At 39.8% G+C, this 547601-nt stretch overlaps 4 protein-coding genes and 1 pseudogene across 21 annotated transcripts in view; 2 read left to right on the plus strand and 3 right to left on the minus strand.

Annotated features, from left to right (window-relative positions):
* LOC136857783 (E3 ubiquitin-protein ligase RNF19B) overlaps positions 1-155446 on the minus strand; it is a 649393-nt gene extending 493947 nt beyond the window's left edge. For 2 of the 6 annotated variants that reach the window (XM_067136692.2, XM_067136693.2), the window contains exons 1-2: positions 155380-155446; positions 113016-113068 (exon numbers count right to left, since the gene is read on the minus strand). The gene's annotated coding sequence lies outside the window, so the exon portion shown is untranslated. Of the gene's footprint in view, positions 1-23700; positions 23839-113015; positions 113069-120258; positions 120331-155260 lie in introns of those variants that run through there. The other 4 variants (XM_067136690.2, XM_067136691.2, XM_068225306.1 and 1 more) reach the window with 3 other exon arrangements.
* Positions 155447-155715: 269 nt separating this feature from the next.
* On the plus strand, positions 155716-168004 carry LOC136857784 (uncharacterized). Its single transcript, XM_067136697.2, has 3 exons — positions 155716-156371; positions 164070-164162; positions 167294-168004. The coding sequence occupies exons 1-3, from the start codon at positions 155918-155920 to the stop codon at positions 167359-167361; spliced, it is 615 nt and encodes a 204-aa protein (XP_066992798.2). The 5' UTR covers positions 155716-155917; the 3' UTR covers positions 167362-168004.
* Positions 168005-217268: 49264 nt separating this feature from the next.
* Positions 217269-473458, minus strand: LOC136857785 (mitochondrial protein C2orf69 homolog). 13 transcript variants are annotated; one of them, XM_067136701.2, is made up of 10 exons: positions 473156-473303; positions 438980-439124; positions 429240-429353; positions 349280-349419; positions 339457-339609; positions 309168-309295; positions 286556-286618; positions 267743-267920; positions 253913-254198; positions 217269-218218 (listed from the first exon to the last, which is right to left on the minus strand). In XM_067136701.2, the coding sequence occupies exons 4-10, from the start codon at positions 349364-349366 to the stop codon at positions 218016-218018; spliced, it is 1098 nt and encodes a 365-aa protein (XP_066992802.1). In that variant the 5' UTR covers positions 349367-349419; positions 429240-429353; positions 438980-439124; positions 473156-473303; the 3' UTR covers positions 217269-218015. The 13 variants fall into 13 exon arrangements, with proteins under 13 accessions (XP_066992802.1, XP_066992801.1, XP_066992806.1 ...); XM_067136700.2 differs by having other exon boundaries at positions 438955-439124; XM_067136705.2 differs by lacking the exons at positions 438980-439124; positions 473156-473303 and adding an exon at positions 473356-473375.
* Positions 371036-372116, minus strand: LOC136857787 (two pore potassium channel protein sup-9). Its single transcript, XM_067136711.2, has one exon. The coding sequence runs from the start codon at positions 372107-372109 to the stop codon at positions 371051-371053; it is 1059 nt and encodes a 352-aa protein (XP_066992812.2). The 5' UTR covers positions 372110-372116; the 3' UTR covers positions 371036-371050.
* A 26750-nt stretch (positions 473459-500208) lies between the features above and the next one.
* Positions 500209-506153, plus strand: LOC137496945 (piggyBac transposable element-derived protein 3-like; annotated as a pseudogene).
* Positions 506154-547601: the final 41448 nt, after the last annotated feature.

Genomic DNA, 547601 nt, shown 5'->3' on the forward strand with positions numbered 1-547601 from the left:
TCTCCGTTAGGTCTACTTCTTTTCGAAGCATGGCGTTTTTCCTATTCATATTCTGGTCATTCGTTCATTGAACATTTTATCTTTGTGCATGGGTATCCGCAATTGGTTGTCAAGCCCACTGTTTACAAGAAAAGATGATGTTTCACTCAAATGATTTAACAATATGCAGAAATAGAGGGAATATGACTCGTTTTCGAGTATAATAATGAGCTACCTACTACATCGGGTCTTCGGAAGAATTCTAGAAACACTGCTACTATTAATGCATTTTTGTTGATCTTTTTAAGGACCAAAACAATCTACATACAGGGCGAAACACCTAAAATATTACAACCCAAATATTCCTGAAATGGAAGGTGCTACTGATGTGCTACTTTCAATGAAGGCCTCAAGATCATAAGCAAGCAAGAGCTATCGTAGTTTGAAAATTGTAAATACCGGTACACAGTGGCTCGGATTCGGAAAAGACCAGACAACATCAATTTTGGAACTTCAGAATCATCAAAAAAACTTCCCACGTGAAACTTGTGCAAGCTTTAGAAATAAGTCGGGAGAAATTTAAAGATAGCATTGTCAGAACACGTCAGATGCGTGACTGAGAAGGAAGACAACATTATTTTATCTGTGCGCTCAGAGGATAAACACTCGCGCTAGATAAGGACCTGTTAAGAGATTTGTTTATGCTACGCAAAAATCATCTCGAGGCCAGGAAACCAAAACAATCTTCAGTCGTGAGAAGTAGTTGATTATAGTGGTAGTTATGTGTGTTTTGAAGAGTTAAAAATGAATACCACTCTTTGTCGCAGTGAACTTTAGATTCGAAAGAATAAAAATCAGTCCTGCGCGCGTCAGGAAAAGTTTGTTGTAATATATCTCCGTTCACCAGTGAGGGACGTTGGTATAAGGGTTCGCACTGCATCCTACGTGTGCTGTTCCCATAAGAGGATACCACCATCACCAGCCTGAATTGTACCCTGCTGGCAAGAGGAATCAATTGACGCATGTGTTTGGCGACGCACTCGTACCCTACCATCGGCGTATACCAACTGGTATCTGAACTCATCTCCCCAAGCAACCTTTTCCCGGAGTCCAGTGGCAGTGTTCTTTTAGCCATGTTCACCTTGTGACGTACAGTGAGCGGAGGTAGCCAAGTGGATACTCCACTGCGAGGAGTTGGTTTTTGATGGTATGGCTGCTTATACCGCGTTGCTATCCAGCACTGAATTCACGTCCGGCTCCATGGCTAAATGGTTAGCGTGCTGGTCACAGGGGTCCCGGGTTCGATTCCCGACAGGGTCGAGAATTTTAACCATCACTGGTGAATTTCGCTGACACGGGGTCTGGGTGTATGTGTCGTCTTCAACATCATTTCATCCTCATCACGACGCGCATGTCGCCTACGGGAGTCAAATCAAAAGACCTGCACCTGGCGAGCCGAACATGTCCTCGGACACTCCCGGCACTAAAAGCCATACGCCATTTCATGTCATTGAATTCACAACCGATCTGCTGCACAGTAAACTGCCTATCCGTTCTTACCTCTCAGCCAGCCGACGACGATCCCTGTCATCAACACATTGCACACAACGGAAGTTGATCCTGGTGGCGGTGATTTTGCTTGAATCCAGGTACTCATTGCACATTCTTGAACAATGATCAGTACTAGGTCTAACGACAATATAGTCACAAGCCATGCTGGTATTGTTACATCTGCTGCGCCGAGCACAGAGTCATTTCTCTGCTCATCAGTGTCTAACTGTAACACGACGCAATAAATGGTGCAGATCATCAGTCTGCTACGAATAAGAGAACAAGTTACCATATTTCATGCTTTTCACTACAGACTGAATGTAAGAAACCTCTACTACCAACATTACCACCATCAGAAACATCACCTCATTAAAGTAATCCAACATGTGATCAATAATATGGTTAAACGTACGAGAGGTCCGAGAGCCCTAACTTCGCCACTTAAAATAAAGGGCGTTATGGGGTTCAAATACTTGGTACGAACATCCAGTGTTATCAATTCTACACTGAGCACATTTGTAGCAGCAGAAGCGACTTTTAATCACTTTCACATCCCTTGGACAAGACACACTTTCAGAGCTGAAAAATGAATGTTTTTGCCCTACCTAACGTCCAGGATTCATTAGAAGGTGTATGTGTTGCATTATCTTGTTCTGTGATAACACATCTCACGAATTCTTGACCGGCCTCTCATGAAGCTTTCAAGTGCTTAACCTTCCTGTTTCTTCAATCACCGCTAAGTAAAATGTTTGGTTGTAATAAATGCCGCAATCAGAGCGATTGTCCGATTGCATAATACACTTAGCAGCTTGTGGGTGTATGTTTAGGGGAAAAAAAGAGGGAAGAATTGCAGTTCTTATTAGGGCGTGAAGATGCGATTTCCGGAATTCACTTTACGTCTCTTGTAGTCACTCAAAACGCAAAAGTCTAAAATAATTGAAAAATTAAACTGGTGTACAAACAACGCGTTATGTTTGAATTCATGTGCGCAGCAAGTTAACAGGTGAGTAAATGAGGCAGGGAAGACGCAACATACTAGAGAATTTCTTCCATCTACTTACTTCCATCTATGGAGCAATTATGAAACCTATTCACTCTCATACAGTGTGATTCAGCCGCCCCTTCCAATGTAATTTTATGCAAACCACAATATTCATTCCGTCCAAAAAAAAAAAAAAAAAAAAAAAAAACTGCCCTGCCGGTATGCTCAGACAACACAACCGAATATCTTGGTATTTACCGCCTCACCATGATAGGACGCCGTAATGTTATACTCGTATTAAACACTGAAAGATATGCGTATGCCTTCTAGATCATATGAACCTGACACGCCGACGAAACATTAAATTGATATTGTGACTGCTGTAAACTTAATACTTGCTATAAGCTGCCCAGTGTCCCGTACGGAACCGTAGTGTAGTTGGTCGCGGAGCGGGCTTGCATGTCAGGTGGGAGGTTCGAGTCTAAGGTTACAAATTTTTGAAATATCAGTTTAATACGTACCGCACGCAATGTAAGTTAAATACCCACTTTCATGCAAATTGTGTGTGAATGAATGTGTGTGTGGCCCTAAGAAGGGCCGATTAGTTAGCAGGCCGGACACATACAGACTGGAAATAATAGGAACACAACTGCCCTGACAATGTTTTATCGCAGCAAATGCTCGAAGTGATGACCGTTTTGGTTTATTCACATTCGGGCCTTGCGTGCAGAAGCATTCCAGGTGTACGGCAGGCGTCCGTAATGAGTTGCCGGAGCTGGTCGGGCTTTTCCGGCGCTTGAATGTAAACGACGTTCTTCAAATGTTCCCACAAGAAGAAGTCTAACGGCGTTAAATCCGGTGATCCGGCGGGCCAAAGAACAGGGCCTCTTCGTCCTATCCATTTCCGTGGCAGTTCCACGTTCAGATGGTTACGAACGGGCAAAGTCGAATGTGGTGGAGCTCCATCCTGTTGCAACCATATCGTCAAACGATCGTGCAAGGGCACATCCTCCAGCAGCAGTGGGAGTTCCTGACGCAGAAAGTGCAGGTAGCGTGGGCCAGTCCAATCGCCCTCAAAGAAATAAGGTCCAATCAGGAGATCCCCAAAGATTCCACACCGAACATTCACTCTCCATCGTACTTGTCGCACCCAGTGAGGATTGTCCGGACTCCAATGGTGAATGTTGTGGCGATTGACGTTCTCATTATTGTGGAAGCGCAATTCGTCCGAGAACAAGATATGCGACACGAATGCTGCATTATTGTCCAGCCTGCCTAATAGCAACCGACAGAACTCCATTCGAGTTTCGAAATCCCGTCCATGGAGCTCTTGGTGTAGCCCGAGATGGTATGGGTGAAATTTATGTTCATGCAGTATTCGCTAGACGGACTGCGGCTGGTGTTCACCTGTCGAGCAAACGGCCTTGTAATGATGTGTGAATTATTACGAGCTGCCTCCAGAACGGCCTCTTCTGTTTCACCCGACGTAACGGGCCTATTGCGGACTGGTGGCTGGTTGGAAATCACGCTTTTTGTCCTTACGCGTCTTTCAACATAGCGGAATGCCGTAGATCCGGGTGTCGCCTGTCGGGATACCGTTCCTGGTACAGACGTTGTGCCTCACATTCGTTTTGTCTTGCTTTCCCATAAATGAGGAGCATGTCAACGTATTCCTCTGTGGAAAACATACCTAATGACAGCGGAGATTACAGTACATTCAGGCCCTAACCAGCGGAGTATGCGCAGGGTTCCAAGATGAATAACAGCGTCATGCTACTGTTTGAACGTATAAACGTGGGCCTGTGTTTACGTATTCAACCATAATGCAAAAATATTTGAACGATGCAGTATTCGAACCGCCGCGCGCCGTTGGCACATTCTGTCGATTGCCAGGCGAACGCGTAACCACATCCGCTACGCTACACTGCTGGATGGATGCTGGTAGTACGATGAGAACAGAGTACATACACCATCGGATCCGGTGTTTCAAGACAATTACTGCACTGTTACCTAGTTTTATGCATTGATTCTCCTCTTCGTTACACCCTGTCACGAGGCACGACACATTAACTACAGTTACATGGTAAAAGGACGTTGCTACATGATTTCAAGGCGTCATGTTTTGCGAACGGATGATGTAACATTTCGCAAGGGCTCAGAATCGTGTGCAAAATGAGCCATACAGTACGCCTGCAGAGGAACAACACCCCTATAACCATGTGCACGTTAGTTGGGCTGCAGCAAACGATATTGGAAGGGACTGCTGCATCACACTGTATACCAAATTCGGTACTGCCATTTGTAGAGCAAATACTGTTTAAGACCATGAAACGTGTAAGTCGTATATTACTCTCCAAGATATTCTTATGATTTTAACTGTATTTTTTCCCTTTCTTAGTTACTCTTCACATCATATAAATCGCGCAGATCCGGGGAAAAAGGCATCGGGGTCCGGATCCGACCAGGAGTTCACCATATGAAGATCTCTGATATAGAGGATGCAAAACATTCCCAAGGTTCTACGGTACCAATGAGAAAAGGACAATAAATATATGTCATCTTACCTCAGTCACAGCCCAGGAAAGGTTTGTTACGTACAAGGTACGATACTTCATGGAGTGTCAGATTTACGTTAATTTGATCTGTTTTGTTTAAAATCAATACGTGTGAGAATAATTTTCCTTCTTTCTTTTCTGGCCTTTTCTCTGCACTAATGTGGTCCGAGCCCAGTTTTACGTTTGAATGTCCTTCCTGAGGCTGAACCTACGTGGAGGGATATATTCACTACTGCGTGCTTCTGTGGTGGAAGGTATGTGATGTGTTGCATGCGGATGAAGATGTGTTTTAAGGCGAACACAAACGCCCGGCCCTCGATGTACAGGAAATAGCCAAACGCGGTTAAATCTCCGCGGCCGGGAATCGAACCAGTGGCCCTACGCTGATTATTCAGCTAAGGAGCCGAACATAATAATAATAATAATAATAATAATAATAATAATAATAATAGGAGCAGAAAATCACAGCATGTAAACAGACACACAATTCTTATATGTCTAAATACTATATGCATTAAGTAGAATTATTGAACATTGTATTTATATAATAATAATAATAATAATAAAAATAATAATAATAATAATCATATGAAGAACAAGAATTTTGATGTCCGTTCTAATCGCTAGCAGACGCCGCGCTGTCGGAGTTTTGTTCTGCAGAACTTCTTAAACGTACCGCAAGTCAACGATATAGAACCGTCGCACTGAAAGAACTTTAAATGCCACCTACCTCACCCGGGGATACAACTCACTATCTTGGACAAGAGGCCTATGAATAATATATGAATGTCCAAGTTTTGTCCCGTTTCTCTGCGGGTTTGGGTATGAAGCGAGATTAATCTTAAATAATGTTTACGATCGGATATCCTTCCTGAAGTCAACCTCATCAGAGGTGTTAATGAGATAAACGAACGACGCGGTATACTGCAGGAAGAGAAAGGGTGAAACCCGGTGCCGGCACATAGCTTACTCCTGTCGAATAGCACCAAGGGGTCTGATCAATGCTTCCCGACCCCATAATAATCCTATTAGTAATGTTACAAATAAAACATACTTTTATCGATCTCATTAACTTCAAAATGGCCCAATGAGTACATAAATACACACACACAATTACATTCAACCCTGAATGACTACACTCCACTAATTGCTGTCTATTTACTAAGTCTCTGTCCTCCTCACAGCAAACAGTCCACCACGTTGGTATCACTTGGACGACGATGATCCCGACTGACATCTCACCATTCACTTCGCTTTGCATGTTCAACCACGCAGAGAGGCTAGAACAATTTGTTAATAATCACGAAGCACGACGACTGTTACTTGGTTCGACTCAAGGTGAGTCGGGTAACTCACAGTCAATTCACTTGGTCACCCCGCAGAATGAACAAATCTATACTTACACAACAGCTCAACTGCGGTAACCAGCACTACAATACTCCTCACAACAACGACAGTTAACACTACTCCAACTATACCTATACCAATTGTTCCACTCACTGACTTCACGTCGGTACACACAGAGTATTCCAACAACACTCCAATACGACAATACTTTGACGGCAACTCCGGTGAGAGACACCGGCCAGCACACCAAAAACTGACGACAGCCAGCAACTACTGCACTATTCGCGGCTAGCTTCCCTGTTCTACCCTGGTGACGGAGTACTACAATCTTCGGGGCGCGACCAAAATGAGAACATTCTCGTGTCATGTTTCAGCAGAAGCGCGGGCAAACCAGACGAAAAGAACGTTTAGACGCGAGAGGCTGGCCTTGTCAATGGGCCGGTTGGTAGGTTACCCCCCTGACTTACCCATCCCTTCCAAGAAATACCGCAGTGGGCTACGAAAGGGCTGGCACGTAACATTGCCCCCTTCGAGAGTGGATTGTCCCGATCAGTCATCATTTCAGCCGTTCTTCGGTATGGCGCCAATCGGTCCAGATGTACCACCTTCATCTTGCACCTTGGCTCCTGTTCTATCCGATAGATGACGACATTTGTTGCTCTCAGAACGCGGTAAGGGCCTTTCAACGCTTTCTGAAGCTTAAGAGACAAGCCTTTCTTCCTTACAGGGTGATACAGACACCCTACATGTTGTTCTCAAGATCTCCGGTAGTACTCATTGGTTGTATGGTGCCTTCAATCGGTCGCTCTCTATTATCGAACTCTTCCGTACAGCGGCGCGTATATCCTCCAATCTCCTTGTTATAGCCAAGCAGTACCGGTCGGTCGAGGCAGGGTGGTCCTCAGAACGGTCGAACGCCTAATCCAGCGGGAGGGGCAGCTCTCTTCCAAACGACGTCCTTGCTGGTGCAGATCTCGTGGCCTCGAGTACTGAAGACCAGTAAGCCAGAGGGAACCGGACAATATGACGATCTCAGTCCCTCTGTGCTTCCATCCAGACGTCACGGCTCCAGTTACCCTCGAGCTCCATGTCGCGACATGTCGGTCTTTCGGCAGCGAACTTCCATGTTCGCCCTCCCTCGTAGAACAGAACTTGCAGTCTTCTGGACAAGGTCTTCGGGACAGAGCGTTGAACTGCAGAACATGCTTTATCTCGTGGAGATCCTACTCGATCTTTTTATGTCAGTCTTCTACCTTCTTCTAGGCTTCCATTTTCATCTCTGTCTACTTCTGACCATCTCCTATCATCTGGTCGCCTTCCGTTTTCTTCTGGCCGTCCTCCGTCTTCTCGGATCTTCCATCTTCTTCTGACTTTCTTCCTCTTCTGGCTTTCTTCCATCTTCTTACCGCCTTCTTCCATTTTCCTTTATCATCTTTATCTTTCTTCCATCTTCTTCTGCATAATTTGCTGTCTTCTTTCACCTTCTATCTTCTCCCGCATTTTCCTTTAACCTTCTTTCATCTCCTTCTGGCCTTCTTCCATGTTCTCTTCCATCTTTATCACCGTAAAGAGCGTCCATTTTCGTGTAGCTTCTGGGCTGCTTTGGCCCCTGCTCAGTAAAAAAAATCCTCTTCCAGGATTTTATCTCCGAAGGACGCGTTGTCCACTCTAAATAGGATCCGCTCAAATGCCAGAATCTGTGCAGAGTCCTTGCTCAGATGGGGCAAAGTTCCTCCCCCCTCCGCCTCCCATGTTACTGTGGTGCTCTTTCCCAGTCTATACACGAAGCGCAGATCGCTTACGGGTGTCAAATCAAAAGACCTGCATTTGACGAGCTCAACATGTCCTCGGACACTCCCGGCACTAAAAGACATAGGCCTACGCCATTTCATTTCATTTCCGAGTCTATACAACACATCACATTCGAGTGCAGTCTGCGGGCCTACGGGTGATCCAACGGACATTGTTCAGGCCACACCTCCTGTGATACAATGGTTGGATAATTTGGACTTAAGAATATAGACATGTTGTCGTTCTTGTCATATGCATTTATGTTCAGGTAGGGAGGGGCAAATACGAGACAGACTTATTATGAGCACCATTTACTAGGAGAAAAAATGCATTTGATTCACTGCACTCTTTAATAAGTATAGAAGCATATCTTACAGTGAAATAATATAAAATAGATTTAATAAAGGTGCACCAAATTAATTTTGAATGAATGAAAATTTTGTCAGGAAAACTTTCAAATGTGCTTGCCAAACTTCTCTTGTTATTTTGTATTTGCATGGTTGGCTGCTCTGTTTTTATGCTGAAAGGCATCTATATTGGTTTATCTTTGGAATGCTACCGAGTAATGGTGAAAAGTGCTATTTCCAGATTTCCCATTCACTTTGAAAAGTAAATAACCAAGACGGTAAAAGAGACAGTTCAGGTAAGAGTCCGCGCAGATATTCAGAATTAGCCTAGGCCTATATTGGTAAAATAATATTTGCAGGTTATCTCCAATGTTTGTTTTCAATATTTTCTTCAACTGTTAATTGTCATAAATTAGTGCCTAAAACACATCAGCCAATTATTTACTTCTTGTAAACATTTTCTTTTATTGGAGAAAATTAGCCTATAATTTATTCAGCACATTATAGTAAAAGAAAGAGACTGAGTCTCATTTTTGCACTCCTATTGCTTTAGCTCTTTTTTTTTTTTGTATGGAGATATAAAGCCATCTTTTATTGGCCCCACAGTCTTCTTTTTAACCCAATTGTCCGGTAAAAAAGCAGTGCTATTTTCTTTAACAAAGAAGTATACACTGGAGCAAAATTGCTTTTAAAATTGAATTCAGCATGCCATTTAACATCATTTTAATCACTTACAATAATTTAAATATTTTTGTATTCCAAAAAAATGAACATTTTGTCTCATTTACCCCTCCCTCCTATATAGTACTTTTGTCATTTTTCAGTCAATACTGTACTTTTGCATGTAAAAGTCAAACTATAAAACAGGAGACAAGCAAGTGATGAGACTCCCCATTACCGCCTCTACCTCAACACACTCCATTTTCCCAGTCATTCTCCCCCCTGCACTTTCATAGTTTTCAATGTTTACATTGAATATCCCAGAAAACTACTGTACTTACTTCTGACAGCGCCTTACTGTGAACCGATCCACACCGCGTTATGTGTTGTGCACTCGTTTGAAAAGGCCGATGTCCGTGTGGTCCTACAGTAACGTTCAATTATTATAAATTATAACAGACGCTGAGCGTCGGCCTCTCACCGCTGGATACCGTGGCTCAAATCCCGGTCACTCCATGTGAGATTTGTGCTGGACAAAGCGGAGGCGAGACAGGTTTTTTTCTCCGGATACTCCGGTTTTCCCAGTCATCTTTCATTCCAGCAACACTCTCAATTATCATTTCATAGCATCACTCATTAATAAATCACCTTGGGAGTGGCAACCCCATTGTAATAACAGCATATATAGGTTTCATTCATCACATCCCTGACCCGGTCAATGACTGGCAAACAGGTTGTAGGTTTTCATTTTCATAACAGACGCTGAGGTGGAGTTTTTCACTGAAAAGAATTTAATGTATGTATGCATGTATTTATTCATTATGTATTCCTATATAGTCTATTTCCTGATACAGGATCGGGGATGAGGTGAGATAAAACAATATGGCTTTTTTCACGGCCGGAGGCCCTTCCTGACGATTCCATCCCGCGACTATAAACACAGAAGGTGAGTGCTTAACAAATTTCACCACCTTGCCGGCCGATATGCAACAATATCCAACAATTGATCAACACTGCTGTATGTCCATCCGGTACGAGAAACTTGACACTTCATGAGTTTCTGCGATATAGAACTGTTCGGATGACGTTCAGTAGTACAACAAACGTAATGAGATGATTTTCCAACAATTATGTAACTAATTTTCATTTCGAAATAACTACCCAGGAAGAGAAATTCCGAAGGATGAAGCAGGTGATAATAAATTAGACACAGAGCCGTTCCGGCAGAGAAGTCGCGTACAGTTCTCCAGGAAACTGATTACATTCCGTGACGTTGCAGTGACGCACAGCAGCAATAGCGTGACAAGTCTGTAGTCACCACTATGAGATAACAAGAACAGGTCACGAAACAAAAGACTCTTATCACGTATTATTACACTAGTACCTTAGGAAAAATCTTGCATCAGCACGTTCCATTACGAAGAGATACATACATTACAAACATACATACATATATACTCCTTGGCTGAATAGTGAGCGTAGTGCTCTTCAGTTCTGAGGACCCAGGGTCCGATTCCCGGCCGGGTCGGAGATTTTAACCTTAAATGGTTAATTCCGCTGGCTCGGAAACTGGGTGTTGGAATCGCACATCACACAGAGCACTATACCCCATCAAAATAACATGCAGTTTCCTATACACGGCAAATACAGAGTAATATTTTAAAATGCTTCTCCCTGTGGGCGGGGGCGGTATAATACATTCACAGTATCCCCTGGATGTCGTAAGAGGAATCTAAAAGAAGGATTCCAGGTGCTCTCAACTCGGGAACGCGGGTTGGCGACCATCGGGCCCCTAACTGACACGAGCATTGCTTTCACATGTGACAGACTCCTCACTTTCATCTTTCCTATTTGACCATATTTGCTCAACTCCGTTCTCTTCTTTATCCGGTCGTATTAGGTTTACGAGGCCAGGGGAGTCTTCCACTTTACATGCCCTTTCTTTTGCCGATACCTTCATTCTTCGAAAGGTCCGACCCTTTCCATTTTCCTCTGATTAGTGTTAAGAGAGGATAGGTTGTCCAACTGTACTTACTCTTAAAACAACAATCACACCACGTAAAAATGCTTGATTACAGGTTCTCGACAGAACAAGGCCCCTGGTCAAAATTAAAGTACACATCCTCACAGCATCAAATAAACGAAATTTAAAAAAACACCTGTCAGAAAAAGGCTATACTCGAAAACCGTACCGAATAAAGCCTGACGAGGTAATTGGTGCTTGTTAGCTGCACGTGCACTTGTAAAAGATTCCACTACATATCAGTGCCAGGGTCACCTAAATTACACAAGCCTTTTCGAAGAGAAATATCGGTAAAACTCCCGCAAGCGGGCCGGGCATGGCGCGCCTCGCACTCCGCTCGCTCTACGCACGGAGGCTTGGCGGCGGGTAGTGCTGTTACCAACTGTTGAGGAAAAGTGACGGTTGGTTACAACCACTAAATTAACTTTTTTCTTGCCGTGCGGGCAGTATGCGCCGCGGCGATAGTTAAGAGCCTCTCGAAGGGAGTGTGGCCCCCGAAGGGGGCCACTGTTCTCATGACAGAGCTTGGCTTGGATTTAAAAAGAGTTGACAAAATGTGACGATAGGTTACAACCACTAACTTAACTTTTTTCTTGCCGTGCGGGCAGTATGCGCCGCGGCGATAGTTAAGAGCCTCTCGAAGGGAGTGTGGCCCCCGAAGGGGGCCACTGTTCTCATGACAGAGCTTGGCCTGGATTTAAAAAGATAGGTTACAGCTACTAAATTACATTTTTTTTCTTGACGATCGAGTGTTTTTATTTTGCGCGGGTTGGTGTGCCGCGCCTCAGCTGATGCAAGAGAAGTTACACGAACAACATGGCGCGGGTCGCACAAGGCTGCCAATCTACGAATATCTTTTAGAAACCGGCAAATTCAGTTTAAAGACCAAGACCATACGTCTGGATTGCAAATTCAATTTAAAGACCATTCGGCTGGATTTGTTAGGTTAGGGTAGGGTAATGACAAAACACAGCATGATCCCTGGACCAATAAATAGATTACTTGTTTGTTGAAAGGACCAATAACCCTAGTTTCGTCTATTGGTCTGGACTGGTTCAAATATATCATTTAATGAATGAGTTAGGGCATAAAATGAATGAGCAACATGAAGAAAACGAACAAAATTTAAATTTATGTACATGTACACACACACTTTTCGTGAGAAGAATGGAATGATAAAAACTTACGTTTATTACGGCGGGGGATACAACGTGCTCGCCGCGAGAAGAAAGTGATGGACACGTTCTTCGCGGGGGTGGCAGTATTTGAACAAATGTTCTGCCAAGTACCCTATGAAATGGTCCTTTCTGCGCCCTGATGTAGGTAGGGATTCACGAACAGTCCTCCACTTTCTCTCAATATTGTTCGTGTGAACGGCGAGATCTTCTCCAGCGAGGCGTTCTTGGTTCACTTCGTGGACGAGTCCGCTCCTATCTGTGTCCAGATATTGGATGGAATGATTGACCTTCAGGTGGAGAAAACCCTCTTCCTGAAGGCAGTCATAAGCCCGCCAACAGTCTGATACAATCGTCGTCCCGGGTAATATATGCTCCCTTATGACTTGTAATAAGGTTGCACTGCTGCGAGATTCCACGGGCACGAGAAAGAATTTCCTGTTGTTTTCCCTCTCAACACCACCGAACACCGACTGGCCCTCCACTCTACGACCACGGTTATGCTTCCTTTTCCCGAATTTCGCCTCGTCAATCTCAACCACAATGCCTATACCTCCAATTCTTGTCGAATTACGTGTGGCCCAATCTTCACATACTTCTCGGCAATAACTTGACCAGTCACACACTGTCTCCGAACTGCATTCGAGCTCGTGCTCAATGTATGGGTAATGTGGCCTGTTTGTTAATAGCCAGTACCCAACGAATCGTACGATTTTTACGTGCGAAAGGCGAGCCTCCAAAAATGTACCTGTTTTAGCAGATAACTTAAACGAGCACTCGCTTTTCCTGCACCTAAACAACAACTTTGTTTTATAACCTTTGACGTTCAATGTCTTCGCGCAAACGCCACAAGGAACGGAACCTTTGATTAGCCCGTGGCTGATTAGAAGGTCGTTCAGTTTAACTTCGTCAACACTCAAAAGACTAATTTTATGATTAGTTAAATTGCATCCACCACAAGCCATTGCTACATTAAAAATGCGCGCGTTTCTTATTTTCACCGAATGTGGTAACCCTGTGGCGACTTATCATGCGACCTCTAGCGGGGAAAAAGTTACATAGGCTTCTTCACAGCTGATCGGAGCTGGCCAATGGGAGTAAAGATAATGGTGGCAATTTCTTCTTTCATGCTGTCTTGCTTTCAATTTTCCTATAAAATAAAGAATACTTTTTGGGGCGGGATGGTGGGATTATAGCAACCGTAGAGGAAGGATCTCTCCTCTCTGGTACTCCAGGTATTGTAAAACGTTCCTATTCAATCTTTAATAATGATTACCAATGCCGGCCCGCTTGCGGAAGCGCCACCGAAATATCAATAGAGGCGTCATCCAGAATGTAAGCGTGGCGGTGGAAGGGCCCTGAGAGTGGAAAAATGACGGACTTCTAGGTTTTGCGAATCTCAAAGAAGGAAAACGGGAAACCTGTTCTCGGACGACCGAAAATAAACATTTTAACGAACACTATATTCGTCTCGATCGCATTTTCTTACCTCAGTGTTCTGGCCGTCACGACGGAAAGCTGCTAAGCAAAGCGCTTACAGCGGTAATACTCATATTACTGGTACTTTACGAAGACATTTTCCTATCTAATCCCTGTCTAAATTGCAGGAATTCGTATACGTCCTGAGAATATTTTTCAGACTGATTACGAACACTAAGCGTTCAGGGTTTAAGAGCATTATGTCCCTAATCCTTACTTGAAACAATAACGATAAACTTTAACCGATGCATAATCTTGGTAATCGAAGTTAGTAAACAAATGAAGGTGTTGATTGACCAACGAGCAGGCAGCTGTTCCTTCTTATAGGCCTAAGCAGCGAAATCATTCAATAAGGGCGGCACTTCTCCAAGGACATGTGCCCTTTCATAAACGACTTCCAAACCACACACAAATCAGCCTTGAATATAAGCATGTTACTGGTTCGATAAATGTCTTTCCTTTTGTGGAAAGGTGCATCAGAATGAGAAGAATGCTAATCCGCAATTTAAAAAATTCGACAATTTGTACATGTGCCCTTTCTTAAATGACTGATCCAATTATAGTTTGCTCCTCGTACTATTTTCTCACCACCTAATGTAAATTCGAATAGGCCTAATTGGTTTGAATAGAGCAAAGGAATAAATGGTCGTAAAAAGGGCTCTGTATCCAACCACTCTGGACGTGACGACATTCGCTGAAATTCGAGCTTCAGTATGACTGAAGATAATCGCACGCTCCAGGGTACACAATCAAACTGAAATCTCTGTTTTGTTACAATTTGTTTTACGTCGCACGACACAGATAGGTCTTATGGCGACGATAGGATGGGAAAGGCCTAGGAGTTGGTAGGAAGCGGCCGTGGCCTTAATTAAGGTACAGCCCCAGCATTTGCCTGGTGTGAAAATGGGAAACCACGGAAAACCATCTTCAGGACTGCCGATAATGGGATTCGAACCTACTATCTCCCGGATGCAAGCTCACAGCCGCGCGCCTCTACGCGCACGGCCAACTCGCCCGGTAAACTGAAATCTCTAGAACAGGCAAGGCTATAGAAGACTATAACCCGATTACATATCCATCTGCTTTTCAGCGAGTTGATTACAGACCCCTTTACGATACATTCGAAGTATATATCACGATAAAAACACATTTGTTGTACAGTCGCTCAAACAAGGACGAGAGTATGGTATTATGAAAGTTCTTTGCAGGTCCACATTTTTAAAAACAACTGAACCTATAGATATTTGCTGTGGGTATCTACATGGTTTGTATCTGAATTGGAGGTGAACGACATTTTGATAATTAAAATTAAGTCAAAACATGAAATGCGAGGAACATACAAGCGACTGTATAACGTGACTATAGAGCGGCGACTGATAATTTACAAAGAAAAAAGAAAAAACACACACAGATCAAAGTAATTCAGATCCTCGACAACTATCGAAGGCATCCAAAATTATTAAAATCACTCGGTAGAACAATTATCTTCCAAAATTCATTTAAAATGTACATGTTTCCCCTGTTAAGGCTACTTCGGGAGACAGCTGCGTTCGAATCACCTGTCTGTCATCTTCAATGGTTTTTCGTGGTTTCCCATTTTCATCTCCAGACAAATGCCGGGATGGTACCTTTTTCATGGCCATGAGCACTTCCTTCTAATTCCTAGCCCGTACAATTACACATTCACCCACAGACAACACCCTCATACAACAGTATATATATATTCACTACCGTGGGGTGTACCGGAAAAAGCAGCTACAGATCTGGCGAGCCGAACATGTCCTCGGACACTCCCGGCTCTAAAAGTCATGCGCTAAAAATATTTTAAAAATAAATTGAAAACGTCCAAGGTAATCATAAGAACTGGTAGCACTTATTCAGATAGTCTGAAGTTTTTGTGTGATCATGTTACATAATCAAAGCACATTCCAGTATAGGCTATACAGGATAGGTAACTGATGTACCACATTAACACAGTAGATCTCGGAGAGGGGATCATAATGCCGTAATTTTCAGGTCTGTAGCTTGCACCGTTATGCTAAGACTTGGGAGAAAGGAAACGAACTGCTCGACTAAGCGGTATGTTCCGAGCTGTCAGTGAGAGATGGCGTGGAATGACATTAGTAGACGAGTAACTTTGAGTGGTGCTTTAAAAAGTAGGAAAGATCACAATATGAAGTTGGAATTCAAGAGGATAAATTGAGGCATATATTCGTTTGGGAAGAGGAGTTAGGGATAGGAATAATTTAATACCAAGGGAAATGTTCCATCAATTCCCAAATTCTTTGAAATTATTACCGAAGTTGTCAAACATCAGTGACTTTTCACTTTGCTGCGGTGAAGTGCATAATACTCTGGTCACTTGCTCCGATAGTTGTAAGGAAAATCGTCAAGACAATATTTCCCACAGACACTTCCTTTGACGATATGTGAACATTTTCATTATGATAGTACCACTGTCGCCTGCTGTTGTCGTGGGGAGACTCTAGGAGCTTATGAAACTTACTGCATTCCCTCTAGCAGGCTCAATTAAGCAGGTACAATTAAGATACGGCCACCTGCATTGTAAATAAAGAAATTAGCCCAGGATTTCTTTAGACCAGCATGGGAAAATCCGGGCAAGACACTGACGAGCATCTAGAGAGTTCGTTAAGTTGGAACGGCGAACGTATCTCCAGGCGGCAGCTTCTGATTCCAAAACGTGGCTCACCCCAGTGATAATGAGGGTTGCCAGTCTGCTTTTTCCTCTGGATACAAGGAATGCGTGTCGTTTAAAAGGCAAGGGAACACTGTCAAGAGCATGGTTGTCATATTTTGCGGCCTCCATATTGCTGCATGAAGCTAAGTGAAAAGCAATTTACTACATAAATAGACTTTCAAACAGCGAACAAGGCATGTGCGAATTATCTGAGCTGAAAGATTAGGTAAACAGCCGAAAGGCCACTTCGGCCTATTTTCTAACTTTTTTGGTTCTGATTTAACTTACCTGATCTTGGGTGATGACATAGCTTATTAAAATGAAAATTGGGTTGTCAACACGGTTACAGAGTATGCGGTCGCTAGTGGCACCGGTCGCATCTGGCACGAGACTGTTGTATCTACGTTTGGCAGCAAATGTCAGATTTTTAATGCAGAATTTTCCGGAAACAACTCATCCATCATTCACTACCTGGCTGCGAACAGTGGCGCGCACTGCTCGCTGGCTTTGCTCGCCACTACGTTTTCAGCCTAGCACCATTGCCTACGTTATTTATTATATAAGGCCAGGAAATACAAGCAGTTCTGCGCTAAAATGATGCTCCATGAAGTTCCGCCAGTCACCGTTAGGATCGCACCTGTGACATTAGTTCAATAATTGCAAAGTGTGGTTATCTTAATGAGTATTTTCGTTTGGTTTACTGCTGTGTTCTGTCTTGTATATCTCGTGGGGGTAAGTATAAATCAATTTAGTTTCATACATTTCTTGTTAATCCAGAATCGATAATGTGACAAATCGGTACTGTGTGGACTAATAGATTGCAAGTGTGCCTAAATGGTTACAAGATACCTTCTAAAAATATAGCTGCATTTTAGGAGATAGACTGCAACTGCATGTACCGCGTGTTCAGCATTTGAGTACGTACTAAGCCATCTCAATGCTTTCAGTACATCTTCTACATCACTAGTACAGTTAGTAAGTTAAATAGTATGTGCTAAACCCTAGACGACTGCATTAATGAATTAGTAAACCTAGAGTGTGATGACTGATGACATATTGCCACACTTTAAAAAACTCAAGTTTTTAAAACAACAAATTGTGTTTAATGTGTGTAAAAGAAGGAAAGAAAGAAAGAAAGGAAGAAAGAAAGTAGTATACATCAGAGATATTTCTGTGGGCACCGACAATATTTCTTTTATCTCCAGGCGCAAACATCCTATTGAGAAAGTCGAGTGTTTTGACATTACCTTAACCTTCTTACACTGGAAGATTAGGTGCTGATATGAAGAGTGAAGTAGGTTTGAAGGACTGGCAATTTATGTGACAAGTGTGTGTGTGTGTGTGTGTGTGTGTGTGTGTGTGTGTGTGTGTGTGTGTGTAATAAAATATCGTTTAAGCTGTATACTTTGATCACGCTCACAGGGCCGTTATCCGCTGTAGCTCAAGGTCTATATCCGTTTTTCATTTACCTGTTACCCACGGCGATATTAAAGGTGTGAAATCATACATTTCACCATAGTGTATTTATGACCACAGTAGAAAGAATACTTGTCTAGCATACGTAGCGCGAATCAAACAGATTAGTCCTCAGCTGACAAATGAGGCATATTTGAATACATTTTTTTTTCAGAAGTACTTGTCCGATTTCCAAAATAATCGCGGTGCTGAATTTGTAATGTTTGTAAAGATGGTTCATGGTGTGGGTTACTGTAGTCACATCCTAGTTCGTGAACCATGGGCAACGGCTTAGTGGCCTAGTAAGTGGATCTGAGAGTCGGGATACCAGTTGCTATGGAATGGGAGTGGGCATCTCGGACATATTCTGAGTCATGGCCCTCCTTGTACTCAGGCGGCTAGGACTATACAATCCACCGGTGGTCCATAACCCGTTAGAGGAGAGATCCTCACTTGGACTATGTGTAAGTAGGGTAGCATCCTGCTTCATGAATTTACCGAGCTCAGAACATTTTAAGCAAGCCTCGGACCTATGGAAGTAACGGAGTCCCACTCCCATTTGAAAGGCGAGGGACTCCTTGGAAACAACTTGGCGAACGAAATGGAAATCGATGGGGAGCTATCAATATTAACGGGGCTTATGGAAGAAAGAAAGAAAGAAAGAAAGAAAGAAAGAACTGGCTGAGTCAGCTAAGAGGATGCATATGGACGTGCTAATAGTAAGTGATATTCGGGTAAGGGGAGATAACGAGGAAGAGATAGGAGATTATAAGGTGTACTTGACGGGTGTTAGAAAGGGAAGGGCAGGGTCTGGGGTAGGGCTGTTTATCAGGAATACCATTGCTCGCAACATAGTTTCTGTTAGGCACGTAAATGAGCGAATGATGTGGGTAGATTTGCCAGTTGGAGGAATTAGGACGAGATTTGTCTCAGTGTATTCACCATGTGAGGGTGCAGATGAGGATGAAGTTGACAAGTTTTATGAAGCATTGAGTGACATTGTGGTTAGGATCAATAGCAAGGATAAAATGGTGCTAATGGGCTATTTCAATGCGAGGGTTGCGAATAGAAGTGAAGGATACGAAAGGGTGATTGGTAAATGTGGGGAAGATATAGAAGCTAATAGAAATGGGAAGCGTTTGCTGGACTTCTGTGCTAGTATGGGTTTAGATGTTACGAATACATTTTTCAAGCATAAGGCTATTCACCGCTATACATAAGAGGCAAGGGGTACCAGATCCATAATAGACTATATCTTTACCGACTTCGAATTCAGGAAATCTGTTAGGAATGTACGAGTTTTCCGGGGATTTTTCGATGAAACAGACCACTATCTGATCTGTAGTGAATTAAGTATCTGTAGGCCTAGGGTAGAGAAAGTGAAATCTGTCTGCAAACGAATAAGAGTAGAAAATTTCCAGGACGAGGAAATTAGAAGTACATGGATATGATTAGTGAGAAGTTTCGAACAGTAGACTGTAAGAAGGTTCAGGATATAGAAAGAGAATGGGTGGCATACAGGGTTGTTGTAATAGAAACAGCAAGGGAATGCCTAGGAACTACTGTGTGTAAAGATGGGAAAAAGAGAACATCTTGGTGGAATGATGAAGGGAGAGGAGCTTGTAAACGTAAAAAAGAGGCTTATCGGAAATGAGACCAAACAAGGGCCGAGCCAGACAGGGTTTTGTACGTAGATTAAACAGAGCGAAACAAATAGTTATTGAATCCAAAAATAAGTCGTGGGAAGATTTTGGTAATAACCTGGAAAGGCTACGTCAAGCAGCAGGGAAACCTTTCTGGGCAGTAATAAAGAAATAAAGAATCTTAGAAAGGGAGGGAAGAAGGAAATGAACAGTGTTTTGAGTAATTCAGGTAAACTCATAATAGATCCCAGGGATTCAATGGAGAGGTGGAGGGAATATTTTGAACATCATCTCAACGCAAAAGGTGTTGCGAACAGTCAAGCTCATGAGGAGGAGGAAAATGATGTTGGTGAAATTACGCTTGAGGAAGTGGAAAGGATGATAAATAAACCCCATTGTCATAAAGCAGCGGGAATAGATGAAATTAGATCTGAAATGGTGAAGTATAGTGGGAAGGCAGGGATGAAATGGCTTCACAGAGTAGTAAGATTAGCATGGAGTGTTGGTAAGGTACCTTCAGATTGGTCAAAGTCAGTAATTGCACCTACCTATAAACAAGGCTACAGGAAGAATAGCAACAACTATCGAGGTATCTCACTGATTAGTATACCAGGCAAAGTATTCACTGGCATCTTGGAAGGGAGGGTGCGATCAGTCTGGAGAGGAAGTTGGATGAAAAGCAGTGTGGTTTCAGACCACAGAGAGGCTGTCAGGATCAGATTTTCAATATGCGCCAGGTAACTGAAAAATGCTACGAGAGGAATAGGCAGTTGTGTTTATGTTTCGTAGATCTAGAGAAAGCATATGACAGGGTACCAAGGGAAAAGATGTTCGCCATACTGGGGGACTATGGAATTAAGGGTAGATTAAAATCAATCAAAGGCATTTATGTTGACAATTGGGCTTCAGTGAGAATTGATGGTATAATGAGTTCTTGGTTCAGGTTACTTACAGGGGTTAGACAAGGTTGTAATCTTTCACCTTTCCTGTTTGTAGTTTACATGGATCATCTGCTGAATGGTATAAAATGGCAGGGAGGGATTCATTTAGGTGGAAATGTAGAAAACAGTCTGGCCTATGCTGACGACTTGGGTCATAATGGCAGATTGTGCCACAAGCCTGCATTCTAATATCTTGGAACTTGAAAATAGGTGCAATGAGTATGGTATGAAAATTAGCCTCTCGAAGACTAAATTGATGTCAGTATATAAGACATTCAACAGAACAGGTCGATAATTTCAAGTATTTAGATTGTGTGTTATCCCAGGATGGTAATATAGTAAGTGAGATTGAATCAAGGTGTAGCAAAGCTAATGCAGTGAGCTCGCAGTTGCGATCAGCAGTATTCTGTAAGAATGACTCAGCTCCGAGACGAAACTATCTTTACGTCGGTCTGTTTTCAGACCAACTTATTCATAAGTTAGGAGTAACAGACATGAAAGTAGCGAGAATTATTGCTGGTACAAACAGGTGGGAACAATGGCAGGAAGGTACTCGGAATGAGGCGATAAAGGCTAATTTAGGAATGAACTCGACTGATGAAGCTGTACGTATAAACCGGCTTCGGTGGTGGGGTCATGTGAGGCGAATGGAGGAAGATATGTTACTTAGGAGAATAATGGAAGTAGGAGACAAAAACGACTATGGTTATACTCAGTTTCTAACGATTTAAAGATAAGAGGTATATAACTAAATGAGGCCACAGCACTAGTTGCAAATAGAGGATGTGGTGACGTTTAGTAAATTCACAGAGGCTTGCAGACTGAACACTGAAAGGCATAACAGTCTATAATGATTGTTTGCATGTAGATTTAAGGCTAGGTGTACAAAATATTGTGATACCGTTTTAAAAATCGAAGTTCGTACCATGATCCCAGAAAATATTAACGTCATGACACAGTACTTTAAGTCCGATTATTAGCCGTTTGGTACCCTTACTGAAAGTGAAAACAAAATATCAATATCTTTAACCGTTCACGAGTTATTTGAGGTGAACAACTTTGCTGAATAGTCCTGTATATGGGAGGAATCTTTGTATTTAGTTCATAAATTTATTATTTTTAGTTATTTTATTTTTAAACCTACATTAAGTAGCCTACTGTAAATAATTGGTATCCCGGAGACACGACACGGGTAATCACATTCCGCTTGTTCATTTATTGCGCATCATCCCTATGCACTATTAAAACTTCAAATTATAAATGTGAACATTGTTTTTCCCACTTCTAATGATCCGAATCCTCCGAAAAATACTACCCGACTGTCATCATATCAACTAGAAGAATTTCCGCCCGCGACCAAAGAGTGACCGTGACGATAATCGTATGTTCGTGCTTGCTGTGACTGAATCACAGATAGAAGTTGGATATTTTTCTATCACAAATACGTCAGTCACAGATATCCTGAAATAATTTAAGCTCATTTCTAACCGTACCCCGTGACGATAATCATATGCTCGTGCTTCCTGTGACTGTTACATATATTTTTGTATCACAGATAAGCCGGTCACAGGTATTCTGAAATATCATTTAATCTCACATCTACCCATTCTAGCTCCGAAAGTGATACTTAGGTATTGCGCCATCAGCACGTGGGCTTACTTACTCGCAAGAACCCTGACTCATGTACAAAGTATTTCCCTGTAATGATGTTAGACACCACTGAGAACAGAGCGGACGAATACTGTCGCGTTACCATGTGTTACGCTACGTTCGTACATTCATGGATTATTAACAGAAACACAGGTACAAATAGTATATTACAATATTCCGCCTCAATGTTACTTTGTTAGATTCTATCTTCGAGGTTTTGTGAAGGCATTTGGATGCCCTTTCACCAAAGTGTTTATCACACCAGTTTGGAGACGGATACTTTTGCGACTATATGTATCTTCCAACTGCCTCTTATGACAAGGTCAAGATAACTCACAACGGATAAACCTCATACAAAACAGTTTCTAGATGAAACATTCTGTGATGCTAACATACATGCATTATATTAAGAAACTTAGTGCAATTTGCCTATGACGTAGGCTGAAGAAATCAATTGTTGTCTGCAGCTATCTTAATAAGGAACAAGCAATCATAACTACTGTATTACATGAACAGCTCTCACTTAGTGAAGTAACCGTCCCCACCTTCCCCATTCACCATTTTTAAACACAGCTCCACTCTTTCTCCGCCATATATAGTAGTCTTGACGTACTCTTTGACTTCTACGTCAACTATTACTGCTTGTAGCCCAAAACGGTTCTTTGAAAACGGAAATTCTAAATCATTCTACGAGAAACGAAACTGAAGAGAAAAAAAATATTCGTGAGACAACTACGCCATGATCCTTATAAATTAAAGAGAAAAACAAAAATGGAATCGCAAACAAAACTGTTATTACAAGCACTCAGTGCGAGTTAAATCTCGTTCCAAAATACGTTCCCGGCAGGGTCGAGAATTTTAAAAGTGTATACAGAAACACAAATATCACTTAGGAAAGCAGAAAAGAGAGACAATCCGAAAGGATAATCTGATCGCCTCGGTCTATATTGTTGCAATACGATAACAATAATCATAAAATTAAAGTAACAGATAAATGGTGATTCTGATAGCGAAAAGTACATGCATGGAAGCACAATTAGAATCTATTACAAGAAAATGGACGAAATTTTATTCCGACAACAACATAAAGTCAAAGAATCATGCGACAGTGGAAACATAAAAAATGACACGCCTGTCATCAATTACAATTACGAAATAATTCACCACTACAAAAATTACCGAAGAAAGAAGTAAAGATTCTTATTAAGAAATCGTAAATAAACATGTGCGCGTTTGACAACGAACGTCTCCCACAAACAATATCTACAAGATTGGTCTATTACATCTCAACTCTTACTTCTGGGCAGTTATTTACCATGTCACCACACCAATTTACCGAGATTTTTTTCAGTAAAGTTAGCGCCTGAATTCAAAAGAAAAGACGAACTTGGAAAATAACAGCAGGATGTCATTGCGATACTTACAACTTCAGAAAGATGTCAAGATAATCCGTGATGTTAGCACTGAGCACTACATATGTATACACACGACCATCACTACCAAACACACATTCACGTGGCTACCACTTGACTCGCACAGCACAGACCCTCCGCACACGAACACTCTCGACTGCTTACTGGACTAGCACACACTCTCAACACACACACAATTTCTGAGCGAACTAGCGAGAGAGGGGGAACACTGTTAGCGGTACATCCCACGCCGTTACCCAGTAGCAAGAGCAATCGTATTTACCCGTACCTAGAGTATCAACAAACAGTGGGTATCTTTCCTGCATCATAATGCAAATCCCGCAAATAAAAGAGGCTGGAAAATCAATCTCAGTTGACTACAGGCAGGGAACGAGGGAAAAAATTAGCAAAATAAAGGACATCATACCCCCGCTTCAATGTCGAAGACGTGCGATTTGTTCGTTAAGAGCCGCCATTAAAACAAACCACTAGGTGTCAGAAGACACCAAATATGCACTTACGTCCGTCTAGCAATACTAATATTGCACTGTAAAACGTCGAACGACCCTTGCGAGTTACCATGTCAAAATGTTCAAATGCAGAACATTCTTTCAGAGAATGTCGGAATTTTAATCAGAAAAAGAAGGAAACATTATATAGGTTCATTTAATACAGCTTACGAATGAAATCTTGGATTAACCTACGCTAGACAGCCACAAATAGCAGATGAATTTTATGACTGGACACCTTAACAGTAAAGTCGAACGTAGAGGAGACAGTGAGGAAATATATGGGGAAACTGATACAGACTGACGGATGATCAAGGAGACAAGATTTCTCCAGCGTGCTTTAGGACAAAGACTGAAGAATGTCTATTACTATTTTAGAAAAAAGACAAAACAAAAAATGGGCATTGGTATCTCCAGGAGGACAAACTTAAAATGAAATAGAATATATATTAACTGATAACATTTTAGTGTTGCTCAGTTCATTTAAATTTGACAGTGATCACAGAATGGTAAGAGCAACAGTCCAAACATTACGAAACAAAGACAGTTAAAACTGGTTCAAACCTGAGAAGTCTCCCAAACTTAATACTCTGGACAAGCAAAAGTTCCCAGTAGGAATTCAGGACAGATTTTCTGTGTCAGACTAGGAATATACAGATTCCTTGGAACATTATAAAACTCTTGTGAACCAAGTCAAAGAGGCTGGAAAATCCTCTCAGCTGACCAGCAGCAAAGACAGGCAAAACAAGGAGGAAAATTAGCACAAAAAAAAAAAAAAACACCTTAAGACATGATAAATGAGAGAGAACGAAATGGTCGTGGTCAATTTTCACTAGGATGCTGGATGCTGCCATCGTAAATACGTAGCAAAATCTCCAAGCAAAACAGCTTGAATTTAGGCGGGAAATTGCAAAAAACCAACTTACCATGTTCGGCATAGCAGCAGAGAGCACAAGAGGACCGTCAACATCAAGGTCAAGCATCACAGAAAACAAGAGTGTCCGATAACTTACGCTATGACAGGCTAAATCATCTCTGGGTTCCAATCTAATGGAGAGAGATGATGCTCCTGCTGCTGATGATGATGTTTGTTGTTTAACGGGGCCTAAGTCCGACTCGTTGGCTGAAGGGTCAGCGTACTGGCCTTCGGTTCAGAGTGTCCCGGGATCGATTCACGGCCGGGTGGGGGATTTTACCTTAATTGGTTAATTCCAATGGCACGGGGGCTGGGTGTATGTGTTGTCTTCATTTCATCCTCATCACGACGCGCAGGTCGCCTACGGGAGTCAAATAGACCTGCACCTGGCAAGCCGAACCCTCCTGGGATATCCCGGCACCAAAAGCCATACGATATTTCAACGGGGCCTAACATCTAGGTTATCGGCCCCTAATGGTACGAGATGGAATTAAATGTAATGACAATTAAAATTCACCCACTGACCAGAATTCAAAAAATAACGATGAAGAATGTAACTGAATTTAAAATAATCAGCGGATCCAACTCACAATATTCAAAATTTAAATAATTCCAAAATCCATCCACTGACTAGAATTCAAAACGACGACGATGAACAGTGATAATGAATTTAATCAGTTGTTCCGACACGCAATGGCCCCCACTTTCCCAAAACGTAACTTAAAAACGATGGTATGAACTGAACAAGGGACCGCTTCCAAAACAAAATCCTAAATCGATGATGCTTGTTGTCTAAAGGCGCCCAAAATCCAGGTCACCGGCCCCACACAATGGTATTAATCGCTGATAAAATAGAACCATGGTGTTCCTCATGTAGCGGTACTAATCACAAGTAACGTAGACTCACGATGTTCCACGCATAGTGGTAATAATAACAGGTAATGTACTAATCACAGGTAACGTAGACCCATGGTGTTCCTCACATAGTGATAGTAATCACAGGTAACGTAAACCCATGGTGCTCCACATATACTGGTAATGACGGGTACTATACAGCCATAGTGATCCACCCCCGGTGATACTAATCACAAATCCATGGTAAATGAAATGAAATGGTGTATGGCTCTTAGTGCCGGGAGTGTCCGAGGGCATGTTCGGCTCGCCAGGTGTAGGTCTTCTGATTTGACTCCCGCAGGCGACCTACGCGTCGTGATGAGGATGAAATGATGAAGACGACACATACACCCAGCCCCTGTGCCACCGAAATTAACCAATGACGGTTAAAATTCTCTAACCTGCCGGGAATCGAACCCGGAACCCATGTGATCAAAGGCCAGCACGCTAACCGTTTAGCCATGGAACCGGACACGAACCCAGGGTGTTCCTCACATAGTGGTACTATTCTCCGGACTACCTTCTCAACAGACTAAAGCGGAAGTAACGTCACTGTCTCGTTGTTGCCAAATGAACCGACGAACGATTCAAAGTTGTAATCCAGCACTATAATACAACACAGCTCACGGATTGTATCTCAAGTGCATTTAAAATAATTAACACATTAACGTATGCCTGTTACAATCCCATACATTCTTTTAACGGCTTACATCTTTAAAAAAAAAATTATTGAATTAAATGCACTAACTACAATTTCATGCTTAAAGCATTGCAAACGAATTATTTTGGCATACACAGTAAGTATTATATTCATTAAATTATTATTATTAATATTATTGTTATTATTATTATCAATATATACTGTATTATAACCTTTCAATGGTCTCGAGGTCAAGAGCGAAGGAGCCATTGAAAGTTATAAGTAAATAGATCAACAGAAGCGGTGCATAAGTACACAACCAGCCGGAATACGTCCAACTAACACGTACGTAAACCGAGACAACTCGCTCATTAAAAGGAAATCTAATGGAAGGAAATCAGGAAATTCACAAGCTCAGAACCCCGTGGTATTCGGATGATTGAATTAAGAACATGAGTTGGGATACAAAGGGAGACCAGCAGATGAAAGATCTCATATCAACAGCTGTGAAAGTGAAATATCATATGTAACATTCAGGTCCAGAAACGTCACGCGGCGGAGGCCATGGAACAGTTTGGAGCAGTGCAAGTTCAACCATCAAGAAGGCGTATGCGGAGTGACGGATCGTGTGCATTTGAGAAAATAAATGAATAGCAGAATGTGTTCCTTTGTGCAGTTCCGTGAATGAAGAGTGACTGTATTAAGCAAAGTTCCTCAAATGTCAAAAACATATGTAACGGAGATTATGACATAGTAATTTTAGTGTGAATCATAAAATGCGAACCAAAGTATTATTGTGATGTTATTAAAATGGGATTTTGTTTTATGACAACGTATGAAGGAAAAACAGCGTAGAAGGTTGATTTGAGAATAGCTCTGATACATATTGAAAGGAATTGAGGAGATTATAAGAGTTTTTAAGATATCGCAAGGTTTAAAAGAGCTCAATAACCAATTATATAACGTAAATATACGAGGGCGAGTTTAGTAAACGGAATTGAGAATTTTAAAACTCTGTTTAGCACTATTATAATCTGGTCTCTACAAGTTTCAGGGTGGAAGAACAACGAAACTGGTTATTACTATGATGAAGGATCCAACTAAGACGGAGATGTGTGCCTAAGTCGAGACTGGGATCCTGATGGGACCGAGTTCTGCTGGAGTGGCCACAATAACACGAAAACAGATGTCCGTAGCTACCACAACCTAAAGGATGGGATGAACAACAGAGTCTTCGGATGCTAAGTACCCAAGCATTGTCTTCCCTTATTCTATTTGTGGAAGCTTATAGTAGTGTTAGATTTGTCATCATAATGCGGGTGACTTTTTAAGAATACGGCTTGAGTAACCTAACGTGTCTGTCATTATGTATCTGTGTGAAGTGTTGATCTAATCATTGGTAAGAGTGAAATTCCGTCTATCGTCAGTGTCAAGTAGTAAAGGTATACAGGCGCGATATTTCATCTAATGTTCTGATACTGTCTGAATAATCGTGAGAATCTATTTGCGATGAGATAATATCGAGTGCTGTGTAGGTAATTTCAGTGAGTGATTGTACGTAATTTATGTCAATGTCGAGATCCTCTTAGAATAACTTGTGCCGCAGAATAATTTAATGAAGTGCGTATATGCTGTAAATGATATGATGATTTTATATGCGTATAGTTGAGGCTCTTCGATACCTACGCTTGTATATTTGAATAATGATGTAGACATGGTGCACATTTTGATGAGATATGGTAAATATTAGGGTCGTCGAATATGTTATGATAAGATGGTGTGATTATTATAAGAATGTGGTTTGTTAAGATTGACACTACGGTAACGTGGTAAATCTTCAAGAATGTCAATGAACCTAGGGTAGTAATCTTAAGTGAGATGTCCATCATGTGATTTTAAAGATTTTGAATAGGCAAGCGGAATAATGTGATGCTAGTATTTTCAAAGGTCTCCCGGAGAGATTAAGGGCTGCCTGGCCGAGGCGGTAAAGGCGTGCTCGGTTCGCCCGGAAGGACGTGTGTTCGAATCCCCGTCAGGAAGTCGTAAAATTTAAGAAACGAGATTTCCACTTCCGGAAGTGCATATGGCCCTGAGGTTCACTCAGCCTACACCAAAAATGAGTACCGGGTTAATTCCTGGGGCCAAAGGCGGCCGGGCGTAGACCTAACCACTCTACCCCATCACGTGCCGCGGTTAACAATGGTGGAAGCCTTTACCTTCCACTCTCCAAGGGCCTTCATGGCCTGTACGGAGGTGACTTATTCTTTGTCTTTTATCCCGGAGAGATTAAATGTTATGTGTGTAGAAATCATCAAAATACGAATTTACGTTACAGCATAGAGGTAAAACGGATATATTAGCGGATGAATTGTTAGGATCTTCGGTAAATGACATATCTAAACAATAAAGTAAGTTGTGTTAGGAGGTTAATGTTACCTGATGAAGTGCGTTGGCATTCAAGGTAATTGCTTGCTGTAGTTATTGGGCAGTAGAGTTATTTTCAGGAAGCACTGGAGGAGAGCAGATGCAGTACAGACCTTCCGATATTATCGTTCCATTGAACATGCCAGTAGTTAGATGTTGATTTTCAGGTACGGCGAAGTTGAATGTTCCCGATGAGTGTGACAGCACCATGATCGTTCATTTATTGAATTTATTTCGGTCCTTTTGGATGATTGACAGATGATTATATTTTCTCTTGCAACGTTAGGGAGACTAACCGTCAGGATATTCAAGTTGTATATTAGATAGCTAGACAGTTAAATGATCAAACAGATAGAACTGGGGAAGGCAGACTATGGGCAAATATTGACTCAGATAAATGAACAAAGTGAATGACTTCATAATTGGCAGATTTCCGGAACTATTAATAATTTCATTATTTGTGGAAAATGTTTTAGATATTGTGATGAATTATTTAAGAGTTTAAAAGTTATCGTCAGATAATGTTTTTTAATGTGTTTGCGGAACCAACAAAGATTGATAAGATGTGTTACTTGTAATTCTCCGTCAGGTTGTCTAGTCAGATGATTATTGTTATTATTATATTTTTCTTCATGATTATTTAATGGCATATCCTTCCAAAACTTCATTGCGATCTTTCATTCTTAATTTACAATTTAAGAGCCTTTACATAGTTAGGTAGGACGTGGAAATTACTCTGAGCTGATGTTGGACGAGATTTGACCGGTACTCGCCGAATGACCATACCCGTGAGTGGAGTTTCTTGCGAACCGTCGATACTAGCCGAGGTTTAATTGAAGAAATCATATCATTTCGAACAACCCACATCCACGAACGATCAAAGAGTATAACATTACATATCATTTATCATTCAGTATTATTGCCTAAATAAATGGCCTAATTCCATTCGAAGTAATCCATTCCAAGTATTTGAAATGAGCCTGCAATTAAAGTCAACCCATGGAGCTCCTCGCATGATGGTACTAATCACGGGTAATGACATGGTTCAAAATCCATCATCCCTTGGTTGCTCCTTCTAGTCGACTGTATGACAGGCAGGGGATACCATAGGTGTATTCTTCGTCTGCTTCTCCTACCCACAGGATGTACTGAAGAAAGATATGCCAATGTGCTGGAGAAGAGTGTTCATCGAGCATCCGTATGATGTGCATTAAGTGTGATGTTGGAATGTTCCATACAAAATAGGAAATACTTTGGAAGAGTTTTGTACTACACAAACCGCTAGCGTCACAAAACGGCAATGATGTTTATTTCAGTTTTTATGTAACTTTTGGTAAAATTTCCAAAATAAAGAAATTTAGCCGTTCTTGGATTAATTGAAGTAATGTAAGTGGTGGTGATTATTGTTTTAAGATTAAGTACACCTACGCACCCATTCACTATAAACACTAATCAGAAAGAAAAAAGGAAGAGGTCAGACACTTCGAAGAATGAAAGTATCAGCAGAAGAAAAGGAAGGGCGACGAAAGGTTTGAAAATAGACCGTCTAGGCAAGGCCGCACTAGATAGACAGGCCACAAGGCTCGGACCGTGACGTCACGCCAGTGGCTGGCGTTCAGCATGGCAGTGTAGGGCCCGCTCTCACTTTCACCATGATATTGTTCATGTATTCAACCTTAATGATAAAATTGAACATTCCTTCAATTGTGGCTTTACTTAGGCTTGTATACTACACGAGTTTTATGCGGGGAGAAAACTGGCAGGGCAGTATATGTACATTTCTTTGCGTAAAATTATGCTGACATCTGTCACTTGTAACTCAACACGGTATCTTGTAAAAGATCTGAACGCGTAATACGTATACAAAAAGTTTTAATCTTACTAGGAGAATGCATGATGGCAATTCACAACAATAGTCTGAAACCTTTCTTAGAAATTAAGCTGCAATTTAAAACTTACCTAACAATTCCTAAGGTTTCAGTTTATACATTTTTATTTTCCTGAGGATTTCTTCTTCTCAGCCATGAGTTTGTCTACGGTAACTTTTCTATTATTATTCAATAATATATTACAAAAGATTTATATACATTTGTCAACGAAATGTTTAAAACTATTTATTTAATCACTGCATGTTTAAACATGTTTTCGTTTTCCAGAACATTGTTGACAAGCGAAATCAGAATTTTTCTCTGAGAATCCTCATGTAAAAACATTAGTGTACAGGTTTACATTTTGTAGCTCTAAAAGTCACAGTCTAATATACACAGTCGCGAAGCTCCTTAGTGATGAAATAGCATCCTTTTGACAGGCGGAACGACACCAGCGATCGTAGCGGCCAGCAAGCTCTAACTGTCCGGAACAATTCTCTACCCAACAGCTGATTGCACTTTCCCACGTAAATTATAAACTGTAACCACCTCGACAACTATATTAATCGTACATTTTAATAAAATACGTTGATACACCAGACTACTTATTGTTACAGCATGGTAATAATACCAAAGGAAAATAACAATAGTTTATTTTCGAAGGAAAAACTGATCATACCACTGTAGTTAAGGTCTTAGCCAATTTCAAAGTCCTATTATTGAACAGAATTTGATACTTTCACATAAATCATAAAAACAGAAATGAACTACAAAACAATTCAAATAATATTCAAAGATCTCAGGAACTTAAATGGCTGAATTTTGAGCTTTTTTGTTTTATGACACTGAAAACTTTCATTGCAAAATATCATAATGTAATCTAATCTTAGTTTCACAAATCATTTCCACACTAATGACTTAGTACCTTCAGAGCATTAATGTGGAAAATCAGGTATTTACATTAGGGAATTAATAGTATAGCACATCCAAGTTAATGAGCATACAGGAAATTCCTGAAAACAGCCCATGTTCTCTCGGCTCCTCCGAGCAAGTGGCCGCGCGGTTTAGGTCGCGTAGCTATCAGCTTACATTTCATAGTGGGTTCGAACTCCACTGTCGCCAGGCTAGAAGATGGTTTTTCGTGGTTTCCCATTGTCAAAACAGCCTGTACCATAATTAAGGCCATGGTCCCTTCCTTCTCGCTCCAAGCCCTTTCCTGTCCCCCCGTTGCCAAAAGACCTATCTACGTCAGTGCAACGTATGACTGTGTGATGTGCTCCTTTGAAACGAGCTAATCATCTCTTATCAATAACTTTCTGTTCGAAGAAATCTGCGGAGATTCCATACAATTTCTTCTTCTCTGCTGACATGAACTGGCTGTCTCCAAAATGATTCGAACATAACGTTATCTTATTGTACAAATAGTTCACATGTTTCTCCAATAAATCAGCCCTCCAACTATTTACAAGCAATTTTCTTGCCTTTCTTAATCCGTTTACCCTTCAGGGTTGGTTTTTCCTTCGGACTGAGTGAGGGATCCCACCTCTACCGCCTCAAGGGCAGTGCTCTGGAGCGTGAGACTTTGGGTTGGGGATACAACTGGGGAGGAGGGCCAGTAGATCGCCCAGGCGGCCTCACCTGCTATGCTGAAGAGGGGCCTTGTGGGGAATGGAAAGATCGGAAGGGATAGACAAGGGAGAGGGAAGGAAGCGACGGTGGCTTTAAGTTAGGTACCATCCCGGCATTTGCCTGGAGAAGAGAGAAACCACGGAAAACGACTTCGAAGACGACTGAGGTGGGAATCGAACTCCCTTCTACTCAGTTAACCTCCCGAGGCTGAGTGGACCCGGTTCCAGCCCTCGTACCACTTTTTTCAAATTTCGTGGTAGAGCTGGGAATCAAACCCGGGCCTCCGGGGGGGGGGGGCAGTTAATCATACTAACCACTACACAGAGGCGACAAGCAATTTTATACACATTGAAAATTACAACACCGCTACGTGTTAGAGGTTACGGTTGCGTTAAAACGTTATTTAAGTTCATATAATTATAATTGGATGGATTTCATTATGAGTTACATTCCTGAATCATTGATGAACGAAATGCCTACTTATCTGAAGTTAAATTTATGAATCTTCACAATATTGTTCTATTATCCGAAAATGTAAACAGTAATTCAGGCTTTACTGTAGAGGATCTTTAGAAAACCTAAAGAATGATAGCTCTGGTGTCTTTTTGTAATTGAGCAATTTATTGCGCCACACACACATCTTTTCGTAAATACCATGTCAATTTAATAGAAAACCGACCATCTATAATGTAATTACCTCACGCTTACCTCACAAAACGTATACAACTTACACATCCCAGAAGACCGGTGGCTTGCTGGCCGCGTGGAGCGCTGCAGTCGCATGGATGAAAAAAATGTGCCGAGCTTCGCGACTGTGTATATTAGGCTGTGCTAAAAGTGTCTGGTACAACACCTTTTGGTCCAGGGCAGGAGCAAGCCAAGGCCGCACTAGATAGACTCAGATAGACATTTTTTTGTCTGACTCAGAGTTGTCAAAGTCAGGATAAGTTGTCGGCTTGATTAAGCCAGTTATTTATTAAGATTTTAAATAAATGACCAGTATCAAACAACTTTTTGTGTGTGTGTTTCGTCAAATGGATTTTGAAAAGTGGTTTGTAAATTGCTTTTGCGCAGCTTTTCAAACATTTTTCTACTAACACTGTTATTATTAGAAATTATGCATGCTACCTTATAAGCTATAGGCCTATCTGTTAATACTTTAAAGACTTACAAAGTTAGTTCTTCTAAGAAATGTCACGTTAGGTTCTTACATGGAAACAAATCAACAACGTCTTTACTTTTTTTAAACTGGATGACAACATAAAAGTTTGTGCAGTTGTAGCTAATGTAGTGTTATTTTCTCTGCTTTTACTACTAAAAGCAACTACCTATACCTTTCCTCCTAGCGGGCGATCTGGCCGTGCGGTTAGGGGCGTGCGGCTGTGAACGTGCATCGAGAGATAGTGGGTTCGAATCCCACTGTCGGCAGCCCTGAAAATGGTTTTCCGTAGTTTCCCATTTTCACACCAGGCAAATGCTGAGGCTGTACCTTAATTAAGGCCACGGCCGCTTCCTTCCAGCTGTTAGGCCTCTTCTATCCCATCGTCGCCATAAGACATCTGTGTCGGTGCGACGTAAAGCCACTAGCAAAAACAAAAATAAAACCTTTCGTCCTTTATAGTTCAGCTCACGTTTTATGTAGACTCCATCCAACAAGTTACAAAATATGTCATGCTCCTTTAACAATTTTAGTTTCTTTTTCAAGTAATTCCAATGTGAATCATCAATACCCGAATTTCCCGTGCCTAGTTTTGCAGTAAAAGACTGTGAATAATCGGGTGAGGCATTGTAAGAAACGTTGACTGTCTTATCTTCTTTTACGCCCCAGGAAATGCGAAAAATATTGAAGTGAACCATGTTATTAGAATACAGGAGTAAAATACTTTCCTTGCAAAGGCTATATTTAACTGTTCCTTACAAAATTATAATTTATCAGTAATGATACACTCATCAACTTCACTTTCAATTTCATCGATTATTTTGTGTACAGATTCTACTTTGTCGTGGACAGTAACTTTTGAGTTACAAGCAGGTCTAAACAGGAAGTCACAAATATTTTTCTAATTTGACCATTTTAATATCTTGCTCCCGTCACCTAATGCACGTATATCAGGGTTATCACTCATGAAAATATCATGTTTAATGGATTTAAAATCAAGAGCCTCGTTTAATGTTAAGGAAGTGCCAATTTTCGGAATATTTTCCTCAGTCATATACATTTTGAAAATACAGACTTCGGCTGTTAAAGTTGACGGAGGGGCCGATGACCTTCGATGTTAGGCCCCTTAAAACAACAAGCATCATTATCGTCAAAGTTGACGGAAACTTTGTCCAAATCTAATTTGCGTTTAATACTGAAATTACCCTGAACGTCATCGAAGTCCTTGATCCTGTCATATTTTTCCTCAGCTTTCTTTCTTTCCTTCCTCTTCCCGTTTTTCAATTTCTTCTTGTCTTTGAACAGGATTTTTGCTCGGTGTTGGAAGATTTTTAGACAGATAGGCAGGCACATTTTCAAACTTGGGAATATAGCATCGTTTGAGAGTTTTAAATGGTTAGGTTTTACAGTTAAAAGAGACTCATCAGATCTTTTAACAGAATCGTCCCTAATTACGAAACTTCGTCGAAGTGTTTTATGCACACAACTGAGCTTGCTGAAGGGATGAATTCTGTTCGATGGATGGCTATGATCCACTTTTGTTTCCGAAACAAGCCAGTAGGAAATTTAAACACTGAAATATTAGGCTGTTTTGAACTGTAGTTGATTCTACAACCATGTGTACAATACGACGTGGCCTTAATTCATAATGTTCACACGCGTTTAAATCATTCAACACCATCGAGGCAGCGAGGAGACCTGAGAAAGGACGATGTTCGGACCGCGCTGACTAGATACGGACATACAGTCGTGCGGCCGACGGCTTTTGTGGGTTTGTTGATATCATATTGATAGTGCTGTTTTGCCATAACAAATATACCCCATATATAAATCGAAAGGAACTCCGATGTATGGTATATGCAGGAAACGAAATCAAGTATTAAGTAAAGAATAATGTGATTTATTTAAAACTGAAATTTTAACATATCTGAGAGGAAAATTCAACAAAATTTTACCAAAATGAACAGATAATACAGACCTTAAGTGACTTTTGCTCAGTCGTTTTTACGAGCTTTTAGTTTTGGAGCAAACAATCTTCTCCAAATTGGGTACAATATTTCTGGACACAGCTATTCTTAAACAATTGCGCAAGTTTCTATCGCTCATCGTGGCACGATGTTTACTTTTGGTAAGCTTAAGGACCGAAAAGAAACGCTCACAAATGTACGTTGAGCCGAATATTGACAGAACTTTACATGCATGTTTATACAAAAGGGGGTATTCTTCTTCTTGCGGAAAGCCGCTGTAAAATTCTTCTAAACTTCGTGACGTGAGAAAGCGGTCTTTAAGACGAACATTGCACTGCAGTTCAATCAACTCTAATTGAAATAGCTGTGGAGCACTGTCTGCACTAAGAGAAAATGGTCGAACAAATACATCTAACACGGTTTGCAGTTCTGATAATTCTGAAAATCTTTTGTCAAACTCTTCTTGTAATTGGTGAATTACCTGCAAATACTCATCAAAGTTGACACCTTCTTTCACTGTTGCAAGCAATGGAAGATGTCCTGTGTTCCTTGCACGCAACTGGTTTTCCCACAAAATCAATTTTCTTTTGAATGCTTGAATTTTTTCCACCATATCGCAGATATTGTGCTTTTCACCTTGAAGCGAATTGTTCAAAGTATTCAGATGGGCAGTAACGTCGCTTAAAAATGCCAAGTCCGCCACCCACTTAGGATCACGCAAAAGAATTTCGGGCCGCCCTTTCATGTCACAAAAGGTATCTATTTCGTTCCGCAAGCAAAAAATACGATGAAGCACCTTCGCCTTGCTCAGCCATCTTACTTCTGCGTGGTACGGGATATCCGGATACTCCGCTTCGATGTCATCCAAGAACTCTTTGAATTGACGGTGTGTGAGTCCATGGGAGCGAAGAAAATTTACCAGTCGCACAACTGTTCCCATTACGTCTTTAAGCTTGGCGACTTTTGCACAGATTGCCTCCTGGTGTATCAAGCAATGAACCGCCGCCATTAGGGTACTACCGCTCTCAGCCATTTTTAATTTTACATAGCTGAGGAACCCTGTGCGTAGACCACGTAAAGCAGGAGCTCCATCCGTCGTTACACTCGTCAACCGCTCCCATTTTAATCCCATTGACTCAAAAACACCCTCCACTGCTTGGAAAATATCGAAACCGGTAGTTGTGTCTTTGAGGGCTACCAAGTCTAGGAAATCCTCGGTGACCCGTAGATCGTGATCCACCCCTCGAATGAAAATAACGAGCTGAGCTGTGTCCGCAATGTCGGTTGATTCGTCGAGGGCGATGGAAAAGGATACAAACTTTGCTGCCTTCTCCATTAATTGCTGTTCCATATCAACGGCCATGTCGTCTATTCTGCGAGCCACAGTTTGACGAGAAAGAGAGATTTTGTCAAATTTCTCAACTAGCTCCATAGGACGCCACCGCGTCCATTAGGCACTCCTTGATTAAATTCCCTTCCGTGAAGGGTTTCTCAGCCTTGGCAATTCGCAGCGAACATTTGTAGCTTGCTCGTAAAATGGGTCCACCAACCTCACTCTCCTCAATCTCCTGTCAGACAGAAATACAGCAAGTCACAATTTTAGTGTTCTTCAGATAATTCAATCATTTCTTCATTCCCGTTTGTAAACAAGCATTTTGAAATTAAAACAATAATACTTACAGAATAGTGCTGCTTGAAATTTTCTTTCAATTTTTCCAACTTCGATTGGCGACTGGCGCCTGTCAAATCACCGTAATCATCCCTGTGGTTGGCACTGTAGTGCCGTTCCAAATTGTGTTTCTTTAAACACATTAAATTTCGATGGCACACTAAACATTTGGCATGCCCTTTGTAAGCTGTACAGAAAAATGAAATTTCCCATTCTTCTTTAAAGGCTGCTGCTTCACCACTCTTTTTTTTTTTTTTTTTTTTTTTTATGATGTTCAGTCATGACAACTGTGAAACATTTATTATACTCTGTCAACAAAGCGCATTGGACTAGACTAGCGACTGAAGGATCGGCTGCTCGCTCAGCCAGCCAAGCTCCTCCCACCACTACCGCAACTACTGTACCTTCCCCAAAGCGCTCGGAGCACTGGCTGAGAGCGCGGCCAGAGCGCTAGCGCTCGGGGAGCACTGTTTGGATGGCCCTGGTCTAGGCAAACCTTATAGGCCCTACTATCGAGGTCCGAAAAGAACAAGAGTTAACCAAGAGGGGACGGATATGAAAGATGAAAGTGAGGAGACAGACACAAATTTAGCCGTTCATGGGTTAATTGAATTCACTGAAGTGGTGGTGATTATTGTTTTATCAGGAAGTACACATAGGCAACCATCCTTTATTAAAACTGAACAGGAAAGAAAAAGGAAGACGTCTGACTTTTCGAAGAATGAAGGTATCGGCGGAAAAAATAATGATGACGCTTGTTGTTCAAAGGGGCCTAACAACTAGGTCATCGGCACCTAATGGTACGAAATGAGATGAAATGTAATGACAATTTAAAAGTCCAAAATCCTCCACTGACCAGATTTCAAAACATGATGATGAAGAATGAATGGATGGATATGACTATAAAAAAATCAGTGGATCCGACCCATAATGCCTCACATTCCCAGAAACTAGCGTTAAACAATAGTATTACTGAACAAGGGACTGCTTTCAGAGCACAATCCTGTATCGATGATGCTTGTAGTCTAAAGAGGTCCAAAATCCAGGTCGTCGGTCCTCATAATAGTACTTATCGCTAGGAAAGTAGAACCATGGTAATTGCCATGTTGCGGTACTAATCAAAAGTATTGGCCGGCCGCAAAATGAGACGCAGGTCCATGAGGAGACGTAGGGTGACTCACGTCGAATTCTTCACGGCAGAGTGAGTCACGGCGACAATCGTCGCAAGTTGGATCGCAGTTTCAGCACGCAGTTTACCACGGAACTTCAGCTCTGGCTCACTAAACTCACTTTTTGTGTATGGAAATAAGTTGTTTTCAATTTGTATACCTCAGTTTAGCCATTAAAAATAATTTGTATTTGTCACATGAGTTTATTGTTTAAATTTCTCATTTCAAAACAATTACTTTTGCATTCATCAATAGATAACACATTTAACTGCAATAAATTGGTATTTTGTTGCTTTATATTGTACATTATTTCTTCCTCAGAACACAATATATAGTTTATGGTGGTTTAGACAAAAATACATTTATTTAATATGATTTTTCAAATAGAATTCCTGAGTCAATAAAATGGTTTAGCAACGGGAGTTTTAATAACAAAAAAGGTTAGCAAAGAGTCGCCATGTGGGTGGGGGTGGTAGAATAACACCCACGGTATCCCCCGCCTGTCGTAAGAGGTGACGAAAGGGGGCACCAGGGGCTCTTAACTTGGGAGTGTGGGTTGGCGATCATGGGGCCCTTAGCTGAGTCCTGGCATTGCTTCCACTTACTTGTGTCAGGCTCCTCACTTTTATCTATTCTATCTGACCTCCCTTGGTCAACTCTTGTTCTTTTCCCCGACGGTATTATAGCACTCAAAGCCTAGGGAGTCTCATTTTCACGTTCTTCGTGGCTTGTATCATACAGAACTTCGTGAACACGCACGGCTTCAATGAGTTTTTCTTCCATTTCGAACTACAAAACACAATATGAGCAACCAAAATCACCGTGAGTCTTGCAGGAAACTGCGGTCCGCAGGGTCACCACGGGCAGCAACTGCGTCATGTCACCCTACGCCGTAACAAGTGCGGGCCCAGTCGGTTCTGTGGTTCGCAGAAACTCACCGTGAGTCACCCTGCATCACCTCACGGACCTGCGTCTCATTTTGCGGCCGGCCACAGGCAACGCAAACCTACGGCGTTCCTCATATAGGTGTAATAATCACAAGGACTCGGACTATCCCGTGGTGTTCTTCACATAGTGGGTAGTAATCATAGGCAAGACAGGCCCATGATGTCGCTCATATAGTGGTACTAATCACAGGTACTGTAAAACCCGCTCTGATTCACACACTCGCTACTAATCACAAACCTATTGTGTACCTAACATAGTGATACTCCGCGCAAGTAAAAGCGACCCATGGTGTTCCCTGCGTGATGGTACTAATTACAAGTAGTCTCATGGTTCTAATTTGATCGCCCCTTTTAGTCGCATCTTACGGCAGGCAGGGGATACCGTGGGTGTATTCTTCGCCTGCATCCTCCACCCACAGGGGATCGTCAACCCATACTTCCAAGGTGAAAGCCCCTGGGCCCCCTTTTAGTCGCCTTTTACGACAGGTAGAGGATACTGTGGATGTATTCTACCACCCCCATCTACAGGGGCATTTAATTCATTTAAAAAGCTGGTGACTGTGGAGTAATATCTTTAAAACTACCATTCAAAATCTCCAAAAATGAGCTGAAGTGCACTACGTCTTTCTTTCCATTAAATAACATCTTGGAGCAATATGGTATTAAAAATAGAATACGAGAAGAGTTTAGTACATGCATGGCCAAACCCCAAACCACTTGAAACAATCGCTAAAGTCAGCAAACAGCGCGCAATTCGGAACGAACCGATAGATGGAGGCACACACGGACAATGATGCAGTTGCTGTATTAGCCAGCCGCACAAAGAACATTGATCACACTCTCCAAATGGAGCAAAAAGCATCAAAACTACTTTTTACAAAAAAACTACTACTCCCAACTCCGACAGTTTCCATCAGTTAATGAACAGGCTGAGGATATTTGTGTGTGTGTGTGTTTTTAAATTTTTACCACACTGCAATGTACCAAGACCTTTGGGGCCTAAAAGGAAGCAAAAACACAAAGTGTATATTTTTGTCAAGTCATTATGCTGTCGCCGGAAATACCGTAAACCATGCAGTACAAATCGTTGCTTGAAAGGTTCAAGCTGGTGCCTAAAGTTGCGGGATCGAAACCTGGCGCAGGTGATTAACATTTACGAGTACCCCAATGCAAAACACCCATATTTGTAGAGGTACTGGCACGTTAAGGAATACTCATTAAGAGCAAAATTCCGGTGCTTTTACGTTTCAAACCTGACTGAATAGGCGTTAAATCACACATTATTATTATTATTATTATTATTATTATTATTATTATTATTATTATTATTATTATTATTTTAACAGTCACTTCCTTTGGTCAACAATCTTATGACTTCAACACTATACTATGAAACTATTATTATTATATACTGTTGCCAAAAATCCCTCAAATCTTCTGACTATTATTGTATGTACTTCGTGATATGCATTGTCTATTTCTGGCACAAAGTTAGGGCTCTAAGACTGCGAAGAAAGTAACCTTGGCCAAACCTTGAGGAGTTGAAATGGGGGAAATCACTGAAAGTTAACCTGCAGTGGGATTCTAAATAATATAGCCTCCGGACGTGATTAACTCTCAGCTGCTGAGGTGAGAACTCAATAACGTTGTTACTGACGTTGGGTCTGAAAGATTCCATGAAATAAATTTCAAATTATGGGCTGACAGTATAAATTTTCATGAGAAAAGTATTATCAATGAGTTCATCGTGCACTGTAGGAAACAGTTTGCTGTAAGTTTTGACACGGCGTGTTTTCTGACTTGTATTAAACATGACATACTTTTTATGACCGAAAAATTTCACATTTTACATTTCTTTCCATCAAATAAAAACAAAAGCGTACATAAATGAATAAATGCCAGACTACTACACCATATAGTATGATAAATAAAAAATTACAGGATAAATTTATTTTATGATACCTGATTAAAAAACAGACACGTACTTCATCGTACCGTACTGACGTGGAATCTGTGAGACTTCAGACATTATTATTTTGGTTCCACATTATTGCTCAATAATGCTGCATGATCGCTTAAGACAATGACAAAGAAAGGTACCAGGAAGAACAAGAATGTAAAGTGAAAGGTTTGAACGGAAGCGAATGAACTATCATCTACAGGAGTCTATGAGACTCCACGTCAGTAGCTGACGTGCCTTTCCGACCTGACGACCGAAGTTCCAATCCTGATTAGTACGAGGGTACAATTTTCACCTGGAAAACTGTGAGTCATCAGGAAAGTCGTCCTACCTTACATCCGCGGCCAAAACCCAAAGTGAGCCAGAGTGGCTTCATCAGCCCCAGAAATAGATGGGATGAGCTGAAGATCCGTTTGCGTCCGTTGAACATCATCTCTTAACTAGCGAGGACCAATGCATGTGGGAATCCAGGTAAATGTGAGGTGTCATGGAAATGGCTATGATACCAAGTCACGTAAAACTTCAAGCCCCTATCTCTTAATTTACTCACAGACTCACTCGATTTTACAATGCTTTATGTTTGCAGCAATCCGAATCGTGCGTACTTACCGATCGCCATGTGCAGAACCTAACGTAACGTTGGATACATATGCAGCTCAAACTGAGTATAGCGTAGAATATAATATTCTTTTTTTGTTAGTTGCTTTACGTCGCACCGACACAGATAGGTCTTACGGCGACGATGGGACAGGGCAGGGCTAGGAGTGGGAAGGAAGCGGCCGTGGCCTTAATTAGGGTAGGATTTGCCTGGTGTGAAAATGGGAAACCAGGAAAACCATCTTCAGAGCTGCCGACAGTGGGGTTCGAACCCACTATTCTCCGAGTGCAAGCTCACAGCTGCGCGACACTAACCGCACATTCAACTCGCCCGGTACATACACAAAGACACAACTGAACCAAAAACCTTCTCTGAAGTAGTGTGGTAAAAAAATAAATCTAGTAGTATCCTCCAGAAGGACCTCAACAATATCGAACAAACATCAGTCAAACGCAACAACAAAATACCGTACTTGTATATAATACCCAAAACATGATCTAGCTCACTTAATGACTACTCGCCTAAATGTCATTGGAAAGACAAAGTATGAACTATTCGACACACAAATTCATCAGACATGACACGTCATGAAGCAAATTAGTCTAATGTAGAAGGCGAGTCAGAAATATGGCTACACATTTGATCGCATTGTATGACGAAAGTATTATTATTGCGCGAAATGAGATATTACCGTTAGTACTGTCATAAAGGCAATTCTAGAAAATAAAGAAAAATACACAACGCCACCGATCAGTCATTTTATTGCCTGAAACTCTCCCCGTTCAAATCCAAGCCTAATCGTTATCCAGCAAGCAAGCAAGGTGCTGGTGAGTTTTGTTTAAAGAGGAAGTGCATCTACGTAACCATTCTCACCGAACACATTAGGTGGAAACAAAAAAGAAAATAAAATAATGTATTTAAACGAGGGAATTTGAAAATGAACAGAAACTTTATTTTATGAAGTCGAAATGTCCATAAATACATTAAAAGGGAACATAAGCGCTAAGTAATAGAACACTTGAAATGTATATGCGCTGAATGATCCACTCTCTCAATCAGCAGTCTTCTCGTCATCGGCTAGTATGAGTTCGAGTGTTTCCTACAGATCGATGTTCCGTCTTAGGCCAAAGAGATCGGCGCATTCTATGAGGTTGTGGACCATGATGAATTCGGCACCACAAGAATACACGCCTTCACTCTTTAGGAGTAAGAGTGCGTAGATCTCCCATGAATTATCCTCAGCTTACACAAAACTACGGCCTCTAACCGTGAAGGCCAATAACAGAACCGCCACATGACCACTGTCTTCAATACAGAGAATTTATGAAATCGCTACACATGAGGAAGTGGACTCGTTCGTGCCTCAGCGTAAACTGCAAAGCTTCTAAAGATGGTGAAGAGTCCTGCAGTACGCTACAGTTACAAGGAAGCGAGACGCTGGTGCTGACATAATCGGAAACGAACGAGCATCCAACAGTCTCCTCCATATTACAACAGTCCGTGAAAAGTCGCGCATCCGGTTATTGGTGAACGAAGTCATGGAAATATCTCCGATGAACAAAGGCATCCATGTTCACCTTAAGTCCATGGAGTACATCTATAACAGACGTACCATTCAGTCGCGGAACTAGCCACGGAGGTACCTCGCTAAGGGTACGTTCAAAACAACAACCGATAGCCACAACCAACTCACGAGACAAGCTATCAAAGCGAATCCAAACCGGTCGTGTGGCATTCGTCCGGTTTTCGTACCTCTAAAGCCGCGTATACAATTGAGCATTCGCCCCGAATGAGCCTGCGTTTGCCCAGTTTTGCTCAGATGAGTACAGGGCGAACCGAATGGATCCGCATGCCTCAACCCGATCCGAATGTAGTCGGTACCTCAAAGTGAGCACGTGCTCTGTCCGTGCTCAGTGTGGACGGTTGATGACGAGTGTGGTAGCCCGAACAGTATGAGCCGACTGCTTCCGCCTATGCATATGCAATCTCGCTCGTGCAAGTGAAGTGAAAGAAGAGTGTGAAAGTAATTTCAAGTTGAAATGGAATTGTCCCAGGATAATTCTCTTATCCTCCTGGGGTACTACCACAAGTATCCCGTTCTGTGGAACCCCAAGGACGAGTTCTATTACAATACCTTAAAATCATCTCTCTTCATAGTTTTCTTTGCCACCACCGCTTCCTCCTTTTTGTTTTCAAGGAATGCAATAAATACATATAACAATAACTGGCGACGATCAATTTTCGATTCACTATTGTATCCTTAGGTCAGGCAAAACACTATACTACACCTAAACACAGACGGTATTCTCGGTCCGCACGACGTCCGAACACAGTGGAAACTTGCTCAACAGATTAGCATGCGAGTCGTGCTTGTGCGTTCCCGCATCGGCAACGCATGCTCATACGGGGCGAATGCTCAAGTGTATACGCGGCTTAATGGTACTGGGTATTCAAGAGGCATTGATAACTTGAATGTTGCAACATTTCACGAATTTCGACAATGTACGTGAGGAGTAAAGGGTGAACTCCCGATTCAGCGTGCACAGAAAGCACCGGTTGCCAGCCTAAGTCCACTACGATGTATAGTATTATCTTAAGGGTTCAGCCAAATACAGTAGAGACAATACGCGACACTTCCGGATTTAGCCTTGTTAAAATGGGAGACAAGTGGCAAGTGGCGCTCCTAGTGGCTTGACCTAAAAATTCGCGCTAAATTCAAATATCAATGGAAATGGATAAATAAATTACGTCTAGAAAGAAAGTATTACTAAGATATTAACTTCAAAGTTGCTAAAGCAATTCTGGATAAATGAATGAAGAATTATTGAACAGGTTATTATTTAAAGACTGAAATTAGACATATAATCAAGATGTGAAATGGACTGCTGTGAAATGGCTTGATCTTTCATTTATGCATTACTTTTTTAGCTTTAGAATTCCTGCCTGAACGTTCACGGCTAGATTTTTCTTTTTTCTCATTTAAAAGCATTGTATCATCATATTAAAACACTTGTCAACAAAAATATCGGCACATTCCTTACACACATGATTCAATAAATTTACATTTAAGAGCTGGACAATTTTCCTTTTAACTTGAAGCCTACTAACAGAAAGAAAATCTATAAATTTAGCCTCAAAAACATTCAAATTTTTCCTATAAGCAATACTTGCCATAATGCCATTATGGTACATTAGGGTAAAGCAAATTTGCATCATCATATTGTTTCAACAAAACATGTACATTTCTTAAATCACCCATATTTTCTTCAGTGCTTGACAACGCATTATGGCATTCCAAATGGGGTTACTTGGAACACAACCAGCCACACTCATATGCATATGTATTTTCATGAATTAAATCAAACCCACACATCACACCTACAGCAACACATCAGTATTGAAGGTTAACTGCTGCACTACACAATAAAATATGCGTATTATATTTTAAGCCAGTTAAAATATGGGTCGAGCAGGACAGAAGATTATGAAGTACTATAAAAATATCTTTGTAACTGGAAGAACACAATATTACTTACATTTTCTTGTCACGAGGGACACTGAAGAAAGACCGTGCATTCTTCTGTACTTCATAGTTACATACCTTTCCCCTCATGTTGAGAGGAGATATCAAGGAATGACACACGCTACTATTTAATTATGTCAACTCACTTGAAAACGCATAAATAACACCACAAACTTCACACACAAATACACGTGCTCTTATGACAGAATCAATAGTTCTCAGGTCAATCCGCTAGAGAGAGCTCTAATAGCTGTCCCTCGATATCTCGCTGATTGTCGCGTATTCTCTCTATTGTATTTGGTTCAGCACAGTTCTTGATCCTGAACCATATCTTCGCACTACCCTAGTCGACACAGAATAGAACCACAGCCGTGTAAGAATTTAGCAGCCAGCACGATCACCCCCTTCCCCCCGCACGAAGTGCCGCTGAGAAACATAAGCATGTTTAAGTCTCTTCATACAGGGAACCTTCAACATACAGATGTGAGGCTGCAACGTAAGTCCCATCAAAACGGAGACCCAAAGGCCTGCAGGTGTACACTGTTTCGCAAGCGGAGGTTTGGTTCAAGATGTACAAGCTGATGTCAACAGAGGTTTTTGCTGCTGAAAACCGAAAAACGTATCGCAGGACCCAACTCTCGACTCGGTTAATAACTAGCTGTAGCTATAGTACAAGTTACTGAGGTACTCCACATTCTCGATCTTAATTCTGAGAATATGAATTCCCTACCTGAACTCCAAACAGCCCGAGGGACGTGAAATTCTAATAAACATCGGCAAATTTGGCCAGAATCCCAATTCTGTAGGGTGGAAAGAAGGAAAGGAAAGGAAAGGAAAGGAAAGGAAAGGAAAGGAAAGGAAAGGAAAGGAAAGGAAAGGAAAGGAAAGGAAAGGAAAGGAAAATGAACGACGACCTCCAGGAACAAAAATCAACTTTAAGAAAAGTAAAGTCTCGACCCACTATGTACTGTACCCGCATTTTGGCCAAATAACTCTACCTTGCCTCTACCAGAGAAAGTTTGACAAATGCTCATCTACATCAATGTTGATCTATTGTTTCTGGATGTTTTCCAACTCCATCGATTGTACGCGATATGTAACTACCACGGGATCCTTTCATAAACTTAGGTATAAGATCAAAAACCATACATGAAGCATCTATTGACTTTACTAGAATGTTCCTGAAGGAAAGAACCAATATTCCTGACACCTATTCCTCTTCTTTTAGAAGCCAGGAGGGGAAGTGGCTCATGGTTGCTGCTCTCACGACGCTTTTCTACATACAGACGTTGGTAAACAAAAGTATTGCTGAACTTCATAAGCATAACCATGTCACTGGCAGAAACAGGACTAGACTCCAGAATCGTATTATCCCAGTTACTACCGGAGTAAGGCTAGAGACTGGTTGTGCATGGATCAGCTATTTTATTGTCTGGAGTAAGACTGACTCCAGCCTTCCAGGTCTTATTTATAACACAGCAGATACCTTCTTTTGAATACATTAAACACTAAAACTGTAAAACATACATTTAGCTATGGAAATGGCTGTAATATACCTTCTCTAAAACAGTTCGATAGCCTGTGGGTTCTTCCTGTAGAGGAAGTCGGCGGAATAGACGATGCGGTATTGAGACATGCAATAAAATCTATATATATATAAAATAACATGCCCTGACTGACTGACTGACTGACTGACTGACTGATTCATCATCGCCGAGCCAAAACTACTGGACATAAAGAAATGAAATTTTTGGGACACATTTATATTAGGGTGTAGGTGCTCACTAAGGGAGGATTTTTGGATATTCCGTCGCTAAGGGGGTGAAAAGGGGGTGAATTTTTAAAATGAGGATATCTATGTCTTAAAAAGTTAAAGTTTACAGAGGTGAAAAATGGTCGAAACCGACTTTCAACCTATTAGGTCGTGTTGCATTTTCGATTAGAATGCGGTCGTGAAAATTCAATATTAATCAAACATTGGTATTTGTAATCTCCTTTAAAAAATAAAGAAACACATAATTTTTGTTTTCGGAAAATCCCATTAACCTGGATCCGCCCAAGATTTTATTTTTTGAGAATCATATTGCAACTTTTAGCGCTGGATAATGTGCATATGAATATCCCGTTTGTTACTCCTGTTCACCCCCTATACATCACAAACGGCTTTATGTCTTACGTAATTTCCAGCTAACGTGCAATTTAATGTGTTTAATTTGATCACTCCCTTCACTCCCTTCAAGCAATTTAAAATTTAATCACATGTTGAGGACTGAAAAGACCAGTCATTATTTCAACTCTAGCAAGGCACACCACTGGAAAAAAATGGCTTCTAAACATACCCCTGTTTCTCCTCTTAACGCTTTGTGTGTTTGATTGACTGGTGATTAAGTCTGGTACGGCATTACCATAGTGATGATCAAACTACCGTCAGAATCACAAAACAGCACGAGTTAACCAAGGGATGTTCGGTAGGAAGGATTAAAGAGTGGACCGTGATACAGGTACAGTAATTAAGAATATCAGGTTCGGGTGAGGGCGCTTACACATGTCTCAAGAAATGTGCCTCTGAAGATAGAAACGTTCTGGTCCTCCGCTGGAGTACCGTAAGTGAATGCAACTAAGGGAAATAAACCTTTATTACATGATTGTTTTTTTTTTTAATTTTTTTTATATACATTTTTCGAAGATCTAAATGGTCAAGGAAGGAATGTACACCCCTTGGGCACGGCAGTGTTCCTGTATAGAGATCATGTAGTTCATTTATGAATTACATAAAATAAAATTCGAATCCAGCCCGTACAGCTAGGCATATTGAAAAACGTCAAAGCAACGCCTAAGCATATTTATTCTCGGTCGACGGCAACTCCAGCAACAAAGCAATAAATAAAACGACCTTACATGTCATCTGTTTGGAATAATACTGTGATGGGTGTTTCACGCTACAACCGTGCGTGTATGAAATACTACATAAACAACCTTGCAAGAGGTGCCTACAAGGCTGCAGGATTTGTTCATTTACCAGGCGAAGGCGTGGCAAGCTCCACCTTACGGGAAGGAATTAGTGTATTGTTTATTTAATTACTGCTGAAATGCTAAAAGGTAACTCAGCTTACTTCTTATATTTCTGAACTGATGTATTTGATGTATTAAATGTTGAACTATTAGGACTTAAAACATCGTTTACCGAGCTCGATAGCTGCAGTCGCTTAAGTGCGGCCAGTATCCAGTATTCGGGAGATAGTAGGTTCGAACCCCACTGTCGGCATCCCTGAAAATGGTTTTCCGTGGTTTCCCCATTTTCACACCAGGCAAATGCTGGGGCTGTACCTTAATTAAGGCCACGGCCGCTTCCTTCCCACTCCTAGCCCTTTCCTGTCCCATAGTCGCCGTAAGACCTATCTGTGTCGGTGCGACGTAAAACAACTAGCAAAAAAAAAAAACGTTGCTATCAGTCTCCAAGTCCGACTTGTTAGCTGAATGGTCAGCATACTGGCCTTCGGTTCAGAGGGCCCCGGGTTCGATTCCCGGCCAGGTCGGGGATTTTAACCTTCATTGGTTAATTCCAGTGGCCTGGGGGCTAGGTGTTTGTGCTGTCCCCAACATACCTGCAACACACACACCACACATAACACTATCCTCCACCACAATAACACGCAGTTACGTACACATGGCAGATGCTGCCCACCCTCATCGGAGGGTCTGCCTTACAAGGGCTGCACTCGGCTAGTAATAGCCACACGAAATTATTATTATTATCAGTCTCCAAATCTAATATTATTTATATTTAGACATACACACAGATGGCTACAAAAATAGAATGATGACTGATAACCCCTACGTTTTTTGTTGTCGCTCTACGGAGTGCTTATCGAGTTCACAAACTACTCACCGCTAGATAGCAGTTACCTGACATGTTACTGAGTAAATTTCTCATTAGTGAGAGTACCGGGCGAGTTTTTTAAAAAATATGATATTGGCGTTAGGCCTCGGAAGACCATGCGACCAGCATTTACAGAGTGAGCATACATTTATGGTACCTACATATATTTCGTGGTTGAAAAGAAAAAGTCACATCTTATAAATTTATATTACAGCCTGATAAATATTGGCAAAGTACAGCGCATAATTGTGGAGTAAAGTTTGATAACAGGATGGCAACTGAAGTTGGCAGTGGGGTATTTAACTTCACCAAAGAAGAGTACAGATGGTTCTGTTGTTGGGCGTACTTCTTACAGGTCAGTAGGGTGGTTCAAGTCGGCTATTTCTCCAGGGTCTTCTGGGCAGTGAGGATTGTCGAAGACCTTGATCCTGTGAAGATGACTTGGATAGCAGTCATGCCCCAGATACATTCTACGTAATTAAAGATGAAAGGTGTCTGCGAGTTAGTTTCAATTTCTTGAACCATATTTGCATTGGTATGGTGGGCTGAATTTAAGCATAGTGCTTTCCTCTTGTAAGTTGTGACATTTTCCAGTACTCAGACCATTCCCTGTACACCTGTTATTTAATTATGGGCAGAAAATCAGAATATGGTAACTGTTTGTAAAGGCGGAGTTCACAAGTTGTGGCTTCTTTCGCTAGCTGGTCTACTATCTCGTTCATCATTATACTAGCGTGGTCTTTAATCCACACGACATGCATTTCCTGAGCTGCTTTCTGTGCGGTATAGATAAAGTTCAAAATGTCTAATATATACTGATGTGTAGACAGATCCCAACGAGAATTTTGTAGCTTTTGAAGGGCACATTGTAAGTCGGAAAGTATTAGAATTGTGCGGAAGTGACGAATTCCATAGCTAATGGCTGAGAGGATAGCTAAAATTTCTGCAGTAACAATAGACGTCTCTTGAGGTAAGGAGTACTTCTTTGACATCTGAGATGCAACACAGAAGAATGCATAACCCACGCCTGTTTACCGGGCGAGTTGGCCGTACGGTTAGGGGCGCGCAGCTGCGAGCGAGCTTGCATCCAGGAGATAGTGGGTTCGAGCCCCACTGTCCTAGGCCTTTCCTATCCCATTGTATCGGCGTAACGTAAAACAAATTGTAAATACAAAAAATATTACTGAGATAGAAAGTGGAAACCCAATATGGAAAGAGAGACTTTCAAAACATTCACCAAAGAAGATTCGATGGTGAAGCTCCCGGAGGTTCCAGTTCTGATACTTTTCCACGGAAATGTTGAATTTCCTTGATGAACCTCTTGAAAGGTACAGTAAATTATATAATTATGTTTTTAGTATTAAAATCAACCTACGAATTAGCCATTTGTTTAAATATAATTAATAATAATGTTATTAGTGTTACATCCCACTAGCTACTTTTACTATTTTTGGAGACGTTGGGTTGCAAGAATTTTGTTCTGCACAAGTTCATTTACGTTTTCGTTTCAATCTCAATTTGAACCTTAAATTTTTCATACTGACCCACGGAAAACAAATGCCGCCACTATTGAAATGTAAATAAGTTTTTAATTTCATTAGGGGTTTGCAAATGATTATCATAAATTATGCCCGCTACTGACCAGAAAAGAAAAAGAAGCCTAATGTGACTTTCCAAGAGAAGGAATTGTTATTGAATTTGGTGGCAGCAAGCATTATCATAGACAATAAGAAAAAATATAGCCTATACGTTGTATATTTCACTCAAAAAATACGGCAGAATTCCTTAGTTCTTCATTAAAATCGTCCAGTCGTGTACTGTACAAGATATAAACTAGGATCGAGAATTCATCTTAGGCCTACCTATGCGTTGGGAATTCCAGGTTATGTTCGATCATGGATAACACTGACATTATCGAAGCTTTAGATAACCTGAAACGAGTTACAAAATCGGTGTCATCGTAGTCCTCAAAGTATGTAGCGCGTTCTTTTTATCCACCTAGGACGTTTGATTGCATAATCCTGGTCATATTCCTCGTCGCTGCGAGTTTCTCTTTCAGTTAAATTTGTCGGGCATCTACGAGCTGTCATCTTGAAAGGCTAGTATCTTAGATTCCCTGTTTTACCGGCCAACCTGTCTCCAGTACAATTTTAAACCGAGATAATACCCGTTATCCGAGATAATGTTGTTGGTGAATACAGATATAACTGTTATCTCGGTTTTCTCAGCATTAAACCAAGATAAAAAGCTTTTACTCGCGTTGGCGAATACGGCCCTTAGAGAAAAACTTCCCTAAATTAATCTGTTCTCTATTTAAGTACGGGGGAATGCCAGCTGCCAGCATCGGGATTCTGTTTCGCAAACTTGGGTAAAGAAGGAGAGAGCCAAACAACTACGTTCCCAGGCGGTATTCAATAAATGCCAACTTCAAAAATACTGTCGAACGTTTTTTAATGTTCAAACGAAGTTTGTTTTATTAGAAATGAAATAAGCTAGCTTCCTCCTTTTCTTATTTATGATGAATAACATAAAATTAAAGGGAAATCTCTCATTTCCAGTTTAGGTTTAAAGATGATACTATTAGCCAAGATGAATACACTGATGAACCAGCAAGTGTAATGTTTTGCCATATCAGAAATCGGAAATAGGCACCATGGGGTGCCTCCTGATATCCCGTACTTGAATGGGAAGCTCTAGAACCTGCAACATTGAGCTATAATACCGGAGTCAAACCACGAGACTGGAACCCACAAGACTGTTTATCGATTAACCTTCGAACAATGAACTGAGAGCGACAATTAACACGGAACTTGACAGCATTCCGAGCGGCTGGAAACGCCCGCAAGTGAGTCACAGATGGTGAAATCATTACTGTCGAGAGCCGAAAAGTTTATATTTCTGCCAGTATTTCTTTTTTTCAGTTACATCTATTTTGAATACCGCGACTTAATAATGCCATTGGTGACAGTACAGCAAGTGACAAAATACAAGTATTTAGGAACAAATGTGAATCACAATATTGACTGTACTGAGGAAATAAAGTCCGGGTTCGATCAAGCCAGAAATGCATTCAATAAAATGAGGAGTGTGCTCTGTAACAAAGACCTTAGTTTACATCTAAAAGTTAGACTTCCGAGATGTTCTTCTCCACCTTGTTCTCTGAAGTTGCGACCCGGACTACAAAGAAAAGAGAAATAGACAAATTAGGTGCATTTGAGTTATGGATGTACAGAAGGATATTGCGGTTGAGTAGGACAGATAACGTCACAAACGATGAGGTAATGAGGAAGAACAAGGAAGTATTACATACTGTCAAAGTCAGAAGGCTCCAATATCTCGGCCATGTGATGCGAAGAGAGAAATATCACCTCCTGCAACTGATCATTCAAGGGAAGATAAAGGCAAAAGCAGACCAGGGAGAAGACGCATTTCTTGGATTGATAATCTGAAAACTTGGTTCAACTGCTCCACTATTGAGATGTTTCGTGCTGCATCGTCTAAAGCAAGAATATCTATGATGGAAGCCGATCTTCTAAGAGGAGATGGCATTTTAAGAGAAGAAGAAGAAAATAATTGACCGATATCACTGAATCATAACTATACATTTTCCAGGTCAGACAGTACCGGTTTGCGAAATTAAACGAAATATAACCGAGCTGCAGTCCTCTGTAATCGGTTATGCATGGACATAACATCCCATCTCTTAACGATTTCCTTGCAAAACAAATATTATTGTCCGTCTTTCTGTTCTACGAAGGCTTACTACCGGCATAGCTAGGGAAACGTCCAGCGTAGACAGCAAAAGCCACACTAATTCCAGCCAGAATAATTTTCTAGTGAATTACTGCCCTCTGAAGAGAGGACTTTCATTTTCAGGAAGGTCGGTTCTGTAGGATAAATAAATATCACAAAAAGCTCAATATTTTAATACATTATATATAACAGAAGTAAGAAAATAAAACAAAATCATTTAAATAAAAAATGCCATATCGGACCAACAATGGTAAAAATTCAATGTCCCAACCAATAGATATTCGTAACCTTCATCGGTCATAAAGCAAGTACATACTAAATCAGGTACAAGCACCACTAGAAGGAAGACATTATTAATCAAAATCTTAGCCCTAATCATTACATAGAGAGATTACCTCATATTTAAAATTAAATACCGGGTGGTTCACCAGTCCCTTATTTTTCGAAGATAGGCAATCCAAACAACGTGTATTACCTAAAGATCCTTATAATTTAGTTTTACGAACACCAAACAACTCGAAATTTCTCCTTATGGTCGAAAAGGCTCTTCACTACCTGTGTGTCATCACTGTAAATTGATCCATGGACCTAGCAAAGGGAAAACTACTATGCATAATTCCGCGGCAAATGCCAAGGACCATTCTGCAAACATGTAATGAAATGCACAGGTACCCGTAATACGATCGAATTAATAGATTATGCCACGTGCTCTGTAATGTAAAGAAGTTAAATGAACACTGTAAACAATCATTGAAGACTTTGACACGGATATTAACTTTCGAGGTAGAACGGCCATACTTAAGTACAGGGTCTTTTCTTTAGCATGCTCGGCAGCACCACTCAGAGCACGGCACGGCTGGCGCAATAACACTCGGTCGCTAGCCGGTATAATGCGCGCTTTTCCTCCCCACCACTCAAGGAAATTCACACTTATAGAAATCAATTTCTAGTGAAACTATCAGTCTAAAACCTACCTGGCATTACATTTGATGTTCAAAATGTTGTCCCTCAGCTGTCAAACACGTTTGACACCTCGTAAATAGGTTTGCAGATACTCGACGAATCTCAGCTCGTGTGATGTTCGAAATAACTTGTGTAATGTTCTCTTGTAGTTCTTCCCTTGTGTGAGGATTGTTCACATACACTTTTCCCTTCAGCATCCCCCACAGGTAATAATCACAGGGATTTAAATCAGGAGATCTAGGGGGATAATTAACCACACGATCTTCGAAAACTTCCCGTATTGCCTCCATAGACCGATTAGCAGTGTGTGCCGTCGCATTATCTTGCATAAAGTAACCATTACTCCTTTCTTCTTCCGTCAGCTCTTGAAAGAATGGTCTGAGAATGAGGTCTATATATCAATCAGCATTTATTGTTTCACGGAAAAATATAGGCCCTATAATTCTGCGAGCACTTATTGCGCACCAAACTCCTTTTTTTTTTACATCATGAAGTGGACGGACATGCAGCTGGTGGGGATTTTCTGCACACCAGTAGCGATTGTTTTGACTGTTTACATAGCCACTTAAGTGTAGCCATGCTTCATCACGATAAAATAAGAGTTCTGGGTCAACATATCCATCGTGAACTGACTGAAGCAACCAGTTACAATACCGAACCCTAGCGAAACTGTCAAGTCCTCTTAAATATTGGGTAGGGGTGGTTTTGTACGGTTTTGCTTTTAACAGTTTTGTTGCTTTGTGGGCAGAAGATAATGACACATTAGCTTGTACGGCGAGACGCGACAGGGATTTTGTTGGAGTTCTTTCCAAGAGAGCTATTTCGTCAAGCTTTTCCTCTGTTAAAACGGTTCGTCTCCTGCGCGATTTCTTGTTAAGAATGGACCCGGTGGTGCGGAACTTCTTTACTAATCTACGTACCGTACTCCTATGGGGAGGGAGGATTCCAGGAAATAGCGAATGAATCGAAAGCGGTATTCTGTATAAGAAGAATGCTTCGCATAGCACAACACAATGAATACTCGCTGTTCTACTCGCTAAACACACGATTAGTATTCCTACAGAAACTACGCTATTTTAAAGCGAACACATTGAACACGCTACAGACCTATCTGTGTCGGTGCGACGTAAAGCCTGTAGCAAAAAAAAAAAAAAAAAAAAAAAAAAAAAAAAACACGCTACCAATGCCGCAGATGAACTGAACTATTGCTGTGTGTGTGAAGCAATAGTTATCACTACCGTACTGCATCAGATCATCTTAGTCGGTCATGAAGCAATATATCTCTCGGCAAATGAGTCACCCGGCCGCGCTATCGCCTTCCGTGCGTGTTCTCCTAACACACGGAGCAGGCCATAAAAAAGACCCTGTACTAAACCTCTAGTAAACATCATGTATGTTAACTTCGTAGCTGAATCGGTTAAGGGCTATTATTTTGCTATTGGTTTTAAGGGGTGCGCTCTTATTTGGCGTCTTTCCACTAAGAATGGGCGAGGGAAGGATTGTGAAGGAAATTGGCCTTGGTCTTTTATTAACGTACCGTCCCGACATTTGACTGCTGGTGAAAATGGGAAAAAGAGGAAAACAATTTTCAAGACGGCCAGCATGAAATTCGAATCCACAACCTCCCGAGTTCAACGCACACAAATAATAATCCACACCTACCAGGTCACATCACATATTCATTTCCTCACGATGTATTCCTATGAATATGTTGAGTTGTTGCTCTTTTATGGAGAAAGCATGGTCGAATTAATATGTATGCTACGTGCCCCGTAATGGTAAAAAGTAATACTATAAAGCATTATTGAATACTTCGACACGGTTATTAACTTTCGATGTGGAACGGCCATACATAAGTAGTAATACTTTAGCGAGCGTCTTGTATGTTGTTTTGCTGAGTCGGTTAAGGGCCGGTGATACAAGGTGTTTGAACACCGGCAATGTAGTGGTTCGATTCCAATCTTATGCATATTTGTTTTCATTTTTGACTGACAGATCGTGCCCTATTTTAACGGACACACAATGAGTAGTATAATGGGAGAGTTCGGCGGCCTCCTCCTCCGCCCGCGGCGCGGGAAATTTGAATACTGGCGGGAAATTTGAATTTTTGGCGGGAGATTTGAATTTTGGCGCGAGATTTGAATTTGTAAACAAAGCCACGTGCTTTTTGACAGCTGTCATCGACAACAACGCATCGCTAACCTCACTGCTGCCATCTTGACGGGCCTAAACCTCACTAGTACCAACTTAACCTAACTAGCATGAGGTAAACAAAGCCACGTGTTTTTTGACAGCCACGTGCTTTTTGACAGACAACAACGCATCGCTAACCTCAGTACTGCCATCTTGACGGGCCTAAACCTCAGTAGTGCCAACTTAACCTAACTAGCGCGAGGTAAACAAAGCCACGTGCTTTTTGACAGCCACGTGCTTTTTGACAGATTTGTAAACAAAGCCACGTGCTTTTTGACAGACAACAACGCATCGCTAACCTCAGTACTGCCATCCTGACGGGCCTAAACCTCAGTAGTGCCAACTTAACCTAACTAGTGCGAGGTAAACAAAGCCACGTGTTTTTTTGACAGCTGTCATCCGCCATCTTTAAACACTGTGCTGCCCTCTTTAGATGCAAAATTCGTCACCTGTCATCCGCAGTGCTGCCATCTTGACGGGTCTAAACCTTAGTGCTACCAACTTAACCTAACTAGCGCGAGGTAAACAAAGCCACGTGTTTTTTGACAGCTGTCATCCGCCATCTTTAATCTATAGAGCACAGTGTTGCCCTCTTTAGCTACTTACCTTTGAAATGTGGTGGCGGATAATTTGAAAAATGCTTTTTGACAGCAGCCATCTTTGTGCACCATGCTGCCCTCTTTAGCTAGATACCTGTGGTGGCAGGCAATTCCACATGACAGCAGCCATCTTTAATCAAGAGAGCACTGTGCTGCCATCTTTAGCTAGATACCTTTGAAATGTTGTGGCGGCAAATTGAAAAATTTCACGTGCTCTTGTTTGGAAACAAACTCACGTGCTTTTTTGACAGCTACCATCCGCCATCTTTAATCAACAGAGCATAGTGCTGCCCTCTTTAGTTTGAAATGTGGTGGCGGCAAATTCCAAGTGCTCTTGTTTGGAAACAAAGCCATGTGCTTTTTTGACAGCTGTCATCCGCCATCTTTAATCAACAGAGCACTGTGCTGCTATCATGCGGGCAATTTCGTCAGCTGTCATCCGCCATCTTTAATCCACAGAACACCGAGCTGCCCTCTTTATGACATGTAGTAGCGGGCAATTTGAAAAGTTCTGTTAGCTATCATCCGCCATCTTTAATCAAGAGAGCACCGTGCTGCCATCTTTAGCTAGATACCTTTGAAATGTGGTGGCGGCAAATTGAAAAATTTCACGTGCTCTTGTTTGGAAACAAACTCACGTGCTTTTTTGACAAGCACCATCCGCCATCTTTAATCAACAGAGCATAGTGCTGCCCTCTTTAGTTTGAAATGTGGTGGCGGCAAATTCCACGTGCTCTTGTTTGGAAACAAAGCCATGTGCTTTTTTGACAGCTGTCATCCGCCATCTTTAATCCAGAGAGCACCGTGCTGCCCTCTTTATCGTAGTAGATGTAAATTCGTCACCTGTCATCCGCAGTGCTGCCATCTTTAGCTAGATACCTTTGAAATGTGGTGGTGGATAATTTAAACAGAGAAATTCTACAGCAGCCCTCTCTCGACGCTAATTGCATAAGATGGCGGCTATACATGACTCCTTAAGGGTGCTTACGCAAGATGGCTGCTATACATAGACGCCCTTGGGATGCTTGCGCAAGATGGCAGTTATACATGGCTCCTTATGAGATGCCCTAGGGATGCTTGCTCAAGATAGCGACTGCTCTTATGGGACGGCTTAAGTGTCCTTGCACAAGATGGCTTGAGACGCCCTAAGGATGCTTGCGCAAGATGGCGGACGCAAGATGGCGGCTATACACAACTCCTTATGAGACGCTTTAAGGGTGCTTGCGCAAGATGGTTGCTACTCTTATGAAGAAAGCTAGCTTAGAGGCTAACGTGTCGTACTAGTTCGATTCATTAACTTTAGGGCTTAAATGCAAAATGTTAAATATATCGAAAACGGTGCACCGTAGAGCAAAACGGACAAAATTTTTCTGCCTAATAAATAGGTTCGCAGTATGAGGAACAAGAAAACCATAGTCTAATGATGGGATCAACGGTTCGGTTCCTACTTAGGTCCTTTGACATTTGCTCTGTTTTAGCTTGTATTGAAGCGAGTCTTCGTAACATGATCAGGTCTAACTATGGTAGAGAGTATAACGTACCGTGCTGGTTCGATTCATTAAATTTGGAGGCTTAAATGCAAAATGTTAAATATCTCGAAAACGGTGCATCGTAGAGCAAAACGGACAAAATTTTTCCGCCAAATACGTAGGTTCGTAGTATCAGGAACAAGAAAAAACATAGTCTAATGATGAGATCAACGGTTCGATTCTTACTTAAGCCCTTTGGCATTGGCAGCTATCTATTTCCACAAGATGGTGGCTGCTCTTATGAGACACAAGATGGCTTGAGACGTCCTAGGGATGCTTACGCAAGATGGCGGACACAAAATGGTGACTATACATAGCTCCTTATGAGACAGCCTAGGGGTGCTCGCACAAGATGGCAGCTACTCTTATGAAGAAAGCTAGCTTAGAGGCTACTGCGCAAGATAACAGCTGCTGTTATGCATGTGGTGGAGGGCAATTTGAAATTCTATGTGCTTAATCAACAGAGCACCCTGCTACCCTCTTTAGCTGAAATGTGGTGGTGGATAATTTGAAAAATTATTTTGACAGCTATCATCTTTAAACAATGGCGACTATACATAGGCTGTTAAGGCCTTATCATTCTCCTCCTCCTCCTCCTCCTTCTCTACCTCCTCCTCCGCCTCTTATGTCAAGGCATAGCTTTATATCGAACAAGTTTAAACCTGCATCGCGAAGGCAAGCGTGTGCAGCGATAACATTATTATGCATGTTTAGACTTTCGAAACATAAGAAGAGTAGAATCAAACGCTGTACTCGATACGACATGTGATCAGAACATTGATTGATGCGTTCAGAAAACAAAATAAGTGATCAAGACTAGAATCGAACACTGTACTCAATACATCATGTGTTTAGAATATGTCAGTGGATACCCTTGTTCTAAGAAGATAAGATTGAAACATAACAAGACTAGAATAGAACACTGTAATCGATGTTGCTAACTTCAACATTTGATCAGAACATTGACTGATGTGTTCAGAACACAAAATAAGTGATCATAACTAGAATCGAACACTGTACTCGATACAACATGTGATCAGAACATTGATCGATGTGTTCAGAACACAAAATAAGTGATCAAGACTAGAATCGAACACTGTACTCAATACAACATGTGTTTAGAACATGTTAGGGGGTACCCTTGTTCTAAGAAGATCAGAATGAAACATAACAAGACTAGAATCGAATACTGTAATCGATGTTGTTAACCTCAACATATGATCAGAACATTGTTTGATGTGTTCAGAGCAAAAGTACAATTTTGATGATTTGCTTAGTGTAAAATCAAAAACTATGGAAACACACTGTGCACATATCGCATAGCTAACTCGCTCAGTAAGCAATATTGCAAAACTACAACTTCAATGATTTACCTAGTGTAAAAATAAAAAACCACACTGTACCCATACTGCGCAGCTAACTCGCTCGGTAAACGATATAGCCAAAGTATAACTTCAAATTATTTACCTTCCATCATTCGTCTTGTGTGAAAATCAGTCGAACAAGTTATCGCATAAACATGTAACATGAAATATCAGTCAATCTGTTGGCATGGGTTACAAGCATGTAGCTTATGCGGGAAGTAAAATTAAACAGAACGCTAGTGCTATAAGAAATACTCTGCTTACATTTAAGTCCCTAGCTGTTGAACAAGTTATTACATAAATATGTAACATGAAATATCGGTTCGGAAACATATTGTTTCAAGGATGAAAGGACTCTTCCTCCTCCTTACCGCACATTCCTTGTAGGGCTAAGGGGCTAATGGGCTAAAGGGCTAATGGGCAAAAGGGCTAAAGGGCTAATGGGCTAATGGGCTAAAGGGCTAAAGGGCTGAAGGAGCAACAACTTCATCGATCGCTATCAGCAAGAACGCTTGTACTTTGTTAAGTGTAGAAAATTAATCTTTATTTGTAAATGGTTTCATGTTCAGAACAAGGAATGGAACCTAGGGGTTACGTCTTACCTAATAAAATCCCCGAGGTGCGATGAGTTACGTTTTTCGAACTAGTGTTTGGAACACTGAACTTTTCAGGATGATAGCAGAGAGTTTAGCAATGTTCTGTTGTTGGATTATAAATTCCGCGCTACAACATGCATAAGGTGGCAGCCTTGAGGTTTACTGCCGTAAAGATGACAAGAGTGAGGTTAACAATGTTCCGTTGTTGGATTTTAAATTCCGCGCTATAACATGCATAAGGTGGCAGCCTTGAGGTTTACTGCCGTAAAGATGGCAGCAGTGAGGTTAGCGACGCTCTATTGTCCTTCAAAGTGAGGTTAGGGTTCGTATACATATATAAAAGATAAATTAACAAAAATATTACACATTTATTCAAACCTAAGAAAATTTAGGCACCCCACTTAATGACAATCGAAAAACAAAAGATCTTAGATACAACTTCCTTAACATGTCAAGTCTCACACATCCAGCCTCTCAAATTAAAAAACTCCAAGAACCGCAATTTGAAAATTCCACAATTCACTAGGCGCACGTCAAATCAGTTAAAACTTACGAAAAATCCAAACATACAACTCTTCAAATTCCAAACATTGCTCATGCTCTGCACATTCCACACGCTCATTTACCTCCGTCCTTTTCATACTATTCAGGATACATAATTACTGTACCATTTCATTGCCCGATTTGCATCATGATCGGGAGTTGCATCCCTAATACTTGCCATGCATCGCGATAAAATGACGGAGGTTACATAATGAAAGAGAAAATGCAGATATAACCAATCAAGTAGGCCATGAGTTGATATTGCGACGATCGGACCTTAGCAATCCAAATGGCCGTGGTAAAAGAATCAGATTGTTGTCCCGAGTAAAAAAAAGACGACACTTTTTTAAAAAAATCGTATTGATCATCGGAACGAGATTGTGAGCAAGAATTGATATTCAAGAAAAGAAGAGGTTGAATTCACAGAAGAAATCTGCTAATAGTATAATTACGGCGGTATATAAACCATAAAGTACGAAGTAAAAGCATCGGGCGTGAAGGTAGTGAATCGCCCATAAGATTTGCCAACACGAACTCATGGCCGAAATCTTAAAGAAGATTTAGAGATCGGCAGCTTATTCTTTAAGCTAGCGACAAACAAGAAATACCTAAAGTATTGGGCTAAATATTGCATCTTCACGAATAACTTACTAGATAGCTAAAATATATATTCAAAATTATTTATTCCCTAATGCTATCCTTCATTATGTTTTTACCGCACGTAATCGACGGAGATACGATGGCTGACTAAACCAGAAGAATCGGATCACAATCCGGTGGGAGCCCTTGCCAGCCGTCATCACCCACACCCGAGGCCAGTCACCAGTAACCAACGATGACGTGAACCGCAACTCGAGTCGGGAGCCAAGGGAGATCCAGAATGAAGATCATCCCAGTCGAATAACGAAAGCAAGATAATTCAAGTTCCTTATATTTAAATTTTCGTAGTTAAAATTACGTATATTTGGATGAACGATAGTAAATATTTAATTTAATATATGATTGCAATATGGTTAATGTTTAATTCTTCAAGATAAAATTCTATGAGTAGGGTCATTAAAAAGGAATCCTTATAGCTTATTTAAGATATGGAGTTAGGTAGTCTTTGACGTTTCAAATCTATAATCAACGAGTAGGAGTGCTTCTTTATTTTATGTGAAGCTTTGAAAACCGACGTTATCGATGTAATTCTGAAGATTTATGCCTTTCATTGGGTAATTCAACTCCAGTGCAATGCAGAATGGTATTAGACCGTCTTCTAGATTAATAGAATTTAATTTGACGATAACTTGACACCAAAAGTAGGTAAGTAGAACCTGAAATATTAACACTCGCATTGTTTTGCTGAGAATATGTGATTGCTTGTGTTACGGAATACCGTAAAACCATGATAGGTGATGAGATTATGTGAATGGATTATACGTATACTGCACTACAGTTAAAGCAACGAATGATTTCGTTAGGTGGAATCGTTGTTATGATCGATAATCTTAAGAGATTATAGGCTTATATAATGGAGATAATGGGAAGTGTATATGTAATGAGGAAATGTTATTGACAAAATGCGTATTCGGTGAAATACGACTAGATTTGAGCAGTTGGTAATATTTAAGCAACATAATGCTAATGTTACGTTATAGTTGATGTTATCGTCATGTGAATTACGTAGCAGTATACGAAGTCGGGTTATGTGGCACATGCATACGATTGTAAGAGGTTAATGAACTTACAGGCTACTTATGGTATACGGTCATCAAAAATTATATCCTAAAACAAGGCATTCGCCATTGAAAGTCAACATATATATATATATATTTTTTTTTTTTTTTCGGTTGAATCTCACATAATAAGCTAAGCCTAAGTTGAAGTTCTGTCAAACGCATGTTTGGAGGGAAGAAACGTCTTCATGACTAAAATGACTACTGCTTGTGGACAGGTAAATTTCCGATACCATTTTCTGTTTTAATTTCGCAGAAAGATGTTTATTTACGAATGGAAGTATTGCATTCCTAGATGTTTGATTAGCTTGTTTGCACATGTATGTTATGATAGGCTACTCCTATTTATTTTTTTCAGATGGTTTTATGACCAAATTAGTTTACCTAGTATAAAGAATATTTTATTTTCGGTTTTATTTGAGTCGATATATAGCTGTATGGTAATTTTTGAACCATATTTATGGAACTTACTTATGTTGTTTTCGTTATTACACAATGAAGACTTGAGAAAACAAAGAAAGCAAAGATCATACATATGAATTTTGAAGGGATATTCAATGAAATTCAAATGATATTTTAATGATGTCTAGTTGATATTTGAGTGGTACTTAGTTAATATTCTTGATATTTCGACATTATGTCACCAATATTTCAAGGTGCTTCAGTCACGTCAGTGACTTTTCAATAATTTTTAAGCAATATTTAAACATTATTTCGCCGATATTTCATGGTGCTTCAGTCACTTCAGTGACTTTTCAATAATTTTTAAGCAATATTTAAACATTATTTCGCCGATATTTCATGGTGCTTCAGTCACTTCAGTGACTTTTCAATAATTTTTAAGCAATATTTAGACATTATTTCGCCGATATTTCATGGTGCTTCAGTCACTTCAGTGACTTTTCAATAATTGTTAAGCAATATTTAAACATTATTTCGCCGATATTTCATGGTGCTTCAGTCACTTCAGTGACTTTTCAATAATTTTTAAGCAATATTTAAACATTATTTCGCCGATATTTCATGGTGCTTCAGTCACTTCAGTGACTTTTCAATAATTTTTAAGCAATATTTAAACATTATTTCGCCGATATTTCAAGGTGCTTCAGTCACTTCAGTGACTTTTCAATAATTTTTAAGCAATATTTAAACATTATTTCGCCGATATTTCATGGTGCTTCAGTCACTTCAGTGACTTTTCAATAATTTTTAAGCAATATTTAAACATTATTTCGCCGATATTTCATGGTGCTTCAGTCACTTCAGTGACTTTTCAATAATTTTTAAGCAATATGTTAATGTCAACGATTTCTTTTAATATGATAAGAAAATATTGAATTGTATTTCAATTTGGAATTGGAATTCCTAAGAATGTAACAGAATATGTAATTGTAATTATACTTCACTCCAAGTACAACGAATTTTCAATAAAATAGAAGATAAGGATTTCAACTGGAATTCTTGTTATTTATTCAATTCAACATTGGAAGAGATATTAGATGGAGTACTTATAAATAATCAATAGATAAAGTCAAAGATCTATTTCATTCTTGGCTACAATTAATTGGAATTGGTTTTGCGGACGGATTTGGGGAAAAGGCTGTGCATTTCTCAGTTGAGTCCACGATATAAAAAAAAAGGTTAATTGAAATGAGTATCCCTGAAAGGTATTGTGCAGCGAACGAATATATGATTTGATAAAAAATATGGTTCTCATGTGTTATTCACCGAGATAAGCCAATATCGGTGTAAATAAATGAATGCACATGTTGGATGGGATGGAATATACAAGTGATTTTTTTTTTTTGCAGATACAGATGATGGTAATATGATTTGGTCGCAGACCTAAGCTGATGTAATTATTTTATTCTTACCTGCGTGTCGTCCTGAATTTTTAGGAGATGATTATATTTATTTGTCCATCCAACATTTTATATTAGATTATTAGCCGGAGTATTTGAGGCAGTGAGGGAAAAGGCACAATACGAATAATGTACCCCGTACGGTGCATTACCAAGCAAGTGCTTGTGCGGTTTGGTCACGTAGCTATCAGCTTGCATTCGGGAGGTAGTGGGTTCGAACCCCACTGTCGGCAACCCTGAAGATGGTTTTCTGTGGTCATTTATTTCACACCAGGTATCTTAATTAACGGCACAGTTACTTCCTTCCCCTCGTAGCCCTTTCCAAATACCATCGTCGCCATGAAAATCTGTGTCGGTGGGACATAAAAGCAGATTGTAGAAAATAGAGATGTACGTATTTCACCCCTTTATATTATCAGACAAGAACGAACGTCTCTTTCCAACTTTTGATCCGTCCGAAAAATGATTAACACGACTCTGGAAATGCCTCTGAAAAATAGAGGCACCAGTGTTCATCTTTGGTACAAGGTGCAGATTTGTTCAGACTATCAGACATGCAAAAGCCCTCATCCATGAAATAAACAAAATCTGTCCCTCGATCGGACACACACACACACACACACACACACACACACACACACACACACACATATATATATATATATATATATTCGACAATGGAATCCGCAGTAACAAAGATAGGCTACTTAAAACTGATGGATACGATGCCTCAAATTCTTATGCATGACATGCAGTAACAAGGAACCTACTTTTTCTTTTAACGTACATAACGAGTTAGCTAATGCCCCACGTAACATGTTATTACATTTCTAAACAGTGATCACGTTTATGAAGCTGAACGTCTGGTGACGAAACTAACTACCGTTTCGGCACACACCACTATCAGAGCACAAAAAAGCTCGCATCTCTACATTCCGGTTACTCACGGTCACTGTCCCAAATTATTTCGTCTTAGCAATTAATATATAATTAGTTACGACACGAACTATATGCCAGTTAACCTAACATACTTTCCAATCCAATACTCTCCTACCTGAATTCAACTTTGTGTTGTCATTCAAGGTGCTTGAGACGCAGTGAGTAATTTCGAGGCCTAAATCTGTTTAACAACGTGATTTACTATGAAATCTGCTCCAAGTATATTTGAAATTAATTCACGTCAGTACTGACCAGAAAGTGGCTGTGAGCCCTGATGTCAACAGTACAAAAAATTTCCTACAGTTGAATTAAAAGTAACCGTGAAGTTTTTGTTTAGGATCATAAGCTGGAGGACCTACAGTTCTACACGGAATATGAACCGCACGGAAGTAACTGTTCATTTCAAACATTTCACATGCATTGACCAACATTCAAAACGCGACTAACTACCCTTGTTAAGACGCTAGATGCCCAAACAGGATTCTGAAACCAGAGAAAAACACTCAATGATCGACGGGGGGATTCTGACCGACTTACGCTGACTGACAGAGCAAATGCAACACCAAGAAGGAGTGGTTCGAAAGGGATGAAAGTTGGGGAAAAAACAGGGACGGCACGGACGAATAATTGATGTTTATTTCAAACCGATATGCAGGTTACACAATGCGCACGGCATCGACTCAGTAGGATGTAGGACCACCGCGAGCGGCGATGCACGCAGAAACACATCGAGGTACAGAGTCAATAAGAGTGCGGATGGTGTCCTGAGGGATGGTTCTCCATTCTCTGTCAACCATTCACCACAGTTGGTCGTCCGTACGAGGCTGGGGCAGAGTTTGCAAACGGCGTCCAATGAGATCCCACACGTGTTCGATTGGTGAGAGATCCGGAGAGTACGCTGACCACGGAAGCATCTGTACACCTCGTAGAGCCTGTTGGGAGATGCGAGCAGTGTGTGGGCGGGCATTATCCTGCTGAAACAGAGCATTGGGCAGCCCCTGAAGGTACGGGAGTGCCACCGGCCGCAGCACATGCTGCACGTAGCGGTGGGCATTTAACGTGCCTTGAATACGCACTAGAGGTGACGTGGAATCATACGCAATAGCGCCCCAAACCATGATGCCGCGTTGTCTAGCGGTAGGGCGCTCCACAGTTACTGCCGGATTTGACCTTTCTCCACGCCGACGCCACACTCGTCTGCGGTGACTATCACTGACAGAACAGAAGCGTGACTCATCGGAGAACACGACGTTCCGCCATTCCCTCATCCAAGTCGCTCTAGCCCGGCACCATGCCAGGCGTGCACGTCTATGCTGTGGAGTCAATGGTAGTCTTCTGAGCGGACGCCGGGAGTGCAGGCCTCCTTCAACCAATCGACGGGAAATTGTTCTGGTCGATATTGGAACAGCCAGGGTGTCTTGCACATGCTGAAGAATGGCGGTTGACGTGGCGTGCGGGGCTGCCGATCCTCGCGTGCTGACGTCACTCGGGCTGCGCCTGGACCCCTCGCACGTGCCACATGTCCCTGCGCCAACCATCTTCGCCACAGGCGCTGCACCGTGGACACATCCCTATGGGTATCGGCTGCGATTTGACGAAGCGACCAACCTGCCCTTCTCAGCCCGATCACCATACCCCTCGTAAAGTCGTCTGTCTGCTGGAAATGCCTCCGTTGACGGCGGCCTGGCATTCTTAGCTATACACGTGCCCTGTGGCACACGACAACACGTTCTACAATGACTGTCGGCTGAGAAATCACGGTACGAAGTGGGCCATTCGCCAACGCCATGTCCCATTTATCGTTCGCTACGTGCGCAGCACAGCGGCGCATTTCACATCATGAGCATACCTCAGTGACGTCAGTCTACCCTGCAATTGGCATAAAGTTCTGACCACTCCTTCTTGGTGTTGCATTTGCTCTGTCAGTCAGTGTATATCCAATGACCAATCGACAGCGCGACAGCGGATAGAACCTTAAAGCTTAGAACTAGTAGAATGGATTCCACTATAAACATTGTATGTGCAGCAACGTTTTTGTCTACACTTCCATCATATTTCCTTATGAAGATTAAACTTATCTGAGTAGGTGGTGGTGGTGGTGGTGGTGGTGGTTTTAAGAGGAAGTACAACTAGGTAATCTAATCATCCTCTCTGAACTAAGTAAGTGGAAACAAAAATAGAAATAAATTCAAAACTACTTATTAAATGGAGGAATTTGATATTTTAAAAAATAAAATATTTTATTAAGCCGGAAAGGACACTGAAACCTTGAAATGTAGAATCCCTTGCTTAATCCACTCTCACACACAAAGCGGATGATGAGATCAGCAGTATTCTCGTCATAGGCTAGTTATGAGTTCGAGTGTTTCCTGCCGAGCGAAGTTCCGTCTTAGACCAGAGAGATCGATGCACTCTGTGAGGATGTGCGGCCACGGTAAATTCTGCACCACAAGAGCACCTCTTCAGGAGGTAACAGTGCGTAGATCTTCCATGACCTGTCCTCAGCCCTCATAGAACTACGGACTCTCTCCGTGAAAGCTGGAGAGAGGACCGCCACACGACAGTTGTCTTCTTAATTGCTCTCATTTTGTTGTGAGTTCGGATAGCTAGCCACTCCGTTTCAGGACGCTACGATGGTTCGGCGTAGCTGAGAACAAATATCCCTAGCAGGTAGGCCTACGTCCATCGTCCATAACTGAGGTGGTAAAAGTGCCGCTTCTTTTGAAACTTGATCCGCAAGTTCATTTCCCGCAATCCCAACATGGCTAGCGAGCCACGCGAAAAGTGATTCTGGTGCCAGAAACATGTCGACAGACTTTTTTTTTTTTTTTTTTTTTTTGCAAGTTGCTTTACGTCGCACCGACACAGATAGGTCTTACTGCGACGATGGTACAGGAAAGGGCTAGGAGTGAGAAGGAAGCGGCCGTGGCCTTAAGGTTCAGCCCCAGCATTTGCCTGGTGTGAAAATGGGAAACCACCGAAAACCATCTTCAGGGCTGCCGAAAGTGGGGTTCAAACCCACTATCTCCCGAATACTGGATACTGGCCGCACTTAAACGACTGCAGCTATCGAGCACGGAGTCGACAGACTGCAGAGAACTCAACGAGTCGGTGCATATGAGAAAGTGGTCTCTTTCGTCACCCAGTGCAAACTGCAGAGCTTCTAAGATGGCGAGGAGCTCTGCATTATACAATCACATTCAGAAGCGAGATCTTCGTGCTGGTATCACAGGAGACGAAAAAGCATCCTGCATTTCCCCCGATCTTAGAACCATCCGTAAAGACATGTTGCGCGGCCGGATACTAGTGAACGAAGTTCTGGAAATACCTCCAACGAACAGAGGCGTCCGTGTCCACCTTGGGTCCACGGAGTAGATCTAGCCGTAAATCTGGCCGCGGAACTAACCACGGAGGTACTTCGCTATGAATCCGCTGAAGACAACCGCCGACAGCCACATCTAACTCACACTACCAATTCGAAGCCCAACCGGACGTGTGGCATTCGGTCGGTGGTATTGGGTACTAAAGATGCACTGATAGCCCGGATGTTGCGGCATTTCACGAATTTTTGGCAGCGTACGTGAGGAGTACCTGCTGCCGTCTTATTTTCAAAGGTGGACCTTCCGATTCGGCGAGTAGGCTTAGGAATGGGGCTAGTACGGAAAGCTCCGGTAGCCAGCCTAACTCCACTAGGGTGAATAATATATAAACGTTTCAGGCCGGACGAGTTGGCCGTGCGGTTAGAGGCGCGCAGCTGTGAGCTTGCATCCGGGAGAAAGTGGGTTCGAACCCCACTGTCAACAGCCCTGAAGATGGTTTTCCATTTTAACACCAGGAACCACCTTTTTTCACTGTACCTTAATTAAGGCCACGGCCGCTTCCTTCACACTCCTAGGCCTTTCCCATCCCATTGTCACCATAAGACCTATCTGTGTCGGTATGACGTAAAACAAATTGTAAAAAAAGTTTCAGCGGAGATCTTGATGCTGAATCATAAGGCGCACTACCATAGTCCATGGGATATAATTGTGGCCGTGTAAAAACGTAATAGTACCGCACGGTCAGACCCCCACGAGGTGCGGTTGAGAAACTTAAGCATATCAAGCCTCTTCATGCAGGCTACCTTCAACTGAGGAATGTAAGGCTGCCACGTTAGTCGCTTATCAAAATGGAAACCCAGGAACCGGCAGGTGTCTACCACTGGTAAGACACTGTTTCGTAAGCGGAGCTCTGGTTCAGGACGTACAAGTCGATATTGACAGAAGTGTACACCTGAGATTTTCGCCGCTGAGAATCGAAAACCATGTTGTAGGGCCCATCTGTCGACTAATAATAATGTTATTTGTTTTACGTCCCACTAACTACTTTTTAAGGTCTTCGGAGACGCCGAGGTGCCGGAATTTGGTCCCGCAGGAGTTCTTTTACGTGCCAGTAAATCTACTGACACGGGGCTGTCGTATTTGAGCACCTTCAAATACCACCGGACTGAGCCAGGATCGAACCTGCCAAGTTGGGGTTAGAAGGCCAGCGCCTTAACCGTCTGAGCCACTCAGCCCGGCATATCTGTCGACTAGGTTAATAGTTTGCTGTACCTGTCTCTCTGCATATGCCACCCTTTTGGAGCTGTAATGTAGACCTAAATAGTCTACGTACAGCGATGGTATGACTGTGGGCCCAGCAGCGGCAACTATGCCGTTGATGGAAATTGCGAACAGCGTGACACTCAGTACAGACCCCTGTGGTACTCCATTTTCTTGAACGTAGTATTGAGAAGAAACATCCCCTGCTTGGACCCGAAAGAGCCGCAGAAACATGAAGTTATCAATAAACGTAGGTAAATTATCTCAAAATCCCCACTGGTGAAGTGCAGAGATTATCCCATACCGTCAGGTAGAGTCGTAAGCTTTATTCCAGGTCAAAAAACACGGCGACTAGGTGTTCCTTCCGGAGCAAGGTGTCCTGAATGGCGCTCTCCAGTCTAATCAGATGATCGGTGGCAGACCTACGAGGGCGAAAACCACACTGGTAGCTGTAGTCAGGTGACTCCTCTCCTCCAAAGCCCAGACAAGTTGTCAGTTCACCACCCTTTCAACTAGCTTACAGGGGCCATTTTTAAGGCATACTGGCCTATAACTATCCAGAAGCTTTGGACCTTTACCTGGTTTGGGAATTGGTATTACAATTCACTCACGCCACTGAGATGGAAACTCACGCTCACTCCTCATTCTGTTGAGCAGTGTGAGGATATCTCTCAGACCGGCCAATCAAATGTTTAAGCATATGATTGTGTATTTTGTCCGGTCCAGGAGCCATGTCCCTGTACAGCGCGAGTGCACTTGCAATCCCATTCCGTAAAAGGTACGTTATAGGAATGCGAAGCAACGGAGGCAAATGACAGGTGATGAGCCTCTGCCTCGCGCTTGACAGGGAGAAATGCAGGGTCGTATCTCCCATAGGTGGACGTATCGGTGAAATGGTACGCGATGTGATCTGCAATGACGGAAGGAGTCGTAACAATATCTTCATTAATGGAGATTCCGGGGACTAAGGGAGTGCTCTGGACTCCGACAATACGATGGAGTTTGGTCTACACTTGTGACGATGGAGTATGCGCCGTTATGGACGACATATACTCTTCCCAAGTAGCTTTCTTATTCTCTCGAATTAAGCAACGGGCTTTAGCGCGGAGGCGCTTGAATGCAATTTCATCCTTCCACTGCGGGACTTGGAAGAAACGTGGTCGTCAACAGATCCCAGCATTTCTTCGGCCATCACTGCGCGTTTTGTAAACAGTGGCCTATTTGCCCGTCGAAGTAGGCATCGCTTTGGTACTTCACACTGTCTTTGATTCCCCTAAGTGGGCTAAATTCTCGAGACAATATCTTCAGACTAATCAACCTACTTTTCGAAATCATCAACATCAGGCGAAGTAGAAATTACAAGACATTTTAATATCCCATACGCAGACTATTTCAGACAACTACACACTATTAATTTCTTGGACAGAGTAGTGCAAAATTCACTTAATATATTTGTCCAGCTCCTTCTGTGGATGCCAAGATCGTGGAGTCAAACCCGGCGCAGTAGCCGGATTTTTGAAGGGCGGAAAGAAAAATTCCATTCTGCACACCATGTCGTACGATGTCGACATGTAAACAATCTCTAGTGACACATTTTGTGTTTACCCTGACAAAATTAAAACTCACAGTCAGCACTACCTTGCCCAATGCAGTTTCATTTCCCCTCTCAGCTGGTAGAGTAATATATAACGTCAACATTGACAAGCAGGCGGCCTAAATGGCATCCAATGAGACGACAACCGTGGTCACACGATTATTATTATCATCATCATCATCATCATCATCATCATCATTAAAAGGTGGGAAATATACGCCTACAATCACAAGGAAGGTGTGGACCCATAGCTGGACGAAATTAAAGAAAGAAGGAAGCTTCAATTGCTGTGACTATAATAACAGCATGTAGAGTTATTCTCTTTCAAATATTGTATGAATACTAAAAATCAGAATGGGTACATGTGACAAAAGTAAAGATCCGAGAAAGGTCGATAAATATGTTTTATTTCAATACAAGGTTATTAGTAAGAACATAAAATACATTTTGTGACAGACTTCATATGAACGTGTTACGTAAGAAAATATACAAGAAAATTCACTGTCCCAATAAAAAAAAACCTATCTGAAAACTGATATTTGAAAGAGGGTCTGTGTACCATTTTGACTAGCACATACAAAGGTCTATGTTCAAACATGTATTACTGTCTCTCTGTGTAGAGTATGTCGCACAGCTTAATTTAACACACAAAGTACTGGAGTCTACTGTGTTATACTGTAATTAAATTGCTTGTAGTCATTTGATAAGTAAGGAATCATCTTCTTCAAAACATTTTTCTTTTCAATTGTGAGGCGATTTTTGCACTCCAGTGGTTTTAGTTCCATAGTAAATAGGTTTTCCGGTCTCCTTCCCTTCTTTATAATGTTGCATGTTGTCCAGTGGGCAATGTCAGAGCAAGATGTTTTCACTTCTACAAGGGCAGGATTCTTCTTTGTGACTTCAAGCCAAGAAATCTGGGATATATTCAATTTTGCTGTGTTCACATGGCGATCTGCAGATTTGTGTAAACTCCCGAAATAATTCTCCTCCATATTTACAACAATATAGGGATGTTTTGGACTACTAGATGTTATTAATGTTTCTAAACCATGTGACACATCTCACTGGCACGTTTCCTCTTCTCAATGATAGCAAAGTCACGGTCGCAAGGAACAAATGAATGACCACTAACAAGAAACCTGGTGACTGATTTCATCAAAGCGACCTTTTGCAATGAGATGCAGAGGAGCAACAACCATCAGCTTATTTTTGTTTTGTCCGATGCAATTATCAGTGCAAATTACCAGCTTTCTCTTATTAGAGGAAGAACAGAAATAACGTTTAGCATTGAGGAAACAATTCCCTTGCCACCACGCTCACTAACACTAATTCCAAAGACACGTGTATGCATCTTCAGTGTCACAAACATGGACACACAGATTGAAACATGGCAGTTGGCGGGAGTATAACATCTCACAATGTGTCAATGAAGGGGTATCCACTACCTTCTGTAAATAGACTGTATTCACACATGTATCACTACTAGGCGTCTGTTACAAAATTATATCTTCATGTAAAGCAGACACTGCCTTCTCTGCTTTTCTCTAGTGAAACTCAAGGGCTGCTTTGTGTTGGGTAATGCTTGAGTCACACTTAATTTTGGCATGCAGTAAGTCACAAGTCTGCCTGCTGTCATTTCTTGAAGGATACAGTACTTTTGCATCCATCTCTTGGCACAGGCCTGAGTAAAGTGTAGCTTCCACCGAAGTCCCAGTCAACACCCATGGCTGTGACAATATGGAAGCTGCTGGGGTATGGGTAGTGCCGAGTACTGACATTCAGAGCATGACGAGTGCATCTGAGTGTTATGAAAGGTGTTGCGCATAGGATCAGTCGTGCTGCAATAGTACTTTCTGACGCAGTGGGGAAAGCAATGGCAAACTACCTCACTCCTCATCTTGCCCAGGTATGCCTCATTTTGGTGCTACCATTGGTTTTTGGGGTTTCCTTATAACCGCGTAACCCTTGACGGTGCTATTTGAGGATCCAACCAGCCTCTGGGCTGATGACCTAACAGACAGACAAGTCACAAGTAATACAAGTGTCCGATCTGGGCCATCCAAATCTCAAATTAGGAAAATTCTTCTTGAATGTATCAGCTTCGTAATTGCATGTCACTTACTTACGGTACCTGGTTATTTAACAGTAAAAGATTTAAATAGCCCTGACATATTCAAATTTGGGCTTAATGACTGTTTGTTACATCTCTCTCTATTATAATGATTTAATGTGTTTACATATTTGCTTTCTTCTGAATACTTTCTTCGTGCACCATGTTTTCTCCTATTATCAGCATAAACGCATTATCCTTTCTTCCTGTTTATCTTGCAAAACTTGAACATGTGTGAGACAGTGCAAATATATCCGAAAATATTTTACGACAGACTTGTACATGACTACTTCTACCATCTGGAACAATGTAGTAGACTGTAGTTTGTCGACGGCATTCTGCAGGATCGTCATATTTCCCATGTCGTCTCCTCTTTACAACACCTAGCTGCATAAGACCAAGAAGAAATGTTCCCTGTTGTTCCAACATGCATTTGTAGGAATCCAAAAACAGCCACTGTTTACGTTAAGCTAGTAAAGTAAACTCGTGTCCTCATCCCGAGGTAGTGCAGCTCTTTTCAGGCACACCCCCAATGGAGGTGAACTGCATGTACCATTTCAACCAAATACCAGCCCTCGTGCCAGTTTTTACATTTCTGGCAGTACCGGGAATCGAATCCGGGACCCCGAGGACGGCAGGTAATAACACCAACCGTTACGCATTATTATTAGTATTATTACTACTAGCAGTACTAGTACTAACTGTTGTTGTGTTATTATCTAACTGCAAGATTTGAGAATAGGGATGTAGGTTATGTAGGAAGTAACCTATATGCCTTTCACTTACATGAGCTTTCGAAGGCTGTTTTGCTCGCACGTCTTTCTGTCTGTAGTTTTTGTAGGATTGTCCACTGTTTCTTAGTCGCTTCCTTTCCCTGGAAACACTTTCAGAGCTCTTCTTTCTCCTTTCTTTGGAATGTTAACATCACTACTGGAAGACATTTTGTGCTACACGCGGTAAACATGCTATCGGCTGGTGAGAACAAGCGGCACTCGGACCTTTATTAACTAAACGTACCTGCCATCTTTCGAGGACATCAAAAACTACAAGAAAAACGTTGAAGCTATAAACTCTTTATAAGAGTATTCCGAACGACACTTAGACCCCCATCTAACTCGCATTTGCTTACTTTGGCACTTAGACCCTTTCTAATTTATAGTATTCAAATATGGGAAGGATATATTCACTTCAGAAATGCAATTAATTGCCGTGGTTCTTTATCAATCGACACACTTTGTGCATGTTTCCGAAAGAAGTGTGGACTTCGAACTGTTATTTCACATTAATTGTAGTGTTTTATTAACGCGCCTTCTTTCTATGTGTCGGGTATGTCAATTCTTTTTTTACATTGTTAAAATAGCCCTCTCTGTGGATCAGTGGTACAGTGACGGGCTCCGGATTACAAGATCGCAAGTTCAAACCTGGCAGAGGTAGTCGGATTTTTGAAGGGCGGAAAAAATCCCTGGCGTCAAATTAGAATGCCTGTGTACGGTAGATGAGGCAACAGATTATTACTATAATATTATTGTATTGACAATAATGTTCCGAATATTTCTGAAGAATGTGAATGAAGTGTTACAGTTTTGTTCTTTACATCGTTAATTATCTTCGAAGGGTCTATATCTATTCAGGATCTAGCATTAGCCAGAATCACACAATAAGTTAAGACTACGAATCTGAAGTAATGGAAGTGTTAAAATAAAAGAGTAAATAAACGGATTTCAAATGTTTTTAAAGAGATATTTTTGACATTTAAAATCAGAGATTTTATGTACACCTCCAGAAGCTGTATAGATAACAGAACGTACAACTATTGTGATATACAGAGTGTATACAGGGCATAATTTCAGGCATGTTTTCCCCATATGTAGACAATAAAAGAAGTTAATTACAACAAGTGCCCGAAAATGCTTGGTTTCCGAGTTATGGCCTTCAAAACAATGATGTTCACAGGAATGTTTTGCTTCCCGCAGGTAGTTGCCGTGACAGAAGATATTAACATGACACTCTGATAGTTAATTCCAAGGCGAAGGGTACAATGATTGTTGTGTTTGGCGTTCGACAGCGACATATACTCATATCAGGAGCTGGCAGAAATGCACTCATGTACGGTAAAAACGGTAAGGCGGACGGCAATGCTGCGCTGGCTCGTCGTTGGTGCTAGGAGACGTATCCACAGCGACGGCGTCCAGATCGGACGTTACTTGAACGTCTCCATCACCGTCTGTGCGCTCATGGAAAGTGTACGTCTCCCGGTTTGGACAAGGGACGACCAAGATCTACAACTCCAGATGTAGAGGAGGAGATTCTGGATTGTGTGCAAACTACTCCGTTTATCTGCATACGAAGGTTAGCATTGCAAGTGAATGTTCCTCAGACGACAGTCCAGAGATTGTTTCGAGAGCAACAGTGTTGTATCCTTACATTTGCAAGGTGTACAGGCCCTGCCATCAGCAGATTACAATGCACGAGTTATGTTCTGCCAGTGGTTCTTCCAGCAGTGTGCTACAAATCCGATGGCATTACAAACTTCCACCATCAGCACGTATGGACAAATGAACATCGACATGCAATTGTTATATCTCATCACCAAGTGCGGTTCTCCCTCAACATGTGGGCCGATATCATTGGCGATGGTGATGTACTTGTAAACAGACTTACGGGGCAGGCACGGTCACAATTCCTGGAAACCTTATTTCTATAAAGACACTCCACTGATCATTCGTCAACAAGCTCACTTTTTACATGATGATGTTCCTGCACAACTTCAATCGTGCAACTCTCCGGTACTTGGATCGAACGTTTCCTGACCGATGGATAGGTGGAGGTGGCCCAATTGCTTGGCCTCCACAATTTGAACCCTCTCGATTTCTATTTGTAGGGCCATTCAAAATCACTGGTGTACAGTATTCGTCTCCGGTGCCTGACATCGAATCCCTTGGGAATCGAATAGTGGCAGGTTGTGAGTTAATACGCAATGCTCCTGGAAACTGGAATCGTGTTCGCAGGGTTATGTAACATCGATGTGAAGCCTGTATCAAAGCAGGAGGTGGACATTTTGAACATCATCTCAAAAGTCAAATATATGTGGGAAGACAAACGTTCCGGGGCATGAACTCACTCTTTTGAAGTCCATAACTCGGACACCAAGCATTTCTGGACACTTATTGTAAAGCACATTTTTACTGTCTACATATGGGGAATACATACCTGAAATTATGCCCCCTATTTTTGAAACACCCTGTATTACGACTTGTTACAACTGTATTAGTTCATTAAGATAACGGAAGATGAAACAGCGATGATATAAAACCTTTTCATCCAGGAAAAAGACATCTAAGTTCCGTATTAGACGAATTGATGCTGTGTCACCGAGCGAACTGGCCGGGCGGTCAGAGTCGCATAGCTGTGAAATTGCATGCGGGAGATAGTGGGTTCAAATCCCATCGTGGCAGCTCTGAAGATGGTTTTCCATGTTCACATCAGGCAAATACTGGGGGCTGTATCTTAATTAAGGACACGGCCGAAATCTTCCCAATCCTAGCCCGTTCACATATTTGCATCGCCGCAAACATCCAATTTGTCAGCGCGACGTTAAATCACTAGAAAAAAACTGTGTCTGTGGATTATCATTTATTTCATTTAGGTGCAAATGACAACGTAATTGATTAAATATAATAACGACGTGTGGCCACAGGACAGGCCTGGTGCAGGTCTTTCGAGTTTACGCCACATAGGCTACCTACGCGTCAGTGAGAATGGGGCCCTACCTACAACGAGTTCAAATGCTGAAGACCCCCCCCACACACACAGAGAGAGAGAGAGAGAGAGAGAGAGAGAGATAGAGAGAGAGAGAGAAAGAAAGAGAGAGAGACCCCGAACCATCTTAATTAACCAATGAAGATTAAAATTTTCGAACTGGCCGGAAACCGAACCCAGAACCATTTGGATCAAAGGCCAGCACACTAACCATTTAGCCATGGTTAAATAAGGAGATATAACAGCAGCAGCTGAAGAAGAAGAAGAAGACAGAGACGGAAAAGTCTCCCCGTCTTAGGGTCTACGTTAATTTCATGTAAATCGGCGTATTTATATTAATATTAGTGCACATTCCCCACGAAATCAAGCATATGGCATATTGCTGTGTAGCTCCAATCTTATATACATACCGGGCGAGTTGGCCGTGCGGTTAGGGGCGCGCAGCTGCGAGCTTGTATCCGAGAGATAGTGGGTTCGAACCTCACTGTCGGTAGCCCTGAAGATGGTTTTCCGTGATTTCCCATTTTCACACCAGGCAAATGCTGAGGCTGTACCTTAATTAAGGCCACGGCTGATTCCTTCCCGCTCATGGCCCTTTCCTATCCTATCGTCGCCAAAAGACCTATCTGTGTCGGCGCGACGTAAAACAAATGCTAAAAACATACCATAAGAGAAAAAAAAATACATAACCGATTAGCAGCAGTAGCGTAGCCAGCATCGACCGATGGGAGGTTGAACAAGAACAATATGATTAAGTTCAACAGTTTTACAGCGAATGGTATGTTCAGATTACAATCTAAAATTCTACTTTCGAGGCTTCTTAGAAAATAGATATCTGTTGGTTTGTCAATTATATCCCTGTGAATGTTCAAAAAAACCCAATCCATTGAGTCGACTTTCACTTGTTTATTGTCAGTTTCTGTTTATTTTCTCTTTGTAAAACCTTGGCCACGCCCCTGATTGGCAGCTGTGTTAAAAATATATTTGCAGTTCTCAGCTTTCTTTTCTCTAGTCAATGAACCAAGTAGAGGTCGGTACATCGTAACCCACGCACAAAAGTCGAGTTCAGTGGTTTCCAGGGTATACCGTATGTACTGGACGCACTCCAAGCTGTGCCTGTCGCTCGCGTATACAACCTTGGTTGGTACACCCGAGACAAAACGCCTCTCTTCCTGTTTGCTCTGCCATCTCTCACATGTGCTACGGCGGGCGCCGAGTTTATTTCTGATCTTCCTATTCGCCTCAGGCAAAGACGGAACTCATACGAAAAAACACAAACAAAACGGATTTACAAGAAACACTTATACATTCGCAATATTTTAGTTACTACAAAGAGATCGTTTGGTAACATTAAGAAAAGAACGATAACATCCCAGCGGATAAGTCCTTACAGAGCTTTGTTTCATGTCCATTAATACAGTGCACAAACTTAAAACAACGTGACATATGAGAATAGTAAAGATAAACAGAAATAATTTGTATGATGCTGTAGTCACAAGTTCCAGGAGTCCAATAATTGCCCCATTCATTAGCGTTACGTTCTTCCTTCATTCGAAAATGAAAAGACACAAATACTTCTTACTAAAAGTTCGAAGTTTGTAATTCCAACCAACTATATTCAGCGATGGTACCGTTCCGTAAACAGCGATACAGAAGAGTGCACTGAAGTGAAGATAATCTTGAAGAGGCCGCCAATAATCTCTCTTGTAGTAAAACGCAAGCGATTTGGATGACTGATCCGAAACAAACTACATAAAAAACACTGCTCAAGCAGTATTCAGGAGCAAGAAGCCAGTGCAACACGCAGGTCTCAGATATAACAAGCCTTCCTCGAAATTTTCCATTTAGGGTCTGTACTACGATAGCCAGATAAAAGTGCGGTTTAAATTTCTGTGGCAGTTTGCCGCACTTATCTGGGACTTTGCTCCTATCCAGGACGCTACATAGACGGCTACATAGAGTTATAGTAAATAATACACTAGAGGTAACACTGTCGCAGCAGTCGCGTGGGAAGTTGAGCGAGAGCGTTGTTTGGCAAAAGCTGGATCGATCGATCGATCGATCAATCAATCAATCAATCAATCAATCAATCAATCAATCAATCAATCAATCAATCAATCAATCAATCAATCAATCAATCACTACTGATCTGCATTTACGGCAGTCGCCCAGGTGGCAGATTCCCTATCTGTTGTTTTCCTAGCCTTTTCTTAAGTGATTGCAAAGAAATCGGAAATTTATTGAACATCTCCCTTGGTAAGTTATTCCAATCCCTAACTCCCCTCCCTATAAACGAATATTTGTCCCAATTTGTCCTCTTGAATTCCAACTTTATCTTCATATTGTGATCTTTCCTACTTTTAAATACACCACTCAAACTTATTCGTCTACTGATGTCCTCCCACGCCATCTCTCCACTGATAGCTCGGAACATACCACTTAGTCGAGCAGCTCGTCTCCTTTCACCCAAGTCTTCCCAGCCCAAACTTTGCAACATTTTTGTAACGCTACTCTTTTGTCGGAAATCGTCCAGAACAAATCGAGCTGCTTTTTGAATTTTTTCCAGTCCTTGAATCAAGTAATCTTGGGGAGGGTCCCATACACTGGAAGCATACTCTATTAATAGTTGGGGTTTCACCAGAGACAAATATGCTCTCTCCTTTACATCCTTACTACAACCCCTGAATCCCCTCATAACATGTGCAGAGATCTGTACCCTTTATTTACAACCCCATTTATGTGATTACCCCAACGAACGTCTTTCCTTATATTAATACCTAGGTACTTACAATGATCCTCAAAGGGAACTTTCACCCCATCAACGCAGTAATTAAAACTGAGAGGACTTTTCCTATTTGTGAAACTCAACCTGACTTTTATCCCCGTTTATCATCATACAATTGCCTACTGTCCATCTCACAACATTATTGAGGTCACGTTGCAGTTGCTCACAATCTCGTAACATTAATTACTCTGTACAGAATAACATCATCTGCGAAAAGCCTTATCTCTGATTCGACTTCTTTACACATATCATTGATATATATAAGAAAACATAAAGGTCCAATAATACTGCCTTGAGGAATTCCCCTCTTAATTATTATAGGGACAGATAAAGCTTCACTAACTCTAATTCTCTGAGTTCTATTTTCTAGAAACAGAGCCACCCATTCAGTCACTCTTTTGTCAGGTCCAATTGCACTCATTTTTGCCAGTAGTCACCCATGATCTACCCTATCAAATGCCTTAGACAGGTCAATCGCGATACAGTCCAATTGACCTCCTGAATCCAGGATATCTGCTATATCTTGCTGGAATCCTACAAGTTGGGCTTCAGTGGAATAACCTTTCCTAAACCTAAACTGCCTTCTATCCAACCAGTTATTAATTTCTCAAACATGCCTTATATAATCAGAAAGAATGCTTTCCCAAAACTTACATACAATGCATGTCAAACTGACTGGCCTGTAATTTTCAGCTTTATGTCTATCACCCTTTCCTTTATATAGAGGGGCTACTGGTAAAGTTCCTTCATGCAAACAATAATCAAACGAGTACTTCAGATATTGGATTGTTTGCCATTTACTACTGGAGCTTCCCAATAAACTAAAGTATATACAGTACTTATCTTAAGGGAAATGCCTGTCTCCTGTGCAGCTTACGGCTGCACAGAGAGGTTCATGAAGGGCATTGGCGTATCATTTCACAGATATGTCTCCTTCAACATTTCCGTGCGTATAAAATAATATTTTGCGTGACACTTATTGCCATGTGAAGGCCTACTTGGGCTGACTTCGCGACTGATTCCTCTGTCGGTGTGAATGAGATTCTTTGGATCTTACCTTGAAGGCTGAAATTAATGTTCTAGGAAATATAAGCGATAACATTTTCCTTTCACTGAATGGCCACGCCTTTGAAAGCGAATATCCAGAAAAAAAAAAACACGTGCATGAAACCAAGCGAGTGGCTGCATGCTTTAGGTCACGTAGCTGTCAGCTTGCATTCAGGAGATGGTGGGTGTTAACCCCACTGACGGCAGCTCTGAAGATAGTTTTGAAATTTTTACACCTCGCAAATGCTGGGACTGTACCTTAATTAAGACCACAGTCATTTCCTTCCCACTCCTAGCCCTTTCCTGTCCCATAGTTGCCATAAGACCTATCTGTGTCGATGCGACGTAAAGCAAATTGGTACCAAAAAAAAAAAAAAAAAAAATACGTGCAATGATAGCCTGGAATTGTGCTCGGTTTTTCACTTTTTGTGTGTATTTATAGTATTAAAAGCTAATGAATATATTTTCTGTATATTTATGTTACTTTCCATTCGTACAACACGTGTAGCAATCCCCTTTCATACCTTACCAGATGTTACAATTTAGGGACGAGATGTGCAACACCGTGTGAACATCTAAGTCCTTTACTTTCGTCAATATTATTATTCCTTTAAATGTCATATAGGACTATATTCAAGCATAATAAATTACTGACCGAGCGAGTTGGCCGTGCGGTTAGGGCCGCGCAGCTGTAAGCTTGCTTTCGGGAAATAGTGCGTTCAAACCCCACAGTCGGCAGCCCCGAAGATGGTTTTCCGTGGTTTCCCCATTTTCACACCATGCAAATGCTGGGGCTGTACCTTTATTAAGCCCACGGGCGCTGCCTTCCCACTGATAGCCTTTTCCTATCCCATCATCGCCATAAAGCCTATCTGTGTCGGTGCGATGTAAAGCAAATTGTACAAAATATTATTCAGTTCTCTTCATTCTCTTCACTCTCCCTTTTCATTAACGAAAATCATTTCACAAGTTAAATTCTTAAAGCAAACCATACATTTCAGGAAAAGCTAAATAAAAACTCCATAATAGGCTGGAACCATAACCGCGTGTCATATTTCCACTTGTAATCACGTTTAGAAAACATCGACAATAATAATTATTATTCATTCCATTCCTGACCCGGTCGAATGACTGGAAAGAGGCTGTGGATGTACAATAATAATGCTGATGATATAACACTAGCCATTCAACATCGGGACCTCAGCAAAACAGAGAAAATACCACAGAGACCTGGTTTCGCTAGAAACTTACTTCAGGAAATGGAGGCCGAATCCTAAATTCACCAAAACAGAGTGTGTCTTGCTTCCATCCGAACAACCATGCAGCTTACACTAAACTTGACATTAATATTTACATCGAGATCTGCCACATAACTGGTATCCAAAATATTTAGGCAATACTATCGCACACTTCTTTTAAGCATCATCTTCTGAACCTGTCTAAAAAGCTTAAGACACGCAACAACACTTCAGAAATTATGTGGCTCAAGTTGGGGAACATCTGCAATCACTTTACGATCTGTCCGACTCCATGGCTAAGTGGTTAGTGTGTTGGCCTATAGTCACAGGGGTCCCGGGTTCGATTCCCGGCAGGGTCGGAAATTTTAACCATAACTGTTTAATTCCCATGGCACGGGGACTGGGTGTATGTGCCGTCATCATAATTTCATCCTCATCAAGACGCGCAGGTCGTCTACGGGTGTCAAATCAAGAGACCTGCAACCAGGCCTATCCGGAGGCCACACGCCATTACTTTACGATGTTCTTCTTTGGGACTGGTTTTCTCTTGTGCTGCATACTCTGCACCAGTGTAGTTGAATAGTGCTTACACACGACTCATCGACGCTCAACTAAATGCTAGTATGCGTTTAATATCTGGTACCATCTAATCCACTCACTTGTATTGCTCCCAGTTCTGTCAGGTATAATGCCACGTGATATAAGAAGAACAGATGCTCTAATTTGAGAGTACAAGAAAATCTACACGAACTTTCAACTACCAGTTTTAGACCTTCCCGCAATCGAATCGGAGAAGCTCAAGTCACGTCACCCACCCTTACGTGATGGTGCTATGGAAAGGGTTGCCACCAACTTCCGACTCTTTGGAAGAGTGGAGAGATCGCTAGACAGCCACCACAGACGTTTCTCTGCATAGCATATTTTCTAGTGAGTACCTTCCCAGCGGATATCATCTACCGCGTAAGATGTGGACCACACTGAATTGAGAGAGGACAAAACATGGAAGATGCAAGGACTCCCTTTAGTGGAATTAAACTTCAACGCAAGAATGTAATTGTGGCACCCCACGGCAAACAGTTCTCCATATTATGAGTGAGTGCAAGTTGCGATGCTATCCAGGTAGTTAGAGTGGCTTTCTGGAACAAACTCCTTAAGTTCAACAATGGATCAAGGAACTGGACATTCAAATTTGATGCAATGCCCTAAGATTCATGTTTCTTTTTTATTTACATATGTATATAATTTTTGATATATGTGTACCTTATCACCACACGCTAAAAAAAACAGTATTCTATAATATTAAAATACATAAACAACGTTTAAATAACTCTGAACTTTCTCATATTTGTAACCAGAGTACCTCCAGTTCTCAGCGCCATATTAGGATACTGACCGAACTCGGAACTCTGTTTCTTTTATAGAGATTTACGACTGTGTCAACGCTCCACGAGATACGCCCGCTGAAATAACAAATGTTCTAAAAGGGTGAAACTAGAGAACACTACTCTGACGTCAATCCATCTCTCGGATTAGAAGACGCCGATGTCAATCGCCGCTTTTGTGTTAGCAGAATGGACTGTCTCTGATATCTACTTACAGTCGACTAGCTAGCTAGGAATAACGCAACTAAAGCAGTGTGTATAAAAATGCACCACATAAATAACATCGTTATAACTATGACCATGAACAAATGATGCTATTACTGTCTACAATAACAGCTAGCTTACTACCGCTCTCTTTTATGACAATAATAACAACGAAGGTATGAAAGTGTTTCATGAATGACGAAGTTCTAACTTCTTTGATCGCTATTTACAAGGACGCCATTCTCGAAAATAATCAATATCATTCACTTATAATAATCAAGTACAGTGAGATGGCTTGATTCACTGCCAAGTTTCGACATTCAAGAATGTTGGGTAGTCCATCTCTGTAATTAAGCACATACGCCTGAGTTCAGAGAACATAGACATAGGCACTATGTAATTCTGTAAAAGAGAAACCCTCTCTTATCACAGTTTCTGTTGCACGTTCCAAGTGACAAGCAAATACCGTAGAAAGACACCCAGAGAGTCAGCCGTACGGTTATGGTCGCGTAGCTGTGAGCTTGCATTCGGGAGATGGTGAGTTCGAATCCCACCGTCGGCAGCCCCGAAGATTATCTTCCGCGGTTTCCCAATTTCACAACAGGCAAATGCTGGGCTTGTATTTTAATTACGACCACGGCCGGTCCCTTCGCAATCCCTGTCCTTTCTCAGTTTTGCGTCGCCGAAAACCTTCGATGTGTTGGGGCGACGTTAAAACACCAGTCAAATAGCAACATGAAACCTACATGTAAAAACAGCAATGGGTAACGAATTTATAATCAGACGTTAAACTGTACACCTAAAAGTGTAATACACGCTATATTCCTAACAATATGCGTAAGACACTTATCGAAGCTCTACTATTTCCAATCAACGACTATGGGCCAGCCGTGTGCAATGATTCATCTGATAAATTGAATATAACATTGCAGAGAGTTCGAAACGTCTGTGTTCGTTATATTTTGGATGTTAGAAGTGATGAACACATTACACCTTATTACGTACAACTTCAGTACTTAAAACTTCGAGAACGTAAGCAGCTCTCCATTGCGGTACTTACGCACAAGACATTGTATACTAAGATCCCATGGTATCTCCATAATCTATCCCGATTGATGAACATTATCCATAACAGAAAAGACCGATACACAAAATTTACACTTCAGATTCCCATACATCATATCGTTCCTTACGGGGTTCACTGTAAGTACCCAGGTGTTAATGAAAGGAAAGATCTTCATAAATGGGACTGTAAATGAAGGGTACAGATCTCTGAACATGGTTATGAGGGTGTTGACGGGTTGTAGTAGGGATGTAAAAGGGAGGGCATACAAGTCTCTAGTAAGACTCTTATGGTTCCAGTGTATGGGACCCTCACCAGGATTACTTGATTCAATAACTGGAAAAATTCCAAAGTAAAACAGCTCGATTTGTTCTGGGTGATTTCCGACAAAAGAGTAGCGTTACAAAAATGTTGCCAAGTTTGGGCTGGGAAGACTTGGGAGAAAGAAGACGAGCTGTTCGAGTAAGTGGTATGTTCCGAGCTGTCAGTGGAGAGATGGCGTGGAATGACATTAGAAGATGAATAAGTTTGAGTGGTGTCTTTAAAAGTACGAAAGATTATAAAATGAAGATAAAGTTGGAATTCAAGAGGACAAATTGGGGCAAATATTCGTTTATAGGAAGGGAAGTTATGGATTGTAATAACTTACCAGGGGAGATGTTCAATAAATTTCCAATTTCTTTGAAATCATTCAAGGAAAGGCCAGAAAAACAACAGATAGGGAATCTGCCACCTGGGCGACTGCCATAAATCAGTAGCGGTTGATTGATTGACTGATTGATTGTAAAATACAATAGATCATTCCTCCGCACAGCATTACGGCTTTCACCTATTTATAAATTCTGTCACCATCACATCTCTCAAAACATACTTAGCGAACTGCTTCCTGGAGGAATACAACAAAAGGCATTAATTAATGCAGACCACCTGAATAGTAGGTTTGCTAAATCACCTCATTTTCTTGTTTTGGGGATATTAGTTCCGCCCAAAACAACAATATTATGTCATTTAGTGTCCGTGAAAGACTACGTTTTAAGATTACACCTCATTTTCCATAAGCCAGTGTTATTATTTTACGTTGTTTTAATCCTTTTAATCCTACTGTCAGCAATTCAGATAATAATTACAATGACTCCTTGTTTATCATCAGCATAGCTCTTTATTGCAACCAAGTTTACTCATGTAATTGTGTGACAGTTAAAGTAACCACTGTATATTACGATTTTAAAAAATGTAGTTTACGATTATAATGTTAAAGTGTATGCTATTTAGTTTTCAAACTTCAGATCTTAGTTTCATTTTCTCTTTGTTTCTGTAATAATTGTTCTGTGTATTGTTTTCAATGTGCATGGCTACATAAAGGGGCTTAGTGGCATATTATAACGAATAAAATTGAATTCAACTTAGTAATAAAAGGGAAAAGCTGTGCTAACAACAATATCGTCAATTGGATTTTGCCAATGTTCTTTCTGGCCTTCTTCTCAATTTCTTTGGGTCGGCACGTGAGTTTGGATTTAGCCTAGTCTTACATCTGGATGCATTTTTTTATTTATTTTTTACAATTCGTTTTACGTCGCACCGACACAGATAGGTCCTATGACGACGATGGAATAGGAAAGGTTTAGGAATGGGAAGGAAGCTGCCGTGGCCTTAATTAAGGTACAGCCCCAGCATTTGCCTGGTGTGAAGACGGGAAATTACGGAAAACCATCCTCAGGGCTGCCGATAGTGGGGTTCGAACCCACTATCTCCCGGATGCAAGCTCACCGCTGCGCGCCCCTAACCGCACGGCCAACTCGCCCGATCTTTGTTCTTACTGATGCTAAACCTATGTGGAGGGATGTAATCACTATCGCGTGCCCCTGTAGTTTTCCCAAGCCAGGGGAATTAACCGCACGCAGTTAAAATCCCCAGCTTCGCCGAGAATCGAAACAGGGGTCTCTGAACCGAAGGCCAGATCGCTGATCATTCAGCCGAGGAGCCGGACTAATATTTTATATATCCAAACATCACACAGAACATGAGGGTAGATAGCATTCCGATTTCAAGTGCATTAATGAAAATTAGTTCCAATGATCAAAACGTCGGTAAAATACACCAAATTATTTTATTTTGGCCAGAAACGTTTAACAATCAATCAATCAATCAATCAATCAATCAATCAATCAATCAATCAATCAATCAATCAATCAATCAAATCAGAATTTAGTAGTAAATTTATGAAGATTGTTGCCGTCAGAAGTTTTCGGTCATTACTGCAGTGAATTAACTACTGACTTTCCATTCAGATGATCGAGATTCGATTTCCCATATTCGGGGTTGATATTTAAATCTGAAAAATCACACGGCGTCAGAAATCGCATCAGGTCTTAAATCCCCGGTCAACATGAGCTAAGACGGCTACAATGACTCTAAAAATACGCGGGATAAGCTGAAAGAAAGGACTTTCTTTCGTTGTCGGAAGAGTAATTACACAAGCAATTCATATATTCATTGTTATCAATATTTACACGCAAAAAACAATATTACTTTCGATGAATCGTGCAACTAAATATCAAAGTAAGAAGATTTTTTTTTTTTTTTTTTTTTTTTTTTGCTAGGGGCTTTACGTCGCACCGACACAGATAGGTCTTATGGCGACGATGGGATAGGAAAGGCTTAGGAGTTGGAAGGAAGCGGCCGTGGCCTTAATTAAGGTACAGCCCCAGCATTTGCCTGGTGTGAAAATGGGAAACCATGGGAAACCATTTTCAGGGCTGCCGATAGTGGGATTCGAAAAGTAAGAAGAGTACTGACAAGTAGATGCACTGATTTACCTTGCTATAAATATTTTGTCTACTTCTGCCTTAAATTATACTTAATCCTAATAGTGCTTATTGCCTCTTCTAAAATGTATTCCTATTTTCCTTTTTGTCCCAGATGTTATTCAATGTTAATACATACTCTAGAACAAGCAGGTATCCTACCTTTCGTTGGTTAAGTTAGTGCTTGCTTTGTTTTCCCTCTTTCTTCTTTTCGTTTTGGCCATCAAAGGATCACGTTAATTCTTCTCAGCTTCGTTTCCTCCCGTCTTTCTTCTTTCCCGATATTCTTTCTTTTTTTGCTAGTTGTTTTACGTCGTACCGACACAGATAGGTCTTATGGCGACGATGGGACAGGAAAGGGCTAGGAGTGGGAAGGAAGTGGCCTGGTGTGAAAATAGGGAAACCACGGAAAACCATTTTCAGGGCTGCCGACAGTGGGGTTCGAACCTACTATCTCCCGAATACTGGATACTGGCCGCACTTAAGCGACTGCAGCTATCGAGCTCGGTCGATATTCTTTCATTCTCATACTTTGCAACCTTCTACGCTCTTCTGTGCATGACGATTTTGTTCTGGGTCTAGTTCTGTCCTGAAAACCTGTGCAAACCTGCATTTATTTAAAAATCATTCTATTGTATATCTCTGGTTCCTGCAGTCCCATTTCTTCTAGATCCTTTTGTACCTTTTGGATCCAGCGTACTTTGGTTCTCTTCTTCTCAAGAAACTGTATTATTTGCAGTGGTAACCTCCCCTTGTCCATTCTCAGGATGTGTCCCAAGAGCACGCTCCTTCTTTTCCGTACGATGTCCGAGATTTTCTCTATCTTGGTATATAGTTATTGGTTCGCTCGTCTTGTAAATTGACCGCCCACTGTTCTTCGAGGTCCCAATAGCCTATCTTTCAGAGAATCTGTCGTTCCACCATTTCTAATCTCTTAAGTACTCCCGTTCTTACTAGGTTAAGAGTTTCTGCTGCGCATAAGGCTTCAGGGCGGATTACTGTATGGTAATGTCTTAATGATGCATATTCTTATTGTAAACGTTCATAGTTTGTATGCTAAATTGATTTTGTTTATTCGAGATCCCATTGCTTCTTTTTGTGTCAGCCCAGTATCTTATACATTCCCCTAGGTATTTAAATATTTCCACCTTCTGAATTTTCCCTTATATTGTCATCCATCTAGGAGCTGTCTTGATTGACATATACTGTGTCTATTCGCTAGAGATCTGTTGTAAGCCTGCTTTAGCCGCTTGTCTCGATAGTTGCGTGGTTTGGTTAACCGCCTCTTCTAATGATTCCGACAATATCACAATATCGTCTGCGAATGTAAGACAATTAACCCGTTTTTTTCTTGCGCCCCAGTCGTATTCCACCCACTTATTTCATTTCTCATCGCCATTCGCTGATCACCTCATCAAGTACAAGAGCAAAGGGGAGAGTCCATCTCCCTGTCTGACTCCGGTTCTAAACTTGAAGGCCACTGAAAGCTTCCCTCTGAACTTGACCTTGGATGTTGTGTTGCTTAAGGTCTGTTAATCAGTTCACTGGATTTTCTATCCAAACTCATCTCCTCTAAAATTTGGTAGTGTTCGTCTATACAGTGTGAACAAAAAATGCCGCACGTGGAGGTCGGCATGCAGTTCCTCGTCGGAAATCACGACAGAAGTTTATCTTGCAAAACCTAGTCCCACCAACAGGTTTAATAGAAATGCGAGTTAAGAAACGACGCTCAGGCAACGCTGTAACGGCGTGCAGCGTGGCCAAGCACAGGTCGCATGAGCTCCGCGCTCTGCCGGAGCCGTCTCATTACCTCAGTGAGACGAGGCAATGCCATAAATGCCGGTTGTGCGGCCGAGCCGCTGTTCGAGTCACGTTCGCGCCAATTTTTTTTTTCAGTTAATGTATCAAATTGTATCCAATGTACACCTCCACTATGCAATACACTATGTTCTGTCTTAGCGTTACAGTTTCCTTTATTTAAACATTCAAACAGAACATGAACTTCTTACAGACGTTTTTTTTGTTTCTTTTTTGTTTTGTTTTTTTTGCTATTTGCTTTACGTCGCACCGACACAGATAGATCTTATGGCGACGATGGGGCAGGAAAGGCTTAGGAATGGGAAGGAAGCATTCGTGGCCTTAATTAAAGTACAGCCCCAGCTTTGCCTGGTGTGATAATGGGAAACCACGGAAAACCATCTTCAGGGCTGCCGACAGTGGGGTTCGAACCTCTTACAGACGTAAACGACCACTTTGTTTCGTTCATGGCACAAATTAAGCCAATACGTAGAAATCAATAGTGGATACAGTAACATCGTCTCTATCCAATGCGGTACAAGGAAGCACAATACAGTACAGTAGGTAGGCTACACTGGATTGCCCATTATGCTACGCACAATAATTCCATAGTGTACGTGTGACGTCCAGTCTTATCTTCACAGAGCCGGTAAGTACACTTACGAGCAACGTTCACTTCACAATAGATATTCAAAATGACAACCTTGCAATTGCAAACACTTCGCAACTCGCTGGAGCATACTTTGCCGGACTGTACGTAACACACCTGCATCCACCATTGCCGATGCTGCACGCACGCGAGCTATTAGGTCTTGTACATCCATGGGTGAAGTACTATAAATATATTCCTTTAAGTGTCCCCACAAATAGAAATCTAGTGGATTAAGGTCCGGGGAACGTGGAGGCCAGAATACTGGACCTCCACGACCAATCAATTTCCCTGAAAAAGCTTCATTTAACCAGTTTTACGCACAGTCATTCCAAAGTGTTGCGATGCACCATCATGCTGAAAACCATAGCTGTCGCCGAACACCAAGTGGAACGTTTTCTCAAGCGTCAGACAAAGTATTGCCCAGAAACGTACGATAGCCGGGAGCATTCAACTTATCCGGCAACAGGTAAGGGCCTAAAAGCACTCCTCCCACCATTCCAGCCCACAGGTTTATGCCAAAGCGTGCCTGAAAGCCACGTTCACGGGTGACATGTGGGTTGTGGTCGGACCCATAATGGCTGTTGTGATGGTTGAAAATACCTTCCCCAGTGAAGCTACATTCGTCACTCCATATCATATTCTTTATAAAATATTCGTTATCTTCAACTTGTTGCAAAAGCCATTCACAGAACTATACTCGTTGAATGTAGTCTTCTGGCCGCTGGTTTTGAGTTACCATGTAATGATACTGATGCAGTTTTTCGTCGTCCAAAACATCAACAACCCGTGTTTGAGATACCTGGGAATGCCTTGCAATATCGCGGGAACTTCGCCGACGTGATTGGTGAACGGCTTCAAGAATGTCGTCCTCTGTTTGTGGGGTATGTCTAGTCCTTGGACGACCTCTCTCCACTACTTGTGGACGAAGATTTCCGGTTTCCCGCAGGCGTTGCTCAAGGCGACGAAAAACATTCTTGTCGGGATGGCGCCTTTGAGGGTACCGTGCTGCATACTCACGAGCAGCAGCAGAAGCTTGGTTATCAGATGCACCCATCACTAAACGCATATCGACGTATTCGCCGTTTGTGTACTCAATCAGGAAGTTGACCTACATGCACTTGATAGGCCCAGTTATGGTTGCGCACTGCGTGGTTTGTCGACTCATGCATTCAGCTGAATGGATCACACTATCATGTGTTCGGACTATTGTCATGTGACAACAGGATGTCATGCTTACAAACGAAGTTACACGACGGGACCTGACGTCACACATACAAAAGAAAAAAAAACCTGACGTAGATTCGAGCAGTAGCTCCATGGTGCATGTGAGTTTGATAACCCAGCAGTCTACTCAGACAGCTGGGGCGGCAGGTACGGTAGAGCGGGGGTGATGCACGTTTCTCTATTACATTCCGATGAGCTGCAGGATGTGACAGTGTTGCCAGCTTCTCGTTTTCGACTTGTTTTCCAACAGCACCAGATCCGATCTGGCTACAGAAACTTTTGTCTTGCAATAGGATGAGGAATTGCAAGCTGACCTCCAAGTGCGGCATTTTTTGTTCACCCTGTATAGTTACATCCTCCCGAAGGTATCACCACCTTGACGAAGCCAAAATGAAGGCAAAATATATTTTTCCGGGTGTTTATTGGAGGCTTGCGTGGTCAAATGATCCTTAGAGCTATGCCGGCGGGAGCATCTGCTCCTGGTAGGGCCACCCAAGCCGGACAGGTCTAAGGTGATGATCCAAACTAAGAGTGATACCCTGGTCTTCCAGGTTGGGGGTTGAGCGTAGGGTTAACTCTCCTACCACGTAAAAAAACTGTTACGAATACCTTAAGAATGAATAAAGCAGGACTGGAAAACTTGGTAACGAACAGGCGAGAAAAACGGCTAAAGAGAAGGAAAAATGATATTAGCACCGTGGAATGTTAAGACATTGAAGAGACCTGGCAAGTTGAAAGAATTAAGAAATGAAATGGATAAGTGTGGAGTGAAAATAGCAGCTCTACAGGAACGAAGGTGGAAAGGGCAAGGGATGATGATGTCTGGGCAACATATCTTGATGTACAGTGGAGAAGAAGCGGGCACTAATTGCAGAGGATTCCTTATACATAAGTCGGTAAAACAAAGCGTGATCAACTTTACTCCAATCAATGATAGGATGTGCTCTGTGGGAATTAGGGCAAAATTCTTCAACGTACCTGTGTTTTGTGTGTACGCCCCTCCTGAGGAGGCAGAAGATGAGAAGAAAGATGCATTTTATACTAAATTGGAGGAAGAAATTAATAAAGTTCAAAGACACGATGTGAACATTATCATTAGAGATTTAAATGCAAAAATTGGAAGAGAAGAGGTGTACAAACACTTAGTAGGGAAAGAAAGCCTGCACGAAGTAAGTAATGATAACGGATTGAGATTGATTGACTTTGTGAGTGGAAAGCAGATGATAATTAAAAGTACTTGGCATCCTAGGAAGAACATTCGCGAGGAGACCTGGATTTCACCAGATGGTGTGACAAGAAATCAAATAGACCATGTTATCATAGACAGGCGACATGCATCAGATATTATGGATATTAGAAGCTGCAAAGGTGGTGATGCAGATACAGACCACTATCTTGTTAGAGTCAAGTACAGACAAAAAATAGATTTAACAAGAACGGATAAAGTAAGAAGGCAAAGTACAATATTGAAGGTCTAAAAAATGAGGAATTGCAAGAAAAATACATAAAGAAAATGGCTGAATCTTTGGAAATAAAAAGGGAATTATGGGAGAAAGGAGAAGTGGAAGATAAATGGGAGATACTGAAAACAACTATCAGTGAAGTTGCAGATAGTACCCTGGGAAAGAAGAATTTGGTAAAGAGAGCAGAATGGTTTGATGAGGAATGTTCAACATTAATCCAAGAGAGGAATGATGCTAGGAACAGAATGCTTCAAAGGAGAACAAGACAAACAGTAGAAGAGTATAGAGAGAAACGAAGAACTGGATGAAATGAAGGATAGAAACGAGGTACGAAAGTTCTATGAAATAACAAAAGACCTTAAGAGAGGATTTCAACCAAGAGCTATTTTCTTCAAGGATAAAGATGGAAATCTTCTGGGTGATAAAAGCAAAGTACTTGGAAGATGGCAGGAGTATTTTTACGAGTTACTTGATGGGAATAATGAAGATGATAAAGAGGAGGAAAATATAAAAAGTTGATGGGGAAGAAAGAGAATTGGAAGAGGAATCAGTAAAATAGCCGGACTTAGAAGAAGTCAAAGCTGCAATGAATGCATTAAAGAATACTAGAGCCCCAGGTGAAGATGGAATGAGTCAGAACTGTTGAGATATGGGAGAAAGGGAATAGAAAAGGCTGTTTATGAATTAAGGAGGTTTGGACAAAGGAGAAAATACCTAAGGATTGGACATTGGGTATAATTTACCCAATACATACAAAGGGAGATAAGGCAATATGTGGAATTATCGAGGGATCACCTTGCTGGATGGAACGTACAAGGTTTTTGGTAAGGTACTACCGTTAAGATTGGAATTATGGATGCAAAGAATATTAGGGGATTACCAAGCAGGCTTTAGAAAACATCGCTCTACTCTGGATCAGATATTTATATTACGACAAGTACTAGAGAAGTTTTATGAATATGACAAACAGCTACATCAGCTGTATGTTGATTTTAAACAGGCATATGACAGTCTAGATAGGGGTAAAATTTACAAGATTATGAAAGAATTTGGAATTCCGGGGAAATTGATTAGATTAAAATGACCTTGAAAACAACAGTATGCAAGGTGAGAGTTGAGCAAGATCTGTCAGAGGAGTTTTTAGTGGAGAGAGGACTAAGACAGGGAGATGTACTTTCCACACTGCTTTTTAACTTAGTATTGGAAAAAGTAATCCGTCAATTGCCCATCAACCCAGGGGGAACCATTCTTAACAGACTGGTACAAGTGATAGCATATGCTGATGATGTAGCAATAATTACAAGAAATGAAAGAGCTCTTGAAGAGAGCTACTCAGTATTAAAAGAGAAAGCACGGGACCTAGGACTAGAAGTGAATATAAACAAAACAAAATATATGAAGATGGGAGATACAGAGGGAGTAAGAGGAAGGACCACAGTAAGATTAAATGGGAAGGAATATCAAAGTGTCACATCTTTCAAATATCTAGGCTCTATAATAACAGAGGACAATACAAGCTCCGTGGAAATATAGGAGAGCATAACAAGTGAAAACCGATGCTTTTACGCCTTGCAAAATATGTTTAAATCCAGGAATGTCAGCAGGAATACAAAAATTAAAATATACACAACAGTACTAAGACCAATAGTTATGTATGGATCAGAATGCTTGGTGATGACCTCCAGAGAAGAACAGTGGCTGTTACGGTGGGAAAGTAAGATATTGAGAAAGATGTTCGGTGCGGTAAGAGATCAGGATGGGTGGAGAATGAGGACAAATGTAGAGCTGCAAGGACTGTTTGGCCAGCCAGATATTGTTACTAAAATTAAGCAGGGAAGAATTACATGGGCTAGTCATGTTCAGAGAATGGCAGAAATCTGCACCGTTAAAAAGGTGTTATAGGAAAACTTGATGGAAGGAGGAGGAGAGGAAGACCCAGGAAAAGATGGATTGATGATGAGGATGACCTTAGAAAGTTAGGAGTTGAACGCTGGAGAAGAAAAGTTGAGGACCGAGATGAATGGAAGCAGGTGATAAAGGAGGCCAAGGACCTACAAGGAATGTAGCGCCGACCAGTAAGTGTATAGTTACATGGTAAAAGGTAAATCTAACCTATGGTAAAAGGACGTTTCAAGGCGTCATGTTTTGCGAACGGGTTCACAGAATCGTGTGCAAAATGCGCTCACTGAACATAAGTACCATACAGTACGCCTGCAGGGGAATGCCACCCGTACAACCATGTGCAGGTTAGTTGGGCTGCAGCAAACGATAGTAGAAGGGGCTGCTGAATCACACTGTATGTAAAATAAGAGTTTTGTCTGTACATTGCTCAGAATTTAAAAAGAATTGTATTTCTGTATCGGACATGTCCACAGTAATAAGGCAATGCACCTTTTACTTTTCCATAATTTCTGTCTGTATATAAGTACGCGCATCATGAGAAAACGGCTGAAGAGAATTTAATGAAAATCGGTATGTTAAGTCGGGGAATGAGCCACTACAATCTAAGCTATGAATTATTTTATTCACACTGAGTGAAATGGTAGTTTAGGAAAGACCTGAAATTTCATTCTCAAATATTTATGTTATTAGTGGTCCTATCGATAAATATTACACAACTAACGTTATATAGAATTAAATTTCCGATCATTTATGTTTTATTCAGATTTACCGTACCGACCGACTATGATAAGAGTGGTATCTAAGAGTCGGAAAAAAACTAAATGTGAAGGCCTACAATATCGAAATATAAAATTGATCTAGGTACAACAACATTACATTGACCAGTGTTGATGATGATGATGATGATGATGATGCTTGTTGTTTAAAGGGGCCTAACATCAAAGGTCATCGCCCCTTGACCAATGTTTGTTGTGATATTATTTGTCTCTTATACTGCCACTTATCTTCGATAGATGGGATTACTGCTGCGTACCGAGTATAACAGCCTGCCTGAATATTGGCGGGAAATAGCTGGGGAGTTAGATAACTTTCTTCCTTAGCATGCCATTCCTCTGGTTCATACATTTTCTGATACTGCTGCTACGAAACACACTGGTTCATCATAGTATTCCAACTATTCCATCACTACAGTTACGCGCTGATTGGAATGATCAGTGTGCACACTTAACGGAATAATGGCGGAGACGGTTGCAGAGTAGACTTCGGCTGCTCCGACGGCTCTGCAATCCGACCGACCAACCGAGCAGAGGAGGGGCGCTACGGCTCTGCCGTGGCTCTACGCCTCTTCATTCGAGAGACGAGAGGGGCTGGTACCCACCGCTGGCTGTCCTGAGAGTGGTTTTCTTTTGTTTTCCATTCTCCTGCACTAAGGCGAATGCCGGGACAGTTCCTAGTATAGGCCACGGCCGACGACCCTCTCACCTTCTTCGCATATCACCGTAACAAATCTCCTCGCCTGACAGACAGCATCACCGTCTAGGAGGCCCGCCTCTCCCTTGTAGTAGTAGTAGTAGTAGTAGTAGTAGTAGTAGTAGTAGTAGTAGTAGTAGTAGTAGTAGTAGTAGTAGTAGTAGTAGTAGTAGTAGTAGTAGTAGTAGTAGTAGTAGTAGTAGTAGTAGTAGTAGTAGTAGTAGTAGTAGTAGTAGTAGTAGTAGTAGTAGTAGTAGTAGTAGTAGTAGTAGTAGTAGTAGTAGTAGTAGTAGTAGTAGTAGTAGTAGTAGTAGTAGTAGTAGTAGTAGTAGTAGTAGTAGTAGTAGTAGTAGTAGTAGTAGTAGTAGTAGTAGTAGTAGTAGTAGTAGTAGTAGTAGTAGTAGTAGTAGTAGTAGTAGTAGTAGTAGTAGTAGTAGTAGTAGTAGTAGTAGTAGTAGTAGTAGTAGTAGTAGTAGTAGTAGTAGTAGTAGTAGTAGTAGTAGTAGTAGTAGTAGTAGTAGTAGTAGTAGTAGTAGTAGTAGTAGTAGTAGTAGTAGTAGTAGTAGTAGTAGTAGTAGTAGTAGTAGTAGTAGTAGTAGTAGTAGTAGTAGTAGTAGTAGTAGTAGTCTGCAATTACAATTTCGGCCCATTCCAAGTAATAGCACCACAATTCACTAAATAACTTAAAATTCAACCCTGAAAAGCCGTTTCTTAGGAAAAGCTTCTTCCTCTTCACTTTTATTAAATTCTACATTCATTTTATTCCAAATCAGCAGCGAAGAGGGTGTTTCTCCTCTGACTTGATTGATTATTCACCTTACAGGTTTGAGTTTGAGGCTGATGATGCCCTTAATATGGGCGAAACATGCCCCTTGTAACTTTTTATGATAAGATTTAATTAATTTACTAGATCTCTTAGTATTGAATAGGTGGATATTAAAATAACACTTGTAACATACTTTGTATTTACGTACATTTCAATACGGACCCAACATGAGAATTATGACGTGTAATGATTCTGTGGTGTCTGTACTGAAATGTGCATTCGTATTCTTACTGTATGTATGCATTTCATAACCGCTGATAACTGTGGAGGAGCAGACTAGCCGAAGCGGTAAAGTCGTGCCCGGAAGGACGGGGATTCGATTCCGTCAGGATATCCAAACATTCAAAAAACAGATAACAATGCTGGAGATATTCATGGCCTTGAGGTACACTAAACTTACGTTCTACACCAGAAATGATCAGAAGGGACAAAAACGGCCGGACATACGGTTAATCACTTTACCTCACTCAGTGTCGAGGTTACGGACAGCGGAAACCGTTACCATCAACTTCTCCAAGGGCCTTTATGACCTGTACGGAGAAGGTTTTGGTTGATTCTGTGGTGTCTGTACTGAAGTGTGCATTTGTAATTTACTGGAAATAGGACTGAGAGTATCGTCTCAATATGTGAGTGGTCTCATGAAAAGAGACCTTAAGGGAATATATTGTTTTCCCTACTCAAATAAAAGGCAGGAATGAAATTTCAGAAATTGCAAACGACCTATTCGAAGGACGATCGACAAGGAGATTCAAACATAGACTATCAGTCCCCAGAGAAGATCTGTTCTTTAGAAAGTGGTTAACCGGGCGAGTTGGCCGTGCGGTTAGGGGCAAGCGGCTGTGAGCTTGCATCCGGGAGATAGTAGGTTCGAATCCCACTGTCGGCAGCCCTGAAGATGGTTTTCCGTGGTTTTCCATCTTCACACCAGGCAAATGCTGGGACTGTACCTTAATTAAGGCCACGGCCGCTTCCTTCCAACTCCTAGGCCTTTCCTATCCCGTCGTCGCCATAAGACCTATCTGTGTCGGTGCGACGAAAGCCACCAGCAAAAAAAAAAAAAAGTGGCTAGCACTGTAATGCACTGAGTTGCCCTTATCGGTCTCTGAAAAACGTTTTCTTGAACTTATTTGAAGTAGTGAAATAATTTCGAATTGTATAGTCTAGGTAGTAAACAAAAAAAAGCCACGAACCTACAACGCTGGCATAGCAGGGTGAGAGGTGATACTTGCACGTGGCGTGTTCCAGGTGACGGATAGGGGGGTCCTAACCGGATTGATACGGACTTAAGCGAAATAAAATAGATCTCGCGGACCAATCACACATCCCCATGTGGGTGGGGGACGCAGGCGAAGAATACACCTACGGTATCCCTGCCTGTCGTAAGAGGCGACTAAAAGGGGCAACAATGGGATGATCGAATTAGAATCATGAAACTACTTGTAATTAGTACCACCACGCAGAGAACACTATTGGTCGCTTTTACTTGCGCGTAGCACCACTATCTTAGGTACACAATAGGATTGTGATTAGTAGCGACAGTGTGTGAATCAGGGTGGGTTTTACAGTACCTGTGATTAGTACCACTATATGAGGGACACTATGGATGAGGGACACCATGGGTCTGCATTGCCTAAGATTAGTACTCACTACGCGAGGAACACCACGGGATAGTACGAATCCCTGTGATACGTACACCTATGTCAGGAACACAATAGGTTTGCGTTCCATGTTAATGGCGCCGCAATGTAAGAAACGCCATAGGTGTGTGTTACATGTGCATATTACCTTACCTGTGAGTAGTACCATACAGTGTGGAATATCGCGAGTCGACGCTACTTTTGATTAATACCGCAACATGACAAATGCCATGGTTCTACTTTCCTAGCGATAAGTACCATTATGAGGGGCCGATGACCTGGATTTTGAACCCCTTTAGACTACAAGCATCATTGATTCAGGATTGTGCTTTAGAAGCAGTCCCTTGGTCAGTACTACATTGTTTTACGCCAGCTTCTATGCATGTGAGGCACTGTGGGTCGGTTCCACTGATCGTTTTAAAATTCATATCCATCCTTTCATTCTTCGTCATCACGTTTTGAATTCTAGTCAGTGGACGATTTTGGACTTTTAAATTGTCATTACTGTTCGTCTCATTTCACACCATTAAGGGCCGATGACCTAGATGTTAGGCCCCTTTAAACAACAATCATCATCATCATTAAGAAACAAAGAAATGAAAAAATTCTGACGATATGAACTGAAAATGCTATGCTATTCTGTTGATTAGCTATTTAAACCGAATCCCTTCAGCGTTCATAATACGTTCTGAATCTTTCCTCCTTCTTATCCAGGACTTTAAACGAAGCAAATCACTGTTATTACTCGGCCGTCATCCTAGTTAACGAGCGGTACACAAAGCGATCTCGGTCCCGTCACCTACCGAGTTCCGAAGAATGCTTTACTGCTACTTTTCTTTATACGCCCGTGTGATCAAGGACTGCTAACCCGAAATATAAATGGATGGGATGGACTACAAGCAGCGGTTTTTGCGAACACCGCTATAAACTCTTCAATGATCGGAAGTACTGCAACTCTCACTTCACGTAGAATTATCATGCAAACGTCAGTATGCTAATGTATCACTACTATTGGGGAATGAGCCAAATGAACGCAATGAATGGTAAGGAGAAACAGGTTCCGCTTCTCGGCTAATACGTGCAGTTACTTGCTGTTATCAAACACCTGCGGGTGCTTAATGATGATAGTGTGCCATAATAACAGCAGAAGGAAGATATTACGTAAGGAGAAAAAGTGCCCGATATTAGACGTCCATTTTCGACTTTTGTTTTAAGATCACGAAAAACCGATTGAAAATTTCTCGTGCGATGAAATTGTGTGATAAGTTCGGCTAACTCCCTTTTCAAGAAATGGCGTTTGTTTACGAGTTCTGACAGTGCATTTGGTACACATGTGCCACCTGTATACCTTGTTGAGGGAATCGCGTGCAGGGTACAGTTCCAAACAACAGAACGCAACAGTTGCAGCGGGAACATTCCCAGCAGCTGTGTAGGAAAAATGAGTACCTCCTTATGCAAACCATTCATTATGTTGACTGAGAAAACATGCCTGGAAATGCACCATGACTCAGAAGTGCTACGTGATAAAATTGGCTATAATGTATACAAAGCATTAATGCATTTTTGTAGGTAGTAGCGTTTTCATTCAAGAATTTGGGAAATCGTGGTCATTAGCCTCGTGCATTTAGTGTGTGCGAAGTCTGTCCACTAACCAGCGCGATCTGTGGTGTCCGTACTGACTGCCTTTAATGTCAGATGCTCGTGAATAGGAACAACATTTCGATTTAATTTTGAAAAGCGCGTCTCCCTAAACAGGCACATTTATTTATATGGATTCAGAAAAAAAGAAAGAAAGAAAGAAAGTACGAAAATTTTTGAAGCCTATTCTGAGACAGAGGTGAGTGTAACACAGAGCTATGAAATTTAGCACACTCATTTAAGACCACACAATGACACCAAAACATAACATTTTTTAACGTGATCTCTCAATTGTGTTACTGCTAAAACATCATAAGCTGTTGAAAATATATATTTTGGTGATTAGTAATGCATTTATAATTAATCCGTAAAGTACCCTATGCGGCAACACAAACGACACTGACATTCTATTTAATTGCGTTAGTACAGTATGTGTTCAAAATAAGTACCATCAAGTGCCACATATGGTTCATAACGTTTCTGAAGGTCATTGGAAAGGTTAGTGGGCGAAGGTCATAAAAATGACGTTATCTTCTCGCCTAATTCGGGAATATTCTGTAGGTAGGTCATCTATCTTGAAAACGAATTCTTTAAACATGTAGGCATTTGGTGCCATGCGATCCCGGGAGCAGGAAGAATACGGGAATGGAGTTCCACGAGAAATTAGGTGACCTGAAAAGTTTCGCTGCAGAAGGGTGGAGGACTAGCTAGCAGCTGTTGGAGTTGCCCATGATTTTCGTTTGTGGTGACGATACATGGGACGCCCTGTTGTCACCTTACGCTGACGTAAGACAGATCCCGTATGACGGAAATTTTCAACGACAGCTAACATTGTTCTGTTATTCAGTGCCCCCATACTAAATCGCTGCTCGAATTGTTCTTTACCGTGTAGCAAGCTCGGCCCATTATGACTCCACACTCTGTATGACCAGAAATCATGGAGCAAACTCGGCCCATTATGACTCCACACTTTGTATGACCATAAATTATGTTCCACGATAAACACCTTCTCCTTTGTAGTGAGAACTATAAAATTGCAGAAATCAATACAACACTGAATTCACAATGTGCCTAACTATTGTGTATAACCTATTTCCCGTTTATTTACAGGGTCAGATATGAAGCGAGATGAGACACGTAGCGAGTTTTTACGATCGGATGCCCTTCCTGTCGACAACCTCATCAAAGGAGTTAATAAGCTCAACGGACAAAAAATTAGTTACCCTAGTGGGCGTCCGGCTCCATGGCTGAATGGTTAGCGTGCTGGCCTTTGGTCACAGTGGTCTCGGCAGGGTCTGGAATTTTTACCATAATTGGTTAATTCCCCTGGCACGGGGACTGTGTGTGCCGTCTTCATTATCATTTCATCCTCATCACGACGCGCAGGTCGCATACGGGCGTCAAGTCAAAAGACCTCTCCGGAGGCCAAACGGCATTTCATTACATTACCCTAGTGGGCATGCACAGATGGCTCGTCAAGCCTGTACAGATGGCGCAGCGTACGAGTCCCCCGTGCTCAACCGCACGTGCACTGCCTCTACGTGAGCATAAGGCAGTAGCGATCACTGAGGCATTGATGTTTCAAGTGGACAGTGTACGTCAACATGGAAAGATACAAGGATGTGACATAGTGGCAAAAATGGACAATTGTGTTTGGCCGTGCCCATGGCCATACGGTGCGTGAAGTTACTGGAATTGTTGGTAGTTCGCAGCGGACTGTCCAACGTGTCTACAAGCACCGGTGTACTACACGGGGCCACGACACGCGACGTTAGAATTGTGGTCGGAAAAAAGATCCTCACTGAGAGGGACCAGAGACGCGCTTCACGGCTTGTGAATCAAAATCGCTTCCAAATCCGACAGGAATTGCTGCAGTAAGTGAATGAAGGTCCATCCCAACCTGTTAGCGAGAGAACATTGCGACGGGAACTGCATGCATGAACATTTGGAGTCGGCCACCTCGCAAGAGACCATTGCACACAGAGTCACATAACGCTGAGCGTCTCCAATGGACTAGAAATCATCGAACATGGACTGTAGCTGACTGGCGGAACGTAATGTGGTCTAACGAATAACGTTTTTGCATGTACTGTAATGACGCACGTCGTCGAGTGCACCGAAGGCCAAATGAAGCATTTCATCCTGGATGCGTGCAAGGTCAGGTTCAAGCCGGAGGTGGGTCTGTGATGTTTTGGAAGTGTTTTTCGTATCATGGATTAAGCTCCCTCACTTTGAAGACCACTAACATGAACCAGCATGTTTATTTAAACATTCTGGATGATCAGGTATTGCCTTTTAGTCAACATCCGCATGATGACTATGCTATTGATACGCCGATTTGTCAAGATGACAACAACACAGTTCATCGGGCTGGACGCATATGCGACTGGTTTTATGAACATTCCCCCCACCTTATTACATCTCGAGTGGCCTGCAAAATCACCTGACTTGAACCCCATTGAAAATCGGTGGGACAAGTTGGAACAGCAGGTAAAACGCAGACATCAGCATCCCCACAATTTGGTGGAATTGCGCTATCAAACCCTCAGCGAGTGGCTTAACCGGGATACGACGTACCTGCAGAACCTTGTGGACTCGCTTCCTAACCGAATCCAGGCGGTTATCAAGTCCAGATGTGGAGTTACACGATATTAAATGATGTTTGTAATGATTTCTGAAGGAGTACCTACTTTTATTTTTCCGATGAGTTTAAGATGAAATGAATGTCGTGGTATATGATAGTAGAAACGGAGAGGGTGAAACCCGGTGCCGCCACATAGCCTACTCCTGTCGAATAGCACCAAGGGGTCTGCTCAATTTTTAATGCCCTCATCCGACGGACGAATCATACTCAATAGTGGCATATGTCCTTACTCCATATGAACACTGCGGAGAGGTTTGGGAATTTAATCCAACTTTTTGGCACGCAATCTAGTACTGCCAGAAATTTACGAATGGTATGTGGTTGGAATGGTACATGCAGCTCACCTCCATTGGGAATATGCCTGAAGAGAGCTGCCCCACCTCGGGATGAAGATACGAATTTACATTTACTATAGGCAGCCGTATGTGGTGGAGGACAGTGGGAACGGAACGTTCGGGGAGGCTACTGCGAGGCAAGACAGCAGCCGGCTGTGAGCGCTAAAGTGTACCGGACTGCTAAAATCTAAACTGATGTTTTTGCGATCAGTCGTAGCGGTGCCCTCTGACGTCACACGATTCCACAGTTGCTGTGGCGCATCTCTATCATATGTTTTCTTTTTCAGGTACCGGTAGTTTATAAATGTATTTATTCAAAATTAGTTTCGGCATACTGAAGAACGATTATAAATTAACGAAGTCGAAACTGAAAAGAAATGGCTTCAGATAGAGGTCGAAGAGATAGAGAATGAGATTTTCAAATAATTCTAATCATACGTTTACTGTGAAAAATGAACGCTTTTGTTTAATCAAGAATTTACAATAATATTTGCCGTACTTCAAACGACAGTAAACCACAAGAGTTTCTTAGAAGTTTTCGGTTGTGAAGGTTCGCCGTTGTTCAGTTATTATTAGTCTGAATGCTGAAAACGAACGTTTAACATCACAGGTTGTAATTGAGGCAAACTCATAAAGAGGAACTATTGAAAGTTTCCCACGAATCCAGAGCCTCTCGGCCCCTTGAGTCCAGATGCCACTTTCTGTATATACATCAAAACTGAATTTTTCACGCTCATCATTCTGAACTTTTAACTTCTTTTAGTGAGGGCTGTGTGTAGCTTAGCTTCCACATTGGTCACTACTGCTATGAAATCCACAAGAGGCAAACCCCTCTTATCTAGTCCAATGCTTTTCAAAATGGGTACCGTGGCACCCATGGGTGTTAATCCTGAAATGAACGAAGTGGTTGGTGACCCCTTAGCTAGCTGTCTGCTAGTTGCGTGTACTTGTTCGATGTGTACATAACGTGCGAATCGACTCACCTCCATTCTTGCAACAATGTTGCTCAGTATTGTGCTATTGAATGTGTTCGCGCGCAGTGTAACTACGGTTCACGTTTGATATTAATATATTTAATTATATTTTATTACTGCAGAATAATCCTGCATTTACAGGACTTTAAAGTGAATATCTGTAGAAGTTTTATATTGTAGGACGTGATACTTTCTTTCGTATTACTACAGTATCTCCTGCCTGTTGTATCTAAGATAATGCTGGTTTTATGTTACATATGTCGTATTCCATCTTTTACCCAGTTCCAATTATGAGCATTCTAACTAGTATGTAATAGCTTTTTGGACCTAAGTTTATGGCACCGTTCCCGAATGGGAATGTTGTTCCTTCAAATGTATGCCGTGAATTGGTTGTCACGACTAACAAGCAACAATCTACTCCGGGTTCCTCTAAGCCAGGCACATCAAAAAGATCAAACGGGACATCAAGTAAGCAGCTAGAACATCCTTCACAGAAGAAGGTTGCGGATATATAAAGTGTTGCTATAGCTTCCGCTTCAAGATAACTGTCGTGTTTAACCTCTGACATGTCAAATTATCTTACAATTTAAAAACGATGGTGTTTCCTATACGTTTTGACTCTTAGGTAAACATTTAAGAGAATTAAGTTTGAAGTCTTGAATTCTCTCCCTACGTAAACTGAATCCCTTAACCATGTTTTCATAAACTTCTTTCTCACTTCAAGAAATTTGCTAAACCGTAAATTTGTATGAAAATGACAAAATAGACAATTACATGTTAAATAAAATTAATATATGCATTTTACCCAAAAATCGCAACTGAGTAATTTCATTCGAAACTCAAAGGTATACAGAGTGTTAGGGGTATACTGCAGATATTTCTTCTAGCAATAGAGAACGATGTGACGAACCACTATATATCAAACTTTTATTAATCGTCGGAAGCTATTTTCGAGAGCAAAGAGATACGATGTTTTTTAGAATAGGTAGTATGCCTTGTTCTTTCGAATGAATAGCTTCCCTTTGTTAACAGACAAGTCACGCGGCATCCGTGCCAAACTGGTTTCTGTTTATCTTTACGAGCAAATGTACTGCTGTAACAGCTGAACGCTACCTATGCAATGCACGAGATGTTACGTAACATAATTGTCAAACTGGTTTTATGTTTAAGAACAACTGAACAACGATAACAGCTGAAGGCGGCTACTACAGTAGTGTATTACGTTACATTCTCGCCAGACTGGTTTTGTTGTTGATAGTATTTAGTTTCCGTCTCAGGGACTTCAAACAACACCGGTCATCGGTTTCGGACCCTGGAGATGTATGGAATTCTTAGCGTTAATACTGGTTCATTTGCTGTTACGTCCTTTAGGGGATGGGGATATCTGTGGTCATGAGCCCCGTGTTCTAGTGAGTATGGAAATGACCTGAAAACCTGTGTCGGTGCGGGACATGTACGAGCGTGTGATATAATTATTGGTTGGGATAGGCGCGCCGGGACGTGAAATACGGGACGATCGCCATTGTGCATCGGAACTGAATTATCGAAACACATCGGACGTTTAGCTTCAAAGGAATAATGCGCATGTTATACAACTAAATAAACCGAGCTCGATAGCTGCAGTAGCTTAAGTGCGCCAGTATCCAGTAATCGGGATATAGTGGGTTCGAGCCGCACTGTTGGCAGCCCTGAAGATAGTTTTCCGTGGTTTCCCATTTTCACACCAGGCAAATACCGGGGCTGTACCTTAATTAAGGCCACGGCCACTTCCTTCCACTTCCTAGATATTTCCTATCCCATCGTCACCATGACATATCTGTGTCAGTGCAACGTTAAACAAAATAGCAAAAACACAAGTAAATAAATTAAAAGTACCTACATTTCGTGCCTTCTTCTGGGCTGAGTGGCTCAGACGGTTGAGGTGCCGGCCTTTTGATTCCAACTTCGCAGGTTCGAACCTGGCCCAGTCCGGTGGTATTTGAAGATGCTCAAATACTGTACGTCAGCCTCATGTCGGTAGATTTACCGGTACATAAAAAGAACTAAATTCGGGCACCTCAGCGTCTCAGACAACCGTAGAAGTTGTTAGAGGGACGTAAAGCACTTAACATTATTGTTGTTATTATCAGGTCATTAAAAGCTGAAATACGTTGCAGAAAATAGTAAAATATGCGTGGTTTAAGAGGAAACAAGATGAAATATACGTCACGTGAGGAATCATCGGTCGCAGTAGTTAACTACACATTACTATGCGTAAGACGAGAAGCAGGTCAAGTTCGTGGGGATGAGTCAGCTGTTATCTCGTATTGTGTATAAACATCAAACATACACATCAACAAATCTGAGAAACATAAACAAGGTTACACGTTAGAGACATGTAGCTATTAACCAGAACGCCCGGCCGACGGGCGCTTTCATGAGAACAACATGAAGTATCAAATTATACACAATTCACAGATGTCGAACGTATCTAAGAATATTCCTTTACAACTACATCCTACATTTTACTATGATAGTGCTAATAACAAATCGCAGCAGATTACGCTACTGCGTGTTAAGATGATGTCGGTAGAATACTGTATACCTGTTAAGGCTGCAGTAGGAGTAGAGGAAGAAGAAGGTAACGAGAGCCACGTAGTCAAGCAGGACAGAGCCGAACAAGGCGCACATTAGTGACACAGACATAAGAGTGGAGTGGTCGTAGGAACTACAGTCGCAATAGTAACACTCTGATGTAGAAAAGAATGAACTAAAATACAGTAGGGGCTCAGTAATTCCAGGTGGACGGTAACACGACTATCTCGAAAGAAAAGCACGGATTTACGAACGAACACGAAAACGCCTGTGTACAAAAAATGTACCTATGTTAAACATTACAGTACAACAGTTTCGAAAACAAAAACGTGCAGATTGCCTTACACTAAAAGAAACTTTAAACCTTCTTTTGTAAATTAACAAAACACTCTAGGCAACCGTCTTAAGTTAAATGTTTACTTATAGTTCCTATTCCAGTAGTGATGAATATAAAACAAGCATTTTATTGAATTTGTATACGTGATAATGATGATGATTGCTGTTTTAAGGTCATCGGCACTTAAATACGCAAAGTGTCTTGTTTTAATTCGTAGTGAGTAAGAAACAAAATATAAATAGCTCGAACACACGTAATAAACCAAAACCACGTGCAGGGTAGGATTTAGGTACAGCCGAACTGCGTTAAAGGTCAATGTCTAGTGTTTTGACAAGCAGGTCTTCCGTGTGTTGTGTTCATCTTTCGCCACGTACAAGGCACTCGCGCACTGAAACTCTCGATTTATAATTTTTGTTGCCGGTACATCAATTTCTCTGCTCGGATTTACGAGAACATCGAACTATCGAGACTCAAAATACTATATCGATTCTGTACTGTACTCCCAATCCATTACGTTGCAGAAATGGCGTAACATCTGACATACCGAAGTAAAAACTTGTAGCAATTGTTCAAAGTGATCACCCTGGGCTTCTCTGCAGGCTTCACTTCTCCGAATCCAGTTGCGACGCAGGGTTGTTCAGAATATCCTCTGCTCCTTAAAGAATACGTTCACGAAAGTCATCCGAAGTGGTTACTTCAGTTCGATATACTTTGTGTTTCATGTCCCCTCGGACATAAAAATCCACTGGAATAAGGTCTGGAGATCTGGCTGGCCAACTGATAGTTCCACATCGTCCTGTCCACCATTGAAGAAATGTCTGCACCATCGTGTAAAATCCACGTGGTTCTGCGTAGTCGAAGCGACACGTCCTCTGAAAGCCCAAAAACGTACTGTATCCACAGGAGCAAGATAACAATAATAAAAAGATGATTAGTCCACGTAACCAACCTCCTACTACACTCATCCAGGTATTAATTCAGAACCGGTGCTGGAAATTGCCTTCTCCTACTGAATGGGGATGTTCCACAGCCCATGCGTGGGATATAGTGGCTTCGAGCCTTCTGTCGACAGCCCTAGACGGTTTTCCGTGGTTTGCCATGTTCACACCAGGCAAATGCTGGTGCTGTTCCTTAATTAAGGTCACGGTTGCTTCTTCACGATCCTAACCCTTTCCTGTCACGTCGTCGCCGTCAGATCTATCTGTGTCGTGGCGACGTACATCAACTCGTAAAAAATGGTAATCGGCTGTGATAGACACTCCACCCGTTGAATGTGGTCAGGATGCACTCGCACTCCAAGCTGGTACACCAATGGCACGTGTTATACTACGCGTACGGCGCCCGGTATCATCGTTTTCTATTGTTAGGATGCCCGACTCCATGGCAAAACGGTTAGCGTGCTGGCCTTTGGTTACAGGGTCCCGGGTTCGATTCCTGGCAGGGTCGGTAATTTTGACCATCATGGTTAATTTCCCTGGCACGGGGGCTGGGTGTATGTGTTGTCTTCATCCTCATTTCATTCTCAACACGACGCGCAGGTCGCCTACGGGAGTCTAATCAAAAGACCTGCACCTGGCGAACCGAACCCGTCCTGGGAACTCCCGGCACTAAAAGCCATACGCCATTCCATTTCATTGTCAGGATGTCTTCTCCCGCGTCTAGGATTACACGTGGCCGTTCAGCCATCGTTTTTCAAAGTGTGATGTAACAGCCTGTATCGCGAATACGCTGCAGTACAGCAAGTATCGTTGCTGGATTCGGCACTCGTCTGTTGGGAAGCCTTTCTCGATAGATTCATGGAGGGCGACCCGTATTCTGTTCTGCCACACGATACACTAGCAGCATATCATGGTATGCGTGGTATTCATACACTGGCATTATTCAACTACTACTACGTAACTCGCGTACTAGTACAGACGATAATTCGCCTCTCTGGCAGCTGTTAATCGGGGCAAGGTCAGACAGACAGCTAGTCCGGTTTCATGTAGGGGCGGGAACCCGTCCTACCACATCCCCGTCGCTAGGAACAGCAGACAACCGAACCGGCAAGTGACAGATCTAGTGTTTTTGTCGAAATGCTTACGTGGAATATTCTCCCACAGTGTGATCTCAATACCATGGATTTTTGGGAGACCAACTCGCCGTATGCAGAAACACCCCGTGTTGACGTATACGTAAATAAAGTTTCTTACGTCAACGAAAGAATGCATGGGATAGGATTTCCAAGTGAGTAGTATCAGAATTGAATTGTCAAAGCACGTCGAACGTTTTGCTTCATACCAATAAGGGACGTGTTATAAAAATAAATTAATTAAACGTACCTTCCTTTCGTGCTTCCGAACGAAATAACATGTTTAATGGTAAATTAAAGCATTCTGCTTTTGCAGTGTCTATTAAACGAATCAAAATACACGTTGCCAGACTGAGTGGCTCAGACGGTTCAAGCACTGGTTTCATGAACTTAGCAGGCTCGATCCTGGCTCAATCCGCTGGTATTTGAAGGTGCTCAAATACGTCCGCTTCTGATCGGTAGAATTACAGACACGTTAAAGAATACTTGTAGGCAAAATTCCGAAACCGCGCGTCTCCATTGGCACGTAAATATTTATTATTATTATTATTATTATTATTATTACTACTACTGGGCGAGTTCGCCGTGTGAATAGGAGCGCGCGGCTGTCAGCTTGCATTCGTCGCAAAGCCACTACCAATATTATAATAATAACTGTGTTAGTCTATTATTACTCACTATTTTGAAAATAAATGTTAAACGCCCCACTCAAACTTCGTAGCTCGTAACCTGTATGAAAACACTAAAGAAAATAGTGAACTTTTAACAAGTGCGAATTATTATTAATCTTATAATTGCAGACATGTCCCCGAAATTACCGAAACATGTACTTACAAATTGCTTTACGTCGCACCGACACAAGTAGGTCTTACGGCGACGATGGGAGAGAAAAGGGATACAAGTGGGAAGGAAGCGTTCGAGGCCTTAATAAAGGTCCAGTCCCAGTATTTCCCTGTTGTGAAAATGGGAAACTACGGAAAACCATCTTCCCGGCTGCCGACAGTGGAGTTCGAACCCACTATCACCAAAATGCAAGCTCAAAGCTGGGCGCCCCTAACCGCACGACCAACTTACTCTAAGCTCTAATGCCAGTCTGAGTAGCTCGGACGATAGAGCCCCGGTCTTCTGATCCCACCTTGGCAGGTTCGATGGCGACTCAGTTCGATGGTATTTGAAGGTGTTGAAATACGCCGGTCTCGTGTCTATAGATTTACTTGCATTAAAAAAATACTGCGGTAAAAATTCTGGCACTTCAGCGTCTCCCAAAACAGTGAAAATTAGTTAGTGGAACGTAAAGATATTATTATTAGTAGCAGTAGTAGTAGTATTATTATTACGGAAGTTCTAATTAAACGGGTCCATTACAGTCATCATTTTACCTATCGGCACTTAATGTCCAGTAATAAGCTTTCTGTCCGCCTCTGTGGTGTAGTGGATAGTGTAATTAGCTGAAACCCCCGGAGGCCCGGGTTCGATTTCCAGCTCTGACACAAAATTTGAAAAGTGGTACGAGGGCTGGAACGGGATCCACTAAGCCTCGGGAGGTCAAATGAGTAGAGGTGGTTCGATTCCCAACTCAGCCATCCTGAAAGTGGTTTCCCGTAGTTTTCCACTTCTCCAGGAAAATGCCGGGATGGTACATAACATAAGGCTACGGCGGCTACCTTCCCTCTTCCTTGTCTATCCCTTCCAATCTTCCCATCCCACCGCAAGGCCACTGTTCAGCATAACCGTTGAGACCGCCTGGGCGAGGTACTGGTTATTCTCCTCAGTTTCATCCCCAGACCCAATGTCTCACGCTCCTGGGCACTGCCCTTGAGGCGGTAGAGGTGGGATCCCTTGCTGAGTCCCAGCGAAAACCAACCCTGGAGTGTAAACAGATTAGGAAAAGGAAGAATAAGCCTTCTATTATAAATGCCCGGCGCCAATTCCACAGTAGCTCTTTTTTCTTCGAGCAATGTTCACGATGGATGCAACTACGGTTTTTGAAATTTGTGTCATTAATAGCAATTTCACTGAATACTTATAGACTTTTCTTTCAGTGTCCACCGTCCTTTCATTGACCTGAAAAGTTTATGAATAAGGATAGACAATTCGCATTGTCTATTGTCAGAAATTCATCGTAGAATGTCGCAACAGCACAGAAATGTTGCGCCCATTTTTCATTACTTATTAACTATTTGCTTTCATTTTTTTTTGCTAGGGGCTTTACGTCGCACCGACACAGATAGGTCTTATGGCGACGATGGGATAGGAAAGGCCTAGGAGTTGGAAGGAAGCGGCCGTGGCCTTAATTAAGGTACAGCCCCAGCATTTGCCTGGTGTGAAAATGGGAAACCACGGAAAACCATCTTCAGGGCTGCCGATAGCGGGATTCGAACCTACTATCTCCCGGATGCAAGCTCACAGCCGCGCGCCTCTACGCGCACGGCCAACTCGCCCGGTTGCTTTCATTTTGTTGGCTTGGATCACTGAGTAATGCCAATGACGTCTTATAAATCACACACAACTACACAGCACTTGATTCGCATGCATGTGGTGGTGCGGACCTTCGACGTCACTGTAAGGATTCTGTGTACCTTTCACACAGATTACCCTAGACAGGTTTTCGAGTACAGCAAGTGGCCTGGCACGTGAGTCAACCTCTCCTACTTGCCAAGCCTTTTATTGGAAGTGCACAACAACATGTATTGGCCTGCGATAAGAAACAAGCTCAACAAGCCCTATACTCTGCTACTGTACTTCCACTACGCGTGGAGAGAATGAAGTAACTGGCGTATCCTGCTACGGCCGTTCAAAACACATTAGGTCCTGAAATATTTGGCTCAGTTATGGGAAAACTAATTGGATAAGGTAAAAAATACATAGTATATATTGTGAGATGTATTTTTCTTTGCGGACTAGGTTAATATCTGTACGTATACCCCTAACACCCTGTATAGACACTTCTTAATATGGCGCTTCAATAAAAACATGATTTATACGCAAATTCTCGGTGCAAAGATAACATATTCTGAATAAGTTGTTCTTTGAATTTTCGCCTTCAAAGGCAGGTTTTTACACAATACACAATATTCATACGATTTAAATTAATGGAATAAGGATGTAAAATGGATGTATGGGGTTTTGGCCGCCCCGTATTGATAGGTTCAAAACATGACACGCTCTTCTGGCTTCAAATACGGGACACTTGGCAATTCTACATGCAGCAGACACTTGCTTTAACATTACCATTAAACTGAATGCCTATGAAGAACGATTAAAAGCGTAGTTTACAAAAATCCACAGGATACATAAATTTCCCTCAAGACTGAAACAAAGAATTTTCGGAATTTGCTCACAATGAAACAGTGCACTCGGATACTTAAGACTCTTAAACAACTGTATTCTATGCGCAGCTACTTACCAAGGTGGTCATGGTTAGTTCTGCAGGTGGAGCACTCCCTCCTCGCATTACACCTGAAAATATAAAAGAAGTTAACAATTAAAACTAAATTCCGAAATTCCATAAATCAGCATTAAAACTCACAATAAATTTGCGGCATTCGTCATCGATACATAATTCTGCGCTTGGCTGTCGCGGAGAATTACCAGCTGGACATGATTGAGTACTGGACGATTTGAAGATCTCTAAATAGGCTGCGCTCGGGTGTTACCAGGTGCAATATCAATCTGCACAAGTGGGGATATTCGGTAAATTCTGTTGTGTGTGCCTGCGGTGAAGTGCAGACTACAGACCATCTGCTTTGTCCTACCACATGTACTGAGAAAGAGCTGCTTGGGACTACAAGGAACGCACTCGACGTTGCTAATTTCTGGTGCACCACAATAAGAACCTTTCGAGCACAGTTTATTTTTATTTCTTTTCATCTTTTCAATAGACATTTTTTGTACATCTTTTGGTATGTGTAGGTAACTCCGCTTCTGACACGATATACATATAAATAAACTAGCTGATGTACCCGTGCTTCGCTACGGGATTCTCAGAAAGACTGACTTTGTGGTTTTCCTAACTGAATTTAACATAGGTCATTACAAAAACGTCAGTAGGAATGTAGCGATTGAAAGCAATGTTATCATATAAAATACTCGATCAAATGAAAAGCTGCACACTTTCTCACTTTCAACGAACAGTACTACGGTGCCGATCTAAGAGTCCAAAGTTCCAGAGCTGGAATAACCAGGTCGCAGACTGCCGTGAACACTCCTCTGTCATTATTCCGTTAAATATGCACACTACTCATTCCAATCAGTGCCTCAGAGTAGGGACTGAATAGCTCGAATACTATGATGAACCAGTGTATTACGTACCAGATATATCAGAAAATGTATGAACCAGAGGAATGGCATGCTAAAGAAGAAAGTTATCTTACTCCCCAGCTACTTCCCTCCATTATACAGGCAGGCTGTTACAGTCGGTACGACCAGGCGAGTTGCCCGTGTGGTTAGGGGCCCGCAGCTGTGAGCTTGCATCCGGAAGATAGTGGATTCGAACCCCACTGCCGGCAACCCTGAAGATGGTATTCCGTGGTTTCCCATTTTTACACCAGTCACACCAGGCTGTACCTTCAAGCCAAGGCCGCTTCCTTCACACCACTATTCATTTCCTATCCCATCGTGCCATAAGACCTACCTGTGTCGGTGCGACGTCAAACAAATTAAAAGAACCTCGGTACGCTGCAGTAATCCTATCTATCGGGGATGAGAGGAAACAGAAGACAAAAAGCACATCACAACAAACAATGGTCAATGTAACGTTATTGTTGATAAAGTTTATGAGCTTTCTGTATTGCAGGCCTTCACATTACTTTTCTTTCGACTCTGTGATATTAGGGTGTCTTACAAAATTATTGATATCACAGACCAGGGCCTCTCAAACGCACAAAATCTCACGCGTGCAGAGCGAGGCGCAAGAGCTGTGTATGGCTCGGATCAACGCTTCGTCTCTGGGCTACTCGGCTATGCTCGGCTCAACTCAGCCCGGATTTGGAGCGCTACGGCGCAAGTGGGGGAGAGGGAGACAGGCGGAGCGAGCGAGACAGGCGTGAGGAAAGAGAGAGTTAGCGCTATTGCTCCAAATCGAGGAGTGGGGGGTCTGCACTCTGGTCAACCAAGCCAAGTCGTCTTTTGCACCGTGCACAGTGCATGCACCACGCGCATGCACCCTGAGAGGCCCTGTCATAGACTGTAGTTCCTTATTCTCAGACTTTACATACCGATTTTCACTAAATTCTGTTTACCCATTTTCTCGTGACTCTGCGCTGATATGGACCTAGTAACAAAAATCCAAATTCATAAATATCTCTCATTATATGAGGTATGCTAACAATGTATAAGACAATAAGTGATCGGAAATTTAATAACTTCTTACATAACTACTACTAACTTACGACATAACTAAAGTTATGTTAGTTATGTAGTATTTATCGATACGACCACTAATAACATAGGTAGGTAAGGGTTATTCTGCCCGAAGGCAGGTCCGAACCTCCGCAGAGGTGTTCCTGAGCCGGAGTTTACGTGCGGTAGGGTGGCCAGTTTCTTTCCGCTCCTCCATTCCCCTACCCCCCACCAACAGCGCGTGGCAACCCATCCAACTCCTGACGACGCCCAATGCTGCTTAAATTCGGAGATCTCACGGGATCCGGTGTTTCAACACGGCTACGACCGTTGGCACTAATAACATACATAACTTATTTATTGAGAATTACATTACAGGCCTTCCCCTAAACTACCATTTCACTCAACGTGAATAAAATAATTTGTAGCCCAGATTGCAGTGGTTCATCACCCGACATTACATACCGATTTTCATTAAATTCTCTTCAGCCCTTTCCTATTGATGCGTGTACAGACAGACAGACAGACAGACAGACAGACAGACAGACAGACAGACAGACAGACAGACAGACAGACAGACAGACAGACAGACGGACAGACAGACAGACAGACAGACAGACAGACAGACAGAAATTACGGAAAAGTAAAAATTGCATTTCCTTGTTACTGTGGACATGACAGATACAGAAATATCATTCATTTCAAATTCTGAGCAATGCACAGGCAAGACACTTATTTTATATAGGTATATAGATATAGATTACATTTCAGGCCTTCCCATAAACTACCATTTCACTCAGTGCGAATAACATTATTGATATCCTAGATTATAGCGACCTATTCCCCGACTTTGCATACCAATTTTCGTGAAGACACGACCACTAATAAAATAAATATTTGACCATTAAATTTTAGGCCTTCCCCTAAACTACCATTTTTCTCAGCGTGTATAGCTTATATTGTAGCGACTTATTTCCCATCTTTGTCTAGCGATTTTCATTAAGACACGACCACTAATAACATAAATATTTGAGAATTAAATTTCAGGCCTTCCCCTAAACTACCATTTCACTCGGCGTGATTAAAATAATTTATAGCCTAGATTGTAGCGGTTCATCACCCGACTTTACATTCCGATTTTCATTAAATTCTCTCGAGCCGTTTTCTCGTGATGCGTATACATATATACATACATACATACATACATACATACATACATACATACACAGATACATACATACATACAGACAGACAGACAGACAGACAGACAGACAGACAGACAGACAGACAGACAGAAATTATGGAAAAGTAAAAAATGCATTTTCTTGTTACTGTGGACATGACCGATACAGAAATACCATTCTTTTCAAATTCTGAGCAATGTACAGACAAAACTCTTATTATATATATATATAGATGTATAATCTGTTTAACGAAAGTAGAGGGTCTCTGTAAAACAGTTACACAAAATGAAACTTGAATTGGAAAAAAAGTATAAACTGGATTGAACTCTAGTATTGGAACCGATACAAAATATACATCTTTTAAGCTCCCATGCCAAAGAAAAATAAACATGAAAACAATTCCTAAAACAAAAACTCGTTCCTGTTTCCAAGTCGATAAAGGAGAGGGGGCGTCAAAGGTAAGCGATAATGTCTATAATGATTTCTACAAGTCTCAAATATTCTGGATGGGGAATAGTAATAATAATACTCACATGTCATAAAATATTTCCAGATCTTCCCGTTATTTGCGGCTTTCTTCATCGATACATTATTCTGTGTCTGGTTGTCATTTAGAATTTGAGGAAAGTACAATATCTGCCTAAATTAGTCATACCGAGCTCGATAGCTGTAGTCGCTTAAGTGCGGCCAGTATCCAGTATTCGGGAGATAGTGGGTTCGAACCCCATAAGACCTATCTGTGTCAGTGCGACGTAAAGCCAACTGTAAAACAATCCAAAAAAAAGCAGTCATACAAAATGGAACTTGAATTGTGAGGAAAGTATATATTGGATTTAATTAAATAATGCAGCAAAACATTCAGTATAACTTCAAGTTTCGTGTACGACTATTAAACATGTTCAATATGGCTTCCTTTTGTAACAAAAAATATATCTACGGTATTCTGCGATTTCGTCCCAAACTCTATGAATCATATCATATCCGATTGTTCATCAGGAAGACTCCTCCAATAAGGAAGGTTTGAATATAAGAATGTGTTTCCGTTGGTCTGTAGTAAGGGGTACTATAATTCGTCACCAGATGGCTCACTGTAAGTTCCACCCTCTCCCAACCTCATCATCATCCCACATCCACACGCGCAGGTAGCTTATGGGTGCACCAGGCGAGCCAAACACGTCCCGGACACTCCCGGCACCAAAAGCCATACGATAAATAAAATAAAAAGTATCATATCATACCATATCAGGTCAGTGGTTGCTACTGATTCTCTTATTCGAACTCGCGGTTCATTTTAGACTTGCGTGAAGAGGTGGAAGAAACACTTTGACTTTAACTTAGCTCCACACACAGAAATCCAAGGGCGTCAGAGCGGGTAATCTTGGCGGCCCAGCTAACGAACAAGAACGAGACTCGCCCAAGTTAAGTGTATTTTTTACACCACGCTCTACCAAAGTGTATGGTCCATTCCTTTTTATCTTGAGTTCTGTAACTGGAAATAATTTTATCTTGATATGTTGCAAAACTAACTAATGCCACAGTTGCAAGAAGACATGAACAAAGACTTTATTTTTCAACTGATGGTGTACCTCCACATTTCCATCATGACGTTACATCTTACCTCAATTGAACCATGACGTGGACTGGACGTAGTGGAACGATAGGTTGGCCGCCACGATCACCCGATCTGACACCCTTGGATTTCTGTGTGTGGGGTATGTTAAAAACAAAGTGTTTCTTTCACCTCTTCCTGAAAGTGTAAATGAGCTGCGAGCTCGGATAAGAGAAGCAATAGCAAACCAATGACCCTGATATATGACCCGTAGACTTGGGGACGAAATCACATACAGATTAGATATATGTCGTGTTACAAAAGGAACCCATATTGAAAATGTCTAATACTTGTACACGAAACTTGAACTTTTACTGAAATTGCTGCATTATTCAATTAGATCCGATTTATGCTATATTCACATATCAGGTTTCTTTTTGTATAACTAATTTAGGGAGACCCTATATTCCTAGGTTCTCAACGTAGATGTATACGTCATACTTTATCATGCTCCTACCAGAAAATTGGAAACAAATACATATATATTTCACAATTCAAGCTATACTCACAAAGCTATTACTCACTGTATATACTTCAATATTTTTCACTCATTAATCTAACTTCTTCCTCGTCCTTCCCGTCTTTATAGACGTCGGTCTTCATCAGAAGTAGAAACTCTGCTCCTAGTTTCAAATCCTTAATCTTCGAGAACCCTTTTAGAATGACATGTCAGATCTTGTATAACTGATATCTTAGCGCAGGCAGTTGGCATTTAAGACTGTCTAAATGCGAGATACTCGTACCACACCGGCTTGTTTTCAAAGTAATTACGTGCATCCCAACTACCCTTAAAACCAAGAGCAGCTGAAGGAAAATGAAAAACATAATTGCACAGAGATAAGCACAATGGATGGCATTTCCACCTAGTTACGTTTATCTATGGAATGAGGACGGAGGATAATTCGGACGATTTCCACCTAATACTGTATTTTCTGGAATCTTTTTTAATACCGGAAGATGTTCCGAAATTTCGAAGGACTCGTGGAGAACCCACTCAGACTTCCGCTGAGTTCTGACAGTAAGGCTCCCCTCTTCAATCTTGCCCTCCCAATGTGGCATCCTTAGGTCGTCTTTTCCTCTTATTACCCCACCCCCTGGCTGGGTTGAGTAGCTCTGATGGTAGAACGTTAGCCTTCTGAGCCCCAGTCCGGTGTATTTGAAGTTACCGAATCGCAATCTCGGGAAGAGAAAGTCAGAGACTAACCAACTGCGCCACCTAGGCCAGCGTTAAAGGTTGCCTTCTAGGTATATGTCCTTCCGAATTAGCCGTTCAGCGTTTGTAACATACATTAAAAACATTCGAATTTACTTCATGCAAGCAAAGCTTCCTCTGTGGATCAGTGGTTAAGTGCCGGCCTCCGCAACCCAAACTCGCTGCTTCACATCTAGCAGAGGTAATAGAAATTTTGAAGGGCGGAAAAAAGTACCTTCGGCACTTCAGGTCATACGATGTCAGCATGTAACAGAGCTCTGGCGACACATTTGATGTTTGAAAATGAAAACCTACAACCTGTTTTCCAGTCATTGACCGGGTCAGGGATGGAATGAATGAAGCAGATATAGGCTAGTAGTACGATGGGGTCGCCACTCCCAAAGTGATTTATTAATGACTGATAGATGCTATGAAATGAGAATCGAGAGTGTTGCTGGAATGAAAGATGACAGGGAAAACCGGAGTACCCGGAGAAAAACCTGTCCCGCCTCCGCTTTGTCCAGCACAAATCTCACATGGAGTGACCGGGATTTGAACCACGGTATCCAGCGGTGAGAGGCCGACGCGCTGCCGTCGGAGCCACGGAGGCCCATTTGGTGTTTATCCAACAAAATTAAGGCAGGCACACACACACAGGTCACCCAATAGGGTTCTTCTTTGCCATACTGTAAAGTCAAATGGAACGTAAATTGACACGCAAGCAACCTAAAAGGCGTAAATCAAAATGCTTGCACACGGTAGCTGAAGCCATACGATTATTATTCTATTCGGCCGGGCTGAGTGGCTCAGACGGTTGAGACGCTGGCCTTCTGACCCCAACTCGGCAGGTTCGATCCTGGCTCACTCCGGTGGTATTTGAAGGTGCACAAATATGTCAGCCTCGTGTCGGTAGATTTACTGGCACGTAAAAGAACTCCTGCGGGACTAAATTCCGGCACCTCGGCGTCTCCGAAAACCGTAAATGTAGTTAGTGGGATGTAAAGCAAATAACATTATTATTATTATTATTATTATTATTATTATTATTATTATTATTATTATTATTTTATCCATGCAAGCATAAGGCATGAAATGTGTGGGCAAATAGTTAGCTATAATAATAATAATAATAATAATAATAATAATAATAATAATAATAATAATAATAATAATACATTCAAAGTACTTTAAAACTGAAATCCAATGACAAGGAGGAGGATTTACTGAGGTAATCCTCCCAAATACTATACGGAAGAAAAGCGTAACTCCTTGGCGACATAACGCTCATGGAATGGTGTCGAACGTCTTTGCAAATGAAGGTTACCTGTAAGGGTAACATCACGCGTCTGGGTGCTAAGAACTGGTAGAAAACAGCCTGCTGATCATCACTCAGACGCACGAATGCAACAAGCGCCCGTGTAAACGGATACTGCCACGTGTTACTTGCTGTCATTGATCGCCCAGCAGGTTATTTTGCCAAGTAAACAGTACGAAGAGACGCGGTGGAACGGACCTGAAGTGCTGAATGCGCGAGCCAGGCAGCGCACATGCCACGTGACAATCCCGAATTATGCACACGTAGCACCAACTTCGCGACAGTGGGAAAGCCTTGCTGAATTCTTAAATTTGATTCATACGACTGAACTCCGTCGCTATCACCTGAGATTCATCAAACAACAAAATCAAGTCTGTTCAACCCGTTACTTGCCAGCACCATGGTGCTCCTGTCATGCGAGTAAAGAAATGCTCGCGAGCACAAACGTTCCTGAGGTCTTTGTTTTTTCCATTCAAACTTTGTTGCATAAACCGGAATAATAGTGCCGCTATCTATCCATTACAATATTATAGCATTTTGCGACTTCAAAACAGTAGGAGTAGTTTAATTTTATCTATCGCTGAATGTTTTAAAACATTTCAGGTTATTCCATTGAAGCTCAACTTGAAGGATTCCAGCAAGATATAGCAGATATTTTGGATTCAGGAGGTCAAATGGACTGTATCGCGATTGACCTATTTAAGGCATTCGATAGGGTAGATCATGGGAGACTACTGGCAAAAATGAGCGCAACTGGACTAGACAAAAGAGTGACTGAATGGGTGGCTATATTTCTATAAAAATAGATCTCAGGGAATTAGAGTAGGCGAAGCTTTATCTGACCCTGTAATAATTAAGAGGGGAATTCCTCAAGACAGTATTATTGGACCCTTATGTTTTCTTATATATACATATATAAGATACTAGCTGTTACCCACGGCTTCGCTGGCACGGATTTCGTAATTTGATAAATATTACTTGTTCCTCGGTACTGCACTAATCATTATCTGTAAATCCCTAAAGTAAAAAAAAAAAAAAAAAACTCACCGAAAAATTGCATTTCATTTACCCCAGAATCTCTTTGTAAACCACGTTTGTGGCATTGCCTTTTGGAGCTAAGATGACCAGACTACTGGCAGACCTAAATCTGGAACACGGGACATAGAACTCTATGTGTGAGAAACAGTCCTCTTTTATGAGAAAAAAAAAAAAAACCGCTTTCTTTATATCTAAAGGAGATTCCAAATACCAAATTTCACGTCTGTTACATCTTAGTGTTTGAGATATAAGTATCCTTATAAACAGAATTCAACTCCTTCTTCACTCATTTTCGATCTCCAGCTTAAGTTGATTTTTTGAAAACAAAAAGTACGTGTTTATTTTAAAGGGGACTACAAATACCAATTTTCACGTCTGTAACATGTTAAGTTTATGAGATATAATCATTATAAAAACTGACCCACTCCTTGGCTGAGTGGTTAGCGTTGAGGTCTTCGGTTCACAGGGTTCCGGCTTCAATTCCGGGCTAGGTCGGAGTTTTTAATCGCATGTGATTATTTCTCCTGACTCGGGGACAGGTTGTTTGCGTTTGTCCCAACATTTTCCTCTTCATATTCACTCAACACACCACATTACCAACCACAACAGGAACACGCAATAGTAATTACATCCCTACACATACGGTTGCCGTCAGGAAGGGCATCCAGCCGTAAAACAGGGTCAAATCCACATATGCGCCACAGTTCGCACCCGCAACCCACCAGATGTGGGTAAAGCGGTAGAAGAAGATACTCATTTTAAAAATTCACCCGCTTGTTTATTCTTTTCACTCCCTTAAGTGGATTTTCCAAAAAAAAAGTGTTCATTTTTAAAGGAGATTCCCAGTACCAATTTTAACGCCTGTAACATCTTCATTTCCTGAGATATATGTATCCTCATATAAATAATTCAACTCATTCCTCACTTCTTTTCACTTCCCCCGCCCCCCGCCCCATTAAGTGGATTTTGTGAAAACGAACATTATTGTGTTCTTTTATTTTTAAAGGGGATTCCAAATACCAATTTTCATGCCTGTAACATGTTAGGTTTTTGTGATATAATGTAGATAATTTCGCTGCTGTAGAATCCTGGAGCTGACGTTGCCATGGGTACGGCAGTTCATGACTTTATCCGATTCCTAGAGCAGGGGTAGTGTAGTGCCAATATCTCCGTAACGCTTGGTTTTAGGGCCTTAAAACATCGTTCGACAAATTCGATATTTTGCCTATATTAGGCTATTATTTTTATATCTGCCCCCCCCCCCCACCTCGAATTGTTTTGAAAATAAAATACAGCCCATGTTGTTCACTGGCAATGTAGCTTTCTATAGGTGAAGTAATTTTTAAAATAGGTTCAGTAGTTTTTGAGGCTACCCGTTACAAACAAATATGCAAAATTTTCCTCTTTATAATATTAGTATAGACTAGCAAATGTACCCGTGCTTCGCTACGATATTCTACATGTTATACGGATATCGAAGTAAATACTGTACGTGCAGTAAATAAGATTGTTTTAAAATTGCATGACTCTTAGCGTTATCCGAAAAATACCATGGGGAGGTCCCCATACGTTGTTTCCAGTGTAAAGTGTGGGTTGCGGAGTTGTAATGATAACGGCAGGCTCACTTGCTTACTGCCATTCACAATCGAGTTGGGAAGTTTACATCATAATTGCAGGCCCCATTGCCTACTGCGCGGTCACAATCGATTTGGGGAGTTTTCTTTATAATGGCAGGTCCCCTTTCCTACTTCCAGACAGATAACAGCTGAGAAGTTTTTATTATAACGGCGGGAAACTTCCATACTACCAGTCAAAATTGAGTCGTGCAGTTACCATTATAATGACAGGCCCTTTTTCCTTCTGCCAGACAGCTTACTGCTATTCACACAGAGTTGGTGAGTTTCCAATAATAGCAGGCCACTATGCCTAATGCTAGTCACATTTTTGATGGGTACATTTGTTTATAATGGCGGGACTCCTGGCCTACAGCCAAACACAATCGGGTAGGGGAGTTTTGAACAAAACTGCATGCTCCCTTGCTTTCTGCAAATCAAATCGAGAAGTGAATTATTCATTACAATGGTAGGCCCTCCTTACTAATGTCAGTTACACAGGAGTTGCAGAAGGACCCAATTCCTACTGCCAGTCAAATTCGATGTGGGGAGTACTGATTACAATAGCCGACACACCCTTTCTCGATCGCTACAAATCGACATCAATGAATGTATATATAGATCGACATACGAAAGTATATGCATGTTTACAATATTGCCTTCATTTACAGATTAACTGCTGCTAAACGGTATGTCATATCGACAACGGATTGTATCATAAGACGCAGTATTTAACGGCCTAAATGGTTGGTTCTATGATATTTTCTCGCACCTCGTCTATTCATGGGTCAGACTGAGTTAGAAACGTTGAATACGGTGAAATTTGTGTAAGATTATCTTACATTGCATTACTTTTCGGATAATTATGTGACATAGCATTTCGCTCACATATGGGTACTGGGTGGGCCAATGTTCGTGTAGAGTTGATTCTAACTTTTCTGTAAGTGATTGAAAGTATGAATTATGCACGTAAAAAGTCCAAATTTACTTAAAATCGAGAAATAGGGACGAATCTAACGTATAAGGGATACAGATACGATAAAAAGTCATAAGAACAAGGTTGAAGATCACTCCAAATTGAACGGAGATGTGCCATCCGATATGTGATATAACTTCCCGTTTATTCCACGAAATACCTAAACGAAGGCCTGCACCATCATTAAAATTGCCTCCATATTTCGATATTCTTCGGGGATAAAGAGTGAAAAATTTAAAGATCTTGGAATTTTTCCGTCCGCTACAGGCTAAAACGTATAATTTTGCCAAATTTCAATGTTCTTGCTTGCCTGGCAGATTATGCCGCAATATGGATTTTGGGTGAGGGGGGTTAAAAATCAGGACTTTCAGTAAACTACTCCAAAAATATGCAAATGGTCATTATTACCTCTCAAACGGGTAGCTGTACGAAAATTTCACCAAAATAGTCAATGTACAGGCACACACAGTCGTTACGATTTTATTTATATACAGTAGACAGATAAGGAATCTGCTCCACGTACAACACTTTTTGGGCTATGTCCGCTGGAGTTAACCTGCAAGACCGACCGACCGTTCATGATGTCCATTAAGGATTGTAGATTTCCATTAATTTCGAATGTGCATATTTTGAGGGAGTGCGAAGTTATGGTTTCGGTTTCGAATAAACCCCCAGAAAATTTAGGTTTTCAGAAATAATACTGGCCCCAAAACCTACTGAAGGACAGGTGGATTGTAAATATCAAGTTTGGTAGAAATATATTCAGTAGTTTTCAAGTTATAAGAACTCAATCAAATAGACACCAAAACTAAGAAATATGCAGATGGTCATTAGTACAATTAAACGGATAACTGTATGGAAATTCCGCCAAAATAGTCAATGTAAAGACACATGGTCGTTACGATTATATTTAGATGACAGATAAACATGGACACGTTTGTAAGTGCAAACCTTCATTTCGAGATTTACTGCTCCTAAACGGTAGGTCATACCAACAAACGATTTGCACCCTCAGACGTCCTTTTTAACGCTCTTCGTGTTTGGTCTTAAAATATTTTGTAGTATTTCCCATAATTATGGGTTCGATTGAGTTACGATATTTGAATGGGGTGAAATTTGGTTACATTTTTAACATTCTACATTATGTTTCAAATACTTATGTGGAAGCTAGAATCATGAAATTTGGTTCGCATATAGCCACTGGTCGTGTCAATGTGCGTGCCAAATTACATGACTCTATTTTTCCTATAAGTGGGTCAAACTACGTAGCATACGTGTAAAAAGCACAAAATTTTAGGAACAATCGAAATATGCAGCTAATCTACCCTATAAGGGAGAGAGAGAGCCGACAAAATGTCACAGGACCAAAGTTGTAGATCACTCCAAATTGAACGGAAATTGTGCCATTCGTTTTGTGACAGGACTTACAGTTTAGCCGCGAAATACCTTGAAACGAAGGTCTGCACTGTCATTAAATTGCTTCTATATTTCAATATTCGTCGGGATAAAAAGTAAAAAAATTTAAAGATCTCTGAAGTTGCTAAAACGTATAATTTTGCTTAATTTCAATTTTGCAGCTCGTATGGCAGATTGTGAGGCAATCTTGATTTTGGGCGAGGGGGGTAAATTTTAGGACTTTCAGGAAACTATAGCTAAAAAAATGTGCAGATGGTCATTATTACCCTTTAAACGGAAAGCTGTACGAAAATTTCGCCAAAATAGTCGATGCACAGACACACGGTCGTTACGATTTGATTTATATAGATAGATCAGGAATCTGCTCCACGTATAACACCTTTTGGGCTATGTCCGTTGGACTTATCCTGAGAAACCGACCTTTCATGATGTCTGTCTCTTAGGTCATCAGCCGAGAGGCTGGTTGGATCCTCAAATAGCACCACCAAAGGCTATGCAGTTATAGGAGAAACCACAAAAACCAATGGCAGTACCTAAATGAGGCGTACTAGGCAAGACGAGGAGTGAGGTGATTTGCCATTGCTTTCCTCACTGGTCCAGGCAGTGCTATTGTAGCACGACTGACCCTACGAGCAACACCTTTCAAAACACTCAGACGCACTGGTTCTGCTCTGAATGCCATTACTCAACACGACCCACACCCCAGCATCTTACATATTGTCACAGCCATGGATAGACTGGGACTTCATTGGAAGCTACACTTTGCTCTGGCCTGTGCCAAGAGATGGATGCAAAAGTACTGCATCCATCAAGAAATGACAGCAGGCCAACCTTTCATGATATCTCCCTTATTAATCCTCCTGTTGAAACAATGTACATGAGAAAATATTTAGAATTGGATTTCCCTCAAGTTTGGTCGATTTCTAGTCAGGTTGGACTTGTACTTTATATACAGTATTGTGGGAGAGTAAATTCACCATTTCGTTTCCCTATAAAACCCCACTCCATTCCGAAAATTTAAAATGGTATTGACCTTAAAACCTACCCTTGGACAGGTAGATGCTAAATATAAAGTTTGGTTCAAATACCTTCAGTAGTTTTCAAGTTGTAAGAAATACGCTTTGCACGCACCCGCTCTTGCGTTAAGTCAGGTGGGACATGTACCGAAAAACGGCCATTAATGATATCTCCCTTATTAATCTTGGTATACAAATGATGCACATGAGAAAAACGGTTTAGAAATTAATTCTCATTAAGGAAGATAGATTTCCATTAAGTTTGGGTGTGCATATTTTGAGGGAGTGTAAAATCATGGTTTCGGTTTCGTATAAACCCCCAGTAAGTTCAGGGATTTAGAAACAATATTTGCCCTAAAACCTACCCAAGGACAGGTGGATTCTAAATATGAAATTTGGTGGAAATATATACAGTAGTTTTCAAGTTATAGAAGGACAGACAGACACCAAAGCTAGAACTTATGCATATATATGGTCATTATTACACCTGAAACGGACAACTGTACGGAAATTCACCAAAGTAGTCAATGTACAGACACACGGTAGTTACGATTTTACTTATAGAGATGAAATGAGTAAAGAAGTAGAATCAAAGATAAGGCTTTTTGTGCATGATGTACAATGTTTGAGATTGACAGTAGGCCATGGTATGATGATAAACGGGGTTAAAAGTCAGGCTGTGAGTTTCACAAATAGGAAAAGTCCTCTCAGTTTTAATTACTGCGTTGATGGGGTGAAAGTTCCTTTAGGGGATCATTGTAAGTATCTAAGTGTTAATATAAGGACAGATCCTCAATGGGGTAATCACATAAATGTATAATGGATGCAGAAATATTCTCATAGGACTGGAATGTGTATCGTGGAGATAGGATAGGAATGATAGGAGGGGGAGTATTCATTCTGGTGAAAGAAGAATTTGTACGCTACGAAAAAGTTAAAGATGACAAACATGAAATTCTAGGTGTAAGGCTCATCTCTAAAGATAATAGGCAACTTGATGTCTTTGGAGTGTACAGACCAGGGAAAGGGTAGCGCTGACGCTAATTCAGAATTATTTGATAAGATAATCAACCTTCATGAATACAGAAAGATACACGACTGATGTGAGAAATTGCATGCAAAAGCATATCTGTACCACAAAGAGAAATAAACATAGCCATCAACGTAGCAATTAAAATATTAGATATAAAAATTCCACTAAGCAACTGTATTGCACAACTCAATACTTGCAATTAAAAACAGTTGAACAAAATAAACACAAATAAAGGGAACACTACAGTAATAAAGGAAGAAAGATGAGTACAGAGGGAAAAAAAATAAATCAGCAACAATAGATTTCAAGAGTTACAATGCGACCCAACAAATATTACAGTGAGAAACGAGAGATCAAGAAAACAGACCTTAATCTCACAAAACAAGGAAAAGAAAGTTTCACCATCCAAAAAAATACCAAACTTCCCCACACTAAGACCCCTGTCCAAAGTATACAAAAACTCATGTCCTATCAGACCAATAGCGAATTTCAAAGATGTGTCTAGTTATAATGTAGCCCAATCAAACTACTCACCCAAAAGAAAACCAATCCCACTCAAATAAGGCATATATAAAAAAATCCCCCACCCCCATCTACTCTTCGTGATGCGTATTTCGTTTTCGGGACAACATTTCACACTATCTGCATTAGCACTTACAGAATCCTAGAGGAGGTTACTTTGACACTAAAAGTCTGGAATGTGGGTTAGGATATTCCGGTCTGTAGTAAATTCTCTGGATTTAGGCAGTGCTTTCATCAACTGAGATGTTTTAGTAGATTATTATTATTTAACACTAAAATAATATCTTACAAGTTACAAAATTTATTTTTACACTTATTTCATCTCATAATTAGCATGCTTTTACTCCTAACACACAAAACCAAACCCCATGGCGCAACATTCCCGAAGGACCATGGCCTACCAAGCAACCACTGTTCAGCCCGAACGCCCGCAGATTACAAGGTGCCATGTGGTCAGCACAACAAATCGTCTTGGCCGTTATTTCTGGCTCTCTAGACCTGGGCCGCCATCTCACTGACAGATAGCCACTCAATTGTAATCATGTAGACTTAGTGGACTTCAAACCAGCCCTCAGATACAGGTAAAAATCTCTGACCTCGTCAGGAATCGAACCTGGGATCTGCGGGTAAGAGGCAGGTACGCTACCCCTACACCATGGGGCCGGTCTAATATAAAAAAGACAGCCAGAAAGTCAAACTAATTTCTGTGACAAAAATATAGTATTTCCCTGACAAAAATTTGCCATTTGCACAATTTTTAACAGCCTCCTCCACCCTAATTAGCTGTCCAACACACACCTGCACATAATATTTATTACTCAAATAGGAAATACAACACTTTGAACGGTAAAGTACATACAATTTAATAATGATCTGCGAGATAATAATAAATGTTAATACATTTCATTTATACATGAATAATGAAAATGTTACTATTAAAATTACTAATGAACACACAATGTTGGTAATAACATTTTCTTAAAATGCAGCACAACAAAATTACATACAATTTTTTCTGGTTTCAAGCAGGCTTATTTTATCTTCAATTCCAGTTCATAATCTTGTGATTGCATTCTTTTAACTTTTTTTATCTTCCACCTTTCTGATGTCATCACTTATTCTTTGTTTCTCGGTTTTTTCTGTCCTCTTCTTTGACCTTCAGGCATGTCTTTTCCAAGTAATCATGGTATTTCTTATGAGCAAATCTCACCGATAACATTCTATGACTAATTGGTACGAATTTGACACCTCCATAGCACAAAATGGAATCAAAGGGCCTACACTTGTCTTTGTGCAATAATTGACTCCTCATGCATGTTTTCTACCAACACTGATTCATTTATACAAAAGCCACTCTCCACTGCAGCATTTCCATGAGACAGTATAAGACAAAGCTTTATTACTTGACAAAGCTCACTATACTGTTTTTTTCCCTGCTAAAATGTCAGCAAAGAAAATGTCTAAAACCATACTATCATCAGATATTGAGATATATTCTTTGAATTTAGTTTCTAAAGCTTCCTTTGATTCACAACGCAGACAAATGTATTATGCTTTAGCCCTATCAGCCACATCAGTTATTCTGTTAGCTTCATGCGACACTTCCAAGACATATTCCATTCGGGTCTGACCAAGACTTGGTTGCTGATATATTATATGTGGGTTCAAACTTGTAAGACTTTTCACTAATCTATACTTTAAAGGATTCTTATCCAACAGTTTTGTCACAACAGCCACTAATATTTTCTGACCTTCATGTTCATGTTTAAAATCAAGAATTTCTCTCTCTGACAATTTTAGTTCTTTATGTACCTTTTTCGTACTAAATTCAACATCAACTTTACCTACCTCAATTAAGTTTGTTGGGTCCTGTAGCCTAGATAAAGCAAAATCACACTCCTAAAATCAATGGCATTTGCCATGCTTGACAAAGCGATTCATCAAACTTCTTAATAATTCATTCAGATGGGAGTGTAAAAATGGAGCAAGCGGTCTGTTACTTTGAAATTGCCCAAGAAAAGGCTCACAATCCAAAGAAATGGCTTTGAAAAATACTAGTTTCCATTTTATTAAAGGGTCTTGGATTTGTTCTTTAATATTTTTACAGGACTTACTTTCTGGCAAGTTAGCATTTGCAACATATGCCTTGATATGGTGAAATACTTCCAAGGTTTGTTCCAGACAACAAACACCAAGCCATCGTAGTGTACAATACTTCAGTGGGAACTCAGTACTACCACTCACTGCAGTGAATTGGGCCCGGCAAGTGGGTGAGTCTTTGAATAAATAATACATGTAACGCAGGAATGAGTTAAGCTCCCAATTTACAGTCATTAAACCTGTTTTAACAGCTCCATTGATGACATTCAAGGTTATGAATTTCATTATTGGTTCTGTATTGAATTAAGATTACATATAATTTACAAAGTTTATTCCACCTACTCAATATTGTACAATAATAGCAATGTCTATAAATACATTACAATATGTTATCAAGGGACTAGTTTCGACCCTATGTGGGTCATCATCAGCCTAACTAAGATACACTTATGGATTTGCCGATGTCCTAAAACAAAATTACATTGTGGAAATAAAAGTTAAAAGAGTGAACTGTGTATGTGATGTGATAATGTACATATAAAATGGTGGAGTGATGAAATGTTGATAGATAAAATAATGTTGTACTGATCAATGACAAATAAAATTTTCAGGTTTTACATCAATTACACTTCGACTGTAAGAATAGTATCACATGATTTTTTTACAATGATGACTAAAATATGCCCCTGTGTAGTGAATACTCTAAAACTGCATATTAAAAGTATAAAATGCCAGTTGAATGGAAAGTCCAGATACTTCTATTGAGATCTATATTTCAAGTGCATCTTCAGGTAGAGAATTAAATGTTGAACATTGGCGCGGAGGGTGTCTGTCTTGCTTAAGGTCCAATATACCTGATACAGAAATTAAATGTAGATAAAACCATATGACATTTTTATATTCTAATTAATTCTTGCTGTGGTATGAGGAAAATTCCCAATCCAAGTTGGAACCAATAGAACCTGATGATGAAAAAGAATTAACGCGAGATATTTTAAAGGAAGAGAATGGCGAAAAACAGAGAAAGAAAACATGAGCACTCACCTTGCGCGCAATGTGAACGACCTGACTGGTAGAGTGCTACTAGAGTAATGAGAATGCCATGGAATAGGAGGGGAAGAAAGTTAGTGAAGGGAGGAGCAACCCACTGGAGCGGGTGGCGTGCAAAGGGAGGGGCAAGGAAATGGGAAGTGGCGTAAGGGGGGGCCGACGGGTGGGGGAATGAAGGTGATTGTACCGACAGAGGATCTTTAATTAACTTAAAGAAAGATTTTTGATCTGCTAAATTGTTTTTTCTGAAATAGGTAATGAATAAATCAAATAAAATATTGGACTTTTCCGTTATTTCGTTAAGGTTATAGTTAGCATTAAAGTATCCGTCCAGATGTATATAAAAAAAATTCTCAATTATATTAAGCAGAGGGCCCTTATTAGCTGTTTCAAGAATGTCCATGTCTAGTTCAATATTCGTGAATTTATGATTGTAATCGACCATATGTTGGCCGGTAGCCGAAAATTTATTATATTTGACTGTGTTGATGTGATCCAAATATCTTATAATAAAATTTCTTCCAGTTTGCCCTACATAAGAAATATTAGTGCAGGAGTTACATTTGAGCCTGTAAACACCTGATTTTGTGTACCTGTTGACCTTGTTGATGTGTGACGTGTTATGTAGAATGTGTGTACTGTTATTATTGGTTTTGAATGCTATTTTTACACCTTTTCTCTTGAAAACATTAGTGATCTTATGAATGTCGTTATTAAAAGTTAAAGTGGAAAAGGATTCGTATTTAGGTAGTCCTTTCTTAAGTGTTGTTTTGGGACGAAATTCATGTTTATTGATAATACTTTCTATAAAGTGGCTACCGAAGACGTTGAATTTTGCTATAACGAATAGTATTCAATTCAATGGAAAGATCTTTCTTGGCCATGGGTACGTTGCTCTTTTATGAGGTTCGGGGTGAGTTGAATCTTGATGAAGAGTAACTGCGGATTGGGTAGATTTTCTATAAATTTTATAAGTTAAAGAATCTGGATGTCTTATGATGGTTAGATCTAGAAAGTTGATCTTTTGATCTGTTTCTGACTCCAGAGTGAGTTTGATATGGGAGTCGATGCTATTTAGCCCTTGAAGGGTGGTGGGAATGTCTGTTGATTTTTAATTTATAATTGTTAGAACATCATCAACATACCTGGCCCAGAAGAGAATATTATCGAATTTGTTGTTAATTTTAGTGTGCTCAAGGAAATCAAGGTAAATTTCCGCAAGAATACCTGAGGCCGGTGAACCCATTGCCAGACCGTTCTGTTGGTAGATGATACCATTGAACGTGAAAAAGTTGTTGTTTACAACCAATTTAAGTAACGTAATAAAGTCTTGAATCTCTAATTTACTCAAATGACCAATTTTGTTCAGGTTATTTTCAATGATGGGAATTAACTTGGAAATTTGGATGCTGGGGTACATGTTTATAATATCAAAGGAGTGGAGAGAATAATCGGGTTGCATGCTGAACTTATTTAGTTTATCTATTAATTAATTCATATGTGTTTTTAATGGACTTCTTAGATAAGAATTGATAGTTATTCCTTTAAGAACCTTTGGATAAATTGGAATGTTTTGTGCAATGGACTCGGTCTATAATTAATGATTGGTCGAATGGGAACACCGGCCTTGTGTATCTCTGGGGGAGCTCTGGCAGTAGGAAGACCCGGGTTCATACTTACAAGTTGACTTTTCTCTTGTTCGGTAAGCAGAAAGGAGGTGTTCTTTAAGGTTTATTTGAGGAGCCTTTGAACTTTCTGCATAGGATCTTTTTTAATTATGGAAAAAGAACTATCTGTGAAGAAATCAGATGTTTTACTGATGTATTCATTTTTAGGCATAGATATCAAGGATAATTTAATAAAAAACCACCTATTCAATACTTTCCACGTTTAATGTGGTTATTATCTACATGATTTTATGTAGACTTATTTGGTCAGGTACATGTTTCACCCATTATTTTGGGCATCTTCAGCCTGTAAACAACCTTTAGGTCAAGGTTTGGGACCTTTTTAACCGATATAAACATACCAATGTATACACTATATACAACATATACATTATATACAATATATACAAACATAAGTCAATACAGTAAAGTTCTTTGGTCCTAATCTATCTAATATGGAAAATGTCCAAAAACTAAAATGGATCTTCTTTTCGGTGAAGAGGATTGCATATCGGGGTTTATGTGACCCCTATATCATATTAAGTTCTTGACGTATCGTGTCTGGTGACAGGATGTGTCGTCAACAATAAGTGGAGATTTGAACTGATTGTAGGTTGGTCAAGATTGAAAATATAAATTTAAATTAATTGTGTTTTAACTTGGCAGTTCTATTCTGGTTAACTTAAAATGTTCAAAACTAAAAATAAAATGAAACGGATCTTCTTTTTTCTTGAGAAGGGGTGATATTAAAACTGGAGCTTGTTTGACCCACGATTTTTATTTTCATGTTCTTGACGTAACTAATATTTAAATGTGTTGTCGTGCACAAGTGGAGATTCAAAAGCCAATTGTTGTAGGTAGACTGGTCAAAAACGTTGTGAATGAGACTGTTAGCGTAACGTCAAGGAATTGACAAGAGTATAATATTTAGCTGTTTCATAGTTTTAGGCTGCTGCTTAATTGGGAAGAAACATCCTAGACACTTGATACAGTCTTGTGTGAAAATTGTTCCCGTTGATGTGTTGCTTGGTCTTTGGGAGGGATCTTAAGAATATTTGTTCAGTTAATACTAGATGGATCTGTCTGTTCCGGCAGCGCCTGTCTTGTCACCATTTCTACTCCTGGTGTTCATTTTTATCGATACTTTCTGTTGTGTTGCCTTTGTCGGCTTTGGTCACAATTAGATCGTTCTTTTATTTTATTTTTTAGGGCATGTATGGGTGGGGGAATACAATTATTTCAGCTATTACAATGATTACTGAATCAGAGCTAGCTATCTCAAAAATGCCATTAGATACACAAGATGAATTAAGAATTGAGGTAAAAAAGAAGCTCAACAACATCCTTTTCATAATAACTCACCCATCTTTTCTGACAACATTAGTAACAAGAAAATAATAGCCGAGCAAAAACTTCTACATGCCGGTTTTTTTTGGTAAAGAAAACACGTCATTTTCAAGGGAAATTAATTTTTTCTGTTTATTCAAAATATTGGCCATTAGCTTCTACAGCAATTCGCCCATCATTCAAGTAAGTTATGAATACCATGCCACAAAAATTGCTAGTCTTTTGCGGCAAACCATTCGTTGAGCCATTTTCCAACTTCCTCGAAGAAACTGCTGAAGTGCTGGCCTACGGTGGGTGCAGAAGGATGTCCCATCCAGGTGATTTCAAGGCGTCTTTCACTGGTTTTGCTGTGTGAGATGGAACATTGCCGTGTAACAAAATAATTTTCCCATGTCTTCTTTCGATCAATGCATGATTTAAATTAATAATTTGTTGTTGGCGATAACACTGTGTGTTAATAGTTTTGCCGGACCCAAGAGTTCATAATACACAATACCGCTCAGGTCCCAGCAGACACAAAGCATGGTCTTCTTGCTGTTTAAATTGTTAAAACCATGTCTCACAAGTTCTAATCGATGGAGCGTGTTCACCGTATGTTTCTACCAGCAAACGATGACTTTCCACATCCTTTTTCTTTTGATTAAATAAGAAAAACAATGCGTGTCGCAAATGTTCTTCTTCAGGCATAAACGTCGACATGATCACGGAACGATACAACACAGACGCTAGTGTGTTTGGCGGACTCAACTTGTGTGTGTCAAATTCATACGCTGTGTACTGTTCGTTGGCGCCATCTCTTAGTGAAATCGGAAAAAGACTTATGCATACACCTGGTAAAATTAGCCCATCTTGTCACGACCGCATGTCGCGACGTACCCATTTCATGTCTCAGTGCTGAGCGAACGGATTCGAGCGAGTCTCATATCCTCGACCCCCGACACCAAGGATAATGAGTACTGATCTAGTTAAAAAAAAAAAAAAAAAATTAATGATCATGTAACAGTGGCAAGAAGTCATAGTGGTTCAAATGTTGAGTGATAATTTTATTAAGTGGGAGAGAATCTGTCTGACTACCATGATAGCAACATGTGTGTGTGTGGCTGAGTGCTACAGGGAGAATCTGTCTAACTACCGTGAAAGCAACATGTGTGTGTGGCTGAGCGCCACAGAGGGAGAATCTGTCCGACTACCATGCGAACAACATGTGTGTGGCTGTACGCCACCGAGGGAGAGAAACTGTTCAGCTTCAGTGTAAGTAATGTGTGTGTGTGGCTGTGAGCCAGAGTAGTAAAGAATTTGTAGATTATGTACGTCGCAGTGAGCTGCAGAATCAGTTAAATGCCAGCTAGGCAAAACGGTCTAGAAATCGTAAAGAGTTACGCGAGGCAGAGAAGGAATAGCTGTGAACAGCATAGTTAGCAGGTTGCTAGCTGCAACGACACGAACATCGAACTGCTTGTCTGGAAGGCCGAGTGTGAAATCGAGTCTGTCTTATCACTAAACATAACCTAGTGGTCAGAACTGTTTGGGAGATAGACCATTCTGTTCGACGACAGAGTTTAAGGGTGTTGTGTTCGAATCCTGAAGTTACACATCCACTTGAACTAAACATCGTATCACTCAACGCGACAACGGTATCGTGGGCGCGGAGAAGAAATCAAGAGAGAAGACAATGCAGATGATTCAAGAAATCTTCAATCAAAAGCTAAATAACTACCAAGTTTGTACGGTACAATCTTATTATATTATAGAGTGCAATTGAACTGGATAGTCAAGGAGTTTGAGAGAGACTATCTGACCAAGAGCTATAAGTGTATCTGTACAAAGATTTTCCGGTTTCTCAATTGTACAATTTGTAAATGTATAGAGTGTGCTTATCTAATCAAGAGAGAGAGAGAGAGAGAGAGAGAGAGAGAGAGAGAGAGAGAGAGAGAGAGCGAGAGAGAGAGAGAGTGTGAGTGTGTGTGTGTGTGTGTGTGTGTGTGTGTGTGTGTGTGTGTGTGTGTGTGTGTGTGTAAAGGTGATCTTGTTATTTCTAAGATTAAGCTCCCGAAAAATCTGAACCCAAGTCCCCAGCCTGCCGTATCCTTAGGGTCACGACAATCTTCACACTACTTAATAAAAGTTTTACAACACTGCACACTTTTTTATATTAGTGCTTAATGAATCCCATATGCTAAATATCTGGGTTAGGATATTCTTATCTGTACTAACTTCTCTGGATTTAGATAGCGCTCTTGTCACTCAAAATGTTTTTAATAGGTTTTTTATCACTAAAATAATGTCTTACAGGATACTGCTTAATTCAATTCCACATTTTTATTTCATCAAAATCATTACCTTGCCTTTATTCCTTTGGATAAAAAAATATATTATAAGATGATGAAGCAGCACTTCTCCTCCCCTCTTCATCAACAGAATTACCGTCCACAGCATTCTCCCTCTCTGCTGAAGAGAGTTATTGCCTGCAGAATTTTCCCCACACCCCTACATAGCAAAGATGACTGGAGCATCTAAACACAGTCACCACAGAGGTAATGGACGATTAACAGCTTAGAATAGTACAAAAAAAAAAAAAAAACCCAACCTTTCTCAATGTTACTAAGGTAACAGTGGAAGACCACTACAATCATAATTTGTCTCACTTTTTCATAACATCAATTCACAATCACTGACAAGTTTATGCAACATAATTAATATTGTACATATATGTGCATGATTTGAAGTGATTTGATGGAATCTGAGGGTGTTCTTGTAGAATGAACTGTCATTCTTTGTTTAATAGTGTGTATATTTTATTTGACACGTATGTTATAGGTGTTATATTAATGTTTTTGATAGGCTGGAAAGCTTAAGTTACAATACTCGTTTATACAAATGGTGATGTCATTGATCCATCTAACTAGAGACCTTTTTGTATCTGCTCTATTCTTAAAAGGATTACCGAAAAGATCCTTTATAAACGGCTTTGTCAGCATATTAACTTATATGAAGTTCAAAGAGGTTTCACAAACGCATCTGGAATATGTGAACATTTCACTGTTGAATTCAATCCTTTCCATTTCCGAAGTCCTTAAAAATTTTGCAACCCTTATTTTCTTGGATATGCCGAAGGCAAAGGCCACAACTACCTGCAAAAAAACATATGACCATGAAGTGGACAGCTTGCAAAACCTCATGGAGTCATGAATATAAGCCAACATTTCACTGCTGAATTCTACCCTTTCCTTTCCGAAAAATGTAAGAGTAGTTAGTGGGACGTATAAAACAATAACTTCTTTTCCTACACTTTCCACTTCCAAATTCCTTAAAAATTCTGCAACCCTTATTTAATTGATACAATTACTGATTCTTGGTTTTGCAGACGACACATTAATAGTTGGAAAAGACTACCAATCAACAGCAGCACTTACCACATTAGCAATAAATAGATTTCATACAATTGGACTGGAAACGAACCTTGGCAAATCAAAATACATACATAATTGCATTAGGGAAAACTGATTTACAAGTCAGTGAAGCTAAGTACCAGGGAAGAAATACCCAGCACTGAACAATCATTGAAGGTGCAATGAAGGAAAGTGACATCGCCGAAGTCCAGGCTGTTCTGAAGGAGATGAAACCAGGGAAGGCCACCGGTCCCGATGATTTTCTGGCAGAGTTTTTGGGTGATCTCAATGGAGGGATGCAGCAGCATGGCTAACACATCTTTTCAACCAGATCATCAAATAAGATCAAATACCAACAGACTGGTGAAGGAGCATCACAATACCAATCTTTAAGAAGGGAACTCCTGCCAATTGTTCTAATTACCGTCTGATCAGTCTTCTGAAGGTCTTTGAACACATATTCTCAACAAAAAGATTCATGAGATAGCCAAACTTACAAAGAACCAAGCTGGATTTGTGAAAAATTGTGGCACAACAGATGCAATCCACGATGCTCGGCTGCTAGTTGAGAAACACCGTGAAAAGAAGCCACTTCATCTCACTTTTTTGGACCCTGAGATGGCCTTCGATCGGGTATCACATGACCTAATCTGGTTAGCGCTACAAGAACATGGCATTCCAGAGCACCTTATTAAGCAGGTACAGTTGCACTAGATAGAATCAAGGAGAGTTAGGTTCAAGCAGCCACAGGAGCGTCCAATGACTTCTACATCCCAGCACAAGTCCACCAAGGTTCTGCCTTATCACGACTGCTGTTCATTCTTGTGATGGACACTTCTCTATATTGATGATGTTATGTTGGCTGCGGAGAACAAGCTTCATCTCCAACACCAAACAGAAGAGTGGAACTAGGACAATACGACCTGCACCTCAAAAAAAGAAGACAGAATACATGACATTAGATCCTCGAGAATTTGGAACCATCCACGCTGACAGTGATGATGATCTACTATAAGTAGAGAAATTTAAGTATCTTGGCTCCACAATCTTTGACGATGGCCGACTTACTGACGAAGCCAACATAAGGATACAAGCAGCCAGAATGAAGTGGCAAATGACAACAAGCATCACCTGCGACCGTCGGATGAAGGACCATACGAAATCTAAGATCTACTGGACTGTTATCTATTTTGCCACTCTTTACAGCACCGAGTGTTGGGGTGCCACAAAGGAGGTAGAACACCAACTAAGCGTCATGGAGACAAAGATGCTTAGGTGGACAGTTGGCATCACTAGACTGCATCACATTTCAAACAATGTTATTAAGGAATGTTTTGGCATTGCAGTGATCCAGAAGAAAATGCAGAAAAGCCATCTACGCTGGTTTGGGCATGTGTTGAGTGCAGCGGAGAATAAATTGGCAAAATGAGTATATACACTGGAAGTCAATGGAAAGAGGCCCAAGGGATGACCAAGACAGCTTGATGGACCGAAACTGTGCACAACGACCTGAAGGCTGTAAATCTCCACCAGACATGGCCCAACACCAAACTAAATGGAGACAGCAAATCTACACTGTGGTCCAAACCATCAGACAGGACAAACAATAAAGGAGAAAAAGAAACTTAGATCTCCTCTTCTACAACCATACCGAATATTTAATGTGATATCTTCCTTCGTTTGTTTGACTTTAATATACTGTGCCGTTTCCAGAACACACCAATAAATTACATCCACACTCATTTTCTAAATTATGCTGATATTCTCATTAAGAATGCCATTGAGGAGGTTTTAGAGCTGCCAACTGACACACCATACAGTATGATATATTCAGAAAGAAAGTACAGAGGTCTTGGACTGTTGAAAACAAAATGGAGAGCCTTTCTTCAGAAAATCAGAAGTTAAAGAATGTTAGCAATGCAAGGAATTATCACCACAAGATACAAGAATGTCAGCAGAAGCTCAACATTCATAGGATCAGGGACAAAGGCACAGAAAATGGTGATATCAGTGTCCATAAAGTCAAAATATGAGTTTGAGAACTGGTGTTCATTGCCTAAAAAGGGCAAAATATATATATAAAATAAGAGTTTTGTCCGTACATTGTTCAGAATTTACAAATAACGGTATTTCTGTATCGGTCATGTCCACGGTAACAAGGAAATGTGCTTTTTACTTTTCCGTAATTTCTGTCTGTGTGTTTCTATGTATGTACACGCATCACGGGAAAACGGCTGAAGAGAATTTAATGAAAATTGGTATGTAAAGTTGGGGAACGAGCCACTACAAGCTAGGATATAAATAATTTTATTCACGCAGACTGAAATAGTAGTTTACGGGAACGCCTAAAATTTAGTTAAATATATATGTTATTAGCGGTCCTATCGATACATACTATACATAAATAAAGTTATGAAAATGAAAACCCACAGCCTGTTTCCAGTCATTCGACCGAGTCAGGAATGGAATGAATGAAGCCCCTTCTAGCGGCGAGTATAGGAACCGTGCCGGCTGCCGAAGCCTATCGCACTCTTCTGGGGCAATGATTAATGGATGACAGGTGAAATGAAATGATAATGGAGAGTGTTGCTGGAATGAAATATGATACGGAAAACCGGATACCCGGAGAGAAACCTGTCCTGCCTCCGCTTTGTCCAGCACAAATCTCACATGGAGTGACCGGGATTTGAACCACGGAACCCATCGGTGAGAGGCCGGCGCACTGCCACCTGAGCCACGGAGGCTACATAACTAAAGTTATATAGAATTAAATTTTCAATCATTTATATCTTATACATTTTTACCATACCGGCTATGATAACAGAGATATTCATGAATTTGTATTTTTGTTGCCAAGTCCACACCAACGCAGAGCCACAAGAAAATGGGTAAACAGTATTTAATGAAAATCGGTATATAAAGTTGGGGAATAAGAAACTACAGTTTAAGATATATGATAGTTTAGGGGAAGACACCTAAAATTTAATTTCTAAATACCTATGTTATGGTCCTATTGAAAAGTAGTATATAACAAAATTTATAGAGAATACAATTTCCAATCATTTATGTTATATTCAGTTGTACCGTACTGACTATGATAATAGTGGTATTTCAGAATCGGAAGAAAACTAAATGTGAAGGCTTACAATATCGAAATCTCATAAAATAGATCAACAGTAACATTACATTGACCATTGTTTGTTGTATCTCCTATGCTGCCACTCATCTCCAATAGATGGGATTACTACTGCGTACAAGTATAGCAACCTGCCTGAATACTGGCGGGAAACAGCTGGGGAGTCAGATAATAATAATACTAATAATAATAATGTTATCTGATTTACGACCCACTAACTACTTTTACGGTCTTCGGAGACGCCGAGGTGTCAGAATTCAGTCCCGCAGGAGTTCATTAACGTGCCTTTAAATTTACCGACACGAGGCTGTCATATTTGAGCACCTTTAAATACCACCGGACTGAGCCAGGATCAAACCTGCCAAGTTGGGGTTATAAGGCCAACGCCTTAACCGTCTGAGCCACTCAGCCCGGCAGGGGGAGTCAGATAACTTTCTTCTTTACCATGCCATTCCTCTGGTTTATATATTTTCTGATACTGCTGGTACGTAACACACTGCTTCATCATAGTATTCCAGGTATTCGATCCCTACCCTGACACGCTGATTAGAATGATCAGTGTGCACACTTAACGAAATAATGGCAGAGGCTCATTTATGACCTGGTCTAGAATTACAATTTTGGCTTATTCCTAATTATAGCACCACTGTTCACTAAATAACTCAAAATTCAACCCTGAAAGGAGGCTTTTTTAAGAAAAGCTTCTTTCTCTTCACTTTTATTAAATTCTACATTAATTTTATTCCAACTTAGCAGCGAAGGAAAAATTTGCCTCCAAGTCAGATAGTTTTCTTTCCCCCTCGCCATGTAGTGAATTGAGATTTTCTGACTCATTGGGTACTCCTATTAAACAGACGAGTAAAAGGGTATAGATTTTGCCCTGGGACTCTACACCTTCCACCCTCCACTTCCCCCCCGAAATTCAAGAGTGTTCAGGGCTCACGGCTGTCTGCGGCCTGGTCATTCCAGCTCTGGAACTTTGGACTGTTTGATCGGCAACGTAGTACTGTTCGTTAAAAGTGAGAAAACGTGTGGTTTTTCATTTGATCAAGTATTTCATATGATAGCATTGCTTTTCATCGCGACATTCCTACTGGCGTCATTGTAATGACCTATGTCGATTTCAGTTGGGAAAACCACTAAGACAGTCTTTCTGAGGATGTAAAAAGGCAGGTGGAGAGTGTGTGTCTGCCACTATAATGAAAACTCCCCCAACTTGATTGTGAATGAGGGTAGGCAAGAGAGCCTACCATTACAATGAAAATCCCTTAACCCAAGTCTTCACATAATAAAAGATGTTTGGCGACTTCCCTGTCGTGTTTCTAGGGTAACGTTAAGAGCTATGCAATTTAACCCTCCGTTAAATGCGCTCTCTGTTGTAACACCACTACACGCGTGCGGACTGACATTCCGCAATTGTTTGTAAGCTCCCTTTCCTTTCATTTCAATTCTTTTTCCAAGAATTCCTTTTTTCTGCCTTTTGTCAATCTATCTTACATCGTAATTACTGAATTTTGATTTTATTTATATTAATAAATGTATACATGATCTACATTCACAAGAACATTTCAATCCTTTAGGATAAATTCAAAAAGATATCAACTGCAAATCACAGACTTAGCAAAACCAATTGTAAATTAGCAATCATTAATCTAAACTATAAACAAGGCATTTCTATATTAAGGTAAAACTGTAATATGCCCTAACAGTGATAATAGTAAAAAAAAAAATTGTGTAAAACACTTGAAGCGAACATGCTCTAACGGAATGTGAAGAAAGGTAAACAGGTAAACATCAGCTCAGTCTCGTCAGCTATTGGCTGTCTTGTTTTGACTGTAAACACCAAAATACATAAAACTTTTTTTAAAATGCTATTTGTTCGGGGCGTCAACCCATGTGGATCTTTTAAACCTACTGGCACCATATTGTATGAACCTGCGTGTAGTTGGAATGGCGGTAGTGTGGAATGTTGTGTGTGAGGAAAGGAAGATTAAGGAGGTCACAAACACCCAGTCCCAGGCCAGGGATATTAATCATTACAATAAAAAAACCTGAAGCCGGGGCCGCCGGGCGACAGGCGGCGCCAGACTACATACCACTTACACAGTTGAAAAGGCAAGGATATTTACACAGACAAGTTCAAATCCTTTTATAAACACTTCAGTCTTGCACATCATAAACAGAAAATTGAAGCCATCTTCTAACGGATTCCACTACCGGATATTGTACAAGTCAATACAACTGATTTGGAGTTTATTCGTCACTGTCTGACTCCATGTTGATTATAATGTGTGCTCTGTTGCAGCAGTCACTGCACAAGTGTGTGGAAGCATGTTCTAGGCAGATGTATTTTTCACAACCTTTGCACTGGAACCTTGTTGGTCTGTTTTTCCTTCGACCGCAGAAATTGCACCGCCCTCGGGTCGATTCTACTTCAGGCCTCGTTGGAGGTTTTACATGAGAAAGTTCCAAAATTTCCTGAAAATGAAGCTTGATTGTAGTTGGGATGTGCTCAAGTTGAACCTTATTTAAAGTAGTCAGTGAGGAGCTGCTTGGCTAAGATCTTTAAAAAAATCTTTCTTTGCGATTGTGCTGTTGGTTGTCTTTAAAAATTATATAGGCATTTATACCAGCAATATTTAGGAAAGAGAAGCACACAACCAAAGTCCAACATCGTGATGATCTTGCCAAGGAGTAAGTGCATTTCATTTCATCCACCTGATCAATGCCCAACTTCGTGTCATTATACAAGGCGATCATTTAGGGTTTTGATCCATCTGAATCATCACCATGGAAAGTAGATAGAACCAATACAACTTTGTCTTTTCTTGACTTGCATGACACAAGGGTTAGGTTTTACCTGAAAGCAAGTGTGCTCAATTCCACTGACCGGTTGCTAGCAGTTGTCATGAAAGGGGGAATTTCACGCTTATTCTTGCAAATCATTCCAACAAGCGTCAGTTTATCATTTTCAAGCAAATCTTGAGCGTGAAGAACAGACACAAACCAGTTGTCACAAGTAACGTTTCTACTAATTTTTGATATGGGCTTAACCAATCATTTTACGATTTGAAGAGGCATGTTTTCACACTGGTACGGGCCTTTAGGCTGTCTTCCACAATATATCTCCATATTACGTGTATAATACATCTTGGCATCAGCAAGTGCAAAAATCTTTATCTCGTACTTAGCCGGCTTAGACAGAATGTATTGACGAAAGCCGCATCTACCTCTAAATGCATCTAGCATTTCATCAATGGTCACTAGTTCCGACAAACTGTAGTGCTTCCTACAGTTAACAATGAACGTTTCTGCTAAGTATCGCACCACTGCGAGTTTGTCTGTCAGTTTACGCTGGTTTCAGGAGATGATGATGTCAAATTTCAAACATTTCAACAAGAAACTATTTATGCCCACTGTAAGCCTTAAATACTCTATTCCTGTACCATCAATTTGCCAGAGATCTTGCAAATTCGTGTAGGATACTTTTAGTGCCCCACCAAGGAAAAAAAGACTATTACTAAAATGTTTTCATTCCTCCCCAGATGGTGGAGGCGGACCTCTTAGATGGTGACGCCGTCTCTCAGGCCGGGAGATTTTTTTAAGCGAAGGAGATGCTCGGAGAAGGTGAGGGGGTTGGCGGCCGTGGCCTATACTAGGAACTGTCCTGGCATTCGCCTTAGTGTAGCAGAATGGAAAACCATTCTCAGGACAGCCGGCGGTTGGGGCCAGCCGTGAGGTCCAGCCCTGTCCCGTCTTCCAAATGCAGAGACGTAGAGCCACGGTAGAGCATGGCCACCGCTCCTCTGCTCAGTTGGCCAGTCAGAGTGCAGAGCTATTGGACCACGGACCAGAGAATTTTGAACAAATGATCGATGTGTAACGATTTGTGCACGTTACGATTTCTTGTAGCATTTCGTCGGTAAACAACAATTGCAGTGCTTCAACTGGCGTCTTAGTATTCTTGGCAACTCCTACTACTCCAGGCAAGAGTTTTATAATATTATGTTCAGGTTGCCTGACCCTTCTATTACGCTTCATTATAAGTCAATTATTCCACTGGGTCCCGTCCTTTCCACAATACATTTCATGCTGCTCACATTCAGTCATGTCCTCTCCACACGTGGACTGTTCGCTCTCAGAATCATGATCACTATCATTTACGACGCCCCTATCATTGTCATCACTTGCACCAACTTCATCGTCATCCAACCACTGCTTGATTTGATGCATAACTCTCGAAATAAATTGCAATAACTCCCTGGAAAGAGGACGCAAAACCATTAATCATAGCTCATTTTGTAATATCGTGTTTATCCCACTGTAAATAATCACAAGTAGAAAATATGTCAAAATGCACCCACTACTACACTTGTAGTTAATAAAAGTATATAATTTTATAATAAATAATAACGAAAGAATGAATTACTTACCAAAAGAGTGAGTAAGATTAACTAGTCACTAATACACGCCTGCGGACTGAGACTCCGCAAGTCTGCAGTTGACAATATAAACTTCTCTAATGAACAGCTCGGCGATTATTGAGACATTCTTACACCATCACGGCCTTTGTATTGTTGCAGAAGCCCGTTCTGCCTTGCTTTGTTGGCCTGTGATACCAAAAATTATTAAAGTGCGGACTCTCACTCCGCGGCACGTGTAACAATCTTACTCACAACATGTCAATATTGAATTGCGGACTCTCACTCCACGGCGCGTGTAACAATCTTACTCATAACATGTACACTACCGAACCTAGAATTCTGTATACGATGTATAATTCCATAGCGAAGCACGGGTACATCAGCTAGTTATCCTATAAAAGAAATGCCCTGCAACCAATTCTTGGATAAATAAACCTGAAGCCCTAACAAGCAGTGAGTGGTAAGAAGCAATCAAGATGTCAGGGATTGTAAGCGCCATAAGAACTGTTCCGAGCAGATCTCAAGATGGTACCCACTGCAGACAGTCTCAGTGAGAAAGAAATCCCTGAGTCAAGTCTTGGGAGCTTGTTCACACAGCAAACTTGTGCAACACCAGATATCATTAAGTGTGATTCTAAATGCAAAAGCCCTGTGGAAGAAGAACTGCTCTGTGTATGAAGAGGTCCATGGTATCTCCAAATATGGCAGCACTAGGAGAAAAGATATGATAGCCTTCCAAGACAAATGCATGGGATGGGATGGATAATCAAAACTACAGAAAGAATCAAGACCCAAGCAAAACAACCAGCTGAAGTCCAAAATAATAAGAGCAGCATCTACAACACTACAATTCCCTACTACAAAGAAAAGTACCAGCTAGTGAGATATCTCAGTAACTGGCCTTATGGTAGGGTGTAGAGGAACTATAACTCATAATTTCATCCAGGTCTGCCAACAGTTTGGCTTAGGTAAGAGTTCAGAACGTTGCAACCAGCACCCTGAACGCTTCCATAACCATCCTCCGGAACCACATGTACAGATCGGAACAAGTGTTCATGAATAATTCAGTTATCACGAAACAATTCTGATATATATTTTTACATACATTTTCACAACAGACTGTTATGCCTTTCAGCATTCAGTCTGCAACCCTCTGTGAATTTACCTAACAATTCCCAAATCCTCCATTTGTAACTAGCTCTGAGGCCTCATTTAGTTCCTCAACTCTTATCTTTAAATCATTAGAAACTTGGTTTAACCATCATCGTCTTTATCTTGCTCCACTTCTCTCACCCTCCATGACCGAGATCGTTACTCTTAACTTACCTTATATCTCCTCATACCTAATACCCTTTTGCCATTCATCCCATCTCTTTGTACCAACAATCATTCTTACTACTAACATGTCTGTTCCTTCCAACTTATGAATAGGACATCCTAGTCCAACCAGCTTTCACTCCTGTACAGAAAAGCTGGTCTGGAAACAGACTGGTGTAAAGATAGATTTTTATCTGGAGCAGACTTCTTTCTCACAGAATATTGTTGATCAAAACTGCATTGGCCTTGCTGCACCTTGATTCAATCTCACCAACTATACTACCATGCTGGGAGAATACATATCATAAATACTTGAAATGATCTAGCTGCTCTAGTTTTGTAGTATTCCCAACCTGACATTCAATTCTGTTTGATTTCTTCCCTACTAACATTACTTTAGTCTTGGAAATCTGCACCTATTTTCAAGTTCCAAGATATTAGATTGCAGGCTATCAGCACAGTCTGCTATCAAGACCATATCGTTGGCAATGGCCAAACTGCTTACTAAATTTCCACCTAGATTTTTTTTTGCTAGGGGCTTTACGTCACACCGACACAGATAGGTCTTATGGTGACGATGGGATAGGAAAGGCCTAGGAGTTGGAAGGAAGCGGCCGTGGCCTTAATTAAGGTACAGCCCCAGCACTTGCCTGGTGTGAAAATGGGAAACCACGGAAAACCATTTTCAGGGCTGCCGATGGTGGGATTCGAACCTACTATCATCCACCTAGATTAATCTGTCTCTGCCACTTTATACCTTTCAGTAAGTAATCCATGTAAACTATGAATAACAAAGATGAAAGATTACAATCTTGTCTAACCCCTGTAAGTACGGTACCATAAACCACAAACTCATTCTTCCATCAACTCTTATAGTAACCCAATTCTCAACATAAATGACTCATTGCTTTTAATAATCTACTCTGAATCCAATAATCCCCTAGTACAGCGAATATCTTTTCTCTTGGTATTCCGTTACATGACTTCTCTATATGTATGAAACATAACGGTTTATTCCTCTCATAGCATTTTTCAATTACCTGGGGCATACTAAGAATCTGATCCTGAGAGCCCCTCTTAGTCTGAAACCACACTGATTTTCCTGTCTTGCAGTTGGCTATACTACCAATATAAATTGTCCGTTATTGGACATTATAAATTTTCCACGTAACTCATTCCTGGTTGCCAGCATTTCGCCCCAGTGTGCTAAGTTGGACTCATCAGTTGGTAAATAGCACCCACCAAGACGCATGGCTAGTGCATACCGTGGAGGCCACTGCGTAGGCTAGCTGACGCCACCGGCAGTGCCATTGCACTATGAGAGACTTTGTCTCATTACAAAAAATTGATGCTTGCCTGGCCATCAGCATCACATAGCGACAAGAACAGTGTTTAGCGACAAGAAAAATGCTTGTGTATAAAAGGGCCTAACATCTAGGTCTTCGGCACTACAATAAAAAGAACAATATGTTAACATTATAGCCACCTGCACCTTGACTCGCTAATAAAAATACAGCTATTTTATCAAATTAATTGTAATACAAGTATTTATTTCATTTTTGGATTTTGAAATAGGCCTACTGTATAAACTTTATCCACACGTCACCTCATAATCTGCAGGCTTTCCGGCTGCGCAGCAGTCGCTTGGTAGGCGAAGGCCCTTCAGGGGCTGTTCTCCCTTCGGTTTGGTTTGGTTTTGGTATAAACTTTATGACATCTATTCAATGATAGCATGTGTAGAGGATGTTTCTCATTACAGGCAGAAAAATATTTAGGTTGCCCAGCCTTAACATAGACCCAAGCGCTAAGTATCTGAATTTTGTATTTTGATGTTTTGTATGCATGGGTTTGTGAATAATGGTGGTCAGGATTGTCAATTTTTGTAGTATTCTTGGATTATAGGTGAAGCTATCATAAGTTCTGTGGCATTCTTCATGAATATAACAGTGTTTGAGGAATACTTTCACAACATCTGTCACTGTACCTACATTCAGAAAGGGTGTGAAACCGTAAAACTTTGTCTATGGTAAAATACCTGTTAACTTTTGCTCTATCAGTTTAGGTTAGAATTTTCAGTAAAAAAACAAAAGTAAGTCCTAGTGTATTTCAGTAAAAACATGACTGTATGATTACGGAGCATCACTGGGTGAATCTGTAAATATGTTCCTTAATATCTGATGTAGCTTCTGTTACGAGGTGCCGTGAATACAAGTTAGAAAAAGATAATGTGGTGGGGATGAAATTACTTAAGTCAGTTATGATTTTTGGTCATGCTGGCCCGGAAGGGCATATACAGCAAGTATGTCGGCACTGCATTGTGTTTTACCACATATAGCTTTGGTGTGCTGTCGCTACTGGTGTGCTAGCTAGTCAGTGTCTTGGGAAGACACAGTATCCAACTCATAAACCCATACTGTACTGGGGAAAAAGACTGGTAGCTAATCTTGAGTTTCCTGAATTTTATTTAGTTACCTCAATCAGAACCCATAATTTTGGTCATGCTAGCCCGGAAGGGCATATAGGCTATAGCAAGTGGAGGTATATTTCTCTCCTAATATAGTGGCAATGCATTGTGCTTATCGCATGATAGCCTGCAGTGGTTTCGCTAATGGCGTGCTAGTCAACCAGTGTCTTGGAAAGGTGCAATATCCAAGTAACGAGTCCATGCCACACTGGGGAGAAACATTGGTAATCTTACAATTGAATTTCCTGAATTTTATTTGGTTAAGAAATAGGCTATTATGGATCTGGTGCCCCTACCCTCACATGTGTAGCAGTGAATATCTTTATACTTGAAGACTGAATTTGCAACTGCTAATTCCATTCTAGCTCAGAAGTAAATATTCTCCAATACCTATTCACTTCCAAATCTTCCCCAAATTTACCCATCATCTTTTCATATCCTTCAGTTTTATTTCCAATTCCTGCATTGAAATCACCCGTCAATACTACCCTATCTTTGCTGCTAATCCTATCATGTCACACAGTGTTTCATAAAACTTGTCAACCTCATCCCCATCTCCACCTTTCACAAGGTGAATACGCTGAGACCATTCTTGTCCTAATTTCTGCAGCTGCTAAATCTATCCACATCACTGCTCATTTATGTGCCTAACAGAAACTATGTTGTGTAGGCCTACAACAGTATTTCTGATGAACAGCCCTACGCCACACTTCTTATTTTAATAATAATAATAAGAAGGTGCGCTCAGTTGAGCATCTTAGCCCTTAATGCAGTCTGTGATCGACTTCGTTCTTTTCGTGCACTGTAGTATGTGGTATGTGTCACAATTTTTGCTGCACAGCACACACGCGCAATCTACATCTGGTTTGTGAAATCGCTTGTTAATACACAGCTTGTAGTGAAAGCCGTGTACTGAAAGTCTGGCTATCACATGTCTCTGCTTCTGGTTTTCTCTGGTCCAGGACTTCTCCACCATAGCAGGCGAGCTGTTGAATTCCAGCTGTATTTCTTCTCTCTTCTTATTTCGGTTCCTTAGTAGGTCTTGATATGGTCCTGTTGATGGTAGGTGGTGTTGGATCCTGATGTCCTCTATGAAGTAGGTTTCTCCCATCATCTTGTATAGAAGTCGTGAGGGGGCTGTCTTCCCCACTCCCATTGCTCTTTTCATGTACATTGCCTTCACCTTTTAAATTTTGGTTAATTCACCTATTATTAACTTTTCCCAGATGATCTGTATGCCGTAGGTGATGATTGGGGCTATTGCACTTCTAAATAGTGCCATCGCCGTGCTGATAGACAGGTTCCTGATATTCTTTATGTAGTATATTGCCCTGATTGCTGCCGCTGTCCTTTCTTCTATGTGAAGACTGTATGATGATGGTGTTGTTTGCAGTGTAACCCCTAGGTATTTGATTTTGTTAACCCTCTCTAGTGGATTGCCTGAAAACACAATTTTGTCAGTCGCTGCTGCTTTTCCACCCTTCCTAAACGTCAACTGTACAGTTTTCTCTTGGTTTATATTGACATTGTTTTCCCTGGCCCAATTCTCCAGCTTGTTAATTGCTTCTTGTACTTCTGTCCTTATAGGAGACCCAATCACCATGTCATCTGCATATAGAATTATAGTTATATTCGAGTTCTCCTTAATTAATTTCATTATGTCTGCTGTATAGATGTTAAATAGTGTAGGACTGATAGGGTCCCCCTGTAATGCTCCATTTGTTTGAATAATCCGTTTCGATGTTTCCACGTTGTTATTTATACATATGTACTGTACGCGCACTTTTTAGTGATAGATTTTTGTACTGGGTTGAGGAGTAAGGAGGGAGCACTGCCGGTTCCGGTAATACTGCCAACTGAATTGAATCGATAATATGATTGATAGATATGAATTTTCTAAACTTTTATTATCTTACGCCAACAACTGTGTCACACACACAATATATAATACTATATAACATTTCTCGATGCGAAACGTGTTCCTAGCATGAATTCTATAGTTTGGCTTTGCTGTGTAAACAACAACAGTACGAGTACGTAAAGTGTACGCCAGATGTCGCACAGCGATCATAAGCGTTTCTTAGTTTGTGTTTCAAAGGTTGTCAATATGAATCTCGAAGATAACTGAAGTTGACTGATTCAGCACTAGGGTGTAAATCTATCGCTGAAAAGTGCGCAGATAGTAGTTATACTTTAAAGAGATCTTCTGTTATCTTTGCAATTGGGTGGTCCTTTCCAGTCATTCCTTTAAGTTTCTCGATAAGCTTCTTCCTGTTTACCAGGTTGAACGCTTTCCTGTAGTCTAAAAATACAGCATAATATTTCCCCCCAGGGTGTCTAAGGGAGTCTTCTATTTGCTCCAATAGGTAAGAAATTGCTTGTAATGTACTCCTGCCTTTCCTGAATCCAAATTGACATTCAGGTATTTGATTGTCGATAATGTCCAGTAGTCTTTCATTTAGAACTTTTGTGAACATCTTGAACGTAGCACTTTCCAATACCACTCCCCTGTATAAGTCCATGCTTGTAGTACTTCCTTTCCCTTTATAGAGAATCTTCATTGTTGCTGTTCTCCAGCTTTCGGGTATCTGTCCTAATTCCAAGCATTTGTTCATTAGATCTACCCAGAGATCTTGCATAATATCCACAGATTCCTTCAGGTGCTCGATGTAGATATTGTCTGGTCCGGCTGCTTTATTTTTTATTTTTCCCCTCCTTTACTGCCTGCCTTACTTCATCCTTCGTTATTGGATCATATGTGTGAACCTGTTGTATTATTGGATCATATGCCTGACCTTTCTGTTGCTGGTTTAGAATTTTGCTGAAGTGGTTTTCCCATGCCTCTATTGGTACTTCTCCTGTAGTGCGTGGGCTTCTCTTCCTTAGAGCTATGAAAGGGTCAGCCCTCGCGTCCTCTGCCTGTTTCCTTGCTTCTCTCTCCATGTGGTCAGCTCTTTTCTGTTTTAGTAGACGTTTGTATTCTCTTCTTCTCTCAGCGTAGAATGTTAGGTCCACTTGCTGTTTAGATGTTTTGGCTCTGAATAGTGCTCTTAACGTTTCCTTTCTCTTTCTGTAGCACTCCTGGTCGAACCATCTTTGTGCTCGCCTTGTCCTCCTTTCCATGGTGGCTGTTTGCATTGTTTTTGTGGATATTTCTAAAGCATCGTCTAATTTTCCGTTTATGATAAGGTCCCTTGCCTTCTCTATTTCTCCCGTACTATTCTTCAGGATTTCGAGATCAAGTTTCCTTGAGTATTTGATTCCCTCCAACACACTTGTCTTTGTTTAGTTTCCATTTGAAACAGCGTTATAATTGGGATATGCTTCCTTATGGGTACTTCTGAGGAGGTCCACAGTCCTTCCTGCTTCTTTAATTGTAGCCTGTTCCCTCTGTAGAAGACAAGGTCGACTGTGCTAGTTCCATTTGGGGCTATGTATGTAGGTACATGTTTGTTGTTTGCCATTTTAAAACCTTGCTCTTCTAAATCCTCCATAAGCAAGTCTGCCTTAGTGCAGGGTTTATCAGTTCTGCAGTTGAAATCCCCAGCGATAATTACATTTTCCTCGTTTCTTGTTTGTTCTGTTACCTTGGATACTGTTTCTATGATGTTTTCCGTTAGTTCGCCCAGTGGGATGTATATTTCTATGAAAGTGACCATTGTAGGCCTAATTATTACCATATTCTCTTCTTTAGAAGTACCCTTGAGATTTCCCAAATTGCCTTTATAGTAGCATGCGACTCCTCCAGCTGGCCTCCCAGATGTCGGTGTTGCCAATGCGTGCACTGCGTAGAATGACTGCAGATCCAGTGGTTCTGTAAGAAATGTCTCGGTAAGTATCGCTCCGTCAATGTCCTTTAATGTACACTGACTGACAGAGCAAATGCAACACCAAGAAGGAGTGGTCAGAACTTTATGCCAATTGCAGGGTAGACTGACGTCACTGAGGTATGCTCATGATGTGAAATGCGCCGCTGTGCTGCGCACGTAGCGAACGATAAATGGGACATGGCGTTGGCGAATGGCCCACTTCGTACCGTGATTTCTCAGCCGACAGTCATTGTAGAACGTGTTGTCGTGTGCCACAGGACACGTGTATAGCTAAGAATGCCAGGCCGCCGTCAACGGAGGCATTTCCAGCAGACAGACGACTTTACGAGGGCTATGGTGATCGGGCTGAGAAGGGCAGGTTGGTCGCTTCGTCAAATCGCAGCCGATACCCATAGGGATGTGTCCACGGTGCAGCGCCTGTGGCGAAGATGGTTGGCGCAGGGACATGTGGCACGTGCGAGGGGTCCAGGCGCAGCCCGAGTGACGTCAGCACGCGAGGATCGGCGCATCCGCCACCAAGCGGTGGCAGCCCCGCACGCCACGTCAACCGCCATTCTTCAGCATGTGCAAGACACCCTGGCTGTTCCAATATCGACCAGAACAATTTCCCGTCGATTGGTTGAAGGAGGCCTGCGCTCCCGGCGTCCACTCAGAAGACTACCATTGACTCCACAGCATAGACATGCACGCCCACGCCTGGCATGGTGCCGGGCTAGAGCGACTTGGATGAGGGAATGGCGGAACGTCGTGTTCTCCGATGAGTCACGCTTCTGTTCTGTCAGTGATAGTCACCGCAGACGAGTGTGGCGTCGGCGTGGAGAAAGGTCAAATCCGGCAGTAACTGTGGAGCGCCCTACCGCTAGACAACGCGGCATCATGGTTTGGGGCGCTATTGCGTATGATTCCACGTCACCTCTAGTGCGTATTCAAGGCACGTTAAATGCCCACCGCTACGTGCAGCATGTGCTGCGGCTGGTGGCACTCCCGTACCTTCAGGGGCTGCCCAATGCTCTGTTTCAGCAGGATAATGCCCGCCCACACACTGCTCGCAACTCCCAACAGGCTCTACGAGGTGTACAGATGCTTCCGTGGCCAGCGTACTCTCCGGATCTCTCACCAATCGAACACGTGTGGGATCTCATTGGACGCCGTTTGCAAACTCTGCCCCAGCCTCGTACGGACGACCAACTGTGGCAAATGGTTGACAGAGAATGGAGAACCATCCCTCAGGACACCATCCGCACTCTTATTGACTCTGTACCTCGACGTGTTTCTGCGTGCATCGCCGCTCGCGGTGGTCCTACATCCTACTGAGTCGATGCCGTGCGCATTGTGTAACCTGCATATCGGTTTGAAATAAACATCAATTATTCGTCCGTGCCGTCTCTGTTTTTACCCCAACTTTCATCCCTTTCGAACCACTCCTTCTTGGTGTTGCATTTGCTCTGTCAGTCAGTGTACTTTCCTGTATGTATGGCAATGCAATCCTTAATCCTTCAATGTTCCATAGAAGTATTTTTATGGGTTTATTCAAGTGATCCTCCCTCTTCCTCATCTCTTCGTGGGTGTCCCCTCCAAAACCGAAATCTCCTCACAAATAGTCCCTTAGGCCAGAAACCCAGATTCTCCACGTCAGCATGATTCTTGAATGGTATTCCCACCTTAAACGCTTTGTAGTTCCCCTTGGTATTGAGATCCTCACACGATATACCCTCTGTGATTGCATTTTTATTAAGGAAGCGCATTAGAGTTTCACTGGTGGTGCTCTTCTTCAGTCGTCCCACATATAACCAAGCAGTCCTTTCTCCTGCTTGTAGGTCTTCGCCCTCTTTCGTCCCTATTATTGCTGGTCGCGGCAAGATCTGATCTTTTCCCTTCCTTTTCACCATTTGCGTCAATTGGCTGGTATTTTCTTCTCCCTTTGCAGCTTCTGCCTGCATCCATGTCTGCTACTCGTTCTTCTGTGCTGTTCTCGTATGCATTCGGTTTGGTCATCCTATTACTCTGTTCCTACTCTGTTGTTATCCTTTGTTTCTACTGGTTTAGCTTTTGGGATTCCTTGCGTTACTTGTGATCTCTTATTCTTTTAACATCTATTAAAAACACTTTATAATATCCTATATCTTCCGCGTTAGGCCTATCTCAATTATTAACTCCTATCACGTCCACACACATCCTCTTTGCTCACTAAGCCAGGTCTACTTTTTTCCTTCCATAAGCCGCCTTGGTAAGTTATTTATAGATAATTTAATAAGATTTAATTTGATTTAATATATAGGCTACTGTAATAAAACTGTAGATATAATTATTTTTTAAAAACGGTATTCTATTTTATGTACCACGGTTCTTGGTATACTCTGTCCATCAAGGCAGCCTCAGTACTTGGGAGAATCTTATAGGCCTAAATAATGAACACCAGAAACTAATGTAGGGCCTGCTTTTAGAGACTTTTTAGGATCATGTAAAACATTTAGAGCAAAAGTAAACTGATATAAATGCAGCTTAAAAATGACTGATCTCCCATGCTGAGAAAGATAACAACATTTAACAAGGATACTGTAATCGAATTCAATGGCTTATAACAGAATAATATAAATAAATAAGCAGGGTCAACTGCTACTGCAACAGATCAGGAAAAAAGGAATAGAAGTAATGGATGAAAATAATACTTACGCAGCCACAAATTTTTGCAAGACTTCTTAAATGCATAGCTAAAAAACCATATTATGGCACTTAACATCACATATATTCACACGAAAACAAACTTCACAGCTAAAAAAAAAAATACTCACGAAAAATATCAGCCTGAACGAATACACCCCCAAGCTTTGACACTGTCTGCTTAGTACCACTTCGTCGCACTTCACTGTTATATGTTAGCGCAGGTCTACCAACAACGAAATTGTTGTACGATATGGGTAATATTAATTTAGTTAAACTTACTTCTAATTTTTGAAGAAATCAGAACATTCATTATTTTGAAACAATTTAGGAGAGGTAATAAATGCCCTATTTTCGGCAATAAACTATAATAATCTCGACGCATGAAATGCCTGTATATTGGCTAACTTGGATAAATATTATAAATTCCAACATGGAAGTGTAAACATGTGCGTAGAGATAAAATGTAATGCGTGTGCACTTTGACATGTGGGGCGCTTGTACCTCGTCCTCAGAATTATTTTGGTTCTGACAAAGTAGTTCTTCGTTGTCAGGTCTTCATTTCAGTGCAGCCTTATAATTTGATAGACAAGTATTTTAGAACGAGTAATCATAGTTTAGAAATATAACATTTAATGCTAGATAAATGGGACGTAAGCCCTTCGGATAATGAAGAAGAATGTTTCTGGGTATTGGCAGAAGTTGTTCTCCAGAAAGAAGTTTAAATTAGCAATATTTAGCGTTATTTTTGTTGGTATATTCTTCATTTGCTATCAGATACTATTTGTAAAACTACTGTCAGATGCAGTTATGTATGAGTTCGTTAAAAATGGGCGAAGTAATACCAATAAAACTTCTTTCAAAAGGGAAGGACTATCAAAGGCTGAAGGGAAGAACGAAGATATCTTTGTAAATATAAGAGGTATAAAACTTAGTGATGGTTACAAGTACAAACCAAATTTCAGAGGTAAATTTGTTTGTTTTGATACAAAAGAAGAGATTGATTATGATCGTATTAACGATGATTACTGTGACTGCATTTCTGATGGAAGTGATGAACCTGGAACAAATGCATGTCATAATGGAAAATTCCATTGTGAAACACAACAATCTCGGATAACAGGTGAGTGCATTGTTCCTGTGAAGAGGATATTACTTTTATTATTGCCTTCTTTACATTGTTAATGACCTTAAACATAGGCCTATTATGTTAATTGAACATATTGTACTGGAAAAGAGACTTTCAGCAATAAAAATTGGTTATTGGCGATTGGATAGGGTTAGAAATACAAACATCAGGAACAACCTTCATTGATATTATTGATATAAAGAGGTTGAGGTATTTACTAGATTGACTTCCTTTTGCAACGAGGTGCAGAAATAGGCAAGAGTGAGTTAACAATGCCAATCCACAAAGAAACCTAAGCAATAGTGACTGAAGAGCTAGGCAACAGTGAAAACTAAGACACAGTAAATCATAAACACCATCATGATCATTTTCCAACTCCCAGTTTCTTGGGTAAGGTGTACAAGCACTCACCATCTCTTCCTGTTTGCATAAGTTTTCTGTTCCAGGACATTTTCACGTTTGAGACCTCTCTTCTCCAAATCTGATTTCACTGTGTGTATCCAGCATTTCCTTGGCCTTCCCCTCAGTCTTTTTACCTTGGACAGTAAGTTCAGAGTATTTTCTGACAGATCTCTCTCTCTCTTCATTCTCACAATGTGCCCATACCATTGAAGTCTGCGCTTTTTTAGTGACCTCAGTGTCAACTACCTTCCTGTTTACTTCATTCCTTATTTTATCCTTACCGAGCTCGATAGCTGCAGTCGCTTAAGTGCGGCCAGTATTCGGCAGATAGTAGGTTCGAACCCCACTGTCGGCAGCCCTGAAAATGGTTTTCCGTGGTTTCCCATTTTCACACCAGGCAAATGCTGGGGCTGTACCTTAATTAAGGCCACGGCCGCTTCCTTCCCACTCCTAGCCCTTCCCTGTCCCATCGTCGCCATAAGACCTATCTGTGTCGGTGCGACGTAAAGGAACTAGCAAAAAAAAAATATGTTATCCTTTCGAGTAGTTTGATTCATAGTTGTAATGAATCTCATTTCTGTTGCCTGATTTCTGCTGTAGTCATTGTTTTGTAGAAAGATGGTGAGAGGAGATCAATTTGGCTAAATTTGACAAGAAGAGGTAGAATGATGGGACACATCTTTAGACACTCAGGACTTCTTCAGTTGGTTTTTGAGGGAAGTGCAGTAGGTAAGAATGGTAAGGGTAGACCAAGGTATGATTATACAAGCCGATTAGAGCAGATGTAGTAGTTACATAGAAATGAAGAGGTTAGTACAGGATAGGGTGGCATGGAAAGCTGCATCAAAGCAGTGTAAGGACTTATGCCTGAAACAACAACAAGAGAGGATGGTTACCGGGCAAGGATATTGATATGTGTTTACTCAATTACAAATATACCAGTACATCATGCAAAAGGAAATTATTCTTGTCATCTACCACTGATCTGCATTTCAGGCTGCCGCCCAGGTGGCAGATTCTTATCAGTTGTTTACATAGTATTTTCTTAAATTACTTCAAAAAAGTCGGGAATTTATCAAATATCTCCCTTGGTAAATTATTGAAAATCCAGTCTGTTTGATCCAGTCATTCAACCAGGTCAGGGATGAAATGAATGAACCCCCATCTACTGTTGTCATCTGACGAGAAGTCGCGCGCATGCGGGGTAATGGCTGCGGAGGGTAAGCGTAGCTGCTGTGCATGCGCCAGTCTCAAAGTCTTACAATGAACATTGGTTATGTCAGCGGTGATTCTTGTGAACTAAGGTGCTGCTGTGAAGTTTCAAATTGGTAGTGCAATTGCGCTTTAATTACACATTTATTTTAAGTCCTGCATAATGAACAGCTTAATAATGAACGCGCATCTCTTTCAGAGAGCACGCACTGTTTATCAGAACTAATATTTGTAGCTTAGTGTAGTAAAATATCTGTTACTTGTGCCATACCTGCAAGCTACTGCGACTTCTCTTGAGTAGCGGTGAGGATAGGAATTGTGCCAGCTGCCGAAGCTTGTCGCACTCTTCTGTTTGTCCTACCCTTGTCCTGTTTCTCTACGGGTATGAGGTTAGATGTATCTGTCGTGGTGGGATTTTATGACTGGATGCCCTTCCTGACCTCAACCTCATCATACGAGTTAATGAGATGAAATGAATGAGGTGGTATATGAGAGTAGGAGGGAGAGGGTGAAACCTAGCACCGGCACACAGCCTACCCCTTCATAATAATTCAGTAAGAGAAATATAACCCTCAACCCTGTTAAAAGTTATTATAATGGCACTGGTTGTGGCATCATACATAACCATTAACCCAGCGCAAGGGAGATAGGGTCATCTTCCCTATCCTTCACTTGAGTAATTCTTGTCTGGCGCATCCACGTTGTAGGGGTGGGTATCCTCCACATCAGTAGGCCGGTGTGAAGGAGAGCTAAGTTCAGGCAGGGACCCAGTCTCGCGGGGTATAACATGGAACCCATGCCCAGGGTTACAGGTGAAGACCTTAACAGCATCTTAGACAGAGAAGGAGACCTTCGGAATGGCGAAGATGGTGGATGAGCCAACCCATCCTCTCTGGGAAAAATTAGAAGAGGAAACCACTGCCTTGTGGAGAAGAGGGATCTTCAAAGGCTAAGGGAGTAAACCCCGAAAGAAAATCCTCAGATGTGTTAGGCTTAGCAGGTCAGCAGATGAGTAAATTTTTACTTGCTTTCAACTATAATACAAGCCTCGGATGGAAGTTTAAAAATGGAAATGGAATTGACAATTCTCTGCCTACAGTTGCACAGTATGATGGTAATCCTGATGTTCGTGAAAGTGTTAGGTCAGAGAACAAAACCCGATTTGAAACAATAAATATTTTAACAATGAATGGGAAGGAAAATGAATTGATTGACCTAATGGAGAGACGAAAACTCGACATCCTGGGATTAAGTGAAGTGAAAGGGAAAGGAATGAAGAAACTAAGAAAGGGGTACACCTCGTACTGGATGGGTAACAGTAAAGAGAAAAGAAATGGAGTGGGATTTGTAGTGAATCAGGATGTTGAACCAATAGCTGAAGTTGAGTATGTAAATGAAAGAATTATAATAATGCACATACATGTTAACATGGAACTACTGAAGATAGTACAGGTGTATGCTTCACAGACAGGATGTAGCATGGAAGAAAAACGAAGAGTTCCTCAATGAACTGGAAACTCATATTGTTGGAGATGGGATCATGATAATGGGAGATCTGAATGCTCATGTGGGAACTGATAGAATGGGATAGAGAGTGTTTTGGGCCCACATGGGTATGGCGATAGAAATGAAGATGGAGAGAAACTGTTGGACTTTTGTATCAGAAATAACCTGACAGTAAAGAGGAATAGCCAAAAGATCAGCCGATACAGTTGGGTCTTCAGAAGGTGATGGCAAAGTATTTTGAGAAACTTTATAATGAGGATGACTGCTTGGAGGAAGAAGGAGATAAGAAAATGGAAATAATAGATGGAGAAAAAGAAGAGATCCTGATAACATGGTAGGAACTTGAAAGCAATGACCAAAGGTAAAGCAAGTGGAAAAGACAAATTCAATGCTGATATGATTAAGGTAGCAGGAAGCATTGGACTACAGTGGCTATACCAAGCCCTCAATGCCATATGGAAGGATGAAAGGATACTTGAAGATTGGCAACAAGGAAGCATTGTACCATTGAGCAAAAAAGGAAATAGGAAGAAATGTGAAAATTAAAGAGGTATAACCCTATTATCACATGGGCTAAAAATAATGGAGAAAGTCATAGACAAAAGACTGAGGGATGTAATAGAAACACAGTTAGAGGAAGAACAATATGGCTTTAGACCGAATAGATCAACAATATACTTGATATTTACAGTGTAAACGATAATGGAAAAACATCTGGAAAGGAACAAGAAAATCATTTTTGGATTTGGAAAAAGCTTATGATACAGTTAAGAGAAAACATGACTGAATGTGAATGCCTACTGAAAAGGAATGTACCAAAATCATTAACATTTAAAATGTTTTATTATGAGAGTTAAAGCAGTGTACAAGTGGGGAGTGCTGAGACTGAAACATTTTATACAAAAAAAGGTCTCAAGCAAGGAAGTCCACTGTCACTATTATTGTTTATTATATTGATGGATGAAATCATAAAACGTGTAAAACAGAGTATCAGTAGTGATGAAGTGAATGCTTTGGTATTTGCAGATGCTGTGGTGATTTGGGGAACGGAAGAAAAGGAAGTACAAAGGAGACTGGACGTTTGGAATGAAAATATGAAGGAGTTTGGAATGGTAGTTGGTAAAAAGAAAACTGTAGGCATGCACTGTGGAAAAGAGAAAAGGAGAATCCAAGTGAACATAGACGGAGAATGGTTAGAGAATGTAGAACAGTTTACATATCTGGGTAGCATTATTAATGGAAGTAATGAAATTAACCCTGAAATTAATTACAGACTAAGTAAAGGTACATGCTATCAAGTCAGAGAGCTTTTAAGGGATGACAAAGTACCCAAGAGAACAAAATTAACATTACGAGGGTTGGAACTTACATAGTGGCAACACTGCTGTGGAGACACTATGGAACGGAATCTAATATTGTCGCTGATAGCACACGTTGGTTACATACTTACCTTACCTCAGTGCAAATGGACTCGTCTTTCCCACATCACCTGCGTGCGCACAAGCGAGAGAAACACAGTCACTTGTGAGTTAGCGGTCTAACGTAACGTTGTCACTATGTTTTCCAAACTGGAACAACGGAGTTGGATCAAGATTGAATGTGCCAGAGGTTGTACAGCACGACAGTGTCATCAAGTTCTTCAAAAGGCTTGCGGGGAATCTGCATTGCCTTACAGAACAGTGGCACGTTGGTTAAAAGCCTTCAACGATGGTCAGCAAACTGTGGCGGACATTTATCGGGCAGTTCGTCCTACGAGTGTCAGTGAAGAAGAAGTTGCCACGTTACTGGACAGTGATCAAAACCAGACGATTCGTGAGCTCGCCCAAGAAACGGGGGTAGCGCGTACGACTGTGCTTCACATCCTGAAGGAACGCCTGAGCATGCGAAAAATTGCATCACGATGGGTTCCGCATGATTTGACGAAAATGCACAAACGGTTGCGTTATGACGCTGCTAGGACGCACTTGGAGCGCTATGGACGTGAAGGAGAGACTTTCTTACGCCATATCATAACACTGGATGAGACATGGGCCAAATTGTAGAGCAAAACCTGAAACGAATGGAGTCATTATGGTCACCACAAAAGTCGAAAGTTCGTCAGAGCCCCAGTACGGTGAAAGTTATGGTGATCCTCGTGTACGACTGTGATGGTATTATACTAATGCATTACATTCCTCCACGGCAGACCGTCAATGCACAGTATTACTGTTTGTTTTTGAAGCACCACTTGCGACCAGCTTTGAAAAAGAAGCGGCAACACTTTCTGCAGAATCCATCCATCATTTTGCACGGCAATGCTCGGGCGCATACAGCGCAAACTGTGGCTGATTTGTTTGGTCAATGGGACTGGGAAGTACTGTACCATCCACCATACTCCCGGAACTTAAGTCCTTGTGACTTCAATTTGATTCCGAAGATGAAGGAACCACTTCGTGGCATCATTATTTATAAGTGGCATTCGCTTCAGAACTGTTGCAGAGATTCGACAGGCAGTAGACTGCTCCATTTGCACCATCAACAGAACAGGCTTTGCTAAAGGTATACTACGACTTCCACATCACTGGTGACTACATTGGAGGACAGTAAAGGTGTCTAACATGTAACTCTTTTGTATCTGTTGTAAATAAATAGTTGCCACTATTTAAGTTCCAACCTTCATATATAAACAGTATTTCATACCAATTGTAACATATGGGCTAGAAACATTGGTAACTAATAAGAGACAAGATAGTAAGATCCAAGCAGTAGAAATAAAATTTTTGAGAACATTGGTTAAAAAAGACAAGAAGTGATAGAATTCAAAATATTAAAATCAGAAAAGAGCTAAATATAGAACCGTTAGTACAGAACATACAGAAAACAAGACTGAGATGGTTCGGACATGTAAAAATTGGAAAGAGAAGTTAAGGGAAAGAGACCGGTTGAAAGTCCGAGAAGAAGGTGGATGGATCAGATTTGGAAGAACATTAGAGAAGCTGGATTGGATGTGGCAGAAGTAATGGAGCAGGAAAAGTGGAAGGACAGAAAGGAGTGGAGGAGGCTTGTTAACCATATCCGGGTGAATGGAGTGGGACATTGATGATGATGATGATGATGATGATGACAATTGCACTTCATTGCTGGAATGTTTCACTCAATCTGGCTACTTGTGTAGTGTACCAGCCGACTATGAAGCTGCGGTGTACTTATCAGGTTCAGAGTTACAGAAAGGGTATGGTGATCCTCGTGTACGACTGTGATGGTATTATCCTAATGCATTACATTCCTCCACGGCAGACCGTCAATGCAACTTTCTTGATATGCTGTTATTTCTAATTGTGCTGGACTGGACATCTAATTCAGGTTTCCAGTACCATAGTTAGAATTGGCTTTCCAAGAGGCTTCATATTTTCAGTGGCTGTGAGAAGCTGTAAAATACTGCACTGCAGTCATGTATCATGTGTCTTTCTTGAACTTCATTAGCATTATTCAGAAATGAGAATTTAAGGCATCGTCATGAGTACAAATGTTCATCAGTTCTGATTGTTCTGGTTTATAATGGCCAGGCTGAGTGGTTGTGGCACTGGCCTTCTGACCCTAATTTGGCAGGTTCGATTCTGGCTCAGTCCGGTAGTATTTGAAGGTGCTCAAATACGTCGGCCACATGTCGGTAGATTTACTGGCGCATGAAAGAATTCCTGCGGGACTATATTTCAGCACCTCGGCATTTCCGAAAACCGTAAAAGTAGTTAGTGGGATGTAAAGCACATAACATTATTATTATTGGTTTATAATATTATAAATACGGTATATATATTTATATAAAATAATTATTGCCAATTGTGTTGAAAAGTATTTTGAGTTTTTAAATTTGAATACCGTATCTTTCTTGGGTTTGTCAAGTGTTACAGATTTTTCAAAAGCTGTCTAGTTTAATTTGTGTTAATTTAGTAAATGGCAGAACAGAGTAGTAGTCTCTGTATTCTAACACTTCTGAGTGTTTTGAAATATATAGTTGTTTGGTTAAAATACTTAGGAATAGGGCCAATCTGTATTAAACTGAAAGATCTTTCAGTAGGCCACTTGATTCTTTCCTGAAATGCGTGTTGTATATTTAAATAGGTGGTGGTTGGTTTTTTTTCCTTATCTTTTTCTTCAGTTTCCCAACACCTAGGAATTCTTGATTTTAAACCTTTTACTTGAAACGACCATACGAGACAACGGATAGGAGTTGCAACAGTTTTGGACAAGATGCAAGAAGTTTGCCTCAGACGGTCTGGTGATTTCATGAGAAGAGATGATTGATTAATTACTGAGACAGCTGTCCGGTACAACCAAGGAGGAAATTAATCACTCGACCGTCCCAAGAAACGTTGGCTTGATTGTCTGAAGGAAGGCGTACAGGTCGCGGATGCCAGACCTGATGATGCCCTTAATGGGACCAAATGGATAATGGCATGCAAACTAGCAGACCCTGCACTGTCACAGGAAAAATGCTAGGAAGATGACTTGAATCTAATTTTGTACTTTAATACTTTTGTAGTAATTGTCAGATTTGATCAACATAAATGATAGCTTTGTGTTCTGTTTCAGTTCTCCCATCAAATCGAGTTAATGATGGCATCTGTGACTGTTGTGATGGGTCTGATGAGTGGGCTCAGATATTCCCTGTCCACCGATTAGATGGTAACTAGCATACATTTTAGGATAATGAATATGAAAGATTAGGAAAATATATTCACCGCAAAAAAGTGCAAAATACTGCGTATTTCAGACAAAATTTAATGTTAGTCCATTTGAAATCTTGTCTAAATTAGATGGTATGACATTGTGGCTATGTATCACACATTAACCTGCGGTTACTCTCATGGTGAGCGCGGAAAATTATAACACCTCTACTTTTGAAACTCCATATACCTTTCAAACAGATTGTTAGGAAGGTGAGGTTAAAATAAATAATAAATAAAGAGGTTCAGCCTATTCAATAGGTTGAATATTATATTATATTATTATATTATTTCAATTTTAACTGTGATACTCTTCAATACGGAACAATTAAATTTTTATCTTTAAAGTGATTTCTATTATCTTTGAAAACGGAGACCCTTAATACATTATTAGGCACAACGGTACATGTTTGTGAGTATTGCGCTCAGTAGCGAGTAACAGTGTTACTCAATTTGGTGCTTTGTAATAAGTCAGGGTTTGTCTTATGCTTAATGTGAAATTTTTATATTTTGACTGTTGTTGGTGAATTTACACAAGTTTCATGGTTGGATGAAACGATGGAGGGAGTGTACTTGAACACTGAAAGTGATGGTAATGAAACAGATAAGGTTTACAAAAGTGTTTTAGGAAAGGATGGAATTGCCAAGTGGAGCCTCGAGGCTTCCGCTATGAATGTTCGAACCCGAAAGCAGTGTTCCAGGAAAGATGTTGAAAGGAACAGAAGTGATGACTGAATGTGTATAATGTTTGTTTCCTGTTATGCTGGACTATATGTGAGCATTATTTAGCTCATACTGAGCATACTCCTCCTATCTCAAATGTGTTTAAATTTAAGTATTGGTGTTCCTAACTATTTGTTTTAATTTAAGCATTGGTCATGCGGTTAGGGGCGCGCAGCTGTGAGCTTGCATCCGGGAGATAGTGGGTTCGAGCCCAACTGTCGGCAGCCCTGAAGATGGTTTTCCGTGGTTTCCCATTAAGGCTGTACCTTAATTAAGGCCACGGCCGCTTCCTTCCCACTCCTAGGCCTTTCCTACCCCATCGTCACCATAAGACCTATCTGTGATAGCGCGACGTAAAGCCAATAACAAAAATAAATTTTTAAAAAAATTTATGCATTAGTGTTCCTAAATAGTTTGTCTACCCCTTAGTCCCGTTTCTTGATATGGGGTCGGGGATGATGTGAGATGAAATTATTTTGCATGTTTTAAGGCCGGATGCCCTTCCTCTTGCCAACCTCAGTTGAGGAGTTAATGAAGATGAAATGAATGACAGTGAATGAAATTGGGTAAGAAGGTGGAAGGAATCAGCTGTGGCATATGAATAGGAACTGATCCAGCTTTTGCCTGGAAGTGTAAACGGGAAACCATAGAAAACCATCCTCAGGACAGCTGACAGTGGGGTTCGAACCCACGTGTCTCCTGAGTGCAGAACTGGACTCCATTGCCGTAACGCGTTCATGCGCATCCACTCTACTCACTCATGTTTGTAAATAACTCTCAGTTTGACGTATTAAAAATACCTCCATCTTTATATGGGCATATTATGGCTTGTAAACATAAAGGGCAGAACTGCGCTCACTAGCGAGTAATGGCTCATGTAAAGACCTAGCGAGTAATGCCGGGTTAATTAGCCTACTTCAGAAGATTCAACATAATAACTGGGAAACATTATTGATCATGACAATCACAACAACATTATGGCAGTTTCCCCAGGCAAGAATAACCACAAACAGCTGTTTATTGCTGTGAATTCTCATGCCACATATTTTTGTGGACATTATGGCTTGTCTAAATGGTTAGTCTCGCTTCTAAGTCAGGTCATAATGGCTCTTTCACCTGAAAACGCAGCAAGGGTGGAGGATGGGCACAGTATACTCTACGTAACAGATGTTATAGGTACGTCTTGTTCCAACTTGTACAGAAATTTTAAAAGGTATAGAGAGGACAATATCTACACCAGGAGACCTAGTTCTGGTTGTAGGAGAAACACTACTGAGTGTGATGATCACTTTCTTTTGATGCAGTTCTTTGTGATAGATACACAACAGCTGTGAAGGCCAGAAATCGTTTGCAGCAAGTATGGGGTACGAACATCAGCGAACGGAAAGTAAGAAGGAGGTTGTATGAAGCGGCCTGCCACAGGACCTCTGCTTATATGTGTGCACCGTGCCTCTTGGATGCAATTTGCCAGCGTCCATCGAAACTGGACTGTGGAGCAGTGGAGTTCAGTGCTGTTCACGGATGAATCTTCTATTTGAGGGCACCGAATGGAAGAGAGTGAGTATGGAGAAGGTCTGGGGAATGTTATTCACTCTGTACTTTCTCTGCAAGGACACCGTTCAATGGAGACTCTGTGATGGTCTGAGCTGGGAGTGCCACTGATGCCTGCCTGGAGTTTGTGTTCGTTGAGAATGAAAGTCTGGCAGCCCACCGATTCATCGAGGAGATTTTAGTGGATCACATGGTGCCTTTTGCATCTGTCATCAGCAGGAACTTTGTCCTGATGCATGACAAAATTGAGTGCATGGTGTGACCTGCGCATAGTCCCATCCTAAACCCGTTAGAGCATGTCTGGGATATGCTTGGGAGATGTGCTAGGCGTTGTTCCCCTGACACACTGGTTCAACTTCGGGCTGCGCTTCAGGCAGAATGGCAGCTCATACCACAAGAGAACATTCGAGATTGCATCCTGAGTGTGCCTGATCGAATCACAGCTGTAATTGTGGCTAGAAGTGGTCATACGTGAGGCAATGGAAATGTGTTGAATACGTGGACAAATGGACTGCATATGAAACGGTGCAGAGCTCCAGGTTTCTACGTTTCCAAATTCGAGTTGGTGGACTGTTGTGTTTGGCATGATCAATAATGTTTCTGAATTATTGAGCTGAAACTTTTCAAATGGGCTGTTTAATTTAAAATACATTGCCATATTATAATGTCATAATATTTTATTTTTACCAGGTTTCAAATGGATTAATATTTTGTCTGAATTACATAGTTTTTTTTTTTTTTTTTTTTTTTTTTGTGAGTGTATTCTTAAATAGATAATATTAAGATACATTACTTAGGTGTTATTTTCTGTTTCAGAAATTTGGCAGAAGAAACTTGGAAGATATCAGTCACCTTGTCCTAATCTATGCCCAGCAAATGTGTAAGAAGTTGGGGACCATTGTTAGCTTTAAGTTTAGAAATGTTTTATTTCACTACTGTGGAGTACATTTTGGTTTTGTTTGTACATTTCCATTAGTCGACTATATTTTATACACCTTTTATATTTTGGAGGTTTTTTTTTTAATTTTTTGTCTGGGAGATTTATTGTGTTTGTACTCTTATTGAAAGAAAAATGAATTGTGTTGAAGACAGTACTCTGAAAATGATACAAGAGATAGGAACAACATTGATATTATATCCATAGAGAACTGAGCTTCAGTCTGTCAGGAGTAACTGTTAATAGTATCAAATAATTTGAATGAAATATCTAGCCATATTGATGTAGTTTTTGCCTTGAAACAAAAGAGCAAAAACAAAGAGAGAGAGAGAGAGAGAGAGACTTACATACTGCATGGATTTTTAAGTCAAGTGACAGTCAGTAGCTTTGTTTTGCAGCAGTTGTGGAACATGATAATGAATGATTCTGTTGGCAGTGGTTGGATGTTTTCAGGTTTATATGAGGGAATAAAGTAGGTCATATGTTGCTTTTACTATTTTAAAGCTATCTGTGTGGGGATATATTTTCACAATTATTATAAACCTGCTATTGTAATTTTTGTTTATGTGCATGTGCACACAAATATATATATATATTGACGAGCAGACAGCCAGATGGCGTCAAATCGAAATGTCTGCACACGGTAGCTGAGGCCATACGATTATTATTATTATTATTATTATTATTATTATTATTATTATTATTATTATTATTATTATTATTATTATTATTATTATTATTATTATTATTATTATTATTATTATTCTCATGTCGGAAACATCTAGAATATACAGTTAAAATTACACTGAGTAACATTACACATATTTAGACCAAAACTTGGCTACATCAACTGCATTCATTGTGTCTTCTGTACAGGAGGATAGGCACAGCAGACATTGAAGCGTGTGCTTTAGAGTATGGTCTTCCCCACATTGATACTTGTCAGCATCAGTGTAACCCCATCTCGCTAAGATCTCTTTGGATATGCCCACACTTGATCTCAACCTACTCAAGAATTTCCACTCTACCCTTTCTGTTTGTAGCCAGATGATAAGCATTCAGCTACTGCCATCTGTCCAGGGATGCTGGGAGACATAGTTTTCCATAGTTGTAATCTTACCTTTTCAGCTAATCTGATTAGTTCCCAAGATGTTTGTAAAAAAGCTGATCCTGGACTTCAGTCTCTGAGCTGGGAGTACATGGCCATTTTGTGGATAAGCACATTTTTGTTGAACTCTTGTCCTTTCCTTGTTCGCAGCCACCTCTCTCCAAACATGTGGTGGTACAATCCCAGTAAGCTGATAGAGCTTGTCGACTGAAGTAGACTTTAAACAGTCTGTCATCAACCGACAGGTCTTATTAAGAGCCACGTCCACCTGTTTGGCATAAGGTGATAAGTACCAAACCAGGGACGATTGTGTGAGGCGCCGTGTTCTGCAGGCAGCGCCCTCTCTATCTGTTTGTTTGCTTAAAGAGTGGCAGTCAGTCCCAAGGAATACTAAAATATTTCCAGTGTAGCCACCTATGAAATCTGTGCAAAGAGTATTTATACAACCAGTTGCTGTCAGTCTCAAGGAATAGTAAAATATTTCAAGCTCCATCATCTCTCTTCGTGTCACCAGTCTGTATTCTTGGAGCTCAGCGACTATTAACCCCATCTAACAATGGCTATGTGCATTATCTATCAAAATAAAACATCTAGTAGGTCAGACAAAACTAACAGGATTACGTATGGTTTATGTGATAAAGCATTTCATACAAAGTGTCTAAATGTATAAAAAAGAGAGGACATTGACAGTTTAGGAAAGTACAGCTGCTTGTTGGATATGTGACAGTTGCACTGACAAAAGTAAGTCTCCCAACAATCGGGCATGAGGGGAATACTGCTGGCATTGTGGACAGTAACCAGTCTTCAAGAGAGAGTTTTAGTAATAGAACTCTTTATTCAATAAAATTGATAATTAGTAAACTGTGATACAGGCAAATATCATAACCATGCAGAAGACCTGGAAATCTTTACAAACATCTCTTGGAGAAATGAAATATGAACTTGTGGAAACGAAGCAGGGAATTGGATTGGTCAAGAATTCTCAGAAAGAACTTGAGCTTGATCTAGGTAAATCCATAGAAGTGTGCCGTGAAAAGTTGGACCACAGTATCACAGAATAGGAATATAATGAGGTTACAAGAGGCCCTGGGGATGATCGAGAGTTAGAAGGATAAGAACATAAAACTCAAGAAAGAATATCTTGAGCTAAAACAGCACATTGAAGACTGTGAACAGTACTCGAGGGTAAATACAATAGAGATTCAAGGCATTTCAACACAAGCTAATGAAAATACAGTGCATTAGTGAAGCTGTGGGAAGATCTCTGGGCATAAATATTAATGAAGAGGACAGCGATGCATGGCATAGGCCCTCAGTCGTCTAATACTATCATCGTCAAATTCTGTCGGAGAGTACATAAAGATGAACTGCTGCGGAAACGCCGTGTGAAGAGGAATCTGTCAACTTTGGACCTGGGATTCGTCTATAACAATCCAATTTATATCAGTGAAAGCCTTTGCCCTGCCAGGAAGCGGCTTCTGGCTCAATCAGATCAAAAATTAGATGTTTGGCTTTTCAGGCGTTTGCTCTATTAACCAGCGTTTCGTCTTAGGTCTGACACTAGACGAAACGCTGGTTAATAGAGCAAACGCCTGAAAAGCCATACATCTAATTTTTTATCTGATTTTTTTATGTGCTCTATTGGTGGAAAAATATCTAATTCCCTCCATGGGAACTTAGAATTTCCATTCTGGCTCAGTGTCGTCAACTTCGTAAGTCGTCTAATGTGAAGCATCTTTGGACAAGGAATGAGACAAAGTGATAATTCACCAGTTGTCAATATTACCTGTGAAGAAGACATCAGCAAATTCAAGAACACCCTTAATATTGTGTAATGTGTTTGTTAGATAATGAATTTATAATTTATTAGCAAAACGTATGTGGATTAAGATCTGAAACACATACTTTATATACAAGTATATTATCTAATAATTTTGATATAATATGTCTGACTGAGACTTGGCTTAATGATGCTTCACATGATTCTTAACTATTTGATAATAGGTATACTATATTTCGTAAGGACAAAAATGTCCTAACTAGCTGTAATAATAAGACACTTGATCTTGTGTTAACAAATTTATTAGGCATACATATTGTTGATAAAGTTGGAATTCAAGAGGACAAATTGGGGCAAATATTTGTTTATAGGAAGGGGAGTTGGGGATTGGAATAACTTACCAAGGGAGATGTTCAATTGATTTCCAATGTCTTTGCAATCATTTAAGAAAAGGCTAGGAAAACAACAGATAGGGAATCTGCCACTTGGGCCACTCACAGGTAAAATACGATTTAGAATAATTCTTTTGACTAATTTGTTGACGTGATAAAGAAGGGCTCTGGGTATGAAATTCTTCCTTGCCAGGTTTCAGTAGTGCAATTACTCTGCTTTTTCTCTATATCTTTAGTATATGACTTCCGCGTGTAAAGTTGTTGAAGAGCAGCAGAACCCATTCGTTTTGGTCCAGAATGCTTAACCTGCTCTGATTGAATGTCATCCAGCTCTACTGACTCGGTGTTTTTATATTGTTTAACCCTCTCAGGACCAAGTCAGAATCCATAACACCATGGACTGGGAGGGGAAATCAAAAATGTCCACTACACATACATGTGTGTGTATGTGTGTGTGGGGGGGGGTCAAATTTCCATTACACATAAACATAAGGGAAGGAATTATTTTACATTTAAATTTGTTATTTTGCTATACGATGTATTCTGAAGTACATAAACGATGAGAGTTAATGTACTTACCATTGAATGTCTTCCGTATATAACAATTTGCCCAGGGGAAACATGTCACTCATTTGGTATGGAAAATTATATACAGACACAAGATTTGCAAGCGAACTGACTCCACTGTTGATAAACTAACCATTCTCACATTTGACAACTTTGTGACAAATAATACTCGATTTTGTAGGGACTATTTTATGTTCATTACATTCCTGAGAGGAACATTTGTTTTTCCATGGCACATCAGGGCATGTTTGTAACTGAATAACAAAATACACTGATTTAAACACACAAAACAGAGATTGCAGATCTCTAAATATAAATCATAAAAATACCAAAGAATATTAGGAAAAGGTGGTCTTTTTAACCCCTCTTGATCAATCCAGGAGGAGAATCCATAACACCATGGACTGCGGGGGGGAATCAAAAATGTCCACTACACATACCTGTGTGTATGTGGGCGGGGGGGAAAAATTTCCAGGAATCATTTTACATTTAAATTTGTTATTTTGCTATATGATGTATTCTGAAGTACATAAACGATGAGAATTAATATTGCACTGAGAGAGGATATAAAATTAATTGAGCAGCTAAGTCCGAGGTGAGATCTGGGATGTACAAAGTCCAACCACCACGAGGTATGGATGTTCTGGAGTACTGTATTTCTTCACAGCTACAGCATATGCATGGAAAATTACAAAAAGATGCAGAAAAGTCAACTTGTTTGTTCCTTCATTAGGAAGGATAAAGCAAGATAGTTTCTTCCTTGTATTCTGCTTGTAATTTGGGTGTTCTGACTTTATGGGTTCCCTTCCCATTCAGGAGGAAATGATGTACAATCTGGTTTGTGTTGATGTTAGTGTGTCCAGTGTTCTTCGTAGGATCATTGTTAAGGCATTTCAGTAGTCTCCATGATTTGTGACTGTCTCTTGTCCAGGTCTGCTTCTACTGTCCTGATCCACAGATCTCTTTTTGCTGCACTGAGAAGTGCTGGTGGTGGTGGTGATTATTGTTTTAAGGGGAAGTACAACTAGGCGATAATCGTCACTGCACTGAGAGAGGATATAAGATTAATTGAGCAACTCAGTCCGAGGTGAGATCTGGGATGTACAAAGTCCAACCACCATGAGGTATGGATGTTCTGGAGTACTGTATTTCTTCACAGCTACACCATATGCATGGAAAATTACAAAAAGATGCAGAAAAGTCAACTTGTTTGTTTTTTGAATCTCTGCTTGTAATTTGGGTGTTCTGACTCTATGGGTTCCCTGTTCAGTAAAATGTTCTTCTAAATCATCATTTACATCTTCTGCCAATCAGGAAAGCATCTCTCAAATGACATACAAAGTAAAATTATTATTGATTTTTTTTTTTTTTTTTTTTTTTTTTTTTTTTTTTTTTTTTTTTTGCTAGGGGCTTTACGTCGCACCGACACAGATAGGTCTTATGGCGACGATGGGATGGGAAAGGCCTAGGAGTTGGAAGGAAGCGGCCGTGGCCTTAATTAAGATACAGCCCCAGCATTTGCCTGGTGTGAAAATGGGAGACCACGGAAAGCCATCTTCAGGGCTGCCGATAGTGGGATTCGAACCTACTATCTCCCGGATGCAAGCTCACAGCTATTATTATTGATCTAAGGTAGTCAAGTGTTTCTCTGCTTTGTTAGGTTTATTTTTCTTTTGGGTATATCATAAGGCATAAATTCTAGGTATGGTATTAAAATCATAAGACTATGATATGTAGGTAGATAAGGGGAATCTGGCTTCAGTCACCACCACAAGAGTTCAGTTATGAAGTTGCCATTTTCCCCTTGTGGTGATGTTATCATCATTATGATTATTGTTGGGAATATGATTAATTATTTATATTTGTGAAAGTTGATTCATTCCACTGTAGTTCCTATTTAATCATGAGATACTCTGTATGACATATCAGTTGTATTTCATAGGGTTGCCATAAAGACTGTGTAAATTATCTTGTACAGCCTTTTAGTAAAGTAGCCTGTAGACATTGGTTTAAGTTTTAGCTTCACTTTCAAAATGTACTATGCACCATACTAAATAATGGAATCTGGTTTAAAAAGAAAGGAAAAATAAACCCTGAAATTTCAATTAATTTTGTAATTAATAAGTTCAGTTAAATTTATCTTGTATCAAGCTACGATATCTTCTTTGTTATAATTATTTGTTAAAATGTTCTATGTGTTACTTTCACTCCTATTGAAATACAGTAGTTATGTAACAAACTGTTATAAAATTAATGTAATGCAAGATGGATATATAATAATATTTATTCCAAAGTTCCTGTAAAATAAAGGTTTAAAAAATTTTGGAACATGTTTTGTGACCCATTTAGATTTGTGTAGACAATGAATTCATTGGTTAACATTTGGCTTCATCTTTATCTCTGGTTAAATTAAGTTCTTGGGAGTAGAATTAGGAAATTTTACCATATTGTCTGAATTTGTAATTTTTATTATAGGTAATAAAACAATCACATTTTTATACATGTATCTTTGTAGTAAAATTAGAACCTGTAACCTTACCTTTTTTATTCAGACTTATGGAAAATGTTAAAAGAACACCATGAAGCCTTGCTCCAGGACATGGGAATTGTATTCACACTCGTGGTGTACCACACTTACACAAGCAGAGGTGCCAACCATTATGGATTGTCCATAATGATTACGGATTTCACTTCGCGATTACGACATTACGGTCGAAGGAGGAATTATTACGGAAAAGCAACATTGTCACCATAGAAATGAATTTCTACAAAAAGAAGGAAAGAAGTAAAAAATGTTCAATTACATAGATATACGCTGCTCTCTTAGCTAGAATGACGCATCAAGTCGGCTGTGAAGTAGGCTCTACTCCTTGCTCTGCTGTTCTCCATTGCACGCATTTGGCTCTCTTTCTGTTGTGTGTGTAGAACGAGTGGTGTATTTAGGGCGTTTCAATTCTAATTATCCTAGTTGTTGATTCGAAAAGAAGCGATTGGTTTTGTAAAATGAAGCAGAGCAATTGTCAAATTGTATCTTCTTCTAAGAAGACAGCAATGTTACAAAAATATTGAGACGGTTACACAAAGGAATGGCCATGCCTACTTGCTTCACGTGTTAGTGAAAACCACGTGTTCTGCAGTATGTGTTTGTGTGATTTCTCTGTGGCTCACGGTGGACGAGATGATTGCAGAAGACATACAGAATCAAAGAAACATTACACATACGGTGAATCAAAATTACGAAACCAGTCTGTTTCATAGTTCTTTGTAAAAAGTAATGAAACTGGGGTGACAAGTGCTGAATTGCTGTTCGCATAATTTATTTTGGAGCATAATATTCCGTTATCAGTTTCAGACCATGCCGGAAATTTATTTAGATCAATGTTCCCCGATTCAAAAATATATCACAAATATGGTTGTGCAAGAACTAAAACCTCTGCTTTAGTTCAATACATGGCATCTGAGGCAAAAAAGGAAATAAGTGAACGTTTGCAAAAAAAATTTTTTTTTTGACTACTGATGGTAGTTTGGATTCAAATGCAGTTAAACTTTATCCTATAGTTGTCTCTTTCTTTAATGCTCAGAGAGGCCAAATATCAACTCTTCTATTGCCATTGTTAGAGAGTACTGACAATAATGTAAGGGAATTTTCTTATTAATAGTGAATTGTCTTCTTTAGCCATTCCATGGGAAAATTGCATTTCTTTTCCATCTGACAATGCATAGGCCCTACACAATGATAGGGGCAAATAAGGGTGTTACCAAATTTGTGGAGGACAGGCATTCTTCTGTTTATGTCCCAGGTTGTTCATGTCATCTCGTACACATCTGTGCACAAAAGCAGCAGCCCAATTACCAGTCAATGTAGAGAACTTTTTGGTTGAGTTATTACTATCTTGATAAGAGTTCTAAAAGGCAAAACACACTGAAAGTATATCAGGCTGTTTGTGGCACAGAGGGTCACAAAATTTTGAAATATGTCGGTATCCATTAGCTCTCGCTTCTTCAGTCTATTAATAGATTTCTTGAGCAGTGGGAAGCTTTGACACTCATGTTTTGTAGTGAGACCCACCATAAAAATGAGAGCATCAAGCAGTTTGAAACTGTAAAATCTTTCATACAAGACCCACACAAAAAAAAGTTTTGCTACTTTCTTCAGAGTACACTTCCTGTTTTTAACTCAGTGAATATATTTCTGCAACAAGATGCTCCAGCCATACATCTTCTTTGGAAGAAACTTACTGGTCTTTTAACTAACATATTGATCAGATTTGTTCAGCCATGTTCTGTTCAGTCTGAATCTACCTCCCTTTTCAATGTTGAATTCAAGAGGAGGAAATACCAGAAAGCCAATGAGGACTTGGTAATTGGAGCAAAAGCTAGAGCATACTTGAAAGATAATGACTGCGATGAAGAGATGTTTTATAATTCTGTAAGAGTGTTTTATATGGCAGCTTGTAGTTACATTATCAGGAAGTTTCCCCTTGATGATGAATTTCATCATGCCGAAGTTGTAGACATCTCTCTCAGAATGGTGGTTTCCTATTCATCTCTTGAATATTTTGTTCAAAGATACCCAACTTTGGTCAAGGAAAGTGAACATGACAAACTTGAAGAGGAATTTGCAGTTTACCAGTGTGATACTTTGCCTGAATATATTGTACATGGACCTAACATTGATGTGAATTGGGGCAACATTGCAGAGCTTAAAAATAAAGGTGGACAAATTAAGTATAAAACCTTAATTAATATTGTATTTGCAGTACTAAGTGTACCTCACAGTAACTCTCCCACAGAAAGAGTTTTCAGTGTTGTTAGGTAAAATCAGACAGAATTCAGGCCTCCATTAAGTACATCTACACTGGAATTGCTTATGGTTGTGAAGACGAAAATGTCATCTCAGGGGGAAGTATGTTTAAAGAAAACCTACACTGAAAAGCAGCTGCTGGGTGCGAAAGAAGCGTTTTGAGAGTGGCAGCACGCGAGTTAAAAATGAGATTACCGATAACACACTTCAAATCTTGGCACCTCTGCACAAGACCATATTCATGTGAAAAACCAGTCCAACACATGCTTAATGGAGGACAAGTCTAGCGATTGTGTTGGCAAGGGGATCAAACACTTTGGAGAGTGTGATGAGTTGCATTCGCAGCATATGAGAGAACATTATCCTGTTTGAATAGTTTATCTCTGGTAGCAAAATGGGCTGGACATTGTGATGTGCGTTGTTCAATATTCCTTGTGCAAACACTGGAGGTGAAAATAATATCATGGGCTATGGTTCTTCATGCCTTGATCTGGCATGTTGTTGCTGTTTACACTGTGGAAGGTGTTGCTCACCTGATCTGTGGTATAGTATATGCAAATGACCATCATTAGCTTGTCAGAATTAGGTCATTTGTCCCTCTGAACATTTCTTTGCAATTGTAACCCAACTGTGCCAATATCTATGCAGTGCTGACTGACATTTACTGTTCACTGTGTTTTGCAATTCTTTGGTATGAGCATCCAGCATCACTGACAAGTAAACCTTCTCTCCTTTGATACCAATTTGCTGAAACCCATGTATTTCCTAAAAGCTTATGTCACAAGTAGATAAACTGTGAAATCTTAGGGGCAGAGGGACAAGCGTTTATGAGCTATAGGACCAACAGAGTATCAGTAAAGTGTTGGTTTCATGACACCAAAAGTTGCTAAAATGTTCGCTTCACGTATTTATATGAACTAATAATATGGTAAGAAGGTGGAGATCTATATAAAGGAAGAAACAACTTGTTGAAAAGAAACAATATATGTAGAATGTTGAAAATGTGACTTTTTATTGACTTCAAACGAAATTTATTACACGAGACAATGAATGTGCAATTCATCAAATAAACAGTGAGACGGGCAGAAAGACAGTTCATAATGGGCACATTTTACAAAAGTGTCCGACTCCATGGCTAAATGATTAGCGTGCTGGCCTTTGGTCACAGGGGTCCCGGGTTCGATTCCTGGCAGGGTCGGGAATTTTAACCATCATTGGTTAATTTCCCTGACACGGGGGCTGGGTGTATGTGTTGTCTTCATCATCATTTCATCCTCATCACAACACGCAGGTGGGCCGATGACCTTCGATGTTAGGCCCCTTTAAACAACAAGCATCAGCACAACACGCAGGTCGCCTAAGGGAGTCGACTCAAAAGACCTGCACCTGGCGAGCCGAACCCGTCCTGGGATCTCCCGGCACTAAAAGCCATACGCCATTTCATTTCATTTACAAAAGTGATAGTATCACATTTTGCACACACATCATTTGTCAGTGAATTGAAGCAGTAATCCATTGGCGCAATCCACATTCCAGGTTTGTCGTCCAAGTATCCACTCTTATAAAAAACATACTTAATCAAGTTCTTGAAATGAAGAGTGCTGAACTGATGTAGAGAAAAGGACTGCTGAGCCAGAAGACTATTGCAATGCCAAATGTGCTCCTGTGTCTTGATAATGATTGTGTCCATTATGTAACGAACAAAAGATTTGTATTCTCTAAAAAAATGAATATCCAGAGGCTGGATCTTCCCCGTACATCCTTCAGGTACCAGTTATTTTTGTAGGAGTTTACCATCAAATACTTTGGAAGCAGTCAGTGATCTTTGTTAAAACACCATGAATCCACTAAAAGCAGAATTTTCTTCCAGTTATCAGGTATACTTGGCCAAAATACATCACGATAAAACCATTTAAGGTCTGCTTTCAACATGTTTCCAACATACGATCTTACATTCAGAGGATCTGCCGGCTTTGACTGCGGGAATTTTCCAGGTGGCTCGGAGACAAGCACATACGTTGGCCGCAGTATTTCACCTCCCATTGAAATCACAGGCATAATCATTAAACTGTGCTGTGTTGCACAGACTGATCCTACAACAGTGCAAACAACTGTTATTCCTCTGGTTCGCAAGGTTCAGTGGCCATGTAACTCTCTGTCAAATCTGTTCTGGTCAGCATTGAAGACCTGTGTAGGTGGAAAATTTTCTGTAACAATGAGGTTGCGAATCTTCGCAACAAAATTATCGTTCGCCTGTGACAAGTTTGTCTCCTTATCCTGCCAATTCCTGCCAACTTTGTGGGTTATTGCTCTGTCAACAATGTTACTCTGCTTCTTGAAGCAATTTACCCAGGAAGAAGCTTTAAAATCAATTGTATTTTGCGGATCCATCGGTGTCTTAAGTTGCATGCCCCACAGTCGCAACGTCCAGTTGTGAATAATTGCTCCTTCTTTTTCCTTTTCTTTGAATTTCAGCAGGGCAGCCTGACTGATTTTTTGGATCGATGGAGTATTCATATTTTTTCTCCAAATTGTACAGAATGTTCATGTTCTTAATTTTTTTGAACTGGTTCATTACTGACGCATGCGACAGACGTTTCATCTGAGGTTCGCCTGTCATAGGAACTGTGGTCCAGTACACTAAAGCGCGCTGCTTGTAAGCACTCCAGTCCCCTTCTGTCATATTTGCTGGACCATCATGCTTTCACCTTTTGGGCAAAGGCACATACTCGAATGCCGATGAACTTGAAGTATAGGGAAGCGACTGCTGGGACGAGCATTGCTGTTACATATAAATGCCATCATCTCTGAAGTATACTTCCTTATCCCATTCTTCTCCATCACCTCCAGCAAATCCTAATGTCCAGATCTCTTCCACAATTTCCATATCATTTTCCAGGAGAGTAGTTATGTGTTTTATCATCTTTGATTCCTGGATGTTTGGAGACCTGATTCCTTGTTCCGACTCGGGAGACTAAGACATCCACAGCGACTTTTTTTTTTTTTTTTTGCTATGGGCTTTACGTCGCACCGACACAGATAGGTCTTATGGCGACGATGGGATAGGAAAGGCCTAGGAGTTGGAAGGAAGCAGCCGTGGCCTTAATTAAGGTACAGCCCCAGCATTTGCCTGGTGTGAAAATGGGAAACCACGGAAAACCATTTTCAGGGCTGCCGACAGTGGGATTCGAACCTACTATCTCCCGGATGCAAGCTCACAGCCGCACAGCGACTTTAGGATCCATCTGCACTGTAAGAAGAAGACATACATTAGTACCTGACAGCGACATTACATCACCCACAACGTATCATTAAAGAGTGTATAGATAATGGCCGTAGTAACAGCATATTAGCTGAAAATGGGAAACTGTTGTCTGAGAGCAAAGAAGTGGGAGAAAGATGGAAGCGATACATAGAAACATTATATGAAGATCCTACTGACATAAATGAACTTGAAAATGAAGACAACATAACAAGTGACCAAATGGGACCCTCTTTAACAAAAGCAGAATACCTCAAGGCTGTGAAAGAACTGAAACCTAATAAAGCGCCAGGATGCGATGAAATAACTGGAGAAATGATACAGAGACTAGATGATGAAACACACGGCTATATTTTTAAACTGATCACGGAAATATATGAAACCGGAGAAATTCCAGAAGATTTTAAAAAGTCTCTCATTATCCCTATACCAAAGAAACCTGGAACTCTAAAATGTGAAGAACATCGCACCTTGAGTCTGTTGTCGCACATGTCAAAAATATTGACAAGAATAATATATAACCGAATAAGCAATAAAATTGAACCACACTTGGCTGAAGATCAGTTTGGATTTAGGCGGAATAGAGGCACACGAGAAGCTATTCTAACACTACGACAGGTTATAGACAAAATGCTAGACGTAAGGAAACCTTTGTTTATTGCATTCGTGGATTTAGAAAAAGCTTTTGATAATGTGAACTGGAATATGTTAATGAAGATTATGACTAGTGTTGGTTTAGATTTTAGAGATAGACGAATAGTATACGAACTCTATAACAACCAAAGAGGCATCATAAACATAAATGGTGAAGTACGGGAAGCTTATATAAAGAAGGAGTACGACAGGGATGTAATTTGTCACCAGTGCTGTTCAACCTGTATATTGAGAAAGGAATTGAAGAATGCAAAGAGGAAATGGAAGGGATAAAGATAAATGGAGTAGAAATCAAAATGATACGATTTGCTGATGACATAGCTGTCATAGAGGAGAACGAAGAGAAACTACAAAGTGCATTAATAAGAATGAATACGATATTGAGAGATAAGTATAACATGAAAATTAATACAAAAAAGACCGAAATTATGGTATGCAACCGCCAGCATATTGCAGTCGACATCAGAATTAGTGATATACCACTAAGGCAAGTAAATGCTTTTACCTACTTAGGAAGTAAAATCACTCCAGATGGAAAAAGTTCAGTTGACATAAAGAGCAGAATTTCCCAAGCAAAAATTGCTTTTTACAAGAAAAGGATACTACTTACATCAAGGAATTTAAATGTGGAGACCAAGAAGAGCTTTATTAAGTGCTATGTCTGGAGTGTGGCCTTGTATGGTTCAGAAACGTGGACTATTAGTGCACGTGATAAGAAACGTTTGGAAGCATTTGAGATGTGGTGCTGGAGGAGGATGGAAAAGATCTCATGGACAGAAAAACTCACCAATGAAGAAGTTCTTCGACGAATAAGTGAAAAAAGAACCTTTTTAGCAACAATAAGAAAAAGAAGAGACCAGTTAATTGGCCATCTCTATAGGCACAATGGATTTATAGTTAATGTCATAGAAGGAAAGATTCAAGGTAAAAGAGGAAGAGGAAGACCCAGACTGCAATATGCAAGACAGATCAGAGATGACGTAGGAACAGGCTCATATGTGGAAATGAAGAGATTAGCGGATTACAGAGAAGAGTGGAGAAGACGAATTGCTGCCAACCAATCTTAGGATTGAGAATTAAGAAGAAGAAGATGGACATATTCCCGTAATGATTAATTGACAAATGATGGGTGTGCAAAGTGCATGGGTGTGCTTTTAAAAGTCACATTTTTAACATCCCAACGTATATTGTTTCTTTTCAATGAGTTTTTCTTCCTTTATATTGAGATCTCCACCTTCTTACCATATTATTAGTTCATATAAATACATGAAACGAGCATTTTTTTGGAACGTTTGGTGTTATGTTTCCAACACTTTCCTGATACTTTGTGAGTCCTATAGCTCTTAAACGCTTGTCCCTCTGCCCCTAAGATTTCATAGTTTCTCATCTTGTGACATAAGCTTTCAGAAAATATATGGGTTTCCAGCAAATCTGTATCAAAGGAGAGAAAGTTTACTTGTGAGACTCAGTACAAGGTCTTGCACAGTCTTGTGTTAATTACTCAAGTGGTGCGCCCTATGCCATCACAGTATGCAGAGAACATTAAGTACCATTTTGAAACATAGTGTGGTTTCGGAAACTACAAGCTACTTCCTCTACAGTTGTATAAAATTGATTTTCCTCAGATATTCAACGGACATTACTAGATTCTTCCACAGATCTTGCTCATCTCATGTTGCCATCTAGGAGTGCAAATAGGTCTTTTTCATCCACTTCCATCAAAGTGTTCTTTTTGCATTAACCATTAATGTATTTTCATTTGTAATGTTCTATTACAATTCAACATTTTTTCATGGGTTCATATTGACATCTGAGTGAGATATTTGTTTTTATCCCGACTTCAGCATGTCCCATGCATGAAATAAAATAGTTAATTTTTTTCCTCAAATTATGATGTTGCATTATTCTCATTCTCAGATTTTCCTTTAAGCAAATGGTATAAGTGAGAGAAATCCATCAAATTCACAAGATTCAGCTGTATCATACTAAGTAAATGATTTACTTGGTGCTCAGGTAAGATACATTTGGCATCGGCTAAAGACAGTCCTCAGCACAGCAGCTAAATATGTAAGAAATGGAACATTTCAGATATTGAACATGCTAGATTAGGACAAGCAAGCCTGTGTCTGCTGGTGCAAAGGAAAATTTACTGTCAGATTTTTATTATGAACACTCAAGTTTAGGCGTTAATTACAAATGAACCAACAGGCCTATTTCAAAATAAGTCATCATACCAATATTTTTGTTGTTTAATTCTGCATTAGAGCGTTTTTGAAGTTCAGTGATTGAGAAGTGTTTTTGGAAAACGGTATAAGTACCAAATGGTATTTTTTTCAGGAAATGAAAAAACATCTGAAATGTTATGTAATGTTTTATTGGATCATTCATACAAATATAACTAGAACTGAAAAGGTAAACTCTCAAAATATCAAGTACTGTAAAGGAAAACGTTCAAAACTGAAAAGGGAAATTTTCCAGTGTTTTGAAATTTCATTCCAATTGTTTGTTTAATTCAATTGCCTTATTGACAAATGTTCCTGTAAAACGTGGTATTTCTGATCCATGAAAGGAAGCATCGACAGAAGATCTTTCTTTTTTTCGGCACCCATTGCAGGTGATGGATTTAACTGAGGAAGATTCTCCAGACGTGTCACATTTTGCATTGTATACCCTTTCCTGAAGATTGAATAAGCATTCCATTCCTCAATTTCACTGAAGGTTTTCTTGACCAGAATTTGGTTGGAATTACTCACTGTAATGGAAGAGAGTTGAATCAGCTGGAGTTTGGATGTATTGATGTACACATCTGCTAGTGCACCCATGTCAAAAAAGTCTTCTCTTTGCATGTTAATGACTATGAAGGAGGTTCTCCATCTGGCTGACCTGACCATTTCCTGAACTTCTTCGGGAACCATAGGTTTGCACTTCCTTTTCCATTTTTCGATTATACTGAAATCCCTATCACAAGGCATATATAACGGTGCCCTATAACTAGGAACTTAATATCTATAGTATCAAAATATCCTTTACCAATGAGGTACATAGCAGCCATCAGTACCATTCTATTTTTATTTTGGGCTACGCAGATATCACGTCACACTTGCAGCTGTTTCTTTGCTGCGAATCCAGATTTCAAAACCTTCAATAAACACGAAGCAATATCACTGCAACCACGACCAGCGGCACCCTTATGCCACATACACATGAAACTTTTACCACTGTTGCCCACATGTATACATAAGTTATAATTTGACAACTGCCTCAAATAAAACATATTGCTGTGTGTGAGGGTAGGACAGAATATAACCTGTTGTAGATCCATAGATAAGGAACATACATCACTCGAAGGAAGCTGTGACTCGTTTATAGACTTGCTTAACAAACCCAGAGCCTTCTGGGCTTTCTTTTGGTGCAGACTTAGTTGTGTTCTGAAGCTGAAATGACCAGTGGAATTTTCACTGACCTTAATTTTACACTGGAGCTGGTCATAAACTTGGCATGTGTCTGTTTTAGGCAATCCAAAATATAGTTTTGGAAAATATTTTTGAAACACATGCTGATAAAATCTATATTCTACTTTTGAGTTAGGATATTTAACTTTAAAAGCATTATGCATACGTTGAAAGTTTAAGTCACTACTTAGGTACCGGTACTGCCTACTACTTTTCCTTCATCCATAGTGGCTCTCTTGGCACGGAAATGTCTGTATGTGTTCCTTCACTATTCCAGTCTTCATCTGTATATTTAATTTGGTGCTTATGTGATGAAGGATGTTTTTCACGACCATCTGAATGTACGACAAGACCTTTCTTCTTGCGCTCATTCAGCGTTTGAAGTCTTTGGTTCGTGAGACAGAAAATGTCTTTAAAAGTTTTGGCACATACCTGCACAAGTCCATTGCCTGTGGGAACAGTATAATGCATTGTTGATTGTCGCTTACTTTCAGTGAGATCGTCATACTGTCAATGTGTCCTGCATGCTACGGGAGTGATTTGTATATGGTTCATTAAAATATGTTCCTTGTTGTTCATCTGAGAGTTTGTACAATTCTAGAAATAACACTCCTCTCCATTCCTTTGAGAGCTCCTTACATTTGTACTTGCATTTGCACGTTACCTGCAATAAAATAATATAAATATATTATATAAATAAAATATTCATGTACATTTTTCAATATTACAACATTTACAAGTTGAATTCATAACAACAACATTCAGAAATATGGTTCACAAAAACATATTTTGAGGTTGTAAAGACAATACATACCTCTTGTACTGGAAGTTTTGCTGCTTTATTTATCCTCATTGATGTAGTGTAAGCCTTGCCATGAACCCTCAAGTCTTTCCTAGCAGCCACTTTCTTCCGAACAGTATTATGTTCTGTATTTAGGTCCATCTTGATGTAGGAAGCGAATAAACAATGAACTAAAGCACGTAAGTAGATATTTTCACGGGTAAATCACAGTACAGTAAAAATCCGTGTAGATGGCACTTATATCGTTCTCCGTGGAACATGCAATGCAGATATTCCAAGCGCCATCTTTGGACAGCAATTAGAACTAAATGGGAATGGCGTGGCACTTGGATCTTTTCCTACAGTATTAGCATCCGTACATAGAACGATTTCAATGCAAAATCTGAAAATGAGGTATCCTGGCACTTATATCGTTTCCCACAAACACTCCTCAATTATATTTTATTTGTGGTTGTAGTACATATTGTCTGAGTTTTTGGTTCTTCTCTAGGAACTGCTCACTTAAAAAAATATATACATGGAAAACTACTTGTCTGACGGTAATTAGTTTCATTTGTTATAGCTACATGTATTCTTAGTGTAATACTCAAGTTACAATTTTTTTCAACCACCCTAAAATAAGTTCTCATTTTTCTAAAGCAACTTTTTCTTCGTCCAGGATAAAAGTACAACAAGAAACTTGGGTTTGTTTTGAAACACTCAGCCGTAGTTATCAGTCAGCTGTAGTTATCAGAAACTACTTCCGGCTCCATAGCTAAATGTTTAGCGTGCTGGCCTTTGGTCACAGGGGTCCCAGGTTCGATTCCCGGCAGGGTCGGGAATTTTAACCATTATTGGTTAATTTCTCTCACACGGGAACTGGGTGTATGTGTCGTCTTCATCATCATTTCATCCTCAACATGACGCGCAGGTCGCCTACGGGTGTCAAATCAAAAGACCTGCATCTGGCGAGCCGAACATGTCCTCGGACACTCCTGGCACTAAAAGCCATACGCCATTTCATCAGAAACTACAACCACTGTAATCATAAAATGTGATATTGAATTTGTGATTAATATTGATGGGAAGTTGTGTGCGCGCTTGACATAAGGCGGGGTGGTGAAACTGGGTGCCATGTACACTCACCCCGAGCAGGTGTGAAATAGACTGCCGGCGAGCTCGATTTGTCTGCATGTTATTTTCAGCCTGCCTGTGTTGTGCATGTTAGCCACATCACTTCAAGATGCCTCCGAACCCAACATTGTCAGAGGGCAGACTTGCAATGGTTTTGAGTGCTATTTGTTTTCTTCAAAGTAAGGGGGAAATGTAGGGGACACAGGTTCCCTGTGTACCAGAAAGTGGCAGATTGTCTTGGATTATCATTGTCGTCGGTGGAGGGAGTAGGAGCCGCTTCAAAGGAGAACAATAGAAATTTATCATCCAGGTCAAGAAAGAAGCAGTGTTTAAGGCCGGGGTGTTTGAAAATCCAACTCAATGATTTTACTTCAGCCACAATAGGAAGAAATACATGGAATTTTTACATAAATAAGGCATTTCCTACAATTAAAAGCCTCCACCTGAAACTTTTGGAGGGGATCTTACTGATATGTCCATGTCTACGCTTTTGAAACTCTGAAGACAATCTAAAAAGATCATGCTAAGAAAATGGAAGGCTACCACTGGGAAAAAGATTGACTGTCTGAAAATGTCCCTCATTTTGAGCCAATCATGATCGACGTGAGTGGCAGATTCATTGGAACAAGGTGATTTTTCAGACAAAGAATATTGACAAAATTAAATATTGTAAAGATATGTACATAATGTGAATAACCCTTGTAAAACTTGTAGTGACATTTCTAAATTAGAAAGCCTCCCATTTGTAAATCTGTATGCAGTTGAATGCCCAAAGTCCTTACGAGAAAACGTGATGGGAAGTGGAATTCGTACGAGGAAATAAAATCAAAGTTTGAAAGTAAACAAAAAGCTCTGTTTGTTGCGTGCTGTGTGTACTACTGAACGCGGCAATGATTTCATCACCTCGCCTGTTAATCGCACGGGCCAGCAAGCGCACAACTTCCACAGCTGAGTACTTAAAAACAAACCCAAGTTTCCTGTTGTACGTTTATCCTGAGCTGAGAAAGAGTTCCTGTAGAAAAATGATAAGAACTTTCTTTGGGGTGGTTGAAAAAAAATTGTAACTTTTGTGAATTTGTGAATAGTATTGATGGGAAGTTGTGTGCACGCTTACTTGAATGTTGTCATGGCTATGGATAAGTACTGTATGCTGCTGTAATTATGGGAGACTCGGATCATTCCAGCACTCATTACCTTTCAAATACACCCACATTTTAAACATTGATTGCAAGTGATATTTCTGCTTGCCAAAATGGAGTAGATTTTCCTAAGAATCTCCAGGTACCCATCATTCATTTCAGTGATTTTTGTAATCTTACACATTTGATCAGTTATAAGACAGGCCTGTTTGGGATATAAGCTCTTTTTAATTTAAAAAATAGTCACTGTCATTTGCCCCACCATTTTCCTCTACGTCTTTTGTCTTTGACTTCCATCTGTTCTTCTTACTTCTTCCTATTAATTCTATTCATGTACAGATATTTCATATGTCCAATTAAACCCATTCTCTTACCTGTCCTGTTGAGGTTCCTTGTTTAGTTACTACCATCTGTATCTCATTATGTCACTGGCTATCTGAGTAGTGTAGTTCAATTAACTCGAGAGATTACAGGTGGTGAAATTGCAGGCTGCGCTGCTGCTTGGGAGAAGGGCACTGGAAATCTTGTGCAAGTACAACAGCATACAAGCGAGATGACTCAAGTTTACTTGCAGCAGACAGGTAATCTGGTGAAATAGGTTGATGAATGGCTGTAATGAAAACTGCTTCACATAATATCAGAGGATGAAAACAACCTGAGCACAGTTTGGTTTGATTCAGTGGCACAAGTAAAGACATTTACATAAAAGTAGTCCTCTTACTGCTGCTCATATAAATGTGTTTAAATTATAATGGATACTGCCATGTGTTTCTAATACACACTTAGGTGTTCTTCCTTTGACTTGCACATAACAGAAGCTCCAACCCTTACAAAATCAAATGTAGCTTTAAAGCTCTTCAGTCTGTTGAGCACCTCTTAGCGCACCGGTTAGCGCTATTAGCTGCCATCCTTGGGAGCCTGGGTTTGATTCCAGATAATGCTAGAAATCTAAGAATGATAGGAAGGCTGGTATATGATTAAAATGGTACATGCAGCTCACCTCCATTGGGGATGTATACAATTGAAACATTGACCCAATCAGAATTTCATATTTCTTTCACACAACTGCTGGGAAACTGGGTTTAATGGAAAGAAGACAGAATGACATTGGATCCACAAAATTCAGCAAGATGTCAAGGCAGCTGGGCTCAAGATAGATGCAGAGAACAAAAGTAAAATTAACACCCTTCTTAAGAATCTCAAATTTTTGGCAGAAATGACACAGAAGATCTATAGTGATTTCGGACTAATTGAGAAAATTATGATCGGAACAAACAAAAAAGGACTGGGCTCATCACAAGAACCAAATGGTACAACCTTCAAAGAATTATTTATTTTTTGCTATTTGCTTTACGTCGCACCGACACGGATAGGACTAACGGCGACGATGGGACAGGAAAGTCCTAGGAATGGGAAGGAAGCGGCTATGGCCTCAATTAAGGTACAACCCCAGCATTTGCCTGGTGTGAAAATGGGAAATCACGGAAAACCATCTTCAGGGCTGCCGACAGTGGGGTTCGAACCCACTATCTCTCGGATGTGAGCTCGCAGTTGCATGCTTGTAACCGCACGGCCAACTCGCCCGGTACCTTCAAAGAAAAAGTGAACGTGGAATGACTCAAGTGGTCCAATATGGCCAATAAAGTTAATAATAATAATAATATATTATATTAACAGATTGTGATGTGGTTTACTGTAATCACGTCCTAGTTCATGAACCAAGGGCAATAGCTGAGTGGCATAGTAAGTGGTCCTGAGAGTTGGGATACCAGTTTCTATGAAATGGGAGTGGGCATCTCAGACATATTCTGACTCACGGCCTTCCTTGTGCTCAGAGGGTTAGGTCTAGACAATCCAAAATCCTCACTATGACTATGTAAGTAGGATAGAACCCTGTTTTCAGAACATGTTACATAAACCTCAGGCCTATGGGAGTAACGTAGTCCCACTTACATTTGACAGGCGAGGAGTTCCTTGGAAACATCTTATAAGATGGTTTTCCGTGGTCTCCCATTTTCATACCAGACAAATGCTGGGGCTGTACCTTAATTAAGGCCACAGCCGCTTCCTTCCCATTCCTGTCTTATTAGTTATACGTCAACACAGAAATGAAGATCATAACCTACGATTGGAAACAGCTTGGCGAAGAAAACAAAATTCGATGGGGAGCTATCAATATTAATGGGGCTTATTCATGCAAGAAAGAAAGTGGCTGAGTCAACAAATAGAATACGTCTGGATGTTTTAAGAGTTAATGATATTCCGGGAAGGGGAGATAATGAGGAAGAGACTATATTCTTGACAGGTGTTAAAAAGGAAAGGGCAGAGTGTCGTTTAGGACTGTTCATTATGAATACTATTGCATGGCAACATAGTTACTGTTAGGCACATAAATGATGTGGGTAGATCTAGCTGTTGTAGGAATTAGAACAAGGATTGTCTCGTATTCACCACATGAGAGGGCAGATGAGGATGAAGTTGACAAGTTTTATGAAGCACTGAATGACATCGTAGTCAGGGTCAACAGCAAGGATAGGATAGTGCTAATGGGCGAATTCAATACAAGAGTTGGAAATAGAACTGAAAGATACGAAAGGTGATGGGTAAATGTGGGAAAGACACAGGAAACTAATTGAAATGGGAAGTTTTACTGCTTGTATGGGATTAGCAGTTACGAGTACTTTATTCAAGCCTATGGCTTCCCACCATTACACATGGGAGGGTAGGGGCACCAGTTCTGTAATAGACTATATCATAACCGATTTTTAATAGAGGAAATCTGTTAGGAATGTGCAGGTATTCCAGGGATCTGATCTGTAGTGAACTAAGTACCTCTGGGCCTAAGACAGAGAAAGTGAAATCTGTTTGTAGACAAATAAAGGTAGAAAATCTCCAGGATGAGACAGAAGTAGATGGATATGATTAGTGAAACGTTCCAAACAGTAGCAAGCAGGTTCAGGATATGGAAAGACAATGGGTGGTGAACAGGGATGCTATAGTAGAAACACCAAGGGAATGTGTAAAGATGGGAAAACACAAACATCTTATTGGAATGATTAATAAATTGAGAGTAGCCTGTAAACATAAAAAGAAAGCAATCAGAAATGGGTCTAAACAAGGACTGACCGGGCGAGTTAGCCGTGCAGTCAGGGGCACGTGGTTGTGAGCTTGCATCCGGGAGATAGTGGGTTCGAATCCCACTGTTGGCAGCCCTGAAGATGGTTTTCCGTGGTTTCTCATTTTCACACCAGGCAAATGCTGGGGCTGTACCTTAATTAATGCCACGGCCGCTTCCTTCCAACTCCTAGGCCCTTCCTATCCCATCGTCGCCATAAGACCTATCTGTGTCGGTGCGACGTAAAGCAACTAGCAAAAAACAAGGACTGATGCAGACCGGGAATTGTATGTAGCTGAAAGAAACAGGGTGAAACAAATAGTTGTTGCATCCAAGAAGAAGTCATGGGAAGATTTTGGTAATAAGCGGTAGGGAACCTGTTTTCGACAGTAATGAAGAATCTTAGAAAGGGAGGGAAAAGAAAATGAATATTGCTTTGAGTAAATCAGGTGTCATAATGCACTGCCTGACAAAAAAGTTGAAGCACCCAGAAGAAATGGTTGAATGTCAATGTAACTTCGTACATTTACACACCATTGGTGGGTATGTAAATGATTGGAGTTGCAATTCTCTGTCACAGGTAGAATGGTAACAAGAGTGTATTAGTGATGTTTGGGTTTAGTGTTGTTACCAGGCCTGTTAGAGTATATAAGGAGTGTGAACAACGTCAGATATTCAGTGATCACTGTGAAGGACACGGAGATGTCGGGTACTCTCGTGAGACAGTGTTATCAGCATCTGACAGAGTTTGAAAGGGGCCTCGTGAATCTCCATTTGACCGGCTGATTGGATCATGCAGTATCCAAATTTGTGGGGCGTTTGGATGTGATAATGGCGCAATGTTGGACTGCATGGGAACATGAGGGCAGGCATACTCATCATCAAGGTTTCAGTTGACCGTGTCTGCCGTTCACAAGGCAGGATCGCCAAATTGTGCACCAAGCACATCGCAACCCCTTCATATCTGCGCCCACCATCCGAGAACAAGTAATGGACTCCGTGAAACATTCTGTGTCATCCCGCACCATTGGTCGGAGACTAGCAGCAGTCAGACTAGGGAATTACCATCCCATGTGTAGGCTGCCATTTAGACCACAACACAAATGGCTGTGTTTGGAGTGGTACCTTGACTGAGAAGCATGGACTACTAATGAATGGCGTCGCATTGTGTTCAGTGATGAATCACGGTTCTGCATTTCCCCGGATGAACATCATCTGCGAATATGGTGGTGACTGGGGAGAGGTCCCGTTCTTCCAGTGTTTTGGAGAGGCACAGCGGTATTACTTCTGGCATCATGATGTGGGCAGCCATCGGGTATGACTTCAGGTCATGGATGGTAGTGATTGAGAGAACTCTAATGGCACAGCAGTACGTGATGGACATTGTAAGTTCTCATGTGTTACCTCTCATGCAACAAATATCATGGTGCCATATTTCAACAGGAGAATGCTCGTCCACACATGGCACATGTCTCTACGAACTGTCTACATGATGTTGAGGTACTCCAGAGGCCAGCCAGATCCCCAGATCTGACCCTGATAGAAAATGTGTGGGACCAGCTCAGATGTTGACTCCATCTCAGTGCCGGTATCCAGGATATCAAGGACCAGTTACTATAGTTGTGGGCCAGCTTGCTTCAGGAGAGGATGCAATGGCTTTATGATACCCTTCCCACCCAGATCAGTGCATGCATCCAGGCCAGAGGGGGTGCCACATCATACTGATAAGTGGACTCGTACTGCCAAGTTCTTTGTAAATTAGACTTTTTTTTTTCTATTTGTTTTACGTGCACTGACATAGATAGGTCTTATGGCGACGATGGGACAGGAAAGGCTTAGGAATAGGATTCAATTTTTTTGTCAGGCACTGTAGATCTCGGGGAATCACTGGACAGATGAAAGGAACATTTTGAAAATCTTCTCAGCGTAAAAGGAAATCTTTCTGGTGACGTCATGTATAACAGAGCTCATGGGAGGAGGACAATGATGTTGGTGAAATTACGCTTGAGAAAGTACAATGGATAGCAAATAAACTGCATTATCATAAAGGTGCAGGAATTAGACCTGCAAGGGTGAAATGGTTTCATAGAGTAATAAGTTGTTGTTGTTTTTTTTTTTTTGCTTTACGTCGCACCGACACAGATAGGTCTTATGGCGACGATGGGATAGGAAAGACCTAGGAAGTGGAAGGAATCGGCCGTGGCCTTAATTAAGGTACAGCCCCAGCATTTGCCTGGTGTAAAAATGGGAAACCACGGAAAGCCATCTTCAGGGCTGCCGACAGTGGGGCTCGAACCCACGATCTCCAGGATGCAAGCTCACAGCCGCGCGCGGTAATAAGTTTAGCATGAAATGTTACTAAGGTACCTTCCAACTGGACAAAAGCAGCAATTGCACCTATAAACAAGGGAATAGGAAGGATAGCAACAACTATAGAGGTATTTGAGGGTGCACCGAGTGGTTGAGAGTAAGTTGGATGAAAACCACTGTGGTTTCAGACACTAGAGATGCGGTCAAGATCAGATTTTCAGTACATGTCAGGTAATTGAAAATGTTGAAAAATGTTGCAAGAGGAATAGATACATAGGATGTTACTTTTGAGGAGCTGGACTGAATAGCTCTGGCAATAGAGTGCTGGCCTTCTGAGCTCAAGGTGGTGGATTCGACCTCTGTTCATTCCTGTGGTATTTGTAGGTGCTTAAATACGTCAGCCTTGTGTCGGTAGATTTACTGGCACATGAAAGAACTCCTGTGGGACAAAATTCTGGTTCCTCGGCATCTCAAAAACCTTAAAAGGAGTTGGTGGGACATAAACCAATAATATTATTATGATAATTTTTCAGAAGAACCATTTTAAAGTTAAAAACATTATAATGTTATTATTTTTACCAATTAGTTAATGAAGAGGAACTTTACACTTGACTTTGAATGTATGGAGAACATTAAGGGTGGAATTAACTTAAAAGTAGTTTTGTACACTTGTAAAAACATTTCATTGTGCCGTGAATACAAAAGGAAAGCAGGCTACAGGCAAGTTTACAAAGGAAAAACTTAACTTCCCGTGAATCAAATATTATACATTACAGAATGTATGTTACTGCTGTACTTTTTTTTTTTTTTGCTATTTGTTTAACGTCACACTAACACATCGAAGGTTTTCGGCAACTGCTGTACTTAGCAGGAGTTCTTTCTAAGTACCTGCACCCATTAGAGCCACTACAAAGTTTCACACTTCAATCAGATCAAGCTTCGTTTCTTTGTGGTCTTTGTATATTTAAGCCTGTCAGGGTATGCCTTGGCTTCCTTACCGCAGAAAGTCTTCAGATGCTGCAGGTCTCTAAATTTTTCTTCAGATATTAGGACTGCATCTGAAATAAAATTAAGGATTACCTGAGATGGAGCTTATGAAACACATTAAACTAAAAAGGTGGGGAGGGGAGAAAATGTTAGTCAGTTCCAAAGACACCAGAGAAAGCATTCTTACCAGTTTATGCTTTGTCTGGGAGGAGGAACTGGTTTGTTTGCTGTGTATGGTTCTGATGACTTCTCTTCTGTGGAGTTGTCAGTACAGATGAATTTTATGCTGTACTGTAGATGGTCCCTGCTGAGTAAGGCAAGGATGATCATTGATGACTCGTTTCTTTCGAACGTGTCAGGAAAGGACATTGCTTCACATAACGACAGGCACCCGGATCCCCAAAGAAAGATGACCCGTTCCTCAGGATGCTTTGGTCTACCTGGACTACCACAAAAGGTTCTGGCTTGTTCCTGGCTGCAGATATTGCTTTGGTCCATCCAAAAGGCACTTAAACTCTTTTCTTAGCATCTACTACATCCGTGTCCTTATCACACCACCTCTCACAGGGAACATGATGCACACTGTTTCTAACTTCTTGGGAACATGAACTACATAGTGAAGATAATGAAATATGTTGTTTTTATCAAAAATAAGGTTCCTAGAAGGAAACCATAATTTAATTTCAATTCCAAGTGTTAAAAATATTTAAGCTCTTTAGGCTTTTTCAATCGTGAAGTTACCAACATTTTGCCCCAGTGTAGCAGTGGGCTCATCAGTTGGATTGCTACACCTTTAAAAGACACTGGCGGCTAGTGCGCAGTTGAGACAAAACTGCAAACCTCTTAGGTAGGACAATGCAGTGACCGTGCACTAGGGGAAGCATGCGACTCCACTTGTATAAATGCCTGCTTTGGCCTTTATATCACTAGCCGCCAGCGTCATGGAAAGGCATAGCAATCCAACTGCTACACTGGGGCGAAACGCTGGTAATTTCACGATTAAAAATGCCTTAAAGAGCTTAAATGTTTTTATCTAATTTCTGTAGATGGTCTGTCATTATGTGTACTGCAAGGTCCATCTAGTAATATGCTTTACCATTGTTACCTCTCTGTACTCCCTGGTCATTTATCTTTCCTATTCTTTGTCTTGGGATCCTTCTGGTGTCTGTACTGTCCTTGGAATTATGTAATGTGTGGAAGAATGCTAGTATTTCATGTAAATGAATGTGAAATTTATAATGGTCTTTGACATATTAATTTGTTGAGTCTATTAAATTTTACTTAACTTGCTGGGACTAAATTACTGTAACTTACCACTGGATTCCATGAGCCATCTTAAATATTCAAATTACTTCTTTGATCTCTCGTGTTTAGTCTCAATACTAGAATATTGAAATCTTGGAATATTTCAATTAAGTTATTTCCCCTTTTCTTAATATGTAATTTAACACAAAGGTTGGATGGTTAATACTATAACACATAAATGGTAATTTAAAAAATTGGTGTATGTTTGCTTACTTGCCAACAAAAGAATGTAAAATAACTTCATTATTTTGGTGATACAAACAATGTGGTCTGATATAATTACACGTTACCGATGTTACTTCTATGTTTAACTTGGGTGCAAAATTGGAGCTATTATCTCTAGTAATTTTGGACACGCTGAACTTGACTAATTCCTCGAAACATACTGAATCATTACAAAAGTGTCTTGGAAATCTAGTGAGAAAAAATTTGTGGTTCCTAACGTGTGGTTGAATCATTTCCGTTTATTGTGGTCTGTAAAGTACACTTGGACCCTCTCTTTCTGCTTGTGTGTGTGGTGTTCCAGTTTATTTGCACACTGTTACACCCATGCATCTGCTGATCGGAGATCTAATGTGTGTGATACCTATGGTTGCTTACTGCACTCTGTACTGGTGTGATCAATGTGCTGTATCATGTACTGTCAACTTGTGTGGTGCGTGATGAGACGCTGGCCATGTTCCATCCCGTTCTGTTCACACTCAACATGTTAATCTACTGGTATTATGTGAAGGTCGAGATTCCTGCAACCAAGTAAGACCATTTCTTGTTGTTTGGACTTGAAAAATTTGGTGTGTCTCTTCCTGTATCCAACGTATGAAAATTTGGTTTGGACACTGAAATTATACCATATGGCATTCTATCCATTGTTTTGGACTTGCGCCTCCCCTGTGTTCTGGCTTAGGGAGGGGAGGAACTGTGACGTGAAAAAGTCAACAAATATTTATCTGGCATAATGGAATTGTAACATGAAAATATCTAGGAGTATTTATTTATTTGGCATGTCTACTTATGTTTCGAGACGTTATCTAACATTATAGCTCATTGTTTGGAACTGTCGCCTAATTGTGGAACTTACCATGCACATTTAATTCAAAAACTATATCCCCTATTGTTACGTATTTGCTGGATTAATCTGATTCGCTCAATTATCGTTTGATTGCTGCGGGCTTGCGCAGTGGGGACTTTGAATGCTGGGAGTTGCCTTCTTCCACCTGCTTCGTGTGAACAAGGACAGTGTGTTTGCTGTCGCCGTTCAACATGGCTGCGTTAAGTAGAGCTCTTAAAGAGACATCTTGGCGTAAAGGGAACGCGTTAGTAATGGAGCCTGACTCTGGAGGATAAGTCCAAGGACATTAGGGCTATGCCCTTTACTTTTTAAATGCTTCTCAGTATGCCCCAACCTTAAATTTTTCATTGGTGTAAGAAGAAAACTTTGTGTGTGTATTAACCGTTAACAGCATGGCAAGTTCTAAAGTAAGTCTTAGTATTGGATAACTCTACTCAAGTAAGTACTGGAAAGTATATATTATTCAAGTGATCTCGTACAGCCAAGGAGCACATCCTTTAAAACGTCGGTTCGTTAATTAAAAATTGTAAACGTCTGGTAACAAAATTTATTCTATCGGTTGTGGACTAAATTCGTGAAAGTATGTAATTAAATTATGTGGGAATTTGGAATCGCTAGTTATGCGTGTATGAGGCTGTATTTTGTGTGAATTGTCTAAACTTACTGTGTTGTCGTTCGTAATTTGTTTGCCTACTCATTCTTTGAGATGTTTATCATTATTAGTATTATTATTATTATTATTATCATCGTAATTATTATTATTCTGTTATTTTATTTTGGTGTTGATTTTCCTTCCTAATTTTTCTTCGTTCGTATTTGCCTTCTAAGTGTGTTGCTATTGACTTCATGGCTAATTAATTGGATGTGATCGTTATTTGCATTGTTCGGGACTTTAATTAATGACACCTCATGTATGTATCCTAGCGTAATCCAGAGCCTTCTTCATTCTAAATTATCTAAGCTGTACGTGAACTGTTTAACAAAAGCTAATGTAATTTCGACTATCACTTGTTGGGTAATAATAATAATAATAATTATTATTATTTTTAATAACGTCAAGTCTGTGAAAAATTGAAATTTGCTGGTCGATATTTAATTTAGTATTTGTTATTTTCTTAACGTTTTTATGTCACATACTACTCATTGTTTGGGATTCCTTGCCTTTATTATTATTACATAATGGGTCTCCTCCTCTAATCTTATCTGATGGACACGTTATAAATTTTTGGGCTTTGATGACTTTTATGGGATGATGGGTTGGCGTTGGTAAATGGTCGCTCCTGTTGTGTGATTCTGTGTTCTGTTATTATGTGGGAACGTTTATAGTATTTTTCCTTTGATATTCTTCATTTAGTTGGGGTTGCTTTCCAATATTGTTTTATTATAATTTAATCTTGTTTGATTAATTTATGTCATTTTAATTTGCTGTTGGAGCCACTAAATTCTTTGTATGTGTGTCCTTGTGTGTGCCTTTGCTTGTGACTTATTATTTGTTTGGTAGTGTAGCAAATTTCAATTTTAAGCAGTATTAATAGTCGCGGGCCCATATACTGATGATCATCTGACTACTGTATTTAATTTTAAATGAATTTCCATGTAGTAATTACCTTGTTTATCGTCCAAATATTCTGGTAGCAAACAATTTTTCCTTTTTTAAATATTTTAATCTTTCTGTACATTAAGTTAACATAATTGACTGTTTTATGTAATGGTATCAGTTATGAGTTTTCCAACTTTGATTTTTGGAGGAAACCTTTGATGATATCAGCTTCATTTTATCTTAATATAAAATTCATTATAACATAGTGTTTCTCCCTTTGGTTTTAATTGCGTTTTGGTTTTCAAAAAGAAAATATATATTTAACTGTACTTATATTCTTTTTTTAAAATTTTCATTTTTAATTTATTAAGTAAAAATTCCTTATTTTAAATGTAATCTTGTCTGTTATTGAGTAGTTAGTAATATTGACCTGGCAACCTGTCAAACGTTAATGCAAGATCCGAGCCTTTCTCCTTCATGTTTTTGCCCTCCACGCTTCGTATTTTGTGCTACTGCCCTTACAGTAAGTATTGTGTTTGTTTTCATTTTGTTGTTTGTGCATTTGCATTGTTTTCTCCATGTATATCTTGGTGAGGTTGCAGAATTGAAAGCCGCTTGCTCCTTCACAGAAGATTTGAAACATGGCGACGAGTCAAGACCCATCCATCGACCTCCTCCTGTTAATTCAATGAATCCTGTACCCTCTATTCCCTGCCAATTAACCAGGAATCCTAATGTTAAGAAGTGCTTTACGGGTCCAAGGACCATCTTAAAATCACATGTCCTTCTGTAAACCGAAATGTTGGTAATTGCTGCTATTTGTGTGGATCTAGGCAACAGACAAAGAGGATATTAAAGCAATTGAAACAAAGGATGGAATCCTAATCCGGAACATAGAAGAAAACATCAGAGAAGAAATATAAAATTATTTTGACAAGTTGTTAAATGGCAATGAAGAAGAGAAGTACGAAAACAATGAAGCTATCATACATGGAGAAGAAGAAAGACCAATTACGTGGTCAGAATCAGAAAATGCCATAAAGCTTATGAAAGGAGGAAAATCACCAGGAGTAGATGAATTATCTGCAGATATAATCAAAGCGGCAGGCATACAAGGTCTTCAGTGGCTAGGAGTAATCTGGAGGGAAAATATGATACCAAATGAATGGAAAAAATTATTGATCATACCAGTATTCAAGAAAGAAATCAGAAGAAAGTGTACAAACTACAGAGGAATTACCCTGCTACTACACTGCCTCAAGATATTGGAAAAGATCATAGCGAAGAGATTAAGAACAAGGACAGAACATCAGTTTGAAGAAGAACAACATGGTGCAGAGGCAACAGAGGAACAATAGACCTCATTTTTGCTGTTAGACAACTAATGGAAAAGTACTGGGAAAAAGGGAAAGATCTGATAGTAGTGTTCCTAGATATAGAAAAAGCCTATAGCAGAGTTCCAAGGAGCAAAATACAGGAATGTCTGCATAAACTAAGGGCCCCAAGTTCTCTGATTCGTAAGATCCAATTGAGATATGAAAACTGTGAAAGTAGTGTACAAATAGGGAATGGTAGATCTGAATGGTTCCAAACAAAGAGAGGTGTACAACACGGCAGTACACTATCTCCACTACTTTTCCTTGCACTCATGAATGAAATCATTGAAGAAATTAAAGCTGCACAACCTGGAGATTTGAATGCATTAGTGTTTGCAGATGATGTTGCCATTTTGGGAGAAACAGAGCAAGAAGTCCAAAGGGAATTATTTGCTGGGTCAACAAATTTAAGGAACATAAATTAATTACAAGTAAGAAGAAAACAATAGCAATGAAATTGAGTAGAACACCCAGCGAATGTGACCTCAAACTTCATGGAGAGAGAACTGAATGTGTAGAAAGCTTCAGCTATATTGGAAGTATTGTATCAAACCAGGGGATGTGCTAAATAGGAAATTTAGAACAGAGTGATAAAAGGTTCCATGTTCTTCTATCAGGTACGGAATCTAGTGTGGGACAAAGCAGTTCCCGTAAAAGCCAAACAAACAATGTTCAAATCTTACCTCCTGCCAATCATGACATATGGGTTGGAGACCTGTGTGTTATTGAAAAGAGAGATCAGCAAACTGCAAGCATGTGAAATGAATTTTTTACGAGCTGCTATGCAAGTGACCTGTACGATGGAAGAAAGAGTATGCATTGCATGGTTGAAATGGTTTGGGGATGGGCAAAGGATGGAAGAGACTAGAACCCCCAGACAATACTTGGAAAATGCAGTACCTGGAAGGAGACCTGTTGGACATACCAGAAGAAGGTGGCTGGACCAAACAAGTGCAGACCTTATTGAGAAAGGAACAACACTGCAGGATGTGAAAGGAGAGGAACTCTATAATGACAGGAACCGATGGAGGCATATTGTCCACAAAAATCCTACCCGGATGATGATGATGATAGTCGCTTTGATTGATTCAGGGAGTGTTGTGTCTTTGATTGATTTAAAATAGTATAATTTAATGAAATGTGCTTGTCAACTACCCCCCTTGCAACATGTTCTAATTTTAAGTGTTTTACTGCTAACAGGAATAAAGTGGAAATACTAGGGTATGTAAGTGTGAAACTTAGGATTGGGGATTTTACTTTGGTAGATTCCATGTTTAGTTTTTTCTTTTTTTTTTTTTTTTTTTGCTAGGGGCTTTACGTCACACCAACACAGATAGGTCTTATGGCGACAATGGGACAGGAAAGGCTTAGGAATGGAAAGGAAGCAGCCATGGCTTTAATTAAGGTACAGCCCCGGCATTTGCCTGGTGTGAAAATGGGAAACACGGAAAACAATCTTCTGGGCTGCCGACAGTGGGATTCGAACCCACTATCTCCCGGATGCAAGCTCACAGCCGCGCGCCTCTATGCATATGGCCAACTTGCCCGGTCCCTTGTTTAGTGACCTCTAAACTCTCCTGTGATATGATTCTGTATACCAATTTCTTATCTGGTGTTGGATTGGTCTTACACCTTCAGTGTAGACATTTTCTTTAAAAGTTTTGTGCTAAACGTAAATTTAACTTGACTGATGTTCCCTTGCATGGTCATGATGTGGCTTGTGTTAGTGATCTAACATCTGACGAAACCTCTGATATTGATAAACTGGATCTTCATCACCTGTCCAAAAGTGGAGCCAAACAAGTATGTGTACTGTGTAAACTTGATGATGATGATGATGCTTGTTGTTTAAAAGGGCCTAATATCTAGGTCATCGGCCTCTAATGGTACAAAATGAGACAAAATGTAATGACAAATTAAAAGTCCAAAATTCTCCACTGACCGGAATTCAAAACGTGAGGACAAAGAATGAATGGATGGATATGAATTTAAAACAATCAGTGGATCTGACCTGCAATGCCGCACATTCACAGAAACTGACGTAAAACAATAGTATTACTGACCAAGGGACTGCTTCTAAAGCACAATACTGAATCGATGAAACTTGTAGGCTAAAGGGCTCCAAAATCCAAGTCATCAGCCCCTCATAATGGTACTTATTAATAGGAAAGTAGAACCAGGGTATTTGTCATGTTGCGGTACCAATCAAAAGTAGCGTAGACTTGCGGTACTCCACATATGATGGTACTACTCACAGGTAATGAAATTTGCACATGTAATACAGACCTACAATGTTTCGCACATTGTGGCGCCATTTACAGGCAATGCAAATCTATTATGTTCATCACATACGTGTACTAACCACAGGGACACGCACTATCCCTTGGTGTTCCTCATACAGTGGGTACTAATAATAGGCAAGCCAGAACCAGGGTGTCACTCCTAAAGTGGTACTAATCACAGGTACTCTGAAAGTCAGCAATGCACTCTTAGTACTAATCACAAACCTATTGTGTACCTAACATAGTGGTACTATGCGCAAGTAAAAGCGACCCATGGTGTTCCCCGGGTGGTGGTATTAATCACAAGTAGTTTCATGGTTCTAATACAATCATCCTTTGGTTGCCCCTTTTAGTTACCTCTTACGACAGGCAGGGGATACTGTGGGTGTATGCTTCGTATGCATCCCCACCCATAGGGAGCACTGCGTAAACAGTTCCGTGAGGTGTTTACTAATTGGGCTTAACTAATGTTCTTGAGTACCGAATTGAATTGTCTGACCATACTTCTGTTAGATCTCTCCCATACCGGCTTTCTCCTCCTAGCATGATCGAACTGAAGGAAATTATTCATCAAATGTTGGAAGATAAGGTTATAAGGCCTTCTACTTCCCCATATGCTTCACCAATATTTTTTGTCCCTAAACCTTCTGGTGGATTCAGAGCTGTAATTGACTATCGTTCTCTCAATAACAAGATCATCCTTCAGTCTATACCGTTGCCTGATATACATACCTGTTTTGGGTGGTTTGCTGGGGCCAAGTTCTTTAGTGTGTTGGATCTCAATCAAGCATACTAACAAATTCCTCTTTCCAAGGAATCCATTCCTCTAACAGCATTTGCAACTAATTGGAACTTACGTGAATTTTTGAGGCTTCCATTTGGTCTCTCATGTGGTGCAGCCATCCTTACCCAGTTGCTGAATTCAATCTTTTTCGATATCAAGTTTAAGTTCATATTCAATTATTTAGATAATCTCGTGATTTTTCTGCAACCTTTGCAGAGCATCTGGGACATGTTCGTGAAGTCCTGGAACGTTTGAGAGTTGCTGGTCTCACAGTCAAGCTCTCCAAGATTGCCTTCGCTAAACCAAGGGTCATTCTTAGGGCATATTGTGTCGTCAGATGGGATGTCAGTGGATCATACTCGCACCCAGGCCATACAGGATTTTAGACCACCCAAGGACGTTAAAGGGATTGTCCGCTTCATTGGATTGGTCAATTTTTCTTACGAAATTCATCCCCAACTTTGCTGAAATTGCTGCTCCTCTCAATCATCTAAGGCGTAGAAATGTCGAATTTTTCTGCGATCATCCTCAACAAGAAGCCTTTGAGGCGTTAAAATCCGCTGTTATGAATGCCCCAGTCTTAGCTATCCCCGACTTCAATAGGTGCTTCATAGCTCAGACTGACGCCTCGTGTAAGGCAATCGCTGGTGTGTTGATGAAGGGCGTAGGCCTGTCGCTTATGTGTCTAGAATTTTGACTAATTTGGAGAGCAAATATTCTGTGTATGAGTTAGAATGTCTAGCTGTGCTGGTCACCTTAGAAAAATTTTGTTCGTATGTAGAAAATGTCAACTTTGATCTTGAGACCGACAATTAGGCTCTGTCTTGGGAGTTGAATAGATCGAAAAGAACTCGGCGACTTACTATGTGAGCTCTCTGAATATCTTCATTCGGTTTTAATGTCAAGCACATTAGGCAATCGGAGAACATTATAGCTGACAGTCTCAGTCGCATGTTCGATGGGGATGGAGATGTTGAAGTGGTCTGATGTTGAGAATGTCGAAGGGGTCGGTACTGTTGGTGCCATTCTTTCTGACCTTCCCTTGCTGTATCATGAGCTTAGTGATCATCAGAAACAAGATTCAGAACTGAAGGGAATTATGAACAAAATTAATTCTGGGATTCAAGTCAAGCCGTATTCCTTCTCCAAAGGAGTTTTCTGTTGTAAGGCCCATAACAACCGTAACCTCAAAATTGTTGCTCCAAAATTCCTTATACCTGTAATTTTAAAAAATTATCACTGTTCCCCTCTTGGTGCTCATTTGGGTGTCTTCAACACCAGACAAAAGATCAGACAATTCTTAACTTGGAAAAGAATGGATCAGGCCATTAGGGATATGGTTAAAAACTGTAATACCTGTGCTATTAGCAAACCCTGTGGAAATTCGAAAGTCGGATTCTTATCTTCTTCTCAAGCATCTCGTCCCACGGAGAGGTTATTGATCGATTATGTAGATCCTCTTCCTTGTTATTCCCGCAAGAACACTCATTTTTGTATGTATTGATGCATTTGCTTCTGTTAGATTTTCCCTACAAGATCAACTAATTCCCGTACCACTATCAACTGTTTAAACTCTATTTTTGCATCTTTTGGTCCACCAAGTTCTTAGTGTCGGATAATGCCAGTGCTTTCACTAGCCATTTGTTTGGGTTGTGCATTTCGCACGTTACAACAACTCCATATTACTCTAATCCCTCTTATACTGAGAGGATGAACCGGATTTTGAAGTCTGCTCTTATTGTATATTCCATAACACGTGGCCGTTGCATTGATACTATTGTGACTCCTTTTGCTGTATCAACACCTTTTCTTTCTTCGTTCTTTTTAAATATTGAAATGTCGTATGGCTTTTAGTGCCGGGATATCCCAGGACGGGTTCGGCTCGCCAGTTGCAGGTCTTTCTATTTGACACCTGTAGGCGACCTGCGTGTCGTGATGAGGATGAAATGATGAAGAAGACAGCACATACACCCAGCCCCCGTGCCACTGGAATTAACCAATTAAGGTTAAAATCGCCGACCCAGCCAGGAATCGAACCCTTTTTTGAGGTTTGATTAATTCTCACCAATTACGTTTTATTGTTATTATACTTTTTGTCAAATCGTTTCCCCGTCTATTGGGTTTCGTTGATTACATATTATTATTATTATTATTATTATTATTATTATGGTGTGGCGTTGTACTATAGCGTAGAAACGCACATGCTGTAAAGCTATCTAAGAGGCGGTTCGACTACCACTGGGGTTTCCGCAAGAAGTATTTTTTAAAAAATCGCATCCTATTTAATTATGTAATTTTTCTATTAACTCTTTTCTTATTTTAATTAACCTTGAGATTCTTTCCGTGTAATGGGATCTGCTAGATTGTCTGTTGTTTTGTATGTGGAGTACTGTATTCCACATTGTCATGTTTTGTTCCAGGATTCGTGGTTCATTTGTTTTTGGGGGTTGTCATGGTGATGCTTATTGCTGATGTAACAAGCAGGCGTGGTTGTTTTTCTATGCGAGACTTCTGTATTTTTGGAGCATCCCATGTTGCTGCATTTTCTTCTGGGATATGTTTGAGCATTTTCGCTTCACTCCTTTGTACTGATGTTTTCCACGTTTATTAGTGTAGTAGTGTACCTGACAGCACATTTAATCTTGTGGATGATGATGAAATGATCCTTGCGCACGCTCGGTGGAACTTCCTTGATACCATCACATCAATTGTAAAAGACTTATTTGTGTGATCCTCTGTTTTTAAAAAAAAAGGAGTTTGATGTACTAATAATCCAATTTCAGGCTAGTTCTTCTACGTCAGTTTTATTGTTTTTCTACCATTCTTCGTTCTGCGTCGGCTGACCGCGTTCTAATTAGTTTTTACTTACCTTCTTTCATTCTTTTCTATTTTAGTGAGTTACCGTTATATTATTTCCTCTTGATATTTTAAGAGGTGATGACATTGTAAATTTCTGTTTGTTTTAGTTTCTTTCATTAAAAAAAAAAAATCCATTTTATTGATTTTCAAAGGTAGTAATTATTTTAAACCTTTAATAATATATCTGTCCTCGGAAGTGATTTTTCAATCCACCTGTTTTTGATGACTCTAGAGGTAAGTTACCTGTCCTACTTTTGTTGTTGTTCTGAGGGTATCTGTTACTGATGATGATGATGATGATGATGCTGCTTGTTGTTTAAAGGGGCCTAACATCGAAGGTAATCCGCCCCCAATGGAACGAGATGGACGACATGATATATGATCATTAAAATTTTAAAATGTATCCACTGACTAGAGTTTAAAAAATGGCGATGAAGAAAAATGATGATGAGATTTAAAAATATCAATGGATCTAATTCGCAATGCCTTATTTTCTAATAAAATGATAGAAAATACAGATAACGAAGGAATAAGGCATTGCCTGAAAGTACAGAGATAAATATATATAATTCATATTAGACATTAAAATAACACATTAAAATACGCAACACAAACTAAAATGAAGTCAATGGTATAAAAGCGCAACTAACACAAATACACTAGGACAAAGGACATCATTACACACGATAAAAAAGACCACTATCCTGCAAAAATTGGATGACAAGGTCTGCTGACTGCTCGTCATCTCGCAGGATGAGGGAAATTGTACTCAGGAGGTTAAACCTACGGCGCAGATTGACCAGGTCCACACAGTTAAAATTGAAATAATTGATAAAGAGAATAAACCTATTCAATACAAAAGAATAAGAAATGTAGTGAATTACATTCCCATTTAATAATAAGTAGAAATGGTACCGGTTTCGACCCTAGTCCAGGTCATCATCAGCCGATTAAAACAAGAAAAACAATTAATAGGAAAAGGAAATGAAAGATTAAGTACAGTCCGGATCAGTAGAAGAGGCGGTATAAAAATGAACGGGGGTAGACACTGTAAAACTCAGAAGTAGTAAAATGCAAGTCACTCGAAAGAAAATAGTGCGCAATTCTCTGAGCGGCAGCATGGCACACGCAGCGCTAGGCAAAGTCCCACAATGTTTACGAATAGCGGAGAACGGTTAAATGAGCCAGTTTTTAAACACTGTCGGGCACAAAGTCACATCAAACACATACGAAGATCCATAATCATGCAAGAGTTGAAGACGAGTAGATCCATTGAAGCAACTTGCCAGCTCTCGGTGATCAGCGCGACACATTCAACATTAGGCATTGTGGTTTCAAACACTAAAGTAAAATGGAGAATAGCTTGAAGATCCAGTAACTTTCCTCAGTCGCAGGAAAGTAATTATATAGATAAATATAATACAATTCAATATAATTGAATAAGTAATTGTTCTCCTATAGAATACTTAGAACAGTTGACGTGACGAAACAATTGTGAAAAGAAAAAAAATATAGTAAAAAGCGCAATACCGGAAACAAATGAAAACGTATATGCACAGTGTGCAATTTTTTAAAAACGTAAAAAATTCAGGTCTTGATTGAAGTAGTCGAAATCGGCGCAAGGCAGGAGTTGAGTATGAATGAGAAGAACCGAAATGAAGGTGGAATTGATTTCTTTTTTTAATATAAAGAAAAGATAGAATAAATTAATCGAGGAAGAGGAATAGTGGAATAAGATAAAAATAAAAGAAATTGAAATTAAATGGTGTTGAGGAAGGACAAGATAGGGAGATAGATGAAGGAGGGGTAGTTTAGGGTGGGTTATTGGAGGTAGAAAATGTGGGTAGGAACTTTGTAAGGCATAGAAAATAGAATTGGGGTTTTGAAATTTAGAATTTTTGAGAAGAAGAATTAGGAAGTCGAAAAGGATATTGGGTTTTTCAGAAATGTCGTTTAAATTGAAATTAGGGTTGAAGTATTGATCAAGGTGAATAAAGCAATTTTCAGTAGTGTTTAAGAGGGGGCCTTTGTTTATGATTTTAAGTATTTTCATGTCTTTTTCAATATTGGTGAAAATATGGTTGGAGTCTTGTATTTGTCCTATGGCAGAGAATCTATTGTATTTAATGGCATTGATATGTTCGGAGTATCTGATATTGAAGTTTCGGCCAGTTTGTCCGATGTAGGAGGAGTTGCAGTTGTTACATTTGAATCTGTACACTCCAGATTTAGCATTAGATTTATTTAATGATTTAGAGTTGTGTAAAATATCCAAATTTCTATTATTAGTTCTAAAAGAAATTTTCATGTTGTGTTTAAAAAAATATTAGTTATTTTATAAACATCTTGAGTGAAAGTGAAAGTGAAAATGCAGTTGGTTTTGTTATGTCTTTAGATAAAGTGGTTTTAGGACGGTGTTTGAATTTGTTGATGATGCGGTTTATGAAGGAGTTGTATTACGATCGCCGAATCTACTCTACATATTCCTACCTTGTTTACTGCTGCTCGCTTCTACTTCCTTCTCGTCGCACCATGCACCTCACTCACCTGTCGTCTACTTGACTGATTACGTCATCTTCACTGCACTCCGCTGTGCCTGTGCGCTGTGTAACCACGTGACATTATGTTTCTAGAACTCACTGGCTTGTAGCCTGTGTTCTTTTTCTGGAATCTTCCTTTCTACTATATATTGCTCTCTCTGCCTTTCCACCGTTGAGTCGGGCTTCGTGGCGGAGTGGTGGACCACACACTAAAACAGTGCTTATTGTAATCATGTCAATTTCATCTGGACTCTATCTACAGCGACTCGGTGAGCAAAACTTATAATATTTATCTGCATTTGGACTCTAAACTTTCATTCGGGCTATTGCCTGCTGTAATACTTTCTTCTGTCGAGTGGTTATGCTTTCCTTTAAAACTCATAACTTAGACTGCTTCTATTCACGCACTGCGCTATGGACGATTGTAAAATATTTTCAGATGTCATCCTAGATCTATGCTACAGTATTACTAAACTTCAGCAATACCCGGTGAAGAAAATCCTTTCCCCGTCCTAATACTCATCCTACTTCCCTTCCCCCTCCCTTTCATGCTTTTTCTCTTTCAGGGTTCAGTTTCAATGTATATTGTACACTTCCAATTTATTCAACAGGCTTTCCTTTTATCTACCATTGGATAATTATTTGTAAATGTGGCACACCTTTTGGATTTTTCTTCTACTTGCAATTATTTATCTTGTTAAATTATGGTTGTTAAATATATATTCTATTTCGCATTGTTATTTTGGTGATCTTCTATTGGCCTAGCTTCTTCCTTACTGCGCGATTTTCCTTGATTTATACTACTCCTCATCATCATTTATTATTATTATTATTATTCTAGTACGCTGAGCTCTCTACTGTATCGCCATATATCTTTGCATATTCTTCTGCGTACTTCTGATTATTTATCGTTACTTGTACTTTTGTCTAAACACGCTACCACCCCGACTGTTACGGTAACGCTATATTATAGTATGATAGCAGAGGTTCTCCCTCGCTACAGTTGTTAAAGCCATTGAATTTAGCGATGTTACGGATGGTGTTCAATTCATTATTTAAATCTTTTTTAGACATAGGGGTGTTGAAGGCACGAAAAATTAAGCTGTTATAAGTAGCACGTTTATGTGCTTGAGGGTGCGAAGAATCTTGTCGTATTGTGGTTGCTGTTTGGGTTGGTTTTCTGAATATTTTGTAAGATAAAGAAGAAGGATGTCTAGTGATAGTTAAGTCAAGAAAGTTAAGAGTTTGGTTGTGTTCAGATTCTAGGGTGAATTTAATGTTAGAGTCTAAGTGTAGAGGCTGCGTTGGTTGATTCTTCATTTAAAATTACCAGTGTCGTCGACATATCGGACCCAAAAGAGGATGTTGGAGAAATTATTATTATTATTATTATTATTATTATTATTATTATTATTATTATTATTATTATTGATTTTTGTGTTTTCTAAGAAGTCAAGGTAAATTTCAGCAAGAATGCCTGAAGCTGGTGAACCCACAGCTAAGCCATCTTGTCGATAAATGGTGTTATCAAAGGTAAAATAATTATTATTATTGAGAACCAATTTTAAAATAGACATGAAGTCTTGAATTTCAAGTTTACTTAGGTTACTGAATTTGTTTAGGTTGTTGTTTATTATGGGGAATAATTTTGAAATTGGAATACTAGGGTACATGTTTACAATGTCAAAAGAATGGAGAGAAAAATTTGGTTGGATATTAAAGTTCTTTAATTTGTTGATTAGATCAGAAGTGTTTTTGATAGATTTGTTAGATAAAAATCGATAGTTTTTTAGTAAAACTGTTTGGATGAATTTAGAAGTATTGTATAGGGGACTGGGTCTGTAACTGATTATTGGACGGATGGGAATATTAGTTTTGTGAATTTTTGGGAGGGCTTTGGCAGTGGGTAGGCCTGGGTTCATGTTTATTAATTTAGTTTTTTCTTGATCTGTGAGGAGAAAGGAAGTGTTTTTTAAAGTTTGTTTGAGTAGGCGTTGGATTTTTGTGGTTGGGTCCTTTTTTACTATAGAAAAAGAAGAGTCACTGAAAAAAAATTTGGTTTTATCTAAGTAGTCAGTTTTTCCATTATGACAATAGTGTTGCCTTATTCACCTTGATCAATACTTCAACCCTAATTTCAATTTAAACAACATTTCTGAAAAACCCAATATCCTTTTCAACTTCCTAATTCTTCTTCTCAAAAATTCTAAATTTCAAAACCCCAATTCTATTTTCCATGCCTTACAAAGTTCCTACCCACATTTTCTACCTCCAATAACCCACCCTCCTAACCCACCCTAAACTTCATCTACCTCCCTATCTTATCCTTCCTCAACACCATTTAATTTCAATTTCTTTTATTTTTACCTTATTCCACTATTCCTCTTCCTCTATTAATTTATTCTATGTTTTCTTTATATTAAAAAAAATATCAATTCCACCTTCATTTCGGTTCTTCTTATTCATACTCAACTCCTGCCTTGCGCCGATTTCGACTACTTCAATCAAGACCTGAATTTTTTACGTTTTTAAAAAATTGCGCACTGTGCATATACGTTTTCATTTGTTTCCGGTATTGCGCTTTTTACTGTATTTTTTTCTCTTCACAATTGTTTCTTCACGTCAACTGTTCTAAGTATTCTATAGGAGCACAATTACTTATTCAATTATATTGAATTGTATTATCTTTATCTATATAATTACTTTCCCACGACCGAGGAAAATTACTGGATCTTCAAGCTATTCTCCATTTTACTTTAACGTTTGAAACCACAATGCCTAATGTTGAATGTGTCGCGCTGATCACCGGGAGCTGGCAAGTTGCTTCAATGGATCTACTCGTCTTCAACTCTTGCATGATTATGGATCTTTGTATGTGTTTGATGTGACTTTGTGCCCGACAGTGTTTAAAAACTGGCTCATTTAACCGTTCTCCGCTATTCGTAAACATTGTGGGACTTTGCCTAGCGCTGCGTGTGCCATGCTGCCGCTCAAAGAACTGCGCACTGTTTTCTTTTGAGTGACTTGCATTTTACTACTTCTGAGTTTTACAGTGTCTACCCCCGTTCATTTTTATACCGCCTCTTCTACTGATCCGGACTGTACTTAATCTTTCATTTCCTTTTCCTATTAATTGTTTTTCTTGTTTTAATCGGCTGATGATGACCTGGACTAGGGTCGAAACCGGTACCATTTCTACTTATTATTAAATGGGAATGTAATTCACTACATTTCTTATTCTTTTGTATTGAATAGGTTTATTCTCTTTATCAATTATTTCAACTTTAACTGTAATATTCTTCAATACGGAACAATGAAATTTTTAACTTTAAATAAACAGTCCACACACTCCGTAAGGATGTATACCACGGTTAGATGATCTTTGCAAGTACACACTGAGGGGGTTCTCCTTTCAATAGATGGGAGTGCGTCAGGATACCGTGGCCGATCCGAAGACGACATAATACCACTGCTTCCCTCCGAGAAGCCCGAAGGGAAGTCCTCCATACCTTCGTTGTACCTTTTATCGGACTGAGCTTACTTGGAAGTGGAATGGCCTACCACTCCATCTCCCAATGGGACATAACCAATGTCTCAACTGAGTGCAAATATCACTTGCTGTAACCTAGTAAGGCAATGGGAGCAGTGTAACTGCCTCCTTGGCAGCGTTATCTGCTAATTCATTTCCCTCTACACCCATGTGGCTTGGGAGCCACATAAACGTGATTCTGGTGCTGGCATCCGAACACCTGGCCAACAGGTCCTGGACCCGCTGCACCAGAGGGTGCCAAGGGAAACAGGTATCAATAGACTGTAGCGAGCTCAAGGAGTCAGTACAGAGAAGAAAGTGTCGGCGCTCATCGGACAGTGCGTATCGCAGAGCTTCACAGATAGCTCAGCTGTGTACACACTACAGGTTTCTGGGAAGAGCAAAAAGAAACCTATCATTGTCGACAACGATCGCACAGCCCACCTTTGTTTCTGTCCTTGAACGATCTGTGTAAATGACGACTGAAGCTGGATACCGGCCAACAACGGACAGGAAGAGCCTCTGATAAATCGAAGGGTCCATGTTTCCCTTCGGGCCAGTGTGCACATCCAGGATAATTTCAGGTTATCGTACTACTCTTGGAGGTACCCCACTCGGTTGTCTGACAAGGCAAGGAACTGAAGGTACGTGAAACAATCTGTGACGACTGCTATCCAAGTGTATGCCAACCGGCCGAGTTGTTCAAGGACAAGCGGCGTACACACAACAGTTTCCATTGTTAAATACGCAAGGATAGCTTGAGTGAAGTGGCATTTGTCACAAATTAGCAGCATACGCCAGAAGGATCTGCTTGCGCCTCAGGTGTAAAGGTGGCACACCAGATTCAGCGAGCAGGCTAGCTATGGGGATTGTTCGGAAAGCTCCCGTCGCCAACTTAACCCTGCTGTCGTGGATGCTGTTCAGTTTTGCAAGGACACTTGGTTTTGCTGAGCCATATGCTGCACTACCGTAGTCTAAACTGGATAAAATATGTGCCCGATAGAATTGTAGGAGCACTGTGTGATCCGATCCCCAATTAGTATTGCTAAGAAACTTCAAGAGATTACGCCTCTTGGTGAATTACACTTTTAGCTGCCGCACGTGTGGCTCCCACGATAATTTACTATCGAAAAGGAGCCCAAGAAATCGGTGTCAACTACGGGAAGAGCGACATTTCCTAAATAAAGTTCAGGATGAGGGTGAAGAGTACGTTGATGACAAAAGTGGACAACAGAGGTCTTTGCGGTGGAAAACCGAAAGCCATGTTCTAAGGTCCACTGCTCCACTCTTCTAATAACTTGCTGTAATTGTCGCTCTGCGATTGGCATATTATGTGAGCTATAGTGCAGAGAAAAATAGTCCACATATAGCGACGGTATTACTGTGGAACCAGCAACAGCGATAATACCGTTTATGGCAATCGCGAACAGAGCGACACTAAGAACCGATCCCTGTGGGACTCCATTTTCTTGAACGTGGTACTGCGAATATGCCCTCCCTACTCGGACACAGAATAGAGGAAGGGACAAAAAATTTGCAATAAATACCGGCAAGTGACCTCGGAATATCCACTGATGCAGGACTGAAAGGATACCATATTGCCAAGTGGTGTCATAAACCTTTTCTAAGTAAAAAAAAAAAAAGAGCTACCAAATGCTGTTTGCGGAGAAATGCATCCTGGATAGAGCTCTCCAGGCGTACCAAGTGGTCCGTGGTCGAGCGAGCGGCTTGAAAACCACACTGGTACTCGAACAAGAGTCCTTGTTTCTCCAGACACCACACAAGTCGGCGATTTACCATCCAGTTTGTAAGACAAATAGGTCTGTAACTTCCTGCATACTTAAGATCTTTGTCAGGCTTGAGGACAGTAATGACTATGCCCTCTTGCCATTGACACGGAAACTCACCCTCTATCCAGATTCGGTTGAACATGCGAATTAAATTGAAACAAGAAATAAAGTGGTTCAACCTATTCAATACAAGGAAAATAAGAAATGTAAACTTTACATTCTTATTTGATTAAAAGCGGGACCGGTTTCGACCACTATTCTGGCTCATCATCAGCTGATTAAATAAAAATATAAAACAATATTAAAAAACAATGCATAGGAAAACAATAAGTAAGGGATAAGTCTTTCACTAAAAGCAGTTCAACAAGCACTATAACACTATGGGGATTAGCACTGCGTGATGTAAGTTCCTAAAATCCAGAAGAAGTTGAAGGCCAGTCATTTAAATGAAGCAAGGTGCAAGTTCTTGACGAGCAGCGTAACATACGTAATGTCCGGCACTGTGCTTCAAAATGTTTATGGGAATTGGTGAATAGTTCAGTGAACAAGCCTGCAAATACTGCTAGGCGTGAGGTTATAATACAATTTAATAAATTCGAAGTTCTAAAATTATATAGAAGTCGAAGATAAGTCACTTATATGAAGTAAGATGCAAGTTCTTGAAGAGCAGCACAAAATACGTAATGTCCGGCACTGTTTCTAAATGCTAATGAAACTCTGAATAGTTCAATGATCAAGCCTGCAAAACATTCTAGGCACAACAATATGTAATACAATTTAATATAATTGGAGTATATACTAATGTTTATGGATATCAATCGAGAGTGGTTCAGTGACGATACTGCCTGGAATGGAAATTTCCGGTACAGAAGATGAACTTTGGATACCCGAAATACGTCGAAGTTTAGACCACACTTCAGATGATGGAATATGTGACGTCATATACGACACATCTCTCCCACGAAGCTTTCTTACTTTGGCAAATAAGAACTCGCGCCTTAGCGCAGAGTTGTTTAAATGTTGCGAAGTTGGCCACAGTAGGCTGCCTACGATAACGTTTATGAGAATTACTGCGTTCTTTGATAGCTGCTGCGATTTCTTCGTTCCACCAAGGAACGAGTTTTCGGCGAGGAGTCCCTGAGAAGGAAGGAACGGAGGGAGTCCCAACAGATTTTTGATTCAACAAAGTAAGGGTGATGGGAAAATAGTCACTGTCACAGAGATCATCGTATATATTCCATCAAAACAGTGGAACCAATGTTCGGCTGCATAGACTTACGTCTAAGCAAGAATATGTGCCGTAAGGTACACTAAAGTGAGTTGGTTCCACTCTGTTAAAAATACATAAATCCAGCTCTGTTACTAATGTTTCCAGCTCTCTTCTCCGGGGGCAAGGTGTCTCAGAGCTCCATATGGGGTGATGGGCGTTAAAATCTCCCAACAAGAGGAAGGGAGGTGGAAGATGATCGATAAGATCAGTGACATCATTTATGTTAAGAATGTGGCCTGGTGGAAAATAAACGTTACACACTGTTGCTATGACAGGCAACGCTACCCGCACCACAACTGCTTCCAGTGGGATCCTTACAGGAACCTTTTCGCTACAGGTATCAGAACGAACAAAAATACCCATGCCACCAGACGCCCGGTGAGCATAATATCGTTCTGTTGAGAATAGTCTGAAATTTCTCAAGACCGTATGATGACCTGGTCTGAAGTTTGTCTCATGAATACAGACTATACTCGCCGCGTACTCACTAATTAGCTGTAGTAGCTCAGCAGGATGCCTGTCATAACCGTTACAATTCCACTGTAACAGTGCCATAGTATGGACTATAAAAGAAGTGTTAGGTTATGAGCGACAAGATGCTCGTGAACCTAAACACTATCAACATCTACATCTAAAAACATCTACATCTGTAGATGTAGATGACAGCGCGACGTCCATCCCGTCATCGACAGACGACGGGGATGATGCCCAGAACTTTGACGCTTTCCGGGGGCGGGAAGTTCCCCTACGAGGGGAGCACGCAGGTTTTGGAGCAGGAGTACCTACTGGTGCAGACTCATACCCTCCAGATGGAGGGCATGTTTCCCTTTCGCAGGGGAGGTGTGGGAGCGCCCGCGACGGGCGCTCTTCTTCGCTGCCTTCTTTTCTAGTTTAAACCGGCTGAGAGATGATTTCCCAGCCCTGGTCGACGATGCCACCTCCTTTTACCGACCTATTAGAGGGAAGGAGACTTAACCTTTCCCCCTTGCTGTGCCGGCTTAGAACTGCCAGCCGGCACAGACTTCTGGTTGGACGAAGGTGGGGTGTCCCCCCTTTGAGATTTTACTCTTTGCGACGTTGCTCTGAGGAACAACAGTCGCCTTGGACGCAGAGATCATCATGGATAACCTGGGAAACTCTGAGCTATCATGCTGTAGTAGAGTATACAGGCAGGTGTATTCGTGGAATTAAACTTACGGCACGCTTCCTGGTAGAAAAGACCATCCAGGGTCTTGATCTCCTGGATCTTCTTCTCACTCAGATATGTCAGACAGTTCCGATCCCAAGGAGAAAATGAAGACCAGAGCAGTTATTGCACTTGTACGGAGTTGTGCACTCCTCTGCGCCGTGAGCTACTCGTCCATATGTACCACACACAGACCGATTCGAACAACGAGATACCATATGTCTGAATCTCTGGCACTGATAGCATTGCATAGGAGGCGGGATGTACGGCCTCACATCGCAACGATAAGTTGTTACCTTGACTTTCTCTGGTAACATTGACAACTTGAGGCAATGAAGGCACCAGTGGCAACGTCTTCACCGTTGACATTGTGAGTAATGCGCGGGACGTGTGTCACGCCACAGTTCCTCATGTCTTCCATCAACTCGTCGTCAGTGTTCAAAATAAGGTCGCGGTGCAAGAAGATTAAACAAACCAGATTCAAGAATTTGTGCTCCTCCACTTTGATGGGGATTTCGCCAAAGTGGTCGCACTTAAGCAACTGTTCGGCTTGCAGTGCTGTGCGAGACTTCAAAAGTAAACTACCGTTGCGCATTTTCTTTATTATTGTTGATCCTCAAGTTCACTGTAGACACCTTCATTGTGTCTACTAAAAAGGATCGATTTTACCAGCTTAAAATCAAGTCCATCGGTTCTGGTAGCAACCAGAAACCTAGGGAAGCTGGATCCAATTCCTTCATGCTGCACATGTTCCCAGAGAGTTGAACGTCTCAGGGAAGGAAAAGTTAAAGACTTCGGTGGGGGACCACCTTGCGATGGGCGACTTTATTTTGAAGCCATTCCTGAAACCATCCTCCCCGAATGCCACCCACTCCGATCAGGGGTTTCTGTAGCCGAACCAAGCTGCCAAGGCAATACCCACCTGGTCATAGCCGGTACTGTCCGGGGTCCGATGTTGGACGATGCCTAATACGGGATGACTGAGGCAATGAGCACTAGGACTCCCTTCCTCCAGTCACCCGCAATAACATGTACCCCATAGCGTGTACAGAGTACTAAATATAGAGAAAAAATAATATGTCCTTCTAGCAATCGGCTGTGCGGGGACCCGTGTTCTCAGGCGGATACTACTGCAAGGGTACATGACGCTCCCACTCGCAAGATCCCTGGGTGGTCAAAGGCAGGCTTTTGGGCATAACCGCACACGTAAGAGGTCCATCTCCGAGCAGCACGCACATAATAAATTTTGAAATGGTCTACAACCAACCCTAACAATAAAAGAGGGGGAAAAAGAGGGGACCATGGCCACATGACCCTTTCATTCGCCTTCTACGACATGCAGGGATTACCTGTGAAAGTATTCAGCCCCTCCCATCCACAGGAGGTCCAACACATTATACCGAACCACAATCCACGTCCGCGCCTAGGTCACTCCTTACGACAGGCAGGGGATACCGCAGGTGTATTCTACATGTGTGTCCCCCACCCGCAGGGGGTGGTGTCTGTTAGTTGTGTCCCCTATATTTCGGTACAAAGGTGGCACAATAGAACAACATTAGGAAAAAACTTTAATCAATAAATTTAAATGTTATAAACCAGTAAATATAATACCAATAGGATTAAGATGAAATTACTTTAGATAGGATGAAAGTAACTCTCCAGTAATAGTATTATCTGATGTAAATAATGAGACTGATTAACCCCTTGACGCCGACCTGCCTATGTCACATAGACCTCCTCTTCTTCACATGGTGCCAACCTCCAAGCGTGGTATAGACCACTGAAGACCTAACTTCATTTTGTTCTAGCTTGTGAAGTTTAAAAGTTGTCGAGGAGGTGAATGCTATATCCCTGAAGGTGAAGATCTCTGCCTTCCTTACATGTATTAATCAGCCCAAATCAGTGTTTCTTTTTTTCTTTCTAAAGAGTTTGAAATAATCTGACGTATGTTTCATTACAGGATGTTCCTTATGTAGATTGATAGTACAAATCACCATCTTTTCACTGATATGATTGTTGAAATCATCTGCTGCGAATCCCTATAATTCTTTCAACGCCTTGTAACCTCTTATGACTCGTAATTACTTGACTCGCTGTCACTTTGAAAAACGATATTGCATGGTACAGAAGCATGGCATGGTGGAGTTTGAATGAAAGTGAAGTAATTAAAGTTTAATACATCAGACGATAACAGCATTACACCAGACTGAACTGAGCGAAGTGAGAGTGGATGCATAATATACGGAATGGGTGGGCACGGCATGTGCAACCAAGTAATGGAAGACAAAACATGCAAAAGTATATGCGCTCTTTTCTCATGAACTAATCATCCCATTAACCTAGCATTTGTGCTAAATGAATCTTGGAACTATTGTTCTTGGTTCTGCTGCTCAAGTTCCCAAGGCAACATTTACCCTAGTTTTCACTGCATTGTAAAACAACCCATGCAAATACAAGAACGTCACTTTCGTTTCATATAAAATGTGGATGCTCTCTTCTCCATTACTACACTATTAGGTAAATATAACGTCAATGAATGTAAAGTACATTCTGTTGAGTCTCTACTGCAAACATTTGAAAATAATCTGTGCTAAACTGTTTTAAGAGTAAATTTTTAAAGAGATCTCTGCATTTTCTTAGTGCTCACATCTGAATCACCTCTGTCTGCTTGGTAAAGTGGCACTCAAATGTCCCTAATCACTGTGGGTTAAGTAGTGGCCAATACAAATCACAAATTAAATCAACACTTCCTTATAACATTTTTTAAGTGCAAATATCAAACTAATCTTTAAGGAAGCCCACTGAAAGCAACTAATCACACAAATATAAATACAAAAAGTTACAAATAGATGTATCATAATATTTATTTTTCTTGGTAGAGGGAAAAAAACAACACATGCATGCACTCACAGAACATTTGTTAACATCATGAATGGTCCTCTGGTCTACTCAAAAAATGCAGGGTTATGCATTTCTAACATCTCTCTCATATCAGGTATATGAAAATACCAAAAATAATTTTTACTTTTAGAAAAAACTAATAATAATTTTTAATAATTCATTTAACAAACAGAGCATTACAAATTTAGTAACACTTTCAGCCAGTGTCAGGAGTTCCAAATTACATTTAATTGAAACAGTAAAATGCACAGTAGACTTAAAATCAGAGTGAAGAACTTTGGTCAGAATTTCTAGCTTGAAACAAAACTTTAAGTCTTTTTGTGTCACACACAGGTTGAGAATATCTATCTCTCAGTTTATAGTTTTATATATACATTTATAGAACAATAGAAAATCAATATATATATATACATCTCTCTGTATACATATAAATGCTGTATAACTCTCTGTAGGCAACCAGCAATGGTTATAAATAACAACAAAGTGACCAACTAACATGAATATACAATTAGATCATACCCATTGCTAGTTACCTCAAAATAATATGCATACTTCTTGCAATAATTAGTCACTAAAATTTACCACCAAACAATTCAATTAAAAGATGTTTCCTTTGTTTTTGGTAAGCCACATAATAATGGACGTTGGTTTTCCTCACATTCGAAGGTGGAAAAATAATGGTGGTTCATTTGTTAGTCTGTCGAAAAGCAGAAAGCACTTCAAAATGTGTACACAAACTGGCAACTTGGTTTTCAAAATGCAATGTCCTTTGGACAGGAGCTCCTAACCTTCGCAACAGATCACCAAATGCTTTTTCTTCTTTGCGAATCCACGGACGACGTTCATCATTAACTTGGTACGGTGTCACATGGATATGAACTCCAATGCCTTAAATGAGAAAGAAACATTAAACAATCAACAGTTTAGTACATATTTTTTATGTTGCCCTAGGTGACAAATGATAGAAACCATCACAAACAAATTAAAGAATAAAAATTCTCTCTCTGTGCATGTACATATTGGGAGCAGTGTCCAAAGTCCATTTTCATCCAATTTGGCTTTATTATCTTGTTATAATAAGATTCTTACCTCTACTTAAGTTAGAGATATACTGCACTATGTCTGAAGAGATAAAGAATGCAAAATACAGAAGGATAATAATGTCTGATGTCCATATTCTGTTTGAGGTATTCTGTCTTTCCAATGACTCTTCCTCTGTGGGTAATTGGTATCATGTCTATCTCTGGATCCCAAGATAGCGGGTTCCAACCTAGCACTCCATGTCATATGATTCCGGCATCTAAAAGATTTTGAGTGACACGTTTGGTGTCTACCTAACAAAACTGATGAAAACTCAGCCACAGATGCCCAAGAGAGATTCAGTTTATTCTGTCATCTAGTAGGCCTAGAGTAAAACAGAACGTCAAAACTGGCCACCAAGCAGCCAGATGGCATCAAAGTAAATGCTTGCACATTGTAGCTGAGGCCACATGAAGATTATTATTATTATTATTTATACTGACTCTCATGATGAAATTACCAATCAATATGTGATGCAACACACTTTCCTTCCAATATACAGAATACTACCAAATTTATCAACTGTTTCAGGAATCTTTCAACAGTCTTAAGTTTTTCAAAAACCACCGTTCCACAAAATTTATTTAAATGAGGTGCCAGTGATATAAGGTTGTTTTAAGGGGAAGTACAACAACGTCTGGCGTTGATATAGATTAAGCAAAAAAAGATTAAATTCATTAATATCTCTGTTATCATAGCCTCTAAGGTAGAACTGTAGAAGACATGAATGATCGAAAATTGTATTCTGTGTTACTTTTATTATGTAGTATTTATCGACAGGACCCCTAATAACATAGACATTTGAAAATTAAATTTAGGCCTTCCCCTAAACTACCACTTCACTCGACATGAATAAAAAACATTATAGCCTGAAGTTTAGTGCCTTACATATCCTCTGTACAGTATATTCGGAGACTGTTTGAACTTTGGGAACATCATGTAGAATACTTACGTCCGCATCAACAGAGTCCTCCTGCAACTCGTCTGTTGTGGAAATTTCAAAAAGTTCCACTTTGCTTACAGTCACTATCCTCGCCACAATTTTTAATTTCAAACTCGAGGGGTGCACAGAAGTAGACCGAAATAATATTTGATAGTTCTGGTGCCAAGTCACTGTCTGTACTGTATATTGTTTTAAAGTTTTCACAATAACATCTGCTGCATCACTAGGCCCTGAATTATTAACCTTATTTTGGAATCGAATCAATTTTAATTTTTTTAATGATCTTAAATTCACAACTATACGAATAATAGGGAAAACATCACACTTCTCCACACTATGAAATACACTGAAAGACTGCATGAGTAGCAGAAATGTTTGGAGCAGACAGGATGTTTATGAACCCTATTACCTTTAAAAGTGCCCAGCTAGGGTTTATTTATCGTAAGATATCCAAGTCATCTTGTCTTGTGTTCGCGCAGCTATGAGCGTGAGCGATTAAGTGTGTGGAACCTCGCTTACGATGCGACAGGGGAATTCCTTTTCTTAGTATTAAATAAACCACATGTTTTAGCAGTGATTATTGTCGGAGGGCTTTTAAATTCATGCAGTGAGTAGATGATGGTCTAAGCAATACACAGGTATAAAAAACGAAAATTAGACATTTTACTCCCTTGAGTGGTTTTTTTACAATTATTTTGCGAACTGTTGACCGAGAAGTGTTCCCTTTCCTTATGCATGCACACATTATAGCATTTTGAAGAATTTCTAGATTTTAAAATAGTTTTTTAATGAAAGCATGTATTCTTTATATAAGACATAAAAGTCCACAAGTGACAACATAAAAATTTATAAATTTTTCTTACAAATGGTTAAATTTGCCAAATATCCTTCGTGACCAAGCAAACTAGCTAGCAGTTGGTGACTACCTGTGAGTCTTGTGTTTCCAAGATATGTACAGGAACACCATACAGAACTCTGATAATTAGGAGAAAGTATTTTCTAATGTGTCTCGAGTACAAGGAATGCACCAGCCTTTGCATCCGCCCCTATAGCCAGTCATTCACACACATATGTACCTCAAGGCCAAGAATAAATGGAAACGAGAAGGGACTGGAAACAACTGTTATATAACTTTCCACTTCAGTATAGGATTATCCTCACAATTAGTTGTGTGCAAGAAAAATGCCAAAAGTAAAACCACCATAAACTGTACTTTTAATTCAGCTAGCGAATACATTTTGAAAAAACCTGTTTATAACAGACTGGCGAGTTTTGTTTTGTAAATACTGCAGTGAAAGTGAGTGGGGAAAGAAAGTTTGCACATTAAACTAGAAAAACATCCAAAACCTGAGACGAACGCAAAGAACAGCAAGTGTTCCCCGGTTCTTCAGCAAATCTTTATGTCCATATTTATATACACTTCTAAGTAAATTAAGAGATAATTATTTCTGTAAAAACAAAAGCTGTGTGGTGAATAGAACAGGGATATATTACTAGTAAAATGATGGTTACACGGTCATCAGAAGTCAGTTTGGTCAACTATTTTAGTCTTTTTTTACTTATTTTATAGCATTTCCCCATAAATGTAAGGGCATTTTATTATCAGTTTCAGTGAATTTTTAAGTCACCATCTGCCCCTTAGTGATAACCAATCAATTTATGGCAGTAAGAAAGGTTGTGGTCAAGGTCTTAAGTCACAGCCCCAGTATTTCCTGTTGTCTGAAAATGGGAAACCATAGGTTACTGACAACTGGATTTGAACCCATCATCTCTTGAATACAAGCTTACAACTATGTGACCTGTACCACACAGCCAACTCACTTGGTAACAGCAATTCTGATGGGAAAGATTTCTCACAGCATTCCTCGGGTAGTAAAATAAAACTTCGTAAAAATAAGAACATATGCATGTATTAAAAGCTGCAGTTGGCAGATTTCGAGCCCAGCCCCTTTAACGAGCTAGAACAGATAGCTCATTAACATGTTGATTGCTACATGGACTCATGGAGGCTACCTGTACATTTCATTTTGCCCATTTGCTGAGTGGACCTCATCATTGTTCGTGCAGGTTTCTTAGGCAATGACATTTCAAAAATTGATGGATGAAAACTAAATAGGGGTAATTTATCCATAAAACTTGCTGGAAAGCGCATGACTTTACGTTTCTGTAGAATGTAAATGAACATTTTTTTGAGCCATTGTATTTTTTTGATTGAGTGGATAATAGGCCAACATCTGATCTTGTAGATGAACACCAGGCATGAAATTACTGTATTGCAAAATAGTTCTTGATTTTAATTTGACTTAATCTCTTTTATTGATTATTTCTTCCAGTCTCTCAACTCAGTTGAAATGTGCAGGTACCGGGCGAGTTGGCCAAGCAGTTAGGAGCGCGCAGCTGTGAGCTTGCATCCAGGAGATAGTGGGTTTAACCCCACTGTCAGCAGCCCTGAAGATGGTTTTCTGTGGTTTCCCATTTTCACACCAGACAAATTCCAGAGCTGTACCTTAATTATGGCCACAGTCGCTTCCTTCCCGCTCCTAGCCCTTTCCTATCCCATCATCACCGTAAGACCTATGTGTGTCGGTGCAATGTAAAGCAGATCGAAAAAAAAAAATGACCCAGGGTATTGTGTGGAATGTCTTTCTTTTCTTTCTGAAAATACCAACTTATGCTGTAGGCATAGTATATTAGTCGTCTCTTGAAGGTCCTTCCTGGTAAACAAGGGATTGATTTTTTTTTTTTTTTTTTTGCTAGGGGCTTTACGTCGCACTGACACAGATAGGTCTTATGGCGACGATGGGATAGGAAAGGCCTAGGAGTTGGAAGGAAGCGGCCGTGGCCTTAATTAAGGTACAGCCCCAGCATTTGCCTGGTGTGAAAATGGGAAACCACGGAAAACCATTTTCAGGGCTGCCAATAGTGGGATTCGAACCTACTATCTCCTGGATGCAAGCTCACAGCCGCGCGCCTCTACGCGCACGGCCAACTCGCCCGGTGGGATTGATTTTTGTGACCATGTTGACTACATAATTTTTCTCTTTTTTTAGGACTTTGTCAAACATATGTTTTACATTTTTATGCTTATTTAGATATTAGTATTGAATTAGGGGTGGATCTTAGATGAAAACCAGTTGGAGTGGTATATCACGGGCCTGTGTAATCGGTACTGAGGGCTAGAATTTTGATAGGGATGCTGCCTGAATGGGGCCGTACGTAGGGTGAAAACATGGGTATGAAGGGTGGGGAGGACGTTTTAATAATATAAATTGACTAAGTACAATACAAACTGTCTAAAACGTTCATAAATCATGAGGTGGCACTAAGTGTTCATTATCCACTCAAACAAAGAAATACAGGGGCTCAAAGAATGTTAATTTACATTCTACAGAAAAGTAAAATCATACGCTTTCCAACAAGTTTTATGGAAATAAATTACCCCTATGTAATTTTCATCCATCTATTTTTTTTAAATGTTATTGCCTAAGAAATTTGCACGAACAATCATATCATTACCTGCATGAACTGGTAACAGTCAATGTGTTAAGGAACTAAATAAACAAATATAGTGAGCAGTTTATTTAAATATTTAATGGTTGTAGCAAAGATGTTGTGGTATTTACTCATAATGACGGGTTTTAGATGTAGGTAGTTTTTACCACAATTACTTTATTTCAGGTTCTCGAGTTTATAGATTTCAACTTTATTCAAAGTTATTTTCAACCTATAAATACAACAGAAATATTAAGATGTTGCTATCTAACCATCTTTCTAGTTCTTGTTTGATTTGGTCGAACCATTTTTGGGCTGACATCTTGGTCTCTCGTCTTTTATTTCCGTCTCGAACCATATTCTGGCTGTTCTCTGTGGGTCCATTCTCTTTAGGTGACAAAACCATACTGTTGGTCTTCAAGCTGAAGTTCAATGATTTTTCCTAGTCTTCTTTCCATTATCCTGAGCCCATGTGACAAAAGAGTAATGCTCTGTAGTTACTGGATTTCTGTCTGCTCCCTTTCTTGAGTAATGCAACTATGCCGCCTTTAGTCCATTATTCTGGAATTTTTCTTCTTTCTATATCATGTTCACGACCATCAGCAACTACTGTAATCCCTGGATTCCTGCAGCCTTGATCGTGTCCACACATAATATATTTATGTCTCTTACCTTCGATTTCCTCATATTCAGAACATTTTCCACTTCTGTCCACGTCAGAGGGGGCTTCTTTCCCCCCCCGAGTAGTTTCTTCCTCCTTTTCTTTTTCCTGGGGATCATTTTCTGACTTTTCACTATCGTACAGTTTTTAAAAATAATATCCCATTTCAACCTGATTCTCTCTCTTACTCCATATGATGTATCTATCTTATTTCTCAAGAGCCTTAATCAGGTCAGATGTTCCTCTTATTCTTTACCACGAAATATAGTGACTTTTTATGGGTAATACTGCCTTCTTCTAGCTTCTGTGTGAAGTCAGTCCATGTTCTCTCTTTTTCAGATGTCATAATTCTCTTTAATTTGAGCTATAAATCACAATAAAGTTGACAAGAGTTCTTCTATTTTTTTTCTGTTTCTAGTCACATTCTTCTGAATTTCTCTATTTTCTCACTTCATTACCTTGCTACCCATCTGGTGATCGTAATCGTTAAGACGGCAAAGTCTATATGGTATAACACCGTGGTTAGCCTGTTTGAGTTCCATTGCTAGAAAATTTTTCACCATCAGAATGTTGGCTGCCAAGGTAGGAGAGATGATGGATACAATTTCTAATCACCAGATGGCATGTCAAAAGCCTGGATTCAATTTGAAACCTCACCACAGTGCTCAGTTGGAGTGAGGCCATATGATGCTGTTGATGGTGATTCATCCATTGCATAGGGACATTAAGCCTTGGGTTATTCGACAGAAGTACGTTATGTGCCAATACTGGATTTGTACCTTTTCCCTAAATCATCATCATCACGCATCCAGATGTGCGGGTCGACCATGTGTGTCAACTACAAAAACCTCCACCATATTTCTCCGGAGGCCACACGACATAAGTCAATCATTTGTCTGCTTTGCTGCTGCTTGGAGAGTATTGTTCCCCCTTTCTTTATCCCTCATTCTGCAGCTAGTTTTGACTATGTTAATATAGTATGGCCAAGTCCGTGCGGCCGCCATATTCCGCACAACCACTCCAATCGCTGATTGTATCACAGCAAGTTTAGGGGCAAAGAAAGCATGAATTTATTAAAAAGAAAAACACTGAATCTCATAATTACAATTCCTATTACCTATTTATTACTTGACAAAATAGGAACATTATGACACTAGGAGATACATGTAATAACATCAAAGTTTTCTATTAATAACAATGTTATTTGCTTTACGTCCCACTAACTACTTTTACAGTTTTCGGAATTTAGTATCGCAGGAGTTCTTTTACATGCCAGTAAATCTACCAACACGAGACTGACGTATTTGAGCACCTTCAAATACCACCGGACTGAGCCAGGATCCAACCTGCCAAGTTGGGGTCAGACGGCCAGTGTCTCAACCGTCTGAGCCACTCAGCCCAGCAAATTTTTTATTTGGGTTGACAGCATGTTGTTTACATATACTTCATGAGCTTTTAACTAATTCTACTGTAGGCTACATGCAAACTACACACTGTATATACATAAGTTATATGAGAAAATGTTTTTATTTACGACAGATGGCAGCACTAGCTCACTAGTTATTAGATGCCAGATAATGCTGAATGGAAAGAAGTATCTCGGACATCTGGCTTTCTTAATCATGAAGTGATGACTTGGACGATTCACAGCGATGGAAATAAGTCAGTTTTTTATTGTATTGACAAGCGTTTCCGGTGTTAATTTCTTCAGTGTATACTGTGCAATTCAGCGAGACGACTTCACTATACGGTGACCCAGTGGTGTAGTGGAACCCAGGCATGCCTGGGTACTTTTAATTTGTGCAAGACACCGCCTGGTTACTATTTTCTGGATATTATCTCTTGTTTAACGTCAATACTCTTTATTTCTTTAATAAAGTAATACCATTGAATTCTAAAGGACTTTTAATAAAGAAAATAAAAATAACATACTTTATGCCAAGTCGTTCTGTAAGTGTAAGTATTATTATTGGGATTGCAAATAGCATTTGCAAACCTTTGACCATAACAGTGGACAGATCGTTGGCTGATTGAATGCACATGGCAGACTACTTTGTCTCACAAGAGTCTTTACTGTTAGCTGGAAAATTTATAATGTCCAATAACGGACCATTTATATTGGTATTATAAATTTACTCATTCGGGACAAATATTTTAGGTTCCCTATGGGAATCAACATCTACATCATTTGATAGCCAGGCAGGCATCAATTTTTGAAAATGAGACATAGCTCTCATAGTGCATTGGCACTGCTGGTGGCTTCAAGTAGCCTATGCAGTTGCCTCCAACTCGGAATACGATCTATGCCAGTTTTTACTAGAGCTAGGGAACACTCCAGTCTCCACTTCGTACCCTAGCCGTGACAACAAAGCACAATCAGGCCAAGACACCAAACTGGAAGTCGGCCTCCCACCACTATGCCCAACTGCATCCTACCTGGCGTAGATCTTGCCTACACAGACGATGTTCTGTTCCGATACCTGAAAAATGAAGGAATCCCGATTATAAACCTCCGGAGAATACATCAGATCTACATGCCTACCGACCGGGTACTCCTCCAACTTTCTTCAGAACGAGCTGTCCAGACTGCAATAAGATATGGAATCTTCATCAACGCCAAGCCGCACTACACCGAGCCCTGCCCACCCCAACTGGAAAACGAGTTCGGACCGGACCCGGGAACCAAGCCACCTTGCCAGCCACCCCCAGTAAGGACACCCCCATACATCCCACCACCCCAGCCCCTCACTACCCTAGTCACTACCATCACCACCACCATGGCTACTACTCCTGCCCGCAGCTCTCCCTACACCCCTACTACCACTACCACCATGACCCACTCCTCCCCTATTATGATGTCCCCCGTTTCCCAACCCAACCCGACCAGCGACAGAAGAAGCAGCCCACAATACCACCATGGACACAGAAAGACCACCGTCACCGCCACCAGCTCCCGAGTCCGAGCCCAATAGAACAACCCTGCATCCACCAGATCCAGAACTTCATACCAGCTGTGTCATTAGAGGAGTGAATCCAGCCATCCCACCAGAACTAATAAACCAAGAACTTCAACGAGCAGGACTACAACCGAAGAAAGTAAGCAGAATCTACAATGCAACAGGACCCACCTACATGATAAGAGTACAACTCCAGCTCCCCGAAGAAACCCACCGCCTGACCGAAAACGGAATCCAGCTCTTCGGGAAGCACCATCGGGTGGAAGCATCACGCTCCCCTCCGCAAAAACCCACCCACCCCAATCGCAATCCTTCCCAGAACCATACCCGTCTTGCTCCCCCTACCAACTCACACAACTCCCAGCTCCTTCTACTACTCCTAACCTCCCTAGCAAACATCACCTCCTTCTACCATCAAATCATCCCACTATTCCTTCCAAACAATCGCAACCTCATTAGAATTTAAGTCTATCTATGTAACCAGCCAATGTATGTAAACCGTAAAATAATTCCAATTAATGTATGTAACCACAAAGATATCAATAAAAAGCAAAAGAACGGATACTGCACCTTAGCCAAGAGGCCAATCCCTCACTTCAACAAATCCAAAGCTCCTTCCTTTTAACATCAAACCTCTCCAAATCCCCGAACCCCGCCAAATCTCCTGGCCAGAGAGAAGGCGTAACCTTCTAGGTGGCCCGGGAAGGGGAATGAAAACTTCCCCCTTGGTCCTTGGCCTCCACGGTATGCACTAGCCTTGCATCTTGGGTGGTGTGCTATGTCCCAACTGATGAGCCTAACTTAGCACACGAGGGCGAAACGCAGGCAACCAAGAATGAGTTAGCTGGAAAATTTATAATGTCCAATAACAGACCATTTATATTGGTATTATAAATTTACTCATTCGGGACAAATATTTTAAGTTCCCTATGGGAATCAACATCTACATCATTTGATAGCCAGGCAGGCATCAATTTTTGAAAATGAGACATAGCTCTCATAGTGCATTGGCACTGCTGGTGGCTTCAAGTAGCCTATGCAGTGGCCTCCACGGTATGCACTAGCCTTGCGTCTTGGGTGGTGTGCTAAGTCCCAACTGACGAGCCTAACTTAGCACACGAGGGCGAAACGCAGGCAACCAAGAATGAGTTAGCTGGAAAATTTATAATGTCCAATAACGGACCATTTATATTGGTATTATAAATTTACTCATTCGGGACAAATATTTTAGGTTCCCTATGGGAATCAACATCTACATCATTTGATAGCCAGGCAGGCATCAATTTTTGAAAATGAGACATAGCTCTCATAGTGCATTGGCACTGCTGGTGGCTTCAAGTAGCCTATGCAGTGGCCTCCACGGTATGCACTAGCCTTGCGTCTTGGGTGGTGTGCTATGTCCCAACTGACGAGCCTAACTTAGCACACGAGGGCGAAACGCAGGCAACCAAGAATGAGTTAGCTGGAAAATTTATAATGTCCAATAACGGACCATTTATATTGGTATTATAAATTTACTCATTCGGGACAAATATTTTAGGTTCCCTATGGGAATCAACATCTACATCATTTGATAGTCAGGCAGACATCAATTTTTGAAAATGAGACATAGCTCTCATAGTGCATTGGCACTGCTGGTGGCTTCAAGTAGCCTATGCAGTGGCCTCCACGGTATGCACTAGCCTTGCGTCTTGGGTGGTGTGCCAAGTCTCAACTGACGAGCCTAACTTAGCACACGAGAGCGAAACGCAGGCAACCAAGAATGAGTTAGCTGGAAAATTTATAATGTCCAATAACGGACCATTTACATTGGTATTGTCAAAACAAAGCGAGTTGGTGCGAGAACATGTATGATGAGGTGACGTGGAGACCGTGCATGATGATTGAACATCGTGAGTTTTAAGAAGTGAAAAGTTAGATTCAGGCCTTCAAGAATGCCGGCCAGCCGTATGCTCAGCGTACGGCTGCACTAATAGGAGTAAAGTGATTGATGTTACCTTTTTTCAGACTTATCGTAAGTGATGATTTCTTGGTACCTGTTTATCTTGGCCCTTGAAAGTTCATGTTTTTTGCCATCTGGTGTTGGCGTATGAATCATTGAAGGTTGATATTCAGGGTTTCTTTTTTCTCTCTCCACAATGGTCCTTTGTGCTTGGGCATTGGTTTGATGTAGGCTTATTCCAGTCAAATGTACAAAAAGCAAGTGGTAAATACAGTATTTTACTGTTGTTTGTGAAATTTACGAGGTTTTTATCATACACTGAGTGAGTTGGCCATGCGCTAGGGGCGCACAGCTGTGAGCCTGTATTCGGGAGATAACGGCTTTGAACCCTACTGTCGGCAGCCCTGAAGTTGGTTCTCTGTGGTTTCCCATTTTGACACCACGTAACTGCTGGGGCTGTACCTTAATTAAGGCCACGACTGCTTAATTCCTACGTCTTGCCCTTTCATATCCCGTCATCATCATAAGATCTAATTGTGTAGGTGCAACGTAAAGCAACTTGCAAAAACAAAAACACGAAGTTATTGTAGATGTCAGTCACATTAATATTTAACCCTTTATAGGGCAGGATTTTTTCTTTGGTTATGAGTATATTTTTATGTTTCTCTTAATCCTGAGTTGCAAACGAATAGGTTAGTACAGTTTTTAAGGCAATTTGCCCCTAAATATGTTATATACGAATAAAAATAGTGTGGATAAATACAGTATTTAGCCAACATCCATTCTGACCCACAACTTTCTGTATGTGGATGGTGGCTACTTATTTAGCCACCATCATTATATGAAGCCACAATTTTCTTTCATTTGTAGGAACTTTTAAACAATACCGTAGGACAAATACAAATAGTCTTTACAAATTTGGATGAACCTTGATGAGAGACTAGAAACATTTTCAGGATCATCTTGTATGTCAATGTCATCAGTATCCATGGGGGATCAGCTGATTCAATCTCTGACACATTATCGTACAATACAGAATCATTGTTGCTTTTAGAACGAGTAGATGTATCCATCATCCGAGTTCTGTGTGCAACAGAATCTTCAGCATCACTATCCCCACGTTCCTCAGGGTCGTATGCTTGATCTGCTGAAACAGCATCTAGTAAGTCAAATAGCTCATCTGCTGACATCTTTATTTACGTCCACGTACATCTCCATGACGTATCTTGAAACACAGATAAGAAAATACGGTTAGACAGATGTTTTATAGCAGCCAAGCGCTGTTATAATTATCATTTATAGCATAAACATAGGCCTAGGCCTACGGTTAAAAGTCACTTGTCAACTCGGATAAAGGCGATAATATTATCCGAGCGGATAATTTCCCATACTAAAGTCGCATATTGGTTGTATACATGTTTATTTCCACATGCGTTTTTACCTCAGACTATTCTACAGCTATAAGCGTTTCCTTTATAATGTAAAATATTTAGTTGACAAGCGTAGTATTGTTTGGCGCAATGTCAAAAAAAAAACTTCATAAAACAATGTACTTGTGAAGAGATTGCTTATTTTTGGCAGAATAGACTGACTGAATATAAACTGAAGACGCTGATATAGCCACAACTAGCAATTCATATTTTGCTTGATAGAAAAACAACAGTGAATTTACTCCAATATAGCATAACCATGTTCTTCCATGGAGCCTCAACAGATGGTGGCAATATCCTTAGCCACTTCGATTGTATTCCAATCCCAGTTGCTTGCATAGCCTTCAAAATCTTCTTTGTGGCTTACTATTTAGCCACTATCCGTTTAGGCATGTGGTTTATGGCTATAGGGACCAAATTCATTGCAATTTTTTAACAATATGGACCTCTATGTGGGGTGGCTAAATATTTAGCCACCAAACTATAAGGGGTTAAAATAAGCTACAATTCATAATGGACAATTTTCAAGGTTACCTTTTAGCTAGTAATCCCAGTATGATATGGTAAAAGGAAAAAAACCATGTCCTCAGTATAGTATAATAAATAATTCTACTAAGCGAGTTAGCCATACGTTTAGGGTCAAAACAGCTGTGAGCTTGCATTCGGAAGATAGTGGGCTCGAAAACACCATTGGCAGTCCTGAAGATGGTTTTCCGTGGTTTCCCATTTTCACACTATACCTTAATTAAGGCCATGGCCGCTAACTTCCCAATCCTAGCCCTTTCTCAGCCTTCTGTCGCCAAAAACCTTCGATGTGTTCATGCAACGTTAAAAAAGAAGCAAAAATAAATAAATACATTAAACAATTATAGGGGTACTCATGGGGATGCAGGATGTTTAAAAATATGATCAGAACGAGGTTGTAACTTATCATAGGTCCCTTTCGTTTTAAGGAATTCCTTCATAAACACTGATTTATGTCTACGGTTTTTATTGTAATTTATACTTAACCACAACAGCCAAGCAGGGTAACACTCTTGTTCCGATTTCATGGCCTGTTCGTATATCACTGTATGATGATTCTCCGTATATACTTTTCTAACTACCCTACAATCAGGTGATCGTGATGTTGGCCTCGCGGTGCAACATGGTTGAAGTGGCGCTATTCACACTATATGACTATTAGTACTCTAAGCTTTTGGCTAACGGTCTTTAATTTTGCACTGGTGATGCTATAATGTACATTTTCAATATATTTTGTCATTCGACAGCCACGCCCCCATGCTTATGTGATCACTGAAAACGTGGTGGACGTTCGTTCAATTAGTTTCAGCCAGGCAGCGCTTCTGCCTCTCTATGTTATTCTAGCTCGTCGGGTTGAAATGAGAAACGAGAGGGCGTGTGAAAAGCCTAGAAAGCAATCTGGCAATACTGTCAGAGTTCTCTCTCCAACACAAGTAAAGCGCATTCATTTGTCATTCGTCCAGTTATTTAGATCCTGGTGGGCTATCATCTGCGACAGTAACAGCATAGTCTCCTGTCTTCAATATGAAGCGAGTTAAAGAACATCAAACAAGTATTTCCAATTTTTTTTAAACAGTGTAGGCAAGATAAAGGTAAAAATGAGACCACATCGGAAAGTGAAAGTAATAAAGTCCACAAATCCCACGATATAATAAGGAGGGGCAATAACAGTGTAAGAGACTCAGGTGCTAAAAACGAGACCACGTCGGTAAGCCAAAATGATAAAGTCAATGTTAAAATAAGGGGTGGCAATAAAAGTGAAAGTTAATCAGGTAACGAAATATTGAATTTTACAGCTACAACTGATTATCCAGATGTGTGGACGGAGAAAAAGTGGACTGACAGGCAAAATAGACATCTGTGACTGGGGTGCAAAGATGGTTTTAAGGGTTGTAAATTGTGCAAAAGTGAAAACTCTTGGTGCTCATGTAAGCTAGGGCTTCAGTATAAGTTCTAAATGGAGTAATTTCAGTGTGACTTATTCTTAAAACTCAGTTAAGACTGTGAAACTGAAATCGTTGAGAAATAAAATTAGTTTTCATCAGTCAAGTGAAACTCATAAAGAGTGGAAAAAATCTTGCAAAGAGAAAAAGTTTTTAGAAAAAGTTGTCCAAAGCAGTATTCAGAAATACAGCGCAACTACACTAAAGAAGTATTTACTTCTGCTTATTATCTATTTCAGAACAACCATCCATTTACCGACCATGAAGATTGGATTCATTTGCAAGAAATAAATGGCTTGGATATGGGAACTACTCTACACTCTAGATTCAGTGCCACCGGAATTATCCGCCACATTGCTAGTGAATTCAAGAAGAAATTACCACAAACAAATGTTCGAAAAAACTGCAAAGTTTCTATCTTAATTGATGAGTCAGCAAGCGTTAGTCAAAAATCATGTTTAATCATCTATATTAGAATTTTTTTTTTTTTTTTTTTTTTTTTTTTTTTTTTTTTTTTTTGCTATTTGCTTTACGTCGCACCGACACAGATAGGTCTTAAGGCGACGATGGGATAGGAAAGGCCTAGGAATTGGAAGGACGCGGCCATGGCCTTTATTAAGGTACAGTCCTGGCATTTGCCTGGTGTGAAAATGGTAAAACACGGAAAACCATCTTCAGGGCTACCTACAGTGGGGCTCGAACCCACTATCTCCCGATTTTCTGGATACTGGGAATAGTTCTTGAAAATAAAGTTATCGAACTTGAAGGTCAAAAAGCAAAAACTATATTTTTATCTCTTTTAAACTGTTTAAATCTTCAAGGTTTTCACAAAAAAAATTGAGAAACAATTTCGTGTGTTTCGTCAGTGATGAGGCAAGCGTAATGTTGGGTGTTAAGTCAGGCGTGACTGTGCTCTTAAGAGAGATTTCCTCAATTAGTAATCTGGCATTGTTTGAACCACCAAATTGAACTTGCAGCCAGAGATGGAATTAATGATCAATCTGCAATTAGCCACATGGAATTTTTCATTGGTAAAATGTATTCGCTTTACCACCCGTCATCTAAAAACTGCACAGAATTGGAAAATATAGCTGCAGATCTTGGTATGCAGATTAAGGAGTCTAGAATCTGCAACCTCCAAGACCAAGGATATCGAGTGGCAAGAAGTTACAGTGTTTCAAATGTTGAGTGATAATTTTATTAAGTGGAAGAAAGTTATAAGCATTCAAAGCATAAGACTTCATACAAGTTTTACTTGAAGCAAGCTGGTGCAACACAAAGTGGGTGCATGTGTAATGTTGTGCAATACCGGTAGTCAGCTACACGATGTCAGTGTAAAACAGAAAATGCAAAAGAAAGTTCTGTACGTGATTCTAGAAGCAAATAGAAGCAAATATTGCATAGATTGTTGACGCAGTAAGAAGCAAATCATTCGAGTGAATTCCATGACACTCCTCATCAGTTAGTAGGAGGAATTCATGAACCAATCAGACTTAAAAACGTCGTATTTTTGGAGAAGTAGAGGGGAAAAGCTTTGAGAAATGTCAAACGTAAGATATAGGGAATGATACTTCGACGGATCAGGGACAATCTGTCTGACTACTGTGTGAACAACGTGTGGCTGCGAGCCAGAATACTACAGAATTTGTAGGTTATATACATAGCAGAGAGCCGCAGAATCAGTTAAATGTGGCTAGGCAAGACGGTCTAGAAATGGTAAAGGGTTACGCGAGGCAGTGAGGGAATCACTGTGTACAGCATAGTTAGCAGGCTGCTAGTACAGAGACTTAGAGCTGCAACGACATGAACATCGAACTGTTTGTCAGGAAGGCTGAGTGTCACAGCAAGCCTATCCTATCAGTAAACATAACCTGGTAGTCAGAACTGTTGGGAGATAGACTATTCTGATCTATGATGGAGACTGAGGGTGTTGTGTTCGAGTCCCGGAGTTGCACATCCACTAGAACTAAACATTGCGTCACTCAATGTGACTACAGTATTGTGGGTGCACAGAAGAAGTCAAGAAAGAAGACGACACAGATAGAAGAAGAAATCTTCAATCAAAAGATAAGTAATTACCAAGTTTTGTAGGGTTTGATCTTATTGTATTACAGAGTGTAAATGAACTGGATAATCAAGGACTTTGAGAGAGGCTATCTAACCAAGAGCTATAAGTGTATCTGTACAAAGATTTTCAGATTTCTTAATTGTATAATTTGTAAATGTATAATGTCTGCCTATCTAATCAATACCAGTTTTGTGATGCATATTATTAGGCTATTATTATTATCATAAGTGGTGGTAGTGAAATTTTATCTCGTATATATACAAGGAAATCATAGTTGAATAGCGCAATTTATTCCATTCACAAATATTCCAGGGGCTGAACATTAGCAGAAATTTTCAAGGAGGTAGAGAAGCGAGATGAAGGAGTAGATACTATTTATATAGAACCTCCAGAGCCTACACCCCTTTCGGATGAAGATTCAGCAGATGAGGACGAGGGAGGGCTTACTGACAATCTGAGACACAGGCAGCTTACTGCGGGAGCTGAAGTTGTTCTTTCCAACCAAGAAAGACTGGAGGAAGATTGCAATGATGAGTGTGATATTGTCCTGCCTAATGATAGTATTGCTTCTGCAGTTGCTCATTGTGTTTCTAATCGAAGTCCGTTCGTACCTCAAGTTACACGAAACTGGACTGTAAAGAGACTTTTCACCGCCTTCCGGTATCTTTCCCAATAGTGACTTTGCGAAGTATAGTGACTTTTCCCCTATTGAACTATTCGAATTGTTCTTTGATGATGATTTAGTTGATTACATACTGCAGGAAATACGAAATTTTGTGTTATTCAAGAACTGTTCAGATCCACTCGCAACCAAGAACGAACTTTTTTTTGCTATTTTGCTTTACGTTGTACCGACACAGAGAGGTCTTATGGCGATGATTGAACAGGAAAGCCCTGGGAATGGGAAGGAAGCGGCTGTGGCCTTAATTAAGGTACAGCCCCGGCATTTGCCTGGTGTAAAAATGGGAAACCACGGAAAACCATCTTCAAGGCTGCCGACAGTGGGATTCGAACCCACTATCTCCTGGATGCGAGCTCACAGCTGTGCGCTCCCAACTGCACGGCCAACTCGCCCGGTAAAAGAATGAACTGAAGTGCTTTTTCGGAATACCCGTAATGTCAGGTTATATAGTGCTACCTGGTGTGAGATATTACTGAGATTCATGTGGCGATATGAAAGAAAAAATATTTATATAACTAATTCAATGAGGAGGAACAGGTTTATTCAGATAATGAGATTTTTGCATTTTGCCGATAACAATGACCTTGACCCAAATGATAAGTTGTGGAAGTTGAGACTTCTTATCAAGAAAACAATAGAAAATTTTATGAAGCACTTCATTCCCACCCGACAAATAAATTCGACGAATCTATGATAGCATATTATGGAACTCATGTAAACAATTCATAAGAGGCAAGCCCATCAGGTTCGGCTACAAAGTATGGTGTCTAAATACAAAGGGATGACACCTAATCAATTTTGATATATATCAAGGTAAAGGTTCAGGGTCTCATGATAATATTATTAAATATGTTGGAAAATCAGCATCTGAGATGATTCATTTGATAAATGAATTTCCCGACAATATCAAGGGGTTACGTTTCGATTTTTTTACTTTGACAACTTATTTACGAGCATGAACATGCTTTCGTATCTAAAGTCATGTGGGTACATAGGCACTGGAACTATAAGAGAGAACAGAGTCCCAAAAGAATGTAATCCTATTCCTACAAAGGAAATAAAAGGAAAACATAGAGGCACATACGATTACAAAGTAAGCAATGATGACTTGATAATTGCTCGCTGGCACGACAACAATGCTGTAACTGTTACTTCTACAGTTCACCCTGTCTTCCCACTAGATCTGGTCAACAGTAATAAACAGGAGTAAACAGGAAAATCAAAGAGGGTAGGGAGAGTAGAGAAACTAGAAAACAGCTAATGAGGAAACTGAATAGAGTGAAAAAGGGAGCAAAAGAGAATTATATGAATGGGTAATGACCACAAAAGGGAAATGAAAAAAGCTGTATTCATATATCAGGAATCAAAAAGGAAAAGGAATCCGGAATCCAAATTCCTACAATGGTGGGAGAAGGGGGTGAACACTATTTAACAGATACTGAAAAAGCAAACCTATTTAGTAGGGAATTCAGAGATTCAGTAGATGATTGTCAGGAGTTGGAAACCGAAACAGAAGATAGAGAGGGAGAGAGACAGAGGGAAACAAGAAGCTTCTCGTTCACAAATGAAGATATTTTCAGAGAAATCCAACTGCTTCAGCAAGGAAAAGCAGCAGGAAGTGATCAAATTACTGGGGAGGTATTAAAGACAATGGGGTGGTACATAGTGCCTTATTTAAAATTTCTCTTTGACTATGTCATAAATAATAGTGTAATACCAAAGGAATGGAAGGAATCTATAATAATACCAATTTATAAAGGAAAGGGTGATAAAAGGAAACCAGAGAAATACAGACCAATCAGCTTAACCAGAATAGTTTGTAAAATACTGGAGAGTTTAATATCAAAGTACATCAGAGGGATATGTGATGATAAAAATTGGTTCATGAGGAGCCAGTATGGATTTAGAAAGAAATTTTCTTGTGAGGCACAACTGGTGGGATTTCAGCAGGACATATCAGATCAATTGAATTCAGGAGGTCAGTTAGATTGCATAACCATAGATCTTTCCAAAGCCTTTGATAGAGTGGAACATGGAATATTATTAAAGAAATTGGAGGGAATAGGATTGGACGTAAGGGTTACACGTTGGATAAAAACATTTCTAAATTCAAGGGTTCAGAAAGTCAAAGTAGGAAATAATGTATCGCAGGAAGATAAAGTTTGGAAGGGAATTGCACAGGGTAGTATAATTGGTCCGTTACTTTTCTTAATATACCCAAATGATTTAGGGAACAATATAACATCAAAAATAAGATTGTATGCAGATGACATAATTGTATATAGGGAAATAAATAACATTGAGGATTGTTCAGAATTACAAAGGGACCTTGTGAGTATCCAACAATGGGTTGAAGAAAACATGCACGCACTCGCAAAATACACAGACTTCACACACACAGTCCACTTGTCCTCAAGAAGTGTACATTTATAACTGATTTTTATTTGATCAATATTATGCTACTGATAAAATGAACACTGCACTGCATACCTAACACAACAGACTGGAACGGCTGACCAGGAAGACATCCAACTCACTACACATGCATGTTTGTGAGTTGGTCTGTTGTGTTGCAGAGTGTCACTTAGTCCAGAAGAAGCTATTGACAATGCTATGTTACTGGATCTTTGTAGCTCTCCCTATATTTGCTAGCTTGAAGTGATGTATGAGAAATGTGAAAGTCCTTTTTTCCGCATCATATTTTTAACACTAAGGCTGTGAACTTCCACTCTGGTAGTTAGAAAAGCGAGTCGATCCTCTGTGTCACTTACTGTCATCAAAACCCAAAGGATTGTACCTTTACAACGATCAAACTGCTAAAGTGATAATTTTCAATTCTGATTAGGTCAACACTGTGCTCATAGTAAACCAGGAGCAACTTTCAATTATATTAAAGAAATCCTTGATGTGTCACAACAAAACAACCCAAATGCCAAGAATGCATTTTTTATCAATGGTCCCAAGCGCACTGGAAAAACATGCATACCAGGTGGTTTACCAGCCCCTTGCAATTTGTTTTATGCATCCCACCTTGAACTTTACTCACTCAAGTAGGAAAGCAAGGTCCCTCATACGAAAATTGGACCCAATAACTATACCATTGAGAAAGAATTCATGTATCAATGTAGAATCCATAGCTAACCACCTCGTTTTTATATCTAAGACTGTAGGACACAAGAAGTTCGGTAGAAAGATACGATTGGAATTCAATCAGTTAAAAACAGGAAGTCAAACCACATCCAGTGTACTCACAGCCATTCACTTTAGAAGAGATACAAAAGGGTTTAGATGGTCTTCAGACTGGCAAAGCAGCAGGATTTGATGGTGTTTATCCAGAGTTCCATAAGAAGTGTGGCCCAGCAACCAAGCGACGATTTACGACATTCTTCAGCTCCATTTTGAACTCAGGACGTCTGCCTCCATCTTTCAAGAAGGCCAAAATTATTGCAATAATAAAACCAGGGAAGGATCCAAAGATACTTCAAAGCTACAGACCAATTTCCTTACTTACGTGACACCTACAAACTACTTGAAAGGCTCTTACTGAATAGAATTGCTCCTGCAATCAAGTCATTGATTACTATTGAACGAGCTGGATTTCGCTAAAAACGAGACTGCACCGATCAAGTTCTTGCCCTATCTTCCTACCTAGAAGTTGGTTTAGAGAAGCTCAAAAGTGTTTCTGCCTTCCTGGATCTCTCAGCAGCTATGACACAGTCTGGAGAAGAGGAATTCTCCTCAAACTTATAAAGGCCGTTCCTTGCCTTAAAATAGTAACACTAATTGGTAATATGTTGAGTAACAGGCTATTCCAAGTTTTAACAAAAATGTTAGGAGCAGGTTCCATACAATCAATAATGGTCTACCACAGGGATCTGTCCTATCCCCTCTGCTATTCAACTTGTATACTCATGATCTACCCGAAACTCTAACTCACAAATTCATCTATGCAGATGATATAAATCTTACAGTTCAAGCTACCACCTTTGATGAAGCTGAGGATATATTAAATGCAGATCTTGGGAAGATGGATGAGTACTTAAAAAACTGGCAGCTCCAGCCAAGTGCCTCAAAATCTCGGGTTGCCACATTTCACCTTAGTCACCTACAAGCAAACTATCATCCTAGAGTGAAGTTTAGGAATCAATACCTAAAGTACAATAGCTGTCCTAAGTACTTGGGTGTGACATTGGACAGGACACTGACCTACCAAAATCATATTGGAAAAACGGTTGCAAAACTGAAAAGTCGTAATAACATACTTAGTAGCTTAGCTGGAACATCATGGGGTGCCGACGCCAGTACACTCAGGACTACTGCTTTGGCTGTTGTACATTCCCCAGCTGAATATTGTGCAGGCATTTGGTTAAATAGCTCTCACTGCCATCTAGTGGATATTTAACTTTGCCAAACAATGCGTATCATCTCTGGTACTGTATGTTATACTCCCTCCCAGTGGTTGCCTGTACTATGTAAAATCGCTCTACCCCATCTTAGGAGACAGCAAGCTTTTGTTTGCCTGTGGTGTAGGATCTTGGAAAATGATGCTCTTCCAATTCATCATGATATCAAACGTCTTTCTAAACAGAGATTGAAATCAAGAAAGCCAGCTTGCAAGACGGCTGTAGATCTTATACGTCAACCAGGTTCAATCTTCAAAATGCCTGGAGAGACGAATGGTGAAACCCGACACCTCATGGCCTACTTTCACATCAGTGACCCCACTACAAGGCTTGCTGACTTTAATCTACCTCCGACAGTCTGATCAAGGTTAAACAGGATTCACTGTGATACTGGTCGAACTGGTGCAGCCCTATATCAATGGGGTTGGATAAATTCTCCCCAATGTGATTGCGGGTTTGAATTGCAAACCGTCAAGCATATTGTAAAAATGAGTGCCCTCTACATGCATATCCCAGCTCCTTGGATGAACTCCACTCAGCATCTCCACAAGGAATTAGATGGATTGCAGACCTTTCTATCCATATTTGAAAAGTGGTCCTAATGCTGTAAATTGTATATATGTAACAATATAATTGAATGTAATTCTTATTGTCTTGTAGGCATCATATGCTAAATAATAAATAAAATAAACTACAATTCTGAAATACATCGATCCTTTTCCCTAATTAAAAGTTAGAAACTTCATTATGTTCGGTACTGAACCGGGATTACAGTAAATCTTGTCATTATATTGAAAAGGTGGATCCTTAACATTTTCAATTTACTGCCCTCTCACTAAACCGGGGTAATTTAACGAGATGTGTATTTACAGGCTAGAAGACAGGAGGAATCATAAGCGCCACTATTAATTAATACATTATGGGAACCTCAAATGAACATGTAAAACAAGCACAGATACGAAGAACACGTACCTTACAACAGGAAGTGCACATACAGACCAGGAGCATGTATTGTATAGGCTGGAAACTACGCGCTGCACGTCAAGCCTCGCAACAGCTCACTTGGCAGGGGCACGGTGGGAGTGGTAATTAGGATTGCCACTTTTTGGTATAAGAAATAAGGGACATTTACCCAAAAATACGCGATTTTTCACAAAAAAAAATTAAAAATAAAATAAAATAAAATAAAATAAAATAAAATAAGGGACAGTTGATAAATACTTGTACTTCACATTTGACACAGCTCACTTTAAAATTTCGCTGTCTAACTGTATCATGCCATGGAACTCTCTACAAGACATGTTTATGTTTCCAAGTAATTAGTACAGTAGTCTCGTTAATCCGAACTAACTGGGACCAGAGTCTGTTCGGATTACGAAATTTTTGGACTAACCGGAAAATATTTTTGAATAATAATGTTATTGTTTTAACGTCCCGCGAAGACACCTAGGTGCCGGGATTTTCTCCCGCAGGAGTTCTTTTACGAGCCAGTAAATCTAACTTACACAGGCTGACGTATTTGAACACCTTCAAATACCACCGGATTGAACCAGGATCAAACCTTCCAAGTTGGGGTCAGAAGGACAGCATCGAACCGTCTGAGCAAAATATTCTACAATACAGTACAGTACATACTGTAATTTGAAATGTCCATTCTTTAGCAGTTAAATTAATAAAATACTGTATAAAATTACAGTAGAGTAGTTAAGAACCCGTAGAGGAGAAACCGACTAAAACTAGGTTAAAACTTGTCTCCTAAAACTGCTAAAATATGGTAACGGGTTACACTTTTGCATCTTTGAGTAGGTTCCAATCACTGCGGCAAAAGAAACTAACAGACTTTGTAAAGGTAAACGACAAGTGATTGATGGTTTATGATGTGTAATTGTGTTTACATTAAGTTATTCTAGTAGAATATGACTAATAAAATGCAAGTAAATCTTCATTCTATAATATGTTCTTTCATTTCAATAAGAATATTTAAAAAAAAATGAATATTTCAGTTCGGATTAAGTGGACTTTTGGATTAACGGGACTCTAGTGTTCACTTTTAATCAGATCTACTGAACACCTGTTTTTACTCTCTGACCACTTGTTAGACATTAAGGAGAAAATGTGTTCAACAAATGCATTTGACCCAGGAACACTCATTAAAAAAGTTTTTCTAATAAAATTCTATTAGTTTCTGTCGTCATTTATAACTAGTAAACACCGAATTTTCATCAGAATCTGATATCTTAACGCTGATGTCTTTGATGAGCTATGATAACTTCACAATTTACACAGGCTGCAAAAAGAAGGGAAACAAAAAATAGAGCTACTTTGAACTTCAATGGCGCTCAAATCAAATACGGATTTGAAAATATTTAGAGACAAAAAATACTCGTTTTTACGGGACAACAATTCATAATGTTCACCTCAAATACGGAATGTCCCGTACAATACAGGACAGGTGGCAACCTTAGTTGTGATAGTGGACCGTGCTTGAAGGTTCAAATCCCACACAAGTATTTTTATTTTTTTTATTTTGTTGCAAGTTGCCTGGGATGTGGTAAGGTTACATACTTGGTAACTTCCACAGACTGATATTACTTGGTCCTGTAATGCGTTATATGTATCGTGCCCTAGGGTACTGAGCTGGGTTGGACGAGGACACAGGCAACCAGTTAACTACGTCATACATGTTCCAAGCTCCACAGACCAAAGGTAGGGCAAAGTATGCCCCATCGGAATGATAATATGTGATGGCAGGTAGGTATGTAGCAGTGTGAAATTCCATCATTCGAGGCAAGTCATAACACAACACAACACAAAGTTTATTCACTGCCTTGTAATGTATTCCAGCGATGGGTATGTGGATATGTTACTCATCTATGGAGAAACTAGACTGAATGCATACCAGCCACAACGCCAGTATCAAGAACATTATCTGGATATATGACAACTGACAGCCTTGACATTTTGGAGTGTGGAAAGATGTCTGCGGGCTACTGCGTCCCTGGGAAGGAAATAGTCTGTTCAAGATCATCCCATGACATAAGCTCACAATGACGAGGTGGTGTTGGTCGCTGTCCGGCATAATCCTCATACTAGCACACGGGCCACTGCACAGGAGATGAACATCAGCCATGCATCTGTTATGTGGATATTGCATACCCCACAGTTTCACCTGTACCATCTGCACTTACACCAGGAGCTCCATGGTCATGATTTTGAAGCATGGGTGGCATTCTGTCAATGGACCTTACAGCATGTGGACACTGATCCTGCCTTTTTAAGGGACCATCTTATTTACGGACGAAGCACGGTTCCACAACAATGGAACTGTTAATCGATATAATATACATTACTGGAGTGTGGATAATCCTCACTGGGCAAGACAGGCAGCTTTAAAGGTACAGTTGGACATGAATGTATGGTGTGGTATCGTGCGTGATCACCTCATTAGTCGCCATTTCTTTGAGAAACCTTTGATGGGAGAACGCTATCTGCGGTTTCTCCAAGATGACCTGCCACTGTTATTGGAACATGTGCCACTCCGTGACCACTGCAGGATGTGGCTGAACATCAAGGAGTGCCACCACATGTGGCGGTGGTCATCCGGAACCATTTCAATGTGACGTATTCTAATAAATGGACAGGACGGGGAGGATTTGTCCCCTGACCTGTCTGATCGCCCGATCTTGTGCCCTGGATATTTTCTGTGGGACCATGTAAAACAAATGGTGTATGCACAGGAGCTCAGCAATCCTGGTCACGTTGGACAGCCCGTCACCGAGGCATGCTGATTTGTTCCACTGGTGATGACGTAACATGCCAGACGGTTCTTACAACATTGCTCGCAGCTCTGTACTGACCACGGAGGTCATCAGTTTGAGCAGGTGCTGCGTTAAAAGACGCAGGTAATTGAAATCCTGTCACACGTTTCCTAGCCTCTCCAATCCAGCTCCATAACATATGCCACCATACCAATGGCCCTTTTCAGGGCCAAATAAACAAATCAGTCTTTGGAAGCTATCAAGTATGCAACCTTGCCACATCCCAGTCAACTGGCTGGAAAAAAAAAGTGCATGGGATTCCAACCTTCGAGCACCGTCCACTATCACAACTCCCACCGCGCCCCTGCCAAGTAAGCTATTGTGAGGCTTGATCCGCAGTGTGCAGTTTCCAGCCCATACAATATGTGTTCCTGGTCTGTGTGTGCACCTCCTGTTGAAAAGTACATATGCTTTGTATCTGTGTTAGTTTTACGGGTTCAATGGGGGTACTCGCAACAAATTAATAGTAGTGTTCATGATTCCTGCTAGTTTTTAGCCCGTAACCACACATTTTGTTATATTATCACGGTTTATGGAGAAGGAACTACAGAATTGTAGTAAAAATGGTGGGATGCATAAAATGAAATTGCAAGAGGTTGGTGAACAATCTGGTACATACAGCACACACTGATGCATAATACAAAAGTGCTTCAATTTTGGGCTTTGTGTTATATTAGTAAAGTGGACAGAAATAGGCACTATTTTGCTTCCCAACTTCAATTTTCTTTTAAGTGGCACCAATTTCCAATTCACTTGCATTTTGTATCATGATCAATATAGCTCAAGAAACATTAGAACATGCAGGTTTCTATTTACCTCAGCCAGATTTCAGCCATAGCATATGTTGCAATGTCAACAGTGAGAACTTTTGACATCCCTAACCAAGTGAGGTACAAGTGAACCCCAACTGTCATTTTGTAATTATAATATGCATTAACATTTTTGTAGGTTTTTCATACATGGTTACATTGTTAAATAAACATTGCTGAATATCATGATACAGCCAAAAGTAAATACAAAGAGGCATTTTTAAAAATTATGCATCTGGAAATGATGTGCAGTACGTTTGTGTCCAGCTTGGTCAAGTATGTATAGTGTTAATTTTTCTCTGGCTCTCATCCCAACACTGCCTGCTAATTATTTTCTGTATCAACAATGAAATGTGTTTCTCAGATAACAATATGAATTCAATAACATGACACACAAGACTGTACATTGCTGGCTTGAGAATATAATCCCGAGGATCTGGGGGCTATAATGAATATATTGTATACTTAAAATTGTTTCCACCATACTTTTCTCCACAAGTTGGGTTCTTGTAAGTCCCATCAATTCATTTACCATGTTAGTCAAGTACTCCCAAACAGGATTTGCATGTTGTTTCAGTTTATATGTCTGAATGTTCCTTACAAACAAGTGATTTAATGATTTGTCCAGGGTGACAGGTCTCATGATGAGTGTGGAAGTAGTTCAATCATAAGAGTGATTAATTTTGTCTGTATTAAGTGACAATATTTTAGTATTTTGAAAAAAATATGAAAAAAATACACATTTTACCCTGTTTGGTAATGTGTTCTTAATCTTGGTATCAGGAAGGTTGAAGTTGCAATACTGCCAAAAAATAATTGTACAGAGAATATCTACTATATGGAAATCCTTTAACCGCATTGACCATCATGTTTTGACAGGTTTTGGCTAGTTAAAAATAAAAACATATATATGAATAAACAAAGTTAATAAACATTATTTTACAGAGCCCGATAGCTGCAGGCGCTTAAGTGCGGCCAGTATCCAGTATTCGGGAAATAGCGGGTTCAAACCTCACTGTTGGCAGCCCTGAAGATGGTTTTCCATGGTTTCCCTTTTTCACACCAGGCAAACACTGGGGCTGTACTCTCCCAATCCTAGCCCTTTCCTATCCCACTGTCACCATGAGACCTACCTGTGTCGGTGCAACGTAAAGAAACTTCTAAAAAAAAGCTGTTTTTTTAACTATGCTTTCTCTAAGTTAAGTTGTTAAGAATATAGCTTCTGTGACAGCAATAAATTCCATGCCAGGTAAGAATAAAGCAGCACAGTATCCATTGTTATCGGCCTAGCGGCTGTGTGAAAATTTAATATTTCTGTTGCTCATCAGTCTGTATGTTCTTCAGCTTTGTTGCGTCATGGTTTACAATACCTTTATTATTTTCTTTTACAATATGCTTTACGTTGTACCGACACAAATAGGTCTTATGGTGACGATGGGATAGGAAAGGCCTAGGAGTGGGAAGGAAGCAGCCGTGACCTTAATTAACCCAATGGCCGCCAAGATCCGATGTAAGCTGTGAATTGTAAAACTGTCGTGATCCAATGAGCACCGATGCCGTAAAGGCCGGTTTTCAAATACCGCTCGTTCAGGTTATGCACGTTGGCTGATCCATGGTATCTCTAACTACAAGTAAATACCATTCTCTCTCTGACAAAGAGAATATAACATTATTATTTTCTATTTCCTCGAGAGGGTGGCACACGCTGGTCATGTCGTGTGCACCACGAATGTTGCGCGGCAAGTTTTTTGGTGCGAGGTATTGCCTTTTATCATGTTTTTGCGTATTATACTGCGAAAGGGTAAGATGGTAAAATATTATTCGGAGCACTTGTGTTAAAAAGACATTCAGGCTATGTTGGTAGGAAGTGACAGTGATGAAAACAGTGAGACAGACAATAACAGTTCATGTGACATATTAGGACTAATGGTGTTACCCCTCCTCAAATTATTACTACTACTACTACTACTACGTTTTGCCAATACTAATAGTCGAAAGTAAAGACGACAATGATCTTAATATCAAAACGTGAAATGCAAGTCACAATGACGATGAACGTAACCTCAATTTTCAATTTCAAAAACTAAAATCATCTGAAATTTTTAAACATTGAGATTTAAAACCTTTAACATTAAATGATAGCAGAGTTTAGTGATTCTAACAGTGACAATAACATGTATGTGAAATAATTATTACTATGCCAAATTCTAATTGAAATTTGCAAAATTAATTACAGAAAGTGGAAATCAATAAATCATTGTTTTTTAACAAAGACATAAGTGCCAACAAAGTAAATCACAGGACATAAACATGGATATATCATGAATCATCAGAAAAATTCATCTATATAGCTTCAAAACTCAGGCGAGTAAAAAATTTTCAGTAAGAACATACATTTTGCCTTAATTTAGGTCGACAGTTTTAGCAGTACTACAGCATTTTAGCTTGGCAGGGAAAGAGTTAAGGTACAGCCCCAGCATTTGCCTGGTGTGAAAATGGGAAACAACAGACAACCATCTTCAGGGCTGCCGACAGTGGGGTTCGAACCCATTATCTCCCGGATGCAAGCTCACAGCTGCGTGCCCCTAACCGCATGGCCAACTCACCCCCACAATACCATTTTAATGATAAAAATGTTGTAGAACCAAAAAGGAAAATTAGGAAGGGAGAGCTGACTGCCAGTTAGCAGCAGATTATGGAATAAAAGTACTATAGGCCAACAAAGGGCCCTGGGAAGTAACCTAGGGAGTGTCTCTACGATGATCTTGAGACTCTGGCCAAATGGGGGTGTGATGCGAATATAAGAACTCAACAAGTGAGTTATCTTCGCCTTTCTCACCTCAATCCTCCAATTTCCAACCTACTTGCAGTGCCCCTGTTAAGCTGAGCAACCCAGTGGAAGGCTCGATAACTAACCCCAGCGGGAAACCGGTTCGGTGAGCCAATGGATTTTGGGGGCAGTGGAAGGCAACGGGAAACCACCATTGTACTTTTCCCTGGACAACTCTATGATGGCTTTGCTTAATTCCAAATATTCCGGAGTATCAAGCCTCCCAGTCGGATCACCGGGGGGAGACAGGATTAAGAGAAGCCCCTATTTTAACCCGTCAAAGAAAATTCTCTATGAGAGTCATTAGAAGGACTGCAACATGGAACGTCCGTGGTTCCCTACAGTCAGGAAAACTTGCAATAATAGAAAGAGAAATGAGTTCACATGTTGCAGGTATCTTTGGCCTTAGTGAGACTCACTGGAAAGGATATGGACATTTTGTAACTCACGGAAGGAATACTGTATACTTTTTGGGAAGCGATGATAATGGTGTTGCAACTGTTGTTCCTAAAAAACTGAACAACACTGTCCTACACTATTAACCCATCAGTGATAGAATCATTACCATCAAACTGAATGCTTCTCCTGGCAAGATTAATATTATCCAGGTCTATGCTCCCACAGCTGCATCATCAGATGCTGAAATAGAAGAGTTCTATGAACTAATAGAACATACCATCAATCTGTTTGCAAATAGGGAAATAGTAATAATCCAAGGTAACTTCAATGCTAAGATTGGGGGCACTACTGGAGATACTGACATCATATCTGTGATTGGTCGTTATGGCCTAGGCGAAAGGAACGAGGAAAGCAGCTACTGGAGTTTTTTTGTTGGCAATGACATAGTAGTTTGCAACACCCTCTTCCAGCATCACCCAAGGTGTCTGTACACTTGGATATTGCCTGGTGATAGAGTCAGGAATCAGACTGATTTTATCTTGGTGAGACAACGTTGGAAGACATCTGTTCTAGATTATAAGACGTTTCCTGGAGCAGAATCTGGCAGTGACCACAATCTGTTGTCCATGAAAATACGGCTAAAACTAAAAGTCACCAAGAAGGTAAGAGCAAGACAGTTTAGACTCACTAACCAGGAAACTCTTGCATGCTTCAGGCAACTTGTACGACCAAAGCTCCCAGATTTGCTACTAAATGAAGAATCACCTTGTCAGACGTGAAATAGAATGAAAGAATATGTCTCCTCATCTCCCCCAGAGTCAACTAGGAGGACACCGAGTGCATAACATCCCTGGATATCAAACAAGACTTTGCAACTGACTGAAGAAAGAAGTAGTCTGAAGAAACATGGTGTCCAATCCATTCAGGATGAAAATAGGTACAGGATCCTGTGAGGAGAGATACAGCGCAATTGTAGGAATGATAAATCACAGTCCATCCACAGCGTTTGCAAGGAAATAGAACAAAACCAGAACCAAAATCAAACAATGAACCTCTTCAACAAAATCAATAACATTACTCATCAATTTAAACCGCACACATGGGTTACAAAAGACGAGAATGGACGCCTAACTGGAGACAGAAAAGAAGCGCGAGAGAGGTGGAAACAATACTATGAAAAGCACTACTATGGAAGAAATGATGATGTAGCAGTCCAGCAACCTTCCATTCTACAAAGCAAAATCAAGAATGCCATTAAACATTTGAAAAAAGAAAACAAATCCCCTGGACTGGATGGTATTTCTGGAGAGATGTGGAAATGGGCGAAGTAGTCTTGTATGTGATGCACTCATTTTGTAATAGGATATGAACGAGAGAATGGCCAAAAGACTGGACAAGCTCTATCTTAATCCCCCTGCACAAGAAAGGCTCAGTCAGGAAGTGTTCCAAATATCGTACAATTGCTTTGAAATCTCACGCAAGTAATATTTTATTGTACACCATAAACCAGCACCTCAAGTCTTTACATAATGCCTCACATATCCATTCAGCAAGCAGGATTAGTTGAAGGAAAAGGAACACGGGAACAAATTTTTAATATGAGGCAAATAATTGAAAAATCTTGTGAGTTCTGTGTTCCTGTGTTAATATGCTTCCTTGACTACAAGAAAGCTTTTGACTGTGTTGCCTGGAATAAACTATGGCAGGTTCTTGGTGAATTTGGCATTCCACAACATCTAATATCATTACTGAAATGTCTGTATGGAAACAACATTGCAACTGTAAAGATAGATGGCAACATTTCAGAATTTTTCAGTTTTCGCAGGGTGTCCGACAGGGCCGCATGTTATCACCTATTCTATATAACATCAATGCTGATTATGTAATGAAGAAAGCCCTCAATGACTGGACTAGAGGCATATCAATTGGTGGACAAAAAATCCGTAACCTGCGCTTTGTTGATGACACCACTCTCTTTGCCAGCAGTGAAGATAAACTTGCAGAATTACTAGCAAGGGTAAAAGATGCAAGTTTAGAATATGGGCTATAATCAACCTGAGCAAATCCAAACTAATAGTAATTGACAGAGCGACACAGATCCAGATGACAGGTCAATTAAGGGAACTGGAGGTGGAAAATGACTATATAACTTGGGTCGTCAATCTGTGATACTGGAAGTTCTGACAAAGACATTAGGAGACATATCACTTTAGGGCGCGTTACCATGAGCAAACTCACATAAATATGGCAGAGTCTGGTTGGCCATTTTTGTTCTGTACTTAACATCTTTTCAACACGTATTAAATGTACGTAACACGACCGAATAGGTTGAAAGTCGGTTTCGATTACAATGCGGTCGTGAAAATTCAATATTCAAAGATTAGACTAGTTAATTCACTTGTGTTCTCTGTCTTCCTTTATGGTTCCAAGACCTGGACGCTCAAGGTAAGAGATAAGTACTGTATCAATGCCTTTCAGGTGTGGTGTTGGAGAAGGATACTCTATGTACCTTGAATGGAAAGAAGAACTAATGCATCTATTATTCAAGAAATTAATATCTCCGAACGTCTCTCTTCTCACGTCATACGGAGAATCGTCCAATTCTTCGGGCATATTGTAAGATGGGATAGTGAAAATCTGGAGAAGTGTATCATGGAAGGCAAATTTGTCGGCAGAAGACCATGAGGAAGGACATCAAACAGGTGGATTGCTCAAGTTCTGCATACCACCGATCCGACTCTTCAGCAGGCTTTAAGAGAAGCTGAACATCACCAAAGTTGGCGCTGCTTAATCAAGAATATTGTGTGAAGTCAAATGGGGTCATGACGCTCAGCAATGAGTTACACGACTCGTGATGATGAGGCCTACAAACCTCTCGCAATTTTAAGAGAAGAAAAGGTGGAGGATTGAACAGTGATAGTGGAGTATCTTCAAAATGTAAAAGTTAAAAAAAAAAACAGTCTAGATATGAAGAACTAGATGTCATACTTCTACGACTGTACAGGTGAGGGGAAGAAATTCTCATCACAGGTAAAATGTGTACAGTGAAAGTGAAGTTATTCCACAAATTTTCATTGAGTTGGATCATCCATGTACTTTTTTCTTTCATGCATGTTTTCTCCTTCATTAGTCTGAATAACTGGGAGTTAACTGTATCTGGGCTTCTATAATAATAATAATAATAATAATAATAATAATAATAATAATAATAATAATAATAATAATAATAATAATAATAATAATAATACCAGGGCTACACCTTCCACAGCCAGTTAAACTGCGCGCCTTCTCCAAGGCCATCTACATAAACAAACTTGAACTTGTGTACTACAAGATACTTTGGTCTTGAACAGTTAGATGTGTCTACTGTCGGTTGAACTGCTCCCGCTAGCGGGCTAAACTCTAATTATTCCATAAAGAAATGTTTATTTTAGATGTTTATAAACCTGGTTCTGAGGATAGTTCTTTTAATGTTCTGAAGTTATCAACACTTCAGCTGATTCCTCCTTGATTGTAATCTTCATTCAAACATTCTAGCTATGAACATGTTACTTTTTTGTATATTCGTTGTCATTTGATCATGTCCCATTAAAATTACATATATTCTCTATTATGGTGTTTTCTATCAAAATTACAACAATATGTCAAATTTGGATTTCAAATAGCAAGAAAACTGTATGTGATAGGAAAAAACTGTTTACATATTTAAAATCAGCACACCTAAATTAGGGTAAATCACTTCTTCAACCTTTTGCCGGCGAGTCTTTTTTTTTTCTTTTTTTTCAGGCCGGTGTAATTAGTGATGTGAAAAAGGCAAACCATCTTCAGAGCTGCCAATGATGGAGTTTGAACCCTCCATGCCCCGAATGCAAGCTTACAGCTACACAACCCTGACCGCACAGCCAACTTGCTTGGTGCAGAATTAAGAGTATATGATTTCACCACCATAAAATTACCTACAAAAAGAGAGGATTATTATTATTATTATTATTATTATTATTATTATTATTATTATTATTATTAATGCAATGCACAACAAACTGTGCAAGTACATTATTACATGTTTAACCTTTGATAAATTGGATAACTGGTTTATTTTTGACATTTGAGAATGTTATATCTCCTACAGAAAAGGCTATACAATTCACAGGTAAATCCTGGATCAGGCTGGTGGTGCTCTTTCATCTTTCACTCGCATGATCAGATTCATCCTGTAAAACTGCAGTATTATAATTATAGTGAAACCTCGATTCTCTCTCTCTTTTGAGGGACCACGGAAAAAAAAAAGTACAACACGGGAATACGGAAAATCCAGGAATGAACGAACGATCAACAATTTGGCTAAACATAACAAAAATGGAATATGTATAATTATAATCTTACAAACACCGCTAAACCAAACCAAACTACAGCCCCACTGGGCCTTCCGTCTACCAAGTGACCGCTGCTTGGACCGGAGGCCTGCAGATTACGAGGTGATACATGGTCAATGTGACGAATCCTCTTGGCCGTTATTCCTGACTCTCTAGACCGGGGTCGCCATCTCACCATTAAACAGCTCATCAATTAAAGGTAATCATGGAATGAGTGAACCTGGAACTAGTCCTCATATCCAGGTAAAAATGCTTGGCCTGGCTGGGAACTGAACCCAGGCCCTCTGGGTGACAGGCAGGCAAGTTAGACCGCGGGACCAGCTTCAAACATTAATTACTGGTATGCGACTTAAAAATCTCGAAACTTTATATTCAGTTTTACCAGGAAAACTACCGTCAGTTTCCTCTGAAAACTTCTTTCAGTTCAGCAACTTTGATGAGCCAAACTTTGAAAAATCTAATACCCGTAACGCCAAGCCAAACAACAATCGACCACAAGTAGTTTTTAATTCTCTAATCTAATAAAATAAAAACACATCAGATACCAAAGCGCCCAACATGATGGTGAAATCCCTCTTTTTTAATATTCCATTGTAATTTGGTCACCGGGATACTATTCGTAGTCAGTTTATGGAAATCTTGTACCGCGTAAATTAGGCCTACATTGACTTTTAAAGGTTATGTTGAACTCGAGAATATGGTTTCGAATCTAAGTATCCATCAAGTTCTCAAATGCATTATATTCAATTCTGCCCGTCACTAATCACAATGAAATTGGAAAGAGGAAAAAAATATCATTCACACTTCCGAAATTACGGTTATTCGCGACTTTGACTCAGCTGGAAAGTGCGCTCGCTGCACAAGTCGGTGCGATTGCAAAATGATACAAAGTTTTTAAATGTAACGTGCGCAAAAAAAAGACTTAAGTTTTTATAAAATTTTAACACAAAAACATGAAATTCCCAGTCTTATATTAGGACCAAAACAGGAATAGGCAATCTCAAAACCTCCCAGGACTTTATGTACAGTATGTAAGGTGCAACATCTGTTCTGTTCTTGATAACATAATCGTATATGATAATATTAAAATACTAAATTTGTCTCACTTAAGAAAGAACAGTTTCATGCCCGGAGGGAAGTGCCAAAAACCTGTTCTGCAATACACTTGAAAAAAGTAAAAAAAAAAATGTAACCCTGGACATAATTTACAGTAGACGTTTTACAAGTATGAACATTTGACAAAACTCGTTCTGTTTTCAAGTAGAGCAGCTGAAATGTGCTCCGTCTCCTTCCAATTGTTGTGGACACTCTCTGCTTTATGATTTCCGAAGATTCTCTAAACAATACCACCCAAATGCGATGCTAAGATGGTCCCTTATGCAAGTTCACCGCCGATGGCTTTTCCAGTACGCAGTACTTCCTCAAATTAGTACTGCAATGGCGGGACGTGACACCAAGATCCATAAGTATGCCGCAGCCGTTCTTTCGTGAGATATAGTTTCTTGAAAAGTGCATGATCGAGGATTAAGCATTGATAGGACTGAAATTTCTGGACGGTTGATCCCGAAATTGTTTCTTCGAGGAACAGATAATGCGGGATTTTTACAGTGTGATTTAATTAGGATGCTCGCGGGACCACGTAATTTGAACAAATGATACGGGAAAACGTAGTTTCCGGGAACGTATAGTCAAGGTTCTACTGTAGATATGAGTAGTGTCAAAACAGTATTAACTATGGACAAGAAAGCGAACAGTAATATTTACGATGCTTGTATGGGAATAAAACTATCATATCTTTATAATTGTGCAATTGAGGTATTTGCTGGCAAGTTCAAAGATTCATTGACTGTGATGTTTTGTCACAGAAGGTAGGCAGACTGAAATTGTGTTCATTATTTGGAGAATGTTTTGAATTATGAATAATTCTGAAGGCCCTATATAATTGTGGGTGGGTGGGTGGTTTGTAGTGCCGTATGCATATATGAAACAGTGTGTATTAAAAACAAAAACACCTAGTCTCCGAGCCAGAAGAATTAATCAGACCCGACTAAAATTCCCAGTCCAGCCAGTAATTTAATCTGGGGCCCTCTGATTCGAAGAGCACGACACTGACCATTCAGCCAAGGAGGTGGATCCTCTTTAACTCTAAACATAAGGAAGAGAATAAAATATACACAATGAAACAAGTAAAAGGATAAGGTAAAAATAGTAGTATGATGCATAATTTTTAATCTCTTATAGCAAACATTTTCATTTCCTTAGTGGAATTTACATATATGGCATATAATATGTAATTCCAGCAACAATGTTCTTCAGTTTTCTGATAATGTACTGTAAATGATATGGACTATATAACAGGAGAAAAACTCATGATAATGCATTATACTGGTAGTCATAACAATCAAGAGAAAAAAAAAAGAAGATTTAGAAAGATTCAATTAAAAAATACTGAAAACTTCAGAATTCAATCCTCATTCTTTTCACTTTCTAGATGAGTGTGATGGTCATACAGCTAGAGCGATCACCTCATGACAGGTCCATGCCTTCAACAGAAGAGCACAGTTGTAAACACATCTACTATTCTTTCTTAATTTCTATTTAGAATATACTGTATTCTAAGAAATTGCTGATAAAACAAATTGAACAGATTTCAGAAGTGAATTTATACCCATATGCTATCTACGGATTACATTACATCTATCAGACTTCAACATATTTTTGCACTCACCTAGGCGTGTAAGGGTTTCCAACAGACTCCGAGATGTGATCCATGTATTCTTGCCTCCTGCATGACCTCCATCTAACCAGTACATGTCTCGTATTCTGGTCACAAGTCTCATCATTGTATCATCATCTGGTGTAAGAGTCTTGAGATAGTGAAACTCGTAAAGAAACTGATTTAACACAACACATCCTTTACTGAAACCTACTAACACCAAGTTTGCTTTGTCTAGGTTTAGTCCTTCACGCCACCACAATGGAGATTCTTCTTCCTTATCTTCGCCATCTTGCGACTGTAAGCAAGCAAGTAACTAAGTAAGTACAGAATTTAAAAAACGGAGGCAAACAAGGAGCTGGATCCTCTTTTAACTCTAAGCATACGGTAAATATGAAAGTGAAACAAATAAAAGGAGAAGGTAACTAGTCTGAGCAAGGGTTTATTTCACTCCTTTTGTACATAAAAATATAAATCAATACAGACCAATTATAATTTAAACTAAAGATTATATATTAAAACTCTAAGCACATATTTGGTATGCAATAATCAAAGTGCAAGAAATTCTGCTAATATTAACAATCTTTTGGATCTCCGAGGAAATCAGGTATTTTAGATTGATGGATTGAACTGACACTCCATCAGATAATTCTGGGACAATTCCCTAATACAGTGGCTGTTCGATGGAAACATATACTTTGTTCAGTTTAAAACGGATTATTAAAATATTAAAGCAAAACTTAAACAATATGTGAAGACAGTCCAGGAACAGAAGTACAGGAGTTGATCATCAATGACCTTTGTACATAGCCTGGACATCAAGGGCAATTATTGATTATTCAAACGGAGATATCACTGTCATGCAATTTTTTGTGGTCCCCCTTCAACCAGTATGAGTCTGGTACAAGTGAACAGCATGGTTAATGTGACTGGATAATATTCCAAGGTAGCAATGAGAATCAAAGAACATACATAACCTAAAACCTTTGAGCATACAAATAGATAGCGAGGGCGCTACTGGCGCCAGGATAAAATCTGCTGATGTTGGGCACCTATGGTGGATATGCTTGAGCTGTCGGCATAAATGGGAAATTTCAAGTAATCATTGTCGACATATGAAGGTTTTTGTAAATAATTGCATATCTTGCGTTGCTTACAATTGCAGTCAGAGATTTGATAAGGGGAGTAAGACATCTTTTCACAGGTAAGGATTAAAATCTGTAACAGAAAAGATACTGACATGATTACATACCGTATCTAGGCTGCTAGAGAAAGAGAGTATAAGTAACAAAATGACTTGTACTCTTCTCCTTTACAAGGATATTAATATGTTTACTTGTACCATTAGGATGGAATGAAATATTGTACATATAGTTTAATTCCAACTTATACTACTTAGACTAAAAACCAAAATCCCTTCCAGGACTCACAGTGTGGACTTATCTTACTTTGAACATTTTCTAAATATATTTCTAGACCTCACAGCACATCCGAAAGTCGTGCACCATGATTGCGCGGCTGAGCCGGATGCCCGGAGATAGAAGATTCGAACCCCGGTTGTGACAGTGGCCATCCTGAGAGTGGTTTCCCTGGGTTTTCCCACACTCCCTCCAGGAAAATGCCGGAATGATACCTTGTTTGAAGTCCTGGGGCACCTACCCCAATCCTAGACCCCAAACATTAGTTGTACACACAGGTTATCAGACAAATTCAATAAACACCTAAGTATACCTGGATGATGGCCAATATGTCCCGAGCCCCTCAAAATAATTAACAACAGCATCATTTATTTAATGTACAATGGCCAGGCTGAGTGGTTCAGACTGCTGAACCGCTGGCCTTCTGATCCCAACTTAGCAGGTTCGATCCTGGCTTAGTCCGGTGATATCTGAAGGTGCTCGAATAAGTCAGCCTCGTGTCGGTAGATTTACTGGCACGTTAAAGAACTCCTGTGGGACAATATTTTCAGGACATGCAGTTCTCACGTTTTCACAACTTTTCTGAAGAAGAATGGTGTATGACTTACATGTAAATATTTGTTTCCTGCATTGTATCACACATTTATTGATTGGCTGTTTTGGTGAATTATAGCCTATATGGCTTCCTGTTTTTCATCGTAATGTAAATTATGTTACATTTTTAAGGACAGTTTTGTGAATGGTACATCTCATTAGGCTTCATTAACTCAGTTATAGTTTGATATAGCCTGAGCATTTAGAAGTGTTGAACAATTTGTAGTGTGTGAGCTTATTCATCTATGGTAGTGGCTGAGAACCTAGATATTAAGTTGTTGTCTGCGTTCACGCATGGTAGTGGCTGATAACCCAGATGTTAGGTCCTGTAAAACAATAATTATCAACGTGCGTAACTGCATGGGACACCTATAAACTAAATGTGGAGGCTGTTCGTAGGGGCAGAACCTTGAGGTTATCAGCTGCATCAAGGATTAGTACTGTATCTTATAGTTTCTTTGACTATGATTATTCTAGGTGTAATTATTGGCCACGTTTCTCGACTTAATAGACTTAACCAGAAAAATATCGGCATTATTAGAAATGCAGGTTACTGGTAGGCATTGTCAATTTATTATTTCCAGAACTGTAAATATATTTAAAAAAGATCTATTTTAGATAAATATTAAGGAGAAAGTTCAACTTATGAAATTAGAAGACGAGTTAACTAAAATAGGTTATCCACATAAGGCCTAACCATGCCACCGTATCGCTTAACTGATATGTAAACACATCCAAATATTACACATATATAGTGATACTTAACACTTTTAATATAAAAAGGAAAGGAAATATTCCAAGGGAATTGCATTTATCACCATCCTCAACAGTTTTAATTAATTAATCATAAGGAGCACGCTTAAATCAGGGTTTAAAAACACTGTGTAATGAATGCTCTTCTTAAGGAAGACCGCCTTGGTTTGCCCTACATAAGCTGATCGCTCAGAGCTTGATGTTGGTGCCACGCTTGGCTGGTAGAAACTTAGGGAGCGCCCTCTCTATCTGTTTGTATGCTAGAAGCCTAAAACAACAAACAAATGAAAAACAACGAATATCCAGAGTGTAACAATAAAGTACAGTCAAACTTTCAGGATACATTACTCATACGTAAAAGAAGAAACTATGTTATATGTACATTGGTCAGGAAAGGCGTTATTTCCATGCTAGAATTCATTTTCTACAACTCTACATACTACATAAATCATGAAAAACACACAGGAACAGATCATACCAACGTACCACATGAAATTCTTTCTTACATGAATTTTTCAAAATGCTCCCTATTAGAACGTGCATCAACTTGCTGCATCAGCGCATCTGGGATTCAATGCAATGCCAATGGAGACTTAAGTGCAGCAAATCTATCGCTCCCGATTGCAAGAGAGGGAGAGAGAGAGACGGACTCAGTCCAGTGTTCTGTTTATATTCTGATGCTACTGCAATTGTTGGTTCTTATGCCGTTCTTGTCCAATGATCGAGTCACTAGTCAGTGTTTATAGTCATCGTTATATTGATTATACAGGCTAGCTATATGCTTCTGTACTTCGTCGCATATCTTGTCATCGGAGATTTTTTCTTTATTTCAGGCTTTCTACAATAGGCTTACCTCGGTAGATAATCTATTACCTCTGGATAGCCATAACTATGTGGTCAAGGGTAACAATGCTTTATAATCTATGGCCCAGTTTCAAGGCATAGATAAGCAGTGTGTGTTTGCTCAAAGTGAAAGTATAAATTAAACAAGTGATAGAATCAGTGAATATAAAAAAGGGGAGTAATAAAGTGTATGAATTCAGCTCAGAATACCACATGTCAAAGGTGAGATTATGAAATTTGTGTTTATACACAAAACCAGCAAAGAGCAACGTATCTATGCATAATTATTTCATATCACCGAGTTCGCTACAAATGGTGTTCAGTCCTCACTGTATTTTCCAACTGTTTTTGCTACAGGATTATTTTGTTGTATATAAGGAGAATCTTCCAGCATTTGTTAATTTCTTTTTAGTATGTGTATCGTATAGTAGCTGTAGTACCCATTGTTGACACTTAGCACGTGCATGATTACATTTTCGTCTGCCATTCATATTGTTCCCCAGATTCTGAGGAACATACAGTAGCGGCGATTGGGGAATAGAAGTGGGGGGGGGGGGCAAAAATGTACAGACATCAGAAAGTACCTGGGCTTTGGGGATAGAGCAGGAGGAGGGGGAGGGGAGGCAGGGCATATACATCAAAACAGAAAGCAAAAGCTACAAAATGGTAATTTTGTTATGCTCTTTAAGCAAATTTCCACAGAGGGGTAAAGGTTGACATTTCACCAACTAAAGTACGGTAATAATAGTTTTTTGAGATTTTGATTCAATACTATACAATAAAACTTTCACCAAAGGAACAATATTACACACGTATTACAATTAAATAGAAGTACAGTGTGATTATACAATTAAAATTCAATTAGTATTTGACTACACACTAAATCACTAACAGACACTAGAGAGACTGCCAGACTGACTATTGCTGTGTCCATGACCCTGGATAATATATATATAACCCTGCTACCCTTCATTCACAGCACATGGAAAGTGTCCACTACTTGCCGTGGCGTTATACAAATCGGTTAGCAGTGACGAACGACATTTTCTTTGCGCATTTCTGCTAGTAATTTTGTTAATAATAAAATAAAGGAAATAATTAGCTGATAAGACAACAGGGCTTGTACAAATTGCTTGTTTTTATAATTCCTCCAATTCCTAGTTTCAGCCATCTAAAATGGAATGAAAATTTAATGTTTTCTCCACAAATCGGTTAGCAAAGTGGGCACGCCATCCCCTGTCAGCGGCTTGCCGTGATGTACCTGTACTTACCTGCTCTCTGTGGTCCGTTACTGTTTCGATTTTTTTTGTTTTTGTTTTTGGTATTATTGCTGATCTTGCATTTGATCTTTTCCTTCTGGTATAAAAGAAAGCCAAGTATTGGGTTAATATTTTAAAAATACTGACAGATGTACAAAGCCTTTAAAACGTTGCAGGAACGATCTCCATAGGAACTCTCTTTACAATCTATAGAGTTAGTTACTGGCTTTTGCATTTAAACCTTCACATGGCTGCCACTGATATTTCCCTTATTTATCACTGCATCGGGAAAAAAGTACAGAACAAAAATTCGCCATGAGCTATTCTTGTGTAAAACCAACTGGAAGAGAGATACATTGAGTTTTATGCTTTAGGCCCCTTCTGAAACACCCCCTACTGCTGAAATTTTTGAACATCTTATAGCTAAGATCCTACCCACTTTACTAAATCTGCCCACCCTCTTTACTGTGATACTGTAAAAGGCACTGAACTCTACATAGGTCATTACAATGACGTTGGTATTCTTGCCAGAATACAATAAGGTCCCGTCATATACTCGAGTGAACCTCTGGCGATTGCGGGTGCTGAGAGAGTGACATAACTGCCTGGCAGAATGACTTTGACGAAGTGAATCAGATTCTAGCAGTGTGTTAAGACAACACAATGCATATTTTTCACTTTGTGTAATGTGTATTTCTATACTTAAAAATTTGTAAGTTGCAATGTGTGTTTCTAACATGAATAAAACCTACAGTGACAAGAGAGGAGTGAAAAAGATAATCTTGAGTGTTTGGTACGAATCTTTGATGTAACAGTAACTGTAGCATGTCTCTATCTTGAAGGTTCGACATGACGGCATAAGGACCAATTATAGCATACTTCCGTAGTACTGTAGGTCAGAATATTAGCAAGGTGTTAAAGAGCCCTTATATACTCATATTCATCTCCTATTATTTGTTGAGCCAGAGACAAGTGCACCTGAACCTTTATTTTATATGCATACCTGCCAACTTTACAAAACCAAAAATCAGAAGATTTTGATATGAAAATCAGGAAAAATCAGGATATACAATTGGTCAAAACTGCTTTTCTACATATAATGCGCAATACAGGAGGACTATTATAACACTTATTGTCTCAAAACTCGAATATTGTTATACGAGGCTGTGTATGCGTATGTTCAGTCCTCAGCCCGAAGGCTGGTTGGATCCTCAACAGTTCTACCATCAGCTGTCATCGATGGCCTAGGCATCACTGAAGAGGCATACTAGGGAAATGAGAAGTGAGGTAGTTTCCCGTTGCTTTCCTCACCGAGCCAGAAGTTGCTATTACATATCAGTCTGCCAAGCCCACTGAAATGCATGCACCAACCGACCCTATGAGCAACATTTTCACACCATTCATAGCAGGGACTGGCTGCAGAAGGAATGGCATTACTAGCATCGCTCATACCTCAGTCACTTTCATATAGTCAAAGCCAAGGATAAGACAGAGACAGATCAATGAAAGTAACAAAATTGCTATAGCCCATACCAGAAGACATACAGGGCTAAAAATTTCATCTCCATTACCTCACAGGAAGTATGTGAGTGAGATGATCGGTCTCTGATAAGCCTTGCAAGTTGTAAATCTCATTATAAAGCCGTATTGGAATTCAGACTAAGGAATGGTTACAATAATAAAAACCTCCTTTCCAATACTTAGTAATCCTTTATATTTAGGATAAAACTATTAACATATTATATTAAAAATAGGACGTTTCGCTCATACTTTGTGAGCATCATCAGCCAAAATAACCTAATTCAAGGTAGGTCAGGGCCCTGATTCCAGTACATATAATGTAAAAACGTCTATTAATACGATAATACTAATTACAACAATATTAAAAATGATCAGTAAGAATATAATATGACTATTAAAACATTTGGTGACATTAAAATAGCTTGAAGTGTAGGTGAATGATATGAATTGTTGATGATACATTGCTGTGAATGATTATTCGTATGGAACGATGAGCATAATCCTTGTATGATGGCATTAAACTGTTTATAGTTGGGAACACTTTTTACACAATAAAATGAACTATTGTGAACTGCTATCTTGTTATAGATGTCTAAGATCTACATGTATTGGTTGAAAAACAAATTGTATAGATGGATATGTCGCCAGGTTAGCGTGAAACGGTTTTAAGAGATTCCCTCGTGTTATATTTCATCGTAGTCTTATGCATTATATATTGTCAATGATCTTCAAAATGGGGGAATAAAAGTTCTCATAGATGAAAAACGTGAAACAGGTGAGCCCCTTGTGTTGGTTGAGGAGTGAATGGCCCCTTAGTTGTTTACGGAGGTCTGATGGTCACCGACTTGTTGCTCCGTGTGTTGTACGAATGTGTTCGTAGAGGTGGGAAGATGGCAGAAGTTTAATGCTCATCGCTCCGTACGAACAATCATTCACAGCAACGTATCATCAACAATTCATATCATTCACCTACACTTCAAGCTACTTTAATGTCACCAAATGTTTTAATAGACATATTATATTCTTACTGATCATTTTTTATAGTGTTGTAATTAGTATTATCGTTGTATTAAGAGATGTTTTTACATTATATGTATTGGGATCAGGGCCCTGACCTACCTTGAATCAGGTTATTTTGGCTGATGATGCTCACAAAGCATGAGCAAAACATGTCCTATTTTTAAGATATGTTAATGGTTTTATCCTAAATATAAAGGATTACTAAGTATTGGAAAGGTGGTTTTTATTATTGTAACAATTTCTTACTCTGATAAGGCTTCCGAAAATAGTATGAAATCATGCATATAGATGTCATTACTTAGCAAACTCATATATTAATATATTGCATCATGCACCCGCGCGATTATGAGAAGCGCAATGCTATTTTTATCAAGTAATAAATTAAAATTTGCCAGAATTGTCTCCAAATGGCTCCTAAAATCTGTAAATAGTCACTAGTCTCTTTCTTAGAAATTCTGTCAATTACTAAAATACTCTAAATTTAGCGACTAGTCTCTAGAATCGACTACACTGACGTGAAAGAACACGAATATAGCAGGCAAGATCGAGAGATTTACAATCGATAGGCTATACGTTTCACGATATACAAGTTACAATAAACATCGCACATTCACATGCATTTCTTGTATTCATAAACGTCGATATTTCATTTGAAAGCGGCCAAAAGGCGAAGGACTACTGGCCACTAGCGCTGAAATGGCGGGATTTGAAAACAAATGTTTGAAGTTTACCAAAAAATAAGCTAAAATCGGGAGAAATAATTGAATAATTGGGAGGCGGGAAAAACTATAAAAAATTGGGAGTATCCCTACTAAATCGGGAAAGTTGACAGGTACATATATGGCTTGTTGAACCACGCACTTTAGAATGCTTGTTAGTTACAGGTTGGAAGGAGACCCAAATATTAATCATCATGGTCGAACAACAGCTATGAATTTCCAACGTGGGATTGCTGGCTTTGCGATGGCTCTGGACAATTTTAAGATGGTGAAGACAAGTCGCTAAAATGCACATGCCACCTTAGTCTCAGATATGAAGCCATAAAGAAAATAAAGTGACCCTGGAGCTAAGACTACAAGATTGTCAAAGATGAGTACCCAAGAACCTCGTTTATCTGGCCCTCATTAATCCAGATCTCCAGTTTATCCAGATCGAAAATAATAAACATTTATTTTTACTTGTACAGTATTTCTTTTACAGCATCGACTCTTCTTGAATGTCTTTTCCGCCAAGGATAGTTAACGACAGGAATTGAATGTAATTCGACCACGGTCTATGAAAGGTACCGTCCCGGCGTTCACCTGTAATTGAGAATGGAAAACCATTCTCAGGACGGCCGAGGTGGGATTCGAACCCGCGTTCTTCTGAATGCAATGCACTATTAATTCCCTGAGGGTGAATTCGAAAATGAACCCGGCGCACCATCAGAAGAAATAATGACTCATGGAGAGCCAACAACGCAACTGGATAAACTGATGGCCTATTTAGAAACCTTGACTGAAAGCACACCGTCAGAACTGTTGTTAGTAAAACGTTCTCGTGATCGTGCTGTGCGCAAATGCTATACAAATGTAAAACAGAAAAACTCGTACATTATTTTAGTGCATAAAACAGAGTCGTTAATGTAAGGAGTGTTCTTACATTTTTTGTATAATTGAAAAAAGGTATTACTGTACAAGTTATGTTATTAGATTATATCATATGTACTGTATTTGTTTTTTAGTTTTTTGCATTACCTGGATTTTCAATAATCTAGATCAATTCCGGTCCCACTTAATCCGGATAAACAAGGTTCTTGTGTAATATAATTTAACTTAAAGGAGCTGTGGCTTTTCAATTTGTGCATATACTTTTATCATGTCTGTACAGTGGTTTTGTAGCTTAAATTAACTAAACTGCTGAGGAGTATTTCTACAATTTCCTGTAGCTTTGGAATTTTGTCATAATTTGTAGTAATGATTTTTGCTGACAAAGTCAGCTTTTATGAGTAATTCTTCTCCTGCAATCTTGTGGAATATAAATATCAGAATTAATAATAAGTAAAACCCTATGTTTAAATGAGTGCAACCAAATTAAACCTGTGGGTTAGTGTGGAGCTCCTAAGTGTAATTCAGAATGAGTAGGGTCATTGCAATGGACATGTTACTGCAGATGGAAAGATAAAGGCGAAGTCTTCTAAACACCACAGGTCCAAGTCACTACTATTATTATTGATTTACAAGTTGCTTTACGCCGCACCGACACGGATAGGTCCTATGGTGACGATGGGACAGGAAAGGGCTGCGAGTGGGAAGGAAGTGACAGTGGCCTCAAGGTACTGCCCCAGCATCTGCCTTGTGTGAAAATGAGAAACTACGGAAAACCATGGGGTTCGAACCCAGTATCTCCCAAATACTGGATACTGGCCGCACCATCTTCAGGGCTACCGACAGTCGGATTTGAACCCACTATCTCCTGGATGCAAGCTCACAGCAGCGTGCCCCTGACTGCACAGCCAACTCGCCCGGTGGCAGTGATTTTTGTTTTAAGAGGAAGTACACATAGGCAATAATCTTCTCTGAACAAATTAACTGGAAACAAAAATTAAAGTAAATAAAAACTGTTTATTCAATGGTGGAATTTGAAAATGAATGACATTTAAAAAAAAAATTGAGCTGAGAAGAACACTTGAAATTTATATGCCTTTGATTAATCCACTCTCACCCATTAAGCAAATGACGACATAGCAGTATTCTTGTCACTGGCTAGTATAAATTCAGGAGTCTCCTGCAGGCCAAAGTTCCGTCTTAGGCCAGACGGATTCACGCACTCTGTGAAGATGTGGGCCACAGTGAATTCGGTACCACAAGGACACAATGCAGGGCCTTTCCTCTCTAGGCAGTAAGAGTGTCTAGATCTGCCATGTCCTTTTCTCAGTCTACACAAAACTAGGGCCCCTCTCTGTGAAGGCCAAAATAAGATGCCATGTGGCAGAAGTCTTCTTAATTGCTGTCAGGTTGTTGGGTGTTAGGATAGCTAGCCACTCTGATTTCCAAGAAGCCAAGATGATTCAACATAGCTGAGAAGAAATATCCCTAGCAGGTAAATTCACAGGGCTAGGTGGTAAAAATACCGCTTCTTTTGCAGCTTGGTCAGCAAGTTCATTTCCTGCAATCCCAATATGGTTTGGAAGCCACACGAAACTGATTCTGGTGCCAGCATTATACAAACGCTAGAAGGTCATGAAGCTACTGCACCAGTGGGTGCTGCAGAAAATAAGTATCAACAGACTACAGAGAGCTCGTAGTCATTGTTTAGAAGAGTACATGCCTCTAAGCCATATGTGCGAAATGATCTGAAGTAGATGTGGTACAGGATTGATTTTGCTTTCTGTGGTATTTTACAGTTCTACAGTAGGTTTCTGACTTGATTGTCCTGCTGAGTATTTCCTGTTTGACAGTGCTGACTTTTGATTATGCTTCCAACATACTTGAAGTGAGAAACTGATTCTTGTTTGGTTTCTTCCAAAAAGAGGTTTGACTTTGTTCCTTTTCCATTGATGATCGTTCTCTACAGTCTTTGTTTTATCGTCGCCATAAGACCTATCTGTGTCGGTGCGATGTAAAGCCCCTAGCAAAAAAAATCTTTGTTTTACTCATATTGAGCTCAAAGTTATTGAACATATTATTCCATTCAGTCAGTTTTTTCTGTACTTCAGGTTCCGTTTAGAGCCTCCATGGCTCAGGCGGCAGCCTCTCACCACTGGGTTCTGTGGTTCAAATCCTGGTTACTCCATGTGAGATTGGTGCTGGACAAAGCGGAGGCGGGACAGGTTTTTCTCCGGGTACTCCGGTTTTCCCTGTCATATTTCATTTCAGCAACACTCTCCAATATCGTTTCATCTGTCATTCATTAATCATTGCCACAGAGGAGTGCGACAGGCTTCGGCAGCCAGCACAACTCCTGTTCTCGCCGCTAGATGGGGGCTTCATTCATTCCATTCCTGACCCAGTCGAATGACTGGAAAAAGGCTGTGGATTTTCATTTTCAGGTTCCGTTTCTCCCCATAACAGCACACCATCAGCAAATACTAGGGCATTTGGTCTGCTGTCCATTTTCTTGATAGACTTTATTATCTTGACCATTACTATTATGAAGGAGAGTGCTTTTGCTGGACACCTCTCTTTGTCTCAAGCCATTCTGATCGTCCACTGCCTACCTGAACACAGCTGTAGTAATTCTGGTATAGATCTTTACTTTGCCAATCAGGTACTTTGGCACCTTCAGGTCTTCTAGACATTCTGAGACCTTGTTCCGAGGGTCACTGTTGTAATCACAAGATTCTTTCCATTTTCCCAGTACTTTTCTGTATTTTTATGGCAAAACTGAGATCCATAGTACTTTAATCTTTCTTGAATCTGTTATTTCTCAAGCAAAGGTTCCACTATCTTTCTAAGCCTTTTACCGATGATATTTTTCCATAGCTTCGGGGTGTGTGACAACAGCACAACAGCGTTATGCCCCTACAGTTTCCACATTTCCATCTGTTGCCCTTTATAAACAGCACGATCATTATTCCTTTTCTCCAATCTTTTGGAAGTCTGCTTCCTTCCCAAATCACCGAGAGCACTCTACACAGCCAATCAGAGCCTGGTATTCCAGCTGTCTTCACCATATCTGAGGTGAGATCATCGAAGCCTGAGGACTTTCCAATTTGCATGTTCTTTAGTGCTGTTTCGACTTCAAACCATGTTAATGGGAGTGAGTTTTTCTGGATTTCATCTATTCGACAGATGATGATGGTGGTGGCAGCTAAGTCTCCATTTAACAACATACTAAAGTACCTCTCCATTTCATCTCTGACCCCTTCCTCTGCTCTTACAGAAGTAAGAATTTGTTTCCAGTGCAAGGATGTATTCACTTCTTTTACTTTTTAACTACTTCATACAGTAGCTTCCTACTTCCTTGAGAGTCTTCCTCTACCCAGGTAGTAAAGTCATCCCTTACCCCAGCACTTTTTCTTTTCTTCTTGGATTAGTTGTTTTACAGCCAACTTTTGGTTCCAATATTCCTGTGCTCACTCTTCAATTTCTACCTCATTTCCTCTATTACCCATTTTTTGTTTTACTGATCTAATTTCGTTTTCAGTATAATTTCTTTCTTTTACTGCTATCTTTACCGGGTCATTCCACCAAGGCATTTATTCCCTTCTCTGTTGATTTCACACTTGTTTCCCCACAGATTTTCTCAATTTCCTTCACAAGAGTTTCTTTGAACAAGGTCCATTCTTCTTCTACCCCTCTGATCTCATTTTTGGGTAATTTTGTTGTTATTCTTGCTTGGTATTTCTTCTCTGAATCCTTCAATAACCAGGTCTTGATCTTCGGCATTTTCTTTACACTAAGCTTTGGGGACATAGACATCTGAAGACTGGTTATCAACAGCCGAAGGTCGCTATCTAGATAATCACCGCGCATGTTTTAACATCACTTAACATACTGACCAGCTTGGTCTTCAGTTTCGATGTAGTCTATCACGGTCTTGAGCTATCCAACCCAACTGTATGTCATTATTTTATGACAGTCCCTCTTCTGGTACCGTGGGTTTTGTATGATTAAGTTTTGCATACAGAAATCAATCAGCTGTCTCCTTCAGAGTTTTTGTTCCCAAAGCCATGAAGTCCAATGATATTTTCACAACCCTTTCTCTCTCTCTCTCTCTTTCTTCTCTCTTTCTTTTTACGAACATGGGCATGCAGATACAGCTGATCCAGATGACAATACATTTTGGAACAACTCTCCTACATAGAGTGCTAAAGAAATTGCTCCATGAGGTTCTGCTAAGCTTCTCCTATATCCAAGAATGATACTAAAGGAATCTCTTCATCTTCTAGCACCTAATCTATAGTTATAAGTACAGAGTGCAGTACTGTCTGTGTGTAGATTCCTAGTCTAGTAAATTGAGTATATATCCAAGATTTTATATTGTTTGGTTGTTTCTTGAAATGGATGCCTATTTTGCTTAGGCAGATGAACCTCTCCTACTCAGACAAAACATGCCTCATATGCAATTAATGTACCATACTATTAAAATCATGTTATGACAGCATGAAAGAGAGATATTAGCTGAAAAACTCTATTTAATATGACATCTATTCAACATGTTGACAGACAGCAATGTCCCATTATTCTGGTAATGACTGTGCATGCTTCAAAGGTACAATCACCACCAAAGTTTATTTTCTTAATGTTTTGCAAGTAAGCACAATCACTTTAATTCTTTTACGGAATTACCTTAATTCTTAACTGGAATCAATCTTACAGCAGTATTGCTTTTACACCACACTTACTGCAAATAGCTACGTTGGCTGCTTTAGCTGAATAAACGATTACACATACCCACCTCGTTGTCCAGCAAAGCAGCACATAAATTACAACATTCACAATTTAACTCGCCTGTGCGGTTGCGGGCGGTAGCAGCTCGGAGGCCGGCATGACACGCAACCGCTGCGAGATGCCTTGAAGAAGACGCTCCAGATGTTGTAGAGCATAGTGTGTAGGGGTGTGGTCAGGAGATCCACAATTGTTGCATGGCACAAAGTTATCATAACAACTAAAAGTCTTGAACTCCATCCTATATAAAGAAAAAAATGCAGGTCATTAGGCCGAGGAATTTACATACACAGATACATGAGTTAGACGTAAGTTCCATTAAAATTATTACTACAGATAAAACTTCATCATTTAAAAAAAATCCACCACACATATCAATCAATCACAAAGCAAACTAAGTTGAAGAAATAAGATGATGAAAGAGACCCAATATAGCTAAAACGGACATACGTATACAACAGTCAAACTTATTGAAATGGTACTTAAGACTTTTGACAAATCATCCAATTACCTTTGTTGAGGATTTATCCCAAGATAAATGAAAAAAGGACCATACACATCCTCTTATAGATGTTTACAACTTTCAGCAACTGAATCTGCAAGCCTTTGTGGGAGAAATATGTGCCCATATATTCAGTTATCAGTAGCTCTACATCCCCTGTTTTGAAATTATTTAAATACATAGTCTAACCGCAACTGTTTTCATTGTATTCCTTAATCTCTAACAAACAATGTCTATAAATATTTTTTCTCAAACACTAATCATACAAAAACTTTAAAAGGTTACTGCAATATTTCTCATTTCCTTGATCGCTTGTTAGTTTCAGTCAAGTAATAATTTTATAATTCTGTGCAGCAACTTCATTGTTACTACAAACCATACTTTGTGATACCCTCCTTTACATACCATCAGTAATACATCCTCCACTGTTCTATTTATTATTATTATTATTATTATTATTATTATTATTATTATTATTATTATTATTATTATTATTATTATTATTATTTTCTCATAGAATTGAGAAAAATTAATTTAGAAAGCACACCGAACTAGTCTGAAAAATATTTAATTTGTTTAGCCTCACGAGAACTATGATTATAATCACCATGTTGGCCCGAATGTAAAACCATGTTAAAATGTACTAATAAAAACCGTAGTTGTCGTATATGCACAGCCAAACAGTTAAAGACTTATTTTTGTGAACTTCTATTTGTATCATTCCTCAAATGTACTGGCTTGTGCAGCAGAATTCACCATGTGCATCACAGCTGAACTAACGATCGTAAATTAAATTTCTCAAGCTTGGTGATAACCTGGAAAGGAAAGCAGCAGGGAAGCCTTTCTGGATGGTAATAAAGAATCTTAGGAAAGGAAGGAAAAAAGGAAATGAATAGTGTTTTGGATAAATCAGGTGAACTCATAACAGATCCTGGGAATCACTGGACAGGTGGAAGGAATATTTTGAAAATGTTCTTAACGTAAAAGGAAATCTTCCTGGTGATATCGTGAACAACAGAGGTCAGGGGGAGGAGGACAAAGAGATTGGTGAAATTACACTTGATAAAGTGGAAAGGATGGTAAATATGGTCAAATAAACTCCACTGTCATAAAACAGTAGAATTAGATGAAATTAGACCTGAAATGGTGAAAGTAATAAATGGCTTCACAGAGTAATAAGATTAGCATGGAGTTTTAGTAAGGTAACTTCTGATTGGACAAAAACAGTAATTGCAAATATCTATAAGCAAGACCCCAAACCGAGTATGGTTCCAGTATATGGGACCTTCACCAGGATTACTTAATTAAAGAACTGGAAAAAATCCAAAGAAAAGCAGCTCGATTTGTTCTGGGTTATTTCCGACAAAAGAGTAGCGTTACAAAAAGTTGCTAAGTTTGGACTGGGAAGACTTGAGAGAAAGACGACAAGCTGCTCGACTAAGTGGCATGTTGCAAGTAACGAATATCATTGTAGTTCTGTATTGAAGATTACTATACTTGTAAGATTACTAATTAATTTATTATTTAACCACATATTCAATACATTAGGGTCTTATATAATTCGGATCTTGTCCTTATTACATTATAAAAATATGATACTAATTAATTCATTATTTAACCACCCATTCAATACATTAGGATCTTATATATTTCGGATCTTGTCCTTGTTATATTATAAAAATATGAGACATAACTTCAAATCGACGGCATTAAATAGGTGGACATTCCTCACCCTTTATAGTACATGGAATCTTGTACTCCAGAAATATAAACTTAACACCACAACGGCACAGAGTGACACACTGTCATCAGCACACCATTGTCTGCATTGCTCTGATGAAAGTCAATGAAAACTTGGCTTAAAGCTCAGCTTTTTTTTTTTTTTTTTTTTTTTTTTTTGGTGCTGTTAACACATTGCTTTGATCCAGGAAGTATTTTTATTTAATAATCTTTAAGAATTTATTTGGCCTAAACATCAGTTATCTTCAATAATAGCCTTCAGTCACTGTATCATCTTGAGATAAATCATTAAATTAAAATTTAACATTTATACACTTAAAAATAGGAACAGTTGAAAAAAAAAAAAGTTGGATAACAATTTTGGTTTTATCTTGAATAACAACATATCAGCCGTTAGCTGTAAATAATTGATGCTTGTGTGAAAAGTACACAGCACGACATGGTATTAAAATTTTTATAAAAGTTATTGTCTTGAAAATCCATTTTTTGAAGTAGAGTCAGAATTTGATCATATAGGCAGCTTTTTATATCTATTATGTCATTCAAGTTTTTGTCTTTATTGAAATGCTTGTTCCAGAAAGATGTATAGGTTTTCAAATTCAGTCATAAGTCTTCCTTTCTCGATTCTTTTTATGATTTTCAAATCCCGTTCTATTGAGGTGAATTGGTGACCAGTATGCCTTCTGTGGATACTCATCGTGGAAAATTGATTAAGTTTTTGAGCGTTGAAGTGTTCTGAATATCTAGTTTGCAAGCTACGTCCAGTTTGACCGATAAACGAAAAATTATATTCTGAACAATTGAGTCTATAAATTCCTGAGCCTGTATAGCGGTTGTTATTTATGTTAACTATGTTTTGATTAAAGAAGTTTTGATTTGTGTTCTGTGTTTTGAAGGCGATGTTAACATGTTTTTTTATGGGTTTAGCCATGTGATGGATAATAGGATTTGTATACATGAAAGGTGCGTACTTTTGTTTATTAGGTTTTATGGGAGAAAGTTGTGTTGTCAGCTTTTGTTTTACTTTGTTAATGATTTTATTAATCATGTCTGTGTTGAAGCGGTTGAATTTGGCTATTTCTTTTATGTAGTCTAGTTCTTTTTTCAAATTATCAGTCGAAAGGGAAATTTTTAGAGCTCTATAGATTAAACTATAATATGAAGCCTGTTTATGGGAGTTTGGGAGCATGAACTATTTTTTATCATTAACGGAGTGAAGGAAGGTTTTCTGTAGATCAGAAAGTCAAATTTATTATCCATTCGTGTGATACTGATGTCACAGAAATGAGTTATTTATAAGGTTCAACCTATTCAATACTAATTACGTGTTGTATAGATGTTATTCACAACATTTATTTAACATGGGACCGGTTTCGACATTTAAATGTCATTATCAGCCATAAAACACATCACAAACATATGAGCAAAGACATGTCCATTAAAACTGGTGTAGTTACACATTGAAATATGTACATTAAAAGTCTTTATACGTCCATTCACACCCTGTGTCAAACAAATCTTCAAAACAAAAGATCAACGGCATAATAAAGCTGGCGCAGTGAAACACTGATGTATGTACATAGCCTCCCACTATTCCAAGATTAAAAGAAGGTTCCTTGATATGTAATCAAAGCATAAAAGTCATAAAAGAACAAGACTATATACAAAAAACTGAAGATTTATTTTCGGATAAAACCTACACTACCGTTAACAAAGATCCTATAATAAAAATACAACGTAGCTAAAAACACCCCTTAAAAATTAAAATTTCCTTGTAAATAACAAAGAAAATCTTAAAACTAATTAACGTGAATCCAAAGCTATTCAAGGTTATAAATTTCATTACTGGTTCCGTGTTGAATTAAGATTACATATAATTTACAAAGTTTAGGTGGAATAAACTTTGTAAATTATATGTAATCCAAAGCTACCCACTACCAAAGCCTTACCCAAAATTCATAAAAAAGATGTTCCTATCCGACCAATAATTAACAGTAGAAACAGTCCGACATACAAAACTTCAAAATTTCTTCATAGTTTTCTTTAAAAACATTTCAAATTCAATAATAAAAATCCCATTAAAAACTCAATTGACTTAAGCAAAACTTTAAAAAAATTTGTCCTATTACCCAACCACATTTTATGCTCATTTGATATTACCAACATGTATCTGAACCATGAACATCATAAAAAAACAACCTTTCTAGACATACTGGTCTCACCAAAATTGAAATGGAAGAATTTATCAAATTATTATTTTGAACAACAACTACTTCACGTTTAACAACAAAATACATCACCAAGAAGGTTGGGCAATGGGTGACCCGATTTTGGGAATATCGGCTGATATCTATATGGACCATTTGGAACACAGTAAGTACATAAGTACAGTTGTATTACCTTTATCGGCTTTTGTTGCTATAACATTGGTGTTTAATTTAGTCCTTAATTCATGGGTCTGTTTTGAGAAGATATTATTTTTGTTGGTTTTTATTTCTTTAGCTAAGGTAGGTAATTTCTTTTTTATTTCATATCTAATGTCGTTTTGTTTTTCCATGGTAATTTGTTTATTTAGATTGGATTCGACCTCTGCGATTGTAGTGATTATATCATCGATGTTATGGGGGTTTGGCAATTGTATTTTAAGCCTCTGTTTAGGAGACTCATTTAATTGTCAGAGAAAGTGGTGTCGGACAAATTAATTGAAGCAGGGATGTTATTTAATATAGTGGATGTAATCTTAATATTCTTATTATGGTCTACTAAGCTTGGTTTAGTTCCCATCAGATGAGCTAGTTTAAGGTCCAATGTTTTTTGTTTCTTTTCTAGTATGTTTGCTAATTTATAATCGGTATGTCTTATGATTTTCATTAGAGTGGGGATAAATATTGTGCAATGGTCAAATGCGCTTGATATAGCTGTAAATTCAGAAATGATTTTTAAAAAAATATAATTGTTTAATTTCATTTTTCAACCACATGTTATGAACTTTGTACTGAGAGTGTATTAATTAGAGTTGGAATGTTTTTCCTTTGCAGTGGTTTCAAAAATTTGGGCACTAATCCAAGTTTCAAGCATTCCTTAAGGAAGTTAATATCTTTGGAGATTTTGCCGATTTTTATCCTGAGGTTTAGATACATGTTGGTTTTTACAGCAGCCTGGTTGGCTTTGATGTTGCAAGTAATGAATATCACTGTAGTTCTGTATTGAAGATTACTATACTTGTAAGATTACAAATTAATTATTTAACCACCTATTCAATACATTTTGGTCTTACATAATTAGGATCTTGTCCTTATTACATTATAAAAATTTTAGACCTGTTTTGCCTTTCATAGAAGGCATCTTCAGTCATTGTATCTACTCGAGATAATATCTTAATTAACTGATTCCATTACAAGATATTAGAATCATTCCATATTGACGGTTTTCACTTTACAAAGTTAAAATTAAGTGTCTCCTAATTCAATACATCATATAATTTCATCATTAGATGGAGTAATCAAATTCAAACATGTTTTGGCTCAATTGAGCCATCTTCAGTGAAAAAAGGAAGGGGTTGAACTAATTTACATAATACAAACTGAACATGTGCCAAAAAACATATGAAGGAACAAATGAAAAAACAAGAGACACATGACGGAAATAAAAACAACCCAATATACAATATTTACATCATGTGGAGCGAAAAACAACTCACTGTGTTAAAATTCAGTAAAAACAGGGGTTAATACAAAATACAATTGAATCTAAAAACTGTGTTACCTAAGAAGAAAAGAAATGAAAACAAATGATACAGATGGAAACGAACAATAAGAGCACATATCAAGGTTGTGGACCTCTCAGATTTCAAAATTTGCTTTTATAACAATTCAAAACACGATGAAATCACTGCGCCAAAACCTCAGGTCGAAAGTCTACCTTTGTAGAAACACCATCACATCAAATGGCTAGGAGGGGAGCGAGAGCCAAAAAGTTTGAGAAACGAAGCCTGAGATGATGTGCAGGCGAAATGCATGTGACAAGTAATGGAAAAACGCCGATGAAATTTGAAACTTTAGAACAGCAACATTCTCAATATCTTCTCAATTTAGTGGTCCCATTCTCGATTATTGTTTCGCAATATTGGCTGGTTTGTTTGCCTTATTTCAAAAGGTTGGGAGGGCCGCGACAAAATTTGAGAAGCTGTGTTAGAGCAGATGACAGATGCATGGTAAACTATAAGTGAACTGGTAGAAACTATCAATGAAGTGCCAATCTGTAATGGAAAAAATGAGGTTGTGTGAGAAACTTGGGCTGATAAGTAAAAAGTGTAAAATGGGTGTGAAGAAAGCTTTGAACTTACGGTGTTTAGACGGTGGTTGTCCTCTCAAAACGGCCTGGCCTTCTCAAAGTAACGGTCCCGTTCGTACGATCAAGTCTATTGTTGGCTCAGCTGTGTTTGCACAGATGGAAGGAGCGGCGGGGGAAAGGGTGATGTAGGGCTGGTGGGGAGGGGGGAGTGGTGGTGAGTTGGAGAGATGGCGGCAGGGTTTGTTTATATTATGGAAGTTCTGACAAATATATGGAATGAATGTTTCAAGTAGAATGTTATTTTTTTCACTTGATTTAATTTAAATTGTGAGAGGGGTTCATAAACTGATCTAAATTGATGTGGATGCTCTCAAGAACGTTGAGCAAGGTGCCTTTTTGCTTGTAATGTAAGATTTTAAGATCTTTATCTACTGAAGTGTATTCGTGGCTGGATGCTTTATGATGTTCACTAACAGCTGGAAAACTATTAACTGTTAAACTATTAACCCATTTTCACTGAATTTTAACACAGCGAGTTGTGTTTTGCTTCACATGATGTAAATATTGTATATTGGGTTGTTTTTATTTCCGTCATCTCTCTCTTGTTTTTCATTTGTTCCTTCATTATGTTGTTTGGCACATTTTTAGTTTGTATTATGTAAATTAGTTCAACACCCCCACACCCCCTTTTTCACTGGAGATGGTTCAAACGAGCCAAAACATGTTTGTATTTGATTACTCCGTCTAATGATGGAATTATATTATGATGTATTGAATTAGGAGGATACATTTAATTTTTACCTTTGTAAAGTAACTGATTCCATATCGTTGGAATGCATTTCCTAAACATTTTGAGAAATTGTAACATCATAAAAACATCAAGATAGACTACTACTATAAAGCATTGTGCTATGTACTTTTGACATAACCATCAATTATTTACAGCTAACGGCTGATACATTGTTATTCAAGATAAAACCAAAATTGTTATCCAACTTTTCTTTTCAACTGTTCCTATTTTTAAGTGTGTAAATATTAAATTTTAATAATTATATTTTAACTTTAAATCAGGTGCCTGATTTATCTCGAGGTGATACAATGACTGAAGATGCCTTCTATGAAAGGCAAAACATGTCTCATATTTTTATAATGTAATAAGGACAAGATCCTAATTATGTAAGACCCAAATGTATTGAATAGGTGGTTAAATAATAATTAGTAATCTTACAAGTGGTATGTTCCGAGCTGTCAGTGGAGAGATGGCGTGGAATGACATTAGTAGACGAATAAGTTTGGGTGGTGTCTTTAAAGTAGGAAAGATCACAATATGAAGATAAAGTTGGAATTCAAGAGGACAAATTGGGGCAGGTATTTGTTTGGAGGAAGGGGTGTTAGGGACTGGAGTAACTTACCAAGGGAGATGTTCAATAAATTTCCAATTTCTTTGAAATCATTCAAAAACAGGCTAGGAAAACAACAGATAGAGTATCTGCCAGCTGGGTGACTGCCCGAAATGCAAATCCATAGTGATTGATTGATTGATTGATTGATTGATTGATTGATTGATTGATTAAGGGAACAGAGGAAAGATTGCAACAGCTATTAAGGTATCTCATTGATCAGTATATCTGGCAATGTGTTCACTGGGATCTTGGAAAGGAGGGTGCAATCAGTGGTTGAGAGGAATTCAGATGAAAACCAGTGTAGTTTCAGTATGTGCCAGGTAGGCATAACTGAAAAATGCTACGAGAGGAATAGACAGTTTATGTCTCGTAGATGAAAAGAGCGCTTATGTCAGAGTACAGAAGAAAAGGTGTTCGCCATACTAGGGAATTATGGCATTAAGGGCAAATTATTAAAATCAATCATAGGCATTAATGTTGACTACAGGGCTGCAGTGAGAATTGATGGTAGAACGAGTTCTTCGTTCAAGGTACTTACAGGGGTTACACAAGGCTGTAATCTCCCTTTTTTGTTGTTCATTATTTACATGGATCATCTGCTGAAAGGTATTAAGTGGCAGGGAGGGTAAAAATGTAGTAAGCAGACCAGCCTATGGTGATGACTTTGTCTCAATGGAAGATTGTGCTGAAAGCCTGTGGTTTAATATCTTGGCACCTGAAAATAGGTGCAATGAGTATGGTAAGAAAATTAGTCTTTCCAAGACTTAAGTGATGTCAGTAGGAAAGAAAACCAAGAGAACTGAATGTCAGATTGGGGATACAAAGCTGGAATAGGTAGATCATTTCAAGTATTTATGATGTGTGTTCTCCAGGATGGTAGTATAGTAAGTGACATTGAATCAAGGTGCAGCAAAGCTAATGCAGTGAGTTCGCAGTTGCAAACAGTATTTGGTAAGAAGGAAGTTAGCACTCTTACAAAACTATCTTTACGTTGGTATGTTTTCAGACCAACTTTGCTTTACAGGAGTGAAAGCTGGGTGGACTCAGGATATCTTATTGAGCGATAAGAATTTCATTATGGTCCGTATTGAACTGAGATCAGAATTAAAATTAATAAAATTAGGTAATGGTTCCACCTTTTCAATACATGTAAACTTAGTAATGTAAGGTTACATCATTAGTTGATCATAAACGGTACCGGTTTCAACCCCAAATTCCGGGTCATCAGCAGCCGATCACTTAAAAAAGAATAAACAATGCATAGATAAAACCAGTAATGCAGAAGATATAGTTTTTTCACCAGACGTAAGTTCGCGTAGAGCAGTATAACACATGTGACCGTAGCACTGTGTTTTAAAAGTTTTTATAATCTAGAAGCTCGAGGATCAGTATTGTATGCTTGATGTAAGAAGATGCAGAACAGTTGACATTAAAAAACAAATGTGAAGAGAAATAAGTAAAAAAATGCAGTATTAGAACAACTGAAAATCACAATTGACAAATGAAAGTTTCATGAGGATGAGTGCTCAGGCAGTTTTTGAGGTGACGAAGAGAATAAATTTGAAGGTCAAATTGATCTGAACCAAATATGATCTTCAAGCTATGATTCTTCTCTTCAAGATTTAAAACCTTTAAAAAATAGTGCTACATTCACGTGTGTTATACTGCTCCACATGAACTTACATCTGGTAACGATTACAAGATTGTTCCTCGAGCTATTTATTCTTCTCTTCTAGATTATAAAAACTTTTAAAACACAGTGCTACAGTCGCATGTGTTATACTGCTCTACACGAACTTACGTCTGGTGAAAAAAAAAATCTTCTACATTACTGGTTATTTATCTGTGCATTGTTTATTCTGTTTTTAAATGATCAGCTGATGATGACCTGGAATTTTGGGTCGAAACGGGTACCGTTTATGATCAACTAGTGATGTAACCTTACATTACTAAGTTTACATGTATTGAAAAGGTGGAACCATTACATAATTTTATTAATTTTAATTCAGGATATCTTATTCATAAGTTAGGAGTAACAGACATGAAAGTAGCGAGAATGATTGCTGGCACAAACACGTGGGAACAATGGCAGGAGGTTACTCGGAAAGAGGAGATAAAGAATAAGTTATGGAATAAACTTGACGGATGAAGCTGTACATAGAAACCAGTTTTGGTGATGGGGTTATCTGAGGTGAGTGGAGGGGTAGAGTATAGAATGCAAAAATGTTTGGTGTTTCACAGTTTAATGAATGACATTGGCAGAAAGATGATGAAAAGTTTAAGAAAGCCAACAGATAAAATGCAGCAGTCAAAGAGGATCAGAGAGAGGAAAAAATTAATGAAAATGATCGGCTTGTTGCAGGATTTATGAAGGAGAAACAAAATTGTGGTCACCCAATTAGTCATCAGTTATTAGAATGATAACATTGGAGGTGGCACAGAAGTAGCTGTAAGGATAGTGCCCTGTTGGCATGTCACTCCCTAGATTTATGAAAAAGAACAGTACATAGAGTCATTTATAGTTAAAATTTTTACAACATTGTTAAATAGCGGAGAAAATTTCAGTAACAAATTCACTCTGCAACAGTTCACACTCAAATGACTGTCACACAGAACCACTGTCTGGTGAGAAAGTGTTGGTTTGCATGCGGCCAGGCCTGGGAAGTCGAATGTGTGTCAGAGCATCCTTGTCAGAATATTGCGATTCGTATGCTTTTCAAATTTGTTTTACATTATGAATTTCGTAGGAGCTCTTCTCAGGAGTGTGTTTTCTACGTTACCATACGAGGTGCATTCAAGTTATAAACACCTCTGATTTTCTTTTCTCAGAACTGGAAACAGATAGAAACAAGCAGTTTGTTTTAAAATAAGCAGGCACTCTTTGTCAATGCGTGACAGAGATGACAGCACTGTACGGCACAAAGAACCCTAGTGGCAGCGGCGAGAGTTACGACTGTTTTTGATATTTAAAATGGCAACATTTTCATTGGAAGATAAGCATGTAATCATTCGTTTTTTCCATTTGCGTGGTGTGACACTGATTGAAATTCTTCGCCAGTTGAGTGAGACATGTGGTGGTGGTGGTGGTGGTGTCGTGGATGTGTCTAATGTGCGTTCTTGGGTGCACAGTTCAAAGAAGGCAAAAATATCATGCAACAACAAACCAAGACAATCTCAGCCTCACACAAGCCGGTCTGATGACATGATCGAGTGAGTGGAGAAAGTTGTTTTTGAGGATCGTCGAATGAGTGTGGAAAAGACTGCCTCCAAAGTTGAAATGCATTACTTGAAAAATGGCTGAAAAAGGCTGCATGTGTGCTCTTTCACTAAGACAACGCACCAGTGCATCGGGCGAACGTGACATAGCAGTTTCTTCGTCAAAACAAGTTCGAAGTCATCTCTCATGCTCCCTACACACCTGACCTGACTCCTAGTGACTTTTGGCTGTTTCCAACGATGAAAGACACACACTGTGGCCGTACATTCATTAGTCGTGCCATAATTGCATCAGCAATTTTCCAGTGTCAAAACAGACCCCTGAAACAGCTTTCACAGCAGGCACGGAATCATGGCATTGACCAAAATGTGTATGGCTGCAAGATTACGTCAAGAAGTTGCACAAGTTTCATAGTTTTTGTGTGATTAGTTAGTGAGAACAAGACTGGAGGTGTTATAACTTGAATACACCTCATATGATGATAAACAAAGTGAAACAGATAGGCCCGTACCAAAATTAAACATTATGACAGAAGAAAGATTGATGGTAATAGGTATTTATCTTGTGAAAAGGCCTTTGTTAATGAAATAAACAAGTTTAACAAAAATGTGACTGACGTAATCAGGCCATCGTAAATGTTCACGTGGTAGGCTAAATTTTCAGCCAATTATTTTAACTTGAAATGAAATAGAATTATCTTCATTTTAAATTTAGTACAAAGTATAGGCCTGTGCGTGTGATATGAACAAGATAATTGATTAATTGGCTAACTTAACCAGGTCCGAAAAGGCAATGACTGGAATGTAAAGGAAAGTATCACTTGCTTGAGGGATGAGTGCTGTGTTGCCAAGCCAGTCACTAAGAAACTATCAGTTGATCTCCAATAATGAATTCATGATTAATGTTATTGTTTCTACGTCCAACTAACTAGGTACTTTAGACTGTTTTCGGAGACACCGAGGTGCCAGACTTTTGTCCACGGGAGTTCTTTCAAGTGTCAGTAAGTCTACCGACACAAGGTTGACATATTTGAGCACCTTTTGATATCACCGGACTGAGTCAGGATCGAACCTGCGAAGTTAGGTCAGAAGGCCAGCGCCTCAACCGTCTGAACCACTCAGCCCAATTCACCAATAGAGTACAATGGATTATAATTCAATTGGTACAATTTAGTTCCATTGTTATTATTATTATTATTATTATTATTATTATTATTATTATTATTATTATTATTATTATTATTATTATTATTATTGTCACCACCAGCTAAATTGTCACCTGGCGCCACTAGGCATGGTACGACTAAATAAGTATTCATAAACATAACATTTGTCTGTTGAATAACTCGAGAAATATGCATATAGAGGTGTAAACTATGATGTGGCTAGACACTACAGAAGTTACTGCACAATATCTAAATACAAAACCGTCCTCAAGGTTACAATGCATGTGAATGGATCACGACCTATAATCTTCTTGTGAAGGACGTAACTATTGTGTATGTAATGTATGAGTCAATTTCTGTCATTTCTGTTAACAAATTGTCTATCAACTAATAACGAAACAAAATTGCTTTTGATGCTATGCTTAATTTTATCATGACTTTTCAACACAATGTCTTCACAGATGTATGATGGTCTACACCAAGGCCCTACAGCAAAGGCAACTACATTAAATGTACATCGCATAACCAGTGCGTTCCAAAACTTGTGTCATTTTAGATACTGTATGGTCAAGCCAAAGTGAATGGAATAAAATGTTACGCTCTTTCTGTAAAAATTATTATGTTTACAACATGACCATCTAGCTTTAGTCTAATTGAATTTAAGGCAAGCCTTGTTGGGAGGGGGGGGAACAAATGATGCAGCATTCAAGACTACATTTACGAAGTAGCTTTACTATCGCACAATCCCTATCGGCAGATTACACTGATAAATTCGGTCACCTATCAACGTAACATAATAAAACTGAATTTTTAATGCACTAGTTAGTACGAGTAAACCTAAATTTGGAAGAAAGGAAAAAATACCCATCCTGTCAGAAAGAGATGTCATTTTAAAAGAAGAGTAGGCTTATAAGGGGTATATTGGTCACATGTGAATAAGGTAACATATACAGTGTGAAAAAACAAAAAACAAAAACAACACCTATGTAAACTAACGAGCAAAAAAATTGCAACACTTCAGATTTTGCAAAAGAAATTTATTTTATTAAAGTCAATGATTAACTTGTGTGTGTTGCACTTATTTTTATAAATGACATTTAACTCACTACTAATGTGAAATCAGAGCAATTTTCATTGAAAATACGAGAGTTTACAGCAAATTTTTCAAAACCTGCTTGATTCATCCTTTCAAAATTTAACATTTTCATTTCCTTAAAATCAAACATCACAGTTATTATTAAACTACATTTCTGCACCATTACACACAGTCTCAGAAACGCGTGTTGCCACCACTGGCAAGAATCACGGCTTCGAGCCTTTGGGGCAAACTCCTGATGAGAGCCGCAATATCCTCTTGAGAAATGAGCTCCCATTCTTCTTAAAGTACTTCCCACAGCTCCTGAATAGACTCTGGACTATGACTACGTACTTCTCTTCCCAACATGTCCCATAGATGAACGAGTGGTTTGAGATATGGACTGCGTGCAGGCCATTGCACCAGTTGGATCCCTATTTTGTCGAGGCATATCTTGCAACATGAGGGCGTGCACTGTCCTGCATTAGCATGAAATCCTCACCAGTGAATGGTGCAAAAGGAAGACTATGAACTTCAAGGATATCTTCAATGTAGCGATGGGCTGCAAGTGACCCACTTTTCTTTGAGCAGCCAAGGAGATGCCTGCCCAAACCATTACAGAACTTCCACTGAGAGCTATCTATGAAGAAAAGTTGCATGGAGAATACCTTACTCCATATCCCTTCCACACTCTTTCTTGTTCCTCTGGGGATCTGACGCTAAACAGAGATTCATCCATGAAAAGAACTCTTTCCCACTCTTCATCAACCAAGTCTTGATCCTTTGTGAAACATAAGCAACTCTGTCTATGTTCATGCGCCAGATCTCAGCTAGTGGCACGTCTTCGGGAGTAGAGTTCAGAATGCTCCACCTCACTGTCTACTCACTGTCATTCACACCTCGTACCTGTTTACGCAGGCTTTGGCTTGAACCGCAGTACTGTACCGAACATGCAAAATTTGAAGTGTAACAACTGGTCATCCCTTGCAAAAGTCAACCTCCTCTTTCCAGATCCTGGCCTTTGAGAGTATGAACCCCGTTCCTGATACCTCTGCATGGTACATGAAATTGTTGAAGGAGTACAATAAATTATAATAATTTCGTATGGCTATTTCTAGCCGAGTGCAGCCCTTGTAAGGCAGACCCTCCAATGAGGGCGGCATCTGCCATGTGTAGGTAACTGCGTGTTAGTGTCATGGAGGATAGTGTTGTGTGTGGTGTGTGAGTTGCAGGGATGTTTGGGACAGCACAAATACCCAGCCCCCAAGCCATTGGAATTAACCAGTGAAGGTTAAAATCCCTGACCCGGCTGGGAATCGAACCCGGGACCCTCTGAACCGAAGGCCAGTACGCTGACCATTCAGCCAACGAGTCGGACATGGAGTACAATGTTACAACTCAGTCTTATAATGCAAGTTATGTCCATCCTCTACCAACGTTACTGCCCTAGTGGCATCCTCTGAGCTCAACGGCATCTTTAGTCCTGTGTATGCTGTTTGACAATGAGCAGAAGGTCAGAGAATTCCCTCCCTCGCACATGGAGGTAACAATTAAGGTATGGAAACAAAAGATTTCTATTCTTGTGATAGGCAGTAATTTTCAGCTGCATAACAATATAGGCTATTATTGCCCATTGTTGAGTTCATTCCATTTGGCAATCTTTGAGAACATTTCCTATAATTCAGTACATAGTAAAAAGTTTCATACAAGAGCATGAGGGATGTTGAAATTCATATTACCAGTATATCTCAGCTTCTCAAATATCTTGAAGTGTTGCTGCTTTTTTTTTTTTTTCCTTTCTTTTTTGTGTCAGTGTATATTTGGAGAGATTTTCAAAATATTTGTATGAAAGTTGTCGTTCATTGTGGTTCTGCACAAAACATTTTATTCGTAGTGCACCAAACATATCTTAACTTCAATGATGAATGACAACACCACACGTCTTAGTCTTTTTCTGTACCGTATTGCACAGAACACCTTATATGCAATGCAACATCACACTTCCCACATATCATGGATACTTTCACGTGACAAATTCTGCACCGTATCTGCTTGCCTTGTCGTACGTTTGATCATAACAAGAATTTACGTTCTCAAGACTAGAAGGATGAAGCCTATTAATTGCAGCAGTCCGCGCTAGCTCGTTTCTAGGCCAGTTGCAATTCGTCAGCAGAAAGTCAGGTGGTATAATTTTCCTTGGTTCAGTCTCTGCAACTGCCATGCACTTTGATTGCACAAATCAATGTAGTGAGCTACAAGTGGAACATACCAATTGTTTCCACGTATGGAAATTCTGTAGAGGCTTACGTTCTTGTTACTCCTGTGTTCTAAAACAAATTGTATCCCCCTCGCCCCCCACCCACATTTAATGTAAAATGCAATTTCGATACTAATCATTCAAACGTTCGTTCTTTTTCAAATGAAGAAAAAAGAGAGTTCGTTTCACAAAATATCGAACATTACACAAAACAAACTAGTTCTTTTGTATCATCTTTCCGGCCAAAGAATTATATTAGTGCGGATGTTTTCATCTGACTCATTGCATTGTACAGCATGCATGGGAAACTGATTTAACAGTGAGTTCTTGAAAGAAACTTTTTTTATTGATGCCCGACACATTATTTGAAAACTTACCTAACAAACAACTAACAATTAACAGAATTAAAGGAATGCCAGCCAGCTGAACTGCTTGCTGTCAAGGATAGAATAATAAAAATGAGTGAAGAAGTTTTGGAGCAATTGAAAGCTAATTTGGATAACTCCCACGTGTAGGCACTATGTTTTGATGAGAGCAAGGATAGCTTTCCCCCCCCCCCCCCCCTTATGGAAATGTGATGAGGGAGAAATTAGTTAAATTGTTGAGCATACAAACTACAACAACATGGAAAGATAATGAAGCTAATGGAGGAAGTGAAGTCCATTGGTAATAATTATTAGTATTTTTGATTCTTATATCTATTTTTTTTAATAATTTGTTTTGTCGCACTGACACAGATAGGTCTTATGGCGACGATGGGATAGGAAAGGCTTACAAGTGGGAAAGAAACCGCCGTGGCCTTAACTGAGGTACAGCCTTTGCGTGGTGTGAAAATGGGAAACCACGGAAAAGCATCTTCAGGACTGTCGACAATGGAGCAAGAACCCACTATCTCCCGGATGCAAACTCACGCCACGTGCTCCTGACCGCGCGGCCAGCTCGCCCAGTGATAATATTTAATGAGGAAGTGTGTTACAGCGGGGGCTTATTATTTATATTTTTACAAATAATATTAGGTATTCTCGAAACTTACTTATGTAAAAATGTATGTTTTGCACTATTTGCAAAATACAACAATGGAACATGCAATCAAATGCATTTACAAGAGATATATTTAATAAAAAAATGAACCAGTAAATAAATAACATATTATGAAACATAATCAGACATTTAGAAAGGAAGCCTCGGGGTGGGGATGGGGGCTGTAGGTTGTAGACATTCCTGAATGGAAAATAGCAAGTGGCACAGTCAACAGTTGAGAATAATAAACCAGACTTAAAATGGCACACTAGTTGGAAAAGGTTTGCCATTCCTGCTCTAGATTCTTCCAGGGGTGGGGTGGACGGGACACTAACCATTAAGCACACACTAGCTAGGGAACTGAGGATAATTAATATGAACTTATGAAAGGTGCAGTTAATGTAACAACTGATTTGAATGATAAACGTAACAGCGTATCCACAAGAACTGAACATACGTAAGAAATTGAAAAAATTGAATGAAAGAAAATCTAAATTAATTGAAACTGTAACGTGGAGACTTGCAGTAATTTATTCCGTTAACTCCTCACTGGTTGTAGATTCTGACATCTGGACTCATTCGATGTAATTGTTGCTGTTCCGGCTTTGCTCGTACTGTCTTTGTCATCTCTTCCAGCAAGGTACTAGTCCTACCTCAGATTCATGCATTGCCCACTAACTGGATGACGACTTTCCTGACCTTAACACTTCCTATATTACTCATTCTGTAATAAGGTAATGAGCTTTAGTTTCAATATCAAATCCATCTTGGAATGCGTTCACGGAGAGAATAAATTCGTATTCTTCCATATTACTGAAATGTTGCATATTGAAGATATAACAAAAGTAACTACTGTTAGAGACAAGTTAAAACCGGTTTCCAGCCAACCTGAGCATCTGGTCTACAGTCTTGCAGACTTTATGTATCTTCATTGAAACAACCAGTTCTCAATAAGAAATACTAAGAATAGTACTCTGCATGAATACAAAGTGGTATAGTAACCTATCTGTAAGAACATCATCTTGTGGTCTCCTTCTGGCTTCCAGCTTCTGGTGATGATTCCCTGCTGACTGAATGATGACGACCACTCGAAGAAAGAAAAGAATGACAAAGTAACCAGACGGCGAGAAAACCTTCTTCCTCTATCATAACGATGCTCTCGATCTCTTGTTGTTGAAGTATAAGACTCGCATCTCCCTCCAGTTCTAATTTCACATGGTCCTATAATATTTGATTTTTCACCCCTTCTTCTTTCTGTTGTTGTACATCCATCATCCATCATCTGGTTCTGTAATTCACATAGGTTGAAAGTTCGCAGCTTTGTGTCGGGTAGCCAAACTTCAAGAAGTAGGTGTTGACCAATTCCAACAGCTTTGCTAGAAATTGGTGGGGATAGGGTAAATCTGTATTTTTATGACATCCTTCTTGGTGTAATGAGCTAAAAATAGCATGTCGTGTATCCGGTCGACTGACCTCGGCCTATTGGAAATTACTGCAAGCTATATTAAGCGTGATGTTGCAATACTGTAAGCAAGACATAAATCGTTTGGTCTTCGTTTCCTGATCATAATACGAAGGAATGAGATGACAAAGTGAAATAAATGACAAAAAAACCCCTATAAATATGCATAATAATTTAAAATGACCTACCAAAAATTAAATATATATATATATCTTTCAAATTAATTACACAGTTTGATTTTATGTGCATGCTGTGATGTTCAAAACATCACTTCTCTAATTTTTAAACAGGTAAAAATACTTAAGATTTAATTTTAAACTAAAACTTAACTGAAATAATAAACAGAAGTAATTATTTTAGACAAGAGTTCTAAACAATATACCGAGTACAACAAAATAAAGTTGTAAGAAATAAGAAATGTTACTATGAAAATAATTTCTTAAATATGTCTCTCAGGATAAATTTTGAACTAATTTACTACCAATATAATCACTTAATATACTGTATTTTTAATTTCTTTATGAAATCTTACAGATACTGTGCCATTTCTAACGTAACGATAACAATGATAAGAATAAAAGAGGTATTGTTGTGTTTCACTGAACCGCAATTTCAACATAACCCACAACCAAACCTAGGAAACGGGAGTAAGGAATGGTAGGTTCAGGTTATGTAATTTGAGGACAGCCCCCATACACTACTTCCAAACAACCCAATAAGAAAGATGAATAACTGCACTTGCCTGTTCTGATCCATCTCTGAAGAGACAAATTCCATGAACGTTGCAAGTTTAGGAGTAGTCAATCTAGTCAGAGGGAAACAACAAAATTTTAATGCTTACACTTTCAAGAAGGGGGCTATCCATAAATGACATAACATTTGGGGAGATTTCTACAAATAAACACCACCCAGCACCCATAAATACACTTCATGTTTGAGATGATTCAAGGAGGGTATAACAGAATGCTGAAGTATCCTGTTCATAATACACATAATATATATAGCATTAGGAATGGCTATACAGTTAGTTACAAGCCATTATGTAATTTATGGAAAAGCCCAACTTGGGAAAACTAGAATGTAACACTTTTCACAGCACGAAGAATATTATGGCGAACTTAATCTACATACAGTAGTAGTAGAGGTTATGGGAAAATATTACCCACATTCATGAGGATAAGAAATAATATTTGCAAAATAGATAACATCAGTAAAGTCATAAGTTTTATCAAGGTCATGTAACACACTATATGTCTTCCCTGTCCTAGCTTGTAAGGCACTCTTCCATGGTTTCCATAGAAAATAATGACTTTCCATACGTAGATATGCAGATAACATAACAAGGTTTTCTTTAAGGTAAACATCAAGTATATCATTCGAGAAAGACTGAATAACGGTGGTGCAAATTTCCTCACATTAATCATGGAGACCATCTTTACAAAAAATAGAAATACTGCAGATTGAAAATGAGTAAGAACAGGACAAACTGTGAGTGTGCAGATTCAGTAAAAGTAATGAGAGAATGATACCAGGCCCACTGACAATGAATAAGTTGTATGCCAGTAGGAAGTTTGTAAAAAGCCAGAAATCTTGAGGTTTTAAGCAAATGTTAATCTTGTGATCATAAACTATAAAATGAACAGATTCTGTACTACTACTACTACTTCGTTTTTGAGACTACATTGGATCACTTTAATCAACCCCTTGGTTTGTAGATTTCTTGGTAGGAAATGTTTGAGCCTTGTAGTCCTCCCAGTACTTCATACGTGTTGATATTCTGTACTACAGGAACATACATAAAAATCCTACATGATTGGATTAGAATTTGAACTGTGGCCACTTTGTGAAAATCTCATGACCATGTCACTGAACTATCATGTCGAAGACACATTCAAGTTAATAATTATGATGATGACGATCTTCGTTGTTTAAAGGGACCTAACAAATAGATCACTGGCCCCTAATGGTACGAAGTGAAACGAAATGAAACAATAATTAAAACTTCAAAGTGTTCCTACTCACTAGAATCTAAAACAAATGATGATGCAGAACCATGGTGTTCCTCATATAGTGGTACTAATCACAGGTAATGTAGACATATGGTATGAAAAACATAATAGCATCACTCACAGGTAATATAATGTGTGATACACAGTGGGTCTACACTGCCTCACATAAGGGTATTACTGACAAGCAAAGTAGACACATGGTGCTCCTCACATAATGGGACTAATCACAGGCCACGTATACTCAGGGTGTTCCTCACATAGTGGTACTAATAACTGGCAATGTTGACCCACGGTGTATCATACATTATAGTACCACCCACAGGCAACACAGACCCATGGTGTTCTGCACTTAATAGTACTGCTTTCAGGCAATGCAGACCCATGATGTTCCTCACATAGTAGTATTAATCACGGGCAATGTGCAAAACCCTTGGTGTTCCTCACAGGGTGGTACTAATCACAGGCAACGTAAACTCATGGTGTTCCTATTACAGTGGCACTATTCATAGGTAACACAGTGGAACCAACATATTCAAGTGCAGCACTCGGCACCTTTTCCTGCTAGACACTCACCTGTGCAGCCGAGTGACCACTTCCCCACCTTGGTGGGATGCACACGATGGTACTAATCCCAGGCAATGCCCAGACCTGTGGTGTTCCTCACATAATGGTACTGCTCCCAGGTAACGTAGACTCACGATGTTCCTCACATGGTGATACTAATTGCAAGTAATGTTGACCCATGGTTCTAAGTCCATCATCCCTTGGCTGCCCCTTTTAGTTGCCTCTTATGATAGGCAGGGGATACTGTGGGTGTATTCTTTGTCTGCGTCACCCACCCACAGGGGGTGACACAAGCTCAAATTATGTTGAAAATATTCAATTAAATTCATAGAAAGCAGAGGGGGATGATGGAAAGAGCATATGAAGACAACAGAAAGAAAAGGGGGAATGCCAATTTTTCAGGAAAGCTCATTTAAAGTTCAAAACTAATTTATTCACGAACTGTGTGACAAATGAAAAATACCACCATGGATTTTGAAAGGAGGTTAATCTAGTGTGTTAGTATGAGACCTTATCCCACATGTTCACTTCCAATTTTTAGCATTATCTCAATTTAAACAAAAAAAGAAAGGAGACATTCCCCCCGCTATGGCAAATCAGATAGATGGTAGCGGCACCATGAGATGCCCAAGGATCACCTTGCATCATTATAAGGCAATATCCAGAACAAGGAAGTCATGTCATGGATAGTGAATGTCCGTCCAGAAGCAGGGGCTGAGCATTAACAGATGTACAATACATAGCGCTATCAAAGATTTTGACCACAATGATTGCCATTAAACACCATGCTTGAATGGCATACTTGAGGCAATTTTGAGTAACTAAGAGAGTTAGTGAGAGACTGTAAGACAAAAGCTGATTGTTTTAGTAATCAGCTGCCCCTCAATTGTACAACCTATACTGTATGATGTCTGGAGAAAGGAAATATGAAAGAACTCTTTAAGATGCTTGGAAGGGTTTGAAATCTAGGCTCACTATCAGGTAAGAGGATCACTTCACTGTCCATCAGACATGGATGGATTCAAGGCATCAACAGCCCCAAACCAGAGACAGGCAGCGACATCATAACATGTCCCTCTACCACCTTGCATCATTATAAGGCAATATCCAGAACAAGACCAACATGCTCAGCCCCCCTTACTCTGTTTGCCATTTACATCTTGTTATCAATGCCTTCATTTGCAATAGTGCCCTAAACAGATAACAAGGGTGACCTCGTTGAATTTTCTATCTTTAATCATTTTTGTCCAATTTTCAACAAACTTTGTGAAACAAGTTAGTTTAAATTAAGAAAAATACAAAATTTGGTTTAAATTGAGCAATTTGCACAGAATTGGGAACATGCATCATTTTCAAAAATATTTTTTTTGAAAAGTACACCAATGAAACAGTACGTAAACGTATTACATTGTGGTATGTTGCCTTGTTTTCTACCATTAAAAAAATATTTAATAGTGCCTTTCCGCAAGGCGAGTGAAACGGCCTCTGACGTAAGCGGCGCGCTGTGACGTCACGATCCAGTACCGCATGGAGCTCTACCAGCCGTTGTGCATCAGCCGTTGCTAAAAGCCGATTGTTTATCACTCATGATCGCGAATAACTTCGAAATGACAGAAGAAAGGTTCAAAACAGCACAGTCGGACAATCTACCATGTGTAGATATCATCAATCTTGAAAAATGTGACTTTTGTGGCCGCAGAAATTCGCGGATAACAAGCAAGTTTGTAAGTGGCATCTTTTATATACGTGCAATGTACTGTAACCCATAGTATTAGGATAACAACGAACCTGGATAGATATCACATCACTTTCAACGTTTCCTTCTAGACTGATTCCCCTATTAAAGAATAACATTACATTTTCGTGCTTTCAGCATTAGTAAAGTAAGAAATCGGATTTCAGCACTAACTTAAACATATAGGTAGCATTATAGTACTAGTCCGCTTCTGTGGTGTAGTGGTTAATGTGTGCCACTCCCGGAGGCCCGGTTTCGATTCCCGGCTCTGCCATGAAAGTTGAAAACAAATAGTACGAGGGCTGGAACGGGGTCTACTCAGCCTCGGGAGGTCAACTGAGTAGAAGGGTTTCGAATCCCACCTCAGCCAACCTCGAAGTGGTTTTTCGTATTTTCCTACTTCTCCTCCAGGCACCTAAGGCCACGGCCGTTTCCTTCCCTCTTCCTTGTCTATCCCTTCCGATCCTCCCATCCTCCAACAAGGCCCCTGTTGAGCATAACAGGTGAGGCCGCCTGGGCGAGGTAATGGCCCTCCTCACCAGTTTTATCACCATACTCAAAGTCTCACGTTCCAGGACACTGCCCTTGAAGTGGTAGAGGTGAAATCCCTCGCTGAGTCCGAGAGAAAACCAACCCTGAAGGATAAACTGATTAAGAAAGAAAGAAAGAAAGAAAGAAAGAAGGAAAGAAAGAAATATCATAGTACTATAGGGCTATAATCTATCATTCCCCCAAAAATATATATTTATGGTTGGGACAACTGGCCTACCCACTTCCAGGGCCCATGAAAGAGAATTAAATATCTTTGTGGAGGGAAAAAGTTAAACATGATAAAGATAAATATGACTTCATCTAGTTTTCACAAGTCGGGCTGAGTGGTTCAGACTGTTGAGGTGCTGGCCTTCTGACCCCAACTTGGCAGGTTCGATCCTGGTTCAGTCCGGTGGTAGTTGAAGGTGCTCAAATACGTCAGCCTCGTGTCGGTAGATTTACTGGCACGTAAAAGAAATCCTGCAGGACTAAATTCCTGCACATCGGCGTCTCCGAAAATCGTAGAAGTAGTTAGCGGGGCGTGAAGCCAATAACATTAATTGCATTTGGCTTTTAACAAGCTGAGCATATCAGGAAAGAAAAGTGTCCTGGTGACATTTTAGTCGCTCAATACAGGAATGTCTTTGGGGGCTGTGACTTTTACTTTTCTTTCTTTTTTTTTTCTTGCTGTTTGCTTTACGTCACACCGTCACATATAGGTCTTATGGCGACGATGGGACAGGAAAGGCCTAGGAATGGGAACGAAGCGGCCGTGGCCTTATTTACAGCCTCAGCATTTGCCTGGTGTGAAAATAGGAAACCACGGAAAACCATCCTCAGGGCTGCCGGCAGTGGGGTTCAAAACCCACTATCTCCCGGATGCGAGCTCACAGCTGCGCGCTCCTAACAGCACGGCCAACTCGCGGTTTATTGACTTGGCTTGTATAACCTAAAACTTAGGCTAAGTTGGATAATATTTTAAACACCTACATCACTATTTTCACCTGTGTGCAATTATGTTATTTATTTCATTAATATTATGATAATTATTATAATTGAGCATTGTTAACTTATAAGACTCCAACAGACAAGCATTGGTTTTGTGTAGAGTTATACATTTGTTAAATTCGCGTTGTTTCCTTTCATGATGTACACGCCTATTCTTTGTTACATTATAGAGTATTTAGATATAGCCTAAATTTCTTTACCAATTAAGCTCTTCAATAAAGACATACCGTACATAACTGTCGCATGTCAAGATATATTGGTAGAATTAGAGCTGTCAAAATGGTTCATAACCCCTTTGATTTATTATCTTGACATGGATCACCCAAAACATAGATTAGGTTTGGAGAATACTTTAATAATCACTGTTTATTACTTTCATATTACAAGATGTAATTGAAGCATTTAAATAAAGCATCATACGTTAAAATTTAAAGTTTTACCACTAGAACAGCTGACGTGGAAAAGTGATTTGAAAATTCAAACAAATTCATCTTACGTTAAAATCTTCAAAAAAATAAACTGTGAACTTTTCCGATATATCACCAGCATTTATCCGGCTCGCCAAAATCCATTTCTCCCTAGTTTTTACGTCTTTGGAACATTTATAAACAATTTGTTTGGTATGGTATGCGATGTGCTATTGCACATCGGAACTCTACACCATTTATAAGTTTTCTACCTCACTGTCTGCGCAGGATTCATTTTAAGTCTAAAATATACCACTCAGATTATTATCCAATGTATAGACCTCGAATTTAACCATACTAGACACTAACGTAAAGTAGAAATACGCGAAGTGTATCCTGCTTCTCACAGCACACTATGTGTTATTTCGTCTGCTAATTCAGTCAACCTGTACGATGACGTCAGACCAATGAGATCGCGTACTTGCATGACGTGACATTTTCGTAGATTTTTATCATGTTTGGAGTTATTATTTGTACATTATGATCACATTTTTGAATTCTGCATGAAATATTGAATCAGATTAGCATATTTTTAATTAAAACCCCGGATCATGCATGTTCCCTATTATAGCTTCTTTCCTTAAAAAATAAAAATAAATAAAAAAGAGGATTTTTTCCCCAGAATGTTCCTGTTGCACTAGTTGTTAAGCTAATAAAGGCAAAAGGAATAAATTACAGTATTATGTTTGTTATTAGTAATATTTAAAAAAATTTAAAAGGAATAGACTTTTTCATGTGTTGAGTCAAGGAATTTCTGAAAGTTATCAACCATTTTAAAAATGGATCCTACAAATATGAACAACATATAATGCAGTAGCAAGTGAATTTTAGGGAATATCTGATTGTTACTTGCCCAAGTCAAGGCTTGGAAGTGGAGGCCTCGCCCACACATGCTAGAGAGGCATCCATGGTTCCTCCACATGGGTGATACGGTGGTTCAGGTGAAGTGGGGCTGGTGATGGATGTGAAGGCACACTGCGGGGTGTTTGAACTAACACATCACTCTACGTAGTTGGGAAAGACGCGATCCCAACTTACGGGGAAAGTCACGGCTGTGAACTCAAGTCATGATAATGCCAAGAGGAGACCACGTAAGTAGGCCTACTAAAGGGGGAACAAACCTGGCTAGGTTCGGGCCAGGGGCGAACGGCTGGATAGACAACTGAGGGGTGTGGTCTCTGCTACAGAGAGCCTGAGTTGCGGGAGGACAATGTCCGGCTGTATACCTCACCACAGATGGTGAGAACGATGCTCAGGACCCTAGAAGGGGCAAAAACCCTATGATTGACTGAAATATAGATGCTTATAAAGAACCAATTTCAAAAACTTTGACATCAAGGGAAGCCATGGAAGCTCCGGTCGAGCAGATCCAGGAGCAAACCCAAGATGAAAAAATGGAGACAGAAGTCCAAATTGGACAGGCTGTCACCGACTCAAAACAAGAAACGGCAACAGAAGCTCCAGTAGAGCAGACTGCTACCATAAGCAAACCAGGAACGTCCGTAGAGACAGAACTGAAGATTTCTGCATCAAAAATAAACAGATTACATATCGACAGACCACCTCGCAACAGTGCATATTACAAGGAAAGGACGAGAGCGAGGAAGGAAGCCAAAATAGCAGCTGGAACTTGGACGGGGAAGCCAAGGAACAGGGATCGGCAAGAGGCTATCCCTCCGACAACGCCCAAAAGGCCAAGGTCGGGGGATAGTACGCCATCAAGTTCAGCTACAAAACTGCCTGCCAAGAAACTGAAAGAAGAGATGGTCATGTCCTTTTTGGAAAGACTAACTTCAATCAAGGTAGCAATAATACCCAAAACCTTTCCAGATGGGAAACTGAAGGAGGAAGACGTGAAGGAACTTTTATCTGCTCTGATAGCGCAAATGAAACTGCTGTAGGACGGATGCCTTCCAGGTTTCCTCGAGTCTCCAAGGCTGGGAAGTGGAGCAATGGTACTGATCTGTGCAAATCTAGAAACTAAAAGCTGGCTGGAACAAACAGTGGCCAATTGCAACCCTTGAAAAGGGGAGAATTTGGAGGTGGCAGAAGCCAAGAAGGTGCTGAATACTACACAGGTCATCATCAAGTTTCACCCTCCATTTGACAAGATGAAGGTTGATGATGTGCTTGTCAGGATACATCACAATGACACCAAGCTTCCGACGAAAGAGTGGAGAGTGCTGAATGCAACAACTACTAGTGACACAGGAAGGACAATTGTTTTGGCCCTTAATGAAAGAGATTTTGAATACCTCACGAAGAAAGGCCTTAAGGCCAAGCTTGGACTTGGGCAGATCAAATTTCAAGTAATTAAGGGAAAAACAAAACCTAGCATTGGCAAGGATGGTACTGACAGTTCTGCAGGCCAACCTACAACATAAAAAATCAGCTGTGGCCAATTTCGTCAAGGACTAAGTGGCGGCCAAGATAAAACATGGAAATTGGGAAGGTCCCAGAGAAATAACCATAGGCCCTGCATACCTCCCATATGACTCAACTAATCTGCCCCCATCAGAAGAATTTGAGAACCTAATTTGCAACGCAAAGAGGAAAGGTGAACACCGTAAATTCACACAACACGGCATGGGGCAGCACGAACTGCAATGCAAGAGGCGAGTCTTTACTAGAGTTTATTACTGGAACTGATTTGACTATACTACCTAGGAAACAAGCCTACATTTATAAATAAAAATCGTAGGGAGGTAAGAGACATTCCACTAAGCACTACACATGTTGCAAACTTTATTAAAGACTGGAAGGTGCTGGAGGAACCATCATTGGCAGACCACCAGCACATCCAATTTGCAATAGATGTGAGACAATGTGGGAATGAGATGTACAGATACTCAAAAAGAATTAACTGGGATAGATACAGAGAAGTTCTAGGGAAGGCTGTACAAAAAATTCCAACTAACGTGAGAGGACAGAAAGAATTGGATGAGGCAGTGGAACTATTAGGAGAGGCCATTATAGACTCATTCCATGACAACTGTCCTCTCAAAGAAAATAAAAACACTAAAAAAGTACGGTGGTGGAACAACAAACTAACCCAAATGAAAAAAGAGGTTAGGATGTTGTATAGAATATCATCTAGAAATGGTATGTGGGACGTTTATCATAGGAAACTCACCGAGTATAAGCTAGAGGTACGGTAAGAAAAAAGAAAATCTTGGAGACTGTTCTGTGAGAAAGTGGAATCACACACTGCAATAGTAATTCTCCAGAAACTTCTTAAACCAACCTAATATAAATCAGGTGGGGACACTGGAGAAACCAGATGGGTCGTTTACTCAGGCGGGGAAGGACACCCTGGAGATGCTAATGGTGTGTCACTTTCCTGAGGCTGAGGAGATGACGGAAGAAGAAACGGTTGGAACAGAGACCAGAGCTCGAAGAACAGACTGGAACTGTACCAACAGAATAATAAAACACAAGCATGTAAAATGGACAATCAACACATTTCACCCTACAAACGCTCTGAGCCAGATGACATACTTCTGATACTCCTACAGGAAGGACGGGAGATACTCGTCAATGCCCTGATGGACCTCTTTAGAGCTAGTCTAGCTTTAGGCTATGTGCCGAAATCATGGTCTGAAGCTAAAGCAGTATTCATACCTAAGCCTGGAAGGGCAAACTATGCCCAAGCAAAAGCATACAGACCATTATGTTTAACCTCCTTCAAGCTGAAAGCAATGGAGAAAATTCTGGATAAATATATCAGAAGTACGGTGCAACTGAACTCAACGTTACATGAAAATCAGTTTGCATATAGACCTGGCAGATCCACTGAAGCAGCACTCCACCAGTTGGTTTGTAAACTAGAGGAAAGCCTAGAATATAAAGAAATTGCACTGGCGGCATTTCTAGATATAGAAGTAGCCTTCAGCAATACAACCTATCACTCTATGATCAAAACATTGGAAAAGAGCAAGGTGAGTAAAACCGTCGTCAAATGGATTAAATCCATGTTAGACGGAAGGTAAAAGCAACCCTATTTGAAGAAACGCTGATGGTTAGGGCCACCCGAGGCTGTGCTCAGGGAGGAGTTCTTTCGCCTCTGCTGTGGAACCTTGTGGTGACCAAAATCATAGCTATGCTCAACGAACAAGGTTTCTATACATCAGGATACGCAGATGACCTAGCGATTGTGGTACAAGGTAAGGTGACGAGTAGGGAGCGGATTTTTATGTAATTACATTTTTTTTGCGTAAGTTTTAACGCAAGTTACGAAGTTCATTATTCCTATTGTGCATCCCCAAGTGTAAAAACTGAATCTTATTTCACATAACACATATTTTCACATTTTTAAAATGTAAATACATATTTTAAGAAAATATATAATAAGCACATAAATCAGCAATATTTGTTGATCAATAAAATTTAAAATGCTTCTGTGTTATAAAACAATGCTCATATTTTCATTTTACGATTATGGTATTGTTTTCAACATTGTGTTTAATATAATGTATCTGAATATTTCGGCTATGTATGGACTTCCCTCCATAAGTTCTAAAACTTGCTGGTCACTGGCTACGTCGTTACATTTAGACAGCGATTTGATTTGCTACACAAGATGTTTTCTTGCATGATGTCATTCCAACTCTTTATGAGTCAGCCCTCTCGGGTTTTGTTTATAGAATATCAGCGAAAGGCAATCACGGAGAGATAAGGTGACGTAATTCCGTTACGACATGGAGACTCGGAAGAATATTGCCCCACCATTAGGTAGTGGAATTTCATCACTCCTAAGAGTAAGGTTAGCTGTTCGGGTCCATATATCATTCCCGTAGTCGTGCGATTTTGTATGGATTTATAAGAAATATTTCCTTCAGTGTCCGCTGCTATTCTTTTTATTGAAACAGTGATTCACCGTAAATGCGTGTGTCGTAACCTGCAAAATAATGCCAAAAGAGAAGTCGAGTACAAGGTCGCGTCTTCAACAATACATAGTGGAATTTAAAAGCATTTTCACTACCGATGGAAAAGTATTATTTTGCCAACCATGTGGTAAAACAGTACGTGCAGATCAACGTTCTCAAGTAACCCATCATTTGTCTGGAAATAAGCATACTGCGGCTGCTTCGCGTGTGCGTTCGCGTCAATTACTAATAGCTGAACCAGCTACTTCAAATGCAGGCCCATCTAAATATTCCCAGTATTATTTAGATGTGTGCAGAGCATTTGTTTGCGCCGACATTCCTCTTGGTAAAATAAATAATCTGGGACTGAGAAATTTCCTAACAAAGTACATTAATTTTGAGCCTCCAGACTAATCCACATTAAAGAAAAACTATCTCCCAAAATGTTACGAAGAAACTTTACAGAGAATTCGGGCAGTCTGTGATAGCGAAAAACTGTGGGTGAGCATTGACAAAACCACTGATTCAAGTGGCAGAAAAGTAGGAAATGTTGTAGTTGGTGTGTTGAAGAATGACAAACCTGCTTGCGAACATTCTTATTTGCTAGCGTGTAAAGAAATGCTTGCTGCAAACCATGTCACTGTAGCTAGGTTATTCAATGAAGCCATGCACTTACTTTGGCCAAGAGGTATAAAATATGACCGTGTATTGCTTTTCCTTACCGACAGTGCAGCTTACATGAAAAAGGCAGCCGAAGGCCTTTCTGTGAGCTTTCCAAAAATGATACACGTAACTTGAGTTGTTCATGCTCTACACAGGTTATGTGAAACTGTGCGGGCTCAGTATCCTCAAGTGGATAAATTAGTGTCTAATGGCAAAAAGTCTTCGTAAAAGCACCCTCAAGAATTGATCTCTTTAAAGAGAAAAACCCGAATCTTGCGCTTCCTCATCTGCCTATTGTTACACGGTGGGGTACCTGGCTTAGCGCTGTGGTATACTACGCAGACAATTTCGAAAGTTTTGCATCCGTTGTGAACGTGCTAGATAAAAACGACGCATCGTCAATTGTGATTCTTCAAGAGATACTAAAAGACAGCTCTTTGAAAAATGATTTGGCTTTTATATCTGCCAATCTAAGCTTCTTGTGTAAAACTATAGAAATACTTGAAAAATCCACTAACCTGTTGTCCGAAACAGTGAAGGAAGTGCGTGCTGTTGAAAATAAATTAGATTCGCTCCCGGCTTCACAGGTACAGGGACTGTTAAAGGTCAAATATCAAAATGTGTTCAGGAAAAACAGAGGATTTCAAACAATGTGCCAAATTTCTAATGTATTAGAGGGTGCTCATGTTGGCGAAATTGATGGCGTTATTGTTGGTGACATTCCTCTCTTTAACTATGCTCGTCTGACTTCCTGTGATGTGGAGCGATCGTTTTCGCAGTATAAGGCGTTCTTTAGAGATAATCGGCATGCATTTGTGATGGACAATTTGGAGATAACTTTCTTTGTTCACTGCAATTCTGAGACTACTACTAGCAACTAATATTCCAGCGTGTGACGGGCAAGTACGAACTGGTATTATTTTTTCTAAGATGATAGGTTGCTTTTGCCATATTTAAAAAAAAACATTACCTTTAAAAAATAACCATTCATAATATCTACTCTGGGATATCAAAAATTAATATACCATACAGCACGTTTCCATACACAGACACCATTTTGCCTTAAGGAGCACGTTTGGTAGCACCATATTCTAATACAAAACATTATACATATTTACTTCCTGAGCGCGAGTAGTTGTGTGATATTTAAAGGAAAATAATTTCAATTTTTTATCACATATTTTAAAGTTTTTCAGCGCATAAAAAATAAATATTTTTCACATTTTTAGCACATAAAAATCCGCTCCCTAGTGATGAGTGTTATCCAGGACCTCATGCAAAGATCACTCAACCTTATGGACAACTGGTGTCTGGAAGAGCAACTATCAGTCAACCCGAACAAGATAACTCTGGTCCCTTTTACAAGAAGGAGAAAATTAGAGAGAAAAAGATAACTGAAGCTCTTTGGGCAAGATATATATATATATGGAAGAACAGGCACTGCACCTAGGTGTAGTGTTGGATAAAAATCTAACCTGGAATCCACATATAGAAAGGAACATAACCCAGGGCAAGAACTTGCTGTATGCATGTAAAAGAACTATTGGGAAGACATGGGGCCTAAGATCATCAATGGTAATGTGGATATACACAATGATCATTAGACCGTTGATGGCCTATGCTGCAATCATCTGGTGGTAGAAGGTATGTCAAGGAAAAGTTGGCAGTAGATTGGATAGCCTACAGGGAATGGCATCCATAGCCATAACTGGGGCTATGAGAACTATGCTGACAGAAGCCTTGAATACTTTACTAGTCCTCCTATCACTATGCAATTTCATAAAAGGACAGGCTAGAATGAGTTCATATAGACTGGCACAATCAAGAGTACTGGAATGCACAAAGACCCAATCTAGGACACCGTAAAATTAACAGAGTAATAACAGAGGAAGTTCTACACATGCCTTCTATCATATGATACCAAAGTACAACTTTGAAAAACCGTTTGAGACACAGATAATAAAAAATGAAGACTCGGATATCAAAAAATGGAATACTGAAAAAGAAGATAGAGTGTGGTGGACTGATGGCTCAAAGACTGGGGATGGCACAGGAGGAGGGATCAATGGGGAAAGACCTGAGAGATCAAACCAGATGAGCCCGGACTGACACACTACAGTCTTTCAAGCTTAAATGATAGCTATCACAACATATTTTATTCAAAAATATGAAAATGAACTCTAGGAATAAGAACATTTTCATTTTTATGGGTAGCCAAGCGGCCATTAAGGCACTGGAGGCAGTCTGGATAATATCCAGAATTGTCTGGTATTGCCACTCACTTCTCCTGAAGCTCTCAAAGTACAACACTGTCAAAATAATATGGGTACCAGGGCATGCAGGTATAGAAGGAAATGAAAAGGCAGATAAACTGGCCAGGAAAGGGGCAGAAACACATTTTGTAGGCCCAGAACCTCTATGAGGGATTTCCTATGGACAAGCCCGATACTACAGAAGAAAATGGGTACAAAAGAAACAAATGGAAAACTGGAAAAATACTCTAGGATGCAGACTTGCAAAGGAACTGATAAAAAGGACCAAACAAGAAGCATACTATAGAACTGTTGAAACTCAGCAGAGAAAATATAAGATGGGTAGTAGGACTGTTGACAGGACACTGCCATCTGAAAAAACACCTACATAGAATTGGAGCAATGAAGCACAGGAATCAGTTGAACCCATACTTTTCGAATGTGAGGCGCTGGGTAGAATCAGACTGTCCACTCTAGGACTACCAGGTGAAGAAATAGAAGAAATCCAAGAAGACCCAATAAGAACAACCTGCAGCTTTGTGAAGGGGGCAGGTATATCTAGGTGGTAATGAAGGAAAAATACAGTAGCAAAAGATCTTAGAGGTCAACGCTAATTAGGAACTAATATTTATAGGCTTCATGAAGAAAAGAAGAAGAGGAAGAATGAAAACTTTTGGCACTTCTCCTTTAAGAATTTATCATGGAATTTGTGTCATTTAAAGTTAGTTTGATGATTTTTATTCATTTGGGATGAAGACCGTTCAATCTGAGGATTTTTTAAAATGTGGCTCTATGGATATTATCATATGATTTTTTGAAATCTATGAAAGAGATAAAGAGCTTTTTATTTCTGCACTTGTAGTATTCTATTATGCATGGCAAATATACAAGGTGTCCGGGTTAAAGGTATAATAATATATAATTTAATAACTTGAGAAATAATGGAGATATTTATTGGCGGTTTGTTTCCACAAACTAGGGTAACTCAAAAAGTTTTCTGTGTTCGCTTGTGGTGGCGGTCGTACCACATGCGCGTGCCCGTAACTGCATTGTTCACGAGAAGCACGCCAGTAACCATGTGGACTCCACAGCTGAAGGAGTTCTGTGTGCTTTCGTTTGCGGAGATAAGATCCGTTACACTAGTACAACGTAGATTTTGGCGTGAGTATGGACTGTTACAAACTGATGATGTTCCCACTTATGTAACAATCATGAAATGGGACAGGCACTTTCGAGAATCTGGGACCTTGCTGTTGATGTCGGGCTGCCACGCCAAGCACGCAGTTTCAGAGGCTACTGTTAATTTAATCCGCGAGTACTTCAAGTGGAGCCCTCGTAAGTCAATTCTACAAGCAAGTAGGCAGTTACAGTTACCTCGTTCGACAGTACACGATGTCGTCCACAAAAGGTTGCGCCTAGGGGCGTACAAACTGCAGCTTCGTCAGAAAATCAAATCTCAGGACAGGCCAATACGGAAGACATTTGTGGAGACAAATCTGGCAAAAATTGATGGAAACGAGGCATTCCTCGATTCGGTCTGTTTCTTGGACAAGGCTACATTCCATATTTCCAGCACAGTAAACAAGCGCAATTGCCGTATATGGGGATCTGAACCCCACCCACGTAGTGATAGAGTTGGAACAGGACTCTCCGAAAGTGAATGTGTGGTGTGGATATTTGAAGGACAGGGTTATTGGCCCATTCTTCTTCACGGAGCCTACAGTTAATGGAACACGTTACCTAGACATGTTGGAGCAGTACGTTATACCATGGCTTGTTCGTAACGTGATCCTTCAGCAAGATGGTGCACCATGCCATTATGCGATAGTTGTGAGGGATTTCTTGAATTGTGAGTTCCCAGATCGCTGGATTGCGAGAGGTAGTCCATCAATTGCTTGGCCCCCTACAAGCCCTGACATTACGCCACTTTATTTTTTCCTGTGGAGGTCTGTCAAGAATCAAGTGTACCAGACACCAGTTCGTGATCTACCAGATCTGCGTCATCACATTCGTGCAGCTATCGCAAATGTTACGCCTACAATGCTGCAGAACACTTAAAGAGGAGTGGAATACCGATTAGATGTCTGTCGCGCCACTAATGGTGCGCATATCGTGATTTATTAGGTATGTAAAAAAAAAAAAAAAAACCATTTTGAGTTACCCTACTTGTAGAAACAAACTACAAGTAAATATCTCCACTACTTCTCAAGTTATTAAATTTTATATTATTATACCTTTAACCCAGACACCATGGATTTGATAGCAATGTTACCGTACCTCACATATGTTAGGCAAAGTGTTTATATCTGTCAATTTTCACTTATGTTCATATTTACACAAAAAACAGGCAGTGAGACATGTGGACCTTGCGGAGTGACACAAACACATTTATGTTGGGTTTTTTATGTTTTTGTTCTTTGGAAATAGTTTAGGAATGAAATCTTGGTGCTGACATTATCGGAGATAATTCTAGAACCGTTCACCTTCAGTCTCTGGAGCAGATCGAGCAGGTCACAGAGGTCTGTTCAAGACAACCACCGAATGACACATCCACCTTGTGACAGAAGCCATCAATTTGAATCGCAACAGGTCGTGTGGCATTCGGCCGGTTTTCATACCTCTGCTGGTATTGGGTATTAAAGAGGCAATGATAACTTGCATTGAACAGTATTTCACAAATTTTGGCAACATATATGAGGTGTATTTTTCAGTCTTTTTCGCAAAAGGGGAACTCCCAGCTGCAAGTCTAACTCCACTATGGTGTACAATATCTAATAGCTTCAGCACAGTTCTTGACGCTGAGCCATACACCACACTACCATAGTCAATATGACAGAGAACCACAGCCATGAAAAAACGTAGCAGCACCACACAGTTAGCCCCCCATGAGGTACCACTGAGAAACTTAAGCATGTTAAGTCTCTTCATGCAGGCAACGTTCAACTGATGGATGTGAGGCTGTTATGCAAGTCTCTTATTAGAATGGAGACCCAGGAGGGGTCTAACACTAGCAGGACACTATTGCAGCAGAGCTCTGGTTCAGAATGCATAAATCAACATCAATGGAAGTATATAACTGAGGTTTTCGCAGCTGAAAATAGAAAATCGTGTTGTATTGCCCATCTGTCAACTCAGTCAATAGTGTGCTGTCCCTCAGCAACTGCCATTCTTCCAGAGAGAAAATGTAGAGCTAAATATATATATAAAATAAGAGTTTTGTCTGTACATTGCTCAGAATTTTAAAAGAATGGTATTTCTGTATCGGTCATGTCCACAGTAACAAGGAAATGCACTTTATACTTTACCGTAATTTCTGTCTGTCTGTCTGTCTGTCTGTCTGTCTGTCTGTATGTATGTATGTATGTACACGTATCACTAGAAAACGGCTGAAGAGAATTTAATGAAAATCGGTATGAAAAGTCAGGGAATATGTTGCTACAATCTAAGCCATAAATCATTTTATTCACGTTGACAGAAATGGTAGTTCAGGGGAAGCCCTAAAATTTAATTTTCAAATATTTATGTTATTAGTAATGCGATCTTAATAAAAATTGGTATGCAAAGTCAGGAAGTAAGTTCCTACAATCTAGGCTATAAATAATTTTATTCACGCTGAGTAAAACAGTAGTTTAGGGGAAGGCCTAAAATTTAATTCTTAAATATTTACGTCATTAGTGGTCGCATCTCATTGAAAACTGGTATACGAAGTCTGAGAATGAGCCACTACAACCTAGGCTATAAATCATTTTATTCACGCTGAATGAAATGGTAATTTAGGGGAAGGCCTGAAATTTAATTCTCAAAAATTTATATTATTAGTGGTCGTATCGATAAATACTACATAACCAAAGTTATATAGAATGAAATTCCTGACCATTTATGTCTTACACATTTTTACCGTACCGGCTATGATAACACAGATTTTAATTAATTTTTATTTTTGTTGCTAAGTCCATATTGACGCCGAGCCACGAGAAAATGGGTTAACAGAATTTAATGAAAATCGGTATATAGAGTCGGGGAATAATAAACTACAGTCGAAGCTATAAACAATTTTATTCACCCTGGATGAAATCGTAGGTTATGGGAAGGCGCCTAAAATTTAATTTTTAAATACCTATATTTTTGGTCCTATCAAAAAGTACTACATAACAAACGTTACAGGGAATACAATTTCTGATCATTTATGTTTTATTCAGTTTTACCATACTGACTATGATGAGTGGTATTTCAGAGCCAGAAGAAAACTAAATGTGAAGGCCTACAATATCAAAAGCGCATAACATTGATCAACAATAACATTACATTGACCATTGTTTGTTGTGATGTTCTTTGGCTATGGTGCCCTCAACTCCGATAGATGGGATTACTGCTGTGTACTGAGCATAATAGCCTGACTGAATATTGGCGGGACATAGCCGGGGAGTTAGAAAACTTTCTTCTTTAGCATGCCATTCCTCTGGTTCATACATTTTCTGATACAGCTGGTATGTAACGTACGGGTTCTTCATAGTATTCCAGTAATTCGATCCCTACTCTGATGCGCTGTTTTGAATGAGCAGTGTGCATACTTAACCACAATTTACTAAATAACTCAAAATTTAATCCTGAAAAGAGCCATCGTTTCTTAAGAAAAGCTTCTTCCTCTTCACTTTTATTAAATTCTACATGAATTTTATTCCGAATTATCAGTGAAGAAGGGTGTTTCTCCTCTGGTTTGGAGGAAGAATTTGCCTCCAAGTCAGATTTTTTCGCCGCCAGTGTAGTGAATTGATATTTACCGACTCATCAGGTACTCCTAGGAAACAAATGAGTAAAAGGGCATAGTTTTGCCCTGGGAGTCTCCACTATTCCACCCTCTGCCCGCCAAAAAAAGACGAAGAGTGATAACGAATCACAGCTGTCTGAGGCTTGGTCATTCCAGCTCGGGAACTTTGTACTGTTAGATTGGCAGCGTAGTCCTGTTTGTTAAAAGGGAGACAATGTGTGGTGTTTCATTTGATCGAGTATTTCATATGAAAACATTGCTTTTAATCGCGCCATTCCCACTGATGTCATTGTAATGTATCTTCATTTCAGTTGGGAAAACCACTAAGACAAAATTTCTGAGGATGTAGAAAGGCAGGTGGAGAGCGAGTGTCTACCATTATAATGACAACTCCCCAACCTGATTGTGACTGATGGTATGCAAGCGGGTCTACCATTACAGTGAAAATTCCCTAACTCACTCTTCATATGAGAAAAGACGTCTGGTGACTTCCCCGTCGCGTTTCTAGGGTAATGTTAAGAGCTATGCAATTTAATACAATCTTGCTCACAACGTGTACTTTAGAATTCCGTATACAATGTAGAATTCCGTAGCGAAGCACGGGTACATCAACTAGTAGTCTATATACAACAATGGAATGACTGGGAGCCCAGCAACAGCACCTATGTCATTGATGGTGATTGAAAACAGTGCGACACTCCATACAGATTCCAGTGGTACTCCATTTTTTTGGACATAATACCAAGAATATGCATTCTCTACTTGCACTCGAAACAGCCAGAGGGATATGGAATTCTCAATAAACGTTGACAGATTTCCCTGAAAAACCCAATAGTATAGGTTGGAGGTAATCCCATACCACTATGTAGTCATAAGCCTTTTTCCAGGTCAAAACACACAGAGATTAAGTGCTCCTTTGAAAGAAAGGCCTCTGAAAGTTGATGTCCACTTTAACCAGATGATCAGTGGAAGACTGATGAGAGTGAAACCCACACTAGTGGATAGTCAGGAGGTCTCTTCTCTCTTCCAAGGTCACAGAAGTCATCAGGTCAGCATTTTCAAATAGCTTACAGAAGCCATTTGTTAAGTATATTGGCCAGTAACTACCCAGAAGCTTTGGTAATTTACTTGGCTTGGAAAATGGTATTTCAACTCCCTCATGCCAGTGAGATGATAACACTTCCTCACTCCACATTCTGTTGAACAGAGTGAGGACATCACTGAGACATCGATCACTCAAATGCTTTAACATTTTGTTACGGATTTTGTCTTGCTCAGGAGCTGTGTCCCTGCACAGCATGAGTGCATTTCCCAATTCCCTATCTGTGAAAGGCACATTATAAGAATACGAAACTATGGAGATGAAAGAGGTTGAGAGTCTCTGCATTGTGCTTAATAAGCATAAAAGCAGGGTCATATTTCCCAGAGCTGGACATAACTGCAAAATGTGATGCAATGTGATCTGCAATGATGGAAGGAATCATAACTATATCTCCATTAATGGAGATTCCAGGTAATGTAGGCGAGTTAACACCGGCAATACAGCAGAGTTTTGTCCACACTTGTGATGATGGTGTTCATGCTGTCAATGGAAGAGACATACCTTTCCCAAGTAGTTTTTTTAGTATCTTTTTTACGTCGCACCACCACAGACAGGTCTTATGGCAATGATGGGATAGGAAAGATAGCAAAGGGCTAAGAGTGGGAAGGAAGTGATAGTGGTATGAATTAAGGTACAGCCCCAGCACTTGCCTGGTGTGAAAATGGGAAACCACGGAAAACTATCTTCAGGGCTGCTGACAGTGGGGTTCGAACCCACTATCTTGCGAATGCAAACTGATAGCTGTGTGACCAAAACCGCGTAGTCACTTGCTCAGTTTTCCCACGCAGCTTTCTCATTCTCTCGAATCAAGAAACGGGTTTTAGCGCTTAAATGCTATATGACTGGTCATCGTAAGATTCAGATAATAATGCTCAAAGGCCTGTCAAAGATCACGCAAGGCTGCTGCAATTTCGTTGGTCCACTGTGGGACCTGTTTCCGGCAAGGGATACTGGAGGATGATGGTATTGTTTCCTCTGCAGCAGTCAGAATTCCAGTTGTAATGGAACACACATAGTTGTTAACAGATCCCAGCACCTCATTGCCATCACTGTGCGTTTTGTAAATTCTGGTCAATTTACCTGGTGAAGTAGCCAGCTTTTCGGCAGTTTGGATTATCTTTGATGCAAGAGTGTCGGAAGTATCAGGAAATAGTCATTATCACATAGGTCATTATGTACTTGCCACCGTAATGGGAACTAGTGTTCCCCTGCACAATGTGACGTCCAGGTGGGAGAATGTGCCTTGTGCACTACTGAAGTGGGTAGGTTTCCCTGCATTGAGCGCACAAGATTGAACTGGTTGATTAATCGCTCAAGAATCCTCCCCTTAGCGCAGGCAGATGGATAGCCCCACAGGTTGTTACAGGTGTTCACATCACCCAGCAAGAGGAAAAAAGGTGGTAATTACGCAACCAAATCTTGTAATTCAGGCACATGAAGATCACAGTCTGGTGAAAAGTACACATTGCACACCATTGTAATTAATGGCAGAGTGCAAACTGCATACAACTGCATAAGTGGCATTTCTTCAATCAAGTTATCTGTCCAGTCATCAATATTTCTTGCGGTCTTGGTGATAAGATAGTCTTTCTTTATCACATTACAAGGTGATAATGTAGTCAAGGATATACCAGTGTTTAGAGCATGGGTGAATCCACAGGGTCTTAAAACAGTTACATAGTCAAAACTGAGCACTGGTGTTTACAGTTCATGCTCAGCACACAGGCCAAGAAAGCAATAAACCTTTGGTGTTGCATTTTCTAATACAATAGCACATCACATTTTTTCACAGCTGATTTGTCATTCCCAACTCTAGCACTGACATTGTCAAGTAATAACAATTTATCTTAAGTGATACTTTGTTGATGAGTATGCTCGGTTGGTGACAGAACTTATCCTAAACATCTTCATCAGCATGAAGAGATGAGAGTGATAAAAATATCCCCTGTTCCCTGTGAGCTTAAAGAGCATTTACCACTTGTGTCTTTACAGCAAACCCAACACCATGCATACTACTCACCTTCTTCCCTTCCAAAAGATGGTATAGCTTAGTTTTCTGACCGCAGGTGGAGTATCCCGTTGGGTGCAGTCGCCTAGCCAGGCAAAACATGTGATTACCAGTGTTTTAGCCCATATTTTCTAGCGGTACTCTTAAATAGGCTGGCCCACATACAGACGCGGGACAGAATTCCTGAGTAGTCAGAGGTCTCAGAAAGACTGCCAGCACACATCTGTCGCCAACGTGCATGTCCGGACTAGAAGCTCCTAGTTTCATGCGAAACCTGCTCTTCTGTCCTTATCCCACCACCATTCGACTTCAATAAATGAGGGAAGATAAGCAGGAAAAAGTGCCGATGGCGTTAATTTGTTGAAGGTGGATCCCAACTCACCGGGGAGAGACCCACAAAACTCTAATCTCAGAGCCCAATCCTACAGCAGACACGAAATGAGGCATGCAGTGTTAAACATTGGGACTGCAATGGACTGCCACAGACTCAAAATATAGTTGAGATGCACCTTCACAGCCGATCCGTCTGGCATGACCTCCTCCACCTCCATGATCATTGGAACTGACTAGTGAACATTCCTCCTTCACCTGTTTACCCGACCTAAAGGGGATGCCCGATGACGTAGGCTCATTGGGGAGTCTGGTTATTTACTACCGCCCAACAATCAGCAATGATTTCTTTAGCAGTACAGTCTACTCCATTACCATAGCAGGAAAAAAAAACAGACAGTATATTAATTTAATCCCTAAACCATAAAGAAAACCTGAATGGTATTCTTGTGAGGTACTGTACACTTACTATTTAAGGTTTCAAAATAGTGGAAATGACACAGATGTTGAAGTATTATTAGAAGAGGAATTACTACAAATATTTCAGTTCTATAAATTAGAACACAAACTTTATTGTGAAATGCTTATTAGGTTTCTTTAGGAATAAGTTACAGTAATATTAAATAATATATCTTTGTTTATATCTTAACTTACAGTTTATATGGAATGAAAGGGACACAGAATCAAAAATTGCACAACAGTAAATAAGAAATACCTCAAGTACATGGATAATATTATTATTTTATGCAGTCAACGTAAATGCAACAATAGTTATTTCACTGTGTAGTAGTGATTATCTACACTAGTATAAACATGAAACCTGGAACCAGTCTAACTTGCACAAGATGGCAGCTTCTCATCTATCATTTCATCAGATTCTGTCCACAGAATTTTACAAACCAATACGAAAAAATTATCTTCAATAAGATTTACATGTATTTTGAGTTTGAGCACAGGAAAACTGTTAATAGAAATGAAACCATGAAATTTATCACGAGAAAACATATCCTACATTATTACACATACTGAGTCATAAAAATAACCTGGCTTACCTGGATGGTCTAACCACTACAATATGGCTGTCTGGGAAGTACGAATGAAGAAGTAAGGCAGTATTTTCCAGGTTCCACTTCAGATAATTCTTATTGTCTCGGTGAGTTTCCATATTCTCTGGGAAATCCTAAAAATACACATCAAAATGTTAAGCACTGACTGAGAGAGAGAGACAGTAAGGAGGTTGGGTTAAGTTTTACCACAGAAGGCAATAACTGTTCTCACCTTCCACTTTCATCCCAGAGAGAGAGAAAAAGGGAAAAAGAGAAAGAGAGAGAATCCATCCACCCCTTGTGTCATTTCTCTACAGGGTGGGGGTATGAAATGAGACGAATCTTCGTAGTGAGCTTTTATGACCAGATGCCCTTCCTTACGTCAACCTCATCAGACGAGTTAATGAGATGAAACTATAAAATATAAAGTTGGATGTTGAACTGCATAATTGTCTGCTTATGTTTTCAAATCTTGTAACTTTGCTAGCCCTAGTGAACCTCAATCACTATGCTGTTTTAGGGTTGGACGACACAATATCTGGTTTCTGTTTGGCAACTTGCAACAGGCTAATCAAGTCATATATAGAAAGAAAGGAACATACAATAGGACAACCACAATGACATCTTAATATGGGAAGGGGGAGAAATAGAAAGAAAGAAAGAAAATACAAAAGGACAAAGACAATCTCCACGTCTTCATACACTGGTGTCTTCAAATACACAGTACTGTCGTAAGTTCTGCCAGTACTTTTAATGCATATAACTATTAAATAAAACTATGCAAACCCATTAAATATATTCTGAAAAACCACAAAAAAGGCTACAGAATGAACATACTCTTATTCGAAATGATCACCATGTACAGCAACACAGTGGCGAAGACGGTGAGGCCACTCATCAATAGCTGCACGAATCGTGTCCAGTGGAATGTTTCTCACAGCTGACGTGATTGATTTTTTTAACATCTCAATATTGCAGTGCTGTTTTTGACATGCTATCGCCTCAAGCTTCTGCTACAGAGAATAATCCAATGGATTGAGGTCCGGACTTCACTAGGCCAGCCAGCAGCAGCGATGAACTGATACTGGCTCTTCCCTTACATCGTTAACAAAGCCTAGGATTGAACCCGGCGTATCTCCTTTAATTTTTCAGTTAGTAAATGTTGTATGTATCTTGTATGTGCACCAACACATAAATCGTCCTTCAAAATATGTGATGTAGTTTGTAGATATATATTAATTTCACGAGACAAAATGGTTTGTTTACACAAAGGATTGCATTGAATTCTTGCACAAACAGCATTCACAACTTTTCTGTATACACACCTAGGTCTGATCTGATGTGATCAACAGTTGCACCCATTTGTTTAAACCATGCAATTGTCCGAAACACAATTGGTTCATTGATACCGAGAGGTTTCAGCGAAGAAAAAAATTTCTTAGCTCGCTTACTGCAACAAAATAATACCAAAACAGCAATACAATTCTCATACACTCCCTACTCCATTTTTCACTGTTGCCTGCTGTTGGCACAATGCAAGCCGGTTACTGGCGGAGTTGTGAAGGCGACGGTGCGGACGAGATACAGCGTTGCCACGTTTCTTCATTCACAATTACCATACTACAGCGCGTTTAGATTTTACTGGCAGAACTTACGGCAGTACTGTCTAGATACGCTCTCTTCTCATCAATCCCAGTTCATCTACATCCTTTTCTTTTCTGAGCACCTGATGAACTCTCCCAGCTTCACCAGAAATGAGGGCTTCAGCACTCACTTTGTGAGTGGTTATCCTGACTTTCAGTCTTAATGTGGATAGTGTAAGATAAAATGAAAGCTGGAAAAACACAGGAAAAGGGAAGAGACAAGAAATAATATGACTTTTGGTCCCACTAGGAAGGATAACTACAATGCGACCATCTTGTGTCCAGACTTTAGTAATGTCGATGTGATCCACAGGGTCTGCATTGAACATTCCCTGACATGTTTTTTCTTTGGAGGGGGGAGGGGGGGAGGAGTGATTCAGTAATCAGTAATTTAGTTCCCTTGAGTAACCTCTTCGCTCGCCACATGAGACCATGTTCAACATAGCGAGTAAACTTCACTATAGTTGACCGTTTACCACTTGCAACCACATTAGCTGCTGACTGATGAGGTCTTCCAATTTTGTGGCAGCAATCAATATTATCCATTGTAACATCCATATTTAAATAAAAATTTAAATATGTCAGTCACTCTGGAATATACATCTTCTTTGGAATCGTTGCACACCCCATGAATAAGAAAACATTTTCTCCGGCTGTATTGCTCAGCTTCATCCAGCATATCATCTTGCTGTTTGATTTAAAATTCCAGCCAGGATACCTCTTCTTTTAGTTCTTCCAGTTCAGATGAGATGACACGCTTGAATTCGGTGAAGTCACGGGTGAGTGAGACAAGGGACTCTTGTGATAGGTTGGCTACTCTGGTTGCAAAGGTAGCCTGCTGTACCCACGCTTCAAATGCTTTCAAAGTAAATTCAAAAGCAGCTATTCGGTGTGTAATAGAGTTTTGCTTTCTTGGTGGTATTATGTAGATATATGAATTACGACACTATTATATCTAGATAATGTCCTGGTCACACTCGCGGACTAAATGTGAGATAAATTCTGCGGTTTCTGCAGGATAAACAGAGAGCACTCAATATGCACTGCTGGGCGCCATCTTGCGATGCTTTGCTTGGAAACATTTCCTTTTACGTTTAAAAGCTGCCCTCACTTCATCATTTCACGAAGATGTCCACTTTTTCCAGTCTTTACACGCAGTAGCCCCTAGCATTCCCTTGTTATTTCTACTAGAGCATACCTGTACACCACCCATTCTCTTTCTTTATCCATCCGGCTTCATGGTTAGAGTGCTGGCCTTTGGTCAGAGGGGTCCCCGAGTTCGATTCCCGGCAGGGTTGGGAAATGTAACCACCACTGGTTAATTTCGCTGGCACGGAGCTGGGTGTATGTGTCGTCTTCATCATCATATCATCCTCATCATGACACGCAGGTTGTCTAAATGGGCGTCAAACCAAAAGACCTACACCTGGCGAGCCGAACATGTCCTCAGAAACTCCCGGCACTAAAAGCCATAAGCCATTTCATTTCATTCTTTCTATATCCTGAACTTGCTGACTGTCCATTGTTTGGAACTTATCAATAATCATATTTATGAACTTCAATCTAATTTCCTCATTCTGAAGATTCTCTACCCTTACTTGTCTGCAGACTGAATGCACTTTTTCTATCCTATGCCTAATTCACTACAGATCAGATAATGATCTGTATCATCAAAAAATCCTCTCAGAACTGCTAACAGATTTCCTGAATTCAAAGTCGATTATCACATAGTCTTTTATAGATCTAGTGCCGCTACCCTCCCATGCGGAGTGGTGAATAGCCATATGCTTGAAGAATGTATTTGTAACGGCTAATCCCATACCAGCATAGAAGTCCAGTAAATGCTTCCCATTCCTATTAGCTAACTTATGTTAATTTTAAGGACACTTCCTCTCGGGCATTGATACTTTGTCAATATATTAATTTTTCATCTAAACAGTGTTATGTGGCTGAAAATGTTAATAATATACGCAACATGTACCACTTTTAACCAATAAGTTGCCTTAAGCAATTAATGTATCGACAAGGTGGAAAATAAAAAATACTTAGTTGTGAATGCAGCTATCGAGCTCGGTATATACGGCAATTAGCTGCAATAAATATATTATTATTAGTTTCATATTCTCCCCACACTTACCCACCACCTTGTCATATCCTTCATTTTATTTCCAACTCTTGCATTGAAATTGCCCATTGGCCCTATCCTATCCTATCCTATCCTATCCTTGCTGTTTATGACGAGTTATAATCATCATAAAATATCAAAAGCCATTATGATGAAACAGTGCTGATGGTTGTTGTATTATTATTATTATTATTATTATTATTATTATTATTATTATTATTATTATTATTATTATTACAGTAAAACCTCGTTAAGACGTTTCTGCAGGGGACAACAAAAATGAACATGTTAAGCGAGAAAACTTACAACTGAATATATGAATAAAAGCTATCCAACATGGGTATGGAAACACTAGATACGAATGTGAAGGAATGTTACATTGCATGTTATAAATCTCATTCCGTATTGATGGTTATAACTTTACAAATAAAAGGTTTTATGTAATCCTCCTCTGGAAAAGATGATTAAGTTATATAAAACTGTTTAAAGGAGGATTATATAATACTCTTTATTTGTAAACGCATTTTACATCTTGCATCTGCGGGTAGTGAAAATTATATCTACCATTTCTCAAGATGAGAGGAAAGTATTAAATGGTGTGAAAAACACGAGAGAACAAATATGAAAATATGAAATATGAAAACTTTTTCTGCTGGGGCTTATAGAATAACAAGTGCACAGAACGGTGTGAAAAACACCAAACAACAAATATGAAAACATATGCACAGGGGCCAATAAAAATATCCAAGTATTACTGCAGATCACACTCTTTCTAAAAGAAAGGCTAGTAGAAGCCTTTTATTTCAGAGCAGTGGGTTATTAAACATTATTTTTTGGTCACACTCTTATACAATGAATTGGAGGTTATACATGGCCAAGTGCAACGACACAATGACTTTGGCCGCCATTTAAAAAACTTTGACCAAGTCAAATCAAATACAGTACAGACAATACGCGACACTTACGGATTTAGCCTTGTTAAAATGGGAGACAATTCAACGATGGCGCTCCTAGTGACTTGACCTGAAAAGTCGCGCTAAATTCAAATATCAATGGAAATGCATATACGAAAATGGATAAATAAATTACGTCTAGAAATAAAGTATTATTGAGATATTAACTTCGAAATTGCTAAAGCAATTCTGGATAAATGAATGAAGTATTATTTAAAGACTGAAATTAGACATATAAACAAGATCCGGAATGGACTGCTGTGAAATGGCTTGGATCTTTCATTTATGCATTACTTTTTTTGCTTTAGCATTCCTGCCTGAACTTTTACGGTTAGATTTGTCTTTTTTCTCATTTAAAAGCATTGTATCATCACATTAAGACACTTGTCAATAAAAAGATTGGCACATTCCTTACACATGATGCAATGAATTAACATTTAAAAGCTGGACAATTTTCCTCTTAACATGAAGCCTACTAACAGAAAGAAAATCTATAAAATCCTGGCTTTAATCTGAGAAGAGGGATAAAAGAAAGAAAAGCATGAAAATGTTGATAGTGATGCTTTGAGGAATATCTACGTACAATTACAGTAAAAATGTAACATACCCTTGGCTGTATAGTCGAGGATTTCTAAAGTTGCTGGCTTGGAAATGATCTGAACAGATCTTATAATTCTTATATATGTGTAACGTCCCTTCTTTCTTGTACACCTTACCCAAATCACTTCTGTGACATTTTATAACCCACAGATCACACCTACAACAACACATCGGTATTGAAGGTTAACTGCTGCACTATACAATAAAATATGCGTATTATATTTTAAGCCAGTTAAAATATTTGTCGAGCAGGTCAGAAGATTATGAAGTACTATAAAAATCTCTTTGTGTCACTGGAAGAATATATATGCAAACACAATATTACTGACATTTTCTTGTCACGAGGCAAACGGAAGAAAGACCGCGCATTCTTCTCTAATTCATAGTTACTGCAGTCAAACACAGCACATACCTTTCTCCTCATGTTGAAAGGAGATATCGAGGAATGACACACGCTACTATTTAATTATGTCAACTCACTGAAAACGCATAAATAACACCAAAACCTTCACACACAAATACATGTGCTCTTATGAGAGAATTAGTAGTTCTCAGGTCTACCCGCTAGAGAGAGCTCTAATAGCTGTCCCTCGATATCTCGCTGAGTGTCGCGTATTGTCTCTACTGTATTTGGTCAAATCAAGTCGAAACTCCAAGGTGCGAGTTCAACAGTCGCGACATCTGCATGCTTAAAGATGAGGATGCCAGTCCACTTTCTGAAATATTTTAATCTTTTCTTCATCTGAAAGGAATTTCGCCTTTTCTGTATCCATACCTACACTATCACAAGACAAATATGCACCAAGCTAGTCAATTTCACACGATTATGTTCCTAATCGAGATATAGGCTACCGTATCATGCTAAAAAACTTCTCTGTACCACTCAACACAAAATATATTTGTAACTTCTGAATGGAATACTAACACAAATAAGTTCACTTTTTTCGTAATCACGCAACTGTAGTGATGGCTCTTATCCTAACTTCTGAATGGAATACAAACACATATAAGTTCACTTTTTTCGTAATCAAGCAACTGAAGCGATGGCTCTTACCCGAGTTGTAAATCACATTTGCTTCACAAGGGATGATAACATTTTCAGGGCTAGGAAAAATGTGATCACGCTAAGTGGTAATAGCAAAAATTCATGACGCAACAAGTGACGTACAGTATTACCCTGTATTTACATTCCCGGGTTTTAAGTTTTCTCATCTTTTACAACTTTTTTTTTTTTTTTTTTGGTCCCCTGAGATTTCCTATGCTCACAATGTATTAAAATCCTCAAATTTACGTTTGCAACATTTTATGCTTCCTGCCATTTGTACCACGACAGGCCGTTTGAGAGGAAAAAATTCGAGGTAAAATGGAGTCGCAACTAACCTAAATCGCTTTGAGTAACCATGGCAAAACGACCAAATCAAACAACCATGGTCTATAATAACTCTTAGAACTCTCAGTATTGACTTCCGCTTAACCAATGCAGCACATTCTTTGATATCAGGTGTTTTCCACAACGTCCTAAATCTTATTTTCAAATCCGACAACAAGTTGAATTAACTCTCTAAATATCACATACACACAAACTTTCCACCATAATCCTATGACTTTTGAATGCAAGTAAACAAACACCCAATAGAAATCAAACGTGTATAATACTGCACATACACATACAGCATCTGGGTAATGGCAAAATGCAGAGCCCAACAAAACTGCAAAGGAGAAGAAGGAGATATCAGGTGCACCCGGGTGAAAGTCTAATGGGGCTTATGGTCCCAATCCGTAGCTAGCTTTAGGTAGTTTTAGTCTCCCATTCTAGATGGCGCTGGAGGTCATTCATAACGTGTAGATAGTTATACACAGGTTCTGTAGATGGCACGCAAGTAAGCATGAAATGAGCGATGTTATTAATAATTAAAGGCAGTTTGTCTCAAAGTGAAGTATTTCAAGTCTAACCTCAATCAGTGGGCCCTTATAACAAATTAATTAGTCATATAATGTCAAGCATTGTGGAGGTAATATTACTGGATTGAATCGAATTCGACTTTACCCAATCGATTAACCTTGTTCGAACTTATATCGATTTTAAGCGATAGTTCCCATGATGCTACAGTATTTGTGTTGTTTGAATTCCAAGTGCTCATGTGCTTGTGCTGTAAATCTTGGTTCCTTGTGCTTGTTTATTTGAAATATATCTTCGCCAGTCCTCCTGATATTCTGTATTTCCTGTTTGAGTACACATCAGGGGCTGAAAGCTGAATGGTTCTATTAATGTAGTTCTATATATTTCCTGTCTCACTGCATTTAATTCTGTTATTTTTATTTTCATGTGGTTACTTGGATATTGATGTGATACCCCATTCTCTTGGATATGGTGTGCTCTGCTGTCTTGCTTTCGAAGGGATTTCTTATTTGTTATGATATCAGCTTTGTGTTAATGTGTAAATCATTCATTTGAAGTTAAAGCTGCTTTGAGGTGTGTGGTTATGTTCTCAGTAACATAATATGGCATACAAACTAGGGGTATCAGATCATTATTTACAACATAGTAAGTACTTGGAAATAAAAATATATGAATTACAATGTATTGGGCATGGAAGTAGTAGAACTGTATTATCATCATCGTCGGGAGGCGCAGGGCGGCGAAGGGCAGGGGAAAGGAGCTGTAAGCATAGCCGGATGTGCGTCACTGCGCCGGATGTCACTTCTCTGCGCTATCTGTTGATAATAGCAGTAAGATAGTGCACAAAATGCGCACCGTGGCGCTATCTCTGATGAGAGACTGAAACTACTAGCGCCGAGTGGCTTGGTACTGAAATTTATCATTGAGTATCATCTCTATTCTATTCTATCCTCTTTGATCAGGTGTTTGCTTTATTGCTAAGTACAGTATAAGCCACAAGAAGGAGATGTTATCAAGTGATATAGTGTTTGCCTTGCCTGAGTTCGTTATTTCACGGTTATTGTTTTACACTTGTTGTTGGAGTTGTTAAAGTTATTGTTGCTGATACGTCACATTTATTTTTGTTATTTGTTACGTTTTTTGTTCTTGTTATGCGAGTCGAGCGGTCAAAGTGAATTGCCGCGATCTTCCTCTCCCGTCGTGTGTATTTGTTAATCCTTCTTTGTTATTGCTTTATTGTTTTCCTGCTAATAATGGAAAAAAAAAGAAGGAAAGAAAAACTTCCACTATAGATGAGAAAGTTAGAATACTAGAAAAGGGTTGATTCGTACTGCGGAACACGTGTTTCATTGGCACGCGAGTTGCAGCTTCCTGTATCCACGCTGAATACAATTGTGAAAAACAGAGGAAGAATTACATCAAGTGCTTCAGAATGCAGACCAAACTCCAAGAAAAGGAAGTATGCGTCATACTGCAAATACGAGAAAATGGAAAAAATTGTAGAAAGTAGGTTTGAAACTTCAAGAGCTGCAGGTATTCCAATTGATGGTGTGCTCTTAAGGGAAAAGGCGCTTAAAGTGGCAAACATTCTTCGCGTCCAATGGCTGCATCGACCGATTTAGGAGACGATATAACCTAACCTATAAAACTGTTTGTGGGGAATCTAATGCAGTTAGTGATGAAATTGTGGAAGAATTGATCGATAAGATTGCAGGAGCTGACCAAGGATTGCAAACCCAGGAACATTTTTAAGCTAGATGAAACTGGACTGTTTATCAGTGTGTTGCCCAGCAAGACTTTGGCATTCAAAGGAGATAAATGCCATGGTGGGAAACGCAGCAAGGTGAGGCTCACAGTGATGTTGGGAGCCAATGCTGATGGCTCTGAGAAGCTCCACCCCCATGTGATAGGGAAATCTAAAAAGCCTCGTTGCTTCAAGAATGTGCGATCATTACCTTCTGCCTACAATGCCAATGATAAAGCTTGGATGACCTCAGATCTTTTCCGACAGCAGTTAATTGCTCTGGATTCAAAAATGGGTGCGCAAAATAGGAAGATCCTTCTTTTCATCGACCGTTGTCCTGCACATCCCGTGGATGTTAATTTGAGAATGTGCAGTTAGAATTTCTGCCTGCTAACTGCACAAGCAAGCTACAACCTATGGATTTAGGGGTTATTCACTCCTTTAAGTCACTTTATAGGAAGAACCTGGTACTGCGAATTTTATTCCTTATGGATGCTGAAAAGGATCCATCATCATTTAAAGTTTCAATCCTGGATGCGCTTCACTTCATTGCAAAGTCTTGGAAAGTTGTGAAGCAGACTACTATCTCAAATTGTTTATTGAAAGCAGGTTTTTCAAGATTCATCCCAAATCTCAGCTGCCAGAAGAAGAAGAAGGCCTGCTACCTGATGTATGGAGAATGTTGCAGTCAGACTGCACTACTGAAGATTTTCTTTGGGTAGATGATTCTGTGATCACTGCAGAGGAAAGAAGCGTGGAGTATTGGTTGCTGAGCCAACAGCAGCCGAGTTTCCCACCAGTGACAGTGATGAAGCAGAGGAAGACAGTGAAGTGATGCCTACCAGTGTTGATACAAGTGCAGCAGTGAATGTTTTACGCAGGTATCTATCATCTGTAGAAGGGGGGTGAAAATAATTTTCATAACCTTTATGAGCTTGAAAAACAAATAGAGGTCATAAGGAATAAGAAGTGTAAACAGAGATCAATTCTGGACTATTTTGGTAGGAAGCAGTGATTGTGTAGTTTTCCATCTGGATTAAATTTGTGTTAATGTTGTAAATACAGGTACAATAGTAGCAATTAAAATGTTTCATTTAGAGAAAATATTGCATCTTAGATAATTCTATAGCCATTCTAAGAAAGTAACTACTGTATATTAAAAGAATATATTACACAAATTTTTAACCACCTACCGGTAACCTTCTCCTGCGCAAAGGATGAGCAGAATTACAAAGACAGAGTAGTCATCACTTAAAACAGTACAGTACAGTAATTAACTTACATGGACCTTTATTTGACGTAAGTACAGTAAATCGATTGAGGATTTACATACAATGAGAATCAGGACTTCAAATATACAAGGTGCTAAGCAGGAAAATGTATTTATGAGGAATGCACTAACGAGGTTTCACTGTATTATTATTTTCATAAAAATTAAGCAGCCACATCAACACACAAGTGTTTAGTTCATAACCGGTTTTGGACACCAAAGCCAATCATCAGTGATTAAAAAATTATTTAAAACATGCTACTTCACATGAGTAGCAGCTTTAACAGTATGCAAAGCCAGCCCTTCAAATGTTTATTTCATCTGGGCTCCATTTTATCGTGATGACACATTCATGTGCATTAGCATGTTTTAAATGACTTAATTACTGATGATGAACCTCAGTGTCCAAAAACTGATAATGAGCTAAACACTTGTTTGTTGATATGATTGATTTCTTAAATAATAATAATAATAATAATAATAATAATAATAATAATAATAATAATAATTGAGACTGGGGAAAATCCCAGAACCCCAATTTGAGGAACAACAGCATGGATTCAGAAGTAATAGAGGAACGATAGACCTCATATTTTCCCTCCGTCAGTTAATGGAGGAACAATGGGAGAAAGGAAAGGACTTGACAGTAGTGTTCCTGGATTTGGCACATGACAGTGTACCAAGGGATAAAATGGATGGTGTTATGCATCAATTGACCAAGCGCAAAAATAGATTTTTTAAAGATTATTTAACCATCTGGTAGTACACCTTTCAAATCATTTATTCTCCTGTCATTGGCACCTATCTACTCATATAACTCTCGTTGGGTAATCATAATATCATGCCTCGGCTGCAAATGACCCAAAACTAGGATAACCATCACGTACGCGGGGGTCTCTCGCATGAATAAGTATAATGGTTGGAGGTGTACATTCAGTTCTCAGGGTAAAACATCTCATTAAACTCTCAAATTATATAAAACAGTCGTAGGTTCCGTTGAAGAGTGGTCAAGATTCAAATCAATCATTCAATCCCCCCACAAGTAGGTAAAAACCTGATATGATGTTCATTATTCAGCATATCTAACCTTAAATAGCTCTAATACTATCCTATTACTACGTATTATAAGTTACTTTGAGAAAAGAAACACATAAATAAGCCTAGATCTAATTTATTAGCATGCTAATATTTCATAATTATAAATAGGAGTTAAATTATCAGCAATAGTGAAAAGAAATTGGATTCATATTATAATATCATTCTTGAACTCGTAATCTTCATGGTAAACATAATTGAATTCATCATATTATATTCATTAAACTGAATATCATCTGGTCATATAACCGTATTCATTATTTTATTATGTTACATGGGGTAAAAGAGGGATAATTCTTTATTTAACATGGAGGGAGTGGTATATCTTCCTGTTAGTATTATTTGGCCTAGCTTTGGGACATCCACTGGATTCTCATTTGAAATTTTGGTTTGGATTTTCATTATAACTTCTTCAAGACATGAGAAAAGTAATATGTTTCTTACTTATGGTTTCAAAAAAAAATATCAATGTAACTATAAATGTACATATCGATACTGATATCAAGCTTATAATAATTATATACTTTCATATGTGCAAGATTAATTCAAATATTCTTACTATTGAGTGCCACCATTAAGATAATCAATCAGTTGTAAACGCGAAAGTCGTGCCAAATGTTTTCATAAATATGTGCCATTGCATATATAACCAACTTTCAAGTCATTCACCACTGTGCCACAATTAGGTTAAAAATCTACTCTACCGATCTACATTCACATATTAAGACGTATCTTTAGTTACGCGATGTTCCTTCATCTGTACGTATATTCAGATTATATTGCATGTAATACTCAAATAACCTAGCGATATGTCTGGCATCAATGCTATTTGTCGATCACACAACGCCTGGACTGTAACATACATTCACATAAACATGACCTAATTCCATATCTTGCATTGTTAACCTCTTCTTCTTCTTCTTCTTCTTCTTCTTCTTCTTCTTCTTCTTTTATGACCACATAGGATCACTTTAGTCAGTCCGTCGTTCAGGTCTCTTTGAAGGGATTGTTCGGGCTTTGCGGTCCTCCCAGTACTTCTTCAGACGCTCCGATCTTCGTGCCCTTTCCTCAGTTGAAAATGTGCGTGTTGTTGGTTTGTTTTGTGTAAGGGTAAAGCGGAGGTTTGTATTCTTGAGTTTTGTATTCAATTTTATCTTATTTTTGGTGTCTTCTGTTGTAAGGCCTATTTCCTTCAGATCCTCTCTTACTTCTCTGATCCATTTACATCCTGTTGTGGTATTTTTTGAGACGAGATTGTGTTGTACTAGTTGTTTCAGAAGTCTCGAGTCCTGCATCCTCATGATATGTCCAAAGAATCCCAGTCTCCTCTTACGCATAGTATCTGTAATGGGTTCTAGCTCTTTGTACACGACTTTGTTAGGTATTAACCGCCACTGTCCATCTTTCTGATATTTTTTGTTGATACAGGTTCTTCCAATCCTCCTTTCAATTTTCTGAAGTCTGTCAGTCTTTGATTGTTTATTCAGGTAAAAGAGTGTTTCTGCTGCATATGTAGCTTCCGGTTTTATAACTGTGTTGTAGTGCTTTATTTTTGTATTTATTGATAGACATTTCTTTTTGTAGATATCCCATGTTAATTTTTGTGCTTTAGCTAATCTATTTGTTCTTACTTGGATTGAGATTTTTTCATTTAAGTTATGTGTTATTACTTCTCCAAGATATTTAAACTGAGTTACTATTTTGATTTTATTACCATTTATGGTGACTTCTTTTAGCTGTGTTGGTTTTTGGGGCATAATTTCTGTTTTTTCAAATGATATTTTGAGGCCAATTTTATTTGCAATGTTTTGAAGTTCTGATATCTGGGTTTTTGCTTCTTTTATGTCCACTGCTAGTAATGCTAAATCGTCAGCAAAACCCAGGCAATTTGTTTTGATTTTTCGGCCAATCTTTATTTTGGGGGGAGATTTTCTAAACCATTCCCTCATTACCATTTCTAGAGCACAGTTAAATAATAGTGGTGAGAGCCCATCTCCCTGCCGTAGTCCAGTTTTAATTTCAAATGTCTCTGATGTTTCCCCCCTAAACTTCACTTTTGACTTGGTATTGGTGAGAGTCAATTTTATCATGTTTATTAATTTGGGGTGTAGTCCAAGGTGTCTTAAAATTTTAAACAGAGATTCTCTATGGATGCAATCATAAGCTTTCTTGAAATCTACAAATGTTATCACCATATCTCTGTTTCTTCTCCTGTTATAGTCCATTATCAACTTAAGACTCATGATCTGATCAGGACAGCTCCTCCAGGGTCTGAAACCTCCTTGATATTCTCCTAGTTCTTTCTCAAGTTGTAAACTTATCCTATTAAGGATGATTATTGAAAATATTTTGTATGTTATGTCTAGGAGAGAGATTCCCCTGTAGTTATTAGGGTCGGTTTTGTCCCCTTTTTTGTGCAGAGGATGAATGAGGGCTGTTGTCCAGTGTTCTGGTAGTTCTTCTTTAATCCAGATAGAGACAAGTTGTTGATGGAGGGCAACTTTTGCTGAGGTTCCTGCATATTTCCAGATTTCCGCAAAGGTCTGATCTTCTCCTGGTGCTTTGTAGTTTTTTAATTTATTCAGAGCTTGGTAGACTTCCTTTATTGTGGGGGGATTGATGTTTTCTGGTGATGTTTTTATCGGGGTGTTGGTGTCCAAATGAAGGAGTTCTGTAGGTTCCTCACAATTTAAGAGCTTGTTGAAATGTTTAGCCAGAATTTCTGCATTGTCTTTATTGTTATGGGCCAGCTTACCATCTTCATCCTTCATCAGTAGGGTCGGGGGTTCATATTTTTGGAGCTGCTTTCTGAAGGTTTTGTAGTAGTCCCTTGATTTAGTTTTACTGAACTGTTCTTCAATTAACTGCAGGGTGTCCTTATGATGTTGTCTTTTTATTCTTCTTAAGACTTGGGTAGTTTCTTTTCTCTGTTTTACTAGCTTTTGATAGGATATTTCTGTCTTTTGGGACTGATGTAATAGCCATGCCTGATGTCTTTTCTCCACTGTTTCATCACATTCACTGTTCCACCATTGGTGTTTTTTACGTGGTTTAATTGGAGCTAGGTCTTCTGCAATTTGTTTAAGGTTGTGTACTAAGTCTTCAAGTTTGTCTGTGATTTTTATTTTTTCAGTTGCTTTCTGGTAATTTTTGTTGTTGATTAGCTGGGTAGGATCTATTTTTCTTTTAGTTTTAAGGGCTTGCTTTTGTTGTCTCCACTGGGGAGTGAGTTTAATTTTAATTTTAACTACGTAGTGATCTGAACCTGTGTCTATTCCTCGGAGGACTTTGACGTTATAGATCTCTTTGTGGTGGTATTTGTCCATGCAGACGTGGTCCAGTTGCCATTCTCCTTTAGTGTAGTCAGGGTGTTTCCATGTTTTGAGTTTTTGAGGTTTCCTCTTAAAACATGTAGATTTTGAGATTAAATTATGGTTTCTACACAGGTCAACTAGTCTCTCTCCATTTTTATTTGTTTTCTTGTGTGCTGGCCATTTTCCGATGATGTCACGGTATTTTCTTTCTCTGCCTAGTTGAGCGTTGAAGTCGCCTATTAATAATTTTATATGGTGTTTGGGGATGTTATCTATGGTCTGGTCCAATAGGTCCCAAAATTCTCCTGTTTCCTCCTGGTCTTTTGAGGAGTTGTTTTTATCATTAGTGGGAGCATGGGCATTTATTATAGTATAGATTTTATTAGATGCCTTTAAGGTGAGCGTTGAGAGTCGTGGAGACTGTGATCTGAATTCTTGAACTGAGTTTATTATTTTAAGGCTGACCAAAAATCCTGTTCCAAATTGTGGGACATTCTTCATCACTCTCTTCCCGGGTATACCTTTATAAAGTCTGTACCCTTGAGATTCCAAGGCATCCTGGTCAGTGTTTCTAATTTCCTGTAATCCCATGATAAGAATTTTGTGTTGGTCCATTATGTCGGTGATCACTTTTAGTTTACCGGTTTGCATGAGTGAGTTTATGTTGTGTGTAGAGAAGTATGTTATCTGCTTTGGTTTGATTCTTGATTTTGTCTCATTCGTGTATGTAGTACTGGGGTATTTCCGTGCCTCCGACTTCACGGTATCTTTCAGGTGGCAGGTGGCACCTCTATATTAAAAACCGTAACCAACACAGAAACTCGCAATAACCTCACCTAGGCTTTGCTTACGCAGAGAACAATACACATTTCCTCAGACTAACAACATTATGCAATTCTCATATTACAATTCTTCCCGATACCTTCATATGTATAAAATATACATTCAACTTCATTTCAATAACCTCAGCGTTACGGTCAAAACAGTCCAATAGCCTGAGTCTCCATACATAAACTGCAACTCCCTAATATTTAATCATTTCCTTTCAATATAATCATCGCACCGGCCATGCCTGCCGATCAAGTGCTCATAAGAACTAGGTTACGTTACGTACATCGCTTACATTCCTCTTAACCACAAATAGTTCGATATTAATTGGTCTCCTCAAGTAAATTGGCATTTAGAACATGGGTATGCTCATTTTGATCTTGTTTTCAACCACCTAAAAATATGTCAGGAGCACTGCATTTGTATTACTTAAAAATAGCACATGTTAGCGGTTAATTATTTAAATCCTCACAATAGTATCCACTTATTGGCACTTTATATATTCCTGTAGGCACTTCTGCACTCAAATAAATATATCCTAGCAAATAATTAAAAATTTTATAATGCAAAGTTCGAAACCATATTACTTATCTCATGTCGACTTTCCCGTTGCTGGCTACTTCCTCGACTAGGACATCTCGGAGTAGTCAATCCTGCCCCAGGATCACGTCACGGCTGGATTCAGCCGGGCATCTTGGCTTGAGCTGAGTTCGTCTTGCGCAATCTCTCCATCCGTTTAGGCGAGCTTCATTACGTCACCAGGGATCATGTAACGAAAAGACCACTTATTATGCTATTCCGGCCTTTTTTTTAAACGTCGATATCTGACTCGGCTGCAGTCACACTTTACTTCAATACCTTGGCGTTTTTCTTTGATTCCTAAAGTATCCTGCAGATATTGGAGGTATATTCCTTCGATTTATTATATATAAATTACTTTAGTATTTATAATTCATTGATTTTCTTTCGCTATCTCGTAGTAAGACGTACAGTTCTTCCTTCACGCAATTTTTTTTCTTAAGGTATTTAAGAATCGAATCAATTCAATTATTTCATGGTCCATAGTTGTTCAATCTTGGAAACTCTTTTCTCTTTTGCCGGTCAATATTGACCTCCACCTACTGACCAGGATCGACTTACTGTAAGATTATATTCCGTTCGCACTTACGCCGCCGCCTGAAGCTGCTCCGCGCCATATTTGTCCTCTGTATTTCCACAATAGTTACTGCCTCAAATGTAACATAATGGTACAGTAGCTAAAGGTGTAAACTTTACATAGGTTATTGTTCGGGCTTTTATTCTCAATATGATTTCGCGAGAAATGAATTTTGACCAAACGCCAACCTCTCAATCATTAAATTGAAGTTTTGCATCAAGTGACCAACGACCATTTCTGAGTCTGAATTACGCATCAAATGACCACATGACAAGCTTTCAGTCGCTTGGTCATGTGATGCTAAATGTAGATTCCCGCGTAGAAGATTCCCGCACACGTTTTCTTCCTTGCGGCATATGCCTAGAGCCTAAAATCCTCCGATATGGAAAAATCGAAGTTGGATGAAAAACTGGAAACGTTTTGTTTTGACTTTAGAAAAATCACTGCCAGTCCTGTATTCCCACAAATGTGTTTTTTTACAAGCGGCAGTTGTGGTTATATAACTTAGGGATTCATAGTGGGAAAGATTATAAAGGTCATTGTTATGTCTGGTTGGAAGGAAAAGCAGGACGAGGGGCTCAGGTTGGATCCTGCTTGTACAAGCATCTCATGGAAAACATGCATAACGCCAAAGAAAACATACTGTGGTCAGATTCTTGCGGAGGCCAGAATCGTGATATAAAGATTGTTTTACTTCTGAAAACAGTTTTGGAACAACACCCTACCATTGAAAAGATTACACAAATATTTTTATTTCTAGGCCGTAGCTTCCTCCCCAACGACAGTGACATTGGAGATGTAGAACGTGCATTCAAATTGCAGCAGCGCCTCTATACCACCGAAGACTACGTAAATGTAATGAAGATGTGCCGAAAGAAGAACCTGCTTGTTGTGGACAGAATGACCGGACCGTATTTTCATAGTACAGTTCATCTGAAGAAACACACTGTAAACAGGAAGCAGGCATAAACAGTGAGAAGGTAAACTGCCTGCATGTGAGAGAAATAGAGTTGAAGAAAGATAAATCTTTTAGCATTTTCTTCAAAATGCATTTTGATGCAGAATTCACGGTTGAAGTGAACATTAAGAAATCTACAGTTGGTCATGGCTTCAAAATGAAAATGGATCAGCTCTACATGGTCTGCTCACTCTGTTATGGCCCAATGGAAAACCAGTTTCAGAAGCGAAAGTGAACGACCTGCGCTGTCTCGTGGAGCTAATCCCCAATGATGCTAAGCATTTCTATAAGGGCTTGTTTAGTGATCGTAGAATAGACGATGATATAGATGGGTTTGATTGTGGAAATATGGATTTTGAACTCGAAATTTTTTTAAATCCTGCATTATATTACACTTGGAGAAACTGCGTTTATGATGCCTTAATACTATGATCTACCAGTGTAATTTCTATACTACTGTATATTCTAAAATTCATATTTTTTCTATGTCATGTTGTATGCTGTTATGTATAATTTAATCCTGTACTTAAATAAGCAATAAAACTAGTTAAGAAGTACCATATTTTACACTGCACTGAATTTTTAAAAGTCAAATCGATCACTAAATGACAATTTTATTTGTTGGTCAAGTGACGCAAAACAAAAAACTAAGGCAACCGCAATAAAGCATCAAGCGACCAAGCGCCATTATCTCAGATTACGACGATATACTACAAATATCCCTAAATTGAATACATTAAGAAAATTTATGTTTTTATCTTCATTTTGGTGTATAATACCTTACATTTAAAAGGAAATATGAATTAATACAAAGGATTTTGCGTTTGTGCCAATATCTCAAAATCTACTTTTGGCGCTCTGTCAAGTGATGCACAACACCATCCAAATATGGGAATGCTTGAGGAAACATAATGTTCCTGATTCATTAACAAAAACATTACAGATACTGTATGAAAGTTGTGAGAGCGGTGTACAAGTGGGAGGTGGAAGATCAAAATGGCTTAAGACAACGAGAGATGTTCAGCAAGGCAGTTTGCTTTCGCCGTTACACTTATGGATACAATTATGAAAGAAATCAAGGAAGTAGAAAATGAAGATCTCAATACTTTTGTTTTTGCTGATGACATCACCATTTGGGGAGAGACTGAAATGGAAGTTCAGAGGAGACTGGATTACTGGAATACAAAATTTAAAGAGTTCAAGTTGACTGTGATTAATAGCAAGCCAGTGGCAATGCAGATGAGCAGGACGCCCACACCTTGAAACATCATACTGGAGGGAGAGAAGGTTGAAAGTGTGAAAAGTTTCAATTACCTGAGTAGTGTCATATCATGTGATGAAAGTGCCAAACTAGAAGTATTAAACAGAGTAGCAAAAGGAGCAAGCTTCTTCCACCAAGTACGAAACCTAATCTGGGACAAGGGAGTCCCTCTAAGAGCTACACAGACAATGTATAAAACCTATCTCCTGCCAATCATGACGTATAGTCCGAAGACCTGTGTTATAAATAAGAGAGAAGCGAGTCAAATGCAAGCATGTGAAATGAAGTTCCTTAGGTCAGCTGTACAAAAAACCAGGAGAGACCTGCAGGTGAACTTGACCATTGGAGGAAAGGACAGGTGATGCGGGATTGAAGTGGTTAGGTCATGTTAAGCGAATGCACCCAATTCGAACTCCACGCCAGTATATGGAGATGGAGGTACGCAGAAGACGACCTACTGGACAGCCTAGAAAGAGACTGATAGACCAGGTTAATGAAGATCTCAAGAGGAGAGGAGTAACATGGGATGCAGTGGAGACGGAAAAACTATACCAAAACAGAATTCAGTGAGGGCATATCGTTCACAAAGTTCCTACCGAGCTTGCTGGAAGGATATCTTGAAGAAGAAGAATTGTAACAACAATCTAACTACGATGTCACACAGTGCTTCATAAAACCTGTCAAATTCCACCTCATCTGCATCCTCATGGTGAGTAGACTGAGACATTTCTCGTCCTAATTTCTCCAATTGCTAAATCTGATTGATTGATTTTTGTTGTTTAAAGGGGCCTAACATCGAGGTCATCGGCCCTTAATGGTACGAACAAGACGAAATGAGATGACAAATTAAAAGTTCAAAATCCTCCACTGACCAGAATTCAAAGCGTAAGGACAAAGAATGAATGGATGGATTGATATGTATTTAAAACGATCAGCGGATCCGACCCACAGTGCCTCACATGCAAAGAAGCTGGCACAAAACAATAGTAGTACGGACCAAGGGACTGCTTCTATAGCACTACGCTGAATCGATTAGAATATGCTCGTTGTTCAAATGGGTCCAAAATCCAGGTCATCGGCCCCTCATAACGGTATTTATCGCTAGAAAAGAACCATAGTATTTGCCACGTTGCGGTACTAATCAAGAGTAGCGGACTCGTGGTATTCCACACATTATTATACTACACACAGGTAATGAAATTCGCACATGTATAACAGACCTAATGTGTTTCGCACATTGCGGCGCACTTGACAGGCGACGCAAACCTATGGTGTTCATCACCTAAGCGTACTAACCACAGGGACTCGTACTATTCCGTGGTGTTCCTCATATAGTGGGTACTAATCATAGGCAAGCCACAACCATGGGTTCCTTCATCCCATGGTGTCACTCATATAATGCTACTAATCACAGGTACTGTAAAAGCCGTCGAGCCCTCATTTGCTACTAATCACAAACCTATTTGGTACCCAACATAGTGGTACTACGCGCAAGTAAAGGCGACCCATGGTGCTCCCCACGTGGTGGTACTAATCAAAAGGAGTTTCATGGTTCTAATACAATCATCCCTTGGTTGCCCCTTTTAGTTGCCTCTTACAACAGGCAGAGGATACTGTGGATGTATTCTCCGTCTGCAGCCCCCACCCACAGGGGGTAGATAAAGAGAAAAAAGAAGAAAAAGTAGTGATCCGTCATTTCAAAAAATAAAGTAACGGACAAAGAAAGGCAAAGGCCACTAAAGGCGTGAAAATGAAAGACTCCCTAGGCCTCGAATGCTCTAATACTGTTGGGGTCGGAAAAGAACAGTTGACCAAGGGAGGTCGGACAGGATAGACGAAAGTGAGGAGCCTGGTACAAGTGGAAGCAATCCCAGGACTCAGCTAAGGGCCCCGTGGTCGCCAACCCACACTCCCAAGTCATGAGCCCCTGGGACCCCTTTAGTTGCCTCTTACGACAGGCAGGGGATACCGTGGGTGTATCCATCTGCGTCCCCCACCCACAGGGGGTAAGTGCTAAATCTACCCATATCATTCACTCCTTCAAATGCCTAACAGAAGCTATGTTGCATGCAATAGTATTCCTGATTAGGAGTCCTATTCACAATCTGGCCTTCCCTTTTTAACACCTATAATCTCTCTCTCTTCCTCGTTATCTCCCCTTACCTGAATATCGTTAACTCTTAAAACACATCCAGATGCATCCTCTTTTCTGACTCAGCCAGTTCACTTCTTCCTTCCATAAGCCCCATTAATACTGACAGCTCCCCATCAAATGCTTTTTTTTTTTTTTTTTTTGCTATGTTGTTTTCCTTACCTGTCAAATGGAAGTGAGACTCCATTACTCAGGTAAGTCTGACGTTTGCTTAAAACGTCTTAAGCACGCTTGGTAAAAATTCTGTGAAGCAGGATGCTACCCTACTTACACATAGCCCCCCTGCAAATATCTCCTCTGAAGGGTTAGACACCACCGGTGGATTGTATAGTCCTAGCTGCCTTAGCACAAGGAGGGCCATGACTCAAGCAAGATGTGTCTTAAGATGCCCACTCATATTCCATACCAACTGGTATCCCAAGCATCAGGACCATTTACTAGCTTACTCAGCCATTGCCCATAGTTCATGAACTAGGAAGTGATTATAGCAGGGCCTCTCAAACGACCAAAATCTCACGCGTGCAAATGGAGGCGCAAGAGCTCCGTGCACTGTGCATCGCTCCCGCTCGGCTCGACTCGGACCAACGCTTCGTCTCTGGGCTACTCGGTTAAGCTCGGCTCAACTCGTCTCGGACTTGGAACACTACGGAGCAAGTGAGGAAGAGGGAGACAGGGAGAGCAAGCGAGTGGCGTGGGGAAAGAGAGAGACAGAGCTATTGCTCCAAATCGAGGAGTGGGGGGCTGCACTCTGGTCAACCAAGCGCAGTCGTCTTTTGCACCGTTCACAGTGCATGCACCCTTGAGAGGCCCTGGATTATAGTAATCCACACCATCAACCAATCAATATCTCACAATAAATATGGCATTAGATATCGCAGTTTTTTTGGGCATCCATTACAATTAGACAAATTTTGTCACACTACCTTGTCGGTTTATACTGATTTCAGACATTTAATTTGTTTTTTAAAATTAAGCATTCTAGTGCAATTGCAAGTGATCTCATCATTTGAGTTCTTCTTAACTGCAGCTTTTTCTGTGCACATTTAGATGCTTGCGGTAAGTTCAGTATTCTATACTGAGAGCCAACTCAAGACCTCAGCAGTCCCTTTGATGTTAGACTTCTGGTTGGTGAAAACGCTTCCGCAGCGCCAAATAGTTCCCTAGGTTTGTTACTTGTTCCTGAAGTCAGGAGTTTCCTTCAGTCTGGTTAGATATTCTGGTAACTGACTTGACGAATTAAAAAATTTTGCCCTGTATAAATATGGAAAATATATCACGGGCTGTATGTTATTCGGGTTCGTTACCAACTCTTATATTTCATACGTAGATGGCTATGAATAGTTATTGTTCTCAGTGGTGTATGTAGCAAAATAGTAATTACAGTATTTAATATGATATTGATATCTTATTGCACTGTGTACTTAGTAAGCTTTGTTCGAGTTCATTCCATTGCTGATAAGTTCGCATAATATGTGTGACGTTTTAAGATGGATCCAAGAAAACGGTTGGCAATACTGGGTGCAACAGTATGTTCAGTATTTATAATGGCTGCCAGCTGTGAGCAAGACGTGTGTGATGCTGTGACGCTTGAGTCCCCTGTGAAATGCTTTAAAGCTAACAAAAGTGGAGAAAAAGTAGGAAATCTAAACCAAATTGTTTTAAACGTTTACACTAGCCTACAGATGACAATCCGCTGTGGACTGTGGGAGACGTGGTGAAAAAACACTGCATAGCTGACCGGCGTTTCTGTGTACAGTATTTACGCCGCTCGCGTGGAATTTGAACTCCATGGAAAATCCAAGTCTGCAGCGAAAGGTCGATGTGTCGTGTCAGCTCAGCATTCGCCGTAAATAAAACAGGAAGGGCCTTAACATGGTATGGGAATAGGATCCTTAGCGTATTCGATGATAATAATAATAATAATAATAATAATAATAATAATAATTTGTACTTTGCTTTATATTCGTAACTGCACTCTACCTGCAGAAATGTTGTCATGAGGGAATCATGAGTTCATTTTTACCTTCCGAATGACGAGACTACTATATTTACAAAATTCCTGGAAACAATGTATTTTGCAATCCCACTTACAGGTGGTTTTTTCAGCTTTTAAATCTGTGAAAAACTGCAACTGACAGTCGTTGCACAAAAGCGGAATCGTATACTTATGTTGTAAGTCCCCATGTGCCTCACACAAATTGCATCTAAAAATATATAAAATAAGAGTTTTGTCTGTACATTGCTCAGAATTTGAAAAGAATGGTATTTCTGTATCGGTCATGCCCACAGTAACAAGGAAATGCACTTTTTACTTTTCCATAATTTCTGTCTGTCTGTCTGTCTGTCTGTACACGCATCACTAGAAAACGGCAAAAGAGAACTTAATGAAAATCGGTATGCAAAGTCGGAGAATAAGTCGCTACAATCTAGGCTGTAAATAATTTTATTCACATTGATTGAAATGGTAGTTTAGGGAAAGTACTAAAATTTAATTTTCAAATATTTATGTTTTTAGTGGTCCTATGTTAATAAAACTTGGTATGCAAAGTCGGGGAATAAGTTGATACAATCTGGGCTATAAATAATTTTATTCACGCTGAGTGAAATGGTAGTTTAGGGGAAGGCCTGAAACTTAATTCTTATATATTTACATTATTAGTGGTCCTATCTCATAGAAAATTGGTATGTGAAGTCAAAGAATGAGCCACTAAAATCCAGGCTATAGATAATTTAATTCACGCTGAGTGAAATGGTAGTTTAGTGGTAGCCCTAAAATTTTATTCTCAATATTTATATTATTAGTGGTCGTATCGATAAATACTACATAACTAAAGTTATATAGAATTAAATTTATGGCCATTTATGTCTTATACATTTTTACCGTACCGGCCATGATAACACAGATATTCATGAATTTGTATTTTGGTTGCTAAGTCCGTATCAATGCCGAGCCACGAGAAAATGGGTTAACAGAATTTAATGAAAATCGGTATATACAGTCAGGGAATAAGAAACTACAGTCTAAGCTATAAACAATATTATTTATCCTGGATGAAATTGTAGTTTAGGGAAAGGCGCCTAAAATATAATTTTTAAATACCAATGTTATTGGTCCTATCGAAAAGTACTACTGGTACATAACAAAAGTAATAGAGAATACATTCTGGTCATTTATGTTTTATTCAGTTTTAACGTATCGACTACGATGAGAGTGGTATTTCAGATTCGGAAGAAAACTAAATGTGAAGGCCTACAATATCAAAAGCGCATAACATTTATCAACAATAACATTACATTGACCATTGTTTGTTGTGATGTTCTTTGTCTCTTACCGCTACCACTCAACTCCGATAGATGGGATTACTGCTGCGTACCGAGTATAACAGCCTGACCGAATATTGGCAGGAAATACCCGGGGAGTTAGAAAACTTTCTTCTTTAGCATGTTATTCCTCTGGTTCATACATTTTCTGATACAGCTGGTATGTAACACACTGGTTCATCATAGTATTCCAGCTATTCAATCCCTACTCTGACACGCTGTTGAATGAGCAGTGGGCACAGTTAAGGCAGACGCTCACTCAGTACAGTAGTAGTAGTAGTAGTAGTAGTAGTAGTAGTAGTAGTAGTAGTAGTAGTAGTAGTAGTAGTAGTAATATGGCCTGGTCTAGAATAACAATTAGGGCTATTCCAAATTATAGCACCACAATTCACTAAATAACACAAAATTCAACCCTGAAAAGAGCTGTTTCTTAAGAAAAGCTTATTATTCTTCAATTTTATTAAATTCTACATTCATTTTATTACAGATTAGCAGTGAAGAGGGGGTTTCTCCTCTGGCTTGGAGGAAAAATTTGCCTCCAATGACCCTCAAAGAAGTGAAGGAAAGAATTACAGGCTTCGAAAAGCAAATGGCTCAATTCCAACCCCGCCTGGAGGAAGCCATGTCTGCTCCCACCGGCAGTGCTACCAACCCCAGCGATGTTCTGACTGTGCTTCAAGTGGACTTCCGGACTTTTAGAAATTCCAGCTGTGCTGAACTCTCTGTTCTGAAAGACAATGTCGTAGATATCGAGAAACGACTGGGAATTCAGGAGGCTCGGAGTGACGAAGCGGAACAGTACAGTACGTGTAATTGTCTCCTCCTGCATGGAGTGAGTGAGACGCCTAATGAGGACATCTATAGAAAGGTCATTGAAACTTTCCGTGATAACCTGAAAATCAAACTGTCCATTGACTCCATCGATCACTGTCATCGACTGGGACGCCAACGTAAATCAACTGCGGACGTAGTGACCAAAGGTAATCGACCTATCATAATAAAATTCCTCCGCTACCACCTGCGGGATCAAGTTCGGCGCGCTAAGCGACAGCTGAAAGGCTCCAAACTACTTATAACTGAATCCCTCACTAGGCTGAGAAAATACATCTTGAATAAGGCACGAGACACTTTTGGACTGCGCAACACATACAGCCAAGACGGAAGGATAATCATTCACGTATCCAGCAAGAAATTCCAAGTGAACTCACTCGCGGAATTACAATCACTAATCAGGCAATATGGTGAAAGCAACATATGAACAATGTGCATTCTGTGTAGTTTATTTATTTTTAATTTAGTGCATAGTTGTGAATGTGTTAGTGTGTGTGTGTGTGTGTGTGTTTGTGTGAATCAGCTGGCCACTGTATGTACGAGGAAATTAAGGTAAGCCGCATGTTTTACATTCCGTTAGCATGCTTGAGTTGAGAAGTGCTATTGAAAGTCCCCCTCCTTGCTCCCTCCCTCACCCCTCAGCATTCCTCTGTAGGACAGACCCCCAACACTCTCCCAACACTCTCCCTCCACAGCCCTTTCACCGGAACATACGTCTGGAAGGGCACGACCTGCCACTGACTGTTCCTCAACACTTTCTACTTCCTATTCTACCCTTACCATTTTAGAGAAGGAACTGATGTCATTTAATCGCGCCCTGTTGTGTGCGTATGTCAACAGCCAATCCATCGTTGCTCACCTCGACGAACTTAAGATGATATTTAAAGACAGTCCAATTCATATCGCTGCTGTAAGCGAGAGTTGGCTCCGTAGTTCGATTCCCGCAAGCATGGTTGACATATCGGGCTATGATATTCACAGGCATGATCGGATGAACAGACGAGGCGGTGTAGTCGCCCTATATTGTAAATCAATGCTCAAGAGTAAAGTTGTTCACACGTCTACTCCTGCTGTAACAACACGTCTACTCCTGCTGTAAAAACGGCTCCTGAATATATGTTTGTAGAGGTGCTTGTCAATTCTGTAAAAGTACTTGTAGGTGTAGTATATAGGCCTCCTGATGCAGTGCGAGACTTCCATGACTTAGAAGACAGCTTACTGAGACTGCTACCATCATACGACCACGTGATACTTTTTGGAGACTTTAACACCAATTTATTAACTCTGAACAACGACGCCTCACGACTACAAAATATTTTAAAATCCTGTGACATGACTATATTACCCCTTAAACCCACCCACCACGTCCATACTTCCACTATTTCCGCTGATACATTCATAGACCTAGTAATAACAAATAACCCTCAAAAAATCCTTCACCACGGTCAAGTATCTGTTCCTGACATATCTAAACATGACCTTATATACTTAGCATACTCTCTTCGCGTGCCGAAGTACCGACCAAAATATGTAACGTTTAGACTTTAAAAGGATGAATTTAATACAACTGAGACAAGATGCACAACTCTGCCCTTGGTATGACATAATGATGAAGAGTGACATTGACGAGAAAGTGGAAATATTTAATTCCCATTTACATGAATTATACAACAAACATGCACCAAAGCGTTCTGTGAGAGTAACACGTCCACCCTGCCCTTGGCTGACTGCTGATGTTAAGACTATGATGAAAGAACGAGACGCACTACACCGACGCTATAAGCAGACTCAACTAGCTGATGTACATGAGCAGTACCGTGTTCTTCGAAACCAAATTAAGCTTGTAATTCGTAATAAGAAATTAAATTATTTCCAGCATTTAAACAAAAACATTAACACTGGTTCCACATGGCGACAACTTCAGTCACTGGGTATTGGCAAACCACTTGGGAAGCATACTGATCCCGAGGTGTCCCTTGATGAGTTAAATACATATTTCTCCACGGAACGTCTCACTCCTGACACAACGACAGTACAAAACACCACTGACAATATATTAAGGCAACAATCCCCGTCCTGTATTTGAATTTGATACCGTTACAGAACATGAAGTAAGAAGGGAAGTTAATTCAATAAAATCTCACGCAACAGGAACTGATGAAATTCCCGTTTCAATTGTGACTTACATAATCGACATAATACTGCCCATTTTTACGCATTTACTTAATACCTGTCTTACTTCAGGCAAAATCCGAATTAAATGGAAAGATGCACTCATTGTCCCTGTCCCAAAAATCTCTCCTGCAAGCAGTACATCTGACTACCGACCTGTCTGCATCCTCACAGCACTTTCTAAGGTTCTGGAGAAGATAATGCATAAACAAATTGTTAAATACTTGGAAAAACATTCTGTACTTGATCCCTTACAGTCTGGTTTTAAGAAAGGACATAATACTGCAACTACACTAATCAAAATCACGGATGACATTAGACGGGCTATGGACGAATGAAAACTGACTATACTTATCCTTCTAGACTTTAGCAGTGCGTTTGACACTGTAAATATAGACATATTGTTACCTAAGTTACAAAAACACATGGCTCATTCTGCTATTCAGCTCTTGGGTTCATCCCTCAAAAACGGCGACAGCGAGTTGTATCAAACATGAAGACTACAGAATGGAGGACTAAGCTATCTGGCGTTCCCCAAGGGTCTATTCTTGGACCTCTTTTATTCTTAATCTATATTAATGACATTTCTTCTCATCTGAACGACTGCAACTATCATCTTTATGCCGACGATATTCAGATATACTCACACTTTAAGATCCCCGACATTGACAAAGCAATCCACCATATGAACTCGACTTTAAATTCAATTAGCTTGTATGCTAAAGAGAACTGCCTATTAATTAACCCGAAGAAAACGCAAGCAATCATAATAGGACAATCTAGACTTTTAAATACGCTAAACATCATACAACAGCCTAACCTCATGCTCTGTGGTGAAGCTATACCTTTTCAGAAGTCTGTAAAAAACCTAGGCGTTGTCATGAATGACACATTAAACTGGAATGACCATATAACAAGTGTCTGCAGAAAAGTATATGCATCTCTTCACCCCCTAAAAATGAAACAATCCATTCTTCCACACAGCATGAAAATAAAAATTCAGACCCTCATTTTTCCAATAATTTATTACTGTGATGTCGTATTAACCGATGCAACTGCAGAACAAACTATGAAACTTCAAAGGGCAATGAACTCTTGCATATGATTTATATTTTCTTAGAACTTTAGGACACATATTTCCCCTTATTATGAGAAGCTATCCTGGCTGAAAATTGATCAACTGAGGAATTTACATACTGCGACACTAATTTTTCGACTTCTGAACGAATCTACACCTGAATACCTATCCTCACATTTTAACTTCCTCTCATCTTTCCATGGACATAATACCAGATAGACTTCTACCCTTATGATATCGGTTAATCATTCATCTGTATACAGCCACTCTTTCCAAGTGTCTGGGGCAAGGCTATGGAACACACTCCCTGTCAGTATACGTAATAGCACTTCAACAGTCTCATTTAAGCGGTCTTGTCGAGATTTCCTCTTAAATACGTGACCAGCTTGTATGAATGTTAGTGTATATGATTGCAAGCGTGATTTAGAACTATTGTTAGGTGATGTAGATGTAGATAGGCTAGATAATATTAATCATTAAAAATAACAATTATAATCTGTTATAACATTACTCCATAAATTTAGGTAGCTCCTAGGGTCTGCTAATGTTATTTTACCAAAGTATGTGATTATGTACTGTACGTAGTGGTTAAGTGTAAGAGAAGGCTGTGAGCCCTAACTTCGCCACATACAATGTAAGTAAGTGAGTGAGTGAGTGAGTGAGTGAGTGAGTGAGTAAATAAGTAAGTAAGTAAGTAAATAAATTAATTTTTCCGCCGCCAGTGTAGTGAATTGATACTCTCCGACTCATTGGGTACTCCTAGGAAAGAGATTAGTAAAAGGGCATAGTTTTTGCTCTGGGACACTCCAATATTCGACTAACCCCGCCGAAAAAAGACGAAGAGTGTTAACGGCTCACGGCTGTCTGCGGCTTGGTCATTCCAGCTCTGGAACTTTGGACTGTTAGATGGGCAGCTTAGCCCTGTTCGTTAAAAGTGAGAAAATGTGTGGTTTTTCATTTGATCGAGTATGTCATATGAAACCATTGCTTTTAATCTCGCCATTCCTACTGATGTCATTGTAATGTATGTTCATTTCATTTGGGAAAACCACTAAGACAGTCTTTCTGATGATATAAAAAGGCAGGTGGAAAGTGAGTGTCTACCATTATAATGAAAGCTCCCCAACCTGATTGTGACTGATGGTATGCAAGCGGGTCTACCATTACAGTGAAAATTCCCTAACTCCGTCTTCATATGAGAAAAGTTGTCTGGTGACTTCCCCGTCGCGTTTCTAGGGTAATGTTAAGAGCTAAGCAATTTCATACTAACCTTGCTCACAACGTGTACACTACCTAACATAGAATTCTGTATAAAATGTAGAATTCCGTAGCAAAGCAGCGGTACATCAGCTAGTTATGAAATAAAAATAAACCTTTCTTCTCTTGCCTCGGTATTCGTCAGTAATCTGTAGGTTTTATACGGTCAATAAAGGAATAAATAGGTATGGTACTTAGTCAAAGTACAGCTATGTGAAAGGATGTGATTTCATCTGATGCTTCATTATTTCAGAATGAAGTACTTGTCAGATAGAAGCACGGCGTTAATAATAAGCTGGTTGTGGCGGAGATGGAGAACGGTGACGAGAAGGGGGACAGGGGAGTGCAGACGTGCGGAAGGATACTTTTCCTAAGCTCTTGAGTTGAATTTCAGTATAGATAGCCTCTGTTATCAAAGATAAACAAAATAAAATAATTATCACCATGTCTAAAGTAAATATTTATTTTTGGAGTTTTTCAAATCATGCATCAGAGACGAAATGAGAATAACATTTCAGCAGATGTGTTCATTAGAACTGCATTGCATAGCATGTCTAGCACCTGGTATGCTTGAAGCAGAGTATGTGAGAATAAAATATTATGCCCTGATGACAAGAAAAACATTCCATTGCCTAACCTGAACATCTCCACCGAAGAACACAACTGCAGTATCATTTTCAGCTCTTTCAAGTGGGTGGCAATACACCACATCATTAATGCGTCCATCATAACCATTGACTCCACAGAGACGAATAGCACAGGAAGGAGGCGGAGTGCCCAGCATCCTGCCCTGAAAAAATGAAAGAAAGAGAATACCCATCTTAAAACACAGTAAGTTATTACATACAATATAGCATATACATATTTCATACACCACCACCACTATCATCAATCATCATCATCATCATCATGATGTTGTTCAGCCTTCTGACAGGTCCAACCATGGCTCTGATCCAATCAGTTATCCTGGGAAAAATCAACCAAGGTGGTTTCCCATTGCCTTCATCAATGCCATTATATTTAAGTATTCTCAGCTGCCCTTAACATAGGGAACAGTCGCTGCTGTAGCCACCTCTCTGAGGTACAGACGGTTTTTCTGTCCCATTAACTACTTTAACAGTTTTCGGAGACACTGAGATGCTAGAATTTTGTCCTGCAGAAGTTCTTTACTGTACCAGTAAATCTATCAACACAAGACTGGTGTATCTGAGCACATTCATAGACCACCAAACTGAGCCAGGATAGAACGCACCAACTAGAGCTCAGAAGGCCATCATTCTACCACCCGAGCTACCCAGCCCAGCTTCTGTAAAATTAATGCACAAAATGTTGTTAATAAGTCAAACTTAACATTTTTCCAAGTACAGATAACTGTAAATTATCTTTTGAAATATTTGAAATATCAAAGGAGATAATTTATCTACTTCATATTATGGTTTTGAATTTAATGAAACTTGCTGTCTTATTTTCAAGTGAAGGTGCAATATTCATTTATTAGAAAATGTGGGAATTTTCTTATAACACCTCATTTGCTCGATTAATTTGATAATTTGATTCATTCAGTGACGTAGTGACCATTTTCGTAATAGTTACACTAGGAAGTATTCCTATAAATGTCAATTTAAATTACATGGATTTTTGATTTATCTGCCTTGAGTACTTCATTTTCCCTGGATCTAAAAATATATTTTCATGCCTTGACAACACTTACACCTCTGAGGCATCTCTTCATTTCTATTGCCGAGCCAGTGAACTATTTATAGAGTTGGCTTTTCACTTGGCTTTTCCAAGTGCATGTACAGGCATAATATAGAACATGAAATATCCAAACAAAGATGTAATTCTATGCTAGAATAATTAAAACACACACAAAATTTAAATAAGAGATTTGTCTATACTTCAATCAGCAACAATAAATTCTCTTTCTTCAGTTGCATCTACAATTAGCAAACATTGACTTTTTTTTTTCCTTATTGTGAAATATGTATGCTTGTAGACTGAACTCAACAAGGCAATTCAAGCTATAATGAAGACGTATATATGTATGTATGTATGTATGTATGTATGAACACCATGTGAAAATGGCCAAACATATTTTAATGAAACTTGCTGTCTAGGTTAAGGAAGGTCTCCTAAACAGAAAGATATTGTACCAGGTAATGCCTATGGCCTGGAACATAGTTTTGATTACATGAACATTTACAACAGGAAAACTCGAACGTATCTGTAGAGTGCACGAGGTAAAGGTACGGCACGGAGCTGCGAGCAACAGGTGAGATACGTCACCAGCTGCAAGTATGCAGATGACGCAACTATCACGTGAACTTCACCTGACTCTTTAGAATTTACCAGAAAGATTTTACTAACTTCTAAACCCTTTGAGATATTGAAAAATGACATATCGTGTAGCTCATTATCAGAATGTTAACATGCCATAATTTCATGAAAATTGGTCTAGGGATTTTCAAGTTTTTCAGCTACAAGGAAATTGCATTTTTTCACGAGGAGAAACAGCTGACCTCGACAATCCGTATAAAAGGACAGGGTTTGGCAATGCATGTTCAGTTACAACTTGCAACTCACAGGTGACAGACTGTCATGCTGGTCTCCGCATACGGGTCTGCAAGAGTCGAACTCTGTAATCTTGATACAGATATTGATTCCCATAGGGAACCTGAAATATTTGTCCAGAATGAGTAAATTTATAATACCAATATAAATGGTCCGTTGTTTTGTCATGTAATATCTTCGATACAATCTTTGTCGTACTTGTAAAAATTGTATAGTATTTTGGAACTTAGAAAATTTCCAGTGCTTCGAGACGAACAAACATTTTACGATGCTATTTCAGAACTTATATTTCTGCGATTCACAAACTTAGTATTTTTTTGTGTGCTAGAAAGTGAACGACTTCACTTAACTTAGTCTTGTGCTAACACTCAAACCTGATTTACTTTGAACTGTTATACTGAATAACTGAGTGAACATTAAGGCTATTTTACAACAATTTAGCTGAATACTAACTTTATTCAGTGGAAATAATCCATAATATCTCTTTAATTCATGTGCAACGAATATTTAGGAAAGTTTGAACTAAACCAGACTTGTGTCGCGAGTGAACTACAATTTACACTTCGTAGCATGATAGTCGTTTGACCTCGTATTCAATTAGAATAAAAAAATTTGTTATACATTGAACAAACTTTGAATTATGTGTGTAAATAGTATAAACTGTGTCTCAAACTGTGCTTCCAATTAGTCAAGCAATTATTACTTTCTGCTAGTGATTTAACATTTTAAAATTGCAGTTAGTAAAATCGTGCCAATTTGACACTCGTAACCCACCGTCACTTGAACTTTCTCGTGTTCGCAAACTTCATAAGTGACACCAGAAACCCTGACAGAGTGTCTTTTTCACTGTATCAACTTGACGTTCAAGACGACGTGGGACTTAACCTAGTACATCACTGGAGATGGTATGTGGTACTATGGTGAACATCACGACATCGGTCGCAAAGGAGTTCCAAATGCTGTTCGCTGAACCGCAGTTTCAAGACTAATCAGGTGATATAAGTGCCTTTACAACAATTTTCCAACAGAATCAACTTTTCCCCAAGACTGAACTTTAAGACAGTGATTTCTACATTTTCGACGAACTATCATTGTTGATTGGAAGTCGCATAATTCACACAATATTTCCAAGTGTTGGACAGTATTTATAAAATAGAACACAACACTAGACTTTGCAAGAACATTAACTTTACATTCTTTTACATTCTCAAGTGTTAACTTTATAAAGAGACTGTAGAAATTTTGAAATGATAATTTAGAGAGACTATACAATTATTCATTCTCAAAGTGAAGTGATATTTATTTTCACATAATATTTTGTGTTATTTCTCAAGACGAACTCTATGAACTTGATGAAAGGAATTATTTTGAATTTCATTTATTACAAACATTCATTGAAAATTGATGATACTGCTTGGAGACTGGCAATATTAAATTCAACATAAGATATTTAAATTTGATTTTCTATTTTCAAATTTGAAATAATAGACAAATTTTTCATTCTATTCACAAGTTGAATAAACTTGAAATTTTAAAAGTACCATCTATTACTTTGCACTGCGAACACCATTCTCTGTACCTGCTCCTAAGAACAACCCCTTAATGCCCCTTTTTCTTTGACTTTCCCTGGTACAATATATTTTGTTTCAAATTTTTTTTTTTAGAAAAGTATGTCATAAGGAAGTACAGAACATGGAACTCTAAATACACACATACCAAAGGGCTGCTTCATGATATGTCATGTTTGCATGTTGTTATTGTGATCGTTCCTGTGCACATCAGACAGCCACCCGATAAGGAGTTTGTAAACATACCCACAGCTGTACGGTCTACAGGATGTGTGTCCAATCAAACTGGCAAGATAATGTTGCAAGATGGGAATCCCCATTCCTATTGACCATGGTGAGTTCCATCTTATACACCACGATACCACGTAAACCATTACAGATGAGCAAGAAGTCATGCTGCATATATAGCCAAGGATTACAGTTTATAAACTTCATTGCTGAACATCCACACTGGCACAATACTCAAATTGAAAGAAAGTGCATCTTTCAATACATATATTACCTTGTCTTAACAAGAAATATACCTATAGATTTACATTGTAAGTACAAGTTTCGTACCTTTTTGTGTGACATCTTCAGTTCAACTTTTTAAAACAATGTTTAAATAAAAAATTAGTTCCAAAATTTCTCAAATTAGTGCAAAAGGAACCTTGCTCTTTAAAACAGCACAAACAACACAAGAAAAACCAATAATATTTTGATTATAAAAGAAATCAAATTTTTATATAGAAAGAAAACTACACTAAATCCAAAACTATATTACGCCCATTTAAATGCCTCATCTCTGCTGGTCCCATTAGAATCGATACACACTTTCTCCATCGGGTTGGTAAGATTTGATGCCGTTCTGATAGAAAGAAGAGGCGACGTGCAGAGCCAGTTGTGCACGAACTCTTCTACACTTGCATCATCATGGAACCGCTGTCCTCCTAGGTCTTGTTTGAGTGGTTCAAACAAATGGTAGTCGCAGGGCAATAAATCTAGACTGCAAGGAGGGTGTTCTAGAGGTGTCCAGTGAATTTCCTCCAGTTTTTCCCACATTAAAGCAGCAGTATGTGGCCTTGCATTGTTATGGAGAAGAATTTCTTACAAAATTGTACAAAACTATTTTAATCCTCCTATTCAATACTATATATTTTTATGTCCAATTAAGACGAAAGTTCACACAAGAAGTTCAACCGTCAATGGGGATTAAACAATGAGATTTATAGTCTGTAATGGAGAAGTATGATGTTTTGGATTGGTTGCCGGCATTGCTTGTTGTGATTTGCAGCTTTTGCTTCATCCAAATGGCGACAGTAATAGTCCTTTGTTCATGAAGAAAATCCACCAGCAAAATGCCTGCGGAGTCCCAGAAAATGGTTGCAAGCACCTTTCCAGCAGATGGGCGTTTTGGCCTTGACCGAACCTAATTCATATCTTCGCCGCCACTCCATGCTTCCTTGCTTGCTTTGAGTCTGAAGTGTAATAATGCACCGAGTTTTATCACAAGTCACAATACGACACAAGAAATACTCTCCTTCCTCCTCGTAGCGACGCAGGAGTCTCTGACAAACTTCCTGGTGTAAAGTTTTTTGTTCCTGGTTGAGGAGATGAGGAACCCACTTGGCAGACAACTTTCTGAAATGGAGTTCATCTCGGATGATGGTTTGAACACTTCCCTAACTTATTCCTACGGCTAAAACAATTTGTGAAATTTTTATTCACCGATCTTCACCAGTAATATCACGAATAGTAACAATGTTGTCTGCAGTGATGCTTGTCTGTGGTCTCCTTTCATGAGATTCATTTTCCACAGCTTCTCTTCATGCCACAAGTTTTTTAGCCCACTCATACAGTTGAGTCTGCAAAAGTGTTTCTTCTCCAAACTGTGCACGGAGCAGTGTCAAAATTTTGGAAGGTTTGGTGCGCCCTCTTTTGTGAAAAATTTTATAACGATGCAGTGCGCAACAGACGTGTGCATCTCTTGCTCACTCATGGCATACTGAAGTAGCCAAGCACTCCACTGTCTGTGCACAGAAACCCCTTTTCCAGACACCCCCACCAACATCCTGGAAAAGCCCTGCCTCAGAATTATTACTAACAGCAGCAGTACAATCAAATCATGGTTTATCTTTGATCCGCCTTCGAACCAACCAACTTGAACAAACCTTTCACCCACCCCTTAAAAAATTAACTAGCAAACTTTGAAGAATAAAAATTTCAGATTCCTAGTTAAGGTCCAAAACACAACTGGTTAGGTCACATAAACAACAAGAAAGAGAGCAGGTCATTTCAAAAATACTGAAAGAAAATAAAAAACTAAACTAAAAACCAAGTACATTTCCATCTTTGACTCAAACATTTAATAACCTTAAACAGAAAAAAAAAAAGCTGGCCCCGTGGTGTAGGGATAGCATGCTTGCCTCTTACCCGGAGGTTCCGGGTTCGATTCCCGGCCAGGTCAGGGACTTTTACCTGGAGCTGAGGGCTGGTTCGAGGTCCACTCAGCCTACGTGATTAGAATTGAGGAGCTATCTGACGGTGAGAAAGCGGCCCCGGTCTAGAAAGCCAAGAGAGGCAGAGAGGATTTGCCGTGCTGACCACACGACACCTTGTAATCTGTAGGCCTTCGGGCTGAGCAGCGGTCGCTCAGTAGGCCAAGGCCCTTCAAAGGCTCTAGTGCCATGGGGGGGGGGGGAAAGTTATAAACAAAAAGAAAATTAATGAAAATCATTTAATAGTTACAAAGACAGACAACAGTGTAACTGTTATTATGCACAAAAATGAATATTTAGAAGGAAAAAAAAATTAATAGACCCCCCATTAACACAATCCAGAAAAACTTGCATATTAAAAACAAGTTTCATTTTAATTTTTTTTTTTTTACGACATTTAACCTCAACTGCATGAACCCTAAATACCAACCACAAGAGAACCAAAAATACATAAAAACTGAATTCCTATTAGATAAAAAATTAATTTCAGAAATTGCCCTACATCTCAATTTTTAAAGAAACTCCCACACCTTCTAGAATAATACATCACTTAAAAATTCTACAGTATTCTGTAATGCTATTACAAATATTAAACGTCAACCTTCATATACCATAAATTCTTTCAATATTACAAACATGTGATCCAAAATTCCAGTTAACTATACAATTAATTTAATCAGAAAAAATTAGAAGAACAAAGAAAATTAGGTAAACAAGAAATAGATGAATTCATGACCATTTGAGAATTTACCCACCCTTAATTATAAGTACTTTTCTTTCAACAGTAATATATATCAACAAAAAGGACTCCCAATGGCACCTCAGACTTCTGGAATTTTGGCAAAAATATACATTGACTAATTAGAAAAAAAAAAAAAAATATATATATATATATATATATATATATAGAATATTAAAGGGATTGTGCTATGGGACAAATATGTTCAACACCTCTGACAACAGATCAACACAGCCTTCTTCAACCTGCATTCATACAATAATAGTTCAATATTTCCTGATCTAATTTCTATGCAGTCATCAATATACAAAAAGCAATAGCTGTAAAGGAAAATAATAGCCCTGTGCGACGTTAATTTAGTAATAACACATTTACATCAAAATAAGAGTGTGTACAGAGCTCAAATAGAGAATTTAATTTCCAACAGATATAATCAAAAGGACTTTATAATATATTTTATATGAGCAAGTGTTAAATACCTATTCGTTAACAGGGAACTTTTTCACAACATATTATTAATAAATCAGCTTCAGTATGTTTTAGGTTTTTGAGAACGTCACTAAACCAACAAACTATATCAAAAAGACTGACACATTTTCCACAGATACGAAAGTGAGAACAAATCCCTTTAATTACAGAAAATTATTAGAAAACACTCTGTGAAAGAAACTTGTAGCTAATATAAATCCAATGTAGAAAATATTAGAGAGGTAATAGCAGAATATCCTGTTTGTTTTATTTTTGGATGGAGCACCTGTTTCTGTCTTGGGAGCTGTCCTGTATGAATTGCAAACAGTCAACACTAATCTAGTCGTCATGCAGAGTTTTAATGACTGCTACAGCAAGCTCTGGCCCTCAGGAATACCATATACCATATGGCAAGTTTTTACTGCCAGGCACCAGACATATTCTCTCCATTTGAACAGTTGAAAGCTCTATATCTCACTCTCCATCACGTAACCTATGTTGTTTACCCTTTACATAGGATTTGCAGTCAGTGCTAAATATCAGACATTAAAATTCCTTTATATCTGAACTGCTGATTAAGGCTATCAACAGTTTACACCATTTCAGAGAGATTGCAGGCTTGAGACTGCCCAAGTTTCACAGATGGGGAACATCTATTTTGTATGCTGTTTTTATAAGTGAGAATTTTAACAACATTAAAGAATGAATTTGATCGCATAAAACACTTTTTATATGTTCTGGAGGTGAATTTTATTTTAAGAGTTTGTACAACTAGGTAAATGTAAGACTGCGTGTGCCATGTGTATCCATGAAGTGTGTTTTCCATTAAAATAGTGCTCTTTTGAGGTAGAAGCAGTCCTTTTCAAGTCCATTTTTTGTCCTCTTTTGATGAAAAATTTTCCTTTAATCTAGTCTCTAGTCATAAAACATATCTCTAACTTGCAGTGGTGAAACATTGCTAAAACAGAACTTCAACTACTATGTGCTATTATTTGCAGTCAGAACGTTCTCCCTTATTCCCTGATTTAGGGCCTGTACTATGACTGTCAGGTAAACAGCCAGATACGTAGGCTGCAGTTTTGCAAACTAGAAGTTAAATATTTTCTTGCGTACTACCAACGGATTTCAACGGTGGTATTGTAATGCGGAAGATGTAGTAACATTTTTATTGGGTTGGTAATAAGGTTACTGAAAATATAGCGAAATTTAGTGCGGTGGTATACGTGTTCCCGGTGTTTTCGTTTGTTTAGCTCCTATTCCTTTTGAAATGGTATTACTAGAATCCAATATCAGACTCTTATTAAGCTATAATGTGGAAGTTCAGGTCATAAACATAATCAGGACTGAAATCTACACATACAAAGAAATGTTAAAATTAATTAACTATGTAATGAAACTGAAACTGTTATAGAAAAGAAAAAGATTGAAAATGTAACCTGGCCGAAAAATTAAAGATTCAGGTTATGTATTTTTTTTTTTTTTGTCCAGTACCATTTACGAGGATGCGCGTTACGGCAAAAGTAAAGTTTATATTCATAATTAATGCCACTGATGCAGCGTAGGATCATTAGTTTGATTATTAATTCAATTTATTGCTTGCTTATTGAATAAGTAGTTAGTTTCTTTCTTTTCAATACAATGTGAGAATAGTAACAGGCAAGCACTTATCTCACTTTAGTGTAAATACTTAGTAGCAAATTGTTATGAAGTCAAAGAAATATAACCTCCTTAACATCCTCACTCGACGGACGAATCGCCATGAACAACGTTGTATACCTTTACTCCATATGTGCGTCGCGGACAGAAATGGAATAGAACCCACGCTCTTGACAAGCATTCTAATGATTAGGAAATGTGTACTATCATCTCTATTACCCTACTGACTAACATTTAGAAGGTAAAAAAATTTTGCGCTCTTAGGACTCAAACCCACGAAGAACAGCATAGCAGCAAACGTTGTTACCCTAAAGACCACGGCTACCCATGAAGCTTGCTGTTGACTTGCTTGTGTGCAACTCATATAGTCAGCAGCAACAACTTGATAGATTGGGAAATCTTTCAGAATTCTGTGATAGCTGGACAGGAAGCATGACATACTTTATAAATATATACATAGATTACATAGTAACAACTTAAATTTCGTACAACATCATGTAGATTTATCTTGATGTGTAGCCATCTTGATTCTTACAGTAGCGTCCCCAATAGGAGCGAAGTCCCAGATAAGAGCGTTAACTGCCTCTACAACTTCGGCATAGCTAACCTCGAGAATATTCTCCCAGATTGCACATATACTAAAGTCGTAGTACGCGTTTTCAACCGAACTTCCAGATAAATGTGCAAACTGCCACATAAATTTAAACCGCACTTTTATCTGGCTGTCGTAGTACAGGCCCTTAGAGTTGCATGCAAGAATATGGAGGAATTGAACGCCCACCTATTTTGTATAGCAGGAAATACAGAATCTTCATGATGGTTTTATGTTCATTACTCTCAATGATTTTAAGATCTACTGAATCGAGATGACCTAGTAAAGGCTGAAATTTGTATTACAGGGTTTCCACAGAGAATAACAAATTTCTGGAGCCAATGACCTAGATGTTAAGCACCTTTAAAAACAAATAACAAATTTCTTACCAGCTTAGTGGTTGTATCCCGTCTAGAAAGATGCAGAAATGAAAGGAAAGGAATAAAACACTGTGTCCACCTTCGTAGTGTAATCATTCAGGCGTTTTCTTCCTGTGGATGACATGTAAAGTTATTTCTGGCAGTAACATCTGAAAGAAAAAGTATACTTGTCTTTGAACACGAACCAAACATCTAGTTTGAAATCAAACAATACAAATTGATTAAATAATATCCTGTAATCGTACAATAAATTATTAAAAAATGGAAAGCAGCCAGTGTATTTCACAGTGAAAAAATTTTCATTTATCTCTACGAAACTACCATTTCAACACAAATAATACTTCAGATAAAAAAGATGTCACAAACTCACACACGTCTTCTATCAATATGCCTCATTTTTAGCATTAATTTTATATCCAATTGAAGCTTACAGTTGGCATGTACATTTTGCAGAACTGTATGACAGTTTGCTGCATTGTGCAAATACCTGTCGCATACACGTTTTGTAAAAGTCTTGCTGTAATGACGCACGCAGTAAGTGCTTTAAAGGCAACGGTAGCTTGGTGTATGACAAAGGAAAATTGACCATAACACCACTAATGTTCATTGGGATGGCTAACAACAGAAAACGTTAGATGCAGTGGACTCACCCGGTATAGAGGCCTCATCTCATCATACTGTAGAGAACTGATTATTTCAATTGTTAGAACAGGCTGTATTGGCACACGATTACACTACTTTCTTTTTTAATTCTTAAATATGATACTTTAGAGTAAGTAAAAACGCTGGTTGCCACCAGATATTGTGGTCAGGCTTATTTTGAGCTCCCACTAAAGATGGTGGATGAGCCACATTATGTTGATGCCATTATCTAGGAAGGGGAGTTAGGGATTGAATACCTTACCAATTTCTTTGAAATCATTTAAGAAAAGGCTAGGAAAACAACAGATAGGGAATCTGCCACCTGGGCGATTGCCCTAAATGCAGATCAGTATTGATTGATGATCTCCGTGATCCCTGGTCCAATCTTTTTATTCTTTTTTTTTTTTAATAAAAGGAAATTTAAAATACTACAAAGAATATTCTTACACATATTTTGACGTCTACTTTTTGCAACTTAAAGTGCAAAGTATTTTTTAATATTAATTAAAACAGTATACTGAAAAAATAAAACTACTCACAACTGGTTTAATTTAAATTTATTACATACAGTCCTAGTACATACACATTTTTTTTTTTCTTTGCAGTCCACAGCAATACACACACAATATAAAGGTATACAGTTCATTAGCATCTTTTTATAGCTGTGACTAAATGTCATGCAGCGAGACCTGCAATTGCACAGTGATACTATGTAGTAAGGCACTGTCTTTTTTGTAACATACATTGATAGAAGTTCATTGATATGTTTTTCATAACCAAATTCCATCAAGACTAGTAGCTTGTACAAGGGGTTGTAAGCGTTCTTCGATATGTATGTATGTATGGGCTGACATATGTAAAGTATGTTAATGTAAATCATCTGAATTGCATGGAATTCTGTCTAATGACAAACCAAGTCCCAGAGTTCGAGATATGAATATATAATGTGTCTCGTCTGCTGTTAGTCTGGTTTATTTATTCGTTTTAAATATAGATGTTCTACAGCTGTCGGGTGTGAGTGAGTGACAGGTAGTCCATTTCCCATTGGTTTAAGGGCATCTTGTGTGTAGGGTTGTTTAATTTCATTATAGCCATTTTTCTTTGTAGATATTTTGCTAATTGTGTTGCAACCCATAAAAACGAGTAGTGCTAGAAGGACATTAGTCATTTTTTCTCCCAAAGTGTCAGACACTAAGTGACAACCTATTGTTCTTGATTTTTTTTAATGCAACTTTCATCCATACACCTGAGCAGTTATATTTCAATTTTGGCCAGAAATGAATGGCCAAAATAAAAACGTCAGTATGTGAACTATGAATTATTAGCTCTGATACAGGTTGTAGAGCATGAAATACATGCATGTATATTCTCGTGTTTGCCTCAATATGATCTTATCTTAGTTCTAAAACACCTGAAGTCACAGTTCCCAGAATTTTGAAACATTTAGTTTAATCATCAAATCCTCCAGATATCACCAACTCTTGATTTTCATTCAAACTTAGTGATTTGCACTTTTGTATAGGAATCTCACAAGTTCTTGTTTATTTGAAGAGCAACATATCAAATTCTTGATATTGTGACGATATCAATGGAATTTTTTTTTTTGCTAGTGGCTTTACATCGCACCGACACAGACAGGTCTTAAGGCGACGATGGGATAGGAAAGGACTAGGAGTGACAAGGAAGCGGCCGTGGCCTTAATTAAGGTACAGCCTGGTGTGAAAATGGGAAACCACTGAAAACCATCTTCAGGCCTGTCGACAGTGGGGTTCGAACCTACTATCTCCCAGATGCAAGCGCACAGCTGCGTGACCCTAACCGCATGGCCAACTCGTCCGGTAACAATGGAATTACCTTAAATTATGTCCTCCTTACGATGTTAGCAGAGCTAGACAGATGTTCTGTCTGTGTAGTTTTGTGTTGTACTGCGCACCTGATTGGTGCATCTTCCCCGCCCCCTCTCTTGCTATTACTAACAGGAGTCCGGATGGCCTCGCCATGTGTTGGAGAAGCCATTTTAAAGGTGACTTCTATCCTCTGTAACAGATAGATGTGCCATGTAGGCTCTGATATGTTACTATTCCTTTTGGTAAGGAATTTTGGTACTTGCCTTTTTATTTTAACTTCCTCTACCTTTTGACCGTGTTTTAAAATGTTAATTGTCCTTTTGTCTTTATTTTATTACAGTTCTGAACTTCCGTTCTCCACTCCTACCCTTCTCATGTATTACCGGCATTCTCGTTAGTATTGGGACCAGATTTCATCATTAGTTCATTACTGACCCCTTTTTCTAAATCTCATTTTTCTTCTGGTTTCTGGTGGTCAGTAAGCATGTTTCTGTCCTTCTATTATAAAGGCTATCATCCTTGTGCTTTTCCATTTGTAATTCAGTATCCGTTGGTATATTTCCAACGGCTAGTTTTTATTATGATATGTTTTATTTGTTTCTACCTAATGTGTCAGATATGTACTATACATGTAGTTTTATCCTACAGGGATGTTATTGGCCGTTTTTCTAAATTCTATTATTTGACCTTGTTTTTAATTACTGGTGGCTGATAACTTAAATATGCCTATCTGTTCTAGAGGCTAACATTTTTGTTTTCCCCCTCAGTAATTCTGTATCATTCACCTTGTGATGGCAACTTAGGTAACCACAGATTACCAAATGTCTTGGTGACCTTTATTGTGGCAATGTTTTTTGTTTTGCAAACTGAGACTGGTGTCGGATTTCACTGAAATCGGGTGAACGTTGCTCATTGATTTGACTCGACGTTCGTCTAGAAGACTTAGTAGTGATATTTACTGATCTCATTTTATTCACCACTTCATGATGCTCCTACATTTTTTATCAGAAAATTATTGAAGTAAGGAACGATTTCTCCTCGACTTTAGGGGCCGATGACCTTCGATGTTAGGCCCCTTAAAACAACAAGCATCATCATCTCCTCGACTTAACATTGGCCTAGAAGTGTCAGTGTTGATATTTTCTGATCTCACACTTTATTCGACACTTCACTGGATAATTTTTTGGTGTCATCCGTTATCTTATTCTGCATTTTAATTAGAAATTTATTGAATTAAGGAGGGATTTCTCCTTGACTTGACCTTGCTCTACCTTGGTCCACCTTCGGTTGTGAACATTTCTTCTACTTCATTTGTTGTTTTATTTGGTTTAATCTAAGCTTGCCCTCTGCTTTTATTCAACTGATTTTAACTTCTCTTCTACCTTTACTGATTTTTGAATTATCCCTATTTGAATCCCTTGTGCGGTGGGTTTTCGTGTGAATTATTATTTTTGAGGGCATTTGCTTCTAGATTTCTGCTCCCTGGTAACTTTAATATACTCTGTTCTTGTATTAACACCGCACTAAGGTATTGGTTTCATTTTTCTCCACTTATCCTTGTCAATTTTAATGTTAAACAACCTGTTCCTCCTCCTCCTTTGGGCTATTAATTCTAAAATCAAACCGAATCATTTACCTTTAATCTTGTTATTTCCCTAGAGGACATATGTAATACTTGTATACTGTTATTAAATTTTACTATTTCTAAACTAGGTCTTATCCTTTCATGATAACGGTTCTGAACTAATCTTTAACATTTACTATATTAATTCTGATAATTAAAAAAAAAAAAGCATGGTCACAATTGCAATGATCCACTATAAGCTTACTCTCCACACATTTACTCCTTTGAGGTAAGTTGCCTTTGCTTGTTCTTGCATTTCTGGTGGTCAGTAATCATGTTTCTGTCCTGTTATAAAGGCTATCATCCTTGTGCTTTTCCATTTGTAATTTGTATTGGTATTTATGTTTGATTTTTCTCGTGTCACTGTCTGTGTAAGTGCACAGTGTGTGAATCTTTACCTTGCCTGATCTTTGTGCTTGGTGAGATGTTACTGTTATTGTGTTCATAATTATCCGACACCTCTCATGTTTTTGTATATTTGTTAACTGCAACTCTACTGTATATTCATTCTGCCACGTTTCAATATTTTTAGCTATGAGTGGATGGTCCTAAGATTTTCAGTTATACAGGACTGGAACATTTTGCATGCCTTTTCACTTCCATATTCTTCATATAAATGTCATCTATTGAAAAAGATGTCAATTCTTTGTATGTTAGGTCTGGAATAGAAGCTTGTACAAAGTACCCAAATGTTGTGTATTTATGCAGCTGAATAATGAATGCAAGAGCCATCCTATCAAATATATGGATCATACAATGACTTGACAAAAGAACATAGTCTGCTCAGTGCAATTAACTATTTTCAATAACATTCGTAAGAATGTGCTTATCAGGTTTTTTCATGAGTCCATGCACATCAGCCAAGGCACGACGATATTCTGCTAGTTCATAATTAGCAACAGACTTCATGTCATATTCATGCTGAATCGATGACACTCCAGTCTTCTGGACATCAAGAGATTTTTTCGATTTGTGTCCTCATTTAAGCCTTCTTGGCAGTTTGTGCCTTTCTGATTAGCAACGTAGTTAAAATTCCGAAAGCATGCCCTTTTCATATGATCGAAGGCACTGTTATCTTTTTTCTAAAGCTTATGTCAAAGAATGCTCCATGAAGATTTTCTCAATGTTCTTCAAGCTTCAAAATACAAGATGGTACACTTCCTTCTACTAATTTACAGTTATACATTATGTAAACTCAGTATTTTTTTTTCTTTTTTCTGTAAATATGCCTTTTTCTGATAGGATCCTAATCAAACCCTTTAAATCAGCCTGTCTCTCTTTATTCTAGAGACACTCCATCATGCGTAAATTAATCCTCGACTGCTCCTGTAGGATCACGTCCATGTCACAAAAATCCAGGAGTACATTGTGAATAGCACTCTTTATTAGATACAGACACATCCATTTTCCCATTGCATCCTTTTTTTTTTTTTGTGATCCCAATCAATCCACCAGTAACCGCGGATGATCTTATCTGTGACTGCTGAAGAGCGAGATCACAAGCTACAGAGGTGAACGTCCTCAATTCTTGACTGACAACATGACCCTTCAAGATCAGTTTTCATTCCAACGGGAAGTTAAAGTATTTCTTGTAAGTATATCGTGATATCATGAGCATAGTTGTGATGGTTCATAGAAAAAAAAGTAAGGTAACATTTATCTTACATATGCAATATGGAGTTCAAAATTGAAATCTCTGTCAGCTTTCAAGGAGTCCAATGGTATTTCAACCATTTGACAGTATTTCACATAATACTGCATTGTATCGTTATCGGCAGTTCTATATGCCATGAAATCGTTAAAAACTTTTAAAGAAATTTGCATTCTCCAGATCACATTCCAAAAGAGTGTCTTACTGCAATCAGCCACACTGTGGTCGGCAATAGCTTCCCGTAAGATTTGGAGTTTTGAAGATACAAACAATTCCTCCAAAACTTGAGGCTCAGCATATTTAAAACACTGCTCAAGATGTAAATAAGTAAGAGCTTCACACAGGAGCTTGTGTGCCCTACGGCTTCGGCCACAGTGCAAGCGGCGAGCGGAGCGTTGCATTGTGTGGTGGCATAGATGAAACTCAAACCTGCGTTAGCAAATGCATGTGGCCACAGTGCCAGCGGTGCATCATTTGGAGGAGAAGTTGATTCAAGGACAATGCTAGCTGCTCACTCCTGTTTGAGATTTTAGCTGCGCCGCTCACAATGACTGTTAGTGAATTAACAAGATAAGATATGAAAGTGTCAATTTCTGATGTTCAAACCCGAACTTTCCTATCGAACAACAGAGAGGAGAAGTTCAAAAACCTAACAGTGACAAGGAGTGCCTGGAAAGAAAGTGGAACGATTTTAAATATGCCAGAAATTCAGTTTAAAATCAAACATGGTTATGGGCATAATATTGTCCTTAATGATTATTATTATTATTATTATTATTATTATTATTGTTATTATTATTATTATTATTATTATTATTATTATTGTACATCCTATTATTATTATTGTTTAATTGATATTATCCTTTTTAATATATTGCTGAGATTAAAACTAGTGTTCGGCATTACATCTGACTTTTATGGATCTCTGGAAGTTGGTGACTTGCTTTTGTAGTCGCGCCTTAAGTTTTAGTAAGAAGTCAAAAGTTTGAATGGACATACACATATATTTGAAAAACCTTATCAAGAAATCAGTTGAGTTCTCCATATAAATGATGAAATTCCACATGCATTTCACGTTATTTATTTATTGGATGATCATGAAATTCTCTCCTAGTCCTAGGTCGAATTCTTCAGTTTAGATTTTTAAAATTCTAAAAGCAGAGAAAAACGAGAAAACTTTGAAACTGCCACTAGGTCTATCTAATCACCACGTGCAGGGGAGATGCCGCACCACTTACTGACTTGCTACAATGTCCACACAGACGCTCTCTCCTCCCTGCTTTTTGATAGCGGAAACACTCCGCTCGCCACCTGCACTGTGGCCGAAGCCTCATGCCTCTATTGTAGTGATTACCATTGAATATGGATTGTAATGTATTTTCACCATATAATCCTGCTTATTCTGTCATAATAGACACAATATTGTTACCTTTCAAATACTGTCCACGGCAATTCCAACTCATGAAATGAGATCACTGAACTCACCAACCTGCATCTGAATATATTTTGCATTTAAATATATTGTTATATCTGCTGTCTATACCCCATTGCCTTTGCCGCAACTCTGGCTAAAGCTCATAAAATTTATCATGGCAGTATAAACAGCATATTGAGATGATAGGGAATGGGGAATAATAATTGGACAGAAACCAACTGTGAGCATGCAGATAAGTTACTCAGAAGTTGATGGAAAGGAGAGCATCTGGGCACCTTGGAGATTTCCTTAAGTTCTAGTGTACTGTATTTTCATTGCCAATGGCAGTTTTAATCGCAACCCATAATTGTTAAGATTTGCTAATATCTGATGAAGTCTTTATTGAAGGCATATCAACCCTTTTGAATGATTAAACTTCTTTCAAGTTTGGCATGAAAGTGGAACTGGATGCTTAATATCAAGATTTCATATAATTCCTTTTGCAGCTATGGTTTGATGATTCTCAATAGTACTGCTTTCCTGATACAGTATTACTGCTGTAATGTGTGTAGTGTTCTTTCCACTAAATGTCTCTTCTGCAGAAGTCATTATTATCAATTGTTCCATGCAAAAAGAGTGATAGATTGCTCACAATGTTAGCTGGAATAGGAATATACTCAGAATGACTTCCCCAGAATGTTTTGCGCCACAGCTCTTCAGCACCCTCACGCAAGGCAGTGTGTGAAACTCAGTGTCCTAATTTAAACAACACTAACACTTATTGTAACACTAACATTATTATCACCATCATGGATGGCATAATGAAAAACATCAAGAAAACCTCTGGTGAACTAAATGCAGTAGCCTTTGCTGATGATGTTATGATCTGGGGAGAAACTGAGGAACAAGTACAGTCAAAACTCAATGAATGGAAGGTAGTGATGGCAATAAACAGAGAGGGACAACCAGTGAACATCATGCTAGGAAACCATTCACTAGAAAGTGTGCAAAGCTTTATATACCTCGGCAGTGTAATATCTCGAGATACACAAGCCACAAAGGAGGTGGCAAATAGAGTGCAGAAGAGCTCTCACTTTTACCAGCAAGTACAAACACTCCTCTGGGATCCCAAAGTACCAACAAAATCAAAGCTGGTGATGTTCAATCAGTACTTCATACCAATCTTAACCTATGGTATTGAAACTTGCACCCTCACTAAGAAAGACTCATCAAGGTTGCAGGCATCTGAGATTAAGTTCCTTAGGTCTAAAATTCAAAAAACCAAATTGGACAAGTTGAGGAATAATGTGCTTAGGAAGGAAACTGGGATTGTTATATCTTTGTTAGACCAGATCAGCATGTCCAGACTGAAGTGGTTTGGGAATGTAATGAGGATGGAGCCAACAAGGACAGCATATGTTAACTTGGAGCGACATGTGGCAGGGAAACGGATGGTGGGAAGACCAAGAACCCACCGGATGGACATTGTAAAGATAGACATTGCAAATTGGGGAAGGACACTGGAGGACGTCATTAACAACAGAACGTATTTCAATAAGACAGAATGGAAGAGGCTCGCCAACAGTATCCGGGGAACTGGAACTGTAAAATGATGTAACAATGTGTTTTGAATATGTAAGATGATTAACTAAAGGTGCTAAAGCTACATGCTTAGGAGCATTGGCACCTTTAAGTAAAAAGTATAAGTCTATATATACAGATTTAGCACACAACACAGCTTCTTGTCGGTAAACAAATTCTTAATGAAAACTCCCAAATTGGACGAAGTACAAAGTTGTTTAAGGATCTTTCTGTTAGTTTCTTCCCCCTCAGTTTAACTGCTGTGTCTTTAATACTGTTCTCCGAATCATCAACTTGTCGGATTTGTTAAGCCATTTCTTCCAAAGGTACACTACTCATCATTACCACCAGCAACTTTGACCTATCAGATGGTTTTGAATCGGTCTACACCAAACCCTAAAAAACAAAGATGGGACTGATAGCCACATGACCCTTTTAGTCGCCTTCTATGACAGGCAGGGATTACCTGGGAATGTATTCAGCCCCTCCCATCCACAGGGGGGTCCAACACTTGATACCAAACCGCAATCCATGTCCGTACCAAGGTCGCCCCTTTAAGTCGCCTCTTACAACAGGCAGGGGATACTGGGGGTGTATTCTACATCTGAGTCCTCCACCCATAGGGAGTGTTACCCTTTTAGTCGCCTCTTACGACAGGCAGGGTATACCGTGGGTACATTATTCGTCTACGTCCCCTACCCACAAGAGGTGGAAAAAGAAGAGAAAAATGAAGTACCAGACAAAGAAAGACAAGGGCTGTGAAGGGCATGAAAATGAAAGATTCCCTAAGCCTCGAATGCTTCAATACCGTCGGGGTCGGAAAAGAACAAGAGCTGACCAAGGGAGGTCGGACAGGATAGATGAAAGTCAGGAGCCTGGTACAAGTGATTGGAAGCAATGCCAGGACTCACCTAACGGCCCCGTGGTCGCCAACCCACGCTCCCAAGTTGAGAATCCCTGGGGCCCTTTTAGTCACCTCTTACGACAAGCAGGGGATACCGTGGTTGTATTCTTCATCGGCGTCCCCCACCCACAGGGGGTGGACCAAATAAAGACCTAGAGTGCAAGATTTAAGGCCAGCACACCTACTGCTACTTGAAGCTGTTGGCCAAAGAAAGGAAACGCTTGAAAGACATGCAAGTTACCCACCAACCTTAGGATTGGGGAGAATAACCTCTCACGAAAAATAAATAAATCCGACTTTTCAATACCAACGTGAAGTCCGTTCTCCTTTAAGGTCTGTGATTCATGAAAGGTCACTAAACACATCACACACCAACTCGAGGTGTTCGTAAATCGCTGTCTGCGGCGGATCATCATGTAAAATGGCCTGAAGTGCTCACAAACGAAAACCTGCGGAACGAAACCAACCAGATATCCACTGGTCATTCGCTTGACCTCTTTTCGTGTGCTGTGATCCATTTCAGGTTTAAAAAAAAAAGTCCCAGGCTATTCAAAGGAAAAGACAGCGGGTATGGATAGGACACAGATTTAATACATAAGATGCAGCAGTTGAAAAGTCGTTTTTTGGAATGGAACCCAATAGGAAAGAGGAAGCATCAAAAGACCTAGAAACACTTGGAGGCGAACAGTTCGAGGATGCTCTTTGTTCCACAAGGAGAAATAGGAATTAGATTAGATCTGTAGGCGTACAACCCTTTTTAATTTTAGCTACCAATTATAGAAAGTCAGCAGCAGACCTACTTTATTCTTCATAAAATGAAGTCAGTAGGGCTGCTGAAGAAATGTTAGGAAGGAAGAAAAGATCAACTAAGAATCAGTGGATAACTCAGGAGATACTAGACCTGATTGATGAACGACGAAAATACAAGAATGCTAGAAATGAAGAGGGCAGAAAAGAATACAGGCGATTAAAGAATGAAGTGGATAGAAAGTGCAAGGTAGCTAAGGAAGAATGGCTGAAGGAGAAGTGCAAGGATGTCGAAGGCTGTATGGTCCTGGGAAAGGTAGATGCTGCATACAGGAAAATCAAAGAAACCTTTGGAGAAAGGAAATCTAGGTGCATGAATATTAAGAGCTCAGATGGAAAGCCACTTCTAGGGAAAGAAGACAAAGCAGAAAGATGGCAGGAGCATATCCAACAGTTGTATCAAGGTAACGATGTAGATAATTTTGTTCTGGAACAAGGGGCTGTTGATGCTGATGAAATGGGAGACCCAATTTTGAGGTCAGAGTTTGACAGAGCTGTGAGTGACCTAAATAGGAACAAGGCACCTGGAATTGATGATATTCCCTCTGAATTACTGACTGCCTTAGGAGAAACAAGCATGGTAAGGTTATTTCATTTAGTGTGCAAGATGTATGAGACAGGAGAAGTCCCATCCGATTTTCGGCAGAATGTTGTTATACCTATTCCCAAGAAAGCCGGTGCTGACAGGTGTGAAAACTACCGCACTATTAGTTTAGTATCTCATGCCTGCAAAATTTTAACACGTACTATTTACAGAAGAATGGAAAAACAAGTTGAAGCTGAGTTGGGGGAAGATCAATTTGGCTTCAGAAGAAATGTAGGAACACGTGAAGCTATCCTGACTTTACGTCTGATCTTAGAGGATCGAATCAAGAAGGACAAGCCCACGTACATGGCGTTCGTAGATCTAGAAAAGGCATTCGATAATGTTGATTGGACCAGGCTATTTATGATTCTGAAGATGATAGGGATCAGATACCGAGAACGAAGAATTATCTACAACCTGTATAAAAATCAGTCTGCAGTGATAAGAATCGAGGGCTTTGAAAAAGAAGCAGCAATCCAGAAAGGAGTGAGGCAAGGCTGCAGTTTGTCCCCTCTCCTTTTCAATGTTTACATAGAACAGGCACTAAAGGAAATCAAAGAGAAATTTGGAAAGGGAATCACAGTCCAAGGAGAGGAAATCAAAACCTTGAGATTTGCGGATGATATTGTTATTTTATCTGAGACTGCAGAAGATCTCGAGAAGTTGCTGAATGGTATGGATGAAGTCTTAGGTAAGGAGTACAAGATGAAAATAAATAAGTCCAAAACAAAAGTAATGGAGTGCAGTCGAACGAAGGCAGGTGATGTAGGAAATATTAGATTAGGAAACGAAGTCTTAAAGGAAGTAGATGAATATTGTTACTTGGGTAGTAAAATAACCAACGATGGCAGAAGTAAGGAGGACATAAAATGCAGACTAGCACAAGCAAGGAAGAGCTTTCTTATGAAAAGAAATTTGCTCACTTCAAACATTGATATCGGAATTAGAAAGATGTTTTTGAAGACTTTTGTGTGGAGCGTGGCATTGTATGGAAGTGAAACATGGACGATAACTAGCTCAGAAAGAAAGAGAATAGAAGCTTTTGAAATGTGGTGTTGCAGAAGAATGCTGAAGGTGAGATGGATAGATCGAATCACGAATGAAGAGATATTGAATCGAATTGGTGAGAGGAGATCGATTTGGCTAAATTTGAAGAGAAGAAGAGATAGAATGATAGGACACATCTTAAGACACCCAGGACTTGTTCAGTTGGTTTTTGAAGGAAGTGTAGGTGGCAAGAACGGTAGGGGTAGACCAAGGTATGAATATGACAAACAGATTAGAGCAGATGTAGGATGCAATAGTTACGTAGAAATGAAAAGGTTAGCACAGGATAGGGTGGCATGGAGAGCTGCATCAAACCAGTCTATGGACTGATGACTCAAACAACAACTTGAGAGTATTCTACTTGGTGACGGAATGATTATGTACGCTCTAGTATTTTCGGATTGACAAACTTGAATGGTGTATTTTCCTCTTAGCCGCTGAAGTATGGTCATCCGCTTGTCCTCTTTCTTTCTTTTTTTTTTTTTTTTTTTTTTAAAGAATGAAGTTCAAGGCTATTCAAGATAGAGCGCTAAGATTATTGTGTATTTAAGTAAACTATAATTCATGGACAAAGTATTCTTTTATACAAACAATAAAATAAAATGCCGATACAAAATGCACATTTACACAGTTTTCGCCGGGCTGAGTAGCTTAAATGGTAGAGAGCTTGCTTGCGCTGAAATTGACGGGTTCGATCCTGGCACAGCCCGGTGGTATTTAGTTGATATTTAGTTGAAAGTGGTCAGATACTCCACAGCTCGTGTTGGTAGATTTATCGAAACGTAAAAGAACTCATGCGAGACAAAATTCCGGTACTTCGGCGACTCCGAAAACCGTAAAAATAGTTAGTGGGACACAAAAACCAACAATTATACTCTTTTCCAAATACTGTATTTGAAATGCAGTAAAAGAATGGACAGACTGGGTCACTGGCGTAGGCAAGGGGGGGGGGGCCCAGTGGGGCCGGGCCCCCCCAAAAATGTTTCCTGAAACTAGAGCGAGGATCAGCCGTTGTTTTACGTACGTTACGAACAACTTAAAACTTACGCCGAAATGACGAATTAACGTAGCGACAAAGAATCTACTAGCAGGGCTCAATACGGCCATTCATAATTCTCCATATTTGTACTGCTTGAATGAAAGGAAGACACTTAGGATTGTGATGCGCGGGGATATTTCACTGTAGAGGCCTCAGTATTGGGAATGTGTTGACAAATGCCAAAAGATGAGGAAAGTGGCAATTAGCCAGGGATTACTCAGTAGGGGGCCGGAACGTGACCACCGAGATAACGGGGTCCACAGCCAGAATCAGTTGAACAACATCGTGTCAGCTTTTGCAGATCAGTTCCACGAAACTGGGGTTGTACCGTGGTTGAAACCTGTGCTGTGTTTAAGTTGCAGCGTTCGGAAGACTGTGACAGGATTGTGAGCTGCACGTTAGTTTCTCATTTTGTGCCATATAATAACTTTATTTGTCACTAAGGGCAAAATAATGTGCATCCTCGGTAAGTTATGATTTTTCTAAATTCTAATAGCAAGACAGATCGCAGATGCGTACCTCAGTTCTATAGGTAGGTCTATATATTTTGTCAAATGCCCGGGGACTGATTGGAACTTCAAATGGCACCATCAAAAGTGCATGTAACTATCTTGTAATTAGCGGACGTGATAACACAGTTCCAATGGTTCTATCTTCTCATCAAGACGGCCGAGGCTTGAGTCGCAGTCGATCCTTGAAACATTTTTAAAATGGGAAGTCACGTTCTATTGATACAGATTCTACTTAAAACACTAGGTCGCGTGCCTTACCTTTCTTTAGTACTTTTGAGTAATAACCGCATCATTTATGGTGGTGTATTTTGAGTATCAACCATTCTTGGGGCTAACCTTGTACCTTAAATGGTGAGTGGATGCAGTGGCGTACCCATGAAATAATTTCAGTGGCCAAGTCTAGGCCAGTAGCGTGGATACAGCTTTTCCATGGAAGGGGTTGTGAAAAGATGTTTTATTTTGTATTTAGAATTTGCTTTACGTCGCACCGTAGGTCTTATGGCAACGATGGGAAAGTAAAGGGTTAGGAGTGGGAAGGAAGCGGCCGTAGCCTTAATTGTATGTTCAGTCTTCAGCCCTAAGGCTGGTTGGATCCTCAACAGCTCCGCCATCAGCTGTCATTAAGGTGTGAAAATGGAAAACCACGGAAAACCACCTTTAGGGCTGCCGACAGCGGGGTTCGAAGCGGATGCAAGCACACAGCTGTGCGCCCTTAACCGCACGGCCAACTCGCCCGGTAGATATGAAAAGAAAGCCGGTCCTACCGAGTGCGGTGACGGATCTTCTGTAGATATTGATGGTTTTGATTGTTGCCATGTAATTATATCCAACAATCGAAATCATAGTTTCTGTACTCTAAACCGGCTGCATTATTGAAACTGTTCGTAAAATTGATATCGTTCTTTGTTTGTGAGAAAGTAGATCTTCATTTATTATATTTTCTAAAAAAAAAAAAAAAAAAAAGAACCACTTTGGTACGACGCCCCGTGAAAGTGACTACCTGCCAGGTCGTAGATATTTCGATCACGGGAGACTCATGGCCAACTCTATTACACCCACAAACAAGGCTGTATCTTCCCGATCCCATGCCTTTCATAACTCTGTCAGTGGCGAGCATCGAATGCAGGATGCCTTAAGTCTAATTCTAAAATAAGGTGACCTGAAAGTAACAAGCCGACCCCGCGGTGTAGGGGTAGCTTGCCTGCCTCTTACCGGAGGCCCCGGGTTCGATTCGCGGCCAGATCAGGGTTTTTACCTGGATCTGAGGACTGGTTCGAGGTACACTCAGCCCACGAGCTTATAATTGAGGAGCTATCTGACGGTGAGATAACGGCCCCGGTCTAGAAAGCCTAGAATAACGGCGGAGAGGATTCGTCGTGCTGGCCACAGGACACCTCATAATTTGCAGGACTTCGGGCTGAACAGCGGTCGCTTGGTAGGCGATGGACCTTCGGGGCTGTTACGCTATGGAGTTTGGTTTGGAAAAGTGTACAGAGAAGGAAGCGACACCCCTGCAAGGCTCTTTAGCTTCCAGCTAGTTCTTCCGTCCGGTCTCGTGCATTTAGGACAGTTGAAAAACGTACGCCTTAATAAATGCTCTTCATAAAACCTGTGTAAACATACTAACTGAATCTATTTATAACAATAATCACAAACGCCTCCTTTTCATGTAGTTCAGTTGGTTGAGTCGCTGTCCTTCTGAGTCCGAGTTCGCAGGTTCAATCAAATCAATCAATCAATACTGATCTGCATTTAGGGCAGTCGCCCAGGTGGCAGATTCCCTATCTGTTGCTTTCCTAGCCTTTTCCGAAATGATTTCAAAGAAATTGGAAATTTATTGAACATCTCCCTTTGTAAGTTATTCCAATCCCTAACTCCCCTTCCTATAAATGAATATTTGCCCCAGTTTGTCCTCTTGAATTCCAACTTTATCTTCATATTGTGATCTTTCCTACTTTTATAAACGCCATTTAAACTTATTCGTCTACTAATGTCATTCTACGCCATCTCTCCGCTGACAGCTCGGAACATACCACTTAGTCGAGCAGCTCTTCTTCTTTCTCTCAATTCTTCCCAACCCAAACATTGCAACATTTTTGTAACGCTACTCTTTTGTCGGAAATCACTCAGAACAAATCGAGCTGCTTTTCTTTGGATTTTTTCCAGTTCTTGAATCAGGTAATCCTGGTGAGGGTCCCATACACTGAAAACATACTCTAGTTGGGGTCTTACCAGAGACTTATATGCACTCTCCTTTACATCCTTACTACAACCCCTAAACACCCGCATAACCATGTGCAGAGATCAGTACCCTTTATTTACAATCCCATTTATGTGATTACCCCAGTGAAGATCTTTCCTTATATTAACACATAGATACTTACAATGATCCCCAAAAGGAACTTTCACCCCATCAACGCAGTAATTAAAACTGAGAGGACTTTTCCTATTTGTGAAACTCACAACCTGACTTTTAGGCCTGTTTATCAACATACCATTGCCTGCTGTCCATCTCACAACATTTTCGAGGTCACGTTGCAGTTGCTCACAATCTTGTAACTTATTTATCACTCTATAGAGAATAACATCATCCACAAAAAGCCTTACCTCCGATTCCACTCCTTTACTCATATCATTTATATATATAAGAAAACATACAAGTCCGATAACACTGCCCTGAGGAACTCCTCTCTCAACTATTACAGGGTCAGACAAAGCTTCACCTACTCTAACTCTCTGAGATCTATTTTCTAGAAATATAGCAACCCATTGAGTCACTCTTTTGTCTAGTCCAATTGGACTCATTTTTGCCAGTAGTTTCCCATGATCTACCCTATCAAATGCTTTACACAGGTCAATCGCGATACAGTCCATTTGACCTCCAGAATCCAAGATATCTGCTATATCTTGCTGGAATCCTACAAGTTGATCCCGACTTTGGTCGGTGGCCCTCAAAACGGTGTTGACATGGCAACAGTTCCATGTCGTTGGTTTCTGGCACGTTAATAAAAATATTAGCGTCATAAAACTGTAACTTAATGCTACTATATTCTGTACCCCAGGCTTGCGAGGGAAATGAATTAACAATTTGGTTTACGTCGCAACGACACTGATAGGCCTTATGGTGACGGTGGGATAGGAAAGGCGTAGGAGTGGGATGGAAGCGGCCGTTCCCTTAATTAAGGTTCAGCCCCAGCATTTGCCTGGTGTGAAAATGGGAAACCACGGGAAACCATTTTGAGGGCTACCGACAGAAGGGTTCGAATCCATTGGCTCCCGGATGCAAGCTCACAGCTGCGCTGCCCTAACCGCTAGGGAAACTAATAGGACAAGGTAAACACTCCCTAGCATATGTTGTACCATATATTTTTCTTTACCAACTAACAAAATATCTATACCCATACCCCTTACATTCTATATTTACTTATTTATTAGTGCCTTTTTTACAGTGGCGAAGTTAGGGCTCGAGGCCCTCTCGTATACTTAACCACATACTCATCAAAAATAAAATACTGAGATACGTAAAACAGTTAAAAGTACAAAAATTAAGTTTTAAAAATAAATTTAAATACATTACTAACTAAATTAATATTAAAACTAATTAACGTAAAACAGTTAAAACTACAAAAAATAAATTTAAATACATTACTAACTAAATTAATATTAAAACTAATTAATATTGAAAAGTGCGGCTGCATGGCTAAATGGTTAGCGAGTTGGCCTTTCTTCACAGGGGTCCTGGATTCGATTCCCAGCAGGGCCGGGAATTTTAACCATCATTGGTTAATTTCGCTAGCACGAGGGCTGGGTGTATGTGTCGTCTTCATCATCATTACATTCTCATCCCGACGCGCAGGTCGCCTACAGGTGTCAAATAAAAATACCTGCACCTGGCGAGCCTAACATGTCCTCGGACACTCCTGGCACTAAAAGCCATACGTCATTTCATTTCAATATTAAAAACTCTTAAAAACGACATCCTCAGGCACGCACACATTCACACTTCGACCATTCAGTCAGCTGTCCTCAGCAGGTAGTCTCGACAGGTTTAATTTAATTTCGTGTGGCTTATTTCTAGCCGAGTGCAGCCCTTGTAAGGCAGACCCTCCGATGAGGGTGGGCGGCATCTGCCATGTGTAGGTAACTGCGTGTTATTGTGGTGGAGGATAGTGTTATGTGTGGTGTGTGAGTTGCAGGGATGTTGGGGACAGCACAAACACCCAGCCCCCGGGCCATTGGAATTAACCAATGAAGGTTAAAATATCTGACCCGGCCGGGAATCGAACCCGGGACCCTCTGAACCGAAGGCCAGTACGCTGACCATTCAGCCAACGAGTCGGACGTCTCGGCAGGTGACCTTAAATCTTAATAAAGAGCTAGTTTCTCTGACCTGAGCTGACAGGGAATTTCATAATGTGACGCCGATCACCACAAATAATCTATTAATTGTATTTGTGCGGTGCAGTGGAATAGAAAGATAGGATCTAGAACGTGTATTTAAGTTGTGAAATGATGATAAAAAGGTGAATTTAGAAGAAATATACAGTGGCTGACTTTTAGCTAACACTCCTAAACACCATCATTAAAGTGTGTAGCTGCCGGCGTTTGTCAGGCTTCAGCCATGAGACAGCCTGATAGTATGGGGTGGTATGAACATCGTACCCGATGTTGTAAATAAATCTCAGTGCTCGTTGAAGTTTAAGTGTTTCTTCTCTCATCATATCAACTAATACAACGTAACAGTAATCAAGAATAGGGGGAATGAGTGTCTGTATTAGTTTTGCCTTTAGCTCAAATGGAAATATATCCCTCTGCCGTTTAAGAAGGTGAAGCACTCCAAAAGTCTTTTTTTTACGTATTTCTTTCGTGTGACCAGAACAATTGTTTCATTCATAATTAAGCCAAGATTTTTAACCGGTTTACTGTGGGGAATAACGTTCCCATTCAAGAGGATGGGCGGGATTGCGACATTGTTTGAGCAGCTCAGTAATTTTCGTGGTCCAGTTATGATTGCCTGAGATTTTGTGGAGTTTAGTATAAGAGAATTTCGTTGTGCATATACACTGAGTCATCAGAGGTCATTGTTAATATCTTGTCTTGCAGTGTCGATATGTTATTTCCTGTCACGGATGGTATGCCACTGATATAAATACAGAAAAGTAAGGGTCCTGGAATACTGCCCTGCGGGGCACCACTAAGTTTCATTTTCCATTTAGAGGCCTTGTCGTTTACTGTTACACGCTTGATGGTTACTCAAATAATAACTAAGAAACTTAAGCGCAGCCAGGTCGAAATTTAGCAGTTCCATTTACTTTATCATAGTCGGAATTTCTGTAGTGTCAAAGGTGCTACTGAAGTCAAGAATGATAAGTTTAGTGAGCAGTCGTTTGTCTATAGCGTTTCTTCTTACCTTCAAAAGTGATGTCGCGGTACTGTGACCCTTCTTAAATCCAGATTGCAAAGGGTCCAAAGGAGCATTTTTATTTAGGTATTCCAGAACTTGCTCATATACTAAACGTTCAAAGGCTTTAGAAAGCGCAGGGAGTATGAACACAGGACGAATGTCAGAGAGAGATTGTGGATCTAAACTCTTAGGTACTAGTATAATATTCAATATTGTCTGTTTTCCAGACAGTAGGGAAAATTCCGTTTAGTAAACAGGAGTTCAGTATGTGCGACAGTATAGGCAGGACAGCACCAATAATGTTATGTATAAAAGTAATAGGATTATCATCTACACGCGTGGCCTTTGATTTAATCGAGTACAAAGCCTTTTTAACCTGATTTTCTGTGACACTGTGAAATGTGAATGGTGGATTGGCTGGAGGGGAGGGCGGTGATTCGGTGCAGTTAATTGGGGTAGGTTGAATATTTATTCTACTAGAGTAATCGTTCAGTTCGTCAAGTAGAATGTCAGGAGTTGTCTGGCACTGTTGATGTTTTCCTATTCCCAGAGCTCTAAATTGGTCCCATGCGCGATTGGAATTAAAGTTGTTGGCTAAATTCCGGAAATATGCACATTTTTTTATTTCTGATTATATGCTTTGTGCGATTTCTTAAGATGCGGTAAGATTCGAAGTCTGTGTCATCTAAGGTTTGTTTATAATGTCGAAATAACGAGTCACGGTGGGCCATCATTCTCTTGGTTTCAACATCTAGCCATGGAGAAGGGCGAGAAACCTTAATTCGACGTGTATGTGTGTGTCGGCCTTCGGATCCCAAGACAGCGGGTTCAAACCCGGCAGAGGTAGTAGGATTTTTGAAGGGCGGAAAAAAGTCCATTTGACACTCCATGTCGTACGATGTCGGCATGTAAAAGATCTCTGGTGACACATTTGGTGTTTACCCGATAAAATTCATTAAATCACAGCCATAGACGCCCAAGAGAGTTTCGGTTTACTTGGTCTGCCATCTAGTGGGGGCCCAAGAGAGTTTCGGTTTACTTGGTCTGCCATCTAGTGGGGGCCTAGAGTAAAACGGAACGTCGAAATTGACGAGCAGACAGCCAGATGGCGTCAAATTGAAATGTCTGCACACGGTAGCTGAGGCCATACGATTATTATTTATTTTATCGTATAAAATGTCACTTCTTTATAGCTTATCACATGACCATTATTATAATAAAATTACCTTATTTATATTCTGGCTTGGGGACTTGGTATTTGTCCCAACATTTTCCTCTTCATATTCAGACAACATACTACACTACCAGGCACCAAAGAAACACACAACAGTGATTACATCCCTCCATATAGAGTTGCGTCGGGAAGAGCATCCGGGCGTAAAACAGGGCCAAATTCACATGTGCGACACAGTTCGCACCCGTGACCCCACAGATGTAGGAAAAACGGAAGATGATGATGATGATGATGATGATGATGATTACTATTAGCTTCCGGAATCCGCACGAATCCACCACTCTTACTTGGATCCAAGGGCACTAATTTCCTTTTTAGGTACTCTATACCACCTAAACTCTGGAAGTTTGGTCACCTATCAAAATAAATGCCCCCCCCCCAAACTGAAATCCTGGCTACGCTACTGGACTGGGCCGGTAATCAGACAATTCTTGATGATGCTAGGTGATGAAATGACCGATGAACAAAAGAGTGGGATCTCTGAAACTAAGCACAAGTGTTTCATTTCCACCTGAACAATTGCTTTTGACTTACCATCGAACGGAAAGTGACAAGACGCATGTTGTGGCAATAACTTACAAATCTGGGTTCGAATTTTTGTTTGATCTGCTCTTTTCACAAAGAAAACAATCGTTCCCCCACATGGGTTATCCGCTCACTAAAGACAGCAAGTTTGCTGTTTTACACTGAAATCGAGCCTAAAGGACAAGAGTTTCATTTTTTAAAATTTCACGTACACTGATCAAAATCCGAACTGCAATAATAGAGAAGCCAGTAAAATGTCAGACACATTCAAGGACATCAACAAATATCTTACGAGGCTTCATGGAAGAACATGTACAGAGCAATTTATTGTAAATGATTTGTCGGGTTCTCTTTATAATATAAAATAATAATTAAAGTGGCTCAGACGGTTGAGGCACTGGCCTTCTGACTCCAACTTGGTAAGTTCGATCCTGGCTAAGTCCCGTGGTTCTTGAAGATGTTCAAATATGTCGGTCTCGTGTCGGTAGATTTACTGGCATGTAAAAAGAACTGCGGGACTAAATAATTCCGGCACCTCGGCGTAAAAGTAGCTATTTGGACGTAATAAAATAACATTTTTTAAATGCACCATACGACTGAAATTCTCAAAGCGAGTTTACAGCATGAAATATAGAACAAATTACCTTTAGACAGAAGTTTCACTTTCATCCGTAGCGAAGAACTGTGGTGAAAATCAAACAAGTAGTGTAGTGTCTATTGATGGCCTCATACAGTAACCACCAATACATTTGGATGAACTGTTTATAATATAAATATCTTTCAAAATAACGGCATGTTACCACAAAACAGACACCCAGACGAAATACTGTCAATAATTAGCTTTGTAAGTATATCGTATTCAAAACTGCGTGCGATATAAATAAAGTACAAACGAACGCAGAATTAGGCTGTTAACAATTTTCCGTGAAAAATAGTTCCGGCACACTTATGTGTAATAAACTTTCAATCAACACTTCTCCGAGTGTAACACGCAATACTACGCGCTCTCACGTCCTCCAGGCACTGGCTCAATTCTTCGCGCAATTCACGCATTTTCACACGCACTTCTTCACGCATTAAATTGTAACACATAGCCACCAATCCCATCCCCAAGAGTAAATAGATAAAATTAATTACCAATTTAGTTTGACTACCACTGCGTGAGTCACTGATGTTAGCTCCAGGAACGAAATCTCCAATACCAATCTTGCAGAGACTGGTAACACAAAAATAGGAGCTGTTGAGGTAGTTCCAGCCTTCCCACTCGGCAAACATGATGGTTCCAGTAAGAACGTACCCACCTATTACCCACAGGCATGCCGTGGAAGGTACGATGATACGTGGTGCGGGATGGGGAGGTAGATTGCTTTCTGCATCCTGTTCTGGCGGTGGCTCTCTTGTGCATTCATATAACCGCGTATACAACCAGCGGAAAGTTGTAGCCAGCACTTCGCCCATATTCATGAAGTACAGGACGTAAAGAGGAATTCCAAATACTGCGTACACTACAGTGATCCCCTTCCCCCATGGGGTTCTCGGTACCATATTCCCGTACCCTATCATTGTGAATACAGACAGACAGAACATCAGAGCTGCTGGAAAAGACCACAGTTCATCAGGAGTTAGACCATCGTATCCAAGTTTGATTATTTCTGCCATGCTCGTCTGGAACTTCTGTAATACACGATCTGCTTCATTTCGCCATGCTGTTTCATTAAATGTATTCTCAGCATCGATTAATTCCCACAGTTCAGCGGCACAGTTCCCTCGCAGAGATTCCACTAGTTGTTTCCTTCCGTAAAGTGGGTTGTCAGGAAGAGTTTCTATCCAACGAAATCCAACAGCACCGACAATGGCATATCCAACGACAAGTCCACCAACCCCAACCTGCGTACACATAAACGCCACCAACTTCCGACAACAATCCTTGACCTTCTCACGAGGGTCGCTGGCCGACGTCGACGACGAGCCACGACTGCGCACGGAGCTGCGGACTCCGCCGATTGCTCCCTGCGAACGCATGTTTCCCGTTCGGCGGTCTTCCAGTCACTGACGCAACTGCTCGGAACAGGAGGGCTGGCTATTTGCGGCCGAAAAGCCTGGCTCAATGCCCAGCCAGACTCGACCCATTTCTTCATTATTATGAATTATCACTTTTGATTAAGCGGTGCGTGGAGGAAAAATTCCCTACCATGGTCCGCTCTAAAGTAATGAATAACTTCCTATTTCTAAAGATTTCATTCTTTCATTCTGAACATATTCTGCTATCTAAAATCTAAATTAGGCCTTGAATGTGAATAAGCTAAATATAAATTTACGCAAACCCGCGCCAAGTTGTAAATATATATTTGCATATCTGACAGGGTTCCTAACAAACAGGAAAGAATACATGATCAATATCACCTGCAGTTTGAAATAAGATAGTGGAAATTGGAACTGTGTGGAACGATAATATTTTACTTGTAAAGACAAAATTAAACAAAAGGTAGCGCTTATAGGCTTTTGTAAAAATTTTGAATTGCTAGAAATACTGCCACATGAGGTAAATTACACAATATTAAAAAATCAACAACAAAAACAACATAAGGATGAGCCAATAGACAAGGAGAAATTGAAGACGCGGAAACAAAAAATATAGGTATATATTTATTATAAGGTCTAACTGCAAAGCAACAAACTAATTATAATGATAAATATATTATCAAACTGACAGAAGGAAGAAAAAGGCCCTTTTAAGAATTGGAATAATAAGAATTGAAAAGATGGAGGCAGACACATCTGAGATTCTTGTTCTCTGGTGTAATCCAAACAACTATTAGTCAAGTTCTCATATTGTTTCATATGTCTCACTTCATGGAAGGAGGAATTAATTGAATTTAATAATGAATGAATTCCGTTCTCAAAAAACTTTGCTATCACAAAAGACAGCAATATGTATTTGTGTGTGTTTTTTGCTAGTTGTTTTACGTCGCGCTGACACAGATAGGTCTTACGGCGACGATGGGATAGGAAAGTGCAAGGAGTAGGAAGGAAGCGGCCGTTGCCTAAGGTCTGGTGTGAAAATGGGAAACCACGGAAAACCTCCTTCAGATCTGCAGACAGTGGGGTTCGAACCCACTATCTGCCGGATGCAAGTTCACAGCTGCGCGCCCCTAACCGCACGGCCAACTCGCCCGGTCGTAACAAATAACTGTGTTCGGTAATCACAAAAATTTAGGTACGATACCAATATATAAATAATACAAAGGCTAAAAATCCTAATTACGGGTGTTATTTATTAGCTAACCCGCCTGGTGGCCATGATCGTTAAGGCTTTAAGTCGATATGTCTGACACCGTGGTTAGCCGGCTGGTCGAAAAAATGATTACCAGCAGAATGTTGGCCGGAGAGGTGGTGGTAAACAATATCCATACACCAGACTGCGTGCCAAAAAGCTGGATTCAGTTCTAAACCTTCCCGCAGTGTTCACATGGAGAGATGGTATATGACGCTGTTGATGGTGATTCGTCCATCGGTTGAAGACGTTAAGCCTAGAGCAGACCCCTTGCTGGTATTCGACAGGAGCAAGCTGTGTTCCAGTACCGGGTTTCACCCTCTCCTTTCCTACTTTCATATAATATCACGTCATTCATTTCACAAACTCCTCTGATGAGGTTGACGTCAGGAAGGGCATCAGGTCGTAAAAACTCGCTACGAAGATCCATCTCACTTCAGACACGGTCCCGTAGAGAAACGGGATAAGGGCAGAACATTTTCTTTAAAAATCAACATATTTATTTATTTTTCCAATACACAATATTACTTGGTATTAAGTATACGTTTGTGTTATAGGCAACCTATAATTGAGAAAATGTTACTATGTAATAAATACATATATAACTAGGTAAAACAGAGAGTAAATACAGATTTACGTCAGTGATACAACTAAATACCTGATGATAATGATGATGATGCTTCTTGTTTAAAGGGGCCTAACATCTACGGTCATCGGCTCCTAATGGTCGAAATGGACGACATGAGATGATAATTAAAATATTAAAATGTATCCTCTAACTAGAGTTTAAAATAAATGGTCACGAAAAATGATTTGAGATTAAAACAATCAATGGATCTAATTCGCAATGCCTTTATGTTCTAATAAAAGTAAAGAAAATAGAGGTAATAATGGAATAAGGCGTTGTCTGGAAATAGATATATAATTCATGCCAGAAATTAAAATAACACATTAAAATACGCAAACACGAACTAAAATAGAGTCAAAGGTATAAAAGCGCAGTAAACATAAAGACACATTATTAAACGCGATAAAAAAAAAAAAAACACTATCCCTCATAAAACGGATGACGAGATCTGCTGACTGCTCGACATCGCGTAGGATGAGGGAGATGGTACTCGGAAGTTTTAGTCTACAGCGCAGACCGACCAGGTCCACGCACTCCGTAAGGATGTGTACCACGGTAAGATGATCGCCGCAAGTATCCAACGGAGGGGTTCTCCTTTCAATAGATGGGAGTGCGTCAGGATACCGTAGCCGATCCGAAGACAACATAATACCACTGTTTCCCTCCGCGAAGCCCGAAGGGAAGTCCTCCATACCTTCGTTATTCCTTTTATCGCTGTCAGCTTATTTGGAAGTCGAATGGCCTGCCACTCCATAGTCTAGCCGGGATAAAATATGTGCCCTATAGAATCCTAGGAGCATCGTGCGCTCAGCACCCCAATTAGTACTGCTAAGAAACTTCAAGAGATGCAGCTTCTTAGTGCATTGCACTTTTAACTGCCGCATGTGTGGCTCCCACGATGATTTGCTATCGAAAAGGAGCCCAAGAAATTGGTGTCAACAACGGGAAGAACGACATTTCCTAAATAAAGCTCAGGTTGTGGGGGAAGAGTACGGAACCGAACAAAAGTGGACAACAGAGGACTTTGCGGTGGAAAACCGAAAGCCATGTTCTAAGGCCCACTGTTCTACTCTCCTAATAGCTTGTTGTAATTACAACAAGCTATTGTGGAGAGCAAAATCATCCACATATAGCGACCAAAGACTTTAATATTACTTATCTGGACTCACAGAGCGCGCTAGTGCTATGCGGAGAATTGAATATCTTCGCGCATCGCCATGTTGCGGGAACTTCAATTTCGAATGCATGGTTAACACGTGGTGATGTTTACAGTTCCTTATGCGTTTTTCATGGTGATTCCTATCGGTTAGCGGATCTGTGGTTGTGTTATGCGGTAATTTATAGTACTGGCAACTATTTTAGTGATAAGTGCGAACTTACATTGATTGGCGACATTAAAGGACAGTAGGCCTAAGTTAAGCCGTACGTCTACGTGCTGTACCAGTTACGACGTGTACATGATGATGATGATGCTTGTTGTTTTAAGGGGCCTAACATCGAAGGTCATCGGCCCCTAATGGAACGTGATGGACGACATGATACATGATATTTAAAATTTTAAAACGTATCCACTAACCAGAGTTAAAAATATGGTGATGAAAAAATGAGTATGAGATTAAAACAGCAGTGGATTTAATTCGCAATGCCTTATTTCTAATAAAATAAGAGAAAATACAGAGAGAAAAGGAATAAGGCATTGCCTGGTGGTACATATATAGATACTTGATTTACATTAGACGTTAAAATAACACATTAAAATACGCAACACAAACTAAAATGAAGTCAATAGGTTAAAAGCGCAATGGAAACAAATACACGAAGACAAAGGACATCACTAGACACGGTAAAACAGACCACTATCCCTCATAAAGCGGATGACGAGGTCTGCTGACTGCTCGTCATCTCGCAAGATAAGGGAGATGGTACCCGGAAGGTTAAGACTACGGCGAAGATCGACCAGGTCCATACACTCCGTAAGGATGTGTACCACGGTACGATGGTCGCCGCAGGTACACACCGGAGGGGGTTCTCCTTTCAAAAGATGCGAGTGAGTTATGATACCGTGGCCGATCCGAAGACGACATACCACGGCTTCCCTTCGCGAAGCCCGAAGGGAAGTCCTCCATACCTTCGTTGTTCCTTTTATCGCTCTCAGCTTATTGGGAAGTGGAATGGCCTGCCACTCCATCTCCCAATGAGACATGACCAGATGTCTCAGCTGAGAGCGAATATCACTACGACGTGTACATGCCGCATTTTTTGACTATTAATTGTACTTCATTATCACGCAACACGTTCAGAGCGAACTTGGTTTGTTTACGTTCGGAGGAGCGAACAGGCGAGCCAGCGACAGCTGTGTGTGTGACGTAGCTGCAGGGACAAGCTAGATTACCCGTCTGACGCCACGTATAGCCTGTATGGTCTGGTATCTTCTGCATATGCCTTCGTGAACATTCCATTGAAAAAAATTCAGAACTTCTCTAACAGTAATCGCAGCGACTTGAGCAATGCGTAATTTTGAAGAGGATAACATAAACGTCTCAAATTGCGAATCTCAAGGAAATCCGTCGAGGGATTCGCGAGATAATCAGCCTCATGATATCGCGTTATCTGATAACGTAGGAGCACCAAACTGAATATAAGGAGAGCTTACTTTACCCAGATCAGACAGTCAATGCCGGGTGTTCAGCCTGACTCTCCACGCTGCAGTGTTCGTCGAAGTGCTGACAGAGTCTACCTTCGAATATTCAAAGTCTTCATGTGGGACAAACTCTGACAGTCGTGTTGAACTTATCAATTATGCGCGTGTGAACTCTAATGTATAACAAAGTCTTTATAATGGGCATTGAGTCTATCAATCAAGTTGAACTTATAATCTGTGCGCGTATTGGAACTCTGATTATGACAAGTCGTGTATTGGACTTAGGTGACAACAGTCGAGTCGGACTTATATTCTGTGCACATGTAGAAACTTCTCGATGCAACTTACTTTTGTTCTTGTAGAACTGAGTTTATTACCACGTTGTCTGTGTGAAACTTAGCATCTGAACAAACATAATTAATTTCAATGTGACACTACTACGTTATACTATTAACTGTGATATTTTGTTAAATCTGTCAGCATAATTTCATTGGGATTTAGAGTGTTTATGAAAGTTTCGAACTTTCACAAGAGTGTTAATGCAAGTGATTACCATAATCGTGTGCTACGACACCAAGGTTTCACTCCGAACTCAAACTGTGTTCTTTATCCAATTCAAACAAAATTATGTATTATTTCTTCCGAACAGTGTGTAAATTATTTGTGTGTGACTGACAGCAGTGTCCTCTCTCGAACAGTCACCTATTTTTTAAATATCAAGTGCGCCTAACAACGAACTGTGCTTTTCATTTCAACCTTATTTCTTCGTCAAAGTGTTCAGTATTATTTCATGACTGACGGCAGTGTCTTTGATAAACTCTAGAGCAGTCATACATTTCTTTCGATGCCAAGTGCTACTTTATTTAGTGGAAAATCGCCACGAACTGTGCCAGCGTGAATAATTTTTAGTTTCATTATTTCCATTCATGAACTGTGCTTTACTTTCTTCCAATCTCGATGCTACCCGCATCTTCATCTTTAGTGAACTTATAAATTCTATCTACAAGATTAAGAGTGAATTCGATTGCATATCCCAACCATATTAAATGAAACAGTGCTGTTAAACCAAAGTGTCGGGGGAATGTGTATTCTGGACACTCGTATAAGTTATGTGACGAGTGATTACCCCGCAACATCGTCGATCGCCGGAGATCGTCCAGAACGTCGGAAGTTCGAGACTCAAACCCATATCAAACCAACCTGGATGTTCCGGCCTTATCTAAACGTAATGTTGGCAACTTCCAGAACGTGTTCCAGCCCCGTTCAGCCTGAAGAACTAGGAGCACGGGTCATCAAAAGGCGATGTTGAAGACAGCGACTATCAACAGTAAGGTGATGTGCATTTTGAAATGCATTTTCTGGATAAAAACTATTATTCAATCTATTTAAAAATTTTCTTTACATAGGACCCTTCTGTACCAAGCCCTAGCTAGAAACCACCCAGAATTGTCCTGAGACCTACTTCGTGCTAAATTTAATATTAATACATAAAGTCGGGCTATTTTACTGGTACAGTGCAGAGTGGAGAACTATTCACGATGGTGACCTCAAGTGCAGCTTTCAATGGTACAAATCGCTATCAGAAAGGATCTGGTATTACTTTTCACAAGTGAGTATAAATTGAAATGTTATAAAATTACCATAATCGAGAATGGACTATAGAGTGGTGGATTCAGGGATGTATGGACGTGGCATTCTCAATGTTTAGTCTGCTTCTTTTTGGCGTTTTTAAATTTCATTAGGGAAAATTCTTAAGAACTAAACATCTATTCTGAAAAAAGCGCACATTTTGTTCTTACAGACTGTGTACCCGTATTAATATTCGATAAACACGGGCCTAGAATCTGGAAAATATGATTAATACCATTATTTGTGTTTTCACATCTCCTTTATAATAAAAGAATTGTTAAATATGTTGTTCCAGAGAAGTTTGAATAGGCGGGCTCCTACTTTGCATATTATCGATTCAATTCAGATTTCATTTCCATTCAGTTGACTGTATAACCGGAACCGGCTGTGCTCCCTCCTTACTCCTCAACCCAGTACAAAAATCTATCACTAAAAAGCGCACGTACAGTATATATTTTTCCTCTCTTAAACCTAACCAACTACTAAAAAATATTTAACTCAGAGAAACTCAAACCAAGCTAGGTATTCTTTTCATTGTTAAAGACATTTAGAATTATGAGGTAGAGTAGCACCATTTACAAACATGATCATTACAGTAGGCCTAATGATAGCTACATATTCTTTTTTGAAGATTGTTGAGTTAATGTACGGGTATACAATGTTTTTTTTCTGTTTCTGGAGAGTGTTCTCTAAATGTAAGACATTTATCTACCTAGGTATATATTTACTATCATTAGTAGAGTATTTTGAAATCCTCTTATCCAGTTTTCTAAATGTTGTTTTATTACGCTTGTTACTTATGGGCTAGCTATCCAAACTATTTGTGGAGATTAGTTCAATAACAAGGAAAATGTGTTCAGTTTGTATGCATAAGTATCATTTTCGTGTTATTAAAGTCTTGATTCTTGTACGGTATAATTACTGCGTGTATTCGCGTTAGTCGGTGTAGGCTGTGCCAATTATTATTAATGAATTAGGACCCGGGAATGGCTAAGTTTCCCTGATGCTTGGAATGCAACAGTATTAGGCGCTTACCGGAGATTAATGTGAAGAAACACACAGACTTTCACACTTCACGGTCCACTGGTACTATTCAGACCTCAGGATTATTGATCTGTATAACTTCTGCATTCCGAAAACTAAGATTCATCCTCACTAACAAGGATGTTCCAATTAACCTGAAGACCAAGGTTTATAATACGTGCGTGCTGCCAGTTACAACTTACGGTCTGGAAACGATGACTCTGACGAAGGAAAGTGCTCGCAAGCTTCAGCGAACACAACGAGCCATGGAGCGACAGATGCTAGGGATCAGCCTTAGGGATAAGATCCGTTCAGAGGACATCAGGAGAAGAACTAATGTTACAGACATCCTAGAGATAGTAGCAAAACTAAAATGGCAATGGGTAGGACACGTAGCTCGACAAGACTACAACAGGTGGACCTCTAGGATTGTTCACTGGAGACCATGGGGACACAAGAGAGGCATTGGAAGACCCCTGAAGAGATGGCTCGACGACATAAAGCTGTTGGCTGGAACACGCTGGTTCCAAGTGGCTCAAGACCGAAGACGATGGAAGCACATGGAAGAGGCCTATATCCAGCAGTGGATTGAAATAGGCTAGAAAAGAAGAAGAAGAAGAAGATAACTTCTGCGAGGCTTTTAATTTAAAATTAGTACAGTAGTTTTTGTTTGCGATATGACGGAAATTTCCGTACGGATCTTCTATTTTCTTTTTGGCATTTTATTTTGGATGTATCTGATGAACATCTGTTCTTACCGTGCTATCCTGTATCGCAGGAATAAAAATAACCTGTCGACAGGTGTTTTCATTCGTGCGTAATTGAAGTTAATGCATGAATTCCATACTACGATTTCCTCGGCGAGCTACGGAGTGCCCGCAACATGGTGATACGCGCATGGACGGCTCTTCCCCAGTGACACGCTACTGCGCAGCCAGCGGTGAAGGGCCTTGATAGCAACTGTGTTACTGCTGAACCAGCAGCAGTGACAATACCGTTTATGGCAATCGCAAAGAGAGTGACACTAAGGACCGATCCCTGTGGGATTCCATTTTCTTGAACGTGGTATTGAGAATATGCCCTCCCAACTCGGACACGGAATAGATGGAGAGACAAAAAATTTGCAATAAATACCGGCAAAGTACCTCGGAATCTCTCCATACATGCAGGACTGAAGGGATACCATATCACCATGTGGTGTCACAGGCCTCTTCTAAGTCAAAGAAAACAGCCACCAAATGCTGTTGGCGGAGAAATGCATCCTGGATAGAACTCTCCGGGCGTACAAAGTGGTCAGTGGTATCACATTGGTACTCGGACAGAAGTCCGCGTTTCTCCAGACACCACACAAATCGGCAATTTACCATCCTCTAAAATAGCTTACACAAGCAGTTTGTGCGATAAATAGCTCTATAGCTTCCTGCATACTTGGAATTTTTGTCAGGCCTGAGGACAGGAATGACTATGCCCTCTCGCTACCGAGACGGAAATACACCCTCTATCCAGCTTCGGTTGAACACTCGAAGGAGATATAACAGACTATCCTTACTAAGGTGATTCAACATCTGGTTATGGACATTGTCTGGCCCAGGGGACGTGTCCTTGCAAAGCGCCAAGGCGCGGCAGAGTTCCCACTCCGTAAAGGGCACATTATAGTCCTCTGAAGCTTGAGTGGCAAAACTGAGGTGTTGATGTTCTACCTCCCACTTCAGAGCGAGACATACAATACAATCGAGAGTGGTTCAGTGACGATACTGCCTGCAATGTGAATTCCTGGTACAGAAGATGAACCTTGGGTACCCGAAATACGTTGAAGTTTAGTCCACACTTGAGATGATGGAATATGTGACGTCATAGACGACATCTCTCCCCCGCGAAGCTTCCTTACTTTGGCGAATAAGAACTCGCGCCTTTGAGCGGAGTTGTTTAAATGTTACCAAGTTGGCCACAGTAGGCTGCCTACAACAACGTTTATGAGCACGATGGCGTTCTTTGATAGCTGCTGCAATTACTTCGTTCCACCAAGGAACGAGTTTTCGGCGAGGATTCCCTGAGAAGGAGGGAATGGACTCCTCAGCAGCAGCAACGATAACTTGTGTTATATAAGTTATATCGCCGTCTACAGTCCGCCTTGGTCTCGTCGTTAAAGATAGAGTGATCCGAACTTAGGCCAATCACCTGTTTCAACAAAGTAAGGATAATGGGAAAATGGTCGCTGTCACAGAGATCATTGTCTGTATTCCATCGAAACAGCGGAACCAACGCTCGGCTGCATAGACTTAAGTCTATGCGAGAGTATGTACCGTAACGTACACTGAAATGAGTTGGTTCGCCTGTGTTCAAAATACATAAATCCAGCTCTGTTACTAATGTTTCCAACTCCCTTCCCCTGGGGCAAGGCGTTTCAGAGCCCCATATGGGGCGATGAGCGTTAAAATCACCCAATAAAAGGGAGGAGGAAGCTGATCTATAAGATCAGTGACATCATTTATGTTAATTTTTTTGCTAGTGGCTTTACGTCGCACCGACACAGGTAGGTCTTATGGCGACGATGGGATAGGAAAGGCCTAGGAGTTGGAAGGAAGCGACCATGGCCTTAATTAAGGTACAGCCCCAGCATTTGCCTGGTGTGAAAATGGGATACCACGGAAAACCATCTTCAGGGCTGCCGACAGTGGGATTCGAACCCACTATCTCCCGGATGCAAGCTCTCTGCCGCGAGCTCCTAACCGCACGGCCAGCACGCCCGGTCATTTATGTTATGTTAAGAGGCTGGCCTGGTGGAAAATAAAAGGTTACACACTTATGACAGGCAGCGGTATCCGCACCGCAACTGCTTCCAATGGAGTTCTTAGAGGAACCTCTTCGCTATAGGTATCAGAACGAAGAAAAATACCCACGCCACCGGACGCCCGGAGAGCATAATATCGTTCTGTCAAGTGTAGTCTGAAATTTCTCAAGACCTATGATGACGTGGTCTGTTGTCTTCCAAATACAGGCTATAATCGCCGCGAACTGACTAAATAGCTGACGCAGCTCAGCAAGTTGCCTGTCATAACCGTTACAATTCCACTGTAACAGTGCCATAGTGTGGAATATAAAAAGAGTGTTAGTTTGTGAGCGACAAGATGCTCGTGAACCTGAACACCATCAACACCTACATCCATATATGTAGATGACAGTTCGACGTCCAACCCGTCATCGACAGACGGCGGGGATGACGCCCAAAACGCCGTTTTCCGGGGGCGGGAGGGTTTTGGAGCAGGAGTACCTGCTGGCGCACTCATACCCTCCAGATGGAGGGCATGATTTCCCTCTTGCAGGGAAAGTGCGGGAGCGTCCGGTAGGGGCCTTCTTCTTCGCCGCCTTCTTTTCGAGTTTAGACGGACTGGGATATGATTTCCCTCCCCTGGTCGACGATGCCGCCTCCGCCGGCTGGAATACGGCTTTCGCCAACTTCTTGGTAGGGAGGGAGGGGAGACTTAGCCTTCCCCCTTGCTGTGTCGGTTTAGAACTGCCAGCCGGCACAGACTAGCGTGAACGGCGGTTCGTGACGCGCCTTTCGCATGTAACAGAGTGAGCGAACGGACTCGAACGAGAATCGAATCCGTGACCTCCAGGGTAGAAAGCCTGTGATGTGAAAAGTAGCAGGCATATAAACACATGTATATATGAAGGGAAATTACAGCAGAGTCTGTATATGTTTATAATTCAACAACAACAACAATAATAATAATAATAATAATAATAATAATAATAATAATAATAATAATGGGAATGACAGAATATTCCAAAGAAAGAATTAGAACATTCTATGTGGCGTGCCAAGAGTTTTGTGTCTCAATCTTATGAAACATTGCGCAAGCTAAATACGCATTTCTTCTGGGAATGTACGATGTCACGTGTGAGAGACATACGGATAGCTTCCAAGTTGTTCTAAAAAATCACATGTAGTTACATGACTGGGAGGTCCAATACTAAGGAACCAATCAGAGAACAGTGATGCTGTGACGTGTACAAGTGATTCGTAGTGCTGGTGTATTATTCAGCAGAGAGTTCTCGAAGGGATGGAAAAGAAATATAAACTCGTAACTTGTAAACAATAAGGCTTTTTGACGTTCAGCTCTCGAAGAAGGCTTTTGACTGTAGGCTGTGTTAGACTGTGTGGGCCCAGTAAACAGATAGATAGTCGGCCAGGGAGAAACTGTTAAGAGTGCTGGTAGACTTTATAGGTGGGCCGGCGTAAGGTTGCACATGACAGCTGCGCACAATGTTGGCCCCACTGCAATGGCGCACGAAGTGATGTTGCCGCCGTAACAACAGCTGATTGCACGATACGTGGGAGAAATGCTTTTAATGTCATCGCGATGATACACAATACAAATACAAATGAAATCGGCCGACAAAATCGAACTTTCAACACATCGATTAAGTTTACAATTAAAATACTTTATCACACAAAATAATACCAGATAATTATACTACGAAGTTATTATGGCGATGTTAAAAAATACGAAGAAATCGGCTGACAAGAATCGCACTTTAAATACACCAATAACTATTAGAATAATATACACCGGTGCTAACACAAAAGGTTTCAAGTAAAACACAGTATATACAATTTACGAAACTTCAGAAAACTCGTTTTCATACCTAATTCACACAGGTAGAGGCTCGATACCCTCCAGATCACTGCCATCACTACCGTCGCCTTCGTTGTCGTCTAGGCAGATCATCTACTCCTGACAGTCACTGCTGATGCCATGTGTTGCCATTGCCGAGTTAATGAATGTTGCGACATGCCTACATTCCTTCCTCCACAATGCCGCATCAATTCGAGCAATACCCTCCCGGAGCAGTCCTTCCACTTCAGTAAATGTGAATGACTTATTATTAGTGCGTACCTACGTAATGTTTTACTTCACCCCGTACCGTACCAACTCAATGAGGTTGAAGTGACAGTGGTACGGCGACAACCTAATAACCTCGTGCCCTTGTTCCTTCGCTACCTCGTCGGCTAATTTAGTCATACACATATGCGCTGAGATATTTCTTTACTGCAGCCATTCTACTAACAGTTATTTACGGGCGCTCGAAGTAGGTGTCTTGTTCATTATAACAGAGCGGTAAGGTGCATTGTCCATAACAATGAAAAGGGACTTTGAGCTGTGATAATCGTACACATGTCTTCGTATTATATCAGCATGGAAAGAATTAATTCCTGTTACATGAGTTGGCTTAAATTCGTTTCTTCCCCGGAGTGCTGTGAAACAAGTCCCTACTATCAGGCCCGTTTCCGCTACTGCTATGTTCCCCAGTCCCTTTTTCCTTCTGTTCTTGGAGGCGAACACCTGTCTGAATAACAGTACGCTTTGAAAACCCTAATGTTTGAAATATGCGTTCCACAACTTGATCTGCAGGAACAGAGAGACGGCTATACAAGCGTGCGAATTTCCTCTCCCTCTCGTAAAACTCACGCGTTCTCCGCACTAATTCTAATGTCTGACTATTAAGAGTCACTCCGCGGCGCAAAGGATTATCACTTCGCGTTTCATGACTATGTTCAATCAATCAATCAATCAATCAATCAATCAATACTGATCTGCATTTAGGGCAGTCGCCCAGGTGGCAGATTCCCTATCTGTTGCTTTCCTAGCCTTTTCCGAAATGATTTCAAAGAAATTGGAAATTTATTGAACATCTCCCTTGGTAAGTTATTCCAATCCCTAACTCCCCTTCCTATAAATGAATATTTGCCCCAGTTTGTCCTCTTGAACTCCAACTTTATCTTCATATTGTGATCTTTCCTACTTTTATAAACGCCATTCAAACTTATTCGTCTACTAATATCATTCCACGCCATCTCTCCGCTGACAGCTCGGAACATACCACTTAGTCGAGCAGCTCTTCTTCTTTCTCTCAATTCTTCCCAACCCAAACATTGCAACATTTTTGTAACGCTACTCTTTTGTCGGAAATCACCCAGAACAAATCGAGCTGCTTATCGTTTCCGTGACATCGCACTGCATTCGTTTAAATAAAATTCCACGATTATCTCAGAAAGAAAACAAAACTTTCATAAACGCGCGAATCACACCTGACCACGTGCTAACGGCCACAGACAAAACGGCAACACTTCAATACGGTAGTCAAGCTAGTTATAGATGGCGCCACTATACTACCCATATTGCCAACAACAATCAACTGAAAATAGTTCGTATTTAAACGTTATAATATTTTTAAATGCTCATTTTTGTATAAGCAAATAAAAGATTATAAGCACTATACGGAATTAAATACGAATTAACATGAATAAAATTCGTAACTGTATCCCACATAAAAAGTAGTAGATTAGCGCTTCTGCTTGACGGGTGACGTTCTTCATTTCATTTTTGTAGTGGTGCCAACATGAATTACAGCTGTCAAGTGCAACCTTGTGCCGGCCCACCTATAGAGTGGAGCTGCGAGTACGCAGTAAAGTAATAGCAAGTCAGAGGGCTCTTGAACTGAGTATGATTCGTTAGTGAACGATCACAGGGTTTCCCACACCAGCAGCCAATTTAGGTGTTGGAGAATTATAACAATAATAAGCCAGCATTCATTCTTATTGGGAGAGTTTCGTATCGCAGTCGAAGTGATGGGTTCCAGAGACAAGGGCTTCAGCGCAGAAGAAAGAAGAGAAGACCAGACTTCAGCTGAATGGGAATCAACTTCATCCCGTAGTTAAGTATTCAACCAGTGAATATATTGTATATATTCTCGTGTGTAAAATAAGAACTCGAAAGACTTACAGCAAGATCTGAAAGAGATTTAAAGGTTGAATGGTGTCAGAAACTTATATGTGCTTTGTATATATGTGTATATTATTTCAAAGGTTTTAGAATATAAGTGATATTCAACTATTTTTGCCAGTCCTCAGCTTGCCGAAATCCTTAGGGTCACGACAGGTGTACTTAAAAAATTTGGTGTGCAGATGTGCCGTAATAATTAATTACGACAAATCACAAAAAAATCTGGTGTTCATTTCTTGTGAATATATACGAGTGTAATTACGATCATCTTAAGCGTTGCTTAGTGATCGTAAATATAAGCGAATTAAATTGTAATTGTGTCTGCTCACTGTTTCAGGTATAGCAACGGGAAAGGGAGACCGAATAGCTTGGGGGGCAGAACCAGGAAAAAAAGCAGAAAGCAGACAATCGTAGCTATCGGGAACAGTCAATCCAGCTGAAGTCCAGTGATATATTCCAAGAGGGTGAGTCAAAAGCCAATTTATAATGGAAGGGTCAAATAGGAGTGCTAGTCCTACCCCTAGCAATACAGATGTAACCCATGAAGCAAGCGGAAGTGTGCATGCCCGCTTTTTATCAGTGGCAGAAGCTTTAAAACTCATAGGGGCTGAGTTTGACGGGTTACACCCAGAAAGATTACAAGAATTTTGTGAAAATGTTGAAATGGCGATAGGGTTAGTTAAGCCGGAAGAGCATTATAAACTAATACTCACAAAAATTACGAGGGATGAGCGTAGTAAACTATTGGTAAGGGCCGACATAGAAACACGGGACGATATAAAAGGAGTCTTAGAAGAATACTATTCTGAGAAACGAACTGTAGATTTTTATGCATGTTAGTTGTTTGTCGCAAGACAAGGTAAAACCGAGACTATACCACAGTGGGCACACAGAATCGACGGTATGGGAACCGAACTGCGGAACGCGATGGTGCAAGGCGAGCCGTTACTCGCCAGAGAACACCAAGCACGGGCGGTACGTAAGCTAGTAAAAGCCAGCTTTGTACAGGCTATTAGAGACGAAAGAATACAGTCTCTTATTAAGAGCCGGGAGACGCAAACTTTAGAACAAACTGTCAATATCGCCAAAGAGGAAGAAACAGCAAGTTTCCGCGCAAGCTAAACAGCAACTTATGGATCAAGTTAGGAAACCCGCAGAAATTAGAACGAAGACATACACATACCCAGACAGACAGTCAGTTACCGCTAACGACCGAGCAAACATCCGGTAAAACAACAGGTAAAAGGGCGAATATTAGTCATCAGCTACAATTGTAATTGCGAGGGGCGTATAGATTGTAGAAAACAGAAGGCTACCAAGGAAGGTCAACCTACCTGCCAGTATTGTCAGCAGGTGGGACACGTAGAAAAAGATTGTAGAAAGAAATCTAGGGAGAAAGAAGAAAATAGGTCACGCGAAATTTATATTTGTGCAATAATTTGGTGCTATAATTGTGGCAGAACGGGACACAAGCAATCCCACTGCCGCGAAATGCCGAAGCAGTTAAGAGAAAGAAAGTGCTTCATTTGTGGACGAAAGGGTAATTTGCAGAGAGCCTGTTGGTTCAGGGAACGAAAAGGGAATAACACAAACGAAAACGGAAAATCCAAACCTCGGGAATACGCGAGAAAGGGATAAACAATACGTAGACGGGCCGAAACAGTATGCGAAAGGAAAAGGTCCACATGATATAGAGATTTAACTAAAAAGGGGCCGCCATAACGGGCCTAACTATGAGCCCCAGCGAAATAAAGGCCCTTGGAGGAGCGCAACCTAGAAATGCGCAGAAAAGTCACGTAGTCCACCGCGACAGATTAAGAGACCAGTCCATCATAGCAAAGGATCAATCACGAAGAGAACACGATCGAACGTGTTCCATACTAGTATACGCTAAAGAACGGAATAAGCCTTTTAAACTTTTAGTAGAGACAGGGGCTGACATTACCCTAATTCGGAAGAGAAGTATACCAAAGAAAGAGATTCACTATCGTACACCGATAGAAGAGCTCTCAGATGTGACAGGGAGAACATCACACACTAAGGGGTACATTGTGCTGCACATAGGGGATTCTTGTCCGGAATTTCATGTTGTCGGAGATGAATTTCGACTTTCATCAGATGGCCTCATAGGGAGAGACCTTCTGCAAGAGAGCGCAATTAATTACAGAGATGGGTATGTAGGGATTTACGATCGAAGATACCCAATGGGCTTAAGTGTACGGGAAATATGTCAGATAAGATTTACTAACAGGGATAGTTTGAGTGCATTAGAAGGCACCGTAGAAGTCGGAATGCGGTCAGAAGAACCTGCTTCGATTTCTACTAGATACCTGGAGCGAAGTACCCCCATAAAGAGACAGGTGGTGCCAAGAGGACCCATGATCGTTAGGGAACCAGCCCTCAAATTAAAGAACGTAGGCTCAGAGAGATTCCGAACTATGGGCACTGTAAAAACTTCCAATAGGAGTCGAATGCAGACATTCACGTAGTGAGTGACGGTGTACAGCTCAAGTATGACGGAATTCTAGGCAGAAATATACTCAAGGATAGTATAATAAATTTCGAAGAGGGTTATGTCATACTGAAGGGTCAGCAACACCACATAACAATGAAAACCACTCAGGTCCACACGATCTGTCTCAATCCCAGAACAGAGACGATTGTATAAGTGAGAACGGACAAAAGAGTGGGGAAAGGTGTAATTGAAAAGAAAGAAATTCTATCAGGGGTATACATAGCGAGCTGTTTAACAAAGGCACGTAATCACAAGGCATTAGTGAGCGTGCTTAACACAAGAGATACCGAAGTAAATTTTGAAAGCCCTGTACTCCCTATACAAGATATTGAACCCGTGACAATCTCAGAGCGAACCGAACGAAAGAGAGTGAATCAAGTAACCCAAGTAGAACAGGAAAATACGAAATCTCGAGAACAAAGGGTGATAGACCAATTAAGGGTCGACTATTCAGCACCCAAAGACCGAGAATTGTATGCTATTTGTGCAGCATATAACGACATTTTTCACTTAGAAGGGGAAAAACTGACCTATACAGATGTGTTACAACACGAGATCAGAGTCAGGGAAGATCAACCTCCAATTAATATGAGACTTTACAGATTACCTGAAGCTCAAAAGGAGGAAATTCAAAGGCAGATTGACAAGATGCTAGAGGACGAAATAATCGCACCTAGTAAGAGCCCGTGGTCCGCGCCATTACTCATAGTCCCAAAGAAGATGGACGCTTAGGGAAGCAAAAATATCGAATTTGTATCGATTTTCGTGAGCTCAATAATGTGACGATAGGGACAGTATTCCGGATACCTCTCATACCAGAGCTCTTAGAAGCTTTAGGGAAAGCACGGTGCTTTTCTACCATGGACTTGGCATCAGGGTACCATCAGGTGTTAATAAGGCCAGAGGACCGTGAGAAGACGGCATTCTCAGCCTTAGGGCGACATTACGAGTACTTACGCATGCCGAAGGGCCTTAAAGACTCGCCTAGTACCTTTATGAGGCTCATCACGACAGCAATGTCGGGCCTAAACAGTGTAAATTGCCTGATTTATATGGATGACATTCTGGTATTTGCTAGCTCTATTGAAGAACATAATCAGAAATTACGGGAAGTATTTCAAAGACTCAGGGAACACCGACTAAAATTACAGCCAGATAAGTGCAAATTTCTGCGAACAAAGGTAGCATTCCTAGGTCATGTTATTGCCGAGCATGGAGTGCAACCAGATGAGCGAAAGGTTGAGGCAGTAAGGAATTTTCCTAGGCCTACAACTACAAAACATTTGAAGGGATTTGTAGGCTTAAGTGGGTATTTTCGGAGATTCATTCCTGAGTATAGTAAGATCGCGAAACCTCTGTATGAACTCCTGAAGAACAATGTCCCTTATGTATGGTCAGACAAGCAGGAGACAGCTTTCAATGTATTGAAGCAGAAGTTGACTGAGAAGCCCATATTACAATACCCACTCTTTGAAAAGCCATTCAACCTTACTACGGATGCCACGAGCGAAGCTTTGGGCGCCATCCTATCACAGGGAGGATTAGGGAAAGATCTACAAGTGGCATACGCAAGCAGAACTCTGAATAAAGCAGAGAAAAAATCGCAGTCACAGAGAAAAAGTTACTTGCAATTGTATGGGGTGTAAAGTACTTTAGACCGTACCTATTCGGGCGGCATTTTACAGTAGTGACGGATCACAAGCCATTGAAATGGGTATTTAATGTTCAAGACCCGTCATCCAGATTGATAAAATTCAGGTTAAAGTTAGCTGAATATGATTTCACGATAGTGTATAAGACGGGCAAAACGAACAAGAATGCTGATGTATTGAGCAGAATTCCTGCTGTACCCGAGAAAGCAGTGCAAGTGGTGAGTTATTCCCCAGGAGACAGGTGAAACCGAAAGAGTAGATAATGAGCGGAATGATCTCGTGGACGCGAAAGCAGAGGGGTCAGGAAAATAGTTACGAAACAAAGATTCTAACTCCGAGGACGCAATAGCAAAGGAGAATGAGTCTGAAGAGGAAAGTGATACACCTGTTAAAGAGCGAAAATACTTATTTGAGGAAGAAAAGTTGGCAATATTGCGTGATGCCATACGCCCATTGTAGCCCTTGTAGGCGGATACCAAGGGATCAGGAGAACGCTAACACGAATTAAAGTTGTTATACAGTGGCCAAATATGAAGAAGGATGTAGAAACATTTATCCGTTCTTGTCCTTCATGCCAGAAAAATAAAATAACAGGTCCAGAGGTTAGAGCACCTATAACAGACACCCAGCACGGTGTTCGAGAAAATAGCAATCGACGTCGTAGGACTCCTACCGGTTACAAAGAGACAGTATAAATACATACCTGTCAGGACTAATTGCCGAAATATTTAATTGCCAGTCCAATGATCAATCAGGAAGCTGATACGGTGGCAAAAACACTGGTGATGAACGTAATCAGTGTATTCGGAATACCCAATAAAATTTTAACAGTAATTTTATTAATCAAACCTTTAAGAGATTATGTAAAATTTTGAGAATTGAAAAGATCCATACAACGGCATTTAGGTCACAATCAAACGGGAGTACTGAGCGATCACACCGCGTGATCATAGAATATTACGTCATTACGTGTGTAAGGACCAGAATGATTGGGATGAATACTTACCCACAGCTACCTTTGTGTATAATACTTCCAAACATAGTAACACAGGGTTCACGCCATATGAATCAACATTCGGGCGAAAGGCAAACATACCCGGAAATGTACAGAGAAAACCAGAGCCTACCTATAATGAGTATCAGGATGTAATCAAAAGCTTAACTCGTAGATTACAGGAAAACCATGTGATCGCACGAAAAACCCTGATTCAGAGCAAAGAACGGGAAAAAAGAGATTCGATAAGAAACAACGGGAAATACATTTTCAGGTTGGAGACAAGGTACTAATAAGGGATGAAACCTTAAGACGAGGGAGGTCAAAGAAATTTGAACAACCGTACCGATGACCTTACGAAATAGAACGAATTGATGGTGTAAACTCCTTGTTGAAAATCAACAAGAAAGGGAAATTAATTAAAGTGCACAAAAACCGGTTAAAACTATATGTGTAAGAGGGTTGAAGTATGAATTAGAAGGTTGAGAATTGGCTCCAATTTAAGCCGCGGTAAGCTACACTTCTCCTTACCCCAACGGCGCTTTGGAATATCGATGACTGCTGATGAAGTTAATATGAAATACCTCGTCAAGTCACGTTCTAAATTTCACGAGGTGTTAGAGATTCGAACCTGGTTAACCAAGGGACCAAGAAATAATTGGTGGAACGGAGCACATTGCGTGTTATCGTGAAACCCTTCAAAACGGTTGTGGTTAGTGAGAGCCCAACCTAGTTGTCAATCTCACATATAGGGAAACGCACCAAGAGTCCGATCCCATAGAGTAGCAATGGAACTGAACAGGGAGGTATAATAATGTAACGTGTGCATACGACAAAGTGAACAGAAAAGCTCCAGCTCAGTTAAAAGTGAAAATTATGCTAATGATGATAATAATAATAATAATAATAATAATAGAGAATATGTCTACTGAATAAGGAAACAATATTGGGAGAAACGAATGAATGAATGACTGACTTTACCCAGTCAAAAGCTGACATAGCGGTACTCAGTAGATTACGAAGAACTGTAGCCTGTGACAGTGTTGTAAACACGGCAAGCCTCTCCGCTACCGCTGATAAGAGAATGGGTCGAATGAACTTCGAACGAACTTGACCTTCAGCAATTGCGTCTACGGGAGTAAAATGACATAATGGCTCAACGGGGGTACACAAACTAGAAGAGCTGCATGAAATATGGTGGTGGCTACACTTAGCAAAACCACATGCGGGATACGAACCCCGACATGGGAATCGTTCATTAGGGTAATATGTGCGTACCACATGACATGGTGAACATAACTTGCATAAGAAGTGAGATACTACGAGTTACTGTGACAGTGTTTAAAACAATTGTAAAAATAGTACTCCTACAGGACGGTACAACGTAAACTTTTCTTTACAGATCACCCGTAAGGAAGCAAGAAGACAAACTACACTGAAGATGTATTGGATAATTTATGTAGTTATCATAGTACATTTTTCGGGAAAAGTAATTGGGGAAGGAATATATTTTCAGGTAATTCCTTATGAGAAAACCCCAGGGATATATTTCAAAGATGAGGAAAACGTACAATTATCTACTACTGAGTGGAGATTAGTCATTTATGTTAATTTAAGTAAATTAGCAGAGGCATACACAGTAATTAGAAATAACATACAGAAGACACAGGTGTTATATTATCAATTACAGAGTGAATTAAATTTTACATGCCAACACGAAGTGCAGATGGAAACTAATCGTTTACAAAAGGTACAGGAATTACGGGACACTTTGAAACAGTTTACTAAAACTAGTGCGAAACGAGAAAAGAGAGGTTTTTTTTATTTATAGCCACATCATCGAAAACGTTGTTCGGAACGTTGGATGAGGATGCTGAGATGTATCAGAATAAAATTTCGGAATGAGAGAGAGAACAGCTCAACACTTAAACTTGCGAAGGAGCAACTTATTGTCACAATATCTACACTACAGTCAATGAATAATACTTCGTATGATGTAACGGCTGAGTTAAAATTAAATAAGAATTTAGAGCAAATAAAAGGGTTTTTGGGAAACGAAATAAGTCAGTTGAAACGTGAGTTCACTCAGATATTGAGATTGCCATTAACCGACATTTGATAGAAATAGAGGATCTCATTTCACAAGTGTGCGATCAGTATAAGGTGATATTATCCGGGATAATGTATGCACAATTAGGAATAATTCATATGCAAATTTTAAGCCCTTGGATATGGCTCGAGATTACCTAATTTACAAGATTGCAACTGTAAATACATTCGTAAAGAAGAACATGCTGGTATATTTAGTGGTAATGCCTCTAACCGACAAAAAAACTTTCAGTTGTATAAAATATTTCCTTTCCCCATGCTAATCAAAGACAGTAATAACAATATAAATATTGTAAACGAATATATTCATATTAGGGTAGAAAAAAACTTTATTATTATTGATTCAGAACAACAGTTGTATGCATATTTAACTAAGGAACAAGTGAGAGACTGCAAACAGGTAGATGAAAGTCACAGAGTGTGTACATCTAATTATGTTTTAAAAAATTGGTGCATGGATAAAAGGATTGTGTGCTAACGTTGTTAAGAGGAACAATAATACCAAGAGAGAGTAACAAAAACATAATTAAAGTCAATCAGCTTGTATGGTTACCTGTAAGTGACAATAAATATTTATATTTGGCTCCAGATCTTATAGGGATAACCGTAGTTTGTGATGAAACACATAATGTAAACTTAGTAGATATACGGATAATTACAATGTATCGACCTTGTACCATTTATGGACCAAATAGTAAGATACGGTCCACAGGTAGAGTTAACACCACTTATAACAAGGATATAATCCCCGATGTTTTGTTAGAATACAAATGCAGCGAATATCTTAATAGTGATACAAAACTACAAAATCTACCTGAATTAAACGAGGTGTCATTGCACAGTCTGCTCACACATATTGGTGATGTAAGACACGCAGGTATCAAAATAGAGGATGTGGAAAATTTAATATTGAAAAAGGAATTATATACAAAACAATTACATGCTGCTGTGAATGTGTATAAATAGAGGATGTGGAAAATTTAATATTGAAAAAGGAATTATATACAAAACAATTACATGCTGCTGTGAATGTGTATAAAGTCAAAGTGTGGACAATAGTGGCTTTAGTGGCACTAGAAATTTTGTTGACATGCTGTACATCCTGTCCATGTTTTTCGGGAATGTTTAAGAGAAAATACTGGGATCATGCTACTGGTTGTTGCACGAAAATTTGCTATGAGCAGAAAATAGTCAATGAGAATTGGGTTAGAGAAAGGTCATCAGATGACGAATCAGTGGTCCATTTTGAGAGACCAAGGTTATCGGGTAGTCGTCCTAGCATACGAGGTTCAGAAGAGATTGATGTAGTTGAGATTGAAGATACAGCAACAGTGCAAACACCCAGCAGCTTAAGATATAAAGAGAATGGTGGAGTTTAAAGTAATAATGCCACCCAGGGGAGATATTCCACATCCAAGGAAGGTGTAGCGCAAACACAAGTGTCTGCGTCAAGAGGACGCAAAGCACTTCTTCCCAGACGGCGGAGGTGTCGTGAACGGCCGTTCACGACGCGCCTTTCGTATATAATAGAGGGAGCGAACGGACGCGAACGAGAATCGAATCCGCGACCTCCAGGGTAGAAAGCCTGCGATATGAAAAGTTTAGCAGGCATATAAACACATGTATATATGAAGGGAAATTACAGCAGAGTCTGTATATGTTTATAATTCAACAATAATAATAATAACAATAATAATAATAATAATAATAATAATAATAATAATAATAATAATAATAATGGGAATGACAGAATATTCCAGAGAAAGAATTAGAACATTCTATGTGGCGTAGAAGTTTGTTAGCCAAGAGTTTTGTGTCTCAATCTTATGAAACATTGTGCAAGCTAAATACGCATTTCTTCTGGAAATGTACGATGTCACGTGTGAGAGACATACGGATAGCTTCCAAGTTGTTCTAAAAAATCACATGTAGTTACAACGTGACTGGGAGGTCCAATACTAAGGAACCAATCAGACAACAGTGATGCTGTGACGTGTACAAGTGACTCGTAGTAGTGGTGGTGTATTATTCAGCAGAGAGTTCTCGAAGGGATGAAAAAGAAATATAAACTCGTAACTTGTAAACAATAAGGCTTTTTGACGTTCAGCTCTCGAAGAAGGCTTTTGACTGTAGGCTGTTAGACTGTGTGGGCTGGAGGCTATATCGCCCAACAAACAGATAGATAGTCGGCCAGGGAGAAACTGTTAAGAGTGCTGGTAGACTTTAGAGTGGAGCTGCGAGTACGCAGTCAAGTAATAGCAAGTCAGAGGGAGAACAGGCTCTTGAACTGAGTGTGATTCGTTAGTGAACGATCACAGGGTTTCCCACACCAGCAGCCAATTTAGGTGTTGGAGAATTATAACAATAATAAACCAACATTCATTCTTATTGGGAGAGTTTCGTATCGCAGTCGAAGTGACGGGTTCCAGAGACAAGGGCTTCAGCGCAGAAGAAAGAAGAGAAGACCAGACTTCAGCTGGATGGGAATCAACTTCATCCCGCAGTTAAGTATTCAACCTGTGAATATATATACTAGCTGATGTACCCGTGCTTCGTTACGGGATTCTCAGAAAACTGACTTTGTGGATTTCCTAACTGAAGTCAACATAGGTCATTACAAAAACGGCAGTAGGAATGTAGGGATTAAAAGCAATGTCATCATATAAAATACTCGATCAAATGAAAAACAGCACATTTTCTCACTTTTACCGAACAGTACTACGGTGCCAATCTAACAGTCCAAAGTTCCAGAGCTGGAATGATCAGGCCGCAGACTGCCGTGAACACTCCTGTGCTATTGCAAAATATGCAAAATGTGCATTCCAATCAGTGCCTCAGAGTAGGGACTGAATACAGTAGCTCGCATGCCATTATGAACCAGTGTGTTACGTACCAGTAGTATCAGAAAATGTATGAACCAGAGGAATGGCATGCTAAAGAAGAAAGTTATCAAACGCTCCAGCTACTTCCAGCCAATATTCAGACAGGCTGTCACACTGGGTACGACCGGGCGAGTTGGCTGTGAGCTTGCATCCAGGAGAAAGTGGATTCGAACTCCACTGTCGGCAGGCCTGAAGATGGTATTCCTTGGTATCCCATTTTCACACCAGGCAAATGCTGAGGCTGTACCTTATTTAAGGCCAAAGCCGCTTCCATCACACTCCTAGCCCTTTCCTATGCCATCGTCACCGTAAGACCTGTCTGCGTCGGTGCGACGTAAAGCGGAAAAAAAAAAAAAAAAAAAAAAAAAACCTCGGTACGCAGCAGTAATTCTATCTGTCGGGAATGGCAACAGAAGGCACAAAGCACATCACAACAAACAATGGTCAGTATAACGTTATTGTTGATCAATTGTATGAGCTTTCTATATTGCAGGCCTTAACATTAGTTTTCTTTCGACTCTGTTATATTAGGACGTCTTATACAATTATTTATAGCGTAGAGCGTACTTCCTCATTATCCGACTTTGCATACCGATTTTCATTAAATTCTGCTTACCCATGTTCAAGTTACTCGGCGCTGATTAGTAACAAAATTCCAAATTCATGAATCTCTCTGTGATCATAGTCGGTAACAATGTATAAGACAAATGATCGGGAATTTAATACTATACAACTTCAGTTATGTAGTATTTATCGATACGAATAACAAATATTTGAGAATTTAATTTGAGGCCTTCCCCTAAACTACCATTTAATTAATCGTTAATAAATTTATGGCCTAGATTATAGCAACTTATTCCCCAACTTCGAATATCGATTTTCATTAAGATAGGGCCACTAATAACAAATATTTGAGAATTAAATTTTAGGCCTTCCCCTGAACTACCATTTTCATCAGCGTGAATACAATTATTTATAGGCTAGATTGTAGCGACTTATTCCCCGGCGTTTGGTACCAATTTTCATTAAGATACGACCACTAATGACAAATATTTGAGAATTAAATTTTAGGCCTTCCCCTAAACTACCATCTCACTCAGCGCGAATAAGATTATTTATGGCCTAGCTTGTAGCGACTTATTCCCCGACGTCGCATATCAATTTTCATTAAATTCCCTTCAGCCGTTTTCTCGCGATGCGTGTACATACAGACATGCAGACAGACAGAAATTACGGAAAATTAAAAAGTGCATTTCCTTGTTACTGTGGACACGACTGATACAGAAATACCATCCTTTTTAAATTCTAAACTATGTACAGACAAAACTCTTATTTTATATATATAGTATAACCTTTCAATGATGTCGAGATCGAGAGCGAAGGAGTCATTGAAATAAAATAAACAGATCGATGGGAACGGCACAGAAATAAGTGAATCGCCGGAATACGGCCAGCTTATGCGTTTCATCACGTATGAAAACCAATATAACTCGTATATTTATGGTGAATCTTACGGAATGAAGTAGAAAAATCAAGCTCAGAACCCCGTGGTATACAGAAGAGCGAGTTAAGAATAATTCAGATACAAAGCATAGTAATGAGAAATTATGTCAACAGCTGTGAAGAGAAAAGGTCATACATAACATTTAGTCCGGGAAACGTCATAGCGGAGGCCTTGGAATAACTTAAAATAATGCACGGTTAACCATCAAGAAGGCGTGTGCGAAGTGACGTATCAAATGTGTTGGAAGAGTAAATGGATGGTAGAATGTTTTCCTTTGCGAAGTTCTGCGAGTGAAGAGAATGACTGTATATAATGTGAAAGTTCCTCAAATGTCAGAAACATGTGTAATGATCATAATATGGTAGTTCTATGAATCATGAAATGCGAAACAATTATTATTGTGAGATAATTAAAATGGAATTTTGTTTCTTTTGTTGACAATGTATGAAGAAAAAAGTAGATAGTAGGTCGACATTGAGAAGAGCTCTGATGTATGCTAAAAACTGAGGAAATCTGTAGGATTTTGAGAGATCATTTAGCTTAAATAAGATTAATAATTGATTATACGGCACCGATACATGCAGGCGAGTGTCAGTAAATGAAAGTGTGGATTTAAAGTCTGTTTAAACTCTGTTTAATAAACTTTGTACAAGTTTCAGGGTTGGAGGCCAGCAAGAGTGATAATAATTATGATCCAGAATATCAATAAGATGGAGATGTGTGCTTAAACTAAACTGGATCCCTGATGGATCCGAACTCTGCTGGAATGACCGAAATAAGATGTCCAGAAATATTACAACCTGAAGGATGGGATGAACGTCTGTATCTTCAAACGATAAGTACCCCTGTATTGTCTTTCCTTGTCCTATTTATAGCAGCTTATTGTAGAATTAGATTTTGTCATCACATTCAGGTGACTTAAGAAACGACTTGAATAACCTAACGGGTCGGTGGTTGTTATTTTGTGAAGTGTTGGTCTGACCGTTTACGAGATAGAATTTCAGCTTACCGTCGGTGTTTAGTAGGGTTAGGCGCGATTGTTTCATTCGTTGCCCTTATAGTAGTGAACTAATTGTGGAAATTAATCGTGGTAAGATATCGAATGTTGCAGGTAAGTTCTCTGAACGCGTGTGTGTGTAATATTATTAATGTTGTGATCCTCTTATATGACTTGTTCCGCAGAACGTTGATGAAGTGTTTATTCGGTAGGAGGTGTAGGATGTTCATATGCGTGGAATTAAGGAAGGCTCTTCGATGCCTATGCTTGTTTTATTCGAGTAATAATATTGATGTGGTGCACATTTTGATGAAGTGTGGCGAGCGTAGAGTCGTCAGATGTTAAGATTTGGTGCGCTAATGATTGTGGATGAGATTTATTGAATGGCATGCTACAGTGGTATGTTTATTCTTCGAGATGGTCAATGAATCAGGATAATGTTGTTGAATGAAATGTTCGCCACGTATTTAAGTATTGGATAGACAAGCGATGTATTGTAATACTAGAATTTGAAGGTATTTCGAAGAAATTAATGTTGAGCGCATAGGATTTATCATGAAATGAATTATGGCACTGCATAAAGTAAATGAACAGACGAGCGGACAAATAGATAGGATCCTCGGTAATCAACACGGTTCTGTATGAGTTGCGCCGAGTAAAATTTGCGCCGTGGAGATTCCCCGCCGGGAGTAGAAGTGGTTTGACAGCTGTCTTAAGCATCTGCTACCTGCGGTGCACCGCAGGGAGTTATTTCCAACTTCAAGGAATGTCTGTGAATATCTGTAGTACTGAGATTTTGAAATTAATATATATAAAATATTATTCACTCTACCTTTTTTGTGCTAGTTGTTTTACGCCGAACCGACACAGATAGGTCTTACGGCGACGATGGGACAGGAAAGGCCTAGGAGTGGGAAGGAAGCGAGCGTGGCCTTAATTAAGGTACAGCCCCAGAATTTGCCTGGTGTGAAAATGGGAAACCACGGAAAACCATTTTCAGGGCTGCCGACAGTGGGGTTCGAACCTACTATCTCCCGAATACTGGACACTGGCCGCACTTAAGCGACTGCAGCTATCGAGCTCGATATTCACTCTATCAATGTTGGTTTCTTGCATATTTAGAAAACCTGCATCGTATTTATATCAGTGGGTGAAATGTGTACAACTACGTAGTTTGATTTAATTTACAAACCAAGTGTGGGAACATGGAATCAGTCTTTCAGTCCTATGAAGAATATCCACAGCCTGTTTGTAGTTAACTGACAGGGTCAGGAATAGAATGAATGAAGAATGAAATACCACTAAAGGAAGAAAATATTGCCGAATGCGAGATCTGACGTGCTTTTGCAGACAAAAATTAATGGATGGCAAATGAAATGTAGCGAATTTGTTGAATAAAGAATGAACAGTGAAAACAGAAAAAAACTGTCTCACCCTACGCTTCCCCGACATGCACCCCTTATGAAGTGATAGGGCTCAAGAATGAACCACAGCTACTGCCAAAGAAAGGATATTGTGTGCCCTGGCGCGGCCTGTCGCATTCCCATGGGTATAAAAGATTAATAAATGACAAATGAAATTGTTTCAAACAGTGATGCTGATATAAATATGAAGAAATCAGAAATAATATTTTGAACGCCAGCTTTGTCCAGCATAAACACTATCTAAAGTGACCGTAGATTTAACCCCCGGAGCAGTGATGGGAAGCGTACGTTCCATCAGCGTCATGAAGAAGCTTTTTTAATCTTAACAATAACTGAAATTTACAGTTTTCCGTCGCAAATGATCATTCTATCAGCGTTGTTTCATTCCCTGTGGAATTCCCAAACAAGACCTCTAGTTCCTAGAATGATTAATGACCACGGCGCAACTTTTACTCGGCGCAACTCATACGACACCAATCAACACATCCGAACAGTAGACAGATGTATTTTTGGGTTCGATGTCACCTGCTATTGTGTGTTTGCACTCGAAGTATTGCTTGATGTAGTTATTTAAGCATTAGAATTATTTTCAGCAAACATGGAGAAGAAGCTGATGCAGCAGAGACCTTCTAACACTGTACTGTTTGATTACGTCAGTAGTTAGCAGATGTTATTTTTCAGGTGCGGCAATGCTGAGTATCCAGATGAGAGTAACGGCACTGTGATCATTTATTTATGGAATTATTTGTGTCATGGTTGATTAGTAGATATGACTCCGTATTATGTTAGAGAAATGACCGTTAAGGGAATTCAAGTTGTTCATTAGCTAGGTAAATATTTGAATGACAGAATAGATAGAACAGGGAAGGCAAGCTACGGGTAAAAGTGATTTTAAGATGAATGAACAAACAAAAGAAAAGTGAAAGACTTCTAACTGACAGGTTTTCTTGAATGCTTAATAATTTTCTTCAATGGAAGCATTTGAAAGACTGTCACGAATTATTCTATTTTTTTCGGATCTAATGTTAAACAATGTTTAAAAGATGGATTTCAGAGCCAACAGGGTGTGATAGGATTTGTATAATGATATCTCTCCGTTATGTTGCTTATTCAGATTATTATTATTATTATTATTATTATTATTATTATTATTATTATTATTATATCTCCTTAGAATTATTTCATTAAATTTAATATCCTTCCAAACTTTAATTGTGGTTGTCATTTCTTGATTAATATTAAAGAGCCTAGATATAATTAGGTAGGACGTAGGATCATTAGCTCTCAATTAACATTTGATGAGATGTGACCGGTACTCGTCGAAGGGCCATGCCCTTGAGTGGATTTTCACGCGAACCGCTGAATTCTAGCCAAGGCCTAATTGAAGAAGATTATCATTTTTCGAACCATACGCGTCCACGAACGGTCACAATATATATTCTTGAGTGTAAAATAAGTACTCAAAGACTTACAGCAAGATCTGAAAGAGATTTAAAGGGTGAATGGTGTCAGAAATTTACATGTGCTTTTTATATATGTGCATATTATTTCAAGGGTTTTAAAATATAAGTGATATTCACCTACTAAATATTATTATTATTATTATTTCAACTACTTTGCCAATCTGACTATACGCTCCCGAAAATCCGAACGCAATTCCTCAGCGTGCCGAAATCCTTAGGGTCACGACAAGACTTCTGGTCGGTCCCCCCCTTCGAGCTTTTACTCTTTGCGACTTTGCTCTGAGGAGCAACAGTCGCCTTGGGCGCAGAGATCATCACGGGTAACGATGTCGTGAATGACGAACCTGGGAGACTCTAAGCTATCATGCTGTAGTCAAGTGTACGGGCAGGTGTATTCGTGGAATTAAACTTACGGCGCGCTTCCTGGTAGGAAAGACCATCCAGGGTCTTGATCTCCTGGATCTTCTTCTCACTCAGGTATGTCCGACAGTTCCGATCCCGAGGAGAATGAAGACCAGAGCAGTTAGTACACTTGTACGGAGTTGTGCACTCCTCCGCGCCGTGAGCTACTCTTCCACATGTACCACACACAGACTGATTCGAACAACGAGATATATGTCCGAATCTCAGGCATTGATAGCATCGCATAGGAGGCGGGATGTACGGCCTCACATCGCAACGATAAGTTGTTACCTTGACTTTCTCTGGTAACATTGACAACTTGAGACAATGAAGGCACCAGTGGCAACGTCTTCACCGTTGACCTGGCACGTAATGCGCCGGACGTGTGTCACGCCACGGTTCTTCATATCTTCCATCAACTCTTCGTCAGTGTTCAAAATAAGGTTGCGGTGAAAGATGATTCCGCGAACCAGATTCACGGATTTGTGCTCCTCCACTCTGACGGGGATTTCGCCAAAGTGGTCGCACTTAAGCAAATGACCAGCTTGCAGTGCTGTGCGAGTCTTCCAAAGCTAACTACCGTTGCGCATTTTCTTGAGATCCTGAAGTTCGCCGTAGACGCCTTCAATGTGTGTACTAAAAAGGATCGATTTTACCAGCTTAAAATCACGCCCATCGGTTCTGGTAGCAACCAGAAACCTAGGGAAGCTGGATCCCATTCCTTCACGCTGTGCATGTCCCCAGGGAGTTGAACCTCTCAGGGATGCAAAAGTTAAAGACTTCGGTGTAGGACCACTTTGGGATGGGCGACTTCGTTTCTAAGCCATGCCCGAAATCATCCTCCCCGAATGCCACCCACTCCGATCAGGGGTCTCTGTAGTCGAAACAAGCTGCCAAGACAATGCTGAATAGAAATGCGGGCTTTTGGGCGTAACCGCACACGTAAGAGGCCCTTCTCCGAGCAGCACGCACATCAAAAATTTTGAAATGGTCTACAAATAACCCTTAAAAAACAATAAAAGTAAAGAAGGGAACATGGTCGCCTTCTACGACAGGCAGGGCTTACCTGTGAATGTATTCAGCCACTCCCATCCACAGGAGGTCCAACACATTACGCCAAACCGTTATTCATGTCCGCGCCTAGGTCGCCCATTTTAGTCTGCTCTTACGACAGGCAGGGGATAGCGCGGGTGTATTCTGCATGCGCGTCTCCCACCCGCAGGAAGTGAAATAAATACCGAAAGAAAGACACGAACTTAAAGGAAATTGAAATGACTAGTAAACCTGTGAGAAACTTTCGCCCTAGTTGTATGTTTTAAAAATAATTACTGTTGTGCATGGGATGTGTAAGTTAAGAAACTATCACAGAAAGAAAGAGCTTCAAGACGACACTAAAAACGTCGAAATCGGATGAGCGGTTCGGAAGCTACGAGCCGCCGAAACGGGACTCTAAAATCTCACCAGTTTTTTCAGGCCGATTAGCGAAGTATACGAAGTTGGAAGATATTTTAGAAAAACAATCGAAGTGACTTTCTAAGCATTTCGGTGCGCAGAATCTGTAAACGACATGTCTTTTCGTGAGTTGTTCAGCGGAGATGAAAGGGAAAAATCCGTATAATATTTTTTTTCGATTTTCTGCCGTACATATAGCGACGTATCTTTAAAAGATCGAAGTCCACAACCTGGGATTTTGACCCCGAAACAACCGCTTCGTCGAGCTTTTAAACCCATGTCGGTAAAATTCGGAGTCGGGTTAAGTGCCCGAAAAGTTGTGTAGAACAAACGGAAAGTATTTTCGGGAGGATTTTCTATTCCTTTTGAGTCAAAATGTTTATTAAAGCATAATAACATAAAATTCCGTCAAACCAGAGTGAATAACTCTTTCGATTGGTATCTCATTCATACTGTATATACTGACTCTGTTTTCGCGTAGGTTAAGGGATCATTATAAAATAAATAATATCTAATAACTTACAAAGGGCAGAGGTACATAAAATAATTGCTGAAATGAAAACACCTGAAGGATGAAAACACGACAAATCATTCAGATTATCGGGTCCAGGTGAATATACTAAATAGTGTTGAACTAGTATTACTGCCATGAGATAAACAGGCCATTCGGTAACATGGGGATCGAAATATCTGGTTTATCACCGAGACGTGATGCAGTTGAGAAACATGAAACGCATGTCTCGTGTTTCAGGCGCACGTGTTCTTCACTACTATGTGCTATTTCAATACGATATTTGAACAAAATTTTCCTGCTTTTAATTCATTGTAGCTCTAAGCTGGTAGCTACCAGGGCTGAATAGTTGCGAATGGTACAGGATTCCCTTGAAGATGTTAATTTGTCAACTCAGTCTTGCTAGGATATCTGATAGAAGAGGCAAACACCCTGTCGCGAAGACTAACATTAAATACCACTGCATGCACAAGGTCCATGCCTGATACTCCGGTACGGTCCTTGGGAAGCCTATCGTCGGCTGCGAGCGCAAATGTCATTTAATTGCACCGCAGTCTGGTAATATACAGTTCCATGACTAACTATGCAATTACATGACATATGGGGCCTAAAAAAATCAACACGCCTGATTCGATTCCGAGCCCTAGTGCTCAATCTGAGTATGATTTATTAAGGTAGCATTCTACGTACTTCAGGCATTTCAAATGTTCTAGTCGCCCGTTGTAATCACGACTTAATTGATTAATACTGTGCACATGTACGCTAGTAAATGAAAATCCACAAGCCTGTTTCCAGTCATTCGACCGGGTCAGGAATGGAATGAATGAAGTCCCCATCTAGCAGCGAGGATAGGAATTGTGCCGGCTGCCGAAGCCTGTCGCACTCCTTTGGGACAATGATTAATGAAATGAAATGATATTGGAGAATGTTGCTGGAATGAAGTATGATAGGGAAAACCGGAGTACTCGGAGAAAAAACTGTCCTACCTCCGCTTTGTCCAGCACAAATCTCATATGGAGTGACCGGCATTTGAACCACGGAACCCAGCTGTGAGAGGCCGGCGCGCTGCCGCCTAAGCCACGAAGTCTCCATGTACGCTAGTATCCAAAAACAACAAGGACAAGATATAAATGTTCACCTAATTTGCAAGCAGACTAGGTATATAACACATTAAACTCAAGGAGTAATGGACTAACAATTCCCCGCCCTTTTCTCATCATGTGGAGCCTCTTTCTTTTGCAAACATTCCCCCCCCCCCCCAAAAATCGCTGCAAACGCCATCGTTAGAAATATTAACTCCTAATAATCCGGACGTTTAAGGCATAGCATGAAAAGGTATGTTACAACAGACAGGTAAACATCGGATACAATCTTTTAAAGGGAGGGACCAATACCTCTGACCAACCAAAAATGCGATTTTTCCATTTATATTTTTTTGTGTCAATATCTCAAATACTTTCGGAGTCATGAACAAAAACGTGAAACCCTGTAACCCAAGCAAACCCTTTATCGGTAAGTTTGTTGCTCGTTTACCGTAACTTTTGTCTTTCAGAACCGTTTCCTTGGTAACATTGAAAGTTTTTTAAGATACTAAGATGAAATCTTGGATGCATGTATAGAGAAGAATAAGATAATAAGATACTAGAATTATTAAGCTAGCTTCACAGGTTAAGTTTAAAAAATATATTTTCAAATAAAAATAATTTTTAAAAAAATTGACTACCGGGCGAGTTGGCCGTGCGTGTAGAGGCGCGCGGCTGTGAGCTTGCATCCGGGAGATAGTAGGTTCGAATCCCACTATCGGCAGCCATGAAAATGGTTTTCCGTGGTTTCCCATTTTCACACCAGGCAAATGCTGGGGCTGTACCTTAATTAAGGCCACGGCCGCTTCCTTTCAACTCCTAGGCCTTTCCTATCCCATCGTCGCCATAAGACCTATCTGTGTCGATGCGACGTAAAGCCCCTAGTAAAAAAAAATGACTACCGGTACTTGAAAATAATTTCATGAAAAATATTCTAGTACATGTTGTAGCTCTAACATTAGTAATCATAATACAAAAGAATAATAGAAAAATATCCATGTGTTTGGAAATTATCAGGGAAACAGCAAACTAATGGCCATGATACACCGCTATTTTGATTAATTAATTATATGTAATGGCATAGGTTTATATGATTTCCAAATGCGTAGGCATATTAAGGAATAATGTGTTTGCCATACTAAGTTTCCTTATAGTATTACCATCTTACTAATAAACGGTGTATAACTTTTATACAAGGTTTATACACCGTTTATGTGAAATTCGTTACTAATAAACCGTGTATAAGCCTCCTGTGTATACATCTGTTATAGTTATTCATTGAATTGCTTATACAGACCAGGACCCTCGTATAAGCGCTGTATAGCAGCGAGTAGCGGAAAAAGAAACAAGTGAGCAGTTTATTTTCGTGGTATTTGTTGTCTACAGTAATATAATCGTGGTGAAATATTCGACTTATTTAACATTGAACACACATTGAAAGAATGGACGATAACGCTGATGATCTTCACGATATTTTAAACATAGAAGACATTCAGAGGTTATGGAGGCTAGACATCTTCGTAAAGTAAAACACTTTGAATAACTATAAAGGAAATGATGGTTGGGCATATTTTTGTGTAATAATGTGTTACTGCTTAATAGACTTTTGATATTGCGAGGTTATTATACATTACCTGCCCCTACAAAGATCTTTCTCAAATTTGAGTACCTATAAAATGGGACATAGTCCTCAAGATAAAAAATGGCATAACTTGAAAACTATACGTAATATGATTTCCATACTTTGTAGTTAAATATTTGATCAAACCTTTCGTTCAGCTACAAAACAGGTTTTCCTTTCTCCTAAAAAAGTAAGGATTTTGGAATATGTACTTTTCAGCTCGCCGATTCAATTACAATTGCTTACGTTTTACGTACCCAGTTAGGAGCTATTGATCTTTTCTTACGCCTTTCCATTTCTTTTTTTGGCGTTCATTACACAAGCAAGCTGAAGAAATGTTGATATCAGTATAAGCAAATTTCCAGCTGTCTCACAGTTGCCACTGCCTTTTCGATATGCCGTGCTACTGTGCGACTTTCCGGAAAGTTTTGCTCGTAGATAACCAGCAGAAGCGATCATAAAGGCGGTGAACGTGCGAAATACGTCAGTGAACTGCATGAAGATATGCCTACGCCTTGGAACGAGTGTATACGTGCTGTATAGTAATACAATGCGTATACCTCGTTTATTAGTAAGAAAAATGTAAAACGCTCATACAGGGTTTATTCACTGTATAACTAAACAAGAGTTAAACAGCTGTATAAGGACTTTTTATTAGTAAGACGGTTAATTTACATTGCTGAAGAAAAAAAAGTTTATTACACCCCATTTTTCTATGTTCAAAGGTGTAGAACACCGCTTGGAGTATTCATCATTAATGCGTCCCGGTATTTCTCAAATTATTCTATGTTACTACTAAAAACCCGATAACAGAAATGCTAACGTTGCTGGTGTACTGCCATACCTCACGAACAAATACTTCTGTCATTCACAATTTTTGCCGCCATGGTGAGGTTATGCAAAACTGGAGGCTTCCCCTAGCCACTTAAACCCACGTATTATAAGATCCACTGGTGGTGCCTTCTACACCAGTGTGCACCGCAAACCGACAGGAGCTAGTTCCACGCAGCTCTGTCAGATACACTGGTGGAAAATGAACTCCTGACACCAAGACATTTGAGGAATGGGGTACGATGCGCAAAGGTATCACCGAGATATCACTATAAAATTTGTCACAAATGGAACCTAGCAATTGCTTTTACACATATCAAGTGAAAAATTCCTGGCACATTAAGAAATATTTCATTTTTGGAGTATATTATGTATGCGTACTTTACCACTTTACAAGTACATTTGGTGTTACGCTCACAGTGACACACGTATGTCTTTTGTCTCACACGTTGAACAATTTCGTGTGTAATGTCTTTGTTCGCTGAAGTTCTTTGATCACGACGAGTTGTGGACTTGTGCCCTAACTGATTCATTAAGTTATTTATTGGTCCAGGGATCATGCCTCTTCGGCAATAGCTTAAGGTCTTGTAATATAACAATAACCTGTTCATTTGCCTCATCGAAAAATGAATACTGTTCACCTCCATTTTGCTTTTTGAACTAGCCGCTCTACTCATAATGGACAAAGATAATGAGAATCCACAGACATAGCACTCGCATTCCTCGGTGCTAGCCCTGGACCTCAAGAAAAGAACAAAAGACGGCATCAGCAGCGGAATACGACATAAACCAGTCCTGTCTACAAGCCTTAAGTATGTTTTCATATTTCTCAAATAACGACGGTATTTCTTAATGTGCCAGGAATTTTTCACTTGATATGTGTAAAAGCAATTGTTATGTTCCATTTGTGACAAATTTTATAGTGATATCTCGGTGATACCTTTGCGCATCATACCCGAGGAATGTAATTTAGGCCAAGCAATTTTCTAGGTGACATTTATTTGATTAACATTTCCAGGTCACAGGTTCAAGTACGCGCGAGAAGACATGACACGCGCGAGAATACATGACATGGTGGTATTGGGTCGATGCATAGCCGACTACAGTTACAAGCCAGAGTCATGTAAGTTTGGCAATGTCCAGTGGAGGCCAAGGTGAAAGCGCGGGATCTATCCGTGTGTGTTGATGTATGGTGAACTTCGTCTCGTGTTTCGTTTAATTTTTCACGAATATGTTCGAGTACCTATATATAACAAGATAAGTGACAGAATAAGAATACATAGAGCCTATTTTCGAAATAATGTGAAGGCTAACCAGGGCTGAATAGCTTGAGCTGTAGAGCTGGCTTTCTAAGCCCAACAGTCCGGTGGTATTTGAAGGTGTTCAAATACGTCAGCCTCGTGTCGGTAGATTTACTGGCACGTTAAAGAACTCCTCCGGTACAAAATTCCAGCATCTCGGTGTCTCCTAAAAACCGTAAAAGTAGTTAGTGGAACGTTCAATCAATAACGTTGTTATTTGTGATGGTGCGGACTGAATTTGGCTTATTAATAAAATGTTTCGTGTATTTGCAGATGCCCAGAAAATGTTGTGTCCCCATGTATCGTAACAACTATAGCATTAGAAAGTGTTTTGTTACCTCGTTTAGTTTTCCTTCAGACAAGGAATTAAAACAAAAAAGGATTTGTCATTTTAAACGGAATAATTGGGAACCTGGGAAGGATTCAGTCGTATGCATAAAACATGTCACACACGAAAGTTTTTTCAATAGGGGATAAAATTTGTGATAGTAAAGTCAACGTAACTATACTACCACCCAAATCTAATGAGCTTCTCCCCGATGCGTGTCCAATTATTTTCCCAAATTTACCAAAATATTTATCATCGAAAAGTGTTCAAAGAAAAGATCCTAAATATCCTGGAAATGTACAGTAGGGTAAACAAGAAGATGGATGATATGCCAAATGTAACCCATTTACTCAAAATTCACCAAGATATGAATGTTACTGTATACAATGTTATCAGGTGTTGGTAAAAAAAGAGACATGTTTAGCAAATGGTAAAATATCAAAGTGGTCTCTACTAAATGCATATTTATTAAACTATACACTATGATGAGGTAAGCAATGAAAGCACACTATTTGTCTTGCCTCATATGTTTAAGGGAACAATTCGAACTTTGCACTAAAAGGGCCGGGCTGAGTGGCTCGGACGGTTGAGGCGCTGAGCTTCTGACCCCAATGTGGTAGGTTCGATCCTAGCTCAGTCCGGTAGTATTTGAAGGTGCTCAAATACGTCAGCCTCGTGTCGGTAGATTTAATGGCACGTAAAAGAACTCCTCAGGGGCTAAATTCCGCCTCCTTGGTATCTCCAAAAACCGTAAAGGTAGTTAGTGCGACGTAAAGCAATTATTATTATTATTATTATTATTATTATTATTATTATTATTATTATTATTATTATTATTATTCAATCAATCAATACTGATCTGCATTTAGGGCAGTCGCCCAGGTGGCAGATTCCCTATCTGTTGCTTTCCTAGCCTTTTCCGAAATGATTTCAAAGAAATTGGAAATTTATTGAACATCTCCCTTTGTAAGTTATTCCAATCCCTAACTCCCCTTCCTATAAATGAATATTTGCCCCAGTTTGTCCTCTTGAATTCCAACTTTATCTTCATATTGTGATCTTTCCTACTTTTATAAACGCCATTTAAACTTATTCGTCTACTAATGTCATTCCACGCCATCTCTCCGCTGACAGCTCGGAACATACCACTTAGTCGAGCAGCTCTTCTTCTTTCTCTCAATTCTTCCCAACCCAAACATTGCAACATTTTTGTAACGCTACTCTTTTGTCGGAAATCACTCAGAACAAATCGAGCTGCTTTTCTTTGGATTTTTTCCAGTTCTTGAATCAGGTAATCCTGGTGAGGGTCCCATACACTGAAACCATACTCTAGTTGGGGTCTTACCAGAGACTTATATGCACTCTCCTTTACATCCTTACTACAACCCCTAAACACCCTCATAACCATGTGCAGAGATCGGTACCCTCTATTTACAATCCCATTTATGTGATTACCCCAGTGAAGATCTTTCCTTATATTAACACCTAGATACTTACAATGATCCCCAAAAGGAACTTTCACCCCATCAACGCAGTAATTAAAACTGAGAGGACTTTTCCTATTTGTGAAACTCACAACCTGACTTTTAGGCCTGTTTATCAACATACCATTGCCTGCTGTCCATCTCACAACATTTTCGAGGTCACGTTGCAGTTGCTCACAATCTTGTAACTTATTTATCACTCTATAGAGAATAACATCATCCGCAAAAAGCCTTACCTCTGATTCCACTCCTTTACTCATATCATTTATATATATAAGAAAACATAAAGGTCCGATAACACTGCCCTGAGGAACTCCCCTCTCAACTATTACAGGGTCAGACAAAGCTTCACCTACTCTAACTCTCTGAGATCTATTTTCTAGAAATATAGCAACCCATTCAGTCACTCTTTTGTCTAGTCCAATTGCACTCATTTTTGCCGTAGTTTCCCATGATCTACCCTATCAAATGCTTTAGACAGGTCAATCGCGATACAGTCCATTTGACCTCCAGAATCCAAGATATCTGTTATATCTTGCTGGAATCCTACAAGTTGAGCTTCAGTGGAATAACCTTTCCTAAAACCGAATTGCCTTCTATCAAACCAGTTATTAATTTCACAAACATGTCTAATGTAATCAGAAAGAATGCCTTCCCAAAGCTTACATACAATGCATGTCAAACTTACTGGCCTGTAATTTTCAGCTTTATGTCTGTCACCCTTTCCTTTATACACAGGGGCTACTATAGCAACTCTCCATTCATCTGGTATAGCTCCTTCGACCAAACAATAATCAAATAAGTACTTCAGATATGGTACTATATCCCAACCCATTGTCTTTAGTATATCCCCAGAAATCTGATCAATTCCAGCCACTTTTCTAGTTTTCAACTTTTGTATCTTATTATAAATGTCATTGTTATCATATGTAAATTTTATTACTTCTTTGATTATTATTATTATTATTATTATTATTATTATTATTGTACCGGACGGTACACCTCTACGACGCAAGTTCAAATCTTGCGCCAATTGAAACTCCTCTACAGAAGGAATTCTGAACTTTAAAAACGGAATAAACTCAATTGTTTATCAGAAGATTTCACCGTGTGTATTTTGATTGTTTTTGTTTTTCATTGATCAAGAAGTGTGGACATTCTCTAACAGATGTCTCTACCAAAAACTATGATAACGCACTCTGGTGCAAAGGAATGAACCTTCTTGGAGAAATGTTGTATTCATAAGTTTTGTCTTTACTAAATTTTGTTCTGTCTTTTGTAGGTTGGCAATATTAAGTTTTCTTTCCGCCTGTTTTGAATTTCATCAATCCTAAAATTCTGTAATTAATTTTCCACCAATAAGGTGTTTCTTTATCGATTTGTATGTAACTTTTGCAGCGAACCAATAAAAATTGAGTGGGTGTGTCTACTCATTCCTGAAAGGTCTTGAATTTTCCACGAGGGTATAAAACTGCTGATTTTCTTGTCTCCGGGCCACTCGTATAACATCTAACTCAGTGTGTGAATATGTAGCAGGGGGCGGGAAGCGCCTCTTTCTTCAAGCAACAGCTCTTCAACAAGGTAATGGCCCTTTAACATCTTTATTTCTCGCTAGCTCAGCAGTTTAACTCGCGGGGAAGGTTCGAAACCTTTAATATGTAAACTATAAAACATGTAAACCCTTTTCCTGGTAAACTTCATTTTTCTTGAACTTTGCTTCGGGGATAGAGAGTGCTTTACCCTCTTGAGCTCCCCTTCATTTTTGGATTTGAGGTGACTACGTTTTCGTAACCGTTTTTCTCTTCCTTCTTAAAGTGTTAAATTTATTTTGCAGACTAGTCACCTCCATAGATTGGGATTAGCCCCTGTATTATCGGCCTAGCGCCACGGCTGTTCGGTCACTGGCGACTGATTCGGAGTGAAGAAGTGTGCGTGGCAACAGCACAAGAACAGCTGACGTATATGACTTGGAATGTAAATCACAAAGTAAGTTCTCCCACATTAGACTTATACAAGAGTGGAATCAATGATTTGACAAGTTATATTTCTGCTATTACACCATTTGAAAATCCACAACGGCTCTCGTCCACTGGAAGCGGAAACATGCGAAAAACTGCGATGACGAATTCGTACGAACATGGACGTAAACAGCCAAACGATCCAAACCGCTGATGTCAAGCATGACTGCGTCCACTGGAACTAGCGTTGTTCATCAGTGAACACATGAATACCAACGAACTGCGAATTATCCAGACTGGTTTGGATTTTTCGGCCGAAGAGCTGCGTTTTGGCATGAATGTTGAAAAGCTGATACTTCTGGTACACGATAGGAGGTATTTGTGGGACCAACGAGAGTACAGAAGAAATTATGGAGTGAGGTGGGATAAGCCAGATAAATTTCATTATATATATTTGATTTATTTTATACCACTTGATTCTTATATTTAAGATTATTTACAAGTATGAAGTGTGATTTTCATCAAAAATTCTAGCAGTAGGCCTATTTGTTTCCCCATCTGGTTATTTTATGTTTAGATCTACATTTAAAGGTTATGTACAAATTAAGCTTCAAAACTGTTTCTTATATCATTGACTGACGACAAAATCATAAGTTAGGCTACTTTTATTTTCCTTTCCGATCACTTCATGCCAACATCTCACTACTGTTTACAAAATAGATTTTAAAAGTCTTTCTTATTTCATAGGCTCTAGCAGTATTTCTGTTTTCACCTCTTGCAGCAAATCTATTTAAGTGAGGGGTTCTTGGTTCAACTGTTGTGGTTCCTAGTTCTGCCATGCCTTCTCTGTCTAATTATGTTGTGTAATAAGCAGGTACATTTTATAATATGTTCCGCTCGCTCCGGAATTACTTCCAATGCCTCCTGAAGAATTTGCCATTTATTACTCAGTATGCCGAAAGCACACTCTACCACTTGTCTTGCATGTGACAAACGCTTGTTAAAAAATTCTTCTCCAGGTCCTAGGCTCCTTTGAAGGTAAGGACGCATCAAATATGTCTTCAGTGGATAACTTTCATCCCCAACTAAAACATGGGATGCACGTAATTCAGAGCCAGGTAATTCTTCCTCTCACAATTCACTTTAAGTGCACCACGTTCCAGCTGTCTGGCCAAGTTGGAGTAGCCAAAGATGCCACTGTCACTCTGCTTTCCGTAGGCTCCAACATCGATGGAAATGAACCTGTAGTCTGCTCCTACCACTCCTTGCAATACGATAGAGAAGTACTTCTTATAATTGAAATACATACTACCAGACTATTTTGGGAATTTGATTCAAATATGTTTTCTGTCTATGCTGCCGATGCAATTTGGAAATCTCCCTTTCATTCAAAATTCGGCAGCTATCTTATCAACTTGTTCTTCAGAAGGGAATGGCATATGGTCATTGTGTAACGATTCCCATATCGCACTGCACATTTCGTAAGTAATTTTTCCAGCAGTTACACCATATGACAATCGAAAAGAATAACCCAAAGTCCTGAAAGAAGAACCAGTTGCTAGGTACCTGAAAATAAAGTTCTTTTTGTCATTTTATTAACTTCTTATATGGTACTATGCATTTATTGGGGTTTTCGAATATATTAATATAATCATTTTTTTCTGTTTCAGTTGAGGCCATTAAAAGAGATGGAGGGGACTCAGGGACACGTTCAGAAAGGAACTAAAGAAATATAATGACAAGAGATCTGGAAGTGGAGGAGATACGATAAATGAACGAAAGTGGCCTTTCTTCAACCAACTTTGTTTTTTGTCAGTCACTATTTAACCCCAAAATATGTCCACTAGTGTTCCTGATGTTTCTGAAGATACAGGTAGTAATGAGGTGGACGCTGAAGGTTACGAGTTTGAGACTGATTCTACTGTGGCATTATTCACTCCACACACCGTGGAAGATACTGCAGGTCCTTCTCTAGAAAATAATGATGATGATCAGCAGGTACATAAACAACATAATAAAACCTTCAAGAGCCCTCTAAGAAGGGGAAAGAAAAGAATAAATTATGACGACAAGCTACTGGAAAGAGAAACACAGAAGTTACTTTGAACAGAGCTCAAAACTGAAACAAGACAGCGACTATCAGTTTCTAATGAGCCTGTTACCATCTTTACAGGATGTACCTCCAGAAAGAAAGTTGCACGTTCGCATGAAACTGATGAATGTGCTAGCTGACGAACAGGTAGTATGATGGCTATGCCCTAATATTTACCTGTATCATCTGTTTCAGATGACTGGGATTTCCTAGTGCTGGTCTCAAGCCCGGTAAAAGAGGGGGGGGGGTCAATGGCTGGTTGTTGAGCCTTGGGGACTGCACTGATGTCATGGGAGTGCTGCCATTAAAACTCAAGAAATGCTTTAGTTGACAGTCCATCTGTTAATGCAACCAGCAAATCCTACCCCTCATGGGCGAGTACCTGGCGCCTTAAAACTGGGTCCCTTGGCTAAGGTATGGTAAGTCCGGCCCCGCGGTGTAGGGTGCCTGTCACCCGGCGGCCCCGGGTTCAATTCCTGGCCGAGGTGTTTTTAATTGTAAATGAGTAATATCCCTGGCCTGGGGACTGGGTATTTGTGTTGTCCTTAACGTTCCTTTCCTCACATTCAACACTTTACACTTCCGCCATTTACAAAATACATATGGTGCAAGTAGGGGCAAAAGATCTTTCTAAGTCAACACCCCCAACAAATAGCATTTAAAAAAAAAGTATGGTAACCCCGACAGAAGATCCCTGGTCCTCCAAGTTGGGGGTTATGCGAAGGGCTGGTAACTCTTCCACTTAAAAACTTACCTCACTCATAAATCTCAGATGAATAACCAGACAGATTCTATGATGACGACAAAGGCAAGATCAAAGGACAAACGATTTGGAATTACATGTATATTAAAGTTGGGAACTTGGAACGTGAGAGGCATAAAAGGCAAAGAAGAACTGGATAGAGAGCTGGCTAGGAAAGAAATCAATGTTGCTGTAATTACTGAGACAAAACAGAAATTACAAGGGACAAAAGATATTGAAAAATACACTATGATTTATAGAGGAGTTACACAGGATAAAAGAGCTGCAGCAGGAGTCGCAATATTAATAGACAGGAAGTGGAAAAACAAAACAGAGAGCTACACCATTATAAATGAAAGGATTTTAGTGCTGAGCTTCAAGGTAGAGAGAGGGAAATTAACCTTGGTAGCTGTGTATGCTCCTGAAGAAAACAAACAGAAAGAATCTGAACTGTTTCATGAAGTTCTTCAATCAGTGTTAGATAACATATGTAAAAGTGACTTTGTTGTTCTGGCTGGTAATCTCAACGCTCGAGTAGGGAACAAACCAATTGCAGAAATAGTGGGAAATAAAAGTGAACCAACTTTAAATGAAAATGGTAAATTGTTGATAGAATTTGCATTCTATAATCAATTAAAAATTACTAACACATTCTTTGAGAAGAAAGACATACATAAATTTACATGGACTACAAGAGGACAGCAATCAATTATTGACTATATAATGGTCCATAAAAAGTTAGGCCCAGATGTAACAGATGTCAGAGTACATAGAGGCAGCGATTTATACACAGATCATTATCTGGTCATTGCAAAAATAAGAATTCTTGCTAAATGGAGGAAGAGGCTAAATATACACAGAAACAAAGAAATCTATACGGTATATTTACTACAAGATGATGGAATAAAATACTTGCATCAAAATCAGCTGCAACAGTATTTAGTTCAGATTCCGACAAGTGCTGATATTAACAAAGAATGGGAAATCATTACCTCAGCTATTCAGAGGGCAACAGAAGAAGCCATTGGAATGAAGAAGAAATTTAGGAGAAAAACTGGGCTTAAAATATGGAATAAAGAAACTTCAGAAGCTGTCAAGCAAAAACAAATATTATACTTTATTTGTGGCATAACAGAGAGTATGGAGAGAGTCAGGAAGATACAGATATAGATGACGTTGAAGGAATTGACCTAATAGACACACAAGAACTTAATACTGTTCTGAAATCCTTCAAAAATAGAAAAAACACCAGGGTTAGACAATATAAATATGGAGTTCTTCAAATATGGTGGGATCATTCTCAAATTTAGATTGTTACATTTAATTAACCTTTGTTGGAAAAGAAGACATATACCCGAAGAATGGAGGAAAGCTAAAATAATATCACTTTTCAAGAAAGGAAATCAAAGTTTTTTCAGTAACTATCGAGGAATAAGCTTATTAAATGTTGGCTATAAAATATATGCTAAAAGAACAAACAATAGACTTAAAATCATTGCACACATTCTCTTATTGGAAGAACAATGTGGATTTAGAAAAGGCAGATCCTGTACAGATAACATTGTAATAGTTATAGCGTCCGCCATGCCAACTTGCTACGGGCCGAGCTCGTCACCCATCACCCCACCCCCTTTACGCTCGACCGCGCCAAACGCGAGCAACATTTAAGTGCTGGGCCGGCCTTCCTCTCTTCTATCCGTGGTCGCGCCGCATGGGAGGACGGAAATTACTCGACTATTAATCTGGAGTCTGCCATCTCGCAAGGTTCCTGGATACATCTGGCATCCGGACTGTTCTAGAAGGGCCAGCGCAGGTATATAAGAGAGGAACGACCTGCCTGCAGTGAGTGAGCGAGAACGAGATTGAGTTCGCTGGTGTGAGTTAGCGAAGAGCGCAGTCAGTAATAGCCTGGGCTGAGATGTCAGCCTGATGGAGTATCTGCCTGTTGGAGCCGAGGACTCGTTCCTGTTTCCCTGATGTCGTGTGTGTGTGTCCCTTGAGGCCGGCTGCAGGAAAAGAACCTGGGGTGTTCTGGAGCAGCACAAAGGGAACACTGGGTGCCGAAGTGTTCAGACTGTGAACGGGGTTCGACGGATTGAGTGAACAGCGGATACTATCCCGACCTGCGAGACTGACGTGTAGGCTGTGAACCGTGACAGCGCTAACGAGTGTGACTGAGTGGGTGTAGTGTAAATAATCGATGACTCTCTGTGTGTGTGTGTCATTGTAGATGGAACATAAGAGAAACTAAGAGAGAGAGAGAGCGAGAGCTCGCGAACCGTGCAAGTGTGTAACCATGTACGTGTGTACGTTGTAAGCTCAGCTATCATCAGTGAGTGTGTAAATCTGTAATTGTAGTGCTTAGTTAATAAATCTTACAAATAGGACGTTACCAGGTTCTGTACTCATTTATTTACTTATTTACCCCGCCAACATATAACAACTGGCGTCAGAAGTGGGATGGACAAATGTGATAAACTGGTGGATAACTCTTACGTTAAAACTGGTGTCAGAATCGAGTACCTGGTAGCGTATTTTGTAGTCGACAGAAATTTCTATGAGCGAAATGATTTCCGAACAGCTCCAGATTTTTCTAAGCATGTTTAGTGAACTTGAAAATAAAATTTTATCTGGTTATGGCAAACTCATTAGTGAACTGAGATCTGAGCGGAGATCAAACCCAGACCAATTGAAAACAGACTTAAGTGAACGGAAGAGTGAGCAGTTAAAGTCAGAAAACGAAGTGTGTTCTCTCGAAACCAAGGTCGACAATGACGAAGTGCGGGACAACAAAAAACTGGACGAGAAGACGTCCAAAGAGATGCCCGCTGTTGCGGAGTCCGGAGTTCGAGGCCCACCGGTGGAAGTGACTGCCCTGCCTGCGAAAACGATGGCTGTGGAGACTCGAATGAATCCCGCTAGCAGCGATGGGGGCTCCACCATCGTGAAGTTGGAAACACCACTAGATGACGGGATTACTTCCAAGAGAACATGCCATACCCAGTTCGAGACCGGATCAACGTCCAAGAAGAGTGCCGAATATCCAATCTCCAGACTACGTGTACAGAAGATGAGAGTACAACACAGCCCCCAGCCAAGTTCGACCTACGAGGAGGTTGTGGGAGTGCTCGACGTGCGCTGCGGTGTCCAGCAACCGAGAGCCACCTACCGAGTCCAGCTGCAGGAGAGGACTCGGCGCGCCGATATAACACCGCGGGAATTCGACGCCGAGATCGAACGACCAGGAGACGTGATTATGGAAGAGTTATCCCGAGGTGATACCAAACTTGAGGCAGCTGACGCCTGTGATAAACTACGTGGTGCTGAGATACGTCCAGGGAGGACGATCGTCAGGAAACAGAACTATGAAGAGGCTCTGACGATGGCCCATGAGACAGAGGCAGCGATTGCAACGGCACGGCTGGAGGGACCCCTACAAGGAGACGAAGCAGCAATGGAAGACGATCCGATGACCAACGAATGAGGATGCCACCTGACCAGGACACTTGTTCCGGCACGAAGCTGCGTGCCGGTATGAACATAAAATTCCGCACCCCGGAAGAAAAGGAAATTTAGCAGGGCTAAATCTGGGATGAGCAAACCAGTTCTGGGCATCACACCAGAGGACTACGAAGGCGCTCAAGCCCTGAAAGTGGACGCGGGTGTGGAGGAAAGGAAAACCACCGAAGTTCCGGCTGCCACACAAAGACTTGCTGATCGTTATCAATGGGAACGAGGACACCATCGATCGAATCCAGTGGATCCCCCATGGGAAGGTGGTGGCCAACCGAACAAAACGTCTTGCAGAGTATCGTGGAGCAGCTCGGGACGAGCAGCCTTAAGGAGGGGGCAATGTAATGGTTATAGCGTCTGCCATGCCAACTTGCTACAGGCCGAGCTCGTCACCCATTGCCCCACCCCCCTTACGCTCGACCGCGCCAATCGCGAGCAACATTTAAGTGCTGGGCCGAGCCTTCCCTCTTTTATCCGTGGTCGCGCCACATGGGATGACGGAAATTACTCGACTATTAATCTGGAGTCTTCTATCTCGCGAGGTTCCTGGATACATCTGGCATCTGGACTGTTCTAGAAGGGCCAGCGCAGGTATACAGGGTGTTTACAAATGAATATCGGAGTTTTAACGCCTTATAATATTGAACACATTAAACTTACAGTTATAAATTAAATGTCAAATGAAAGAGCAACTCAAACAGTTTTATTACGAACTTTACAAATATTCAATGTGACCACCATTTGTTACACGGCATACATCAAGTCTATAGTCAAGTTCTTCCCAAACGTTATTAAGTGTGTCTTCAGTAATCTCAGCAACAGCTGCTTCAATCCGGTTTCTTAATTCAGGAAGGTTAGCTGGTAGCGGAGGCACGTACACACGATCCTTGATGAAGCCCCAAAGGAAAAAATCGCATGGCGTTAGGTCGGGAGAACGTGGAGGCCATGCCAAGCAAGTCCTGTCATTGGGGCCCTTGCGGCCTATCCAGCGCTCTGGTACAGTGACGTCCAACCAATCGCGAACGTCGTTATGCCAGTGAGGTGGCGCACCATCTTGATGGAAAATGAAGTTCTCTGGCTCATTTTCTTCCAACTGAGGGAAGAGCCATTGCTCTAGTGTATCGAGGTAAGTACCACCAGTTACAGTACGTTCACCATAAAAGAAAGGCCCATAAACCTTTCGCCGGGATACGGCACAAAAAACATTCACTTTAGGGGAATCTCGCTGCATTTGTACCAACTCGTGAGGATTTTCTGAGCCCCAGATGCGCACATTATGAGTGTTTACATGTCCACTAAGGTGAAAGACCGATTCATCACTGAAAACAACACGATTCATAAACTCATAATCATGTAACATGTCGTTTGCGAAGTTGGCACGTAATCTGTGGTCTGCCGGCTTTAGAGCCTGTAATAACTGTAAACGGTAAGGACGTAGTTGTAAGCGTTTTCTTACAACTTTCCAAACGGTCGACGCAGGAAATTGTAATTCACGACTAGCCTTCCGGACTGATTTCTTTGGGCTAAGAGTGAATAACTCTCTCACTCGCTCAACAGTCTCTTCACTTAATCTTGGTCGTCTCTTGCTCTTCCCTTTACAAAGGCAACCGGTGTCTTCAAACGTATGATACCATCTGCGAACGTTATTATCACGTGGAGGATCACAACCGAACTTAATGCGGAATGCACGTTGCACAGTAACTACAGATTCTGTCTTTGCAAACTGCAAAACACAAAAAGCTTTCTGTTCACTAGTCGCCATCTTTGCTACTACCGCTGTCTAGCGGATTGCGGCGAAACCATTGCACGTACATGCGCACTGGTGCCAACAAACAACACTGTTTGAGTTGCTCTTTCATTTGACATATAATGTACAACTGTAAGTTTAACGTATTCAATATTATAAGGCGTTAAAACTCCGATATCCATTTGTAAACACCCTGTATAAAAGAGGAACGACCTGTCTGCAATGAGTGAGAGTGAGTTAGTGAGATTGAGTTTGCTGGTGTGAGTTAGCGAAGAGCGCAGTCAGTGACAGCCTGGGCCAAAATGTCAGCCTAATGGAGTATCTGCCTGTTGGAGCCGAGGACTTGTTCCTGTTGCCCTGACGTGCGTGTGTGTCTCTTGAGGCCGGCAGCGGGAGAAGAACCTGGGGTGTTCTGGAGCAGCACGAAGGGAACACTGGGTGCCGACGTGTGCAGACTGCGAATGGGGTTCGACGGCTTGAGTAAACAGCGGATACTATCCCGACCTGCGAGACTGACGTGTAGGCTGTGGACCGTGACAGCGCTAACGAGCGTGACTGAGTGAGTGTAGTGTAAATAATCAATGACTCTGTGTGTGTGTGTCATTGTAGATGGAACATAAGAGAAACTAAGAGAGAGAGCGCGCGAAGCGTGTAAGTGTTTAACCGTGTACATGTGTACGTTGTAAGCTCGGCTATCGTCTGTGTGTGTGTGTGTGTGTGTGTGTGTGTAAATCTGTAATTGTAGTGCTTAGTTAATAAATCTTAGAAATAGGATGCTACCAGGTTCTGTACTAATTTATTTACTTATTTACCCTGCCAACACGTAACAATATATTTAGCCTCAAACAGATACTGGAGAAGAGAATTGAACTTGAATACTTATGTCGCTTTTGTTGGCTATGTAAAGGCTTTTGATAGGGTATATAGAGAACAGTTATGGAATATAATGGTAAAAAACGGAGACCCTAAACATCTTATCAAGTTATCCAAAGTCTGCACAAAAACGAGAATTGTGTTAGATATAGGATACAAACTAACAGAAAAAAATATTAATTAATCAGGTGTACGACAGGGATGCAGCCTCTCTCCAACACGATTCAATATATACACTATGTGATCAAAAGTATCCGGACAACTGGCTGAACATGATGTACGAGTTCGTGGCACCCTCCATCGGTAATGCTGGAATTCAATATGGCGTTGGCCCACCCTTAGCCTTGATGGCAGCTTCCACTCATGCAGGCATATGTTCAATCAGGTGCTGGAAGGTTGCTTGGGGAATGGCAGCCCATTCTTCACGGAGTGCTGCACTGAGGAGAGGTAGCAATGTTGGTTGGCGAGGCCTGGCACGTAGTCGGCGTTCCTAAACAAAACATCCCAAAGGTGTTCTATAGGATTCAGGTCGGGACTCTGTGCAGGCCAGTCCATGACAGGGATGTTATTGTCGTGTAACCACTCTGCCACAGGCCGTGCATTATGAACAGGTGCTCGATCGTGTTGAAAGATGCAATCGCCATCCCCGAAGTGCTCTTCAACAGTGGGAAGCAAGAAAGTGCTTAAAACATCAATGCAGGCCTGTGCTGTAATAGTGCCATGCAAAACAACGAGGGGTGCAAGCCCCCTCCATGAAAAGCACGACCCCACCATAACACCACCGCCTCCAAATTTTATTGTTGGCACTACACATGCTGGCAGATGACGCTCACTGGGCATTCGCAATACCCACACCCTGCCAACGGATCGCCACATTGTGTACCGTGAGATAGGTAACTTAAAGGGTCCACCTTTTCAATACAAATACATGTTATAATGTTTATTTACAACACATTTTTACTTGGAACTATTTTTAACGCTATTTAGTGTCATCTTCAGCCAAAATGTGAGAAATAGGCATAGGCGTATACATGCAGACATGTACATTACACAAAATGTTACATCATTATGATGAAATAAGAGTAAAAGAGACATGAAATAGTGAATTACAAGGTCAGAATTTGTCAGTCATCAAAATGGTCCATGAAGGGTAAATCAAAAACTTTACAAACATGAGTTGGGAATCAAAAACACAATCCCCCAAAAACATACAACACAACAAAACCACGCAGAAGTTCGAAATGAACTTGGCATTGAAGATTAAAATCTTTCAGACACTCTTCCATTGAATGACGCCTGCCACGAGTGTAGTATAAAACATAAGTTAGGGTTCAATAAACACAATCTTCTCAAAAATGCACATAACATTTTAAAAAATTTAGGATTGAGATGAATTTGGCAGTTAAGGATTCAAATTTGTAGTCACTTTTTCACTAAGCGTCAATTCAAAGCCAGCTGCGAAGGGTGAAATAAAATTGTACAAGCATGAGTTTGGACTCGATAAACGCAAAACATAAGTTAGGGTTCAATAAACACAATCTTCTCAAAAATGTACATGACATTTGAACCTTTGGTTTGAGATGAACTTGGCAGTTAAAGATTCAAATTTGTAGCAAAACAGTCCATGAACTGCCAAGTTAATCTCAATCCCAAATTTTTAAAAATGTTATGTGCATTTTTGAGAAGATTGTGTTTATTGAACCCTAACTTATGTTTTATACTACACTCGTGACAGGCGACATTCAATGGAAGAGTGTCTGAAAGATTTGAATCTTCAATGCCAAGTTTATCTCGAATTTCCGCATGGTTTTGTTGTGTTGCATGTTTTGGGGGGATTGTGTTTTTGATTCCCAACTCATGTTTGTAACGTTTTTGATTCACCCTTCATGGACCATTTTGATGACTGACAATTTCTGACCTTGTATTTCACTATTTCATGTCTCTTTTTACTCTTATTTAATCATAATGATGTAACATTTTGTGTAATGTACATGTCTGCATGTATACGCCTATGCCAACTTGCCATATTTTGGCTGAAGATGAAGCTAAATAGCGTTGAAACTAGTTCCAAGTAAAAATATGTTATAAATAAACATTATAACATGTATTTGTATTGAAATGGTGGACACTAAGTTACCTATCTCATGTTTTCAGTCCAATAAGGACAAAAAATGAAATTCTTAGATTTAAACATTGTGTACCGTGATTCGTCACACCACACAACGTTTTTCCGCTGTTCAATCGCCCAATGTTTACACTCCTTACACCAAGCGAGGCGTCGTTTGGCTTTGACCTGCGTGATGTGTGGCTTATGGGTAGCCGCTCGACCATGAAATCAAAGTTTTCTCCTCCCGCTGAACTGTCATAGTACTTGGAGTGGATCCTGATGCAGTTTGGAATTCCCGTATGATGGTCTGGATAGATGCCTGCCTATTACACTTAACGACCCTCTTCAACTGTCGGCGGTCTCTGTCAGTCAACAGACAAGGTCGGCCTGTACGCTTTCATGCTGTACGTGTCCCTTCACGTTTCCACTTCACTATCACATCAGAAACAGTGGACCTAGGGATGTTTAGAAGTGTGGAAATCTCGCGTACAGACTTCTGACACAAGCGACACCTAATCACCTGACCATGTTCGACGTCCGTGAGTTCCACGGAGCGCCCCATTCTGCTCTCTCATGATGTCGAATGACTACTGAGGTCGCTGCTATGGAGTACCTGGCAGTAGGTGGTAGCACAATGCACCTAAGATGAAAAACGTATGTTTTGGGGGGGGTGTCCGGATACTTTTGATCGCACAGACGATGTAATCAGAAATTGGAAACAAAGTGTGCACTCTAGAATAAAACTGAACACAGACACATACATAAATACTATGCTCCTGGCAGATGATCAATTTATCCTGCAGGATGATGAAGATTAACTGATGTATTGATTTTTGGAGTTTATCACCATTTGTAAAAGTTATAATCTTCAACTATCCAGAACGAAAACCAAAGTTATGGCATGGCAAGGGAAGTATCCTATCAGAGCGAAGATAGTAATTGACAATCAACCAGTAGAACAAGCCTTGTGAATGATGACGAGGTGAAAAAGAAGCTTCATCGATTTCAACATATGTGTGGGACAATTCGCCGAACACTGAAAGGAAACGTAAGAGAAGATACTCAACTTAAATTCTATAAGACTATGGCTGTACCAACTTTGTTATACGGAAGTGAGACATGGGCGGATAAAACAAGCTATAGGAATAAAATACAATCATCTGAAATGAGATTCCTAAGATCAGTGGAAGGATACTCCCTAAAAAATAAAATACGAAATGAAGAGATAAGACAACAAATATATTCTCAGTGAATGAAAGAATATTCCAAAACAGGATAAATTGAAAAAAAACCCACGTTCTGAGGATGGAAAACAACAAAATCCCAAAACTTGCCCAGGAATACCATCCTATGGGAAGAAGAGATAGTGGTTGTCCTATGAAGAGATGGAATGAAATCTGAGGTCAGAACGGGCTATTAGCCTAATTCATGAAGAGGAAGGGAGTAAGTAAGTATCATCTGAATCATCTGTTGGTTCTAAACAGTACTGTATCGTTATAATTATATTATTATAATTATATTTATAATAATAATTTATAATAATGACCTTGCGCTACTTGCAAGTAGTGTGGAAGAGGCTAAACTCCAAATTGAAGAATTAGAACAAATAGCAGAAAAAATTGGATTACAAATCTCCTTTGAAAAGACGGAAATGATGCCTTCCTTCAAAGTGGAAACATCACCTATCACACTGACTAATAACAAACAGCTAGTTGCTTTACGTCGGACCGACACAGATAGGTCTTATGGCGACGATAGGACAGGGAAGGGCCGGGAGTGGGAAGGAAGCGGCCGTGGCCTTAATTAAGGTACAGCCCCAGCATTTGCCTGGTGTGAAAATGGGAAACCACGGAAAACCATCTTCAGGGCTGCCGACAGTGGGGTTCAAACCTACTATCTCCCGAATACTGGATACTGGCCGCACTTAAGCGACTGCAGCTATCAAGCTCGGTAAATAACAAACAAATTAAGGTTGTTAATAAATTTAAATATCTTGGAGAGATTATAACTTGGAACTTAAAAGAGAAAATATCAGTTGAAAATAGAATTACCAAATTAAAACAAGCACAACACATTACTTGGCCATTCTACAAGAAGAAATCTCTCTCGATAAATGCAAAATTTAAACACTACAACTCCGTTATTAAGCCTGAAGCAACCTATGCTAGTGAAACCTTACTCAATTTGAGTAGGAAATCAACTACAGATAAATTACAGAAAATAGATAGAAGAAATCATTAGAACTATTCTAAACAAAAAACACCAAGTAGATGGACAATGGCGATTACTACCTAATGAAGTTGTATACCAGGAGACCAAGTCTATAATAGACACTATGCGGAAAAGAAGAGTTGCTTTTTTTCTGTCACATATTATGACTACCAGAGACTAGGATACTCAAACATTTATTCAACTACTTTTGGAAAAGTAAAACTAAAAATCACTGGTTCAAAGAAGTCCAAGAAGATTTAAATGAATTAGGCTTGACAATTCAACAAATTGAAAACAGAGAAGAGAAGAGGATCCTGAGAAATAACGACGTGAGACTTAAACTGAAGACTTATACACGCAAACAGTACAACATAACTGACAAAGAACGGGCAGCCAGGTCAGAGAGAATGAAACATTTCTGGGAACAAAAGAACAAACATCAACGAAATTTGTAACCAATATTCATAAGACTTGACTGTATATAGTAACAGAACTGCTACGTACTTTAGTCATTATTGTCCTTGGTCATTGTAAACTCGATGGATGTCAATATTTAATGCCTCATAAATCATTGCCTCCAATGTTCAAATTAAATAAAATCTACATGAAGTTCCTCATTTTAGATAAATCTTATCATTCTGTGACTTGACAACGAAACTTCACATATCCTCCCTAGACACTCAAACTAAGCTTTATCGCACTGATGACAGAGTGTCATTTCCGCTATTTCTGTTACGTCTCGCTATTGCAAAAACATAATCCCTAATGCCAATGAACATTTTCTGGGAAAAGAGAAGATTTCCTTTGCTTGGTTGGAAATTATGAAAGGAATGTTATCCCCAACTTTCCACTTTAATATGAGCATTTTCTTACCTCAAAGTTAGAGCTAGACGTTGCTCAGGTGAAATAGTTTCTCGAAAGTTACTGTACTTCTTCAACTGATCTTGTACTTTAATATATATTGAAATGTATCACGCCATGTAAACATAACCAAAGTACTGTCTTTTGTCCTTTTCCAGATCAGCCCATATATGTGAAAATTCACCAAACATTTGCCTTTTCGATAACATAATTTACCCACCCCTGTTTCCTTTTCGGAGCTCTTCTTCTCACTAGCAGAGGTGTCTCTAATGCATGGAGATCACACAAATCTTCAGGAGATACCATTATCTCACACATACACCTACAAAATAACTCGGCCGAATACGCAACCGAAGGATGATAGCGTACACACGATTTTGGACTAACAAACTTCGCACAGATTCGTCCTAACTCACAGTTCGCAGGTTTCTGTTTCCAGTGGATGAGAAGCCTAAGCTATAGTCGGATACTTCTCAACAATTCAGGAGAGCTTTAGACTATAAAAGTCTTCTATTATCTACCAATGTCACTTTGTCTAAATCATAGTAGCTGTGAACAAATGCACTTGGCAAAAATCAAACTGACTGGCTAATGTTCTTTATTGTCTCATTTCACTTTCTGAATGTAGTTTGTTAACAAGTCATTTTACTTTCAGGGGAGCAAATAATTTATGTTATGTTACCAGAGAAGTATATGCGAAGCACTTCACTTCACTTCACAGAATGTGTGGGCATATTAAATGGAGAATACTTTAAATCAATAAATGAGCTGTGTGAAATAGAAGATAGTTTAAGTGCTATTTTTGAATATAACAAGGGAAAAATATTAAAGAGTGATGAAAAAATGACAATACTACTGGATGTGATCAATAAATTTGTTGAGAAGTATCCGACTATAGCTATAAACTTTTATGTAGAATGAACATCACAGTTAATGGGCATGTCTTCAAATGTTTAGGGGCATGGAACGAACACGCTAAGACAGGGAAAAAAAAAAAACAGATGCCTGTCCCATATTAGGGAAGCGCAATGAGTTTATAAAGTCCACAGTACTTAGGAATGAGCACAGTTACCTTTTAACGAGCCTGATGGCCTAAACAAACTTACAGCATGCTAAGAAAAGTGACAAAAACCTCAACAATAATTGCCTGATTTTAAAACATCCAGTTTATATCTGGAATAAGTGTGTTTTGTTGACAGAGGTGATGCTGCATCAGGCAGAGGCACTATTTATATGAAATTACAATTCAGGAGAGATCACTAAGGTTTAAAAGTTTGTTCCTTGTGTCTAACAAATTACTAGTCAGTCAAAAATATGCTATCCGAATGGAACTAAAATATTTTTATTGACTTCACGCTGGAAACAAAACAATTAATTCATACAAACTTTAAAAAAAACAGTATGCTTCATCACTAAAATAATCTATATTTATATAAATGGACATAAAACATGAAGTTTCAATAACTGTTAAAGAGCTCTACCTGCTGATACAGTAGTAATCATTAGCCTGCATGGGACAGTACCTGGCAAACAGCAAACAGGCACTGGATTCATACAATTATTTCTTCTACTGGGAGAGAAGTAAATGAAGAAAGAAGCCAATATCTCATCTTTAACTTCATGGTCTGCTGGCAAATGAATTCACAGTACTGTACTTTCTCGGTACATCAAAAGGGGAGACCTCAATTGAAAATGGAAGTAAGCACATGCAGCTGTTGGAATAAGGTATCCCAGCAAAAACGGTGAAATAAATAATTTTTCAGTTATATGAAATGACAATGAGCAAAGAATGTTTTCAATCCTAATATTTCTGTTAATATTTATTCAGCTAATCTGAGCATTTAGTTTCAGATCTGAATTGCTCATGATTCAGGCCATTCAAAACTGACCATCAAAATTGCATTGCTAGTAACTGATATGTAGAAGGCTTCTTTGATTATCAGTAAGGAACAAAGAGATCCAATGGCTTCTTTATCCATGATACAGACACACACAAAAGATTTCGTAGGGTACCTGATCTCAATGCCTAACACAGGCAAATCAGCAATCTCAACAGCTGTTGCATTTTTCACCATTAACACTGAAGCTATAAGGTTCAGAGTCGTATAACCTTGAAACCCGTCTTTGATTTCCCTGGTGTAGATACATTTTTTTTTTTTTTTTTTTTTTACAAATGGCTTTAAGTTGCATCGACACAGACAGGTCTTATGGTGACGATGGGGTAGGAAATGGCTAGGAGTGGGAAAGAAATGGCTGTGGTCTTAGTTAAGGTACAGCCCCAGCATTTGCCTGGTATGAAAAATGGGGAACCAGGGAAAACCATCTTCAGGGCTGCTGACAGGGGTGTTCGAAACCACTATATCCTGAATGCAAGATCACAGCTGCTCGCCCCTAACCGCATGACCAACTTGCTCAGTATATATATTTTAAACAAATAACACACCACCCTTCCTTGTGTAAATACAATGATTTTCCACACAAGTAAAATATTTCAAAGAAATGTCACTCACCAATTCAGTATATGAGCACTCATGGCTCCAATAATGTAAACAGAGAGTAAGTGGTTCCATGCAGTCATTAGCAATCACACGTATTAGTGTTTATTACACAGGAAACCAAGAGATCTGGCAAAAAAAAAAAAAAAAAAAAAGACCAATGTTAGAGGTAACAATACATTTTTTAAACATCTGGATGCCAAACTACTACAAATAAATGGAAACATTCAGTAACCAAACAGAAATTTTTCTCTAAAAGTTCAATAGACTCTTCCAGAAAATTAATTTCTGATACATTCGATATATTATATAATTGTGTGTGTGTAAACAACATATTTTCAAATGGTCCCACATCCACTGCCTTGATTAATTCTGATTTATCGTATATATTGCCAAGCAGTAAGGAATATTTAACCTGGATATCTCTCAGTGGTACAAAAAGCACCAATATTTATTAATAAATCCCCTCCTGCTTAGAACGTCTTTGCACTGGGTATTCCACCAATACAGTTCCAGGTGCGGTAGAGAAGAATGGAAGAACACGACAGTGAGCAAACTATAATGACAAATAGAACATTCCAACATCAAACAGTAATTGGATTCTAAGGAGAAAGGAACCATAAAAATGAAATAGAATAAGAGTTCATGTCAATGAAAACCCCCAAAGTTTACCTCTCGACAAAGCATTCAGAAACTAGACAGCAATTTTTTACTTTACAAAGCAATTTTTCTCCGAAGGTTCAGTAGTCACATCCAGTAAGTGAGGGGAATTCCGATGGGCCAATCTATCACATTCTTAGGCATTTTGCAGTAAAGGGTGATCTATATGAACCTTTTCAACTTTAATGAGTTATAATTTCCCTCTGGAAGCTGGTGTAAACTTGAAATGGAGTTTAATGATCTCAATGGGTTCTGGGAGAATCTATATTAGTACCGCTACCCATCCATTGTTGACTTAATTACTTCGTAATCTCCAATGTTTGAAGTCGGGGCACGAACATGAAGCACTCTTTTCAGCAGCGTGTTCTTATTATGGAAATATATTGGAAGACAATTTCATTAATTGAAACACAATGGACATTTTGAAGATAATTCAGTGTGTGCGATGTTCCAACCAGGTGGATTATTTTATTGATAGTATGAAAGCTAGAGCTAATATAGAAGCAAAGCTACACAGAATCGAAGCCACCATCGTTGGTCATCGACTTACAGTAGATGGGCAGGCCATATCCATTGTATGAGTGACAGCAGACTCTCTCGGCAAATCCTGTATGGTGAACTCAGCACTGGCAAGAGGACTTGTGGTGCTCCTCTGAAGCGATATAAAGACCAACTTAAGCAGACCATGAGAAAAGTAGATATAAACCCAATTACTTGGCATACTCTTGCATTGGATCGCCCTCGCTGGCGTGCTACCATCTCAGCTGCAGTTGCACAGTTTGACTAGGAACATTGAAGACAGGAAGAGGAAACATCCATAAGATGCAACATGTGTGGCGGCAAGTTTCATGCAAGAATTGGTCTGATAAGCCATCAGCGTCACCTTTATCATATGGACTAAGTATTACGGAACAGCAGGCGAGAAACGAAAACTCAGTTATGAGTATCAGCTGACGACGAAAGCTAGAGACAACAGGTTTGCTCTTCAGCGAAAGTGGAAAACAAAGACCAGAAATAATGTTATTTTTTTACGTCCCACTAACCACATTTGACGGTTTTCGGACACGCGGAGGTGCCGGAATTTTGTCCTGCAGGAGTTCTTTAATGTGCCAGTAAATCTACAGACATGAGGCTGACATATCCGATCACCTTCAAATACCACCGGACTGAGCCAGGATCAAACCTGCCATGTTGGGATCAGGCCAGCCAGCGTCCCAACTGCCTGAGGCACTCAGACCGGCTACAAAGTCCAGGAATGAGTCAAGAATGTATAGATGAAGTTTGAGGATGCTTACTGAATTCCCCATAGAAATCACAGTGCCGAATGAACCAGGAGAGAGACCACTCATACGACGCATGTCGAAGAGCTGCAAAGAAATTGGGCTTCTTTTACAATTGGCTTTAAGCTGCACCGACACAGACAGGTCTTATGGTGATGATGGGATAGGAAAGGTCTAGAAGTAGGAAGAAAGCAGCTGTGGGAGCCGCAGCATTTGCCTGGTGTGAAAATGGGAAACCAGGTTCAATCTCACTATCTCCTGAATGCAAGCTCACTGCTGCGCGCCCCTAACTACATGGCCAACTCACTGGGTAAACCTCCCTCATGTTAAAGAGCCACAACTAAATGGCTGTAAAGACACAACCACGAACAGGTGATTCAAGAGGAAGTTGTTGACTTATTGAGCCAAGAAATGTATCTGCCTCAGGAGCATATTGACAGTATATAATAAGCAACTGAATTAGAGATATCTGACTAGCAAGCATAGCACCCACTTTCACCCTACGATTGCAATGGCACAGCATGGCATGGACTCCAAAAATCACTGAAAGCATTGAGGAGTGATACTGATCCATTAACACAGTAAAGCTCCAATAATGTAGGGAGAATGGTTGGATTAAAATGAAGGGGGTGCAGGTCGCTTTTGATAGAATCTCAGATGTGCTCAATAGGATTGAGGTCCGGGTGACCTTTTGGGACTAGGCAAATATCCTCATATATGTGGAGTGTTCATTAAACCAATTGGCTACAATTCAGATGTTATGAGCTGGTGCATTGGCTTGCTACAGAAAAAGGTTTCGTGCAAGGTGCTAAAGCGAACAAATGGGTGGACATGATCCGACATCAGGTTCCTGTAATGTTCACCAGTGAGGGACGCGTGTAGTATATACCAGCGGTGTCATTTCATTACAAGTAAACAGTCCTCCTATTAGGACACCTCTACCAGCTGAACTGCAACCTACTGGCAAGAGGGACCTATCGTCTCATGTGCTGGGTGACTGATTCGTACCCTGCCATCGTCGTGGACCAACCGGTACCTCGACTCATCTCTCCAAGTGATCTTTTTCCAAGCTACGAAAATCCAGAGGCAGTGTTCCTTCGCCCATGTCTTTCATTATACCTTCTAACGTGCGGTGAGCAGACGTACCCGGTGATTGCTCTGAATGGCATAGCTGCTCACACCTGAAGGGATTAGGAAATGGAGAACTACAGTTTTTGGTGTTTGCAGATGATGTAGCAATATGGAATAGAACAGGAGGAAGCACAAAGCAGGCTTAGTATGTGAAAAATTAATTTTGAAGAGTGTGGAATGAAAGTGAGCAGAGCGAAAACTGTGACAAAAATTAGCAGGGAGAATTCTAGGCACAACATACAACTGCACGACCAACAAGTTGAAGTAGTAAACCAATTCATATATCCAGGTAGCATGATGGCCAGTAATACCAGAGCAGAGCCTGAAGTACTGGACTTGGTAAAAAGACCCAATTTATAGTCTCATGCAAAACTTACTATGGAGAGGAAGATCCTTCATAAAACAAAAAAATCACCCTGTATAAGTCTTATTTCATTCTTATATATTACTTGAAAACATGCATGCTAACATCAAAGGATATTAGCAAGCTGTAAGCCTGTGAGAAGATGTTTCTTAGAACTGCCCTTCATACAGTAAATGATGAAATCCGTACTTAAGATTAACTGAACCTATGGAGGAAAGACTAAGGTCATCCAGTCTTAATGGTAAACTGCTTGGGCATGTTAAAAAAATGAATAGCACAAGAATACCACATGCATATATGGAAAGAAGAGCAACAGGCAGCAGACCAACTGGAAGACCAAGAGGACAGACAGATGAACCAAAGAAGAGGAAAACAGAGAACAGAATTGAGAATTTGTCATGAACAACAAAACCTATTTGAACACAAAACATTGGAGCATGCTCGTTTATGCAGAAAGTGCTCAACAGTGAAAACATTAAGTAATGTTATCTGTCTGTTATTGCTTAGATAATTTTTTTAATGAAAATAATCAATGTAAATAATAAAACAAATGTTTCATAATTCAACATGCTTTTTTCCTTTGAAAATTCAAGTGATCCATTAATTTTGCCTGTCAGTGTATTCGATATCAACCAGAGGTAATGCAGTTAGTCAGAAATACAGTTTGTTGACATAGATGTTGATTCCCATAGGGAACCTGAAATATTTGTCCTGAATGAGTAAATTATTATTAATACAGTTTGTTCCATAATACATTAATCTAAATATATTCCTCCATCTCATTATATTGTATACCTTTTGAAATCTTATAAACGATTAAAGGAGACCAAAACAAGAAAGTAAAATTGCCTCAAAATCACAGAGTGTAACAGGCAGTGTTCAACTATATATTTGCTTTTGCTGTGTGCTGATCCTTGGGCCAGTAAGTCGAGGAAACAAGAGTAGCTCTGATGTCAATGCACTGTAAGCGCTGAGTGAGCTCCATCCAGTTGGTTGTTACAATATGTGTGCTGCCACTCTTCTGTTTATTTGAAGTGTTGTTCACTATAATGATGTGTGATGATTGTCGAAATGCCTACCTGGAGCATGTACAGCTGTAACAACATGAGTAGAAACTGAAACTATAGAGAAAGAAATACATTTCCATTGATTTCCCAATAGAAGTAAGTCACCTTGTAGATTTAGCAGTTAGGTACAATTTCGCAACAGGAAATATTTTTCTCCCAGTAAGGGAGCTACTGTGTGATCAGAGCATTTTAAAAATGCAAAGTATGATGAAACACAACTTTTTAAAATGAAGAAGCCTACGGAAAAGCTACATGGTCCAAAATTGCAGCCAGGGGCTGTTTCTTCAGTAAGATGTCCGGCTCTGACAGATGGAAATATTTCTCATGCAGGAGTGCTAATTCAGAGCAGCTTCACAAAATACACTGTGGGAGTACTCATCGGTATCTAAGAAGAGCAGGATGGAAAGGTATGCGACTAAAAGATGAAGGAAGTTTGTTGACACAGTATTAAACAAAAGTGATAACGATAAAGATGTACGTGACGTTCAGAACACAACACTATGAGTGAAAATATTTTACCAGACAGACACGAATGTAGTTTGGAAATGCAGTGTGAGTTAGGAAGTGAAATAGCTAGAAAATACTTAAGATGTTGCAACTTCCAGCCCAGCACTGAACAGTAACGTAATGGAAGAACAACAGTTTCTATGAACCAGATGAAAGTGATAAAAGTGACAGTGAAAGTTATATTAGTGATACCGATAACAAACACATTCCGGATGATGTACATATTACAGGTTCATATTTCTTTGTTGCATGGACAAGTTTACTCACACTCTGTGAAATTTGTTACAGTTGTAAAAGTAAAGTGAAAAACATTTCACATTACATTAAAGAGTCGCTTTGTGGTTGTGGTAGTGAAATGCGTTGGTATTCTCAACCAATGGAAGGAAAGAAACCAGAAGGAAATGTCCTAATAGCATCAGCATTATTGTTGTCAGGCCTTCTGTTTGAGCCCTTTTGGTCATTCTGCAAGTCCATTAACTTACGTATGATGTCACAAACTGTATATGGTAGAATTATTCATAGAGTAACTTTTCCAACATGGAAGATGCTTGGGATCAAGAAAGGACTAATGTTATTGATTGAAAAGCTCTGCCAAACCCATTTGATTAGCCGGAAATGGCTAGTACAAGCTTTTCAGCCAAATATTTTGTTTATTTGCTCATGGGTGTAAATACTGGCTGTATAGCTCATTTGGAACTTGTTCAGACAGATGGCGAAAGGTGATCTTGAAATGGCTGCGTGTGATACCGTAAACAAAACATATTGTACAGGAAGAAAATTGTAATATAAAACTCTTCCTTTTAAGAGACCAGTTGAAAGACCGAGTAGAAAGTGGATGGATCAGATTTGGCAGAACATTAGAGAAGCTGGATTGGATGTGGCAGAAGTAATTGAGCAGGAAAAGTGGAAGGATAGAAAGAAGTGGAGAGGGCTTGTTAACCACACCCGGGCAACTGGAGTGGGACACTGATGATGATGATGATGATGATGATGAAAACTCTTCCTTTCTGATAGACACAAATGAGTAAGTTATTAACTGAGAATGCAGTATCCTTATATTGAAAATTAATTTCACTTTTGGCACATATCAGAAAGTCTAATGATAAAAGATGAAAGCTCTTGATAAAAAAACTTAAAAACATCAAGAAGTTCAGGTGTGGAAGGCCAGTACAAAATAATCATTTATGGTGGGCAGCACAAATATTTAATGGAAACAGTTCTGTGTTAACCGATAAATTTACCTCAATTTTGGACCATGTAAAAAATTAGCATAAGTGGTTAGAAAATGGTGAATGGATATCCTGTGAGCAAGACACATTAACAGAGAAGGAAGAGGGAAAGAAGATGTGGATTAAAGGAAATTCAAGTGCATATGAAGCCGTGAAGAAATTAATTTCAGAGAAATCTTTTTTAAAAGGTGTGGAACATATAAAACATTACATTCACACCAGAAGCCTATAAAGTTATTGCAACCTTCATTTGAAATACACTCCTCAAGGAGAATTTCTTGTACAGTAGCTTAAAGTTCAGATCAATGATTGCTGCATTGGACTATAACTGACAAGCTGGTATCAAAACTCAGTACTCAAAACCAACAGGAGCCTGGGTGATAAAACAGAAATATGAGGAGCTAAGAGAAGGATGGAAGAAGACAATAATGAACAAAATAAACCTGTTACAAACTATCTATAGTAGAGCCTCACCTGAAGCTCAAGCAATGGATTTGTCACTGCCTAAAAACACTGTTAGTGGGACGTAAAGCAAATAACATTATTACCGAGCTCGATAGCTGCAGTCGCTTAAGTGCAGCCAGTATCCAGTATTCGGGAGATAGTAGGTTCGAACCCCACTGTCGGCAGCCCTGAAAATGGTTTTCCGTGGTTTCCCATTTTCACACCAGGCAAATGCTGGGGCTGTACCTTAATTAAGGCCACGGCCGCTTCCTTCCCACTCCTAGCCCTTCCCTGTCCCATCGTCGCCATAAGACCTATGTGTGTTGGTGCGACGTAAAGCAACTAGCAAAAAAAAAAAAAAAAAAAAAAAAAACATTCTTATTATTATCATAATCATCATCTTTCTTGGTATCTGATCTTTATCACCTTCAGAATTTCAAATAGCTTGGCCCAATAATCAACATTATCAAGTGCCTTTTCTAGATCTGAGAATACTACGTTCATCAGCTTGTCTTTCTTAATTTGAACCTTCAAAATCAGACGTAAAGTCAGGATTCCTTCATGTGTTCCTACATTTTCTGAATACAAACTGATCTTCTCTCAACTCAGCTTCAACTTGTCTTTCCATTCTTCTGTAAATAATATGCTTTGAATATTTTGCAAGCAAGAGATACTTAACTAATTGGTGCGGTAGTTTTCAGACTTGTCAACACCTGCTTTCTTGGTAATAGATATAACATTCTGTCTAAAACTGGATGGCATTCTCCTGTATCATACATCTTGCATGCTAAATGGAATAACATTGCCATGCTGGATTCTCCTAAGGCAGACAATACTGAGGGTATGCCACCAATTTCAGGTGCCTTGTTCCTATTTAGGTCTCTCAAAGCTCTGTTGAATTCTGACCTCATTACTGGATCTGCCTTTTCATAAGTATCACCCTCTTCTTGTTCCAGAACCTTAATCTACTTTCTCTTGATACAATTGTTGAGTATGTGCCTGCCACCTTTCAGCCTTGTCTTCTTTTTGTAGAAATGGTTTTCTATCTGTGATTTATACCAACAACAGATCATAAGAATTTACAAGTGTTGTGTTATATCCTCAAGACAGTGACTTATTTTAGTGGATACTGAAAATTGGATCAGAAATTTTTTCAAGTATTATGCTATCCAATTTTGTTATATGCATGGCCTATTAGTTGTTTTTTAAAGTGTTTTAAGATTTTATGGCTGATGATGGCTAAATATTAATAGCCTGAAATCAGTACCATGATTAAAATAAACTGAAGTACTTTTATATTGTATTGATTAGGTGGATTACTTCATATGTTTACAATAATTATGATCATAAATAGGGAACATGAAAAGTATAAGATTTGATAGAGGTAGTGCAAAAAGTGCCTAGAAGGCAGTCCGCTTCGCCGGAGTCATCCCAGGACAGCTGGATATTGAATTCTGTGAGGCACGACAAGGTGGACCCTCTTGTGCAGCACACAACTGATCAGAAGAAAAGATATGCTCGCAAAACTTGCAAGTCAATAGTGAAAAACACAATGTTCTAAATGTGACACTGGCCTGTGCATTGACTGCTTTATTCCTTTCATTCTTGTTAACTGGTGCATAATGTTCTGTCCATTGATTGTTTATAAGGAGCCTTAAATTCCCAACAATATTTGTGGTAGGCCTATTTCAGTTAAAAAAAACAAAATAGTGTGAATAAGTGATATTTTCTCCAGATTCTTATATACATACATAGAACTTACATCTAAAACAGTGAAATGACTTCATGTAAACACCTACCATTGCCATATGGCAAATTTCTCGAAAAGTATACATAATAAAATGACGAAACTGATAAGTATTATTTCCGTAAGTGCCTTACAACATAAATCAAGCAAAAAAAGTAAAGGAAAGTTTGATAAAATAATTCCAGCACCAATGGGTTGGTACTCTTTGTGGCAACCCATGACCCTGGGAAGTTGTTCTAAATGAATAATAATGTTAAGACATTTTATCTTTCTCATTGTCATGCAGCCTTGGAAATTCAAACACACATCTATTAAGCTATGTTCATATAGGCCTCATATATTTTAGCAGATCCTTTTTCCAGAACCATTTTTTTCAGCAGATTCCTAAACATTTCAAATCTGCAGCCAAGCGTAGCACATTTTGTTTAGTTATACCAGGGTTGGGAAAAAAATGTTTTAGAAAAGAAAACAACCAAATACCACATCTCTTTCTTTAAACCAGGTTTAATTCCAAATACTCAGAGTACCTAAATGAGTTTAAACCAGTTGTGGCTTCGTATTAACTATATACTGTACCAGGAAATGATTGTGGGGCCAGAGCATGGGAAGGATCTCAGGTAGTGTTCGGTTTATTATTGGAGCAGGTACAGAGACAGATAGTATCACAGGGCGAATAATAGATGGTAAATCGTTTTGATAGAATTTATTAAAAATATTCACAGAAAAAATCACCCTGAAATTGGAATTTCAAACTCAAATTTCTAACCAATATTTTCCAAAAAGTGTAAAATAAAAGATCGATGCTATTATCTTCTGTGACATCTATTTGCTTGAGGATGTCCAAAATAAATATTACTCTTTTATAGATCATATACACCCTACAGTTCATCTAATATGAATTGAAATACAAAAATATCACTTTGCATCTTGAATTTTATCAAGTTCATCACTTATGGTGCTGACCTACAGTCTTTCTAATATTTTGAGCATAAAATGAACACACACCGTCATGAAATTATTGGTAGATTAAATGAAAATACTTGATCACTTGCTGTATGTCTCTACAGTTCATTTAAGATGAAAAATGAAATAAATAGCGCACTTGTAAATCCTAAATTTCATCTATGTGAAGTTAATTCAATTTATGAATGATTTTGAAAAAGGAATTTACAGTCAAAAATCAAGACATGAACCTCTCTTGAATGATTATAAATTACGAGTTGATATTCACATGAAGCACTTGTTAGAGCACTGTAATGAACTGAGTGCTTTGTAAAAAGTCAGTCAGTAGGATTACTCACTCAGAATACGAGAAGATCTGCTTACAAGTGTAGGAATTGTGCTGTACGGCGACTTGGTGCCTGGAACATCCCGCAGCGTGCAGCCAAGGCTCGAACTCAGCATCGGCAACGTGTTCAGTGAAGATACCACGTTAATCTCCCTCGTCGACGTCCCTCGATGGGTACCATAGCTGAAAAAAACACGTAAATCCCACATTGGAAGCGATGTTCGATGTAGCAGAATCTCGCAGCACTTTGCCAAGATTTCCGTTGTTCTTTGAGGTAATGTCGAAACACGGAACTTAACTGTACGCTCAAAAATAAAATTTATAACTCATATGTGCCAGGGCCTATGCCTTCCTGGTACAATATGCATATTCTCAACTCAAAGAGAAGTTCAATTGGCACTATAGAGCTCACAAATATCACCAGAATTGATATAATATACCGACACAGGTTGTAATGCAAAGTTCTATTCTCATAGTAATTTTACGGTGTTGAATTAAAATTCACAGTCCATGCTACGGAAAACACAGTTTTTATATACACACAGTTCATGGAATTAAGATTTAACACTGTCACAGTTCATAATTGTCAATAATTATATCTGAGGTTCGACTGTCGAATAATGGTCACAGTCCATAAGCACTTGAAAAAATGTTATTAACAACAGTCTCTACCACAGTCTCTGAAATAATACTGTTTGCAGATTAAGGCGATTTTATGGCAGGATTTACACCACATGGGTCTGTACTACTTAATATAGTCATAAAAAGTCCTTAATGTTCACTGAGTTTCTCGTAGTAGCGATCGAAAGATCAAGAAAATGCACACAAAAAACAGTAAATTCTAGCCCTGTTATTGGACGAATGTCGAGTGAAATAATGTCTCACACAGTTCACAGTTGTGTTATTATAGGAGAAATACGTCTCAGATTGATTGAAATGGTCTCAAATTAGGATTTTAGTACACCACACGTAATGACTTAGAATAACGTCACAGTTCATAAGATACAGTTCAGAATTACGTGAAAAATGGTAAAGTTCACGTCATTTACTGACAAATGAAATATTTGACACTTCAATTCACTATTTCATTTATAGCTTCACTCAGTTAACACAATTCCAAGTATTATATCACGACAATTTAGTTCGAGAAATTTTTAGAATATTTCTGTCGTTGCGGCAGAAACTTTACGTACGACGTCTTCGCACTATCTTCACAGCGTTCGAGTATGGCCACTACTATGGACTCGCGGATCGCGACGGAGCATACTGTCCTTCATAAATACAGAACACACACACACATACTGGTTATAACCTTGGTTCACTGACCTATTTATACCAGTCTGCGAGCAGCGCTCGGAATCAGGTGATGAAGGGGTGATAATTCCTTCCAAACTTATTACCACTGGACGGATTGACCTCAAATTTGCAGGGTTTCACTTCCAGAATATTAGCTACAATTCAGCGTTGGTCTCATTTTAATTGGTCCAGGCATTAAAAAGTCCGAAGGGGAGGGAAGCGACACGCAGCGGTGACGTCACTTGACGTTGCTCGACTTGCGCTCTCCCTCATGCAGCGCAGTGGGAACGAGAACCTTCTCTCACACAGCTGTTCATGCATCGGAACTTAACTGTACGCTCAAAAATAAAATTTATAACTCATATGTGCCAGGGCCTATGCCTTCCTGGTACAATACGCATATTCTCAACTCAAAGAGAAGTAAATAATACATTACACTCTTGCTCAAAATTAAGCTTTAAATGCAAATTAAATGTCCAATCACAAATTATGGCATATTCTGAGAACACCAGTCACCAGTGCACAGATTTCATACAGAAATGTTGCTTCATTATCACAATGTTAATAAACTAAGCACAAAATATTAAGCAATTTTTACACAATATTATAGGACTATAGGTTTATGAATTACGATTTATGCACGATTTGATGATGATGCTTGTTTAAAGGGGCCAAACATCTAGGTCATCAGCCCCTAATGGTACGAAATGAGACAAAATGTAATGACAATTTAAAAGTCCAAAATCATCCACTGACCAGAATTCAAAACGTGATGAAGAATGAATTGATGGATATGAATTTAAAACAATCAGTGGATCTGACCCACAATACCCCACATTGCCAGAACTAGTGTTATACAATAGTATTACTGATCAAGGGACTGCTTCTAAAGCATAATCCTGAATCAATGATGCTTGTAGTCTAAAAAGGGCCCAAAATCCAGGTCACTGGCCCCTCATAATGTTACTTATCGCTAGGAAAGTCGAACCATGGTATTTGTCATTTCGCGGTACTAATCAAAAGTAGCGGAGACTCGCGATATTCCACACATTATGGTATTACTCACAGGAAATGTAATGTGCAGATGTAACACAGACCTATGGTGTTTCTCACATTGTGGCACCATTTACAGGCAACGCAAACCTATGGTGTTCCTCACATAGTGTACTAATCAAAGGGACTCGTATTATCCCGTGGTAATACCAATATAAATGGTCCGTTATTGGACATTATAAATTTTCCAGCTAACTCATTCCTGGCTGCCAGCGTTTCGCCCCCGTGTGCTAGGCTGGGCTCATCAGTTGGTACCTAGCACACCTACCAAGACGCTGGATAGCGCATACCGTGGAGGCCATTGCGTAGGCTAATTGTAGCCACCGGCAGTGCCAATGCACTATGAGAGACATTGTCTCATTATCAAAAAATGATGCTTGCTTGGCCATCAGATGATGTAGATGTTGATTCCCATAGGTAGGTGTGCTAGGTACCAACTGATGAGCCCAGCCTAGCACACGGGGGCGAAACGCTGGCAGCCAGGAATGAGTTAGCTGGAAAATTTATAATGTCCAATAACGGACCATTTATATTGGTATTATAAATTTACTCATTCGGAACAATTATTTCTGATTCCCTATGGGAATCAACATCTACATCATCTGATGGCCAAGCAAGCATCATTTTTTGATAATGAGACAATGTCTCTCATAGTGCATTGGCACTGCCGGTGGCTACAATTAGCCTACGCAGTGGCCTCCGCGGTATGCGCTATCCAGCGTCTTGGTAGGTGTGCTAGGTACCAACTGATGAGCCCAGCCTAGCACACGGGGGAGAAACGCTGGCAGCCAGGAATGAGTTAGCTGGAAAATTTATAATGTCCAATAACGGACCATTTATATTGGTATTATAAATTTACTCATTCGGAACAATTATTTCTGATTCCGTATGGGAATCAACATCTACATCATCTGATGGCCAAGCAAGCATCATTTTTTGATAATGAGACAATGTCTCTCATAGTGCATTGGCACTGCCGGTGGCTACAATTAGCCTACGCAGTGGCCTCCACGGTATGCGCTATCCAGCGTCTTGGTAGGTGTGCTAGGTACCAACTGATGAGCCCAGCCTAGCACACGGGGGCGAAACGCTGGCAGCCAGGAATGAGTTAGCTGGAAAATTTATAATGTCCAATAACGGACCATTTATATTGGTATTATAAATTTACTCATTCGGAACAATTATTTCTGATTCCCTATGGGAATCAACATCTACATCATCTGATGGCCAAGCAAGCATCATTTTTTGATAATGAGACAATGTCTCTCATAGTGCATTGGCACTGCCGGTGGCTACAATTAGCCTACGCAGTGGCCTCCACGGTATGCACTATCCAGCGTCTTGGTAGGTGTGCTAGGTACCAACTGATGAGCCCAGCCTAGCACACGGGGGCGAAACGCTGGCAGCCAGGAATGAGTTAGCTGGAAAATTTATAATGTCCAATAACGGACCATTTATATTGGTATTATAAATTTACTCACTCGGAACAATTATTTCTGATTCCCTATGGGAATCAACATCTACATTATCCCGTGGTGTTCCTCACATAGTGGGTACTAATCATAGGCAAGGTAGACCCATGGTGTCGCTCATAGAGTGGTACTAATCACAGGTACTGTGAAACTCACCCTGATTCACACACTGTCACTACTGGTACTAACCACAAACCTATTGTGTACTTAACAGAGTGGTACTACGCGCAAGAAAAGGGACTGATGGTGCTCCCCGTGTAGTGGTACTAATTACAATTAGTTTCATGGTTCTAATTTGATCATCCCTTGGTCGCCCCTTTTAGTCGCCGCAGGGGATATCGTGGATGTATTCTTCGCCTGCGTCCCCCACCCACAGAGGGATGTATGTTTGGTCAGCAAGAGCTATTTTATTTCATTCAAGTCCGCCGGCAAGCCAGTTAGGACCCCCTATCCGCCACCTAGGACGCGACATGTGGAAGTATCACCTCTCCCCCTGCTAAGCCCGAGTAGTAGCTTCATGGTATGCAGAATTTAAACATTTAAAAAAAATCAAATATCTATGAGGCGAATGGAGGAGGATAGGTTACCTAGAAGAATAATGGACTCTGTTATGGAGGGTAAGAGAAGTAGAGGGAGACCAAGACGACGATGGTTAGACTCTGTTTCTAACGATTTAAAGATAAGAGGTATAGAACTAAATGAGGCCACAACACTAGTTGCAAATCGAGGATTGTGGCGACGTTTAGTAAATTCTCAGAGGCTTGCAGACTGAACGCTGAAAGACATAACAGTCTATAATGATAATGTATGTGTATGTATGAATAAACACTATTTCACTCTTCTTTCCTGCTTAGTACTTGCACTGTCACATCACGATTAAATACTTTAACAAGAAACACAAGCTTAGAAGCATTCTTAAATGCACTCCTAAAGATGAAGATTATTTTAACACTCACTTAATAAGTCTGTGCTGTACTAACTGTTCAATAATGGGTAAAAATTCATTAAAACTTTTAATGTCATTATTTTGACTTTTCCACAACTCTTAGGTTGGTTCATTATGTGGCTTCTTACTCAAAAAGCAACTCCTTGAAAAGGGAAGGTTTTTCACTGAAACTTGACGAATAAGTTGACCTTGCATATCCATAAACTTTTTCCTTTCCTTCTTCAGTTAAATCCAGTGCTTGAATTCTTTTCATCGGAAGCTAAGCAATGAACTGGTGTTAGACCCATATTGCATCTTTTTCTGAATTTCAGTGTGTCACATTTGTCCTTTGTAGCTTCAAATTCCTTTTGAAGATTCTTCCCCACATGTACTGTACCACAAATGTGTAACAAAATTGGCCAGTTTTTAAGATATGTCTCGAGGTAATCTACCATGGTATTCCAGCGCACATCACTTGGGAGAACAACGTTTGGGTCACCAGATTTTCTGTAACACAAGGTTTCTACCTCACTATTTCAGACTGTAATGAAAGTTGGTCTGATGAAAGCTATGATCAGTATCAAGAAACTCCACAAATCTTTGATCAATAGTTTAAAGGAGATAAGGAAGGTTAAAGACCCACTATATTATAAGAGAGAAGTAAAGAGACTAAGAAGGAGGTGCAGGTTGAAAAGAAATACAGTTAGAAATGGCTGCGACAGAATGGGCGGCTATATTTCTAGAAAACAGAACTCGGAGAATTAGAGTACGCAGAGCTTTTCTGACCCTGTAATAATTAAGAGGGGAATTCCTCAAGGCAGTATTATTGGACCTTTATGTTTTCTTATATATATCAATGATATGAATCAAGAAGTGGAATCAGAGATAAGGCATTTTGCAGATGTTATTCTATACAGAGTAATAAATAAGTTACAAGATTGTGAGCAACTGCAAATTGACCTCAATGTTGTGAGATGGACAGTAGGCAATGGTATGATGATAAACAGGGTTAAAAGTCAGGTTGTGAGTTTCACAAATAGGAAAAGTCGTTCCTTTTGGGGATCATAGTAAGTACCTAGGTGTTAATATAAGGAAAGATCTTCATTAGTGTAATCACATAAATGGGATTGTAAATAAAATGTACAGATCTCTGCACATGGTTATGAGGGTATTTAGGGGTTGTAGTAAGGTTGTAAAGGAGAGGGCATATAAGTCTCTGGTAAGACCCCAAATAGAGTATGGTTCCAGTGTATGGGACTCTCACCAGGATTACTTGATTCAAGAACTGGAAATAGTCCAAAGAAAAACAGCTTGATTTGTTCTGGGGTCATTTCCAACAACAGAGTAGCGTTACAAAAATGTTGCAAAGCTTTGGCTGGGAAGACTTGGGAGAAAGGAGATGAGCTGCTCGACTAAGTGGTATGATGATATATATGTTGATTCCCATAGGGAACCTGAAATATTTGTCTCAGTATGCACTAGCAATGCATCTTGGTGGATGTGCTATTTACCAACTGATGAGCCCAACTTGGAACACTGAAGCAAAACGTTGGCAACCAGGAATGAGTTAGCTGGAAAATTTATAATGTCCAATAATTGGACCATTTATATTGATATTATAAGTGGTATGATCCGAGCTGTCAGTGGAGAGATGGCGTGGAATGATATTGTCTTTAAAAGTAGGAAAGATCACAATATGAAGATAAAGTTGGAATTCAAGAGGACAAATATCTGTTTATAGGAAGGGGAGTTAGGGATTGGAATAACTTACCAAGGGAGATGTTCAATAAATTTCCAATTTCTCTGCAATCTTGTAAGAAAAGGCTAGGAAAACAACAGATAGGGAATCTGCCACCTGGACGACTGCCCTAAATGCAGATCAGTAGTGACTGATTGAAGCTATACACCTTTAAAGATGTCCATTCACTCTGTGCTACTTTTGTAATTGAACTAGAATGCCAGACAAGTTCTTTTCTTCTCCAATGTGCTGCTTTCTGACTTAACTTTTGGTGCTTTAGGATCCAATGATTTTAACTACTTGTACATGTTTTCTCAGTCATTTGAAATAACTGAAGGGAAAAGTAAGAAATGCCCTTAAATTTTTTAAGTGAGAAATACTGAGTGAACAGCTAGTCTAGTAAAAGAAACCTCAAACACTTTATCTCACAAGAAAGAATCAATGTGAATTTGTTCATGAAACTAAAGTGCAATGAAGATGATGAAAAGTGAAAGATACCGTATGTTGTATTACTTCAACTCCTTGTACGAAAGGTTTTAGAACTGTTGCATAATGGCTGTGTACAATATTTTCTGAACTATCAAATGCTGCTAAAGTTTGTGACAGCTGCAGAAAACAACTTGGGATCCTTAAAAAGGAAAAATGAGCATCATTGTTCACCTTCCCCCTCCCCAGATAATGATCAATATGCAAAGACTTGTCATGAGGAAGATCTTTATTTTAGTCCAGTCAGAGGCTATCCAAAAACTGAACACTCCTTTTCAAGAATTAGGAGAATCCCCTGTATATGTTAAAAAGGCAAATAACTAGGATGTATTCCATTAAAAAATAATTAGTTTAGCTATAAAACTTAACGTTATTGTTAATGTAGAGTCTTCCGAGTGTGATGGTGAGGCAATGTAGTAGTAGTAGTGAAAAATTTCAAGGCCAAATTCAGTAGTTCAACCAGCAGAGACCTAAAACTTATGATTTCAACTTGCTTGCCTGAATCATGCAGGAAGATAAAGCTTGAATTCAATGTTCCTAACTCTATGGCTCAGAAAGCAAAGAAACTTCTACAAGATAAAGGGATTATGGAAAGTCCAAATTACAAACTTGGAAAGTATGCTCCAGCAGAAATTGTACAATATACAGTATTAAGGTATACATTTAATGATAAAAACAAACAGCGAGAAAACAAAATCAAGAGATTACTACAAAATATTTAGCAGGAAACTACTAAGATATGATCCTCCAACATTACTGTAAAAGATAAAAATAATAAGATGGCTCACAGCAACAAAAAAATTACAGAAAATTAGCAGAAACATTTAACAAATTACTAAATTGCAAAGATTCCCCAGAACTTCTTCAAACACACACAGAAACCCCAATTAAGACACCAGCAGAAAACATAAACCCATGCACAATCCATGAAGTCTTCAAAACTTTGAAAGAGCTCAAAAACTCTAAAGCAAGTGGTGAAGATCAAACATTTGCATAACTTTGGGAATATGCAGCACAACCAGTGAAAATATCTTTACACCAATACATAGTGAAAATCTGGAACAAAGAAGAACTACCAGAACATTGGACTAAAATTAACATATCCAATACACAAAAAGGAGGAAAATACAATTCAGACAACCATAGAGGAATTTCCCTTTTGGACTGCACATATAAAATCGTGTCAAGAATTCTATACAATTGTTGTAAAGATCAACTTACACTGGAACTAGGAGAATACCAAGGAGGATTAAACCCTGGAGAAGCTGCCCGGAACAGATATCTCCTTACTGATGATAATGATGATTGTTGTTTAAAGGGGCCTAAGAGCTAGGTCATTGGCCCCTAATGATATGACATGTAATGAAATGAAACAATGAAAACTTCAAAATGACTGACTAGAATTTAAAACAAATGATGATGAAAAAGTGATCGTGGATGCAATTCACAATCCCTTATTTTCTGAGATGATGCTTGTTGTCTAAAGGGATCCAAAGTCCAGGTTGCCGGCCCCTCATAATGGTACTAATCACTGGTAAAGCAGAACCATGGTGTTCCTCCCATACTGCTACTAATCACAGGTAAGGCAGACTCGCGGTGTTCCTCGCAGGGTGGTACTAATCACAGGTGATGCAGACCCATGGTATGTTCACGCATAATGGCACCACTCGCAGGTAACAAAGACCCATAGTGTTCCTCATATACGGGTACTACTCACAAGCAACATAGACCCATGGTGTTCCTCACATTGTGAGACTAATCACGGGCACCGGCTAGATCCATGGTGTTCCTCACATAGTGGTACTAATCACAGGCCACATTTACTCATAGTGTTGCTCATTAATCGTAGGCAATGTACACCCATGGTGTATCGCACATTATGGTACCATCCACAGGCAACACAGACCCATGGTGTTCCGCACATAGTGGTATTAATCATGGGCAATGCACAAACCCGTGATGTTGCTCACATAGCGGTACTAATCACAAACAACAGAGACCCACGGTGTTCCTCATATAGTGGTGCTACTCATATGTAACTCAGACCCATTCTGAACACAGTGGAATCAAACCATTCAAGCACAGCGCTTGGCACCCATTCCCCTTAGACACCAGTCTGTGCAGCCGAGCACTAGCTACCCCACCATGGTGGGATGCACAGGCAGGCAATGCCCAGACCTGTGGTGTTTGGCATATAATGGTACTGTTCCTAGGTAACGTCGACACATGGCGTTCCTCACATGATGGCACTAATCACAAGTAAAGTTGACACATAGTGTTCCTCACATGATGGTGGTACTGATCACAAGTAATCTCATAATTCATGATCCATCATTCCTTGGTTGCCCCTTTTAGTTGTCTCCTACGACAGGCAGGGGATACCATGGGTGTACTCTACATCTGCGTCCCCCACCCACAGGGGGTATAATCACCTTAAAATTAGTAATGGATGTCTACAAAAGAAGACAAAAACAACAAGCCATAACCTTTATAAACTTCAAAAGAGCTTAGGATTGTATCCACAGATCCTGAACGATGAAGGTATGAAGGAAGTTTGGACTTCATTCCAAATTAAAAACATGATAAAATTAACCCTAACAAACACCAAATCCATAGTAAAATTCAGAGGAGAAATATCTGGACTGTTTATGATTATAGCAGCGAAACTGTTTATTGCCATTACATTTCAACTGTGCTCCAGAATACATGATGAGAGAATGGTACAAAGAAAAACTGGAACCAAGAAAGATCAAATAAACTTAAATTGCTTAGGATTCACAGACGACTTAGCGTTAGTAGCTAATAACATTCAAGCCAGAAATCAAATAAGTCTACAAAACATAGCGCAAAATATTTTTTTTTTTGCTAGTTTGCTTTACGTCGCACCGACACAGATAGGTCTTACGGCGACAATGGGACAGGAAAGGGCTAGGACTGGGAAGGAAGCGGCCGTGGCCTTAAGGTACAGCCTGGTGTGAAATTGGGAAATCACAGAAAACCATGTTCAGGGCTGCCGACAGTGGGGTTCGAACTCACTATCTCCCGAATACTGGATACTGGCCGCACTTAAGCGACTGCAGCTATCGAGCTCGGTCACAGTGCAAAAAATGGGACTCCAGATATAATTTGATAAGAGTAAACTAATGGTAACAGATCCACTAGCAATAAACCACATAACAGTTAATAACAGGAAAGTAAAAATAGTGGAAAAATTTATATATTGTACCTAAGAGAAATTATAACACACAACTTGGACGAGAAACCTACATGGCAAGAAAGAACTAAATTATAAAAGCTCAAAAATGAACATGGTCTACATACAATAAAAAAATGCCTATCAATCAAAACTAAATTAAAAACACTATGAGACTGTGGTGCAACTAGAGGTGACATACAGAAGCGAAACTCTTTCTAAAGTCACTCTGAGAAACAGAATCGACAAAATCCTTAAAAAATAAGAGAAGAATAGCTAGAACGTGCATAAATAAAAAACATCAAAAAGATGGACAATAGCGGATAGTGCCAAATGAAGTGGTGAAGAGAGAACTGTAGCCCATCACAGATATGGTACTATACAGAATAAGAGGATCTCTTTTTTGGTCACATTATGAGGACATGACAAACCAGATCACCAGGAAAAATTATAGAGGAATTCTGGAATCTTCAGCAACAATCTGGATGATTTGCAAAACAAAAAAAGAAAATTTAAGGAAACTGAAAAACATAAGAATAAGATTTAAACCAAAAATACACAAACGACATACAATGAAAAGTGTATTTACAGACGAGTAACGACAGAAAAGATGAGACTGAATGAAAAACTACTGGACAATTTGGAAAGAAAACTTATCAAAGACCAGATGATGATTTATTGAAGTGATCCAATGAGGCCATAAAAGCATAATAATAAAGATAATAACAATTAGTTATTTCATGGAAGTTACAATATTAGCAGGGTTATGTCTGGTAAAAATAGTTGGATGTCAGTGAAAGATAGCAATGGTCATAAAACTCATGTTTTAAAGAATAATTCTGTATAATTTAAGGGTGGCATCAGTGGCGAAGCGTGAACTAAGTAAGCGGGTAGACAGAGATTTCTTTTATTTAAACTGTTTTAATCATATTATATGGAATTTTGTTTTCGACGCATACATCTGTATTCAGTATTGCTATAACCCTACGTGCACTTGCTTTATTTTTAAATATAGACGAAATAGGCAGCGGGAGTTGTCAAATAACAACATACTTTTACAATAAAAATAGCAATATATTTTATTGTTATGTAGATTTAATAAGAGAAATAAGAAATAAATAGTTGTTCGTACAAGTCACCTTAAACAATATTCTTGTAAATGAGTTTAATCCGCCTGTCCTTCATTTCAGCAAATATATCTATTACTCTCGTCTTGAAGTCAGGCGTCTTGCTAAGATTCCACAGAAAATTCTTCTCTATAGCTAGAGTTCCCAAGTTAGACAGTCTCTAGTTGGTCATCCAATTTCTTAAATACGTTTTATCATTTGAATGTACTCATAGCGCGTTCACTAGAACTTTAACGGAATATACAGCATCAAGTTAAGCAATTTTTTGCGTATGCGTACTCTGGAGTACCGTACCTTATTAAGACTGGAAGCCAATAGTTGTTGGGGTTATAATACCGCAACTAATATTGGCGGGCAAGAAAATGCACGTACTTGAAGGGTTTTGATGCTATCATTCATTTATTAGGTGTAAGTTAACTATACTTCGTATTTAAATATTATAAATTTATTTTTAAACGTGTCTTATAATAAAGTAAACTCAAATTAATAACATTAAAAGCATGTCTAAGATGGTAGCCAATAAGAGCATCTTTATAAGAGAGATCCAAATACTAGCCAATGAGAGCAAGAAGAGACGCTGGTAAGTCTGTCTACTGGGCGGAGACATCTTGCTATAGGAAAGTCACAGTTCCACAGTCAGCACCTACAGATAGCGTTAGTGTTGCTCTATCTGAAAGCTTTGAAAATCAAAGGGAAAATACACAGAATGAACAGCGTCTACTTTCGCCTACCTGCTTCGTGTAACTAACGCGAGCCTTAGCATTGCCGAAGTGAGACGAAAATAAGTAAAGCGGGGAATACAATAATGTCACGAATCTGGAAATATTTAATGTTCTAAAAAGTAATTGAATTAACTAGACAATATTTATTTCACGAAATGTTAAGGGTACACGCTGTCTACCCTGTCTCCCCTGACGCTTCGACCCTGGGTGGCATATATGTTAAATCTCCAGCTTTTCAGAATTTGTAGAACTCTAACACTAAAACTGTGTTTTAATGCCATAGTGGAACATATGCAGTGTGTGTAAGTACAATTCATCAGAATGTCGAACTTATGACAGAAACTGCAAAAGTGCTTTGCAGTCCAGCAACCGTCACATGGAGAACTGTATAGCTATCATACTAAAAAAAAAAAAAAAGGGCCCAATCTCTTGACTGCAGGTGCCCTTCAGGTCCCTTCACTACTATTCATAGACAGGCAATGTTACATGTCATTGGGCCATGGTATGACGTAGTATGATATCTATAGTTATAATAGACTAATTCTGCATGTTACTATCGTGCCGTACTGGTAACGGGCTGGGCTGGTATTCATGAGGTCATACATTCAAACACAACCTCCTGCTTATTTTTTTTTTAGAGCAAAAATATAAACGCTCCTGTCTCTTTTATGACAGTTTTAATAATTAACACCAGGTTCATGAATTAATTACGTCATGACTATCATTATCATAACTTTCTGGCTTCAACTAGAAAAAAATGAAGTACTTTATTCTCAACAAAAATATATTTTGTGTTATAAACAAAAAATACTTAAGAGGGGTGTCAGCCTCAAAAGTTAAAATAATTTAAAATAAAAACAACTAAAAAAAGCCACGATTCCCAACTCAATCACAACTTGGAGTCAAGTGGGTATGGAGTTGACTAGTCTGTTCAAATGATGACTGTTCTCAGCCACGGCATCCCAGACAAGCTTCCATAAATCATCAGCCCCACTGATGCAGAGCACAAGCACTTCTTCCAACTCTGCAGGAAGTTGAACCAAGGCAACTTTGTAGTTGGATCCCTGATGTTGACAATGCCATGAGGGTGTGATTGAGACCATTCGTGTTTCCATATTTCATCAGGCTTGAAATGTGAATTAACTAATTATTTGTTTTCTAAAGACTGCACTGCACTGTGGAGATTTATCTCCCATATGCAGTTATCAGACTGTGTCTCTTATAAGGGCTTCTGATAAGCTCACCTGCATACACCCCAGCGTCAGTGGGTAGGGTCTGACAAATCCCACTCTGATGAGTCCAGTGTCAGACCTAAGACGAAACGCTGGTTAATAGAGCAAACGCCTGAAAAATCTTACATCTGATATGTTTTTGACATGCTCTATTGGTGAAAAATATCTAATTCCCTCCATGGGAATTTAGAATTTTCCATTCGGAATTGCTAGGCGGGCAATAATTCCATTGTGGAGATTTATCTCCCGTATGCAGTTATCAGACTGTGCCTCTTATAAGGGCTTCTGATAAGCTCACCTGCATCACCCCAGCGTCAGTGGGTAGGGTCTGACACATCCCACTCTGATGAGTCTAGTGTCAGACCTAACACGAAACGCTGGTTAATAGAGCAAACGCCTGAAAAATCTTACATCTGATATGTGAGTAACTGTATCCGCAAAACAAAATCTCGATCACTGCTTCTGTTATAAGTTAAGAAATACAAGTGCTGCTGCAGCAGCTACTACAGATACAAAAATAATGTTACATGCTCAAGCAACCGTCAGCCCTGTTGTAGCCTCCTTGGTACAGTAGTTCCTGGAAGGAACGAGTCAGGCCAGGAACCTCCCAGCCAGCCCAAGGGTATGTGCCAGCCTTTCCTTGTATTGTGATTTTACCCGATTTTCCTGTGGGCTTTCTGGAAAAAAAAAAAAAAAAAAAGAGCGAGAGAGAGAGAATATTCCTACCCCGAACTCCTACCAAAGGTTCTAGTACTTTATCAGCAGGGGGCTCACCGCGAACTAGTGTGTGTGGTGGGTGTCCCATCAGAGTCAGTGTCAGAATATCGTAGTGTTAGAGTGGTGATTTTATCATTATGTTGTGGAGTTGGACAGCTGTAGTGTTGGCTGTTATCTGAGGTGATGCTGGAGTGAGTCAACAGTAGTAGTGCTACTTGTAGTTGTCGTCAAATGTGCAGGAGTATGACAGGGAATAACATTAAAGTGTCGTCATGAATATCTCTGTGCTCATCAACACTATTAACATGCTTAGCACATTCTTAACATTACGCTATTGATATATTTATATAGTCTTTATATCTCCGTGATTACTGAACTTTCTCACCTAACAGTGATGGCATTAATCAGGTCATTCCCCACATATGGCTAGCATTTGTTTTAGAGAAAGATGAGAACATCAATGAAGTAAAAGTGATGTGACATTCCTCCATCCAGCTGGTCCATCAGCAACGTTGTCATACCATACAAATCCAAATATTCTGTGGATCCCCACAGTAGAAGTTTTGTGTGAAGTGGACCCAGTGACTCCAACAGACAGACTGTACAACATTTATGAAGGGGAAACACGCAAGACCAACGCAGCCTTCAGGCAGTTACAACCCACTAAGTACAACGAATAGTAAGTAAGCTTCCTTACAATATCATGGTTAAAACATTAATCTATTGTACTTAAACATTGTTAAGTTCTAATGAAAAAATGCACAGAAGACATCAAAGACAATGTTTTAAGATAAATTTAAAATGTCACAAGCATAAACAGTGCTAATTTCTTTTCAGTGGCAAATTAAAGCTCTTGTCATAGCAGGTGGAGAGGCGATACCCCGACGCGGTGCGTCTCAGATCCTCACTGGATTACAGGCAGACTTGAGTGAAATAAAATAGCTCTCGCGTACCAAACACTCTTCACAATCTCATTTTTCATCATATTTCATTCATCACCTTTCCAGATCACACATGGAATTGTAAACCCTGACCACGGTTAGACTCTTGATCATTGATCAGACAATCAACCCAATATGGGGAGTCTTCTATTGAAAGAATTTACCGGTTTGGACAGCTATTATATAACCATCCAAGCGAAGACACCATTCGGATATGGTGGGGTGTCAGATATTCGTATTTGGCAACGTTAAATATCAATTCATTGATGAAGGTTCTTAAGTTAAAGCATCTAATTGATATTTTGGATCAACACAAAATTGTGATCACAGCTCTTCAAGAATTACGTAGTACTGATCAGAACCCAATTGAATCAGGTGCGTATCATCTCTATAAATGACCTCCAGGTGAAAGAGTTATGAGGAGGAATGTTCCTCAATTTGGAGTTGGTTTCTTGGTACACACTAGATTCCATTATTGATTTTTCCTCAAATTCCCCACGAGTAGCATTGTTAACGATTAGAGTGGAAAACAAGATATACACATTGATAAATGTTCATGCACCAACAAATGAAAAAAAAAAAAAAAAAAAAACTGACAAGGAGGGAACGGATCAATTTTGGGATGAACTTGACCGACTGGTAACGAATATACCAGATACAAATATTAAAATTTTACTTAGAGATTTCAATCCAAAGATTGGACTGCAAACAAGACTGGTGAACGATTAATTGAATTTTGTATTAACCACAGACTAATTTTGGAGACGACAAGGTTTAAAAGAAAACTGCATACATTAATGACTTGGAAATGTCCTAATGTTAAGTTAGGTGAGTCTCAGATCATGTGGCCATGGATATAAATTTCATAAAGAAATTTATAATGTAAAGGTTCTTTGTGTTGTCAATGTTGATTCAAATCATTACATCTCAAAGATTAAAATCAAATTAACTCCTAAAAGGAAAAATACACTGCAAAAATTCATTAGGAAGATAATGTATGATCCTAGTTCAGTCATTAATAATCCAGTATACTTTGAGAAATCCATAACGCTTTTAAGTGGCAGCTTGGGGACCACTGTTAACAAATTATAAGCCATAGCAGAGAAAGTTGCTCCCCTTAAAAAACTAAATAACATGCATGGTGGAATGAAGAGTGTGATATAGCAATACTACGCCGGCATAAAGCTTGGTTGAACGACCAGCAACAAAAAAACGGAAAGTTCTAGGGAAGAATTAATCAATGCTAGACGATTAACAGCCAAAAAAATCGGAAGGGTTAAAAGAAACCATCAGAAGGCTCTTCTGATGAAGGATACAAACAGAAAGGTGGCCCATAATGATTATGACAATGCAATAATTTTGGCTAAATACTTCAAAACACTACTTAATAGTGATGAACCTGAAGATTATTTTCAATTTGATCTGTATCCCAGAAATAAAAAAACCTCTGGAAAAGATCATACCACCATCAGTTTAAGATGAAGTGTGCGCAGCTATTGATTCACTTAAAAATTTTGAAGTGACGGGAGAGAATCAACTAGTAGCAGAACTTTGGAAGAATGCAAATGTACAGGCTATCCAGAATTTACATAAACATCTCATTGACATATGGAATACCAAAAAATTGCCTGAAGAATGGAATGTTGCAATTATACACCCACTACACAAAAAAATGAAAGATCAGATCCTAGTAATTATAGAGGACTTTCTTTGCTGGATGTCGTAAGATTTTTTTTCTAAGATTTTATATTCCAGAATTCATGAACAACTTGATAGTGAATTTGGTGAATATCAAGGTGGTTTTCGTCCACAACAAAGCTGTCCAGATCAATTTATCAGTCTCAAATTGTTTTTTGCTACTTGTTTTAAGTTGCAGCGACACAGATAGGTCTTATGGTGACGATAAGATAGGAATGGCCTAGGAATGGGAAGCAAGCGGCCGTGGCCTTAATTAAGGTACAGACCCAGCATTTGCCTGGTGTGAAAATGGGAAACAACAGAAAACCATCTTCAGGGCTGCTGATAGTGGGGTTCGAACCCACTATCTCCCGGATGCAAGCTCACAGCTGCACACTCCTAACCGCACGGCCAACTCAGTCTCAAATGGATTATAAAACATCGAAGGATTAGGAGCAAAATTTTAGTGATCAAAAAAGTTTATGATAGTATCCATACTGAATCATTACTGCATATTCTTACTGAACTTGGTTTATATCGGAAACTTGTTAACCTTATTGCAGTCATTCTTAGAAATACAAAATCTAGAGTTATGTTCAGAAATCTCTGAACCATTTAAAATTCATACTGGTCATTGACAGGGAGATGAATTATCCCCGTTATTGTTTATTTGTGTGCTGGAAAAAATTATGCGTGAATAGAATAACACCGACTGTTAAGATCAGAAGAAATATTTGATTAAATTGTCTCGCATTTGCTAATGATCTAGCATTATTAGCAAATAACATTGAAGAACTAAATTTCAAGTAGAGGAATTGGAACGATAAGCAGCAGAAATTGGGTTGAAAATTTCTTTTGAGAAAATAGAAATGATGACACTTCACATATTGTTAAATAATACTCAGAAAATAAAAGGTTGTAGACAAATTTAAATATCTTGGTGAGATTATAACTTGGAATGCTAACAAAAAAGCATCCATAGATACAGTAGAATCCCGCTTAACCAAACTTCGCTTAACCGGAACCCGGCTTAACAGAAATGCTCTTGCAAAATTGTATTTTAATATTTTGTTTTTACCGTCACGTTCTCAGCCGTCAATATTAGTAATTCTCTTGCTATATGTGCTGAGAGCTACTAGGCAAACCCTATTTTTATATTATGCATTATGCCAGAATGCACGTGTAGCATAAAACAAAACAGTTTCTTACCCTCTAGTTCGTTCCATGATACATTTTTCTTGAGCAAGCAGGAATTATTATTACTTTATCATTATTATTACTGTATTAATGAAGATTATACAGATGACTCCGACCTTGACAATAGCAGTTCTGAGAATTGAGTTACAGCAGATGATAGATTTAATGCATAGGAGGCAAGATTGATTAGGAATTTTTATTAAAATACAGTACCACGCGCTTTAATTAGAGTACTGTAATAAAATTTCTGTACACAGTATTCAGTTCAGTAGCAATAAAAAGTGTTTCATTATTTCAGATTGCTTTGCGCTTTGCGGAACAAAGCAATGAATCTACACCAGCTGATGTATGGTTGAGTAAACGGTGGCGCAACATAGCTGCACAACAGTGCTGTACCAAAAAAATTCAGAAGAAAATCACTGATTTTATACGAGTGATATGTAAATTTTTTTAATGTTAATATACAGTATACATCTTTGTTTAACAGAGTTTATGCATTTTTATTTCGACATTTAACTTCTGAAAATATTTACCATGTGTCATCCTAAAAAACGCATCAACCAAAGTGGCTCCACTCCCTTTATTTCGGATAAACGAGGTTCTACTGTATAACTCAAAAATTGAGACGAGCACAACAAATTTCTTTGCTAGTGGTTTTACGTCGTACCGACACAGATAGGTCTTATGGCGACGATGGGGTAGGAAATGCCTAGGAGTGGGAAGGAAGCGGCAGTGGCCTTAATTAAGGTATAGCCCCAGCATTTGCCTGGTGTGAAAATGGGAAACCACGGAAAACCATCTTCAGGGCTGCCAACAGTGGGATTCGAACCCATTATCTCCCGGATGCCACAACAAGTTATCTGGCCGAGTTACAAGGAACAGTTTCTTTCAATTAATGCCATATTTCAACATCATTACTCCATCGTCAAGCAGGAAGCAACATAAGCAAGTGAAACTTTAACTGAATACCCAATCGACAACAGACAAACTGCAGAAATCTGATAGAATTCTTTGGACAATTATTAATAAAAAAACACCAGATTGATGGACAGTGGAGATTCTTGCCAAATTCAGTACTTCACAAGAAAAGTGAATCAATTACTGACACGATGCGAAAACGGAGGATTGCATTCTTTGGACACATATACCGCTGCCCAAATACTAGTCTCCTGAAACAACTTTTTGATTTCTTTTGGTATAGTAAAACAAACACATAGTTTAAAGAAAGACAAATGGATTTATTTGAATTGAAAATTACTACTAAAGATCAAAATGAAAATAGTGAAGAGAAACGAATTCTTAGATCATCCAGAATAAAGAAGTTTTGGGAAAGGAAAAAGTTGTCAAGTGTTAAAAGCTGAACTTATTCTGTGAAGACTTTGTTGTACAAGGTTTTATTTTTGTGCTCAAATGCAGGCGTAAACAGTGTAAATAAAATTTAAAAAAGCTCTTGTAGCATGTGAACCCATTGTGATCCCAATATAAATTTTTAAGGATTAGTTAAGTATGAACAATTTTTGACAGCATTTTCAATATTTTCAAAATATGGCTTTTTGACAAAATAAAAATGTGACTCAAGTTTGAAAAATTTTAAAATCCTGCTGTGTTGAGTATCACATGAAATTCCATACAAAGAACTTTAACACATACACTTCCAGCCGTTTCCTGAACAATATTCATACATCATGTTTTCATGTGTGGTATGCCCTCTGTAAAGGTGCACACAACCAATCACACATATACACAGATAGGTCTTATGGGTGATGATAGGATAGTAATGGGCTAGGAGTGTGAAGGAAGCAGTCGTGGCCTTAATTAAGGCAAAACCCCAACATCTGTCTGGTGTGAAAACGGAAAACCGTACATTTTTGAGAACAAACTGGCAACTTTAAAGGCCTGTAACTTCAAAACTGGTTGGTAGGCCTATACTAATCTGAGATTATAGGAAAGTTCGTTTATAGTGATCACAGCATGCAATATACCAAATTTCATTATAATCTGAAATGATGAGGTAGAATTTAATTAAAAATTGTGTTGATTTGATGTGGAATCACCCTAATACGCATTAGTAAAGTGGTTATTTATGAAGTACTTTTATTAAATTTCTCAAATGTTCTCTTACATTTGGAAACTGAATGCCATTTGCTAGCACATTTAGTACACATGATAAGCATCCATTAGTGATGACATCCAAATCTTCAAAATTTTGAAGCAGAAAATGCATTTTTTAAATGGTGACATTACCCATAACAATAGAAAAGTCCTCCCCAAAGTTTTGAATACTGTTAATAGCCACTTCTGCCAGAAAATTGGAAATGTGAGCATAACCAGATGCGTCAGTGTCCACTTAATAAACATTTCCTGTTTTGGTGGTAATTGCACAGCATGTTATAGATTCATTGTGAATATTCAACCAAATATCAAACAACGGACACACATTTTGATTTTTCAGAATAAGGGAACAATTTTTATTTTCCTCTCCCTAAATAGTTTCCCCATAAAGATCCACTCATTTCCTTTCCGTTTGGAGGGGTGAAATCTGGGATAACACTACAACCAACAATATTTTGCAAATACAGAACAATCTACTTGCTCATCCAGACTACTACTGCACTGGGGTTGATCTAACCGCATACGAATTCAATGATATTCCAGCTTTTTTCTTCTTACCCTTAAAAGTATTAAAATTCATTTTCATCTCTCTTAATACGCTTTCATTTTTTCCTGATACATGTACATACATATACTACCGTCAATGGACAATGTAAGTATCCATGTTACTGTAATAGGATGTCTGTATTTCAGCCCACACCGGCAGGCTTGTTATTGCTTTCATTAATTGAAGAAAAAAAATATTCAAGCACTCAGCTAAATAAAGATTATACAGGTACTGTAGTTGCAAACTTATTTTAATAAAATGCTGATCTCTAATCATACAACTTTAATAAATGTGATAGAAATTGGCATTAAACTGCACAACCCTTATCCAAATAACACCACCACTCACTGCATCCTATGAGAAATTGCTCACTCTGTCCAAGACCCTTATAATAAATTGAAACAATTTTTCAGTCATCAACATGCAGTAAAATTCTGTAAGTATTTTAATATACTGAATGCTGTTAATATCCTTGGTTCCTGCTCGGCTTTTTTAGCTCCGATTCCTATAAAAAGAGAGGAATAATTCCTTAAAGTAGACTTGTCAAGAATAACAAAAATTCAAAAAACACAGTCAGCATGAGAATGTTAACTGGGGGGGGGGGGGGGGTAGGAGAGGTGATGCTATACAATTTCGAACCACTAGATTGCGTGCCTAGAGCCTGGATTAAATTCCAAATCTCACCGCATATTCATTTGGAGTGACGACATATGAAGCTGCCGATGGTGATTCATCCACTGGATAGGGACATTAAGCCTTGATCTGACTCCTTGGTGTTATTTGACAAGAGTAGACTATGTGCCAGTACTGGGTTTCATCCTCTCTGGTGGTGATGATTATTGTTTTAAGAGGAAGTACAACTGGGCAACCATTCTCTATATAACACTAATCAGAGAGAAAAAATGAAAGGGGTCCGACACTTTGAAAAATGAAGGTATCGGTCAAAGGAAGACACAAGGGCCACAAAGGGCATGAAAATGAAAGACTCCCTAGACCTCCATACGTAATACCGTCTGGGTCGGAAAAGAACAAGAGTTGACCAAGAGAGGTTGGATGGGTTAGATGAAAGTGAGGAGCCTGGCAAAAGTAAGTGGAAGCAATGCCAGGACTGAGCTAAGGGCCCCGTGGTCGCCAACCCACGCTCCAAAGTTCAGAGCCCCTGGGGACCCTTTTAGTTGCCTCTTACGAGAGGCTGGGGATACCGTGGGTGTTATTCTATTGGTCCCACCCACTGGGGGATTTCATCCTCTCCCTTCCTACCATCACATATACTCATTTCATCTCATTAACTCCCGTGATGAAGTTAACGTCAGGAAGGGCATCCAGTCATACATTCATCTCATTTCATACCCAGTCCCGTAGAGAAATGGAACAAGGGTTAGAGAGAGAGAGAGAGAGACACACACACACACACACACACTCTCTCTCTCTCTCTCTCTCTATGAATCTCATTGTTGAATCCGTATTGACAGTTTAACTTCTAACAAAATTATACAAAAACTACTTTAATCCTCTTAGTCAATACTATATATTATGTACGTTCAATTAAGACGAAAGTTCACACAAATAGACATGTTTCGACCCGGCATTGGGTCATCCTCAGTAAGACATGTATGATGTATTAAAAACATAGGAGACACACAAAATTATATGTTAGGTAAAAAGCTTTTTTAGAAAGTATGATGAAAGTTAAAAAACTGAAATGTTGATTGTTAAAACAGTCTTGAGCTGGAAGTCTTTCTGTTTCAATGCTTTTGTTGTCCTTTGGTCGGATCAACTGGTAACTGTATACCAGTACTGTAGACTTAGTATTTAGTTTTCAGCCCATGTTGGAACACAAAAACATAAAAGATACACTATATATCAATACTACAGCATCATTCAGCCATGTTATTTTCACTCCCTCCTATATCTGGGTTCTCATACCTAAAAACAATAAATGTGCAAAATCACAGTAGCTTCCTGCACTCAACACATTTTATTTCATCAATTCTTTACTGAGCCCAAAGCTCCCATAACACAAATGGAAAGAAAATCATACTCGAAAAAACTTTCAAAGTATTAGGTCATATTCAGTACATATTCTACGCAGGGGATTGTCACATGCCCGGTCACCATTGCTGCTGGCTCATATCCCACCAAGCACTTCTCCATAATTCACTTCTCGGCACCACAAGTTCCCCTCCTTTGCAGTCTGCTAAGAGCTTTATGAGCATAAGATTCAGTTTAGTCAAGTGTTCCATGTATGTAGTGCTCAGTGTGTTATTCTGATGTCATTTTAATTACACGAGCATGTATATACAGGATGAACAAAAAATGCTGCACTTGGAGGTTGGCATGAGATTCCTCATCCCAATGCAAGACAAAAGTTTCTATAGCCAAATCGGATCTGGTGCTGTTGAAAAACAAGTCGAAAACGAGAAGCTGGCAACACTACCACATCCTGCAGCGCAACAGAATGTAATAGAGAAACTTGCATCATCCCACTCTACCGTACCCGCCGTCGCAGCTCACTGAGTAGACTGCTGGGTTATCAAACCCACATGCATCATGGAGCTACGGCTCGAATCTACATCAGGTTGTTTCTTTTTCTTTTGTGTGTGTGTGACGTCAGGTCCCTAGTTCCCGTCGTGTAACTGCATTTTGTAAGTCAAACACATGACAGTGTGATCCATTCAACTGAATGCATAAGTCGACTAACCACGCAGTGCACAACCATAACTGGTCCTGTCAAGTGCATATTGGGAGGCTTCCTGATGGAGTACACAAACGGCAAATACGTCATTATGCTTTTAGTGTTAGGTGTACCCGATAACCAAGCTTCTGCTGCTGCTCGTGAGTATGCAGCACGGTACCCTCAAAGGTCCCATCCCGATAAGAATGTTTTTCGTCGCCTTGAGCAACGCCTGCAGGAATCTGGTAATCTTTGTCCACAAGTAGCGGACAGAGGTCGTCCAAGGACTAGACCTTCTCCACAAAAAGAGGAAAGACATTCTTGAGCCGTGCACCAATCACCTCGGCGAAATACCCGCGATATTGCAAGGGAGTTCCAGGTTTCTCAAACACTGGTTGTTGACGTGTTGCACGACGAAAAACTGCATCCATATCATTATACGTTAAATCAAAACCAGCGGCCAGAAGACCGCATTCAATGAGTGCAGTTCTATGAATGGCTTTTGCAACAAGTTGAAGGTAACGAACATTTTATAAGGAATGTGATATGGAGTGACGAATGTAGCTTCACTCGGGAACGTATTTTCAACCATCACAACAGCCATTATTGGTCTGAACACAACCCACATGTCACCCGTGAACGTGGCTCTCAGGCATGCTTTGGCATAAACCTGTGGGCTGGAATCATGGGAGGAGTGCTTTTAGGCCCTTACATATTGCCGGACAAGTTGAATGCACCCCGCTATCGTACGTTTCTGGGCAATACTTTGCCTGACGCTTTAGAAAACGTTCCACTTGGTGTTCGACGATAGCTATAATTTCAGCATGATGGTGCAACGCCACACTTTGGAATGACTGTGTGTAACTGGATAAATGAAGCGTTTCCAGGGAAATGGATTAGTCGCAGAGGTCCAATGTTCCCCGGATCTTAATCCACTAGATTTTTATTTGTGGGGACACTTAACGGAACATGTTTATAGTACTCCACCCATGGTTGTACAAGACCTAATAGCTCGCGTGCATGCAGCATCGTCAATGGTGCATGCAGGTGTGTTTCGTAGGGTCCGGCAAAGTATGCACCAACGAATGGCGAAGTGTTTGCAAATGCAAGGTGGTTGCTTTGAACATCTGCTGTGAAGTGAACGTTGCTCGTAAGCGTACGTACCGGCTCTGTGAAGATAAGACTGGACGTCACACGTACACTATTTTAATTATTGTGCGTAGTATAATGGGCAATCCACTGTAGCCTACCTACTGTACTGTGATTCCTTGTACCACAATGAATAGAGATGATGTTACTGTATCCACTATTATGTTCTACGTATTGGCTTTATTTGTGTCATGAATGAAACAAAGTGGTCGTTTACATCTGTAAGAAGTTCATGTTATGTTTGGATATTTAAATAAAGGTAACTGTAAAGGTAAGACAGAACATAGTGTACTACATAGTGGAGGTGTATACTGGATACAATTTGATACATTAACTGAAAAAAAAAAATATGCACCAACGCGACTTGAACATTGGTGAGTCCGCACAACCGGCATTTATGGCATTACCTCGTCTCACTGAGCTAATGAGACAGCTCCGGCAGAGCGCCGAGTTCATGCGACCTGTGCTTGGCCGCGCTGCACGCTGTTACAGCATTGCCAGAACCTCGTTTCTTAACTCGTATTTCTATTAAACCTATTGGTGGGACTAGGTTTTGCAAAATAAACTTTTGTCATAAATTTCGATGAGGAACAGCATGCCAACTCCACTTGCGGCATCTTTTGTTCACCCTGTATATATATGTATATATATATAAAATACCGGATATCTTGTTTGAAAATGGTCTATGACTCAGTGCCGAGCAAGCACTGGGTGCTTTACGGCAAAGTGCTTGACGGGAGACAGGTTTGCAGTGCAGGTGACAATGCAAGCAATAATCTTCTGCATAGATAAAAGAATGTTCCTGTCGTACATATTAAAAAATGTTAAATGCAGAACAAAAATGGCCAACTGGACACCCTGACCTACTAAAGTGAAAGTTAATTTTGAGTAAAACACAATTATGAAAAATAAATATTCAAAAAAAAAAAATCATAGGTTCATTGCATGATTTTTCTGCTAACAAGAGCTGATCAAATTCAATGGATGAGGTGCACTAGCACATTGCCAGTCTTACATTTATCTGAAGCAATACCATAACTTTAACCATGACAATGATTCTTCTATCTAGGTTCATTTCTTCAAATAAAGAAAGAGATGCATTTTCTAAGTTCTCATACGTACAACCAATTTTTTGCGAATGTATCGTTCACCATAACGTATCGTAACACAGTCTGTATTTGTCTGTGCAACACATCAGCAGTAGAACCAATGATTAGTGAGAAGTTAACAAACACCACTGTTCCATCATATGCAGCGCAATCCTACAAAGGCTTAGTGGTAACCTCATTAGTATCGACAAAATGATACAATAATGGAATAAACAAAGAAAAGGATTCAATTAATTACATATTTTAAGGTTAACATTTACTTCATTGGAATAGTTTCAATCAACAATGGTCAGCTGTTAGAAACAAACACATTATTTCAAAGAACTTCCATCCTGAAAGTCAATTCATTTTACCAAATGTTAACTGGAAGGTAACGCAAATTACAGAAAACATGAGCAACAAATGGTAAATAAGCAAATCTTGGAAGAACAGCTGAACCAGAAAGGGATGGAACCAACCAACAAATATGTTAGGAAAGGTGAAGGAACCTGCTACGAAATTGAATTCAGCAAAAAAGGTCAGCTAAAGATAGCACGATGGAAAGAATAATTGGCAGTCATATGAATTTTAATACTTCAAGGCAGAAACAGGTTCCAGGAAGGACATTTCACGAATCATTAATAACAAAGCGAGTGTACATGGGGATTTACACAATGTATACATATTTAGCCGGCAGACGTAAAGCCCTAATCTGCATTTAGGGACGACATCCAGGTGGCAGATGCAGTATCACTTGCTTACCTAGTCATGAAGTTGGAAATTTTTCGAACTTCTCCCTTGGTAAATTATTCCAATCCGTAATTTCTCTTCCTGTAAATAAATAGTTGCCCAACTTTGTCCTCTTGAATTCCACCTTTATCTTCATATTTAAATCTTTCCTACTTTTAAAAGCTTCACTCAAGCTTATTTGTCTACTAATTGATGTCATTCCATGCCACGTCTCCGCCCACAACTCAGAACATACTGCTTAGTTGAGCCATTCATCTCTTCTTAGCCAAAATTTGCAACATTTTCATAACCCTACGCCTTTATCGGAAGTCACCCAGACCAAATCATATTGGTTCCTTCGGATCTTACATAGTTCTCGAATCAAGTAATCCTGGGGTCTCAGCAGTAACATACCTATTTTGCATTTCTCCTGTCTGACCACTCTTAGCCAACACAGGAAGGAAAGTAGGCCTCCAAACAATGTACAGGATATAGTAGGTGTAATAGAGGGATAGGAAAAGAAGGGGGGAATTATGGAAGACAGGTGGTGTAATATTTTAAGGGGAAGGAGATTGCAGGCTAAGGGCTCCATTCAGGATCAAAATTCAGGACAGGTGTCGGCGAGAAATCGGTACGAGTCACTGCAGGTAGAACAACCGAGGGAAGATGAGGAACAGGGAACTGTTGCCGAGAAGTGTGGAGGTAGGGGAAAGGGAAGAGGTAGGAAAGGGAAATGTGGAGTAGTGGATAGGAAAAGACAGGTGGAACAGGGTCATGGGATGGAGAATAGGGAGGAGGAAGTAGCTTCTGCAGCTGTCAGGAAAGATAGGACTGACCAGGAGGGGAGGGGATCAAATGAGGTGGGTAGGGTTGAGGCTCTGGTCATGGGGGATTCTATCGTTAGACATGTCGGGAAAGTGTGTGGAGGAAAGGGTACCAGGGTAGTGTGTTATCCAGGAATTAGGTTAAGGCAGATGTTGAGGAAAGTAGAAGAGAAGGAGGGAAAGGAGGTGGTAGTGTTTCACGTTGGTACTAACAACGTAAGACAAGAAGGTATAAGAAACCAACATAGTTAGGGATGTGTGGGATCTGGTAAATTGCAGCACAGATGAAGTTTAAGGAAGCGGAAATTGTTATCAGTGGAATACTGTGTAGGAGGGATACTGACTGGAAGGTGATTGGGGATTTAAATGAGACTATGGAGTGGGTATGTGGGAAACTGGGAGTGAAATTTTTAGATCCTAATGGGTGGGTAGGAGATAGGGATATGCGCTCAGATGGCCTTCACTTAAACCACAGTGGTACATATAAGTAAGGAAATTTATTTAGAAGGGTTATAGGGAGGTACATTCAGGGAAACAGGGGGGCCTAGGGAGTGGTGTTAAGGGAACAGGGAACTGTAAATCAAGCAGGAATGACATAAAACTGTTAGTGCTCAACTGTAGAAGTATTGTAAAGAAAGGAATAGAATAATAATAATAATAATAATAATAATAATAATAATAATAATAATAATAATAATCGTATGGCTTCAGCTACCGTGTGCAGACATTTCGATTTGACGCCATCTGGCTGTCTGCTCGTCAATTTCGACGTTCCATTTTACTCTAGCCCCACTAGATGGCAGACCGAGTAAACCAGATCTCTCTTGGGCGTCTATGGCTGAGATTTAATGAATTTTGTCGGGTAAATACCAAATGTATCACCAGAGATCTTTTACATGCCGACATCGTACGATATGGAGTATCGCATAGAATAGAATTAAGTAATTTAATAGATATATACTTACCAGATATTGTAATAGGAGTTCAATCATGGCTGAGAAATTATATAATGGATGCAGAAATTTTCTCATGCAACTCGAAGGTGTATCGTAGAGATAGGATAGAAATGGTAGGAGGGGGAGTATTCATTCACATGAAAGAAGAATTTGTAAGCAACGAAAAAGTTAAAGATGACTAACATGAAATTCTAGGGGTAAGGCTCATTTCTAAAGATAATAGGCAACTTGATGTCTTTGGAGTGTACAGACCAGGAAAGGGTAGCGCAGATGCTGATTCAGAATTATTTGACAAGATAATCAGCTATGTGGAAAACGATAAGGAAAGGAACGTGATTGTAGCGGGTGATCTCAATTTACCAAATGTCAATTGGGAAAGTAATGAGAACGACAGGAAGCATGACCAACAAATGGCAAATAAGTTAATATGGGAAGGGCACCTGATTCAGAAAGTGAAGGAACCAACTAGAGGGAAGAATATTCTGGATGTGGTGCTGGTAAAACCAGATGACCTCTATAGAGAAACCAAAGTAATAGATGGTATTAGTGATCACTAAGCTGTTTTTGTGGTAATTAAAAAAATGTGAAAGAAAGGAAGAGATTAAAATTAGGACTGTTAGGCAGTACCATATGGCTGATAAAACAGGCATGAGGGAATTTTTAATAAGTAACTATGATCGGTGGAAAACGGTAAATAAAAATGTAAACAGACTCTGGGATGGGTTTAAAGCAATTGTCAAGGAATGTGAAAACAGGTTTGTACCTTTAAAGGTGGTAAGGAATGGTCAAGATCCACTATATTATAACAGGGAAGTAAAGAGACTAAGAAGGAGGTGCAGGTTGGAAAGAAATAGAGTTAGAAATGGCTATGGAAGGAGAAATTGAAGGAACTTCAAATTGAATCTAGCAAAGAAGTCAGGTAAGAATAACATGATGGCAAGTATAATTGGTGGCCATACTAATTTCAGTGAAAAATGGAAGAGTATGTATAGGTACTTTGAGGCAGAAACATGTTCCAAGAAGGACATTCCAGGAATCATTAATGAACAAGAGGAGTGTGTATGCGAGGATCTTCAAAAGGCAGAAGTACTCAGCCAGCAGTATGTCAAGATTGTTGGTTACAAGGATAATGTCCAGATAGAGGAGGTGACTAATACTAAAGAAGTATTAAAATTTACCTATGACAGCAATGACATTTACAGTAAGATACAAAAGTTGAAAGCTAGAAAAGCAGCTGGAATTGATAAGGTTTTGGGGGATATACTAAAGACAATGGGTGGGGATGCAAAGGGTCTTTTATTTAGCATGCTCAGCAGCACCACTCAGAGCACGACACAGCTGGCGCAATGACACTTGGTCGCTAGCCAGTATAATGCGCGCTTTTCCTTCCCACTACTCACTACAATTCACACTTATAGAAATCCATTTCTAGTGAAACTATTAGTGTAAAACCTACCTGGCATTACATTTGATGTTCAAAATGTTGTCCCTCAGCTGTCAAACACGCCTGACACCTTGTCAATAGGTTTGCAGACGCTCGACAAATCTCTGCTCGTGTGATGTTCGAAATAACTTGTGTAATGTTCTCTTGTGTGAGAATTGTTCACATACACTTTTCCCTTTAGCATCCCCCACAGGTAATAATCACAGGGATTTAAATCAGGAGATCTAGGGGGATAATTAAGCATATGATCTTCGAAAACTTCCCGTATTGCCTCCATAGACCGATTAGCATTGTGTGCCGTCGCATTATCGTGCATAAAGTAACCATTACTCCTTTCTTCCTCCGTCAGCTCTTGAAAGAATGGTCTGAGAGTGAGGTCTATATATCAATCAGCATTTATTGTTTCGCGGAAAAATATAGGCACTATAATTCTGCGAGCACTTATTGCGCACCAAACTCCTATTTTTACATCATGAAGTGGACGGCTATGCAGCTGGTGGGGATTTTCTGCAAACCAGTAGCGATTTTTTTTACTATTTACATAGCCACTTAAGTGTAGCCATGCTTCATCACTATAAAATAAAAGTTCTGGGTCAACATACCCATCGTGAACTGACTGAAGCAACCAGTTACAATAGTGAACCCTAGCAAAACTGTCAGGTCCTCTTAAATATTGGGCAGGGGTGGGTTTGTATGGTTTTGCTTTTAACAGTTTTGTTGCTTTGTGGGCAGAAGATAATGACACATTAGCTTGTACGGCAAGACGCGACAGGGATTTTGTTGGAGTTCCTTCCACGAGAGCTCCTATTTCGTCAAGCTTTACCTCTGTTAAAACGGTTCATCTCCTGCGCGATTTCTTGTTAAGAATGGACCCGGTGGTGCGGAATTTCTTTACTAATCTACGTACCGTACTCCTATGGGGAGGGAGGATTCCAGGAAATTTGCGAATGAATCGAAAGCAGCATTCTGTATAAGAAGAATGCTTCGCATAGCACAACACAATGAATACTCGCTGTTTTACTGTATACATCACTCGTTAAACACATAATTAGTATTCCTACAGAAACTATGCTATTTTAAAGCGAACATATTGAACACGCTACCAATGCCGCAGATGAACTGAACTATTGCTGTGTGTCAAGCAATGGTTATTGCTACCGTACTGCATTAGATCATCTTAGCCGGTCATGAAGCAATATATCTCTCGGCAAATGAGTCACCCGGCCGCGCTATCGCCTTCCATACGGGTTCTCCTGACACACGGAGCAGGCCATAAAAAAGACCCTGTAGTAACATATCTGAATTACTTATTAGATTATTGTTTGCATGAAGGAACTATACCAAATGAATGGAGAGTTGCTATAGTAGCCCCTGCATATAACGGAAAGGGTGACAGACATAAAGCTGAAAATTACAGGCCAGTCAGTTTGACATGCATTGTATGTAAGCTTTGGGAAACCATTCTTTCTGATTATATTAGACATGTTTGCAAAATTAATAACTGGTTTTATAGAAGGCAGTTTGGGTTTAGGAAAGGTTATTCCACTGAAGCGCAACTTGTAAGATTCCAGAAAGATATAGCAGGTATCCTGGATTCAGGAGGTCAATTGGACTGTATCACGATTGACCGGTCTAAGGCATTTGATAGGGTAGATCATGGGAGACTACTAGCAAAAATGAGTGCAATTGGACTAGACAAAAGAGTGACTGAATGGGTGGCTCTGCTTCTAGAAAATATAACTCAGAGAATTAGAGCAGGTGAAGCTTTATCTGTCCCTGTAAAAATCAAGAGGGGAATTCCTCAAGGCAGTATTATTGGACCTTTATGTTTTCTTATATATATATCAATGATATGTGTAAAGAAGTTGAATTAGAGATAAGGCTTTTCGCAGATGATGTTATTATGTACAGAGTAATAAATAAGTTACAAGATTGTGAGCAACTGCAAAATGACCTCAATAATGTTGTGAGATGGACAGTAGGCAATGGTATGATGATAAACGGGGATAAAAGTCAGGTTGTGAGTTTCACAAGTAGGAAAAGTCTTCTCAGTTTTAATTACTGCGTTGATGAGGTGAAAGTTCCCTTTGGGGATCATTTAAATACCTAGGTATTAATAAAAGGAAAGATCTTCATTGGGGTAATCACATAAATGGAATTGTAAATAAAGGGTACAGATCTCTGCACATGGTTATGAGAGTATTTAGAAGTTGCAGTAAGGATGTAAAGGAGAGAGCATATTTGTCTCTGGTGAGACCCCAACTAGAATATGGTTCCAGTGTATGGGACCCTTACCAGGATTACTTGATTAAGGAACTGGAAAAAATCCAAAGAAAAGCAGCTCGATTTGTTCTGGGCGATTTACAACAGAAGAGTAGTGTTACAAAAATGTTGCAAAGTTTGGGCTGGGAAGACTTGGGAAAAAGGAGACGAGCTGATCGACTAAGTGGTATGTAAAATTCTAAATGCCCATGGAGGGAATTAGATATTTTTCACCAATAGAGCATGTAAAAAATGTCAAAAACATATCAGATGTAAGGCTTTTCAGGCGTTTGCTCTATTAGCCAGCGTTTCGTCTTAGGTCTGAAACTAGACTCATCAGAGTGGGATGTGTCAGACCCTACCCACTGACGCTGGGGTGTATGCAGGTGAACTTATCAGAAGCCCTTATAAGAGGGACAGTCTGATAACTGCATACGGGAGATAAATCTCCGCAATGGAATTATTGCCCGCCTAGCAATTCCGAATGGAAAATTCTAAATTCCCATGGAGGGAATTAGATAGCCTTACATCTGATATGTTTTTGATATTTTTGACTTAAGTTCACCTGCATACACCCCAGCGTCAGTGGGTAGGGTCTGACACATCCCACTCTGATGAGTCTAGTGTCAGACCTAAGACGAAACGCTGGTTAATAGAGCAAACGCCTGAAAAGCCTTACATCTGATATGTTTTTGACATAAGTGGTATGTTCCGAGCTGTCAGTGGAGAGATGGCGTGGGAGGACATCAGCAGACGAATAAGTTTGGATGGTGTCTTTAAAAGTAGGAAAGATCACAATATGAAGATAAAGTTGGAATTCAAGGGGACAAATTGGGGCAAATATTTGTTTACAGGAAAGGGAGTTAGGGATTGGAATAACTTACCAAGGGAGATGTTCAATAAATTTCCAATTTCTTTGCAATCATTTAAGAAAAGGCTAGGAAAACAACAGGTAGGGAATCTGCCACATGGGCGACTGCCCTAAATGCAGATCAGTAGTGATTGATTGAACATCAAGAGTATGTGCTTTGCATGACCTTAGTCATATTACTCTTCTTTGCCTCTCATGACACTTTTCTTCATAAGATATTCTGATCCTATGAGGGCCTAGAACTACTTTTTCCCACCCTTCTTACTTTGGTGTACTGTATAGAATACTTGGCAAGTAGAGAGAGACTCTTCCCTTCTAAATTTTAAGACAGTTTGGTGGTCATAGTTGAGAATTAATGACCTTCCAAGAGTCTTTTGCAGCTACAGGAAGAGTAACAAATCTCTGCTCAAGTACGCAGGGTTCTCAGGTTTCTCTTCTTGCAAGACCATGCATTGACGATGCCAGAACACCATTGGAGCTACATAAATGTACACCATAGAACTAAGAGTTTCTGTTCCCTTCCCCTCAGATGCCAAATGCCAACTGTTCTAAAAGAACAGCAAAAACAGCCTCTCTTCTCGCCAAACAAACTATAAAAAAGGCAGATAATTGTAGTATTGTAATTTACAACACCACTCACCACATCTAACTATGCTGCACACCTTCAACACATGATCATAACAGCAAAATGTTAGTGTACACCTATTATAATAGAAAACTATTGTTGCAGATATTTTACTTTATGATCCTCACAAAACGTCTGTATGTGACAGATTAATGTGATCAAATAAAAAAAGCTTACAACGAAATGATCAATACTGATTCATGAAACTAAATGTAGGCCCTACGAGTTTTCCTTGAAGAGACGTTTTGTTCCTAAGTAATCCAAAGCTTAGAGAATGAAGAAATCATTACTAAAAGAGAGAGTATTTAAGTTTCCTCGAGCTACCAATCTGGAAGTTCTCTCTTGATTATTGTTAGAATGTTTATAAACAATTGCAAAAATAGTCCCAGCTTTTAGAGGAGTACTTCATGACCTTCACTGGACTGTTAAATGATGAATTAAGGGACAAGTTACTTTGTTACTGGTCAATGTTTCTTCATACATACAAGATAGCCTAATGCAGTGTAGAATAAAAGACTTTCCATAACTAAACAATTTACCGGCACATAAAAGAACTCCTGCCAGACAAAATTCCCGGCACCTCGACAAACCCGAAATCCGTAAAATTAGTAAGTGGCACATAAAAGCAACAATATTATTAGTTATATTATAATCAAATGAATGAATGTCTACTTTCACGACGCAATATTTCACCGCACTGGTGCCATATCGAGTACACCAACTTCAAAAGAACATTTCATTAAGATGCCAATGAAGTACAGTAACCAATTAATCTTATATTTCCTAAAGAATGGGCTACTTAGAAAAACAGTTCATTTTCGCAATCATTCTTAAGATTCATCCTCCTAAAATAAAAATAGCTTGAAAGAACAGATATGCAAACATAATGATGGAAGTACTAAGTCAATAAACATCTCAATACTCCAGGTACAGGTTGACCTATTTTTAATTTCTTCCCATTTTTACTTTCATCATAAAAGCAAACTGTCTAAACAGCTTACTGCGACATCAAAGGAGATAGACTGAAAGAAATATTCAAATACAAACCATGAATAACTGATTTGTCAACCAAAACCTAACCTATATTTCACATGAAGAAAATGTCTAAAAGTTACAAAAAAGGTCATATTACATCGTATGTTTGCAAGGAAACTTACCCTGGATGCTAGATTCGGAGAATAAATATGTAATATGTATTATATCAACGCATAATACAACAAAATATCAATCCAATACACTAAAACTCATACCTAACACACCTATTGTAACAGCGGCACCTATCGAGTTTTGGTTATACCTCGCAAATGCAATATACAGAAAGACCAAAGAAAAAAAGAAAGAAAAAAAGAAGTATTACCAATGATATCGCCAGAGTCCACTAACATCGCAGTCATGATTCATACGCTAGAAAACGCCAACATCAAACAGTTGGCAACATCGTAGTTGAACAATAAGTTGGTGCGATTTTTCAGCGCCGTTGTGACGCCACGGTGGAAAAAAAGCTATATCATTGAGCGACGCACATGATTATACAAGCCAAGAACGACTCAAAAACTCAAGACCCTAAGTATCTAATAACGTTGTTCCTCTATTTATTATTATTATTATTATTATTATTATTATTATTATTATTATTATTAAAGTGAATTGTGGCCAAGTTAGGACCCCTCACACTTTCTTATACTTCACTACTTCATGTATCTAAATGAGTAGGTACCTAATTTACAATTTTTACACTTTAAGAATCTCTACAAATATTTTGTTTCATTTCTATCCCTTCTTCTTATAGACTGGGCAAATTATTCCCTCTTGCCAAGATTTTGGAAATCCCCGCTTCCCCCCCACTTAAAATATGTTATTAAATAATTTAACAAGCTTTCTAAGATATCGCTATTCTTCGCCATTTGCTTCCGAAATTCGTTAGGGCTGCCTGAAATAAATCCTGCTTTGCCTTTTATAGTTTTCTCTTAAAACTTCCCTAATCCTTCTATCGTTATTCCTAATGTAGAAACAGTATATCCCAGTCCTCCCGATATTCCACCTCTTTCTAATTTTGGTATTCACCGTCTTCACTACCCAATAATTTCTTATGCTCAGGTCCAGATCGGGACTAATTTATGCCTTAAGCCAAACTTTGAAAGTACGCCCCCGCCAGGGTCTTGAACATTATATGCATTTTCAGCTATGCTCCAATAAGAAAATAAATTGTTGACGACATCACACAATAAACAGCGATTGAACAGCAAAGGAATACTGTAAAACAATCAAATAATTGTGAACTTACAGTTCCAATACTTGTCCTTCTTAATCATAGAACAATGTTGAACAATAAAACATATCACTTGATTATTAATATTGATTATGTATTTACAAATAGTAAAGGGAGTAGGTATAGTTTAAGACTTCTCATTTCTATTCACAGGTCGTGGCAATTCCCAAACGAGTGCCATATGTCTTCTGTCAAGCCTGGCATGATAAGTGTTGATAGCTGAGGTTGCAGGATGTTTAGCTCTGTCGCTCAATTCGCTAGTAACGATTGGACTTTTAAGCAGTGGCGGCCCGTGGCCAAATTATCTGGTGGGGCACAACTTAAAAAATAATATGGACAGTCTTGTAGATCAGCTTATCCCGTTTACAGTTGGTGTCAGTTAAATATTAACACCAAGGAAAAAGACACTGAAAGGTGGGGTCAGAGGCACCAGGACACGAACCCGTGACCTCTCCATTTCCTGTGAAGTGTTATTTCACTCAGCTAAATGGCCAGGGATAACCTGATCCACATTTCATTTAGCCTATAACCGATTCCCCTCCAAGTCAAGTAGTAATGAAAATACTAATCTTCTTATTCATAGATGAAGTCCATTCTTCGATACTTTGCTTGAGCAAATACTTCGATAACTCGCTGGTTGAAATCGGGAATCGAACGTACCATTTTACTTTCAATTGAAAGCATGACCAGGGTCGTTAATCTGTCTTGGCTCATCGTATCCCTCAAGAAGGCCTTTATTCACTTTCCACTGTCGACATCGGGATTGTAACAATGATGCTCAGTAACCTGACGCATTCATTGAACGTATCTTGCATATTGTTGCGCAAGAAAAGTTGCAAAAGCGCCGCAGCACCATCTGCCGCACGCACATGGCTTTGTTCACTTTCGGGTACGTCTTTACGGTTGACGAGAAATCCTTTTCCGGAAAGCGAGTACAAAATTCTCCAAAACTTAACTTGATACCCGAAAAAGGTTGGCAACTGCTAAATGGCATGTGAAACGAAATATTTCTTCTGCATGTAGTAAAACAGTATCACATGTTTCCGAAGCAGCGATTCGTTTTCGTTGCTGGAAACTTCGCTACCGCTTAGGAGTTGTAGGGATTGTAGTAAGGATGTAAAGTCTCTGGTAATACACCAAGTGCAATATGGTTCCAGTGTATGGGACCCTCACCAGGATTACTTGATTCAAGAACTGAAAAGAAAAGAAGCAGCTCGATTTGTTCTGGGTGATTTCCGACAAAAGAGTAGCGTTACAAAAACGTTGCATAGTTTGGGATGGGAGAACTTGGGAGAAATGAGACCAGCTGCTCGACTAAGTTCCAAACTGTCAGTGGAGAGATGGCGTGGAATGACATCAGTAGACGAATAAGTTTGAATGCTGTCTTTAAAAGTAGGAAATATCATAATATTATTTCCAATTTCCAATTCCTTTGCAATCATTTAAGAAAAGTCTAGGAAAACAACAGATAGGAAATCTGCCACTTGGGTGACTGCACTAAATGCAGATCAGTATTGATTGATTGATTGATTGATTGATTGATTGATTGATTGATTGATTGATTGATTGATTGATTGATTGATTGATTGATTGATTGATTGATTGATTGATTGATTGATTGATTGATTGAACTGGAGCTTCATAGTCATCAGTTTCCTCTAAATCAGAGCGAATGCTTCTGATGTTACGAACAAAGTTCGCTAGGAATTCAGATACCAAGACAGGGACAATATTACGCATCTGAATTTGGGAGAACAGTATATCAACATGACGCATCACTCTATGGAAGAAATTCAGCTAATATATGAAGTCAGGGTCGTTCAATAATCTTATAAATCTAGAAGCTGGTCCTACAGTGTTTTGATCTGTCTCTATTTCGCATATTGTTCGGAAGTATTCAATCAGGACGTCTATGTTTTCGAACACTGTATTGGCAACGCGGGTCTGAAAGTTCCAACGTGTTTGAGCTGCTTTCGGTAAACGGCGCATTACAACTGTATCTAGTAGTTCGGTGCGTTTACTAGAGCGATTGAAAAAGGACAAAATTCCCTGAATATCACTGAAAAATATCTTCACTTCTTTATATAGGACGTGGCTTTCTGCATAATCAAATTTCCCACATGAGCATAACAATGAACAAAATTCGCTTCATTATATACTTATTTTATACATGTCAATCAATCAATCAATCAATCAATCAATCAATCAATCAATCAATCAATACTGATCTGCATTTAGTGCAGTCGCCCAGGTGGCAGATTTCCTATCTGTTGTTTTCCTAGACTTTTCTTAAATGATTGCAAAGGAATTGGAAATTTATTGAATATCTCCCTTGGTAAGTTATTCCAATCCCTAACTCCCCTTCCTATAAATGAATGTTTTCCCCAATTTGTTCCCTTGAATTCTAACTTTATCTTCATATTATGATATTTCCTACTTTTAAAGACACCACTCAAACTTATTCGTCTACTGATGTCATTCCACGCCATCTCTCCACTGACAGTTTGGAACTTAGTCGAGCAGCAGGTCTCATTTCTCCCAAGTCCTCCCATCCCAAACTATGCAACATTTTGATTGATTGATTGATTGATTGATTGATTGATTGATTGATTGATTGATTGATTGATTGATTGATTGATTGATTGATTGATTGATTGATTGATTGATTGATTGATTGATTGATTGATTGATTGATTGATTGATTGATTGATTGATTGATTGATTGATTGATTGATTGATTGATTGATTGATTGATTGATTGATTGATTGATTGATTGATTGATTGATTGATTGATTGATTGATTGATTGATTGATTGATTGATTGATTGAACTGGAGCTTCGTAGTCATCAGTGTCATCTAAATCAGAGCGAATGCTTCTGATGTTACGAACAAAGTTCGCTAGGAATTCAGATACCAAGACAGGGTCAATATTACGCATCTGAATTTGGGAGAACAGTATATCAACATGACGCACCGGATCAGATAGTGTACTAAATTTATTCGGTAAAAATACCTTAAACTCCTCACATGTACATAAAATTCATTCACCAAATCTTGTAGATATTTTTTCGAAGTGAAATCATTCTAAATGGTTGAACAACAGGAAGGTCGGAAAGTCTTTTTGTTGGTTTCTCTGCGAATCGACCGAGAAGGCTAATGCTCTCCATTCTAAAACAAATAATTGTATTAGCCTATTTGGAATATTAACAATGTACGGCTGTTTTTATAAAAAGATAAAAACATACCCTGAAAAAGATGATGTTGTATGCGCCCGACTTCTGCGGAGAGGATGTAGAACTTTCTGCGAAGTGGTTACAGCATTATCGCTCTGATATTGTGTGTTATTTGTACAAAATGATGATAATATCTAAAAATGAAACAGAAATCAATAAAAAATTATCGAAATATAATATTATTTAATAAATTTATAATCAACTTACTTTTCAGATGAATGTAGAAATCAAGTCACAAGATTTGATGAGAGTGGTCAGCAGATACAAATCACCGATAATGTTGACAATGATGACGATTATTCTAAAACGAAAGATCTAATTTTATAATTCATTTTACTTTTAAATATGAATATATACTCTTTCGCATACAGTGCATGCGCTTACCTTAGCTGAACTTGTCGGAAGCTGCTTGATAAAAGAGAGAGGGGGAATAGATTGAGTGCTGATATATATACACACGTATCGATCAAAGTTCATCATCATTCAGCATTTTTAAAACAACGATGAGCACATTGGATTAGGTACACGTTTACACATATATTAAAATTGTGCATTGCTGTTATCGATCAACGTAAATGATAATTATTCAATTAACAATACTACCGGTATATACACTGACTGACAGAGCAAATGCAACACCAAGAAGGAGTGGTCAGAACTTTATGCCAATTGTAGGGTAGACTGACGTCACTGAGGTATGCTCATGATGTGAAATGCGCCGCTGTGCTGCGCACGTAGCGAACGATAAATGGGACACGGCGTTGGCGAATGGCCCACTTCGTACCGTGATTTCTCAGCCGACAGTCATTGTAGAACGTGTTGTCGTGTGCCACAGGACACGTGTATAGCTAAGAATGCCAGGCCGCCGTCAACGGAGGCATTTCCAGCAGACAGACGACTTTACGAGGGGTATGGTGATCGGGCTGAGAAGGGCAGGTTGGTCGCTTCGTCAAATCGCAGCCGATACCCATAGGGATGTGTCCACGGTGCAGCGCCTGTGGCGAAGATGGTTGGCGCAGGGACATGTGGCACGTGCGAGGGGTCCAGGCGCAGCCCGAGTGACGTCAGCACGCGAGGATCGGCGCATCCGCCGCCAAGCGGTGGCAGCCCCGCACGCCACGTCAACCGCCATTCTTCAGCATGTGCAAGACACCCTGGCTGTTCCAATATCGACCAGAACAATTTCCCGTCGATTGGTTGAAGGAGGCCTGCACTCCCGGCGTCCGCTCAGAAGACTACCATTGACTCCACAGCATAGACGTGCACGCCTGGCATGGTGCCGGGCTAGAGCGACTTGGATGAGGGAATGGCGGAACGTCGTGTTCTCCGATGAGTCACGCTTCCGTTCTGTCAGTGATAGTCACCGCAGACGAGTGTGGCGTCGGCGTGGAGAAAGGTCAAATCCGGCAGTAACTGTGGAGCGCCCTACCGCTAGACAACGCGGCATCATGGTTTGGGGCGCTATTGCGTATGATTCCACGTCACCTCTAGTGCGTATTCAAGGCACGTTAAATGCCCACCGCTACGTGCAGCATGTGCTGCGGCCGGTGGCACTCCCGTACCTTCAGGGGCTGCCCAATGCTCTGTTTCAGCAGGATAATGCCCGCCCACACACTGCTCGCATCTCCCAACAGGCTCTACGAGGTGTACAGATGCTTCCGTGGCCAGCGTACTCTCCGGATCTCTCACCAATCGAACACGTGTGGGATCTCATTGGACGCCGTTTGCAAACTCTGCCCCAGCCTCGTACGGACGACCAACTGTGGCAAATGGTTGACAGAGAATGGAGAACCATCCCTCAGGACACCATCCGCACTCTTATTGACTCTGTACCTCGACGTGTTTCTGCGTGCATCGCCGCTCGCGGTGGTCCTACATCCTACTGAGTCGATGCCGTGCGCATTGTGTAACCTGCATATCGGTTTGAAATAAACATCAATTATTCGTCCGTGTCGTCTCTGTTTTTTCCCCAACTTTCATCCCTTTCGAACCACTCCTTCTTGGTGTTGCATTTGCTCTGTCAGTCAGTGTATTAAGTGCACACACACACACACACACACAGCTCACAGAGCAAGATTCTACACAGTACTGCGCAAGTACTGAGCATCAGACTTTTGTTCTCACAACGAAACGATAAGCCACACACGTGAGACAGTGCTGGCCAGAGGAGAAGCTTGCATGCCACGACATAAATAATCCATATTATTATTATTGTTTTTTAGACATGTTAAAATGCGTATACTGATCTTTAGTTTAGTGGCGAGTCGTGGTGATGGCCCCGATTTTCAAAAAACAAGTACTATTACTAGTCTATTGAAACAACAACAACGTACGCTTGTTGGAGAGCTTATGAGTGCCCCTTTTTAGTCGTCTCTTACGACAGGCAGGGGATACCGTGAGCGATTTCAAGTAACGCTAACTATTTAGCCGAGGAGATGGAGAATCATTTTTCCAAGGAGTTGGGCAAAAATAATAATTGTTGAAACATTTTAAAATAGTAAACTGTTAATTATTTGAGTAATACAGCCTCCCCAGCACTTGCATGCTAACATCGCTGATCATTTTACCAAGGAGTCGGGGGCAATAGTGTCGGGGCTGAGTGACACATTTCGAGCATTTGCTTGGTGACAACGCTTATAATTCAGCAAGGAGACGGGATTATAATAATTGTCGTGCTGAGTAATACAGCCTCTTCCAGCATTTGCTTGATAACATAGCAGTATATTCACCAAGGAGTTACAGTCCCAGCATTTGCTTGGTGACAACGCTGATCATTCAGCAAGGTGTTGGGTAATAATGCTTGTCGTGCTGTGTAATACAGTTTCCTCCAGCATTTGCTTGGTAACATTGCTGTACATTCACTAAAGAGTTTCAGTCCCAGCATTTGCTTGGTGACAACGCTGATCATTCAGCAAGAAGTCCAATAATAATAGTTGTCGTGCTGAGTAATACATCCTCCTCCAGCATTTGCTTTGTAACATCGCTAATCATTTTCCAAGGAGTCGGGGCAATAACGTCGGGGCTAAGTAATACAGTCTCAGATTAGCTTGGTGACAACGCTGATAATTCAGCAAGGAGACGGAATAATAATAATTTTCGTGCTGAATAATACAGCCTCCTTCAGCATTTGCTTGGAAACATCGCTGTTTATTCACCAAGGAGATACAGTCCCAGCATTTGCTTGGTGACATCGCTGATCATTCACCAAGGAGACAGGATAGTGATAATTGTCATACTGAGTAATACAGCCTCCTCCAGCATTTGCTTGGTAATATCGCTGTTTATTTACCAAGAAGCATTTGCTTGGTGACAAAGCTGATCATTTATCAAGGAGTTGAATAATAATTGTCGTGCAGTGTGATACAGCTCCCAGCATTTTCTTGGGTAGTACATGGTTAGCCAGCCCTCCTAACTAGATCCTCTGAAAGCCCTAAACGCAGACCATTCAGCTGAAGAGAAGGAAATCATTTACTAAGGAGTTGGGACAATAATAATAATTGTTGAAACATATTTAAAAAATAGTAAACTGTTAATTGTTTTGTTACTTAATTATGTTATTGTACTGTATGAAAGATCGTAAGTCTACATAGTCAAGAAGCATCAAACTTTGGTCAGTCCTCACATCCGGTGAGTGACAAACTGTTACTTGCAGACGCACGTACATTTTTTCACGACACCATCTGACGCACAAAAATGCTCTCTTTGCTTGACGATCTGTGACCATAATATTTAATATTGAGATGAGGATTGAAATAACACTATTAAGGAAGGGACCCAGGAGTTCGATTCTTGACAATGACAATATAAAAATGACTAGATTGTGCGATACAATAATATCGGTTGTGCGATCAATGACTGAGTTACTCCTTCCAACTCCTAGCCCTTTCCTATCCCTTCGTCGTCATAACACCTATCTGTGTCGATGCGACTCAAACCATTAGCAATAATAATAATAATTATTATTATTACCGTATTTCAGTCTTACCTCACTGCAAACAGAAAGGGATATCTTCTCTGAAGATACATATAGCAGATGCTGCTCTTGCTCTATGAAAATAGTAATAACTTTATTATTATTATTATTATTATTATTATTATTATTATTATTATTATTATTATTATTATTATTATTATTATTATTATTATTATTATTATTACCGAGCGCGTTTGACCGTGCGGTTAGGGGGGCGCATGCGGCTGTGTGCTTGCATTCGAGAGATAGTGGGTTCGAATCTCACCGGCAGCCCTGAAGATATAGCAGATGCTGCCCCTGCTCTCTGTAGTAGTAATACCATTATTATTATTATTATTATTACTGAAGGAGTCTGGCCATGCGGTTAGGTCCTGCCAACTCCTGGCCCTTTCCTATCCCTTTGTCGTCATAACACCTATCTGAGTCGGTGCGACGTAAAGCCACTAGCAAAAAGTTATTAGTATTATTATTTTACATCGTTATGCCCTACTCAGGAGCACGGTTGAACTTGCTTAGCTGATGTGTTGGCCTTCTTTTCCCCTCAAAATCTCTTCATCCTCTCGCTGAACTTCTTCGTTCGTTCTTCTGTCCAAGTTATAGTAGCTCTGGTGTTGGGTTTGTCTTCAAAGTGGTGATTGTCGATTTTTGTTCTGAATTTACATCTGTCCTGTACAATGTCTTCTGAGATGTTGATTTCCTGGAGATCTGTTTCAATTTCACGAAGCAAGCTGTTCTTGGTTTTCGACGAAAGGGCCAGGTTGAGAATTCTTTTAGTTAGCCTGTTAGTGTTCATTCTGATAATGTGTCCATAAAATTTCAATCGTCTTTCCCGAAAAGTGTGAGAATTTTTTTTCAGAATGACAATATATCTCCTGGGATGATTTTTTCCCCATATTCCATCTATACAAACTGGGCCATAAATTTTTCGTAAAATTTTTCTTTCTTGTTTCTCAACGTCTTTGGTTAAACATCCGCCACCAATGATTAAGGTTTCTGAGGCATATAACGCTTCAGGTTTGATCACTGTATTATAGTGTCTAAGTTTTGCATTCCGAGATATTGATTTTTTATTATACCTGTTCCAAGTGATCCTGTATGCTTTCTGTAATTTGGAAAATCTTTCTTTGTTTGCTTCTTGGTTTAAACCAGAGGGCTGAATAATTTCTCTCAAATATTTAAATTGGTTCACTTGAACAATTTTGCCGAATTTCGTTATCATAGGTTGTCCATCTAAGTACCGTGAGACTCCTTCCATGTACTGAAGTTTCTCATATAAAATTTGAGGCCCCGTTTTGATGGCAATTTCATGCAGTTTTTCAATGAAATGAATTGCTTTATGCCTATTATTGGAAAGGATTGCTATGTCATCAGTAAAGACCAGACATTGCACGTGAATTCTGTCTTTACGTAGTCTTCCAAGGGTTATTCCTTTCGTTTCCTTTTCCCAGGTCCTGATTACTTTCTCAAGTACCAAGTTAAACAGTAACGGCGATAAGCCATCCCCTTGACGGACCCCGTTGTTAACAGGAAAAGGCTCAGATATTTCGCCTAGGAATTATCTTTTGAAGTAGTGCCAGTTACCGTTTGTTTGATTAATTCTCTTGTTTTTTATCCACTTGAAATTCTTCTTAGAGTATTAAAAAGTGTTTGACGGTATATAGAATCATGTGCTTTTCTGAAATCTACAAAAATAATGACTGTTTGTCTGGTTTTGCGCATTTGGAGGATAGTTTTGAGATAAAGGATTTGTTCTGTACAAGATCTTCCTTTTCGGAAACCTGCCTGGTATTCACCAATTAGATGGTCTGTTTGTTTCTCAAGTCTAGTGAGCAAGGCTTTGGGAAAAAATTTGTAAGCAACCGGTATCAAGCTAATTCCTCTCTAATTATTGATGTTCGTTTTATCCCCCTTCTTGTGTAGTTGATGGATTAGCGCACATTTGCAATCTTCCGGAATTTCTTCAATGATCCAGATGTTCTCAGGAATCGAGTGGATTTTCCGGGCTACGCTGTCACCTTCTATCTTCAGCATTTCGGCAATTACACCATCTTCTCCCGGGTCTTTGTTATTTTTGAGTCCATCGATTATTTCTTTGACTTTTTCCAGTGTTGGGGGTTCAGAAACTTGATTAGATAAGGGTTTTTCAAAGGTGAGTTGTTCTTTAGGGGATTCACAGTTTAAAATATCCTGGAAATAAGCTGCTAGAAGTTTGCAGTTCTCTAGATTTTTCGTTTCCAATGTCCCATCTGGGCGTTTGAAGCAAAGACCAGGTGCCTGATAATTTGATACTTCCTCTCTGAAAGTTTTTAGAAGTTTCGTGTATTGTTTTTTGTAAATCTTGTTCAATTTCTGCCAATCTGTAGTGTTCTTATTTGCGTTTTTCAGACCTGATAATTTTTTATGTTTGTTTCTGTATTTTGGTGAATTCCTGCCAGGTTTGTTCAGTTTTATGAGAATTCCAATTCTGCCAGGATTTAGTTCTAAAGTTTATGGCCTTATCGCAGGTTTCATTCCACCACCTATGTTTGCGTTTCCTGGGCGGTGTGCTAACATTTCGAGAAGCCTTCAAAAATATGTCATTGAGTTCTAACCAGTCCGAAGGATTGTGAGTAGGAATACTTTCGAGGAAAGTACTAGTGTTCTGTTTAAGAAATTCCGGATCGACATGCAGGTTTTTTGTTAATCTGGGTTTGAACCTGTTTGGTTGAAATTTGACCTTGATTAAGGATAGATGATGGTCAGAGTCAATGATCCCTTCTTTTAACATTCATAATTTCTTTTCGATTTTTCTTGGAAATAGCCACATGATCTGGTTGAAATTCTCCCAAGTGAAAATTTGGGGATCTCCAGGTTGTTTTCTTGTGTGGAAGCGCCCGGAAATGTGTTGACATTAATTTGAGATCATAATTTTTGCAAAAATCAAGTAATCTTTCTCCATTTTTATTAGTTCTATTGTGCGCTCGGTATAGTCCTACAATGGTCATGAATTTCTTTTCTCTACCAATTTGGGCATTGAAATTTCCTAATAGAATTTTTATGTGATGATTTGGAATTGTGGCTGTAGTTTCTTCTATCAGTTCCCAGAAGTCTTCCACCATTTGTGGATCTTTTTGATTATAGTTATTGGTGGGTGCATACGCATTAATTAATGTATAAGCTTTGTTTCCTGATTTAATGGATAGTATTGAAATTCTCTCAGAAGGCGAAGAAAAGTTAAGTACTAAGTTTACAATGTTTCTTCTTACAGCGAACCCTGTGCCAAATTGTAATGGTCTCTTATGAAGGGAGATTGCTGGCTTGCCTTTGTTAATTCTATAATTTAATGAATATTATATTATATTATATTATATTATATTATATTATATTATATTATATTATATTATATTATATTATATTATATTATATTATATTATATTATATTATTACCGAACGTGTTTGGCCATACGGTTAGGTCCTGCCAAATCCTGGCCCTTTTCAATTCCTTCGTCGTCATAACACCTATCTGTGTCGGTGTGACGAAAAGCCACTAGCAAAAATATTATTATTATTATTATTATTATTATTATTATTGTTGTTGTTGTTGTTGTTGTTGTTGTTGTTGTTGTTGTTGTTATTATTATTATTATTATTATTATTATTATTATTATTATTATTATTATTATTACCGTATTTCAGTATTATCACACTAAAAAAGAGAAACGGATATCTTCCCTGACGATACGTATAACAGATGCTGCCCCTGCTCTCTGAATCTAGACCGGGATCGACATCAGATAGCTATTCATTTGGAGTGATAATTAATAAAATTATGATTTAATAAGGGGGGTCCGTTCGTTTCGATCACAATGATCAACCTGAAATTTTTTTTGTTGCGTCCTGTAAAGTTAGGCCCATCCAAAATAACGTCTGTCTAGAGAGGTGGGTTGGAAGTTGCCGTCCCCTTGACGAACGCCCATATTATTATTCACACATCTCAGAGGATATGCAGATTTGTCTCTGTTTTACGGGTGGATGTCCTTCCTTACATCAATGCAATAAGGTAAAACCATACCTCACTAGCTCTAAGTGGAGGTAGAAAGCATAGAAAACAGGTTACGTGTAGGTAGAAGAAAATAAGAGAGAGAGAGAGTAAGAGAGAGAGAGATCTGTCAAGGTGGTTGTGAATAGTTACTTCATAACTCTCTTACATAACAGCGCTATTATCCGCAGTCACAGTGACAGCGCAGTTGCGTGAAATGATCGAGCATTTTGCGAGTATCTCAAATTTCGAGATGACTTCGCATGTCTCCCAAAAGAATGCGCTAGTAACTGTGTGGATAACTTAACATGCTGCGCGCGCACACCTCCCTTAATCGATATCTTGCATTTCAACATGACAATCGCAAATTTTGAGATGACTTCATATCTCGCCCGCATGGCTGCGCTAATAATGCTTTGATGCGCGCGTGCACCTCCCTTAATCGATATTTTGCATTTCAACATAACAATCGCAAATTTCGAGATTACTTAAAAACTCAACCCGCATGGTTTCACAATCCAAGATGGCGTCTGTGAGGTTAGGCTTGCCCTCTTATTCAAAAATCCACCCCTCACACGTGCTCATGTTGGTAAACAATAGCACGTGGTCTTGTTTGTAAACAAGAGCATGTGGTACTAGGGGACAGTGACCTTGCCAGGGGTCAATGACCTCGGGATGTTGACTCAGCAAAAAAATGCTGACGCCAGTGGTCTCAAAAATACACAGCCCTATTACCGACAAATCATGGCGTCTCTTTAAAACTCTGAAACTATCTCTAAATTGCCCTCGCCGTCTTTATTCCTAACATTATTTTCTGAGGAAAACAGAATACATGGCCAACAGTACAGTTTATTCATTTTTGCACAACCACTTAACCAGTCCAGATTTAACAAAAGTCATGAAAATATCGTAATGTTCTGTTCGATTCCTTGACAAAATTTTTAAGAGAATGCATGGGTCTACCTTTTTCAATTAAGTTTTTCTTTTCTTCAAAAGTGCTTAACGAAAATGGCGTGTTCATTAAGCTTTCTATTATACATTAACATTCTGGGCCAGCCAACTCACTTATTTTCGAGGTGGAAGTGTCAGCACTCACTTTATTTAATACGTTGTGCAGTACACACCAGCAGAAATGACGTATGGGTCAGTAGCGGCGATTGGGAATTAAAATTGCGGGGACAAAAATTATAGACAACAAACAGTATTCAAGTTTGTGGGATATATGGTTGGGGGATACATCAAAACTGAAAAAGGAAAGCTACAATAAAGTAAGGTTTTTATGGTCGCTGAGCGAATTTCGACAGAGGTAAGGGTTGACAGTTTGCCAATGTAAGTGCGGTAATAATACACTAATGTCCAAAAGTTAAGCATAATCACTAAACGAGGCCATACAGCCTGATAGGAATGTCAGACAGATTGCTGAACAAACAGAAGCTGACTCACACACCATATGTCACACAATTTGTCCAAAAAACAATGTCAGAAAGGTTCTGATAGCTAAGGTACATCTTTGACAACAACTAACAAAGCTTGGCAACGTCTTCCTCAACAAAATATGCTGTTAATAGGGTGTATGGTTACCCCTAACGGCCACACATGCTTCGCAGGGACGTGGCATGCTCTCTATCAGATGGTCTAAGAGCTCTTGTGGCAGTCGGTCCCATTCCTCCGAAAGGGCAATGCGAAGGTTTGGAGGGTCCTTGGTAGAGTCTGAAGGGATGCAGTTCGCCTCCCCAATGCATTCCAGGCATGTTCTATAGGATTCAGATCCGCAGACCTCGCTGTCCAGTCCATGCGATGAACGTCTTCCCCAGCCAGAAATTCATCCACCAGAGCAGCGCGGTGCGGTCGGGCATTATCGTCCATTAAGGGGAAGTCTGGACAAACCGCACCTCTGAAGAGTCAAACATGTGGTCTCAGTACCTCACCCCTGTATCTCCAAGCGTTAACAGTGTCCCTTGGACCACCCATGAAGATGTGCAGGTCCGTACGGCCGTTCAACATGATGGCGCCCAACAGATGTTGCCACCACCACTATGTTGGTCCCGTTTCACGATGTTCCTGTTGTTGTATCGGCTACCGGGTTCCCTCCAGGTTAATGTGCGACGGTAATCGTTCTGCAAACTGAAGCGGGATTCATCTGTGAGGAGCACATGCCTCCATTCATTCATGGTCCAGTTTCGATGTTGACGGCTCCACAGTAAACGGGCCCAGTAGGGGATCTGTGAGAGTTCTAAATCACTGGCGTCAGCACCCGAGGTCATTGACCCCTAGTAGTGTACCTAGCAGATTCTGACACCGAGGTCATTGACCCCTAGTATAGTAATAGGACTAGGCCGATTTTCGGATTTTTGCATAAGAGAGCTAGTCTAACCTCACAGTCGCCATCTCGAGGGCTTAACCTTTCTTTAACGGCAAGTTGCCCCTCCCGACGCATGAGAGCAAGCCTCACCTCACATCCGCCATCTTGAAGGTAGTTTTACATCAAGATGCCCTTCTTGACGCCAATTTTACAAGATGGCGGCTACACATGGGCTCTTATGAGACGGCTTAAGGGCGCTTGCGTAAATGGCTGCTGCTCTTATGAGACTCCCTAGGGGCACTTGCGCACGATGGCGGCTATCTAATTGCAGAAGGTGGCGGCTATACATAGGCTCTTATGAGGTGGCTATGGGTTCTTGCGCAAGATGGCTGCTATACATAGGCTCTTATGAGACTCCCTAGGGGCGCTTGCGTAAGATGGCGGCTATCTAATTGTACAATCTGGCGGCTATGCACAGCTCCTTATAGGACGGCCTAGGAGCGTTTGCGCAAGATGGCTGCTGCTCGTATGAGACTCCTTAGGGGCGCTTGCGCAAGATAGCGGCTATGTAATTGCACAAGATGGCGGCTATACATGTGTTATTATGAGACTCCCTAGGGGCGCTTGCGCAAGATAGGTGCTATACATGGGCTCTTATGGAGAATGATGACGGTTATAGGTGCTTGCGCAAGATGGCGACTATCTAATTGCACAGATGTCGGCTATACACAGCTCCTTGTGGGACAGCCTAGGGGCGCTTGCGAAAGATGGCCACTATACACAGGCTCTTATGGAGAAAGCTAGCTTAGAGGCTACTGCACAAGATGACGACCTTTTATGAGACGGCTTAAGGGCGCTTGTGCAAGATGGCGGCTGCTCTGTCTGAGGGGCTTACGGCACAAGATGGCGGCTATACACATGCTCTTATGAAGAAAGCTAGCTTAGAAGCTACTGCACAGGATGGCGGCTGTTCTTATGAAGAAAGCTAGCTTAGAAGCTACTGCACAAGATAGCGGGTATACCAGGGGCGTATTCTCCTTGAATGCAAGGCATTCATTGCATGCGTTATGATAACACAAAGAACTGTCTGATGTACGATTTTAGGTTGTTTCAAGTCAAATATTAACGATTTCATCTCTCAGAAGTTCAAAAGGTCCGCGCAACTGTATTGGTTCCGTTGCTTGACTACGTGTGGTGCTGGTGTAGTCTCGCCGTCTACTCCACTCTAGGAAGGAAGAGACAGCGAATGCAGGAGTTAAGGATGAAAGGCATTCAATCTTAAAATTGCATTCAGTGGCAGACGTAGTTCTGAAACCCTCCGAACGATGTCGCTGCAATTGAAACTTGGTCAGAATTTGTCACCCCATACCCGTGCTATCGTCTGCCATCTGTTAGCAACTTGGAGAAAGTTGGCATATTTACCCCCCCCCCCCGGCGAGAACCCAATGTGACGAAACTGACCAATGCCACTGGGGTCACTTACCTCCAGTGCTTGAGTTGTGGCTAACTAGTGAGTTAATTCATTGTGTTTTCGGTGTTTTGTTATATTTTGCGCACATGTGGTATTAACGATGGATGAGTCTAAAACGGATATAATTGTAAATCAGTTTGAAAAGCCATTTACTGGCCGTTCGTTTGATGAAAAGATTCAAATAGTTAAAGCCGGGAGACCTCTACCTTCCCTCGTAAATTTCTTCTTCTTCTTCTTCTTCTTCTTCTTCTTAAACTGTTTACCCTCCAGGGTTGGCTTTTCCCTCGGACTCAGCGAGGGATCCCTCCTCTACCGCCTCAAGGGCAGTGTACTGGAGCTTCAGACTCTGGGTCGGGGGATACAACTGGGGAGGATGACCAGTACCTCGCCCAGGCTGCCTCACCTGCTATGCTGAACAGGGGCCTTGCGGGGGATGGGAAGATTGGAAGGAATAGACAAGGAAGAGGGAAGGAAGCGGCCGTGGCCTTAAGTTATGTACCTTCCCGGCATTTGCCTGGAGGAGAATTGGGAAACCACGGAAAACCACTTCGAGGATGGCTGAGGTGGGAATCGAACCCACCTCTACTCAGTTGACCTCCCGAGGCTGAGTGGACCCCGTTCCAGCAGAGCCGGGAATCGAACCCGGGCCTCCGGGGGTGGCAGCTAATCACACTAACCACTACACCACAGAGGCGGACCCTCGTAAATTTAAAAACAGAAAACAAGAATTGTGTACGCACGTTCAGTCCAGAAACTTACAGTAAAACTGTTTGGCTCGAGTTCACCTACATTAGTAGGGAGCGAATTTTTATGTGCTAAAAATGTGAAAAATATTAATTTTTTATGTGATGAAAAACTTTAAAGTATGTGTTAAAAAATTGAAATTATTTTCCTTTAAATATCACATAACTACTCGCGCTCAAGAAATGAATAAGTATAATGTTTTGTATTAGAATATGGTGCTACCAAACGTGCTCTTTAAGGCAAAATGATGTCTGTGTATGGAAACGTGCTGTATGGTATATTAATTTTTGATACGCCAGAGTAGATATTATGAATGGTTATTTTTTTAAAGGTAATGTTTTGTTTAAATATGGCAAAAGCAACCTATCATCTTTGAAAAAATAGTACCAGTTCGTACTCACCCATCACACGCTGGAATATTAGTTGCTAGAAGTAGTCTCAGAATTGCAGTGAACAACAAAGGTCATCTCCAAATTGTCCATCACAAATGCATGCCGATTATCTCTAAAGAACGCCTTATACTGCGAAAACGATCGCTCCACATCACAGGAAGTCAGACGAGCGTAGTTAAAGAGAGGAATGTCACCAACAATAACGCCATCAATTTCGCCAACATGAGCACCCTCTAATACACTAGAAATTTGGCACATTGTTTGATATCCTCTGTTTTTCCTGAACACATTTTGATATTTGACCTTTAACAGTCCCTGTACCTGCGAAGCCGGGAGTGAATCTAATTTATTTTCAACAGCACGCACTTTCTTCACTGTTTCGGACAACAGGTTAGTGGATTTTTCAAGTATTTCTATAGTTTTACACAAGAAGCTTAGATTGGCAGATATAAACGCCAAATCATTTTTCAAAGAGCTGTCTTTTAGTATCTCGAAGAATCTCAATTGACGACGCGTCGTTTTTATCTAGCACGTTCACAACGGATGCAAAACTTTCGAAATTGTCTGCGTAGTATACCACAGCGCTAAGCCAGGTACCCCACCGCGTAACAATAGGCAGAGGAGGAAGCGCAAGATCCGGGTTTTTCTCTTTAAAGAGATCGATTCTTGAGGGTGCTTTTACGAAGACCTTTTTGCCATTAGACACTAATTTATCCACTTGAGGATACTAAGCCCGCACAGTTTCACATAACCTGTGTAGAGCATGAACAACGCAAGTTACGTGTATCATTTTCGGAAAGCTCACAGAAAGGCCTTCGGCTGCCTTTTTCATGTAAGCTGCACTGTCAGTAAGGAAAAGCAATACATGGTCGTATTTTATACCCGTTGGCCAAAGTAAGTGCATGGCTTCATTGAATAACCGAGCTACAGTGACATGGTTTGCAGCAAGCATTTCTTTACACGCTAGCAAATAAGAACGTTCGCAAGCAGTTTTGTCATTCTTCAACACACCAACTACAACATTTTCTACTTTTCTGCCACTTGAATCAGTGGTTTCGTCAATGCTCACCCACAGTTTTTCGCCATCACATACTGCCCGAATTCTCTGTAAAGTTTCTTCGTAACATTTTGGGAGATAGTTTTTCCTTAATGTGGATTCGTCTGGAGGCTCAGAATTAATGTACTTTGTTAGGAAATTTCTCAGTCCCGGATTATTTATTTTACCAAGAGGAATGTCGGCGCAAACAAATGCTCTGCACACATCTAAATAATACTGGGAATATTTAGATGGGCCTGCATTTGAAGTAGCTGGTTCAGCTATTAGTAATTGTCGCGAACGCACACGCGAAGCAGCCGCAGTATGCTTATTTCCAGACAAATGCTGGATTACTTGAGAACGTTGATCTGCACTTACTGTTTTACCACACGGTTGGCAAAATAATACTTTTCCATCGGTAGTGAAAATGCTTTTAAATTCCACTACATATTGTTGAAGACGCGACCTTGTACTCGACTTCGCTTTTGGCATTATTTTGCAGGTTACGACACACGCATTTACGGTGAATCACTGTTTCAATAAAAAGAATAGCAGCGTACACTGAAGGAAATATTTCTTATAAATCCATACAAAATCACACAACCACGGGAATGATATATGGACCCGAACAGCTAACCTTACTCTTAGGAGTGATGAAATTCCATTACCTAATGGTGGAGCAATATTCGTCCGAGTTTCCCATGTCGTAACGGAATTACGTCACCTTATCTCTCCGTGATTGCCTTTCGCTGATATTCTATAAACAAATTCCGAGAGGGTTGACTCATAAAGAGTTGGAAAGACATCATGCAAGGAAGCATCTTGTGCAGCAAATCAAATCGCTGTCTAAATGTAACGACGTAGCCAGTGACCAGCAAGTTTTAGAACTTATGGAGGGAAGTCCATAAATAGCCGAAACATTCAGATACATTATGTTAAATACACTGTTAAAAACAATACCGTAATCGTAAAATGAAAATATGAGCGTTGTTTTATAACACAGAAGCATTTTAAATTTTATTGATCAACAAATATTGCCGATTTATGTGCTTATTATAGATTTTCTTAAAATATGTATTTACATTTTAAAAATGTGAAAATATGTGTTTTTATGTGAAATAAGATTCAGTTTTTACACTTGGGGATGCACAATAGGAATAATGAACTTCGTAACTTGCTTTAAAACTTACGCAAAAAAATATGTAATTACATAAAAATCCGCTCCCTAGTAATTAGGGTGAGTAGAATTGAAATTTACTTAATACATTGTGTTAACTGCATGGTTACTAGTTGCATGCCTCAGTGGAGATTCCAGGATACGCCACTGGGGTATACATTACATACTGTTCCTCCTCCTCCTCCTCCTAGAGGCTACTGCACAAGATAGCGGCTGCACAAGATGGCGGCTATACATAGGCTGTTTTAAGCTCCTCCCCTTTCTACCGAATAAGTTTAAACATGCATCGCGGAGGCAAGAGTGTGCACGTGTTACAGCGATGACGTCATCAGAGTTGTGCATGTTTAGACTTGCAGCTGTCAGGTGCTATCTTTAACTACATGCACATGGCTTACAGCTACATTCACGGAAGTAAACTTTATAGCAAAGCAAAGCAAAGTCACCTACGTACAGGCCATGAAGGCCCTTGGAGGAGTGCAAGGTAAAGGTTTCCACCAATGTTAACCTCGGCTCGTCATGGGGTAGAGTGGTTAGCTCTACGCCCGGTCGCCTTTGCCCCCAGGAATTAACTTGGTACTCATTTCTGGTGTAGGCTGAGTGAACCTCAGGGCGATATGCACCTCCGGAAGTGGAAATCTCGTTTCTTAAATTTTACGACTTCCTGATGGGGATTCGAACCCACGTACTTCCGGGCGAACCGAGCACACCATTATCGCCTCGGCCACCCAGCCCCTAAACTTTATAGCGCGGAATTTAAATTGATCTTAACAGGATGTAGCAAAGCCACAAGCTTAAACAAGAGAGCATCGTGCTGCTATTATGACGAGGCTAAATCCTCATGGGTGCTACCTTAGGCACGTGGTGGCGGGCAATTTGAAACTATACGTGCTCTTGTTTGTAAACAAAGCTACTTGCTTATGAAGAAAGCAAGCTTAGAGGCTACTGCACAAGATGGCGGTTGTGCATAGGCTGATAAGGCCTCCTCCTCATCCGTACAGCAAAAGGGCACGGGACACAGCCACTCTTCTCGTCCTCATCCGTATAACAAAAGGGCAAATGGCTCCTCTTCTTGGCTATACATAGGCTGTTATAGACTCCTCCTCCTCCTGGAAAAAGGGCACTTCTTCCTAGCAGAAGGGCTCTTCCTTGATGTGTTCATATCACTAAATAAGTTAACAAGACTAGAATCGAACACTGTACTCGATGTCGTTAACTACAACATGTGTTCAGAACACTGATTGATGTGTTCAGGTCACTAAATAACTGATTATAACATAACGAGAATAGAATGGAACACGATACTCGATGCCGTTACTTACAACATGTGTTGAGAACATGTTTACTGATTCGCAGAGGATACCTTTGTTCGTTGAATCTAGTTACAGAACGCAATTGTAAAAAATATAGAATTGACATGTTCTTTGTATGACAAAACATGTTGACTATTAAAAAGAAAACTTTTATCGCTACTGTTTCTATTCGTCAAGACAAGTTACAATTAGAACACGCTAGAATTGATTGTAGAACAAGACGAAACATGTTTACAATTAGTGTTAAAACATTATGAGATTAATCTCTCTGTTGATACAAACGCACTTACATGCAATTAGCGCGCACACATAGAATTGCAAATGTTGTATACCTCCATCCGACATACTTCTTCTTAATCACTGCAGATAAAATAATTACTATATAGCAGAGGATACTTTTGTCCTAAGCAGATGGATTTTGCGGGATTCGAACTCATGCAACAGAAAAAACCTGTATAGATTTTGAACTCTGGTTTAGTTAAAATAGATTCAATCCCTGTTCTCTTATCGTAAACACCATAGAGAAAAAATATATAGGATTTGAACTTAGATCCTAGGGGGAGACGAACTGATCTACTTCCTCTTAAATCAATAATCATTACCATACAGATAAGATAACGCAAGACAATACGATTTTCTGCAACTATATATTCTATCGTTATTCACATTTGAATTTAAAAACATCACAACAGCCCATCTTCTTGTAATCCGGGAATCGAACACGTGATTACTTAATTGTCCAACGATAACGCTATAATTATTGACAGATGGGCAACTACAATTCAGTGGAACGATACAAATAGAGGATATATGCACTTCCTTATAAAGTGTAAACACTACTATTGATGTGGTTAGCGTGCACGAGCTATATGATACTACGAATTGAACCCCCAGCTGCATAGTAGGACGGTATCGACACTTACATCAGATGTTTAGAACACACTATGTTTAAAAGAATTAAACGTTACATGTCTCTTAACACAATAATCACTACTACTACGATTAACATTACAGTTTGGACAGACTATCTTCCGATCCGGAGGCTAACACGTCGCCAAACCTACAGTTTAAAGTTGATTACAGCTAAGATACATCTTCTATTATTTGCCTGGTGCGGTTCGAATCTGCCTGTTCCAAGCTGACAGCTACATTCAGTAGCATGTGCATAAATGATAACACAAAAATCACTACTTATTGTTATTCTGCATCGTAAAATTAAACAAGATGCATCCAGTTTTCGAAGGCGTTGACGTGTAAATTATTAGCACTGCAAAGTAGAAACGCACACACTTACTTGAAAAGGGAAAAGAACAGATCTGCGTTTAACATGCACAGAACATTAAATTTAAAATCCACGTAATCTTAACTCGGTACTATGTTCCTCAGTGAGCCACGACATGTAGTCGACGCACACTGCCGTGTCATTAGTAATTAGTAATATTTTTCCGGTCGCGAGTCAGCAAGCTCGCCGCATGCAAATATTTACTGCCTTGGAGTTAGCCTGACTGACAAGCTTTTTTTCTGTGGTTTAAGTTTCAAAACTCTTACTGTGTTCATATCTTCAATAAACAATAGCGTTAGTGTTTCCATGAATGAGAGAGTTGGCCGTGTGGTTAGGGTCGCGCAGCTGTGAGCTTGCGTTCGGAAAATAGTGCGTTCGAACCCCACTGTTGGCAGCCCTGAAGATGATCTTCCGTGGTTTCCCATTTTCACACCAGGCAAAAGCTGAGGCTGCACCTTAAGATCACAGGCGCTTCCTTCCCACTCCTAGGTCTTTCCTATCCCATCAGATAACTGGAAAGCTTGTAAGTTTACATTTAAACTGAGTTGACACTGAAAAGTATGGCTTCCTTGTTAACAAAAATCAATAATAGATTAAAAAAATAGAGGATTCAAATGTAGGTAGTTCTCCTCATTATTTTCTTGATAAAGACTTAAACAAATAAGGAATCTGAACCTTTGGTACTTCTCTGCGTGTTATTTACATGTTACATTTCGCTCAGCACATTGAGAATCATTGTGTTCATTTTTGGAAAATAGTGTTAACAAACAGATATTAACCCTAGAATGGTAACAAGGAAATTTAACGCTTATTGGCAACTATACGCTTCCAAGGCATACACGGCGCAAAACAACGTCTGTACTGTCTCCTATGTTTCTTTTCTCCAACGTTCTTCATGTTAACTACATCACTAAGTATAGAGGTGAATTCAATTACACTGACTGACAGAGCAAATGCAACACCAAGAAGGAGTGGTTCGAAAGGGATGAAAGTTGGGGAAAAAACAGAGACGACACGGACGAATAATTGATGTTTATTTCAAACCGATATGCAGGTTACACAATGCGCACGGCATCGACTCAGTAGGATGTAGGACCACCGCGAGCGGCGATGCACGCAGAAACACGTCGAGGTACAGAGTCAATAAGAGTGCGGATGGTGTCCTGAGGGATGGTTCTCCATTCTCTGTCAACCATTTGCCACAGTTGGTCGTCCGTACGAGGCTGGGGCAGAGTTTGCAAACGGCGTCCAATGAGATCCCACACGTGTTCGATTGGTGAGAGATCCGGAGAGTACGCTGGCCACGGAAGCATCTGTACACCTCGTAGAGCCTGTTGGGAGATGCGAGCAGTGTGTGGGCGGGCATTATCCTGCTGAAACAGAGCATTGGGCAGCCCCTGAAGGTACGGGAGTGCCACCGGCCGCAGCACATGCTGCACGTAGCGGTGGGCATTTAACGTGCCTTGAATACGCACTAGAGGTGACGTGGAATCATACGCAATAGCGCCCCAAACCATGATGCCGCGTTGTCTAGCGGTAGGGCGCTCCACAGTTACTGCCGGATTTGACCTTTCTCCACGCCGACGCCACACTCGTCTGCGGTGACTATCACTGACAGAACGGAAGCGTGACTCATCGGAGAACACGACGTTCCGCCATTCCCTCATCCAAGTCGCTCTAGCCCGGCACCATGCCAGGCGTGCACGTCTATGCTGTGGAGTCAATGGTAGTCTTCTGAGCGGACGCCGGGAGTGCAGGCCTCCTTCAACCAATCGACGGGAAATTGTTCTGGTCGATATTGGAACAGCCAGGGTGTCTTGCACATGCTGAAGAATGGCGGTTGACGTGGCGTGCGGGGCTGCCACCGCTTGGCGGCGGATGCGCCGATCCTCGCGTGCTGACGTCACTCGGGCTGCGCCTGGACCCCTCGCACGTGCCACATGTCCCTGCGCCAACCATCTTCGCCACAGGCGCTGCACCGTGGACACATCCCTATGGGTATCGGCTGCGATTTGACGAAGCGACCAACCTGCCCTTCTCAGCCCGATCACCATACCCCTCGTAAAGTCGTCTGTCTGCTGGAAATGCCTCCGTTGACGGCGGCCTGGCATTCTTAGCTATACACGTGTCCTGTGGCACACGACAACACGTTCTACAATGACTGTCGGCTGAGAAATCACGGTACGAAGTGGGCCATTCGCCAACGCCGTGTCCCCTTTATCGTTCGCTACGTGCGCAGCACAGCGGCGCATTTCACATCATGAGCATACCTCAGTGACGTCAGTCTACCCTGCAATTGGCATAAAGTTCTGACCACTCCTTCTTGGTGTTGCATTTGCTCTGTCAGTCAGTGTATATTAAGTATGAAATGTATAGGGATGTCATCTACTCCTACTGCTTTAGATTTAATAGAGTATAGTACTTTTTTAATTTGGTTGCTAGTGACCTCTTGGAATGAAAATTGAGGACGGTTAAGTGGAGGGATGGCTGGTTGATTCGTATTTAATTCTGCCTGATTGATTGGTTTAAACGCGATTCGTTCTTCAGAGAAATATGTAATAAGCTCGTCTAGGGAAACAGTTGGTTCTCGTTGCTGTTGTTGGCCTTTTTACAATACCAAGAGAGCGTAGTTCTTTCCAGGAATTCCTGGCATTCAGTTTACCTGAAAGACAGTTTAAGCACTTAAATTTCTGATTTCTGATTTCTGATTTCTTGCTTAATTCTGTTCCTAAGTACCAGATAGTTTTCAAAATCGGATTCGTTACGGGTACATTTGTACCGCTGGAACCATGAATCACGGCGAACTATCAAATTCTTAATTTCGTCATTTAACCATGGGCAGGGGGGCAACTCACTTTCACTTGTCGTTTGGGAGCGTGTTTGTCGTATAGAGTAGTAATGAGGGAATTTAGTTTGTATATTTTTGCGTCAATATCGTCTAGTAGTAGAATATCATTTCAGGGTAGGTTGTAGGCGTCATACTCAGTTGATCTAAATTAATATCTCTTATATTCCTACAAGTGGTGAACTTAGGTTTGTATTTGGGTATGCGAAGAGAATAGGATAAATAAACTAGGTCGTGTTTTGAGATCTATGGAACAGGAATTCGGCCGTGATTTAAGGCTTTCTGGGGATTGTTTGTTAAGATTAGATCGATTAGTGAGTGTGAAGTGTGATTATTGCTATATATATATGGTTGGTAGGATTTAATGGGAGAATCACAAGGTTACAGGAAAATAGTACCTATATCAAGTAGTTTGTCCTTCTGAGCTGATTCTTTCAGTAAGTTTATATTTAAATCTCCTAATAGTACGATATGTTCGTAAGTTGGTACAGGGTTGAATAAACAAGCTTCCAACTCCGTCATGTTCACTATATCTGGAGGTGTATAAACTACGGCGAAGAGGACTTTCGTCCCTTTAACGGTGATCTCCACGAACATGAACTCTGGTCCCGGGTGAGTGGCATTTTGTGATGTGCATATTACTCTACCTCTCATTTCTGAAATAAAGGGCTACACCGCCACCTTTCCTACCATCCGTTCTATCCCAGCGGACGAGTTCGTAATTATTAATATTTACCATAGCGGAAGGGATGGTAGGCCTTAGCCAAGTTTCACTAATACAAAAAACATGTACGTCATTGTCGTAAACAATTGCACGTATTTCATCTATGTGAGCAGGGAGAGAGAGCGCGTCCACATGGCAACATTGCAAACCATGTGTCGTGGAGGAGAGAGTCTGTCTCAACAAGAGACTTAAAGTAGTGTTGTGAAATATTATGTTTCTTTTTATTTTATACATTAATAAGACAGAATTAAGCTCTGTAATTATGCTGAGAGGTGGAATTTTGGTCTGAGTGTATAGGTGTTTTGCTGGGGTGTATCTGTAATTATGCTGAGAGGTGGAATTTTGGTCTGAGTGTATAGGTATTTTACTGGGGTGTATAATGGTAAGTTAAATATGTTTCTTATTGCCCTGTTCTGTATCACCATTAGTTCATTCAGGGAAGACTTTATCCTCTACGTTCCGACGGTCCACATATGTGGACCTCAGTTGTGAGCTAATTTACCGTGGGTTTTAATGCGGAGTTTGTTGCATAGCGACCACAATCCTCGTCTGTGGACTTCTTAGTTCACCTTGTTGCCGCAAGAACACTGTAGTACTCATAACTGCCATGATAGTTTTAAATGTAAAGAGCGGTACGCGAGAACATGGCTTCCTCCCATCATGCTGAAACTAAGTATGCATTTCCCAGTAAATAACTCAGAATCTTGCTAAGCTGATTTTTTTCAGTGTTTCGTAGCATTTGTAGAGTCTGTGAATTAATTCAGTTTATCAATATAGTTAAGTGGTACTGATATTTATCGCATAATGTGATGGTCCTCATACGTGGACCTCAGTTGAGTGGAGTATTAATTTTTCTATAGGTTTTGGTATGGGAGTGATGAGTAATAGCATCACAATGGCATGACATTACAGGAAATACGTTGTTTTATGGCAAAATGACTTACTTTATGTTTATTCCTTCCTTACAGAAGGAAGATTTCTTGAGGAAAGTGATGCGGATCTGTCCGAGGACGAGCTTAACAAATTCTCAGTTACTGATGTTATTAACTTTGACTCATCTTCTGTGTACGATAATGACGGTGATGTAAATGAAGGTGAAGGTCTTGGAAATGAATGTGTCATAAACAGAGAAAATGATGTGCTTGGCAACAATGAAGACGAAGGAAACAGATCTACTGAATCGGTGGTATCTCAGTCGCTCACACCTCCAACTCCTAGGACCCGCGATATGAAATGGAGAAAGAAATCTATGACTTTACATGGCCCCTGCAATTATGAAGTATTTTTAGCAGACTATGATAATGAAAAAGGAATTTTAGATTCATTCTTAGGATACATAACTCTTAGCTCCTGGGAACAATACGCGGAACAAACTAACCTCTATTCAGTTCAAAGGCGTGACTTGAAATCCGTAAATACTACTAAGGAAGAAATGATGCATTTGGCTGGTGTGCATGTGATGATGGGTGTGCTGGGTTATCCACAAACCAAAATGTACGGGCAACATGATACTGAGGTGCCGATAATTTCTAAGTGTATGTCCAGGGATCGTTTTCTCGAACTGAGGAATTTTATGCATTTTGTTGACAATCAAGGGGAACATGATGGGGCACTCTGGAATGTGAAACCATTTCTTGACGGCGTGAAAAAAAATGCATATCTCTCCCACGGTCAAAGCATGTATCACTTGATGAACAGATGGTGCCTTTCTCAGGGAAGTGTGGCTTTAGGCAGTTTGTCCCTTCAAAACCAAACCCATTAGGATTGAAGAATTTCACTTTGGCAGCACCAGATGGATTAGTTTTAGATTTTATGTTTTACACAGGTGCAGGTACAGTATGGAGTGAGGACCAAAAATAATATGGTCTTGGTGGTGCTATTGTCAAGGTTTTGACAGAAATTATTCCACACGATAAAACTCATTGCGTTTAGCCTGCTAGGTTTTTTACCACTGTAAAATCAGTAGACATGCTACTGCAGAGAAATATATACCAAACAGGGACTGTCATGAAAAACAGGGTGGGATCAGTGTCACAAAAGCTGAAAACTGATAAGGAATTGAAAAGGGGAGAATGGGAGGAGTAAGTAAGGGAAGATGAAAAATGTTCATTGTAACGTGGAAGGACAACAGAAGTGTTCTTCTTCTGTCTTCATGTGTTGGCAGTGAGCCACCTACAACATGGGCGCCCGCAAGGGGGGCAAGGGGGGGCACTTGTCCCCCCTGGAATTCTAAAAATGTTGATGTTCAATAGTTTAATATCATACCAGATTATTTCATAAACTGAAATTACTGACAGTCATTTAGCATATGTTATAACTGGAAGTTTCTGTAAACAATTTAATGTTGCTGACGTTATATTGGCTTTTATATTCAAGAAAATTGTTAATGTGCCCCCCTCTGGAAAAGATCCTGCGGGCGCCCATGACCTACAATATGCAAAAGATTGTCGAAGGAGGAAAAGAAAAAGGTTGTTATTCCTCAGCCATTGATTGCTATATACTACAATGAAAAAATGGGTGGAGTAGACCTTTGTGATAGATTCATGTCATACTAAAGGTGTTACATTCGTACCAACAAATGGCCAGTGCGTATGTCCAACCACTTTGTTGATCTGATTATTGTTAATTGTTGGATAATGTATCATAGATGGTGTGCAGGTAGTGGTATTATTAGACAAAAACGACTCTCATTAATGGATTACGAAATGCACGTAGGAAAGGCATTGATAAATTTTAAGGACATTGGTTATATAAACATTAGGACACGAGGACGGACTCCCTCAGTAGCCACAAACCCTGTTGATCAAGATGATGACTCTGAGGATGACATGGACAAACAAGGTATGGTGAAACTACGAAAAGTTCAGAGCCAACCCATTCCAGATGTTCGTTTTGACAATATAGGCCACTTACCAAAATTTGTTGATGCAAAGAATGCCTCGAAATGCAGAAGGCCTGGATGTCGTTCCAAAACGAGGGTAGTATGTACAAAATGTCGTATGTACCTTTGCGCTCTATAAACAACTGCTTCCGGCATTATCACACCAAGTAATGAGTAGAATGACTTGTGTAGTGAGAAACTGTTAAATTATGTATATATTTAGTTTCTATGTTAGCACAGTGTTGGTATGTTATGATGAGAGTGTTTTAAAATAGGTGTTGGTTATTTTACGTTAGTAATACACAGTTTCCATGTTATGAGAGTGTTTTAAAATAGGTTTTGGTTCTTTTCAAGTAATGAAAGTACATAATTGTTTCCAAAAAACCCATCTGCTAAATCAAGAGAACTGTAATCCATAATGTGTTAACAAAGACCTGAGGTCCACATATGAGGACCCTCAGTTATGCCCTTTGGGCACGTTACGAAGAAAAATTTTATTGCATGATTTGCTTACTAGTGGCCCATATTCTCAGAAATGGCATGTATAAAAATTCCATTTCCGGAGTATTCAGTCCGAGATTGAAGAGGTTATACAATGTGACCAAATTACACATAAGTACTGCAAGTGGCTATGTACTAGTGCATAATAAATTTGTAGGAGGAGGGGTTTAGGGATTAAATATCTAAGTCTCTTTAGTAACCCAGCAACTGTGGGGAATTTCTTAGTTATGTATTCAACATGGTCATTCCAGGTCAGGTTCTCATCAATAACTAATCCAAAATATTTCACTTTATTTACTTTTCTATTTCGGCATCATTTATGAGTAATTTATCACTATTTGAGTGAAGGATTTTTTGTTTTGAAATAAGTATGTATTTAGTTTTCTGCAGATTCACTGTCAATTTGTTACACTGGTACCAGTGTAAGAAAGTGAGTATGTCCTGCTGCATGTTTTCTAAAACTGTGTCCTTACTTTTGCCTGTATAGAAGATATTGGTGTCATCAGCGTATAATGTGATATAGCTATTTAGATTACATGAAGAAATATCATTTATATAATTAAGGAATAAAATAGGGCCTAGTATGGAACCTTGTGGGACACCAGGGGCTACATACTTGGCAGAGCTCGAGTAATTATTCACGGCAACAAGTTTCTTTCGTCCTGTTAAGTAATTTCGAAGCCAATTCAGCGCAATTTTCTTAAAAGAATACTATGATCAACAGTATCAAATGCTTTGGTAAGATCAATAAATAAGCCTGCTGCAATGTTGTTGTTATCCACGGTGGATTGTAACATTGTAATGAGATCAACCGTAGCTACTTCGGTACTAGACCTCTCCCTGAAATTTATTGCCCCTTATAGAAGAAATTATTTTTGTTTAGAAAAGCCGAAAGTCCATAATTTTGGAAACAATTGATAAAATCGAGATTGGCCTATAACCATTTGGATTCAGTCTATTCCCTCCCTTAAACACAGGGATCACTTTAGCTTTAGTTTATTAGGTATTATACCGGTAGTCAGGGCCTCGTTAATGATCAGTAGGAGTAATCCTATTATAGGATCCTTTGCTTTTTTAATAGTGAGGTAGTAATGTCATCCATTCCGCTGCTAGTCATACTTTTAAGGTTAGGTATGATTGACTTTACTTCTGCTACATCCGTTGGGTACAGGTAAAGGGATTCAAGACTAGTAAATACACTGAAAACCACAGTATTATGTCCAGGAATACTTAGAGCTAGGTTTATGGCAATGTCTATAAAAAAGGAGTTGAATGAGTCACACAGAACCTGTTTATCAGTTATTACTTTGCCTTCAATTTCAAGCGTGGTACACGAGACATTCGTTACTTTTTTATTATGAATGATTTCGTTCATTAATTTCCATGTCTGTTTTGGATTGTTATTATGAGTTTTGAAAAAGTTTGAGTAGTAGTCATGTTTGAGTCTTCTTTTTAAGTTACTTACTGTATTTCTTCATCTGCAGTATTCTTGTCTCAGAAGCATGTTATTCTTGTGAGTAGGATGTTTGAGTTTTGCATGCAAGCAGTCTCGTCTCTTTATGAGGGTAAGAAGATCATTAATAAGCCACGGAATTTTCCTAGGCTTGCTTATGCCCTTAAATGTTGTATTGTATTTATTAGGACGGCTCGTATAATTGCCCTTTGGTCGTATTTGGTTAATGAATGAATCATACATTATATCTATTTGGCAACTGTTCGCATGATATGTATCTGACATGTGTAGGCCTACACCAGTGTTCATGTAGGTATTGCTCGATACATTCTCCTTCCACCTACTAGGTATTGCAGGATATATTAGAGTGAGGAGATGTTAGGTGAGTGTTGTGGTTTGGCCATAGCATGTCAAAAACTAAAATATTATTATCACTTAAGTCATTATTAATATTTGATACTGTATAGCATAATTCAGAATTATTCACTGATATGTGGTCAAGTTAGGTGCTAGCAGAGTCACTTATTCGAGTTGGATATGTTCTATTGCACAGAGCAAAACCATAGCAAGCTACAAGATTGAGATACTTCCTTTTTAATTTGTCACTAGATAAAACATAAACATCCTAGGAACAAACATAGCTTGTTAGGACTATTAGGCTGACTGAGAAATTGTTCAAAAGAACTCAGGAATGGAGTGGCATTATTCCGGTTAGGATTGTATCCAGCAATAATGTTAATGTGATTGCAACCTTTCCTCTTGAACTGATATCTGTAAATCTCAATCCACAACAAGCTATGATTCAACACACATTTTGATATCAAGTTTACTTTCCAACTATACGATACGTAAATACCCACTCCACCTCCCTCTCTACCATGTCTGTGAGCAAATACACAATCATAATTCCTTAGATTATAGAATTTAGCTTCATTGCTAGTTATCCAAACTTCAGACACAAACACAAAATCCACTTCACAATGAGGAATAACAACAACTCAATATCGGCAAGCTTATTTCTGATACTTCTGGTGTTAAGGTACAAAATCCTAACCTCACTAAATTAACTGAAATTGAACTATGACACGAGTTCACGGTAATATCCAAGGGTTTCTACTGAATGAAATCGTCCAAACAGTTGAATTTGACTTCATAGCAACCTAGAGGAAGTTCTGGGTATCCTGTTAAATGATGATTTAGAGTAGTTCTATCACTGGTCATTTTGAGGTTGAATAATGTACCTGGATGGCATAGACTTGGTAATATATTCCCCTTGAAGGCGTTTAATGTCCTCGGTGTCCTGAACACGAATTGATCGGAGATTCTCCGATTTTCTTACGTAAATTTTGCAATCTTTAGTCCACACAAATTTGTAACCATGCCCCTTCAGGTCCCTCGGCAGTTTATGTAGGTATTTATTGGTCAGTGTCAGGTGTTCGTTTATGTAAACAGTTCTAGGGGCAGCCTGAATGCCTACCTCACTTGACTTGATGTTTTACATCTACTTGGCCGAAAGAAATTCTTCTTTTTTGAGGCGGCTTCAAAATTTCACAAGGAGAGGTGGTGGGAATTCAGGCTTTCTGGAGGGTAGTCTATGACACGCATCGATATCACGATCGGCCACTTCGACATCGAGTGCTTTACCGAGGCATTTCTCTATTGAAAGTGGATTTTCATTCTGAACTTGTGGCAGGCCGCGGATTTCCAAATTATTTCTTCGAACATATTGTTGTAATACTTGGTTTTCTGTCTTTAGTTTTACCACCTCTGCTTGTGTTATTTCACGTTCTTTCTCAATATCATTTACTTTGCATTTTAACTTTGCGGTTTCAGACATCTTGAAATCTTCCGTAATTTTTCGAAGAGAATCTTGTACCTCGTCGAACGAGTCCGCACAAAATGACATAGCCTTTTGAATCTCGCCCTGCTCCGTTTCTATTGGTCAATTTTGAAAGTCTTTTATGAATATCTCTAATCACGTCATCTATTTCACTGACGTTAGACACACACTCAGTCTCATTACTAAGACATGCCACATCGTCACACCTACCACAGTACCACTTTTTCGAATTATCATCAATAAGTTTCCTGAAATCTTTCCTATTGATTTTAGACACACTCTATGATGCTTTCTACGACACTTTCCGTCACATATTATGTAGACATCTTCTGACTTTATGCTAGAGTTACACAAGCCACAGACACGAATGAATTGGGTCCGCCATCTTGAATTCCACAATTGGCCACAAATTTTCATTTTTGTGTTTGGTTTGAACAATAAATTTTATGCTAATTTTTCAGTTGACATGTTTGATTGTGTTCGTGTCAAGGATTCTAAAAAATGTTTTCATGGTATTGATATTATACTGTTTTATTGTAATTTTTAGTGCAGAATGAACCACAAATCATTGTTTATATATTGGGTCTACTAGATCCAGCTCGATCGTTCATGTTACGTTTTCCACCCGACCATTCTAGGGTTAAAGCAAATGTGCTTTGCAAGGTCATAGTGGTGCTATTAGCACCTCTCTTCGTCGACTAGCGCACAAATTTGAATAAGCATAATCTGTCAGATTTGCAAACACGCCTCCCGAATTTAAGACAGGAGGAGTAAATCTTATGACACTGACAGGAAAGGCAGAGGAAGAAAAAAGGTGGAAATGATGGGGCTGAGTGAAGTGAAATGGAAAGGTAACGGACGGAAGAACTTGAGGGAAGGATACACAATATACTGGATTGGTAGCCAAGAGGCAATAAATGGAGTGGGACTAATCATTTCGAAACAATTGGAGGAGTATATTGAAGTGGTAGAATGTGTGAGTGACAGAATAATGAATATTATATAAAAGATGAAGAATGAAGTGATGGACTTCATACAAAACGGGAAACAGGGAAGAAGAAATTGAAAGATTCTTGAAGAAAGTAGAAAGAGAAATTTCAGATGTGGAAGTGGTTGTTAGGGGAGATCTTAATGCATAGGTCGGAAACAAGATACAAGGAAGAAGTCATTGGACCATATGGATATGGAAAAAAGAATCGTGAAGGAGGGGAACTAGTGGACTTCTGTGACAGCAATGGACTGATAGTGGTGAATACATGGTTTCGAAAAAATAAGCAGGAAAATGACGAGATGTGGATGGGGTGACAGAAGAACAAAATCAGTAATTGACTACTTTTCAGTGGAAAGGACAAGTCGCAGGAAGTTGATGGATGTGACAGCTTTACCAAGAGAACCATTTGATGGGGACCGTAGAGTTGTGCTGGCAAAATTACGGTTGGGAAATGGAGAAAACTAAGATAGATAAGAGAAAGTAAAATAAAAGTACGGAAATTGAAAGACAAAAATGCACAGGAAGATTTTCAGGAGAGATTGAAGCAACAAATCCCAGTTACTGAAGGAGAAAATGTAGAAGAAAAGTGGGCCAATTTAAAAAAAAGGCATTTTTAGTGTAGCAGAGAGTGCTTGTGGCAGGACATCTGCAAGAGTGAAAGAAAAGGAGACACTGTGGTAGAATGAAGAAGTGAGAAATGTGGTGAAAGAAAACCAGACAGCCTGGTGAGAATGGAACCGAGATCAAACAGAAGAAAGCAAAAGGAGGTATCTCAACAGCAAACGGAGATGTAAGAAGGTGGTAGGAGAAGCAAAGTAGAGGAATTGGGAAGAATTTACACAAAAATGGAAGTGGGTGTAAGTGACAGTAAAAGGATGCAGTATGGACTTACAAGAAGTAAGAGGACGGAAAGAGGTATCACAAAGCTAGTGAAAACTAAGATGTAGAATTGTTAACACACCCAGAAGAGATAAAGAGAAGATGGAAGGAGTATTTTGATAAGCTATTAAAGGTGAACAACCGTACAGAGGAGACAGAAGCAATACAGTGTGAGGACTCAACAACAGAGGTCGATATAACAATGCTGAAGGTGAAGTTAGCGATACAAGAGATGAAGATGGGAAAAGCAACAGGGATGGATGAAATCAGTGTGGAATTGCTAAAGTCTGCTGGACCTGTTGGTATGCAATGGTTGTACTAACTACTAAAATGTATGTAGAAACTTAAATGTGTAGAAGAAGACTGGAAAAAGGGATAATAATACCAGTGTTTAAGAAAGGGGACAAGAAAGTTTGTGGTAACTATAGAAGAATCACACTTATGTTGCAAGTATCAAAATACTAGAAAGGATATTTGAAAGAAGAATGAGAAGAAAGATGGAAGAAGATTTACAAGAGGAACAATATGGCTTCAGGAGTGGAATATCTACAGTGGACCCAATCTTTAGCATGAGACAGCTGATAGTAAAAGAACTGGGAATATGGAAAGGATCTGGTCATGACTTTCATAGAAATAGAAAAGGCATATGATAATGTCCCCATATAATGGATTTTAAATAACTAGATGCAAGTCATAAAGTGTTTTGCAGCTCTGTTTATGCCATCTTGTGATTTATAGCCTATTAGGTGGGCGGGACCGTCGTTATATACCTTTAGTTATCCTCTGATTTGTAATGGTGCGCCTCCTAGCCGGATGGGATTGTACTAGACTTCCTGGTTGCTAGAGTGTACTGCTCCCTGGGTACGAAATGTCGAACTTGCTCGGCGATCCGGTGTTGTTTTCACGACAATGACGGTTGAATTCAGTTGTCTCATTATTATGCTGAAGAAGGCAGCTTGCTAGCCAGCGACCTGATTGATTATTAAGTGGTAAAGGAACCCTTTGAGAGCTGTGGAGATGCTTTCAATACCTGATCCAGGGTGAATAATCGCCCAACTGGGCGATTAGGCCTGAAGTTTGGTTTGTTTTTCTTACAAGTTAATATTTTTTTTTGCTAGGGGCTTTACGTCGCGCCGACACAGATAGGTCTTATGGCGACGATGGGATAGGATAGGCCTAGGAGTTGGAAGGAAGCGTACCTTAATTAAGGTACAGCCCCAGCATTTGCCTGGTGTGAAAATGGGAAACCACGGAAAACCATTTTCAGGGCTGCCGATAGTGGGATTCGAACCTACTATCTCCCGGATGCAAGCTCACAGCCGCGCGCCTCTACGCGCACGGCCAACTCGCCCGGTACAAGTTAATATTCTCCGACCTTGTGAGTATATTTGAATCTTCTTGTCTACGGCACTAACTTGATCAGCGAGATCTACTAATACATACTATCTGGAAAAATGGAAACTGTTTTGGCGTAATAACTGAGTGTGAAATTATTGTTTCAATGTTCGTGTAATTCTGAATTGGTGGAATATTCGAAAAACAGGTCATAATCGTGTAAATGTTATGTTTGAATCTTTTTGTCTGCGGCACTAACCTGATCAGAGAGATCTACTAATGCAAACTGTCTAGGAAATATAGAAACGGCCTAGTAACCGTGTGTGAAATTATTGTTTCAATGTTCGTGTAATTCTGAATTGGCGGAATATTCTAAAAACAGGTCTTAAACATGTCAATGTGATGTATTTTTATTGGGGTTTCTATGAAATTGTAAATATGTACTTTCATTTGACCTTCATGGTGAGGTAACTTAAAAGGTTCATAAGGTAAAGTTAAATGAATCTTTGCTGTAGGGGCTCCTAACTATAATTGCTTTAGAATACGTTAATGGTAAAAATCCCTATTCGGTGGTTTAACGTAATGCAATCATGGTTATTTTGTTATAGATTTTGCAACCACCATTTTGAGAATAAAAGGCAATAGCTGAAAACTTTTTAATGGACTGTTCGGTTTGTTTGAGTAGCCATGTTTTGTGTGTGGGTGACACGTGACCGGTTGCTATGTAACAGAATGTAAACTATTTGGGGGGGGGCGTGTACTCTATTTACTCTGACATTTGAGTGTCGTCTTATTATTGTGACATTTGACATTCGCGGATTGGGATGAGATTTTCTCTGGTGTGGTTGGATTTTTCCTCTGGTCTTGTGGTATTATGTTTGGTTTACTGAAGCTCTGGTGGTTACGAAATTGAGCCTGCACTATCTTCTTGTGGCTGTTAATTGGATGATAATTGATTTCCTCCTCCCTGATTATTTGATAATTGCATGCCGTTTGAGTTTTATTACCGATTCCAAGCCCTGCGTACGAGCCGAGTTAGTGCCTTAGAAATGTTTTCGGGGTTTATATCCTAATTGAAGACTTCAACATTGTGAGATTGGTTTTAATGCACATTTTTTGTTAATTTTATTTCTAATTAATTGTTGATATTTGAATTGATTTAATTTGTAGTGTTAAACATGGTCGGAAGTTTTATTTTAAAAAGCAATTTAATTAAAGTTTCGACAGTCGATTGGAGCCCTGCAAACGAAGCAGACGTGTGTGCGGAGTGCTGAGTGTTGTGGCGTAAGCATAATGGGAATAAGCATAGAACTCTACCGAGCGGTCATCGGCCGATGGAACAATCGAATAAAATATCAAGTATGTGGTTTAAAATGTGATATAAAATACTCTGAAATCGTGCTGGCAGCGTTAGTGATTGCTGCATTATTAGTAATTGGAGGAGTGGAAAGCAACCCTGGGCCACTGAATTGGGAAGATATAGCTAAGATCAAGGAGGTGATAAAAGAGGGCAGCCAAACAGACAAAACGACTGAGCTCATTATGGCACAGAATAAAGATATTCAGGATATGATAGACAGCCTTCTGGGTGATATGGCAGGTATAAAAGAATCTCTAGATAAATACCAGGAAGAAATGAAAATTGCTAAGGAACACCGACTGGTATTGAAGCAGCGCACACGGGAGCTGGAGATGCAGGTCCGGAGATCAGTGCTTGCCCAACGTAGCAGATGTCTGGTCATACATGGGATTAAGGACAATAGGAGCGAGGACAAACTGGCGTTACTAGATGCTGTGTTGGAAGTGTTCACACAAGGAGTGAAAGTAAATTGCACGGAATCCGATGTGGACGACGTGCAGAGAATAGGAAGGATCCAAGGGAACAGACCGATTAAAGTACAATTGGTATCTGGAATGAAAACCCACCAAATTCTCCGGAATGCCAGGAATTTAAAAGGGACGGAAGTCTGGATCCAGAGAGACCTGGGAATTGAAGAAAGGAAAGAGATGAAAATCCTACGATTCCACTTGGGGAGAGCAAGAAGAGAGGGCCTTACAGCGTTTATTAGAGGCAAGAGACTATTCATCACAGGCGATGGTTGGAGAAAGAACTACACGCCATCCCAGCTGGAAGCCCTGGCGCGAGGAGGAAGTGCGGTACCGGCGCAACACGGAAGAAAGAATGATGACGTGCAGGAAACAGGAGCAGAGCTCGTGTCGCCAAGGTTGCTGACACCTACTGACAGTGAGGGCGTTGCCACTACTACGGAGAAACGACCTGTAAGTAAATGTTTAACACCTGATGAGGAACCGGGTAATAGCTCGTGTACTACTCCGGTAGCTGAAAAAAGCAGCTGCAGGACAGAGGACGATAAGAAAAAGAAGCAGGGACAGAGCTTGAAGGACTTATGGGCTAAGAAGGGAGTGTTCTCAGATGGAAAAGGTAATAAACGGGAAGGAAAGAAGTTAGGGGAAATTTATAGTTCCCCTCATGGAAGTATAGTACAAATTGATAAAACAATAAACACACGTAGTAAAACAGGTAGTGTCTCAGATAATAGGAAAGTGAAATAACTAGCATTGAAAATTGGTTTTGTAAATATAGAAGGCATATTAAGTAAACTGGGGAATGATGGAGTGTCTGAGCTTGTGGAAAATTTTGAGATATTTGCTTTTTTAGAAACATGGATGCCGGAAGGAAAGATTTTAACATGGAAGGGCTATGTTACGAGAAGTGTAATAAAAAGAAAACGAGGGACTCGAGGGAGAATTTCGGGAGGAATAACACTTCTGATAAAGGAAGAGTTTAGTAGTCAGAAAGAAGAATTGCCTAACGATATGCAAGATGTAATTTGGATCAAACTTAAACTGGAAGGGAGTAAACAGAGAGACATATGCTTAGCCTTTATATATAACCATCCGATGGGGTCACCATATACCAATGTGAACTTTTTTGAGGATTTAATAGAGGAGATTAACCTAATGAGAGGTAAATATGAAGAAGCAGGAATCATTATGTTGGGGGATTGGAACGCACGAATTGGAGAGTCAATTCCCGCATATAGTAAAGAAGGAATAGAGCCAATGAGAGGTAGCAGAAACAGTCGGGATAAGGAACGTAATGTATATGGGGATAAACTACTAGAACTATGTACCGCAGAGAATTTATATATTCTAAATGGATGGTGGCGGGGAGATGAAACGGGAAAGCTAACATATATTACAGCGCAGGGAGGTAGTGTAATTGATTTGGTTGTGTGTACGGGAGATATTTTAGAGATGGTAAAGGAAATAGAGATATTAGAATGGGCCGAATCACATCATTCCCCGGTATCTGTTACCCTAGAAGTGTATGAGAAAGAACAGGAGGAACGTAACACTGTAACAGAAAAATATAATATTAGGATAATTAATAAATACAAGTGGTGCAAGAATACCCCAAAAAGAGTAGAGTCATATTTAAAGGGAGAAGAATTCCAGATAATTAAGAGTGGAATAGAGGTTGCGTTAATGAGTAGCAAGGTGGACTTAGCGGTAGAACTGGTAGTGAAACCCTTTAAAACTATAGCTCATGTGAAAAGGAAACAGAATAATAATAATAAAGATAAAAGGAAAGGATGGTACAATGATGTGGGTAAAACAAAGAAAATGGAGGTGATTAGAGCCCTGAAGGCATATAGAAAAGAGGGGGAGCCTAAGGTTCGGGCACACTATTGTAAACTAAGAAAAGAATATAAAGTGTTGTTAGTAGAGCAAAAGAGGATATGGCAACAGGAGGAGGCAAAATTAATAAACATAGACTGTAAGAATAATCAAAGTGATAAGGTATGGAATAGAATTAATAAAAGAAGTAGAGGTGAGAGAGGATATGTCAATGTTAAAATTGAGAATGGAGTCTGGATTGATTATTTTAATAAATTGCTAGGAGGACAGGATACTTGGATAAATAATAGAACATGTATGGATATCTCGAGGGGCTTAGAGATTTGTATCCCCTGCATAGACGAAGAAATAACAGAATATGAGGTTTTAGAAATGATTAGAAAGGTCAAATGTAGGAAAGCGGGGGGCTTCAGTGGTATAACTAATGAATTTTGGAAAGAAGCAGTAAAAAGTCAACAAATGCTGGAAATATTAGTAAAATTGTTCAATAGGATATTTGATTCTTTGGAGTTTCCTAAGGCATGGCAGACAGGTATAATATGTCCAATTTACAAGAAGCGTGGGGAGAGAAGTAATCCAAACAACTACAGAGGTATAACACTATTGGACTCCTTAAGTAAATTATATACAGGAATTCCGGCAAATAGACTGATGAAATGGGCGGAAGAATTCTCCATCATCTCGAAATATCAAAGTGGTTTCAGAAAACGCAGAAGAACAATAGATAACATCATGATTGTAAAAACAATAATAGATAAGTATATAAAACCGAAAGCAGGAAAATTATATATATCGGCTATAGATTTTGAAAAGGCCTTTGACACAGTCAACAGGGGTGCATTGTTCGCAAAATTACGCCTATTAGGGGTATCTAGTAAGATGGTACAAGCATTGGAGGCAGTTTACCGAAGGGTGCAATGCAGTATAAGGGTAGGTGATGGGGTAGCATGTGGTCAAATAGATTCTTTATTGGGTTTGAAACAAGGATGTAAGCTATCTCCTATTTTATTTCTGTTATTTATAAACGATATATTAAACGGACATGGAGGTGATAACTGGATGAGTCCAGTTTCAGTAAATCAAGAAATACCAGGCCTAATTTTCGCGGACGATGTTTTGCTGATGACGTTAACGGCCGGAGGCATGCAAAAGAGCATTAATGCTGTGACAGAGTTTGCTAAAACGTGGTCATTAAAAATTAACATTTCCAAGACGAAAGCTCTGATCTGTAAGAAAGGCTGTAAACGAGCGAAGAATGAATAATGGACGATTGATGGTTGTCAAGTGGAGGTCACAAATAGATTAGAGTACCTGGGAATATATATAGCAAACAACGGGAAGTGGATCCATCAAATAAAACAAGCCAAATGGAAAGGTCTTGCAGCATTATCAGTAATTACAATTCTTGAAAATAAATTCCCAAATATAGATTATAAGATTCAGAGAAATGTCCTGCAAGCCGTAGTTAAAAATCGAATGCTTTATGGAGCTGAGCTATGGGGTGTAGAGAAAGAGTGTGAGATGCTGAATCAGGTTATAAGTAAGTTCTGTAAAATTGTAATGGGGTTACCAAATTGTACAGCAAATTGTGGAGTAAGATTAATATGTGAAGAAAATATCCAAGTAGATGTTCTTAAGAGAGTTCTGAAATATCTGTTGAGATTGAAAGGAAGAGAGGGTGGCGAGCTTCTGCAGATCGCATATCAACATCAGAGAGATGATATCCAGGGAGAGTATTGGTTAACGAAAATCAGAAGTATATTAGATAGGTTGGGATATGGAAGTTATTGGGAGAGGTTGGAAAGATCAACGAATAAACTAATCATTAGACGACTCAGAAATATTCAAAGACAGTGGTTGGTATCCGAGTGTAGAAGCAAGGCGACCCTCTCAGAGTTTATTAGGATAAGGCAGGATATGAATATAAATATTGTGAGTGTAAATAGAAGAGAAATCAGGGGTTTGATATGGTGGTTAATGGGAATTTACAAGAATAGGTAATGGATTAAAGTGAAAGATGCAACAAGGTGCCTTCTCTGTGGTGAAAACAGAGAAGAATTTCACATGTTGAAATCATGTAAAGAAACCATAGCGGTGAGAAGGAAATTTTTGAATAACAAGGAACAATATATGATAAATGAGGATGAGAATGGCTATAGGATTATTAAGATGATAAGGAAAGAATGGTATAAACCTGGTAATCTCAGTAAACTGTTAATTGTAATTAGAAATTCATGTAGAAGAGTGTTGAAAGAGCCTACAATGAGGGTAGGTCATATTACGGATGGATGATTGTGTTGCGAACCGATTAATTAAGAAATTGCCAATAGGGCTATGTAGTAAAAGGAATATTAGTATATGTAGCACTGTAAAGTCGATATGTTAGTAAGCCATAACGTAATTAACTGTCAAACTGTTTGTAATGAGACAGGGCCCAATGGATATAATGTTTCATCCTCAGCTGCTGGCGATCCGTGGCTGTAGGTTGATAACATTCACTCATTCATTCACTACTCATTCCACATATTATTCATTCAATCATTTATTAAATTCATAACAAGGGCTCTCTCCCCAGTTACTGGTTATCCGTACTGGGAGGGATGAGTATTTTTTCCTAACATGCATGCATGAATATCCATATACCCATTCATAAATCCATCCATACGTGTTTTCTCAATACAGTTAGGGAATTGGTAATTAATTAATTTATTTATTTATTCATACACTCATGTAGATAATCGTAGGCGTGGCCCTTGCATGTGGAATGGCGAACCGCCTGTGCAAAGGGCACTATTCTAGATAGGGAATCATAGCCAATTAATTAATTCATTCATTAATTCATACACTTATGTAAGGCTATAACCGAAGTAGGACGGGATAGGACGGGCCTACCCCAATCGAATATGTAGAGTGATCTAAATGCAACAGAGAAAGAAGAATAGGGAGGGGGCACATGAGGTGCGGGATTTCCGCTTACGTGTGCCTCGCAGAAATTAGGGAATGGTGAGAAATTAGTGTTTGACAGCTATTAGATCATGTGGGGTCTTCTGTTTGGGCCTCAAGGGAAAGGGCCGGACGTGCTATCCTTTCGAAGGTGGCTCCTTTTTCTCACCAGGGGTGGATAACACGACCGGGCAGTAGTCATGCATAATCCCATCCATGCATTTATCCTGCCAACCGAATGCTCTCTCCTCAGTTGGTGGCTATCCGTGACTGGGAGGGAAGTGTTCATTAATTTATTCATGCATGCATGACAATATTATTCGGTCGTGGAATCATTCAAAAAAACCTCATTCATGCATTTATGTACACCTATGTATAGTGTCTGTGAAAATGGAGGAGAACTCTGTACAGACTTATGATAAATAAAGAAATAAATAAATAATTAAAGTTTCTTTTCTCAAACAACTATGAGAATTTCATTATTTCAGCCAAGGATAATTTAAAAATTAGTATTAATTGCTCCACTTGGCCTCGTGTGCCCTTGCTTTCACTTTCTGCGACGACCTTTTCCTTGGGATCTTTATGGTGTCTCTATTTTATTGGTTGTTCTATTGCTTGTTTGATCCCTGGTCGTGCGAGACACACTCACTTCGTCTGATTTGTTGAGTTGTGAGAGTGTGTTTGGTATCAGAGCGGTGGTTGCCTTAGCAACTACGTTCTGTTATTTTCATTATTTGTGGTGGGCACTATCGGTTTCTAATGTTTCTCGTTGCTCTATAGACTATTTATGTCTGGTCATATTTATCACATTGGCTGAAATAATAAGGAAGATCTCTACTAGAAATTTAAAGCTGTAAAGAGAAAGGCAGGATTTGTATTGGGTCGTGACTTCTGTGTTTTCTGTTACATATTAATATGGCTGCCCGGTCTGTGTGGTTGCCGAGAAAGCTGCGGAAAGGAGAGCTGTTATACGCGATCCAAGTCCGCGGTTTGAAGTCGACCGGTTGTATGGAGGGCGATGTTTCCTTACTACTGACTTCTTTCGAATGTCCCGTTAAACCAGGTGACATGGGTGTCGGATTGGGTGAGTCGGTGCAATCCATAAGTGTTTGCGTAAATGAATTGTCACCTCTTATGAATCAGCTAAAAGAATTACAGCCCTCGGATTACCAGATAAGGCGACTAAAATCTAGAACTAATCACTTCATCAACAGAATTCAGGATTTGATATCTCTTGGCCCTGAGGTTTAATTAATGGCTCAGTGTACATCATTGTTGACATCAGTAATTAATATTTCCATTGAACGTGGCCTTATAATAAGTACGAAAAGGGTTGGTCAATTGTCGTTGAGTGATAAAACTAATGTTAATGAAAGTAATTGCCTTGGTGAAAGTAATGACCCTGTTACCCCTCTAAATGCTGGTAACCCGTCATCTCATTGCTGCGGCCTCAGTGCTGTATTGGAAAGTTTATTAGTTAGGTCATGTTCGACTCCTAATTCGATTAAGAACCTCTTTAAAGGTGTAAGAATTTTCACTGTGGATTCTATTGATGAAACTATTAGGTCCATGCGCTTCCTGGTTGAATTAACTGAGACGGCCAGTGTATATTCCATGGATGCTCTTGGAATTTTTAGAGTGTTATTTCCAAACTGTGAAGGGGTTCTACAAAGGGAGATTCCAAAAGCAATTAATAATAATTCGAGTGCAACGGAATTTCATGGAGTGATTCTGGGAAAGTTTATCCCTTCGCTCGCATTACAGAGCCTAGTGCCTAAACATTGTTTTAGGCCCAAGTTCTTGCACGAAAGTGTGTTGGATTTAAAACTTTTACTGTGAGGTATTTAAGATCATGGTTCCTGAAGGAGAAATGGTAGCTCGCATTCTCAAAGGTATTACGCCTGAATATAGATCCTTTTTGTCATTGACTAGGAGCCCAAGTAACTTTGCTGAACTAGAGGAAGCTTGTACCTTCGCCGAAGATGTGAAACACGGCGATGAGTCGCGACATGCTAGATATCCTCCTCCCTGTGTTTCTAATAATACTACTCATGTTTCCACTCATCCTGTCACCCCTTCTCTATCTATGAAATGGTATGCTTGTGGATCTAGGGACCACCTAAGAAATAATTGCCTTTCTGAGAAACGTAGAAGTACATTGAGTCAAGGACAGAGTAGTGGTTGCTATGTCTGTGGCTCCAAGTTCCATGTGAAAAGACAGTGCCCTAAATTAGGCAATGGTAATTCTCGATGACTAATTGATGTACCCAGTGCAATTAAAGAAAGCTTGTTTGTTGTTGGTAATGTGAATTATAAGGGGCCTTTTCGTCAGATACTAGGTATTTCTGGAAATATTCCGGAGGCTTCGACAATTTGTCTTGAGATCAACAATGAGCCTGCATTGGGGTTGATCGATTCAGGTAGCGTTGTGTCACTTATGAATGTAGATTGGTATTGGAAGATGAAAAAATTGTTGCAAATTACCCGAAATTAGGACTTCTTATCTTAATGCGACTGCTAATGGAAGTAAATTAGGAGTTCTGGGTTCCACATCAGTCAAGGTCAGAATTGCAGAATTCACTTGATAAATAGATTGTCTTGTGGCTTCTAATTTGTCATACCAGATGATTTTAGGCCCTGACTTCATGGTCAAGGTCGTAATAGTCCTTAATTTGCAAGATAGAGAGTTTAGCTTCAAATTCTGTCCAGGTAGATATTTTAATTTCAATGATGGTGTGATATTCCAAAAGTATCCTACTTCTGCCTTGGATGATGACATTGAGGAGTGCGATAGTGGCAAATTAGAACTTAATCACCCACCTGAGGACCAAGCCTCTAGAATTCGTGACCTTTGTGCTATGTATCCTGATGTCTTTACTGATAAGCTTGGATTGACTAATGTTCTCAAGTACCACATTGATATAACCGATAAGATTCCAATTAGATCACATCCTTATAGGTTGGCCCCACCTAAGATGGTCGAATTAAAGAAGATCATTGATAAGATGCTTGAGGATGGTGTCATTAGACATTCTATCTCCCCATACTCATCCCTGATGTTTCTGGTACCCAAAGCGTCTGGAAGATACAGGCCAGTGATAGATTATAGGGAATTAAATCGTAAGATCATCATGCAGTCAGTTCCTTTACCTGATTTGCACACTTGTTTCTCTTGGTTCCATGGTGCTAACTATTTTTCAACTTTCGATTTGAATCAGGCATACAACCAAGTGCCTTTTGATGAGGAATCCATTCCCCTCACTGCATATGCCACCGACTGGAACTTGTATGAGTACACGAGAATCCCATTTGCGTTCTCGACGGGAGCGGCTGTGCTTACCCGATTGCTGGATTCTGTGTTTGGGGATGTGAAATTTAAATTTGTGATAAACTGCCTTGATGATCTCGTTGTCTATTCATCAAATTTTGAAGATCATCTCAAGCATGTCAAGGAGGTGATGAAGAGACTGAAGAAAGCAGGTTTAACCGTGAAGCTTTCCAAGGCCAACTTTGCCAAACCTCAGATCTCTTTTCTGGGCCATATTGTATCCTCACAGGGTGTTTCCATAGATCATGCCCGTACTCAGGCTATCCATGATTTCAAACCTCCTAAAGATGTAAAAGGAATTCCTAGATTCATTGGCATGACCAATTTTTTCAGAAAGTTTGTCCCTAATTATGCAGAAATTGCTACTCCATTGAATTCCTTGCGTAGGAAGGATGTTAAATTTGTGTGGGAATGTCCTCAAGAACAAAGAGACTTTGAGGCCTTGAAAAACGCTCTTAGCAATGCTCCTGTACTTCCAATACCAGATTTGAATAAGAAGTTCATCATCCAAACTGATGCTTCTGGGAAAGCTATTTCGGGATTCCTGTTGCAGGAGTCTGAAATGGGTAGAAGACCTATCGCTTATGCGTCTAGATCTCTTTCTCCTCTGGAAAGGAAGTATTCAATCTACGAACTAGAATGGTTAGCGGTACTATTCTCGTTAGAAAAATTTCGTGTTTATGTAGAACACGTAAACTTCGATTTAGAAACCGACAATGAGGCTCTTTCATGGGTTCTTAAAAGGCCCAAACGAACTGGTAGATTGACGAGGTGGGCGCTGAGGATTTCGGTCTTCAATTTTAATATTCGCCACATTCGTGGAACGGAAAATGTAATCGCTGCAGGCTTAGTCGCATGTTTGATGGAGAGGAGTTTGGTGAAAATTCTGAAGGGAAGTGTAAATGCCAAGTTGGTTTGGTATTGGTGAATCCTATTTTAACTAATCTTCCCATGTTGTATCAGGATATTTGCCTTCATCAAAAGGATGATCCTCAATTGAAGGAAATTTCGGAAATAACTAGTTCTGGTGAAATTATTAAACCCTATTCATTGGTAAAGGGTGTGCTTTGCTGTCAATCCCGTCATGATAAAAAGATAAAGATTGTGGTACCGAAGATTTTGATTCCTGCCATATTTCTGTATTATCACTATAGTCCTCTAGGTGGACATTTGGGTAATTTTAAACTAGGTCGAAAATTAGAGAGTTCTTTATTTGGAAAAAGCATGGATCGGGATATTCAGTCCATGGTTAAATCTTGCAAGACTTACGCTATTAGTAAACCTAGCCTAAACAACCGTGTGGGGTTACTGTCATCGACTCAAGCTTCCAGGGCTATGGAGCGATTGTTTGTATATCATGTGGGACCTTCCCACGTTCTGGTCGAGGGAATACTCACGCATTCGTATGCATTGATGCTTTCACCAGGTTCTGTTGGATTTTCCCAACCAGGTCGACTAATACACAGTCCACTATCTCTTGTTTAAATTCTATCTTCGCCTCTTTTGCAACGCCTAAGTTTTTGGTTTCAGACAATGTTAGTGGGTTTACTAGTCTCTTGTTCAGGAAGTATTTGTTTGATTTGTGCATTTCGCATGTGACAACAACTCCTTATTATCCTAACCCGTCATATTCTGAGAGAATGAAGAGGAATCTAAGGTCTGCACTCATAGCCTACCATCACTCGAATCATTTGTAGTGGGATACATGCCTACATTGGTTATCCTATGCCTTTAATACTGCAACCCATGAGTCCCATGGTAAGACCCCATGGAATTGATGTTCACTTTTGTTCTTTTCTCTCCTCTATCAAACCTCCTTCGTATTGAGGAACTGTTACCTGAGTTGTCTACTCCTCGTGATGTGCGCAAAGTGTGGGACGAAGCCAAAGCAAAGTTAGCTGTGTCATATTAAAAGGTACGAGAAAACTATGACAAGGGCCGAAAACCCACTAAGTTAAGTGTTGGAGATCAGGTCTTCGTAAAATATTATCCTATCAGTAAGGCTATAAGAAAATGTTCTTCTAAATTAGCTCCCAGATTCCAGGGGCCCTGTACTATACTACAGTCTTTAAGCCCAGCCCAGTATCCATGCTCGTCAGTGATCCTATTGCTAGAAGGATACGGAGAGTGCAATTATCCCAAGTGAAGTGTGTTGTGTATCATTGTGTCGGGTTGTGATTTGAAATTTTTAGGGGAAAGTTGTTGGTAATTAGCCTGTTAATAAGTTTGATTGAGCTTGGCGACACAAATACGGAACTTGGTCTGTAGGTATGAGAATAGGAATCTGAGTATTGGTGTAACAATATTTTAAATGTTTCTTATTTTGGGGTGAACTATGGGATCCCTTTGAGGTAGCAAAGCATCAGGAAATCTGTGTTTGATGATTTCATCAAGTCAAAAGTTGTGCAGACATATTGTATATATATTGCTCATAGATTGTGTATAGCCATGTAATTAACATTTCAGTGAGTAAATTGTGGTTAAATTTATCTGAGTATTCTAATTATTAATTCTCGATTGGCTTGAATTTATTTCGTGTGCTGTTACTGTTATGGATTGAATCTTGAGAACTGATGTGATTCTCGGTTTGGTAAGGTTTCTGGAGCATGGTGATTCTGTGGCGTGCATGATCGATGTTGGTATGTGAATTGTTCGGTGATTAAAATTTGGTCTGTTCTGTTAATATTGACATGCTAAGTGCCTAGTTTTTTAGAAAATAAACCATTATGATATAACTCACCTATCTTGTGCCTGTTTTGTAGCGTAGTGATGTGGTGGTGTGTGCATACGATACCTAATTTTCTAGCATAGCTTCGTTCAGAGATGTTCATACTTTTAATTAATGGAGGTATCCTGGAATAGATATGAATTTATGTTCCGTTTAATCTGGGTTTGTTTATTTAGAGTGATGGTCTTGTTAGCTACTTGCATTATGTACTTGTCTCTAAATGTGCCCTTTGAGCAGTAGTTACCTATGGGAGAATCTAGGTTGTAAATCTTGGGATTTGGGGGAATCTTCTATCTTAATCGAAGACTGGTTGATTATTGTGGAAGACTGTCGGTTGGGACTAGAATAGAGGGCCTGCTTGCTATGTGCATGAACATTGTGTTCTTACAGTCTCTTGATTTCTGGTCAGTACTGAAGTCATTAAATTTCTGTCTGGTTATGGGGGCCTTATAGTGTTGTCCTCCTTTTTCATTGTGACTTGGAGCATTGTCTATCGAGCTGGCTCGTTTGCTACCATTTATTGTTTATCTACCCTGTTCTAGGTATTTGGAAGGGTACCTGTTTTCTGTGAAGCTACTGTGTGGGTCCCCCGACTTCACTTATTATTAGACCGGTGTTTTTTTATGGCCGAGATTCCTTTTGGAATAACTGGTAGCGAATCGTGCCAGGTGTTTGCTCCTTATTTTTCCTCTTGGTCACTTAATTGAGGGACGTTTCTTACCCTTTCATTTAATTGAGTGCTCATTATGAGTGGGTTTGTGAATGATCCTGTGATTTGGGGGACTGCGTGATTTCAGATTTGTTTTATCTCCTGTACTTCTTTTTGTCATTTTCTGTCCCGGTACTCCTATGGTGTTAGGGAAGGTACTAATATGATTTGTTATCCTCCTACCTGACTTTATCCTGGGGCCCTGGTAATTGTTGGAAGTTCGGTTGTTGATAACACAGTTAATCGCGTAACCTCCATCAGATTGCATGCAAAAGTCTCCGACTGAAGCTGCCTATGTTGCCTTGCCTTGAATATCGATACCACTAACACTTGGATTTTTCCTTTTCTAAACCTTGTTTGTTGGATGTGTGGCTGATTTATTACAGTTTCTGACCGTTAACCTTCTTCTGGGGAATGAGGTTATGCATGGTGTGATATGGAAGTTGAATCTGTGTAAGTGGAATCATTACCTTATGACCCCTTTGATGAAATTGGGAATTTTTAGAAAATTATATTACTGAAATTACTCACTGACTTGTGGCATGGATGTGTTGTTGAAACTCAATTAGAGTTGATGTATTATGTTATTCATCATACTTACTCTATGTATGATAATTTGATTTATGCCTTATCTGGACCATCCCTGTTATGTGGCGCTTGCGTTTTGGGTGTGCGCTACGATGTTCATATTCGGATGGTTACATAGCTGATGATTAAGTGATTAGTGTGGTAATGTTACTGAATTATTAATGTAGTATCTGTTGCACTGACGCATTACTTGAAGATACTTATGTTTCCCTTTTGTTTATTTTCTCTGATCTTCTTTCTTACGGTGTCCTTCTCTGTAAATTTGCGATCGCCCAAGAAGTCATGCCTTTCCCTAAAACTGAAGCCCCAGAATTATTTTAATGAGACAATCATTACTATGTTTTGTGAAATATATGACCTGTTTTCCTGGTGTAGGAAATGTCAAAGAAATCTTATGTTAGGTTATGAGGAATCTCCAATGATCAGTGTGCTACTCATTCTAAATTATCTGTTTCTGTGTTATGGGAACATTTCAATGTGAAGATATGTGTTCATGTTATACGCAGTGTGGATCCGTGGACTTAAATGAACATTAACGAGCTGGAAGATATTGACATCGCTCCATCATGCGTGATCCTAAGCATATCTTAACTGGCCTCGATACCTGTTACTGTTAATTACATCAAAAGAAATTTAATTGGGATCAATGTTGGAAAGACTGATTGTTTCATCGTTCTCGCCTATTATGCCCAACCCCTTGTTGATCCTTTCGAGAGGGAGGCTATAATGGATTTTAAATAACTAGATGCGATTCATAAAGTGTTTTGCAGCTCTGTTTATGCCATCATGTGATTTATAGCCTATTAAGTGGGCGGGACCGTCGTTATATACCTTTAGTTATCCTCTGATTTGTAATGGTGCGCCTCTTAGCGGGCTGGCATTGTACTAGACTTCCTGGTTGCTAGAGTGTGCTGCTCCCTGGGTACGAAAAGTCGAACTTGCTCGGCGATCCGGTGTTGTTTTCCCGATAATGACTGTTGAATTCAGTTGTCTCATTATTATGCTGAAGAAGGCAGCTTGCTAGCCAGCGACCTGATTGATTATTAAGTGGTAAAGGAACCCTTTGAGAGCTGTGGAGATGCTTTCAAGACCTGATCCAGGGTGAATAATCGCCCACCTGGGCGATTAGGCCTGAAGTTTGGTTTGTTTTTCTTACAAGTTAATATTCTCCGACCTTGTGAGTATATTTGAATCTTCTTGTCTACGGCACTAACTTGATCAGCGAGATCTACTAATGCATACTATCTGGAAAAATGGAAACTCTTTTGGCGTAATAACCGTGTGTGAAATTATTGTTTCAATGTTCGTGTAATTCTGAATTGGTGGAATATTCGAAAAACAGGTCATAATCGTGTCAATGTTATGTTTGAATCTTTTTGTCTGCGGCACTAACCTGATCAGAGAGATCTACTAATGCAAACTGTCTAGGAAATATAGAAACGGCCTAGTAACCGTGTGTGAAATTATTGTTTCAATGTTCGTGTAATTCTGAATTGGCGGAATATTCTAAAAACAGGTCTTAAACATGTCAATGTGATGTATTTTTATTGGGGTTTCTATGAAATTGTAAATATGTACTTTCATTTGACCTTCATGGTGAGGTAACTTAAAAGGTTCATAAGGTAAAGTTAAATGAATCTTTGCTGTAGGGGCTCCTAACTATAATTGCTTTAGAATACGTTAATGGTAAAAATCCCTATTCGGTGGTTTAACTTAATGCAATCATGGTTATTATGTTATAGATTTTGCAACCACCATTTTGAGAATAAAAGGCAATAGCTGAAAACTTTTTTAATGGACTGTTCGGTTTGTTTGAGTAGCCATGTTTTGTGTGTGGGTGACACGTGACCGGTAGCTATGTAACAGAATGTAAACTGTTTGGGGGGGCGTGTACTCTATTTACTCGGACATTTGAGTGTCGTCTTATTATTGTGACATTTGACATTCGCGAATTGGGATGAGATTTTCCCTAGTGTGGTTGGACTTTTCCTCTGGTCTTGTGATATTATGTTTGGTTTACTGAGGCTCTGGTGGTAACGAAATTGAGCCTGTATTATCTTCTTGTGGCTGTTAATTGGATTATAATTGGTTTCCTCCTCCCTGATTATTTGATAATTGCATGCCGTTTGGTTTTTTTTACCGATTCTAAACCCTACGTACGAGCCGAGTTAGTGCCTTAGAAATGTTTTCGGGGTTTATATCCTAATTGAAGACTTCAACATTGTGAGATTGGTTTTAATGCATTTTTTGTTAATTTTATTTCTGATTAATTGTTGATATTTGAATTGATTTAATTTGTAGTGTTAAATATGGTCGGAAGTTTTATTTTAAAATGCAATTTAATTAAAGTTTCTTTTCTCAAACAAATATGAGAATTTCATTATTTCAGCCAAGGATAATTTAAAAATTAGTATTAATTGCTCCACTTGGCCTCGTGTGCCCCTGCTTTCACTTTCTGCGACGACCTTTTCCTTGGGATTTTTATGGTAAGTGTTTGTATTTTATTGGTTGTTCTATTGCTTGTTTGATCCCTGGTCGTGCGAGACGCTCTCACTTCGTCTGATTAGTTGAGTTGTGAGACCCAGAGGAAGGTTTTGGAAACCATGTTTAAAAAGAGACTTGGAAGAGAAATATTAGAAATGGTGGTAGCAATGTACAACCGTGTTAGCAGGGTACTGACTCCAGTTTGAAAGACAGAGTGCTGAAGATTGGCTCCATTGTAGATATTCCACTCCTGAAGCCATATTGTTCTAGCTCTACAGTGAGCTACTCTTCCTTAGGTTATGTACTTCTGGGGCCGGATGATGGATTCTTGGACATCGCAATGAACATATATCTCCTCTGAAGTGAATTATATGTAAGATTTGTATCATTTCTACTTCCTAACAACGTTATAAAACTTACGTGACACAGCGTCAAACTTTTATCCTCCTGCGATCCCGAATCGGTTTCCAGTGAAGTTTCACCTTTGAATGATGAACCCACACAGTAGTCAGAAAAGCCAGGGTTCCCCAGTAATTGTTTACAACAAAGCTAATTTTTCCCGTGATACCATACTAAATATCTTATACTTACCTGTACTCTCAGTGAAGAGTTACGAGTAATCAATCAAAGTGATTGCTTAAAATATGACGCTGATAACATCGAGGATTACAAGAAGTTAAAAATATACTTCAAAAACTCTACTGCTCTCCACTACACCCATCAGTTATACCATCTCAGTCCATTAAACGTTTTATAGGAAATATAACTTAAACCGTCGATACTGATGATGTAAAAATAGAATTAACAGAATTAGGATATGCACTATAGACGTGCACCAGTTCTCAAAAAGAGAATAGTACGTTATTCCCCCAGGGAGAATTTTCGGAGGCGATTTACAGCGTGCAGTATGTCTGCGCCTGTAAAGTGAAAATTGAAGCGTCCAGAAGTGGGAATACTTCAATGCATTCAGTACATTGTCGTAAGTGCCAACGGTTGGGTCACTCATTTAACTATTGCTATGTACTTTTGAGATGTGTAAAGTGTGGTTTCGTACATGCTCCAAATCAGTGTCCCCTTAAATCCTCCGAGGAAAAGGCGCACCGTATAAACTGTGGTGGAGATCATCCTACCTCTTGCAACGGATGTCAGTTATTTGTTAAGCAGATGGAGGCTAAAAAACAGAAATCGCCTGCGGAACAATGCATGATTATCCAGCAAGCTAGACAGGTCACTAGTGCGCCGTTCCCGTATTCAGATCGAGTCACAAAAAGATCCAAACTAGCTCAAATTTATCACCATGCATCAATTCAATATCGTTTTGGGGTCGTAGGTTTCGGAAGTAGAGCCATCGGATGAGACAAACGGATAATTTTATATCATATCGTTAGACGTCTCCATCTCGCGAATTCATGTCCTTTCATAAATTTCTATCATTCTTAACCTAGAGATACTCATAGGTACTTATCTAACCTAAGGCACTATTAACAAGAATAAATTCATCTAACATATCTTTATTAAATTAAAAGATCTTGAAAATAGAGCAAAAATTGAATATTCTATAGAAAATCTGGCTATCTCTCCATCTATCTAATCTAATTGATATCTATATGGAATATTTAAAGGCCTTTGATATACATTTTGTTGAATATAAAAATGAATTAGAGATGTTAATTATTTATAACAAATTATTAAATTAAAATCACGTTTGTTTGTGGTACATAAAGCCAATAACATTATTATTTCGGGTGTACTTCCCATTCATTGGGTGAATTTAAGAAATTGTCCACCACTTCAAAATTAAGGCAACAAGTTTCACCAAATACAGTAGAGACAATACGCGACACTTCCGGATTTAGCCTTTTTAAAATGGGAGACAAGTCGCACGTGGCGCTCCTACTGTCTTGACCTGAAAATTCGCGCTAAATTCAAATATCAATGGAAATGTATATACGGAAATGGATAAATAAATTACGTCTAGAAAGAAAGTATTACTAAGATATTAACTTCAAAGTTGCTGAAGCATTTCTGGACAAATGAATGAAGAATTATTTAACAGGTTATTATTTAAAAACTGAAATTAGATATATAATCAAGATGTGAAATGGACTGCTGTGAAAGGGCTTGATCTTTCATTTATGCATTACTTTTTTAGCTTGAGAATTCCTGCCTGAACGTTCACGGCTAATTTTCTTTTTTTCTCGTTTAAAAGCATTGTATCATCGTATTAAAACACTTGTCGGCACATTCCTTACAAACATGATTCAATGAATTTACATTTAAGAGCTGGACAATTTTCCTTTTGAAGCCTACTAACAGAAAGAAAATCTATAAATTTAGCCCCCAAAACATTCAAACTTTCCCTATAAGCAATACTTGCCATAATCCCATTACATTAGGGTAAAGCAAATTTGCATCATCAGAAAATGTTTCAACAGAATATGTACATTACTTAAATCACCCATATTTTCTTCAATGCTTGACAACGCATTACGGTATTCCAAATGGGTTAACATGGAACACAACCAGCCACACTCATATGCATATGTATTTTCCTGAATTAAATCAAACCCACACATCACACCTACAACAACACATCGATATTGAAGGTTAACTGCTGCACTATACAATAAAATATGCATATTATATTTTAAGCCAGTTAAAATATGGGTCGATCAGGTCAGAAGATTATGAAGTATTATAAAAATCTCTTTGTCACTGGAAGAGTATATATGCAAACACAATATTACTTACATTTTATTGTCACGAGGGAAACGGAAGAAAGATCACGCATTATTCTCTACTTCATAGTTAGTGCAGCCAAACACAGCACATACCTTTCCCCTCATGTTGAGAGGAGATATCAAGGAATGGCACACGATACTATTTAATTATGTCAACTCACTGAAAACGCATAAATAACACCAAAAACTTTACACACAAATACACGTGCTCTTATGAGAGAATCAGTAGTTCTCAGGTCAATCCGTTATAGAGAGCTGTAATAGCTGTCCCTCGATATCTCGCAGAGTGTCGCGTATTGTCTCTACCGTATTTGGTTTCACAGTTCTCATGAGATCGAATAAATCGAGGAATTTCGCACCTTAATTTATTTTGAAACATTCAAAATGATGTTAGAAATATAATTTTAACACAGTGGCGGCGCGTGACTTTCCTCACTGGGGGTTCAACAGAAGGAAGAATTCTTGTGGCGCCCACCCCTCCCCTTCGCACCCACATACTACCACTCCGACTTTGGTCCAAGCCCCTTCGCTTTCATCACTCACAAAAAATAAACAGGGAAAACAAAACATCCTGTTGGTAATTTTGCACCCACACATCCACTCGATTCTTTTGCATAGGGCCACTATCCATTCTGAATTTACGCACGATTTCTTTACTTTTAATCTGCATCGTTATATCAAGATCAGGCAGTGGGCGGTCGGTATTCTTAATCTCAAATTTGCGCTCAAGAGAGAGAGAAGGACATTTTGTCTTTCTAGATATCTGGGCACTGTTCATACTCATTTTGTAGCTCCTTACCTTTCCCGAGCACAAAGATTGTGGACGCAACCACAATGCACAAAAACACACACACGGACATAATTTTTAGAACACAAAGAAGTTACAATCTTACGTTTCTGTACGACACAATAGTACACTGACACGCTTGCACAGCGTACAATAATATAACCAATTACGATAAATATTACAAAGTTTTATAAACACTAGTATCACATTTGAAAAACAGAAGGAAACTTTACGGATGTGTGTTCGCACTGTTGACAACGTTGGTAACTTAATTTTACGAACTCGTGTGGGCTATGCAGTTAGCATTTTCATTGGTATTATCTTCCCGCTATTTTTTGCCTCAATGATTTTTAAGTTAAGTTTCTCTCCAAGAAGTAATTACTCCAAAAAAGGCAAATGAATAGATGTTCAGTACGTATTAGTAATATATTTGAGACAAAATATCAATCAGAATTTGGCAGTTTAATGTGACTTTTGGTAGTAATGATGATTTCCAACACTAGTGTTAACTATATGTACTATTCTTTGCTGCCGCAGTAAGGGCAACAGATGGCAGGCATGTACTAGTTTTCTAACCCCAACAACACGACTTGCGATTATGAAGACGGGCGAGAGAGAGTGGCATATTGCGCATGCGTAAATCACGGATATTTGTTTCTGCGATATCCTGGTCTTGTCTAAGTGTTTGTCGGCATCTCCCCGCACCTCACCATACCCATCGCCCAGGGACGAACGGAGATGTGGCCTTGCATGGGGGGTGCATTCCAGACTAGTATCCAGCCAGGACTTCGCGCGGCTCGTTTGAATTGAAAGTCAGTACGGGTATATTACGAATAGAGCTGCTTAGCAAAGGCTTCGAGATTGACAAGGCAGTTGTGAAAATTAAGTAGTTAAGTCAATGTGATATAAACTGGAGGTTCATTGCTCCATTGCGCATACCAGAAACCGCCACTGTTTTAAAAGTTTTATCATTTTTTTTCATCTATCCAGCGAAGTGAAATCTAAGAGAAAATGTTATATGACGCATTGAAATATCTGAATAAACAGCTTGTTGGTCTGCTTACTAGTAAAATACATGTGATTCTAATTGATTATGTGCGGTGCATACATGTTGGCGAAGCGTTTTCATACGTGAAAAGTGATTCTCCCTACGACGTTATATTTATCATATTAAATTACCGCCGTTTATATAATATGTACGTGATATTTTCGTGTTAGCCAATACCTTTTTTTGCTAGTTGTTTTACGTCGCACCGACACAGATAGGTCTTATGGCGACGATGGGACAGGGAAGGGCTAGGAGTGGGAAGGAAGCGGCCGTGGCCTTAATTAAGGTACAGCCCCAGCATTTGCCTGGTATGAAAATGGTAAAACACGGAAAACCATTTTCAGGACTGCCGACAGTGGGGTTCGAACCTACTATCTCCCGAATACTGGATACTGGCCGCACTTAAGCGACTACAGCTATCGAGCTCGGTTAGCCAATACCAGCAATCCGGCTACTTAGGCCACCATGCTTTTTTATATTGCGGTCTGAGGATTGGAGTCGGTCTTGTATAAGCGTCGTATAGCAGGGAGTAACGGGAAAAGAAACGAGTGAGGAGTTTATTTTCGTGGTATTTATTGTCTGCAGTAATATAATCGTGGTGAAATATTCGACTTATCCATTTAACATTGAACATCCATTGAAAGGATGGATGATAACGTTGATGATCTTCACGATATTTTAAACATAGAAGACATAGACCATTCAGAGGTTATGGTGGCTAGACATCTTCATAAAGTAAAACACTTCAAAGGGACGGAATGACAATTAATAACTATAAAAGAAATGCTGGTTGGGTGTATTTTTGTGTAATAATGTGTTAACTGTTTAACAGACTTTTGAAATTGCGAGTTTAGTATACATTATCTGCCACTACAAAGATCTTTCTCAAATTTGAGTATAAAAAGGGACATATTCCTCGATATTAAAGAAGTATAACTTGAAAACCGTACGTAATATGATTTCCATACTTTATATTTGAATACGCAGAAATATGATGTATAAATGCCTAATAGAAATTTTTTTGATCAAACCTCCCTTTTAAGCTACAAGACCGTTTTTCCTTTATCCTGAAAAGTAAGGATTTTGGAATGTGTTCCCTTTTCCAATCGCCGATTCAATTACAATTGCTTACGTTTTCCGTACTATGCCAGTTAGGAGCTTTTGATCTTTTCTTAAGCTTTTACATTTCTTTTTTCGCGTTCATTACACAATGAAGCGGAAGAAAGTGAGCTTTGAACTCGCCACTCGCTTTGAAGTCTTGGTTGTGTTGAGCCAAGACCAACTGCAATACTCAGACCACAATGCACGAAAAACATGGCTGCCGCACCGGGCCATAGCTGACATGGCGACGAATAACCTAATGATAGTCGTAAGAAATATATAGTACGATAATGTTTATGCATTGTTATCAAACACGCGATATTTGAAACATATAATAACAGCGGTAATTTAAATTTCTCTTTATCTATGAGAGTATGTCACATAAAGCGGATTTTGAAAGCTTTACAACAAACAGAATGTAAAAAGTACGACTTCATTTAAATATAAACACATATTCAAGAAAATTACAGACTATGCTAAGTAATACAACACCAAATAATAATTACTTTTCCTTCTCTTAACACTAGCACAACGTACCTATTAGGTCATTTTTCACCCTTCACCAAAATATTGCAGTCGAACAAATCTAGTACTGCACACATCCAACATACAAATTAGGCCTACAGATTAAGCAACATACTGTAACACCAAGCAAAGAAAAAAACAGTTTTCCTATTAAGTTATTAACATTAACATAACATACCCATTAGCTCATTATTCACCCTTCACCAAAATATTGCATTCGAACAAGTCTGGTAGTGCACACATCCGACATACAAATTAGGCCTACAGACTAAGCAACATACTGTAACACCAAGCAAAGAAAAAAATCAGTTTTCCTACTAAGTTATTAACACTAACACAGCATGCCCATTAGCTCATTATTCAAAGCAATATCAGTTTTCCTACTAAGTTATTAACACTAACATATCAGACCCATTAGCTCATTACTCACCCTTCACCAAAATATTGCAGTCGAACAAATCTAGTAGTGGAAACAGACTTTCAACGTATTAGGTCGTGTTACGTACATGTAGTACGTGTTGAAGAGATGTTAAGTACAGAACAAAAATGGCCAACCGGACACCAGTGGGATCCGAACCCACAACCTGCCGATTTCGCGTCGGTTGCTCTACCAATTGAGCTATGGTGGCCTAGGCCATCTTTGTTCTGTTTGAAAGGATCTGAGCTACAGGTCTGGCACTGCTGCTAGCACACTGTAGAGTGCGTTTAAGTCGCCCGTTGTGGGGCATCGGTTGTGGGTTCGGATCCCACTGGTGTGCGGCTGGCCATTTTTGTTCTGTACTTAACATCTCTCCAACACGTACTACATGTACGTAACACGACCTAATACGTTGAAAGTCTGTTTCAATTAAAATGCGGTCGTGAAAATTCAATATTCAAATCTAGTAGTGCACACATCCAACATACAAATTAGGCCTACAGACTAAGCAACATACTGTAACACCAAGCAAAGAAAAAATCAGTTTTCCTACTAAGTTATTAACACTGACACAGCATACCCATTAGCTTGTTATTCACCCTTCACCAAAATATTGCAGTCGAACAAAACTAGTACTGCACACTTCCAACAAACAAATTACAGACTAAGTGTCATAACACCAAGCACAGAAAAAATATGTTTTCCTCCTAACTGATTAACACTAGCACGACATACCCTTTAGCTCGTTATTCACCCTTCACCAAAATTTTGCTGTCGAACAAAACTGGCAGTACACACATCCAACATACTAATTAGGCCTTCAGACTAAGCAACATAACACCAAGCAAAAAAAAATCAGTTTTCCTCGTAACTTAATAACACTAACACAACATACCCATTAGCTCATTAAACACCCTTCACCAAAATATTGCAGTCGAACAAAACTAACACTGTGCATATCCAACAAACAATTTTAAAGAAAGTTTCTACACCAAAAAATAAACATTAGTTAGTGATACAAAATTAATTAATTTATTACCTTGAAGTTACTTCATTTCTTTCCTAATGTGCTGTTTCCGCCTGAGAGTTGTTTCATCAGTCTTTCTCTTGGCACCCTTCTTTTCGAGTTTCTTGGCAATTTCTTGGGAGATTTTCTTTTCATTTAAGACCAATAAAAATATTGGCCAGAATTTTCACACACTTCTTCATACTTCTGGTCAAAGGAACACCACACCTGCATACCTCACTCGCATTATCAACAGTACTATCAAAGGCTTTAACTCCTAGAGCAACTATTGCATCCCTTTGGTTTTCTAATTTTGAAAATTCTGCTTCATAAGCACTACTTATGAGGACCTGAAAGAGCATGAATATTTTACAACACATAGAAACCATGATCAGTGATGGGCACTTCAAGCCACCTCTGTTTAACTGCCTAAAATATGAGAGGATTTGGTCAACATCACAGTGTATCACCATTTCTTCTTCGGACTGTAGCATCTCAACACAATCAGCACAGTTTTTATAGTTTTAAGCTTCTCAATAACCCATGTTAATCGGAAATATGTACATTACATTCTAAAATGACACTAATAATATTAACAATAACACACGAACACAAAGATCAACAAACACATAACCTATACGTGACCACGTATAAACGGGAGATAACCTATACTTAGTATATTAAACTTGCAGGGAAAAAAACCGGACTCCTATACTTCCTTGTCACTATTGAAAGCTATTAAACACAGCGACAAAAGCAGACCCGAAATACTTCAGTCGCAACGATTACTTTAAACTGGCATTCACGGTCACACTGAATCCATTTATGGCCCGCGCTCACCGCCATCTTGCTAATAATCGAAACCTGTCTTGAGGTCTTAGTATTGGAGTTGGTCTTGGTTGAGCTTGTGTGTGGTAAGTAGTGAGATCTATGTTATAAAATCAAACTTAAACCGGTGTAAACACTTCGTTTCTCATTTAACAGGCGATTGGTCTCTTTAGTGTTCTAAGTATTAAAGTGAAATGAGTAAAAATAGAACGAACTGTGCCGTTGCTCAGTGTAATAATATTGGTTACAATACTCAAGACATAGTTTACCATTGATTCCCAAAGAATGAGGCACTCCAAAATACATGGGTAGCTCGGTGTAAGCGAATGGACAAGATAAATGTTAATAACGCAAGGATATGTCCAGAACATTTTCTTCTGGATGATTATGAACGAAACTTGAAAAATGAACTACTGGGTCCCCCAGTACGGAACATATTGAAAGCGGAAGCTGTTCCTTCCCAGAAAATACGAATTGGCATGGAAATAAAACTGAGGCTAGTGCAGTAAGTCACATGAACTTTCCTTAATCTCGGCTTTTATTTTATGTTTTTCAAATTTAAAATTACACTTCAGACTTGAAATGCTTGTTATTAACAGTAACATGCTCAGAAACCAACAATACCGGTACCTCTTTTTTCTGTTTAGGTTATGACGGAGCGAGAACACCGCAGTGACACGAGATCAGTTAGGAAAAGGGCTGTAACGGCATAAGAACCTTATCTCCAAAGAAATTTAAACTAGACCAGTCAACCAACACAGAACCCGCTCCTCATCCAGATATATTAATGAAAGACCAGGAAATTTCGGAGCTAAGGAAAAAAATAGTAATTCTGCGTAACAAAAATACTCTCCTTGAGCAAAAAATTTTCATGATGATGAACTCACTTTGACAGATGGGACTACTGTGACACAGACTCTAATAGAAGATCTCCTAAGGCATCAGAAAAGTTGCCTTTCAATCGTACACCATATATCAGAGGTTCACCTGAACGTTACTGGACGTCCTCGTCAAAATGTCAGAATGGCTGCACAGCTGTTTTCACGTCGCACTGCCCAAGTAATTAAATATATTCTACACAAACATACTGAGGGGAATATTATTGAATTGATAAATGATGTATTCGATGTTTTGAACTCAAGGGTCCCTAACGACGAAAAAGCTCCCCTTAAGGGCCTCATACACGCGCAGACTTAGTCGGAGGTAAGTCTGCGCAAACCAGTCTCTTCAGACATGTCTCTGTGTGTATGGCCGATAAGTCTGCTGACAAAAATTCCGCAGGTAAGTCTCTGACATTCTGACGCTGCTTGAATTCGCTGGAGACTTTGCGATGAAAGCGCTATCTCAAAGTTGCGGCAATAAATGTAAACGTGGTAACCTACAAATATGAAAACGGAAATAATTTTTTGCGCGTCTTCTTCGTGCAGAGCGCTACATTATGTCCAAATAACAACTCATCTTCTATACCGACTATCTAATTAATTTCAATCCGTATACATTTTTCAACCATCCGAAGTGCATAATCTTAAACAGAAAACAGCTGAACGCGTCGTATTCAACCTCCTCCGTAAATAATAATTTAGTCTGAGCGTGTGTGGGCAACTGCATTCTTCCGACTTACCTCCTAGAGGCAAGTCTGTGCAGGTAAGTATTCCAGAAGTCTGCGCGTGTATGGGGCCCTTTAGAAGTGGTTATGGCCTCAAACATTGAAGTCAAGAAAACACTTTAAAAAGATTTTTTGACATTTGCTCGAGTATGCGGCTAGGGAAAAGAAGCAGTCTTGTTCCGTTCCAGAAATGGTTTTTAAGATCCATAAACTCCATTATTGGACTCTATAGAGATGGGAAAGGCATTGGGACAAAGCCTGAAACAAGACTGTCTGGAAAATTATTTTTCTAGACTTCAGGGTCTCGGTATATTTTATAACAATCCTACTCCTTTCGAAGTGAAGAACAGAATGCGCCTCTTAATACTAACTGGGAATGCGAACGACATGCCTCTATCTCGTGGAGCCTCTGTTGCTGAGGACAGAAGTCAACTTTCTACATTTTCTGACACCCTGCCACCCGACGAAGGAATGGAAGAAGAGTTCCAGAATTTCCTTTCCAGCGAACTTTGCATGGAAGTGACTGACAACCAGTCCGATGTTTTGATGGAAGTGATGAAAACTTGCTACTTGATACTGACCTGAGCAGTTTAACGATTCCCAACGAAGATGTACCAGACGATGCTTTAAAATACTTGACAGGTTACGTCGCATACAAGTGTAAAAGCATTGACAGTTCATCGGGAACAAAAACGGATATATGTTGTCTTGATCCTAAACTATCCCCTGAACAAGACTGGATCACTATTATTTCTAAAGGTGGCTTCACTTCTCCTTCCCCTGAGTGGGTGGCTACGACAATGGAATTTGAAGTTATTTTTGCTTCCTTCCACGGACACTGTATTCAACGTGGTACAAAGTAATGGAAATTTTAACATCGACTATACACTCGAAATTTCCCAAAGTCTATAGGAAATTCATTGTCTTATATGTAAGGACAAGGACTTTCATTCGTATCAGACATTTGTTTAAAAAGGCCAAATGGGAAGCAATGAAGAAGAATGCAGTAAAGAAGTACCTACAATGGGTTGTATCTCCTTAACTGCCATAGATTACATTTCCTGCCTTAACATAAAACATTATGCTTTAGCCGATGACAATGTTGCTAACTTCACCTTTTGAAGGATATTTAGAATATACCAGGGGCGAATGCTGGTCATGAAAGTCAGGCTTGCTCTTCCATTCGTGAAAGTTGGTGGGGTGGGACATGCATAGTTCTGAATGAATAAAATTCATAAACCCAAAAATCGCTAAATCACATGAACATTTTAATCATGCATTCAAACTGGTTACGTCACACCTTCAAGAATGGCCAAAAGAATAACAATCAGACAAATTGTATAATTATTAACAAATCATGACAAGCCAGTGATTATATAATTTAAAGAAGTAAACGACAAACTATGTACACAGAAAAACTGCAACTATTTATTTGTTCTTCCTACTTGAAAACAAACTCTACTCTGCAGCTTCTCTTTACAAAACCATCAATAACTTCATCATAGAAAGAGGACTGTAATCTAATTTTTGCAAGCAATCCTTTTTCAATCGACAACATAGCTGAGATACAGAGAACGAACGTACATATTCTCTGTTTTTCTCCCTGTGCTGTGTCTTTAAATCTAGCAGCGCCGGACAGGGCCTACCATTCTTATTAATGTCTGTTTTCTCTTGGATAGTCCTCCGAGAAAATAGATTTGATAACAAGCTGTCAATAATGCACGGGTCGGAACCCATTGCAGCACGTCAAATCATTCAGAATAGGTGATCAGGAACTTACGGTACACTACTCACTGACACAACACACTAGATCTGTAGCTCTCAGACCAAAGCTTCCAACTACACATTACAAACGTGATAGCTTGCAACCGGCCTTGGAGAGAAGAAACCTGCGCGCGCATACATTTCTCGCTGTGTCGATAGCTCCGCTGAAGCTCCTAAGATACGAGCAAGCCTCGCTGGACTCGCCAAGATAAATGCAACATGCGATTTGTATAATGCAGATCTATTACAGATACAGTACATATTGTAATTTTTTTAACTCGCCTGCTTTAGAAAAATATTGCGCTTGCGCAGCAAGCGTAGCATGCTCGGAGAAATCGCCCCTGGATTATACCGTGGCAAAAACAGCCCACTGAGCGCCGTACCTTGCTCCTGCAGATAGTGGAAGGATAGCCTTGCGAAATCCACACCCGTCTTGTCTGATAAAGAAGAAAAATGTTAAAACAATTTTAAGAACTACATTCATTGTAATATGATTAACAAAAAAACATGTCTAACTAAGGCTTACGAGGCTGGAACATACATTATGCACTATAATTTTCCCTACGATAAATATTTTCTACTTTCCTCTTATTCATTAAACATTATCATGATTTAAATATATGTTCCAAGTCATAAAAGAAAATATTCCAATTTGAAAGTGCAAAAGAAACGATAAATATCACTTTGCATTCAACATTTAATGCAAGAGAATATAACAGACCGCAGATGTATTCTTCCCGATGATGTCACAAGCCGCTGACCAATGGCAGCACACATGCCGGAATGGCCTACCTGTTGGGTATTCTAAGTTCCTTGAGAGATTCCTACGCCATGGAACGAGTGTATACGTGCTGTATAGTAATACAATGCGTATACTACGTTTATTAGTAAAAAGAATACACAACACTTATACAAGGTTTATTCACTGTATAGCTATTCAAGTGTTAAACAACGGTATAAGGACTTTTTATTAGCAAGACGGTATGTCTAAACGAGTTTCAAGCCTGCATTGCAAGGATTTTAAGAGGTTTTTGTATGCTATAGGAAGAAGGGAAGATGTCTCTGTAGTTGCTGATGTTGGCTCGGTCTCCATTTTTTTGTACAAAGGGTGGATGAGTGCATTCTTCCAATCACTTGGGATTTCTTTTCTCTCCCGTATATGAGCAAATAATTTCTCTAGTTTATTCACCACATTTTCACCAGCATATTTGAATAGCTCTGCAGTAATTGAGTTGCTCCCTGGAGTTTTGTTGTTTTTAATGATATCTTTAATTTCTTCTGTATTTGGTAGGAGTGGATCCTCTAAATTAAACGGGGGTTCTCCAAAGAACAATCCCTCCTCAGAAGGTTCACAATTCAGAAGTTTCTGGAAATAATCAGTCAAGTGTTTGCAGTTTTTCCTGTCTTCAAGGATGAGCATCCTTTGTTCATTTTTAAAACACCGATTTCTGGGGGGAAATCCTTTGATTTTGTTCTAAAACATGCAGTAAAATACCCAGTGTTGTATTTCTTGAAAGTTTCCTCTGTGTAGAGCAGCTGTTCTTTTTCGTACCTTCTCTTCTTAATCCAAAGTATTTATTCCATGAGTCTCCTATTGTTCCTTGAAGCCTTTGAAATTTTTCTGGTTAGAACAGCATTTATTCCATGCCTCGGACTGTTTCTGCAGTAGCGATGGGTCGAACCCAACGAGCTAGCTCGTTGGTCGAACCAGTTCATTCCTATGAACTACTTCACTCATTCACACTCTTTACTGTGAACCGTTCAAATGAAGTAGTTCGTTCATGAAGTAATCAAGGCTGATGAAGCTGCTGAGTATGTCGTTCAGCAGCGACTTCGTTCACAGTATCTCACTCACTCAATAAAGCTTCATAATACTTAATAATATTACCAACAGATGGCAAAGCTATGTAATTATGGGCCAAATAGCTTGCTTGCTTACAGCATCTAGATAATGGTCGATAGGGACAGGGAAAAGATAAAGATATAAGGAAGGAAATATATTTAATCTAGGGTCATCTTATTCTCATGATGCACTCAACAGTGTCTTTATCTGCCACGTGATACCTGTTTTAGTTGTACTCTGGCAGAAAACACCGGGGTTACCAACGTTATTCATCATATCATAATATTTTTTCCTCTTAAAATACAATCCGAAATAGAATGAATATGACTACCACTGCCATAAATATATATTTATCTACCCTGATGAATCTTTCATATAGTTATCCTCCTGTGGGCGGGGGCGGTAGAATAACACCCACGGTATCCCCCTGCCTGTCGTAAGAGGCGACTAGAAGGGGCCCCAGGGTCTCTGAACTTTGTAGCGTGGATTGGCGACTACGGGGTCCTTAGCTGAGTTCTGGCACTGCTTCCACTTACTTGTGCCAGGCTCCTCACTTTCATCCACCCTATCCGACCTCCCTTGGTCAACTCGTGTTCTTTTCTGACCCCGACGTTATTAGAGCACTCGAGGCCTAGGGAGTCTTTCATTTTCACGCCCTTCGTTGCCTTTGTCTTCCTTTGGCCGATACCTTCATTTTTCGAAGTGTCGGATCCCTTCAGTTTTTTCTCTCTGATTAGTTTTAATAGAGGATGGTTGCCTAGTTGTACTTCCTCTTAAAACAATAATCACCACCACCACCACCACCACCACCACCACCACCTTTTATATAGTGTGTTGTCACTAACAAGTAGCTCTCATTTTTTATTGAAGTTCCCCCATCCATTGTCAATACAACCGCTTCTGCAGACGACATTGCAAGCATAACACAAGCCTGCGAAGTGTTTAAAGTTTTCAAAGATTGTACTAAAAAATGAGCAGTGAAAGACTGGTCACTGCGTCAAAAGTTATACTCCTCATTCGGTCATTGAAAAGATGGTGTAGCAGATTCACCATTAACTCTGAAATTTGTGGTGATGTGAAACAGATGGCCGAGAAGCTAGTGGAAGAGCTATATCGTCGTACTTAAAGCACTCTCTATAGGAAAGACGATTCCAGCTTCAGGTCTTTAAAAATGATACACTGACTGACAGAGCAAATGCAACACCAAGAAGGAGTAGTTCGAAAGGGATGAAAGTTGGGGAAAAAACAGAGACGGCACGGACGAATAATTGATGTTTATTTCAAACCGATATGCAGGTTACACAATGCGCACGGCATCGACTCAGTAGGATGTAGGACCACCGCGAGCGGCGATGCACGCAGAAACACGTCGAGGTACAGAGTCAATAAGAGTGCGGATGGTGTCCTGAGGGATGGTTCTCCATTCTCTGTCAACCATTTGCCACAGTTGGTCGTCCGTACGAGGCTGGGGCAGAGTTTGCAAACGGCGTCCAATGAGATCCCACACGTGTTCGATTGGTGAGAGATCCGGAGAGTACGCTGGCCACGGAAGCATCTGTACACCTCGTAGAGCCTGTTGGGAGATGCGAGCAGTGTGTGGGCGGGCATTATCCTGCTGAAACAGAGCATTGGGCAGCCCCTGAAGGTACGGGAGTGCCACCGGCCGCAGCACATGCTGCACGTAGCGGTGGGCATTTAACGTGCCTTGAATACGCACTAGAGGTGACGTGGAATCATACGCAATAGCGCCCCAAACCATGATGCCGCGTTGTCTAGCGGTAGGGCGCTCCACAGTTACTGCCGGATTTGACCTTTCTCCACGCCGACGCCACACTCGTCTGCGGTGACTATCACTGACAGAACAGAAGCGTGACTCATCGGAGAACACGACGTTCCGCCATTCCCTCATCCAAGTCGCTCTAGCCCGGCACCATGCCAGGCGTGCAGGCCTCCTTCAACCAATCGACGGGAAATTGTTCTGGTCGATATTGGAACAGCCAGGGTGTCTTGCACATGCTGAAGAATGGCGGTTGACGTGGCGTGCGGGGCTGCCACCGCTTGGCGGCGGATGCGCCGATCCTCGCGTGCTGACGTCACTCGGGCTGCGCCTGGACCCCTCGCACGTGCCACATGTCCCTGCGCCAACCATCTTCGCCACAGGCGCTGCACCGTGGACACATCCCTATGGGTATCGGCTGCGATTTGACGAAGCGACCAACCTGCCCTTCTCAGCCCGATCACCATACCCCTCGTAAAGTCGTCTGTCTGCTGGAAATGCCTCCGTTGACGGCGGCCTGGCATTCTTAGCTATACACGTGTCCTGTGGCACATGACAACACGTTCTACAATGACTGTCGGCTGAGAAATCACGGTACGAAGTAGGCCATTCGCCAACGCCGTGTCCCATTTATCGTTCGCTACGTGCGCAGCACAGCGGCGCATTTCACATCATGAGCATACCTCAGTGACGTCACTCTACCCTGCAATTGGCATAAAGTTCTGACCACTCCTTCTTGGTGTTGCATTTGCTCTGTCAGTCAGTGTATAAAGTCCGTTCATTTTGATTTATTATTTAATTGGTCTATTTCCCAAGTGCAGTTTTGTTTAATTAAGTGTTGTGTATGAGATGAACATTCCTGCAAGGAAGATCCTCTTTCGGCTGTGGATTCAGCGCACGTTTTACTTCCAGATTCACAAGGAAAGCATTTTATTTGCATGTGTGCTGTGCTCACTCTGTCGGATTGTCAGTATCTTCGTAGGCTATATATCTTTAATCGTGTAATAACACAGTTGACAGGTAGGATGGGACTGGGAGTCAAGGACGAAATGAATGACGTAGCTAGACTCATAGGAGGGAAGAGAGAGAGTGAGCGAGCGACAGACAAATCGAATGAGTTGTGAATGATGTGAAGTTTTGGAACTGTGAATGATGTGAAGTGTGAGAACTGTGAAGTGTTTGAACTACCAGTTCATTGAAATTGAGTGGTTAGTTCACACTTCATAGGAGTGAAGCATTCATTTTGAACGACTCATTCACGAGCGCTACCCATCACTATTCTGCAGGACTAGTTCAAAATCGCCGTTTCACCAAAGGTGTTCCTCCTCCTCCTTCTTCTTGTTCTCCTTTCGTGTCAGGGCACTGATACAATATAAACAGTATGAATATATTGAAACAGGAACGCCCGTAACTTACTTCAATTGTTCGGAGAGCATGGATGACGTCAAGGCGTGTACGGCCCATGCTTAGAGAGTATGAGAGAAGAGTAGTGCAATACATTTATGATTAATGGGGAACTTGCTGTTTATTCAAGAGATAAGCAAAGGAATTATATCACCTTTTACAGATGTATTGTGAGATTGCCCTTGAAGGTGCGGAGGAGACGTTATTCTGCGGCGTCGGCGTCGTCCTTCGTCGCCGGTGTCGGCGTCGTTCCGCGTCGTTGGTGTTGTCTCAGCACTGGACGTTGACGACGACTCGAACCTGAGGCAGATCGTGCAGCGTGAAACAGTTGTTAAGGAGCGGAGAAGTGAAGAACTCCCGCACAGAATGCCAAGGGGATCTGGTGCGACATTTTTCTACCGCACCGCGAATTAAGGGGAAGCACTTTTGAATAGTTTCCCCAGTAATCGTGTTGGACGCACTTTCGAAGATGAAATCAAAGTCACAGTAGACACTATCGTACTTGAAATAAACAATGAAAGCGATCTGGAACCTTCCGAGATGCAATGATTAAACACTTCGCTCAATCTCAAAAAAGTAAATTCCTTGGATACAGTCTTTGCACTGTATACATAAGTACAGCACGCACATTCTCGTTGAAAAAAAAAAAATAGAGCTTCGACGAAAATATAAAGAAATAGTTTATGACAGTCCAAGTCCTGTTACTTGGTAATTTTTCAGAGACAAAGTCATCACTGAGGTGCAATATTTGACAGTTTCATGAGGGGATTTGACATAGTCTTCGAATGAAGTGAAGGTTGGCACAGTTTATGCTAGGAAATATTAACACTTTTCACGCAGAGCGATAGACACAGTCTTTGAGGGAGAAAAAAAGTAGGCACTGTTCTTTATAAAATAACGTAACACTATTCGTAAAAGAACTGCTCAGTCGCTAGGACACAATTTTATGAGGTAGCTTAACACGTAGAGGAAACAACTACCGCACAGTTTCAAACGTACAGTCTCTTTAAATTCGCAGTCCACAAACAAAATACAAATGCACAGCTCTACAGACTGATAGAAACGAAATTAAGCTTTCGTTCACGCGCAAAGTCCAAGTCCACGGAGAAGGCTTTCAACACTAACACTTTCGAACGCAAGTACCCATCCGGACAGAGTGACGAACCGTATAGCGATGTGCTTGCTTGCATACACACACTGAGTGACACACACACTCACCGCATACTGCACACTGCCTTACTCAAGGCTAGCGACTGCCTTTTATTGCCGAAGTGCCTTGGTAACGCGAGCTTGCATGTTGTCTCCCACAATACCTGCGCGTTCGGCGCTCGTTTTGAATGCATACAGCCGGGTGTTAGTGAGTTCCTCTCAAGAAATGTATGAACGTGAATGCTCGCAGGGCATTCCCGTTTCAATATATAAATACAAATAAACATAACATACGCATTACATTGCATAAAATACACGGCACTACAGATATAATTTGTTTGGGCACACTGAGTTCATCTAATTATCAGCGACAGCAATTCCTTCTTGAGTCGCTTGAACTAGGTCTTGAAGTGTACATTGGACGGGCATAGATGTGTGGGGAAGTTTGTTTTTCCCCGCTATCATAAAGTTCTGTCTGTTCTCCTAAATAACCCCACAACTTGAGGTTGTCCGTAGATCTTCCAGTACCACTCCTCAAATGATTAGGTGACCTCCAAGTAGCCCAGCTGAGCTGATGTCCAAGAGGTGAAGATTCACGAGGTATACCATCCACTCCGAAAGGGCGTTGTATTCTACTTCACCACAGTTCTCGGTGCACTATCGATGGTGATTTGTTTAAAGCGATAAGAGACACTGAGGGAGCTCTTTCTTGATTTTAATCTTTTAGGAGGTGGTCAAAGTCCGAATAGAGGGAGACTTCTGTTTTTCTCTGCCTTTGCCCTCTTAAATCTTGCTGCCACTTCCCTCCGAATATCAGGGGGAGTGATCCCAGCTAGGTAGTAAAGTTTCTCAGTAGGGGTTGCTTTCAGGCACCTTGTCATTTCATTCAAAGCTACATCCACCTGCTTTATATGAGCCACAAAGCGCTTGCATATTCTGCCACAGAGAAAATGAGAGGCAGAGCAGATATCCTCAGTACTGTTAAATGTGCAGCCCACTTGGTCGAGCAAAGTGTACAAAAGATATTGTTCCAGGCTGAGACCATTTGTCCAGTATTTGTGCAGCATGCCCTGTATGTTAGGGCCTGGTCCAGGGCGACTCCAAGGTACTTTGGTAAAAAGCAATGCTCCAATCGCCTGCCCTTCCATTCCACATCAATTGCCTGTTAGCTTCCAAATTCCTAAGATGAAATGCACACACCTGGATCTTAGCAGGGTTTTGAACTAACAGTTTTTTAAAAATAATAAGTTGATACTTCAAATGAGAAAGCCAGTACCCCTTCAGTAGCCTTGAAATCATTACCTTGGACAGCCAAAACCAGATCATTAGCGTAAATGAACATCCTAGTGAGAGGGGCTCGTGGTTAGTCATTTGTATATACTTGTATGTTAAAGTGGCGGTTAATACCTAACAAAGTCGTGTACAAAGAGCTAGAACCCATTACAGATACTATGCGTAAGAGGAGACTGGGATTCTTTGGACATATCATGAGGATGCAGGACTCGAGACTTCTGAAACAATTAGTACAACACAATCTCGTCTCAAAAAATACCACAACAGGATGTAAATGGATCAGAGAAGTAAGAGAGGATCTGAAGGAAATAGGCCTTACAACAGAAGACACCAAAAATAAGATAAAATTGAATACAAAACTCAAGAATACAAACCTCCGCTTTACCCTTACACAAAACAAACCAACAACACGCACATTTTCAACTGAGGAAAGGGCACGAAGATCGGAGCGTCTGAAGAAGTACTGGGAGGACCGCAAAGCCCGAACAACCCCTTCAAAGAGACCTGAACGACGGACTGACTAAAGTGATCCTATGTGGTCATAAAAGAAGAAGAAGAAGAAGAAGGAGGAAAGGTGAGAGAACTCTACCCCGCAGAAGGCCATTCTTTTGGTCTCTCCATCTACTATTCCTTCCCATCTCTTCATAACACCAATGCTCAAAAGCTACGCGTGATACCATACCGGATCTTTGGAGGATCCATGGGCAGAATATTAGTGTTTAAAAATAAAATCCACTAATGCCAAGGCCTGAATCCACTCTAGATGGTACATCACAGAAGTTACCAATCATGTGAGGAACATGGGTTTACATGTGAGGAATCCACCCATGAAATTTTGCAGATAATTTTTTGTTAAACCTTATCATCAACATCATCTGTCCAGTTCCATGGCTAAATGGTTAGCGTGCTGGCCTTTGGCCATAGGAGTCCCTGGTTCGATTCCCGGCGGAGTCGGGAATTTTAACCATAATTGGTTAATTTTGCTGACACGGGGACTGGGAGTATGTGTCATCTTCATCATCATTTCATCCTCATCACGATGCGCAGGTCGCCTACAGGTGTCAATTCAAAAGACCTGCATCGGGCGAGCCGAACTTGTCCTCGGAAACTCCTGGCACTAAAAGCCATACGCCATTTCCATTTCATCAACATCATCTGTGGATTCTTCCAGCATGATAAGAAGGATTTGTATGAACAATATGCCTCTGTCTCTTTCTTTCTTTGTAAGTTCTCTCTCTCTCTCTCTCTCTCTCTCTCATTACATTCTCCACTGTCTCTCCCTTTTTGTTAGATCTTTAATTTTCTAAAAACACCTCCATCTGGTATGTCTTGACTGATATTTTTCCAGCACCACTCTATAAGTACTTCCTGGGAATCCGCATTTCGTGCATTTCAGGAAACCTTGTATAACACATAACTATAGATCGTGTGAGTTATAAGTAAATTTACCATGTAAAATGACAACAGAATTCAGTTGGTTCTATTTACTTTCTCTAAACCATTTATATATGGTCTACATGACTATAATGAGTAATTTTTTAAATTTCTGCTTTTAATTTCTTCACATAGTCATAAGTGATCATTACTTTGATAGCCAAGCTGACTTTTCTGTTTCAGTAGCATTCAATTTTGGAATAATATTAATACATTGAGTGCAATGTGCGTCACACTCGATTTGAAATGGGGGGTTTATCGTAAAACCCATTTTGTTGGGATCATTTGGAAACACAAAGGACTACCAACAACTGTTGTACATTCAAGCTACAGAGAGGTGAAGTTGTAACTATGGAGAAAGGGAATGAGATAATAGTAGTGAAGTAGAAGGTTCAGTGTGATGTACTGATGTTATCTACAAAGCATTCCAGCAACTTGAAGAATACCACAAAGAAGAATAGAAAACCTGGAATGGAGTTGTGTACAATGGAATAATGAGTAGAACTGATATTGCTGACTCACTTTCATCATATCACTTTGTCATCAGAAAACTATTCGATAGCACCATAAAGTCACTGATATGTTTTTGGCACTTCCCACTTCGTCATGTCTCATGAGTGTTAAATTGACAAGAGATCCAGTGATCTTGCTGACCAGGGCAATTGTACACCACGTATAGCATGTTGCATCGCAGCAGCTGTATGTGGACGTGCACTGTCCTACTGAAAAAGCATATCAGAAATGGCAATAGCACGGGGACAATAATCTGTGCAAGGTAGCAGACACTGATTATGTTACCCTGTAGAAACACCAACTATAACCGCGAGTTGTAACTGATTGCCCCCACACCATGAAGCCAGGGGTGGGACCTGGGTGTCGTGGGCGAATGCACTCTGGAATAGGCCACTCACCAGGTCTACGCTGTACACGTATCCCTCTGTATGCACATATACCCTGGTACTACTGAACACAGTCCTTGAGGATGTTACATGCTTTTTTTTTCTTTCTGGCAGTGTATTTGTCATTTGGAAGATGTGATCAAATTACAGGCACAGCCATGGTGATTTTGTTTATCATGATACATTAAAATATCTTTTGAACCTTACATGTGATTTACTCTACAAGACACTTAACTCAGGAGTTAATCTACCATTCAAATAATATTACTTTCCCTCTAAGCATACATAATTCTAAGCAACAGTTTAAAAGGCCATTCAAAATAATATTACTTTCTCTCTAAGCGTACATATTTCTAAGCAACAGTTTAAAAGGCTCTCTATAACACAGTCACAATGATGGGAGAATAGTTCACCAGACAATTTAGAACCCATGCTTAGGGAGTGCAGAGGAAGGAAGAAAAACACCAATTGCCTTTGTGTCTAACCAGCGTATAATGGATAACGCCAAGTGTCATTGACACCCAGCCTAGGGCGAGTTTGCCGTTGAAGCACTGCAGGCAACATGAGGTGTTAATCGGAAAAACTGAAGATGTTTTGTGAAAGTACTATGGATCAGTTCAATTCTTCAGCGCTAGATGGTAATTGTATCTTTTCTGATGGGAATCAGGTGGATTTAGATCGTTGATAGAGAATGTAGAGAATACAATTATATAATAAGGAATATACCTATTTTTTATTTTTCTGTATATTGCCGGCAGCAACACCAGCAATGTAGACACCATGCCCCTGAAAAATCAATGACATATCAGTGAGGGAAGAGGGAGAAATCGAAATGGAACACAAAAGGACAGTCTCCACATCTTCATGCATTACCATCTT

Source organism: Anabrus simplex, chromosome 1, assembly GCF_040414725.1.
Source record: "Anabrus simplex isolate iqAnaSimp1 chromosome 1, ASM4041472v1, whole genome shotgun sequence".
NCBI classification, from domain to species: domain Eukaryota; kingdom Metazoa; phylum Arthropoda; class Insecta; order Orthoptera; family Tettigoniidae; genus Anabrus; species Anabrus simplex.

Coding starts and splice junctions, on each gene's coding strand:
- LOC136857784 (XM_067136697.2), top strand. CDS start 155,918: ATGAAGAAGAATGTTTCTGGGTATTGGCAGAAGTTGTTCTCCAGAAAG. Junction 156,372..164,069: donor ACAACAATCTCGGATAACAG/GTGAGTGCATTG, acceptor GTTCTGTTTCAG/TTCTCCCATCAAATCGAGTT. Junction 164,163..167,293: donor CCCTGTCCACCGATTAGATG/GTAACTAGCATA, acceptor TTTCTGTTTCAG/AAATTTGGCAGAAGAAACTT.
- LOC136857785 (XM_067136708.2), bottom strand. CDS start 349,366: ATGATTACACTACGAAGGTGGACACAGTGTTTTATTCCTTTCCTTTCA. Junction 309,296..339,456: donor TCTTCGGTGGAGATGTTCAG/GTTAGGCAATGG, acceptor GTGTATTTTTAG/GATTTCCCAGAGAATATGGA. Junction 218,219..253,912: donor GGAAACCCTTACACGCCTAG/GTGAGTGCAAAA, acceptor TTCTCATTTAAG/GCATTGGAGTTCATATCCAT.
- LOC136857787 (XM_067136711.2), bottom strand. CDS start 372,109: ATGCGTTCGCAGGGAGCAATCGGCGGAGTCCGCAGCTCCGTGCGCAGT.